At 40.5% G+C, this 576,716-nt stretch overlaps 5 protein-coding genes, 3 non-coding genes and 2 pseudogenes across 34 annotated transcripts; 7 read left to right on the top strand and 3 right to left on the bottom strand.

The window, feature by feature from the left end:
• Positions 1–119,604: 119,604 nt before the first annotated feature.
• MIR548A-1 (microRNA mir-548a-1) lies at positions 119,605–119,700 on the bottom strand. The gene has a single exon (NR_035878.1). It is a non-coding gene; the product is annotated as a microRNA mir-548a-1 (primary transcript).
• A 105,300-nt stretch (positions 119,701–225,000) lies between these two features.
• On the bottom strand, positions 225,001–413,909 carry RNF144B (ring finger protein 144B). 3 transcript variants are annotated; one of them, XM_063812140.1, is made up of 9 exons: positions 413,621–413,909; positions 413,288–413,495; positions 291,505–291,705; positions 263,469–263,573; positions 251,414–251,474; positions 233,771–233,975; positions 231,362–231,506; positions 227,732–227,821; positions 225,001–226,186 (listed from the first exon to the last, which is right to left on the bottom strand). In XM_063812140.1, exons 3-9 carry the CDS (start codon positions 291,667–291,669, stop codon positions 226,046–226,048), a joined length of 912 nt encoding a protein of 303 aa, XP_063668210.1. In that variant the 5' UTR covers positions 291,670–291,705; positions 413,288–413,495; positions 413,621–413,909; the 3' UTR covers positions 225,001–226,045. The 3 variants fall into 3 exon arrangements, with proteins under 3 accessions (XP_063668210.1, XP_054541603.1, XP_009448854.1); XM_054685628.2 differs by lacking the exons at positions 413,288–413,495; positions 413,621–413,909 and adding an exon at positions 308,241–308,300; XM_009450579.5 differs by lacking the exons at positions 413,288–413,495; positions 413,621–413,909 and adding an exon at positions 303,596–303,887.
• On the top strand, positions 289,152–289,253 carry LOC112209698 (small nucleolar RNA U13). The gene has a single exon (XR_002944519.1). It is a non-coding gene; the product is annotated as a small nucleolar RNA U13 (small nucleolar RNA).
• On the top strand, positions 322,591–324,436 carry LOC750862 (inosine-5'-monophosphate dehydrogenase 1-like; annotated as a pseudogene).
• Positions 325,741–327,796, top strand: LOC462462 (ATP-dependent RNA helicase DDX18-like; annotated as a pseudogene).
• On the top strand, positions 384,084–384,186 carry LOC112209564 (U6 spliceosomal RNA). Its single transcript, XR_002944402.1, has one exon. It is a non-coding gene; the product is annotated as a U6 spliceosomal RNA (small nuclear RNA).
• Positions 413,910–426,367: 12,458 nt separating the features above from the next.
• DEK (DEK proto-oncogene) lies at positions 426,368–467,028 on the top strand. Of its 2 annotated transcripts, none has more exons than XM_003311032.6 (11): positions 426,368–426,818; positions 427,214–427,364; positions 432,772–432,873; positions 433,114–433,223; positions 434,805–434,899; positions 435,408–435,528; positions 441,394–441,582; positions 453,696–453,831; positions 454,612–454,760; positions 464,968–465,036; positions 465,480–467,028. In XM_003311032.6, the coding sequence occupies exons 2-11, from the start codon at positions 427,223–427,225 to the stop codon at positions 465,489–465,491; spliced, it is 1,125 nt and encodes a 374-aa protein (XP_003311080.1). In that variant the 5' UTR covers positions 426,368–426,818; positions 427,214–427,222; the 3' UTR covers positions 465,492–467,028. The 2 variants fall into 2 exon arrangements, with proteins under 2 accessions (XP_003311080.1, XP_009448846.1); XM_009450571.5 differs by lacking the exon at positions 426,368–426,818 and adding an exon at positions 426,954–427,109.
• Positions 467,029–467,354: 326 nt separating this feature from the next.
• KDM1B (lysine demethylase 1B) lies at positions 467,355–536,306 on the bottom strand. 20 transcript variants are annotated; one of them, XM_009450572.5, is made up of 22 exons: positions 536,029–536,305; positions 535,673–535,716; positions 531,359–531,458; positions 529,882–530,009; positions 528,418–528,507; positions 524,958–525,069; positions 519,810–519,926; positions 505,485–505,523; positions 503,294–503,504; positions 499,906–500,090; positions 494,038–494,214; positions 493,610–493,684; positions 490,704–490,841; positions 489,623–489,794; positions 485,610–485,737; positions 483,741–483,872; positions 483,067–483,144; positions 478,610–478,726; positions 477,434–477,559; positions 476,080–476,202; positions 473,324–473,476; positions 467,355–469,293 (listed from the first exon to the last, which is right to left on the bottom strand). In XM_009450572.5, the coding sequence occupies exons 1-22, from the start codon at positions 536,269–536,271 to the stop codon at positions 469,210–469,212; spliced, it is 2,772 nt and encodes a 923-aa protein (XP_009448847.1). In that variant the 5' UTR covers positions 536,272–536,305; the 3' UTR covers positions 467,355–469,209. The 20 variants fall into 20 exon arrangements, with proteins under 20 accessions (XP_009448847.1, XP_016810460.1, XP_063668199.1 ...); XM_016954971.4 differs by having other exon boundaries at positions 499,906–500,084; positions 536,029–536,301; XM_063812129.1 differs by having other exon boundaries at positions 483,067–483,141; positions 499,906–500,084; positions 536,029–536,297.
• Positions 536,307–536,442: 136 nt separating this feature from the next.
• Positions 536,443–561,563, top strand: TPMT (thiopurine S-methyltransferase). Of its 5 annotated transcripts, none has more exons than XM_009450430.5 (9): positions 536,443–536,586; positions 542,429–542,612; positions 543,693–543,785; positions 547,543–547,675; positions 551,560–551,612; positions 552,240–552,314; positions 557,401–557,486; positions 559,116–559,160; positions 560,502–561,563. In XM_009450430.5, exons 2-9 carry the CDS (start codon positions 542,473–542,475, stop codon positions 560,612–560,614), a joined length of 738 nt encoding a protein of 245 aa, XP_009448705.1. In that variant the 5' UTR covers positions 536,443–536,586; positions 542,429–542,472; the 3' UTR covers positions 560,615–561,563. The 5 variants fall into 5 exon arrangements, with proteins under 5 accessions (XP_009448705.1, XP_009448706.1, XP_009448707.1 ...); XM_009450432.5 differs by having other exon boundaries at positions 536,497–536,586; positions 542,429–542,626; XM_009450431.5 differs by lacking the exon at positions 559,116–559,160 and having other exon boundaries at positions 536,449–536,586.
• Positions 561,564–568,565: 7,002 nt separating this feature from the next.
• NHLRC1 (NHL repeat containing E3 ubiquitin protein ligase 1) lies at positions 568,566–570,781 on the top strand. Its single transcript, XM_001170828.7, has one exon. It carries the CDS (start codon positions 568,651–568,653, stop codon positions 569,836–569,838), a length of 1,188 nt encoding a protein of 395 aa, XP_001170828.1. The 5' UTR covers positions 568,566–568,650; the 3' UTR covers positions 569,839–570,781.
• The last annotated feature ends 5,935 nt before the right edge of the window (positions 570,782–576,716 follow it).

Genomic DNA, 576,716 nt, shown 5'->3' with positions numbered 1-576,716 from the left:
GTCCCAACTATGGAATAACACCTTTACATTGCGTTCTCCCACAAAGATCCTCAAGTGCCATAAGTAGTCAACATTTTCCTTCCTAGAGACATTTACCTTCTCTATTTCAGTGCTTCACATGGATGAACTCTATAGATCATTCTCAGGGCAGCAATCATGCTGCAAGGCACTAATGAATTCAGATTCACAGTGTAATTTCAGCCACGGGGGGCAGTGGCATAAATTTCTCATTTCTAAAGCTGGCCTGATAACAGAATCAACTGAGGAACTTTAGAAGAGGATTTTTAGGAGAATTTCTTAAAAATGCAGATTTCAGGGCATCACAGATGATTAACTGAATCAGAGTCTCTGAGGATGAAGTCTTGTAATATGCATTTCTATCAAACTCCCTCAAGTGAGTCTTACATTTCAGCTAAATAGTTGTTAGACCTGCATGGATTTTAAAAAGCCTAAGTATGTCACAAATGTATGGAAATGCATATTTCAGTCTGAAAAAATTCTTTCTATGGTATAGTAGGAAGGCTGTAGCCTTTGGACTCTGACACATGTGCATTAGAAGTCCAGCTTTATCAAAACTAAGTCATATGACCATGGGTAAGCTACCCAAAGCCTCTATGTAGCTAAGAAAATAAGGATAACAAGAACACGTCCTTCATAGGGATGCTGTGACCTGCCCGGCAATGTAGAGCACAAGACAGACATCAAGACATGTTCAGTCTTTTCTCCCCCTTCCTGCCCTGTGAAATATGACCAGTGAAAAAAAGAATAAAAGAAATAGGTAAAGTAGAAATAAAGGCTGACATCCTAGGAAATATGAGCATATGATATCAAGAACATGCGAATCCTTTCTTTCAATCTAAATCATTTCCAATAATCAATGGGTAAGAAGAATCTTGAAACTAAATTTCTCTGGCATTCAAATTACTTAAAGACTAAATGATTTTCCAAAATATTCTGCGGAACTCATGGAATAGCCATGTGTAGTTGATTTTAGTAAAGGGTTGGGAGACAATTCAGATGCTTAACTATGACTCATGACAAATTCATGAAAGAAAAACAATCAGTCTATTTGAAATTGCAGATACTGCTTACAATAAAGAAAGATACATTAAAATCAGGTCCCTCTACCTCCTATTTCTCCAAGTAGTTCACTTTTCTCAGAGCAGAAAACTTGGCTTCTATTTCTTTATTTATCAATAATATCAAAAGTCAACAGCTCTGTGAAATTTCTCCTAAAAATCCTCTTCTAAACAAGGTGAATTCAGTTCAACAAATATTTATTGAACAACTTCTGTGCCAAAAACATCCTTCCCTGTACCCCCAGATCACCTGGAATAGGCCTTTATTACTGCACTTTCACATGATTTTGTAAATATGTATTTCCTTTTTTCTCTCTCCTACCAGACTGTGTTTTCCTCCCAGAGAGAAACCAGGGTATTTGTTTTTGAATGCCTCTTGCTCAACACAGTGCCTGAAATACAGTGGTCTGGGGTGGGGAGAGAAACAGAATGAAGAGTGCTAATTTATCCAACAATAAAGTACTGTGTATGGAATTTTTATGTATGTATACATCAAGCATTTGACAAAGACCTATCCTATTCATAGATTGATGCAAAAGCAACGTAAATAAAATATTAGCAAGTTAAATCTAGCAGTACACTAAAATAATAACTAATGAATCATTACTAAACGAAGATCATGTCATCTCAAACATTGTGTTTTTTCATTTTTAGAAGTTTGTTTTGTTTCTTTTTTATATTTTTCATAATTTTACATAGAGCACTTATGCTTTCCTCTACCTCATTTAATGTATGGGATATATTTATTGGTTACCCCAATGAAATGGTGTTTAGGGGTGGTGCCTTTGGGAAGTGATTAGCTTTAGATCATATCATAACAGTGGGACCTTTATGATGTGATTAGTATCCCTATGAGAAAAAACAAAAAACATAAATTTTTCCCTCTCTCCAGGCACACATACCTGGAAAGGTCATGTGAAAGGTAAAGTAGAATAGGTACACCTAGCAAGAATGCAGCTGTCAAAAAGCCAAGAAAGAGTTCTCACAAGAAACCAAATCTGCTAGCGCATTGATCTTAGATGTTCCAGCCCCCAGAACTGTCAGAAAGTAATGTATGTTGCTTAAGCCACCCAGTCCACAGCATGTTGTTATAGCAGCCCTAGCTACCTAAGATACAAACTAAGCAATGAAACCTTGATGAAAATTCTTGGATACTAAGGCTCTAGAGTGCTTCCTGGTTAACAAATTGATATGCTGGCAAGATGACGCATCTGATTCCCTGAGGAAAGGGCATGGAAGCTCTGCACCACCCACCTCACAATCTTGCCCTATGTGTCTCTTCTGTTTGGCTATTTCTGAGTTGTAGCCCTTTTAATAAAACTGTGATAGTAAGTATAGCAGTATCCTGAATTTTGTCTTTCTACCTAGTTATCGATCCTGGGAATGAGGGGGGTTGGAGGTATGGGAGTCCCTGAATTTGTAGCCAAGTCAGGAAGAAGTTCAGGTAGCCTGTGGACCTCATGTGTAGCCACAGTGTGACATTACATTACATAGCAATGTAATTGGATTGAACTGAATTGGATTGAACTGTAGGACAGAATTGGATTGAACTGTAGGACAACCCCTTGGTGTCAAAGAATTCATGTCAAAATGTAGGTCTTGATTAACAAAGCTTAAAAGTAAACCTCAAAACCTCCTTGCAAGTAACTTAAATAAGTCCAAGAACCCCAAAATATTTAAAGAAATATGAAACAATCAGAAGCCATAATATAAAATTCACAATATATGACATCTAATAAAAATTATCAGGCATGCAGCTGGGCCCACAGTGGCTCATGGCCATAATCCCAGCTACTCGGGAGGCTGAGGTGGGAGAATCGCTTGAAATGGGGAGGCAGAGGTTGCTGTGAGCTGAGATCGCCCCACTGCACTCCAGCCTGGGTGACAGAGCAAGACCCTGTCTTAAAAAAAAAGAAAAGAAAAGAAAAGCAAAAGAGAAAAAAAGAAGAGAAAAAAAAGATCCTAGTCAATGCAATTTTTTAAAGGATAAAAAATAAAAGCTTTTAAAAAAATTATCAGGAATGCAAAGAAGTAGGAAAATACAACACATAATGGTGAAAAAAAAATAAGCAATATAAACAGACCCAGAAATGACACAGATAACAGAATGAATAGAAAATATAATAAAACTACAATTAGAAATATACTGCATGTGTTCAATAAGGGAGAGGAAAGCATAAGTGCTCTAAGCAGAAATACAGAAAATATAAAAAAGAAACAAAACAAACTTCTAAAAATGAAAAAATATAATGTACAAGATTTAAAAATATTTCAAATGGGATAAACAGCAGATTAGATATTCCAGAAGAAAACATTAGTGAGCTTGAGTACATAACAAAAGAAACTACATGAAATGAAAAATAAAAAAAAAGATAGGGAAAAAATTGTGAGAACATGAGAAAAATGTAAGACAACCTCAATTATTTCAATTTACATTTAAATGAAGTCCAAGAAAGATAAGAGGAAGGAAACAAAATATTCAAAAAAATGATGGTCAAATATTCTCTAAATTTGATGAAAACTACAAATCCTCAGTTTCCAGAATCTCAACAAACCCCAAGCACGTGAAATGACATCAAATATTATGATAATCAAATTGCTTCAAAAAAGTGGAACAAAGAAAATCTTAAAGGCATACAGAGAAAAAAAAGTTATATTATTTGTGGAGGGAAAAGAATGCCATCAGACTTATCAGAAGCAATGCAAGCCAAAACATAGTGGAACAACAACTTTAAGGTACTGAAAGAAAACATCTGTCAACCTAGAATCCTATGTATACCCAGGGAAAATATTTTTCAAGTCAAAATATTTTTCAAAGTCATTGGCAAAATAAAGACATTTTTACATATACGAAAGCTGAAAAAGTGCATAGCTACCAGATCAACACTATAAAAAATATTGAAGGAAATTCTTCAAGCAAAAGGTGCAATGTCAAAATAGTTCAAGTAAAATGATAAGGAAATCTGGATCTAAGCAAAGGAGTGAAGAACACCAGAAATAGTAAATATAAAAGTGGATACAAAAGATGTTTTGGGTTTTTCTAAATCAGCTTAAAAGATAATTGTTTAAAGCAAAAATTGTAAAATATGAGTTGATCACATATGTAAAAGTAAGTGTGTAACAAAAGTAGCACAAAGGTTAGAAGAAGGAAATAGAAGCATATGGTTGTAGGATTGTTATACAATATGTGAACTGGTATAATTCTAGCAGGACTTTTTAGAGAAACAGACATGCTGATTCTAAAATTTATATGGCAATGCAAAGGTCTTAGAATAATTTTTAAGAAGATGAACAAAGCTAGAAGACTTACACTACCTAATTTCAAGACGTACTATAAAAGCTACAGTAATCCAGACAGTATGGTGTTGGTGTAAACATAGACACAAAGATCAATAGAACCCAGAAATAGATCCACATACAAATGGTCAATTGATTTTTGACAACATGTCAAGAACATGTAACGCGGGAAAGGATAATCTTCTCAGCAAATGGTGCTAGAACAATTAATTAGATAGCTATGTGCAAAAATGAAATGAAATTTCGTTCTTAAGTCTCAAAATATTTAAAATTAACTCAAATAAGAACTTAGAACCAAATGCAAGAGCTAAAACTATAAAACATATAGAATAAAACATAGACAGTATTAGAGACCTTCAGCTCGGCAAAGATTTTTTTTAAGTAGTACACCAAAAATCACAATCCATGGAAGAAAAAAACTGATAAATTGAGTTTAAAGTCTTTTGTTCTTCAAATAATAATACAATGAAAATGAAAAGGCAAGGCACAGATTGAGAAAAAAATTTGCAAAATACATACCCATCAAAGAGGCTAGTAACCTAGAATGTATAATAATGCTGTACAACACAGTCATAAGAAGACAAACAACCCAGTAAAAATTGAGCAAAATATTTGAACACACTCTTCACCAAGAAGGTATGCAGATGGGAATAAACATATAAACAGATGCTTAACATTATTATTCATTAGAGACTTGTAAATTAAAGTCACAATAAAATACCACTACATATCCACTAGGATGGCTGAAATTCAAAGGTCTCACCATACAGAATAAACTTAATGTTCTTTCGTCATAAGAATCAAGAAACACTAAACAAAAAGACTGATAAATTGACTATATAAAATTAAGCACTTCCATATAGTGGGAAACTAAAAGCATTGTAAACATATTTTAAAAACAAAAATTAAAATGGAAAATAATATTTACAAAGCATATACCAATGAGTTACCAACCTTAATATGCAAATAATTCTTACAAATTATTTTTTAATTCAAAAGGACATAAACCAGCGAGTCCACAAAGAAAAAAGAAAATGATCAACAATAATATCAACAATGCTCTTTCTCATTTATTATCAAAGAAATAAACAAGCAACTAGATATCATCTCAATAAATTGACAAAATTACTAGCAAGCCTGTAACATTCCACTAAAGGACACAACAGAAAAAAATGTAAAAAAATAAATGAATTAATGTTCTCTTGAATAGATATTACATTATAAAAACATAAATATTTCTAAATTAATTTATATTGAATTCAGTTAAAACTTTTTAGGGATGTATTCAAATGCCCATTCAAAATTTCAAATTAATAATTTTGAAAACTTGGCAAAATGGAGTTTAAAACTATTTCCAGTCATTGTTCAAAGTCATTAGGGTCATAAGCGATCACTTGAGCCCAGGAGATTGAGACCAGCCTGGGCAACATAGTGAGATCACTGTCTCTACAAAATATTTAACAATTAGACAGGTACAGCACCATGCACCTATAGTTCTCACTACTTCAGAGGCTGAAGGGGGAGAATGTTTGATCCGAGGAGTTAGAGGCTACAATGAGCTGTAATCACACCACTGCACTCCAACCTGGACAACAAAATGAGACCCTGACTCTAAAAAAAATAAAATCGTACAATGTGCAATATCTTTTAGGACGGATCATACAATCTCAGAAGCATAAAGCAAAAACACTAATAAATTGACCCTATAAACTTAAAACATCATTATAAGAGGAAAATAAAGCATAGTCAACAAATTTTTAAAATAAAAATGCATACTGGGAAATGACATTTGTAAAACATATGACAAAGGATTATTAGCCTTAATATTTAAAGAGTTCAAACAAATTATATGGGATTTTTAAACATGTAATAGGACAAGAGCAGGCAATTACCCAAAGGAAAAATTTTAAAATAGTCAGCAATCACAAAAAGATGTTCTTTCTTATAATCAAAGAAATGCAAATAAAAGCAACCATATCTATACCAGTAGATTGGCAAAGGTGAATAATATCAAAATCTGTATTAAAAAGGGAACAGAAAATCAGACACATGTGATTTATTGACGAGAATTTCAATTAATATGCCCATTCTAGAGATCATTTCGGTAGGTTCCTCGCAGGAATGAAGAGAGAAGGAGAAAAGAAAGGGAGAAGAAAGTGAGTGAAGGAGAGAGGGAGGGCAGAGAGAGAGGAAGAAAATATAAAAAATAAATATTCTTTCTCTTGAATGTTAAGTAAATTGTGAAATAAACAAGGCAATGCTGTGCAGCTGTTAAAATGATCATGTAAAATATTTTGTCATGAATGAATATTCAAAATCTGTATAAATATATACACATTATTATTTATAAGTATGTATGTGTATGTATATATACATGTGTGACAGTTTGAATATTGCGATCCCAATTATACAACATTGGGTGTGTAGGCACCTGTGTGCATGTGTGCATGCATGAAGAGGTATCTAGAAGAGTTTTCACCAGTGTATTAACAGTGGTTATTTCTTGGTGAAAAAATTCTATGTGATTATTATTACATTAACCTTTATACTTCTCTAATAGTTTGAATTTTTAAAATAATGAGCATGTCTCAGTTTTAAAGCAATAAACCTACTTTTTAAATGTGAGTCATCCAATGAGATGAGAATTTAATAGTATGTGAGTGATCACATAAAAACATGTCTTCTTGGAGCTGTGTTTCTATTAAGATCAATGTCTTTACTCCTTTCCCTCCTCACTTTGGAAGAGACAGAGGAGAAGCAGAAAGCAGGAAGAATTTGATAATAATCCAAATATAAAACCATTATTTCATTTTCTTTTTAATGGTTTTAGTAACTGAATTTCATTTTAGGTCAGCATCCTCTTGGATATTTACAAAGAGACAAAATAGAAGGTAAAAGTAATATGCCATCAATATGTTTTAAGGATCACTAGTGTTCAAGCAAAGCATTAGTGTGGTGTGCAAAGGAAGGGAAAGAGGCAGAAGGAAGCAAGATAAAAAGCACTGAGCATGAGGAGGTGGAACGGAATCCATGAGACATGCTAAGTGGAAGGGTGAAAACAGAAAATGATTGAAAATTCAAAATCAAGAATTACAGGATAGAATGAATTTGGAAGAGCCATCCAAAAGAACTATTTAAGTAAATCAAATGTTCATAGCCAGTGCTCATTCATTTATCCTTTTGGTCCAAATCCAGTCAGATATTACCTCCAGGTGCAATATTTGGCACTGAGATGAGCATTAAAGTTAAATATTTATTGGTGCCTTAATATTGTCAGAGACTTGTTCCAACACTGACCCAGGTTTGTTTCCCTCACGAAGCACTGCATGATGCTTAATCCTGATCTCTCTAAGATTTAAGAAATATCCTAGAGGTCTTATTTTCATTTCTAATGTCAGTTCAAGGAGGTCGGCTGTCTTTTACATTAGTGTCTGGGCCATAACTCTGCCCTTAAATATTGATGGTAATCTGGATTATTTTCTTTACTGGGCAAATTTAACCAATATGGAAGATAATGACTATCCTAAACAATATCAGGCACTTTAAATATATACTCTTTATGACAATGCATTTCAAATGCCTAACACTTTCACCCAGCCATTCTAATTCTAGAAATTTCCACTAAAGAAATTCTTGGGCCGACATAAAAATTTATTTACAAATGCTAATATAACACTGCTTTCAACAGAAAATATATTTTTTAAATCATGAATGTATGTTACATGTCCAAACAATAAGAAGCCAGATAAATATATTTGAATATAGGCATTACATGTTTATCATTAAAATCTATTAATGTTAACTTTGATTAAAATGACAGTTTTCAGAACCAAACTGTGTAGAAATAGTGGCATCGCTAGAGTGAAGAAGTTCCACAGTGCTCTTTATGGATATGCCATTAAAATGTTTGATAATCACAAGTCAACACCTCTTGTATGCTGCACACAGGGAAGACTGAATTGCATGCCGTATTTATAATGGCCATTGAGTGCTGTCTTCATATCTACTGCACATGATGGCTCGACTTACTTGACTTCTCAAGTACTATTGCCTTGTCTCCTTCATTCAGAGATTTGATCTAAGATTACTGCCTTTCCCAGTTGGTCAAATTGTATAATTAAGCAGGAAGCATCTCAGATTGATCCATGTTTTGAAGTGGGTTTGGGAGATGTTTGGGTATATAGCAAACTAAGAAAAACTCTGTGTGTAATTCAATCTGTCATTTTGCAATGCCTGCTCATAAAGGGCACACGCATGGAGCAGTCTTGACATCATTCCAAAGGGCTGTCATCACATTATCTAGGTCACACTACAAGCGATGTGCTTAGAAATTGTTCATCCCAAGGTTTAGGATAGGGAAGATATTTTGATCTGAAATTGATCATAATAATAAAAATAAAGTAGAATTGTACATGCCACATTATTGAGCATGATCCAAAAAAGATATGTTTTTCTCTAACATGAAAAGTAACTAAGAAGCCTTAGTTAAGAAATCATAATTTCTTCCAAATTCAGAGGATGATTTTGTTGATTATGACTGGCTTCTTTTTAAAGAACTAATTCCATCATAAACCTCTGTTGCGAATTTTTGAGCCAATTATTTGGAACACAAATTTCAGACAAGCTAGATACTGGCAGTAGTTTTGAATTTACTTAGTTTGATTCAAGGATTCAATTTTACCTGTGCCATTTCTCGTTCAAGCAACTGGTCAGATTACAATAGCATAGATTAGGGGATATGCTTCAGTGAAGTATTGAGAGAGATTTGCCTAGTTCCTGCCACTCCATGTTCAACAACTGTTAAATTACTAATAGGGAGATATTTCAAGACTTGCCTTGACTGATTTCAAACTTACTTAGGAAGCAACAAATAAAAGAAGAATACATGGCTTTGAATATAGAGTCTATGTGGCCCTTGAGAATCAGTTTCCCCATCTATGAAACAGAAATAAGGTCTACCTCAGAGAACTGTCAGAAGAATTAAATGAAATGTGCTGAGTAAACCCTAAAGACTACACTAATATTCATTATTTTTTCCACTTTGTCATATAGCTTCTTAATATCAGGACTATAGTTTTTACTATAATGTTTACTTTTGTTGTTGTTGTTGTTTGTTGTTTTTAACAGTTTCTTTTTTAGGGTACCTTTAGGTTCACAGCAAAATTGAGAGGGTGGTATAGAGATTCCCTATATACCCACAACTCCTACACATGCATTGCCTCCCCAATAATCAGCATCCCCACCAGAGGGCATGTCTGTGGCAACTGATGAACCTACATTGACACATTTCATACAAAGTCCATAGGTCACATTAAGGTTCACTCTTGGTGTTGTGCATTCTCTAGTTTTAGAAAAATATTTAGTGATATGTGTCTACAGTTATAGTACCATACAGAGTATTTTCACTGTCTTAAAAATCCTCTATGCTCCACTTATTCATTCCTCTTCTCTACCACCCAACCCCTGGCAACCACTGATCTTTTTTACTATCTTCATAATTTTGCCTTTAAAGAAATGTCATGTAGTTGGGATCATACAGGATGTAGCCCTTTCAGACTGGCTTCTTTCACTTAGCAAATGCATTTAAGTTTCATCCCTGTCTTTTCATGGCTTGCTCAGTCATTTCTCTTAGCACTAATTAATATTTCATTTTCTGGATGTTCCACAGTTTATTTATCCATTTGCCTACTGAAGGATATCTTGGTTGCTTTTAAGTTTTGGCAATCATGAATAAAGCTGCCATAAATATCTGCATGCATATTTTTGGGTGAACATAAGTTTTCAATTCCTTTGGGTAAATACCAAGGAGTGTAATTGCTGGATCATAGGGTAAGAGTATGTTTAGCTTTGTAAGAAACTGCCAAATTTTCTTGCAAAGTGGACATGCCATTTTGCATTCCCACCAGCAATGAACGAGAGTTCCTTTTGCTACACATTCTGATGAGCATCTGCTGTTGTCAGTGTTCCAGATTTGGGCCATTCTAATAGATGTGTAGTAGTATGCCATTGTATTTTAATTTGCATTTCTCTAATGATATATGATATGGAGCATCTTTTCGTATTCTTATTTGCCATTTGTATGTCTTCTTTGGTGAAGTGTCTGTTAATTTGGCCCATATTTTCAGCCAGATTGCTTGTTTTCTTGTTGAATTTTTACGGTTCTTTGTATATTTTGCATTACATTTGTTTTTCTGATATGTCTTGCAAATATTTAATCCCAATCGTAGCTTGTCTTCTCATTCTGTTGATACTGTCTTTTGCACAGCAGAAATTTTTAATTTTAATAAGCCCAGCTTATCAATTATGTTTTTATGGATCATGCTTTGATGTTTTATCTGATGTCATCATCACGCCTAAGGTCATCTAGGATTTTTCCTATATTTTCTTGTAGAAGTTTTATGATTTTGTGTTTTATATTTAGGTCTATGATCCATTTTGAGTTAATTTTTGTGAAAGATGTGTCTAGATTCTTTCTCTTTTTTTTTTTTTTGGCATATGGATATTCAGTTGTTCCAGCACCATTTGTTGAAAAGACTATCTTTTTCCATTATATTATCTTCGCATTTTGCTAAAGAACAGTTGATTAAACTTATGTGGATCTATTTCTGGGTATTCTATTCTGTTCCATTGATCTATTTGTCTATTCTTACCCCCATACCACACTGCCATGATTATGATAGCCTTATAGTAAGTCTTGATACAGTGACTTTTTTCTCTTTTTCATTACAACAGTTAATTTTTGCTAAAAATTCTGAAGTGATCATAGAAGTAATGAAGTCTGTGTCATGTAAAGTCCATCATACCTTTGGGTAGTTATGGTATTGATGGTCAAATATCAACAGAACTATTGAAAACCTCTTTTCTAGAACCATGTGGCTTAGTCCTTTCACCTTCATATCGTCATAGAAATTACCACAAAATTTAGTGACTTAACCAGCAAACATTTTATTTGCTCATAATTTTATGGGTCAATATTTTAAACAGGGCTCAGCTGGGTGGTTCTTCTACTCCAGGTAATGTTGACTGATATCATTCCCTTGGTTACATTCAGTTGGTGAATGTATTATGCTAAAAGTCCAAGAAGTCCTCACTCACATGTCTAGTGCCCCAGTGCACCTCTATATGCCTTTCTTTCTCTCCAAGTAACTAGCTTGAGATTACTTGCAGTATTATGGCCTCAGAAAGACCAGAAAGCTACCGTAGGGAACAGTAGTAGCTCTGAAGCCACTTGCTTCCAAGAAGAAATAGTCTAAAAGGGAACTGCAAGTCCCTCAAAGCCCAGCCTCAGATATTTTGCAACAACTCTTGTTCCATGATCTACTGATTAAAATCAGTTACAGGGGCAGCTTAGATTCACAGAACAGGGAAATACACATCAGCTCTTGACGAGAGCTGCAATAAAGAACTTGCAGCCACTTTACATCCACCACATCCACTTGCATCCACCACAGTCATGTCTTCTGGAGATGCTATTGTGCAGTCATGGTGCTCCTTTTGATTCCACCTCATCATTAGTAGTTATGTGGTATAGTGAGTTGGTGTATAATTATCCCACAGTGAGTTTTTACTCCCCCACAAAAAATCTGGGTAATTTCTGAAGAAAAGAGGTTGATTTGGCTTATAGTTCTGCAGTCTGTACAAGCATGGCACCAACATCTGCTCAGCCTCTGGTGAGACCTCAGGAAGTTTACAATCATGGTGGAAGGCAAAGGGGGAGCAGGAGTGTCACATGGCAAGACAGGGAGCAAGAAGGAGAGGAGGAGGTGCCAGCCTCTTTTAAACAGCCAGATCTCACATGAACTAATAGAGTAAGAACTCACTCATTACTGCAAGGACAGCACCAAGACATTCATGAGAGATTCATCTCCATGATCCAAACACCTCCCACCAGGCCCCACCTCCAACACTGGGATCACATTTCAACATGAAGTTTAGAAGGGACAAACGTCCAAATCATATCATCACCCACTTGACCACATTCTCACCAAGGATGTCACTCTTACGTCTTCAGGTAGCTCCACAGAAAGTGGCACAGACAGTGGCAGACTTGGTGAATTGCCCTTCCTATCATATTGCAGGAAGAAAATCCATCATTCTCTTACTGGTGTGCTGCTTAGAGGGTGATCTTAATTAAACTGTAGAATGTCAAACTTTAGTATGGAGGAGGGGCAGCCTATAGGGAGAGGATATGAGTAGGTTTATTTGTCACTGAGCAGAAAGTTGGTAGCTCTTCTCTTAGAAAAGGTTGTTTTAAAAAGGCAAAACTTCATATTATATAAAGCCACCATCATTTCTCCATCTACCAATCAAAGTAGCTCCATCCTACCTGCATTCAAGGCACACTGTACTACTCTTGGGGCCTCACACAAGCATTTGTGAAGAGAAAGATCTGGAGAGGATGTTCCAAGTTCACATTTAGAGTCTGAGAGTCACAGGTGGTATTTCCTTAAATATCATTTCTCAGACATTCAAACCCATTTGTTTCAGAAACGAGGCAGAATATTTAAATAACAGCACTCCTTGATCTTCAAGACCCAAGATGCTGGTAGGCTCCTACTTTTAAGACCAGTGGAGAAGGAAAAGCAAACCATAATGATTTCTGAACCCTGACTCAAGAATCTTCTGGTTATGTCATGTGTTCTTCCTGCCTCTACCTATGCTTTGCCTTAAACTAGAACCTATTTCTTTCTGGAAGCTTTCTATGGCCCCTACCAGGTGAGCTGCAACTCCCACATATTTTTTTCTATCACCCTGTATTTGTGCCCATCAAAGCCTCTACTACACTTACTGTAGTTATCCATGTACATATCTGTCTCCTTCATCACATAGACTCCTCCAAAATAAGAACCCCACTTTACCCACCCTTGAATCCCCAGTCCTTGGCACAGTGTCTAGCACAGGTCAGCTGTGCAATGTTTCTTGGATTCATGAGCATCTTTCAGCAGCAGCATCCCATTAGCTCTTGACTGCAGCCTTGGGAAGGAAGTGGAGATGCTGACACGAAGGGGCTCAGGGACTTGTTTCGTGGCTGAACCATGACCAGAGATCCTGACCTATGACCCACTGATCTTTTCTCTATGTGCAAAATCTAGTTTCCATCCTGCATTTTGCTTTGTCTTCTGTGCCATTAAAATACAAAGCACAGGACTTTCAGCATCACAGAAAGTTGGAGCTGAAAAGGGCCCTAGGGACTGTGTTGCCATAGTCCAATCCCAGCATTTTATGCAAAGGAAACAAATCCTAGAGAAAAGTGACTTGTGGCAGATCTTGGCCTAGAACGTGGGCCTATTGGTTCCTCTCCATTTTCCTATCTCTGGTAGAAAGGTACAACAGTATGATACACGATTGATAAATGCATCTTTTATGCCAGATTTGAGCCTCCATCCCAGCCCTATTAATGGAATGCAAACAAGTGAATTTGAAAAAAAGAACATGATTTTCCATTCATCTTTCCATTCTGCATCCACATGCCACAAATGGAGACCATTTGGTGGGGGCTGAAGAGGTGAGAATAGATCCACGACATGCAGTTCTGCATCGCCACTCAGCAGGGCTGTCAGTAATATCTTACTTAACATACTGTCACAGAATTTTCCTTCAGTGTCACCTCGGTCGCTACTGTAACACTCCATAAGAAATAATGCCATCTGTTAAAATACACAAGGCAGGGAAACGCAGCTGCTGTCATCGCACAAAGATGGAATTAGCCAACACTAAGCAATTACTTTCCTTTTAAATTTCACAATTAAAATTTTAGTCTTGCTTTATTTGTATCACAAAAGTCACCACAACACTGTGCCTGTTGAAGTAACAACACCACTCTCTTGATAAAAACATAGAGGAGGAGGAGTTTAGTTGGGGATAATGGTAATTGTTACTCTGTTGCCTTTTTTATAAATATTTTTAAAACTCCATTGGGCGGTGTTAATTATAGGTAGCAGTACTAAGAATAATGGATTTGCTTATAGCATTCACATTTTGGCTCTCCTAGTACTCAATTAAAGAAAAAAAAACCCTCACAAAGTGAAGTTACTAGCTGATGGAATGATCATTATGCTGCATATCCAAAATCTTTTTTTCTCTCTCTCGCTCTCTCTCCTTCGTAGTAGAAGATTTAATGGAGAAGGAAAGGACTCAGGTCCTAAAGAGACAGGTTTCTAATTCGAACAGAAATGAAATCCTGCCTCTCAGCTTTTATTTCATTCATTGGAAGGGAGCAGATTGCTGGCTAAATAACAGAAGGGTGGACCTATTCAGAGCTTAACTGCTTCAAAAAGCTGTAAGAGATCAACAATTGCATTGGCCATACTCCATTATGAGGGTGTCAGCAAGCTGGTGTTTCTCTCTTTGATGCATTTTTTTAAGCATGGGAATTATGTACTAAATTTTCTGGGAGGAGAGAAATAGGCAAAACCTGTCTTAACTGTTTTTCTGATGGGCAAAGTTCTCTTATGGGATAGAACAAAATCAGTGACTTTAAAAAAGGGTTAAATTGCCAGCTTTTCTCCAACTTCTGATGTGTTTATGAATATAAATCACTTGATGAGACCATATGCCAATGATGCCATGAGTGTGGAAATGCCTAAATGTCTGTTACTTGGGTCTTTTTAGACAGGAAGACTTAAATATCCACTTTTCTCACGATGTCTTTAATAACTCTTTAACTTTCAGCACAGTGTCCATCTAAAATATGGTATTTGCTTTTAATAACCTTCCATAGTTGTCTGGTTTATAGACCGAATGGTTTATATATGAGTTCATAGATAGAATGGCTCTCAAACTGCATGGTAAAAACACTTAGATCCACCTTAAGATAAGTTCATTCTAAACTCTGCAGTGAAGAAAAAAGCCTTCATAGAAAAACTACTTAATAGGTACCATGTACTTGGCACTTTAGTAACAAAACTTTCAAAATTAGTTATTTTTAAAATCTGTATACAGCTTGACCTCCCAAACACTGAAAATTCCTCCAAGACTAATAATATGCCTTATCTTTTTGGTTGCCCCATCAGATACAACACAGTGTCATCAGTAAGGCAGGCTCAACTTTGTGGACTAATTAGCTTCAGACATTAAAACCTGGGATGTTCCCATTTTGGAATTATATGTGTTAGTCATTAGATATCTCAGCTGGGGTAGGGCAGGAGGAGGATAGCTAACAAAATTATTCTCACAAACAAAATCTTGGCAAATTAATTACTCACACACATGGATTTTGCCTGGATCTATTGACCAAAATCTTGATGAATACAATGATGTCTGATGTATTATTATATGGAGGAAACTAGATTTTATCACAGACTGTAAGACTCTTGAGGTCCTCAAATACAAAGGGCCATATTTAGAAATAAATTTGCAATCTGTGAATATAATTCACAATCAAGTCTCTTAAAGTCACAAAATAGCAATGACTACATCTCTGATTACTAATTGAATCAGGCACTACCAGCACTCCAGTGAAGAGCAACCAGACAGAAGAAGCCCCTAGGCCATGCTTGTCTGCATTTTACACCATAAGACACATGTCCAGACAGTCTGGTTCTTAAAGATGCTGTTTCTCTTTGTGGAATGATTTATAAAAAAAAGAGGAAAAATGATGTGCTAGGCATTATACCACTCTTTTCAACTGTAGTAATACATCCAGTTTAACAAGAAAACATGTGTTACTAATGACCTCCTTTGTGTCTTACCTGGCTAGGGAGAGATCTAAAGCCAGTTTTCAGTTGAGCTCCTGTATTATATTACCCCTTCTTTTCTGAGCTAAGCTTAAAAGAATGTACAGCAATGATGAAAGTACATTGTTAAGAGGCTAAAAAGAAGGCAAAGATTATTTTTCCCCATGCAATATATAAGGAATCTTACGGGTCTCAGAGAGGAAAACATATACACAATCTGTTCAAACCACCCAATTTCTCATTCAAGTCCCCACTTGCCCATCGCTTACTAGTTCTTCATTTTTTCACAATCCCTTGACTTTGCTACCTTCATCCTGTTGTTCTCTTTTGGGTCCCATAGACTCAATATATATCCACACCAAGACTCAAGTTCTTACATACATTTAGCATAATCATTTCACATAACATATGAATATTGCTCAAAGTAGCACGTAGGGGAAAAACATGCAAACCTTTTTCCCCTTGATTAAAAGCAATAATTGGGGATAAACCTCTAAGTGTGAATGAAATGAAATAAAATCTTGCCCAGTTTAGATGTCCTCAACTGTAATTGCTATTTTTTTCTATTCCAACTATTTTATCTAAGAATAGATAGCTTCCTATAAGTTAAAAAGTAGAAAAGAATGAGCTTTAAGGTGGCTGGAAAGGACTCAAGATGAGTTTTAATTCTGCCTCTGTACCCAGATGTGATATGAAGTGGTAAATAAGAAACAACTTATGCCAGCTGAAGACTTTAGTGTTAGCTGGAGTCTCACCTACCCACACACGTGTATGTGCCAGATGGTTCCATGGCAGTCAGGAGGTTTGAAGCGAAGCAATCTCTTCATCTGCAGCTGGAATACACAGGATTGCCCAGTTAAATAAGATGCTCATTCATTTAAATCCACCCCCAAATAAATGGATTAGATCTCATAAAACATGATGTTTCTCTTTCTTTAGGTTCCTAAAAGAATTTAAACCTGGTGAACATTTTCACCACATCCCAGCCAAATCACTTTCAGTACCAAATTTAGTTTTATATGCCTCGGAGATATGCATATGATAATTCCTCTATACACCCCAATATTTGTATAGCTTCTTAGGTTAGATTTGAAAGTAACATCAAGTGGTTGCCCCACATTATCTCATTTACAGCAGAGCAGCCAGTTTATCACAGTCTATGTGAAGGTTTTCAAAATTTCCAATCTACAATCAAATGCTCTAGCAGCTTCTCAGTGGTTAAGCAATCCCCCTCCAATTTTATCTGAATTTGACTTATTCTAAAAATGTACTGGGTTTTATCGTGTGCACATAATAATCACACCATATTTATGTAATGTTTTAAATTTATTATTGAATGATGTAGCCACTGAAAACTGAATCATTCAATAAGAAATTTAAATTTCAGCGACTGAAAACTCCTCATTATTGCTGCAAGCCCATTTATTTCACCTGAGATTCCTGAAAATACAAAACAAGGCAACAATTTAATTCATGCATGAATCTGCCTGATTAATTTTCCCATTTGTATAAGATATGGGGTATCTTGCAACTTAGGTAAACAAACAAGATTGTCACCCTAAAAACAGAGTATAAAAATGGAGTGTGGATAATGGAGAGCTTGCAAGTCTTCTGGTCCCACCAATATGTTATTCATTTAACAGTATGCAAATGAGTTAACAAGGATACATGCAGAGTTCCCAGGGTAAATAATTTCCATTTCTGTCACTGCCTAGAAACCATCCTTAGGTATCTCCTAAATATTCATGCCTAGGGAAATAGGCAATAAAGTGAATTAAGGAAATCATATCTCACCCAAGATTTCCTTCTAAAGAAGAAAGCATGAAGAGAAAGAGAAAACATGGTGAGAAGAAAGAGAGAAGACAATAAAAAGAGTTTTTTCATAATTTGTTTTCTATCTTTCTTTGAAGCCTTCTATCTGGCTTTTATGGAATTAAGCTTGGCCCATGGTAAATTTTTGCACATCATAATATTAATGCTCATTGAAAGCATGAAGCTACAAGGAGTTTTGGAAGGCAAACTCCTGAGAAGAAGAGCTCCATACAATTAAGCATGCTACCTAGCCAAACCCCTCTGAAAAAAAAATTACAATTTAAATTATCAGCATGTTTATGCCCCACTGTGCATATCAAGGAGAAGCTCACTACAATATCCCATTAAAATATACAATTTGTGACATAACATGCACTGAGATATACTAACTACAAGTCAAGCAATACTTTGGCCAAAATATAGATGCCAAATTCTCAGATTGTTCCTGTGTAGAATTGCACAAATTCATTATAGTTTAGACAACCAAAATAAAAGGACTTTTCTCCTCATCCTTTGTTATGCACCGAATTGTGTCCTCATCTCCCAATTTATATTTTGAAGTCCTAACCCCCAATGTGACTGTGTTTGGAGATAGGGCCTTTAGGAGGTAATTGAGGTTAAATAAGGTCATAAGGAAGGGGCCCCAATCCAATAGGATTAGTGTTCTTGTAAGAAGAGAAAGAGATATCAGATAGATCCATCCCTCTCCCTTTCTCTCTCTGTCCCCCTGAGTGTGCACAGAGAAGAGAAACCACATGAAAACAAAGGGAGAAGGCAATTATCTACAAGCCTGAAACAGATGCCTCGTGAAAAACCAACCCTGACAGCACCTTGATCTTGAACTCCTAGCCTCCCAGTCTGTGACATTTTGTTATGGCAGCCCAAGCAGACTGATACATCCTTGTTATATTAGACTTAAATTTTGTAAAAGGACTAATATAAGTTTTTTAAATAGAAGCCATCAGCCTTCATCAGATTTATGAAAGAAAAGTAAGAAACTAGCTGCTGGAATATGCTAAACTCTTTGGTCTCAGCATTGGGGATACAGTCATGAATAAGGATGCAGTCACGAACAAAACAGAAAATGACCAGCTGTCATAGAGATTACATTCTAGTGGGAAACGTAAATAATAACTGTGCAAACAAATAAATTAATAAAGTAATTTTGGTTAGCAGTAGTGTCATGAGAATAATAAAGTAAGGCAATGTGATAGAGAGTGATGAAGACTAGAGCCAGGTGATGGAAGTTCTCTCTAGAAAGCTAGCATCTGAGCTAAGGCATGAATGAAGAAATGAAACCTGCCATAGCAATGAGGAAAAGATGACTCTGGGCAGAGGAAAAATCAAGGGCAAGGACTCCGAGGCAGGCACAAGCTTTCTGAAGATGAAAGAGTGCATGAGTATCACTGGAGAGTAGTGTGCAAGAGAGGGAGTTACCAGCAAGGGACCAGGGAGGTAGGAAGGGGTCACACCATGTAAGGACAAAGGAAAGAATTAGGAACTCATCATCAAATACAAAACATTGGAAGTTACTGGATGGCTACAAAAAGCAGAGAGATGACACAATAGGATTTATATTTTTAAACAGCACTTTGGCTACTAGAAGATAAATGATAAGGAAGGTAACCGTGTATGCCAGGAGACCAGCTAGGTGACAATTGTAATAGATGAGGTGAAAGTGATGATGGCATGGCCCTAAGGTGGGTAGGTATGGCATTTGATTGGTGTAACAGATCCGGGATATATATTTTGGAGGTAGAGTCAACAAGCATTCTGACAGCTGTATAAGCACAGCAAAAAAAAAAAAAAAAGGAATAAAGAATTACTTTTTATGTTCTAGGTTTAAGAGACAAAGCAGATAGTAATTGACTTACATGTCTTAGTTGTGTATCTCCACAACATAATGCTTGGCTCAGAGAGGGCATTTGGTTGATATTTCTGAAAGGAATGGAAGAGAGGAGAGGAGAGGAGAGGAGAGGAGAGGAGAGGAGAGGAGAGGAGAGGAGAGGAGAGGAGAGGAGGGGAGGGGAGGGGAGGGGAGGGGAGGGGAGGGGAGGGGAGGGGAGGGGATGTGGGATAGGGTATGAGAGGAGAGGGATAGAGGAAGGAAGAAAGGGAGAGAGGAAGAGAAGGAGGGAGGAAGGAAGGGAGGAAGGAAGGAAGGGAGTGAGGAAGAAAGGAAGGGAGGAAGGAAGGAAGGGAGTGAGGAAGGAAGGAAGAGAGGAAGAAAGGAAGGAAGGAAGGAAAAAACGAAGACTCTCACTATACATCACTGCCTTATACAAATACCCAACTATTTAAATACAGAAATACTCAAGTCTTTCAATATACATTCCATATACATTCCCTATAATTCAATATAGTAATTATTGTACCTAATAACTGTTAAGCATTGCAAAATTCCAAAAAAGTTTTATAAATTAAAGAAGGTTTAAATTATTTTTAACATAGCTTTAGAATGAAGTATATATTATTTTCTTCTTCACAAAATTATACCATTCCTGCTACATGGCCCTTTCCAGAGCCAAGTTTGTTTAACTCAAATATCCATTCCCTGGCCATGTTTTTAGAATAGCTAGTTTACCATAATATTAAATTTAGACACATCAGTTTGAAGACCAAGTCTTAAATAGGTCACTTTAGAACTCAGGTAATATCCATGGTTTCACCTTAAAATGAACTTTTTTCAGCCTATAATTTATAACTATAATCATTATCTTCCTTACTAGAAATAACTGGAATAGCCATTAACTCAAAGTTTGGGGTTTTAAAATCATGCATAAAAATATAACTGTGAAAATTTGCTGGAGTTCCCATGAAGAAAAAATACTGCCTCTATGGAGAAGTCTAGATTAACATCAGGACTAAAATATGATCTATTCCTATGGCTACATTTTAAATGGTAAAATAAAGTATGGCTTCATATTGCAAGTAATAAAGATCAAACAGCATATAAGGTGAATTAGAAAGTCAGAAAAGTCCATCTTGATCATTCAACTCAACAGGCAAAACAGTGTCTCCAAGATAGAGGGTCCAAAAACTGGGGCCTGAGAGAGCTACGCAAGGAGCAGCAGTTTGAATACCCTTGGAGAGTAGCACAGGCATCACAGCTTGATTCACATGAAATGCAACTGTGCCAAAGAATGCCAGTCAGGGAGCCATAAAAACTTAGCCAATATAGAAGCCCATGGAAGTTTGCCTCATCTGGTATTAGCAATTTAATGTCTTGGTTCCTAGATGCGAAATTTATATCTTTTTAATTTGGCCAATTCCTAAGACGGCACTTAAATGTGAGTACCTAGTTGTTCAGTGTGATTACGGAAGGGTAAAATGAGGAAGTGAGCTGTACAGATAAATGATGCCAGTGTCCTAGCTCCTCCTAGTACCTGGACACAGTGCATCTGCTGTTCCATCTCATGCTATCTCTACTGACCACAGAGCGATCCAGCCCGGAGTAGAAGATCTACGTGCACATCCCTTAGGGAATCTCTGGGGGGAAAAAATGTTTTCTTTTCCTTTGTCACCATTTACTTTATAAAATAATCTTTCAAACATTCAATGTTTTAAACATCCAGATAATCAGGAATGTTGAGCCAAAACCTGAGACACATCTTCCTTGATGTCTTGATGACTTCTAAGACCTCATCAGAAGCACCCCTCATTCACTCCATGTTTTGTCAACTGGAAAACCAGGATATGATAGGAGACTCAGTTCCCATGGCGAGCTCCAATGTGACATGGGGCAGATTCATGCTGAGCACCGATGTTCTTGTTCTTCCACACCCCTTTCACCTTGGACAGCTCTGAAAGAATGTTGGGTTTCTGCCCTCCTCTGAACAACCGAGGAAAGCTCTCTTTTCCAGAAGTCCTAACAAGAAAATGCAAGAGAAAGCCAGACCAGCAAGAACACCACACAGCCCCTCTATAAACACAGCCAGGCAAGAGAATGTTGGAAGCCTTCTCCATACACCAAAGAGTAAAGGGGGGTGGGGATCAGTTCCTTGGCTATCCTTGTGCATATACTATCTTCACTTGCCTGTACTTTTTACCAGCATTGTCAAGGTCTTATATCACCCTGCTGGCAATTGATTTTATGACTGATTCTATCCAAGTTCACTCTCTGAAATTCTCTGGAGAGAAGAAAGCAAGTGTTTCACAGAATGCTGTCTAACATAATAGATACTTAGAACTACATTTTTTAAATGCAACAAAAGAAAGGTACTCTACAATTACTTTCTTTCATACCATGAAGATGAAGTTTATTTTAAATTGACTGAAATATGCTCATTTTAAGCACTTATTTTTCCAACTGGTATAAGCAGAAATATTGGTATAAGCAGAAAGTCTTTGGCAAATGACTTTGACAAATGTATATTTTGTGCATGGTCATTGATTAGAGGGTGAGGAGGAGTCTGTCAAGATAGGTGGAGATAGTTAGTCCTCCAGAGTACAGGACTGGAGACAGCAAAAAATATCACAGCAAAGAGTCCCGAAGAATATGACTCTCTTTTGCAACATAGCAAGATTAACTCATCTCACACAATAACGTTGCCTGTCATGCTGGGGAGAGGAACATGATTTTTGCTTGCCCTCAGAAAAATAGATGAAAAATATAAGCCTTCTAAAACAAAGCAGTCTGGAAATATGGGGTCATTTATAAGAAATATTTAATATTCTTAATTCAGCAACAAAAGCAACATGGGTTGCGATTAGAGTTTTAGGCTGCAGAATGCAAAGAGGAAAGATAAATAGTAGAGGGGGAGATAAGAAAAGCAGTTTTAATAAACTGAGAAAGAGGGAGAGGGAATTGAGAAGGGGCAGCTTCCTCTCAACCTCACCTTCTATCACTTTCCAGAGAAACAGGAAATCAATTATGTACCACAGCATCACCTCATGCAGTTCCATTCCCTGGCTGACCTTCTTTGAACACACTTCCCTGCAGGATGTCTTGACAAGTTGCCCTGCACATCAGCAGAGAAAACTTTCACTACCTGTAGATCTAGAGAAGCTCATTAAAAACACACCGAGTGTGGCATGGGGCTGTAAATTACTTTAAAGCTCTCAGATTTTTCTTCTCTCTCAAATTATACAGATCAATTATTAAGCTTTGCCACAGAAAAGTGGATCATAATATCTGTCAATGTATCACAGTTTTATCAAGCTGCCACTCATGATCCACCATAAAGCAAGCAAGTTTTATGACCACGTTAAACTAAATCTTATCACAAAGAAAAGGAACAAAGACAGAGAGGGAGGCAGGGAGGCAGTGAAGAAGGAAACAGGGAGGGACAGAAAGAGGGAAGAAGGAAGGAAGGTAGGCAGGGAGAAAGGAAGGAAGGAAAAAATGAAGGAATCAAGAAAGTAAGAAAGGAAGGAGAAAAAACTATTTACAGGGTAAATAAAGAAAATTGTAACAGCAATTAATAAAGGAACATTTAATGTATTAATTAGCATCTCCTACAGGGCTTGTATATGTGTTTATATCAGAGAAAGGCTGCCTCGTATGACAAGAAAATACCCACATATCTTACATCAAAAGCATTTCTTTCCTGTTTCTCTTCCTCCCTTACTGTAGTGAACACAGGAGAGCACATGAAGGAAGGTAGAATAATTCATTACTTTGTCTCCCACTGCTTTGTATGTTCAACATTTTTTGAATAAATACAAAGTCATAAATTAGCTTGTAGCAAAACAGAATTAATTGAATGTCTTAAGTAGGATCATCAAACCAAGGTTTGAGTCCACTTATCTGCCTAAGATTTTGCTAATGTAGTTTCAGCTCATTAGGGCAAGAGTTGATTCTGGAGATGGGACATTTTTAGACATAGAAAAGGAAAAAATAAAATCAAAAAATTCTGACTTCCTCTGTTTTTGCAGAAGAATTCCTTGAAGGCTATCTAATGTGTACTATAGATCATAAAACTGCCCTCCAAACAATCTATGATTGAAAAACTGAAGATGTTTTCACAGAATCTGAAGATATTTACACATGTACTGACACTGAGAAGGCTATGCCCTTTATTCTTTCAAAGGCCCTTGCCAGAAAACATCTTAGAAACACTGCATGGAACTGCAATTGTGTGTATGTGTGTTGTGCATGCACTTGTGTGTCCATGGTGTATGGAACAGCAATGCACACAGATATATATTTTATATTATATATTTTATATTTTTATATATACTTTATATATATAAAGTATATATATTTTGTATATATATAAAGTATATATATTTTGTATATATATAAAGTATATATATTTTATATATATATACTTTATATATATAAAGTAAATATATTTTATATATACTTTATATATATAAGTAAATATATTTTATATATACTTATATATAAGTATATATATTTTATATTTACTCATATATAAGTAAATATATCTTATATATACTTATATATAGATATATATTTTATATATATACTTATATATAAGTATATATATTTTATATATATACTTATATATAAAATATATTTTATATATATACTTATATATAAAATATATTTTATATATATACTTATATATAATATATTTTATATATACTTTATATATATAAAGTATATATATAAAGTATATATATTTTATATATACTTTATATATATATAAAGTAAATATATTTTATATATACTTTATATATATATAAAGTAAATATATTTTATATATACTTTATATATATATAAAGTAAATATATTTTATATTTACTTTATATATATAAAGTAAATATATTTTATATTTACTTTATATATATAAAGTAAATATATTTTATATTTACTTTATATATATAAAGTAAATATATTTTATATTTACTTTATATATATAAAGTATATATATTTTATATTTACTTTATATATATATAAAGTAAATATATTTTATATATACTTTATATATATAAAGTAAATATATTTTATATATACTTTATATATATAAAGTAAATATATTTTATATATACTTTATATATATAAAGTACTTTATATATAAAGTAAATATATTTTATATATACTTATATATAATGATATCTATTTTGTTTTTCCATATATATGTAGAAAAGTGAAACATATCATACATATGTGTTACACATAAATAAAAAGAGACATTATTTGGTTGTTTTCTTGTAATAAATTTTTCAAGCATCCAAGTGAAACAAAAATAATTGTATGCACCAAGAAAGAAACAGCAGCAAGGTTGTGGGGGAAGACTTTCCTGCATTTCCAGTAATGGAATCAATAATAATCTGTATTCTTCCAGCAAAAAGGCTTCCCCACGGGAGAACCGATGACAGTCACTGAGTGTTCTTCCTGACCCTGGTCAAGCAACAGTAGCACAGGTGCCCAGTTCTGCTCTCTCCCCATTTGGTTAAATGGGCTCTTTCCTGATAGACAAGACAACAGGACCTTGGAACTCCTTATGCAACTTCTTGCAATAAGTAAAAATAAATTAAGGAAAAAACTACATTTTAGACTAAGCCTTATATAATATTAGTTAGGCCCAAAGACACCACATCTATGAATGGATATTTCATTAAAATATTAAAGAATTCACATAAATGAATCAAGGCTCTACAAAACATCATCAAGGCTACAAAACTGGAATAAAATGAACAGAAGTAGATAAAAGTCTGGCTTAGAAGAAAAAAAAGTCACTTACTAGATGTAAACATGGTCAGGCTATGCAACCTCCAATCTTCAATGTCCTCCTTCCTCTGTAAAATCCAGATAATTTGCTGCAAGGATTAAAATAGGTGATTTATTTAAAGCGCTTAGCACAACACCTGGCACATAATATGTACTGCATACCTATCTGCTGCACTATTTTTATTATTCACTAGATAATTTCTCAATTGTAATTTCAGGTAACTTTTTATTACAGCCTATGGTGGTATAATGGAGTACAGGTTATATACTCCCAGTAACTTTGAACACACACACACATGCACACACGTATTCTTCATCATGTTTTTAAAAACTTGGCTGGTTTTGGCCAGGCGCAGTGGCTCACATCTGTAATCCCAGCACGTTGGGAGGCCGAGGCGGGCAAATCATGAGGTCAGGAGTTGGAGACCAGCCTGGCCAACATGGTGAAACAACGTCTCCACTAAAAATACAAAATATTAGCTGGGAGTAGTGGTCGGCACCTGTAATCCCAGCTACTTGGGGGGCTGAGGCAGGAGAATCACTTGAACCCGGGAGGCAGAGGTTGTGGTGAACCGAGATCACACCATTGCACTCCAGTCTGAGCAACAAGAGCAAAACTGCATCTCAAAAAACAAAAACAAAAACAAAATTAGCCAGGTGTGGTGGTGCAAGCCTGTAATCCCAGCTACTCGGGAGGCTGAGGCAGGAGAATTGCTTGAAACCAGGAGGCGGAGGTTGCAGTGAGCCGAGATCGCGCCAGTGCACTCCGCCCCAGGCAACAGAGTGAGACCCCGTCTCAAAAAAAAAAAAAATACTTAGCTGGTTTTAAACATCAGGTTTAAAAAACGAAACTAGATATTTTGCATTTTTCTTCTGCTGGTGGTGAAAAACCAATGACTGAAGTAACTCCATACATCAGAGATCTGTGACATGTCTAACATTATACCACATATACTGTGCGTAGCCTCAGATATTCATAAGGTTAGTGTGTTTAATTTTTGCATTGGCTTCAAAGAGAAACTACATACATGTTTAAATCCCTGTCTATCACCCATAAGTATGGAATATTATGTAAAACTATCCCTTCGTATACTATAGTACCTCTTTAAAACTATGTTTTCATAATTTTCATATTTCCAGTGGAGTTGAAATTATAATTAATATGAATTTCTAAAGTTTACACTCTTGTACGGGAAAGAGTATTGCTATTTGCCAGAATGAGAGATGACCTTGCCCAAATGGGGGGAACAAAAGATTGTTTATTGGGGATGAATTTACATTTATGGCCAGTTAAATCTTTCTCTGGTGCCTCTGATTCTCCTCTCTGGTACTATGAGAAGGCAACTTTGGTTAGTCGCTCCCACTCACATCCGAGCAGAGCTGCAATAACAGCAAATGGTCCTTGGATATCACAATCACATTAGGCTGCTGTTCAAATAGCTTTTAGGGTTGTGATAATAGGAGGCATTCCTAATAACTGGTGACTCTGTGAGACCCTGCCCAGAAGGCCTCCAAATGGCAGCACACAATTTAAATTTTAATCTGGAAGCGGTGGAAATGATGAGATTCCAGCTGGGGACCTTCTGGTCTGAGGGCCGGTGTTCAGCCTCCCGATTAGATGCCTCAAAGCTTCATTGAGTTGATGAGTGAGTGCCCCTTATCTCTCTACTCTTTTCTGCTGCGTACCATCGCCCACCTGATTGCTTGGAACCTCAGAAGGTCATCTTTCTTTGCTTCCGCAGAGGCTGTCTTGGAGCTGATGGAACATTCCCAGTTTGCTGTGATCCAACTAAACACATTTGTGCTTGTGGTAGTGGAATGATACTTTTATCATTCTGACAAGTGGTAACTTTCTGAACTTTTTTCCTTCCATGCGCTGAGTGGGCTTTGGGACGTACTTACTCACTTAAAGCTTCAAATGAAAGCTGGCAGATGCATGCCATGGGCAGGAAGAAAACACTTTATTTTTTCCTACAATAAGCAATAACCCTTAGGATAATAACTCAACACAAGTTAAATAGCTAAAGGGAACATTAGTGGGACCCTGTCAGCATGGAAAGGAACAGCTGGCCATGTTAGTAATCATTGCATACCATTACTTGGGAAGTCCACTCCCAATTCTACCACCAACTTGTATTTCCTGAGTGTTTAGGCAGTAACACATGACAGATGACGAAGTATCGAAACAGGACATCAGACACAGAACTCTAGATTTGAATGTTTGGCATTTCCAGATTCAGTTTCCAGTGAGCATGGAGGAAAAAAAAAATCTTATTAACTGGAACAAAGTTGGGAAGAATATCAAATATCTCTCTCATGTCTCTGACTCAATCATTTTTAATAGGAAACTTTTTTATTCCCGATGCATATCAGTGACTCCCAAGAATGGCGATTTGTCTCTCAAACTAGGAGTGTGAATCTAATGAAGGGATGCACATTAATACCTGGATGTTTGCAATACTCAGAGTGCAAACTCAGCTGCTTCCACTGGGCTCCATTAGGAAGCCTATTTCAGTACCCCAATACCCTGAGCAGCAGAATTAGAAAGTTGTTTTGATTTTTTAAAACCACACACAGGAGCAAATTTCTGCAAGGTGGAAATGGGAATAAAAACTAGTGTTTTGGAATTTTTTTCTTTGCAGATAGTCATCAAATGAGGTACAATATTTGCTAACAGAGGGTAATTTGAATTATCCACGGATAGTTCAAAAACACAAAGAGTTCATTACCCAGATATCTCTATTTAAAATAGATTTGCTTTTGTTCATCAGTGCAGTGCACATGGCTGGGAAATGGCAAAGTGCCAGAATGAAACTGCTCCTAATTTTCAGAGGAGGCCACCAGCTAATTACACAGACTGCAGGTGTGAAGAGAGAAGCTCAAAGTAATCAATAGCAGTAATTAATCTGCTAGACTGGAGCTAAAGAGCTAACAGCTGGACATCAGAAATGGACACATGCAACAAGATCAGCAATAATTACCTCTTTAAATATTGAATTTCCATAGCAACAATTAAGCATATAAATAAAGGCTGGAAACCAAGGCTTTGAGGCATGACATTGCATGGCAAACACAACATTCCCCAAATCAACCCTTTTAATAAAACACCAACAATATGCTTGGGCTGGGTTGACCGATTTCCAGGGTTGGAAAAAGCTGAATGTAGCTCCTCCTGCCTCTGCTTTCTTGGCTTCCAGTCATTGGCTATCCCATCCCCAAGGTACAAAGATGGCCCTAGAAGTTTGCTTTGGGCAAGATAACAATACCTTCCCTAGTACAGCTGAGCTACCAGCTGTAAGACACATTTCCTCTCAACTGGAAAACATGTTCCTTTTCTAAGAATCATGAAATCTATAAGCAGAATTCCTAATTAAGGTGCTGGAACCACTAATCTTGAGAAAAGCAATTGGGCAGTATATTGAGAGTCTCTTCAAGACCAATATGACAAGCAAGAGACTCAGACATTGAGGCTTCTATAACATTTTTTGCTTTGTGAAAAGAATAAAGAAAACTTTTTTATTGTATTTTTTTTTTATTTTAAGTTCCAGGATCCATGTGCAGAACGTGCAGATTTGTTACATAGGTATACGTGTGCCGTGGTGGTTTGCTGCACCTATTGACTCATCCTCTAAGTTCCCTCCCCACTGCCCCCACCCCACAACACCCTCAGGCCCTGGTGTGTGATGTTCCCCTCCCTGTGTCCATGTGTTCTCATTGCTCAACTCCCACTTATGAGCGAGAACATGCAGTGTTTGGTTTTCTGTTCCTCTGTTAGTTTGCTAAGGATGATGGCTTCCAACTTCACCCATGTCCCTGCAAAGGACATGATCTCATTCCTTTTTATGTCTGTGTAGTATTCTATAGTGAATATGTACCACATTTTCTTTATCCAGTCTATCATTGATGGGCATTTGGGCATCCATGACTTTGCTATTGTAAACAGTGCTGCAATAAACATACATGTGCATGTGTCTTTATAGAAGAATGATTTATATTCCTCTGAGTATATACCCAGTAATGGGATTGCTGGGTCAAATGGTATTTCTGATTCGAGATCCTTGAGGAATCCCCATACCGTCTTCCACAATGGTTGAACTAATTTACATTCCCACCAAAATGTAAAAGCATTCCTATTTCTCCACAGCCTCACCAGCATCTATTGTTTCTTGACTTCTTACTAATCACCATGCTGACTGGCATGAGATGGTATCTCATTGTGGTTTTGATTTGAATTTCTCTAACGATCAATGATGTTGGGGATTTTTTAATGTTTGTTGTCTGCATAAATATCTTCTTTTGAGAAGTGTCTGTTCATATCCTTTGCCCACTTTTTGATGGAGTTGTTTTCTTCTTGTAAATTTAAGTTCCTTGCAAATTCTGGATATAAGACATTTGTCAAATGAGTACATTGCAAAAATTTTCTCCTGTTCTGTAGGTTGCCTGTTCACTCTGATGATAGTTTCTTTTGCTGTGAAGAAGCTCTTTATTTTAATTAGATTCCATTTGTCCATTTTGGCTTTTGTTGCAATTCCTTTTGGCATTTTCATCATGAAGTCTTTGCCCATGCCTATGTCCTGGTGGTATTGCCTAGGTTTTCTTCTAGGGTTTTTATGGTTTGGGGTTTTACATTTAAGTCTTTAATCCATCCTGAGTTAATTTTTTTATAAGGTGTAAGGAAGGGGTCTAGTTTCAGTTTTCTGCATATGGCTAGCCAGTTTTCCCAGAATCATTTATTGAATAGAAGATCCTTTCCTCATTGCTTGTTTTTGTAGGTTTGTTGAAGATCAGATGGTTGTAGATGTGTGGTGTTATTTCTGAGGTCTATGTTCTGTTCCATTCGTCTATATGTCTGTTTTGGTACCAGTATCATGCTGTTTTGGTTACTGTAGCCTTGTAGTATAGTTTGAGGTCAGTTGCCTCCAGTTTTGTTATTTTTGCCTAGGATTGTCTAGGCTATACAAGGTCTTCTTTGATTCCATATGAAATTTAAAGTAGTTTTTTTCTAATTCTGTGAAAAATGTCAATGATAGTTTGATGGGAATAGCATTTAATCTATAAATTACTTAGGGCACTATGGCCATTTTCATGATATTGATTCTTCCTATCCATGAGGATGAAATGTTTTTCCATTTGCTTGTGTCCTCTCTTATTTCCTTCAGCAGTGGTTTGTAGTTCTTTCACATCTCTTATTAGCTGTATTCTTAGACATTTTATTCTCTTTGTAGCGATTGTGAATGGGAGTTCATTCATGATTTGGCTCTCTGTCTATTGCTGGTGTAAAGGAATGCTTGTGATTTTTGCACATCGATTTTGTATCCTGAGACTTTGCTGAAGTTGCTTATCAGCTTAAGGAGTTTTGGGGCTGAGAAGATGGGGTTTTCTAAATATAAAATCATGTCACCTGCAAACAGAGACAATTTGACTTTCTCTCTTCCTATCTGAATACACTTTATTTCTTTCTCTTGCCTGATAGACCTGGCCCAGAACTTCCAATACTATGTTGAATAGGAGTGGTAAGACAGAGCATTCTTGTCTTGTACCATTTTTCAAAGGGAATGCTTCCAGCTTTTGCCCATTCAATATGATATTGGCTGTGGGTTTGTCATAAATAGCTCTTATTATTTTGAGATATGTTCCATCAATACCTAGTTTATTGAGAGTTTTTAGCATGAAGGGATATTGAATTTTATCAAAGGCCTTTTCTGCATCTATTGAGATAGTCACGTGGCTTTTGTCTTTGGTTCTGTTTATGTGATGGATTACGTTTGTTGATTTGCATATGTTGAACCGGCCTTGCATCCCAGGGATGACGTCAACTTGATCATGATGGATAAGATTTTGATGTGCTGCTGGATTCTGTTTGCCAGTATTTTAGTGAGGATTTTCACATCGATGTTCATCAGGGATATTGGCCTGAAGTTTTTTGTGGCTGTTGTGTCTCTGCCCCTTTTTTGTATCAGGATGATGTTGGCTTCGTAAAATGAGTTATGGAGGAGTCCTTCATTTTCAATTGTTTGGAATAGTTTCAGAATGAATAATACCAGCTCCTCTTTGTACCTCTAGTGGAATTTGGCTGTGAATCCATCAGTCCCTGGGCTTTTTTTGGTTGGTAGGCTATTAATTACTGCCTCAATTTCAGAACTTGTTACTGGTCTATTCAGGGATTTAACTTCTTCCTGGTTTAGTCTTGGGAGGGTGTATGTGTCCAGGAATTTATCCATTTCTTCTAGATTTTCTAGTTTGTTATAGAGGTGTTTGTAACATTCTCCGATGATAGTTTGTATTTCTTTCAGTCAGTGGTGATATCTCCTTTTTCATTTTTTATTGTGTCTATTTGATTCTTCTCTCTTTTCTTCTTTATTACTCTAGCTAATGGTCTATTTTGTTAAGTTTTTTCAACAAATCAGCTCCTGGTTTTTCATGTCTCTATCTCCTTCAATTCTGCTCTGATCTTCGTAATTTCTTGTCTTCTGCTACCTTTTGGATTAGTTTGCTCTTGCCTCTGTAGCTGTTTTAATTGTGATGTTAGGGTGTTGATTTGAGATCTTTCTAGCTTTCTGATGTGGGTATTTAGTGCTATAAATTTCCCTCTTAACACTGCTTTAGCTGTGTCCCAGAGATTCTGCTACATTGTGTCTTTGTTCTCATTGGTTTCAAAGAACTTGATTTCTGCCTTGATTTCATTATTTACCCAGGAGTCATTGAGGAGCAGGCTGTTCAATTTTTATGTAATTGTGTGGTTTCGAGTGAGTTTCTTAATCCTGAGTTCTGAGTTGATTGCACTGTGGTTTGAGAGACTGTTTGTTATTATTTCAGTTCTTTTACATTTGCTGAGGAGTGTTTTACTTCCAATTACATGGTCGATTTTAGAATAAGTGTCATGTGGCACTGAGAAAAATGTATATGCTGTTGATTTGGGGTGGAGAGTTCCGTAGATGTCTATTAGGCCCACTTGACCCAAAGCTGAGTTCAAGTCCTGAATATCCTTGTTAATTTTCTGTCTCACTGATCTGTCTAATATTGACAGTGGGGTGTTAAAATCTCCCACTATTATTGTGTGGGAGTCTAAGTCTCTTTGAGGGTCTCTAAGAACTTGTTTTATGAATCTGGGTACTCTTGTATTGGGTGCGTATATATTTACAATAGTTAGCTGTTCTTGTTTAATTGCTCCCTTTACTATTATGTAATGCCCTTCTTTGTCTTTTTTGATCTTTGTTGGTTGAAAGTCTGTTTTGCCAGAGACTAGGATTGCAATCCCTGCTTTTCTTTTTTTCTTTTTTTGTTTTTTGTTTTTTTTTTTTTTTGCTTTCCATTTGCTTGGTAAATTTTCCTCCATCCCTTTATTTTGAGCCCATGTATGTCTTTGCACATGAGATGGGTCTCCTGAATACAGCGCACCAATGGGTCTTGACCCTTTATCCAATTTGCCAGTCCTTGTCTTTTAATTGGGGCATTTAGCCCATTTACATTTAAGGTTAATATTGTTATGTGTAAATTTGATCCTGTCATCATGATGTTATCTGGTTATTTTGCACACTAGTTGATGCAGTTTCTTCATAGTGTCATTGGTCTTTATATTGGTGTGTTTTTGCAGTGGCTGGTCTTTCCTTTCCATATTTAGTGCTTCTTTCAGGAGCTCTTGCAAGGCAGGCCTGGTGGTAATGAAATCCCTCAGCTTTTGCTTCTCTGGAAAGGATTTTATTTCTCCTTCATTTATGAAGCTTAGTTTGGATGGATATGAAACTCTGGGTTGAAAATTCTTTTATTTAAGAATGTTTAATATTGGCCCCCAGTCTCTTCTGGATTGTAGAGTTTCTGCTGAGAGGTCTGCTGTCAGTCTGATGGGCTTCCCTTTGTTGGTGACCTGGCCTTTCTCTCTGGCTGCTCTTCACATTTTTTTCCTTCATTTTGACCTTGGAGAATCTGATGATTATGTGTCTTGGGGTTGATCTTCTCATGAAGAATCTTAGTGGTGTTCTCTGTATTTCCTGAATTTGCATGTTGGCCTGTCTTGCTAGGTTGGGGAAGTTCTCCTGGATAATATCCTGAAGTTTGTTTTCTGGCTTGTTTCCATTCTCCCTGTCTCCTTCAAGTACTCCAATCAATTATAGGTTCAATCTTTTTACCAAATCCCATATTGCTTGAAGGCTTTGTTCATTCCTTTTCATTCTTTTTTCTCTAATCTTGTCTGCATAGCTTATTTCAGCAAGATTGTCTTCAAACTCTGATATCTTTTCTTCAGCTTGGTCGATTCAGCTATTGACACTTGGTTATGCTTCACGAAGTTCTCGTGTTGTGTTTTTCAGCTCCATCAGGTCATTTATGTTTCTCTCTAAACTGGTTATTCTAGTCAGCAGCTCCTCTAACATTCTATCAAGGTTCTTAGCTTCTTTGCACTGGGTTTAGAACATGCTCCTTTAGCCCAGTGAAGCTTTTTATTACCCATCTTCTGAAGCCTACTTCTGCCAATTCATTCATCTCATCCTCCGTCCAGTTCTGCACCCTTGGTGGAGAGGTGTTGCGATCATTTGGAGAAGAAGAGGCACTCTGGCCTTTTGGGTTTTCAGCATGTTTTTTGTTGATTCTTTCTCATCTTCTTGAGTTTGTCTAGTTTCAATCTTTGAGGCTAGTGACCCTTGGATGGGGTTTTTATGGAGATTTTTTGTTATTGTTGATGCTATTGTTGTTGCTTTCTGTTTGTTTGGGTTTTTTTTCTTTCAATGGTCAGGTCTCTCTTCTATAGGGCTGCTGCGGTTTGCCAGCGGTTCACTTCAGGCCCTATTCATCTGGTTTGCTCTCATACCTGGAGATGTCACTCAAGGAGGCTGGAAAGAAGCAAAGATGGGTACCTGCTCCTTCTCCTGGGATCTCTGACCTTGAGGGGCACCAACCTGATGCCAGTAGTATCACTCCTGTATAGGGTGTCTGACAAACCCTGTTGGAGGGTCTCACCCAGTTGGATGGCACAGGGAACAGGACCCATTTAACAAAGCACTTTGAATGTCCCCTGGTGGAGGGGGGTGTGCTTTGCTGGGGGAAAACCCACTCTTCTGGGCTGCCCAGATTCCTCAGAACTACCAGGAGGAAAGGCTAAGTCTGCTGGTCCGCAGAGACTGTGGCCACCCTGACCCCTAGGGGCTCAGGCCCAAGGAGATCCAGATTCTGTCCCTGAGCCTCTGACTAGAGTTGTTGGAGTTCCTGCAGGGAAGCCCCGCCCAGTGAGGAAGGATGTGTCAGGGTCAGGCTTGAAGAGGTGCTCTGGCCATAGTCTGCCGTAGCCAGTGTGTTGGGCTGTGGGGCCCTCTTGGGGACCAAGCCGTCCAGGTTCCCTGGCTCCAGGAGGGGAAAAGCACGGCCTGGTGGATGGATGCCGCCCTTCCCCTGCCCAGGGAGCTTAGCGTGTTAGGCAATTATGAGTCCCAGTGCTGGCTGCTGCCCCTCCCCCAAGGAGTTCAAATGGCCTAGGCAGCAGGCAGCCACAGCTGTGGTGCCAGTTGCCCCTCCCCCAGGAGCTTGGCAGGCCTAGGCATATTCCAGCTGAGAGGCTATTAAGAATCTGTGTGGCTCCAGGGTTGGGACCCTAGGTCCTGGTGGCGTGAGTTTGCGAGTGGGATCTTCCAATCTGTGGGTTGCACAGTTCTGTGGAACAACCATGGTTTCCCTGGCTGGGTAGCATGCTCACTCATCCCCTCCCTTAGCTAGAGGGTGGGGGCTTCCCTGCCTTTTGTGGCTCTGAGGTGGGCCACCACACCTCACTGCTCTTCCTTCCTCTCCTTGGGTCATGCCAGCTGCCTAGTCAGTTCTGATGAGAGAATCTGGATACCCTGGTTGCTGGTGAAGGATTCACATGCTAACTATGGTTCTTTTCAGTTGGAGCCTCTGATCACCACTGTTTGTAGTCGGCCATCTTGACCCCACCCAAGAAAACGCTTTTGTTATTGGATATTATTTTGAGGTGACAGGAAAGGTGAAGTTTACTGCTATTGAATGTGCACTAAGTAGCTGCCACATTGTATATTCTTCATTCATTAGAGTCTAACAATATTATTTATTTTATTTGATGAAGTGAATAGCGAATGTAGACTAAAGACTTGCCAGGACAACACAGTCACTAGGTGGGAAATAGGATGGCCATAATTTGAACCTCATTTGAGGAATGTTTAAGATATTTCAGCCACATGCTCAGAAGTCTTTGGGAAGGGGATCTGCTCTCTAAAACACCAAGAATTATTTGCCATGACTTGAGATGCAATTTAAGTATGTTCTTTATGTCCTATCATTGTTACCAAACAAAACTCAGTGATGGGTTAGATAGATTACTCAATCGTTGTTTGATTTTCTTTCATTTTAAGTGTATTAGTTTTGATTTCAGCTTCCAAATTCCATGACCCTTATTCAAACAAATAAGTATCCCATAGAAAAAATTATGAACAATGATTACCAATCATTTACTCATACAGAATCAATGGCAGAGTAACTCTGGAATATGGAGTTAGCCCGGCACATTTCATCTTAATCATCATCAAAACAGAGCAGTTTCTATTGAACTCCTATTCTTTCTGCCAAGTACTGAGCAAGGCACTATTCATGCACTATCTCATTTAATTCTTATGATAATCCTATGAACTATATAGCTGACATCCAATCACACTTGAGGAGCATGAGGTTAAGCAATGAGAAACATGAGGGGTTAAGCAATATTCCCATGGACCGTAACTCAAGCTTCCTTGAGTTAGAACATAGAGCCAATCTTCACTCTACTGCCATGCTAGATACCCTTATGTTGTCACTTTTTTAAGGCATTAGTTCCTGCACCACCAGTAGTGGCATTTTTTTGCCCATCCAAAGTATATAAAGACAATGGCAGCATTTTGCTAAAGAGCATAAGATTAAGAGCTTAGACTCTAGAATTAAACACTGGGTTTGAATTCCAGTTCTACCAGTAATGATGGTTATTCATGCTCCCTGTAAAATGGGCATGATAGGGCCTACATGGTGTTGCTAAGAACTAAAAGAATGTGAATATGTTAAGCAATTTTCATGGGATTGGCCAATAGGATGAGCTCCTTATCTGTGAGGTCATTGCTGTGTTTCTAATCCTTATTTCAACTGCTCTTTTTTATTTTTCCCACCTCTGATCTAGGTTAGGGCCCTTACTGCTGCAATCATGCCTTCTTTGTGTCCCCATCCCTGGCAGCTCTACCACATTGCCTACTTGGACAAAGGAAGTGCTTGCTGTCGCATAAACATGTGAATGAATGAAGCACATCAGTACCTGTGCTTAAGCACGTAAATTTGTGTAGACCACAGCTCACTCAGATGGCCTGACTACCACCACAGATATTTTCCTCAGGAAAAGGAGTTTTGAAACAACAGCCAACTCTGGGAGGACTACCTGAGAGTTGTAAAATAGTATGCCATTTTAAAATCCCTCAGGGAAACTGAAATAATATGTAGGAACACGATTAGGCCAGGTAGATAGATGTCTTAGTCTATTCAGGATGTTATAACAAAATGCTATCAAATTACTATAAACTAGATGGCTTATAAACAACAAATATTTATTTCTCACTGTTCTGGAGGCTGAGAATTTTATGACTAAGGCACCAGCAGATTTGGTATCCGATGAGGTCCCACTTTCTTGTCGGATGGTGCCTTCTTGCTAGGTCCTCACATGGTGAAAGGGAAGACCTCTGGTCTTTCCAGCCACTTATAAGGGCACTAATCCCATCCGTGTGGGCTGTGCCTCCATGATCTAACCACCCCAAAAGTCCCACCTCCTAATACCATCACATTAAGCCTTAGGTTTCAACATAGGAATTTTGGGGAAACACAAACATTCAGATCACAGCACTACAGAAACTTACTTCATGTAATACATGGAAAGATATGTAAACTTCCACCTCTCTTACCTAAGCTGCTTTACAACAACTGCATATTCAGCACACACACACACACACACACACACACCTTCTTCCATTAATTCCTTACTCCCACCATTAATTGTTCTTCTACACTTTTTTAAGGGCACCTGAGGTGTATAAGCCTCAGTGACAAAAATAGAAAAAAGAAACTACTTTAGTGTATGTTAACAAGCAATGAGATAAAGATAAAAACTTATCAATTGAGCCAATAAACTTTCTTTTTTTTTTTAGTAGACTTCATTTTTAGAGCAGTTTTTAGTTTTAAAATGAGGTTTTGCTGTGAACCTAAAAAGTATACTCCTTTAAGCATTAATCTATGCCCTAGCTAATAAGTGCATTATTTTACCAACCTGATTGGACATGCCATTTTGTGACTTCTCTGAGATGTCTGATCAGAAAATTAAGGGGGCAAAGGAAACTGTTCTGAATAAGGAAACCAGTTTTAGTTCACTTCAGTCTTGAAAGTACAAAATTTTGTTGAATTAAAGAAACTTCTATAGATAAAACGTCTATGGTTGCCTCATTTTAAATATCATTCCAGTTTTATATATAAAAGTAATGTCATCCCTTTATAAATGATAAAGTCTCATTAATTTGTACTAATTCGCTGATTCCAGATTTGTAATTGAGTAGGCACTTTGCTACAGTTTGATCATTAAACTATCATTGGGAAAAGATAAGTAAATTAATAGCATTTGGAAGGGTAATGGTTGTCATCAAACTCCTCATGTCTCCACAAATGAGGATTTCTATTCCACTGCCAACAGACAGTAGTTTTAGAAAAACCCTTCAGGTCTCTCTGTGCTCACTTGCTTTTCTGTGCGGAAGAAAAGCAATTTAACTGACACAAGAATCAAGGGAGAGAGACAGAGACAGAGAGGGATGTACAGGGAATAAAAAACTTCTGAAGGCAAATAATGCACTTGGAATACCTCCTCATGAGAAGCCCTATCTGGTATTTGGTGCCAGGTAGATTTTGGAGGACTGGAGTAGAACATAGTCATATGGAATGCCATTTGATCAGAATATGACACTAAGAGTCCCTTGTTTACCATGGAAGTTGGCAAAGATTGCATGCTGTTAAACACCAGGGATTTCCATCTCCAGAAATAATTCCCAGTCAAAAGAAAATAAAGGTGGACTTGGCTGCCATTCTAACTCCAAGAGGAAATGAACTCTTGCTGGTGATTCCATACCCTGGCTGCTCATTAGACCAGAGGTTAGTAAACTACATCCATGGGCCAAATTCATGCCTCCTTCCATTTGTTTTTCGTTTCTATTTTCTCCTTCTTAATCATGTTTTTTAGTTTATTTTTTTATTGTGGTAAAATACACACAACAAAAACTTTACCATTTAGCCTTCCTCAAGTGTACAATTCAGGGGCATCAAGCACATTCACACTGTTGTGCAAACATCACCACCATCCATCGCTAGAACTTTTTCATCCTGCCAAACTGAAACTGCACCCATTAAACAACTGCCCCTTCTCCACTCCCTCCAACTGCTAGAAACTATCATTATACTTTCTCCTGCTATGAATTTGACTATTCTAGGTGTCTAATATAAGTGGAATCATACAATAGTTGTCTGTTTGTGTCTGGCTTATTTCTCTTAGCAATTATCCTCAAGGTTCATCCATGCTGTGGTATGCGTCAGAATTTCTTTCCTTTTTAAGGTTGAATAATATTCCATTGTATGTGTAGACCATATTTTGTTTATCCATTTATCTGCTGATGGTCATGTGTTGCTTGCACCTTTTGGCTATTGCGAATAGTGCTGCTATGAACATTGGTATACAAATATATGTTCAAGTTCTTGCTTTCAATCATTTGGGGGTATATATCTAGTAGTGGAATTTCTAGACCATATGGTAATTCTATGTTTAACTTTTTATGCTGTTGTTTTCAAAAGGATCTCACTCTGTCACCCAGGCTGGAGTGCAGTGGCACGAACATGGCTCACTACAGCCTCCACCTCCTGGATTCAAGTGATCCTCCCACCTCAGCCTCCTGAATAGCTGGGAACACAGGCATGTGCCACCAAGCCTGGCTAATTCTTTGTAGAGACAGGGGCCCACTATGTTGCCCAGGATGGTCTCAAACTCCTGAGCTCAAGTGATCCTGCCACCTCAGCCTCTCAAAGTACTGGGATTACAGTTGTAAGCCACAGAGCTTGGCCTGTTTAACTTTTTAAGGAACCTGCTGCCTGCTTTTATAAATAAAGTTTTATTGCAAGACAGCTCTGCTCATTTGTTTATGTGTTGTCTGCGTTTGCTTTCATGCTAAGATGGCAGAGTTCAGTGGTGGTAACAAAGACCATGTAGCCCCAATGTCTTAAATACTTACTTTCTTGCCTTCTACAGAAGAAGCTCAGCTCACAAATCCCCGCATTAGAGTCCCCTGAGGCACTTTGTAAAAATACAGATACTTGGGCACCATCAGACACAGTGAATGAGACTCTCCAGAGGCAAGAGCTACAAAGCTATCATTCGTGTATTCCTTCAAGAGGATTCTGGCACAGCTAATCTCTGAGCCAGCATTTGGGGACCACTGAACTAAAGGACCTCCAGAAACTGGTATAATGTATTCAGTTGCCCTAAATATAAACAATTAGAGAATTCAATTAATCTCAACATTTCATAAATACTTAATGCAAACCCGAGACTAAAAGCATATACACTGGAAATATGACAGAAGCTAAGCTTGATAGTAAAATTGGTATCTGAAAGATGAAGATGAACAGCTTGGGGATTGAAGGGAGCCTCTCTTTGGACAGATTTATGATAACGTGACATGGAGGAGGTATTTTAGCAGCGTCTCTCATATTGATCCATGCAATCAGTGAGCAGAATTTCTCCATCTCAGTAGTCTGTCATATCTCTTTAACTCAGCATCTCTCAGCCTCTGACCTATTGACGGCTTCTCTATTTTTCAGTCTGCACTGTTTTGTTTTGCTCTGCACTTTCTAAGTCTGCTCATCGATTTCACTCTCCTCCTATGGTTCTGGGGATTTTGTGTCTCTGTCCATCTTCACATTGGTGTGTGTTCAGTTTTGAGACCACAATGGTGAAGTCCTATTTGCGGTTTTCTCCCCTTTCAGATTTCCTTATTAATTCTTTGTATGACCCCCATAGAATACAGCTGTGTATTATTCAGACTTAAAAGAAATGAGCTATTAAGACATGAAAAGATGGGGAGGAACCTTAAATGCATATTGCTAAGTGAAAGAAGACAGTCTGAAAAGGCTACATACTGGTATGATCTGAATTGTGAGACATTCTGGACAAAGATAAACTATGAAGACAGTAAAAAGTTCAGTAGTTGCCAGAGGCTTGGCGTTGGGAGTAGGGAATGAATAGGTGGAATGCAGAATAATTTTAGGGCAACAAAACTGTTCTGTATTATACTTTAATGGTAGATACCTGACTTTATGCATTTGTCCAAACCTGAATTATGTTCAATACTAAGAGTGAGACCTAATGTAAACTGTATACTCGGTTGATATTAATGTGTCAATATTGGTTCATCAATTATAACAAATATACCACAGGAATGCAAAATGTTAATAATACTGGAAACTAGAGGGTGGAAGCAGAGGGGATATATGGAAACTCTCTATACTTCCTGCACAATTTTTTTCTAAACCTGAAACTGCTCAAAAAATAGAGCACATTCAAAATAAAATAAATAAATCTTTTTTAAAAGGAAAACATTTGTGGTCTTGTGAGCCAAATCACATTCAAACCAAATATGATAGCAATAACACAGACCATATCACACTGAAACGATCATTTAATGAAAATCTTCTTGGATTATAAAAGAAAAGATTCTAGCTTAACCTAATCAAAGGCACCCTTACTTCAGACAATACTCATTATGAATTAATAGTACAACCTAAGAATTTGGATTTTCCTTAGAGATCATTAATGAATAGGCAGGAGCTATAATTGATTAGAGCTAAGATCTTGGCACTATATGTAACCAAACCAGTAACAGTAACAAGAAAAATGAAAATTGAACATGTTTCATTTAGTCAAGTCAATAAATATCAACATGACCCCCATTAGGCACTGAGGAGACAGAGGTGAACAAAACATATTCCAGTAATTCTCAGCCTTTTTGAGTTTTGATGAGCACTCTTGAATATTTGAATGTTGATGACACAATTAAGAAGTTGAGTTTATCCACTATACACTTAGTTGTCTTTCAGAATCAGGTAGGTATTTGAGTAGCGAGCTAGGAGCATCCCTGATCGAGATCTCTTTTAGGGCTGGGCACAGTGGCTCACGCCTGTAATCCCAGCACTTTGGGAGGCCAAGGCAGGTGGATCATGATGTCAGGAGATCGAGACCATCCTGGCCAACATGGTGAAACCCCATCTCTACTAAAATACAAAAAAAATTAGCCGGGTATGGTGGTGTGCACCTGTAGTACCAGCTACTCGGGAGGCTGAGGCAGGGGAATCACTTGAACCTGGGAGGCAGAGGTTGCATTGAGCCGAGATCACACCACGGCTGTACCCCATCCTGGGCGACACAGCGAGACTCCGTCTCAAACAACAACAACAACAACAACGTCTCCTTTAGTATCCTGCAGAAATTTCTTCCATTTTCCCAGAAAGTGAGCCACCTTTCTTGATTTGGATTTGGTGTTACACTCTGCCTATTACCTATCACACAGAGTTCCCCTCACTCTACACTGATTGTATCAGCTCAGCTCTCACCCATCAGACAGCACCAGTATGGATACCGATGGCAGCGAATCTTTCATACATTGGTAAAAGTTATTGACATAGTCATAAAGGGTTTGAGAATTTAACAGAAAAAGAAAGTCAATATTTAACATTTTCTTTTTCCTTCATGACTTAGGCTCACTTTCTTGAACTTCGGTTATTATTCTGAAACCTTCAAATGCTTCTGCGATACTGAAGACCGTTTCCAATGGCCCTGATTTCTTGCACTTTAAAAAATTTTCTCATTCACTCCTCGGTGAGCTGCTATCTGTCTTTCTTTTCAGGCACAGTGATGTAGTGGAAAGAACACGTGCTTTAAGTTCAACAGACCTGATCCCAAACCTAGATCATCACTAATTAGCTGCATAATCTTCAGGAACTTCATTAAATTCTCCAAGCCTCAGTTACCTCTTCTATAAAATATGAGTATTAATACTTCCTTTGAGACTTTTTTAAGAATAAAAGATTAGATTTAAGCTATAAAATACAGGGTTATGCATAAACCTTCAATAAAAAGCAGCTATTACCTTTTTTATTATTATTCTTACCCAAATTACTACATCAGTCTCCTCTCTAATCATCCTCCCTCATATCCTGCTGCCTTGTAGAGTTGACCCTTTTTTTTTTTTTTAAGATGGAGTATCACTCTGTCGCCTAGGCTGCAGTGCAGTGGCGCGATCTCTGCTCACTGCAAGCTCCACCTCCCAGGTTCACGCCATTCTCCTGCCTCAGCCTCCCGAATAGCTGGGACTACAGGCGCCCGCCACCACACCCGGCTAATTTTTTTGTATTTTTAGTAGAGACGGGGTTTCACTGTGTTAGCCAGGATGATCTCCATCTCCTGACCTCGTGATCCACCTGCCTCAGCCTCCAAAAGTGCTGGGATTACAGGCTTGAGCCACCGCGACCGGCCTGGAGTTGACCCTATTTCAAACTATCATCAATATTGCTGTAAGTAGGGCTTTTCTATAATATGATCCTGCTTCATTTCTTCCCCTGCCAAAAGTTGTTCAATGGTTTACTAACACTTTATCCCAGACATATCCTCACTTGCATTTCCCTGAGCAGAACTGTATTCGCTTCCTATTGCTGTTATAACAATTTACTATGAACTTAATGGTTTTAAAATGACACAACTATATTATCCCAAAGTTATGGAGGTCCGAAGTCTATAACCAAGGTGTTAGCAGGGCTATGTTTCTTCTGCAGGCTCTTGAGGAGAATCCATTACCTTGCCTTCTCCAGCTTCTAAAGGCCAACTGTATTCCTTGGCTCCTGGCCCCCTCCCTTGTCTTCTAAGACAGCAGCATAGCAGTGTCTCTCTCTGACTTTGACCTTCCCCTGTCTCTCTCCTCCACTTTAAAGGGTCTTTGGTGACTATATTGGGTCCCTCTGAATAATCCAGGATAATCTCTCTATTTTAAGGTTAACTGACCAGGAAACTCAATCTCCTCTGTCATGTAACATAACATATCCACAGGTTCCAGGGATTAGGACGTGGACATCTTGCAGGAGACAGGGGAGGGGCCTACATCAGGGACCATGTTCTTACTTGCCTTTGTGTCTGTATCATCCTATTCCCTTAGCCTGTAGTTCTTGTCCACACTTCTCCATCAATCTCCTTTCTTTCAGACTCAAATAAAGTGTCAACTAATTCAATAAGCTTTTGCACACCCTAGGCCTATGTCCCTCTCCTTTGCGTTTATCCAACACCCTTTATTTTATGCAAAAAAGTTTCTACTATTGAAGTTCTAATTATTAACTTATCTGTATCAGTCAGCAGATTAAAAATTCTACCTCAGGCTGGGTGCAGTGGCTCACACCTGTAATCCCAACACTTTAGGAGGCCAAGGTGGGCAGATCACTCAAGCCCAGCAGTTTGAGACCAGCCTGAGCAACAGGGTGAAACACCATCTCTAAAAAATTAAAAATTAGCCAGGTGTGGTGGTGCGTACCTGTCTGAGATGGAAGGATCAACCTGAGCCTGGGGAGGTCGAGATTGCAGTGAGCCATGATCACACCACTGCACTCCAGCCCAGACAATAGAGCAAGACTCTGTCTCAAAAAAAAAAAAAAAAAAAAAAAAAAATCTACATGGTTAGGGTCTGGGTCATTGTTCTGATTACCAGCCCTTAGCAGAATGTATAAATTAAGTGTTCAGTAAGCATGTAATGGAAGAGAAAATGCGCCTTTGGGAGTAAAAAAACAAAAGTTTATAGTTGTTACTGTTGCTTTGTTCTTGTGATTTTGTTGCTTTGTTTATGTGCTTTTGCTTACTTCCTGATTTTTACCTGAGTTACCTTTTAGTTCAAATCATTAAATGTGTGACCACAGGGAAAGTGTTAATATAACTATAAAGTCTCTGTAGTTCTCAATACTACATCACCTTGGAAATCACCTAGGGAGCTTTAAAAAATTGTGATGGCTTCAACTCCCCCCTGAAATTCTAATGTAATTCTGTAACCTGGGCATTGAGATGTTTAAAGCTCTGCAGAGATTCCAGTATGCAGCTAAGACTGAGAATCACTGGTTTATATGTAGTGCTCAAAGACTTCCTATGGCAATTCCCAGAGCAATGATATCTCATATTAACAAGATTTGAATATCTCACTAGTATTTGTTATTGATAAAATGTACTGTGGCTACTGGCAAATGGTTATATTCATTGATATACTATTTGAAAATAAAACACTCTGAGTTTGAGTGTATATTCTCTATTCTGATAAATTCTGTGCATTCTCTTGAAGAAAAGGAAAGGGAATTTTTACATATTCTTATTAAGTGACTCTGTGCTATGAAGGAGAAATTTTCTCAGCCTCTGAGGAGTTAGTTCTCCTTGCTGCTGCATGACTGGCTCATTAGACTTTAGTGCCTGGGCCCCAGCTTCCTATCTCTGGGAGGTTGTTGTGGATCACTAAAAAGAAAGGTTCCTGCCCATGGAAGCTCTTTGATGCTGTATGAGGGCAGTGCCTTGCTCATAAGGCCTCAAAAGCCCAGACTTTTGCCAAACCATCTGTTTTTTACCAATGTATCTGTGTTATCAAACTAAAAGCATCAATAATGAGAAAAAATATTAAATAAAGTTCCAAATGGTTGAAGCACTATATTTTGCTGAAGGGAAGTTGCCACATGCAATCAATGTAACACTCATCAATGGACATTTAATAATATCTTCTTTCCCTCCTAATCCCAAATGTTTGTGTATCAGACTATAAGCATAGAGAAGAAAACATGTTTTTCCTAGTTCACAACTGTTTTGTATCCTTAAAGGACTAAAACAGATTTAAAAGGGGTGGTTTATAATGTTTGCAAAGAAGCTATTATTTTCTTATTGGCTTCTTATACTGAAAAGAAAGTAACTCTAAAATATTGAAAAAATTTAGATTCCCAGTGTATTTTTCTGATCATAAACAGCTATATAACAAATTGCATAATATAGACTACCTACTTTCTTGTATTAGTTATCTACTGCTGGGTAACAAATTACCACAAACATAGGGGTTTAAAGCAATGCATACTTATTATTATATCTCATGGTTTCTGTAGAACAGGAGTTTAGGCACAACTTAGCAGGTCCTCTGTTCTGGGCCTTACAGGGCTGTAAAGTCTTAGCTATTCAAGATGTTAGCTGGGGCTGAGGTTTCCTCTGGAGACTCAGCTGGAGAAGAATCCACTTCCAAGTTCACTCAGATTGTTGGCAGAATTTTTTTCCTTAGCATAGGACTGAGGGTCCTGGCTTCTTGCTGGTGGTCAGCTGGAGGTTACCCTCAGCAAGTAGAGGCTACCCCAGTTACTTGCCACATGTACCTCCCAACATGGTTGCTTACTTTCTCAAATCCAGCTAGGGGAGAGAGTCTCTAGAGAAAGACTATTAGTAAGACTGAATCTTTTATAACATAATCGCAGGAGTGACATCCATTACCTTTGTTTTATTCTGTTGGTCAGAAGCAAGTCATGGCTTCCACCCACACTCAAGAAGAGGAAATATGTAAGGATGTGCATATCAGCAGAGAGGGGCATCCTAAAGTCTATCTGCCAACTTCCTTTTCCCATAGCATGACTCGTGGTAGTAGGAGGTGGAGATTGTGCTAACCAATTCCACCTAACCAAGAAAATTGATTCTGAGTAGAGCTTCTTGGGCCATGCTTCCTGAGATTGGGACTATTTCTTCAACTATTATGGGAACTAAGGAAATCCAACGAAAGGACATAGTTAGAGTTCTGTTTCATTTCACTAAGAAAAGTAAGTACATAAATTAGAAAGTATCTGAATATGCTTAAGTAAATTATTGTTACATAGTTCCAGTCTAAGCGGGATATTTTGTTTGTTTGTTTGTTTTATAAGAGTTCAGTAAAAGTATTTGCATAGGATTCAAGATGGCTAATTAACTCAATAGACCACCAGGTAGGATGAAAGCCTTGACATAAGGTAGAGTTCATATTCTAGCTGAGTGACTTAAATGAGTCAGGTGCTAAGTAAATACATGTTGAATTCAAATGAGCAAAGACTCTGCATTAGGGTCTCATGGGGGACAAATGACTAGCCCAGAGTCACACTGCTAGTAGCTTAAGATTTCATCTTCATATGTTATATGGCAGGAAGCTTGTTATTCTGTCATAGTCAGCTGTTTCCCTCCTCAGTTCCTTACATGACTCTTTGTGTGTGTATAATCTGAAAACCCAAAATCCATAAGTTCCAAAATCCAAAACTTTCTGAGCACTGGCAAGAGGCTTAAAAGAAATGCTCATTGGAGCATTTTAGATTTCAGATTTTTGGATTTGGGATGCTGAACTGGTATAATGCAGATATTCCAAAATCAAAAAAAAATCTGAAACCCAAACACCTCGGGTCCCAAGCATTTTGGATAAGGGATACTCAACCTGTGTGTGTGTGTGTGTGTGTGTGTGTGTGTGTGTGTGTGTATCCCATTTGAACTTCAAAATAAACTTTCGGACTTAAAGTGCTATTCTCCCCATTATCCCAAGCTAACTTTCCATTTCTAGTGAGGCTTCAACAGTGATTCTAAGCAAGGAAGAAGTACAACAAGCTACATAAAAATTGCTTCTCCAAACATTCATAGGAAGCTCTGTTACATAATCATTCCCCTCTTTTAGTTTCCCACTACCATAGTGAAAAGGGTCATTTGACATGCACCAGCCCATGGATAATACAATCACTTATTAGACACCAGGAACCATCTTGCAAAGAACTTGACCCAATGCAAGGGCCCAACACAGACAGCTGAGAAATTACACTGACTAGTTGCATAGGCAGAAAGAGGAGGTGAGAAGGAAACATATTTGCCAGCCCTTCCATTAGCCAGATGTCTATGGACATTAAGTTATGATTCATTATTCTTCATAACAGTCTTGAAAAGTAGATGGATTTCCTCCCTTTACCAGTAAGGAAACTGAAACCCAGAGAGTTAGGAAATCTTCTAAGTATTACACTGTGAAAGTGGATTCCAACTCAAGTCTATGTAATACCAAGGTCTATGTACATTCTACCATGCTAGGTTGTCTTTGCACTAAGAGAGAAGTACAAAGCTCTGGCTTCTTTTTCTAATCCACTATTAATAGTGTGACACTTGCCTGCCATGGAACTGGCATTTTCCTTATATTGTAGGTTTTCATGATTCTTACTCATTGCAGCTAGTTAAAAGGGGCATAGTAGTTGACTTAAGAACAAACAAACTTTTTTCCCCACTTCCTTAAATCATAAAAATCCTTGAGAATATAATTGCCTATACTTTGCTTTCTAGAAATTCAAAGCATCTCCTATAATAAATATTAAATGCAACATATTCCACAACTACAATATTCAAAAATGTGACTTTTTATACTCTTGGACTTGATTTTTTCAGTCAATTTATCCTACCACATACAGCATATGCAAGATCTTGTAGAGGCCTATTGGGCAGGGTATTTTTTAAAAAGAGTATTTTAAATTAAACAGTATACACAGTTCCCAACCTTGAGGCACTTGAAATCTAATTATAGAGTTGAGCAAATGGGAAGTAAAAGTACACAGATACACAAATATCTCAAAAGAAAGTGTACCCATTGAAAATGTTGTGGAAGTAGCAAGGCTTTCTGGGAAGGCTTTAAAGAGAAAATGGGTTTTGACTGGAATTTTGAAGAATAGAAAGAATATTCTGTTCTTTCTATTGAGAAAGAATAGTTCTCAATATTTTTGAGAAAGAATGGTTGAGAGAAGAGAATAGCTAAGTATGAAGATAATTGGGCCAAGCGCCCAGCGGGTTTACAGGAAATGATACAGGTCTGAGGGCTGAACAAAAGAGATTTTTAATGAAGAGATTACTTGCAGAGTTATGGATAGGATGAAGGGAACCAGAGAGAAGTAATTTCCATACTTAGACTGAAGGAGTAAATGGAAGAAGCTGTCATGGGGCTCCATTGAAAGCTGGATCCTCGCCAGGAGCCATGGACACAGAAGATGTAACTGCTGCCAGAACCATGCCCTCAAAGTAGAGAGCCAAGACCTCTCTCTCCTCTGCCCTTCAATTTACCAGTGTCTCCCACTGGTCAACCCCAGTGAGAAGCCAGTCCAGGCAGAGGAGCCTCCTGAGGAAACAAGTTGGGAGAGGATGGCAGAGAATTGGTCTGGGAAAATGGAGAAAAACCCACACAGGGGACAGGTTTATCCTTTCTTCTTTAGGTGCTGAAGAAGGTTGGAAGTTTTTAAAAAAAAAAGGGAACATCAAAAAGGAACACAACTTCCCCCAACCAGACAAATTACAGGAGAGTCTAAGTAAGGGCTGAATCATGCTGGGTAAATAATATCAAAGCAACATTATTTCGGACTCCAACTAGTGACAATTAACACTCATTTTCAAGTCAAGGCAGATTCCCTTTAAAAGGTGCTGCTTGCCTCTTTCTTTCAAGTTCCTAATAGATCACTGTCAAGACAACTAGGCCATTATCTTCTTATTCACATCCCTTGGGTGTGAACAGGTGAGGAAGACTCTCTCCCTGGCCAAACTTTAGACAGGCTCCTTGGAGCTTTCTGCTCAACCAGGCCTCAACTTTGTCTCGTTGAGCTCACTTTTAGCAAAGACTCCTTGTTAAAGTCAGTTTACTAAGTTCCGCCACTTTTGATATGTGATCAAGTTCCTCTTGTCATTTTTCATCCACTGACCCCTTCACTTTGCTTGTTGGCTATAAGTACCCAGCTGTCTTTGCTGTATTTAGAGTTGAGCTCAGCTAAGTCCTGACATCTTTCTCCCCTACTGCAATAGCTTGAATAAAATCTGTCTTGCCATTTTTAACAAATGTCCAGTGGGAATTTTTTTTTACACAGATTTCTAGACAAGTTCAGATAAGAGTCACCAGAAAGAACTGCTCCCTACTCTTGGAGTCACAAGAGATGCGTCCCTACCCCTTCCCAGCCAAGGCACAGACCCATGGCCGAGGCTCAACCTGTAACCTCTCACTGGTAGATGAACCCCTGAAGGGCTAACTCAAGTTCACAGTCAGCAAAATCATAGATGGATTTTACTGTGAAGATAAAGGAGTTCAGCCACAGTGATAGGGTATGTTCAGTAGCCATGATGCCTCAAAACTGATCCATGGCTTGCCTCTGTGCCCTGGTCTCCAGCCCAGTTCTCCAGCTTTCCTGTTGATTCCATAAGCTGATTCCATCATCCCAATACATTCTATTTCTAGTTAAAATGGCAAACATCAGTTTCCATTCTTTGATACCCAGAGGCCTAATTTTATTTTTGTTAACATTAAATAATTTGTTATAAATATATAGAAGAAAGGTGTATTCATTTCCTAGGGCTGCTGTCCTAGGAGTAGTATAAACTGGATCACTTAAAACAAAAGAAATTTATTCCCTCACAACTCTGGATGCTAAAATTATAAAACTAAGGTGCTGGCCAGGTTGGTTCCTTCTGGAGACTCTAAAGAAGAATCTGCTTCATGCCTCTCTCCCTAGGAGAAAGGAGAAACAATTTCTGGTGGTTTTCTGGCAATTCTTGGCATTCTTTGGCTTGTAGGTACATCATTCTAATCTCTTCTTCTGTTTTCACAGTGTTCCCCCTGTGTATCTGTCTGTGTCCAAACTTGCTTCTCTTACAAGGACACCAATCATTGGACTAGGACTCACCCCAATCCAGTATGACCATTTTAACTTGCTTGGATCTGCAAAGATCCTATTTCCACATTTACAGGTACTTAAGATTTGAATATACCTTTTGAGGAGACATGATTCAGCTCACAACAGAGAAAAAATACTTATCATGGACTCCCCAAACCTAAAGCCAAAGTATATCCGAGTCAGGGGTGGAAGGTCAGCACAGGAAGACATTAGAGATATAGGGTGATACAGAGGTCATGCAAAAGAGTGATGAGTCAGCACAGGGAATTGTGAGTGGGCACAAACCATGCTTTGTGAGGCAGAATTTTTAATTGTAGGCAAATTTAGGCTGCTAAAGGAGGCATTTAAATTCCTAAGAAGAGGATAGGGAACTACAGCTAATTGAAGAAGGGAACAGAGATAGAGGAAGGGAGTTATATTAAGGTTTTTTTAAAAAGTTAAAATTAGACTGATAATTTAAAGGAAATAGTGGCCAAAGTATCATAAAAATTAAATATAAACATTTCAAAGCAAATATATATATATATATATATTTGCTATGCCAAGCAGCTCACATAGAAAATCAAAACTGTATAGCTTAGTAAAAATGTGAATGTAGTTTTAATGAGTCACTGAATAAATACATTCTCATGAATTACTCTCATTTTTTAGCATATCATTTGCTAGAAAATCAATCTCAAGATAATTGTACACAAACAGAAGGGGCCAAGGAAAATCCCCAGGCACTAACTTTCTAAAATTGTAGAAACTATAAATGAGCAAAACTTTGTTCTTGGGATTACTTATACTCGAAATGACTGCTTTATTCAGTCTTTGGTCTCCCTTCATTGCCTTTTGATGTCTCCACAAATCAGTGACAGCTACAACATTTCTGCTGAGGCAGCACTTTTCCCCTGAGTAATCTCATAATATCTGAGAGAATGCTTGAAACTTTGTACACTGCTTGGGATGCAAAAGAGGACCTTATTTTCAAGTGCCTTAAACCAAGGCAATAATTAAATAAATCATGTGGCACAGAATAGAATGAAAAATAAAATATTCCAAAGGGTTAAATTAAAAAGTTAGTGCCAGAAAGTATTGCCATTTATCTTTAGACTCTTGGGAACGAAGATTTGACTATTTTTTTTTTTAGTCCTTGACATTGTACTTTCCACATTAAGTAAAGCAGCATTAACAACAAACATTGTCAATAGAGTGATAGAATGAAAGGCAAAAGAGGCAATGGACAATCGCTCCATTCATGGTAACAATAGAAAGGAGACGCTTGTCAAATAAATTTGGAATCTGTACTTACTCTATTCCGTTTAATTATTTTCCTTATTATCTTTCTCCCTCTTTCCTTCCGATTCCTCCGATCAAAATATTACTCAAATTTTATACAGGCTTTATAACTGGTCCCTGTGAGAGAACAGATCTAAGAGTTCCAAAGTAGACTGAGGCATAAAACCCCACTGAATGGAAGGCAAACTCTTGAAAAAGACTCCAGGAAGAGTGGGAGTAGGTTTGAAATTTGGTTCTTGGCTAACTGGCTCTCTATCTTTGTGTGGCAGTTAAATGCACTCCTACCTGTATGAGCTGCCATATTCCAGAACATGACCCTCAACTTTCCCAATGGCAGGAGATTCTACAGAAACATGGCAGAAAAGCAACATGTAGATGTGAAAATGAAGTCTTTTAATATAAGAAAGATGTTCATGGTCAATATATGAGAGGAGAGGGTTCTTACTGAAAAACGACCTCCCTACTCCAGATAATCTTAGCAAATGATGAGAGAATCAATGATGGGATGGAGTTCATGCCCAAAGGAGCAGGGGACTTCAGTGGAAATCTATCAGAGAAGGCTCAAAGATCTACATCCAGTCTTTTCAAAAGAACCCTTTTTCTAGGTGGATCTCAGCATTCTTTATTCACCTTGAAGGTGTGGCACCCTGCAGCCACTGCTCCACTTCCTCATTCAGTCTGCTCCTCAGCAATTTACAATCTGTTTTCCATCTCCATCATCACACTGAAGTGACCATAACCTTTGGAATACCAGATTCAATAGTCTTGCCTCTGTGGTCCTCCTCATCAGCCACCCTGTTTCACCTTGTCCTTCTTGAAATTCTCTTCTCACATTTCACTGAAGTTACAACATCCTCATGGTCCCCTGTGTCTCTGATGACTCCTCTCTGTTCTTCCATTTCTGCTTCTTGCCCTACGTGAATTAATCTCCCTCCAAAGTCATTACATCTTGCTTTACTCTCACTCTACTTTTTGTTCCAGAGCAATGTCGTTCACTCCTATGGCTTCAACCATTATCATTATGTGTTTGACCTTCCAAGCGTCCCTCTAGGCTCAAGTTCTCAAAGTAGCTCAAACCTGAACTTCCAACTGACTCCTAAACATCATTCCTAAATGTTCCAGAAGCACCTCAAAAAGCATAAGTTTTCAACTGAATTTACCTTCCCACCACAATCTGCAACTCCTTTGGATTTCTGTTAAAGTACCGCCATCTAGCCCTTTCTTCTCATTTCCCCTCCCCCAACATCCAACCAGTTGGGTCTGCAAATCCCCTTGCCACAGTTTCCCTGGTATCTTTCCCATTGACATCTTCCTAGCTTCACCACCACTTGCCTGAGGAGTTGCCATAATTTCCAAATGACCTCCCAGCTTCCAAAGTATCTGTTTTAATCCACCCCCATATCACTAACAGTACTTACGTACTCACAAACTTTCACTGTCTCTTCCTTTCCTCCAAGTCAAATAAATATGCCTCACCCCAGCCTTCAGAATCACCACAGTGCTATCCCAGTTTACCTTTCTAGAATCACTTCTCATGATTGCTTCGCCACCCCGGACCCTGTACTCCAACAACTTGCAGGACTCTTGACTACTTTGCCTCATTATGTGCCCCCCTTGTCCCCAGTCTCTGTGTCCTATCTGCCTATCAGGGCCCATGCCATCCTTACAGGTCAATACCAAAGGTCATTTTCTTCGTGAAGCCTGTCCTTATCTCACCCCACTTAGATCTGAAGTATTTCTCTTTGACTATTTCTATTGCCGTGTGAACCATCTCCAGGCTATGTCAGGAGTTTGTTCACTATTTGCAGGTCCTTTTCTTTTCTTTTGATCTATTAGATTCAAGCAATCAGGCAGGTACAGGCCATGTCTTATTTATCTTTGCATCTCCAGAATTGGGGCCAATGAAAGTTTTTCTAATTGAATTAAGTCTGCTTTTCTCTCAGAGAAATGAAGAATAGAGGCTTTTGTGGATGCCACCTTTAAATGGTATTCAGATTCAAAATTGGTCTCATTTCTACGTATAGAAATATAATCACCCCTCTATCTTGTAAGATAAATTATTTTTCCACTGATTACAAAATTGAAACTAGTTATCACTTTCAAGTACCTTGAAATGGGCTGGAAGAAGATAGAAAGCAATGGGGTAGCATTTTATAAGACCTGTCCTACATACATTATTGCCCTAGTAGAAAATCGTGGTGACACAGTTTTCTTTTTAAATTAAGAAATGGCCTATTTTTTGTCTATTTGAAACAAGACACACATGCACTTCACTTATAAGTTTTTCAAGCCCCTAAAATTAACACTCAGAGTAGCACAGCATTTTCCCCATCCTGCCAGGAGTTCAGGCTCACAAAAACAGAAAAACTATTGTGTTCTTTTACCTGGATATTTGAATAGTCCCGAGCAAAAGCGTCTATCACACTGGTGCTTTATTCCTCCTCCCAAAAGATTAGCTGTGAAGAAGATGCTTCAGAATGTCAATCAAGACATTCTAAGATACAGTATTAAAATGGACAAATTTTTGCAATAACATGAATAATCCTTGCAGGAAAGAGGAACCAGGGAGCCTGGGGAGATGAGTGAACCTCTTCTTCTGAACCTAATTGCTGAGCCTCAATCTCATTTTCTACCACACTTTATTTAACTTTATACTTATATCACATAAATTAACTCAGCAGCTATGCAGAATAATTTTGCTTCATTTGGATCTAAATTAATGAGCATGATCACAAAGCCATGTGTACAATTTCAATGAAGATACACTATAATTATTCCATTGTGCGGGTTAGCATTTCAGCCGTATATTAATGTATTTTGAATGCGTGATATATGATGCTTTTGTGGTCTTCTGCCATAACACCCTACTGAAAAATGTTCTCCAGTTTCAAAATGCTGAAATAAATTATTAAACACAAAGGAGGAAAAAAAGAGAAAAAATCAGGAATAGAAAAGAAATGACAAAGGGAGAAGTATGCTCGCAGGAACTCAATTCCTCATATAAATTTTATTTTCAAATTGCTTTATTAAGTAATGCATGAAGTAATGCAACAGTAGATCATCTTTCTCAGCATTTAAGTGAGGGGTTTTGCAGATAGGGAACTTTGGGCATCTGAGCATATGTAAGAAATTGGGAAGAGAAATCACAAAAGAACACAGGCACTTAGGTCTGTAGTCAATCGTGGGTTTTGCTAGTATCAGCTTGAGACTATGAATTATTTCTGCTCAAGCCATGCAGTTCATGGAGCCCTGCTCAGAGAACACTACACTCTTAGGGCAGGCAATTATATGTCTTTAGGATTAATCCCAAACAAGACAATGATTTAGAAATAGACGCATTCTCTTTTGAAGAGCTTTTAGTCATAAAAGTAATTTTTTTCTTCCCTACACTTAAGGCCTTCTAACCCCCTCTTCTCCCCTCCTCTATTAAAGGTATAAAGCAGTGCTTCCACCTGCTAGCACTCACAGACCAATAACTTTAATTTTTGGCACTTATTTACAGGCTGAATAGATTCATCCACACCTGCTTTCCCTTAATTAGCTGGTTATCTAAAGGCTGCAGATTGGAGGCTTCCACCTTCCCCAACTAAGAGGGAGATCGTTCTATTTCTGATGTAAGAGAACTGGGGGTGAGGGGAGGAGAAAAAAAATCGTTTTAGAGAAACTAGAGAGGATAACAGCACAAAAGGAAAAATCACTCAAAATTAAGAGAGAAAAAAAAATTTTAAGGAACTTGAAGCCAGAAAAATGAACAGCAGCCCTAACTGGCAGTGATACGGTCACTTCTACTTAAGAGCAGCTGAAATCATCCATGGCACCCAACTTAGTCTGAATTGATTACCTGCAATGTCACCCTACATCACTAGCAGAGGTGAGGAACGTGATCCCCAAGAGTTGAAAGAGGACTGGGTAGTGGTCAGAAGACTCTTGGGTTCTGGACTTCACTCTGTCGCTGACCCACTACTGAAATTTGTATAAGTGACATTAATAAGGAGCCTCAGTGTCCTCGCCCATCACATGTAATAATGGACAAGACAGTCTCTAAATTTATGTTTAGCTTGAATATCCTATTGTCATTTCAGCTCCTTTCTGCAACAAGAACCACCACTGAAACCGCCCAAGAGGAAGAGGGAGAAACAATGAAAAGAGCAGCATGTTATTAAAAATATTCCCTTTCCACATGACTGTGATGTTTGGGAAGTTTCAAACCACAGTAGGTGAATTTTAGAATTTAAAGAAAACTTACATGGTCATTCACTTCAACTTTCTCATGTTGCAAATAAGAAAACCAAGGCCTGAGATGGCTAACTGATTTGTCCCAATGTCACAGAGCACAGTTAAGGCTAGAAATCAAGTTCAATCACCTCTCCGGACAAACAGCTGGTGGTTTTGCAGTGAAACAATCTGACTGTACACATTTTTTCTTCTGTTTATAACAGAATGAAAATATGCTGATTAGAAAATGAGGGCATGCTGCATGCTAAGATTTAGGTGCAGGTTTCTCTTTCTTTCATAGAGTTTACAAGCTCCTTATACATGTTAAGAGTTATCAGTGTGAGTTTGGAATAAATAATAATGTACTCTCCAAAGGCCCTGCAAGATTAGTACTAGACCAGCATATCTGTCTGTTTCGGATATATTGCAAGCATGCTACTGGACCATAGCACTTCTCTGCTTAAATCACATCAGCAGCTTCTACTAGTTCTCAAGATAGATATCAAACTCCTCACTGCATCCTCGAAAGCCTTCGTGATCTGGCTGCTGTGCACTTCTCCAGCTTTATCTGATGCTCACCCCCAGCAAATTGTATCTTTCAGCCACAGTGAACTTACTTAGTTTCAAAAGCACAGGCCAGCCTGTTCTGTCTCAGTGCTCCACTTCCCTTCTCATTTTGCCTGCACTAATCCCTTATTCATCCCTCAAGTTCCAGATTTTTACATCATTCCTTCCAGAAAGCTTTACATCTGACCCTCCTAAGACCAAGTTAGTTGACTACTTATTTCCACCTATTCCTTACATCACAAGATTGTATTTGCATTTCATTCATCGGTCTCTCCCACTACACAGTGAGCTTGCTAAGAGAAAGCATGTTCTTCTTTACCATGAAATACCCCATAGTGTTTAGCACTTCAATAGGTGCTGCTCCAAAAACATTTGTCAAATAAATTAACACCAAGAGAGCTGAAATTATGATTACATTACTGTGAACCCTTTTATTTCTGAGTATTTTAAAGAATTGACTAGGTGTCTTTATAAATTTACCAAAGTGCTGAAGCCTTTTCTTTTATGTTCATAGGCCCATCGACTTCCCCCGGATCATTTGAGCATCCTCAAATTCATGAGTTTACTAACTGAGATACAAATGCAGGGCTATTAGCTAGGATTGCTCCTGAAATTTTGCTACTGCTCTGCAGTCTTGTAGAATTGTCAGTTCAAATTCTGCCCAGGAGTCTCTAGAAGAGAGCGATTAGGAGCTGAATTCTAGAGTCAGACTACCTGAATTGAGTCTGAGGTCTTCTTCTTAATATAATCTCAAGCAAGCTTGCTTCACCTCATACTGTGCTTCCATCTCCCCACCTGTAAAATGAGATACTATCAGTGTCTACTTCTTACAGCCATCAGAAAATTAAATTAGTTATTATGTGCAACAATCCTACAGCGACATTGGACACATAATCATTGTTCAATACTTGCTTAACATTTTGCCATGATGATGATCATAATCATCATCCCTAAGCACTTTATATACGTTGTCTCAGTTAATCCTCACAACTCAATAAGGGAGTTACCATCACTGTTACAAACTAACACATCATGAAACATTGTAATGTCATTACGGAATAGATGCTGTAAAAGTTGTATCTGTGAATGTCAAGATTCTACTGTATATTCTTTCCCCATCTTACCTTCACCCTCTAGAAACAATTTGCCCTCAAACCTCCTTGTTCTATTCATGTTAATGGGATTCTCTCAGGCACCCAGACACAAAGCCCTGGAATTATCTCTGATTTGCCTCCCCACCAGAACACTCAGGCAATTCTCTTCTATAATATCTCCTGCTTCCCCTCCCTTTTCACATCTACTCCTGATCTCTTTACTCAGGTTTACATCCTCTCAAAACTAGATAGCCACACACTTTAAAATTTTTTTTATTTTTTTAACTTTTATTTTAAGTTCAGGGGTGCAAGTGCTGGTTTGTTACAGAGGTAAACTTGTGTCTTGGGAGTTTGATGTGCAGATTATTTCATCACCCAGGTATTCAGCCTAGTACCCATCAGGTATTTTTCCTGATCCTCTCCCTTCTCCTACTCCTTCCCCTCTGATGGGCCCGTGTCTGTTGTTCCCCTCTATGTATCCACGTGTTCGCATCATTTAGCTTCCACTTTTAAGTGAGAACATGTGGTATTTCGTTTTCTGTTCCTGTGTCAGTTTGCTAAGGATAATGGCCTCCACCTCCATTCATGTCCCTATAAATCATTCTATTTTTTATTTTTTTAAAACACATAAATTTCTTACAGATACAGCTCTACCTTCAGATATAAAATTCAAAAAACTTAAGCCACAAGCTTATAATTTCAGCATCTTCTCTCCAAATATAGAAAAAAAAAAGGAAAATGAACCAGAAAAAAATTCTGTTCCAATGATGCTATATCAACCACATCACGTCAAAAGAGCTTTCAAAATAACCCACTGGTCTGATTAGGAAGATAAATTTCATACCAATCCAATGTCACACTTTTCTACTGACTTAGGTTAAGCAAGGGAGAATGCTAACTTTGGGAAATGAATTAACTTCTCTTCCACAATTTGATTTTCAGTGTACTGATAGCTTTTGTAAGACCAATTATGCTCTGAGATTTTAATAAACCTTTTTTCTCTGAAGCTCTTAGAACTAAACACATGAAGAGAAATATTGATCTCAATTCCCCTTATGAGTTTGTCAGTCTCCATTTGGCTAAGACTAACCTCCAGTTAGATTTTTCTGGTTCTTGTGACCTCTTGGTCGTGACAACATGAGAAAGGTCACAGTCCTATGACTCATAACTGATGAGCAATCCAGGGGCTAATCTCTGAATTCACAAGTCCTGGGCAGCTTCAAAGTTTAAATCATGATCATAGCCTGACTAGATGTCCACTCTAGTAGACCAAATCCTATTTTATCTTCTTGGAAAGAATCTCAGAGTTAGAGATGCATTTCTATATTGTTCCCTTCTGTCAAATAAGGCATCACACACAAGATGTCTCTCGTATCTGCAGGCATCTACCCTACAATTCAGACAGTGCTCATTCACTTTGTTATTTGTAAAATGAACTACAGGTTTTGAAAGATGACACCCTCCCAGGGATCTTCCTATGCTCTGCCTGTACTCCTATGTGGAGAGTAATGGCTTCTTTGGTTAACAATGCCACCTTGAATTCATATAACTCCTCTCCATCAAGGCTCAGAATACTTTTACAGGTATGATTTCATTTATTCTCAAAACATATCTATGACTCGAGTAAATTGTGAAAACTTTGAAACCATGGGTGAGTCAACACCATGTTCCCCAGATTTGAGATTTAAGATAAGTGAAAGAGAGGAAATAAAAATTTTGAAGAAAACAATAATGGATATAGCTTTGTGTTTAAGGAGACCCTTTAAAATAGATATTTTATTTGAAGATGTTTGTTACTTGTAAAATTAACATAAGTGATATAATAGTTAACATAATATAATCAGATAATAATTATAAAATGATTATTGGGCTTATAATCATTATTGGGCTTATAATCATGTGGTGGCTTATATCTGTAATCCCAGAACTTTGGGAAGCTGAGGCGGGCGGATCACTTGAGGTCAGGAGTTCGAGACCAGCCTGGCCAACATGGTGAAACCCTGTCTCTACTAAAAATACAAAAATTAGTCGGCGTGCTGGCACATGCCTGTAATCCCATCTACTGGGGAGACTAAGGCATGAGAATCGCTTGAACCCAGGAGATGGAGGTTGCAGTGGGCGGAGATCACGCCACTGTACTCCAGCCTGGGCAACAGAGCAAGACTCCATCTCACAAAAAAAAAAGAAGAAGAAGAAGAAGAAGAAAAAGAAAAAGAAAATGATTATTGAAATTATTACCCTTTCTGAGTAAAGCCAATATTTAACAAGTAGAGAAAATCCTTCTAAGAAATGAATTACCTAATTTTAAAGAGAAAAAGAAAAAGAAAAGAATAAGATGGTTGGTTTTCTGGACTTAGTATTACCCTCTTAAAAATGTTTCATTTTCATAGGATTAGCTAAGGGGTGGGGAAAGACGGGAAAATCTCCCTGGATATGCCTTCTTGCCATAGGTAACCTTTTAAATCATCTCATATTCTGAGCTGTCACCTATAGTGCTCTCAGTGTCTAATATTCCCTTATCCTCTCCATGGCCTTTGGAAAACTGGTTGAGCCAGTTTTGATGATTGACCCAGTGTAAGACACCTATCTTTCAACCCTTTCTAATATGTGATATTTCTAAATCCAGGCAAATTTATTTCATGTTGCAGAAGATGAAAATAAGAACCAGAAGGAAGCAAGCAGGAAAACTGAGGACTGGATCTTGTGGGGGGCTTGCTGCAACAAGCCATGGCTTGATAAACTCTCAGGCTACATCCCTTGACCAGAGATCTAAATGTGTGTTTTATTCTCTAATAGGATAATGAAACTCTCCTATAGCCACCTCTGAGGTTTCATTTCAAACCTAGTCAAATATGTTAGCGGCCTATTATTCCATTTCTGCTTTTGAAAATTGGTTGTTACTATAGACAGCACTGGACCTTTTCTGCTAGCCCCATCCAAATTCACTGTGCACTCTTCCCCTCTGGGTACTTGGGAGGCTGACCTCTATGGATTTCCACATCAGCACGCTTCCTCCATTCAGGCAGCCAGTTGGATTCTCCAGTGAGAAGAGCTCATTAGAGTAGACAGGATATCAGAGAGAGGAAAAGATGGAGGTCAGTATTCATTCATCCAGCTCCCTCTCTGCAGTGTCACTACAGGCTGGCTCTGTCTCTAGACTGAAGGTCAAAACTTTTGTCAGGCAACCCTCTCCATATAAGTCTCTCTCTCGGGACTCTGGGAACTCCTCCTTTCAATCATTCTGGATTATACCTTGTCATTTCTCTACCATCTGAACACACTGTTGTAAAATGTCCCTTTGTGAAATTCTGTTCAAATTACCCAGTTTCCTTCCAGGACCTCAACTGACACATAGACTGTATTCAACTACCATTCTGAGAACAAATTAAGAAAGGGAAACAGCTACAGATCCAAAGTCAACTAAAGGAAACCCACATAGAAGGCACAGCATCTTAGCTTGAGAAAACAGCAATGATCTCTGGGAGCTAGAAAGTATCCAACTCATTTTAAAATGTGGGACTGCACTGCCTGACTTTAGAGTAGAAAAAAAATTATACAATATATTGTAACAAATAATACACAAAATAATTCTAAATAAGCATCTTTAGAAATAATTCAGTAGGAATAAATTCCAGGTAGCAATATTTTAAAAATTTGTCCTAATAATGATGATCATAATTCTAGAATATTTGCCCCATCTAATACTATAGCACTGTAAGTAAGATATTTCAGAGAGAAACACAGAAGCAATCTTGAAGGTTTCCCTCCAATTCTTGCCTCTTAGATGTTTTTTAAGTCTGCATGTTTATAAATAGGCAGAGACATTTTTAACCCCATTTGTGAGATGGGAAAGCTGAGGCATGGAGAGATGGCACAGCTAAATTGTGTTGGGAATAAACTTTCACCAAAGGTCATTCAACTTCTAGAATTCATAACTCTGCACTCACCTGCTTGAAAGGCAAACATATGAATATCACAACTCAAAGAAATATTAGCTAATTCCTGTTAGAAATTTTCCTCTGACCCCTGATACTCTTACATTTATTTCACACTAAATTTACTAGTCCATTTGGTCCTAATCCAAGATACAGCCCCGCACTACAGCCCTAAATGAAATCCCCTACACTTTTCATTTCTTCAGGGGAATTGGACTAATTACAGTGACTACTGTAGAGACAGCAATAGTTTGAAAACATTGCCTGAGGGATACAAAAGTTGTTTTATTTCATAATTAGGCATTTTTGTCCCGGGGGCATTTTATAATCATGGTTTAAAATAACAGCCATTATATTATTACAGTTTTCTATTTTTTGCACATAAAAATATTTAGAACATGTTTTTAGCTGAGTTTTATTAGTCATAATGCCAGGAAGCGCCTAGTGTTATGGATGATGGAATTATCTTTGAGGGCTTCCCTTTAGTGTTATTTCTTCCTTATAGTCTACATTCTCTCAATGTTCGGTACCAGATCTAAAATATAAAATGGAAATTGAATATTGTATTCATTTGTGGAAGTCACCTGTACACAGGGAGAAAGTGAACCCCACCTGTCTATCTTTCCTCTCCATTTCTCCTAATCAGCACTAAATTCACATGCCACATCTGAAGCTACTTATGTCTTGGGTAAGCCTATATCAAAAAGAACTGAAAAATAAGGAGACAAGTCAGCAAGCACAGAAGTAACAATTCAAAAACAATTGACATTAGGTCATACCCTTATCAGGCAACTGGGGTAAATATCCCTCTTAAGTTATCTAATAAACACGAAGCTGTGTGCATGCCTTGACCCACATGTATGTGGGCAGAACAGAATGAGAAGCCGTAGAAACAGAAGGAATTGTCTAATGTATCTAGGCAATTCTTGAGTTCAAAACAGGAATAAACCTCTATAATATCCATCAGATTTCTCCTTAAATTCTTCTAGGGCAGGACACTGGTTACCTTACACCACATACTTATGAGAATATTATTCCTTAGGTACAGGCCAAATCTGTGTCCCCTTAACTTCTTTCCATTGATGCCAGTTCTTCCCTTTGAGGGTACCTAGAAAAATCCTAATCTTTTCCATACATTATAGCACCACAAATGTTTGAAAATAGATACCAAGTCCTTTGTAGTGAACAATGCCATTTTTCCCTAGCCAGAACCCATTCATCTCCCTGCTGGTAATGATATCAAATTTTCCTTTAGCGCCACACTTTTCTCATTTTAATCCATGTGGTAGTTTGCAGGGATTGAGGGTTCTTCTTCTAGGGCAGGACACTGGTTACCTTACACCACATACCTATGAGAATATTATTCCTTATTTTTTATTTTGTGGTTAGAACATTTAAAATCTACTCTTTCAGCAATTTTCAAGTATATAATACAATATTATTCACTATAGTTACCACACTGTACAACAGATCTCTAGAACTTATTCCTCCCGTCTAACTGAAACTTTGTGCCCTGGAGCAACAGCCCCCCAATCCCTCTTCCCACCCACCCCTAATCCAACCCAGACACTGGTAACCACCAGTCTACTCTGCTTCTGAGTTCGACTTTTTAAAATTTTACATACAAGTGCAGAATATGTCTTTCTGTACTTGGATTATTTTACCTAGCACAACGTCATCTAGGTTCATCTGTATTGTTGCAAATGACAGATTTCCTTCTTTTAAAGACTGATCAGTATTCCATTTTGTGTGTGTGTGTGTGTGTGTGTGTGCACACGTGCGCACACGGCACCACATTTTCCTTATCCATTCATCCATTTAAAGACACTTAGGTTGATTCCATATCTTAGCTATTGTGAAGAATGCTACAATGAACACAGGAGTAAAGGTACCTCATCTCTTCAAGATACTAATTTCACTTCCTTTGGATATATACCCAAGAGCAGAATTACTGGATCATATGGTAGTTTTATTTTTAATATTTTTTAGGAAACTCCATACTGTTTTTCAAAATGGCTGCACTAATTTACATTTCATGAACAGTATGCAAGAGTTCCTTTTTCTCCATATTCTTGGCAATACTTGTTATCTTTTGTTTTGTTTTGTTTTCAATAAATGCCATTCTAACAACTTTGCAATTATATCTCATTGTGGTTTTAATTTGCATTTCCCTGATGGTTGGTGATGTTAAGCATTTTTTTCATATATTGTTGGCCATTTGTATGTCTTCTTTTGAGAAATATCTATTCAGGTCCTTTGTCCATTTTTAATCAGGTTTTGTGTTTGAGTTTTTTTACATATTTTGGATATTGACTCCTTATCATATGTACAGTTTGCAAATATTTTATCCCATTCTGTAGGTTGTTTCTTCATTCTGTTAATTGTTTTGTTGTGCAGAAGCCTTGTAGTTTGATACCATCTCATATGTCAATTTTTACTTTTGTTGGGGTCATATCCAAGAATTCACTGCCCAGACCAATATCAAGAAGGATTTTTCCTGTGTTTTCTTCCAGTAGTTTTACAGTTTTTGGCCTTACACTGAAATCATTCCTTAATCTGTTTTGAGTTGACTTTTGTATGTGGGTAAGATGTGCCCAATTTCATTCTTCTACATATGGATACCCAGTTTTCTCAACACTATTTGTTAAAGAAACGATCCTATCCCCATTGTGTATTCCTAGTATTTTTGTCAAAGATCATTTAACTGTAAATAAGTGGATTTATTTCTGGGCAGTTAATTCTGTTTCACTGGTCCATATGTCTGTTTTTGTGCCAGTACCATGCTGTCTTTATTATAATAGCTTTCTAGTAGATTTTGAGATCAGGGCATTGGGATGCTTACAGCTTTGTTTTTGTTTGTTTGTTTGTGTTTTTTTGTTGTTGTTGTTGTTTTTACTCAAGATTTCATTGACTATTCAGGGTCTTCTGTGCTTCCATACAAATTTAATAATTTTTTTTCTATTACTGTGAAAAAATTCATTGTAATCTTGTTGGGATTGCACTGAATCTGTTGATTGCTCTCAGTGGTTTGGACATTTTAACAATATAAATTCTTCCAAACTGTGAACACAAGATATCTTTCCATTCATTTGTGTCTTCATTAATTTATTTCATTAATGTTTTATTGGTTTTAGAGTTTTCAGAGTATAGGTCTTTGATGCCCTTGGTTAAATTTATTGCTAAATATTTTTATGCTATTGTAAATGGTATTGTTTTCTTAGGTTCTTTTGGGGATAGTTCATTGTTAGTATATAGAAATACTACTGATTTTTATATATTGATTTTGTATCCTGCAATTTTACTGAATTTGTTTATTAGTTCTAACAGTTTTGGTGGCATTTTTAGGGCTTTTGATATATAACATCAAGTCATCTGCAAACAGAGACAATTTAACTTCTTCCTTTCTGATTTGGAAGCCTTTTTTTTTTTTTTTTTTTTTTTTTTTGCTGTTTTCTAATTGCTGTGTCTAGGACTTCCAGTACTATGCTGAATAGAAGTGGTGAGAGTGGGCATCTATGTCTTATTTTTTATATTGGAGAAAAAGCTTTTGACTCTTCACTATTGAGTGTAATGTTAGCTGTGAGCTTGTGATATATAGTCTTTATTGTGTTGCAATACTTTCCTTCTACACCTAATTTGATGAGGATTTTTTTCACAAAAGGATGTTGAATGTTATCAAATGTTTTTTTCTATATCTGCTAAGATGATAATATGGTTTTTGTCCTTCATTCTGTTAATGTGATGTATCACATTTATTGACTTGCATATGTTGAACCATCCTTGCATCCCAGGGATAAATCCCACTTGATCATGGTGAGTCATCCTTTTAAAGTGACAATTCTGGTTGTTTTTATGAAGCCCTTCAGCAAGAGACTCTCTCTTCTTATTCACTGTTAAAGTTTTAGAATGATACAAGCTCAGAATTTCAGGCATCACCTCATGCAGAGGTATTTTCCTGAAAATAAAACCAAATAAGTCAAAGCCAAGAGATAGAAGAAAAAGATATGACATGGTTTGATAACCGGATATCATTTGAGCCTGATGTCAGGTCTACTTTTGTTTTTTTCAGTTACATAAGTCAATCAATTTCCCTTTTCTCTTAAGTCAATATGAATCATTTCCAACCAAAAGAGTTCTGACTAATAGAGCTTATCTCAGTCTTATCCTTCCTAAGGAGCATCACAGTTTCTCCAATTATTCTTTAAGTGGCAAGTATTCCTAGATATTCACCATCTCAATCAATTCATCTCTTGACTTGCTCCACTGGAAATGAGCTTCATGAACTATGTTATCCAGAACTAAATATAAAATGTCCTCTGAGCAGTACAATAAATATTGACCTTACTAATCCGGATAAAATAATTATATCACTGCAGCTTAATATTCCATGAATAATATTGTGATGGTTAATTTATGTGTCAACTTACCTAAGATACAGTGCCCAGTTGTTTGGTCAAATCCCAGCCTAGATGTTGCTGTGAAGGGTAGACTTTGAGTGAAGCCAATTACCTTCCATATTGTGGGTGGGTTTCATCCAATCAGTTGAAAGCCTTAAAAGAAAAGACTGAGGTCCCCAAAAGAGGAAGGATATCTGCCTCCAGACTGCCTGCAATCTCAAGACTGCAATATTGACTCCCGCCAGAATTTCCAGCCAGCCTGATTTCATCCTTGACAATCCTGTGAGCCAATTCGTGTGTGTGTGTGTGTGTGTGTGTACAGGTGTGTGTGTACAGGTGTGGGTATATGTGTCACCTATTGGTTCTGTTTTTCTCTGGAGAATCCTGACTGATACAAATAAAAATAGGTCATATTTTTTTGCTCCTTGCTTGGAGCTCTCAGGCAATTGGAGGCACTCAGTTCTTTTACTTTCATGAAGACTCCCCATCTGATACTTGCTCAATTCGTTGTTTTAAACTAAGCTTGTTATACTTTACATGCATGCCTACTACCAGGATTTCCATCAATCGAGATATGTTTGAACAAGTTTTCTTCACCTAGTATATTCGTTAAGGTTTCCAGGTTGGGGCTTATACATATTTGATAAGAAGGCTTTGATCTCTTTATCCTCATAATTAGAAAAATGTTCATTAAACTATAGCTCATATTGGAGCCCTGTTGAACACATTTGAGGCTCCCATCAATCTGCATGCTATTGTGTGAGTTCTTTAACCAGTTGTTAATCCACCTAACAGGATTATCACTCAGCCCATACTTCTCCATCTTGCCTGCAAGAATATTATAAAACTTTCCAATGAATGCCTTGCAGAAATAAAATAGTTTATGTTCACAAAATTTCTCCTATTTTCAGTCTAATAACCCATGCAAAAATAGTTACTTTAACATAAATTGTTGTTTAAAGATGCATTCTGGCCCTAACTCATCAGTGTTTGCTCTTGTAAAGAGTTCTCATAAACAGTTTGCCTAGAATTTTGCCACAATGCCATCAAATTATTGTCTTATTGAGCTTAGATCTCATGTTTTTATGTGGTTTTAAAAATATGTTCTTCCTTAAAGATTAGAAATATTGTTTCCTTAATTACATCTACAAATTTTTTTACATTAGTTAATTTTAAATTGACAATAAAATTGTACATATTTATTGTATACAATATGATGTTTTGAAGTACATATATGCATGGTGGAATAGTTAACTCTAGCTTACCAACATATCCAATACCTCACACAGTTATCATTTTTGTGGTGAGAGCACCTAAAACCCACTCTCTTAGCATTTTTTGAGAATATAATAAATCATGATTAGCTGTAGTCACCATGCTGTACAATAGATCTCCTGAATTTACTCCTCGTATCTAACTGTAATTTTGTAGCCTTTGACCTGCAACTCCCCAACCTCTTCCCAATTGTCCCAGCCTCTGGTGATCACCATTCTACTCTCTACTTCTATGAAATCAACTTTTTTAGATTCCACATATGAGTGAGATCATGAGGTATTTGTCTTTTTCTGCCTGGCTTATTTCATTTAACACAATGTCTTCCAGGTTTATCCATGTTGTCACAAATTACAGGATTTCCTTCTTTTTATAGCAGGACAGTATTCCATTGTGTATATATACCACATTTTTTAATCCATTCATCCACTGATGGACACTTAGGTTGATTCTCTGTCTTGTTTATTGTGAATTCTGCCGCAATGAACATGGATGTTAGATATCTCTTCGACATATTGATTTCACTTATTTTCATATTTTTTCATTACCTTACAAAATACTTGATCAAAGAATGAATAGTTTCTCTCACTTGAGGAAGCAAAGTGCTTCTCACCTTCTTGAGCTTCAGTTCTTTTTCACTCATGTTAGTTTCAGTCTTTCCAGTGAAAATGTTTTTCTGCTTGATAGAGAAGATAGAGATAAAACTGGGTGAAGTAAAAAGGCAAATAACAAGACAAAATTATTGTCTATAATAAATAAAATAGACAAATGGCTTTTGTCTTTGTTCTATTAAAAAGTAATAAAATTTGATATTTAAACCATCAAAACTTCCAAAAGATAAATGAAAAAAGACATGAATAGATAATTCATGAAAAAGGCAATACACCTGGATTACAGAACATGGGAAAGGCTATAACTTCATAATATTCCAATATTATGGAAGCTTTGTCTATCAAATTAGCAAAGCCTTTTTCTAAACATAATATCCAATGTTGATGGTAAAGTTATTGCCTATCTATTCACATATGCATACATTGTGTAATGACAGATATTGATAACAGAAATATAACCTGTCCCTACTCTTTTGCAAAGCTATATATCAATATTCACAACATCCCAAAGAAATGTTTAAAATGCAGGAACATATCTAGTTACAAAGATTTTTGTTGTAGATTTACCCATAATTAAGACTAGAGAGCAACTATATAATTACAAACAAGAATATTAAATAAATTATGGCTCATGATTTTAATAGAAGGCTACGCAACCATTAAAATAATAATTACTATGAATTTGCTATGATAGATTCTTAAATTATAACATTTTGTTTAAAAAAGAAAATGTACATATTCTATATAGTAACGACTATGTAATAAAATCAGCAAAACTCTTTGCTGAAAAAAAAGGCCAAATAAACCAAAACTATTGTGGTTGCAAAAGACTAGATGATAATTCTTCTGCCTTCTGCTTTTCTATATTTTCTAAAATTTCTTATAAAAAGTCTGAATGACTTTTATAAATGAAAGAATAGCAATAGGTTTTATTTTTGAAATGTGGTTGAGCAGTTCTTTTTCTTCAAAATCAACAGAGTTTGGGCATCTTTTTTATAGTAGCCATTTAGATAGTCAAGAAAAATCACGAAATGAATTACATTTTCAGATACTCAATTCTAAATATGAGAGGGAGGGAGATACAAGTTATTTGATAATGACATGATCTGTAAGATCAAAACAAAACAAAACAAAATGAAAGCCTTCCTCCTGTCTACTTCCCCTACCAAAAAAAAAAAAAAAAAAAAAAAAAAAAAAAAACCTTCCTAATTGCGTTCTACCACCGGTTCTTTATGGCCACACATAACGACATTGTAATTACTCCTCAAAAGGTTAGCACTCAAGATTTTCAGTTATGAATTAGTGATTAAGCCATAGCTAGCTGATAGAATAGCCTTCAGCTTGCAAGACTGATCCATTTTGTTGGGGGCAGGACATAGAAGGAGAAGATAAGGTACCATATGTAAAGTAGCCAACCTCTTCACTTCTGAAATGCATCCCTGTGAGTTCTGAACACAGGATTCATGTGAATGCAGTACATGTCAATACACCCTTAACACTTTGTATTCCTTGTATGAAAACCATGCTCTCAGGACTAATGCCATTCTGCACTTAGCAGGAATGAGCCAAGCTATTCTGACTTGGGGTTTATAATACATTCAAGGTATCCTTGAGTATTCCTACAGTTATCCAGTTATAAAAAGACATGAGATGTTCAATATTTTTAAATGTAGAAATCCATGTTATGAGGTAAGAACGAAAGCAATTTCTATATAGAAGGAAAAGAGAAACTCAGGTTGCACTGTGATCACAACATCTGATATTTATTAATAAAAGTATTATATATTGACAGTGAGATGACTAAAGCCCAGATGCCACACTTCTAGAAACTAAGGCAATTTTCCAGATCCTATCTGTAGGGCTAGATAAGGGCTGTAAGAGTAAAAGGTATATGAGAAGAGGCAAGTTAGCACAGAGTGGATTTCTCTGAAAGATGTCTGAGAGGACTACAAGCCAAAGAAGTAAAATGAGGATGGAAGAAGACAGGAAAAGATAACTTGCATGGAACTGGCCAATGAGTCAAAGAAAAAGTGACTGATGGACAGCATGGTCTGGAAAGCAAAGTGAGGCACAAAGCTTAGAGGTGGTAATGTGGAAGACTCCAGGAAAGGTAGCACATTCATTCAATTTCTTCCATAATATAGAGGGCTTTCTCTTGTATTCCATAAAGACTTCATACTGGACTTAGGAGAAATAACTAAAATGCATGACTTACATGTTAAAGACCTATTCATTACATTTCATCTTCCAGTGATTGAGTGATAAGTGACTGTTAACTTGCATTTTAATCAAAGGAATAAAGGATGAACTTTAAACCTATGGATTGTCTGAGCCCATGTAAATATTTTTACTACTTTCTCTTCTCCAGTACTACCCAATTCTTCATGATCTTTCTCCTATGGGACCCTGCCCCCAGACTCCACTCTGCTTCCCACTGTGAATGACAACTTCTAATTAAGGGTTTAGCTAATGCCAGAATTAGTACAGCTGAGAGCGTAGTTTTAATGTAGTTCTCAAATTATGCCTAATTCGAGAATTTTGGATAAATCGGTATCTTGGAACACAGTTGTCTTAGTCTGCTCAGGCTGCTGTAATAAAATACCAGAGGTTGAATAGCTTGTAAACAACAGAAATTTGTTTCTTACAGTCCTGGAGTCTGGGAAATCCAAGATCAAGGTGCCAACAGATTCAATGTCTGGTGAGGACCTATTTTCTGATTTGTAGATGGTGTCTTCTAATTGTGTCCTCACATGGTAGAAGGGGAAAAAAGCTCCCTTGGGCCTCTTTTATAAGAGCACCAATCCCATCCATGAAGCCTCTGCCCTCATCATCTAATCACCCCCTAAATGTCCCATCTCCCAATACGATCACCTTGGGGGGTTGTGGTTTCAACATATAAATTTGGAGGAGTTCACAAACATTTAGACTACAGCAACAGTCATCAGATTTAAATGCCCTAGATGCAAGACACACTGCTTTGAGTAACTCAAAATTTACTTCTAAGTCTGTGTTGATTGTGTGACTTTTTCTATTACAAACACATAGAATTATCTGAGTGAGATTATTTTCTTCTCATAGTGTTTTTCATGCCCTAAAATGTCTTTTTTGTACAGATTTATTAGAAAGAAATGTAAATATTATACTCACCAATAATGGGGCAATCCAACAATATATTTGTATAAATGTAATGCAATGGGAAGTAAAATAGCATTACCTAAGGGGTGTTCTTGCCTTTAAAATGCTTATCTTGAATCTAATCATGGGGAAACAATCAGACAAACCCAAATTCAACCAGACAACAGGGCCTAACTCTTCAAAAATGTGTTATAAAAGACCCTTAAAAAGCTGACAGGAGAATTATTCCAGATTAACAGAAACTAAACAAATCTGACAACTAAAAGTAAGGTGTGATCCTTACTCAGATCACTAAATTGAGGAAGAAAAACTAAAGGACTTACATGATGAGCTAGAAAATCAGAATAGAAATTAAATATTATATAATAATAATAATGTATCAATGTTAAAAATCTTGGTTGTGATCATTTATTGTGCTTATGGAGAAAAAAATGCCTTTGTTGTTAGAAGACACATGCTGAACTATATAAAGGTGACAGCTGCCACTTCCTTTCAAATAGGTTAGAGAAAAAGGAAAAAGAAAGTGTAGAAAAGATATACATATGCATATACATATATAGAAACAGGCATACATATGTATACATACGGAGAGAGACAAATGTGGCAAAATGTTAGCAAATAATCAAGAGTATATTGGTATATTGGTGATCATAGTTTGTACCATTCTTTGTTTTTCTGTTTTTAATTTTCAAAATCAGGTTGGCTAAAAGATATGCAAACAAACACACAATGCAGTGTTATAATAGGGAAAGGTTAGGGTGTCCAAAGTCTGGGTTTTGCACATGGCTCTGACAAACATATTTTGATGACCCTGGGCAGGTAGCCTAAGTTCTTAGGGCTTAAGCTACCACTCATGGCAGAAGGTGAAGGGTAGCCAATGTGTGCAGAGATCACATGGTAAGAAAAGAAGCAAGAGGCACGGGGAGATGCTAGGCTTTTTTTAACAACCAGCTCTCATGAGAACTAATAGAGTGAGAACTCACTCACTTCCCCTCCCTCAGGGAAGGCATTAATCTGTTCATGAGGGATCCATCCCCATGACCCGGACATCTCTGATATAGTTTGACTATATGTCCCTGCCCAAATCTCATGTTGAATTATAATCCCCAGTATTGGAGGTGGGGCTTGGTGGGAGGTGATAGAATCATGAAGGTGGATTTCTCAGGAATGGGAATGGTTTAGCACCACTCCCTTGTTGCTGTCCGCTTGAAAGCCAGTGACTTCTTTCAAAATCTGCTTGTTTAAAAGTGTGTGGTATCTCACTTTCTCTCTCTCTCTCTCTTCTTCCTAATCCCACCATGTGAGACAGCTGCTCCCCCTTAGCCTTCCACTATGATTATAAACTTTCTGAGTCCTCACCAGAAGCAGATACCAGTGTTATGCTTCCTGTACAACCTACAGAACCATGAGCCAATTAAACCTCTTTTCTTATAAATTACCCACTCTCAAGTATTTCTTTATAGCAATGCAAGAATGGCCTAACTCAAAAAACTTGGTACCAGGAGTGGGGCATTGCTATAAAGATACCTAAAAATGTGGAAGCAACTTTGGAACTGAGTAACAGGCAGAAGTTGGAAGAATCTGGAGAATTCAACAGAAGACAACAAGATGAGAAAAAGTTTCAAGCTTCTTAGAGAATGATTAAATGGTTGTGACCAAAATGCTGATAGTGATTTGACCAAAATGCTGATAGTGATACAGATAGTGAAGTCCAGGCTGATGAGATCTCAGATAGAAATGAGGAACTTATTGGGAACTGGAGCAAAAGTCACTTTTGTTATGCCTTACCAATTAACTTGGCTGAATTGTGTCTATGCCTTAGGGATCTGTGGAAGTTGGAGCTTGAGAGTGATAACCTAGGGTATGTGGCAGAAGAAATTTCTAAGCAGCAGATGTGGCCTGGCTTCTTCTAACAGCCTATGTGAAGATGTGGGAGCAAAGGAATGGCTTGAAGTTGGAACTTGTATTTAAAAAGGAAGCATTTGGAAAATGCTTGGTAAAAGTTTGGAAAATGTGCAGCCTGGTCATGTGGCAAAGAACGAAAAGATTTTGCAGAGAGGAATCCAAGCAGGCTGTGGAGCAACCACTTACTAGCAAGATTTGTATAACCATAAAGAAGCCATATGCTGATAGACAAGACACTCAGAGAAAGGTCTCAAAGGCATTTTAGAGACCTTCATGTCAGCCCCTCCCATCACAGGCCCAGAAGCCTAGGAGGGAAGAACAGTTTTGTGGGCCAGACCCAGGGCCCTGCTGCCTTGTGCAGCCTCAGGACACTGCTCCCTGCATCCCAGCCACAGAGTCTCTGCCTAGATTTCAGAGGATATATGGAAAAGCCTTGGTGTCCAGGCAGAAGCCTGTTGCGGGGGAAGAGCCCTCACAGAGAAACTCTATAAGGGCAGTGTGGTATGGAAATGTGAGGTTGGAACTCCCACAGAGTCCCCACTTGGGCACTGCCTAGTAGAGCTGTGAGAAGGCCACCATCCTTCAGACCCCAGAATGGTAGATCCACCAACAGCTTGCATCCTGCACCTAGAAAAGCTGCATATACTCAACAACATGAGAGCAGCTGGCAGGGGCTGAACCCTGCAAAGCCATAGGAGAAGAGCTGCCTAAGCCCTTGGGAGCCCACTCTTCACACCAGTGTGCCCTGGATGTAGGACATGGAGTCAAAGGAGATTATTTTGGAGCTTTAAGACTTAATGATTGCCCTGCTGGGTTTTAAACTTGAGTGGGGCCTATAGCCCCTTTCTTTTGGCTGATTTTTCCCTTTTGAAAAGGGAATGTTTACCCAGTGCCTAGACCCTCATTGTACCTTGGAGGTAAATAACTTGTTTTTTTATTTTACAGGCTCATAGGTGGAAGGGACTTGCCTTGTCTCAGATGAGACACTGGACTTTGGACTTCTGAGATAATGCTGTAATGAGTTAAGACTTGGAGGGACTGCTGGGAAGAGATGACTTTACTTTAAAATGGCAGAAACATGAGATTTCAGAGGATCAGGGCAGAATTATGATTTGGATATTTATCCCAACCCAAATATCACGTTGAATTGTAATCCCCAAGATTGGTGGTGGGGTCTGGTGGGAGGTGATTGAATAATGGGGGTGGATTTCTATGAATGGTTGAGCAACATCTCCTTGATACTATCCTTGAAAAAGTCAGTGACTTCATGCAAGATCTGGTTAAGTGTGTGACACCTCTATCTCTCTCTTGTGCCTTCCTGTTCCCACCATGTGAGACACTTGCTCTCCCTTCACCTTCCACCATGATTGGAAACATCCTGAGGCCTCCCCAGAAGCAGATACCAGTGTTGTGCTTCCTGTGTAGCCTGCAGAACTGTGAGCCAATTAAACCTCTTTCTTATAAATTACCTAGTCTCAGGTATTTCTCTATATCAATGCCAGGAACAGCCTAACATAACCTCCCATTAGGCCCCAACTCCAGCTTCACCTGATGGACATTTTCCAAGATCACAGAAGAGTTTCTAAGATTCGATTTACTTAAGAAGTAAACCAATTTAACCAATACACTTGAGTTTTAAAACAAAAATAAAACACAGCAAAAGAAGAAGCTTCCAAATTAAAAGCATATATTTGTGATTTCTATTTATTTAGAAAATGCAAGAGGGCAACACAAACTCTCTGCCAAAAAAAATTAAAATAAAAAGAACTCAGTATTTTGTTACATCTAACTATATGCTTTTGTTAATTCTGATTTTTTTGCCATGGCCATGAATTAGCCTAAAACTCAATTTTAAGATACTAAAAAGAAAATAAAGTCTCTACATAAAAGAGATTTATTATTTCCCGCTGCTTGATGTGAAAAGAACTCTAGGACTCTCATAAACTGAGTTGATAAATATATTGACATCCATAAAATAATTCTGTATCTGGAATTTTCCAGAACATGAGAAACTATGATAAATTATATGAAAGTGTAGTCATTCTTCTCACCAACAGGTTGAATTTCTGCTTGCTTTTCACTATTCCTGGTGACTTATGCTGGAGCTGTTATGAACCCACTAAAGCACTGGAAAAAACTGTTTGAGTTCCAACCTGTGGATACTTGACCTAATGAGATAAATGGCTGTAGCAGAATAAAGTATTACTCTAACCTGCTCTCCATCGAGGGGAATGAATCTCACCGTCTCTCTCGATCTCACCTTATCACTTCTTCCCCTCAATTTTTTTCACCTCTACAATGGCCAGCAAAAAAAAAAAAAAGAAAAGAAAAAAAAAGCCATAGAAAGATTTTTAGCTATCCACATTGACAGCATGTCCTTAGCAACATTTCAAATGCAATCTAAATGAGGATTTTCTTATTTACTTTACCATTGTGACTATTCACGTATACTGGCATTGAGCACACTCACTCAGAAGTAAGGCTTATCAAGGCAGCTTTCTATCTGAGCTCCTACTTCTCCATTTGAGCCAGCATGGGACCCAGAATCTTGCCTGGAAAAGTCAAGAACAGTCCACCCAACCAAATACTCAACAACATTCAGAGTTTTAGTAAAACAAAAGGATATGTTACAAGCCATACATTGAAATAAAACCTACGTGCACACACTAATATAAAACCACTAATAGGGAGTATACAGTGTTTCCTAACTTCAATATCCACTTCCTCCTCATCTGACAAATTGTCTCTCCTCTTCTCCACCTGGGATTCTTCCAGGCAGTGCTGACCCTCTTCCTGTCTCTTGAATAGCTTCAGCATGCTAATCCCTAAGAATTGCCCCAAAAGCTTGGGCTTTTCTCAAAGGCTAATACTCATTTTAAATCCTGAATCAGTATTATTGATTTATCCAGGATGCTTTTCTCCCACATATATGCTGTGCAAAATGTTGGCAGTTACTTTTACTTATTAACAGGAATGACTGCCAGATGCTGCAGCCACTCACACACTTTTTTGCATGTACTATTTAGATTCACCTGTCCAGCATAATCAACATTCTGCATGGTGTGACAATGAGAAGAGCATTTTTAAACCCCTTTTGTTGAGAAACATAATTTCTTATTTGACCATCATTGAATAATATTATGAAAGTCGCCGGGTAATATTCCCTCAAGAGCAGCAACAGTCCGGGAATATCACTTGCAAGTATCACCTAAAATATATGGGCTACACTGGCATGCACCCCCACCCCAGGCTGCTGCATGACCCATTTTTTGGCATGTAGGCTGTGTGACATGCCCATGCATCCCAACCATCCTCTTACTCTCATGAGCATCTTTCCCTCTTCCTCCGGCCCTCCTCCCACCAGCTCAGGTACTGTAAGTTTGATAGGGAGAGATGACTGACCGCTGCTTTAGAGATATGTTTAAGGCACTAATATGACTCTAAGACCACTAAAACATTCAGTCCAAGTTCTCCCCTACTCCTCAAAACTTTGCGTAAAACACACCGCTCTGCTCTACACAGGAGAATACTTGGGTACATCTTGTGTAAGTCATCATTCTCATATCACTTCAATATAAACGGCAAGAAAATTACAGAATGTCTTCCCACTGTCCACCAGCAACCTCTGGTGTACCTCAAACATAAGTAGAACTTAATGCCCCAAATACAGATGTTATTCAAGAAAGAACAAACCGGCCAGGCGCGGTGGCTCACGCCTGTAATCCCAGCACTTTGGGAGCCCAAGGCAGGCGGATCACTATGTCAAGAGATGGAGACCATCCTGGCTAACGTGGTGAAATCCCGTCTCTACTAAAAATACAAAAATTAGCTGGGCATGGTGGCAAGTGCCTGTAGTCCCAGCTACTTGGGAGGCTAAGGCAGGAAAATCACTTGAACCCAGGAGGCGGAGGTTGCAGTGAGCTGAGATCGCACCACTGCACTCCAGCCTGGCGACAGAGTGAGACTCCAAGAAAAGAAAGGGGAAAGGGGAAAGGGGAAAGGAAGGGAAGGGGAGGGGAGGGGAGGGGAGGGGAGGGAAGGGAAGGGAAGGGAAGGGAAGGGAAGGGAAGGGAAGGGAAGGGAAGGGAAGGGAAAGGAAAGGAAGGGAAAGGAAAGGAAGGGAAAGGAAAGGAAGGGAAAGGAAAGGAAGGGAAAGGAGCAAGAAAGAACAAACCTAGGAATCTTTCCTATGGTACACAGCTGGTTACAATACAGGAGCTAACACAAAGGGTGTGGCCCCATGGACAGGGGCAGAGCTACAATTCAAAAGAGAAATCTTGTCTACAGCAGTATTTAGCAGCTGAGAATCACAATAGTTCATGTAAACAAAATAGTTGGAACAGTTTGGAAAATAAGCAGCAACCACAATCAATTGCCAAACAAATAGACATGTGGTTCTGACAAACTGCCTCGTTTAGACAGCCAGAGCAGAAATCCAAGTCGAAGCCAAGGGGTAGTTTAAGCAAAGCCAGAGTAGAGGTCATGGCTGGGCTGCAACAATATCATTATACCTACAGGGTTTTTACATGATGCCCTATGTTCTGAACTTTTTTTCTTTCATATGTATCGAAACTTGAAAGAAACAAGCCATCTATTTTTAATCAATATTTTGATAAGCTATGTTAAATAATCACTCTTGCTTAAAGGCCACAGCCAAGTCTCATTAGCTGCTGTGTTTTCCCTTTCATTTTTGTTGGCTTGCTGGATTGCTTGGCAATTTTCACTAAACTTAGGTTAAGGAAAGAGAAACAGGCCGAACTTTTAAATCAGATGAAAACCTTTCACTCCTATTCTTTTAGAGCTTTCTTTCTGTTAAATTGTTTCTCCTGACTTAAAATAATGTCTCGAATGAATATACCCATCATTATTTTAAAAATAATAATAATTGGTTGTTAAGAAGTAAAAAGCACAAAGCCTGTATTTTATTTCTCTATCTCTCCCCTCAACTCAATGGCTATTAAAGGGCAATGATAGCCCCACGGAAACAGGAGTTCCTTTAACTGCACAAGAAAATGCATTTAAAAACCTAAACAAGCTAGCTGCAGCCATATCTTTGTTTGGCAACCTGAGTATTCTCTTCACTTAGCCCTGTTCATAGCAACACACAAAGGACCACTCTGCAGCCAGGGATAATAGCTGATCCCATAATCTGGCACTAACATTTAAAAAGATTAATTACCCTATTAAAATCTTAGACATTACTAAGAAAATCTTTGTATAAACCTTTTGACTCACAACAAATGCAGCCTCCTTGGTGCCTTCAGTTTGTTACACAATAAAGGTCCTCTCCCTCCCTTCCTTGTTCACCATTATTTCCAACATCTTTAGGAATATCTAGATACACATACAGGAAAGTGCCCTCACATTGGCACACCTACACTGAGCCACAGACAGCCAAAGCTGCTTCCCAGTACAAAGGTATAAAGTGGAAGTGTGGTTGGAACAGATAAAGTAAAAACTCCTCCTGTCTATAAATTGGCTGCTACAAAGATTAAGCGGCAGGGAAAAAACACTCCGTGATTCAAAGACTGCTGCTGTGTCAGAAACCGGAGGTACCTAAGAAGATTCAGGTTGTAATCCCCACACAAACTATATGCCCAGTATTCGGAATTATGAAGAGGGTTAAATTCTTCGTGCTTGGTATCAAAGTTTCCCTTTAGAGTATAAGACTAGTGATTAGACTTTAAGGACACCTCAACATTTGTTTTATTTCCACAATGACTGTCAGCCTATCATGATTTCCTCTCTTCTCCATGACTGCTTTGTTCTCAGACGTCTTATCACATTTGCCAGGAGAACCCATTGAAAGTGGAAGACCAAGCACACAGGTTATAATTCATTTATGGTCCATACAAAATACTTAGCCAACTTCATTTTCTCCTTATCAGTTGCAACATTTCACTATGTCATCAAACAACCCTGATCAAATGATATCCTGAGAAAAAATTTCTGGAACATTATTGATAGTGCATTGGTTGAAATCCCAGCTCCACCACGTATTAGCTATGTGAGCCCAGGCAAGTTATCTGATAGCCCTCACATGCTCCATCTATAAGACAGTGATGAGAGTTTACACCAAACACAAAAGGAAGTGGTGGGATGATGTGAGAGACAGCATGGAAAGTGCTTGGAACAGCACCTAATACATAATGAGTGATCAGAAAGTGTTCACTGTGGGTATGATTATCATGGTTGGTAATCACTCCCAGAGTGATTTCAGAATAATAGAGAGGATGTTGTCCAAGCAAGGAGACACTTTAAGAGTAACCAGTCCCTTATATTTTAGAGCTAGTAAGAAAGCAAAATTTTGACAAAGTTAGCAACGAGGACACACAAACATGCTAACCTTCAGTTTTGTGAACAAAACTAATGGAACTAGAAAGACCCCAAAACACACTTCACTTATCTTACTCTACCATCCCCACCTTCCAATAGTTGATTCACTTTATCTATTTCTCCTTATGCCATTTTCGGCTCTAGTTTCACCAATCATCTCAAAGAAACTCGAAAAGACTTTTCTATTTAAAAAAACACACACACGTGAGAGAAATACACAAATGTAAATTTCAGGAAAGCCCAAAACTGCTCCAGCAATACTAGAGGATTCTTTGCAGAGAATGACCTTCACTAAACACCAAATCTACTGACACCTTGATTTTGGACTTCACAGGTCAAAGAACTGTGAGCAATAAATGTCTGTCCTTTATAATATGAAGCCTAAGGTATTCTGTTGTAGCAGCCCAAATGCACGATGACAGTGACTTTCTTCAGTTCTACATTTCTTGATTTCTCAGCAGTTGCTATTTACCAGTCTCAGATATGCAGAAACTGTTAGCTCAGAAATTATAAGAACAGGAATGCGTGCACCAGAGTTTTCCTCCAAAAGCAGAGGAGAAATGAGATTTCAGCAACATGAGGGTCAGAGGGGAACTCAACACCAAAGCCTTTTCTGAAATGTACACCATTCTCTGAAAGATGTCCACATCACCACTTTTTTGAAATATATTTATACAAATAGGCTAGGGTCCCAAACTTTAATTCCAAATAAACAGCACCTTGTCACAAAGCCAGGCTCTACCCAAGGTTATCAGTTGCTTGTCAAAAATCTGATTACGATATCTATAGAAAGCATAAATAGAAACCAGGAAAGATGGTTGGCCTCTGATAACTCCCCTGTGTTGGTTTGTTTTCAACTCACAGATCTGAAGCCAGCCCTCTTCATGGGAAGTTCTCCATTTTAAACGCATCAAAATCTATCATTAGTACCTTCAAACATCTTCAGTCAGAAGGGCAAAGTGCCTGCACCTTGCCTACCTGAAACTATATGCAGTCCTTTCCAAAAAGCAGGTTTGGGCAATACCAGAAAGAAAGAATTTTGAACATCCAGACTTCCTCCTTACTGGGTCTTCTTTTACTTCGAAGATTTCCCCTTTAAACATAAGAATCATGGTAAACAATCAGAGAACATTTTCTTATCCTGACTTTGAAGAAAGCTTTACAATCTCCCTGAATCCTTCAGCCTTCTGGAAATCTCCCAATGCTAGCTATATGAAATCTGTAAAAATCCACTTCTAACATATTCACTCATTTTTGAGTCATTAAATCACAGATGTATAGGGCAAGAAGGGACCTTCAAGAACATATGATATGATGAGTGGAAAATCCGTCTTTTTATTTGCCCACACCAATCAACTGGTAATGGCTTCCTGGCCTGCAGTCTACAGCCACATTACAAGCAGCAGGAAAGTGAGCTGATATCTATTAGCCATGCCTTCCATGGCCACAGGTGGGTGGACTTGCAACTGACTTGTACTTACCTGCCATCTCAGATCTAATTCAACAGTTTCATTTCAAATAAAAGAAAAGAACATTGAGACCAAAAGATCAAGGGACTTTTTCAAGATCATGCTGCTATTAGTGGCAGGACTTTCAATTCTGAATCCAGTGGATTCTAGTGATTGTTCCACTACACTTAGTTATTTACCCGTCATTTGCTTCTTTGATTTTTTAGTACTGAAAACTGTAGCGTAAAGTGAGCATCAATGCACACTGTCCAGTTTGACAGGCAAATCCTCAAAGTTTTGAAATCTGTGTGACAATCCTTCTATAAAGTTTTGAACAATCCCATAATAATAATGTACTCAATAAGGCTTCCAAAGTGGCAGACATACTTCTAAGGGTGTCATATAAATTAATGTATGTAATCATCTAAACATTGCCGTTTTACAGATGAGGAAACTAAAACATGGGTCTTACCAACATTTACCACAAGCAGAGCCAGTAAGTATGAGAATCAGGTTCGAATGCAGACTAGATCCAGAGTCCATTCATGTAACTACTCCACTAAACCGCCTCTCTAGCTTCAGGGCAGAAGTTTACATTGTACACATAAAAGCTGCTGGTATTCAATTAAAATACGATGCTTGACCAAAGACAACACCATAATAGGTTTCCTTCCCATGGGTACCATCTGTGATTTTTTACATACCTTCATCTCTCCAATCAGTGACTTCTACAGTATTTTTCAACTCTGGCAAACCATTCCTAGTCAAGGCATAACTTCTTGACCTAGCCCAAGATAGACAAATTGTGCATGAAATAGCCTTGGCTCAATACCACCAGCTTCTTCCCACACTCTCCCACAGAAAGAAGAGTGCCCTTGCTTCTAGAACCACTGCTGCCCATTTTATTCCTGTCTGCAGGAAGAAAGAGTAGAGACAGGAAGGAAGATCATGGAACCAAAATACTAAAACAGAGTCATCATAACAGAAGCAAAGCAACAGCTGCTGACATTTTCAGGGCCAACTCCAACTATGACTCCCATCCACTCACCTCACTCAAAGTTTCAGCAGCCATGAATACCAACTCTGTGCCAGGCAGTGTATTAGGCAGAAAGGACAAAATGATGACTAAGCTACTTCCCCTGCACTCAAGGATATCACATACTAGAGCAGATGACAGACACATAAGAAGATAGAAAACAATGAGTCAACTACAGAGCTGGGTGCATTCACAAAGTACCATATAGGAGTGCACAGGAAAAGTACCTAAATCTGCATAGTCTTGGGGAGCGAGGGGCCAGGACGAAGCAGAGTTTGTAAACTCTGCTTCTCCATCAGCCTATATGATTTTACCTTAAGGCTATGTCCAGTTCAGATCTTAAGCTGGAGGGAAATATGGAAGAGCCACCTAAAAAGCAGGTTGACTCAGTGTTCCCCATTGCTGCAGATGCTCTGCATGAGTTCTTCTAGATCTAAGTGCTGAGCCCACCTGGTCCTGTCCCTCTATGGAGATCAGACTATTACATTGAAAGAGCACAGTCTTTTGAGTCAGAAAAGTCTAAATTCAAACCTCTGTACAGGCCTTTACTTGCTATCAATGCTGAGTGAGTTATTTAACCTTCCTCAGCCTCAGGTCTTTATTAAATAAATAAAATTCTTATTTTAAGAATTATTATAAAGACTAGATGAGATAACCACTTTTTAAAATGATGAACAGTAACTGACAAATAGGGGGTGCTAAGTAAATGTTACTTTCCTGTCTTCCTTATTCCTCCCTAATCTCCTTCAGCTATTGGGGTTTCCGTGGTTTCAAGACAGCAGAGGAATGAAATTGGGTCTGAGCAGAAGCACAGCTTCATCCTGCTAAGTCCCATACAAGCTCAGGGCCATCTGACTTAATCTTCAATCAATCCTTGAATCCAAAGCATTCAAGATGTGGTCTGGCTGCTTCTAACAGCCTATGTTCAGATATGGGATCAAATAAATGATCTAAAGTGGGAAGTTATATTTAAAGGGGAAGCAGAGCCTACAATTTGGAAAACTTGCAGCCTAGCCATGTGGAAAAGAAAAAGCATTATTGCCAAGGGAACTCAAGCATGTCATGGAGCAATTACTTGTAAGAGAGATTTAAATAACTAAAAGGGAGACAACTGTTAATATCCAAGACAATGGGGAAAAGACCTGGAAGGCATTTCAGAGATCGAAGAGGCAGCCATGATCAGTACAGTCCCAGAGGCCTAGCAGGACTGAATGATTTCAGAGGGCAGGCCCAGGGCCCCACTGCTCTACACAGCCTCAGGATACTGCTCCCCATATCCCAGCTGCTCCAGCTCCAGATGCAGCTCAAAGGAGCTCAGGCCTATGCTCCACTATAAAGGGTGCAAGCCATAAGCCTTCATGGCTTCCATGTGGTGTTAAGTCTTCAGGTGCACAGAGTGCAAGAGTGAAGGAGGCTTGGCAGTCTCCAACTAGATTTTAGAGAATGTATGAGAAAGCCTGGGTGGCCAGGCAGAAGCCTGTTGCAGGGGAAGAACTCTCACAGAGAAACTCTACAAGGGCAGTGCCAAGGGGAAGTGTGGGGTTGGAGCCCTCACATAGACTCCCTCACTGCGGCACTGCTTAGTGGAGCTATGGGAAAGGGACTGCTGCCTTCCAGACCGCAGAATGGTAGATTCACCAACAGCTTGCAAGCTCAGCATGGAAAAGCCACAGAGGCAGAGCTTCCCAAGGCCATGGGAGCCCAGCCCTCACACTAGTGTGCCCTGGATATGGGACATGGAGTCAAAGGAGATTACTTTGGAGTTTTATAATTTAATGACTGCCCTGCTGGGTTCTAGACTTGTGTGGGTACTGTAGACCCTTTCTTTTAGCCAATTTCTCCCTTTTGAAATGGGAATGTTTACCAAATGCCTGTTCCCCCATTGTATCTTGGAAGTAAACAACTTGTTTTTTTTATTTTACAGGCTTGTAGGTGGAAGGGGACTTGCCTTGTCTCAGATGAGACTTTGGACTTTGGACTTTTGAGTGATGCTGAAATGAGTTGAGACCTTTGGGGAACTATTGGAAAAGGATGATGGTATTTTGGAATGTGAGAAGGAAGTGAGATTTGTGGGACCAGGGACAGAATGATATCAACTGGATGTTGTCCCCACCAATCTCACATTGAATTGTAATCCCAGGTATTGGAGGTAGGGCCAGGTGGGAGGTGAGTGGATCATGGGAGCATATCCTTCATGAATGGCTTAGCCCATCTCCTTGGTGGTGAGTTATTGCAAGATCTGGTTGTTTATAAGTATGTGGTACCTCCCCTTCTCCCTTCTTCCTCTCTTGCTCCTTCTCTTGCCATGTGAGATGCCTGCTCCCCCTTCACTTTCTTCCATGATTGTAAGCTTCCTGATGCTTCTCCAGAAGCAGATGCCAGCACTATGCTTCCTGTAGAGCCTGCAGAATCATGAGCCAAGTAAACCTATTTTCTTTATAAAGTACCTAGTCTCAGGTATTTTTTATAGCAATACAAGAACAGCCAACAGGCCTCAAAATAATTCATAACCTACTTCAACTTGGCCTGTCCCCATCCTGATTGTCACTTTAACCATGCAGTAAGACCATAAGATAGTGACAGGAGGTCATCCGGTAAAAGAACTTTCAGTCTGTTCTCCCACCTCAAAAATGCAAACATAACTACATCTTAAAAATTGGATTACTAGGAGATGGTATCATTATAAGACAACAACAAACATTTGTCATTGTAAGTCTTCTCTGGGATACCACTGAATTTTTTCATCCTAGCTTGGAAAAGGTGAGTCGATGCTTTGTGAACCCAGACACGCATAGCAACAAGTGACCTAAACTCAGATCCTGTGCTGATTACTTTACATGAATTATTGTATTTATTTAACAACTTTGAGTTATGAGGCATATTATTAGGTCCATATTACCTGTGACAAAAGCTAAAATTGAAGCCCTAAAGAGCTAAGTAACTTACCCAAGGTCACACAACCAGAAATGATGGAGCTGAGATTTGAACTATGGCATCTTGACAACTGAGCTTAACCACCAGACTATACCGGATTCTGTTTTCTGTTTTATAATCCTAGGTCTTAGAGCTAGAATTTGTCTTTCCAGCAAATATTTATTGATCATACACTATATGTGAGTCACTGCGCTAGTACTGGCAATAACACAGAGAGAGCTCTGTTTTCATGGAGCTGACTTTCTACTTGGATCAACAGATAATAAAAAAATCAAGCATATACATAGTAAAAGGTCAGGTAGTGATAAATGCTATGAATAAAAACAAAGTGGGGTAAGGGGCTCTGGAGGGAAAGTGCTGTATAGATAGGGCAGGGAGGTTGTCATTTAGCTCAATCCTGTGTCTGCAGGTAGGACATATATCATTATCCCCATCCAGTAGATTAGATAAGTGAGGGACTGAAAAGCTAAGTGACTTGCCCAACATCCAAGAGCTGGCAAGAAATAAAGTATAAACTAAAGCCAAACCTCCTACTCTCTACTCCTTTTTTAGTATGCCATATTTAGTTTGTCTAATAATACTTCAACCTGAAATTACACTTCCATAAATGTGCATTTTTAAGCACAGATAATCCCTATGTACTCATTTTTCCTAGTTGGTCCCAATAAAATGAGATCATCTAATAAAAAACAGAGGACAGAGGGGGGAAAAAGACATTTAAAAAAAGAAAATCCTCTGAATTCATGAATAAGAAACTGAAGTGTCCAAAATGAGGTCTCTTGCCATCACTTTTCAGTACCTTGATTAATAGCTGATACCAGGATGTGTTCCATTGCCATACTCATGGATTTGGCTTTTACACTTGGAAATATCCCGGATCTAACACTTCAATTACTAAGGGAAAAATAAAAGCCCCAAAAATCACTACCAGCATGCATAATATCCAATTCTGCTCTCTTATTTGAGTAATAAACGAATGGAATTTTGGTGAAAAGTTGATTGCTGTGCCCTGTGCCATAAGATATGGGCATTCTAATAGGCTGAATTGCAATTATGTGGTTTTGATGTGACAGATATTAATCAGCTTAAACTCTCTGAAGACTTTTTGGAAAACATCACCCAGTAGGGAGAAATAATCCCCATTCTTCTAACTGATTAAATGTCTTTATGGTTATTTTCTTCCCATGCCTACTTTTTAAAATATTGCCAGGAGAACAGATAATTGACAATTGCAAGTCTCAACTACAAATTGTATCACTTAAACCAAGCAGTGAAAGACTAAACCTACTTGGACCTGATAAATGTCCAAACTTTGGACTGAGCTTTTCCTGAACTAGGCATTTGGTTAGCCAAAATCAATTAGTCAATTAACCTGGAAGTATTCCCTATTAAATATCTGCTTTTGCAAAAGTACAAATGTAACACAGATGTCAACTGGGGTGATTCTGCCTTTGAGATTCTGACCAAATTGTTTCAAACCTTATTCTAAATGCAGCAGGGAGCCCAGCAAGCCTCTCAGTATTTCTGGGGACCCTCGGGAGGCTTATGTTTTATATTGACGTCTTTGGCTCCAATTCTATACCAAAATCCTAATGTCTCTCTTCTTGTGGTCATTCCCCTCTCTCTTTTTTATGTCAACTCATTCATGGGATGCAACCCCTTCTTTTTTATTTTGCAAAACGACTACTGACACATGGCCATGGCACATAGCAGACTCTTTACTGAAAATTCTAGGTCACATTGGCTGAGGAGGTGGGATGGTTCTGTACAATGTAGCACACGCTAGCAGAAGAGAAATTCCTGCTCCTCTTCTTAAAAGTCCTGCAGCTGTCATATATCACCATCACTCTATCATGACTACAGAATTTTTTGTCTTCTGTTAAGACTCTACATTGTTAACCATACCCACACCTCTAATCTCCTCCTCCTTCTCTCTCCTCCCTACTACACTTGCTCCTATACTCCAAATGTCCCATCTGATTCTCACTGAGAGTCATTCAACTAAGACTTCTCTTGCTCAGATCATCCTGGCCATAACAGCTTTCTTTACCCAAGCAAAATGGTCAAGCCAAACAATAGCACTTTCCTACAAAAGACATTGTGTGGTCAGCTCTCAAAGCAAGAGGATTTTCTCTTCTCCACATATGACCAGCTAATATTTCCTATCTTTTCAGAGGATGGAGAAAAGAGCATCTCCTGCCTTTGACCTGCAATCATAGCCCATGATGGTTCTCCTGACCCTTTCTTCAAATCCCCCAATATACTTTGCAATGCTAACGGCTCCACTTCACCAGCCATGGTATTTACATCTTAGTAAGGAAGTGCTACCAATATGAACTGAAGAAAGGCTTATAAACCTCATTTGTTAAGCCCCCTGGCAGGCCCCCAATTCCTGGCAGATTAGGTGCCTACAGAAGGCAATGAGAGTAAAAATATCCTCAGACCATATTTTTTTTAGAAACTATTTTCTAACAGTGGTATGTTCCTGATCAGAGCCTGGTTCCCAAATTTTATTTAGATATATTCAGTCAACTCTTTGAGCAGGTGTAAAGGAAATACTTATATTCAATGCTACATAAATTTTTTAAAATCCATGTTATAACTATTTTTATTATAAAAAATATTTTTATTAAAAATTGTCCAAGAGAAAATTCTAGAATAAAAATACCTTTCTGATTTTAAAAACTGTGTTTATTGTAGAAAATGTTTTTCAGAAAAGAAAAATCAACTGCAATCTCACTACCAACAGATAACCACTATTCATACTTTGGCATATTTTCTATATGTTTCTTTCCTCTGCAATATTTTGACAGATATGAGATCACTGTAATATATAGTTTTGTATTCTCATCTTGGTACTTAATGTCATATATTGAGCATTTTTGCATTCATAAATATTAGTAGTGATGTCTATATATTAATCCACATGTGTATACACTAGTTTATATAACTTCACCTATTGTTCAACACTTTGATTATATTAAATATCAAGTTAACACCATACTAAATCAACTGTTTGATCAGCTATGATAAAAATGTGTATACACACATTTAAGATGTATGTACAAAGCCAATTAAAGCACAACAGAACAACACAATAAGTAATCACATAATTCTTTACGTAATTTATTTAGCCTAGATGTAAAACAAAGTTTTGAAGTTATAGGAAACTAAATTAGTCTGAGTGGTCTGTATGTGAATCTGGGGAACAGGGAGACATCCACCTCTATCCTCAACCCCATCCTTAGTAGTCAATGCCAAAACCATACTGGGCAAGTGTGGGGGTGGGGAGATTCTAATACCCAGAGGAAGAAAATAACACTTTCCAATGGTTCATGTCAACAGCACACCATCCAGGCTGCATGGTTTCCATTCCCCCTACTCGAAGGGCCATAAATGATTCCATGTGTGAACACATAGTAGCTGATTCATGGTGCACTGGGGCCAGCCATAAGCTATATATATGTATATGGTGTTATTTACTCAATTAATCTTTGCCCCCTGAATACATGATTCTAATTATTGTTTCCAATACGACACTCATTAAAATGCCAACAGCCATTCTATTCTTGTCTTCTTTGAGATTCTTTGTTTCGATTATCATTTAAGAGAAAAACCAGCTGCCATGCAGCCTAACATATTGCAGTCAAACCATGCCCAATTCGCCTAATATATCATCATTCTAATGTTTCTGTAATTTTTAAAGCTGGAAGATATATGAAATGTTATAGCAGTGATAGCACATTAAAATGGTTCTTCTACCCCTTTCCAAATTCCAATTCCACCTCCCTATCCAAAGCCCAAATCTCTCTGATGGCTACCGCGAATGTCAAAAATCAGGGTCTACAACACTCCCAGAAGTGTGGAAAAGAAACTTGAGTCCCCTTTTCTTCCAAATGCTCTCCAAAGGCTCAACTAAAAGTTCATGGTGAAATTGCAGTCTCTGATAACAACACGTGAGAGATGCTGTCACTGGCTGCTTTTCAAGGGGAATGGTTATTAGAGTCACATTTGGTCTTACAAACTAAGTGAAAAGGATTTGTAAGGAATAAACAGAAAACCTGGGAAACAAAAGTTTCTTCCCTCAAAATATAAAGTAGCTTTTTATACAAAGAATTAGGATGTGGACATCTCAGCCTCCCAGCTTCACCACTTTTGTTCTATTATCTAGTGAAGCAACTGAAAAGGAGCCATAATCTAGAGCTAAATCCCAGATCCCGAAAAGACTACATGAGAATGACTGGCTTGACACACAGGAGCCTGAAGGCCCAACATACTGCAATAGGAAATAGTATGATGATGTAATGCATTGGAACCAGAGGCTCAATAAAATGGGTGCTGTGCTGAATCAAGTGGAGGAAGAAGCTATTAAATTCTAGGACTGCGCAAGGATTCTCCCCTAGCGAGCCCATTCTGAGCATCAGCAGCTCACCCTTCCACATGTCAGCGCCATTGTAACCAGTTGCCTGTCTCCCAAGGGGAACATGACTGGCCAACAAATGCATTATGCCTTTTCTTCTTCCAGAAGTTTCCTTAGTATCAAAAGTCAAAAAACCTGGTAAAAGCTTGCAGAGAACACCACTGCCTTATTGGAAGTCCCTGTAAGGGGCCAGTCTTGGTATTTTTCTGAAAGCCAAGCAAAACAGGCAAATCAAAGCAGGGCATACATCCGTCTCCACAATTGCCTCCCTTCCCACTGGCACGCATTTCACCCCGGTTCTGACACCCCTGGTTTATCTCTGATGCCCCCAGCTAATTCTCACACTCCATTGGAAAGGTGGCCTCGAGGGTACTGTTCGTGTCACCATTCAGGAGACTGTTCACCCTTAAACCTGGGACTTTGCCAGACAAACAAACAAAAAAATCTCAGATGAAGCATGAGGGCTGAGGAAGGGATTTATTTTTCCTTGATGACACGACACCAGAAGATCACCTAAACAGTATCCTCAAATGATTAATTTCACAGTTCTTTTCTCTGATTTGAGGATAATTCCATAGAAGTGTATTATTTTGTTGTTTTTTAACCTGGGTTCATTTCCCAGCCAGCTCTTCAGAACCCCCTCACCATACTGTTGAATTCTCCCTCTAGCCTCCCATAAACAGAACTACTCAAAGGCCTATCTGGAAGCCTGCCATCCCCCTCTAGTCAGAGGGCCCGGAGGCAGACCTACAGGCTGGAGCTGGTGCATCCTCTGGAGATGAGGCAGGAAGGGCTGGCCCCTTTTTTGGTGGCAGCTGTTTCAACCTTAGCAGGCAGCTGGCAGCAGCCCCCTATGAAGCCCCGGCAAAGAACAATGATTCCAACATCCTCTTCAGCAGCCACCAGCTCCATCTCACATCTCCTTCCGGCCCACACTGCTCCTGTCACAGTGATTATGGAGGCAGCAGTTGTGCTGTAATTAGGATCCTCCTGGGCCAGCCAATCTCAGTGAGAGCAAGATGCCAGCTGCTCCATCGCCAGCAGCATCTTCTTGGCACCCCGTCCTACTCGGCACTCTTCCTCTCTTCCAAACTCTATCCTGTCCTCTTGGCCACTGGAATCACCAGTCAGGCTGAGACCAAGCACACAACTTATGCTCTGCCCCGGATTTAAGGTGATTTCTTTTCCTGGCTCACTGAGAGCAACTCCAGCTCAAGACCAGGTAGACAGCAATGGGTAGTCAAGTCATTCCAAGTAACCACTTTTTTGAAGGTGGGCTTCAGGGATTGCCTAAACAGTTTTTGCTTCAATTCTCTATTTCTTGACTTTATTGTTCACATAGTTCATATATTCCCCTGGCCTTCTGGTCACTTTAAATGTTCATGCTTCTCCCAACAATCATGATGCTGGGGTCTTTTCAACTCCAGGATCTTTCAATTCAGGGTGCAGAGAAGATCACTCATGGATGGCATTGCCCATGGGACAGCCTTCCGTGGGCAGGCAGCCTCTGGGGGTACCCAGAGTCTCCCCCTCTGGTTTCATATTCCTCCCTCTTCTTTTCCTAGGACTTTGAACGAACAAGAGCCAGGAGATGCTGAAATGGCTCCTACAACTGTTTCCAGATGAAAATGAGGGAGCCCACGTGGCATGTGAGCAATTCTCCTTCTCCATTCTCTGATTCCTGGGACCAGAATAAAAATGCAGTGACAAAAGCTGACTCTCCTATGAGAAACCAGAAGGCCCACAGCCTAGCAAAGCAGGCTGATCCAACTGCGCTGCCCAAGACCCAAGAAATCTTAGTGCCAAGAAGCCTGTTTTCTTACTATCCCCACTTCCATTTTCCCTTCTCATCATTTGTCAAACTTGGCCAAATATAACATTTCTACCTTACAAGGGATAGTCGGTATTTTTAATTCCCATAACCCTCCCTATGGCTCAAAATAAAGGCATTGTAAGAAAGCGGTTCCACATTCGGGCAATGCTTTCCTACTCCCTCTGGCCGACCCACCCAGCTCCATGACTGCCCCACACCAGGAAGAAAGACAGATGATGGGAGAGAAAACACAGGGACATCAGTGAGGTCTGTGTGACCCGCAGTACTGGCCAGAGTGAAGGGTGGAGCAATAGGATTTTCAAAGTCCCCCTCCCCTCCCTGGCTTTTCACTTTAATGATCTTTGAGGTGCCTGAGGCAACCCTTTCATCCTGGATAGATACAGCAAAGGAGTCTTTGGGAAGCAGAGAAACAGGAAAGGGCGTAAAGAAAGGGCTTGTTGTATTTAAGAAACGGTCATTCAAATAGCTTGCTGCCTGCAGGCTCTGCCATCCCTTCCCTCACTAGGGGAGGAAACTCCCAACAGTTTCCAGTGGACCGAGGAGCAGTTCCCAGACATTGTGGATCAGAACAGATGACACATGAGACGTCCACAGAGCAGCAGATGAGGGGTCATCTCAACCCTGGGCACAGATTAATTGGTGGCAAATTGGTAGTATTGGTAGAGAAGCCTGGAGAGTTATCAAGTCCAGAAAAGAGAGACAGGACCAATGACTATGTCAGTACGTGGCCAGTCAGCCAGGGTGGAGGCATGCCCTGAGACCTGTCCTTGGGACCAGGGGGCTAAAGAAATAGCTCAGACTCCTATAAAAGTAGAGCAGGAGAAACCCCATCCCAGCCCAGGGTGATGTGATCTATACATTTGCAAAGGCTGAGAGAAGGAAATGTGACAATATGGTTGCAGAAGGCATTTTCTTTCTTTCTTTCTTTTTTTTTTTTTTTTTTTTTTTGGAGTTTTGCTGTTTTTGCCCAGGCTATAGTGCAATGGCATGATCTCAGCTCACTGCAACCTCCATCTCCCGGGTTCAAGCGATTCTCCTGCCTCAGCCTAGTAGCTGGGATTACAGGTGCGTGCCACCACACCTGGCTAATTTTCTATTTTTAGTAGAGACAGAGTTTCACCATGTTGGCCAGGCTGGTCTCAAACTTCTGACCTCAGGTGATCCAGCTGCCTCAGCCTCCCAAAGTGCTGGGATTACAGGCGTGAGCCACCGTGCCAGGCCAAGAAGGTATTTTTATAGCAAGGATAGCACGACTCTAACACCACGTAATAAGACTCTGGAAAAATATGGGCCCCCATAGCTTCTGGTGAAATAGAAGAGTCATTCAATTCAGGCCTTGAATTTATGAAAACCTTGAATGTATTTTAAATAAAACAAAAGTACAGACTCGGGCTAAGGATGAGGTTTGCCTCTAGCCATAAATGAGTGAAGACTGTGTTGAACCCTGACTGTGTGGAAGTATTTTGCCCATGATAATGTAATATTTAGACCTAAATTAATCATTTAACAAACCAGTAGAGACTTACCTCCTACTTCTTTTGAAGGGCGTTCTCAAATAATTTGTTATTTTTTTTCTAGTACCAGATTATGGAATGACGCTTCCCTGCCACCACTAGCGCCACTACCACCAGCACCATGTCTGCCAATTAGACACATTGCCCAGTCTAGGTGCCTAGACAGAGACCAAGTCAGTTTATTTACAGTTGCACACGTGGACTTCAAAAAGATCCCAGCCTTATTCAGTCTTTGTCAAATATCCCAGTCTTACAAAATGGATCCTAAATGAAACTCATCCTTTTGGGGTCAGCCAAAAAAAAAAAAAAAACAAACAAACAAACAAACCTGACATTGACACTGAGCTCAGACTTTGACTTGGCAGATGAATCAGAATGAGACATGTGATTCCCCTCTCCACCTTTTATCCCTCATTCCTTTGCTCCCTCTCTTCCTGCTTGCTCTGTCTACTGCATTAGGTTAACAGATTATTATTTCCATGAAAGCAAGCCTGCTCAAAGCTTCAAAAATCTTGCAAGAAATTGTTATTGTGATTCAATCTTTCAGACTTCGCAGTGTTAATAATCCCTTTAGACTCATAAAGAGCTTATTGGAACCAGCATTGGAATTAATTGAATTTGTAGTCTCACCAAACACAGACAGCAACTCTATTATTAGTATTCAGATTACTGTGGTAGGTTTTGATAATTTTTACATTCTTTATGTTAAAGGGGCAGTATCAAATTAAAGACACAGCAGCCTCAAGTCTGTTCTATGTCCTCATTCATAGTTCTTCCTGTGGTTCAATCAAAAGCAAGATATAAACCATGCATTTACTTAGTGTCTACATGTTTGTTACTAATGGCTCTAAATTAGTAACAATAAAGCCTTCCATTTCATAGTTTATTTTTAGGCATTTTTTTGTTCCTATTAGAATTCTTCTCTTTAGGGAAGGCTTACTTTTTATGTCCTAATTCATTTTTTATTTGGCAATATTTTCCAACTGAACTTCCTTTCCAGATTCTTGTTACTTATATAGTTTGGCTTTCAGAACCTAATAGAAAGATCAGCTTCTCAATGCTAGGGACAGCTTGCACAGATATTTCTTTTTTTTTTTTTTTTTTTTTTTTTTGAGATGGAGTCTCGCTCCGTCACCAGGCTGGAGTGCATTGGCGCCATCTTGGCTCACTGCAACCTCTACCTCCAGGGTTCAAGCAATTCTCCTGCCTCAGCCTCCCGAGTAGCTGGGACTACAGGCTTGCGCCACCACACTCAGCTAATTTTTGTATTTTTAATAGAGACAGGGTTTCACCATGTTGGGCAGGATGGTCTCGATCTCTTGACTTCGTGATCCGCCTGCCTCAGCCTCCCAAAATGCTGGGATTACAGGCATGAGCCACTGCCCCCGGCCTTGCACAGATATTTCTACTGCAAAATATAACAGAATGGACTTGGAGCAAAAAGACCTACACTGTGGTCCCCACACACCAATAACTACCTGTGTAGCTCCTCAGCATCAGTTTACTGCTTTCAAGAAAAAAAAAAAAAAAAAAAGGCCAGTGTGTTGGTTCATACCTATAATCCCAGCACTTTGGGAGGCCCAAGCAGGAGGATCACTTGAGCCCAGGAGTTCAATACCATATTGGACAACATGGTGTGACCCTGTCTCTACTAAACACAGAAAAATTAGCAGGGCATGGTGGTGCACACCTGTGGTCCCACCTACTTGGGAGGCTGAGGTGGAAGGATTGCTTGAGCCTGGGAAGTCGAGGCTGCAGTGAACTAGGGTCGCACCACTGCACTTCAGCCTGAGTGAGAGAGCAAGACCCTGTCTCAAAGAAACAAGAACCCAAAGAGAAGGGGTGATTTCTAACATCACTGTCATCTCTGAATTATTTCTAAGTCTCTGCCTTTTATTATTATAATTATATGGTGCTATAAAAGACTTACAAACACCTCTTTCTGTAGTGAATCATAAATAGTTCTGTTTTCTTATTTATTGTACTCCTTATTGCTTTAGGAGGATAAGGAAGACTTTCATCCCCACAATTGCTTGTTTTCTAGCATACTGTCTTTTGGGAAAGATTTTTGCCTTAGAACCTGAATGTGTGTGTGCTCATGTGTGTGTATTTGGTGTGTGGGGTATATTGCCTGTGACGGGTATATATTTGTACATACTGGGGGAGGAGGTTACAGAGAAAAGAAAAGGAGTACTATTTATAAGCATTTTGTTTAACCACTACTGTCCTAAGCTTCAACAAGTTAAAACAAAATTTGAGACAATATACATCTTGAGCATAAAAACTATGTCCCATTCTTTATGAGTGCTTCTAGATGGCAAGTAATCATATAAACCGACCAGTCTCATCAATCATTGACTCCTTAGTGAGCATCTGATAAGGGATTGGCCTTGGCAGTAGGTGTTATAAGTAACACCTACTTATACTTACTTACCCTTACTTACTTACTTACCCTTGACAAGTTCATACCCCAGTTGAAGGATACAGAATCAGAATTTTGGGCTTGCAAGAGTTATCAAAGTTCTTCTAGTCCAACCTTTATCCCATGAAATCATTATAAAGATTAATGACAACCCAAAAGAGATCATTTTATAGTAGAAAATCCAGGCACACTCCACAAGACAGGACTTAGAAGACTGGCCATTTATTCCCTCATTCCACCAAATCTGTACTTTGTTTAGAGAGGTTTGTAAAAATGAAAAAGTAATGCCCACACTATAACCCCAACTAAAGTTGAAAGAGAGGGCTGATATGCATTGATGAAACACATTCCCTACATTCCCCCTCTCTCAAAAAGCTAAAGATCATTTTCTACCGCTGGTTGATTTGTTGGGAAGACAGAGGAGAGAAGGGAAGGGTGACTGCGTGGATTGGAGAAACCGCCTCCTCGCTGAGCAATTTCACGTAGTTGCCCTCCCTCTAGTGGTCAAAGTAGAGATGGCAGCTTTCTGGTTCAGTCTTAAAGAGTCCTCCTGGAAGAAGGAATAGGGGTTACCCAACCCCCAAAGTTTTGCCTATCTAATTTGGAACCTCAATGCTAAGTTGTAGAACAAGTTGCCTTACAAAGACTTTTCCTTAATTAGAACGTCTTGCTTGTTTATAATGATCATGGCACTTACAAAAGACCATATGTCTTTGAGACGCTGCTTGGCAAGACTTTTCCAATGTTTACCAAATCTATTTTGTATCCCATGCTAATAATAGTCCAGTGGGTCCCCAGGCAGAGGGATGGAGACAGAGGACTTCTCGTTTCTTCTATTACTCAGTGTTCTGCCTTCAGAATGTGAAAGACCTCTTAGTTTCTCTGAAAGGACTGAAATAGAGCTCAAAGTTTCCCAAATGCTGTTATTTTGGGAAACGTTTGTTTCAAGGGCTAAATTGTCATCGTTTGACAAATCAACATTGAGCAATGCTCTGCACTTTGTAACACACACACTTTAAACTATTCCTTTAAAAGAAACTTTGAAATGAATGCCAAATCATTGTATCCACAATATAATTACATTCTTTAGGTGGTAGCTTTTTAGTTCAGGAAGGAACAAGAGAGGTATATTCTGATCTAAGAGGGTGAAATTGATGTCTGGCATTGGTAGCAACTGTTCCGAGGTCACTCAGCTGGACTTTTCCTCACTGTATAACCCCGACTGTGCTGGGTGATTAAAAATAAATTGAGAGTGAGTGGATATGCCTACAATATCTATCATCAACATAACCCCCCAAAAATAAGTAATCATTTTGTTTCATTTTGTTGATGTGGCAATAAAGAATGTGCTCAGTTTATTTTTTCACTCCTTAAGTCTGATTTTGGTCATCCAGGAGACACAGCCACCATCATTCATTTTGGCACAAAGTTATGTGGCAATTTATATAGAGACCTGGGAACTAACTGGTTAGGTTTGATGTTATCCAAGAGATGTTTAATTTATGTGAGTCTTTGAAAGTCAGTCAGACATGTTTTTGTGTGCAGGCTACATGTTTTACACTAAGGGTCTCTTTTTTTAGTTGAGTTGTAATGGGGGAAAAAAAAGACCCGGAATTTTTTTTCTCAATAGTGATAACTCTACAGTTCTATGTGGCATAATCCTTTATTGCAACGTATTCTATATACTTTGAATAACTATTATTACCAAGTCTTTCTCCCTACTTGGGAAATGGTGGCATTATCATCTATTTATGAAGAGCTTTGAAATAGCTCATAGCAACAAGAAATGACCATTGAAAGTAGCTAGCACATATTGACAGCTTAACATGTACCAGCCAGTATTTAAAGGCCTTAGCCCTGTTAACTTATTTATTTCAAAAAAAAAAAAGGCCTACTATGCAATGACCATTGATATCCCCATTAAACAGAAATGGACCTTCAGTTTCATGAAGGTATCTCCACAGTATCTCACTAATTATGACAATATTCTTGTGAGACTCTTCAATGCTTCATTTTTTATATTCTTTATTAATAGCTATATTGTATAAATATGACACAGGACTATGTTTCTTTTTTAAAAATGTATCTGTCATAGTTGCTGCCTTGAGTTCCTTGAGGGCAGAGTCTGTGTTTTAGTTCTTTCGATTTTCCTGTTATAAATCACTTTATTATGTGCAGTGCATGGCTTTTCTGAATCAAATTTATTTATATGTAAATTTACTACTGAAATTTTGCTAATCACTAGAAAGCTTTGTGCCATAAAGATCCCCTATTTCCAAAGAAGAAAAGAGAATTGCATTGGAAGTTTATGAAATAGCAATTAAATTTAACTCTGAGGGTATAGAACTGCTACCTTCCACTATGAAAATACTTTGGAATAGAGGATACTGAGGGGAAAGAAGTCGGAGAAAGTTCTCTGATGTGACTATGTACTTTTAGAAACAAAAAAAAAGTCAAAGTACACGTTTCAGTGCCAGAAAAATTAATAAAGGTGAACAGCAATCATGAGTCAGCTCCTGAGGGGCCTAGCTGTAACTCTAGGAAATTTGAATTGAAGCAAAACTTAGAGGGGCGACATATCTCTCAGGTTTTGGAGAACACCAAGACATCTATTCCCAGGACATAGAATACTTTGCATGAAATAATTGACTACATACACTATGAGGTTACTGTTATTTTTTAAACCAGTTTCCAAAACTTCAACTTAAGTTTTCTCCAAAGCACAGACATGCACCTACAAACACATCTGCTTCTTTTTTTCTTTCTTTTTTTTTTTTTTGAGATGGAGTCTGGCTCTGTCACCCAGACTGGAGTGCAGTGGCCTGATCTCAGCTCACTGCAACCTCCACCTCCCAGATTCAAGTGATTCTCCTGCCTCAGCCTCTCAAGTAGCTGGGACTGCAGGCGCCTGCCACCACGCCAGCTAATTTCTGTATTTTCAGTAGAGACGGGGTTTCACCATGTTGGCCAGGCTGGTCTGGTACTCCTGACCTCAGGTGATCCACCAGCCTCAGCCTCCCAAAGTGCTGGGATTACGGGCATGAGCCACTGCACCTGGCCTGAATAAACCTTTTTGAGCAACTTCTCTAAGAGGGTTCTTGGTTGGAAACCAACCTCAAGGAAGCAAAGTCCTGCCTCCAAAAATGTGACAGCCTAGGTCCACCAAGACATAAACACTATTGGCACAACATACTATAGAATAGATGTGTGAGTGCAAAGAAGGGAGAGTGTATCTCCAGCTACAAACATCCAGAAGGATTTCATGGAGAAGGTGGGCTAGTAGCTGATCACTGTAAAATGTTTAGAAACTTAAACATGCGAAGTTGGAGGAAGACCTTCCAGACAGAGTTAACCATGTGAGCAAAGGCTCCAATTCACAGACAATAATTTGAGAGTCATAGACAGGAAAAAATAATCCTGCTTGAAAGGGAATAATGGGAAGTGAGAATGGACAAGTAATTTTGGAATCAAGCTGAATGTTTCCATCTATTTGTATAGTGTTCTGTAGCCACTGCTTAAAACAAAGAACAGGCCGGGCGTGGTGGCTCATGCCTGTAATCCTAGCACTTTGGGAGGCTGAGGCAGGTGGATCACCTGAGGTCAGGAGTTCGAGACCAGTCTGACCAACATGGCAAAACCCCGTGTCAACTAAAAATACAAAAATTAGCCGGGCGTGGTGGCACGTGCCTGTAATCCTAGCTACCCAGGAGGCTGAGGCAGGAGAATCACTTGAAGCCGGGAGGTTGAGGTTGCAGTGAGCCAAGATCATGCCACTGCACTACAGTCTGGGCAACAAAGCGAGACTCCATCTCAAAAAAAAAAAAAAAATGAAGAACAAAGTCAGAGTGAAAAAGCCTGATTCAGAAGAAAGCCCATACTGTGCATGCAACAGACGTTCAAATCATTCCAGGAACTAGAGGCAGAACAAAGAAAGAAGTACCTTCCCACACAACTGAAGGGAAAGTTCTGGGGACACTGATACCAGCAAGAAAATTAGGACAAATGCTACATAAGAGCTTGCCATTGTCCCTTGAGAGGTGACAGGAAGACTCAACTAATGGTACCAAGCTTAACTCTAAAGAATTGGATGTAGGCACTTTAAATAGGGAAGTTTTGGCTCTGGAACTATTTCTGAATGACTGCAACTTTATTGGTCCTTGGGGCACAAGGTCCAGAGCCAATCTTTCTATCTGGCCTTCTACGATTACAATGAAGATACTTGTTATTTAGCAATGGCAAAGACTGGTTTTGAGTGAAACTGGTGGGCAGGAGAGTGAGAGCATCTTCCACTGATCAACTGAAGAAATATAACATCAGAACGAGGGATTCACTCCTCTCCGCCTAAAAAAAGCAAAGTTAGTTTTTCACTTGATTTTTAAATAATCTAGAGAAAAATAGCAACAACAACAACAACAACAAAAACTAGATGCAATGTGTGAGAGCACAATGAGACCATTAGAAAATTGAGGAGATCCTTGGTTAATGCTTTAGTTTCAGTGCTCATTTTCCTGAAAAATATTACTTTTCTACTCCTCAAGGTTGTAAAACATTTAATATAAAGAAGAATAAAAGCTTGGCCAAAAAAGATGAACAAGACTTTGAGATCAGTGTGTCCTTTGCATGGTTCCAGCCATAACCACTACTTACTTAAAGTTCACATGGAGTCCACTTAGCTCCATGTATTCTGGAAGACTCTCTCTGGGTTTCAGAAGGGCCGCCTTCATCAATCTGGGATTACTTCCTACACACAGTATTTTGTCACCTTTAATCCTTCGTGTCACGGAAGCACTTGAATTTGGTCTGCAGGTAACGATTCTTGGCTGCTGCCTATGTTTCTATAGTTGTGTTTTCAGCACGAATATTCATTTACGAAGCTCACAGCTATTGCACGCCTACTATGCGCCAGGTACTCAGAGTACTACACTTCTTTATTATTTCTTCATTATTCCCACAACCCAAAATTCTACAGATAGGCCTAATGATGTAATTTACAATTGAATTTCAAATTCATCCAAGAAGATGACAGCCATGTTTCAGGTTTTGCTTGAAAGAGGATTTGATTGGGGAAGGTGGGGACACAAAATGAAAAGGGGAGACACGTACACTAAAAGATAAGAACAGCAGCTGTGCCACCATTTGAAACACAAGGAGATTACCTCGTAACAGAATTCTCCAAAGCGTTGCATTTTACACCATCTAGCTTCAAGTAAACAAGTCTTGGGAACCTCAGATAAAGTGCTCATCTTATGATTTTCTATTCTAGCGATCATGATATTTTCAAGGATAACACTGAGTTAGCCTGAATTACTTACTATCAAGATAGGCAAGAAAACATACCTTTTCTGGGTCTACACAACATGAAGTAAAACAGAAATTCTAGCAGTGAGCTGCCTGATTAACTGATCAATGAACGGGACCACATCACAGAAAGTTTCAAGGTAAGCCGATTCTTGGCACACATACAATAAACTGATGACTTTCCGTCTTCCTCCTAACAGTCTCAGAGCTAATATTTATCTTAGCCAAGTTTGTTAGTAAATACATCCCCAATGTGGTATTAAGCCTGTCAGTCCAGCTCTCATAAGCTCTGCTAAAAAAAAAAAAAAAAAAATCCCAGTTGTTTTTTACTTGTTTCCAAAAAACAAAATCAAGAATTATGAATAATCAAGGAAAAATGGGCAGGCTTCACATGGAACAAAAAAGTGTGGAGCTGTATAAATGGCCAGTGGGTTTAAATATGTTATTAGTAATTGTTAATAAACATTTATTGAATGCCTACCATATATTGCATTGGGAACAAAGAAATATATTTACCTATTTGTTCAGCAGATAAATAATGACACCCATTCATGTCCCAGGCTCTCTGCTATGGTCGACGCTGAGAGACAGGGCACAATTTCTTTCTTTGCAAGGACTTTAAGCTGATTGGAGCCTAGAATATAGAAAACATTCCAATTAACAGAGGAGAGAAATGAGCAATAAATGCTAGAGGGATTCTGGGGTGGGAGGCACCTCAAAGCTCAAAAACCCGAGAATAATTTTTTGTACAACATGAGACTAGAGTTCAGTGGGTGGGCAAGAGACCTCACTCTACTCTGACTCACTTCACCCGCTCCCCACTTTACCATGAAAATGAAATATGCTCTTCCTGGAATTTTGCTTTCATCATGCGATGGATTTCAAGGCTCTTCTCTAATTGTCCCCAAATTCTCTGTCAGGGCAACCAGAGCCAAGCAGAACCATGTTGAAGGAAGAATGAGAAACTGACCAGTGAGTGCAAAATGAATGAGGAAGACTTTTGGGCGCATTCATCTGCTTACCCACTTGAACCCATGAGCTCTCTGATGAAAATGAAGGTGAACTGGCTCAAAACATGAGTCTAAATGATTTGTAAGCCTCAATCCTGAGGGCTGGATGCCATTTATGCAACTTGGGATTGCAACAAAACTCGAATTACAAATTGCAAAACAATATAAAAATACCAATTGCAAAACATCAGGATAAAGGTTGAAAATCCCCCTGCAAACTTTCCAACAACAGCAAAGCAGAAATAAAAATAATTGAGAAAGAGACCCCCTAAAAATGGATGAAGTAACGTCAAGTGGCAGAAAATTTTGAAATGAAAAGTTTAGCAGTAAAAGGAAAATCTGTGAGGACATCTAAACACCATTCCCACCCCTTCCCAATCTCTCTGAGAAAACCAGGAGAAAAAGATTTGGCATTCATCAACTTAAAGTCTAAGAAAGCAGTGCATGTGACTCACCAAGAGGTAGAAAAGCAGAGATATTTAGGAGTTCATGGGCCCAAATTTACTATGACAATTTTGAATGAAGAGCAGAGTTCACTCCAAAAATAAAAGGAAACAGCAAAACTGCACACTGCCGACTCAGTGATGCATTTTTAAAGTGCTAAAACTAGTGAAGGGAAGGTTTACAGCCTCAAAATCTTCTCCTTTATATTTGTTTATTTATTTACTTTTACTTCAAGACAGGATCTCACTCTGTCACCCAGGCTGGAGTGCAGTGGTGCGATCTCAGCTCCTGGGCTCAAGTGATCCTCCCACCTCAGCCTCTCGAGTAGCTGGGACTACAGATGTGCACCACCACAGCTGACTAATCTTTCTATTTTTGGTAGAGACAGGGTTTCACCATGTCACCCTGGCTGGTCTCGAACTTCTGGACTCAAACGATCCGCCTGCCTCAGCCTCCCAAAGTGCTGGGATTACAGGTGTGAGCCACTACGCCAGGCCAAAAATTTCTTTTTTAAACGGAGGCAGATATCAACTGAATTCAAAATGGCAATTTCAAACAAAAAATAAAAATAAAAAATATAATCCCCCGATCAAATGTAATTGATTAGGCAAAAGAAGATCGCTAAGGGGTAGGGCAGTCATGAAACCTATTAGCAGTGGGGAAATCTATTCCCATGGCAAACCCCTGGCGAGCAATAATATCTGGGGGGTAAAGAAGAGTGCAGAGCTTGAAGAGACAGAGAGAGATCTGTAATATATCTTCAGCCTTGAACCTGGGAGGCAGATGTTGCAGTGAACTGAGATCGTGACACTGCACTCCAGCCTGGGTGACAGAGACAGACTCCATCTCAAAAAAAAAACAAAACAAAAAACAAAAAAACTGACTATGCTGGAGCCAGAGAGGTTCAAGGCAGTGAGAATAGAATCACATGGTCACCATCCATGGAGCTGTATAACAGAGCAACATAGCTACAGACACTGCACCTGAGCCCAGGAAGTATCATGCCAGAGGAACTCCAGAACTCCAGTTCTTATGGAGGAATCATTTTCTTAAGTTTATTAATTCTCCCTCTCCCTCTCTCTCTGCCTCTCATAGACACACATGCACACTCACATACACCCTGATCCCGTTTTCCCATTCCTCTGAGTAAATTCACTTTTCATTTCCATTCCCACATCTATGCCAAATGTGTTCTGATAATGACATTATACTCTAGTTAGTCATAATGTTCCTGCAAAATTAATTGATTAGTTCCTTAACAAACAGCTAGGTCCAGGAATTATGATGCATAGGACAGATCTGTTTTGATAAGGTGAGAAAAAGAGAAAAATAGGAAAATGTGCAGCTGTCAACACCTGTAATATCATTCCCTGCTTTTCCTAGCCCCTGTTCAGCTAATTCTCAAAGGCCTGATAGCTCCGGGTTTGATGCTGTTTGGGTCCTGAGCCAGCTCCAAAGAGGAGAAGCAGCTCATTAGGTGGCAGAGTAACCACTGGAGTCAGTCAGTCTACTGTAGACTATCCACCCAAACAAGTTTATCTTCCAAGATTTGATCCAGAATTGGAAAACAGTGATGTTTGTCTCTCTGAAATGTTATATTCCCACTTGTTCTGGGCCTACCCAAGAATGGAAATACAGAAAGCCTTCCCAGGCACAAAGATCCTTGCTCACACAATGGCTCAAAGCTTTCCCACATGAGGCTTTGAACCCATGTCTCTCTACCTTTCCTTCAGGGTATCTTCATATATCCTTTCCTACTCCACACGCACACCCTTCTCCTTGTAAGCCTCAATACTGAATAACCTTCTCTCAACTGCACATGTCCAGTTAGGCCTTTTCCTCCTTTTCCTCTGCCTCTGGCATGATATTTACTGGGCTCAGGTGCAGTGTCTGTAGCCATGTTGCTCTGTTATACAGCTCCATGGACGATGACCATGTGATTCTATTCTCACTGCCTTGAACCTCTCTGGCTCCAGCATAGTCAGTGTTTTGTCTTGTTTTGTTTTGTTTCTTTGAGATGGAGTCTCTGTCACCCAGGCTGGAGTGCAGTGGTGCGATCTCGGCTCACTGAACACCCGCCTCCCAGGTTCAAGTGATTCTCCTGCCTAAGCCTCCTGAGTATCTAGGACTACAGGCGCCCGCCAACACACCCGGCTAATTTTTGTATTTTTAGTAGAGACAGGGTTTCTTCATGTTGACCAGGATGGTCTCAATCTCCTGACCTCGTGATCTGCCCGCCTCAGCCTCCCAAAGTGTTGGGATTACAGGTATGAGCCACCGCACCCAAGCCATAGTCAGCTTCTGAACAATATTTTGCTTGTGCTGGTCCTTCTTTGGGGTTTGCCTCTAGACTCGTCAGTACTGGCCATAGGATTCACATGGACAAAATACGATCCTGTTTATCTGGCATTGGCAATACCAAATATGTCCTTACAGACTTGGAAATACCCTGGTCCTTGCCCCAAGAAGACCTAATCCTCGTACAGACACACCCTCCTTACTCTCTCCCTAAATGCCCCTCCCTCGTCTGCTTTATGAGGCCTCAAATCCCTTACTCAACACTACACTTCTCAATGAAAAGTGAGAGGAATGAATTCAAATATTCACAAGAATAGAAACCCATAGGCTGAAATTCACATGATGCCTCAGATCAGATTATCCTTTGAGAGCAGGTTGTAGAGAAAGTAAAGTGAGACAATGGAGTCCTATGTGCTTAAAGAGTGGAATGGATAATTTGCATGGAATCAGAGTCACTCTTGCACTTGATCACAGACATCATCAGGGCAACAAGATCTACAGAAACAACCCCCATGCTGGCTTGGCCTCTTGTCTCAACTCTAAATTGCTGTCACCTTGATAAGCCTCTGGGTCCCCATCTGTGAAATGAAGGCTTAGACAAGATGATCTCTAAGATCTTTTGCATTGTAAAAAGCCTGCAATTATGCTGATTTTTTTAGGGGAGGAGACAATATATTTGGATGGAGCCTTTGAAATCACTGTGGAGGGGAAAGGTACCATTTAGTACATAAAAGTAGCCATTTATCTTATTTTATTTCTATTTATAAATGTATTTACTTTTGTTCTTTTATTAAAAGATACCCTATTAACATTTGCTGGAAGACATGAGAGTGGATTTCAAATACCTGAAAGGCTCCCAAATGGATGCCCTCTTTCTCAAGATGAATTGTCCCGTATCACTCCATGAGACAAAACTAAAACTAATAGGTAGAAGACAAACTTAAGTTTAATATGGAAGAAATATTTTATTCATTTGGGGGATGGTCCAAATATAGAATCCATTGATTGATGGACTAATAGAATTACCAGGATCCATGTTTATCAGAAATATTTAAGCATGGGGTAGGCAAAGAGATCGTACTGATATGGTGGTCATGGGTGGTAGGGGCATAAATGGAGGTCCGGACTATATCTGTCAATCATGGGGATCTATGGTTTCATGAACATTTTACCCCCATAAACACATTGCTTTCCTCCAAGGAAATTCCTGAGAATGAGAGTGTTTGCCTCTGCAAGTATTATTTGATGACAGCTCTTGCACCAACTTTCTTGGATAGAGAATCCTTCCCAATGCTTCTCATTGCTGCCTACCTCAGCCAACAGCCTGTCCAACAGAAGGGCTTTTTAGCATTCAGATCAAAGCCTCCTGTGTGCAAAGTGCCCATTGTTCATTAGTGAAATGTGACTTGCACCTGCTTCGCGGAGGTGTACGGCTTTCACTGTGTCCCTCTCGGTTTCGGCAGGCTGTAGCAAAATCACAGGGCCAGTCACTTTGGTGACGAAGGAAGCCACGCTCTGCCAGTCAAAAGCTGGACCAGCTGTGCTGGTCCTGTGTGAACCAGGTGCCTACTGCTTCCCCACGAACCTGCTGCCAAGTCTTGGCAGCGGGTGAACCAGCAGCTGCTCCTCCAGCTTCAGTCTTGTCTATTTCTCTCCTCCTTGGCCTGAGAATCCAAGCACAGTCCCCTGGGAGGTCTATTACAAAGAAGAGGAAAGAGAACTTTGAAAGAGGAAGATCCAAGGGCTATGATTAGATGGTTGACCAATGGCACAAAAAAGCAGAAAATGTAGTCGACATGAGAATAAGACAAATATCAACCAGTCTAAGGTTCCCATTTTGTGATCACATCATCCTCAAGATAGGAGAAATTCACAACAGAAAAACAGGGATCACAGCAAGAAAAGAAATTGCTTGTTAATCATATCATTGATATTATTATTATTGAAGATCTAGACTCATAAATTTTAAATCCATGCCAACACTGATCCAAATAAAACCATCATGATGAAAACTACCAACCTCAGCTTAGAGGATCAGGCAGTGCCATTTGCCCTGCAAGATGCTTACTTTCAGGACTTCTCATGAATTCATATGGACAACTTCAGGAATAAGATTAGCGTTGGTTCCTATGTGTTTTCCTGGTTATAGATTCACTCCGTGTGATGACTCAAGAAACATTATCAGGCTATAACTAAATGTATGGATGTGGTTCTTAAATTGTATATTGTTTGTCTTTTTTCTAGAAAATATTTAAACACCACTAGGCTGCTCAATTGTCTATGCCCCTTAAGCCCCACTATCTCCTCATTGGATCTTAATGATGTTACTGAACTAGGTGGACCAGGAATGAACAACAAATTTGCCAAGTGAGTTACTTCCTCTCTCAAAAGGGCTCTTCCGTGCACATTGCCCTTGGAGAGGGGGTGAAGTGCTAGTTCCGGAGCAGTCAATCCCAAGTCAGGAGCAGGTGGGGGAGGGTGGAGGCGAGTGTAAAAGACACTGCTGTGTGGTGACTCATTCTTCCACTGACTTCATTTGCTTCTGTGTGTTCAGTCAGTTGGACAGCTGTGCTGGCCATGTGAAGTCAGAAAATTTTTTTGTTCCAATGACAGGAAGATGGGGGGAGATAAAGGGGGACAGATAAAACAGTGGGTGTGTGTGTGTGTAGAGCCGTAATTGCTACATGACTTCAGCTTCTCTGACTGGCTAACAGTCACCGCATTAGTCACCAGCCCTCAAAGGGTGACACAAGCCTGGGTGGACTCAACATGAAGTGAGACAGGCCTGGCATTTGCAGTCCAGGTTTGGGAAATGGCTCTCACTGTGTCCCAGGGAAGTGAGGGACAAATGTCTACAGTTAAAGAAAGTGATCTTTAAGCTGGAAAATGAGGAAAATCAGGCTATTTAAAAAATGCATAAAACAAGGACCTTGCTCTCAAAATGCCCACAGTTTAGGGGGAGGGACACCCCTGATTAGCCAGAAATATAAGCAATGCTCTGGGATTGCAGAGAGGTAGTAACTCTGGATCACTGGAGACTAGCAAAGCAATGTAAATGGAGTCCCAGCCCACCCATCCTTTCTAATGTCACTCGGCCGTTCCACCTTATCCTCTTCCTTATCTCTGATTGGCACTCACCCTCTCGCATTTTTTTGCAAAGACGAAGCCAAACCTCTGACACTCACTTCAAACCTTCAGCCCAGGTCTCAACCCTCTTATACAGGGGTCAACACACTTTGGCTTGCAGGCTAAATTCAGCCCACCACCTGTTTTAAATAAAGTTTTATTAGAACACACCATTTGTTTAACGTATGCTATAACGAGAATAGTAAGTTGTGACAGAGACTCTAGGGCCCACAAAGCCTAAACTATTGGCTATCCAGCTTTTCAGAAAAATAGTTTGCTTACCCCTATTTTAGTGAATGGTAAAAAACAACATTTCTTACTTATGTGATGAGTTCCCTCAACATTTTGACTCAGCACCTATTAAAGTATATACCTGTTTCTGTAAACCAAGTAGATGAAGGTGCTTCCTCTCTCATTCAAGACCAATTCATCCATTCTGGCCCTTGGTGCCATTGCCTCTCCTTCTTTCCAGATGTTTTCTCTCATATCTTTAACCTAAAATCAGGGTTAATAACACTAAACACTCTCCTCTGGGATTCATCTTTACCCTGTTTTTACTATGTTCTCTCTGGATTAGAGCATCTCTTCTCTGACAGCATCATCAAATCAGTATCTCTGTGTTCTCCCCTACTGTCTTTTTTGACTTGCAGTTCCAATGATCTGCCAATCTCTGCACCTCGCTATCCTGTGGGAGCCACAAAAGTGTCATGTCCAAAGCTAAACTCAACATCTTCCTCAGGAAAACTTCTCCCCCTTGGACCTCTCTGCCTCTGCTGCTGATAACACCAACCACCTAGAAATCTATTAGTCGGCTTTCCCTTCACATCATACATAAAACAAGACAAAGATGCTTTTGAATCTACCCCGCCCTCGGGGGTACATATCAGTACCATCAATTTCCCCGCCCTCCAGTAAATGTTCAGTGCTCATTATCCCACCACCTGCCCTGGGCTGGCTCCCTCTTCTCTCACCTACACAACTGCAGTGGCGTCTTCTCCAGTGGACTGTCCTGCCTCCTGTCTCATTCTCCTCCAGTCCAGTCTCCCTACACTCACTTGAAGGCTACCATCCATGTAAATCAGACCATTCCTCATTCCTGTTTAAGATCCTTTACTTACTATATATGCATGGCCTATAAAATAAGTTGTAAGTCCCTTAGCCAAAACTTCTCCATGGTGTGATCTTTAGCTCTCTTACCAGTCTTATCTCCTATATCCCTGCCCTAGGCCAGTAACCCAACCTAATCCCACCATGGTCCTTTTTGTGTGTGTGTGTGTGTGTGAGACAGAGTCTCACTCTGTCGCCCAAGCTGGAGTGCAGTGGCGCGATCTGGACTCACTGCAACCTCCACCTCCTGGGTTCAAGCAATTCTTGTGCCTCAGCCTCCCGAGTAGCTGGGATTACAGGTGAGTGCCACCATGCCCAGCTAATTTTTATATTTTTAGTAGAGACAGGGTTTCAGCATGTTGGCCAGCCTGGTCTCGAACTCCTGACTTCAGGTGATCTACCCGCCTTGGCCTCCCAAAGTGCTGGGATTACAGGTGTGAACCACCACATCCAGCCACCATGGTCCCCTTCTGAACCCACCAGTTCATAAAGACAAGACACAAGTACCCATTGGGTTCTAGAGCTCTCTCTCTGGATGAACCCCAGCCCTCTTACCTGATCCATACCTGACTCTGCTCCAATTTCCTCTTCCCCTGGCTCTATGACTCCAACCTGATCCCACTTCAGGCCTTCTGAGTCTGGTATCTAGAGTCTATCTTTCTGTTAAATCTAGACTTTCTTCTAACTGACTTTGACTTAGATTAATCCCCCAGTTCTTGGATTTTGTGTTTGCTTTGGGAATGAACATCCTACACTAATTCTTAGAAACCCTTACAATTCTATTCCACGTTGTAACTCAACCAACAGCCAAGGAAACCAGCCCCAGCACCCAGGAGTGAGGCCTTAAGACACCTCCAGTCCAAATACACACTCTCTCCATATCAAATTACCTGTATTTCCCTTAATTTCCCCGTGGTCCCAGAGTCACTGGCAGTATGGCAGCTGCAGCATTTACTCCAAGATAACTTTGCCATGAACTATCTCACCTTTATTATTATTTTCACATCACTCCAGTATGTTGACTTTGGCAACAAAAGACATCATTCTATTTACAGCATTCTGGTTTTAGTAGTAGTATTTCCATTACAAAATATAGTAATTTTCGATCGCTGAAAATGTCAACTCCTAGAAAACGTAACATTCCTACATGTGATGTTAACATCGTTCTCAAGCGGTCGTTGGCCGAATATTCATTTGATGAATCCGATTTTTCCGAAATAGACGATCCCAATGATTCAGAAGATTCTGATGTTTGTTCTGTTTAGAAATAACTCTAAGAACAGTTTTTATATTTTATTTTTACATTGAAAATCAGTCAGATTTGCTTCAGCCTCAAAGAGTGTGTTTATGTAAAATTAAATGAGAGCTGGCAATGAGATGTACTATTTTTTTTCTAAGTGGCAGAAAGGGTTAATACCTCCATAGTATTACATGCCCATGCTCTGTCTGAATTGATATTTTAACTCTTGTTCACCTGGCTAAATAATACTAGGTCTTCCATATTCATCTCAAGTGTCCCCTCACCCATATAACCTGTGGCTTTAGGAAGTGGGGAAGGCACTGAAGAGTTTCACTAATAAATCCAGTAGAAACTAGAGAACAGGCCAGGCGCAGTGGCTCATGCCTGTAATCCCAACAATTTGGGAGGCAGACGTGGGTAGATCATTTGAGGTCAGGAGTTCAAGACCCGCCTGGCCAATATGGTGAAACCCTGTCTCTACTAAAAATACAAAAATTAGCCAGGCAGTAGTAGCATGCACCTGTAATCCCAGCTACTTGGGAGGCTGAGGCAGGAGAATAGCTTGAGCCTGGGAGGCAGAGGTTGTGGTAAGCTGAGATGGTGTCACTGCAGTCCAGTCTGGGTGAGAGAGTGAGACCAAGAAAAAGAAGAAAGAAAAAGAAAGAAAGAAAGAAAGAAAGAAAGAAAGAAAGAAAGAAAGAGAGAGAGAGAGAAGGGGGGAGGGAGGGAGGGAGGAAGGAAGGAAGGAAACACCTTGAGGAGAGAAAAAGAGAATGAGAACAAACAGAAAAATCATTACTATAGAATGAGGTATAAATTAGGTTAGGGCTTAAACTAAGATTTTCCCTGGCAATAGGATCCAAACCTTATAGTGATGGCATTACAACAAGAAAAAAATCCATGTAAATGAATACAGGATAGCTATAAGTTGCACATTTTCCAATTAGCTCTACCACAGGGGAAGATCTGGAAGGAAATTTGTGAGGTATTAGGAACACAGATGAAGAATGCAGAAACAAATTAAAAGAATAAGCCATCCATAAAGACTGTGTATTCAAGAGAGCTTTCAGATTCAGCTCGATGTTGTTTCTCTGGCTGACTTTGGTCTGGGCAGTGCTAAGTAAAAAGTCATGAAGCTCCATATCCTCACTATCTCATCTGGTTTTTTCAGTCATCATGGCTGTAAGAAAACCTCAAGTAACAGGAACCTGCACTGAGAAAAAATGGATGCTCAGGCTTAGGTTTCTGGCTCACAATAATCTAGGCAAACTGCTGCCCAGAGTGGCCCTCCCTCCCCTGACACCTGCTCTAAGTTGGGTTCAGGGATGGGAAAATGAGAAGAAAGAGATGAGTTAGAACCAAGAAGTCACATCTTCCCTAAACACTCTCCCTCAGAATGAGCTCACTGCCCCTTCTCAATGTTCCAAAAATATACTGTGATCACTCTGTGATAGCCTTTAGCACTTTTTCTTGGTAGTATCTGCTTATACACATATACACATCTCCTCCAAGTATGTTGTATTTTAGCAGTTTAGGAGCAGATAGGGTAGAATAGAGTGTGGTAATAAACTGAATTTCAGCAGCTTAGTGCAAGTTATTTTTCAATCATGCAAAATTGGATGCAAATCGGTAGGAATTCCCTCCATCTGGCAATCCTAGGTCCAGGCTCCCTCCGCACTGTGACACTGTCAGCTCAACACATCATTTCTGCAGTCACAGTGCCATGAGCGAGACAGTGATAAAGCAGCACCGTGGCTCTTAATACCTCTGCCCAGGATTTGCATTCACATCATTGCATTCACATTTCATGCTAGAACTGGCTGCATGGCCTCATCTCCTGCCAGGGGCTGAGAGGCACAACCTTCCAGTGTGTTCAGGAAGGAGAGAAGAATTCAATATGGCTGAGCATAGGAAGTCTGCATCACTCCAGTCTCATTTGTCATTGTTACTCCAATACCTAAAAGAAAGGCAAGGATGTAGTAGCTACTGAATAAAAGTTTGTTGAACTGTGTTGACTCTGCCCAGCAAACTTAAGTGAAGTCTTCACAGAAAATGAGATCAGGAAGTGGAGAAAAGTCCTCTGTGAAATCTTAGCCCCAGGAAAGGAGCCTGAAATCAGAGAAAAACCAGGAGAGAGCATTGTTAAGGAATCCAAATGAATGAATTAAGAATAGTCAATAGCATTATGTGCCACAGAGGAGATAAATAAAAAGATGACTGAAAACAGGCCATCAGATTTCACAATTAGGTCATTAACGACTTTTCTCTGGTGCAGGCCAAATCTCATTATGGTGAGTTTTAAGAGGGTATCTAAATCATTTCAGTGAGTTGGAGTTTCATATTATGAATCTTGCTCAAAACAGATGGCTGTTTGAGATTTGTGGATGTTTAGTTACTCTGAGATTTTTTTTAACCCTAATAAAATTTCTCTCCATGAAAGAGTAATAATAGTAGTTATCATTCATCCCAGACTTCCTATGTGCCCAGTACTCTGCTAAGTGCTTTGCTCACATTATTGGTAATATTAAATAACACTTCTGCAGAGAAGGTATTGTCAAATTCTGGGCTCATGTTTAGTATATACTGCAGTGAAGATTGGGACCCCATTCTTCTTGGTTCCAAAGTGTATTCTCTTTCAACTATAGCATAGTCTTGTTCCTCAAAACATGCAGTGATTAAAGCTGTGGATAGTAGATCTGGGGCTCTTCTTAAAGAGTCAGATAACAAGATGTCAAGGTGAAAGGGCTGTCTCATGTTGAATCAGACCATCCTTTTCTCTTGAGCTGTGGAATCCTTCCATACCAAGCCATAGCTATTGTTATAGATGTTCTGAATTATCATTCTGAAATTTTCCTCATTAAAGACATAAATTACACAATGCATAGCCACACTTTCTTCAGTTCTTCCCCGTATGGCTTACTTTTCACCATCTCAGCCTTCCTTTTGCTTATGTAAGCAATAATTTGGTAGCTATAAATTATCTTTGATGTTGCTTAATCCTCAAGTGTTTTCTGTTTCACACAAAATTGTGAACAGTGTGCTTTATTGAATAATGACATTTTCAAAGTAAATTAACAACAAAATAAAATGTATATTACAAATTTTGTAAGAAAAACAGCGTCTAGTATATGTTGGCTTGATTGCAATTGGATTGAGAGAATATCTTTGGAAAATCTTCTTCGGGTCTGTGGGAAACTGGAAGAGAAGACTTGGAAATGCTTTGGCCACACCAGTAAGCAAACAATTCAATCTTAGTTCATCTAAAGGTCCCAGAGAAAATAATTCTTATTCTCACCCTTGGATAGTGTAGTCCTACAGTTGCGTGGTGCTTGATTGTTTAACCATCCTGAAATTACCAGGCAAATGGCCTTTTTTAATTCGTAGCTGCTACTGAATCCCTCCCTGGCTGGCTTATCTGGAACAATTCTTATATGAACACAGTGCTTCATATACTTTTTGTATATAAAGTCCATACATGACTTTTTGTTTTATTTAAAAATTCAGGCCAAGTGTGCTGGCTCATGCCTGTAATCCCAGCACTTAGGGAGGCCGAGGTGGGCGGATCACTTGAGGTCAGGAGTTCGAGTCCAGCCTGGCCAACATGGCAAAACCCCCTCCTTTACTAAACATACAAAAATTAGCCAAGCAAGGTAGCATGTGCCTGTAGTCCCAGATACTTGGTAGGCTGAGGCATGAGAATCACTTGAACCTGGGAGGCAAATGTTGCAGTAAGCTGAGATTGCACTCTACACTCCAGCCTGGGCAACAGAGTGAGACTCTTGTCAAAACAAACAAACAAACAAAAAAGCCAGATGAGGGATATTGAGACATATATATACCTTAATCCATCAAATGAATCAAGTGAGAAGCTTATGCAGCTTAACATTTATAATTTCATTGCAATTTTTATTCTAACCTTCACCAGGAATTTCAAGTTTATATATTACTTTCTCAGAGCCTGAAAATTAAATTATTATTAAAAGTAAGACTAATTTCATGTGGATCTTTAAAGACGAGTGTTAGAAAATAAATATTAAGCAGAATGAAATATTATAGTTGTGTTTCATTTATTAATTTACCAAATATTTATTGAATGAACACATGAAGTGGCCAGAGTACTGAGTTGGGTGCCATGAAAAGATATCCCTTATCCTCAGTGCATTGTAATACAGTAGAAAAATGAAACTAAGTGAATGGATTTGCACTTAAAAATGGAAAGAAATATATCAACAGATGCAAAATAACATACAATTCTACTTTAAACTTCTGCACACTATTCAACATCCAATTTACAGGATAAATAAATCCAAATACCTCATAATAAATAGTATGCTATAACTAAGAGATTCATTGCAGATTTTCTTTAAGCAACAAAGTCTGCTTATACATATTTCTACTATAATTCTCTGGAAGCTTGATCTCTCACTCTCTTCCACACATTTTTTTTCTTTACATTGCTGAGCCTTACCCCAGTCCTAGCCCCTTATTTTGGTGAACAGACTTAACCTTTACATCACAGAGAAAATAGAAACTGTCTTCCTTCATCTAATCAGCTTTTCCTACTTCCTTTTGTCCAATGAAGGAGGCATGTCATTGCCAATCAAGGTTTGGCCCTTTCAGACATATTCTGGGGCTTACTCCCTTCACTGCTTTCAGACTTTGCCCCTTGGATTTTCCCCTTCTTTGCTTTGGGACTTAAATCTACTGCCTTAATTCTCACTGCCAGTTTCACTGACATTTCCCCAGCCATTGCTTGGTTGGCGGGAGTTCCTCCTCTAATCATTTCCTCAAAATGGGCTGACATGAATAATGTCTCCTGTGTTCTTGCACATTGAAATCTGTTTTTCTAGAATCTTTCAGATGTAAAAGATATTTTAACCACATATAAAATCTTTGGCTCGTTCTTTAAAAAAAAAAAAAATCTTCTAAGGGTAGATTCATATCTTTAAAGAAGTCCGACTCCTGCCCAACTTCATCCCATCATAAGTGACTTGATATTTTTACAGGCTCATTCAAAATATTCATTCTTTATTCTAATCATTTTAGGATTTGTCTTGACTTCTCTAGAGCAATTTTCTGGTCCATTATAAGCCCTTTAAATACGTAGATTCATGCCTTATTTTATATTTGAAAAGTTTTCTTGAATTGTATTTTTAAATATTGTATTTTTAAATATTTGTTCTGTTTTTTTGTTTCGGTTTTCTCTTGGTAGACTCTATGTGAATGTATTTGATCTCCTTTGCTCGTACTTTATTCCTATAATTTTGACTCTAATCCTCTTTATCTCTGTATTTCTTGTTCATTTCATGTCTACCTCCTTTGTCCCTCACTGTACTTTCAATGGTGTCTACTCTTCCTTGTGCTGAATCTAATTTATTAGTCTTTACTTCTGAAATAATTTTGGTTTGTACTTTTATTTCTTTCATGATTTCTACCAAATCCCATTTTACCTTCTCCTTTAATTTGTACCTCATTTTCTGTTGTCCAGCCCTGAGTCCTCATATTTCTGCTTTGTATACTTTCATTAAAATAACTGTTATTGTGTGGCAATTCCTCAAAGACCTAGAACCAAAAATACTATTTGACCCAGCAATCCCATTACTAGGTATATACCCAAAGGAATATAAATCATTTTATTATAAAGATACATGCACACATATGTTCACTGCCACACTAGTCACAATAGCAAAGACATGTAATCCACCCAAATGCTCATCAATGATAGACTGGATCAAGAAAATGTGGTACATATACACCATGGAATACTATACAGCCATAAAAAGGAATGAGATCATGTTCTTTGCAGGGACATGGATGGAGCTGAAAGTCAGTATCCTCAGCAAACTAACACAGGGACAGAAAACCAAACACTGCATGTTCTCACTTATAAGTGGGAGCTGAACAATGAGAACACATGGACACAAGGAGAGGAACAACACACACTGGGGCCTGTCTGTGGGGCGGGTTGGGGAGAGAGCATCAGGATAAATAGTTAATGCATGTGGGGCTTAATACCTAGGTGATGGGTTGACAGGTGCAGAAAACCACTATGGCACACATTTACCTATGTAACAAACCTGCATGTCCTGCACATGTATCCCAGAACTTAAAATTAAATTACATTTAATTTAATTTAAAAATAATAATAACAGTTATTACTCCATTAAGTTTTTTATTTTTAATTCATGGGATGTTAAGTTACAAGTTTTATCTGCATCTTGGCAATAGCTTTCTGGTGCATTTCGTTCTTCTATAGGAACATTTTTCTATTGTTTTCCACAATTTAATAGATCTCTGTATAAATGCTATGCCAGCTCTTTTTTGTTTACTCATATTTGAATGAGTTTTATTTTCCTTAACCAGCTAGACAAAGAATTCTAGTGCACAGAAGGGAAGGACTGAGGACATCCAGTGTTCTAAGCTTCACAGATAATGGGCATCCTCCTCTGTTATAACAGACTATTTCCTTTAAAAATGATGCCTCTGTGCAACCACATTTTCTTTGCCTTTAATGCTCAAAAGAACAAAGCTGGAGGAACCACATTAGCTGACTTCAAATTATACTACACACCTATAGTCACCAAAACAGCATATACTGGCATAAAAACACAGAGACCAATGGAACAGAATAGAGAACCCAGAATCAAATCCACACACCTACAGTGAACTCATTTTGGACAAAGGTGCCAAGAACATATACACTGGAGAGAAAACAGTCTCTTCATGAAATGATGCTGGGAAAGCTGAATATCTACATGTAGAAGAATAAACACTAGACCCCTATCTCTCGCTGTGAACAAAAATCAAATCAAAGTGGATTAAGGACTTAAAACTAAGGCCTCAGACTATGAAACCACTACAAAAAAAATTTGAGGAAAATCTCCAGGACATTAGTTTGGTTGCATAGGCAACCAAAGCAAAAATGGTCAAATGGGATTACATCAAGTTAAAAAGCTTCTGCAAAGTAAAGGAAACAATCAACAAAGTGAAAAGCCAACCCAAAGGATGGGAGAAAATATTTGCAAACTGCTCTATAGTTTAGAGCTCAAACAATTCTATAGGAAAAAAAATCTAATAATCCCATCCAAAAATAGGCAAAAGATTTGAATAGACATTCCTCAAAAGAAGACATACAAATGGCAAACAGGCATATGAAAAAGTGCTCAACATCATTGACCATCAGAGAAATGCAAAACAAAACTACAATGAGATGTCATCTCACCCCAGTTAAAATGGCTTATATCCAAAAGACAGGCAATAACAAATGCTGGTGGAATGTGGAGAAAAGAAAACACTTGTACGCTGTTGATGGGAATATAAATTAGTCAAACCACTATGGAGAACAGTTTAGAGGTTCTTCAGAAAACCAAAAATTGAGCCACCATATAATCCAGCAATCCCACTGCTGAATATATACCCAAAAGAAAGGAAATCAGTATATCGAAGAGATATCTGCACTCCCATGTTTCTTGCAGTACTGTCCACAACAGCCAAGATTTGGAAGCAACGTGTGTTCATCAATAGATGAATGGATAAAGAAAATATGGTACATATACACAATGGAGTACTGTTTAGCCATGAAAAAGAATGAGATCCTGCCATTTGCCACAACATGGATGGAACTGGAGATCATTATGTTAAGTGAAATAAGCCAGGCACAGAAAGACAAACATCTCATGTTCTCACTTATTTGTGGGCTCTAACAGTCAGAACAGTTGAACTCATGGACATAGAAAGTAGAAGGATGGTTACCAGAGGTTGGTAAGGGTAGTGGGTGGTTGAGAGGGAAGTAGATATGGTTAATGGGTACAAAAAAATAGGAAGAATGAATAAGACCTACTATTTTACAGCACAAAAGGGTAACTATAGTCAATAGTAACTATATTTTACTTATTTTTTTATTTTATTATTATTATACTTTAAGTTTTAGGGTACATCTGCACAATATGCAGATTAGTTACATATGTATACATGTGCCATGTTGGTGTGCTGCACCCATTAACTCGTCATTTAGCATTAGATATATCTCCTAATGCTATCCCTCCCCCCTCCCCCGACCCCACAACAGTCCCCAGAGTGTGATGTTCCCCTTCCAATAACTAAAAGAGTATAATTGGATTGTTCGTAACACAAAGCATAAATGCTTCAGTAGATGAATACCCCATTCTCCATGATGTGATTATTACACATTGCATGCCTGTATCAAAATATTTCATGTACCCCATAAATACATACACCTACTATATACCCATAAGAATTAAAAATTGGAAATTTTTTAAAAGACAGAAAAAATTTTAAAAGGTTCAGAATGGCTTCTTCCCATGTGATATCACAGTATCTTTATAAGCCACTGCCACCTGGGACACATCTCTTACCTTCCACGGGAGTATCCTCACTTTTTGTTGATCTATTTTCACTTGTACTTTTTATACTCTGCCACCCGTGTGGTCCCAGGCCTTTGCCATCTCCCTTTGGTGGCCCACTCTGTTCCAGTTCATCTGGGGTGAGCTGCATCCCAGTTTGCCCAGGTTTGGGGAGGTTCCTAGGACATAGGACTTTCAGTGCTAAAATCAGTAAAGTTCCAGGCAACTAGGAAGAGTTGGTCACTCTGATTTCATCTCTGCTCACGGGAGTTGCCACCCCAGATGGGGCCCTCTGCTCTGGAAGTGAACACTGCTGTGTTTTCTGAAACTCCCACCACAGCTGCTGCATCCTCACCTCCTTTCCATTGTCCATCACCATTTACCATGCAGCTTTTTGCCAGCCTCCATTGGCCTCAGGTGTTTGGGGCAGCATGTACACATAATTTGTAGTTCGAGAATATTCTGGGTCTCCTAGTTTCACTGAAAATGGAATTTGTAGATATTTAAAATTTGATTTATTGCTCTGTATAATTTCCAAGAGGAGAAGTGGCACAATTCAGACTAGGCCACTACCACGTTTCCTTGGAGCTCAAGAGATGTGTTCAGTTGTCTTCATGGAGTTCCAGTTTAAAGAGCTCCACTTCTGTTATAATTGACTTTCTTAACCAAGTAAACTCTGCAGTTATGATTATGGTGCTCAGAATAAGCAGACCATGTATGTAATACCCCATAGAGAATGATGAACCAACAAGATGTATTTCAGGCTGTGTATGTTGCACGATACAAAAGCACATGAAGATACACAAAAACACAAGAGCACATTATAAGCCTCAAGCACTATATCGATATAAAGTACTAATATTAATACTATAGGAATATTGATAACTAAAAAATCAGAATGAAAAATAAATAACAGCCTGTATATGGTGCAAATGGAATATAACACAAGGTTTAGAATAGTCCCCCACTGAATACAAAATTTCTGTTTCTTGATTATAGCCAAATTCATGAGGATAAGTGTAAGAAATAGTCAGAGTAAATGCTCCTCTACGCAAGTAATTGTGGGAGATGCTGTTGCATGGGTTATTTTATATGATCCTAACAACTCTTCAAGGTAAGTATAATGAGTGTCAAAAAAGTGAAAATACTCAAGATCATGCATCAAGTAAATGCCAGAAGTAGGATGCAAACCCTGAGCATCTCTGGGACCAACACCAATACTCTTCTTGCTACACCACTCCATCTCTTTTCAATCAAAGAAAGGAATTACAAGAAGCTCCATGCATGGAAGAGAAACCTTGAGGGAGATAATAACTTAAAACAGGCAGAGTGGAGCAGACAATCATTGAGTTCGAACCAGCTGTGGCAAAAACTCAAGTGTAAATAGTATAACTGCAGCAGGAACACAGAGGGAGCAAGAAAGTCAGCAACTATATTTATTAAGATTTTTAATGCAATTGCTTCAAGAAGCTGGAGAGACATTTAAGACTCCAAGAACCTCGTGCATCTGGTTTCCTCTCTCGACAGGAGCCCATTTTGACGAAGTGGGAATTAAATTCACAAATGTAAGAAACTAGAATGGTTTATCAAATTTCTTCCTGCTGTTATGAAAAATAATGTTGTGATAGGGAATGAGATTAAATCCTTCAAAAATCAAATTTAAGTTAAAAAACACAGAGAGAGAGAGAGTGGCAGGATAACTGGTCTGCCAGAGGGAACAGAAGTATCCGGTCTAACTCTTGGAAAATGGTTTGTAGAAAGAAAGTCTGTTTCTTCATGTCACTGAAAAACTACTAAAATCAGAGAAGCTTCAAGCATTTGAAAGCGTTAGCCCATAGCCCCTTCCCAAATTACAGACACAAGGCATCCAAAGACTCAGGTCAGGATGGCATCGTCAGAATCATCTTCATCTCAGTCAACCGTCATAGAGACCCCAGTGTTCATGTTAGCTCTTAGCTTCTGCATAGTGCCCCCATAAATCGGAAGAGATTGAGGGTTGTAGCGCTTCAGCTAACAGAAGGAAATTGCACCATTTAGGAAGCTAAGTGATATTTGAAGGGCATATGTAGCTATGATCAAAAATATCAGGTTTGGTGCAAAAGTAATTGCCAGTTTTGTCGTTACTTTTAATGGCAAAAACCACAATTACTTTTGCACCAACTTAATACCTCCCTGCAGTGCATAAATATTAATTTCACTAAGTTCTAAATATTCCAATAACTTATTCAGTAGGGAAATAAAACATTAACCCTTTATCTCCAGATACTTGTGCATTTGGATTCCATTAAACTTTCTCTTAACTGCACTAGCCCATATTGACTTCTTTTTTCTGTAAAAAATTACTTCTATGGGTGACGTAATTTGACCCACAACTGCTTTTGTGTGATTGTTTATGCAAGTAAACTCTGACTCAAAAGAATAAGTTCTTTAAGCATTGGAGCCAAACTGATAATCCAGAGCAAGTACTTAACATATATCAATTCATTGATCACAAGAAAAGGGAAATTTTAAGGGAGGGCTTGGAAGGGAAAGAGATAATTACATGCAAAGCATGGATCATGCTGGAGAAGAGAAAGACTTCATGAAGCATCCAAATACTGGAATTCGGGCAGCCAAAAGTTTACAAAGGAATCCTGAAAACCTGGGAGAAGGGAGGGCAGAGGTACCAGTAGATAGAGAAAGGTATGAGAAATATTGACTGGTGTGTTGAGATATTTGTATGCACTGAACTAAACATTGAATTAAAGGCTATCCTCTTCAATAGAACATGCAGCTTCAGGAGGTACACACATGAATAGCAAAGAAAGAGAGGCACATTCCCCTGTCCGGAAAGGTCATCCTCAGAGACCAATGTGGTGATGGTTGTCAAAGCCAACTTACTCTTTTATCCCAAAAAGGAGTATGAGACTATGTCAAGTACGAACACAATTCATCCAATAGAAATCAAGCCCTGGTTGTATCTTTAGGCCACAATGTGTTGCCTTTCCTTCACTCAGTTTACTCCATCTTCATCTTTCTTGTTGTCTCTAGCATTCAAATTTAAGGAAGAAAACTCATATTTACAAATGTTATAAGACCTCATATAATTGATGTGTGTGTGTGTGTGTGTGTGTGTGTCTGTGTCTGTGTCATTCTCCATTTCACAATTTTCTTAAGTACAGAGCATTAATATCGCTTTTGTTAAATGAGCAAAGATGCTAAGGAAATAACCAATCAGACCATATGGAAAAACAATTTTTGTCCTTAAAAAGCTTAATCATCACATGGACAAACTTTGAAGATGGATGCATTGTAAAACAAAATTCAGATGAAGCAGACTTTAATGTTTCTCTTTATTGATTTTGTTCTCTCTTAGCCACCTCTTGGCTTTTGAGGGGAATGAACACTGAATCCAAGATGAGACTTTTAAAATCTGAGTCGCCCTAAATTCTGTTTCGCAGCTTTATACTTGATACTAAGAAACGGAGTTACAATGCTGAGAGGTGGCAGAGCAAATGAGAAGCAAGGAATCAAAGGTAAATAAGAGGAAGGCCTTTTTTACTTTTATTCGATTTCATCAAAGCTGTAAATGTTCTAGTTTTTTAAACATATGTGCCTAACTGATTACACTGGAATTAAGGAGAGGAGGAGAACGAGGTCTGTCATAGTCTAAAACTCCAATCAGGGAAATAGGAATGTCCTCTCTATCCTCCAAAATGGCACCTATTTGTTTAATTTTCTTCTATTCATCTAACCAAGATAAAATGTATTGCACATCTGGCATCAAGTAATCTGAGTTATACACAATAAACAAGGCACCACCTTTGAACCCAAAGGAGCTTATAATCAGTTAAAGGAGAAACTCTAAAAATTATTATCATATAATTCAAGGTGGTAAATATAGGAAGATCAAGGCAGTACTGAATGTGATTGGAGAATTTATAGTCCAGAACTCCAGACTCAAATTTCAACATTTTTTTCACTATATTGGCTGTATTCATTGACTTCTTTGGTAACTGGCTTGCAGTTTTTCTCTTCATCCTAAATTCTGAGTGACTTTATTATCTTCATAGCCAGTCTCACTTCATGGCTTCAGAAACTTCCTCTTCCACTTCACTTTGGCTACCTCCTCTGTCTCAGTCCATTTTGGCTGCCATAACAAAATACTATAATCTGCATGGATTATAAATAAGAAAAAAATATTTCTCACAGTTTTGGAGGTTGGGAGTCTGGGATCAAATCACCAGCAGTTTTGATGTCTGGTGAGAGCCTGCTTTTGTTCACAATGTTCTCACTGTGTTCCTCACATGTCAGAAGAAGCAAAGGATTCTCCAGGGTATCTTTCTTTTTCTTTTTTTTCTTTTTCCTAGAGTCAGAGTTTCACTTTGTCACCCAGGCTGTACTGCAGTGGCACGGTCATAGGTCACTGAAGACTCAACCTCCCAGGCTCAGGTGACCCTCCCACCTTAGCCTCCTGAGTAGCTGGGACTACAGGCGCAATCCACTGCATCTGGCTAAGTGTGTGTGTGTATGTATGTGTGTGTGTGTGTGTGTGTGTGTCTGTGTGTGTGTGTGTGTGTGTGTGTGGAGATGGGGTCTCACTATGTTGCCCAGGCTTGTCTCAAATTCCTGGTTTCAAGCAATTCTCTCACTTTGGCCTCCCAAAGTGCTGGAATGACAGGTATCAGCCACTGCACCTAGCTTGGCATCTCTTATAAGGGCATTAATCCCACTCGTGAGGGCTCCACCCTCATGACCTAATTACCTACCAAAAATTCCTCCACCTAATACCATCATATTGGGGGTTAAGATTTCAAAATATAAATTTTGGGGGAACACAAACATTCAGTCTATAGCACCCTCCCAAATTTTTTTAAGAGATGGGGTCTGGCTCTGTCACTCAGACTGGAGTACAGTGATGTGATCTGCAGCCTGGACCTCCTGGGTTCAAGTGGTCCTCCCTCCTCAGCCCCAGAGTAGCTGGGATTACAGTCATGAGCCACTGCACCCAGCCACCCTCCCATACTTGACATCACTCAGAACTGTTGAACTGCACCATCTCTGAAGCTACTTATTAATATAAGCATAAGGCAGCTTTGGCCACAAACCACCACTGTTCCACCTATGCCCTAAGTTATTCTCAACACACATGTCATCAGTCCTATAGAAACCTCTGGAGCACTTCCCACTTTACTTTCTCTTTTCCACACCTTCTAGCCTTCATTTTCTTCCTTTTTTATCTACAATTCGGTGGTTAATAATATCAACCACTCTCTTGCTCATCTTCAGGAACTTTCTTGCTCCACTATCTTCTAGCTGCAACTGCCTAACAAAATCCCAAACCTATATGAATTCAATATCCTACATCTCAATGAATGTCTCACAAGTTGCTAAGTATTACCAGAGGAATTTGCCCAACCAGGCTGACTGGAATCACCATAAATTTATGGTTAATAACTTCACCTGGCCCCTGAAATTTGCCCCAAAACATTATCATCCCTATCATCAAATTTTCCCATTCTCCACTTCAATTTCACAGATTCTCAAGTATTCCCAACATCCCACTACCATCAATCTTTCCTCTATCATCTAGCAGATGACCTCTTGGAGAAGTAGAAACTATCAGACAGTAACTCCTTCAGCTTCCCAAAAAAACACTTATACCTGCCTTTCATCCCTACCTACATCAACATTTCTTTCACTGGCATTCCAGATTCCATCCTCTGGTTTGGTCAAGGACTTCGTTGATTGAGTGTGTCTTCTTGTATGGTCAACTTCTTTTCTATTAGATTCAACCATGTTCAAATATCTCCAGATTTTCTCTCATGTACTTTCTCCCCATTCTAACTAAACACTATGGACACTGCAACCTAAGAGTCCATCAGCAGATGAGTGGATAAATAAAATGTGGCATATATACAATGGGGGTGGGCACAGTAGCTCATGCCAGTAATCCCAGCACTTTGTGAGGCTGAGGCAGGCGGATCACCTGAGGTCAGGAGTCTGAAATCAGCCTGGACAACATGGCGAAACGCCGTCTCCACTAAAAATATAAAAAATCAGCTGAGCGGGGTGGGAGACTGAGGCAGGAGAATCACTTGAACCTGGGAGGTTGAGGTTGCAACGAGCCCAGATTGCACCACTGCACTCTGGCCTGGGTGACAGAATGAGACTCCGTCTCAAAAAAAAAAAAAAAAAAAAAAAAAATATGGTATATATACAATGATATCCTATTCAGCCTTTAAAAAGAAGGACATTCTATCATTTGCAATAACATGAATGAACCTGGAGGACATTACGTTAAGTGAAATAAGCCAGCACAGAAAGACAAATACTGCATGATCTTACTTGTATATGGAATCTAAAAATGCTGACTCAGAGAAGTAGGGAGTAGAATGGTGGTTACCAGAGGCTGGAAGGAAAGGAGGAGGAGGAAGGTGAAAGTGAAATATTGGCTTTTTAAAAATTTAACATCATATCATAAGCTTTTCCAAATTATTCTCATTTCTATATCATTAGACATTTAGTTTACTTCCAACTTTTGCTATTATAAATAAGTGTCCTTATACATAAATCTTTCAGTATATTCTTATTTTCTTAGAATAAATGTCTAAATCAAAGGCTTTGAACAAATTTGGGACTCTAAATGTATTTGAACAAATTTTTCCCTCTAAAGTTTGCACCATTTTCTACTTTAACCTATATAATAAAAGTTTTCACTAAATTTTTGTGAAAACTTGGTTTTACAATTTTTTTAATGAATAAGATAGTTGAAATGATATGCAATTGTTTTAATTTGCTTTTTTGTATTATTGGTGAGGTTAAACATTTTTCATATGTATGAGAAATTATTGGTTATTATTTGAAAATAGATATTCATGTCCTTTGCCCATTTTTGCCATTAGCATGTTAAATTTTTTATTATTGATTCCTAAAGGCTCTTTATATCTTATGGCCATTAAACTTTGTTAATTGTCTCAAATATTGTGAATGTTTTTTCCAACTGTTCATTTTCTTTCCGTTTTAAGCCATTAAAGCATAGTAGATGCAATATTGCTTTGAGGCATCAGGTTAAGTTGAACATGACCACCAACCAGCTCTGCCTCTTTTTAACTATATGATCTTAACCATATTAAGATCATACAGTTATTACTTAACCTCACAAAGCTTCAGTTTCTCATCTGTAAAATGTGAAAAATAATGCTTACTATGTAGGATTAGTGCAGAGGCTAAGATAGATAATGGATGTCTAGTCAGTTTAGGTTATTTGAGTTGGTTTAAGCAACATAAACTAACTCTGACTAATGGTAAGCAAAGCAATTAATGTAGTGGAAAGATACTGAGATATCTCACCAAATTATGGACGATGTGACCACTAGAACTTAGGAAGGGCAAAAAACATGGGCAGCTCCAAAGGTCAGCATAGCTCTTCCATAAACCACCCACCCACGGCCCAGCCACCCATGACCCAGCACTGGTTGCTTTTTGTCCCTGATGTCAATATTCAAATTCCTGTTTGAAGACTCTGACTGGCCTAATCTAGATCACATGCCCACACCCCCTAAAATCAGGGAGTAGATTTTAATTACAGAAGGGGTATGTGAGGCACACAACCCTCCCAAATAACAAAAAAAAAAAAAAAGGAAGAAAGAAGGGGCTGGAAGGAGCAAGGGAGTAGGGAATGAGGAAGGAAGGAAGATAGGGAGGGAGAGAAGAAGGAAGAAAGGAAGAGAGGCAGGGAGGGAGGGAGGGAAGGAAGGAAGGGAGGGAGGAATAAAAGGAATAAGGGAGGGAGGAAGAAAGGGAGGAAGGGAAGAAGGAAGAAAGGAAACAAGAAAGGAAGAGAGGGAGGGAAGGAGGAAGAAAGAGAAATGAAAAACGGAGGGAAGGAAGGAAGAAGAAGGAGGGAGGAAGGAAGGAAAGGGAAGGAGGGGGAAAGGAGGAAAGGGAGGGAGGGAAGAAGGAAGGGAAGGAGGGAGAAAGGAAAGGGATGGAAGAAGGGAGGGAGGAAGGAAGAAAAGGAAGAAGGGAAGGAGGAAGAAAGGGAGGAGAGGAAGAAGGAAGAAAGGAAACGAGGGAGGGAGGAAGAAAGAGAAATGAAAAAAGGGAGGGAACGAGGGAGGGAGGGAAGAAGAAGGAGGGAGGGAGGAAGAAAGGAAAGCAAGAAGGAAGGAAGGAAAGAAGGAAGGAAGGAGAAGGGGAAGGGAAGGGGGAAAGGAGGAAAGGGATAGAGGGAAGAAGGAAGGGAGGGAGAGAGGGAGGGAGGAAGGAAGGAAAAGGAAGAAGGGAAGGAGGAAGAAAGGGAGGAAGGGAAAAAGGAAGAAAGGAAAGAAGGAAGAAAGAGGGAGGGAGAGAGGAAGAAAGACAGAAATGAAAAAAGGGAGGGAGGATGGAGGAAGAAAAGGAGGAAGGAAGAAAGGGAGAAAGGAAAGAAGGAAGGGAGAGAAGGAGGAAAAGAGAAAGGAAGAAAGGGAGGAAGGGAGGGAATGGGGAAGTGGGGAAAGCAGGAATCGGGGAGGGAAGAGAGAGAGGGAGAGAGAAACGGAGGCAGGAAGCTACTCATGTAAAGGAATTGCTGAGTTCTGTATCTGTCCCTTTAGTAAGCTGGCAAAAATAGTAGCCATTCATAATACTATGCAACATTTTTCTCTGGATTTCATAACACATTTAGAAAGAAGAGATTCCATTGAAGTCAGAATCTTAAATAAATTTCTCATAGTAAGTTCTCTTTTGCTTTCATTGAACTCATTCCCAGGAGAGCCCTCCCTTGAATCAGGCTGATGATTTTCTCAGCATTCTAAGGGTTTAGCCTTGGTAGTAACTGTAAAGAAGCAGCAGGCCTCTTCAGCTGACCCTGTGCATTAGCCTACACTACGCATGCTCAAGTGTATTCTAGAACAGAGCAGGACGCTGAATCGGTCAAGTGTTAGAAACCAACCTTTCAAAACATCTGACATTTCAAAGCTGAAATAGAAATTCTGGAAGACCAAGTTTTCAAATTTGTAGGCTTCTAATCATTTATATAATATGAAAATAATGGAAAATCCTCCAAAGGTATTGATCCTTGGAAAGGACTTATGCCTTCCAAGCCACAGCTTTTAAAACCCTAATTCCTGTCTTTAAAATAATTTAATGGTATCTATCTCTCATGATTACTGTGAAGATTAAGATAAAACAAAAATTTTAAAAATAAGTAAAAAATTAAATTAAATTAAATTAGGGTTAAAACTGTAAACACTTTATAATGAAATTCCACATTCCCCTATCTCTTTTCCCTAGGCCAGTTGACAGCACTATAAAAACTTCCTTTGAATGATTTTATACATATAATTATACATATATAAACATATACTTAAATAAATTTATAACATATAAGTATAGATGTCTTTATTAATACACTTATCTTTATAGAAACATTCTTTTGTTTTTTTTTTGAGACAGAGTCTTGCTCTGCCACCCAGGCTGGAGTGCAGTGATGTGATCTCAGCTCACTGCAAGCTCTGCCTCACGGTTCAAGCGATTCTGCTGCCTCAGCCTCCCGAGTAGCTGGGACTACAGGTGCCCGCCACCACACCTGGCTAATTTTTTGTATTTTTAGTAGAGACGGAGTTTCACCATTTTAGCCGGGATGGTCTCGATCTCCTGACCTTGTGATCTGCCCGCCTCAGCCTCCCAATATAGAAACATTCTTATATGTTGATATATATTTTATACATATATATAAAATCAGTCAAAGAAAGTGTATTTTATATAGAGAGATGTGTATATATGTAGAAAGTTTTTATATATGTATATAATAAGTCTCAAGACTCTGCTTCACCTTGGTGTTTTTTTTAAAAAAGTCTATGTTAGTTACAAATGAGAAACAACAACCCTTGTCCCCTGTAGTTGCAGGATAATTAATCCTAACATGGTACTTCACTTTCCCTGACAATCTCAGCATATCTTCAAGAAAAGCAAGTTCACTTTACACTGAGATGACCAAATATCCCAATTTGTCTGGAACTGAGGGGGTTCCTGAGAAGTAGGACTTTTCATGCTAAAACTGGAAAAGTTCTGGATAAATTAGGACAGTTGTTTACGCTGTGTTTGTCATTTAAATCCCTTGAAAAAGAAGTGAATGAAAGCTCATTGCCACAAAGTCTTAATTCAAGTATGTGTATGTTTTAGATAAAAATGAAGCTTAGCTTCCAGGGGGCAATTAATTCTCAGGTTAAAGAGTCCCAAAAACTGTGTGCTCCATTGCTGCCTGGAAATAGGCTGATAAATCAATTCACAAATTCAATTCAATTTAACATATATGTATTGAGCATCTTCTTTGAGTAAAATACGTTGAGGATCACAGGGATCTTTAAGTGCGATGAAATATTCTCGCATTTCCTAATAGACTAGGGAACATGATCTGAGTTATAGTATTCTGTGTTATATAAGCATACAAATATATTAAATAACTATACCATATTATATTGTGATAGAATATAAAACAAACTGGGCTAAATACTATCATATTTTCTGAATCAAAAATCAGGATGCAAATCAGGTGAATTTTACTTTTCCTCTTGACATACCTATTTATTAATAATTAATTTTAGATAGTATTTGTAACAAATTGCCACTATAAAAAAATTTTAACTAAAATTGGGGCTGTGGTAGAAAATCCAGAATGAATAAGGAGTATAATAATAAAGACCATAATAAAAATACAGTCATGGACCATGTAATGATGTTTGTCAATAACGAACCATGTATACATAAGTGGTCCCATAAGATTATAATACTGTATTTTTACTATACCTTTTCTGCATTTAGGTATGTTTGATGCACAAATACCATTGTGTTCCCATTGCCTACAGTATTCAGTACAGTAACCTGCTGTACAGGTTTGCAGCCTGGGGGCAAAAGTCTGTATCATGTAGCCTAGTTGTATACTGACTATATTATCCAGGTCTGCATAAGTACACTCTATGATGTTTGCACAATGATAAAATAATCTAAAGATGTATTTCTCAGGACACACCCCCGTTATTAAGCAACACATGGAGGTTTTTAAAAGGAGGTCTATAGGATGCACTTAAACAGCCTGCCGGGACCGCAACAGAATGCTATTCCTCACAGCAATCTTCCAAGTTCCATTTTACAGATGATGAAAGTAAAGCTCAGAAAGTTTCAGTAAGGGGCCAGAAGCAGTGGCTCACATCTATAATCCCAGCACTTTGGGAGGCGGAAAAGGGTCGATAACCTGAGAAGTTTGAGACCAGCCTGGACAACATGATGAAACCCCATCTTTACTAAAAGTACAAAAATTAGCTGGGAGTGGTGGTGCATGCCTGTAATCCCAGCTACTTGGGAGGCTGAAGCAGGAGAATCGCTTGAACCTGGCAGATGGAGGTTGCAGTGAGCCAAGATTGTGCCACTGTACTCCAATCTGGGTGACAAGAATTAAAAACTCCAATCTGGGTGACAAGAATTAAAAACTCCATCTCAGAAAAAAAAAAAAAAGAAGGAAAGAAAGAAAGTTTCAGTAAGGGGCAGTGTCACAATTCAAGCTTAGCACTGACTCCAAAGCTCACTCTCTTTTTAGACATTACCTTCCAGGAAGATAAGGTGTTCCACAAAGAAATCATTACAGAACTAGACAACAGAGTCATAAGTTGCTCAAGAATGTGATTTATTCAATCAGCACTCTGAAAGAACATGAAGAAACCAATGAGTTATTTATGTATCTAACCTCAGCACCTGGCTTAGTTCACCAGAGATGTTCAATATGGGCATATGGAATAAATTATATCTGCAGTTTTAGGGGACAACTGCATCAAACACTTCTAGAAAAATGGTTTGAGAAAAACTATCAAATTTCAAGTTGGTAAAATTTCATTCCCTGCCTTTCTCACCCAGCATTTCAGGTTGTTATTTTTGTTGTTAAAAAAAAAAGAAAAGAAAAGGAGGAAAGAGAAAGAGGAAAAAAGAGGAAGAAAAGAACAAAGAAGAAGAGGAGGAAGAAAAAGAGGAAGAGGGGAAGTAGAAGAAAGAAGAAAAGACCTATCAATCTCTACCAATCTATTCCAGATAGTTTTCATGACTGATGTCATTTGAGTTTTGATTTTTCTTTCTGATGGATCCCTGTATTTAAAGTCAACTTTTCAGAGAACCTGACATTTCAAAGACAAATGGAAACTCCAGAATGCCAAGTTTTAAAATTTCGTAGATATCTACTTTTTTGTATGATATAACCATGTTGAAAAATTCTCCATGATACTGATCCTTAAGTACACCCAGTTTGGATAGTCATAGCTCTAAAAGACATTGCGTCAGATTCTCTGTATAGGAGCCAAAGTCTGTGTTACACACATTAAAGTTTTTTCTAAGTATTCACAGATTTTTTTTCAACTAAGGTGAGAAAATAGAGTCAATGAGATTCTTACAGGGAACATCAAGAGGTCTTCAGAATGCACATAGCAACTCTCCTCCCTTTCCAAGGCACACACCACACCACCCAGCTAGATTCTGAATGAGGCAGTGTTCCAATGGGATTGGCATCAACCCCGCCCATCCCTGGAGGAGTCTAGTTATTAGATTATTTTTTAAAGATTCATCTTTCCCAAGTCTTTGGAGGCAGTACAGCTGGGAGTCATTAGCTGTAATCAGGGGGCAGCCAACAAAAGGAGGAAGCAGTGGGTGAATGCTGCGTCTTTCTGCAGCAGCCATCTGGGCAGAGGGAATGTGGTTTTAAACCCTAGCGGGTGGGGGAAGTTATTGGGATCCTGTTATATTTGGACTTGACTTCAGACCCTAAACAGAGATCTTTTTTTTTTTTCTTCTGAGGTTTGCTTTCTGGAAATAGAAGGAAAAGATAGCAGGAGTAAGCCAGTGGACATCTCACAGAACATTATGGTCAAAGCAGACAGACAGTCTGAACGCAACAGCCCAACAGACACTAGCTGATTGGGGGCCTTGTCTATTCCTAGCTTAGAGTTTTGGAAAGAAAAGAAGAGCACATCACATTGTGAGATATCTCTTTTTCTTTCCCCTTCCTCCGCCTTTCCCAAAGATAAGGACATCTCTTCCCTTTCAGAAAAGAAGACTCTGTCTTTTAAGTTGTCCATATAGAAACCACTTTGATTTGTTTCAAAATAGGGGAATTACCACACGTTTCATTTCACTCCTTCTGTCTTCTCTGAGGATATTGGAAATAAGATGTAATAAATAAAAAGCAAGAACACACTAAATAAAAAGCCAGAAATCTGGGTTTACTGACTATGTACCCCTAACAAATTAGGTCAGCTCTGGGCCTCAGCTTCCTTGTCTGTAAAATAAGGATAATAATAGATATCTCAGAAGGTCACTAGAAGAATTCTGAATGATGCGTGTCAAACATCAAGCATACTCCCTGGAACATAGCAGGCATCCAACAATCGGTAGCTATTCTTATTTGTTACTATTTATATCAAACTTTTAATAAAAGTAGCAAAATACACCAAATCATTTCATAGGATTTTTTGGAGGGAAACTTGCCAAGTTAGTTTGTTTGTTTTTGTTTATTGATTTTGAGACAGGGTCTTTCTCTGTCACCCTGGCTGGAGTGTAATGGTGCAATCTTGGCCCACTGCAGCCTCAACCACCTAGGCTCAAGCAATCCTCCCAGCTTAGCTTCCAGGGTAGCTGGGACCATGGCACGCACCACCATGCCTGGCTAATTTATATTTTGTAGAGACAAGGTCTACCTACGTTGACTAGGCTGGTCCCAAATTCCTAGACTCAGGCAATCCTCCTGCCTCAGCCCCCCAAGTCAATTAAACATACTTCATACTTCCAAAGCAGTAGTATCTAAGTTGGATATCTATGGAACAAACACCATCTATATATGTGTGTGTGTTGAGACTCACAGGGTTTAAAATATTTTTAAAATTATTTTGTCGAGGTACAGTGGCTCACGTCTGTAATCCCAATACTTTGGGAGGCTGAGGTGGGAGGATCACCTGAGGCCGGGAGTTTGATACCATCCTGGGCAACATAGCAAGACCTCATCTTTGCAAAAGGTAGAAAAATTAGTCAGATGTGGTGATGCATGCCTGTGGTCCTAGCTGCTCAGGAGGTTGAGGCAGGAGGGTCACTTGAGCCCAGGAGATCCAGGCTACAATGAGCTATAATCATGCCACTGCACTCCAGCCTGCGCAACACAGCACAACCCTGACTTTAAAATAAAAAATTAAACAAAAATTAAAATTATTTTGATATCTTAAAATGCAAATTTCATATTAAGATATATATAGTTCCAGCTTTCCTGAAGCACTAAAAATTTGGCTACCTTGTGCCAGCATTCCTTAGTGTCAACAATGAGGTAGTGCTGAACAGGGACTGTCCCTTTTGGACAGAACCTGTGCTCTTCAGTTGGCCATAGTCCCCTGCCCTCTTGTTGCAGGAGCCTGACCCTGCTTCACTATCTTATCCTGCCTGGCTCTTTCAGGCATTTGAATCTGTAATACCTTTAACTTGCCCCTTGCCTCCAAATACAGATGGTTGAGAATAAGAGAAATATAAAGGTGCTGCATGAAGGGTGCTGTGTTTATAGTTATAGGGCATGACGTGAAAAGAAAATCATAAGGCATTTCGATTAGAGGATTAGTCAACAACAGGCATGAAACCCAGAGCCTCCTCCAGGATCTTGGGCTTGTCCTTTAACTTCAACAAGTCTCAAGTTTCTGACATGTAAAAGGCAGCAGATATTTACTCTGCCATTTCACAAGGCAGGTATGTGGATCAAACAATGCAATGTATGTGAGTAAATCAGAAAATGCTATGTGTAAGATAGATTATCGAACAGAGTAAACACAGTATCTAAAGGAAGAAAATCACTTAATAGCCCATCTCTAATATTATATCTTCCTTGGAAATCACACAACTAAAAGGGATCTTTAAATGTAATCTAGCCCTCAGTTTTACAAATGAACAATCTGAAACCCAAAAAGCAGTTCTCAAGAAGCTTGCAATATGATGAAGACAAAATATATGAAAAGGATGCTGACCAAGGGATGCCTAAAACCATGTGAGCCTCTATTAAATCTAAGGGTGGAAATAGCAAGTCACCTGGGGCAGCTTTTTGTTTTCTGTTTGTTCATTTTTAGAAAAAGTAATTTAAACTGCTTCTGCCTTGAATTTTAAAATGTTGGGGTAATGGGCACCCCCTTCTCTGGAAAGAGCATGTAACAAGACCTATGTACTGGAGGTAGACACAAAAGATGTCTCTCCCCATGTTGCTCAGCTCTGTGGATGGGGTGAGAAAATCTGCAGAAAGAAATCTGAAGTCTTCTGAGGATTCTTTGGGAACCTCAACCTGAGCTCCCTGAGATTCACAATGGAACATCTGTGAAGAACAACTAGAGTAGCCATTCCCAAGGTCCATTGACAAGAAAGGGGAGTCCCAGAGAGAAGATTTCCTGGAAAGAAGGGGCATGAAGTCCCTTTCTGGTGAGTATGGAGTGAGGCCGGAGACCCTTCTGTGTCATTTCAGACCTTCCTAAAAATAGATACCAAGGCAGGATTAGAGATGGAAGAGATTTGTCAGAAGAAATGTTCCTATAGAATAAAAAGTGGAGGGGAGAAAAAAGAAGATGTGAGGCCAGGTGCGGTGGCTCACGCCTGTAATCCCAGCAATTTGGGAGGCTGAGGTGGGCAGATCACGAGGCCAGGAGTTCGAGACCAGCCTGACCAATATGGCGAAACCCCGTCTGTATTAAAAATACAAAAACTAGCCAGGTGTGGTGGTGCATGCATGTAATGCCAGCTACTCAGGAAGCTGAGGCAGAAGAATCGCTTGAACCTGGGAGGTGGAGGTTGCAGTGAGCCAAGATTGTGCCACTGCACTCAGGCTGGGAGACAGAGCAAGACTCCATCTCAAAAAAAAAAAAAAAAAGATGATGATGATGATGTGGAGAGTCTTCAGACCATGCTGCAGGACAGACACTGTGAAAGGAGAGGGGGAAGCAAGGTGGGTCAGGTGGGAAGAGCCCCAGAGCACAGAGAAGCTCTGAGGAAGTCTCTACCAGGCTCATGGGAAATGTCTGAGTCGAAGTTGCCTGCTAGAAGCACCTGTATTGGGCAGAAATGTCCTGATTCTGGTTACTGCCTCCTACTCCCACCTCCACCCCATCTAAAGGTGAGATAGTAGAGGCCCTCAGTCAGCTCTGCTGTCTGCAGCATGTTCTCCTGGAAGGAGATCTGAGCTGTCACCTCCATGGCTGCCAGAGACACTGGCAGAATGCCATGCTGCCATACTGGGGGACCCACGGCTTCCACCTATATAGGCATCAGGGCCTGCAAGAGGATTATTTATTTTCTGTTGTTTGTTTGAGACAGTCTTGCTCCATCACCCAGGCTGGAGTGCAATGGCATGATCTGGGCTCACTACACCTTCCACCTCCTGGTTCAAGTGATTCTCCTGCCTCAGCCTCCCAAGAATCTGGGATTACAGGCACATGCCACCACGCCCAGCTAAGTTTTGTATTTTTAGTAGAGATGGTGTTTCACCATGTTGGTCAGGCTGGTCTCAAACTCCTCAAGTGATCCTATTGCCTCAGCATTTCAAAGTGCTGGGATTACAGGCATCAGCCACTGCACCCAGCCAAGAGGATTATTTCTGAATGCAGAAGTATCTACCAAGCCGGGAGAAACCAATGTTCAACAGTGGACTCAATGGAATTCTAGTCCTCTCTCTCTCTGCCTTTCTTTTAAAAACAAGACTTGCCTTTGGGGGCTGAGTAAACCCTTAGTTCTTAAACAATTGGAGAAGGTGGGTATTGGGGAATTCTGAGAGGGAGGGAACAGACTTCCTGTTAATCATGGTAGGCATGGTAGAGGAGTGGGTAGAGAGTAAGTTAAGAAATTAATTAGAAAAATATTGTGTGGTGTTACTATATTTGTACCCTGGCTGGTGAAGTGGATTATACTGATTAAACATAGATATGGGAGGCATTAAATAATAAAGGAAGGTTTTGATAGTGAGTCAGTTCAATAACAGAGATCTCTAACAGCAGATATCATAATTTACACTTCTGTAGCCCTTTCCAGATTACAAAGACTTTTACATATACATGACATTTATTAATCTTCATGACAACCAAGAAGAGTAGACAGAGTAGTTTGTCTCCATTTTAGCAATAAAAAAAAGGGAATCAATGAAGATTAGTAAACTTACCTGAACTCTTTATACGTGTAAGAAGCAGAGTTTTTACTGGAATTCTCCCCCACCCCACCTGCCCAGCCAAGGCCTCCTTTCTATTGAACTCCCTAGGTGACTCTCTAGATTTCCAAATCAATGTGCTTGACAATAAACTCCTAGGATATTAAAGAAGGCAAAAATCTCATCAGACTTGGGGTGGTCAGGGGAGGCATCCAGAGCAGGAGAATGGGATCTGCCCCTTGAGAGGTGTTAGGATTCAGAGAGACAGAGAGGAGTGAAAAGAGTGGGTTCCAGATGGGTAAAATGTAGGACATCAGGAGAGGACAAATAAAACAACTTGACTGGCACAGGGGAACAGCAGAAAACTGGGAACAGTACACTGGGACCAGGTAGGGAATTTTATCCAGAAAAAAAAAAACAGAAAGCATTTTCCTTTTGAAAGAGGGGTGATATTCTCAAGCCATTGGGAAGAGCACTGTGACCAAAGACCTGTATCTGATGGTTCAAAGGGAGAAAGATGGACCTAAAGGTTATGGATGCAGTTTAGGCAAGCTAACAAAAAGACTAGGAAATGAATACATTAAGACCTAATACAGAAGAGTCGGGTGCCAGGGAAGTAGAAAATGAGCAAATTCCCTATCACAGAAATCTCACAAATGGTTTCCAGAACGGGGGGCTCCAGAGACAGGACCAAAATACAGATAAGAAACCACTTTAAACAGCTTTTATCTTAAAGATTTTATATTTGGACCAATCTTGAAGCAAATAAGGTTAAGAAATGTTTATGTTAGAAGATTTGCATGTAGAATACTGTTTTCCTCTTCTTGGTTTCAGGGCAGCCAGACAGAAGTAATTAAGTATAATTAAATATAAAAAGTATCAATTAGCACTGATTCTCCCATCTACAGAGAGAAATGACCAGTTGGGAATGAGTGATCTAATCTTCTCTCAGGCCTCAGAAGGAATCGGAAACCCAGACATCAACCTAATCATGTGGGAAGACATAATAAAGTACTCTATATACAAGCGGGCTCTTTTTTTCCCAAAGTAGCCCTTGTTCAGCATATCATTATAATCACTAAAACAGTAATATTTAATTTTGTGTTAACTTCTACTCACACAAATTTGACAGCCTTGGGTGAAATGGAATCTCAGTCTTAGATGATATTTCACCCTTACCTATTATTGGATATTTAAAACCTTTACATCTAAGAATAATAAGTATGGCAATATGGCAGACTGAACACACATAACATCAATTATCACTTTGATTAGTTTTTACCAAGTAGATTCAAACCAATCACTTTTCTCTTCTCAGAATGACTTCAGATACAATACTGAATGGGATATTACTAGGTTATAACTTTCTGTTCCTCCTGCAGTCATCTTCAATGGTTCCCACTGAACCAATACCTTTGTCATTCTGCCTTTCCATTTCTCTCTGTTCCTTGTTCAAATGAGATTATATTTCTGCACCACCAGGATCAGTCTTCTTGCATAGTTTTCCACAAGGCATTGGTTTCATGGCACTTTCTAATTGACATAGTTTCCTTCCACCTTCCCCATCCTAAATATCTACCATCCAAGCATAGACATACACAGCCTCGTGAGAATATTCTAAATATAGGGCAGGTGCTTTACCAAAGAGTTATGTTAAATTCAACACTTATAGCAATGAACTCAGTGGTTTGTATAAGCTCACAAATCCGCCTCAATTAAGCACACCCAAATTCTACCCACCCACACCCCAGTCCTGAGCACATCTGACTTTACTCAGAAGCCCAGATACCCTCAGTCTGAATGACCCCCCATTCTTCTGTGATGAACCCTCTTTTTAATATCTAGATAAAGCTCCCAGGCCACACATGGCAAGAGGCCTAGCACCTTCCTCAGGTTTGCCTCTGCCTCCCCTGAATCAGTCCACTCCACCTGCATCTCTGCCATTGCCAGCCACTCTATCCCTAGTTTCTGTGACAGACATCCTCTTGCCACTCACTTCCATACCACTTGATAGCATGGTTTTTCTGCAATTCCTAAAGCATCTCTAACACAAGATTGCTATGTATCACATTTTGCTGACATCTTGAGGGTAATAGAGAGTATTTAGAGCACAGAGCAGGAAACTACTTCCTTCCAATACCAGTTAAAGGTAGACATGTATTGGCCATTCTTGACTACAAGAAATCTCTCAGGACCATATTTCTCCATCGATCACACACAGCCTCCCTCCATGTTCTTAGGACCTCTCACTCTTACTCCATCCTCCTCACACCTCCCTTCCCTTTCCATTCACAGACCTTAGCCCCCTCTATCTATTTTACTCTATTATGAGAGCAGTAACACATTATATCTGTCTCATCCTGACTCATCCTCAATATGCCTAGGAAGTTTTGTTTTTCTCAATCAAAAGTCCCATCAGGGCTATTTGAAAGCAATAGAGTCACTACCTTGGAAATAATATATTATGCCATTCTCCTAGAAGGTAGAAACAGTAACACATTTTTTTGTTAGCAACTTTTTTCTGTTTCATTTGCAATGGCTGCATATGTGGAATGTCTTTTTACTAGGGTGCATTTTCCTGAAATTCACACTGCAGTGTCCCGGGAGTGCTCCACTGTCCTGAAAGATGTGGGACTCAGCAGCAGTCAGAGACTACGCTTGCTTCCTGCTGACTTCACTCTGAACCTGTCCCCAAGTCCCCCAGCTGATTTATCCAAGGCAAGGGAAATGTATTTTATTTTCTTGCCGGAGTACTCTCCCATAGGTGCCCTATTCTAACCCTTTACCATGCAGTAGAGCATCCTTCCCACCTCCATGGTGGCCGTGCTCTCCAGACAGTCCATGTTCACCTTTCCGTCAATTCTTCCACCGTGCCAGGACCATGCTCCCTCTAAAGGCTCTAGAGGAGAATCCATTCCTTGCCTCTTCCACCTTCTGGTGGTTCCAGGAGCTCCTTGGTTTGTAGCTGCACAATTTCTATCTCTACCTCTATCTTCACACACTCTTCTCTCTGTCTCAAACCTCCCTCTGCCTTTTCTTTTATAAAGATGTCTATCCTTAGATTTAGTGTCCATCTAGATAAACTCTTTCTTACACTAGAAGATTGGCACGTAGAACACTGTTTTCCTCTTCTTGATTTCAAGATCAAGATGGTCTCATCTCAGATCCTTAACTTAAATACATCTGCAAAGACCCTATTTTCAAATAAGGTTGCATTCACAGGTTCTGGTTAGACATATAATTTGGGGTGGAGGGAGACCACCATTCAACCCACTACAAGCCCCACACTTCTAAGAGCCCTGGCTTGACTCTTGGTTGTAGAGGAAATCTTTCCTGCAACCTCCACAGTACCCTCTAGGTTCAGGAAAGAGATTCACTGGATTTGCCCACTATATACTGCATGAGGCAGACAGACATTGTCTCTCCATAAAGAGAACTGCTGCCAGAGATGTAGTTTCACATGCTAAGATTCTCCAGTAGTGTAAGGTAGAGAATATAACTCAATCTCACTTGACTTTTCCATCTCAGCAGAATGAAAATTTTAACTCTCTCTTCTCTCAATTTCCCTGGAATTTTGTATACAATACTGCACAACAGCATTGTCCAAACGACGATCTGCAGAACAAGAGATATTTCTGGGTGTCCCACAATTACATTCTCTGAGAGAGTGAACACACATACAAGCTTACTAGCGGTTCCAAGAAACCTGCATTAAAGAAAACTGCTACATTTTCTTAATCCAGTCTATCGTTGGACATTTGGGTTGGTTCCAAGCCTTTGCTATTGTGAATAGTGCTGCAATAAACATACGTGTGCATGTGTCTTTATAGCAGCATGATTTATACTCCTTTGGGTACATACCCAGTAATAGGATGGCTGGGTCAAATGGTATTTCTAGTTCTAGATCCCTGAGGAATTGCGACACTGTCTTCCACAATGGTTAAACTAGTTTACAGTTGCACCAACAGTATAAAAGTGTTCCTATTTCTCCACATCCTCTCCAGCACCTGTTGTTTCCTGACTTTTTAATGATGGCCATTCTAACTGGTGTGAGATGGTATCTCATTGTGGTTTTGATTTGCATTTCTCTGATGCCCAGTGATGATGAGCATTTTTTCATGTGTCTGTTGGCTGCATAAATGTCTTCTTTTGAGAAGTGTCTGTTCATGTCCTTTGCCCACTTTTTGATGGGGTTGTTTGTTTAAGCTGGAAACCATCATTCTCAGCAAACTATCACAAGGGCAAAAAACCAAACACCGCATGTTCTCATTCATAGGTGGGAGTTGAACAATGAGAACACTTGGACACAGGAAGGGGAACATCACACACCGGGGCCTGTTGTGGGTTGGGGGGAGGGATAGTATTAGGAGATATACCTAATGTAAATGACGAGTTAATGGGTGCAGCACACCAACATGGCACATGTATACATATGTAACAAACCTGCACATTGTGCACATGTACCCTAGAACTTAAAGTATAATAAAAAAAAATAAAAAATAAAAAAAACTGCTTAACCCAATGTTTACCAAACTCTCTTCACCTTAAACAACTTTTTGTTTTTTTATAGTGTATCTTTTAAGATCTCATGGAATACTAATGTCCTACAGAATACAATTTGGAAAGTGTTTTTGGAAAATATGTGGAGTGGCATAAAATTAATATTCCACAAGGAATAGTTATTGCCTTCTCATTCCCAACATTAGAATACACAGCTGTGTTTTGCCATCTTGGTGTTATGGATCCAAAACTAAAATCATCCACAGTGACTATCATTAATAAGACTGTATGGTATACTTGTAATTTGCTAAGAAAGTAGATCTTAAATGTTCTCACCACATACACACCAAAAAGGGTAACTATGTGAGCTGATGGATATATTAATGAGCTTGATCACAGTAGTCATTTCACAATATATGCATGTATCAAAACATCATGTTGTACACCACAAATATATAAAATTCTTATTTGTTAATCATACCTCGATAAAGCTGGAAAAAATGAAAAAGAAAATAAAATTAAGTACTTAATCTAACCAATTTGGGTTTTGTACTTAGAGCTGAGCACCTGACTTAGCTGGCCTCTATAGAAGATGAAAGCACCAAAACAACACAGAATAACCCCAAGATATTTTTGAAGGCAGTTGCCCATCTCCTCTTTATCTTTTCTCCAGCCTCCTCCTACTACTGGAATCTTGTATATAACAAGCACTGGCTGGCTATCCACCACAAACAAGGCAGTGAGTCATGATGTTCCCATTGCACTCGTGCAATGCACATCTGAGACAAATAAGTCCCAATTACTTTTCCTTTTACAGTCATAGTAGGATTCAGTGACTATGTATGTTTTTGTTACAAATGAGTAACATAAGTTACAAAATAGATAACTTGTAGGAATATCAATGTAATTTCAAATTATAGAACTTGATAACTTTAAGCACAGATACTACCTACTGTTCAAAAATAGGTGTTATCTGTATGATCATGAGTTTGACCTACGCCCCACTCCACTTCTTAAGAAGGCAACATTGGATATTGGCATGGATGTTGACCCAGAAGTCAGAAGGCTTAGGTTTCAGTTCTACTCGTAAGACCTCAGACACATCTTTTTGAACTCGAAAAACTTTTCTTTCTGGATTTTCTAAACATGCAAAAAGGACATATTCATGCAGCAAATCTTCATCATTCACAGATTCTGTATCTGCAAGTTCCCTTACTCCCTAATATTTATTTATAACCCCCCCAAAAAAATCAATACTCACCATGCTTTCATGATCATTCACAGATATGCAGAGAGGCAAAAAATCGAAGTCATCTGACATGAATGTGCTCAGCTGAGGGAGAACAAGGTGACACTGTGCTTTCTGTTTTTAGCCCTGATACTGAAAAGAGGTACACTTTTTGTGTTCTATTTAGTGCCACCTTTTCACATTTTTGTGCTTTTTCTTGGTGATTTTGCTGTTTAAAATGGCCCCCAACCATAGCACTGAAGTGTTGTCTACTGTCTCTAAGCACAAGAAGGCTCTGATGTACCCTACAGAGAAAACGCCTGTGTTAGATAAGCTTCATTCAGGCATGAGTTATAGCGCTGTTGGCTGTGAGTTCGATCTTCATGAATCAACAATATATATTAAGTAAGGCATCTTTAAACAGAAATGCACAAGGTTATTTATTAATTGATGAAAATGTTGTGACCAGAGGCTCAAAGAAACCTCACTCTGTATTTACCCTAAGAGCAAGGGTTCGGTATTCACTACTCACTAATTCAATATTCCCGATGACTTTATAGAGCACAGAACTAGTTGTGTTCTGTATGGTCTCATAAAGCAGGTATAATGCTTCAATAAGAAAATATGCCCATTCAGCAATATTTAACAATGATTTTTATGTCTATCACAGCACCTGGCTCTATGCAGGCACTGTGGATACATCTCCGAGATACACTAGACAAGGTTCCTGCCCTCACATAGGGCAGAGATAGAAAAGCACTTGGAAAATGTTAAAGCTCTAAACAATACATTAATACATTAGCTTTTTTCCAATTTTTTGTACTGTGGTAAAATACATATATCAAATTTATTGTCTTAACCATTTTAAGAGTACAGTTCAGCGGTATTAAGCATGTTCATATTGTTGTACAACCATCAGCACCATCCATCTTCAGATCTCTTATCTTGTAAAACTGAAACTCTAAACCCTTTAAGCATTAACTTCCCATTTCTCCCCCGCCCCAGCATTTTACCTCCAGGCCCCCAACATTCTACTTTCAGTTTCTATGATTTTGACTACTCTAAATTCCTCATATTAATTAATTCATACAGTATTTGTCTTTTTGTGACTGGAAAATTTCACTTAGCATAATGTCCTAAAGGTTCATTCCTGTTGTAGCATAGGTCAAAATTTCCTTCCTTCTTAAGGTGGATGGATAAGGGGGCACTTCCTTCTGTCATTTTGCTGTTTGTTTTCTACATACCTTAAAGGGTTTTTTTAACCTTCATTTCCTGCATTATTATCTTTTGTGTTTAGTTGATTCTTTTATTTTTATTATACTTTAAGTTTTAGGGTACATGTGCACAACGTACAGGTTTGTTACATATGTATACATGTGCCTTGTTGGTGTGCTGCACCCATTAACTTGTCATTTACATTAGGTATATCTCCTAATGCTATCCCTCCCCCCTCCCCCACCCCACAACAGGCCCCGGTGTGTGATGTTCCCCTTCCTGTGTCCAAGTGTTCTCATTGTTTAATTCCCACCTATGAGTGAGAACATGAGGTGTTGGTTTTTTGCCCTTGTGATAGTTTGCTGAGAATGATGGTTTCCAGCTTCGTCCATGTCCCTACAAAGGACATGAACTCATCATTTTTTATGGCTGCATAGTATTCCATGGTGTATATGTGCCACATTTTCTTAATCCAGTCTATCCCTGATGGACATCTGGGTTGGTTCCAAGTCTTTGCTATTGTGAATAGTGCCGCAATAAACATACGTGTGCATGTGTCTTTATAGCAGCATGATTTATACTCCTTTGGGTATATACCCAGTAATGGGATGGCTGGGTCAAATGGTATTTCTAGTTATAGATCCCTGAGGAATCACCACACTGACTTCCACAATGGTTGAACTAGTTTACAGTCCCACCAACAGTGTAAAAGTGTTCCTATTTCTCCACATCCTCTCCAGCACCTGTTGTTTCCTGACTTTTTAATGATTGCCATTCTAACTGGTGTGAGATGGTATCTCATTGTGGTTTTGACTTGCATTTCTCTGATGCCCAGTGATGATGAGCATTTTTTCATGTGTCTGTTGGCTGCATAAATGTATTCTTTTGAGAAGTGTCTGTTCATACCCTTCACCCACTTGTCAATGGGGTTGTTTGTTTTATTCTTGTAAATTTGTTTGAGTTCTTTGTAGATTCTGGATATTAGCCATTTGTCAGATGAGTAGATTGCAAAAATTTTCTCCTATTCTGTAGGTTGCCTGTTCACTCTGATGGTAGTTTCTTTTGCTGTGCAGAAGCTCTTTAGTTTAATTAGATCCCATTTGTCAATTTTGGCTTTTGTTGCCATTGCTTTTGGTGTTTTAGCCGTGAAGTCCTTGCCCATGCCTATGTCCTGAATGATATTGCCTAGGTTTTCTTCTAGGGTTTTCATGGTTTTAGGTCTAACATTTAAGTCTTTAATCCATCTTGAATTAATTTTTGTTTTTTTTTAAAGATCAACAAAATTGATAGACCACTAGCAAGACTAATAAAGAAGAAAAGAGAGAAGAATACAATAGATGCAATAAAAAATGATAAATGGGATATCACCACCGATCCCACAGAAATACAAACTACCACCAGAGAATACTGTAAACACCTCTACACAAATAAACTAGAAAATCTAGAAGAAACGGATAAAGTCCTCGACACATACACCCTCCCAATACTAAACCAGGAAGAAGTTAAATCTCTGAATAGACCAATAACAGGCTCTGAAGTTGAGGCAATAATTAATAGCTTACTAACCAAAAAAAGTCCAGGACCAGATGGATTCACAGCCGAATTCTACCAGAGGTACAAGGAGGAGCTGCTACCATTCCTTCTGAAACTATTCCAATCAATAGGAAAAGAGGGAATCCTCCCTAACTCATTTTATGAGGCCAGCATCATCCTGATACCAAAGCCTGGCAGAGACACAACAAAAAAAGAGAATTTTAGACCAATATCCCTGATGAACATCGACGCAAAAATCCTCAATAAAATACTGGCAAACCGAATCCAGCAACACATCAAAAAGCTTATCCACCATGATCAAGTGGACTTCATCCCTGGGATGCAAGGCTGCTTCAACATACGCAAATCAATAAACATAATCCAGCATATAAACAGAACCAATGACAAAAACCACATGATTATCTCAATAGATGCAGAAAAGGCCTTTGACAAAATTCAACAACCCTTCATGCTAAAAACTCTCAATAAATTAGGTATTGATGGGACATATCTCAAAATAATAAGAGCTATTTATGACAAACCCACAGCCAATATCATACTGAATGGGCAAAAACTGGAAGCATTCCCTTTGAAAACTGGCACAAGACAGGGAAGCCCTCTCTCACCACTCCTATTCAACATAGTGTTGGAAGTTCTGGCCAGGGCAATCAGGCAGGAGAAGGAAATAAAGGGTATTCAATTAGGAAAAGAGGAAGTCAAATTGTCCCTGTTTGCAGATGACATGATTGTATATCTAGAAAACCCCATCGTCTCAGCCCAAAATCTCCTTAAGCTGATAAGCAACTTCAGCAAAGTCTCAGGATATAAAATCAATGTGGAAAAATCACAAGCATTCTTATATACCAATAACAGACAAACACAGAGCCAAATCATGAGTGAACTCCCATTCACAATTGCTTCAAAGAGAATAAAATACCTAGGAATCCAACTTACAAAGGATGAGAAGGACCTCTTCAAGGAGAACTACAAACCACTGCTCAACGAAATAAAAGAGGATACAAACAAATGGAATAACATTCCATGCTCATGGATAGGAAGAATCAATATCGTGAAAATGGCCATACCACCCAAGATAATTTATAGATTCAATGCCATCCCCATCAAGCTACCAATGACTTTCTTCACAGAATTGGAAAAACCTACTTTAAAGTTCATATGGAACCAAAAAAGAGCCCACATTGCCAAGTCAATCCTGAGCCAAAAGAACAAAGCTGGAGGCATCATGCTACCTGATACCTGACTTCAAACTATACTACAAGGCTACAGTAAACAAAACAGCATAGTACTGGTACCAAAACAGAGATATAGACCAACGGAACAGAAAAGAGCCCTCAGAAATAATGCCACACATCTACAACTATCTGATCTTTGACAAACCTGACAAAACCAAGAAATTGGGAAAGGATTCCCTATTTAATAAATGGTGCTGGGAAAACCGGCTAGTCATATGTAGAAAGCTGAAACTGGACCCCTTCCTTACACCTTATAGTTGATTTTTTATAGTGAAATTTTGTATAGTTTCAATTCCTTTTTCATTTCCTTTTGTATATATTCTATTTTCTTTGTAGTCACCATAGGGACTGTATTTAATATCCTGAAGTTATATATTCTAATTAGGATTCATACCAACTTAACTTCAATAACATAAAAACGCTGCTCCTTTACATCTCTGTCCACTCTCCTTTCAATTGTTCATGCCACATAATTACATCTTTATACATTGTGTGTCAAAAACATAAACTAATAATTTTTAATGCATTAACTTCTTAAATTATAGAGAAACAAAATGTGGAATTAAAAACCAAAATTATAACACTACTAGGTTTTAAACTAGTAATTGCTTTTAAAAAATGTATCAGTCTCTTATATCATGGAGGAAACAAAAAGCAGAGTTACAAACCATTGTTACAATAACACCAGCTTTTATAATCGCCCTTCTTTACCTTTACTGAGATTTTTATTTCTTCATATGGCTTCAAGTTACTGTCTAATGTCCTTTCATTTCAACCTGCAGGACTCCCTTTAGCATTTCTTGCAGGGCAGTTCTAGTGGTAATGAACTCCCTCAACTTTTGTTTATCTGGAAATGTCTTAATTTCTCCTTCATTTTTGTAGGACAATATTGCTGGATAAATGATTCTTGTTTTTTCTTTTTGCACTTTGAATACATCAGCCCACTGCATTTTGGCCTTTAAAGTTTCTGATGAGGAATATGCTGATAATCTTATTATTGTTCCCTTGCTTGTGATGAGTCACTTCCCTTGCTGCTTTCAAGCTCCTTTTTTTGTCTTTTTTGAAACTAAGCTTTCAAAAGTTTAGTTAAAATTTGTCTCAGATGCATAGTTTGCAAATATTTTCTCCCATTCTATAGGTTGTCTGTTTACTCTGTTAATAGCTTTTTTTTTTTTTTTTTTTTTTTTTTTTTTTTTTTTTTTTTTTGCTGGGCAGAAGCTCTTAAGTTTAATTAGATCCCACTTGTCAATTTTTGCTTTTGTTGCAACTGCTTTTGGTGTCTTTGTCATGAAACCTTTGCCTATTCCTATGCATCTGACAAAGGTCTAATATCCAGCATCTATAAGGAACTTAAACAAATTTACAAGAAAAAAACAAACAACCCCATTAAAAAGTGGACAAAGGACATGAATAGACAGTTCTCAAAAGAAGACATACATGGAGCCAACAAGCATACTTTAAAAGGCTCAATATCACTGATCATTAGAGAAATGCAAATCAAAACCACAATGAGATACCATCTCACACCAGTCAGAATGGCTATTATTAAAAGGTCAAAAAATAACAGATGCTGGTGAGGTTGCAGAAAAAAGGGAACCACTTACACACTGTTGATGGAGGTGTAAATTAATTCAACCATTGTGGAAAGCAGTATGACAATGCCTCAAAGAGCTGAAAGCAGAACTACCATTAAACCCAGCAATCCCATTACTGGGCATGTACCCAGAGTAATACATATAAATCATTCTACCATAAAGACATATGCACGTGAATATTTACTGCAGCACTATTCACAATAGCAAAGACCTGAAATCAACCTAAATGCCCATCAATGACAGAATGGATAAAGAAAGTGTGGTGCATATACACCACGGAATACTATGGAGTCATAAAAAAAAGAATGAGATCATGTACTTTGTGGGAACTTGGATAAAGCTGGAGGATGTTATCCTTAGCAAACTAACACAGGAACAGAAAACCAAATACCACATATTCTCACTTATAAGTAGGGTTAAATGATAAGAACTTATGAACATAAAGAAGGAAACAACAGACACTGGAGTCTACTTGAGGGTGGGAGGAGTGAAAGGAGCAGGAACAGTAACTATTGAGTACTGGTCTTGATACCTGAGCGATGAAACAATCTGTACAACCCCCATGAGACGTGTGTAACTATGTAACAAAGCCTTACATGTACCCCCAAACCTAAAATAAAAGATTTTTTTTTGAGACAGTGTCTCACTCTGTCACCCAGGCTGAAGTGCAGTGGTACAGTGGTGCAATCTCAGCTCACAGCAACCTCCACCTCCCGGGTTCAAGCAATTCCCCTGCCGCAGCCTCCTGCATAGCTGGGATTACAGGTGCCTGCTACCACGCATGGCTAATTTTTTTTATTTTTAGTAGAGACTGGATTTCACCATATTAGCCAGGATGGTCTCGATCTCCTGACCTCATGATCTGCCCGCCTCAGCCTCCCAAAGTGCTGGGATTACCAGCGTGAGCCACTGCACCCGGCCAAAATAAAAGATTTTTAAAAAGATGTGTCTCAATGTGGGTCTCTTTGAATTCACCCTATTTGAAGTTTGTTGAGCTTCTTGGATGTTTATGTTCATAGCTTTCATCAAATTTGGGAAGTTTTTGGCCATTATTTCTTCAACTGTTCTCTCTTCCCCTTTCTCTCTCTCTTCTCCTTCTGAGACTTTCATGTGTATGCTGGTCCACTTAAGGGTGTCTCACAGTTCCTGTGCTCTGCTCACTTTTCTTTAATCTTTCCTTTTCTGAGACACAATCATTTCTTGTCCTCTCTTCAATTTTGCTGATTCTTTCTTCTTCCTGTTCAAATCTGCCTTTGAATCCCTCTAGTGAATTTTTTATTTCAGTTATTGTTTTTTTCAGCTCCAGAATTTCTTGTTGGTTTCTTTTTATATTCTCTCTCTCTCATTTATATTTTCATTTTGTTCAGACATTGTTTTTCTTGTTGTTGCTGTTGTTGTCATTTTACTTTCTCCATGTCTTTGTTTAGTTCTTTGAGCATCTTTAAGATAGTTATTTGAAAATTTTTGTCTAGTAGATCCACCACTAGGTCTAGCTCAGGGACAGCTTCCATTGGTTTATTTTTTTTTCCTTTGAATGAAAAGTATGTTCCTATTCCTTTACATGCCTTGTGATTTTTTTTGTTGAAAACTGGACATTTGGATCTAATAATGTGGTACCTCTGTAAATCAGATTATCCCTCTTCCCCAGGATTTGCTGGCTGTTGTTATTTTTGGTTTTGTCTGTATTGTTGTAGGCTGTCTGTGTGCCAAGGATCAGCCTGAGGTGTAAATTTAAAGTTTTCTCAGGTCTCAGGTCGTTTCTGAGCCTGTACCTTCCCCTGGGTATGCATGGTCACTTTCTAGACTTCTCCTGTATATACAGTTACTTTTAAATGTTTTATTCTTTAATGTCTGGCTCCAAAAGGGGAAAAGAAAAAAAAATGAAAAGGGAAGAAAGGGCTCTGAAGTCATTTCAGCTAGCGAGGGAGAGACTTGCAACAATGCGGGAAGGTGTAACAACAATGGCTGTCGTCTCTTAGTCTGTACCTGTATAATCAGAAGCTGCAATCAGAAATCAGAGCACGAATTCCTGATTTTTGGAGGACAGAGTCCTCTTTGCCAACCCTGGCTCCTACAAGCTGTGTACAAGCCCCTTCAGGAACTAGTGCATGGCCGCCTGCCATGGGGCTGGGTGTGCGGAATGGGTAGCTGCTACTGTGCTAAGAGATAAAATTGGATGAAATTAACCACAATTTACTACCCATGCCTTCTCTTGGAAGTTGCCAGCCTTTAAGAGACTCCAGAGTTCCAAAATAGTTACATCAGACAGATTCTGCCAGGGCGGTTGTTGTATAGATGAGGACAGATTCCTGGTCCTCCCTACACCACCGTCTTCCCAGAATTCTGTCTGTGAAATTAACTTTTATGTTAATGTTAATAAGTTTTCCTACTATTAAGACTATTTGAAAATCCTTTGCTTTGAAAGCATAGGCTTTGTTCTTATGGGACCTGAAATATTTTTTACAAAATTCCTCTAATTCAAACCATAAGGATGAAGAAGACAACAAACAAAACATTTCAAGAAAACTTCAGTATTAGATTTAAGCTCATAAACAATTTATATTACAATAATTGTTAAGCACAATAAATGCAAAGCACTTTATAAAGAGAAGATCAAAATTCTTCTCTAGTCATTAGAAAATGTAATTCACATCAGGAAGAAAATAGATATATAACGAAGGGATATTGGGTTATTAAAGGGTCACCTGGTCCTAGGTACTCAGAAGACTAGTCAAATAAATAACATAAAGACCATTCTTATCAGGGTAGAGAGTGATAAGCAAAATCAAGAAGGCACAAAAGTAACATGAAGAAGTTCATGGATATTAATGCCCTTTTCCACACTATTCAAAATATTCAGAGTATTAGGAAAATAGCAGTAGCCGAGTCAGACCAAAAGATTCAGGAGCAAATGTCAGTGAGGGTACTTTAATTACTGCTCCATTTTATTGGTCCAGTTTTACCAATGAGACTGTCAGTTCTATTTTGGAAAATTTGGCTACAATGTTTCGGGTATTAAAGTGCCATATTGAACAGTTACACAGCTTCTCCCAATCTGTTTTCTTCAACTCCACTACAACTGATTGAAAGGACTTAGTGCTCTTATGCACCTCCCTAGCCTGGCGTAGTGGAGATAGCAACATAGATGTTGCTATGTAACAAAGAACATGCCAGTTTATCTTCCCCTAGCTCTAGGCACAGCTGGAAGGAAAGAAAAGGAAACCCATTTTAAAGCATTTTAAAGCTACTCTCTATTCCAGACTATGAGGCTGCTCTGTTTAGGATCTAAAATATGCTTACTTTAACCCATCTTTGTTGACACAGCCACAAACTTCAGCAAATACTGAAACCAGACTCAACTAGATTTCTTATAAACTTTCATATGTGAGCAAAATCCCCCCTTGATTTTGCCTAGTGTTCATCTGCTATAATTTTTACCAAGTTCTAAAAAGGAAATCTTCCAGCATTTCCTATTCTATATTTTTCAGCTTAAAAAAATAAAATGCCAGTTGGACAGCACTTATCCATTTGAAGTTATAGTAAATTTTGCCTCTTCATTCTCTCAAAAGGTTTTTTCTGATAATCATCACTGTGTTTATATTTTATAAGCAGTCCTTCTAACCCATATAACTCTCTCTGATGCTCAAAGTAGTAAGGATAATTGGACCTGCATTTACAGAAGAAAAACACAACAAACAAAAATCAGAAGCCAAAGCTTTGTGTTGGGGGTCTGGAGGGGGTGGGGGCATCTCTTTTTTCAAAGAGCCCTAAATGTGTTCACACTTGGCTGACTTACACTGGGAAAAATGTGCTGTCCTTGTACAAAGCCAAGGGCTCATGTCCTCTGGCCTTTGTCCTCAAACCTTCTCTATGACCAGTGTCATAAACCCCATTCATTTCATAATGAGCCACTTCTTCTGTACCACTTCTTCCTTATGCTGTAACTGGCCAAGTAACCTTGGACCTATCTCTGATAACTTCTCTAAGCTTCAGAACCCTTGCCAATAAAATCTGGGTAATCCCTTCTTTGCTTGAAAGCTTGGAGGCAGACCTTTCCCATTTTAGATCCAAGCTTCCTAACCATGTGTTCAAGACCCTACACAGTCTGTTCCAATGCCAACATCCTGGACAGCCCTCTCCTCCCTCCTCCTCCTGCCCCGTGTAATGCAGCCCTGACTCCTGATCCATAAACATTCCCTCCTGTACGTATGCATCTCTGTGCCCCAGTTCCAGCCTCTCTTTCTAGATTAACATCCTTCCACCAGAAGTTCAGACCCAGTTCCCAGGGCACCTACTCCATTAAGCCTTTCCTGATTTTCTCCAGCTACAATTTTTCCCTTCTATTCACTCCTTCTTACGAAACATTCACACTCTTTGTGGTATTAGGAATGATTTATATACAGCTGTATTCTTCTCTACCAGATGTAGGCAAAAACCTCAGTTTACTCATATTTCTATCTCTCTCTCCTCTCCACCCCAAGGTCCAGATAGAGTCTCAATTTTTAATAGATGTTCATTAAATATTTCTTAGGTTAACAAATAAAGCATATAAATTTACTTCACTATGCTGGTCTCTCTTTATATAAAAATGACTAGAGGCCAGTGTGGTGGCTCATGCCCATAATCCCAATACTTTGGGAGTCTGAGGCAGGAAGATCACTTGAGGCCAGAAATTCAAATTTAGCTGGCCATGAAGGCACATGCCCACAGTCCCAGCTACTCGGGAGGCTGAGGCAGGAGGATTGCTTGAGCCCAGGAGGGTAAGGCTGCAGTGAGCTACATTCGCACCCCTGCACTCCAGCCTGAGTGACAGAGCAAGACTCTGTCTCTAAAAAAAAATAAAATAAAATAAATTAGTATAGGAAAGAGTGATCATATTGGCTAACTAGCTTGAGATCACCTAAAAAAAAAGGATAGCAAATATTTATTACAAAATTAATGATGCTATAGATCAGCATAAGCCATGGATACAGGAACATCAACACCTCGTAACCAGGCCCCTGATTCTGGTTACTAAAACTTTGGGGGAAGGTAATGTGTATGTCCTGCCACTGGTCACCCACCTTCATCCTCTGATGACACAGTTTTTGGTCCATCTCCCAGGCCAGGCTTACTCAGAATGGTGCAAGGTTATCTCCATCTGCAACAACTGAGACAACCTCAGCCTCTTTTGCTACCTGGAACTTCAAACTCTCTCTGACATGATAAGAAAGCACACTCACTACCACAAGTATTGGGGGGAAAGGAAAGGAAACTTAAATATGTGATGAAATATTAACCTTGAAATCAGATGAGGTAATTAATACATTTTAACGTGCCTCTTTTATAAGATGACACATTCTTACCCAGTAAATAACATGGCTGCCAGGAATATATTTTTGTTCTTAGAAACCAAATACCTTTTTTTTTTAAGTTCCGGGATACAAGGGTGGGATGTGAAGGTTTGTTACATAGGTAAATGTGTGCCATGGTGGTTTGCTGCACCTATCAACCCATCACCTAGGTATTAAGCCCAGCATGCATTAGCTATTTTTCCTGATGCTCTCCCTTCCCGCCATTACCCTCTGGATAGGCCCCAGTGTGTGTTGTTCCCCTCCCTGTATCCATGTGTTCTCATTGTTCAGCTCCTACTTATAAGTGAGAACATGCAGTGAGAGACCAAACACCTTTGATCATAAAAAGTCACACATGACTTTGAGTTTTACAAATCAGTATCCTTCCACATATGGAATAAAATATCCAAAAAAAGGACTGGGGTCAGGAGACCTGTATTTGCAGCCTCAAGCTCACAATACACATTATCATTTCAATTCTAGTTCTTGCTGCACAAGGCATAGCCCACAAGGCCCTCTCTATTCTAGTCCCATCTATCCCCAAGTTTTTGGTCATCTGACACATCGAGAAGCTCACCAGTCTCTGGACATATCAGACATCTTCTGAGCTTCATGCCTTAGCTCAGGTCGGACACTCTCTCCTTCCTCCTCTCTGCTTTCCTTCAACAGCTTCTGCCCTGAGTTCATTTCTGAGTGAATTATTTGCTCCTACATCTGTGCTTACATATGGCTTAATTTAGTACTTGAATATCATGTTTGGTTAGTTGAGTACCTATGTTATGTGGTTCTCACCCCCCCAAAGGATGATGATTTGCCTACTTTTTTTTTTCCAGAAATTAGCATGGTGTCTGACTCATAATTGTGTCCATTCAAACCTGTTCTTTGCTTCCATGGCATAGAATCATCACCTTAAAGTGTCTGTTCAGCATAAGACTAAGAATTTCCCAAACCCTCTATCATCTACGTAGGGCCATCTAGGCAGCTCTCCCATGGAATAAGAACAGAAGTGATGCTTCCCTCTTTCAGGCCAAGTTGGTTAAGAATGGCTCCTTTTCCACACTCGGTTTCCCTTTGCACCAACGGGAAGTAGAGGATTCCAGGTCCTGGAAAGGCCGCAAGGCAGAAGGAGTCGAAGACCTTGAGTTACTGCATGGACAAAAGCCTCCTTCAGCAGGAGACACCCTCATTAGACAGTTATATGAGCAAGGAATAAACTTCTACTGTGTTATCACCGAAATCTGGGGCTTTATTTGTTACAGAAGCTTTATCCTAACTATACAGATTAATTCTCAAAACTGTATATTTTATTTAATTAAATAATCCTGTGTAACCAACAATGGTTGTCCTTGTCCCTCTGAAGTCTAAATCACAAAGTACCAATAAAGGAGAAGAAAGAGAGTAGGAGGAGGAAAAAAAAAAAAGGAAGGAAGAAGAGAGGCAAGGCAAAGAAAGGGAGGGAGGGAAGGGAGGGAGGGAGGGAGGGAGGGAAAGAAGATCTAAGCAATGAACAATTGTAGTCAAACTATCACCTCATACGTAAGTTGCCTATATCCTCACCATCAGTTGAGCACATTATAACCAAGTTATTCATTAATTGTGCTGCTATAGCACTTTGGGAGGCCGAGATGGGTGAATCATTTGAGGTCAGGAGTTACAGACCAGCCTGGCCAACATGGCGAAACCCCATCTCTACGAAAAAAAATACAAAAAATTAGCTGAGCATGGTGGCACACACCTATAGTCCCAGCTACTCGGGAGGCTGAGGCACAAGAATCGCTTGAACCCAGGAGGCAGATGTTGCCATGAGCCGAGGTTAAGCCACTGCACTCCAGCCTGGGCAACAAAGCAAGACACTGTCTTAAAAAAAAAAAAAAAAATTGCTACCGTATCCACAGTGCCTAAAACATTCCCTGAGACATAGTAGACATCCCGAAAATATATGCTGACTTTAGTAAATAAAATTATGAATGAATACCATACCTTTTATTTCTTACAAAATGACCTGAAGAAATCAAATCTCCCTAAACTAAGAGATCATGGTATTTAGTCAAGTATAAAATAATCTGTTGACTCTGACAGTGGAAAGAAACAACATATATGACTATTACAACATGCATCTGAATGCCTATGATGTGGCAGATGCCCTATGGGATCCATGTTCTCTGGCAGCTTTCTTCTAAAATAATAGCTTTTTGCTTGTTGTTAAAGAGCTGATATTTAATGGCTGGCTCTGCACCAGATAAAAGGCAGCATTTTCTCCCTTCTTATCCTAATCTACAAAACAACTTACTTAGAAGAATTTTTAGAAAAACCTTCAGAAGATAATTTTTGAGTAGGGAGAGCAGGGAAAAAGGAGAAATTTCTAAAACAGAATGAAATAATCCAACCTTAGTATCAAGTAAAAGAAGAAGAGCCCACGTATGGCACTGAGAACAATTTACTTTACATCCTATGGTGCAACGGTCCAATTATTGCAGTATATATATAATGCTAAATTTCGCCCAGTCCTGCTAATCAGACAGCGGCTCACTGTGTCTGTTTATCTCTAAGCCATTACCCAGTTGTACAGTAAATCTGCATTTCCAGAGATGGTCTAAAATAGAAACCCATGCTGGCTAAATTTGTTTTGGGACATATCAGGCAACAGCTAGAAATTTTTAAATGACCAACTTGTATTCCACTGAGGCACTGAATGAATTGATTAGGGAAAAGCTAAAAATTGAATAGTATTTTTTGGAGTAGGCTAAGGTTAGTGTTGCCAATGAAAATATGTAACTACCAAGAGAACGGCTATCAATCATAGCTGATTTTCAAATAGAAATTTGGGGAAAAATGAGATTAAATGCGAAAGGGGAATGTCTTGTTTTCCCCTCTATATGCCCCTTTCCAACTAGGTCAATCATATAATTAAGTCATCAGAAATACACTCAAACTCCCACCACTAAAATTATGACAGGCGATAACAAAGTTTTCCACCAGCCAGAGGTTATTTTTCAGTTCAACAACCTTTGGTCAGAAGATCAGATCAGCATATGGACTCTGCAAAGGGCTAACGTTCAATGGACCAATATCATGTGATTGATTGGTTTATAATACGGAGTGTGTGGTGCTGCCTTTGAGAAGAGTGCTCTCTGGAGAGACAAGCCCAGCTATTGTTTGGCTGCTCTCATGTTAGCGAGTGCCCTGCAGTAACCCTCGTGCTCTGAAATACTCATATTGGTTATTTCAAAGTTGGGTGCAGAATTGTGCTTTCCCGTGTCTGTCACTAATGACTTGCAGCTGTTGCTAATCTGTGCCTCTGATTTCCTTTGATTACTATGTGTATTGATGCCTGTGGTAAATAGGCATCTGCCAGGTGCCAGCACAATCAGGGAAAAAATATAAAAAGTTCCCTGTTTCAAATTCAATGTGACATTGTGCAAGTTGAGAGGCAGCCATTTAACTATTCAGAGGAAACAGCTTCCTGGGGCACCTCCGGCCTCCTGGCCAGGGACATTCCCCCATTCTCCCCCCGCTGCACCCCCTCCCCAGATGAGGCTGACTTTCTTTAGGATTGTTTTCAGCCACGAGAAGAGGGTTTCCACACCACATGACATCAGCAGAGGGAAGAATATCTCAGAGGGGTGGCTATGACCCGAGTTTCTAGAGAGCGAGTGTCTCACCTCTTGGCTGATTTAAGCTTTGAAAGACCTCACCTGCCCCAGCAAGTTCCCAAAAGCTTCTCCACCAGAGCTGTCTTGATTTCTTGGTTTCAGGGGTTTGGGGCTTTTTTTTCTTTTTTAACCTCTGAGGAACACATCTTACTCAGGAAGGGTCCTGGGCATATCACCTTCTCTTTCAGGAGAAGCAGAGGATAATCTAGGAGAAAACAAAGCCAGAAGGAGGCTTTCTTAGGAAAGATGCAAAAGTAGCTTTCCTGGAGCATCATGTTTTGTTGTTCTTAGAAGAGCTATAGACAGAAGGAGAGTTTCTCTACCTCTCACTCCAAAGCAGCAGCCTCAGAATGCAGCGAGGAAGGAGTGAGCCTCCAGTGTCCCCGGGATGGGTTGGTTTTCCCCGGTGGCTTCCTTGGCCTTCCTTGACTGCAGCAGTGAGACTGTGTTCCTGGACAGCAGCAGATGCTGGCTCTTCCCATGCCGTGGGGGAGTTACTTTGCTTGTCACTGGCATCTCCTTCTTCTGTCTGTATGTCATGAAGACAGTGACACGTTAGCCACACTTTGACAGGTTCACTGTTGTTTCCAGTTTCGAATAGAAAAATCTTCCATCATTTTGAGGCCCATCCACCATTTTATCATTGCTAGGAAACGGAGCAAGAGGCAGATCTACTCTGAAGTTAGTTTGTCAGGCTGCAAAGTTAGGCACCCCAAGGTAAGGACCAAAGAATAAAGGCTAAGTGAGACCCAGAATATTGGGGAAAAGTATATGAGATCTCAAGGTAGCTTCACATTTACTAGATCATTTGAACCTTACAAAAATCTGAAAGGAAAATGAGAATCTGGTGGAGTTTTTAAATCCCCAGTTGAGCAATTTTAAAACTCAGACTATGGCTAGGACATGGATTTACAAGCAGAGCTCAAGAATGTTTGGTCATTTTTCACCAAACTGGAAGAAAGTGTTCACTATGGACATTTAATGCCTAGGGCTTCAAATATCAATCAGCAAGACAAGTGTGTGTGCCCCCAACAAGAGATAAAAGCAGTTGGAACATGGATGAAAGAGGACCTCATGTCTACGTCAGAAGAAATAATTATAAGACTTTCGTAAATGCTCCTTAGCCCCATGATTAAGGGAAACAGATACATCGTAGTGGTCATCTGGACATTGATTGTAGGATTCAGAAAAAAGATCTCTGAGTCAAGTACAGCAATGGCAAGGGGATATAGGATAATAAATTAGCAAAATTGTGAGACAATATTCCTGGAAAGAGATATAGTATCATTTCTAGGTACTCAGACAACAAACAGTTCAAAAATATTTCACCACACTACATTTTATTTTAAGACAATGGTAAAGTAAATTCCAGATCCAAACTGGAAGCAAGTCAACATCAAAGAAGACGTTGGCACAAGTTGAGTGTCCCTAATTTGAAAATCCAAACTCCAGGCCAGGCATGGTGGCTCACACCTGTAATCCTAGCACTTTGAAAGGCCGAAGTGGGTAGATCACTTGAGGTCAGGAGTTCAAGACCAGCCTGGCCAGCATGGTGAAGCCTGTCTCTACTAAAAATACAAAAATTAGCTAAGTGTGGTGGTGCACACCTGTAATCCCAGCTATTCAGGAGGCTGAGACAGGAGAATGGCTTGAACCCGAGAGGCAGAGGTCGCAATGAGCTGAGATCGTACCACTGCACCCCGGCCTAGGTGACAGAGCAGGACTCCATCTCAGAAAAAAAAAGAAAAAGAAAAAGAAAGTCCAAAATGCTCCAAAACCTGAAGCTTTTTGAGCACCAACATTGATGCCACAGGGGCTAATTCCACACCTCACCTCATGTGATAGGTTGCAGTCAAAATGCAGTCAAAACTTTGTTTCATGCACAAAATTATTTAACATGTTGTACAAAATTACTGTCAGGCTATGTGTATAAGGTGTACAGGAAACATTTTGTATTTAGACGTGGATTCCATCCGCAAGCTATCACATTGTACATATGCAAGTATTCAGACTCTGAAAAAAACAGAAGTCTGAAATACTTCTGGTCCCAAGCATTTTGGATAAGGGATACTCAACCTGTAGATTTAAAAAGAAGAAGATGCTACCAGACGCAGAAAATGCTCCCAAAAAGACTGGTTAAAGGTAAAGAGATCAAAGAGATTAGAATTTGCTGCTGCCCTCTTAATCAAAGATTTACACAGTATGCAAAAGCATTTTTCTTCTCTTTGACAGCCAGAAAAGAGATAGAAGGAGATGAGGTTTAGAGTAGAGAATCTAGGTGTAGAGCAGATAATTCAGAAAACCAGTAGGAAATGGCTAAAGACATGCATTACTGTGTTAATACCAATCCACATACCCACCTTCCTACAACCCCACCCCCCAAAGGAATGCAGGGAATGACATCAGGAACAACACACTTGCAGTGAGCCGAGATTATGCCACTGCACTCCAAATTGGGCGACAGAGCGAGACTACGTTTCAAAAAAAAAAAAGAAAAAAAGAAAAGAAATCCACTGACTGTGCATCCAGGGTTGTTACCATGAGATTCATTTTCATCATGGGTGAAGGCAGGTACACATCTAAGGCTCAGTGCTACCTGTTTCAGGTCATTGCAATGGCAATTCCTGTTTTCCAAACAAACACAGTTTTGTACCTAACTTCCCAAAATGTGATGTAAGGAAAGTTATCATGATGAGCTTTTCTGCAAATTAAAATAAAATAAAATAGGCTGGTTGCAGTGGTTCACACCTGTAATTCCAGCACTTTGGGAAGCCAAGGTGAGAGGATCACTTGAGGCCAGGAGTTTGAGACCAGTCTGGGCAACATAGCAAGACCTCACCTCTCAAAAAGAAAAAAAAAAAAAGCCATGTACAATAAAATAATTAGAACCAAAAAAAAAAGAACTTTAAAAAGTGGTAAATATTATATGCCCCCTTCTAAAGATTCCTACAACGTATTAGCACATATGGACTCTGAGGAGTCTTCAGTAAGATTTAACATAGCTTAATCTAGAATTTTCTAAAAGTATTTGATGTAATAGAAAACCCCCTTATACATACAGCACCTATTAATACACCAGAAACAGTGTTTTGTGGCCAGGCTATTTTAATATAGTTATTCACTTTTCTGCATATAAAGAGAACATTTTATTATTTACAAATTGGCAAGTGCAGGGTATACTCCTATGACAGACTTTCATCTATATAATTTGGTCCATAAACTGGTCATAATATTTAATTAATAAACTTTGGCAATAATCAAGATGAGACAAAAATTACTATTCAGTTGAAATCTCATGGTATGATGAGATAATTTGGGGTTTTAAGTCTTAATTGCTTATTGTATGTTTTGTGAAATATTTCACTTGTATTACTGACAGTGGGCAATGACATGATTTTTAGCACAAAAATGTGATCTCAGGAAAACTGTACAACTGTTTTATAGTAACATTCATCCTCTATGTCCCTACCCTAAAACCTCTATACAGCAGCTATTCAAGTGAATTTATTAAAGACCTTCCATGTATAAGGCATGAGGTCCCTGCTTCTTGTTTTGGAGTCCGTTAAATTCAGTAGAAGAGAGAAGACAACTACACTAATAATTAAAGGCATAATGCTGAAAACACTGTAAGAGAATAAAAGAAGGCTGACCTTCAGTGGGCAACTGGCAATATCAGGCAAGGCTTTATGTAGTAGATGTGATTTGAGTAGAGCCCTAGAGAACGAGTGGATCATCAATAAGCAGAGATTAGGAAAGGAAGAGAAAAAGTATTACAAGACTAGGGAGAAACACCAGGAAATGAAAGTGACAAGTTGCATTAGGATCATTCAGGGTCTTGAATACAAGGCAGGACATTTGACATGTGAAAATAAATTCAATAAACAATCCAGGGGCAATGAAAACTTTTGAGGAAAGTAGCACTCCTCCAAGAACTATACCCTGGGAGCAGTGTGTAGCATGGAGAAGGGGACAGTCTAGAGCAGTGGTTCTCAAAATGTGGTCCCCAGGACAGCAGCAGCACCGAGGAACATGCCAGAAATGCGCATCCTTGGGCCCCACCCCAGATGTCCTGAATCAGAAACTCTGGAAGTGTGGTCCAGAAATCTGTGTTTTAACAAGTCCTTCAGGGAATGTGGATGCATGCTCCAGTTTGAGAATCACTGGTCTAAAGACAAAAAAAAATCAATTATATAATAATTTTAGTCATCCAGATGACTGGTAATGAAGAATTAATTAATCCAGGTAGAATAATCATAGTAAGAAGGTAAAAGATAGAACAGACTGGGGGGAAAGCAGCTGATTTTACCAAAAGATCAGTGATCTGAGGGATGGAGATCATTACATCTCCTCAAATTCTGTCCCCTAATTTTCCAGACAGATGACCACCTTTCCATTTTTTCTCCAGTTTGCAAGAGATATTATGGAAGCACAACTGAACAACTTCTGAGAACAGGACAACCAGACACAGAGAATGAAGGATAGAGAGCACTTTAAATGACTCCAAGTTTTAAGCCTCAGAGGTAGGCAGCTTAAAGATGTCTTTAACAAAGAGATGAATTTTAAATAACAGAAAAAGACAGGTGGAAAAAAGGCACCAATCCATGTGGTTAGTTTTTACTATCCAGTGGGAAATAAAAAGATTTACAGAAGCTTCCAAAAATGTATATACTATACAGTAAGGTAAAATAACATGATAAAAATTTTTAAAAGAAAGAAAACAATGAAGCCAGAGAAAAACAGGGATAGAAAAGTAAGTGGAAGCCACAAGTGGGCCAGAGAGGCCATGATTTTGGCTCAAAGAGTCTTTGTATTAATAGTCACAACTCTGGAAGAGCCACAGGGTCCGTGAGAACCGAGCAAGTCAGTGACTTAGGAAAAGCTCATTTCTTCTCTGTACTGAAAACAGGGAGAAAATTCCACCTTGAACCATCAAAGAGGTGATTTATAATGTAGCAAATGATATTCTCAATACTGACCTTTGAGATAAAGAACTTGGTTTGAGGATGTCACATGGAACTGTATATGCCTTTAGAAAAATCCAATGAATATTTCCTGCAAAAAGTTGAGAATGTGAATCTGAAGCTCAGAAAGTCAGGAATAAAACTACAAATGAATTTGGAATTTTCCCACATGAAAGAGATGCCCAGTGTGCAGATAAGAACACAGTAAGAAAAACAGAATTGAAAAGGTCCCATTGCTATGATGGTTTAATGCCTATGATACACAGCCTAAATAAAGATATAATATTGCCACCAAAACTATATATTAATAGGTTTCAAACATGAATTAGCATTTAACTAAAAACATGAGAATGCTTCCCTCTTGGAAAAAAAGAAAGCTAAATTCATCAAATTTTAAATTTATAAAACAGATGGATGATTAGCATTCAAAATGATTCAACATTGGATGTCAACGTTGATTTTTTTTTGACTGGCAATTGCCCTTAGGAAAGTCAGTTTATGAAATTTCACTTCTCACTAGTTTTTCAGAACACATCCATTGTATTAGATGTGGAAAACATAGTTTAAAAACTGTTATCCCAAAAATTGTTTGAAAAGTTTCTATGATAGATAGGTTAACAAACTCTGTTGGATAGATGAGCTATTCTGCTATGTCATGAAAAGGTAGAACTTTCTGATAAGGCTATTTCAAAAAAAGTAAATATATCCCAAAGATTGATGTATGAGTGAGGATTGCTTTGGCTGCAATCATCAGAAACTGATTCTAACTTTTAAAATTATATATATATATATATATATGCATATATATATTTAAAAATTATTGGCTCACAGATCAAAGGAAATATTGAAAAGTCAGGCATTGGTGTTACCAGGATGAATCAGTCACTGCTAATTCTCCATTCCATACCACTAGAATCAGGATTTCTAGTCCTGAGGCAAAGAGCATTGCTTTGTATGCCCAACTCTTGGCTAGACAAGGACAGGGCCCCTTTGATCAACAGCTCCTCTTGGGCTGCACATAGCCTTTTTTAAAAGGATGTCAAAGTCATGCTATGACAAAAGATAATAGGCAGGAAGGAAACAGCAATGAATGTCTACAACACACAGCAAGCATGCATTTCTGATAGGAAAGCAAACACAACCATGGATGTTGACATATAAAATGAATCCAATCATCATCCCAGAAATGCAAGTATTTTCATGTTCATATGCCTTGAATATCTTAAGAACCCAGAAATTTATTCTAGGTTACTATCAATTCAGAAAGACTCTTCATCAGATAGGGAGGATTTTTTTTCTATCGATAGGAACATAACAGGACCACTCTGTCTTGTTCTTATATTTCATAAAAATAAAACTAAAAGGAACAAGAGGTATGTTTGACCTTATATTTGAAATAAGCCAACATTATATTAAAATATTAATGCAACCTTAGACAATGTTAATAGAAAATTAAGTCCAAATGACAGGAAATACAGTCTCAGTGACTTCTCTCCTACTCAAACAGAGCACTGTTTTGAATTCTGAGTTTTATAATTTAGAAAGAATGGGCTCATGCCTTTAATCCCAGCACTTTGGGAGGCTGAGGTAGGTGGATCGCTTGAGCTCAAGAGTTCGAAACCAGCCTGGGCAACACAGCAAAACCCCATCTCTACAAAAAATACGAAAATTAGCTGGCCGTGGTGGCACGCCTGTAGTCCCAGCTACTTGGGAGGCTGAGGCTGGAGAATCACTTGAACTCTGGAGGCAGAGATTGCAGTGAGCCAAGATTGTGGCACTGCACTCCAGCCTGGTAACAGAGTGAGACTCTGTCTCAAACAACAACAACAAAAAATTAGTCAGGCATGGTGGAGTGCACCTGTGGTCCCAGCTACTCGAGAGGCTCAGGTGGGAGAATCACCTTAGTCTGGGAGGTCAAGGCTGCAGTAAGCCAAGATCACACCACTGCGCTCCATCTTGGGTGACAGAGTGAGACCCTGTCTCAAAAAAAAAAAGAAAGAAAGAAAGGATGCAGCAAATTAAGAGCACACTCAGAGGACATGACAGGACAGCAAAGAAACCATTGGAATAACAATGAGGGGAAACAGGAACATTTAACATACAGAAAAGAGGATTTGGGACGTAAATGACAACGGTCTTGAGTGCACTGTGCTGTACGGCAAAGAAAAATTGAATGTGTTCTCCAAAGATCTAGAATCCGGTTCCTACTCTATTCCTATTTACTGTGTGATCTCAAGCAGGTTGCTTCCCTTCTCTGGGTCTTATGTCTTCACCTTTATAAAAGGAGGTGTTGTTTTGTGAGCAATGGCAGGGGGTTTTCATCAGACTTAGGTTCAAATCCCACCTACATGGCTTACCAGTTACGTGGTTTTGATCTGAGCCTTTGAAAATACAGATAAATAAAGATGAAAATTCCCTCAGAGCTTATTGTGAGAATTAAATAAAATAATGTAAATAAGATGCCTGGTGCAATGCTGATACATAGTTGATACTCAATAAATTATAATTTACAATTACTAATTACCAATAAATGGTAAATACAGTTATTCAGTAATACGACTCTATAAAAGATGTGAAATGCCATTACAAGAAGGCGATACAGTTTTCTGCCATGTTGCTAGACCAGCGATAAAAGTTATAGGAAAGCAGGTTTTTCACTAATTGAAGAAATAACTTTCTAATAACTAGAACTAACAAGAAAAAAAAGCTGCCTTGCGAAGTAGCAAAGTTCCCAACACTAGGAATGTTCAACAGGGTCATGAAGAATATCTGTTGGGGACACTACAGAACAGCTTCCTATATTTTGAATGAGAAATAGATAAGATCCCTTCCTAATTCAAATGTCTATGACTTTCAGCTGAGTGCAGTACCAAGTGCATTCATAGTTTATAATATTAATGTACCACTGCCCTCTAGTGTATAACCTAAGAAGATAAAATCACTGATTAAAAAAAAGGAAAAAAATGTTTGCACAAGCATCATGCAAAATTATTTTTATTGACAAAAAGTTATCTCACCAATCATTGAGTAGAACCTTCTTATTTTCAGGTGAGAAAACTAGAGGACAGAAAGTGATACAATTAGCCCAAAGTCACAGGGCTACACAGCACAGAGCTGGGATAAGAATCTCACTCTCTAACTCTCAGGTCAGGGTTCTTCCTGACATGTCACATTCCTGAGGCTGCAGCATAGATCCAGTTATCCTTGGATAGCATCACTTGTCTGAGCCAAAACTCTTTGGTTCTAACCACGTAACTGGACAAGTTTCTCTCAGCACGATGAGTCCAGCACATCCTCAATCACAAGTTCAAACCCTTACAACCATGTTGCTGAAAAAAAAACAATGGTTAATGAGGCCATGTTGACAAGCATAGTTCATTATCAGCAAGCTAATGACCACTCAGGCCGCAGCAGGGATGCCAGCCTACAATTAGGTCTGCAGTGATGAACAAACAGAAAGGGACTCTAGTTATAATTAGACCTGATCCTTTAGTCCAATTGCTCATTAGGAAAGAAAATAAAACAATCCACAGATCCCACACAAGAAGGCCTAAAACTAATGCTTTGGTCCGGGGATGAAATGTTAGGCCATTGAGCTATTAGCCCATGTCTGTCTGCTGCTGAATGAGCACTTAAGCTTATATTCTTATTCAAAATATTTTGTAATGAAGGAGGATTGGTTTTCATCTTACTGATTTTGAAAGCCATGGCACAAAGGATGCTGGATAATTTTTCATTTTCTTCATTTTGCCTATCACGATTGTTCAATCGTTTTTCCTGTGGACCTGTATTACTTGTGCAATTAAATATATTTAAAAAGTACTAAATCTTGCCAAAATCTCTTCAAGTAATGAAAACTAGGCATTAAACATAAGAATACACATAAGCACGAGCCTTTCATAATTAGAAGAAGGAACTACCTCTATAGAAAGGCAACATGATGTTATAAAAATAAAAAAGTCAGCACAGTATATGGGTTCTGAAACCAGAGGACTGGAATTCATGCGATAGCTTTGTTAGTGAACCCTTGGACGGGTATCTAAAATTTTAAAGGAAGGTGTCTGTGATTAAATGAAAGGTCTAGGTAAAGATCCTAGGAGATGTGAAAAAAAAAAGTGATTCATAAATTACAGGTTCCTTCCTCTTCCCCATATTCCCCTGCATTGCTTTTCTGTCCTCATAATTTCTAAAATATGTCTAAATCTAGAAAGAGATGTCTTACTAAGAAAGACCGATTGAAAGCTTTGAATTGATGAGGAAAGAAGATGTAAGTAGGCCTAAGGAGGGAAAGTAGTAAGAAGAGAGGGAGAAGAGGAGGCAGTATTAACAAGAAAGAAGAGAGAATGGGCTTCATTTGGAGACAAATTCTCTGGAGCCTTGAGAAGAGGTGGGGAGGACATTGGAAGAGTGAAGCTAATGAGATTAGAAAAGGTTTGTTTTCTCCCTTTCTTCCCATTTAGTCCCTTCCTTACCTTTTTGTCTCTTTCAGATTCTTAAATGATGAAGCCCTTTCTTATTCCTGTCCATTTATCCTTCATCTGCAACTTCTTTCTCCTTACTCAGTGCCCTAGCCGTGTGCTTTTGAATCAATCTCGCCAGCACCCTCTGGAAGTGTGTGTCATCAATTATCTTTTCATTACATAATGTTTCTCACACATACCTTCAATCTGCGCTTCTCTACTGGTCTCTTATCTGTCTATCTAAAAGCATTCGTAGGTTTTCTCTGTACTTAAGATTCAATCCCAGGAGCCCTTATATTGCCATGTGCTCCCTGGGTAACAGAAAGGGAAAGCACTGTGAAGAATACATCATTCTTTAAAAAACCAGTTCCTGCGCTCAAGGGGCTTATAAATTAGTTGTGGAGAAAAGACTATGTCATTAGAAACAATGGTGATCAATAAAAGGAGTATATAATTAAGTCCTAAATTGGCTCGTCAGACTCTGAGTCTCTACAGCTTGGGGGATGCACGCCAAGGAGTTCCCCAAGGTGCTATGGTAAGGGATGATTTGGAGGAAGCACCAGGCCAGAATATTGCACAAAGCAATTACTCAATAAATATTTGTGATTTGGTTTGAGACAAAATGTTAGCTAAGCCTTGAAAATCATTATAAGATCGCCACTTCTCCCACCTACTTGACAATTCTCCTTCTTCATTGGTTTTAAGGTGCATATTGTTTCACATTTTAACAATTCTGGAACAAGGATGTATTTTTCAATCAAGGAGACTCAGCATGTGTTACAGACTAATTGCCAGTGCTTTTTCTTTCTTAGTGGTATATAAAATAATGGTACAACTTACAACCGATGGCTTCTTAGATTCCATAAAACACAGACTTTTTTGTGTATCCAGTATATTTCAGGTTGCTATTTTAGGCCCTAGGGATATGTGAATAAGAAATGTAAAGTTTTTCTTTTGTGAAGCTTGCATTGTGATAGAGGAAGACAGATAATAAACAAATTAACAAATATGTGATACACTGATGCCAGGTATGGTGACACAGACTGAATAGGAACTAGATTTAGGCCTAGATCCCAATCTACTGTGCAGGAAAATAAAAAATAATGAGAAGTGAAGTTTTTAAAAATCAGATTTCACGTACGAGAAATAGCAATTTGGAAGGAATTTACACATATTTTGGGTATTTCAACTCCTCTGCTAGACAGTGAGCTCCTTGAAAACTTTTTATAAAGGGCAATTTACTTAATTTTACTACAAAAGCTGAAAAATATAGTATGGATTGGACCCTTGATCTCAAGGGTCAGGAAACTTTTTCTGTATAGAGCCAGAGAGCCAATAATTTCAGCTTTGCACATCATATGCTCAATGACACAACTACTCACCTCTGCCATTGTAACACAAAAGCAGCATGGATAAATACATAGATAAGCATGGCTGTTTTCCAATAAAATTTGGTTTGTAAACACAAGTCGCAGGCTGAATTGGCTCCACATTGCAGTTTCCCAACCCCTGGGAAATAGGTAGCTATTCCTAAAGGCTCCTAGAACTCTGGAATTCTTTGAGATCTAAGCCTGGAGACCTATTTACCACAGCATATACAAATGATCCTTGACTACAATGGTTTGGCTTACAATTTTTTTTTCATTTTTAATGGTGCAAAAGCAATACACATTCAATAAATACCATACTTTGAGTACTCATACAGCCATTCTGTTTTTCACTTTCAGTATGTTATTTAATAAATTACACGAGATGTTCAACACTTTATTGTAAAATGGGCTTTGTGTTAGATGATTTGGCCCAGCTGCAGGCTAACATAAGTGTTCTGAGTATGTTGAAAGTCAGCTAGGCTAAGCTATGACATTTGATAAACCTATAGGTGTATTAAATGCATTTTTCCTTATAATAGTTTCAATTTGCAATGGGTTTATTGAGATGTAACCCCTCAAAGGCAAGGAGCATCTGTACAACATCCGCAAGATTCTCCAGATTGTTAGTAAGGCCACAGAAACAAACCAAGAAAAGGGGAGCAGCAATGTTTCTGGGGTATCATATGTGGAGATGAACCCATTTACAAAGGTTTGCTCAAAAACCAAAAATTTCAACTCATCCCAACATACGTGGCCTTCCAGATAGATTCAGGGAATCCTGCACTAAAAAGAACAGGACTTTTTACAGCCACAGATAGGAGGTCAGCAGGTGATTAGTGAGGTCTGCATGCTCAGACCTGGCTTGTTGCACTGCGGTCAATTACACAGCTGGTTACAAGTGTGTGTTTGCACCTGTTCAAGCCTTCAAATGTGCTAATCCTATATTAATTAAGCAACTTCTTAGAAGCAGGTTAAAAACAAATTAGACCCTGACATCCCATGCCTGTTCCAGCCTTCCCTTGGTAGCCCTTCATCTATAAGGGATCATCTACAGAGGGTAAGGAGCAATGTCTCTTCGTAATTCGGGAGGGGCTCATTATGCCCCATCAATTAGTGCTGCCACCACTTAGTGAAAACAGTTGTTGGTACATAGCCCATATTAGTGACTAATTAATAAGGGTTGATTAGCTAAGCTCCCTCACAAGGTATAACAGGCAACAGCCACCTTCCACAAGGACTACGGATTAAAACAGAGATATCAACAATGTAAAATGAAAGAAATTTTGCTGGTGACCCTCATCTTTTTTTTTTTTTTTTCTTGGAGATGGAGTCTCACTCTTTTTCACCCAGGCCGGAGTGCAGTGGCGCTGTCTGCAAACTCCGCCTCCCGGTTCACGCCATTCGCCTGCCTCAGCCTCCCGAGTAGCTTGGACTATAGGCGCCCGGCTAATTTTTTGTATTTTTAGTAGAAATGGGGTTTCACCGTGTTAGCCAGGATGGTCTCGATCTCCTGACCTCGTGATCCGCCTGCCTCGGCCTCCCAAACTGCTGGGATTACAGGCTTGAGCCACCGCGCCCGGCTACCCTCATATTTCTGAATGGGTTAAGAGACAGCAGTCCATAGCTAACCAGTACATCTTATGATTTCAATACATTGAAATGACTTCAGTTGCCAAGGATGTCTGGCTTGTTATTCTTTGAATCATTGATAAAGGGAGGAAAGTAGTACCATAGCAGATTAATGTGGGAGCTTATCTCAGGGAGGTAGAAAAATCGACCCTGTACATGTAGGATGCACACCATACTGCAAAACATAGGACATGAATGTGTATCTATTTAGATATCCCTGTTGATATTTTCAAATGTTATTTTTATTAGGAGCATGGAATAGTGGGTAAAAACAAGAGACTCAGATTAGTGATTTGACTAATTATGGATCAAGCAAAATGTTCATGTTTCTGTATATCAGTTATTGTGTTATATCATAATTACCTGTTGTGTATCTCCCTCATTCACACACACACACACATGCACACATAGACACAAATTTTGATCACGGGTTCTTTGAAGTTAGGGGTCAAATCTCATTTATCTTCATATTCCATAGAAGAGAGCATTTTAGAAACTTCTTAGCCATTTGATGAATAGATTAAGGAATGAATACTTTAACTTCTGATTACTGGCTAATATTTGTATCTTTAGTAGAGATGGGGTTTCATCATATTGGTCAGGCTGGTCTTGAACTCCTGAACTTGTGATCCACCCACCTCAGCCTCCCAAAGGGCTGGGATTACAGATTACAGGCGTGAGCCACCACACTCGGCAGCTGATTCCATCTTTTTTTTTTTTTTTTTTTTTTTTTTTTTAGACGGAGTTTCACTCTTGTTGCTCAGGCTGGAATGCAATGGCACAATCAAGGCTCACTGCAACCTCTGCCTCCCAGGTGCAAGCAATTCTCCTGCCTCAGCCTCCTGAGTAGCTGGGATTACAGGCATCCGCCCCCACGCCCGGCTAATTTTGTATTTTTAGTAGAGACGGGCTTTCTCCATGTTGGTCAGGCTGGTCTTGAACTCCCGACCTCAGGTGATTCGCCCGCTTCGGCCTCCCAAAGTGCTGGGATTACAGGCTGAGCCACTGCGCCCCGCCTGATTCCATCTTTTACTCATGGCATCATTCCTTGCTACTCTTAACAGGTGTATTACTCCATTTTCATGCTACTGATAAAGACATACCCAACTCTGGATAATTTATACAGGAAAAAGGTTTAATGGACTTACAGTTCGACGTGGCTGGGAGGCCTCAGAATCATGGCAGAAGGCGAAGAGCAGCAAGTCACATTCTACGTGGATGGCGGCAGGCAAAGAAACGGTTTGTGTAGGGAAACTCCCGTGTTTAAAACCGTCAGATCTCGTGAGACTTATCCACTAGCACGAGAACAGCACGGGAAAGACCCACCCCCCCGTGTTTTAATTACCTCCCACCAGGTTCCTCCCATGACACGTGGGAATTGTTGGAATTAAAATTCAAAATGAGATTTCGGTGGGGACACAGCCAAACCATATCAACAGGTTTCCTTGGGATAAGTCTGATGCGTTTAGCATATCAAAGCTATCACTGTTCTCCAGTTTACCAAAATACCTCTTTCCAAACACGATGGAGAAAGAAGAAAAATGAGTGAAAAGGAGAAAAAAACCTCCAACCTACTCCCTAAGAATGTTCATCGTGGCACCATTTAAAATAGAGACTGCAAATAAACCTAAGGATGGTAAATATAGTATGATACATTCTACATGTCATATGAAATCATTAAATTAATGTTTTAAAAGACTAAGAGTATTTAATGACATAGAAAGTGTTCCACTGAGATATCGTTAGAAATAAAAGGCACAATCCCTGCAGGATAATATAAAATAATATGTATCATGTGCATCTCTAAAAGGCCAGAGGTATAAGATTCAAAATATTTTAAAAGGCTCTCTCTGGTGACAGAATTGGGTGATGTTTATCTTCTCCTTTGTGTTTTTCTGGAAGATCCAAAGTTTTACAACATGTGCTACATTATAGTCAAAGGAAAAAAGTCCATATGAAAAAAAGAAAAGGGTTTGCTTTTATATATCTTTATACGACATCATAAAAACCATGCAATCTCATCAGTCAGGCTGAACTCCAGCAGCTACTAAAACCAGTTTAATTAATGATTCTCACATAAATTAAGTGAACTTACATTACCAGATAATAAAACATATTATGACACTACAGTAACGTAGTACACACATAAAAATTGATGGTAGAAACAAATAGCCTAGAAATGGATCCTAATATATATCTACTCAAAAAGAACTTAGTATATGATAAAGGTGAGATGACTAATCATTCAAGAGGAGGAAGGATTATTTCACAAATAGTGTTAAAATAGAGAGTTAACTGTTTCAGTGAGAAGATAAATCACTGCCTTACAAGATACAATAATGTACATTTTGGATGGATTTAATTATTAAGTGTAAAAACTACACTCAGGAGACCCAGAAGAAATAATAAATATAAGTGAATTTATAATCTAGAATTTCAAATATCTTTCTAATCAATGATAAAGGAAAAAATAAACCAGAGAGAGAGGGAGACCAATTTTCCTACACTTTTGTATATCACTTACTCACATCAAAAACCACCATAAAAGGCCTGGCGCAGTGGCTCACGTCTGTAATCCCAGCAATTTGGGAGGCCAAGGCAGGCGAATCACCTGAGGTCAGCAGTTCAAGACCAGCCTGGCCAACATGGTGAAACCCTGTCTCTACTAAAAATACAAAAATTAGCCGGATGTGGTGGCACACGCCTGAAACCCCAGCTACTCCAGAGGCTGAGGCACGAGAATCACTTGAACCCAGGCAGCAGAGGTTGCAGTGAGCCGAGATTGTGCCACTGCACTCCAGTCTGGGCAACAGACTGAGACTCTGTCCTCAAAAAAAAAAAAAAAACAAAAAAAAACTTTATGTTCCATTAGGGCAGGGGCTGTCTCTCTCTCATTTGCTGCTGAATGTTACACCTTCTGCAGTGCTTCACACATAGTGGGCAATCAATAAGTATTGATCAAATAAAAGAATGATCATTTACAAAAGAGTAAATAGAAATGACCATTAACACAGTTATGTTTTAAAAGTCCCACATGACTGGTAATCAAAGAAATGAAAGATGAAGCAGAGATAACACTTTATTCCCTCAACTTGGCATGTATGTCTTTTAAAATAATACTCACTGCTGTCAGGTATATGATGAAATGAGTACTCTCACTCACTGCTACTAGGAATCTGTTAGGTCAAAATTTGTCAAAACGTGCAAAAATCTCAAAAGTGTTTTGATCCTTCAGCAATATTTTCATTTCTGAGAATTTATTATGGAAAAATAATCTAAATAAACACAAAAATATCAATCTCCGCAATCCTGGTAATGTTGTAAATTGGAAACAGCCTAATTGTTAAATACAGGGAATTGATTAAATAATTATATACATATGAAATAATGTTATAAAATATTAATATTTGTGATTTTGAATATTTAAGTATATGGAAAATTGTATGTTATAAAACAAGTTTAAGGATAAATCTATATGTATATATTGATTCCCATATTTTAGAAAATATATGGATATCCATATGTTAAAAAAATAATATGTAGTCCAGGCACGATGGTTCATGCCTGTAATCCCAGCACTTTAGGAAGCTGAGGCAGTTGGATCACCTGAAGTCAGGAGTTCATGACCAGCCTGGCCAACATGGTGAAACCCTGTCTCTGTTAAAAATACAAAAATTAGCCAGATGTGGTGGCACATGCCTGTAATCCCAGCTACTCCGGAGGCTGAGGCACGAGAATTGCTTAAACCCAGGAAGCAGAGTTTGCTAGTGAGCTGAGATCGCGTCACTGTACCTCAGCCTGGGCAACAGAGTGAGACTCTATCTCAAAAAAAAATAAAAATAAAAATAAAGTGCATATTTTTATATTTACTTGGATAGCGAAATATGCTTTTAAATTGATTTCCTGAAGAACTCATACTACTTGTATAATAAAACAAAAATAATAATTTTAAAAAACTTATCTTCACCATGCACAATGGCACAGCAGCTACACAGAGGCCACAGCAGGACGATCACTTAAGCCCAGGAATTTGAGACCAGCCTAAGCAACATGGAAAGACCCTGTGTCTTTAAAATTTTTAATAGTTTTTAAAGACTTCTCTTCTGTGAGGTTTGCAAGCTTTTTCATAGTTTGCAAGCTGTCATTTTAATATATTCTATTGATCACAAAAAGATTGGGGTGGGGAGAGATAAGTGCTATAAACTGAAACCCCACTGCTCTTAGGCAAACCCAACAATCCCAGCATATGATGGAGTCAGTAGTGATACTCTCCTAGCCGGGACCTCCTGGGCTCACTCCATCCTACACAACCAATACCCACCCTTGGTAACTCAATCACTGGCATCTAAAAAATGCTTTTTGCTTAGCTTAGAATATTTTGCCATTTAGATGAACATTTTTCATCAATTTTTCACTGAGTTTTTTTCTCCAGAAGTGTGAACTGAAAAGTGAATTCATAGAAGAAAAATTATTGAAAAAAAATTTCCTTTATGATGTTTTTAGAGAATTTTTTAATCCTGAGAAATTTCACCTGCAGGAAAAGAAAAAAAATACTTAATTGTTTATTCAGTCCTATTTTCCTAAGTGTTCAGATCTTTTAATAACTTTAATGTATAGGACAGTTGCATAGGTAACATTTTAATATGACTCTGTGCATATGTGTACTACTTCTCAAAGAGGTTGAACAATTTTACATACCAGTAGTGTATGATATTTCTGGTTGCTCCACATCCTTAAAAACACTTGATGTGGTCAGTCTTTTTAATTTTAGCCATTCTAGTGGGTATGTAGTAGTGTCTCATTGTGATTTTACTTTGCATTACCCTAATGTTTGGTGTAGTTGAACATTTTTTTCATGTGCTTATTTGCCATTTGTATATCTTCTTCGGTGAAGCCCCTCAAGTTATTTTTTCAGGACTGTGCTTTGTTAGAATGTTTGAAGCCTATGAACTTAAGAGAAATTCATATATCTGGTATTCCAATAAAATATTTGGAGATACCCTTCAAAAACAAGGTGTTCAGATCCTACTTCAAGCTTTATTTTTCATAGCCTTCCTGCCTATAATTATCATGTCATCATTACTCTATCTGTATATAGTCAAACAATATTGTCCTGAGAATTAATGTAAAGCAGATTCCTTCCTTCTGGCTACTGGATTTCCCTCTCAGATACTAGTTGGATGCCTGCCCAAGAGGAAAATATCAGGCATTGCAGACAGGTAATCCTGAGCACACAATCTCTTTCTATAACTGAAATCTAAAATGCTATACACCAAGGAACATTTCATAAATCTTTCCTCTAGTTGAGAATTATAACCTCTCTTTATGACAGAGAACATGTGTATCCAGTGCTGGAGATTTTATTCTATGCAATAGGAAATAAATAAATAAAATTGAAAAGCATCCAGATTTGAAAAGAAGAAATAAAACTGGCTTTATTTGCAGATAACACGACTGACTGTAGAAAATTCTTTGGAAAAACAACTTTGAAAAAAGAGCCAGAGGGTTTGTACTGCCTAACTTCAAAGCTTTTACAAAGTTTCATTAACCAAGACAGTGTGGTATTCGCATAAAAATAGATCAATAAATGAATTAGAATAGAACATAGACCCACATATTTAGGATTGTTGACAAAGGTGCCAGGACAATTTAAAAGAGAAAAAATAATCTTTTCAATAAATGGTTCTGGAACAACTTGGTATCTATATGCACAAAAATGAACCTTGATTCTTACCGCTTAGTATATACAAAAATTAACTCAAAACATAAGCCTAAATACAAGAGTTAAAATTATAAAACTTCTAGAGCACAATAGGAAAAAAAAATCATAGTGACCTTAGTTTGGCAAAGATTTGGATACAGGAATAAAAGGAAACCATAAATTAGACTTTATCCAAAGACACTATTTTTAAAAGGAAACGAGAAACCCTAGACTGGGAGAAAATCTTTACAAATAATGTATCTGTTAAAGGACTGATATCTGGAATACATTTTTTAAAAACTCTAACACCACCACCACAATTTTATTAAAAATGGGCAGAATATTTTAATTAACACTTCAAAAAAGATATACAAATAGCAAATAAGCACATGAAAAAAATGTTCAACTACACCACTACATAACCACTAGAATGGCTAAAATTGAAAAGACTGATTATATCAAGTGTTTTCAAGGATGTGGAGCAACCAGAAATTTCATACACTACTAGTGAAAATGTAAAATTGTTCAACCTCTTTGAGAAACAATTTCTTAAAATGTAAATATGCAGTCACCATATGACCTAACCATTCTACTCCTTGCTATTTATCCACGAGAAATGAAAGTATATGTCCACACAATATATACATGACTGTTCATAGCAGCTTTACTTGTAGTAGCCAAAAACTAGAAACAAGCCAAATGTACATCAATAGATAAATGGATAAAAAATTGCAGCATATTCTTACTCAGCAATAAAAAGGAATGAGCTCAGCCTGGCCAACATGGTGAAACCCCGTCTCTTCCAAAAACACAAAAATTAGCCAGGCGTGGTGGTGCGTGCCTGTAGTCCCACCTACTCAGGTGGCTGAGGCAGGAGAATTGCTTGAACCCGGGAGGTGGAGGCAACAGAACAAGGCCCTGTTTCAAATAAAAAAAAAAGGTAATGAGCTATAAATATACAAAACAACATAGAGGAATCTCTAAAAAATTACTCTGAAAGAGGTTAGAAAAAATAAGATTCCATTCACATAAAATTCTCAAAAATGCAAACTAATCTATAGTGACAGAAATCAGTGGTTGCCTGAAGAAGGGAGAAGCAGGTGATAATTAACCCAATTTGGGTAAAGGTTTCGCAGATACATATAAATGTATTTCAAACTCATCAAATTGTTCACTTTAAATATGTGGATTTGAAACATCGTGTGTTCTCAATTGGAAACTAAGCTATGAGGATGCAAAAGCATTAGAATGATACAATGGACTTTGGGGACTCTGTGATGGGGAAGCTGGAAAGGGAGTGAGGGATAAAAGACTACAAATAGGGTACAGTGTATACTGCTTGGATGACGGGTGCACCAAAATCTCACAAATCACCACTAAAGAACTTATTCATGTAACCAAACACCACCTGCTCCCCCAAAACCTATGAAAAGAAAAAATAAATTAAAAAATAAAAAAGTCAAAATAAAAATAAACAAATATGTGGATTTTAATATTTGTCAATTATACCTCAAAGAAGCTGCAAAAAACTGATGATTAAAAGAAACTTACGGAGAAAAATGAGTAAGAAAATGCACCTGCTCTTGAATGAGACTACGGGTAATGATTTGATTTTTTAAAACATGGTAAATGCAATAATAGCAATACACCTACAATAAAAAATCTTTTGGGCCCTAAGCAACCTTATTGATGAATTGAGGCCTGAACTGGGCTATAGAAATTTCGTATCTATCATTAATTTAATATATTATTACGTTTTAATTGTCACTGCCACTTGCTTCCAAATTTTCTATAATGATCATATAATTTTTTCATAATAAAAACATTATTTTAAAAATAAATGTTCAGTGAAAAAGACTAATTTAAAAGACCTTGTAAATACTATAAAAAATATAAGTATCATGCAAACAATAGTTGAATATTAAGAGGAAAATTGTGCCTGAATATTAAAATGGCTATATAGAAAGAAAGAAACCATGCTAGTCTAGAGAAAAGGGAATGAAGGAGAGCTTAGAGATTAATTTTCGTTAATAATGTTCTCAATTCAGCTTTGATTTCATCTGCCACAAATCTTTGCCTCCTCCTAATATGGCATAATTAGCAGGAAATGGAGGGTATCCTTTCACACCAGAGAAATTCAACATTTCCCCTTGTAGTTTATCCCCAAAATTTCTGGGTGCAGCAGAAGTCAGTCAAGCTGCTACAGCTTTTGTTATCGGTGCATTATTTTGATGGGCACTGAGGGGTGGCAAAGACAGCCTGACCTTGATGGCAGCAACAAGCAGGCTCTAACAACAAGTTGCAGTGCACTGCCACCCCACAGCTCTGGAATGCATGACAAATCTTTGTTAATCTCTTGAAACAATATCACCCTTCAGAAGCACTGCTTTTTGCTTTTTTTCTTTATTTTATTTTCACTACCCAAGTGTTGCCTAAAGACATAGCACAGGCTACAAACTTAATGACTTTGAATTAATTCATTTTTGATTGATTGAACTTTGAGAATCAATTCATCTTTGATTGGTTGAACTTTGAGAGTCCAAGAGAAGTCACAGACCCGTCAAGGGAAAGAGAGACACTTCACAGATAGGGAAATGTGTGCTTTCCACTTCCACATGCCCCTGACACACAGAATTTCAGATCCTGAACTATGAAAGGTGGTTGTGAGCCATTCACAGACCTCTGCCCCTTGGATCAGGGCATTCCTATCATTTATATTTGTGTATTCCTAGATACCATCACTATTCCAATGGATATTGGAAAGGTGAGACAATATCATTGACCACAAAGTAACTAAAAGGCCAACTGGAATTTTTAAGATGCAGAATTTTTCTTTCAATGAAACACCCAATTTTTTAAAGAAAGCATGCTTACATTTGCCTTTATTTTCAAAATTTTTAATTGTACAAATTTAAGCAGTACAAGTGCAATTTTGTTACATGAATATATTTCATAGTGGTGAATTCTAGGCTTTTAGTGTATCTATCACCCAAATAACATACACCATACCCATTAAGTAATTTCTCATCCCCCACCCTCCCTCCCAGCCTTCCAAGTCTCCAATGATTATCATTCCACATTCTATGTCCCTGTGTAGTTAGCCTTACCTCTCAATAAATCATTTCAGCAACCTGTGTTTCCCTCACCACTTCTAAAAATTTTTTTTTAAATTGTACATCGCGAAGTGCTAGAGTTTAGGGAATCAATATTCCCTCCTGCCTCACTTTCACTTCTCACAATTCTAACCTATCAGAACATTCACAAAGTTCACCAGCCCAAGTGGCAATTGCAATAGCAGCTTCACTAATGGCTGATGTTTAATCTTTTTGAAAAAAACATAAAATAAAAACAGGGTATAACACCAAGTCTGTACTTGACAGCCTGCAGTCAAAATCTCCCTCATATATGCCATCAGGCACAGGTAAACAAGCAGATCCTGTTCAGTCCACTTAGCTCCCAGAGAATGGCAGTGCTAAATCCCTCTCCCTTCCTACAGATTTATAGCACAAGAGAAAGTCGAGTCAGATTCTCACTTTGGAGGCATCGTAACTAGCCATTGTGTTGTACATGGTCCAGTAGATTCATACTCAACCATCAGCAATTTATCTTCCTTTGGAGAGGATAAGTAAAAGGTGATTAGAGAAACAAGAAATGTTCACTCCAGAACTACCTAGAACTGAAGCGATTCTATGAATGACTAGGTTAGAGGCCTGATAGAATTGGGTACCTGGACACAAAAATCTTAAAAACCACAATTTACTACAGAGCTCAAAGGATACACTTTCATCACATGTTTATAGAGAACATCAAACTGGGGTGATGCGTGGGGAGGGGGAATTTGCAAGTGTCCTTGGTTTCTGATAGGAGGTATGCACAGGTCAGGGGCAATGGTATTCTGGCCATCCAAGGAGAAATCTTGCCAGATTGCCGGAAGGCCTGCCACTGTGAAGCTCTGAATAATTGCCTTATATGGCTGCAAAAACTAACACTAGTTAGCCAGATCAGTTGGCTCTACCATCCAGTTCTTTTTTTTTTTTTTTTTTTTTTTTTTTTGAGACGCAGTCTCGCTCTGTCACCAAGCTAGAGTGTAGTGGTGCAATCTGGGCTCACTGCAACCTCCGACTCCCTGGTTCAAGCAATTCTCCTGCCTCAGCCTCCCGAGTAGCTGAGAGTACAGGCACGTGCCACCATGCCCAGCTAAATTTTGTATTTTTAGTAGAGATAGAGTTTCACCATGTTGGCCAGGATGGTCTCGATCTCCTGACCTGATGATCCGCTCGCCTCAGCCTCCCAAAGTGCTGGGATTACAGGCATGAGCCACCATGCCCAGCCTACCATCCAGTTCTTAATGCACTTACTTACAATCCCATTGGCATCATCTTGCTTTATTGTCCAGACATTCAATCATAAATTAGCCATCACATGACAGTTGCGACAAGACCAGTCCATGTGCAGGCTCAAACAGGTATCTATAAGATCTAAGAAAAATTGAGTGCAGTAGACCTAGTCCCTTTTCTGTTATCCCCATATTAAAGATGAAAACAATCAAGGGAGAAGGTGGTTACATAACTGCCCAGTGTCATAGCTACTGTGTTATAGAGCCAAAAATTAAACCCAAGTGATCTGGCTCCAGAGTTCATGCTCTTAACCACTGCCCTGTGCTGTATTGCAAAACTACGTATGTATGTTTCTAAGGAAAAGTGCCCTACTCAGATCAAAACAGAGTGAGCTTTGCTCTGGTTAGAAAAAGCAAATTCGTTTCCATTCAGATTGTCACCTCAAACCACAAACTTAGAATTAGTGAAGCTAAGTTGTCTAATCTTTGTCCAATCTCCAGTCCAGAGCATAAATCCCCTCTGTAAAACCCCCAACAGATCATACATCTCCTAGTATTGCACAAATACCACAATCAATCAGAGAATCTATTGAGCATACTGTGTACATGACTCTCCTAAGAGCTTTATGTAAGGTATTGCATTTAGTCCCTATCAGGTAAGAAGCACAGAATTCTCATTTTACAGACAGAAAAATAAAAGCTGAAAGAGGAAGAGATTTGTCTAAAATCACACAGTCTGTAATTAGCAGGCTCGAGATTGCCTGTGGAAAAGGATCCAGACTTGGAAGTCTGAAGAAAATAGACTCAAGGTCAGAGTGCAAGCCTGTGCCCAGGAGGAAAGGGGTGCACTGTGTAGATCACAGCTGTTGTCTGAGCCTCAGAGCATGGTACATGTCTCAGCAGGGCTGCTGCTGCTGTTCTCTGTGCTACCAGCTTATTCTTTCTGTGAGTTGCCCTTTCGCCTCTCTCTTATTTGTTTGTTTATTTATTTATTTATTTTGAGATGGAGTCTCCCTCTGTCACCCAGGCTGTAGTGCAATGGCGCAATCTCAGCTCACTGCAACCTCCACCCCACGAGTTCAAGCGATTCTCCTGCCTCAGTCTCCCGAGTAGCTGGGATTACAGGTGCCTGCCACCATGCCCAGCTAATTTTTATATTTTTAGTACAGACAGGGTTTCGCCATGTGGCCAGGCTGGTCTTGAATTCCTGACCTCAGGTGACTCGCCTGCCTCGGCCTCCCAAAGTGCTGGGATTACAGGCATGAGCCACTGTGCCCGGCCCTCTCACTTTAATCTCCTTGTTTTCAGCTTTCACTCATTCAGCAGATACTTAATGAGCACCCACTATGAGCCAGAGACTGATGTAGGCACTGAGGATAAAATGAACAAAATAGAAATTCTTCCTCTCTTGAATCTTGTATCTCATTGGGTGCAGAAGGAGGGGTGTGTGTGTGTGTGTGTGTGTGTGTGTGTGTGTGTGTAATTTAAAGAGAGAGATCTATAGATATTTATCAATAGATAGATAATAGAGATTTAAAGATAGATATAGATGGGTGATAGAGATAATGCAGATTTAGAAATAGATATAGAGAAAGATTTAGAGAGAGAGAAATTGAGAGACAGAGATACAAAGAGAGAGGAAGATACTTGGTGATAAATGTTATGATAAGAAAATAAAGCAGAGTAAGATGGACTGAGAGTAATAGAGGGGGGATGGAATTTTATACCAGTTGATAAGGAAAGGCTTTGTAGTAGAGTGACCCTTAAGCAGAGGCTTAAGTCAATATTTTATGTATTTTGAGGCCCTTTTATCAGGAAGAGAATGGGGTCAATATGTCTCATCTTAACATCTCCTGAGAAATGCCTATATATCTTCATTCATTCATTCATCTTGGAGTCAATTTGTGATTTCATTATGCTAGACCCTGTGGAATGCACAAGTATGAAGAACAGCAGTTGGCTTCTTTGAGTTGAGTTTTCTGGAAAATAGACTCTAAAATGAGATTTTTATGCAAGAAAAAGTTTTACTGGGAGTGGTCCCAGAAATGATACCTGTAAGAGGTTGAAGGGCATGTTGACTGGTCTGATAGGAAGCTCTGGCATCGCGATGACCCTACAGGGACCAGGAGCACAGGCCTTTGATCTCCACATCAGGCAGTCACTGGATGGAGGCTGTCCCCAAGAATGGAGTGAACCCTGGGGTCGGCTGCTCCATTCAGATGAGGACTCAGCTCTGAACTAATAACAGCCAACAATCCCAGCAATTGCATATGGGCCTTGGTCCCAAAGGAAACATCCAGCAAACTATCTTTGTCCAATGCTTTTGAAACGGGAAGAGTTCCCTTATCCCCCACGCAGGGCATGCGACAGGGGTGTGGCTTGCATCTTCAGTGCCCCCCTAGGAGGAGCATGCAGACCGGCAGGTCATAGGGAGCCTTTTTGGGCTCCGACCCCACAGCAGCATCTATGGTTGGCTGTTTACAACTCCTGAAGCCCCAGCGGGCACGTGTTACAGTGTGCTCTTTCAGCTTTTGCCATCTGCAGGCAGCTTGTGTTAATCAGCTCAATTAGACCCTCTGCTTTATCACAAGGACAGAGGGCTTTCTGTGTCCCGGATTCTTGCCCTAGTGTACCAGCAAAGTCGGATCACATGTAGGTTTGAAGAATGAGTGCAAGGTTCTATTGAGTAGTTCTCAGTGAGATGGATGGGGAGGCCAGAAGGGGGATGGAATGGTAAGGTGGTCTTCCCCTGGAGTTGGGCCACCCAGCGGCTAGACTCTCCTCCAACCACCCCCAACCAAACTCCACATCTTCCCGCCATCTACGGCCTGCTGGCACCTGTTGGTGTCTAAGCCTTCTGCTCCTCTGCTCCTCTCAATGTCCAGCCGCTTGTGCCTGTGCCTGGTACGGTCTCAGGTTTTTATAGGCACAGGGTGGGGGCATGACAGGCCAGAGTGGTCTTGGAAAATGCAACATTTTGGCGCAAAAACAGAAGTTCCTTTTCTCACTTAGGTCTGTGGGCACAAGCCCGAGGGTGGAGCCCTCACCAGGGACCCAGCACTTCCCTGTCCCCTCCCATATGACTTTCTCAGTAGACAGTATCATAAGATGGTTAAGAACATACTGAGTGAGAATACCTGGGTTCAAGTCTTGTCTCTGCCACTTATCAGTCATATAACTGTGGGAGAATTACCTAATTTCTCTGTGCCAGGGTTCCCTTGTCTGTAAAATTAATAAAGGTGTCTATTTCCTAGGGCAGTTCTATAGAATAGGTGAGTTGGTATATGTGAAATGCTTAGAAAAGCACCTGGCTTTCCATGGAACTAAGTGTAGGTAACATTATGTAAATTTTCTCTTTTTGCTCTCAAAAGTCCCCCTGTACATATTACTAATTCCATTTTAACAAAGGAGTTTAGATGTCACTAAAGACATCATATGTGTACTATCATTCAGCTTTCTCTCCCTTTGCTCTTCTTCTTCAGTCCTCGTGGTTTTAGATGGGGGCAGGGGGGTGGGCACATGACTCACACCTGACCAATCAGAGTGGCGCATTTCCTGAAATAAGCACTGGACCTGAGCTGAGCATGGCGCTTTCCTGGGGTTTCTGCTGGGCTTTCATATTATCATGCTCTTCTTCTCTAAAAAGCCTAGCTCTGGGATCACACAAAGATTCTGGAATGTCTAGGAATCATCTTTTCTAAAATTTGGAGAGGGCCAACCTAAAAATGAAACCCAAGAAAAACCACAGCCAATACATGAGAGTTTCTGAATGCTTGTGATTGAGTTCCTGGATCTTGCCATGCCTAAAAACAGTATTCTGGGTTTTACAGAAACATGAGTCAAGAAATTCCTTTCTTGAGTTGGTTTGAGTTGGATTTTTTTTTTCCACTGGCAAGGCCAGCACAGCTGAGCCAGCCAAAACTCAACTCTGAATTCTGTGGCAATAGGCATAACCCTGGAGCATCAAAGGCTGGCAGGGGTCCTGATATACAGAGAATGATGAGATAGCAACCAGTTCACCACTTCAGCTAAGGAGAGCCCTGTCAAGGATAACCCCTAATATGGTGTGATAAAAGTGGCATTCCACCTGTGGTTTTCCTTCCAAAAACCCATGATCCTGGTCTAATCAAGAGGATAAAACATCAATATTCAATAGAGGGGAATTCTACAAAATACCTGACCACTACTCTTCAAAACTGTCAAGGTCAATTATGTTAAGTGAAATAAGCCAAGCACAGAAAGATCAGTACCACGTGTTCTCACTCATCTAGAAGCTAAAAACATAAATTGGGCTCATAGAAATAGAGAACAGAATAATGGTTATTAGAGGCTGGGAGGATAGAGGGAGGGAAGGATAGGGAGAGGTTGGTTAACAGAAACAAAATTATAGCTAAACAAGCAAAATAAGTTATAATGTTCTATGTAGCTCTGTAGGGTGACTATAGTTAATAATAATTTATTGCATATATTGAAAAGCTAGAAGAGAGGATTTTGAAAGTTCCCAACATAAAGAAATGATCAATGTTTGAGGTGATGAATATGCTAATTAACCTGATTTGATTGTTACACAATGTATGTGGGTATTTCAGTCTAAAAACATGTACCTTTCTGGACGGGCATGGTGGCTCACACCTGTAATCCCAGCACTTTGGGAGGCCGAGGCGGGTGGATCACTTGAGGTCAGTTCGAGACCAGCCTTGCCAACATGATGAAATCCTGTCTTTACTAAAAATACAAAAATTAGCGGAGTGTGGTGATGGTCACCTGTAATTTCAGCTACTCAGGAGGCTGAGGCATGAGAATTGCTTCAACCTGGGAGACGGAGGTGGCAGTAGGCCGAGATGGCACCAGTGCACTCCAGCCTGGGCCACAGAATGAGACTCTGTCTCAAAAAAATAATAAAATAAAATAATTTTAAAAATGTAGCTTTCCTGTCTGAGTAGATAAATATATACTAGCTTTTACTTACCAATTAGGCAATTTCTCCCTCAGAATTGAAACAGACAGAGGGTGTAAGGAGAGATTTTCCTGGTTTGACTAGGTAAGATCTAGAAGATAAAAATGGAAGAATAGAGTTGGACAAAATTATGGCTGAGTGTGATAATACAGATACAGGTATCTTGGTCTGTGAGTAGATTACTGGTCTGTAAGTGGAAAAATTAAGAAATTAGTGGTATTGAAATATCACTCTGCACCCCCATAAATATGTGCAATTATTACATGTCAACTAAAAGGAAAAAAATCTGTCAGGGTCATCAAGACCAAGGAAAGTCTGAGAAATTATCACAGCCCAGAGGAGTCTAAGGAGACATGGTGACTAAGTGGAGAAAGGATATTACAGAAAAACTATGCAACTGAAATAAAGGATAGAGTTTAGTTAATTTTTTTTTTTCTAAGGAGGGGAAGGGTAATCTCTACATTCACTTCCAGTTGGTCTTTGCTCTAAGAGTTCAGTGGCCTGGTGTGATGACGGCAAAGGTAACTTCCTCAACTCTGAAAACTGGAGGTCACTTGGACCTCTTTGATGACACCTTTTCATGATAGGAACTTTCCCATTCATTCAGCACACAGGGCTCCGTGTAAGCTACTGGGCCTCAAAGTGGTTCAAGCTATGGCTTTGTGCCCAAGGAAACTGCAATCTGGGGAGCATTGGACAGAGAAGGGCTAAACTTCCTCCTTAGTAGTGGCTTTCAGACCCACTGCCTCCCCAGCAGAGCTATCCTACAACTAAGTTGATAATTAAAGCAAAATATGAATATTCACTCGAAGTGGGATAAATATGATGAATGTAAAGCCTCACATGAACTCTGGTTAGATTTTGCCACCAATGAGATTTGGTACCAAACTTACAGTAAAATTCTTAGTTGCCAGAGCTTTGGTGACGTTGAAATTTTAGATAAGGTATGGTAGACCTGATTAACACTTCCAGCTTCAACCCCAAGAGAAAATTGGTGGTAGTATCCACCATCCTTTCCCACTGTTCCTCAGGCTGTGTTTAGTTTATTTCCTAACCCTGAGGAAGATCATTCTTAAGATTCCTTTCAATTTTCTTTCAGATATATAATAACATTGGTGTTTTGGAGTGAATTAGCCTGAATTGACTTCCTGTCAATTTTCTTTCAGATATATAATAACGTTGGTGTTTTGGAGTGAATTAGCCTGAACTGACTTCTCCCCTTAGCCTACTTCTTTAGCTCTCCTGACCTCATTCACACATTACTCGGTGGTTCTCAATACTGAGCTTGCATCACAATCCCCAGGAGGATGTAGTAAAACACAGATTACTGAACCCTCCTTCCCAAGTTTCTGATTCAAGAGGTCTGGAATGGGGCCCAAGAACTGCTTTTTTTTTAATTTTTTTAATTTAATTTTAAGTTCCAGGATACATGTGCAGGATGTGCAGGTTTGTTACATAGGTAAACGTGTGCCGTGGTGGTTTGCTGCACCTATCAGCCCATTGATATAGGAGTTAAGAAGAAATCACTTAGGCAGATAGTAAGGGTATGGGAGTCCACGGTAAGACCTTTTTTTTTTTTTTTTAAATGAAAAGCAGCCCAAAATCATGTTCTAACAGAGTAGCCTGTAAAGTTAAGCTGCAGACATAAACAAGCAAGCTGGGAGCTTGCATGGGTGAATCCTGGCAGGAACTAGGGACTAGACATGTTCAGATGGCAGCTCCATCTTCCCTTCTCTTTGTCAGCCACGTGTACAGTGAGGAGCAGACAAGATGTCCCCAATGAACTGGAAAGCCCATTTGCATAATAAGATTAGGGCGAGGAACCAGCCTTCCCCATGCACTATGTAAACATCGTACCTAAACGAGCCAATCTGTGAGTCCTATGTGAATCAGACACCACGTCCTCAAATCTGACTGTAAAACCTGGCACATTTACCGCTGGCCGGGTCCTTTCCGCTCGGAGACCCCTCTCCCTATAGAGAGAGCTGTTTATCTTCCTCTTCTCTTCTGCCTATTAAACCTCTGCTCCTAAACTCCTCATGTGTGTCTGTGTCCTAAATTTTCCTGAAGCACCACAACGAACCCCAGGATATATACCCCAGGTAACGTAGCCGCTTCACCATCGCCTAAGGTATTAAGCCCAGCATGCATTAGCTATTTATCTTGAGCTCTCCCTTTCCCTCCGCAACCCGCCTCCCTGACAGGCTCCAGTGCGTGAGTTCCCCTCCCTGTGTCCATGTGTGCTCATTGGAGAACTGCTTTTTTAACAAGTTTTCTAGTGATGCTGACATGGCTGGTCCCAGGACCACACTTTGAGGGCCCACTGCGTTACTTGACGGAGCTTCTTTATCTTGCACTGAAGTGAAGACATCAATAAACATTCAGATGCAGTTTTCATCTTTATAAAGATTAGCTCCCAAATGACCCCAAAGTGTATTTGATGACTCACGGCTGTCTGCCTGTTCGACACACATAGAGATAGAAAGGCAGCTGAGTACTTCTCGCGAAGAGCTTGGTTGCCACGGGATTTTATTGGGATGTCATCCTGAGAAGACTGAGTTAGGCCCTTCACTCGTGGTATCAGAATTAAAAATAGCAACTTTCAAGGAGTTTAGGGAAGGCAATTGAATTTTGATTTTAAATAAAATTCCTGAATTGAAATTCCTTTCCCAAACCATTGTATAATGTTGCTGTGTGAAGGAAAAAAAAAAAAACTTTGCAAATGACTTTCCAAAAGTCATTAAACATGTAAAATGTTGTTCTCCTTTTAACATATATGACTGTCAGTCAACATGGAAACTCCAGCAGATAAAGATTCTCTTCTTTCAGGAATCAGGGAAGTGTGCAAACTCTCATGAGTTGATTTTCTTAATTTTTCCACTTACAGGCCAGTCATCACTCACAGACCAAGATCACACCCATACATATTTTTGACCAACTCTATTCCTCCATCTTTGTCTTCTAGATCTTACCTAGTAAGTCCAGGGAAATCTCTCCTTCCTTCCTCTGTTTCAATTCTGAGAGAGAAATTGCCTAATTCATAAGTAAAAGCTAATATACATATCTACTCAGACAGGAAAGCTACACGGTTTTAGATTGAATTAGCCACAAGAATCAAGGCACCAACATCTCAAATTCTTGGAGTTCTTCAAGCTTTACAAAAATCTCTTCTTGTGTTTTTAATACTCAAACATTTACTCAAACATCTTAATGAGAACTACACACATATTTCTACTCAATATTTTTATCTCCTTTATAATTTTGAACATTCTATCAGCATTCTTCTTACTTGTTTTAGTTACAAATGTTATGATTTCATCTGTATCATAGATTTAATTGATTTTGGAGAGTTGATCTGGAAACCAATTTATAATGTATATTTATAATATTAATATTATATAATTTTGTATAGATAATCTTATAATTTTATAAATAAGAACATGTATTTTTGCCTCAATACTTACCAGCTAATCCATTTATTGGTCTAAGACTAAATGTCCTTCTATATTCCCTTAAACATATAAAATGTGGGTAACAACAAAGACCTTTTAATGAATACATCCTAGCTAACTCATAGATTATCAATTGAATTGTGTCATGATTATTTACTTTGCAAAAAGATTCTTTGCTTTTCAAAAGAATTAAGTTTCCTTTAAATAGTCACATGTAAAGGCATATTTTAACTCACACCTGTTCATGCACATAGCTGTTTGCTGAATTAAGTGTAAAAATAAAATGAAGGGGAAATATCTTCACTCTCATTTTAGGCCTGTAGACTCTGCCTCCTCGGAGATACTCCCACTTCCTAACAGAAAGGCCCCAAGCCATTCTATGTGAATGTTAGATTCGACATTAGCAGATGCTGCTCCATACCCTCCCCACAGCCCACAAGAAGTAGCTGGGTGAAATCTAGGGCTAGGGACGCCTGGCGATGCCTTACACAGGTGGTTAGCAGGAGCAAGATGTCCAAAGAACAAACTGTTTCCAAGTCTCCTTTCTGTATCTTCTCATTAGAGGCAAGAGATATATCTTGCCCCAGTGGAAACTTTCCTAAACTTAGGACCTATTCCTGCCCCATCCCTCGGCTAGAGTCCCTGTCTCTAATACTAATTGTGGATATTAAGAATGGGGCCTACAAATGGATTATGTCACATGTCACATTCTCTTCATTTTATGGATTAAATGCTGTCATCTTTTCACATTCCTTAACTGGCCTCTGAAAACAAAATCCAGCCCTGTCCTTTGTAAAGAACTGTATTGGTATTTGTCTCTTAAAGGTGTATATCCCCCATGCTCAGGCTACCTGCCTCTGTGGAAATAAGAGAAGAATTCCCTAACTCACTCATGTTCTGAGAAGACTGCTGGCCAGGGCGGATGTACGTAGTCTCATGCATATGCCACTGTGCCCCCAAATTGTACCATCAGTGACAGAATGAGCATATATTTCACTGGTGCCCACAACTGGTGGCAGGCACTTGGTAGGTTAGTGGTATGAAGATAACTAAGTTGGTTCTTACCCTCAAATAGCTCAGAGTCTACTGGAGGGATCCCTCCTTTGGAATGAATTATTGTTCTTTCTCTCTATCTCTCTTAACATGCAACTATTCATGGGTATAATTAATAGCATAGCATACCGTGAGTTGCACATCAGATCTTTCCTTGCAATCCTAGTGTCTTTGGGAAAAGACAACTTTTAAAAAGTCCTCATAAACCACTGAAATGAGTACAATGACCTACACACACCCCAGTTTGATAAAAACTCAATTCTGTTACCCTAAAGACGCACTTCACTACAACCATTGCCTTCCTTCAACCAAGAGCCATTCGTCTGCCATTACTTGAACAGAGCAGCAGATGGCACCAGAAAACTGCAGCATGAGAGGAACTGCACAAGCATTCTCGGCTTCCAACATTCCCTTCCTTCTCAGGGAGTCAGCATTTCACGTAACAGTGCCTCAAATTTGTCCTCAGGGGTATTATCTTCCTCAGAGAAGAGCTGGAGAAATAAACTGATATTCTAGTAAGAGAAGCACCCACCATCGTCATTGTCAACAGTAAGATTTGGTGCAAGGGCGAGCCATATTGCTTCCGGGTAACTCCATGACTTTCCAAGTGAGTAATCTTAAGCAACTCCACGTTCTCATTTCCTCATCTACTAGAGGAATTAGAGTCAGAATTTCATCTAGCACCCCGAGAGGAACACATGAGAACCAAATGCCGTGCTGGATTTGAAAGGTTTTTGTAAACCGTGATAGGTTATTTATTAATTACCAGTAGCACACATTTCCCTCTGAGATCAGAGTGCATCTGGCGTGACACAAGCTGAGGCGGAAAAGCATTTTCTCTGCAGAAGCATGAGGTGCTCAGCCTGGGAATGCGGTGTTTCCACCATGCTGGGCCAACACACTCAATAGCATACAGTGAGGGAACAGAAGTGCTATTCAGCTTCTGGATACCAGGGATTTGCCCTCCCAGTTCTCTGGTTAACATCTCACCCCTTCCTCAATTCCAGTCTCAGGCAGACACCCTGGGACACTCATTCCGTGTCCTCTCAGCAAATCCCAGTGAAACTAAAACCTGAGCAAAGTGATGAAGAAGAGTCTCTAAAGTCCTCTGTTCCACATCCTGATTTCAATTTTCCCTTTCCAGATAATTCTGTGCCATCACTTTTACCCAGGCTGCCCCTGTCAGTAGGAAAATGAACAGGAAAAGGAACAGATAGCTTAGCATGTTACCCCTTCAAGAAATATCTATATTTTAAATGAGAATTGTGGTGAAAGAACCATGTTTCATCCAAAGGAAAAAGTCTCTAACAGTCAAATGTGAGCCCCTGTAGGCAGAGAGAGTTTTTAAGTCACCAGCTCCTCCCACTAAAAAAGTCATCTCTCATAGATTTTAACTTAAGGCCCAGATAGCTTTTCCCCCTTTCTGTCCCCCAACTTCTTCCCTCTGGTCTATGTAACTGATCACACTCTGTGAAAAGTATCCACTCTGCTCTTTTTTCCCTCCATGCCTGTCAGCAGCCGCATCTTTGTTTTTTCAGACAGAGTCTTGCTCTGTCGCCCAGGCTGGAGTGCAGTGGCACAATCTCAGCTCATTGCAACCTCCGCCTCCTGGGTTCAAGTGATTCTCCTGCCTCAGCCTCCCAAGTAGGTGGGATTACAGGCGCCCGCCACCATGCCCAGCTAATTTTTGTATTTTTAGTAGAGACGGGGTTTCGCCATGTTGACCAGTCTGGTTTCAAACTCCTGACCTCATGTCATCCACCCGCCTCAGCCTCCCAAAGTGCTAGGATTACAGGCGTGAGTCACCGCGCCTGGCCAGCAGCCGCCTTTTTAAATTTTCTGAACTTGCGCTCGCTTCCACAGCACATATACTACATTTTCTGACCTTTAACTCCCTGTTGAAGTTCTTCTCCCACCACATATACATGTGCTCAATAGAAATCAAGCTAACCTCCATGTAAGCACCAAATCTTAACAATAATATTTTAACTCTGTGTAAAACTTTATAATTGACAGAGTGTTTCCATTCAACAGGTAAACAGGGAAAGGGGGATGACATGTCGGAAATGGCCTGGGGTCCCAGGGCTAACCAGAAGCAGGATTCAGACTTCAATGCAGACCTCTGTCTCTCAGTGGTCCAAAGACCATTTCCTTCTAACACTAAGAGCTTTCCAGAAGCTGTGGAAAAGGAGCCTTGAAGAACAAAATGGTAGTGCCAGGGGGGTGCCCTGATGTCCCACACCTGCACCTCCAGGCCCACAGACCTTCCATGGGGACCAAAGGTAACCATATCTACAGCCAGCATTGGTCATCTTGCTGCTGGCAACAGGGGAATGAGGATGAAGGTAGATGTTCTCTCAGCCCATTGCCACTGCCCTCTCTTGAACTCCCTTGAATACCTAAGACAAGGTGTACAAAACCCAGAGTGACCTTCCTAAATCCCAGCTTCAACCTTGGACTTTGAATACCTTGAAAAACCCCAAGATAAGGGAGGAAAGAAGAGCTCTAAGAAGCAAAGAAATGAGGGCCTAAAACCATGTCCTTAATTCCTTATTTCTTAATCCTTCCTGAGGATGCACTGTATGGAAAGTGCATTCTAGGCTGTTGTGCAAGAAGGGGAACCACCACATTCTTTTCATGTGTTTACTGGAATCCCCTAATGTGACTTAGCAGCACGCCCACCAACCCCTGTTCCTCCCCTTAGACTGTTCTTACAGAGCTTCCTCTTGGGCCCACAACAGAGCTGCTGTGCTCCCGCCGGGCGGGCCGTCTTCTGACACACACGCAAAAGCCTCGTTAGAGCTCCTTCCTTACTAGGGACAGCCCAAGGCCAAAAGAGAGATTCCCTGCCCCAAAACAGGGATGAAGAGCCCAGAACTTCTCTGTCACTGAGAATTTCAATGCGGTAGAGGTAACCTGGGATGGAGAGGAATTGAAAAGAGCTACTGAGAAGGGCCATTCCTCATGGGGCACCAGGGGGGCTTCACGGGGGCGCAGGGAGGGTCGTTCCTGCCAGTGGCCCTTCTAAGAAACTCTATAACATCCATGTGAATGCTTTTGTCTGAGAGCTGGGAAAGTGGCCGTGGTTCTCCAGGGCATCCCATTCCCCATGCTAACCTCCAGGTTATATCCCTAAAGTGAATTCTTATTTTATGTTGCCTCAACATGCATTTTGAATATAAATTTAACTTTCTCATACCAGAAGCAGGGCTTAGTTATCCTTGGCGCAGTTTCTAGTTCTATACTCCCAAACCCAGTCCCCCAGTGTGGTCCATCCAGATATCTGCCTTATACAACTTCCTCCTGGTGACCCCCTGGCCAGTGACAGCTAGATACAGCCTGCTGGGCAGGCCCTGCTGACTCCCACAGCCCACATAGACTGTGCAGATGTGTCACAGCGACCACCGCTCATCACAGCATGACCTCCTGAACTCATGCCTGCTCGCTAAACCCACCATGTAAAACTCCCACTGGAGACCTGCCTGGATAACACCCTGGACCCAGTAAAGTCATTAGTGCGTGGATTCCTCTCTCTCTCTGTCTTCGTGTGCTCCCTGCCTTCAGTGTGTGCCCTCTGGGCATGACGTGTAACCTCCAGGACCTGTAAGTAATAAAATCTTTATTTCCATCTTGTGTCCCCCTAATCAATGAAGCGGTGCCCTGCATCTCAAAGATCCTAAATTATAACAATCCCTTACCTAGAGATGATTTCCGCAGAAGTCGTCCAAGGGAAACAGAAACAAGGCATGAAGTTCATTTGATCATCCTTGAGGACGTATCAGGAAGTCTTGTCAGCACAAAGGCGAGGCTGGTGGTAGTCCTGGGAATTATCAGCACCTGTGATTGAGCAGTTTCTCTGCGCATGGCATAGCACTCTTTAGGCTCCAAAGGCCTTGCTTCCAAAGGCCCAGTGGCTACCTTGTATACATATACATACACATGTGTATATGTAGACATATATTTTATATATTTCTGTGTATATAAATGTACCTATCAGTATACATATAAATACCTGATATATAACACACATTTATAAATATGTTATATTTATATAATTAGGTATTTTAAAAATACATATATACCTTTAAATATGTATAGGTACATATATATACACACATATACAATCCTTCATGACTGGGACTACATAAAAACAAAAACAACAAAACCCCACGGTATTAGAAATAAAACTTTCTAAATCTATCAAATAGGTTTGCATCTATTACTTTATTGTTTAGTTCCAAAATTGTGAGGTTGGGCAGATACCATGATTAGCTCTATTTGACAGATAAGGAAATTAAACTTTCAATACAGCGCTGGTCTGAATCAAAACGAAACTCTAGGTTGAATGCTTTATTCATATCTTCATGTCCCTGACACATATTGCTTTAAAATGTTGTATAGTTTGGAGTATAAACTTTTGATGTTTTATAAACCTATCTTGGGAATTACTTTTGCTGACAATACCTTCCAGATTACCCTTCAGTCTCTATAATTGAAATAAACTTAGAAATGAGTAAAAATCACTTGGATGCAACTCACCTTAAAATTACAATTTGGTCGATTTTTCTCAAATCTACCTGCACACTAGGAATCACCTGAGATCTTTTTTAAAACTTCAGTGTCTAGGATTCACTTCTGATCAATTAGAGCAGACTCTCTGGGAAGGGACAGGGCAAAGTATTTTCTAAAGCTCAACATGACATTTTAATGTGCAACCATGGACTTAGATGGTTCAGGAGGGCACAGCCTCATCCAATGTACTGCATGAGGCCAGATCATTTTGCACACAATTGTGTGTGTGGATGTCCCAGTTAGATAAACCAAATGTCCCCAAGTCTACCTAAGGGCACCCTTTTCACAGTTATCTGCCATCTTCCATCCAATACCCTCCCTAATTTTTCCAGGCATCCAGGAGACATGTTCTCCTGGTTCATCCCACTCCAAATTCCTGCTGTTGCTGATTTCTCAGTCTTACTTCTCACTTTGCTTCCCGTGGATACTGCTCTGATTTCTAATCCCATTCCCACACCTTTGGCCACCACCTTCCCTCCTCCTTCTCAGCACTCAAAGTAACACTATCACTACTACCTCATGGAACAAACTTTTACTAAAACCTTAGGTTTAATAGAAGACTACAGCTCCTAAACAAAACTTACCATTGAGTATTAGGCAGTGTTGTTCTCAAAGTTTCTGCCCTAGAGGATTCTGGGGGTTTTTTTGTTTTTTGTTTGTTTTTGTCATCAACAGTTTTCTATGTTTCAATATCCAAGAGGTATTTCCTGCTATCCTCCCTCTCATAGTCTCAGGGGTCCTCACCACCTTTCTACCAAGCTATGACCCAAGAAAACTCACATTCCTGGCCAGGTGTGGTGGCTCATACCTGTAATCCCAGAAGTTTGGGAGGCTGAGGCAGGAGGATCACTTGAGCCCAGGAGCTCAAGACCAGCCTGGGCAACATAGTGAGACAGTGAGATGCCATCTCTACAAAAAATTTAAAAATTAGCCAGGCATGGTGGCAAACACTGTGATCACGCCACAGCACTCCAGCTTGGGTGACAGAGCAAGACCCTGTCTCTCAAAAACAAAAAAATTAAAATTTATAAAAAAGCGTGTGTGTGTGTGTGTGTGTATGTGTGTCTGTGTGTGTGTGTGTGTGTGTTTTTAAGATGTAAGATTGGGGCCAAAAACCATTGGATGCCATGTAGACGAGTAGTTAGAACGCTATGTGAACAGAGTACATGCTGGGCAAGTGTTAGAGACTCCCTGAAAGAAGGGCTAGCCCTAAGACCTGAAGTAGCAGCCTGAGGGAATCAGCAGTTCCAAGGGGCAGCCAGAAAAGGCTGATCTGTGGCCCAAAAGTGAAGTGGCTGAGCACTGAGCCATTAGGGAATGTCCCTGGGCCAGTTTCATTTAACACCACCTGAGTCTTGCCTCAAACAATCAAAAATACTTGCCAAGAGCCCTTCGTGACCTCCACCAGGTGAGAGGTCCTGTGAGAGGAAGGGGACTACCCTCCCAGGGCAGACACTGAGCAAGGTGCCTGCAGCACAACAAGCCTTCAAGACAAGGGATGAAAGAATCCTTTGGACAAGATGTCTCTGGGACATCCCATCCATCTCCAGATTATGAAAGCTTCCTAATCAGCTTCTGGTAGGGGAAGGAAGGCAGCCTTGGACTCATGATCTTCAGGGTGCTAATGAGCAAACCAGGCAATTCTGGACTGTATGCATTAGCAGCCGTTGCTCTGTGTGGCAGAATACACAACCCAATCAGAATGGTTTCAGGAACAAGGTCTCTTGCTCTAAGTGATAATCTAGAATTTCAAAGCTAGAAAAAAACCCAAGAAGTCATCTATTAATAATGCACCTCTTCATGACACTATAAAGAAACTGGGGTTTGACTGGGTACGGCAGTTCATGCCTATAACCTCAGCACTTTGGGATGCCAAGGCAGGAGGATCTTGAGGCCAGGAGTTTGAGACCAGCCTGGGCAACATGGTGAAACCCCATCTCTACTAAAAATACAAAACAGCTGGGCATGGTGCCACACACCTGTAGTCCCAGCTACTCAGGAGGCTGAGGCACAAGAATCGCTTAAACCCAGGAGGCAGAGGTTGCAGTGAGCCAAGATCGTGCCACTGCACTCCAGCCTGGGCAACATAGTAAAAAAAACAAAAAACAAAAAACAAAACTGGAGGTCAAGGTGTAGAAATGACTTGTTGGGTGCTCTTGACTTCTTAGTGGCACAGCTGAGGCTACTTGGTCTCCTGGCTTCCCGTCAAAAGACCTTTTATGAACATATAACCTGCCATAAAACACATTGTTAATCTATCTTTATTTTCCTTCTTATCAGAGGAAGCCTTAAGATGTTAGATAACCTGTATTTCAATAAAAAGGCCATAATAGAGAAGAAAAATATGTTTCTTGACACAAATCATAAATGCCATTTCCTTCCTGGCTACACTGCTCTCTCCTTCTCTCCTTCTCTCTAATACCATACCCTCCCCTCCCTCAATATGTATCGCAATGCCTAAAGACAGAGAAGCTCTTCATACCATTGCCCGTGAAAACTGCCTAGGGAAAGCCTATGTTCCAGTCTGACCCCAGAATGAATTAAAAACAAAATTCAGTCTTGAATGAAACATGGCTTTAGTTTTGTTGACTTAAGAGATTTTATCCCAGCACATTTTCTAAGCTTTATTTATCACCTCTATATCCGCTACTAGCTCTGCTAGAGGTGAAATCAATGCCAACCCTGGCTATTAAACCATGAGCTTGTAAAATTCCCAGCATTTTGCTAAAATACCAGGCAATCCTCAAAGGAAGCCTATCGCAACTGAAAAACAAAACAAAACGTAGACTTTCCAAACCAGGGCATATTCAACAGAACCATGAATTGAGTGAGAGTCAGGAAGCCCAGATAGAGGCCCAGTTCTTTTGCCACTTGGCAAAAGACACCAGCCAGCGAGCTTTGCTTTCCTTACCTGAAATCAAGAAGGTTGGACTAGATAATCCCTAAGTTTCCTCCGTCCACAAGTTTCTATGATTCCATATAACCATATGGATATCCTCCATGATATCTGGAGTGATGTGACTTAGGTTGGTTCATCCAGAAGCATAGACAGGTTTCCAAGGGCCGCCTTGGCAAAACACTTTAGAAAACTCAATATTTCTGAGAAAGATTAATGTTGAAAACAATGGGATCACCCGAGTTGGAATTCACCCGAGTTGGAATTTGCCCAGTAGCCGGCTTTACTTGGAAGAAAAGACACAGAATTCTGTTGGCCACAGGCTATTATTCAGGTTGTGGGATTGTTTCTCCATAGCCCAAGCACCACCTTCCCAGCACCACAACAGAGGCCTCATCTGATACTGAGTCAGAGGGCACTTTCCCCATCTAAACCCCCACACTCTATTTTCCTTGGAACATTCTCTGCAAACATTTAACTACAACCCAACCCTGCTTATCTCAAATGAATGTACCAGGTCTGGCTCCTTCTAGTACACAGGCAGAAAAATAAAGAAACAAACAACTCACTGCTCCTTTATTCATGTCTTCCTGAGCAAGGAGGAAGAGGCAGTGAAGAAGAATCAAATAGGAGGAAGATGACACTAGAAATACTAAGTGGAAGAACCAAGGAGAGGGGAGAAAGTATCATTAAGGCAGTCAGTTGAGAACTGAGTGAGTAGTGGCTTCTCTGCTACCCATATGTTAAATTAATGATGGAAGCTGATGGATAAATTGTATGATTTGCACAGAGCAGTATACATTTCTCAAATGCATGCATTCAAGAGGCCTTAATACTAAACACAAAAATTGGTGCACAGCAGCCTTCCAATTTAACATTCAGAGCCTTGATTTCAACCGTGACGAAGATGCTGAAATCAGTGTGCCCTTGAAAGAACTGAGCACATCAAATGATAAGGATAGAGTAGCTAGGATGCACTTTCTCTATAGCAAAGTTCACTGAGGAAGTGGACCCTCTGGTAAGCTTCTCCCTTTCTCCTTTCCATCATACAACTTGAGCATTCCAAGTGTTATGGACTGAATGTTTGTGTCCCTCCAAAATTCATATGTTGATGCCCCCAATGTATTGATATTTTGAAGTGGGGTCTTTTGGGAGGTTTAAATGTGGTCATGAGGATAGAATCCCCATGACGGGATCAGTGCCCTTATAGGAAGGAAAGAGACCAGAGTTCTCTCAAAGAAGAGGTCATGTGAGCACACAGCAAGAAGGCAGCTGCCTACAAGCAAAGAGAAGCATCTTCAGAATGAAACCCTCCTTGCCAAAACCTTGATCTTGGACTTCCTTAGCCTTCAGAACTGGGAAAAATAAAATTACTATTGTTTCAGCCATTTTGTTATGCAGGCTGTGCAGACTAAGACACCAAGATGCAGAAGTCATGGTCCTTCAATTAAGTTATTTACCAAGACCTTCAGTCGGTGCTATAGTGCATGGGTTGTCTTGAGCCCTGAGTTTAATCCATACCACAAAGAAGTTCAGATAAAACCCAAGGGTTACAGGTTACTGAGTAGAGTTTTTCAGATAAACAGATCTCTGGTGCTTCCTCATTCCTCTCTCTGGTTTCCAACACAGATGTTCTTTCACAGACCATGAGGCAGGTCTGAGTTCCTCGGACTCTTCTGACCATTCAGTTTTTCTCTCATGGTCTGCAGCACACCATTTAGCACTAAATTACATGCCATCCTGTAATGATGGACTTTCCCCCCTTTTTTTTTTCATTTATATTCTCCCTGAAGCTCAATTATAAGCACCTAAAGTGCAGAGAGCATATCTCATATTTTTTCAGCCTCCACAAAAACCTGGCACAATGCTTAGCATATAATAAGGAATCAGTAAATGTTTGATTTATTGGTCAAGTATAGAGTAACAGGTTTTGTGAGCAGGTATAGAGCAGCAACTTGTTACAATCCTCATTTGTGCCGTGGAAATGCCTGCCATCTTTTACCATCAGGATAAAGAGCGTTTCTCTTAGCGCCACATCTAATAGTGATCATTGCTTCTATCTGCCTGGCACGTCATAGCACACAAAGTTGCTTCAAAAAGATTGTGCCTGCAGGTTCCTTCCCACAAATCTGGGAAGCATGATATTCAGATGGGGTCCCCTTTATAGACCATAAAGCCCAGCTCAAACCTCTCTCCCCAACCCTCTTCAACACTATGTGGGATGGCACCAGGGACCACCAACTCTAGCAAAAAATTCAGTGGTTGAAGTTTAAAATTGCTGATTTAAAAAGCAGAAGTCATAAGGGGGAAATCTATATACCTAACCTAGATAAGGGAAAATTTTTTAAAAAGCAGACATGATCAACTTTCTCACATTCGAAATTCCTCTAGGATTGTGTACACATTAGAGAATATAGTTTAGCTGTTCCTTTAAAAAGAAAATTGATATAATACTTTAACAGGAATGAGCAACTGCTTTTCCAACCTTCTGCATCTAAAAATAGTCTATGCCCCACAGTAGGGGTAGGACCAGGGAGCCCTCCTCAAGCGTTAACCTGCCTGGTATGCACACACCCTCAGAGCTGTGTCTGTGCGAATGTCGTCCACAGATTAGGGCTACACTAGCGCCCTTTGTTCTCAGGAAGGTGAAGATGTAGCATATATTATGGGATGTAACCCTACACACAAGTAGAGTGAAAGGCTCTTGGAGATCATAGAACCAAACAGCCTTTATGGGAAAAATAAGTCATAAAATGGTAACCTTGGGTCCTTAGCCAGAGAAATGAATGCAAAAGAGGAAAGACGCTGTGAAAATTCCTTTGTCCAAAAGTGCAAACAAATCTCCAATCTGTTACACCCAAAGAATGCTTTTACTGCACTGGGTCTTCCTTTAAAATGTATTTCTTACTACAGTGGTGGACAAAAAAGTTTGAGAAGTCTTGCCCTAGCAGCAGCAAGGTTGTTGGAGGGGTAGTACTGTTTGCACTTCCTCCTTTCCTGGTATTAGCACAATGAAAGAATAGCATTGTTTGTTTTCTGATAGAGCATCTCTCTCCCCAGGGCAGCTGAGCAGGTAGTAAGTCTTGGATTCTGGCCTGCAAATAATGGCTGCATCGTTGCTGAGTAGATGAGCCTTAGGCAAGTTACTTAACCACTCAGGTCTCAGTTTCTTCATTGTTATATAGGGACGCCACCTATTTCATTCAGGACATAGTGGAGACTAAGGATTGCCTCTAAAGTACCTAGCACAGTGCCTGGTGAATAAAGTTCTTCAAGAAATGTGACTTTCTGCCCTGTCCACACTCCACACCCCACCCCTCGTCTTCTGTAGGACTTGTGGGTTGGCACCTGCATTTCTCCACTTTTCTTAGGCTGGGCTTTGTTGACTGTGCAAATTCCTCATAATACTCCAACCCAATCATCTCTAGAGGCAGTCGCTGAATCAAAATCAGGCAAGCATGTAATTTAGTCAAGTTTTCAGAAATGCATGTCTCAAAAAATATATAAAGCAGGACTTCATGAAGGCCTGTTCTTTCATGGCTTGCACAGAATAGAGGCCTAAGAGAAAGGCTTTGATAGATGAATGGTTTCAGGATCTCCAGGGTCTCTGAAAAACATCAGTGTCATATTTAAAGCGATAAAATGAACTTCTGTATCTCCTCCATCTTACTTCACATTCCTTGTGATCAGGGGGTTTCCACAGCACCCGGGAAAGACTCTTGATAAATATTAACTAAGGAAAGACAGACCAGGAAAAACTCTTACTTTTCTCCTGTCCTGGCACAGTCATTTAACTGTGAAAGGTCAGAGGAGCCTTTGTGTTTAGTCTGTTCTTGGGGAACCCCCCCATCCCCAAAGAGAAGCAGCCCTTCTTTAGCCTGTCTCAGACTCTCAGTCAGGTGTTAAACTTTTCTAAACATGGAAGAGCAACTGTCTAAATTCCAATACCCTGAGAGAAGCAAGTTAATCATGGGGGGCTCTCTGCCATGCCACCCAACCCAGCAGTGTGTATGTGGGGACGTTTACTCTCAGAACATTCTAGTGCCTTGTCTATCTCTCACTGTTGCCATCTTGCTCTTGTACTCCCTCTTACTCCATCTTTCTACCCAGGTCAGTTCTTTCCTGCATCTCTCCTATGTCTCTAGTCAGAATACCTTCACTTGTCTTTCTATCTTGTTTATACCTTTCTTAGAGCACTTACTACAGTTTGATTTGTGTAACATTTACTTTAAAAGATGCCCGTCTTCCACCATAGACCATGAGCACCTTGGGAATATGGACTGTGTCTTGTTTTACCACCTCCCCTGACCTTCATCCATAGCACAATGCCCCACCCATAGTGAACATTCAACAGAGGATGCTGAACTAGATTGAACAGAACCCCTACTACTTCATTTGTTCATTTGTATCTAAAACCAAGTCTCAGGGAACTCTTTTTTTGCCATAATATCAGGAGAGAGGTTTTTGTTGTTGTTGTTGTTTTGAGATGGAGTTTCACTCTTGTTGCCCAGGCTGGAGTGCAATGACTCAATTTCAGCTTACTGCAACCTCTGCCTCCTGGGTTCACGTGATTCTCCTGCCTCAGCCTTGCAAGTAGCTGGGGTCACAGGGGTCTGCCACCACACCCGGCTGATTTTTATTTATTTTTTTAATTTTTAGTAGAGACGGAGTTTCACCATGTTGGCCAGGCTGGTCTCAAACTCCTGACTTCAGGTGATCCACTTGCCTCGGCCTCCTAAAGTGCTGGGATTACAGGGGTGAGCCACCGCACCCGGCCAGGAGACAGCATTGTTAATAGACAAGAAAGAAGGATCCAGAGAAGTAAGGAAGGTGGAGAGTAGAAAAAAGCTTTCTTCTCCAACATTCATAGCTGTCTTTCGTATTTCTTTGTATGCCACATCTGCCTATTTGCCTAATGCTGCACTACCAATTCAGCTATGGCTTGGGGACTGGTTTTACCTGAAAAGCAACTAACTCAGTCTGAAACTTTCAAAGACTTCCTGGATCTAATGAGAATGTCACTGCATTTCAATTTAGAATCCTTTCTGCCATATCTCTAAGCATTTTCTAACTAAAGAACCAATCTCTCTTAAATAATGTGTTCCTTTGGCTCCCACCCACAATTCTTTCCGTTCAGGCCTTTAGAGGCATGCTGAGCTGAGCCCCTGTGGAGGGGGATGGTGTCCTGCAAAGCCATAACTGCCCACACTGCTATGTGAGCATCTGTCCACCGCTCCCCCAGTGGTCATTCAACCTGTGCGGCTGCTACTGTCACCAGTGTAACGCGTGATGTTTCCTGGGAAGCAATGCTGGGAGCCCTTTTGCAGTGGCTGGAACAATATTCCCAACATATGTTCCCACGGCCAGAACAATGCCGAGGTTCCTTCCAATTCTCCTTCTCCCTCTGCGGGTTTGGTGATTGCTCTTTGTGGGGCCTGGCTGAGTCACAGATGGACACAGTGTTCTGTGCCCTCACCGCCAGGATGCCTAAGGCATTTGCATATGGTGAATCCCCCAGCCAGGATATTTACAAAAGCCGAAGAGAGGCATTTTTCTCCTTCAGAACTGACAATGGCTTTGATGCCTAGAATATGTTCCATTAGCAACAGAAGCCAAAAAAGGTTAGACAGAAAAGTTTCCCTCACAGTGGTTTCCACCCAGTAGTATTTGAAAAGACTGAGTAGCCAGGGGCTCTGGGGCTATTCTGAATTCTATCTGTCCTGGGCTCTTCACTGATCATTCAGACCATCAGTCTACCCATGGACCATGGGTATAAACTGGTTACAGACCTTGCATAGACTCTACTATGACTTGAGCAACTAGAATACTGTTTGGAGACTGTCACCTTTATTCGGGTTCTTCCCATTCAGCATATCTGGAAAAATAAACAAGACACCCCAGATTCCCATGTCCGTGCCCTCAAAAGGAAATGCAGGGAAATATTTATTTATCATGGTCTGTGGCCTTACCATGCACACAGCTCCTGAAATAGAAGACCAGTGTCATTCTGGTTGATTTACTCTCCCCCATATCCAGCAGGTTCATTCTATCTAAATGGCTCTCTTACTCTTCTTCTCTTGTTCATACCCACCATCATATTCTACATCCAGTTAATTGTATCAGGTTCATTGCTTTTCTCCCTACTTCTCCCTCAACCTCCTTCCACAAAACTATCAGCATAATTTTTCTAACACGTAAGTTTCATCTCGTCACTACCTTGCTCAAACTTTAGCAATGCCCCAGTTATCTTGGAGATAAAAGCTGATTTCTTCAAGTCACTTCAGGATTTGGTCCTCTCCTACCTGTCCATCCATCCTTACATCCCCCCTACTCTTTATACTCCAGTGATTCTAAACAACTTTGGACTAAGCAAACTTGCTGGACTCTTGCATACCTCCAAAGATGTTCCTCTCCCTAGAATGCGTCTACTCCCTGGTCTGTTCCCAGTCTTCAGGACTGCCAAATATTCAGTTGACTTGCCCAGTTTCATTCGGCTTCCCACTCACCAGCCAGGACACGTTAGTCCATTTTTTATCTGTGCTCTGTTTCTTCAATTGGCCAAGGTCAGCAAAAGTTTGAGGAGGAGTTAGTTCATTTTCCCTATTCCACCATCCCAAGCAAGAAAACCTTAAGGAGCACCCCATAGGGTGGAATCTGACAATGAAGATGACCAAGTGATAGGCAGAACAAGGAGGCAGAAAGGAACTGGATTCTTGGTGACTTTGGGTGCCTGAGTCAAGCTTGCCTGGAGCCTACTCTATATCAAGACTTTTCTGTTTCATCAGCCAACAACTTCCCTGTATTGTTTAAGCTTGTTTGAACTGGGTTTTCTATCTCTTGCAACCCAGAGGAGCTTATCTGATGCAACAGAAATTAATATTGTTCTCTTTGAAAGACATAGATTTCCTTAAAATAAATGGTAAAATAATATAAACTTGCATGCACCAAAGGAGCTCAGTAAATGCACCACTGATTAGAGTCAGGGAGCTTGAATTCTACATGAAAATTTGCCTGCAGCTTCTTGAGGCCCTAACCTCTCATGCTTTATTCTTCTATCTATAGATTGACTCTACTCCTACCAACTCATTCCTTAATGTATAACATAGTTGCTAGTTATAAAGTCTGGAAAGAGTTCTATTGTTCCTTTACATGTGCAGTTATTTAAAAACATTTATTATTTATTGAGCACTTACTATGTGCTTGGCAGTAGGTGTCAAACACAGAGAAAAACCTGAGATATGTTCTAGGCCAAAGTTTGGCAAACCGCAGCCCAGGGGCCAAATCTGGCCCCTCTCTTGTTTGTATAAATAAAGTTTTATTGAAACACAACCGTACTGACTCATTTGTGTGTTGACTGGCTGCTTTCACACTACAACAGCACAGTTGGGTTGTAACCACAAAGACCGTATGGCCTACAAAGCCTTAAGTACCTACGATATAGCACTTTACAGAAAAAGTTTGCCAACCTCTGTTCTAGGCTATTTACCACAGCTAAATAAACCTCCCTTCCCTGAAAAACTGTAGCAAAGTATCTTTCACTCACTTTGGTGTAATGCAGACCCAAATGTCAAATTACTTCCCTAGAAAATAAGTATAGAAGGGAGAAAGAAAAAAATTTTAAACATAAATTCAAATGAGTACACTTTTAGTTTCCAGAATTAATTGGTACCACAGATAAGATTCAGGCCCTGTGAACCATCATTAAGGTCTTCCTTGAGAGAGGAGGGGCAGAAACTGTCCTAGCTGGTGTCAATGAAAATCCAAGTGCAGGCAATGTGACTCATTACAAAGAAAAGAGCTTCGCTTGGCTTTTTTCTCCTTCATCCTTTCCCCTTGCACAGTTTACTTCTCAGAACAAGATTCTGGTTTCAGAAACTATAGGCAGAGACTAAGATAGATAGATAGATAGATAGATAGATAGATAGATAGACCAACCAGCTTATTTCTAAGTATTAATGCAAAGGCTAAAATCTAGAAATTAGGTTTCTGATTTTTTTTGTATTGGTCTATGATGACTCACAGGTAAGCTTCTAGACTAAATAAACTGTTCAGAATAGTTCCCATTCCCATTGTGCATTCAAGGTTTTCATAAAGCTCTTTTGCAGTACCAGGAGGATTAACACCATAATCACTTACATTGTTATACCGTGGAGTGGAAATACCACAGGCCATTGAGGCCAACAGTTGCCTGTTTCAACTTGTTTTGCCACTTACAATGTGCACAACACAGAAGAATGTATTTTTCTCCCTCTCCTCTGAAACGCAGTTTCCTTAAGAGTATGTGGAATATGAATCCTCGTTTTCTAGAGTTGTTAGGGAATTCGATGAGGTCACGTGGGAAAGCATCTAACACCGTTACAGGCACAGAGCTGTGTTTCCATAAACATGGTTTCCTTCTCCCTATATCCTTCTGTATCTGAGCAAATGAAAAGCATGCCCTAGTCTGAACAAGAGAATCACAACTTCCTAATATTCAGAGTCTTTCCTGTGTTAAATGGAAAACAAAAGTTACAAGTTGAGAGATACAAAGAGATTTAATTGTGTTCCGGGACTTTCTCCTCATTACCTCAACTCCCAACCCCAAGATCAAAGACGAGAATAGGTTTCTATTTGTACATGAACAGAAAGCTGCAGGCATCGATCAGTAGTAACCACTAATGGAAACTTGGCCACTAGTACCCTCTCTGAGTCTGTCTGACACATTTGGATCTAATTGGCAGTCTGCTTTAGAACAGCCAAAAAATATATTGTCATACACATCATGGATCAAAGCAGAGGCAAACTTGCTCGCAGCCACAGGGTTTTGGTTGCCAAAATTAGGCAAGCAGGTCTGTGGGTTTTGTTTCAAACAGGTAAATGCTTGCTAGCTTATTTAGAGAAAACCTCTAAAAGATCCTGATTTAGCTAGTTTGGATCCAAAACATGAAGGGACAAGAAAAAGCATTCAGGGTGGCTGGCATCTTGGGTGGTCAGAAGGAGAGACCAACCTATTATTTTCATCCTGCCTCCAAGTAAATTGGAAATTAATTAATATTTTCTCTGGGCTTCTGAGTGACATAGGTTTTTCAGTAAGAGAAGTGCCCCAGGCCTAAGCTCGGAAATGTCAACTATACCTAAAAATAATTTAAAATTCACTATGTGTAGGACAAAATGAAATTTCTCCTTTTAATAAAAATCAACAAAAAGAATGTGTCAAGTCCAATATTACACAAAAATACTACAATATTACAAAATTACAAAAAAATACTACAATATTACAAAAAAATACACTTTGAGGTCGAGCAGAAGGTAAATGATAAGTGTTCTCATTGAATACTGTTAATCTTTTTAGTGTCACAGCCCCCTAGAAATGGTGTACCCTCCTCCCAGAAAAATACATCACCATACAACTTTACATGCAATTTCAGTAATCAGTGGGCTTCCTGGGAACCTCCCATGAACCCCCTTGGGTACGATACTTCCTAGGTTAAAGATTCCTGTATGAAATCTATCAAATGGAAGGACAAAGCCATTTACTAAATGATGACTTACCTTTCTAGGTCTGCCGTGAGTTCTATATAATTATGCCAGCCTTAGCCTATTCCCACCTGCAAGGACCTTCAGCTCACCAGTTCAACATTACTACCTTCATCTAATATCTTCCTACTCTCAGAACCCATTGGAATATCCATTATAGAGAACTAGGAGAGCCATGGCCCAAACTCTTAAATAATCTCAATATGAAATACTGAAAAAGAGGGAGTAAAAAACATTCAGATATGGGAATCATTAATCCAGTCAACAAATGTTTACGGAGCACCTATTATGTGATAGACCCTCTTCAAGCCCCCAGGGGTACCAAGTGAACAAAACAGCTATAATATCTGCCTTCACAGAACTTATACCCAGGTCCAAAACTTGGCCCACATCAAGTTATCTAAACTTTGTAAGACTCAGTTTTCCCATAAAAAATGATTATAACTTGCATCTTATAAGTGGTGGTAAATAATGTTTTCAATGGTACTTAGCCCATAGTAGACGTTCAAATATATTATTACCACTGCTATGGGAAAAATAAGATTATGTGACAAGCATGAATTTTTCAGATTATGTATCACAGCAAAAAAGTCTTATACAATCTCCATTCTCCAAAATCTCCACAAGCATTGAAAAGAATTCCAAAAAGGAGGTTTGGGCACAGTTCTATAGTTCTCCCAGCCTTTTTTGGATCACTGCTTCCAGAATGTTTTTTCAATATTAGTCATGAATCATCGTTGAGTTGCTTCTTAGTTACCATGGTTCCTTCAGCATGTATGTCACACTGTTTCTTTTTAAGGGCTACCATCTTCCCTCTTCTAACACATCAGTGTCTTGCCCCTACATTTCTAGAAAGTTCTCCTTAATCAAGTTGCCAACTGCAGATTTCCCACTTCCGTTTTTTTCATCACTGAAATCTCCCATGTCACAATGTAGCTTTTAACATATAAGTGACTCCATACTATACCACATCACCTGCTAAATTTCCTCTAAACCAAGAAACAGAGAATCTGTAGAGCCAAAAGGCTTGAAATTTACTTGCCAGGAAATATACAATATCTTGATTACAGGGAGTAAGGTTGTCTCATATCAGTATCACACTAGACACCGCATTTGGAAAGTGTTACATTCTGTGCAATACTTTGAGAGGATGATCTTCAATCCTAAGGGGTTATAAAACCAATTCCAACTCTCAGCTACAAAAAACCCCGGGCTTCTTGGACTGTCAAGAAGACTAAGGCAATAGCATATAGTGAGAAAGGAGGGACCAGAGAAAGAAAATGATGAGCAGAGTTACCATAGAAAGATTCAGTGAAAGGTTGGATTAGTTAACCAAGGAACCACAAATTTAGAATTCTCTAGATAGAAAACCACAAAATGCTATTGTTCTATCAAGGCAGAGAAACAACACCTTGAAGCCAGACATGCTTCTAAATTTTAGACCTCAAGAGAAATGTCAAAATGAAAGTGTCAAAAGTTTCCTAAACAGATATTGCAAGTAAGAAAACCAGTAAACCATCAGTAAGACATCAGTAAGATGAACAGTGAAATACGATGTGAACTTTCAAAGAGATGATTCATTTTAGAGAAAGTCACAAAAATTTATCCTGTTGTGTCAGTTATCAATTTACTTGCCTCGAGGCTCAAAATCTATCTTTCATATCCTGCTCTGTAAAAATGCATATGGGTCTTTTACAATTTCTTTTCACCAGCTGGCACATGTTAAGCTTTGTTGGTGGAGGGAGGAGAGATATTGGAGGAGAAACGGTATTGTTCTCTTGGTGGTTCTTATACACTCCTCTTCTTAGGCTGCTACAGTACCCAATTTCTTCAGCAGTAGGCTTCTGCCATCATGGCTTTGCCACCGACACCTAAAGTAAACAGTTCCTATAGTGAAGAGCTCCTCTAGCACCTGGCTTCTGGCTCCAGCAGCCAGAAGCACTCAATGGCCAATACCTTCCCCAACAACCCCTCAGGTAACATTGCAATGAATTGCAAAGCACAGCATGTCCCTGTCAATGGCTTTCTCAGCACCTCAGAGGAAAGATTTCCTACAAGTTCATCAAGGTATTTCAGGGACTCCTCCACTATCTGGTGAGCCACAGCTATGCCCATTCCAATGAGGTATATATCTTAGCCCTGAGAGAGAGGAAATCCTTTTCCTTGGGTGCTCTGTCTCAGTCCTATACATCATGGCTTCTCCTTGTATCTGCAGTTCCTAAATTCTTTAGAGTTCTCTTTACTTTTTACTAGCCAATCTCTTATCATTCTAATCCCACATGGATAGTTATTCTTCATATTAAACTTCCCTTATTCTAATGACTGTGTGGCTTTTATTTTCTGGTTGAATTCTGACTTATACACCTGAGAACCATCTGTGAAATTCCAGATGCACAAAGGCCATTGTTTTAGAAAAGTAAAATGCTGTTTTTCCAGGTATAAATACCACAGAATGAATCTTTGTAGTCAAGATAGAAAATTCAAGCCACAATTATTTGGAATCTTTTTGGGGCCCACTCAAGGAAAACTGCTCACTCCCTCTTCTGTTCCAGGACTTCACTTAGAATAGACTATTATGCTTAGAACACTGTATTAAATTATTTGGTTGCATGTCTCTTTATTTAGACATCAAAGCATAGCTCATGTTTCATTTGTCTTTGTACTCCATACACCCACCAAAGTTTTTAGTACACAGTAGGAACTTCACAAACATTTTATCCAAGATAAAACAAGTTAATTGTAGAAGTAATGTATTTTTTCTTTCCAAAGCCATATTGATATTTATCCTTTAAATTTTTCCAGTGATAGAGATTCCAGGACCCTCTATAATTAAAGTATCTCTGAGCTAAGGGACCTATTAAGTCTTCTCTATTATTAGTATTGAACTCTTTCTCTAGATTTGTTTAGGTTTATTCTTTCCTGTGACTGCTATTACTGAAGTGTTCCTGGTAATCTATGAGAAATCATATTCTCTGCCTTGACCAGATGTTATATTTATCTTAGCATGAAAACTCTAAAGATTAATAATAGAGAAAACCACGTATGAAGGAGAAAGGACTTATGAGAACTCTGTACTATCTGCTCACAATATTAAATAAAATAAATGCTAAAGATTAAAAAATTACAGCAGTTAAAAAGAGAATGAAAGCTGTAATATTAATATCAAAGTTAAATTCAAGACAAAAAGCATTAAAAGGGACAAAGAAAGTAATTTTCTTGGCCAGGTACGGTGGCTCACGCCTGTAATCCCGGCACTTTGGGAGGCTGAGGCAGGTGGATCACCTGAGGTCAGGAGTTCGAGATCAGCCTGGCCAAGATGGTGAAACCCCGTCTCCACTAAAAATACAAAAAATTAGAACCCCATCTCTACTAAAAATACAAAAAATTAGCCAGGCATAGTGGTGCATGCCTTTAATCCCAGCTACTCAGGAGGCTGAGGCAGGAGAATCACTTGAACCCAAGAGGCGGAGGTTGCAGTGAGCTGAGATCGTGCCATTGCACTCCAGCCTGGGCAACAAGAGCAAAACTCCATCTCAAAAAAAAAGAAAGAAAAGAAAAGAAAGTAATTTTCTTTTTGCACAAGGTAGAATGTAAAATGTAGGTATGACAGTCCTGAACATACCTGCATCAAACAACAGAGCATGCATGTTTAATTATATAAAACAGAATTCCATTTCTGAATGGTAGGTCTGAAGAAATGTAGGTTTCTATTTTCTTTCTGATACCTCATTATAACTATAGTAGTAATTTTTAAAAGTATAAACCTCCAAAAATAAAGAATAATGACAGCATGCCATCAGTGGATTAAAGAGTTTAATAAATTGTTGGAATACAGAACACAGATGGAGAAACATTGATCAATGGATAAAGCAGAGCTAAGAAAGCAGCCGCTTTATATACAAACGAGGAGGGGAAGGTGCTGCTGCAATGAAGGGAATTAACTTACTTGGCTTCCTACTCCAGAATCTGGAGTAGGAAGAAGCATATACAGCAGAGATAAAGAGTGAGAACCAGATCTGAAAACAGGGGAATTTGTTGAAGGTCTATGCAAGGAACAGCCAACCACAGCTTCCTATCTGCCTCCTTCTCTTCTTCCAGCAGAAGCTGAAACAAGGCATTTATTCCTAGGCCAAAAATAAATAAATAAATAGTCTTGTCAAAAGAAAATCGATAAAATATCTGGAGGAAACTAGGACAATTAGCATGGGTATTGGCGCATTAGAGAAAATCCCTCCTAACTGTGACACTCAGAGGGCTACTGTGTAAGGCATAAATTCCCTGTCCACTCAGCTCAAAGAGAAGTCTCTCAGTCAATAGAACCCAACTGTCTACACAGAGCTCCTGACCATTCAATTCACTCATTCTAAATATAACCAGACAACCAAGAGACATCAAACATTTCAATGAAGCCTGAAATACAAAAGAAAAGAACTGTGGAGAACCTTTTTGAAAAGTAAAATTCTTGTTCACATCTTTAGAGAAATTAGGGATTGCATCTATAACAGGATGCTATGGAAAAGGAGAATATGAAAATTAAAAAGAACTCCTGGAGATTAAAAACAGGATCGCTAAGATACACAATAAAATAGAAGGGCTAAAAGGTAACAATAGATGAAGTCTGTCATAAAGGAGAACAAAATGACAAAGAAATGGAAAATGGGAGCGAAATGGCGAGACACATAAGATCAACTCAGAAAATTCAATATTTAATAGGGCTTTTAAAAAGAGAAAATGGAGGCAAAGAAATAATAAAAGGAGGTTTCCAGGGCTTATTAAGAAACTGTGTCTTCAAATTGAAAAGATTTACCAGCTAATAAGCAGGATAAAGGAAAAGGGCTCACAGCTATAAACATTACTTTGAAAGTTAAGAACAGAGAAAAATCCCCTGCAAACAAACTAGATATTGAAAGATACAGAATTCATGTCTTTAGAATTCTTAGTATACAGTCTAAAATTCAATACTTAACTGAATAATTAATGAAATGTGAAAGAAGACAAAAAAAAAATTTCACACAAGCAAGGACTCAGAATACTTGCCTCCCACACACATTTCAGTTAAGGATTTACTCCAGCAAAGTAAGGAAAGGAACAAACCAAGAAAAAGGAAAGGAAGAAAGACAGGATCCAGGGGACAGTCAACCAGAACCAGGAGCAGGGAAGGGAGGTCTCAGCATGACAGCTATGGAACTGACCATAGAGGTACAGATGGAGGCAGGAAGAAGGAGGGCTCTGGGTGGGAAGTCACTGGGGAAAGGGAAAATACCATTGACTAGATAGAATTTGAGAAGGGGAAGTGCCTGAATACATGATAAAATCACAAGTGAAAAAAAAAAAAAAAAAAGATATGCAACACTCAGAGAAAAGCAAAAAGTTATACAAAAATTTTGGATATCAATATAAAAGGAATTAACCAATAAGAACAGCACCTTGGGCAGGCATGGTAGCTCACTCCTGTAATCCCAGCACTTTGGGAGGACAAGGCGGACAGATCACTTTAGGCCAGGAGTTTGAGACCAGCCCGGCCAACATGGTGAAACCTTGACTCTACTAAAAGTACAGAAATTAGCTGGGCGTGGTGGTGCACTCCTGTAATCCCAGCTACTCTGGAGGCTGAGATTGCAGTGAGCTGAGATCATGCCACTACACTCCAGCCTGGGTGACAGAGAGAGACCATGTCTCAAAAAAAAAAAAAAAAAAAAAAAGCACCTTAATGGATTCTGAAACAAAAAATAAATTTCAAGCAAATATAGAATAATTAGGAATTTTAAAAATTATAATGATCTAATACTAAGATAAATGTTTCTTTTCTCAATTGGAAAAGGCAATCAGAAAATCCAGGATAAACAAAAAACTTTTTAACAAAGACATGGTCCAAAATACAGCATTTTGAACAATTATTGAGCGTCAGAAATAACAATCTAGTTAAGGAAACATAATCATATCACGCAGCTTGACTCTATAATGAGTGCTTGACTCTATAATGAGTATAGTTAAATGTTCATACAATGAAAATATTTCCTTTTAGAATCAATTGACTATGTAAGTGTAAAGGATCAAATTATATTACAAGATAGAAAATAAGGCCAGGCGCAGTGGCTCATTCCTGTAATCCTAGCAATTTAGGAGGCCAAGGCGGGCGGATCACCTGAGGTCAGGAGTTCGAGACCAGCTGGCCAACATGGCAAAACCCTGTCTCTACAAAAAATACAAAAATTAGCTAGGCATGGCGGCGGGCACCTGCAATCCCAGCTACTTGGGAGTCTGAGGCAGGAGAATAGCTTGCACCTGGGAGGCAGAGGTCGAAATGAGCTGAGATCATGCCACTGCACTCCAGCCTGGGCAAGAGAGGGAGATTCCATCTCAAAAAAATAAAAAATAAATAAATATAATCTACTTTGATATGTATTGATAATAATAAAAACAACAAACCCTCAATGAGCATTTACTATGTGCCAGACGTCGAACTTAGAAACAACCCCTATTCCCAATTTACAGATAGAAAAAAAATAAAGCACAGTGAGGTTACATAACTTGTCCAAGGTCACACAGACAGTAATGAGTGAGTGGGTCAAAAATAAGAATGGTCTGGCTCTTGAGGCAGAGTTCTCAGTTACTATACTATATACCCTACTCACTTCTATTTTTCAAAGCTTTTTTTTTCAAAGCAGCTTTAGGTTCACAGAAAAATTGAAAGGAAGGTATATTAGTTTGTTCCCATGCTGCTAGTAAAGACACACCCAGGACTGGGTAACTTATAAAGGAAAGAAGTTTAATTGATTCACAGTTCCGCATGGCTGGGGAGGCCTCAAAATCATGGCAGAAAGTAAAGCGGAAGCAAGACATGTCTTACATGGCAGCAGGCAAGAGACAGCTTGGGCAGGGGAACTCCCATTTATAAAACCATCAGATCTCATGAGACTTATTCACTACCAGGAGAACAGTACAGGGGAAATGCTCCCATGATTTAATTATCTCACCTGGCCCTGCCCTTGACACATGGGGTCTATTACAATTCAAGGTGAGATTTGGGTGGGGACACACCCAAACCATATCAGAAGGTATAGAGATTTTCTATATACTCCCTGCTCTCAAGCATGCATAGTCTGGCCCATTATCAACACTCCCACCAGAGTTGTATATTTGTTACAAATGATGCACCTACATTGACACATGATGACTACCCAATGTCTATAGTTGGCATTACTGTTCACTCTTGTTGTACCTTCTATGAGTTTGGACAATGGGTAGATACAATAATATGTTTTGAGATACATATTATTGTATCTACCATTATAGTATCATAGAAAGTATTTTCATTGCCCTGTTCATAACAATAAACATAACATTAACAGCAAATACTTAATGAGCATTTTAGTATGTACTAGATACTGATACTTCCTCTTCTGTTTTTAGTTTAAAAAAATTTTTTTAAGTACGATTGATAAACTTTACAAATTAAAATGGGGAGAGAATGGAAAGAGAGGTACAGAAAAGGATAGAGATGTGCATAGCTTTATTTTATAAAGTACGGAGTCAAGAGGTGCTATCTACAGTTGATGGAAAGAGGAATGGAGGTCTTAATTCCTAAGACTGGAAATATGGCCAAGAAAGGAATGAAAAGTAATGATGTAACAACATTGGGAGGAGCCAGGAGGGTAGGAGAGAGTGTATAAGTGAGTTAAATCCTCATAACTCATGGCAAGAAATCAATTGATACGGTGGTTATGTCAAATTTGAATTTCCCAAGCAAGAATTTGTGGTGTATACATACCATTTAGATAGGCAGAGGCACCACCAAATAAACTCAAAACCAAAATCATTAAAAGGGGTTTCCTGGGGTCTACTAAAAATAGAAAGAAGAGGTCAGAGGCTCTTGTTTTATTTTATCCTATCATTTCTTAAATTTGTATTAATAAAATATCCTAATATGTTAAAATGTGAGTGTTATTTTGATTGAAATTAAATAATTTTAAAACACATAAGCAAGAAACACTAGAACTACAATGAAATCGATAAAAGTGAGAGTATATGGAGAGACCAACATCCTCTTTCCATGTAGATAAAGTAAGCTAATAGTAAACAAAGACAACATGGAATTGTATAATAGAATTAATAAGCAAGATTCAATGTTTATATGTCAAACTTTGTGCCCTTCACAGAAAATACTTATGGAATATTTTCTAATTTTTTCCACAAATAAATTCTCAGTGAATTTCCAAAAGTAGAGATTGTACAGGCAACAAGACTCCAACGCAAAAATGAATGAGATTAGAAATTTGTCATCTTTTTATGGAAAAACAAAATATGCTTGAAAACCAAAGCCTACATAACCAAAACAATTGTTAAATGAAAGTAGAAATCAACATAATGATTACTTATTTTGCAGAAAAAAACAATAATAACATTATTTATTCAAGGCTATCAAATTATATTGGAAGGAAAATTCAGTTTTAAAAAAACAAGAAAGAACGAAAATAAGTGATGCAGTCAACTCAGGAAGTTAAAAAAAGGCAATAAAAAAACACAAGAAAAGCAGGAAGAAAAATTAATAAAGATTAAGACCAAATTAATGAATTAGAAAGCAAACATCAAATTAATAAATCTAAGAGCTCATTATCTGAAAAGGCTAAGAAATAGACAAATATCTGGCAATGAAGAAACAACTGTGAGGAAACCAGATAAAAACACCATTCTGAGATTCAGAGTTTGTTTTTACTTATTAAAGACCTCTACACAACTCAATTCTTAAAATTTTCACCCTCTCAATACAACACGTAGTATTAACATAATGGATAGAGGAACATTTGCATATAGAAGTGATGCACATGTTTTAACACATACATATATATATATATATAACCCATGTATGTATTAACAGAATTGATAGAGGAACATTTCCAAAATTTATGGAACAATTTGGGAAAACTGTTCAAGCATGTCTCCAAGTTTCACTTATCCTCCCTAAGCGTTAACTGATCAACACACAAGAAACCTAGGGAGGCTGAGCTTTTCTTACACTTTTTGTTGCATTGAATGCCGTGCTCGTCTCTGATATGACAGGCAGCTTCTCCTTTCTTTCCCCTCCTAAAGTAATGGATATTGATTAACAGAAGGCCAATTTGACCAGAATACAGTGTTCCTCCTCTCTCTTCCCAGGTCTCTGGGTTCAATCACACTAAGCAGAGCTCTAACAGCTACTCTATCAGACTTACAGAGAGCAAAAAGTTTCCATGGGCATAGGGCAAAAGAATATTCTAATAAGGACAAGCTAATCATCAATTATAGCAGAATAATTAAGTGGTTTTGTGACAAGCTTTAGTTCTTCACATACAAGATGGAAGTATATAACATCAGATTGCATCAGTTTATCTTATGAGCAGACAGAGTGGCAGCAGAGGGGAAGACACACCTCACGCACTTTCAAAGAGAATTTCTTTCCAAGTAAATGAAAACAACATGGTCAATTAACTTCCTCAAAGCACTTTCAGAACTCAATTCCATTTCCCGTCTTTGTCAAGCTAGTTATGTACTTCAGTGCTCCTGGCTTTCCCCCAAAAAGGAGAAGGCATTTGGGTTGAAAGCATTTCTTAAATGAAGTAATTCATCACTCTAAGAAACTCTCCTCTACCCCCTACTTTCATAAGAATTAACTAAAGTTATAAAACCAAGTAGAAATGCATCTCCCACTCAGTTTTTATGCATCCAATCTGGCTGCTCCTTCAGCATACCCTATGAGTAATTGTATTTATTCCCTGCTTTGTTTCAAAAATGATTTAAGGGTGAGTCCTATGAATAAGCCTCGCATTAATGAAACCCTTTCTAAGCTGGCTCTGAGTAAAGACTGATAGCAATTGTATGGAGGTTTTAATATTCAATACAGTAACATGTTCGAGTACAAAACAACATTACAATGGAAAACTTTTTTAAAGCACTAGTTTGGTGGATGCTATAGTTACCAAAGTGTTATTGGGTTTGGTTTTGTTTTATGTAAGATCTTTCTCATTTGCTTTCCCCTGACATTCCCTGCAGACACCAACCTGGATCAGGCTCTCATTAAATGATACCTGGACTATTGTAGTACTGTCCTCAAACTGGCCACGCCACTTCCAGCTTCTCCCCTTGCAATTTAACCAACAGACTGTTGTCAGATTAACCTGCTAAAATGTAGCTTTGCACATACCCTTTTTTTTTTTTTTTGAGACAGGGTCTCACTCTGTTGCCCAGGCTGGAGTGCAGTGGCACCATCACGGCTCACTGCAGCCTTGACCTCCCAAGGCTCAGGTGGTCATCCCACCTCAACCTTCCAGGTAGCTGGGACCACAGGTGCATGCCACCACACCTGGCTAATTTTTGTAACTTTTGGTAGAGGCAAGGTTTTGCCATGTGGCCCAGGCTGGTCTCGAACTCCTGGGCTCAAGTGATCCTCCCATGTCAGCCCCCCAAAGTGCTGGGTTTACAGGCATGAGTCACTGCACCTCATCCCACTCTTCAAGCGCAGAACCCTGAAATGGCTCCTCACCCCAAAAAGAACCTGTCAACACAGGAGCCTGGCACTCAAGGTTCTCTGTTTCTGCATCCCACAGGTGCTTTATTTCTGTTTCATTCAGTTATTTCTCACTCCCCATGTCACACTGTTGTCATCATGTCTCCTCTCTGTAATGCCCTTGCTGATCACAATCCTGTCTTTCAACACCCTGATCAGCATCATCTCCATGAAATGTGAATTGAAAAGTTCCAACAATCTCTCTCCTTCTCCACAGGTTCATGGCACCTGTCTACACCAATCATCTGGCATGTACCAGGCATGACCCAATGCAGTCATTCCTCTTTCTGTAGACCAACGTGTTCTTTCTCCTAAACCTAACTAAGCCACTTGAAACAACTAATTGAGACACATTTGTTTGTACAAAGAAGGCATTCAATATATGTTTGGTGATTAAAATAACCTAGTAGACTTGCTCATGCTTCTCAAACAGGTGTATGTAACACCCCAGGGTATTGTGGGGTACTGGAGGATACAAGACAAAGATAAAGCATCTTTAAGAAGTTAATTTTGGCCAGGCACAGTGGCTCACACCTGTAATCCCAGCACTTTGGGGGGCCGAGGCGGGTGGATTACCTAAGGTCAGGAGTTCGAGACCAGCCTGACCAATATGGTGAAATCCTATCTCCACTAAAAAATACAAAAATTAGCCAGGCGTGGTGGTGTGCGCCTGTAGTCCCAGCTACTTGGGTGGCTAAGACAGGAGAATCACTTGAACTCAGGAGGTGGAGGTTGCAGTGAGCCGAGATCGTGCCACTGCACTCCAGCCTGGGTGACAGAGCAAGACTCTGTCTCCAAAAAAAAAAAAAAAGAAAAAAGAAGAAGTTAATCTTACTTCAATAATTTAAAATGTAATCTTTAAAATGAAATCAGGCCAGGTCTGGTGGCTCACACCTGTAATTCCAGGATTTTGGGAGGCTGAGGCAGGAGGATTGCCTGAGCTCGGGAGTTTAAGACCGATCTGGGCAACATGGTGAAACTCTGTCTTTACAAAAAAATTAAAAAATTAGCTGGGTGTGGTGGCATGCACCGTAGTCCCAGCTACTCAAGAGGCTGAGGTGGGAGGATCACTTGAACCCAGGAGGTCAAGGCTGCAGTGAGCCGAGATCATCACGCCACTGCACTCCAGGCTGGCCGACAGAGCAAGACCTTGTCTCAAAAATAAAAATAAATAAAATCAGGCCAGTTGTGGTGGTTCACACCTGTAATCCCAGCACTTTGGGAGGCCGAGGTGGGAAGACTGCTTGAGCCCAGGAGTTTGAGGCTACAGTGAGTCCTGATCGTGCCCCTGTACTCCAGCCTGGGCAACAAAGCAAGATCCTGTCTCTACAAACAAAATTACTTAATTAAAATCAAAATAGTATGGAGGTTATAATTTTTAATGAATGTTTAAATGAACAATAAAATTAAAAAATAAAACCAGAGACCTCAAATAAGTGTCTAGCCCTCAGCAGTTAACTTGGGACAGTGCTTCCAGGTCATCTTCTGTTCCCTCCAGTAGAAAATTAACATTCTTACACCAGTTGAGGATATTTATTGTTTGAGAAATACCTTGCAGATTATGAATGGGGAGTGGGAGAAGAATACAACCACTTATTTTTATCATTTTCATTTTAAGGTGCAATCAACACACATTTTTGTTTTCCTTAAGGTAGGTAAAAGAAATTAAACCTGAAGATTTTTTTCAAGTTTGTTTTTTTTTTTTTTCTGAGACGAAGTCTCGCTCTGACACCCAGGCTGGAGTGCGGTGGTGCGATCTCAGCTCACTGCAAGCTCCGCCTCCCGGGTTCATGCCATTCTCCCGCCTCAGCCTCCCAGGTAGCTGGGACTACAGGCGCCCACCACCACTCTCTGCTAACTTTTTTGTATTTTTAGTAGAGACGGGGTTTCACCGTGTTAGTTAGGATGGTCTCGATCTCCTGACCTAGTGATCTGCCCACCTTGGCCTCCCAAAGTGCTGGGATTACAGGCGTGAGCCACCATGCCCCACTACAAGTTCTTATTTTACTTCCTTGGCTATGATACACTTGTGATATCAGATGTAAATATGAGGACTGAGTTTTAGTATGACCACTCTTAAAACTTTTAAAGCATTCTTTGAATATTTAACTTGTTTTTTAAATTAACTTATTTCTTTATTTACCGTTTTTCAAAGTTCACAAGTAGTTTTGTGTTCTACTTTTGAAAATCGAATTCATTAAAGACTGAATAAAAATTTTGTACCAAAGTCGATGTGCCTATTTATCTTCTCATTCACACAAACATACATGCATATATATATACTATCCTATATGCTATCAATATATATACCTTAAATTTAACTCAATTTGCAGAAAATACAATGTATACTGAAAAAAATTAATAACAAGCCACTTAGACTAACACACTCATAATAATCCATGGTGTGCTTCAAATAAGGAGAGTGAGGTCCTGATATTTTTTGTATAGGTACTAGAAGAAACATGTCCCTGGAAATTCCCCAAGCAACTTTGATTATAGGTCTTTTTAGCCACCAAGAGCTGTAGATAAACCATGAGGTTCAACCATTACTCTTTGAATTTGCTCATTTTAAGTAAATTGGCAATATATTTCATATGCTTCTGGCATTATCCATAACAGCATCTGGAAGCTGCTTCTGAGGATTACTTTGTCTAAGAAGGAGAATTTCCCTTGAGCTAACTAGTTTCATGCATATAGAGCTCACAGAGGGGGCTGGAGGTTTTTTCCATCTTAGTCAGAATGTTAGGTTTGTACTGAACCTAGAAAACAGTTACTTCCTAATTTTCTAGATGAGGCAACCGAAGCCAAGAGAAATTGTAACTTGTCCACAAGAGACTAGGAGAGCTATCAAACTTCCCTCCAGTCTTTCATATCTAGTCAAAAGCATGGCTATGCTAGTTTAAAACATCTACAGCATCTGGCCGGGTCTGTATTGCTGCACTGGGGGTGGGAGAGGGGAAGAGGCAATGACCTTGACTTTTGTTGCACGTCCCTCAACAACAGGCAGTGACTGGTTAACTCAGATCCATCTGCTTTATTGGTCTGACTTGAATGGAAACACCATCCTGTACTTTAAGCCAGCTCTTAAAAGAGTTGTCCTTCCTGAATCCAAAACAAGATTCAATCCAATCCTGAATCTTCTGAAGGTTTAGAAAGCTCAGATCAGGTTTTCTTCTGAGTCCATTTAAGAAAATCTGTCCCACATATAGACCAAATGGACCTCCCAAGGACACTAGCCAGAAGCAGAATTGCTGATCTCCTTGGCTATACTAGACCCAATTCCAACGGTAAGTCAACAGTTCCCAGGTAGAAGTTAGATTTTGCTAACTCTTCCCCAAGTTTGTGATGTCTTCAAGCAGATTCTATTACCTGTGAAAACTCTTTGCCTTCATGGGGCTGGGAAACAGAATAGATTTTAAAAAGCTAAATTTCCTTTTGAAAATGACAAATATACATACTCTCATAGCCATTAAAATGTAAAAGGGAAGCCAGAGATGTGTCAGAAGAGGAAGCCAAAGAGGTCTGAAGTATGAGAAAGACACAATGAGCTGTTGCAAGCTTGAAGATGGAGGGGGCCACGTGGAAGGCGTGAGAAGGAACTGAATTCTGACAACACCCAGAGAGCCTGGAATAGGACTCTGAGCCTCCCTCCAGAGGAGAACACAGCCCCATCCAACACTTTGATTTTTTTTTTTTTGACAGAGTCTCACTTTGTGGCCAGGCTGGAGTGCAGTGGCACAATCTCAGCTCACTGCAACCTCCACCTCCTGGGTTCAAGCGATTCTCCTGCCTCAGCCTCTTGAGTAGTTGGACTGCAGGTGCCCACCACCACGCCCAGCTAATTTTTGTATTTTTAGTAGAGACAGGGTTTCACCATGTTGGCCAGTATGGTCTCAATCTCTTGACCTCGTGATCTGCTAACCTCGGCCTCCCAAAGTGCTGGGATTACAGGCATGAGCCCCTGCACCTGGCCAACACCTTGATTTTTAGCCCAGTGAAACTTTGAGCAGAGAACCCAGCAACATCACGTCAGACCTCTGATCTACAGAAACTGAAGTAATAAATGTGTTGTTTTTAGATGCTTTTAAAATTAAAATAATGCAAACAGGTCCTGAGTTAGTTCATGCAAGATGTGGGTTCAAGTTCTAGCTTTGCCACTCACCTGCTGTACGACCTGCACCATGTCTTCTAACCCCTGAGTCTCATCTCCCATCTGTACATTGGGGGTGGGGGGGTGGGAATAGTAATATCTACTTTCTAGAGTAGTATGAAGAGCAAAAGGAAACTGCATACTATAAGGCATTATTTAAATACTAAGTTTTTACCATAAACCTTCCCCCCAAAATCAATGTGTTGATATAAATTCTCCATTTCTTTCCACATATTCCCCTCATTTTAATGAAGCATATACTTAGATTTAACTATTTTGTGAAATATTTGTTAAACAATGACATAGGATTTTTTTTTAAACCTAAAAAGAAAATACATTTACGGAGGGGGTCATACTTCTCTCAACACAGACAAGCTTGAAATGTATTTCAGGACTACCCTCTTCCTGCCCCAAGTTTGCCCCCTCTTCTCCTCTCAGAACAATGCCTGGCTAAAAACTGATTGACTCGGCCAGGCACAGTGGCTCATGCCTGTAATATTTCAGCATTTTGGGAGGCCGAGGCAGATGAATCACTTGGCGCCAGCAGTTCAAGACCAGCCTGGCCAACATGGTGAAACTCTGTCTCTACTAAAAATACAAAAATTAGCTGGGCGTGGTGGCACACGCCTGTAGTCCCAGCTACTCAGGATGATGACGCAGAATTGCTTGAACCCAGGAGGCGGAGTTTGCAGTGAGCAGAGATAGCACCACTGCACTCCAGCCTGGGCGACAGAGCGAGACTGTCTCAAAACAAACAAACAAAAAACTGATCAACTACACTTAACAGCTGCAAGCACACCTAACTCAGTGGCTCGCTCTCCTCACACCTCCCTAACAACCAACACTTAGAAGCACTTTGACATTCGGGATTTTACTCGATCCACCTAAGCCTGACCTGAGATAGGGATGAAATGACGCTATACAATAAAGGGCTGGCCCCAGACCATACCACCAGTCAAGAGCACAGCCAGGCCTAGAACTGAAGCCATCTTATTGCCAGCTGGGCGTCTGCCTCCAACCCCACACCACCTGGATTGGCAGAGGGCTGGGAGGACAGAGGACGCTGCACACTTGTTCTGTGGTCAGGGTGGCACCACGTTTGCCAGCCCTCTCCCAGCACCCTGTTCACATGCCCTTGTGGTGCCAAAGTCCCAGGGCCAGGCTGGAATTCAGGACACACCACACAGGGTGGTATGTGGATTTCTGAACTTGTTTTAAAATGAATTGGCTTGTCTTCAAAACGTAAGTCGAGGCTGATCAATAATCAGAAGTCCCACAACTTACCTCAAAAATACTTTCATGTTCATTTTATCTGAATGTGTTCAGTACTATTGATGTTAACCACCCCTCCACTCCCCACAAAAGAAAATATATCTTCTTGAATCACGTCAGGTCCTTAAGGAACTACAAGATAAAACGACCAACACTCAACTTAATTTCCTTCTCATCGAAAGCCTGAATTCCTGATTTAACATCTAAAAAAAAGCAAAACTGAGGGCAAATATAGCACTGATAAAAATCGAAAATCATAAAGGCAGAAAATGGAATTGAAAGGACTTCTTTATGTATGAGAAATTAAGTTCATTACTTGGAGTCCCCTTTCTAGCTTTGGAAACTGCCAATTGATTTAATGGTAGGCTACAAATACACATTTGAGTACAAGTTGGTAGTGTTAATAAGAAAGGAGTTAGATCTGAGTCAACAGTCCCTTTGAATCTTGATTGTAAATATCAAAAGGAACTTGTGAGAATGTACTTTGTAGGGGAGAGGCAAGCACTTGGGCATTTGGGGTAAGTATATAGATTCAGCTATAATTCTGCTTCCAATACTAGCAAGTCAGTTGCAGACCGCCTTGTTATTTTTCTAGTTACCTTCCATCAACTGTCCTTCTCTAGCCAAACCTCAAGGAGTGAGGTGAGGGGATCTCAGGGGTACCCACCAAAACACAGCCTCTAAGTGATGATTTGAAATATGTTCTTACATACATCTCCACTGATGCAGATAAGTGAGAGGGTACTATGTTCTCTTAGGACTCACAGATTTGGGAGTGAAAGACTCGAAATTACTAATGAAAGAGCATTCTAGAACTTTCAAGTCGTAGTGCATTCTTTTCCTGGCTGTCACTCATCAGTATGAACCTAAGCAAGACATGAATACAAAACATTGCTTTCTTCATAAAATGGATCTAATCTGCTCCATTTATCTCAAAGGATTGTTGTCAAAAGTTCTTTAGTTTACGTAAAAATATACAAATAAAACATTATAATTGTTATTAACGCATTTAAGCAGATTCGTTTCCTTTTTCTCATAGCGTTGGGCATTATCTTTAGGGTCTAAAGAAAACTAGATTTATTATCTAACAAATGAAAATAATTGAATTACAGAAAAACCTAATTATTATTCTCCTCCAAATCACCAGATTCATAACTTAAATTGCAATGAGTTTGCTGGTTAGGGCACTGATTAAAATCACTGCTATATAAAATGGTTCATTCAATATTTCTTTGGGAATGCAAATTCAAGTTTAGCAAACAATAAGCACACTTTCAAAATGAAATAATGTTGACATTCTAGGAGATGATTAAGAAAATTAAGAAACCATAACCCAAAAGTATTTTTAAATGATCTTATTGATTTCCTCAAAACTGAATGATTAGAAAATGAAATTTGAATTGTACGTCAGTTGTAAACCTTTGTATGCAGGTACCATTTTAGAAGTATCCAGCCTTCAATAAAAAGGTTTCAACACCAGTACAGGAGAGTGAGCTTTCGGTTTTGTGGAAACACAAGCTCTAGTTGTTAAGTAATCTTTGGCACCCAACTTAAGACCTGCCTCGAATACTAATTCAAATGGAAATGACCTTAACACTCTAAATCCTTTCTTAAAAAATCATAACAAGGGAACACATTCCTCTAGCAGACTTTTGGAAGGTTAGAACTGACCTTAGCGTTTAGTCCAACCTCTATTGTACAGAACAAATGGCTTTGACACTTGGCAGCATTTTTTATTAGAATGATCAAAGATCTGTATTATTGGTTATTGCTCTGGATAATGATGAGTTCCTATGCACTGGCAGTGTGAACTATCACACCTACAAAGAAGAAAGTGTGTAACAAAGGCATTACACTTGCCACCCCCCCACCCCCTTTTTTTTTTTTTGAGACCGAGTTTCGCTCTTGCTGCCCAGGCTGGAGTGCAATGGCACAATCTTGGCTCACCGCAACCTCCACCTCCAGGTTCAAGCAATTCTCCTGCCTCAGCGTCCCAAGTAGCTGGGACTACAGGCATGTGCCATCATGCCCAGCTAATTTTTTTTTTTTGTATTTTTAGTAGAGACAGGGTTCTAATTTTTTGTGTTTTTAGTAGAGACGGGGTTTCACCATGTTGGCCAGGCTGGTCTCGAACTCCCGACTTCAGGTGATCCGCCCACCTTGGCCTCCCAAAGTGCTGGGATTATAGGCGTGAGCTACCACACCTGACCCCCTGACCCTATTTCTTTTGAGAAGTAAAGTAGCCAAGAGTTATTTCCATAGATGGTATTGCAAATTCTGGTACATTTTGTAAATTCAGAACCTAGGATTTAACAGTAACTTGGTTGGTTCTCAAAGGATAAAACTGAACATGCCTAGAATTGTGCAGCGCAACAAAGGTTAACACACTTGATTTCCTGCTTACATTTATTGTGGCTAGAGAGCCTAAACAGCTATTTTCTTCTCCAAAAATTGGAAAAATATAACACGATAGCAATTTTTTAAATACATAAAACTTCCTGGATCATGAATCAACATGAGACATAATAGCCTGTAGATATCAATTGTGATCGCTTTATAAAATGTCATTCATCTAATGCATTTCTGAAATTGCCCTTAAAGCTACACATACACACATGACTCTATATCACATAAAGGCATCCATTCATGAAGAGAAAGAAAGGTCTTTTATAAGTACTGTGTAGGGAAGGCTAAAGAAATATACATTTAATTCAGAATAATTTTTAAGAAAAAACGTGGGGTTCCAAGAAATGGTGATTTACATTCAAATGAACATGTACATTTGCAAACCTGGATAAGTAGATATTTTCATGAAGCACGCTACAAGAAAATTCACACAGAATTATTTGTTTTTCAAAGGCCTCTTTCAAAGTACAGACTCCAAGTCCAAAGCAAATACCCATGGCATGAACAAATAGGATGCCTAAGATTCTAACATTTGCTTCGGCATGGCTTTCCTCCTCACTTCCCTACCTCACAACAAGAAAAAATTTCCTAGATGGGACAATGGCAAGATATTGTGCTAATACATTCCATAGGATTTCTGGATGCTGGGCTATAACATCCAGGTTACAATTTGGTGACGGATTTTTTTATTTCTATTGCAAATGGACTACACTCCAAACACAAAAAGATTCTTGCCATAGCATCCAAACATCCCTATGTAGACCCACACTTCCTCTCAATACAGAAAGAGAATCACTCAGAAAGGACAAAGCTGGCAGACCAAGAAAGGAGGCAAGGGTAAACTCTGTCACTGGCCAATTATCTAAAACAAAAATAGCAGCCTCTGTTATCAAAGTTGTCAGTTAAAACTGTCAGCTGTCAGGCACAGTGACACACACCTGTAATCCCAACACTTTGGGAGCCCAAGGTGGGTGGATCGCTTGAGCCCAGGAGTTTGAGACAAGACTGGGCAACACAGAGAAACCCCATCTCTACAAAAAATATAAAACTTAGCCAGGTGTGGTGGTGTGTGCCTGTAGTCCCAGCTGCTCAGGAGGCTAAGGTGAGAGGAACACTTGAGCCCAGGAGGTAGGGGTTGAAGTGAACCATGATCATGCCACTGCACTCCGGCCTGGGTGACAAAGGGAGACTCTGTCCAAAAAAAAAAAATAAATAAATAAGTTGCCAGCTCTCTCCTTTATAAACAGTCTCTAGACTGGTTTGCATCATGCCCTTTGATGTACCAGAGATATGTTTAACCAACCTAGTTTTGTTGATTCTGACAATCTCACACACATTTAAGAATTTACCATTTTTCAGGCACTTTTCAATGTTAAAAAAAATTAAATCCAATTATTGAAAATCAGTTTGACAAACAACCCCCACTCCATAGCCCTGGCAGAAAAAAAAAAAAAGCAGCTAATTCAGTGATACAAACTCTGTAAGGTGGCAAATTCCCTCAACTCGCCAAGGAAATAGCACATATATATTTTCTCCCATCTTTACTCCAAATTTGGGACCTCTTCCTCTGATAACACAGTCTTTTAGGTTACTTGAAATCAGCCCCCATTTAAAGACTCTTTGTGGCACCAAGCTTAAAGAGTTTACTGACAGAGGACTTTGCCACTATTAACATTCTTGTTACAAAAATTCAGTTTCAGTTGAGTTCTCGTAATCCCCTGAGCAGTTATAAATGCCTTTTACCTATAATGAGGCAGTAGGCTACGTGTAAAACAAAGCAAATTAACTATTCAAATACATGTAAATCTATAATTATACTAACGTGAACTACACTGATAGTGTTTTTTTCTGAAGTGTTTAGAGTTTCAAAAGAAAAAGACACAATATTGAGAAATTTCTAATAAATGATTAAAAATGATTTTGGTTGGTTGCCATTCCCAAGTTTTCCCAGAGTTCTCATCTATGTTCTACACAACGTGTAAATTAAAATGTACATAACCAACAGATGTACTATACACACATCAGATATCAATATATGCTTGTGAATTAAAGTTCCTGAAATATACACATCTCCACTTAGGATATATCCTATTACATAGGCAAAGCATCATCCTTTAACAATAGGTCCGAGATAGCAGCAATTTGATATTCTATTACCCAGTTACCTCAGAAAATATCATAGATCCTGAATAGTTCCTGATATGGTATCCCTGGCTTCAAGAACTCTCCAGTAACATTTAGCATAGGTCTCATGAAGCACCAGGCTACATTGCCAATAGCAATTATATAATCCTGTCATTGGAGAAAAGGTTTTATCCTTTCAAAACCTCGTTATTCAAATCTGACTAATGGTATAATGGAAAAAATAAGTCACAATGAGGTGATACATAAGTTTAAACTAAAATATATAAAGCATTTCTATTTTATTTCTTACATGTTTTTGTTGCTGTTTTATCAGTGCCTTGAAACAGAAAGTATTCAGACTGTCCTAACAGATGCTGAAAGAGCAATAATGATGCTGAGAAAAGAGCTACTCTGTGTTCGAAAACATGTAAATGACTCGGTTATCAATTAGTGTTTTTACAGAGATGGCAGGATATTGTACTAAGCACTGTTTTAAAAGAGTTATGAGTCTATACCCTTGGGTAAGTTATGAACTTACAACCAAAATTCACATATATAATATGCAAAAAATCTTTAGGCAGATTTACAATAAACCATTTCAGTCACAAAAGGATAGAATGGCTCTTAAGTAAACATTTATTTTCTGTGTACTATTGGGTATATCCATGCATGCTCAATGGATAGAAATTACAGGTAGGCTGCAAGTCACATGGATTCTAGATGTACATAATACGCACTTTAATATTTACCCTCCATGTGTACTCTTAGGCCTGATTCCAAATCTATTGGCTGTGTGAACACAGATCCTGAGAAAGGTCCCAGATATCTATGATGAAAGTTTTGAAACTCTACCACTCTACCCGTATTTTATATGAAACAATTTTGTAGACCACAGCCACTGGCTGTAAGAGACAAGTTGGCCAACTTAGAAAACTTACATTTACCAAGGGAGAGACACTAAATTAGACCACATTGTTTAACAGGCTGCAGCTCTTTTACTGGGAAGGGGCAACTCCCTCTGCACAGCAGTTTCACCTGCTTGAAGCTGAGATCACACAAGGAGAAACCTATTGTGTTTCTGCCAAATCACAGCGGGAACATGGGGACAGCACACCCAGTAGCCAGCAGAGGCACAACCACCATATCAACTGCTGAGATCAGCAGCCTGCTTTATAGCTCCTATGAGGATTTCTCCTTACGCAGTCTTATCCTTCTCCTCATCAGGTTTCCCCTGTATTTCTCATGGTAGTCAAATCAACACAGAACAGGCTCCAGCTTCTTGGTTATCTTGTATGTTGCCAACAATGACAACACATTTGTTATATCAAATGTTCCCACAAGCTCCTTGAATTTGGCTGGAAGTTGAACAGTCCAGTGAGATCCTTTGGATGATAAAATGGTATGTTCATTCATCTCAAGGAACCCCAAAGCTCCATAGAAACAGCTGGACCGTTGAGCCCAGTTCTTGTTACATAGGAACACTCGCACCCAGGACTTGGCCTTTCCTGATGCTGAAGGCTGGCAGGCAAGTTCAAAGTCTGGACACAGAGGCACTTTCAAAGTTGGCAAGGAGAAGGAGGCAAGGTCACTAAATGGGGCTTTATCACTGTGCCATCTCATGTAACTCACATATCTGGGGCGTATGAACACAGAGATCTTTAGGTTGTGGATGGGTCGTGCTTTTTCTTCTTGCCCCGACAGGACTTGCAGACACAACAGATTATACATGGGGAGGCCAGGAGTAACAAGGGTGAAGTAACCAAGGCAATGATGCCCAAGCCTACGAGAATCCCCACCACCTGGAAATTTCAAAGAAAAGCATAGTTCAGCAATTAAGTCTTTCAATATGTATACTTATTCCAACTATACTGTTAGCTGCTGTGGGCCAAATGTTTGTGTCCCCCTGAAGCTCATATGTTGAAACCCTAAATCCCCGATGTGACGGTATTTGGAGACGAGGCCTTTAGAAGTTAGTTGGTTTATGAGGGCAGGGCCCTCATGATGGGATTGGTGCTCTTACAAGAACAGATGCCAGAGAGCTTGCTTTCTTTCTCTAGGCTCTATGCCATGTGAAGACACAGCAAAAAAATGGCCATCTTCAAACCAGGAAGAGAGCCCTTGCTAAGATATGACCATGCTGTCACCTGAACCTCAGACTTCTCAGCCTCCAGAACTATGAGAAGTAAATTTCTGTTCTTTAAGCCTCCCAGTCTATGGTCATTTGTTATAGCAGCCTGAACAAGACATCATCTCAGGCACACAGAACAGTTACATTTCTGGGACCTTTCAGCTAGTGCCCAGCAATGATCTGAATTGGAGAGAAGCCAGAGAGATACAAAGGACCAAATCAAGGATGGAAACCATCCAAATGCTAACTCAAGCTGTCGCAAGCTCAGTATAGTCATGAATTATTGGTGTTGGTGCTCTCTCTCTACTTGAATTTCCTCAACTAGCTCAAAGGGATGTTAATGATTACTAGGATATTAGCACTGACTCCCTCCAAAGAACACGGCCTTTAATAAATATAAAACACTATTAAAAATTAAAAATAAACCATGACTCCTTTTGAACCTGCCACATAAACACACAATGGCATGTACACAGGGATCTAAGCCCCAGCAGGGGCTCACAGGGTTTTAGAGCACTGCCTGATATGGTTTGGCTGGGTCCCCACCCAAATCTCATCTTGAACTGTAATAATCCCCATGTGTCAAGGACAAGGCCAGGTGGAGATAATTGAATCATGGGGGTGGTTTCCCCCATACCGTTCTTGTGGTAGTAAATAAGTTTCATGAGATCTGATGGTTTTATAAATGGGAGTTCCCCTGCACAAGCTCTCTTGCCTGCCACCATTTAAGACGTGACTTTGCTCCTCCTTTGCCTTCTGCCATGATTGTGAGGCCTCCCCAGCCACATGGAATTGTCAGTCCATTAAACCCCTTTCCTTAATAACTAACCTAGTCTCAGGTACGTCTTCATTAGCAGTGTGAGAACAGACTAATACACTGCCTTTGATAGGTAATATGCCTTAAAGGGCTTTAGGAAAGTCATTCCACTGTTTCTCAAGAGGAAAGAACATCTGCCTGCATTCTGCACGTCACTGTTGACTGCCTGGCAGCTCTGGTGCCCCTGCTTCTCCGCTTGTCCTTAAGGAGACTGTGCTCATGAATTAACTTTAGGTATTTACCCCATTACTTTTCCCTAGCCCTGCCCTAACACTCCCCAGAAGCTCCCAGGCTGGGATGGTACCTCCCAGGAGGGAATAGTGAGGAAAGGCGAAGAGGTGGGCTCTTTAAGCCATCACGATTTTGGTTTATGTCACGCTCCCTATAAGCTCAGGGTACCTGTGTTCGGTTCCACATCACTGATGCTCTTGAGTGGCCAAGTTTATTCCTGCATGGCCCTTTGTCATAATGTCTGAGGAAAATGTCATTCTGAAAAATAAAAAGATTGGTTTCAGTAAATATGCAGTTTTAAATTGAGAAATGAATACAGACCACATCAGATCACCAAATGGAAGGCAAAGTTTTTCTCTGGTGATATCAGTGACCCCCTCTAGGAATTCCAAGCCTGTAATCTTTATCTTGGTAGTTTTGTAAATCACCAAAGTGAAAGCAGATCATAATCAATACGAATCTCAATTAATTATTTTTAAAAAGAAAAAAAAAAGAGTAGTAATGACCTGACTACTTATCTTAGCAAGGTAGCTCTGGCAGAGGTACAATGGAATGGGAAGACCAGGAGCAAGGCAGCTGAAAGGCTGGTGTGGCAAACCAGGAGAGAGAAAATGCCAGTGACTGAGGATGGATGGAGAAGAGGAAGTTACAGTCCTCAGATATTAAGAAAGTAACTAGAGAGAAACAAGGAGAAGCAATCACAGAGAAGGGAAAGTGATTGGGTTAAAAGAAGGCAGTCGCTTTATTGAGAGAAGTGACAACATAGAGATGGAGTGTGTTGGGAAGATAAGTTTGGACACGTTGAACTTGAGAGATGGTTGAGACATCCAAGTAGGGCTGTTCAAAAGGCAACTCATCACAAAGATCTACACTGAAAAAAGAAAAAACTTGGACCTCAGCAGAAAAACTAGCTCAGGGTCCAAATTAAGTGTAGATAATCTATCTAATGGTCTGTTCATTAGACAAATGGAGAAAGGGGACTCAACTGGGCATCGGTGTACATGGGGTAGAAGAAACCATAGAAGAGACTGAGATTAACTAGGAAGAGGGGTAAACTGAGAAGCAAAGAGGCTGCTGAACACAGGCATTTAAGACTGGATCGAGGAAGAGGCTAAAAAGGGAACTGGGATATGACCAGAAAGGTAGAAGAGAAACCAACAGAGGTGGTATCACTGAAATGGAAGTGGTCAAGATGTTAAATGCAGCAGAGAATCTAGGTATGCTAAAAACAAGTACTATTGGATTCTGCCAATAAGAAATCACTCAAAATCTGGGAAAGAGGTACAGTTGGGGTGTGACTACGTGGCAATCCGAACACATTGCAGTATTTGGAAGGTAAGTAATGTCAGTAGCAAGAGGTGATTAGGCTTTTTTGAAGCTTGGCTTCTAAAGGAAAGATAAATAGAGGGGTAGTAAGGAAAAGATGTAGGCTTTAAGAAAAATGTTTACTCGTGTTTAAATGTGACACAGCCGAATGCGTGGATATGTTGAGAGAGTGGAGAGTGGAAATTGAAACCACAGGAGAGGAAAGAGATAACTGAACAGCTCAAGTCTCTAAGGCTATGGACAGGAATAGGATTCTAAAGCAGACAATTAAGCGTAACTCATCCTCTGAAACTACAGGGGTGAGAATCAAGGCAGGAACAAGCTCAACTCCAACAACACTCAAAATTCCTGTTTGGTGTCCGTCTCAGGCCTGGATTTTAGACAATCACCCCTCTCCTGGCCCCATGATCTCAAACTTTCCTATAAACAGAGATCCACACCACCATCTGATGTAGAACTCCACTTGCGTAGAGAAAAACATCATTACCAACAATCCAATGCCCCTGGCTAAAACTGAAAATGAGATCTTAGAAAACAGTCACCAGAAAAAAAGATGCTTCAATATTTGAAGTCTGTGTATTCAGCCATTTAACATCTGCACCATTTCATCTCCAGAACCAGAGCAGCACAAGAGACAGAACAGCATGTCCTTTGCAACACCATCCCCCAAACACATTTCAGCCAAAGGATGGAGATCTGGTGCACATATTTGTTCCCTTACACTCTGGCCTCCTAAAGAGAACCTCATGGGCTCAGCCTCCTTGTGGATATGAACCCAATTAATATTCTGGTGAAACCTGAAGGAAAACAAAAAAAAATTGTTTTTCATTTGTAATGCATGTGTAATGTACAATCAGTAAAATCCTCATCCAGAATATCACTCACTTAGATGCATGCTAGGTCTTAAATATCAAACATAATTGTAACTCAAGGGCCTATGATAAATCAATTTTTAAATAGAAGATATTTCTTCCAAACTGAGCTGCTGAACTTCTAGAGTCTAAAATGTCCATTTTCTTCTCCTCAGTTTATACCTCTTCTTAAATCACTACGATGGAGGTTATTATTCTTATTCATACATGTCATCTTAAACAACATATCTAGTTTTCCGTTAAACATCAAGCAGGTGGTGGCCTGCTTGATGACATTACATGCTAACTGCACACTCACTCACTAAGCATGTCTGAACTAAAGCACTACACAAATCGCTTGTTGAATTAAAGCAAATCAAGCAATCAAAACAAAGAGCTGAGAAAAGAATAGCAACTCAATGGTAACTGAGGGCTTACACTGATATGGACATATTTTAGAGGTCCAAATTGCCAAAACAGAGTGTTATCTATAAACAACTTATGTTACCCCAAACTTTAAAAGACCAGAAGTGAAGTAAGACCTTCTCACCAACTCTTCGCATCGCATTTTAAACTCTGAAGTTACCATTAGCCTTGGCACAGGGCTGAATAAAACTGCGCCTCAATTTGAGACTTGATTCATGAATGGTGAGAAAAAATTAAGCCAAGTCCCTTGATCTGGGAAGGGAACACTGTCAAAACAGTAGCGATACTGCTGCATGCTCATGAACAAGAGAGAGAGAGAGCGAGTGAGAGCACGCAAGAGAGCATGAGGGAGAGAAGAGAGTTAGGAGACACCATTGATTTGAACCATTTTTCTTTAAATTCAAAACGAAGAAAAAATCTAATAGTGGTAGGCAGAATAACTACCTCCCAAAGATATCATGGCCTAATTCCCAGAATCTGTGAATGTGTTACCCTATATGACAAGAGGGATTCTGCAAGTGTGATTAAATTAAGAACCTTGAGATAAAGGAGATTATCCTACATTATCCTGATGGGCCCAATCTCATCACATTGGTCCTTTAGGCAGAGAACCTTTCCCAGCTGTGGTCAGAGGGAGCAACGACTAAGAAAGAAGGGAGTGAGAGATCTGATGTTGCTGGCTTTGAAGATGGAGGAAGAGGCCACAAGCCAAGGAAAGCGGACAACCTCCAAGGCAAGAAAACAGATTCTCCCCTAAAGCCTCCAGAAAGAAATGCAGCCCGGCTGACACCTTGATTTTAATCCAGCAAGACCTATGTCAGACTTCCAAAGTGAAGAACTGTGGGATAATAAGTTTGTGGTATTTTAAGCCACTAAGTATGTGCTAATTCGTTACAACAGCAATATAAAATGAAGACACTAATAGTCCTTTACATAATAGAGACAATGTGCAAATAGCAAGAAATGCCCTGAAAACAAAAGCTTGCCTTTAACACCAGGGTGGCATATGTAAGGTCATCAAAAAGATGTTTTTAGATATCTAAAGTATCAGGCTTAGTAAGTCTCATTAAGAAAAATAAATTCCTTTTGCAGGACAAAAATTGCCCCAATATTTTAAAGGAAAATCTGTAGGATATCAGCTGTGGTGCAGATACAGTATAGGAAACACCATACAACAAACCTAGGTGGAACTTACATCCAAGTTCTGGAGGCAGTACCAGCAAAATGTATGCTTGCAGTTTTTGCACATCATCTGAGCACAGCCTTCATTGCGTTCGATATAAACCCGGCAAACTGGGCACTGCTTAATGGGGGCTTCTGCATCTGTCCCAAAGAGGGCTCTAGAAACAAAATGGATGAGAAATGGCATTCAGCTGATGGTCATCAGTTGAATTCCCAGGGCTCCTGATGGTTAGATAATGAACTCACAGTTATCCATGCTTAATTCACTTCCAAAAGAAAGGGTGTGGGCAAAAACATTATTAGATGTACAGATAACTCATACAAGAAGGAATCTTTATTTATTTTGGCTTTCAGTGAATTATATAATTAGAGTTTCCACCACTGATTTAACTCACTATTTTGTCAAATTAATATTTCATTCCCTAAGCATGCATTGCCTAAATAAGAATGGCAAGGAGTTGGCTACACAGCAGAGAAACTAGGTCAGGGTCCAAACTGGGCGTATATAATCTATCTAATGGTCTGTTCATTAGACAAATGGAGAAGGGGTTCTCAAATATAAACACTTTAAAATAATGTCAAATATTTTCAAAAGACCTTCTCCAAACAGACGAATAGACCAATACAGGCTCACAGCCCCAAGGGGCACAGAAAATAAGCAACAGGAATTGGAGTGGGAGAGGGGGATAGGTGAGCGATAGCACCAGGTAACACTTTAGCTACTGCCCATCAAAACCACCACCCAGCACACAGAGATATCCAACTCACAGAGTGTTGTCAAATCTATTATCAGACTTCGTATGAACAATAACCTCATATTGTCATAAGACAGTTATTACAGGTAGAGCATCCCTAGTCCACAATTTGAAATCCAAAATGCTCCAAAATCTGAAACTTTTTGAGTGCCAACATGACACTCATTGAAGCTCATTGAAGCCTTTCTGACTCCTGGTATTCAGAGTAAGGATGCTTAACCAATAAACATATCATGAAAATATTTCAAAATCTGAAAACACTGAGATCTGAAACACTTCTTATCCCAAGTATTTTGGATAAGGGATGCTCAACTTGTATCTTAATTCCCTTATTTTCAGATAGGGAAACAGACTCACAGAGGCTGAGTGACTTCTATGAGACACACAGATACCGAGTGACAATGTCAGAATGCAAATCCTCCTATCCTCTGAGTTCTTTACATTGCCCTGTGATACCCACGGAGCTTCCTGCTATGGCCACGAAAATGTAGGCAACACTGGTTTGAATCCGGCTAAGAGGGCACATGCCTGCCATGTGTATTAGCTTCTCTATTCCTCTCCATTTGTTTGTTCTGAGATTCAAGCACAGCATCGTAGCCCAGTAGCATTACTATTCATGAAGCCTGGTTCTACACATTCTGGGTGCACTGTGTGATTAAGCCAATGGGATTACAACACTCGTATTTTGTTCTTGCTGATGCAGAACAACGATAGCCTCAAGCAAAGCAGGAATGAAACACAGAGGTCTCTCACTCTGGGCACTGCTGTTGCCATAAAAACCCTCTGTATCGCCCAAGTGTGGTGGCTCATGTCTGTAATCCTAGCACTTTGGGAGGCCTAGGCGGGTGGATCACTTGAGGTCAGGATTTCAAGACCAGCCTGGCCAATATGGTGAAACCCCATCTCTACTAAAAATAGAAAAATTAGCCAGGCGTGGTGGCAAGTGCCTGCAATCCCAGCTAATCGGGAGGCTGAGGCAGGAGAATCGCTTGAACCCAGGAGGCAGTGGTTGCAGTGAGCCGAGATCGTGCCACTGAACTCCAGTCTAGGCAACAGAGCAAGACTCTGTCTCAAAAACAAAACAAAACAAAACAAAAAACCTGCTGTACTAAAAAGGTACAGATTTAATTGCTTCCTATCATGATAAAATCTCAACCTTTACAGAGCATAAAATATCATGAGAGAACCCTCCTTTCTACGTGCTGAAAGAATTTAGGACCGTTGTTTCTATTGTTGTGTTCTTTCTAATATGACTGTCACACATCATGAGCTGGCAATTTAGTCAGGTAAGAAAATTTCTTTTCTCATTTTGCAAGCAAGAATGATATATACCAATACAGGCAGATACGGTATCTGAGCAAACAGCTGGAACAAGTCATGATTTCCTACTGAGAACCAGTAGACCACAGTGCCTCACTACCTAAAGAGAAAGCAAAACTCATACAAACTTTAATTCCAGCAATATCTGGAAGATTCCTCTGGGGCAAACAACTAGAAATGCTTTTTTGTTGGCAACTTACCAATTCTGAGACACTTCTCAGGGAAGTTCTGCAGGAAAATAACCAATCTCTAAACGCCATCACAACGTAACTCCTTCTACACGTAAGGTATGTTGAGTTTCTAAGAAAACTAGTGAATAATCCCAAAGACAAAGTTTCCTTTCTTACCGGTGCTCTGTTGGCAGGACAATAGGCTGACTGTCTCTACAGGAGACCTCTGCATGCCAAGCATCCTTGCAACACGAGCAGAATTTCAGGTGGCAAGAAGGGCATTCCACCAGCACAGGCTGTCCTGGATCACTCGATGCAACAGGGCACACTGTCTGACAGTCTGCAACAGGACACCATGTTCGGTAGGGGTCCAGATGAACTTCTAAAGTGTAAAGAAAGAAAATGTGATGGTCTGCCCGATTCACGTTTGAGTCTTTCTCACCTTCATTTGCCCTCTTATTTATTTAATTTATTTGGAACCAGAGTCTCACTCTGTCGCCCAGGCTGGAGTACAGTGGCATGATTTCAGCTCACTGCAACCTCCCCTCCTGGGTTCAACCGATTCTTCTGCCTCAGCCTCCCGAGTAGCTGGGACTACAGGTGTGCACCATCATGCCTGGCTCATTTTTGTATTTTTAGTAGAGACGGGTTTCACCTTGTTGGCCAGGCTGATCTCGAATTCCTGACCCCAGGTGATCTGCCTACCTTGGCCTCCCAAAGTGCTGGGATTACAGGCATGAGCCACCACACCTGCCCCATTTACCCTCTTTTTTAAACTGACATTTATGGAAGTATAATACAACAAGGGTGAGGATTTCTACTATTAGTCTTCATAATGGATCCAAACCTATCATTTACAAGGTCGCTAAGCCCTGCCACATTTCTCAAAGTAGGTACTAACAGAATAGCTTACCATTGCCTTTATGAACAGATAAAAAGTGTTCTCTGTAAACAAAATTCACAAGACTTTTAGAATATTTCCCACCTTTGAGCACGTAAAATAGGCAAAAATCTCAAATCCCTTCTACAATTATTTGGGCATTATCTTGGAAGAGAATTGGACATAAAAAGCAAATTTTTAATAAGATATTTTTCCAAAAAGACTTTGTCCTTTCAGGCACTGAGAAACAGATAGTGAGGTTTCTTCCACATTCCCAGGAAATTAAAGAACAAGGAAGAAAATAATCAAATAGTTTAGGGATTAAACAGTATCTGGTGTGGCTTAGCCAAGAAGTTGGATTACCTGTCAGTTTGGATATTCTGCTCCCTACCAATGTGCAACTTAGGGACAATGTGTGAAAGACCCACATGTGGGCCGGGCACTGTGGCTCACGTCTGTAATCCCAGCACTTTGGGAGGCTGAGGTAGGCGGATCACAAGGTTAGGAGATCAAGACCATCCTGGCTAACACGGTGAAACACCATCTCTACTAAAAATACAAAAAATTAGCCGGGCGTGGTGGTGGGTGCCTGTAGTCCCAGCTACTCGGGAGGCTGAGGCAGGAGAATGGCGTGAACCCGGGAGGCAGAGGTTGCAGTGAGCTGAGATCGCACCACTGCACTCCAGCCTGGGCAACAGAGCAAGACTCCGTCTCAAACAAAACAAAACAAAAAAAAAAAAAACAAAAAACAAACAAAAAAACCCCCACATGTTCTAGAAACAAAAGGCAGAGAGACTTTCACAGACCATTATAATAGCTAGTCATAACACATTGGCTAGTTCCATATGACATACAGGAAAGAAGATAGAGTTGGAGAACTGACAGCCATCTATTTAAGTGTTTGCAAATCTTGCTTGGTATCTCTTTTTTATTCAGTAGCAGACCCCATGTTCTTTCCATATACTATGACCTTTAAGGGAACATACCATGTAAAAAATGATGTTATTTGAGGGGTAGAGTACCCCTTTTTTCTCTGAACTCAGGTATTTTGCAAAATTTGAACTGACAACATTCTAGTTTTAAACGTCCTAGGGCTCATGATTCCTAGAAATGTACACACAGGAGGCAAACAAATCCAAAGGATGGTGCAAAAAGAAAATAAAGGTATTAAGTAGGAATTTTGTTTTTACAGTTAATAATTTTACACATTCAATATCAAGGAGAAAGTCTGAAATGTTCCAATAAAATACTGTCTCCACTAATGTCTCGCCTAGAAATGAAATAATTGGATCTATCTTGTTATAAGTTTTCATTCAAAAATTGCATCCTTAAATATATGGTCTTATCTAGGAATTCTGGAGGGTGGGGGTCAAAGAACAGTGAACCCTTCACACAAATGCAATCACAAGGAGGAAATTCTATAATTCACAGATGCTCAGACCCCAACAGAGATGGACCCTCCAAGATCACTAAAACCTTAAGAAGTCAAGGAAACAGTGGCACACATAGGATCCAAGGCCTTGATCTTTTATTTCTACACCATTTGGTATTTTCTTCCAAACTATTACAACCGCTTCACAAATACTAAGCCCAAAGAAATGAAGGTTAGTATGTAACTTAGAGTGAAAGACTCCCATATCAAATATCTACTTCGCTTCCCTTCTAAATCAGAGGTCTTTTAAAAGTTTGATGAAAAAGAAGGAAAAATAAGGGAAAAGGAAATTTAAAACACATATTACTGTTAAAATTTATAGCATCCCTAGTGATCACCTTAAAAAGATACAAGGATGCAATTTGTTCTCATAGCTCTAATCAATTAAAACTACTTGGTAGAAGTTCTGACTTGTTTCTACCAGCTTATTATTTCAGGTATCTGAGGTGACAAAAGGGAAGCACAGACAAATAAATAAAGGAGCAATTATAGGTTTTGATGAATTACTATAAAGAAAGGACCTTAGTAAGCAGTGCAGCTATGGCGCAGTGCAGCTATGGCACAGTCCGTTGAAAGCAAGGAAAGAGTTTGAGCCACAGAAAACACTGACCTTCCGTATTTTTCACTATTATGACAGCACATAAAGGACCATGCAAAGGAGTGTAGAAAAAGAAAAAGGAGGAAAACTTTACAGCTTTCTACACATTTCCTTCATTAGAAGTCCTTATTCCTTAGGAATGGCTTACAGAGCTTAACTAAGAGCATTAGTGGAGTAACTAAGAGACAGATTTTGACTCTATCCAAAAAGGAAATTGACTACTCTAGCCAACTCTGTAGAGCGTCTATTCAACATCTCTCCCAATCCCCTTGAACCTTCCTTATGAAGACCTATCACTATAAAATCTGAATATTCTAGAGATATTCTTTCCCACAATTCCATGAAACTAAGTCTTGGGCATGTGACATGATTCTAGCCAATGAGAGGCAAAGGCAGGTCCACTAAGGGGCTTCTGGGACTGGATCTCCACCTTGATACATAGTAAAGAAAGGCCTTTCTGTTTTTCTGCCTTTGAACCCAACTGTGTGAGGTTATGATGCTTGGATCATCAAAACAATCTTGCAGCTCTGAGGGAAAGCTAAATGATTCAGAGATGCTATTAGGTTGGTAAAAAATAATTTGTGTTTTCATTAAAAACATTAAAAACATGGCAAAAACAGCAATTTTACCAACCTAATAAATTAACCAAAACCCATGACAGCCTACCTCTGGACTTGTGAGTGAGGTACTGAAATGCCCTTGCTGTTAAAGTCACTTTTAGGCAGGCATTCTGTTCCTTGCAGCTGAAAGCATCTTAGCTGATGTGGCTATTTCTGGTAATAGCAAGCAAGTACCCAGTTCAAACAAGGACTGTTCCTCCTGTGTGGTAGATATTTTATCAACAAGATTAAAGCATCATGTCCAAGATGACTTTTAAAGTCTTTTCCAAACCAATGATTTTATCATTCTAAATGTGAGGCACATGGAAATGTGTATGTAAGTAGAAATTTAAAAATGCATCCACATACAGTATCCTGTAGAAAACATTGTGTACAATAAAAATTGATACACCTTTGTAAAAAGTTAACATGCTATGCCATGTCTATAAGGTTTCTATGTAGGTGAGCAAATAATATACATTCATACAGTTGAATGCCACATAGCTTTTTTAAAAAAAAATAAATCAATATAACAATTTGGAAAGACCTCTAAGATATAATGTTAAGTGTAAGAAAAAAACAAACAAACAAAAAAGCAGGCTGGGTGCAGTAGCTCATGCCTGTAGTCCCAGCACTTTGGGAGGCTGAGGTGGGTGGATCACCTGAGGCAGGAGTTCGAGATCAGCCTGGCCAACATGGTGAAACCCCATCTCTACTAAAAATACAAAAATTAGCCAGGTGTGGTGGTGGGCGCCTGTGATCCCAGCTACTAGGGAGGCTGAGGCAGGAGAATCATTTGAACCTGGGAGGCGGAGGTTGCAGTGAACCAAGATCGTGCCACTGTACTCCAGCCTGGGCAACAGAGTGCGACTCCATCTCAAAAAAAAAAAAAAAAGCAGACAGAAAGAGTATAAATGAAACATGTTTATAAAAACATGTATATATAGGCCAGGCACAGTGGCTCACTCCTGTAATCCCAGCACTCTGAGGGGCCAAGGCTGGCATATCACATTAGCCCAGGAATTCAAGACCAGCCTGGCCAACAGTGGTGAAATCTCATCTCCACAACAACAACAAAAAAGTAGCCAGCCATGGTGGTGCACACTTATAGTCCCAGCTATTTGAGAGGCTGAGGTGGGAGGATTGCTTGAGCCCAGGAGGCAGAAGGTACAGTGAGCTGAGATCATGCCACTGCACTCCAGCCTAGGTAACAGAGAGAAACACTGTCTCAAAATAAATAAAATAAAAATATGTATATATAGAAATATACTTTAACATTTGCAGAAGAATATTAAAAAAACATAACAGTTACTCTTGAGTAAAGGCAGGGGCTAGGAGAGGAGGCAAAGATTTACTTCATCTCTAAACTTGAAATTTTTTTTAAAAAAAGGTCAAGTACTACTTTTATAATTTTTTAAAATTGGTTTTAAAAAGCTACTTCGATCTGCATATGTACAAACAGATAAAGCAATTCTGGAACTAAGCTGTCCCCTAGAAAAATCAATTTACTTTTTTATAATACTGAAACACATTCAAATTTCCCCTTTGTTTCATATTCTTCTCCATATATACAATTCTCATCCTATGCTTTTCCTCTCCCCTAAAAATTCCCTTTCTTCTTCAAGTCATAACCTACCCATTCTTAAGTGAACTACCTTCTATTGTGCACATGCCTTAATTTGGGGGAAGGAGCACAGAATCGGCATCTTGTTAATTGCTGCTGTCTATTCATTTCATGGAGATGGCCTCTCTGACGGTAGGCAAGGCTGTTTCTTATTCTGTTTGTGTGCTCCAACTTACCTGAAACAGTGAGGGGATGCCTACCTATTGATTCAGAGCAGTAATTTCTGGGTTTTTCAAAAGCATATAGATGTATTTCTATGCCAACAATTGACTTATAATGCACATACTAATAATACCATCTTGAATTGCCTTGTATTGGAATTTTCCAATTCACTTCTAGTACTCTCATCAACAGATGTGCACAGCATATTAAAATCATCCAATGTCAGTCCTGGTGTTGAAAGTATGTTATGATTTCTATTAGACCATAGCTCTCCACCCACCTCAATTAGGGCTCTCAAATTTCGAAAGTCGTCGATTTGGCAAGACTTGGAACTTTCCATATAGCACTTAAACATTAAACCTCCTTTATGAAGTATCACTTACAAGGGCAACAATGAAAAACAAATTTTAACATTAAAACAAATAACGATCCCTTTTAGAATTCTATTCTCTATACATAACTTTTATTTTACTTCCTATCTCAGCTTAGTTTTGGATGAGCAATTCACATTCACTGGTTCTCATTCCTATCCACTCAAATCCTTCTTAAGTATCTGAAATGAACTTTTGCTCTAAACATATTAATAAACTGCTCTGTAAAAATTACAAGTGACATCCCTCTATAGTCACATTCAGCAAATGTTTCCAAATCCATCTCTGACCCTGGACACTTCTCGTCACTCTGTCTTCTATGTGTCAGGCCCTGCCCTCTCTTTTCTTCTCATGGTCCCTTCTCCTTTATCATCAATACTGCTTTCTTTCTCCCATCCATGGATGGTATCCAGGTCTTACTTCTAGGTTTCCTTCATACTTATTTACAGAACTCATATCGTAAGTAAGCCTCGACTTCAATTAAATTTGGATTATTCCAAATAACTTCTCCAGATATGACCTCTTATGACAATAAGACTGAAAATTAGACACATGTCTATTATTCATTGTTTATTCAACAAATGACTGGTTTCAGGTACTTGTTAGAGACCCTGGGCACATGGAGATGAAAAATAGAGGCTTTCCTCCTCAGAAGCTTCACAGTATGAAAAGGAAATAGATGTTTAAAATGAATACAATGTCAAAAAAAGAAAAGGGAAACGAGGCAATGCAAATAAATGACAGTGCATCCCATGAGATAACAAAAATGAAATTATCAACAAATATTGATGAGGATCTCTTGGGGTAGAGGTAAGAAATATTTAATAGTTATATATGGAAAGTTTGTTATGATTTTTTATCCAAATATCCAAATGTAGTTTCCCCTTTAATCAACTCTAAAAACAGGAGGGTAAAACTAGTCCCTCCTAATCATAAAACAAAGCAGGAAACACATGCTGAGACAAAACACAATGACATTAGATTACAAAGAGATAAAGCACCATATCAACAGATCTTTTTTAAAAAATCCCTGAGGTAGGAACTTTGCAGGCAGCATTTAGAAGCTGTAGAAGAGAGAACAGACATTTTCTGGATATTAGAATTAAGATTCTGTCCTTAAAGAAAACACTGAACAAGGGCATTCACATCCCAAAGTGGGATCTTGCCAGCTCATGAGAACCAATTGCGTCTCTTTCCAACTCCAAGTTCAGTGACATTACCTTGGTAGCTTAAAATTAGCCATGGTGGAAGTATTAATATTTATACCTTAGAAACTCAGCTGGGTGTGGTGGCTCACAACTGTAATCCTAGCACTTTGGGAGGCCGAGGTGGGTGGATCACCTGAGGTCAGGAGTTCGAGACCAGCCTGGCCAACATAGTGAAAACACCTTCTCTACTAAAAAATACAAAATTAGCCAGGCCTGGTGGCACACACGTGTAATCCCAGCTAATCGGGAGGCTGAGGCAGGAGAATCACTTGAACCCGGGAGGCGGAGATCGCAGTGAGCTGAAATATTGCCACTGCACTCCAGCCTGGGTGACAGAGCAAGACTCCATCTAAAAAAAAAAAACTGGCAAGCACTACAAATCAGAGTTGTTCCCCTCATCCCGCCAAAGACTGTTTACCAACACCTCATTAAACACAGGCCATGAAAGTAATGAATTGGAAGTAAACATATCAATACATTAATATAAAACCTGCATCCAGCACAGACAAGTCTGGGAAAGTGCAGAATTTGCACAGCACAAAAAGAGGAGAAACCAAAACTGGAACAGTGACAGCTGACTTATCCCTTACAGTCAAACAGCTACACACAGATCATTTATAGAAATTCATAAATGGCATTTTTGGATAAGAAAAGGGAAATTGGTAACTCTGTCTGAAGGCACAAAGAATACTTATACAATTTGTTTTTCCATCTACTTTCTCTATTTTTGATTCGCAGTAGGGACCTCTGAGCTCAAAGTACATTTATTGCTCTTTCAACTGGGTAACTACTAACTTAGAATTGCTAGAGATTATCGTACAACATTGTGACTATACTTAATATATTACATTCTTGAAAAATGCTAAGAAAGTAGATGTAAAATGTTTTCACCACAAAAACAATGACTACATAAGATAGATAACGCATATGTTAATTTTAGTTATATCCACAATGTACATATATATATATACTTCAAAACACGTTGTAGACAGTAAATACATACAATTTTATCTGTCAATTTTTAAAAATTCATTAAATAGATTAACACATAAGATAAGCTCTTTGTTTTTAGTAAATATACATGCAATACAAATGAATAGAGCTAAAAATATTAAGGGTAAAGCAAACTTCAACTGATCTTTAGATAAAGGGATTTTAATTCTTTACTTTTGTATATTTCTTAGATTTATCTCTTGCCTATGTATTATTGATTTTTGTGAAATAAAAATGTTAAAACCTTTATAATTTTTAAAGAAAAAAATTGCTAGAGATAAAGCCTTTGAGATGATTACGTTTGTGAGAACCAGATCACACTGAGCCAATTCTAAGCCTTGCTTTTGAGAGTTACTGACAGCTGCACATTTTTAAAAATTGCACTTAAACCTATAGGTTAGAACTAAGAATAAGCAACCAATCTACAGATAGTTTTGATCTGAAAGATTTCCACATTTTATCCAAATAATACAAATGTAAATGAGATTCTCACATGTAATAAAGCAGGTGAATTTTACAAAAGCAGAAAAACCCAGAATGGAAGTAGTCTTTAGTTTTCACTGAACCCAGCTAGGGTTATCATAGGAGAAAGTGTGGTTCTACTCACTATAGAAACCATCTAACACAAGACTTCTTTCTTCCCTATAAAATAGAGATGTTCAAGATTGAATAGACACGGTAAACAAGACACTTAACACAGTGCCTGACATGAAGCAGGTTCTACACAAGAATTAGTGAAATTTCCCCCAATCCTCAACCTTAATGTGTGACTTTAAACTCTTTGAAAGGGACAAACAAATCTGTATTCTTTATCATGATGTTTTTCAAACAATGGGGATTGAGGGATCAGTTTAATAGGTTGTGACCAGCATAAAAATGAAACAGATTAGAAAAGAAAGTAGGGTGCATCTCACATTAGTTTCATGAAACTTTTGCTGGTTCTATCTTGGGTGGGGTGTGTGTGTGGGTGTGGGGGTGTGTGTGTGTGTGTGTGTGTGTGTGCGCATGCTGGCTTTCAAAGTAAAATGGATTTATTATTCTGGGTCACAGTTCTATACTTTGAAAAACAGTGACTTACACAAAGTTGGTGCTCTATAAATATCTGCTGGATGATTTATGAACGGATGCAACCTGGGAGGTATTTTGTAAACTTCACGTTCAATATTGCTAGGTTCGCTATACTTTCATATTACATAAAGCTCCTCCTTTTGCTTCAAATCTGCATTACCCCTTTTCTCTTCTCACTCTCAGCTGCTGACCCTCCTTCTTACTGCACCTAGGAAGCAAGCAACTAGAAGAGAACCCATGCAGACCAATCTACTAGGCTGCCTGCATCCATGTCCGTAACCTCTCCACCTTCTTTCCTGACAGAGATGACCTAAACCTACCCCCAAGTAAATCCAATCCCTCCATCTGGCACTGAAATCCGTTCCCCTCACACTCTCAAGGATTTGGCTTCTGCAGTTACCTCCCCCCTCCCTCTCCTGTATCATCCCTTTCTGCTGGATCATAAGTTCCTTTCAAGAAAAAACAAAACAAAACAAAACAAAACAAAACAAAAAACACTCCTTGAAAGAGTTAATATATTCACTGCACCCATTTTTCTTCTCATAGTACCCTGAACCCTCTCCAAGCTGGCACTTCTCTGTCATTCCACTAAAACCCACTTGTCAAGATCACCAAAGACCTCTGTTATCAACTCTCAGACCATATCTCTCCTCATCTGTCAGTAGCTTCGGACCCAGTGGACACTCTCCTCCTTAAACACTGTCTTCACCCACCTTCTGGATTCATATTTCTGGCCATCCTTTGTCAATCTCCTTTGCCAGATCCACCTCTTCTAAAACCTATAGTGTCCCAGGGCTCAGTCCTGAAACTGCTTCTTTAGCTATGTTTAATTCTTAGATGCGCTCATTCAGTGTCACAGCTTTAAACCTGACCTCTATGTTGACGATTCCAAAGTTTATACTACTGATCCTGACTCATATAATCCAGATGTATCTCTACCAGGAAATCCTGACAGTTCCACCTTGAAAACAGACTCCAAATCCGGGCATTTTCAATGCTTCTGCTTTTAACATATAATCTACTGTACTGTCTTGGACTGGATCACTACCACAGCCTCCTAATAAATCTCCCTGCTGCCATGTCATTCCATTACCATCCACTCTTCTGCAGCAGCGACAGTAATCTTCTAAAATGGAAATCATTTCACGACATTCCCCTGATCCAAACCCTCCAATGGCTTCTCATCCCACTAAGACTTCATCTTCATAATCTATGGGATCAGGCCCTTGACTAACACTTTCAAATTACCTCCTATGACTCTCCCCTCTGCTCGCTTAGCTCCATCATAAGGGCCTCCTTGCTGTTTCTCAAACAGAAACCAGGCTTGTTCTTGCCTCAGGGGCTTTGTAGGTACCTTTACCTCTGCCTGAAATGATGTTCTTCCCGTAAGTATCCACATGGCTTGCTCACATCAAATCAAGTCCTTTTTCAGATATAACCTCATCAAAGAGGTCTTCCACAAAAATCCTATCCAAAATAGCCTCCCCCATCTATCTCTTTCCCCTTACCCTTATTTATATAAAAGGATACACCCCCACCATCTAATATTATTTATTTATTATCTAACCTCCCACATACACACATGCACATACACAGGATCCTTTAGGGCAGGGATTTTGTCCTGATGATCACTGTATTCCCCATCAGCTAGGAAAGGATTTCTCAACAGCAGCACTATTGACATTTGGATTGGATAATTTACCGTCATGGAGATGTCCTGACATATTTGTTGAGCCAACAAACACACAAAACACACACACACACACACACACACACACACACCCTAAAATAGAACCAATAAAACTTTTATGAATGATGCATTAGATGTTTAGCAGCATCCCTGGCGTCTACCCACTAGCTGCCAGTAGCTTCCTACCCAAGTCATGACAATCAAAAATGTCTTTGGACATCACCAAATATCCCTGGAAGATCCATTCACCCTTCTCTGACAATCACTGACCCAGCAAGATGCCTAGAATGTTGCATTTGTGTAACTAAATGGAGTGACATAACAGAAATATAAGACATAGCATCAGTACATCAATTTCCCATAGTAAAAAAGATAATGGTAGCATATGTAGCCAAGTTCTATATTGTTCAGCCCTACATTCAGGTGTTTCCAGAGAACAGCAATAACAACCCAGAGAGATATTTGCAAAAGGGCACTTCTGTAAAAGTGCTTCCCCCGGAGAAACAGGGATCCAGACATAGAAATCTGGCCAGATTCCACTGAAAAGATATCTGAGCACAGCATGGCACCTACACTTCACAATGCCCTTCAGCTCAGCTCCTAGAAGAGCAGATACAAGGAAAAGCCAATGGAAGGTAAAAGAGCTGGGTTTTTTAAGGAAATGTATTATAATTCCAGTATCCCATTAAGAGAATAGTTTTGTCTTATATACCTCATGTAACAGAGTATACACATGGCCTAGAGGCCAGGTTTAGTAGAAATAGAAAAAATGCAGAGAGTCATCAGACATCAGCAGCCCTAGCATCTAACAGGACTACACAGAACCCAAGCTAAAAGGAACAAACTGGTAGACACCAGCTGGAAGTCAGATTGCTATCACATGAAGAGCTGTTCTCATTCTCTCCTCACACTAATGACCTATAAGGAATTTGAGACAAAGTGGAGTGCCCACAGGAGTCACAGGATATTTTTTTCAACACCTTTTATTATTTTTATTGTAAATTCAATTCTACCTCCTGGCTTTTGGCCTAGGAAACACAGTTATAATACAGATATACAAAATGCACAATTATCCAGAAGTTTAAGGTCCGGTTGCCCTCCCTTCAAATTTCTATTCCAATGTTGGAAGAAAGTGAACTGATGCCTAGTCAACTAATTACTTCTGCATCAGCAGTGATGAAAACATCATGTAGCTTTGAGATGGGAAAAAGTTCAGAAATCTAGTAAAAGAGAAACCAGGGACCTGTAAGGCAGCCCCTAAATAATAGTGCCTTCAAAATTTTATATTACTATACATGATTTAGAAGTGGTTAACTCTGACATATTTACATCAGAGATAGACAAATTCAAAGACTTAAACTGCAATTTACTTACAAAAAGTAGAATTGATTACTGAAGCAAAGCCCCACAGCTATGTGATCTTGAGACTCTGCATGTTCATGTAAATTATGCGAGGCAAGAAATGCTATTTAAAACTATTTTCTACTTCTGTATTCTGACTATTACTGGGAAACAGAAACATTCTGGGAAATAAAACTGCCATGAGACCTAAAGACCACATCTGACCTTAATGATTGCTTTCAGATTTCAAAATCTCAATCTAAAACCCTTGGTTTTCCCACCTGGCACCATCAGCATTACATATGCTGAGTTTGCTTTTGATTCTGTTGTATATTCTCTGTCCTAGCAGGAGTGGTTTTTCTGCCATTCTCCACCATTGTGCCAAAAAAGACATCACACGAACTTTTATTATTGTGGGAAACACCATGCACTTGAGTTAACTACCAGCTGTAAGAAATAAAACTGTTTCAGTAGACTAATGAGAGATGGGAGGTGTTAAAAAAATCAAACTGAGCAGACAATAAAGTACTTAAGCATCACACAGTCTACAAAGAGGGAAAAAAAACACTAAAAGAAACTACATAACTACATAGGGAGCTCTGATGGAATAAAACCTTTATGATCAGATACAAAAGCTGGGGTGGAAGCATTTCACCAAGGACAAATAAAAGAGCAAGGTGAAACTAGAGTAATATCATAAATGTGAAGACATGAAATGAAAGGAGGCTTGAGGAGAATGCTGAGAACAAAAGGGCTTTCAAAGAAAGATGGAACCACAGCTTGAAGAAGCATTGGAATGGCACCTGGCATAGGATAGACACGCAATACATAAATAAGCACATACTTAATACAGGAGTGAAGTCAGTAATATTAACAGACAACAAAAGAAAGACAACTTCCTATTTCACTTTTTTTAAAATGAAGGAGAACAATATGACACAACCCTTCTGTAAGAGTTCTTAAACTGCTATATGGTAATATAAATAAATATTCAAGAACAGATACATCAACCTAGCAAGGAACGGAAGCAACTTGCAGTTACAGAAAGTCAAACAGGGTCACAAAAAAAGGAAAAGTGCGTAAGAACTCAAGATGGATCATCTTAACCCAATTTTCAAAAAAAAACTATTTTGAAAAAGTAGACTCTGGAAACAAGAGGCAAGAAAAATTCTTGCATTAATCATCGGGCATGTACTTTGAGAACCACTGGAAAGTAAAGCAGTGATCATTAATCCATGCCAAACTTAGCATTCCCTTTTCCTTGTTAATATTGGAAAGCTGATGCAGAAAGAGAAAGCCAGAAACATAGTGGCAGCCAGACAAAAAGTCACAGATGTGTGGAAAGTGGGTAGAATAACCAACCAATATCAGATAGTATTTCTTTGCTTCGTGTAAGCAGGAGGATGATTTTTGTGCAATCCTATTCAAAATATTTTCCGTCAGACTTAAAGACATAAAGGACAAGCTGAGCAAATACGTAACACAAAGCAGAGGACAATTCACACACTGAACAACAAGCTAAAGACTAAAAGAACTTGGCAGGCACTAAGAATTGGAAAAAACTAAGGATGATTTTTTATAACTAAGAAATAGTACTGCATCTACTCTGATTCTACGTTTTTCCAGAGCAGCAGCAATCTCTACAATTCTGTCTCACAGTCCAGCCAATGAGATTTTCTTTCAGTTGGTTAGTCATTTAACTCATTTACAGTATTAGTGGGTATTTAATGCACCCCAAAGTCCCCTTATAAATGGTTTCACATCAAATATATATTCACAACATAGTCTCAAAGTCACCTAGCTGATGAAGGTCTCGAGTTTGAGGTAGATAAGAAGTCTATTTTACATAATTTAGATAAAGTTTAGACAGAATTAGATAAAGTGTATCCCAATCATGTAAATTCCATTATGTAGCACTTCATTAACTTAAATTTACTCTTACTTGAAATGTCCATTTTCCAATAATAATTATAATGGATGGTAATGAAGAATTACACAATTACAAATTGCCTTCCAAAATCACCTAAGAGGCCGGGCACGGTAGCTCACACCTGTAATCCCAGAACTTTGGGAGGCCGAGGTGGGTGGATCACTTGAGGTTAGGACTTCGAGACCAGCCTGACCAACATGGCGAAACCCCATCTCTACTAAAATATGAAATTAGCCAAGTGTGGTGGCAGGCACCTGTAATCCCATCTACTCGGGAGGCTGAGGCAGGAGAATCGCTTGAACCCAGGAGGCGGAAGTTGCAGTGGGCAGAGTTCGTGCCACTGCAATCCAGCCTGGGCAACAGAATGAGACTCCATCTCAAAAAAAATAAACAAAACAAAAACAAAATCACTTAAGAGGAAATTGCCTCTGGGCCTGTTACGTTTTTCATAAAATGAGGAGGTTAAATCAAAAGGCCACTAAATTTAATACACTGCAATACTTTATGACAGTAAGATGTCTATTAAATTTATATTTAAATTATAGGGTTTTACAATTTGGCAGTTCCTCAAAAACTAAATGTAAAATTACCACATGATCCCATAATCCCAATTCTAGTTACTTTACCCAAAAGTACTGAAAGCAGAAACTCAGATTATACCCCAGTGTTCACAGCAGCATTACTTAGAGTAGCCAAAAGGTGGAAACAACTGAAATGTCCATCAACAGATGAATAAACAAAATGACGTTAAAAACATACAATAGGTTATTCAGCCTTAAAAAATGAAATTCTTATACATGCTACTACAGGAATGGAACTTTGAAAAACATATATTAAGTAAAATAAGACAAACACAAAAGGACAGATATTGTATGATTCCACTCATATGAAATATCTAGGCTAGGCAAACAAGAGAAAGTGGATTAGAGGTTACTAGGGGTTTCAGGGAGGAGGAATAAGGACTTATTGGTTAATGGCTACAGAATTTGGGATCATGAAAGAGCTTTAGAAGCAGTGGTGATGGCTGCACAACTGTATGAATGTAATTAATGTCACTGAATTGCACATCTAAAAATGGTTTAAATGGCAACTTTTATGTTAGGTATATGTTTAATAACAAAAAGAAAAGTATAGAATTTTAACATTTGTATAGATAAGGAAGGTTAGCCACAGTCTATGTGGTCCTAGGCAAGTCTCAATCTGTCCTGTTTTCAGTTTCTTCATCTATAAAATAAGAATAACAACATGAATTGTTAATGCATGGGATCCACAGTGGGGCATCTGCCCAGAACTCGTGAGAAAAAAATAAATTCCATGTATGAATAAAACTATTTGATCAATTTGTAACAGAGCAAAGTAGAAATATGCATCACCACCTAAAAAAGATAGACTGGCTCAGAGGCCTGCCCAACTTAATTGTAGCTAGACTGAATATATTATCACGTCTAATGAAAGAATAAGCCAGTTACAAGCAGGTTTGAATACTACTGAAAAGTCAAAAAGCCAACCACTATCTGGGGAAAGAGTGGAAATCTTAGCCAATGATTTTCCACATCTACCTTGCCCCACATAAAGATGGATGTTGCCAATTAACTTCAAGTGTTCTAATCCCACTGACAACAAGACAATCAATAATATCTACTTCAGTATGATGATATTTCCTGAAGAACGGTATGATTACCTCTTTGGGAAAAAAGTGTACAGGAGAAGAACATTGAGAATAATTTAATTTAAAACGTGCTACTTTTAAGTTATTTTTATTGCCAACTGTTAAAATTTTGAACACTGAGACACAGGAAGCACTCACAGGAAGTGCTTTACAAGTATTAATTCACATAATCCTCATCACAACCCTGTGGTACAGAGATACTTGTTATCCCCATTTCACAGATGAGGAAGTTGAGATGCAGAAATATTAAGGACCTTGCCATGGTGACACAGCTTACCAGTGGTGGAGCCTGCAATTGCACTCAGGGTCTTAGCTACGATTTTAAAATAAACCAAAACTTTATATTCATCAGTGAGAAACAACCCACAGAAAGTTGTAATTCCTGGTAATATTAGAATATTCTAATTACAAAAAGACATTTGAGCTAACAGATATGTTACCTAAAATGTAAACAATTAGGAACAAGGCCTGTTGCTGACATATGGAGCAGTGAAGTTAGCCAGGGAAGTAACAGGCAGTCATGGGAGAGGAGAAGTGCTGATGGAGGCATGAGAATACTGTAAAAAGACTGAGCTCCAGTGACTGAGTAGGACTGATGTGGTTGATATGTCACATCTCACCATTTAAGCAGCAGCCTGAAAATCCAACCTAACTCTGTAGGCTTTCTCCAGGTAAAAGCACTCAAATCATGGTACTTGCTACCAGCCAGGCATCCACAGGGTGAATACTGGGAATGTCCATGTTCTAATTATAATTGATTTTTATAGTGGAGGATATTGGGATAAAGTGGGAAAATGGCAGGGCAGATGGTTGATGCTCTTATCTTTAGCTATCATATCTGGTGTTATAATGCTCAATCTAATCGGCCCATGTGGATGGATTAGAGAGGGTCAATATTAACTACCCCCATCATTAACTTATCACAGAACAGAAGCATCAGATTATGTCATCATCCGTTAAACCAAAAATCCTTCTGACTCCCTGGTTCTGATTCCATGTTCAACATTATAAACTATTTCCTACTTCACATCTGGATATAGAGCAAAAACGTACCCACCATTTGGAATTCAAATAACCTAATCCAAGATTTTTTTTTTTTTGGTATATTTAGCTTAATATATCAGCCTTATGAGTTAAGTAATCCACCCGTGAGATGAATCTGGTTTTGGCTGCTGGATTTAAAAAAAAAAAAAAAAAAAACACCACAAAAACAAAGTCAGTGTTCTTCTCCTATAAGACCAAGCCAGATCTAGATCTAAGGTTGCTATTAACAACCTATGTATCCCCAACAAGCATTCCTACTCTACCCCTCTTCATGCTCTGTACGTTTTTTTCTTTTTTCCTGTAAGAATTATTTTTCAGGGTAGTTGTAAAAATTAAATGAGATAAAGATAATTGTACTGACCAAACTTATTGGCACATGACAAATAAATATTCATTTTCCCCCCACCCTCACCTCTAGACTTTATGAATACATATTTAAAAGTTAGCAATACATATTTAAAAGTTAGAAAACTTTATGTTCATGCTAGATTCAAGTTTAATATACTCAATGAGACTAGACCAGTCCAATAAGTTCTGGGAGAAACAATTTTTTCCTACTTCTGAGATACTAAGAAATAGTCCATTTACCTCAAAAATAGATTAGAGTATGACAAGAGGGAAAGGTCTCCTAAAAAAGACCTGTCAAAAGCCAAATGTAGTAAAAATATAATTCTTATAGCTAAATAGAAAAGCTATATAAGTTACCCCAAGCCCAAAGTCAGAAAGAAAATCAGTCCAATACATTGTAAATTGCACAAGAATGATACATATCCACACTCTGTTATTACCATGATTACAAAAGTAGTATCAAAAAAACAGGTGTTATGTATAAAATGTTTGGGCTGGTAATGTTTCGAGGTGATCTTCAAGAATCGAAAATTAGTGGTAAAACCCATTTCGAGGGTCACTTTCTTTTGTATTATTGTGATTATAAAGCCATCTAAATTCTGCAAAACCTTTCTTACATGAGCCAAATTAAAAACACAAAACAAACAACATAAGGAAAGTTCTGTTTCCTGCTAGTCTGCATTTTTTTCTGGTGGTAGCTTAGAGGCTTGAAATTTTATGTTGCAATTACAGTATTCTCCTTTTAGAGTACCCTTGAGGCTTTGTTGACAGCCCATAGCTGCCTTTATCTTCCATGCGGGTTAGTGTAAAAATGACACATGTAAAACCACATTCATCATCAGGAAAAAAAGAAGAGTTCATACCTCTTTCAAATTTTAACCTCTGATAAAGCTGAAACTGGTCCACAGGTACCAAACAGGCAATCTGAAACCAGAGACATAAAAGGTTGAGACTTCAGCCATCATAGTGCCCTGAGTTACCAGCCTTTTGATTTCTCTTTCTGGCTTTGCTTATTATACTTTCTCTACACCAATTGTTTGCAAACCTCTTTTTCTCCACACTGTTCATGTAGTAAAACACATGCAACAATTTTCAAGTCATCCCCACTCCACCACCATAGCTGAGAATCACTGCTGAAGGGAGCAGTTACAAAACTCATTGATCACCTTCTACCTTCAGTCAGTGGCTACCAAGACCAGACAACAAAATTTTATTACAGGGACTTCTAAAATTATTCATATTCCTGTATTAAAGATGCTTCCTTTCTCTATATCTTCATTTAAGAATTTTTTGAAATTATAGTTCTAGCTTTGGAATCCTGAAAAACTAAAGTCAGGTAGACAGCATCTCAGGAATTATGCAAATGTCATTTGTCACCTAGGAAAGAGTACCTTTTAAACAATATAAAAATCATGTCTTCTGACAAGAGTCACTTCCTAGAGCCCTCGGTTATGGGACATTGACATCTCAGACTCTGGTAGAAAAGAAATGCCTAAAATATTTCTTGCAACTAGACTCCTATTTCCATTTCAGATGGCAACATAAACCAAAGGTTTACTAGTAAACAACAACAATTCACACTTAACTGAATGACATTTCAAATTAGTTATTTTTAAAGGCAGATGCAGGAAAAGCTAACTGCTCTTAAACCAGCATTCTAAACATTTTAATTCCATTGATGTCAAATGTAAATATATTGACATAACTTAAAGATTTATATATGAGAAAATAAAGATTTTCTCATATATAAATCATATATAAATCAAATCAAATCACATTTGATATTAGCCTTCCAGACATCCAGTAAGTTCATACAGGACAGAGTTTTAGCCCTGACAACTCCAACTCTAAACTATCACCTTTTTTTGGCACAAAATACACCTACATTGACGTTCTTGCAACTAAGGAAAGGACATCTGCTTTGAGAAAACTGGAGTAAGAAAATGATGCAGCTAAAATTGTATTTAACAAATATTATACCTTTTATAATGCATTCAAAATCTAATCCTTTCCCTTATAAATAATCTCAAGTTGTTTATTTCACAAATGAATCTAAATTAGCTAAAATGTATAAAGGACCACAAAACAAGTTTGGTCTTCCTCATTCCAAATAAAGTGTGGTAAAACATAACTTTAATTATAAAAACATTTTTATCCAAATTTTCTTTCTCCAGTTGGGGAGAAAATGTTGCATTTTCATCTGGTACCTTAAAGCTCCTTAGCAATCTTTACAAAAAAAATTATGCGCAATATCATGTTATATGTATTTTACCATAGTTCTTTTAACAGTGTGGTTGGACTTTTATTACACTGAAAGTCAACTTTATTCATCTGTTATAATGCTACCCAGACATCTTTCCTGAAAGACAAAGATGTCTCAAATAAAATTCAGAGTTGGAGACAGAAGGTACAAGCAAATGAAGTGATAGGAGGCATTTAGGAACCAGAGTTCAGTTCCTGACTTTGTCGCTAATTCATCATGGGTGGAGGACAAACAAATGCTACGTCAGCTTCTGGACCAACACAACTTGGGGGGTGATACCATCTGGGCCCAAGAGACCTCAATAATATTCTATGAATCTTTTTTTAACCACCACCTTCTTTGATTCCAGAAGACAGTCTTGTACCCCACTCACCCTCATCTAAAATAGTTTGTGGACTGATGACCTCCTTTTAAATCCTTCAAAGTCAACCCCTAAAAATTCTGATTCTTTTTCAATGATGAGCAATGTATATAAATGTCAAATACAGTTTATGGAAGACAAGGCAAACAGAAGATGTTTTAGATACAGATGAAATGTTAATGTGAAAAATGACAGAAATTAATGCAGTAAAAAGTAAACAACTGTAGAGATGGATGTTTAATTTTAAATTAGAAAAATCAATTTCATTGGAGTACATACTACTGCCAACAGGGAAGTCATAGATTTCTAATTTTTTTGTCTTTTATGGTACTTTGGATTTCTCATTTAAGTCAAAGGTTTGTATGGAACGAAGACTTACTAAGGTAAATCAATTTTTTAATTGAAAGTTGTGATTACAAGAAGTTAATTACTTTGCTTCTCATTCTATTTGGTCCTTTTGGAATGAAGACACCCATAGAATGCACCATTCTCTTCCCCAGTTCCCCTCATTTAGACTTGCATCTTTTGTATTACTGTTTTTTTAAGAGATGAGGTCTCACTTTGTCAACCCAGGCTGGAATGCAGTGGTACAATCATAGCTCACGGTAGCCTTAAACTCCCGGGCTCAAGCAATCCTCCCTCCTCAGCCTCTCAAGTAGCTGAGACTACAGGCATGCACCATCATAACTGGCTAATTTCTTAATTTTCTGTAAAGATGGGGTCTCGCTATGTTGCCCAGGCTGCTCTCAAACCCCCAGCTTCCAGTGATCTTCCTGTCTTGGCTTCCCAAAGTGCTGGGATTACAGACATGAGCCAGTTGCACCCAGTCACATTTTTTCTAAATATTTGTTGACAGCTTACCATGAGTAAAGCTTTGGTCTGGAAGCCTAGCATACAATGAGACAGGACATACAGAAGCTACACTCAAGAGGCTGAAATTACTTAGAAAGCAATAAACATAAGATTTACAAAAGATCTACCCCTTGATGTTGTCTGCTGGATTTTGCAGATTAGAACTAATTTTCTGAAATATTTCTATTATATTTTTGGCTTTAGATGAGAGCTGTACAAAAAAAAAAAACACAACAACAAATGATACAAAAGGTTAAATTCCTGGTTCCACTGTCATTTGGAGCTAAGTCACTATTGCTCAAGACCTCCATTTTTACAACTGTAAAATTGAAATATTAATACTTGTGTTAGGATGATTATTAGAAGACTAAATCAGGCTGCAGGTAAAAGGGCTACAATCAATTTTTTGAGGATATTCACAAGTACTGTAAAATTGACTGCTACACCTGACAATCCTAGAGAATAAAAGAGATTATGAAGAGGTATCTTGTGGTATGCATTTATCTTCTTTCTGCCAACCGAGAATTTCCAAATCATTCAAAATCACAGCAGACCATTATATAAAAAGTTGCAAAACTTGTATAGAGAGTTACCAAATGCCATTCCCCCAACTTCCCCTAATAACACTTTCTAAATTTAGTTGCTAAATGCCATTCCAACTTCCCCTAATGATAATCATAGTATTGAAATAATGACATTTATATTTCGATACAATAGAATTAAAGCATCTTCGGGCCTTATTCAAATCTCACTAATTGTTCCACTAAGGTCTTTTTTTCAGTCTAAGATCCAATCCAGGTAACCAACTTGTACCTAGCTGTGGTATCTCCTTGACGTTCCAATCTGGGACAGTTCTTCAATTTATCTTTGCCTTTTGTGACTTTGATGAGTTTGAAGAGTCCAGGCCAGTTATTTGTACAGTGTTCCCCTAATCTGGATTTGTCTGATGCTTTCTCATGATTAGATTCAGGTTATGAATTTTTGGCAAGAATCACAGACGTGTCCTTGGGGCCACCAGGAGCTACATGAGGACAACATGTCTCATTATTGATGATGTTAACTTTTTTTTTTTTAGTGTGTGATTTGAGGTGGGTTTTATTATTATTATTATACTTTAAGGTTTAGGGTACATGTGCACAACGTGCAGGTTTGTTACATATGTATACATGTGCCATGTTGGTGTGCTGCATCCATTAACTCGTCATTTAGCATTAGGTATATCTCCCAATGCTATCCCTCCCCCCTCCCCCAACCCCACAACAGCCCCTGGTGTGTGATGTTCCCTTTCCTGTGTCCATGTGTTCTCATTGTTCAATTCCCACCTATGAGTGAGAACATGCGGTGTTTGGTTTTTTGTCCTTGCGATAGTTTGCTGAGAATGATGGTTTCCAGCTTCATCCATGTCCCTACAAAGGACATGAACTCATCATTTTTTATGGCTGCATAGTATGTTAACTTTTTAATGTGGTTAAGGTGGTATCTGCCAGCTTCTCTATCATTTGGAATTAACAATTACCTTGTAGGGAGATATTCTGAAACTACGCAAAATCCTGTTTCTAATCAAACTTTGCCCACTAATTTTTGTATCCACTGACAATTCTTGCCAAAAATAATTATTACTGTAATATTTGCTGAGTGATTTTTCTATTTCTATCATTCATTTTGTACTTGGTGATTAAAATTCCACTGTAAGAAAAAGCTGTCCCTTCTCTATTCATTTTTTAAATTTCAGTCAGCATAGACTGCAGACATTTATTTTATTCAGTGGCTTCTAATTCATTACTAACCAAATCCATATTCGAGCAGTAAAAGCAAAGCTCTCTAGGTATATTCTCAGCTATCAAGAGACCACTACCCTGAGATCAACTACTTAATGGTCTTTAATTTAAAGTTAATTTTTGCTACTTCTTCTTTGAAAGCTGTGCTAATTTATTTATTGTTAAACAGAAATTTCTCTCTCCTATCCAAGCACAAAAGACAACTTTTGGTCCTCATGATCATTCTAGAAACTCTTTCCAAAGGTGGGGGAAAACACCCAAACTTTAATTCAAAGATAAAATAAATTCAGTTTCATGTTAATAGAATAAGAGCAATAATATCAGAATAATGACAACAAAAGCTACTAATTGTCCACAATCACTATTTTGTTTTGTTTCATTTCTGATAAAAATGAACCTTATGATCCTTATTAAATACTCAGTTCTGGCCAGGCAAGGTGGCTCACGCCTGTAATCCTAGCACTTTGGGAGGCCGAGGCAGGTGGATCACGAGGTCAGGAGATTGAGACCATCCTGGCTAACAAGGTGAAACCCCATCTCTACTAAAAATACAAAAAATTAGCTGGGCGTGGTAGCAGGCGCCTGTAGTCCCAGCTACTCAGGAGGCTGAGGCAGCAGAATGGCATGAACCTGGGAGGCGGAGCTTGCAGTGAGCCGAGATCGCACCACTGCATTCCAGCCTGGGCGACAGAGCGAGACTCTGTCTATAAAAAAAACAAACAAACAAAACAAAAACACTCAGTTCCTACTCAGCTGAATGTCTTTGCTTTTCCATTTCATCCCTAGCAGAGCATATCCAGGGAAGCCAGACCACACCTACACACGGGAGTGCTGTAACTGTTACACACAACTGTGATTTAATCTCTCTAACGTCCACAACCAAGAAGAAATGAAAAGTGAGGCATACCTGTTAATCAGTATTAACCACGATCATAATATTTAAACAAGCATCACCATCTACACTAACACTGACCTTACCCCCTCTCAGAAAAAAACAAAGCAAAAAAGGGAGGCAGAAAGTGAAGCCTGCTCACCACAAAAGTATTTATGCCAAAAGTGGTGTGTGTTCCCATATGAAGTGTTAATAAATACAATGTATATGGCTTTTTAGTTAAGAAAAAAAGACTCAATTAAAAAAATGAAACAGAAATTGGGGATAGGCTTTAGAGAACTGCTACCCATCAGAGTCCGGAAAGCCCAAACAGAAGGAAAAAGCGCCCAGACTTTACTTAGGTTTGGTCCTTCAAATCATGCTTCTGCTACAGTTGCTTTAAAAATTAAACAGGCTGAACAAGTAATAAAACATATCAGAACATCTGGAGATGGAATTGACCACTAGTAAGTAGATCATTACAACCTGTCAAGGTTTGGGCAATTTGGGGGATGCTATGACTTGCAAAATCCAGGGCAGGGGAAATAACACTCACCATGCGGATCAATGTCTAATCACATTAACATAGGAACTAAAAATGTTTTCACAACCCAGAGAAGGAGAGCTGCTCTTCCTAACAGAGGAGAAAACAGCACATTCACCCATTCACCTGAGTGAAACTAACAAGCTGAAGTCTCTCACCTGAATACTAGATTAAAAATCCTGATTGGAAACCATATGTGGGCATCACTGTCTGAGAGGCAGAAGGCAAGAAATGGAATTCCAGGGCCACTGATCTTCGCAGTCCACTGTAGAGGGCAGCTTTCACTGGTCTTTGTTTCACATGTGCTATAGAAGTCTCTGTACATTATCTAACCAAGATCATCTTTCCATATATCATCCCGTCTTTTCTCCCTCCACTCAGTCATAAGTAAAAAGGGACATATCCATACACTCATGTGACACATTCAACCCACTGTGGCTTAGTTTTCTATGTGCCATTAGTTAAAGAATTATCTTAGAAACCTTATTACCCACTTACACAGTTTTAAGTACATTTTAAAACAAAGTTTTAACTACTTTCTAAAATGTGATTCAGCCAGGAAACTCAAAAATATCTATTAACTCTGGCTTGGCGGATTCCTCTAACCCCACCATCTCAAAGGTTTACTTTTCTCCAGCCAACACGTATTGCAGCCAAAGGTTATTACAGACACACTCATCCCTTCCCATTCAGATCCTTACACCACAGTAACAGGAATATGGCCTCTTGCCTGGGCATTCTCACCCTTCCTTTGCCCTAGCTTCCCACCATGATAATGGGAAGGAAGAATGTTAAGAGATGGCAAGTGGAGGCAGAGGATTTGGGAAGAACACCTGGATTCCCTATCACTGTAGCCAACTTTCCCAAAGCCACCCAACTAAATATGCAATCTGAGTAAAAACTGTATTTATTTTGCAAACATAGCTTCAAATTCCCCAGTACTCGATCCCTCCTCCACCATACCTCCACCCCAGGTCTCCAGAATGCCCTGCCCTAACTCCCTTCTTACAGAAATTCTGAAGCCTCCATTCAGCTGCACCCACCCTTTCTCTGGTGCACACTGGGGCACTAGCAGTAAAAGGCAGGCTGGTCATTTCAGTGCTCCAGGGCTTAGAAAGAAGATTAGTGAGTGAGAAGCTCTTCCCTGTCCTCCACTGACACCTAGCAATTGGAAGAAGTTAAAACTCTCAGGCCATGTAATGGCAGGTACTATTCAAATAGGAATATGCACTCACCACTCAAAATTCGCACAGGCCAGACAAATGGTTCAAACTTTCCCAGGAAGTGATGGATGCTACTTCAATAACACTACATGGGAACTGCTTAAATTAGACATCACCTTTTTCAACAGGGCTACTAAGTTCAAGCAAGGGCTTCGCCTGAAGTAATGCTATTGGAATAAACAATCTGTGTCCTGCCTCTCATAATTTCATGTTGGACACGATTACAAGATCAAGAACATTGGAAAAGCTCTGCAGAGCAAAAGCTAAAAGTACCAGATGATGCAATAGAGGAAAGTTTTACTTTTCCCTGGCTCCTAGTGTGTTCACCTCTAGCCACAAGTCCTCCTGAGTCACTATCTCTCACCAGCTTCCATGACACTGAAAGGGAAGCTGCCGTTTTCTACCATTTCCTATACAAGGGAACAGTAGAGTCATCCCTCAGTATCTGAAGGGCACTGGTTCCAGGACCTCCCGCAGATACCAAAATCTTCAGATGCTTAAGTCTCTGATATAAAATGGGGTAGTACTAGAATATAACTTATGCACATCCTCTCTCCTGTATAGTTCAAATCATTTTTAGATTACTTATAATACCTAATACAATGCGAATGCTAGGTAACTCATTATACTATATTGTTTAGGGAATAATGACAAGGAAAGTCTGCACGTGTTCAGTAAAAATATTTTTTCTGAGTATTTTCCATGGGCAGTTGAATCCCCAAATGCAGAACCCATGGACACTGAGGTTCAATTGTACTTGAACTGGGCATTAAGTGCGTCACTAAGGAGGCTACTCTTCATAGATAAAATTTAGGAGGCATAATCACAGCTGAGCCAATTTGGAAAAATCAAGAAGGCAGGTACATGGAGCACAGCCAACTCTGTAAGCTAGACCTGCACAAGGAAGCACTCAGAGGAAAGAGCTTACATTCCTGCCATCCTTTGAAGATGAAGAAATGTTAGACTTAAATGCATTTGGTAAGACAGAGAAGAATGAAGAATCACGTGTTGTAATATAAATAGCAGCAAGACAAAGGGAACCAGGCTTAATCAGAATTATTTTTAACAAGCAAAGTATATTTATGTGTTACCTGTGTAATTAAGCATTTTTTAAAAGGCAGAAGGAAGTAGTAGTCATTGAGATAGAACCTAGTCAAGCATATGTGAATGAACCCCATTGTGGTATACTCAATAATATATAGATTATAAGCCACATGTTATAACTGTATGCAATAAAATCTTGATCTAAAGCAAGTTAGAAATGAAGGTGGTACAGTCCAATTCATGTGTGTGGTATTTACTTTCAAAGGAGGAGGCCTATGTAAACTGATGCAGCTACCCATATCTCCAATATAATCTTCTATTCCATTTTCAACTCAAAATGATTATCAATTACCACTACCACATATTTTTATCACTGAAAAAGACAGTAGCAAGTTGATAGAGAACATTTGATTCTTTTTTTTTATTTTTTATTTTTTTTTGAGATGGAGTCTCGCTGTGTCACCCAGGCTGGAGTGCAGTAGTGCAATCTCAGCTCTCTGCAACCTCCACCTCCTGGGTTAGGCTGTGTAAGCCCTGCTGGGATTACAGGTGCCCACCACTATGCCTGGCTAATTTTTTTGTCTTTTTAGTAGAAAGGGGTTTCACTGTGTTAGCCCGGATGGTCTCGATCTCCTGACCTCATGATCCGCCCACCTCAGCCTCCCAAAGTGCTGGGATTACAGGCGTGAGCCACTGCACCTGGCCTCCTTTTGTAATTTTTAAGACTCATTATGGGTTTGTCTGGTTTTAATGCACAAAAGTAAAATGCTTTTATAGTAAAACTGGATAAAGAGAACCAGAAGGACAGAGAAGGGATAGAGTGGGGAAAGGATAAGAAGAACAAAGGAGGGGGGAATACAAAGAGAAAATGTCTATTCAAAGAAAATGAAGCCAGATGTGGTGGTTCACACCTGTAATCCCAGAACTTTGGGAGGCTGAGGCAGTAGGATTGCTTGAGCCCAGGCTGGAAAACATAGAGAGACCCTCTCTTTAAAAAAAAAAAAAAAAATTAAAAATTAGCCAGGCATGGTGGTACACATCTGTAGTCCCAGCTACTTGGGAGGCTGAGGTGGGAGGATCGCTTGAGCCTGGGAAGTTGAGCTGTGATTGTACCACTGTACTCCAGCATGGGCAACAGAGGAAAACCAGGTTTTAAAAAAGAGAGAGAGAGAGAGAGAAAGCAAGAAGCAAGAAAAAAAGAAAATGAGAAGACTACTTAAGCTCTGCTCTAGAGAACTGCAAGACAGACACTATAGCCTGTCCTGATCCACTTACCTCGGCACACTGGCCCCTTACATTAGATACTCAAAATGTCAGTGCCTAGTGGCCACCATTTACTGAAAATTCTAAAACACTATGAATTTGAACTTTCTGCACTGATGGAAGTATTTTATTCTGTGCTGTCCAGTCTGGTAACCATTAGCCACATGTGACTGCTGAACACTCAGCAATTACTGACTAGCATGATTGAACTAAATTTTTAATTTCATTTAAATCAATCTAGGTTTAAATAGCCACATGTGGCTAGTGGCTACTGGATTAGTCAGCACAGGTCTAGAATACAGGAATCTGATAAATGTCATGGACTTTTTTTGAAATTTCACCAAGCTATTCACTTATGTTTAATAGATTTTATGTGCATGAATTCACTAAGATTTCATAGCAGACACAGCTCCTGTTGCCTGCCCCATTTCTTGCATTTCACTTTTATAATTATCTGACTCGTTATAAGTTGACTGTCTCTCTGCTGGACCAGAAGCTCCATAAGAAGAGCACTAGTGGGCCTTTCTTATTCTCCTCTCCAGCCCAGCCTGGAATGGGGCCAGGCACACACTGTGGTCTTTATTAAGACTTGCTGACCCATCAGACACCTGAGAAGCAAGTCAAAAAGGAAGTGTCTTTCCTGGAAGGATTATGCATAGAAAGATACACCCAAATACCCAAGACTCATTTTAAAAACAATTCTGAAGTGACACAGATCAACAATATTCTTAGTAACTAGTCCAATTTCTCTCCACTATAGCTCTTTTTACCCTATAAAAGTCAATAATATATCTCTCCACAGGGTTTACATACTCGATATTACCTTTTTACCAAAAAAGTTATTCCATGATTTTCTTAAATCACTTCTAAACAGATATTCCTTTTATACTTCCCTAAAAAACATTATATCTCACTTGTAGCACTCAGCCACTAATCAATAAATTGAACACAGGATGCCCAGACACAAATTGTTAAAAACTGTCTATACTAACTTTCTGACTGCTTCACTTACAAAGCAAAGGATATATATGTAAAAGAATATATATTCATAAACAAAGCATGTACAGTATATATATCTATACACACACACACATCTACATGTGTGTCTGCACACACACACAAATTGAGCTTCCAATTATTAAGTCCTTTATCATACATTCTATCTACCTACCTAGTTCTATGCCCCCATTCCCATTTTTTTTAAGAGATGAAATCTCACTCTATTGCCCAGGCTGGAGTGCAGTGATGTGATCAAGGCTTACTGGAGCCTTGACCTTCAGGGCTCAAGCAATCCTCTCACCTCAGCCTCCAGAGTAGCTGGGACTATAGGCATGCACCACTATGCCTGGCTAATTTTCTAATTTTTATTTTTGTAGATATGGGGGTCTTGCTATATTGCCCAGGCTGGTCTCAAACTCCTGAACTCAAGCAATCCTTCTGCCTTGGCCTCCCAAAGTGCCAGGATTACAGGTGTGAGCCACAGCACCTGGCCAACCTATTTCTACTCAAAGCCACGTAATTATGGCAGTCAGAAAGCAATGGATTAGAATCCTATCTCTTCTACTTTCTAGATATGCAGTTTTGGGTAAGTTACTTAAACCTTCTGGGCCTCAGTTTCCCTATCTGAAAGCAACACCCAATTTCATGAGGTCTGTTGAGAGGATTAGGTAGTATACTGGCAATGAAAACAACTGGGGGGTGGTGGTGCCTGGTGCAAAGCAGGTGTTCTGTGTTTGCTAAATGAACAACTGATTTCATCTGTTTCTTGGGATGTCGTTCAGAGGCTTACAAACACCCTAAGAATAAACAAGAGTTCATTATATTCTAATTTAAAGTGAGCAGAGTCTGAAGATTTAAAGGCAAACCAATAACCGGTGATTGAACAAACAAGGGGATATGAAAAAAAAAGAAAAAGACATTTCAGATGCCTGCTACAGATCAATTGAAAGGTCTCTACTCTTTGGAAATGGTTCAACTCAGGCTATCATTGTGGAATCACAATAGTTTATATTTTCCATAACTGCAGCTAATCCATGGTCTATTTATCTTTAGGGTATTACAATTTACAAGACCATTCACTATTCAGCCTCTGTATGAGTCCATTCTCACACTGCTATGAAGAAATACCCAAGACTGGGTATTTAATTGACTCACAGGTCTGCAGACCTGGGAAGGTCTCAGAAAACTTACAATCATGGTAGAAGGGAAAGCAAACACATCTTTCTTCACATGGCCGCAGCAAGGAGTAGTGCTGAGCAAAGGGCAGGGGAGCCCCTTATAAAACCATCAGTTCTCAGGAGAACTCACTATCACGAGAACAGCATGGGGGAACCGCCCCCATGATTCAATTATCTCCACCTGGTCCCACCCTTGACACGTGGGGATTATTACAATTCAAGGTGAGATTTGGGTGGGGACACAGAGCCAAATCATATCAGCCTCCTAACTTCACATTTGGTAAATTTGATTTCTGGTACTTTTGCCTATTCTATAGCTTCTTCAACACTCAAGATGGTATATGTAAATAGAACTGAGATAAATGACAGCTTTAACAGTTTGTATAAAAAGTCCAAAGGTAAGCTGCAATAAAGTGCTCCTTTAAAAAGTTAACCTCTGTATTTTCTTGCTAGACTCCCTGGTAGGGAAATACATAAAGACTCAAGATCCTAATAAATAACATAAATAGGAAAGAGGGGAAGATGATGGTAGTCATTCATACCTCAGCTTCCTGCAGGGTCCCGTGGTTTAGGCACACCATGTCAGGGCAAGTGATGGGAGACCCACATCCTTCTCGGATTGCCAGCTGCATGTACTGTTTCAGGCACTGGAAGTTAAGAAAAAAAAGACAATTACCCATTCCATTACAGTAGCAGAAAGGTTACATAACAGAACCAGCACTGTGTCTTCTTCCTTAATTGGCTGTCCTGAGGCTCTTGTACTCAAGAAACATAAGTTATCACAAGTGTGAATACTAAGAGCCATCACTTTGGAAAGAATGCAGAGACAGGCAATTAATTATGTATGACTTCACCTTAAGAGTTTATTCAAGTCAGATTTCCCTATGCTCACACATTTCAGCCACCATAGATTAGGAAAAGAAAAAACACTATTTTCTAACCCTAAAGGCCCCCTCCTTTAAAAAAAGAAATATGAGCTCCTAATTCCATTTTTACCTAGTGGTCCTCTCCATCAAAGTTTACCCAAAACTAGAACAGAACGCTGTGACCCTTGCACTGAGCTAGCCACACAATCAAAGTAAGCTTAAGGCAGTGACATTTCTAGGACCACGCTTAAAAGCAAACACACCTGGAAAAGATAATGTCAAATTTGGGAAAGTCAGGTGACTTCCTGCTGACTGGGGACAGCAAAGATAACTTGCTTCCCAAAGACAAGAGACACATTGTCCCAAAGACATTATCCCAAAGACAATGAGACCTTCTCAAAAATATGGGCCTTGGTGGATGCCATGTTAAGGAAGTTGGAGTAGGAAAAAAGGCACTGGTCCCCTGGGGAAAGAAGAAATTAAATAGAAAAAAATAAACCCAGAGAAGAAATTGAACAGAAAAAAGAAACCCAGAGAAGAAATTGAATAGAAAAAATGAAACCCAGAGAAGACATTGAATAGAAAAAATGAAACCCAGAGAAGACATTGAATAGAAAAAAGAAACTCAGAGAAGAAATTGAATAGAAAAAGAAACCCAGAGAAGAAACTGAATAGAAAAAAGAAAACCAGAGAAGAAACTGAATAGAAAAAAAGAAGCCCAGAGAAGAAACTGAAAAGAAAAAAGAAAACCAGAGAAGAAACTGAATAGAAAAAAAGAAGCCCAGAGAAGAAACTGAAAAGAAAAAAGAAACCCAGAGAGAAGAGGGAGAACACCAGGAACAAAGTTGGTCTGCTCACTGCCTGTTGTGTCTGGATGTTGGACAGTGGGTGAAGATGTGAGTCTGACTGAAAAGTTAAGAGAGGGACTGATAGCTTTATGGAAACCTGTAATGCCTCCCCCTATTCCTCTCTATGCATCTGCACAAGAAATTGAAGGCAGTAGTTCCAGGAAATAAACCTCTAAGTAATTGGTTCTTCAACTTCTACTAATTTGCTCATAATTGGTAAACCTTTTCTACATGCATGACCAAAAAAAAGTCAAGTTCAAATGTTGAGGAGTACATTCCACCAAAAATACTTAAGCCAGCCACTGAAGCAACGACTCTTGCAAAGTGGTGATTATTTACAACTGGGTTTAGATTTTTCAGATTTATACATTTATGTATCAACTTACTGCATTAAAAATATTGCTGTTGCACCAACTTTTTATAAAAGCATGAGCCAAAAGTAAAATTCTAGGGTCATAATATTGATGATGTAATTGCGAAATCTATCCCTGTTATTGACCATCTTTACTCATTTTTTCCACCTGAAAATAAAACTAGTATCACTATTATATTACTTCAGAAAACTAATCATGTATTTATCTGGTTATAAATAACTTACAATGTACTGATGAATCAATGACTAGGGCAAACCATTTAAACCAGACTTGTATCTCTTCAAATAGTTAACAGTTTTTTTCTCCAAGGAGTTAATTTTTTCTATAATATTCATCACAGCAAAAACTAGAAAATAACCTAAATACCCAAAATAGAACACTGAAATAAATGTTGCTAAATTTATGCGATAGAATGTGCAGAATCATGAAAAGTCTTCAAATGATATTTAAAAGACATGCACAAATGCTCATGATTTAGTATAAATTCAGGAATAAAAGGTATCTGGGAACAGGGATCCTCTGCAGTCACTCCTCTCTTGCACTTGACCGCCATATAATTACTGTGTTTTAACCCTGACTTCCTTGTTCAACAGAAGGGTGAAAAATCACTTGCTCTAGGATTTACTGTGCCGAACATGGTATCCAGCAGCAGCAGCAGTGGGACATAGAAGAGAGCAGCAGCAAGGAAATATGGGGAAGAATGTGAATGGGCAGGCGAACACCCAGGGGAACAGTCAAGGCGGCTCACCAAAAGGAGTGTTTTGCCAGGGGACAAATGAATAAACAGTGTGAAAGCCTGTCCATCCTGTTCTGCTGCTGAGGACATCTCAGCCTTCCATCAGCCACACCTGTTCCATTGTTACTGCCTTGATCTTCCCACTGACCCCCAGCAGCCACTTAAAGAAATTTAAGTAAAAAGACTGAAAGATATAGTCTCCAGGCTCAAGGGGAAGGTGTTTGAGGAAAACAAAGTGAACAATGCAAAGAACTTCAGATCCTAACACCTGGGTGGAGGGTCCACTTTACTAGGTGACAATGGGAAAATGACTTAGCCTATGACCTAGACTTGCTTTCCTTAATTTAAAAAGTAGGGACAATAATACCTGTTATAGTTACCTCACAGGGTTTAACACACACACACACACACACACACACATACACACATACACGTGAAATTTATATATGGAAGCCCTTCATGAATTTGCAAATTACAGAATAATAGGTCATGTTATTACTCCTCTTCTCCTGGTCTTAGACTTTCCAGCAAAGACTTTGTGGGAAAATGTTAATCCTTTGACCTTCTGAGATATCCTTTCTCCACTCCCTGCAAAGCACCAGTTAAACCACTTAAGGTGGAGAAGCTGTGTAGACAGAACAGATATTTGTAACAGAATATCCCAGGTGCCTCTATGCAAGGCTCTTCTTAGAAATATTTGGGTCTACAGAATAAGTTTAGCATTAAATAGGAACTAAAGATACTAAGTGAGTCCTTATAGGCAAACACATTCATTTCAAATATAACTGCAAATGTGCTAAGTTGAAATATACACCTTCCCAAGAGCTTATAATGGATGTGCCTCTTACTAATAATGTAATGTTCCTAGGTACACTACAAGCCACAATATATCAAATAAATGAATTTTGAAACTTCCTATAAGCACTCTCCTGGCCACAATATTATATGACCCATGATTTTGGGTGAGAAGTTAGACCTCTGTACACTGACTCCAGGGTTTAAGTACACATACCCTTTGTTTTTAATGCTAAGAAACACTGGTTCAAGATAGAGATTTGTAAGGGCAGGTTGCTAAGTAGTCCTACAGCACAGGCACTTGACACTCCATCAGTGTGGGCATGCATTTCTATTCAAAGGCAAAGAGGGAAAACAACCAGCCCTAGTTATTGCTTTCTACTGAATTTTCAAGTACCCTAGGCTTGTTATATGCTGCCCATTAACTTTCACTAAAACATTTAATCTCGAGTGTCCCTCTCTTCTTCTGTATCTCTGGCTAAAAAGTGCAAAATAAGTGAAAACGTTCACATGAATCCCATGTGCATGTCATACAAAATACAGGTAAATGGTTAACAATTCTAGGGGGGAAAACTGGCATCTAGCTTATAAAGAGAGAAACAAAGAAAACAAAAACAAATTATAGCAATGCAACAATGGCAAAATAAAATAATCACTATTAACAAAGAAAACTACCACCATTTAGTCACATTTTGAAAGTTACATTTATTAAGTAGCATTCAACAGATATTTAAATAAGCAATTTTTTAAACAGGTAACAAATTGTAAGGAAAATGTTTCAAATAGAACATCTCAAAACCCAAATGACCCAAGGGAAAAAAACCTTTTTCTTTTGTATAGTCAACATTTTACTTAGTTTGGTAAAACACAGAATTATTTTTAGGCCATGAAGGGTCATGCAAAATAATAAGGATTGTTCGTCAAACTCACTCCACAACCTTTAAGGATTCATATGGGATCTAACCAAAAATGTAACCAAACACCTGGTGAACCAGACGACTCATATTGTCTCTTCCAACTCTGAGAGTCTATGAATTGTATGCAATGGAATCTACTCAGAAACAGGTGTCTCCTAGACCCCTTTCAAGGGTATCAGATTCCGATGTACCAAAGTCACAGGCATTCTTCATATAAGGTGTTCTCACCTATTATGATGGACGTGGCAAAAAGGGTCACAGTGTTAAGACAAAGCTACTATGTACCTACCCAAGAACAAATCGCAGGAGTGGGCAGGGAATATATGTATATTTTTTAAAACGTACTATATAGTTCCTCATTCTCTATCACTAAATTATGCCCTACCTAAAGTTTTTTTTTTCTAAGAAAAAATAAAGCATTATAATCAATAGCCAATGAAACTGGATTCCAGCCATGTAGGTTGAAGCACAAGCTCTAAAGTGTCCTCTACATCTTGAGCCAGTCATTAACCTCTCTAGCTACAGTGCTCTCATTTATAAAATGGGACAATATCACCTGTCTAAGCTGCTCTCAGGGAAAATGGAGAGTCCCCCATTCACTTTGAAAAGTGAAAAGAGGTATGCAAACGTAAAGTATAATTGGAGAATGGAATAGATGTTTCTGAATAGGCAGGCATGCAGAAATGAAAGTCCACAGACAAATAGGAACCTTAGAAAAGCTTCATGAGGGTGAGGTGAATAGGTAAGAGAATAGGTACTGTTGAGAGGAAGGAGGTAATGAGTGCCATTAGTTGATTTTTTTTTTTTTGAGACTGGGTCTTGCTCTGTTGCCCAGGGTGCAGTGGCACAATTATGGCTTATTGCTAACCTCAAACTCCTGGGCTCAGTGATCCTCCCACCTCAGCTCCTGAGTAGCTGAGGCTACAGATGCCTGCCACTACACTCGACTATTGATTGATTGATTGAAATTGGGTCTATGTTGCCCAAGCAGGCTGGTCTCAAACTCCTGGGCTCAAAGAATCCTGTCGCCTCAGCTTCCCAAAGTGCTGGGATTACAGGTGTGAGCCACCGCAACTGGCCCATTCATTGAAAATTTAAGTTGACTTCCAGGATCTTAGATGCTTCTGGATGCAGGCGCTGGGGTCCTGTGGTCAAAGGAGGACTGTCAGCCCACCTGGCTTGAAGGTGAGTTGGTGAACTACTGACCTAGGTTTTCTCATCCATAGCTCAGCCAAGTGGGAAGGAAGGTGATGAGGGGGAATGTGCCCAAAGGCCAAAGCCCAGACAGGTCTTGAGTACCTGTTTTGCTTTTTATCACTCCAGGTACAATGCAAACATTGAAGTACATATTCCATAAAATGTAGACTAACATTTCCCTGCCTCAGTGCACAATGATATCACAATGTTTCCAGTGTGTTCTAAATAACAGCTCACACTGAGAACAACATTCTGTTTATTCCACTTCAGACTATGATCTGTACACATGATCCAAGAATAAGACTGCCTTTGTTAGATGCTGTTGAGTTAAATTATTAGCACAATTCAAGATAGTATCTCTCCCTACTCAAAAGCCTATCCAACACACCAAAAGCATCCTGGTTTGAAAATATTCAGACAAATTAACAACCTATAGCTAGGCAGGAAGCTGTTTCCTGGTATAGTCCGACCCTAAAATTTTTCTTACAAAACCCCTTTCAGATACCTTGGCTTTTTCACCAATATGAGATTACTTAGGTGACCAACCTCCCCCTTGTAGGTGTTGGCCAACCATATAGGACATGAAAGGACTGATAGGAAAACCTGGCACCAAATGATTAAAGGAAAAAGCACCAAATCAAACAGCAAACCATAAATAAACACAGTTTAAAAGAGACCTTGGTTTGACAGTTCTCGTCCCTCATCCCTTTTTATTCCAGAAGCCTTCCCTGCCTCATCCCCTAGTGTGGCAGCACACCCAGCCCGTCTGCCCTCATAGCACCCTAAGGCCCAGCTCGCACTGTATTTTTCAAACTGCGTGCAAGGGTGTATTCTTGGGAACCCAAGAGTTCTTCATGGCAAGATTTTCCCCATTTTATGTTTATTCAATGCTCTTAATAAAAGCATGCCTGGAACCACCTCAGGAAATTTCCTATTTCCACCCAGTGTCCATGCTAACCCTTGGTCTGTGGTGCCACCCTGCTTTGCCACGTACGGGTGCTATCATTGTCACAGGCAAATGAAAAAAAGAAGAGAAGAATCTGGGCCCAGTGAATGCTGAACACGTCAAAATTTTTAGTGATTCCAACAGAGAAAGGTGACAAGATCACTGAATTACCACTTAGTCATTGGAACACATCAAACTCAGAGCCTAACTGGAAAAAGCAATTTACCCAAAGTTAAACATCACTCATCACATTAATGTTAACTTACATTTTATTGGTCTGTAATTTTATTTTATATATATATATGTATGTGTGTGTGTGTGTGTGTGTGTGTGTGTGTGTGTGTGTATAATATTTAATTTTTTTTTTGAGATGGTTTCTCACTCTGTCACCCAGGCTGGAGTGAAGTGGTGCGATCTCAGCTCACTGCAACCTCTGCCTCCTGGGGTCAAGCAATCTTCTCACCTCAGCTTCTGAGTAGCTGGGACCACAGGTGCGCACCACCATGCCAGGCTATTTTGTATTTTTGGTAGAGACAGAGTTTCGCCATGTTGCTCAGGCTGATCTTGAACTCCTGAGCTCAAGTGATCTGTCTGCCTCAGCCTCCCATAGTGCTAAGATCTCAGGCATGAGCCACTATGCCTGGCCTTATTGGTCTGTAATTTTAATCAATATTAAGTTTGTATAATTATTGTGGTGTTCTTATTCTTTAAGAGATATATGCCTAAATATGCTTATATACTACTTAGTATCATGTTTGTATAAGTTTTCGTAAGACTCTAATAAAGGAAATTTTAAAATAGTTTGATATTAAGTTCCAATTCTTTTCCCCTTCAAAAGGAAGCCACATAAAATCATCAAAAGGAGGGAGAATGGACTGATTCTCAATAGCAGTGAGGCTGGTGGTATTGCCTTCTCACTTGGGGACATACTAGAATATCAGACTATCCAGAAGGAATTTTATAAATGATGCAACCTCCCCCGCTCCCCAAATTCTCCAGAAGACTTGGCTTTTCCTCCTCTACTTGCCAACCTTTCTATGATGACCGTAGGTAACACCAGATGTTTATTGTACACATGAGCAATGTAGCACGCCCAGCATGCTGCATTGCAAATGACTATCAACTTGCCTGCCTCCTCTATAGCCTAGAAGCTCCTTCTAGATCTAGATTATATCTGCTCCTCTTCATGTCCCCTACAAGCACCTAATCAATCACAGGACCTGGCACATAGTAGACACTCAGGCTTCTCTGAGAGCTGGAAGCCTGAATCCAGCACTTACTGGTTGAGTATCCCTAATCTGAAAATCCAAAATCTGAAATGCTCCAAAATCCAAAACTTTTTAAGCACCAATATGGTGCTCAAAGGAAATGCTTATTGGAGGATTTTAGACTTTAGATTTTCAGATTAGAGATGGTAGACTAGTAAGTATAATGCAAAAATTCCAAAATCAAAAAAAAAAAATCAGAAACCCGAAACACTACTGGTCCCAAGCATTTCAGATAAGGAGATAGGGGATACTCAGTCTGTGCTCAACTTTGTGGCCAAGCTCCTTCACCTCTGATAACTGAAACATATGAACCCACCCAAACACACATCCATCCTCTGTTCTTCTTTTCTTGACACATAGGAGCCAACTCTGCTTTTCTGGTTCCCATCTCCTCCTGCCGTTCAGGAAATTTACCTATTCATACCTGTTTTCTTTCCTATGTCTTGAATTTTGTCCTGTCTATACTTGAACATGTTCAAAATATCCTAATCAAAGAAATCAAAGAAAAGTCATAATAAAACAGCATAGAACAGCCCTCTCTCACTCCTCTTCCTGGCTGTATACTGCCTTCTTCACTCCTCAGCTCTTCACAATCAAATGTTTGAAAGAGTTGTCTTCCCTCACTCCTTCACCAATCCCATCCCAACCCCTCCCTGCCACTCAACTGAAGTGGCTCTAGGTCACTGAATCCAGTACACATTTCTTCCTTCCCAACCTCTCAACAGCAGTATCACACACAGCTAACCACTCCCACCTTCCTGAAACCCTTTTTCCCCTTGTCTTCCAGATTCCATACTCTTCTGGTTTTCATTCTTCCTCTCTAGTCACTCTTTCTCAATCTTCTGCATTTTCCTCAACTCAACTTTTAAATGCTGGAATTTCAGGAAAGGACCTAAACTCTCTTCTTTCTACACTTTCTTCCTGGGTCGCCTCATTTGCTATATAGAACCAGTTGTGCTAGTCCACTGCCTATTTGCTCTCAGGAGAATATATCCCAAAAGGCCAGTGGTTCCCTAGCAGAGAGCAGTGCCCCCGAAGAAAATGATCTAAGCCTGGTATGTTTTTATGGACAAGAAACACTGGAAGATATGGGACACTACTGGGAAGGGTATCCTTAATAAAAAGCCATAGGCAGGAGGAGGAGGGGTGGATGGACAGAGGATAAGGAACTTCAGAGATAACATTCGCCTGCCTTACTATTCAACTACCTTACTGACAATGTTTCTCAAACTTGAATGTCCATCCAAGTTATTTGAGGATCCCATCAAAAATGCAGATTCTGATTCAGTGGATCTTGGGTGGGGTCTGAGGTTTTGCCCTCCTTGTAAGTTCCCAGGTCTCGTTGGTGCCACTGGCACACAAACCACACTTGTAAGTACCAAGACCCATGTCAAAGATTCTCCACATCAGCTTTTTAATAGAATTATCTGGGAAGGTTTCCAGAAGTCCAATGCCCAGGCCATACCACAGACCAATTAATTCAGACTCTCTAAGAGAAGGATCCAGGTGTCAGTGTATATTATATATATAGCATTATTATATACGATATGTAAATATTATATATTTTATATTATGTCATGTTTTATTGAGATATAATTCAGATATCTATAACTGAGATATAATTCACGTACCCATACAACGCACCCATCTAAAGTGTACAATTCAGTATTTTTAGTATATTCACAGTGTATAACTATCACCAAATTTGATTTTAGAACATTTCATAATCCCAAAAGAAACTCTGTGCCCATTAGTACATGCTCCCCATTTCTCCCCCAGATCCTCCATGCACAGCCCTAGGGAACCACCATTTGACTTTCTGTATGTATAGATCTTCCTACTCTCTACATTTCATATAAATGGAATGATACAATGTATGGTCCTTTGTCAATGGCTTCACTTAGCATAATGTTTTCAAGATTCATACATGTTGTAGCATGTATTGGTACTTCATTTATTTTATTGCTGAATAGTATGCCATTGTGTGAATATACCACATTTTGTTTATACTTTCATCAGTTGATGGACATTTGGGTTGTTTCCAGTTGAGTGGTATTATGAATTATGCTGCTATGAGCAAGTTTTCATGTGGACATACATTTTCGTTTCTCTTGGATATTTACCTAGGAGTAGGTATGGTATATGGTAACTCTATCTTTGCCTTTTGAGGAACTGCTAGATGATTTTCCAAAGCAATTGCATCATTTTCCATTCCCACCAGCAGTGTATGAGAGTTTCAACTTCTTTAAATTCTCATCAAAACTTGTTATTTTCTGTCTTTTTTATTATAGCCATCTTAATGTGAAGTCGAATATCATTGTGGTTTCGATTTGCATTGCCCTGTTGGCTAGTGATTTTGAGCATCTTTTCACATGCTTATTGGTAATTTGTACATCATCTCTGAAGAAGTCCCTATTCAGAACTATCTATACTTTCATCTATTTGTAACTGAGTTATTTGTGTTTTTATTACTGAGTTGTAAGAATTCTTTATATATTTTAGCTGTATCCCTTATGAGATATGACTTGCAAATATTTCCTCCCATTCTGTGAGTTATCTTTTAACTTTCTTGATGATGTCCATTGAAGCAAAAAGGTCTTTAATTTTGATGAAGTCCAATTTATCTGCTTTTTCTTTTGTTGCTTATGCTTTTGGTGTCACATCTAAGAATGTCTTGCCTAACCCAAGATCATGAAAATTTTTCTATTTTCCTATGTTTTCTTCTTCTAAGAGTTCAATAGTTTTAGCTGTTATAGGTGTATGGTCCATTTTTGTTAATGTTTGTCTGTGGTATGAGGAAGATCACAGACATCTTAATTCTTTTGCAAACAGATATCCAGTTGTCCAGCACCATTTGCTGAAAAACATTTCTTTCCTCTTTGAATTGTCTTGGCACCCTTGTTGAAAATCAAATGACAAAAAATAAGATTTATTTATTTATTTATGGACTCTCAATTCTATTCCATTGATCTATCTGTCCATCCTCATGACAGTATCACAATGTTTTGATTACTGTCACTCTGTAATCAGTTTTGAAATGAGGAATAGAGCTCTCCAACTCTGTTCTTTTTCCAGATTGTTTCACCATTCTAGGTTGCTCAAACTTCCATAGGAATTTTGGGATAAGCCTAGAATTTAGTTGGAATTTTTACGAGAGGTGTGTTGAATCTGTAAATCCATTTGGGGAGTACTGCCACCTTAACAAGTCTTCCAATCCATGAAGATGGGATATCTTTTATTTAGTCTTTTAAAATTTCTTTCTAGAGTATTTTGCAGTTTTCAGAGAATTTTCTACTTTGGTAAATTTATCCCTAAATATTTTATTCCTTTTAATGATATTGTAAATGGAATTATTTTCTTATTAATGCAATTATATTATTTCTTACTAGTATATGGAAATACAATTGATTCTGTACATTGATCTTATATTCTGCCACCTTGCTGAACTGTTATCAATATTTTTAAACTCTTGAAGTGATTCCCATTTGCAACCAAGTCTAAGCACCACTAGTTCAGTACCACCCATGCCCTCCATTCTAATCAGGGAAGATACTTTTATGCCCCTCATCACTCTTTTCTACCCAACCTCTCCATAGAGAATACAAGCATTCAGCTAGTTCCAAAAGAAACAGCAAAGGAAGCTTAAGGGGGAAATTATATAGGCAAAATTTAAAACTCTGATTGAGAGCCTTTAAATACTTTAGCCCAAAATAGTGCCATTACATTTTCTGGAAAAGATTACTAAGATCCACCTTGTAAGTTTGAGGACAGTCATTCAATATGGGAGATTAAATCTGGACTCCAATCAAAAGTACCTCCAGTTCCCACCAACCAAGAGTGATCAAACACGTCTATCTTTATCTCAAATGATCATGAAATATCTAAATTAAGAAACTCTATGACAGAAATAGCTCTGAAGAGAAACCCATTGGAAATGCTGCAGCCTGGTCCAGGCTTCACAAGAAAGCCAAACAAATTTGCTAAAATGGAAGAACATTCCAATCAGAGCAGTGAACTGGCACTAGCGTTGGAAAAATCTGCTTCCAATTTGAGTAATTCAATCACTCATCCATTAACCTTTCAGAGGAGTTTCCTTTTGTCCCACTTGTGCTGCCTTTCTTAACAGAAGGAGGCCCCACTTTTTATACTAATCCCAAAGAGATCCCTCTGGCCCAGGTGCTATCTTATGACACAGTATGCTTAGAAAAGCAACTGACCATTCCAGGAGAAAGAAAACAACAACGCTTGCCAAGTTTACATCCTTCTACTTTCTCCAAAGAAACATTAGCCTTCGGAACTGTAAGCCCTCAGCTGACACCAAAGCCTTAGCACACAGACCCAGCACAGACAGTGAGAATAAGCATACCACGGATTCAGCATAGCCAGATTCCACTGAATTCATTTGTCATTTCATTCTTCCTCCTACTGTTAGAGTCTCTGCTTGAACTGTTAGCGCTTCTGAAACTCTAAAAGTGCACTTAAGGTCTCAGCAACACAGAAAAAAAAACAAAACCCAAGTTAGTAAAGGTTCAAGAAACCCCTTCAACCATGAGGTATGGCTATGCTAGTCACCTGAATAAAATATAACCATTCAACCCAATCTAAGCAAACACATTGAGTACTCACATTCCACTAGAGAATGCAGAATGAATATTAAACTACACCATGCAAAGGACAGCAGGCTAAACAGACGGAGAGATATGTGATAAAGCAAGCAAAAAGTTAATGTTAGAATCCGCTATGATTTGAATGATGGTGTCCCCTTCAAAATTTACGTTAAAACTGAACCCCCACGGGAGGTGATTAAGTCACGAAGACCCCACTCTCATGAATGGAATTGGCACCCTTATGAAAGGGCTCAAGGTTAAAGGGAGTGCTCTCTTGCCCTTCCATCTCTTCTGTCATGTGAGGACACAGAATTTCTCCCCTCCAGAGGAAGCAACAGTAAGACGCCATCTTGGAAGCAGAGAGCCGCCATCACGAGACACCAATCCTGCCAGCACGTTGATATTGGACTTTCCAGCCTTCAGAACTATGAGTAGTGGATTTCTGTTGTTGATAAATTACCTAGTCTCGCGTATTTTGTTATATCAACACAAAAGGACTTAGGCACAATCTAAGAGATAGTTGGTATACGGTCAGCCCCCCGTCCTCAGATTTCACATCCATGGATTCAACCAACCATGGATAGAAAATATATTTTTAAAATCACAATAAGAAATACACAAAAAATACAGTAGAAAACCCATTTATATAGATTTACATTGTATTAGATATTATAAGTTACCTAGAGATGATTTAAAGTATATGGGAGGATGTACATAGGTTACATGCAAATACTACACCATTCTATATAAGGGACTTGAGCATTCATGAATTTGGGTATCTTTGGGGTGGGGAGTGGGAAGGGGCTTGGAACCAATATCCTGAAGATACCAAGGGATAACTCTACAGGTATTTGTTGTAAAAATCTTTATCTTGTTTCATAACAAACTATTGTACAATTTTTTCCATCTTTTTAAAAGTTTTTGTTCTTTTTCACCTTCAAGAATAGAAACAGGATGTTGTACAATATTTTAAAACTAAAAGCAAAAGATAAAATTTATGCCATTCATCAAATCTCAGATTTTAATACTGCTTAAAAGCAGAAATCCTATATTTTAAATAAAATCTGTCTCAGTATTTAAACCAGTTTGAATAAATTATAATGAAATAATATCTTAATTAAAACTAATCATATATATACCTACTACATATCTATACAAATTAAAACATTTTTAAATAAAACTAGTGGTAGCAATATTAATAACTATCTGAATTTTTGAAATTTTAAAAGAATATTAACACTGTATAAGTGACAGAATAAAGCTAACTCATCACCAACATTTTTTCCTACAGGATATAACCTACAAAGCCAGCATGCAAAATAGCTCATATTAATGACCCAAAAGTTGGGAAAGAGTGACGCTTAACAGTTTCCTCAAGAAGATATTATTTCTATACATGGAATGATAGGAACAAGGGACATCAGTTAAGAATAGACCTAACCCTTAAACTTCCTCTTGAGCTACATTACAAAAGAGAATCTCTTAGATTTAAGAGAACTGAACTCTGAAAAAGTAGAAAAGGTTGGACAATGACTAGGTTGGTTATTAGAAATCTCATTTTATTCAAAATTATTTTGAAATAATGATATTCAATGACTCCACAGCAAAATCAGCATCTTTCTAATTATAAGTTACATTGCATCAAGACCACGACTATTCCTCACCTCACAATATCCCCCCGAGGATTTATCCTGGAAAACCTGGAATTTTTTTAAACATTTTCTAAAAAGCAAGTTTTTAGAAGTCAAGGGGCTTCATATTGAGTGGGCTTTTTTCATATTAATTGACATAATTTGAACCAGTCTTCCTTTTCTGAAGGTTATCAATACCATAAACCGTAAGATAAAGTTTTTCAAAGGCTAGACATCATTCCATATTAAAACAATCTTTAATTAACACATTACCTAGGGAAAGCAGATGTTAAGCTATAATTTTTTTTTCCATTTGCAGAAAAGGTCTCTGTGCTCTGCAGTAACCCATGCATTAAACACCCTCAACACAGAAGAATCACTTGGAAACAACTGTCAGACTGAGGTCCTCTTAAGAACACCAGTAACTTCCACAGACACAATGCGCCTGGAGGGTGGGAGAACATCAGTCATTGAGGCAGAAGGCCTGGCCTTGAACCTTGACTTCAGTTTCAACATCTGAAAATATGCTAAATGCACTGGGAACTTCCAGTTGTGTAAATCAGACCTCTGAATGTCTCGGCCTTGGTTTCCTCAAATAACTTACCCGAAATCACACAGTGGAAAGTTCACAGAACACTCATGTTCATGCTCAATCTCTAATATGAGGCCATGGCCACCACTATATTCTGATTACATACTTTCTGTTCTCTGAAAAACTCCTTGGATTTTTTAAACCAGTAGTTCTTTACATTTGTTTTGTACTGACTAAACTTTTACGTATATAAAATCAGTAGCCAGTTGTCAATTTTGCATTTTATAGGCTATTTTCAAGCTTTAGACATTTCAGGTTAAGATCACAAAAGCCTAATATGGGCCTTCATCCATTTTCACGCTAACAAAAAAAATTTAGGAACCACATACTATGCGCTAGGCCATACATTATATATTTTCACAGAGCTTGTTTTTATTTCTTCCAAACGACACTATGATGTAGGGATTAACATTACAGATCCTGGGCAAGTTATTTAACTCTGAATTGGTTTATCTGTAAACTGGAAGAGTAAATGGGGGAAAAAATAGTACCCTTGCATATTACATATTATATGAAAGGTACTCAAATGCCCTTGCTTTTCCTTCCGTAATTTTTTTAAACAGATGAATAAAATGAGGTTTAAGCAGATTGAAAAAATACCCTACATTCATGTAGTAAATACCTCACACATATTTTCCAGAAGAGTCAAACCAAAAAGACCTCCTTACTGTGGGTGGGAAACGATTCAAAACCATGGAGGCTTTCAGTTAACACAGAGCCATGTATTTCCATGGAAATGAGGCACTGTGTCTCACCTGATTCCAAGGGGTACACTGCATATCCGGAATCCACATAGATAAGCCTTATATAACCAATCTTTAATGAACTGAAATATACAGAAAATGGGATTTTAAAAAACTGAATTTTCTAGTTAACTCACCACCCTTTTTCAACTTGCCTAAATTTTTTAAACCTCCTTTACCTACTTAGTAACATTTTGTCACTGGACATGAATTTTTTTGTGTGATAAGGCATCTCCCTCAGTCTGAACACCACCGTTTTTTCATTCATTCATGTCTTCTATGTGTAATATACTTTTCTAGATATGGCCCATTTTTTTCTAACTTGATTACTATTAATACCAAGGTATAAAATCAGTTGAAACTATACTGGCACTGAGCATACTGTATGTTTTTTAAAGATAGATTCATGAGATGAGCTTCTCTTACAACAATTTGCTTCCTCCTAAAAAGAGGAAGTATGGATTAAACCATGAGATATGTTCTTTTCACATACCAGATTACAGAAGGTGAAAAGTTGGAAAATACCCAGAGTGTCAAAAGAGAGGCCTCTGTTCCTACTCTGTTGGTGGAGTTGCCAAGCTGGTGCAACAGTTTGGAACAGTAATTTGGTAACACATACTGATTTAAAATGTACATCTATTTTGGTTAGGCAATTCTATTTCTAAAAAGTTATCCTAAGGACAGGTATTTTCACATTTATATAAGTAAAAAAAATGTATTCATAATAGCAAAAACTAGAAACAACCTTAAAATCCATTATTTAGGAGGGGCCCAGTTAAATAAATTTTCATACAACCATATCACAGAACACTATACAATACTTTAAAAGGAAGGTTGGTCTGTATATTTTTGCACAGAAACTTGTCCACAATGTACTATGTTTGTAAAACTCAAGTTAAAAGTATCTGTAGTTAAAGATCCCATTTCTCTATTAAGTGATGTGCGTAAGTACACAGGGAAAGAGTCTAGAAGAAAGTACAGGTGGGCTGGGCGTGGTGGCTCACGCCTGTAATCCCAGCACTTTGGGAGGCTGAGGTGGACAGATCACCTGAGGTCAGGAGCTCGAGACCAGCCTGGCCAACCCCCTCTGTACTAAAAATACAAAAATTAGTTGGGTGCGGTGGCGCATGCTTGTAATCCCAGCTACTTGGGAGGCTGAGGCAGAAGAATCACTTGAACCCAGGAGGCAGAGATTGCAATGAGCCGAGATCACACCACTGCACTCCACCCTGAGCGACAGGGCACAACTCCGTCTCAAAAAAAAAAAAAAAAAAAAAAAAAAAAAAATATATATATATATATATATATGTGAATCATGCACATGCTTTTTGAGGTTTTTTGGTTTATTTTTAAATTAGCATGTGTTACATTTATAATTAAAAATTATCTTCAATTTAATAAACTAAGAGAGCCCTGAAACATGATTATTTTGTACTTTCAGGGTCCTATTTCTTCTATGAGTACTAGCCATGATTTTTAAAAATGTACTTTCACTGGGCACGGTGGCTTATGCCTGTAATCCCAGCACTTTGGGAGGCCAAGGCAGGCAGATCACAAGATCAGGAGATCGAGACCATCCTGGCTAACATGGTGAAATCCCGTCTCTACTAAAAATACAAAAATTCCCTGGGAGTGGTGGCACGTGCCTGTAGTCCCAGCTACTCAGGAGGCTGAGGCAGGAGAATTGCTTGAACCTGGGAGGCAGAGGTTGCAGTGAGCAGAGATCACGCCACTGCACTCCAGCCTGGCAACAGAATGAGACTCCGTCTCAAAAAAAAAAAAGAAAAGAAAAGAAGAAAAAAAAAGAAAAGAAAGCTGACAGTATCCCAAATGGATAGGAAAAAAGAGAAATTGGGGCACAAAAATAATTTAAATACTCCAGGCATCAAAACTGCAGTCTGCCATACACATGTATCCTAAGTTGATAAGGACATTGTTCTCCGAGCTCTGCTTCAGCCTGCCATGCTTCCCTCCTCCTGCTCCAGCCTTGCCCACTTTCAGTCCATTCTCTATCCTGTACCGACGCCATCCTCCCTATCTCATTCCCAAACAAAGCCTTCCAGTGGCTCCATAATGTTTTTTTAACACAGCATACCAGGCCCTCCATCTAGTCTCTGCTTGCCTCTCCGGCCTCCTGCCTGAGCACACCCACACTTCCAACAGTGTGTCCCAGGAACATCTTCCGGTTTGGTTCCTCAGCAGGTCACTCTTCCCTGATTCTGTGTTCTCACATGTGGCTGGCCTCTTTTCCCTGGAGCACTGTTCTCACCCACAGCCCCATCAACAATGCCATCAAGCAATCCCTATTATCTTTCAGTCTCAGCCCTTAGGAAACCTCCTACCTCCCTGAGTCTATTTTAGGTGGGTTTCTGTATGCTTTATAACACATTGTACTTCCTTTATCAGAGGGTCTACTGCCCACATAACAGCAGGGCTGGTTGTGTCTGATGACTGCCACTTGCTCCACAATTAACACCATGCCTGGCACACACTAGTACCAAATGGATCAGTAGAGTCTGGACAAAGGTGGGAATAGACTTAGAGAATATTGGAATAAGGGTGCAACTTCAAAAGAAGAAATACATAAACTTTGGTGACTTAGTGGCAACAATGGAAAAGTTCTCTCATCAGAAACCAACTTTTGCCTGCTCTCTGGTCATGATTTGCATGTTTGGCCAGCCTATTACATTCTGATATGTGGTTTGAAGAATTAAACTTTGGCAAAGGCATGCTTAAGGGGGGAAAAGTCTACACAACATACAAGCACAGATCACCAAACTATCTTTTCATAAGTTTCTTTGTAAAAAGAAATAAAATTCTGTTCCACATTATAACATCACCCCTTACCCGAATACCAAGCCTAAAGTACTTGTTACGCCTATGATCGAAGTAAAAAATGTTATGTAGGCCGGGGCGCAGTGGCTCACGCCTGTAATCCTAACAGTTTGGGAAGACAAGGCGGGCAGGTCACTTGAGGTCAGGACATCGAGACCAGCTTGGCCAACAAGGTGAAACCCCATCTCTACTAAAAATACAAAAATTAGCCAGCATGATGGCACCTGCCTGTAATCCCAGCTACTCAGGAGGCTGAGGCAGGAGAGCTGCGTGAACCCAGGAGGTGGAGGTTGCAATGAGTCAAGATCGTGCCATTGCACTCCAGCCTGGGGGACAAGAGCAAAACTCCATCTCAAAAAGTAAAAAAAAAAAAAAAAAAAAAAAAAAAAAAAAAGGTTATGCAAGTGAAGTTTGTCCCAAAAGAATTCTGTCAACCCAAGAGGGTGGGGGAGGGCATAAGTTACTATTTCTTAATATACCTATGGCAAGAAGGTAAGATACGTTAAAGTATGTTCAAAGAGATCTACCCAGAAAAAGAAGAGTTTTCCAGGGTCTTTTTTTTTTTTTTTTTTGAGACAGTCTCACTCAGGTGCCCGGGCTGGAGTGCAGTGGCAAGATCTCAGCTCACTGCAACCTCCACTTCCCAGGTTCAAGCAGTTCTCATGCGTCAGCCTCCCAAATAGCTGGGATTACAGGTGTGCGCCACTGTGCCTGGCAAATTTTTGTATTTTCAGTAAAGACAGGGTCTCTCCATGGTGGCTAGGCTGGTCTCAAATTCCTGGCCCCAAGTGATCCACCCGCCTCGGCCTCCCAAAGTGCATGAGATACCACACCTAGCCAAATTTTCCAGTTTCTATAGAATTGTGTAAATATACTAATAAAGCAGGAATATAACACACTTAAGGAATATATCACACTTTATTAGTTAACTTAGAGGCAATGGGATGAAAGGCAGACCCTGTAAAGGTCATGAGTTGCTCATTTTGCAGAGAAAAAAAGAAAACACTTTTCTGGACTATATAGGTGGAGGCATTACCAGAAGAAAAATAATAATTCACGGATTTGTGTCTTTAACTGTGTTCCCTAGAAATTGATTCAGGGATGGAGAATTCCATTTAGAAGAGTATGGGGTATACTCTCACCAAAGTCATGCCTATAAGGAAGTAAGGAGAATAGAAGTGGGCAGAGGGAGATCCTGACCCGCCATGCAGCTGCAGCCAGGGTCTGATCTGGCCCTACATTCCAACAGGGTACTCTCAAGGTAGGAAGGGCCCTTCGCAGCGGCACCTCATTAAGCTGAAAGGGAAAGACCTTTATATCCCTGTAGCAATCAGTCATTGTTCCATAAGCCAGTCCCTGGGAAATGGAGGATAGAAACATTGCCCTGAAGAGGGATCCGAGTGAATGCCACAGTTTCCACTACAGTCATGTTTCCATCCAAAATAGAATAAGATCATGCTAATTTGATTACAGGACCTAAATGTAGAAGATAAATGCATATTAAAATAGTAACTAGTAAGATGAATGATATATCTTCCTTACCAAACTGAAACCTCCCACAGGAAAACAATTTGGCTGGTTAAAGTAATTGAGGATTCTCAGCTTAAAGAAGAGAAAATGATGAAGAAAAAGAAATCATGGTTTTAGAAAAATCTCAGGCTGGGTGCAGTGGCTCACATCTGCAATCCCAGCACTTTGGGAGGCCAAGGCGGGAGGATCACTTGAGGTCAGGAGTTCCAGACCAGGCTGGCCAACATGGTGAAACCCCATCTCTATTAAAAGTACAAAAATTAGCCGGGCATGGTGGCAGGCATCTATAATCCCAGCTACTCAGGAGGCTAAGGCAGGAAAATCACTTGAACCCAGGAGGCAAAGGTCACAGTGAGCTGAGATCGCACCACTGTACTCCAGCCTGGGCAACAAAATGAGATTCTGTCTGGAAAAAAAAAAAAAAAAGAAAAAGAAAGAAAAAGAAAAATTCCAAACCAAGCCACCATTTTTACAAATGAGGAAATTCTAGAGAAATAACTTGATTCGAGTCATAGAGTTATTGACAGAATTGGAACTAGTAGCAGGCCTACTTATCTCACTACTAGATAGCTCACTATTTCCTACATTGGACTGAGCACTATAGGAGAATTTTTCATGAGTAATCTGACGTCCGCCCTCTAAAAAAAAGATAACCTCATTCAAATAATATGCAGCTAGTGAGTAGAATTAGATTTCAACCAGGAATAGTAAAATTAGATTCTAACCAATTTTATTTTAGAGAGTGGAAGTAACACTAATAGTTAGAATTTACATAGAAACCAGTTTCAAATGAATGTAGAGCAAAGATGGTTTCAATTTAGAAATTTCCAATAATTGAATAGTCAGTACTATGGTATGTCCCAATCCTGGAAATTATCAGTGAAAAGCTAGATGACCACACTAAAAAGAGTAGAGCTATATATGCTAGCTGTATTCTGGCAGTGTACTAAGTAATTTATCTAGATTATCTACTGTAATCTTCTATATAATCTTGTGAGATGATTTCTTATTATCCCTATATTACATGAAAGAAAATGACCCAATAGACAGCCCAAAGACATTAACCCCTACCATCTGCTGGTCCAGGCCACTATCATCTCTGGCCTGGATTATTACGTTTGCCTTCTAAGTAGTCTTCTTGCTTTCACCCTGGCCCCTGTAGTTTATTCTCTATGCATAAAGGTTAATTTTGTGTGTCATCTTGGCCACAGGATGCCTCCTATATGCCTCATTTCTGGGCATGTGTGTGTGTTTCTGGATAAGATCAGTGATATAGCTTGGCTCTGTGTCCCCACCCAAATCTCATCTTGAATTATAACCCCCAGATGTTGAGGGAGGGACCTGGTGGGAGGTGACTAGATTATAGGGGCAGTATCCCCCATGCTGTTCCCATGATAGTGAATTCTCACGAGATCTGGTTGTTTGATAAGTGCGGTGCTCTCTTTCTCGCCTGCTACTATGTAAGACGTGGCTGCTTCCCCTTCCACCATGATTGTAAGTTTCCTGAGGCCTCCCCATCCATGCAGAACTGTGAGTCAATTAAACCTCCTTCCTTTATAGATCTCAGGTATTCTTTATAGCAGTGTGAAAACAGACTAATACAATCAGCACTTGCATCGGTAAACTGAGTAAAGCAGTTTACCCTCCCCATTGCGAGCAGGCATCATCCAATCCATTAAGGGCCTAAAAAGAACAAAAGGAGGAAAGAATTCGTCTCCCTGCCTGACTGCCTGAGCTGGGACATCAGTTTTCTCCTGCCCTCGGACTGGGACTTATACCATTGGCTCTCTTAGTTCTCAAGCCTTCAGACTTGGACTGGAAATACACCACTGGTTCTCCTGGGTCTCCAGCTTGCAGAGAGAAGATCATGGGACTTAGCCTTCATCTCCTACTACTCCCCCTACACACACACACACACACACACACACACACACACACACTTTTCCAGCCACACCAGCCTCCTTTGCTGTAACAGAATACACCAAGCACACTCCCAACTTAAGACCTCCATACTGCTTCCCTCTGCCTACAACCCTCTTCTCCCAGATATCTGTATGGCTTGTTCCCCATTTCCTTCAGGTCTCTGCTCAAATAACACCTTATCACTGAGACTTCCCTGATCATCTAACAAAGTAGAAGTCCCTCTTCCCCACAGCACTCCTGACCCCCCTCACCCTATTTTTCCATAGCACAAACCATCACCTGACTTCTGTATTTACTTGTTAGCATCTATGTCTCATACGAAAAGTTGAGTTATTTGAAAACCAGGGCTTAATCTGATCGTTCACCACTATATTCAAACCATCAGAACTATGCAAGACACAGCAAATATTTGTTGAATAAATAAAGCCTAAGCTACCAAACTTGAGACCCATTCTCTTAAATGCCAAACCATACTGGCATCCCAGAAAATGACTTCTTTCATTAGGAGGGTGGGGGAACTAGAAGATCTAAGGTCACTTACAATTCTAGGACTATGATGCTATGACAAAGACATTAGGGCCTTAATAGTATGGTTTTCTTCTGCTGTTCTTTCCTCTCTTGCCACATTTTACTACTTTCCTTGAATAAGTAAGTGGTAAGCATTAGGCATGGATGAGATCATAGGTCCAGGAAGCCAGCTCCTCCTTGAGTCATCTCTAATCCATTTCTCATGCTGTTACTGTTTGCTCTTTTTCCACAGATGCCATCTGACCCTGCAGTGGCTCCGTTGTCAGTGGAAAAATATAGTGCCAATAAAATCGGCATTGTAAACCTGTGACTTGACCAATAAATACAAAAGTCACCATAGTATTGTCATTAAATCTCTTAATGGATATAAGCAGTGAGTATATTGAAGTTATTTCACAAACAAAGATAAATTCACTGATTTACTGCTAACCACCCCAAGCAAAGTTAAGGGAAAGCATAAAACTAACCTTGCGGCTGGGCACGGTGGCTCACGCCTATAATCCCAGCACTTTGGGAGGCCGAGGCAGGTGGATCACGAGGTCAGGAGTTCAAGACCAGCCTGACCTACACAGTGAAACCCCAACTCAACTAAAAATACAAAAAAAATTAGGCAGGCCTGGTGGCACATGCCTGTAATCCCAGCTACTCCAGAGGCTGAGGCAGGAGAACCACTTGAACCCGGGAGGCGGAAGTTACAGTGAGCCTAGATCGTGCCACTGCACTCCAGCCTGGGCAACAGAGCAAGACTCCATCTCAAAAATAATAATAACAATAATAATAATAATAATAATAAAGAAAAAAACTAACCTTGCAAGCAAGCATATTTGGGTACCAGAAACCAACAGAATAATACAGTGCTTTGAACTGGCAGAATTTAGTTCGGCCCATTTAATAGTAGTAGAAGACGTGGGAATCTGGAGCTGGAGAATTTGAAAGCTTTGGGAAAGGTTGTCAGGTCTCATGACCAGAAGAGGGGACAGAGAATCGTTCTGTGGCATTGGCCTTGAGTAAGATCCCTCATTATTTCTTGTGGTTCCAGAGAATTCTCAATAAAAGGTACTTAAAATGATACTAGACTAACATATCAAGCCAACAAGTAATTATATTATTATGTTCTTGGAAGTAAGCAAGTTCTTAAATATGTGGTACTTTGAAACACCCTTTCATCTGAATCTTTTATATCCACCATAAATGTGCTCATCTATTTACTGTCAAAGTTGTATTGGCACTTTTTTTTCCCTGTTAAGTCCTAATTCTAGATATTTAGTTTAAATATTTCAAAGCCACACTTTGAACAAATCCAAAAGAGACATTTCTCTCTATCCTAACTGCTAATCTCTGAGTATCTCAGAATAGCAGTGAGGTTGTAATTACCTATATAACCACCTTTTTATAAAAGGCTAGTGAGGAAGCCAGTCAAATCATTATAGGCTTTCCTTTCTCTGAAATCTTTTTGAAGAACGTAACAGCTCAGCACACTGATGGATCTTAGGAAATAAAGGTAGGTATTGTCAACCCCTCCCTCCCTCCGTCTTACAGGCAAAGAAACTAAAGTCTAGAGAAGGCAAACAACTCGCCCCAAATCATACACCATCAAATGACAAAGCCTGAACTTGAGCCTGGGTCTTCTTATCTTCATATCTGCATTCTAACACACTATGCTATACTGCAAGGGAGAAACAGAGGTAGAAATAGGAAAGTGGCATTACTTTCTCCTAATGCAGATAACAGTTAGAACCCAGGAAAGATCCACCACAGATTCATGCTTCATTTGAAAGTTACCAAACTGTGTGCACATACACATTGCAAATCCTCCCAAACTGTAAATGTCTCTGCTATGGTTTGGATATGGTTTGTTTATCCCCACCAAAATTCACATTGAAATTTCTTCCCCAGTGTAGTAGTGTTGGGAGGTGGGACCTAGTTGGGGAATGGCTTGGTGCCACTCTCTAGGTAGTGGCTGAGTTCTTGCTGTGGCGAGAATGAATTAGTTCTTGCGGGAATGAATTCTTAATAGTTCCTGCCAGAGTGAGTTTTTATAAAGCCAGGATGCCCCTTGGGTTTTGTCTCTTTTCACATGTCCACTTTCCCTTTGACCTTCTCTGCTGTGTTTTGACCTAGCATGAGACCTTCACCAGAAGCCAAGTAGATGCCAGCACTGTGCTTCTCTAACTTTCCACCTGCAAAACTGTGAGCTAAATAAACCTCTTTTCTTTATAAATTACCTAGCCTCTGTATTCTGTTATAGCAACACAAAATGGACTAAGACGGTCTCCCAAACCAACTGTGGGCTCTTCTTAAAGGTCACCCGACAGGCCCCAAGGGAAAGAACGGCTTGGTCTAAAATGTTTTATATTTCCTCTCACTTTTTAAACATTGGAAAATCCATTTGGCTCCAAGAAATGAATAGTAAAAGGAGTTCTAACTACCTAGAGCCAATAGAACGTAATGGAAAAAAGGCAAGAATATGGCTGGACTTTATTTTCTTTTTGCTTAGCACATCCTGTATTTAATCTGAAAGGTAAATAGGCCATGCCCAACATACCGACTCTTTTCAGGTGAAATTATCTAGGTTATAAAAACAAGCAACAACTGTGTTTTCACTATTCCTTAATTCACGGCTGACAGAAATCACTTCTAAAATAAATCAGAAGCAAATATTGTACACAAGAGAGCAAACTCACAAATTTCCATTACTTTGATAACTGACTTGTGAATTTATTTCGCTTGAATTAACATTATGTGGCATTATCTGAAAGAACGCATTGCAAACCCAGAAAAGGAAAGTTAGAATTTTCATATTTGGGTTATTTAAATATACAGGCAAAAGAGAGGAAGGGAGAGACAGATACTCTTTGCATGTCATAAACAGACAAACATCCCTGAGATATTTAACCTTCAAAATAGAACAAGTAATTATGCTACATCTTTTTCTCTGTAACCCCAAGACATCAACCTCTTTGGTTCTGTAATACAACTCATGTTCTATGACGTCAGTCATGCCAGTAAGAACTATGCCCAATTTTTCCTGTATATGCAGCTTCTCTTGCTTTATATTACACTTTATTCTGCATATTAAAACTGAGCAAACAGTCTAGCAGAAACCATCTTCACAGCTAGAACATCCTTTAACAAGAACCTAGATAATATTGATGGCTTATTTGAGACAACATCTACCACATTCCTTTCCCTGGATGTTATTTAAATCAAGAATTACCTACATGAAATAATTTAAAGCAGTGTTCTTCAGAGCACTGGTTGTGGGCAATAGATGTTCCACTCAAAAGGGTGGCACGGTCAAAGGGAAATGCTTCATCAGAAGAAGCTAAACAAGATTCCCCTGCTTTCCCTTTAACCACAAGATTTCACAGAGCCTCTAATATGCAAATGTGCCTTACATCCCTCCAAGAAAGGAACAGAAGAACATTGCAGTTCCCAAGCTAATTTGACCATGGAACATTTCATTCAAGGATATCTCTGTTTCCCAGAGCTGGTGGTCCGTGGAACACACTTGGGGCATCTATTTAAAGGCCAGGTCTCTCTAAAGATAAGGAAATAACTGATTAACATTCAATGGTCAAGTCAGATACTCCACATCTGTCCCTTCTGCATACCCAGAGTATACTGCACCCCCTATTTGAAGCACTGTGAAGGATCCTAGCACCTTCATTTTACACAGGAGAAATCAGAGGCCCAAAGAGATTAATCATGTGCCCAATTACACAGCTGAGTTGGGGTAGAGTTGGAATTGGAGTGTGGTGATCTTGGAAACAACAACAAAAAAAGCTAGGCTCACAGCAAAATGGCCAGGGATGCCTCTTACAGAAGACAGGACAATGACAGAATGTTGTTAAAGCTTTATTAAATCCAAGAAAATATACCAGTATAGATACTCTTGTAGTTCATAAGCATGATGATTGGCTTCTCCCAGTCACATGAGATATGCCTCCCTCAAACCTGGTTACACCATAAGCACATTATCCATCTAACATGAAAAGAAAAAATATATACATTACATATACCAGTATATACCGGCATAACATCAAATCTAGCAGGAAGATCATTACATGTGGATACTCCCTGGGGCAGGGGGGTGGTTCTCAGTAAAACCATTTTAAATATATGGTAGGAACAAGCAATTGGGAGATGTCATCCAATTCTATTTAAAAGTAGAAGTCAGTAGTATGTGGCATATGAAAAAGTTACAAATTTCTTTTCAGCCTCGAAAATACAAAACATTTGATACTGAATACAGATGCAAATTAAAGTCTGGGAAGTATTAGACACATTTTAAGTCATTTTTTTAAAAACAAGAAATAAATCTCTAACCAAAAGAAAGTTAGAGGAGTATTTCAGGTGAATCTGATTCAAATTACAATTTTACAGACACTAATGTAATCATACACCGCTTACTATTTTGGCAGCTCACAGGTAACAGGTAACAGGATGCCAGGGAAAGTTAATGTTTCTAGGTGCAAAAGGATCCAAAATTGAGGGATACCAAAAAACATTCAGCCATTTGACTCTCTGCTTTTGAGCACTCCCTAACAATGAGGAAGTGTGAATCTAGATGACTGAAAAAGCTAACTGTACTAACTCCTACCCTCAAATTGCTGAAAGAGAAATGAGAAGCAGCCATGCTGTTTTGAATCAGGAACTAAAATCTACTGAAACAATAACAGGACAGTGTTAGCTCCCTGAGAAGATGAAATACAACCTTCACCATGTATTATTTCCCCAATGTTGACGCACACGCTTAAATTCTGCACTGTTAAATGTCATAGCAAAAATTGAATTCTTTTAAACAGCAGTAACCCTCAGTGAAATATCTGCATACTGATTTTCACCACATGTTGCTTCTGACTCATTTGTTTCAAAGATTAGCAAGGGTCTGAAGCAAGGGTGAGAAAGTCAGAGAAATAATTGTTTTGAAGGACAGCCTTCAGAAACAAAGCAAGACCAAAGGAAACTGAAGTTGCTCTGAGATGACAAGGCCATTTCCTCACTTCCTATAAAGCAACACACACTAACAACAAGAGGAAGGAGAGGCAGCACAAACATCACTCCTCAGCAAGGCCTACTTCTGATCCCCCTACCTAAAACAGCAACATCCTCTAAGCCCTGAACTCCTACACAACGTTCTTATATAGAATATAAGCTCCTAAAAGCAAGAAACTTCGCTGGGTTTTGTTTCCTTAACTGATAAATCCTCGTGCCTAGAACCATTCCTGGGACATAGTTCCTGCTCAATAGATATTTGTTGATTAAATGAACAATGCTATTCTTGTCATCACTGAAGCCTACAGGAAGTCAATCTATTTCCTACCTTTATACCTTAACCGACCAACCTTCAAGGAAAAGTGGCAGTAAAGGTCACAGGTGTTGATACCAGGTGTCACACTAAAAGAGATAAGCCCACTTCTGCAGGTCTATAGGGCTCTCATTAAGTGGAATAAGAAGGATTCAGCATACTGTGAAAACAGCATAAAAGGAGCTATGACAAAGTACAATTTATATCATGTACATTGTAGAAGATGAACAAGTATATGAATGAAAATTCAGTACATAAAGTAAATTACTACCTGACTTCTCCATCATTTAAAATACCTGGTGAGTTTCTTATAGGTGGTAGTTAACTACAGCATGTTAAATTTTTTTTTTTTTTTTTTTTGAGACAGTCTCGCTCTGTCGCCCAGGCTGGAGTGCAGTGGCCTGATCTCGGCTCACTGCAAGCTCCGCCTCCCAGGTTCACGCCATTCTCCTGCCTCCGCCTCCCGAGTAGCTGGGACTACAGGCGCCCGCCACCAAGCCCAGCTAATTTCTTTTGTATTTTTAGTAGAGACGGGGTTTTACCGTGTTAGCTAGGATGGTCTCAATCTTCTGACCTTGTGATCCGCCCGCCTCGGCCTCCCAAAGTGCTGGGATTACAGGTGTGAGGCAACGCACCTGGCCAGCATGTTAAAATTTTTCTATTCTGTTCCATAGTTTGAACCTTAACAGAAAGACTATTTATTCAACCAATAATTAAATTTCAAATATAAATTATACTCAGCTAAAACAAGTAAACCCAGGATTTACCATTTAAGATACTATTTGGAAATAGGTTCAAATATGAAATGCTTTCCAAAGCAGGATCATATTGTAGCACACTCTGGTTTCTCAGTAAACCACAGAAATATATCCTACTTTTATGATTTTTCCCTTTGTATTTTCTCATAGTGAAAGCATCAAGGAAAACTTACAGCTGTGCAAAAGATGCACTGGCATTCCTGGAGTGTGGTCATCTTGTCCAGAGACTGCTCACACAGGCAGAGTTTGCAAGTGATGAGGGGGGCCGGAGCCAGGTCTCCAGGAGTGGGATTTTCAGCAGTCATGGCGAGATAGTGGAGCCTACCAGCTGAGCCCATCAGCCTGTCTTCAGCGTTCTTCAGTCTCCTCAATCCCTATAGAAAGGTCCAAAGCAGAAAATATTATATGGATTGATAAAGCTATTGTTTAGCCAACACGTCTGGAGGCCAGCTGATCAAATTCTCACCCTCAGTTATCCCAAAACTTACAGCTAATGCATTTCTGGGAACGATGGGCTAGAGAGTGGTTCACCTACCTCGGCAAGGTGTCCCTGAAGTCCTGAAATGTAAGCTGACCTCACTGTCCTGATTCACATCATATGAGCTATGGAAATTAAAAGACCACTATGGTGGGGTGGGAATGGGGAGATGTTGGTCAAGCTTACAAAGTTTCATTTAGATGAGATGAATAAGTTCTGGGGAGCTCTCACACAGCATGGTGACTAGAGTTAGTAATAATACACTGTATACTTGAAAATGGCCAAGAGTAGATTTTAAATGATCTCACCACACACACACAAAGAAAAATGTGAAGTGATGATGTTCATTAGCTTGATTTAAGCATTTATATACATAGAGCAAAACATCACATTGTATACTGCAAATGTAATTTGTCAATTATACCTTAATGAAGGTCAGGGGCGGGAAATATCACTATGAGCAAACATATTTAGGAGTTGCATCACTACAATCAATTCAACAGACTCAAAAAATACTTAAAATAGAATGTCATTCAAAAAGTTAAACAAAGAGGTAACATATGATCCAGCAATCGGGTATATACCCAAAAGAACTGAAAGCAGGGTCTCAAAGAGATATTTGTACACCCATATTCATAGCAACATTATTCACAATAGCCAAACAGTGGAGGCGACCCAAGTGTCCATCAACAGAAGAATGAGGCTGGGCGCAGTGGCTCATGCCTGTAATCCCAGCACTGTGGGAGGCCGAGGCAGGTGGATTGCTTGAGGTCAGGAGTTCGAGACCAGCCTGGCCAACATGGTGAAACCTCGTCTCTACTAAAAATACAAAATTACAAAAAATACAAAAATACAAAATTAGCCAGGCACAGTGGCACATCTGTAATCCCAGCTACTCAGGAGGCTGAGGCGGGAGAATCACTTGAACCCAGGAGGCAGAGGTTGCAGTGAGTCAAGATTGCGTCACCACACTCCAGCCTGGGTGACAGAATGAAACGTCTCAAAAAATAAAAAATTAAAAAGACAGAAGAACAAACAAAATGTGGTCTATATATACAGTGGAATAAAAAGAAATAAAATTCTGACACATGCTACGACATGGATGAACCTTGAAGACATCATGCTAACTGAAATAAACCAGATAGAAAATCAAATATTGTATGATTCCACTTAAATGAGGTACCTAGAGTAGTCAATTCTGAGAGACAAAAAGAAGAATAGAGGTTACCAGGGGCTGGTGGGAGGGGGAAATGAAGAGTTACTGTTTGTGGGGGGTTTTTTTCCTAGAGACAGGGTCTCTCTCTGTTGCCCAGGCTCAAGTGTGGTGGCACAATCATAGCTCACTGCAGCCTCGAACTCCTGGACTGACATGACCCTCCCGACTCCACCTCCCGAGTCAGGGTATGCTTCCTCACCTGGCATGTTCAACGGGTACAGAGTTTCTGCTTGGGATGATGAAATAATTGTTTTCCCCATTTTATAGATTAATTGTGATACTGATAAGTTAGGTAATCTGCCAAAGTTCTCAGAGCTTGTACATGGCAGAGCAGAAGACAATCCTCAGCCTTCTGAGGCCACCAAGCCCAGTGCCAGATCCATTACACCAGAGCTGCCTTGTGTGGATATCACATGGACAGACGAAGCAGAGAAAGGAAGGAGGAAGGGGGACAGAAAGAGGAAAAGAGAGTTGAAGTCCATGACTACAGCTATCCTTAAGGTCCCTGAAGCTGCACAGAAACAAAATTTGTCTCCCCACACAGCATGACCATGGGAAAAGACATCTTTAGACTGAAAAATAAAAACTACAGCCAAAGTTCTTCTACTAGATTGTTTTTATTCTGAATCTTTATCTTTAAAAGAGACTAAATAATTGTGAAAATAATTTCTCCACATATTCATATTTTATATCACATCTGGAAATTTCATGTTCTGGTTAAACAAAAGCAAAATCCTATAGTTCTTACTATTTTTAAAGAGTGGCCAATTCTAATAAATTCTGCCATAGAAATAATTGCAAATACACCTCCCCCTACAAGAACCAAGCTCTTTTCCTCTTAATTTTCAGACAAAAGAAATTACATGTAATCATTTGCTACCTACTCCCAACAATAGCTTAAGTCTCAATATGTAAGTACAAAAGTACTAAAACAAGTAGGGGAAAATCAAATTCGATTAGATAGAAAAGGAAAAAAATAAATTAGATATTTACTTGTCAATCTGTCCACATCCACTTTCTTAATGTCATACCAGAAAGTCAACAATTACTAACTCGAGCAACCTGAAGCATTTAAGGTTTTTCACCTACTCCCAGTACTCAGTACCAGAAAACCTGATTCAAAATAATTAAATAGGAAGCTAACTAATGGTTAGTTTCCATGTGGAAGACATGGTTTTTTCTCAGCAAATGCCGGATAAAGTTCAAGACACAGCGTTATTCCATTAACTACTGAGGAGCTGTCATCCAAGAGCAAATTAAATTCAAATAGACCTGCACGTCAAATTCAGGATTTTGAGTTTTTGTAAAAAATCTCTCTTTATGATAAACATATGGGTAAAAATGAATGACTTTACCTTTTCCTTCCTCCCAGTTCATGCTTAAACAACTGTCATTAGCTTGCGTCTCCAGTACTCCCGGGCTCATGGCACACAGTCCCACCAACTTCCCCATCTGTTGTCTTCTCACCTGTACATTCTCAACGCTGCTTCACTGCTTATGCAATCTATTCTGAATTATCTTTCTTTCAAGAGAAATCCCAAGTAAAACAACAAGAAGAAACGTAGGTAGTAAATGCTTCCTGAGTAGGAGAAAAGGGGTAATGACACAGGCCAGAACCATCCCACACCCCAAATGTCAAATACACTTAGCCATGTGGAGAAAGCTGGTGTGAATAGCCAATCCTGTTGTTCTGACCTAGCAAGAGATCTAGGTACTCTTCAAGAAATCCAAGTATTTCTCAGTCTTACTCTATATTATTTTTTTAGAAGGAAATATTAAACAGGCCAAAGTTTTAATGTACTCTTGAAAAACAAAGACATAATTGGGATACCTCTTAGAAATTAATTGGATACTCTTGAAAGACATATTGGATTCCTCTAATAATACCTCAATTATTATCCATAATGGAATACCTATAATTAGATATTTCTTAGAAATAGTCTTCTTTTGAAGGTAGAACTAAAAATTGTGGTAATCAAGACCATGTGAAACATAATTGTCTCTTACTATAAACAGTACGTAAGTTTTTACTCCTTAAAACTAAGGAGTTACATGCCTATAGGCTATGAAGTCAAAGTTATAAAAAATATATGTAATTTTTATAATAGAAAAACCTTTACATAGCAGAGATGCATTTTGTTTTTTTAAAAATTCCAAGCATTCCAAAAAGGCAGGACTTATGACTCAGTGACATAGAGGAAAAAAGTTACATATTTCATCTCCTTGAGACGTGAACAATCCAAAATGATTCTTCAAAAAGTGATTTATTTTTCTGTGTACAATAACACCAATTCCCTAAAGCAATGGCTCTCAGACATTTTTCAAGCAATAAGCTTTCAAAAACAAAAATCTTAGTCAAACCACCACTGTATAAAAGAGATTCAGGTAGACAAGTGCCAGCACCCAATAGTGGGTGTCCAGAGCCAGTCCCCTTGACCTTCCCCACTCAGCAGCCCCCCAGGCACCATTGCAGAAGCCTAAACCTGCACCATGCACAGACTAAAAACCAACCCTTTCGTTTCTCACTTTGGGCAAAACCAACAATGGATAGTTAAAAAAATGAATGAAATGCAGTGAGCACTTCATTTAAAAAAAAAAAAAAAGAATATCAAACAAGAAATCCTTTCACCATTGATTCATTGCAAAATGAGCTCTTCAATCAGTAAACAGGAGAGTCCTGAAAGCCTCTAATGAATTTCCCCACACCTGAGATGCCTGTGAATGGCTCCAAGGTTTCCTTGCATTTCTTCCTTTGTGTCATATTACTATTCACCGGTCTTCACAGCATGAAACCCCCAATAGTAGAGCCTCAGGAAGCTCAGGGCATTTGATAACACACTCCCAGCTCCTCCTGTCCCTCCCATTGGGCCACAACTTCACAGGGGCACAAGCAATTCACATCCACTCCCCTCCAGGTTTCAAGAAAAGTCTTCATTCCAGAGAGAGGCTAACTCACTCCTACTGCCTCATACCTCACATTTCTATCAAAAATAAGAAAGTGACTTGAATTATCCACCCTACCACTTGATTTTAAAAGCTAACAATTATAATTACTTTTACAGTGATTATAGATGTGACTGTGCCTCTCACCGAGTGTCAAGAACCCCTTGCGAAAAGAATTTTGGCAGAGAATGCAAGGGGCACCTTGAAATCTGACAGCTGCCTTTCAAGTTTAGGCATTCTAAGGTTGGTAGCAGGTATCACTTGCTCATATATACCTAATCATAGAACAAGACAGATTGGTTGGGCCATGTAAGGAAGGAAAGCCATTCTGAAACGTCTGAGTTTGCACTAAATTACCAGGAAAGGAGAACCAGCAGTTCTACCTGCTCTATGTGTCTCTTGCACTATAAAGTGTTCCTTATATGAGAAGCAAGTACTATCTGATAGGAAAGAATGGAAAGTCGCCTTTCCCCTCGTGTCTTGTCATTAGAATTGCCAAAGAAGGGAATACTTCAGCACAGAATGTATAAGGAATTTTCATATTCTGCTGATGGCCTGAAAAAGCAATCTGCTCCAAAAATGCAAATGATGGGAGAGCCAACATTCAAAGGTTTTTTTTTTTTTTTTCTTGGTTGGGGGGTAGGGGACGGAGTATCACTCTGTCATCCACGCTAGAGTGCAGTGGCATGATCTCAGCTCACTGCAACCTCCACCTCCCGGGTTCAACCAATTCTCCTGCCTCAGCGTTCCAAGTAGATGGGATTTCAGGTGCCCACGACCACGCTGGGCTAATTTTTGTATTTTTAGTAGAGACGAGGTTTCACCATATTGACCAGGCTGGTCTTGAACTCCTGACCTCATGATCCGCCCACCTCGGCCTCCCAAAGTGCTGGGATTACAGGTGTAAGCCACCACACCCAGCTATTCAAAGTATTTTTAACCAATGTAGTTTATGTCTGTTTGATTATCCAAAATCAACACAGTTATTCCCTTACACAAAAAGATAGTGTAATTGGAAGGGATAATGTTTTATTAGGATACTTACCCTAATTATTATTAGGACACTTATCCCTAATTATTTTGGAATTTTTACTTTATTATGCAGAAACTTTAAAATTTGGAGAAACTGCTAAAGCACAACTAAGGAGACTAAGAGAAATAGAAAGCTACTAAAATGAATCAATTAGATATTACTGATGCCACAGGATATTAATGTAAATAAAAATCCAGTTGATCTGCACTGAGGTCTTAATTCCAAGCTATGCTATGAAATTCTAAGAGTTACTCAAGTACAGGGGACAAACAGAAGAGGAGACATATGAATACTCTCAATGTGTTTATATGCCTTTGTGAGACATCGAGTCATCACTGTGAAGTAGCTAGAATAACAGATATGAATGCATAAATATGGGAGGGAGGTAGCAAAGGGGAAAGTTTTTGAGAAGGGTGGGTGGCGATGAAGAAAGGCTGGAGTGTTGCCTTATAAAATGGAGACATATTCTCGGGAAGCAAATATTCTAATAAAGCAGAAAAAAAGAGCAGCAATCTAAAGGTCCCATCCTTGCCTTGTTAGGAAAGCTATCCCCATATCAGCTAAGAACACACCAGGCAACCAGTTTCCACTCAATGCAATCTGAAAATCAGCATTATGTTGATCTTGGTACTTCTGCCCAATAGAGTAGTTTAGTTAGCTACTGGTTCCTTTTCCTAACAGAAACTATTAGTGAACCCAATGGTACTAATTGAGTCTAGTAAAGTGCTGAGCATTATCAGCCATTAGCTGAAGTTCTACCCTAAATACAATCCAAATACAATGGCAGGGTGACCTGCTGGCTGGTAGCAGTAGCAACAGCAATGAAGGAAGCGAGGGCTTATGGTAGACCTCCTTTGTGGCCAGTGTTGTAGCTCTACTCTCCGCTTGCATCTCCAACCAGCTCTCTGGTCATTCAAGGACAAGATGAACCAGCGTACATTCTTTCAATCAGAAAAACAGTTCTAATGCATGCCCTAACCTAAGAGGACATGAACAAATGGAAACATAGGCTGCCCCTCTCGTAGTCAGGGAACTGCAATTACTTAAATAAACTGTATATCTATTAATTACTTTTTTTTTTTTTTTTTGAGATGGAGTCTCACTCTGTCTCCAGGCTGGAGTGCAGTGGCGCGATCTCGGCTCGCTGCAAGCTCTGCCTCCTGGGTTCACACCATTCTCCTGCCTCAGCCTCCCTAGTAGCTGGGACTACAGGTGCCCGCCATCACGCCCAGCTAATTTTTTGTATTTTTTAGTAGAGACGGGGTTTCACCATGTTAGCCAGGATGGTCTTGATCTCCTGACCTCATGATCTGCCCTTTTTAAAAGAATAATGCTCAAACCCAATGAGTACATACATGATATTACACATAAGTTGTCATTATTTGAAAAAATGAAATAGATTAGAAAATATCCTCTAGCATAAACAAACCCAGGAAATATTTAGGTCTTAGATGTAAGAAAGTAAATATTCACCTATTCAGGCTCTGTGAGGTGGCAGTATTGTATCACTGTGCCTCCTGTGGTAGAGAAGAGGACTTCTGTTTTCTCGCCACTGTTTCATGGCTTAAAGTGCTCAAAAAGCACTTTATTTAGTCTATAATTTCTTAGTTTTAACATCGTCATCTCAACAGTTCTAGGATGGCAATGAGATCACAACTTTGTAACTTGGAGACTATTAACCTTCTAAAAATGGAACTGATATGCAAATATAGCCCTATTAACCTTTTTGTGGGTTAAAAAAAAAGTAGGCACTTCATCAGGAAGGAGAAGCATCTTAAAGTATTAGCAAGAACTGTTTTCCAAACAATCTCTTTGCTGCTTGAAATTAGGTTATGAATAAAGTCTGTTACAACTAATTTAGTGAGATCTAATATTTTTTCTTACAAAATATATATTGGTGCTGATGTCCAAGCATGGCCAACAATGTACATGACGTTGTGATAAGCTAACTCCAAATCCTACAGAGGACAGAACATCTGGCACATCGTTTTTTTTTTTTGTTTTTTTTTTTTTGAGACGGAGTCTCGCTCTGTCGCCCAGGCTGCAGTGCAGTGGTGCTATCTCAGCTTGCTGCAAGCTCTGCCTCCCGGGTTCACGCCATTCTCCTGCCTCAGCCTCCCAAGTAGCTGGAACTACAGGCACCTGCCACCACACCTGGCTAATTTTTTTTTTTTTTTTTTTTTAGTAGAGATGGGGTTTCACCATGTTAGCCAGGATGGTCTCGATCTCCTGACCTCCGTGATCCTCCCGTGTCGGCCTCCCAAAGTGCTGGGATTACAGGCGTAAGTCACCGCGCCTGGCCCTTGGCACATCTAGTTTTAACATTTGCAAACTGCTGCTCCTTTTTTTTTGAGATGGAGTCTGGCTCTGTCCCCCAGGCTGGAGTGCAGTGGCCCGATCTCGGCTCACTGCAAGCTCCGCCTCCTGGGTTCACGCCATCCTCCTGCCTCAGCCTCCCGAGTAGCTGGGACTACAGGCGCCCATCACCACGCTTGGCTAATTTTTTGTATTTTTAGTAGAGATGTGGTTTCACCGTGTTAGCCAGGATGGTCTCGATCTCCTGACCTCGTGATCCGCCCACCTCAGCCTCCCAAAGTGCTGGGATTACAGGCATGAGCCACCGCAACTGGCTTTTTCTTAAAAGCACATTTCTTCTTGCCTTCTTTCCATGTTCTCATTACCCTACAGGGTAAGGCCCAAGAGATAGAAATCCATTCCCAGTTTTCCAAACAATATAAACTTATCAAAGAAGGTGGGAGTGAATATGAGAATAACAGCTCAATGATATTTTTGGCATGGCAATTTTGCATTCATCATGGTAGCTACCTCTTCAATATCACCACTGTGCCTTGCCCACTCCTGTTTTAATTAGTGGTTCCCTGCCTCCCACAATTATTCACACAGCCCTGCTAAATAATTTTCTTCCCTATGCCTGGCATAACAACAAACCTCAGAAGCAGGAAGGAACGCCACTTAAAGGCAGGTCAGACAATGATGTAATTGACCAATCAAGGAGAAGTGGTATTTCAAAGAGCCTTATAGAGCAAGAGCCAGGCTGATTTCTTGGGTCAGGACATTACCAGAAAACCAGAGCCACTAAAGCACGAATATCTAAATCAAAAAATTTTTTTCAAATGAATAAAAGCATGTGCCAATATTACCCCCTCCTGTTAAAGTTAAAAGTTTCATATAGAAATTTTAATTAGAAACAAATTGGAAACCAGTTTGGAAGAGGAATCTTCACCCCACCTGAGCAAAGTGCAGGTGTAGATTTTTGTATGTCTTTGCCAATTAATTTCCTATAACAGGAATTTATCATGAAGGAAACAAAGTCAACACACAAAGAACAAATTCTACGCATTAGGTGCTAGGGATGTAAAGGTGATTAAACCCAGCTCCTACTTATTAAGAGTCAACTAGTTGAGGAGGTTTTCAACAGAGGATTTCATATAATCATATGCAGGAGAATGTGTGGGTTTATGGTTTCAGCCACAAGTTCAACAGAGAGAAACGAGTTGTCTTGTTCGATCTTCCCAAGAAAAACAAAGAACAAGTTGATGAAGGGCTGGGACTCAAACTCGTAACTTCAAAAGATTTAGAAAACAATGGGACATGGCTTTCAAAGTATGCTCTTAATAAATACTCCAAGCCATGTGATCAGAAGTATCTCCAGCTATGAATAAGAAAAGTCTATTTCACTTAGATTGCTGTGTTTTGAATTCAAGAAAGAGATCTGCTCATAGATGAGAAGATCCTCATTCCACGTTGCAGAAGCATTGGTCATTTTTACTCATTTAATATATAGTTATCCATTTTTTAATAACAACTATGGTATGATGCATTAGGTTCCAAAGTACTCACCGACTGGGTAAATAGCAAATGCCAAAGTTAATAAAACTAAAACTTTAGTCCAAGACCTCCCACATACACCTAAAGGTAAAAATTATGAATTAAAATATTTACATAAATTAACTTAGGTGTCATATACCTCTTAATGGTCAAATGGTCAAGGTAACACTACCAAGAAAATTAAGATGATTGAGGTGACAAACATCGAAGTACTTTTTATAATCTGGCAAAGCAATGTGAATTCAGAACTACCACTCTAGACCCAAGTCACTTCTGACCTTATAAGAATTTCTTCCGGACAGAGACCACATCTTAGCCATCTTTATATCCCAGCATCTAACCTAGCACCTAGCAAATCATAGTCACTCAGTAGTAGAGTGGATAACTTTTCTGATTGTACGTGGAGGAGAGAAAATATTAAAGGCCTGGTTCTCATCTGTATTCACTTCCAGAAATTCACAAGCTGAAAATATTGACCATTTGTTTCAGGTAAGGAGCTTCTATAAATTAAGGTAGGCACCCCTGAAAGAAATGTTTCAGTACTTAGGGGCAATGGCTACAGATACCTATTCCCCAAAGTCCAAGTGAAAAGCATGACTTGTCTGGCAGCTTGGCCCTTTTCCCACATCCAAAATAATCAGTTGTACAAAGTAGGCTTAGTCCCAAAACTGCTCGGACTTTGTTCCTTCACTAACATCTGGGTTCAGCATGATTCCTGACCTCTATCTCAAACTGGAGATTTCAAACACCAAGAACTTCACTCTCCAAGAAAGTAATGTCATAAAGTCAAGGCCAGGGGAAACAAAGGAGCCAGGATTAGCAGAAACACTTCGGAGAAAGGATTCTGACATACATATAAATGTTTCTAAATGTCTAAAATATTGAAATGACTTTTCAAGAAGGAAATTTTAAGTGCACCTCCTCAGATGAAAAATATTCATACTACTGAAGAGAAAGACGTTTTTCAGGAAGTTAAATGGTCATACCCGGTAGATAAAATAAGCTTTTTCTTTCCAGAGAGAGCATACTCTTCTCTCTGCTGTAGAGTTTGGCTCCAAAAACCTGGTTCATAATCTGAGACCCAAAAACTGATTATTTTAAAAAGACATGTCTTAAGCTGACCTAGTTTGGAAGCCTGAATGCCTTTAAATTGCCAATGAACTGAAACCATTCATGAGAATGGGGCTTTTGAATGCTGAGAATGTTCTTTGGGGCTCAGCACAAAGATATTTGGCATAGATGACTGTAAATATTTATAAAACTCTGGGTAAATGGGCAGGATTTGACCACACTCAAGCCCGACTTCCAGCACAGTAGTGTAGGAGAAAGTTATCTAGGGTGATTGTTTGGGGTTTTGGGGGGTTTTTTTGGTCGAGTTTTGTTTGTTTTAAATAAAAAGCCAAGCAACCCAATTCTACTACTCAACATCTTTTTCACGTTCACTATATATGTTTACCTTTTTTTAATCAAGATAATTAATTAGTCAGAGACTACTTTTGAAACTGAGGTTTTTCCCTTTCCCACTTTTCTAAGTTTATGCCCACGACAAAAAAAAAAAAAAAAAAAAAATGCCAGTCAAAGGTGTGCAAGGGCAGAGCAGGAGTTGTGTGAAACCATGACCTTGGATTTCATAATACAATTATCTACAAGTGGCTTTGTGGATCTGCTATAGGTTTTTCTCCCCCTCAAGATAGTTTTAGAAGTATTTAAGGCACTGCTGTCCATGAAAAGGACCCAGGTTGTGAAGGAAAGATAAACTAAGGAGAAGGAGGGACTCACAGAGGGATTTGATGTGAAAGGGACCAAGAGGCTCATTTCAGTGAAAGCTGCGGCAGACAGATACTCTAATTAGCCAGCAACTCAGTTAGGACTGGCTAGGTTCCTTTTGCCTCTTACCCACACCCTAAAAACTGAGTCATCCCAAAGTTCATTTATTTTGCTTCTGGGCACAGACACCCCCTAATCTGCTTCCTCAGAAATGTTAGATACATTGCCATTTAATTTATACCTCTCAATGTTCAAATAAACGTCCAGAAATGCCAAATCGGAAGAGCAGAGATAGTCCTGTTAAGAGACTCAGAGCTAATGTTTTGATAAGATACATGTGGCAGAAAGCAATATGAAACTGACAGTCTGTTATGAGAACATGAAAAAAGAACATTTCCCAGAGAAGGGAATTAATTTCTGGGAAATCTTTATGTGAATAGTATATATGCATGAGGAGTAGACTTACAGCAGGATCCTTGAAACTCATGAGAAAAACAAAAGGTGTTTTAGAAAGAATAAGCAAAAGATACCTACCTTTTCCCTGCAGAAACGACAATCAGTTCGATTTTAACTTAAATTTGAGAATGGCTCTCGTAGTATCAGAGTTTCACTGTTTCATTAGCAATTACCTGATAAAATAAGCACTATAATGCATAATCCGAGATTATGCCAACTTTTGGTCTCCCCTTAAGACCTAGGGAGAGGTCTGGTCTAATCTCGGATTCTACAATACATTCTATTATAGAAACTGTTTTATTAGAAATGAAACTACTTTCCTTTAACAAAGGCATTTTTCTTCTAAGTTAACAGGTGTTTAAGGCATTCAGAATGAATTCAGTTCTGTATGGTTTGAGCACTAGAGACAGAAAATCGAAAAATTGTGGTGTCACAGATAGTTTCCTGTTCTTTTTCCTTAGTCCAGCAACACCATTCCGGTCTTGCAACGCCTGTAGCCTTTAAAAAGCTCGCTAAACCTACCTGGCAGCAGACCTGCGTTCCTCCGTCGCCGGGCTTCTCAGTAGCCTCCCTCGCGCTCACCGCCAGTCCGGGCTGCTGGCACACCGGACAGGAGGAGCTCTTCCATTCTCTCCGCTTTCCTCCGTGCTCTGCGGCTGACAGCTTTACACTTTGCAAGACTGCAACAGGACTCGCGCTCCCAGACCTACGGGTCGGGAGGAGGCGGAGTCCCCGACCGCCTCCTAGCCTTGACTGGCAGCTGCGATGCCCGGGACTGTTGCAGCGGGAGCGTGGGGCACAGCTCGCCAGCAGCGGTAGCAGCGCGTTTATTTATACAGGAAGCTCAGGCGCCGCACTTCCTACTTCCCATGTGGGTCGTACTTCAGCTGCAGGTGTTGGCCTTAACCCTATCCGAACCCGGGCGCGCTGCACCGACTCTACTGCTTGTCAGGACCTGTCTCTTGTTCTCCTGGGACCGCTGTTGCAGGAATTCAGAGCAGGGGGTGCAGGCAGCTGCCCCTAGCGCACTTCTTCTGCCCAGATAGGGACAGCTCACCTCTTGGCCTTAAGCGCCTGCTACCTCTCTGTCTGTACATATCCTCACAGGCCACCTTTCTTTATTTTCTCCCTCCTTCCCAGCTCTTTAAATCTCTTTCTTCTACTTCTAACAGCCCAGACCTGCCTTCCCACGTGGCAGACAACTGTTTTATAGAAACACTTCCCATGCACATCTCATCAAAAAACAGCTTGTACCTCACTTGTCCTTTTGCATCTAATGATGAAATTAGAATACCTGTGAATCAAATCGGGAATAATCTTAGTTTACCTCATAAAATACAGACACTTCTTGATGAAACAATGATTTCACTTGAAGTGCTTTGTAACTTAACTGGTTGTACCCTCAATTAAACAAAAATGTAACAAAATAATCCAGAAGCTGTGAGGTATTATGAAGTGCTTCCTTGCTCCAAACCCTTGGACACTTCATTTGTGTGACATTCATAATGAATCGCATACCTACTCATTCCCCATATCCCCCATAGATCACAATCACCTAAGTCTGCTGAACATTGCCATTTAGGAATGTCGCTCTGACACAAGAATCTGTGTTCACTCTGCAATCCCTCTCTACTTTTGCAACCACTGTCAGGAATGTGCTTCCTAAAAGGAAGGGACTCACAGGCCCTTTGTGGAAAGGATCTGTGCACGCCAACAGGCACCATTCCAAACGACACAAGCAAACATTGCTTCTCAGCCCTCCAAGTTGAAGAAAACCTCTAGGTCAAAGCAAAGTGCTGAATAACACAGTGTATCTACATGTGCCATGCTAGGGCAGGTAGGAGGACCAGCTCACCAGTCAGGGAGGAAGAGAAAAAGGACAGGGGCAATAAGATGATAAAAGAACCCACAGTAGGATATTTGAGCTTGAAAAGTCTTCCTAGCTATTTTAGCAAATAACCTGATTTTAAAAATAAGGAAACTGGGCTGGGTGCGGTGGCTCACATCTGTAATCCCAACACTTTGAGAGGCCAAGGCGGGCAGATCATCTGGGGTCAGGAGTTCAAGACCAGCCTGGCCAACATGGTGAAACCCCGTCTCTACTAAAAATACAAAAAATTAGCTGGGCGTGGTGGTGGGCGCCTATAATCTCAGCTACTCGAGAGGCTGAGGCAGGTGAATCGCTTGAACCTGGGAGGCAGAGGCTGCAGTGAGCCGAGATTGCGCCATTGCACTCCAGCCTGGGTAACAAGAGCGAAACTCTGTCTCAAAAAAAAATAAAAAATAAAAAATAAGGAAACTGATGTCCAGGAAGATTTAAGAGATTGGCCCAAACCAGACACAGGCCAAGCTAGAATGAGACCTAAATCTGAGTTACATGAGGAAGGTGAATGTAAATAAAAACCATCCCAAAGGAAGTCCAACCTTCAGATTTAGCAATGGCTTAGGTTCTGAGATAATCTATTTCAAGGAATTTTCTTGGTATAGTGACCATTTTGGTGGACAGGAACTAGGAAAGATAAAAAGCAACCTCTAAGAGGTTAGTTTATTCATTGGTGTTGATGCAAATCTCCTGAGCCTTAAACCAAAGTTCAACACAGAGTCCACTTTTCAAATTACCATTCATAAATTATAATCTCTTGTTAACAGGATAAGGGAAGAAGCTGCTGCCACTATGAATGAGAACATAAGCACGAATAGTGCTGCCTATTATCCCACATATTTTGCACAACTGAGTAACATCACCGCTGATTATTTTCAACCATGCAACTATGCAAATTTTTTTTAAATTGCAGTCAAAATTTAATAAGACTAAATAAACATGTTGAATGCTATAATGTTATGTGAACAAACTCTCTCAGATCTTCCTAAGGAGTCTACAGTGTGAATGGATATTCATTCTCGGGAGCATTTATTGATCTCCTCCCAGACAATCTGCTAGGTTCTATTAAGATAATGATATTAGACATGGTCTCCCTGTCCTCAAAGACCTCTCAATCCAGGGAAGGAGTAAGACAAGCAAATCAATTATCAGGGTACTGACAGTTGTACCCAATGTGTGAGTGATACATAATGTGTGATATGATAGACTTAAGCATGATGTGCTATTGGGAGCACAGAGAAGAAGAATTTAAAGGAAAGGAGTTGATGAAAAGAATCAAGTCTTCTCTGAGAAGGTGATTATATTAATCTGTTCTCACATTGCTATAAAGAAATAACTGAAACTGGGTAATTTATAAAGAAAAGAAGTTCAATTGGCTCATGGTTCTGCAGCTGCACAGGAAGCATGGCTGGGGAGCCCTCAGGGAGGTTACAATCATGGTAGAAGGTGAAGGGGAAGCAGGCACGCATGTCTTACGTGACTGGAACAGAAGCAAGGTGGGGTGGGGCGGGGAAATGCCACACATGTTTAAACAACTAGGTCTCTCAAGAACTTATTGTCACAAAAAACAGCACCAGGAGATAGTGCTAAACCATTTATGAGAACTCTGTCCCTATGGTCCAATTACCTCCCACCAGGCCCCACCTCCAACATCGGGGATTACAATTCGACCATGAGATTTGGCTGAGGACACAGATCCAAACCATATCAGTGATTTAAATCTGTGTCTTCAAGTAGCCCAATAGGTGTGGTAGAGAAGGGTAAACCAGGCTGAGCAAACAGCTAAAACAAAGGCTTAGACATGAGACTCTAGGTGAAGTTTTTCATAATTCAGACAGGGTTGATACATCCAGAATAAATGAATGAGGGTCTGAGCTAATGCAGTGACAACTGCCATGCAAAGGAAGGGAACCAATGGAGAGAGATTTCAGAAACAGAAGTGATGGAACTTGGTATCTGATTGGATGTTATATTAGTCCATTCTCACATTGCTATAAAGAAATACCTGAAACTGGGTAACTTATAAAGAAAAGAGATTTAATTGGCTCACAGTACTGCAGGCTTTATAGGCTTTAAGCATGATGCTGGCATCTGTTTGGCCCTCTGGAGAGGCCTGTCACATGGTCAAAGTAGGTGCAAGAGAGTGTTTCGGGGGGAGGGGGGAGGGAGGCGGTGCTACACACCTTTAAATGACCAGCTCTCACAAGAACTCACTATCCCCAGGACAGTACCTAGGGGGATGGTGCTAAACCATTCTTGAGAAATTTGCCCCCACGATGCAATCACCTCCTACCAGGCCCCACCTCCAACAATGAGGATTACATTTCAATATGAGATTTGGGCAGGGACACACATCAAAACTATATCAGATGCAGGGGGATAAGAGAAAAAGAATAGCCCCAACTGCTGGCACCACTAAGAGGGGGAATAAAAGAGAAATGATGGTAAGGAAACCATGATAATTCAAATTAAGATCTATAGAATCAGAAGTGCCTCTGGGGCATACTGGAAAAACTGACCAGCAGGCTATCAACAGAGAGAGATCTAGGGTGGAGAGTCATTTGGGAATTGCCATCATTTAGGTGGTGGCCATAGATGAGATTACCAAAAGCTAAGACAACCCACATGCTATAGAGGGAAGCAGAGGATTTGGACCTTGGCAAACTCCACTACCCACTCATTATTATGTAACCTTAATGAAGTTATTTAATATACCTGAAACTCAGTTTTCTCATCTATAAAATAAGAATGATGACATTCATCTCATAGGCTGTTGTGAGGGTAAAAGTGGTTTTTTTAAGTAGCTACCAAAGTGCCTGATACACGGAGATGCCTGCACGATACAAATCTTGATGGGCCGGGGTGGTGGTTGGGGTGGAGGCAGTGACTGGCAGCTCCTGGAATTGTGTACTGCACAACCTGCTCAGCTGTACACCATGGTCCTGGCCTGATACACATTAGGAACTCAGTCAGTGTTATTTATCTAAGAAAGGGAAAGGGGAAGGAAAAGAAAGGGTTAAAAAAAAGAGAACCCAAAAGAACATCAGTATTTAAAGGGTAGGTAAAAAAGGGAGCCCTCAAACAAGTCTAAGAAAAAATTGCTTATTTTATACTACAAAAATAAAGGTAGGCCAGGCACAGTGGCTCACGCCTGTAATCCTAGCACTTTGGGAAAATCGCATGGCCTAAGCCCAGGCATTCAAGATTAGCCTGAGCACCTGTGATAGTGAGACCCTGTCTCTACAAACAATAAGAAATACATTAACAAGACATGGCAGCACATACCTGTAGTCCCAGCTACCCAGGAGGCTGAGGCAGGAGGATCACTTGAGCCCAGGAGGTCGAGGCTGCTGTGAGCTGTGATCACACCACTGCACTCCAAGCCTGCGCAACAGAGTGAGACCCTGTCTCAAATAAATAAATAAATACATATATTTTTTTAAAAAATAAGTAAATGTAACATTTCATATTTCAAACTGAAATGTAAAATCCAGACACTATAATCTACAAAAATATTTTTTAACTTTCTGAGCAATGACATATTACAAATTGTTCACCAGAGATTGTGCCTGTAATCCTAGCACTTTGGGAGGCCAAGGCAGGTGAATCATTTGAGGTCAGGAGTTCAAGACCAGCCTGGCCAATGGCTCACGCCTGTAATCCTAGCACTTTGGGAGGCTAAGGCAGGTGAATCATTTGAGGTCAGGCGTTCAAGACCAGCCTGGCCAACATGGTGAAACCTTATCTCTACTAAAAATACAAAAATTAGCCAGGTATGGTGGCACATGCCTGTAATCCCAGCTACTCAGGAATCTGAGGCAGGAAAATTGTTTGAACCAGGAGGCAGAGGTTGCAGTGAGCCGTGATCACGCACCACTGCACTCCAGCCTGGGCAACAAAGCAAGACTCTGTCTCAAAAAAAAAAAAAAAATTGTATTAACTGATAATATACCTAAAGTCATATAAAAGCAAATCAAAATAAATCTAAAACATACTTAAAGTTTTCCCTGCATGTGAGGCCAAAAAATAAATATAATTTACAGATCCTATATATGTGTAAGATACTGAAATAATATATATCATACTACATAATATATAACATATAATAGGTATATATTATAAAGTGCATTCTACCCCTATATAAGAATCAACAAGTAGAATTTCTTCTTTGGAAAATTATTCTCTTTAATCAATAAAGAAAAGTCTAGAGTTGTTCTTGATATTATCCTTCTATTCTACCTTAGTACCTATGTTAGAAACACATACCTTAGACTTTACATCTTCCTTACATCCTGTGGTTAAAACATAATTTTTTTAATGGTTTGTTCGGTCTCAATAAATCAGCTGTAAGAATGCAAGTATTGGGAAACCAGCTTCTGCAATAGATGCAGATCTCTCTCCACAGGAACAGATATAAGGCAAAGGTCATGGTGTTCTGACAGTTTGGTCATTTCTCATTTCCAAACAGCTACAATTTAATTTGCATTTTTCTATTGCATCTAACGGGGTGGATCTTATTCGTTCAGCATTATTGAGTGTTTCACATCTAGAACTAAGCGTAAGATAATACAAAATAAGACTATTACAAAATAGTATGATAGAAACTATGCCAGAGATGTATTCAGGGTAGCACAGCAGTCAAAGAACAGATATCGAACTACATAGAAAGTGAAACTGTGGGCCGGGCACGGTAGCTCATGCCTGTAATCCCAGCACTTTGGGAGGCCAAGGCAGGTGGATCACAAGGCTAGGAGATCGAGACCAGCCTGACCAACATGGTGAAACCCTGTGTCTACTAAAAATACAAAAATTAGCTCGGCATAGTGGCGCATGCCTGTAATCCCAGCTACTTGGGAGGCTGAGGCAGGAGAATCACTTGAACCCAGGAGGCAGAGTTTGCAGTGAGCTGAGATTGTGCCACTGCACTCCAACCTGGTGACAGAGCGAGACTCTGTCTCAAAAAAAAAAAAAAAAAAAAAGAAAGAAAAAAAAAAAGAAAGTAAAACTGTGACCAGAGGACATCATCCAGTTACATACACATATATAGGACATACACATATAGGATATACATCCAGTCATGTAGTATGATAACATAAGTTTCACAAAACTTGAGACATGTCATCTTGGTTATATTTCATACTTAACATGAAGTATCTCAATGCCTTACAGAGCAAGTCAAAACCAACTGGGACCCAACAAGAAAAAACAGAATCATGTCCAACTGCCATTGCCATTATTCCACATGAGAGCCCATAATGACTCAGGATAGAGAGCTGAATGAGAGAGCAAGACTCCACGGGATTCTGTCGTCCAGGACTCTCATATCCTATATGACACCACTAGCAAGTTAGGGTTAAGGACCAATGAGATCGTGGAGTTCAGCACCTCACTCTCTCCAGAAAAAAATGATTCTGCACTAGCCCTGAATTAAAATTCTCCACTAGAGAGTCAGATGAAATTGTCTTGATAATCCTTATGTTTGCAAGGTTTACGGTAATCCTGCTATTACTGTCACCTCCAAATTCCTGCATAAGATAATCAATTTTGGGGGTAAAAAATCCCCAGTGTTCCCGTAGTCATCACCACAGCCAATGTATTAACTAGTTTACAGGAAATGAAGCACTTCGTACTGTGCATTTGCATCCAGCATTGACACAGAGGACTGCCCTGAATTAAGATTCAAATTACTTCTTGGCTTAACAGATGGGGAACTCAATTCTTGGAATTCAGACTCCACCCTACAGACACCAAATTAGTCACAGATAGGAATATTATAGATGTTAACTTTCCAGCAGGACTTTATTTTGAAAGGCACCTTAAAAACGTGTTTTCTCTATGACAGAAATGTCACGTCCTTCTTTTCTCCACCTTCTCCTTTCCCCATCTCCTCCCTCTTCCCGCAAAATAGTGACTCACCAAGTCCCCAATGAAACCAGGAAACCAGACAGAGTTAACAAACACTACCATCTGCAACAGATCAAAGAAACAAAAGTGAAAACGTGGAAGCCAAGGATGGATGGAGTATGGAGAGGAGCAGAGAACCACTGCGTGGGGAAATAAATGCAGGTACCTCAAGGGGGAGGGACCCTGTCCTGGATCCTACAGGAGACACAATATCCCCTATGCTGGCAAAGTCTATTTCCCTTCTACAGTTACTACTGGGTACCTGCCACCCTCCATACCCTGCATACCTATACCTTGAGAATATGTCTCAAGAGGGTTGGCTGTTGTTTCAATACATCTCCCCACAGCACATGTCACAGGACAGCCCTCGAGAAACATCTCGTGGCCTTAGCTAGTGCAGCAACAACCACAGACTCTGTGTGCCACCACGTTTACATCTCCAACAAAAAGGAACCTTGGAGAGGTCCTTCTTACATATCAGCAGTCCTGAAATAGATCTTTCTCATTCCCCTGAAAAGGAGTCACATTCAGATTAAACACATGACCGTGGGTTTAAATAAGCAATCATCACAGTCAAGTGACATGTCTTTGCAAAGCACCTTTTTCCAAGGGTCTCGAAAATAACTTTTAAATTCTTATTACGCCTGATCAACAAAACCATGCTAATCTCATGAAAGTCACCATGTCCCCAGATGCAAGGAATTATCTCAGAAGGCCAATAGTGAAGAAAAACACCTTGCCCAGGGTCATCTCCACTCCAATGCACAGTCTTTTCCTCCCTCCTCCAGCCCAGCTTCCTGTATTCCTCTTCTGTGGCACGTATAAAGCACTCTCATTGTTTACATGCCCATCTCCTTCAACAGTCCTGCAAGAAGAGTGTCATCATACGTATTTTTTTTTTACTTTCTATTCACATCAGCTCCTCACTCACCTATTTTCCTAGGGGGTCTTCTAACCATTTGCATTTTTCTCTGTGCTCCTTCATCAGACTATGTATGATACACACACACACACACACATCCCCCTATCTTAACTCTATGAACCATCTATTTATTCCCTCTATCCATTTTGTTTTAGTACAGCTTATATTTTTTCCTGACAATTTATAAGAGCTCTTTGTAAATTATTGTTAATAGTACTTTTCCTGCAGTATATTTTACAAATACTTTTTCCAGACATAGCTGATGTCTATTGATTTAACATTACTGCTGCCACACAATGGGTTTTGACTGCATATATCTGATATTTATTCCTTTTCTTATATAGTTCCTGGGTTTTCCATCCTTTAAAAGGTTTCCTAAGCTTTAGCTTGTACATGTGTGTTTTTCTGGATTTTCCTGTGAAATGGTAATTTGTTAAATTTGTTTTTCATCCATCAGGGAATTCACTTTGTATCATTTATGATGAGTCCTGTTGTATTTTAACCAGATAGAGAACTACCTATGCCAGAATAATTTGTTAACTCATGATTTTTCCACTGAATTGGACTACAATATGTATCAAATATTATCTGTATTCTGATTTATCTACTCTGAAGCAACTATTTTTGAATCTATTCTGTTCTAATGTTTGTGTATTGCTAAGCCAATACTATCTTGATTACAGTGACTTTATAGCATTCTTATTTTTCATACTTTTCTTGAATAGGGCATTTGACAATATAAAACTTTATAGTCATTTTATGTAATTTTTGAACACTAAGTTGCTATTCTATTCTGAATTGCAAGAACTTTATTTTATTTTTAGAGTTTTATCATATCATTTAAGGGAACACATATCCCCATTTCTTAGTGCTCACTGGTAAAACAGAAGATTTCAATTCATATATTTATCTTGCATCCAGCCATTTTCCCAAATATTTTACCAATTCTACTAGAGTGGCTTTTTAAATTTAGTCTCATGTTTGGTGGTATGTGCACAATCATGTCAGCAACAACAACAAAAAAGATGCTTTTATTTTTTATTTTCCAGTAAATATATCAAAAACACAACTTTTTGTCTTGTTGCATTTGTTAGAACACCAAAGGTAATGATAAATTTAAAAAAACTGATCATAGGCTTTCCTATCTAGATTCTTATGTAATTGTTTTAATAGTTCATCATTTATAATGAAGTTTGCTAGTTTTTTCACAAACAGTCTTTATTACGTTTAAGTAATTTCCTTCTATTCCTCCTTAAGAGTTTTATTAGGAATAGTACTTTATTAGGAATAGAACTTCATCAGATGGCTTTTAGAGACTATTGATACAATCAATATTACTAATCTTTTATAGTTTTTATATAATGGACTAAGTGGCTGGATTTTCTGATATGAAACCAATTTCATATTCCTGGAATAATACTTTCTTGATCATATTGTAATATCCTATACTGGTATTCAAGATATGCTGGCTTCATAAAGCAAATTGGGGGAATACTTATTTTTTTCTATAATCTGGGATAGGTTGAATAACATTGTAATTATCTGACTTTTAAAGACAGAATGACCATAAATTTCTCATTCAAACCAGGACACTTTGACAATGAAAGAAGATGCTAATAAATAATGGAAATGATGGAACTTTTAAAATATACACTAATTGACAAAATAATTGGTTTTATTGTATTGTTGGACTAATAAAATAGTTCAAAAATGATCTTCAAAAATAAAACTTTTCTTAAACTTGTTTTTTAAGAGATGGGATCTCATTCTGTTGCCCAGTCTGAAGTGCAGTGGTGGAATCATATCTTACTGCAGCCTTGAACAATTCTCCAGCCTTAGGACTACAGGCACATGCCACCATGCCCAGCTAATTTTTTAAATTTTTTGTAGAGATGGGGTCCCACTGTATTACCGAGTCTGGTCTCAAGAAATACTCCCACCTCGACCTCCCAAAGCACTGGGATTACAGGCATGAGCCACCACACCCAAGCTAAAATATTTTTATATTGATTAATGTTTATATTAAAAACATAACAAGGGGCTGGGGGGCCCATGCCTCTAATCCCAGCACTTTGGAAGCCCGAGGTGGGTGGATCAACTGAGGTCAGGAGTTCAAGACCAGCCTGCCCAACACGGCGAGACCCTATCTCTACTAAAAATACAAAAATTATTCTGGTGTGGTGGTGTGCGCCTGTAATACCAGCTACTTGGGAGACTGAGGCACGAGAATCGCTTGAACCCAGGAGGCGAAGCTTGCAGTGAGCCTAGATGGTGCCACTGCACTCCAGCCTGGGCAACAATGTGAGACTCTGTCTCAAAAAAAAAAGTATATATATATATATATACACATATATATATATGTGTATATATATGTATATATATGTATATATATATACACACACACGTATATATATACACATATATATATACACACACATAAAAAAATACATATATATATAAAACAAGGTAAATAATTATTCTTGGCACATATTCAGATACTTTCATCAGTTTATCACTAATACTGACTCATTGCTATTTTTATGAAGAATGTTATATTTTCAATATGATATCTTTCATTTTTTAATTTTTATTTTTTAGAGATAGGATCTCCATCTATTGTCCAGGCTGGAGTACAGTAGCAAGATCATAGCTTAGTGCAGCCTCAAACTCCTGGGCTCAAGAGATCCTGCCATCTCAGCCTCTGTAGTAACTAGGACTATGATCATATGCCACCATGTCTGGCTAATTTTTGAATTGTTTTGTTGTTGTTCTTGTTTTGTAAGAAACAAGGTCTCACTACGTTGCCCAGGCTGGTCTTGAACTTCTCCTGGCCTCATGCAGTTCTCTCACTTTGGCCTCTCAAAGTGCTGGGATTACAGGCATGAGCCACTGCGCCTGGTCAATATCTTTAATTTACTAAATATTCCTTTAATCTTCTTCAAAGGTACATTTCATAGTTAATAAATTTGAAATTGTGACACCTTCAATTGACTCTTTTCTGTAAATAATAATTGTAATTGAGAACATACTCTATCTTCAGTGCTCCAGTATCTAGCAAGCTTGGGGAAAATTCTACTAAATATATTATTAATATTCCTATTTTTTAGCCAGACATGGTGGCGCCCACCTGTAATCTTGGGAGTCTGAGGTATGAGAATCGCTTGAACCCAGGAGGCGGAGGTTGCAGTGAGCTGAGATTGCGCCACTGCACTCCAGCCTGGGTGACAGAGTGAGACTCCGTCTCAAAAAAAAAAAAAAAAAAAAAATCTATTTTTATATTGAATTACAGTTGACCCTGAACAACACAGGTTTGAGCTGCATGGGTCCATTTATGTGTGGATTTTCTTCCACCTCTGCCACCCCTGAGACAGCAAGACCAATCTGTCACTCCTCAACCTACTCAACATGAAGACCACAAGAATGAAGACCTTTATGATGATCCACTTCCACTTAATCAATAGTAAATATGTTTTTCTCTTCCCATTTGGGGATTGGAATTTAGCATCCTACAATCCTTTAATTCCTTAATCTTCCATCGTCACTCCAATCGCCCAAATCTGAGTCATTTCATCATTCCCATTCTCTGCTCACCTTGCTCCTTTTTCTTTGAGACAGGGTCTCGTTCTGTCACCCAGGCTTGAATGCAGTGGTACCATCTCAGCTCACTGCAGCCTCAAATTCCCAGGCTCAAGTGCTCCTCCTGCCTCAGCCTCCCTAGTAGCTTGGACCCCAAGTGCCACCATCCACCACGCCTAGATAATTTTTTTAATTGTTATTTGAAGAGACAGAGTTCTCCCTATGTTGCCCAGGCGAATCTCAAACTCCTGGCCTCAAGTGATCCTCCTGCCTTGGCCTCCCAAAGTACAGGGATTATGGGCATGAGCCACCATGCCTGGCTGAAATGTTTTTTAATACAGAATCCCAGGCCCCACTTCAGACCTATTGAATCAAAATCTCTGGGAGATGTTGATATCTAAAGCTTCCTAGGAAGTTTGTGATGAAGCCAATCCATAGATTGACATTAAGCTTCCACGGGGCTATCCTACTGATTGTACTTTTTTCCAGGACACAATGAAAGGGATTTCTTCACTGAGGGGAAATCTAGGTTGGATGGCCTGCCTTTACAGTGTATTCCAATTGTTTCTTTGTCGTCGACTTGAACCCGAAGCCTGTCAGTGTTGCTTATGCTCCATTTTTGTCTCACTATGGCACTCAGGGCTCAACAATTTCATGCACTTGGAGAGGAGTCCCCTCTCCAAGGATTCCCACCAGGTAGTCCAGAAATGACCACAATGGATGCACATGTGAATCCTGCTCATGGCACCTCTGCCGACATGAAGCGCACACCATTTCTTAATTTCCCCACTAATATTGTCAGGCTACTTCTCTTTATCCTCCACGGCCCTCCTGCTTCATTTATAATGACTTTATGTTAGCCAAAATAAATGTTTCTTTACTTCTGCCCTTACAGCAAAAGTAAAAGCCGGAGGAACATGCATCTTTGCTGGACTGAATACTTCAATACATTTGTTGCTGCAGTTGGCCTCAGTGGACATAGAGTGCAGCTTATGTCACTGATTTTGAAACATCTCTATGGTCAGTGAAAAAATCAAGCATTACCTCTAGTGATGGCAAGATCCAAAAAGCCAGTTCCAGTAACATCCCTGAGTATGAGTCATATGTCTCATCGATTGATTTACAATAAATCTCCCCAACATGTATCTTGATTAAAAAAACAAAACAAACAAACAAACAACACTTTGGGAGGCCGAGGCAGGTGGATCACGAGGTCAGGAATTCAAGATCAGCATGGCCAAGATGGTGAAACCCCGTCTCTACTAAAAATACAAAAATTAGCCAGTTGTGGTGGGGGGCACTTATAATCCCAGCTACTTCGGAGGCTGAGGCAAAGAACTGCTTGAACCCGGGAGGTGGTGGTTGCAGTGAGCCAAGATCGTGCCACTGCACTCCAGCCTGTGCGACAGAGTGAGACACTGTCTCAAAAAAAAAAAAAAAAAAAAAAAAAAAATTCCAGGCCAAGCATGGTGGCTCACACCTGTAATCCCAGCTCTTTGGTAAACCAAAGCGGGGGAATTGGTTGAGTCCAGGAGTTCAATGCCAATCTGGGCAACACAGTAAGACCTCGTCACTATAGAAAAAAAAAAAATCCTTTTCTGCTAATGGAGCAAAACATATTAACAGCTATTACTTCACTTTTTATATATTCATAAGAAAACTTAAAATTGAAAATGGCGAAAATCTATTTAGAAGAGTCATTTGATTTAAATGAAAAGTCATGCTTCACAAAATGAAATAAAATGACACCTCCTGCAGCCCGCACGTGTTAAATCATTGTCTTTGGGCAAAGTATTCTTAAAAACAATTACAAACTTTTGAAGTAGATATTGATGCAGCTTCAGTAGATTTGTGAATCACACATTCATCACCAACATCCTTGAGAAACAGAAATTTGCTACTTACTTTTTTATTAAACTTTCACGTTTTTAGCTCATTTCCTGACAAAAGGGACTGTTCCAAAATAAATGTTAAAACAATAGTTATAGATTTACACCATACAAAAATGGCAAAACCATATACCAAGAGCATTCAGACTTTACACACTTTCAATTGACCCACCAAGTCAGCCTGGCCACTTCCAGCTTTCTGCAGGTCCCCCTGGGGACCACGGTACAACTGACTGGTATACCAAGTAGCTCACAGAGGTAGCAGCATCAAGTACTTCTCCCAGCATCATCTAGACTGGAAGGAGTTGGCTGTCCTCAGCCACCAGGGTAGGAACATATTTCATTTTATCAGCCAGTTCTTGGCATGCTGTTCTTTAAAGGGAGGTGTAAGTTAACTTGCATTGAAAGAGAAATGGGGGGAAAGCAGGGTTATATGCATCACCTTTCAAATTTAAACACAAGTAAAATTACTCTTCACAACACAAGCACCTTACACACCACTAGAAGAGACCACAGCAAAACCCGGTATACAAAGTGGAGAGCCACCATCCCATCTTACTTTAATGCCTTGTTAACATAATACTTCCTTAAAAATAAGAAACTCAGAGCAAATATCAAATGGGACACAAAGAGGCTGGGACTTCTACAGTAATTGATCTTTTTGAGTCTTCTACTTGAATCAATTCTGGTCATTTATATTTTGCTTATGAGTTATTTGTTTCTTCCATATTTTCACATTAGTTTCCATAGTTTTGCTCCTAGTGTGCATGTATAATTTTTTTTGAGATGGAGTCTCACTCTGTTGCCCAGGCTGGAGTGCAGTGGTGCGATCTTGGCTCACTGCAAGCTCTGCCTACCAGGTTCACGCCATTCTCCTGCCTCAGCCTCTCGAGTAGCTGGGACTACAGGTGCCCGCCACTATGCCCGGCTAATTTTTTTTATTTTTAGCAGAGATGGGGTTTCACCATGTTAGCCAGGATCGTCTCAGTCTCCTGACCTCGTGATACACGTGCCTTGGCCTCCCAAAGTGCTGGGATTACAGGTGTGAGCCACTGCACCTGGCCTTTTTTTTTTTTTGAGACGGAGTCTCACTTTGTTGCCCAGGCTGGAGTGCAGTGGCGCAATCTCACTCATTGAAAGCTCCGCCTCCCAGGTTCATGCTATTCTCCCGCCTCAGCCTCCCAAGTAGCTGGGACTACAGGTGCCCGCCACCACGCCCGGCTAATTTTGTTTTTGTATTTTTTTAGTAGAGACGGGGTTTCACCGTGTTAGCCAGGAGTGTCCATGTATAATTCTTATAATTCTTCCCATCTTTCATGCATCTGTAATGCATTTGTTTCCTTGCTCCTAATCTTGTTATACTCTTGCTCTTATACTTCTTCCAGTATTTTGTCTTATTTAACTGTCCTACATTTTTTCCTTATTCCATTAATTCTCACTTGTAACTTTATCATCCCTTCTTCCTACCTTGTGTGTATGTTGTTTGTTTGGTTTATGAGGTGTTGGAGGCAGGTACGTGTTTTGCTGTCCTCTTCTTCATGAATAATAAAGATATTTACTGGTATAAATTTTTTTCTAAGTAAAGTTTTGAGTATATGCTATGCCTTAAAGATTTGGGTATAAAGTATACTTTGTTATTCCTCTCCAAAGAACCTTTTGCTTCTCTTATACTTTCTCTTTGATCAAAGGTTTATCTGGGAGAGTGTTTCTTAGTTTTCAAGTAGTTATTTTCTGGTCACATGTTTAGTATTGGTTTCTAATTTAATTGGATTGTGGTGAAGAAATGTGATCTACAAAACCTCTACTTTTATATTTGTTATAGTTTTACTTTATTTTGGCCAAGTAGGTTAATAAGTCTATTTTTCTAGTTATTGGGGTTTGGAAAATTACACATATCCAAAGAAATACTCCCTGAAAAGCCTCATGGTGATGTGGCCAGGCAACCTGCCCTGCCCCCTAAACATTAAATCACAGTAACAATTGCCCCTGTTTCATTGTCCCATTGCAAAATGCATTCTAACTTACAAATCTGGAACCATTATACCACTAAGTAGAAAACAAGGCAATTAATTATTTTTAATAGTCAGATGATTATTTTTAATAGCCTGATGATTGTATCACCTTGGAATTTAATCAAAACAAACCAAAGGCATGCAATACTCCTGAGTTATGCCCAGCAATAACTTGGTTTAAGTTTTCATTTTCCAACCTGGCATCTCAATTCCTACTCAGTATTAGTAGCTCAGGCAAACCTGCTGTCCACCCATAAATCCAAAAGAAAACTATCTGTCTCATATATCAGGAAGGCCTCAGCATGATTCATTGAACCCTTGAGGTGAAAGAGATCAGAACTAATTCTTTTTTTTCTCAGCTCACTGCAACCTCTGCCTCTCGGGTTCAAGCGATTCTCCTGCCTCAGCCTCCTGAGAAGCTGGGATTACAGGTGTCTGCCACCATGCCTGGCTAATTTTTTGTAATTTTAGTAGAGACAGGGTTTCACCATGTTGGCCAGGCTGGTCTCAAACTCCTGACCTCAGCTGATCCACCCACCTTGGCCTCCCAAAGTGCTGGGATTACAGGCATGGGCCACCGTGCCTTGCCAGAACTATTTCAAATACAAGAAATCCTGAAATGTTTAGTCCCACTGAGGCTTGACGATTCTGTACTCAGATCAGCCTTGGTGATACAGGACTCGTACAATGAACACACTTGAGAGCGGAAATCTTGTTTAAAATCACCAAGGAAATTCCAAACTTCTACAAAAGAATTAGCGGATATTTTAGCAAGGGTACACTTGGAGGCAGGATGTTATTTCTTCTGAAAGTTCATAATGACAAAGTGGAAGCTTCCTCAGCTCTCTGGGAGTTTGAGAAAAAAAAACATATTATATTACTGAATACCTATTGTATGCCAGGCATGGTACTTGGTACTAAGCATTCTACATACATTATTTCTTTTAATCTTTACAAAAGTAGTCATTATAAAAAAAAAGCTTATCTACTTATAAGCTGATAAGTATCACATTTTTAAATGGTTAGTAACTGATACAACAGGAAAGCCTCACTGAGGCATAGTATTGGCTATAAAGTTGTCCCACAAAATGGGACATTCACTATTTAACCATTTAGGGTTAAATTGAGACTCCAGTATTTTCACCTCTATGTCAGGAAGAATTACCTTAAAATGTCTAGGGTTTCAGTCTGTGATTTCAGCAAACATTTGTTTCAAACACAAACTGTTATACCCACCCATTTACTTTTTTTTTTCTTTATAGAGACAGGAATCTCATTATGTTACCTAGTTTGGTCTCAAACTCCTGGCCTCAAGTGATCCTCCTGCCTTGACCTCCCAAAAGTGCTGAGATTGCAGGTGTGAGCCACCATGCCCAGCCCATTTACTCTGAGGTAATTGTTACATAATGAATTAAATATTCAAGCTCTTCTAATCAAATGAGCTCATGAAAGCTAATCCCACACCTGACTTTTATTTATACTATTGACCTGAGCATCACAGAGGCAATTCTAACTACTAACCTAAATGATTTTTTAATTGGCACAAAGTTCAAATATACAACCTGCCTGTCATTTTAGAGTCATCTTCTTTTCCTCCATCTTCACTTTGCATTTTGGTTTCAGCCATACTAAATATTTCTAAGTACTCTAAATTTCACATTCACAGATTCCTTGGTTCTCCATTTACCAAGGCCATTCTTCCCTACCTTTTCCACCTGACCAATAGCTCTTCATCCCACACACACACACACACACACACACACACAGAAAAACATGTCATTCAAGGTGTATCTTTTCTGGAATCTCCCTCCTACTCACTTTTCCCCACCATATAGTTAGACACCCTGTTCTAGGCTTCCTGTCTTCTATAATGCTCTTACTTTCATTGCTCTATTCAACAAACACTTCTAAAGCTCCTATTATCTACAGGTTATTTATTAGGTGCTGGGAATACAAAGATAAATAAAACATAAGACTTCAAGTGGTGTCAAAAAAGACAATTAGGCCTGTCAGCTGGTCAGAGTAGCACCGAGTTTCAGGAAGGCACTCAGCATTTTGAGCCCAGCTCTGTAAGACCTGGAGAATTTAGTGGGTAGAAATGTGGGAAGACAATGGAGAGAAGGAGGAAGAAGGGCCTACTGGGCAAAAGGAATTACATGAGCAAAGTCAGAGAGGTGGATAAGAGGTAAGCTTTGTTGATGGCAGAGAACAAGTTTCTCCATCCCAGGCTTTTAATTAAAAAATAAAAATTAAAAAATTAAAAAACAAAAACTTTAAAACTCAGGAAGCTGAGGCAGGAGAATTGCTTTAGGCCAGGAGTTCAAGACCAGCTTGGGCAACATATTGAGACCCCAGGTCTTAAAAAATATTTTTAAAAAAACTTTAAAACAACTTACTTATAAACTTTTTCAAGCTATAATAAAAGCAAAAGATAATCATGGAAAGTAAACCCTAATTTTATTCCTAATTGTTTGTTAATTTCTGGTGCTTTCTAAACCCAAAGAAGCTCATTAATGATATGTTAATAACACATCAATTTCTAATTGTATCAAAAGATAAAAGAAGTATTTTATACTCCTCTGATAAGCACTGTGAATAAAGATAAGCAGTTCAGTCATAACTAGTTTACCCTCACCTCCCTATGTAAAGGTGAGAACAAATCAAAACAAATAAGAGAAACTTTGGTGCAAGGCTCCCAAACCATTCTATCAGGATGAGGGGATCCTTGCCCAGTATCTGTCTTCCTTTTGTAGGACCTAATGCATACACAGGCTGAAGCTCTCATTCTCAGTGGTTATGTTGAAAATAACCAATCCAAAATCTTCTTTTGATGGAAGTAATCCACGTACTGATCAACAGAGACAAAACTTTTGAGAGTGAACAATGTTACTACATAGGATTAATCCTTAAAAGTATTTTCCAATCTTTTCAACCTGCAATTTTTACACATACTTCTACAGGACCTTGGACAATATATATGTTGCAGCATACACCTGAGGCTATCAAAATGGAGAGAGATAAGAAAGCAGAAATCAGATACCATCATGCCCAAAAGAATGCTGTAAACTTGGATGGCCACCTGCCCAGTTCATGATTATATCAGTTCAACAGTTCAAATGGCTTATGGTGTTCCTTTGATATTACATCAGTTTATGTCTCTTACCAGAAAGTGTGACGGCAATAAATAACCCCAAGTGAGCAGGATGAGGCATTGTGATCCACAGCATGCCCTGAATTAGACTATATTTTATATTTAAAAAATGGCGGCAGCAGTAACAACAGCAGCAGCAGCAGCGGCTGCGCGGGTTACGTGCCTGAGGACGGGCTCATCCCACAGCAGCTCTTCACCAGCGCTGACGGCCTCACCTACAACGACGTCCCGATTCTCCCAGGATTCATAGACTTCATAGCTGATGAGGTGGACCTGACCTCAGTCCTGACCCGGAAGATCACGCTGAAGACGCCGCTGACGCTGATCTCCTCCCCCATGGACACTGTGACAGAGGCCGACATGGCCATTGCGATGGCTCTGATGGGAGGTATTGGTTTCATTCACCACAACTGCACCCCAGAGTTCCAGGCCAAGAGGTGCAGAAGGTCAAGAAGTTTGAACAGGGGGGCTTCATCACAGACCCGGTGGTGCTGAGCCCCTCGCACACTGTGGTTATGTGCTGGAGGCCAAGATGCGGCATGGCTTCTCTGGCATTCCAATGACTGAGACGGACATCATGGGTAGCAAGCTGGTGGGCATCGTCACCTCCGCGGACATCAACTTTCTTGCTGAGAAGGATCACAACACCCTCCTCAGTGAGGTGATGATGCCAAGGATCGAGCTGGTGGTGGCTCCAGCAGGCGTGATGTTGAAAGAGGCAAATGAGATCCTGCAGCGTAGCAAGAAAGGGAAGCTGCCTATCGTCAATGATCTCGATGAGCTGGTGGCCATTATCGCCTGCACCGACCTGAAGAAGAACCGAGACTACCCGCTGGCCTCCAAGGATTCCCATGAGCAGCTGCTGTGGGGGTCCTTCTACAGGACCTTGGACAATATATATGTTGCAGCATATACATATATATGCAGCTGTGGGCACTCATGAGGATGGCAAATACTGCCTGGACCTGCTCACCCAGGCGGGCGACGACTTCATAATCTTGGACTCATCCCAAGGGAACTCAAGTGTATCAGATCGCCATAGTGCATTACATCAAACAGAAGTACCCCAACCTCCAGGTGACTGGGGGGAACATAGTGACAGCAGCCCAGGGCAAGAACCTGATTGATGCTGGTGTGGACGGGCTGCGCGTGGGGATGGGCTGCGGCTCCATCTGCATCACCCAGGAAGTGATGGCCTGCGGTCGGCCCCAGGGCACTGCTGTGTACAAGGTGGCCGAGTATGCCCAACGCTTTGGTGTGCCCATCATAGGACCGTGGAGCATGTGGTCAAGGCCCTGGAACTTGGAGCCTCCACAGTGATGATGGGCTGCCTGCTGGCTGCCATCACGGAGGCCCCCTGCAAGTACTTCTCAGACGGGGTGCGGCTTAAGAAGTACTGGGGAGCTGGGCGCGGTGGCTCATGCCTGTAATCCCAGCACTTTGGGAGGCTGAGGCAGGCAGATCACCTGAGGTCAGGAGTTCGAGACGAGCCTCAATATGGAGAAACCCCATCTCTACTAAAAATACAAAATTAGCTGGGCATGGTGGTGCATGCCTGTAATCTCAACTACTCTGGAGGCTGAGGCAGGAGAATTGCTTGAACCTGGGGGGCAGAAGTTGCGGTGAGCTGAGATTGTGCCATTGCACTCCAGCCTGGGCAACAAGAACGAAACTCTGTCTCAAAAAAAAAAAAAAAAAAAAAAAAAAAAGAAGCACCAGGGCATGGGCTCACTGGATGCCATGGAGAAGAGCAGCAGCAGCCAGAAACAATACTTCAGCGAGGGGGATAAGGTGAAGATCACACAGGGTGTCTCGTGTTCCATCCAGTACAAAGGTTCCATTTAGAAGTTCATGCCCTACCTCATAGCGGGCATCCAGCATGGCTGCCAGAATATCGGGGCCACAGACTGTCTGTCCTTTGGTCCATGATGTACTCAGGAGGGCTCAAGTTTGAGAAGCAGACCGTGTTGGCCCAGATTGAGGGTGGTGTCCATGGCCTGTGCTCTCACGAGAAGCGGCTGTATTGAGGACAGTGGTGGAGGCTGAGATGGTGGACGGGGCGCACCCCGGTGTCCCCCCTTCAGGCACAGCCTCCCTCCATAACTGAGTGGTCCACAGATTTGCACTACAGGTTCCCCAGCTCCTTTCCAGGGAGAGAGGAGGGGAGGTCCTGAGGGGTCTGCAGCCCCTCCCTGGGCATCCTCTGCTGAGTCAGGACTGCTCCCTGGGCCAGGCTGCCCTGGGAGCACCCCCACACCATCCCCCTAGGCTCTCAGGCCCTGCACCTGCCTCAGGTCTTTCTTGCTGCAGCCTGCTCCAGCCTGGCCCCCACCCCAGGAGCAGGTGGCCCCTCCTGGCTTCTCCTGTAGGGCACCTCCCTGCCCTCAGCCCCCCAGGAAATGGTGCTCTCCTGGCCCTGCCTCTGGTCCTTCCCGGGCTGCTGCCCCCTCAGCCATGTGGCAGTCCTGAGCCCCAGACCTAGGCCAGGGGGAGGTCTCTGACCCCTTCCCTGGCACTGGGCTACCCTTGGGTCCTGTTCCTCAGGCCACTCCCCTGTCCCAGGCCCTGGGGAGGAGGCTATCCTGGTCATGGCCCCCTGCCCATCATTCCTGACTCACCACCGTCCGCAGGTGTACCATTCCTGCCCTCTCCTCAGCTGCAGTTGAAGGCTTTAACTTTGCACTCTTTGGGATCACAGTTATGTCACTGTGTATTAAATAATCGGAATAAATCAAGCAGATCTCAAAAAAAAAAATGAAATCACAGGTCAACATTATTACCTCTCTCCAGCAAGGATTGAATAAAAGGCAGTGAGCAAATATACTTAGTTTAGAATAAGTAAATATTTAAGTGGATTAATTACTCCTTGCTCATTATGAACTATTTTGTTATAGAGGAAGGATAGTTCTAATCTCTGAAAATTAAACAACATTATATTAGTTCATTCTCATGCTGCTAATAAAGACATACCCAAGAGTGGGTAATTTATAAAGGAAAGAGGTTTAATGGACTCACAGTTCCGCAGAGCTGGGGAGGCCTCACAATCATGGCAGAAGGCAAAGGAGAAGCAAAGGCACATCTTACATGGTGGCAGACAAGAGAGCTTGGGCAGGGGAACTCCCATTTATAAAATCATCAGGTCTTGTGAGACATTCACTACCATGAGAACACTATGGGGGAAACCACCCCATGATTCAATTATCTCTACTTGCCCTGCCCTTGACACATGGGATTATTACAATTCAAGGTGAGATTTGGGTGGGGGATACAGCCAAACCATATCAAAAATCTATGTTGACTGTGTGGCGCCGTGGTCTAGGCACTTCTTGGACAGCATGTCTCACCTGCAGATGAAACTCCTGTGCAAGAAGATACAAAAGCGGAACCTCAAATTGCGGCAGCAGAACCTAAAGTTGCAGGGGGCCTCAAATCTGACCCTATCAGAAACTCAAAATGGAAATGTGTCTGAAGAAACAATGGGAGGTGGAAAGGTTAAAAAATCAAAACATTCTATGAATATGGGCTTATCAGAAGCTCCAAATGGAGACATGTCTCAAGAAGCAGTGGAAAATATAAAAGTTAAAAAATCTCCCCAGAAATCCACCATATTAATCAATGGAGAAGCAGCAACGCAGTCTCCCAATTCAGAATCAAAAAAGAAAAAGAAGAAGAAAAAGAGAAAAATGCTGAACGATGTTGGGCCTGATACAAAAAAAGCAAAAACTGAAAACAAAGGGGAATCTGAAGAAGAAAGTGCAGAGACTCCTAAAGAAACAGAAAATAATGTGGAGAAGCCAGATAATGATGAAGATGATAGTGAGGTGCCCAGCCTGCCCCTGGGACTGACAGGAGCTTTTGAGGATACTTCATTTGTTTCTCTACATAATCTTGTCAATGAAAACACTCCGAAGGCAATAAAAGAAATGGGTTTTACAAACATGACTGAAATTCAGCACAAAAGTATCAGACCACTTCTGGAAGGCAGGGACTTCTAGCAGCTGCAAAAACAGGCAGTGGTAAAACCCTGGCTTTTCTCATCCCTGCAGTTGAACTCATTGTTAAGTTAAAGTTCATGCCCAGGAATGGAACGGGAGTCATTCTCTCCTACTTGAGAACTAGCCATGCAAACTTTTGGTGTTCTTACGGAGCTAAAGACTTGCCAGGTACATACCTATGGGTTGATAATGGGTGGCAGTAACAGATCTGCTGAAGCACAGAAACTTGCTAATGGGATCAACATCATTGTGGCCACACCAGGCTGTCTGCTGGACCATATGCAGAATACCCCAGGGTTTATGTATAAAAACCTGCAGTGTCTGGTTATTGATGAAGCTGATCATATCTTGGATGTTGGGTTTGAAGAGGAATTAAAGCAAGTTATTAAACTTTTCCCAACATGTAGACAGACTATGCTCTTTTCTGCCACCCAAACTCGAAAAGTTGAAGGCCTGGCAAGGATTTCTCTGAAAAAGGAGCCATTGTATTTTGGTGTTGATGATGATAAAGCTAATGCAACAGTGAATGGTCTTGAGAAGGGATATGTTGTTTGTCCTTCCAAAAAGAGATTCCTTCTGCTCTTTACATTCCTTAAGAAGAAACAAAAGAAGAAGCTTATGGCCTTCTTTTCATCTTGTATGTCCGTGAAATACCCCTATGAGTTGCTGAACTACATTGATTTGCCCTACGTGGCCATTCATGGAAAGCAAAAGCAAAATAAGTGTACAACCACATTCTTCCAGTTCTGCAACCCAGATTCAGGAACACTATTGTGTACGGATGTGGCAACAAGAGGACTGGACATTCCTGAAGTTGACTGGATTGTTCAGTATGACCCTCCGGATGACCCTAAGGAATATATTCATTGTGTGGGTAGAACAGCCAGAGGCCTAAATGGGAGAGGGCATGCCCTGCTCATTTTGTGCCCAGAATAATTGGGTTTTCTTCGCTACTTGAAACAATCCAAGGTTCCATTGAGTTTATTAGAATTTTTCTGGTCTAAAATTTCTGACATTAAGTCCCAGCTTGAGAAATTGATTGAAAAGAACTACTTTCTTCGTAAGTCAGCCCAGAAACCATATAAGCTGTACATATAAGCCTATGATTACCATTCTCTGAAACAGATCTTTAATGTTAATAACTTAAATTTGCCTCAAGTTGCTCTGTCATTTGGTTTCAAGGTGACTCCCTTTGTTGATCTGAACATCAACTGCAATGAAGCCAAGCAGAAAAAGCGAGGGGGTGGTGGTGGATTTGGCTACCAGAAAACCAAGAAAATTGAAAAGTCCAAAATCTTTAAATACATTAGCAAGATATCATCCGACAGCAGGCAGTTCTCTCACTGAAGACATGCCTTTCTTTCATCTTGAATAACTTTATCCTAAAATTAATTTTTTCCCCTTGATTTAACAGGATTTTTGTAGCCTTTAGAATTTGGACTTATCTAACAAGAGTATGAATTGAGTTGGGTTCCAAGCATTGAGCACTGTTACTTCTATCAAGCCTCTTTTTCATTTTGGTGATATAAAACAGGCTTTAATTTTCTTGGATGCCCAAGGGAAGAGCAAGGAATATCTGGTCTTTCTTGTGATTATATAATATTTTAATTTTAAATATCCCTCCCTCATACATACAAATGTATGTTACTGATTTAATATAATTATTTTTGTACCTTTAAAAAAATCTATGTTAATACAGCACTATTATCTCATCTGAATACTTTCACAAATGTCATTTCATTTAATACTTACAACAACCCTTCAGTTGAGGTTTTATCACTCCCATTTTACAGATGGGGAAACAGCATTGAAAGACGAACTGACTTTCCCAAGGTCACACAGTTACTGGCACAATGTACACTAGAAGCCAATGACCAAGTCAGGTGAGTTTCAGCTAGAGCAAGCTTGTACAGCCTGCAGCCCTGTGACCCAAGATGGTTTTGAATGCAGCCTAACACAAATTTGTAAACTTTCTTAAAACATTATACAATTTTTTTTGCAATGTTTTTTAGCTCTTTGGCTGTCATTAATGTTAGTGTATTTTATGTGTGGCCCAAGAAAATTCTTCTTCTTCCAATGTGGCCCAGGGAAGCCAAAAGATTGGACACCCCTGAACTAGAGCACCCTTGCTTCCCAAATAAAACCATAGGTAAAATCAAGCTCCCCTTTTTTCTCATGTCAGGATCTTTTTTGGAAAGAGGACAAAAACAAGTTAATGCAAAACTTTTAGTTCTATTTTTAAACATCTGCTTGGGGCAAAAGGCCAGGTGTTCTGCCAAAACAAATTAGATAATATTCTTATACTGGCAGACTCTCAATCTTGACCAAGAAGAAAAATATCCAGCATAATATATATTGAGAAAAGAGTCCAGCAACTCTGAGTACACTGAATTCTCAGCCTTGGCCTTCTGCAAGAAGGAAGAGGCAAGTTTCCCGTATGAGAGAACAGTCAAGGAGTATGACTCAAGGACTATTTCAGTACAAGATCTTATTTCAACCCTGTTGTCCATCTGTTTGCTGAGAATGTAAAGTTGTCTGGTTCCAAGTTAGAAAAGAGGATGAAATCATCTACTAAAGCCACATAAACAGGAGCCCCACAAAGGCACACTGTGATTACACTACATAGCCATGCAGTGAGAAGCCAGTGCACACCTTCTATTATCTGGCTGGATCTGTGCAGTCATGGTGCCTTATCCCAGGGAGGCAAGTTCAGGGACCCAGCTAAACAAATGATGAATGCTGTAAAATTTATTCTCTATTTACTGCAGGTTAATGGAGAAGAAAGATAGGCACAGCGCAGTGGCTCACACCTGTAATCCCAGCACTTTGGGAGGCCAAGGTGGCAGAATCACTTGAGCCCAGAAGTTCAAGACCAACCTGGCCAATATAGGGAGACCTCGTTTTTACAAATAATCAAAATATTAGCTGGGTGTGGAGACATGCATCTGTTGTTCCAGCTACTTGGGAGGCTGAAGCCGGAGGATCACTTGAGCCTGAGAGGTTGAGGCTGCAGTGAGCCATGATCACACCACTGCACTCCAGCCTGGGTGACAGAGTGAGACCCTGTCTCAAAACAAACAAACAAATAAGTAAAATAAAAAAAAAAAATGGGGGGGGGGGAAGAGCAACTCAAAGAATTGCATACAAAAAATAGTTAATATTTTAAATGTAGACATTGACTACATGCAATATCTATTTATCAACAATTGCAGCCAGCCATTCTTTCCACCCTATTCCTCTTCACCAGCCTCCTCTTTTTTTGAGCATCACTAAGGTCATAAAACTCACTACTTTCTACTCAGTCCTATCCTTCTTTTTGTACCATCTACTGCCACTACATCTTTCAATACCTGGAGCCCACATCCATCATCCACTTACATACCTCTATGTTGTCCCCCTACCTCCTCTACAGTAAGAGGAAAACAGAGGTTCCAGGGAGTACCAAACTTTAGAGAAGCTTAGGGGAATGAGTATCTAGAAAGCTAATGAATTCAGGCTATTGACCAGAAGAGTTCAGACTCTAATTTTAAGGGTAAGGTAAATTTCGAGGTCATAATTCAAGGTCAAATCAGCTATATTGTAGGCCAAATTATTATTTGCAGTTTGGCTAGAAACCTAAACCAGCAAGTACAGTATTGTTTCCAAAATAAAATAAGTTCCAAGTTCTAAACAACTAGAACGCTAAACATTTAGGAATCCTAAACATTGGTAAGTTTGGGACCACCTACAAAAAATGTAACAATAATTTTTTCCTCTTGAGTTTCCTTTTCTTTACAGCTGTAGAAGAAAACAGAAAGTATAAATGTATGTAACTGGGTGTTGAGATTTGACCCCCTTCCATTGGAGCTACTTCAATTGAGAAGAGAGTTGGTGACTACCATTTGTTCCTAAGAGCCCTCGTGAATTTATTCTTCTCAGTGTGCCCAATGAGAAAAAGTGGACCAACTTCTGGATAAGTAGTGACAACTGGGAAAAGGACTCTCAACATTATCATAGAGAATAAGCACAACAAGTTTGGGGAGGGGTTTATATTGGCAAAGGGAGTCAGTTGGAGCTGTAGCCCAAGTGAAAAGTTGAGCTCCAAAGAAAGTGGGTGATTTCTTTTGAGCAGATACTCTAACTGTATTCCTATATGAGACAGGTGGGGTGGGGTGGGGGAAAATCAGGCTATAAGGAATGAGATTGTGGAAACAATGAGGATGTGTTTCAAAAGAAGAAAATCACTGACATGTCAGCATATTGGCCACGCCTGTCCTAGTCTTATTTGCTCTTCAAAGAGCTATAATCATGGGTCAAACAGGAAAGGAAACTATTAGACTTCTCCATGTAACAGAGTACACAGAATAGGCTGCAGCCATACCAGATGAGTGAGAAAAGACTAGAGTCACACATTCCTACCAGTCAAAACTGGTGCCATGAGTGGCAGCCATGTCTGGATTATGTAATTCTGCCTTCTTGGCTAAAAGCTGATTGGACTCACGATGGATGTCTGTTGAAAGGAGAGCCAGCCAGGTGCAGTGGATCATGCCTGTAACCCCAACACTTTAGGAGGCTAAGACAGGATGATTGCTTGAGGCCAGGAGTTAGAGACCAGCCTGGGCAACAGAGCAAGACCTTGAAAAAAAAAAAGGAAAGAATGAAAGAAAGAATGAAGGGAAGGGAGGCAGGAAGGAAGGAAGGAAGGGAGGAAAAAAGGAAAAAGAAAAGAGAAAAGAAAAGAATTAGCTGGGCTAAATTAGCTGGTGGCATGTGCCTGTAGTCCCAGCTATAATACTTAGGAGGCTGAGACAGGAGGGTCACTTGAACCCAGGAGGTCAACACTGTAGTGAGCCATGATGGTGCCACTGCACTCCAGCCTGGGTGACAAAGCAAGGCCCTGTCTTAAAAATAAATAAAAATACAAATGAAGCAGAGTCAATCAGATTTTCCCTACTAGGAATTTGGATTTAGGGACAGCTCATCTCTGTGCCTGGTCAAAGCTGTGCAGCACCCATATTCTGTCATCTACACAAGCAGCAGAGAAAGCTACAGACAGAACATAAAGCAGATGTGCAAGACAGGAGGGAAGAGTCAGAGGAACAGAACTCTAGCTAAACAGCTCTCAGTTCCAGTTCCTCCTAGAAGCCAGCTGGAGTCCTATCTTTAGGTTCCTCAAGAGACTCCTTGTCTTTGAAACAACTTTTCCTTTTTTAAAAAAGCTAGTTCAAATTTATTTCAGTTATTTGAAACTAGACACACCTGGAGTAAAACCACATTACCAAAAATTAAAAGATGATTCTGCAATGAAAAGAGCATAGACTTTTGAATCTACCAATGCTGGGTTCAAATCATGGCTCCCCTGAATATCAGCTGTCTAGTCCAGAGTAAGGACATAAAACTCACTACTAGTTTCACAGCCTGTCTGATCCTAGGTTTCCTTACTAGAAAATGCAGATAATGAAACATCCCTGTCTGACAGCTTTGAAGAGAGTTGTAGTTCTCCCAGCATGGAGTTTGAGATCTGAGAACGGACAGACTGCCTCCTCAAGTGGGCCCCTGACCCCTGAGTAGCCTAACAGGGAGACACCTCCCAGTAGGGGCCGACTGACACCTCATACAGCTGGGTGCCACTCTGAGATGAGGCTTCCAGAGGAAGGATCAGGCAGCAACATCTGCCGTTCTAAAATATTTGCTGTTCTGCAGCCTCCGCTGGTGATACCCAAGCAAACAGGGTCTGGAGTGGACCTCCAGCAAACTCCAACAGACCTGCAGCTGAGGGTCCTGACTGTTAGAAGGAAAACTAACAAACAGAAAGGACATCCACACCAAAACCCCATCTGTACGTCACCATCATCAAAGACCAAAGGTAGATAAAAGCACAAAGATGGGGAGAAACCAGAGAAGAAAAGCTGAAAATTCTAAAAATCAGAGCACCTCTTCTCCTCCAAAGGAACACAGCTCCTTGCCAGCAATGGAACAAAGCTGCATGGACAATGACTTTGATGAGTTGAGAGAAGAAGGCTTCCAACGATCAGTATAACAAACTTCTCCGAGCTAAAGGAGGATGTTCAAACCCATCACAAAGAAGCTAAAAACCTTGAAAAAAGATTAGATGAATGGCTAACTACAATAAACACTGTAGAGAAGTCCTTAAATGACCTGATGGCACTGAAAACCATGGCATGAGAACTACGTGACGCATGCACAAGCTTCAGTAGCCAATTCGATCAACTGGAAGAAAGGGTATCAGTGATTGAAGAGCAAATGAATGAAATGAAGCGAGAAGAGAAGTTTGGAGAAAAAAGAGTAAAAAGAAATGAACAAAGTCTCCACGAAATATGGGACTATGTGAAAAGACCAAATCTACATCTGATTGGTGTACCTGAAAGTGACGGGGAGAATGGAAACAAGTTGGAAAACACTCTTCAGGATATTATCCAGGAGAACTTCCCCAACCTAGGAAGGCAGGCCAACATTCAAATTCAGGAAATACAGAGAACACCACAAAAATACTCCTTGAGAAGAGCAACTCCAAGACACATAATTGTCAGATTCACCAAAGTTGAAATGAAGGAAAAAATGTTAAGGGCAGCCAGAGTGAAAGGTCGGGCTACCCAAAAAGGGAAGCCCATCAGACTAACAGTGGATCTCTTGGCACAAACCCTACAAGCCAGAAGAGAGTGAGGGCCAATATTCAACATTCTTAAAGAAAAGAATTTTCAACTCAGAATTTCATATCCAGCCAAACTAAGCTTCATAAGTGACGGAGAAATAAAATCCTTTACAGACAAACAAATGCTGAGAGATTTTGTCACCACCAGGCCTGCCTTACAAGAGATCCTGAAGGAAGCACTAAACATGGAAAGGAACAACCGGTACCAGCCACTACAAAAACATGCCAAATTGTAAAGACCATCGATGCTAGGAAGAAACTGCATCAACTAACGAGCAAAATAACCAGCTAACATCATAATGACAGGATCAAATTCACATATAACAATATTAACCTTAAATGTAAATGGGCTAAATTCTCCAATTAAAAGACACAGACTGGCAAACTGGATAAAGAGTCAATACCCATCAGTGTGCTGTATTCAGGAGACCCATCTCACGTGCAGAGACACACATTGGCTCAAAATAAAGGGATGGAGGAAGATCTACCAAGCCAATGGAAAACAAAAAAAACAGGGGTTGCAATCCTAGTCTCTGATAAAACAGACTTTAAACCAACAAAGATCAAAAGAGACAAAGAAGGCCATTACATAATGGTAAAGGGATCAATTCAACAAGAAGCACTAACTATCCTAAATATATATGCACCCAATACAAGAGTATGCACACTCATAAAGCAAGTCCTTAAAGACCTACAAAGAGACTTAGACTCCCACACAATAATAATGGGAGACTTTAACACCCCACTGTCAACATTAGACAGATCAATGAGACAGAAAGTTAACAAAGATATCCAGGAATTGAACTCAGCTCTGCACCAAGCGAACCTAACAGACATCTACAGAACTCTCCACCCCAAATCAACAGAATATACATTCTTCTCAGCACCACACCACACTTATTCCAAAATTGACCACATAGTTGTAAGTAAAGCACTCCTCAGCAAATGTAAAAGAATAGAAATTATAACAAACTCTCTCTCAGACCACAGTGCAATCAAACTAGAACTCAGGATTAAGAAACTCACTCAAAACCGCTCAACTACATGAAACTGAACAACCTGCTCCTGAATGACTACTGGGCACATAACGAAATGAAGGCAGAAATAAAGATGTTCTTTGAAACCAATGAGAACAAAGACACAACATACCAGAATCTCTGGGACACATTTAAAGCAGTGTGTAGAGGGTAATTTATAGCACTAAATGCCCACAAGAGAAAGCAGGAAAGATCTAAAATTGACACCCTAACATCACAATTAAAAGAACTAGAGAAGCAAAAGCAAACACATTCAAAAGCTAGCAGAAGGCAAGAAATAACTAAGATCAGAGCAGAACTGAAGGAGATAGAGACACAAAAAACCCTTCAAAAAATCAATGAATTCAGGAGCTGGTTTTTTGAAAAGATCAATAAAACTGATAGACTGCTAGCAAGACTAATAAAGAAGAAAAGAGAGAAGAATCAAATAGACAAAATAAAAAATGATAAAGGGGATATCACCACCGATCCCACAGAAATACAAACTACCATCAGAGAATACTATAAACACCTCTATGCAAATAAACTAGAAAATCTAGATGAAATGGATAAATTCCTGGACACATACACCCTCCCAAGACTAAACCAGGAAGAAGCTGAATCTGTGAACAGACCAATAACAGGTTCTGAAATTGAGGCAATAATTAATAGCCTACCAACCAAAAAAAGTCCAGGACCAGACGGATTCACAGCTGAAGTCTACCAGAGGTACAAAGAGGAGCTGGTACCATTCCTTCTGAAACTATTCCAATCAATAGAAAAAGAAGGAGTCCTCCCTAATTCATTTTATGAGGCCAACATCATCCTGACACCAAAGCCTGGCAGAGACACAACAAAAAAAGAGAAGTTTAGACCAATATCCCTGATGAACATCGATGCAAAAATCCTCAATAAAATACAGACAAACCGAATCCAGCAGCACATCAAAAAGCTTATCCACCACGATCAAGTTGGCTTCATCCCTGGGATGCAAGGCTGGTTCAAAATACACAAATCAATAAATGTAATCCATCATATAAACAGAACCAAAGAAAAAAACCACATGATTATCTCAATAGATGCAGAAAAGGCCTTCAACAAAATTCAACAACGCTTCATGCTAAAAACTCAATAAACTAGGTATTGATGTGACATATCTCAAAATAATAACAGCTATTTATGACAAAACCCACAGCCAATATCATACTGAATGGGCAAAAACTGGAAGCATTCCCTTTGAAAACTGGCACAAGACAGTTTTCTCACCACTCCTATTCAACATAGTGTTGGAAGTTCTGGCCAGGGCAGTCAGCCAAGAGAAAGAAATAAAGGGTATTCAATTAGGAAAAGAGGAAGTCAAATTGTCCCTGTTTGCAGATGACATGATTGTATATTTAGAAAACCCCATCGTCTCAGCCCAAAATCTCCTTAAACTGATAAGCAACTTCAGCAAAGTCTCAGGATACAAAATCAATGTGCAAAAATCACAAGCATTCCCAAATACCAATAACAGAGAGCCAAATCATGAGTGAACTCTCATTCATAATTGCTTCAAAGAGAATAAAATATCTAGGAATCCAACTTACAAGGGATGTGAAGGACCTCTTCAAGAAGAACTACAAACCACTGCTCAACAAAATAAAAGAGGACACAAACAAATGGAAGAACATTCCATGGTCATGGATAGAAAGAATCAATATCTTGAAAATGGTCATTCTGCCCAAGGTAATTTATAGATTCAATGCCATCCCCATCAAGCTACCAATGACTTTCTTCATAGAATTGGAAAAAAACTACTTTAAAGTTCATATGGAACCAAAAAAGAGCCCGCATTGCCAAGAAAATCCTAAGCAAAAACAACAAAGCTGGAGGCATCATGCTACCTGACTTCAACCTATACTACAAGTCTACAGTAACCAAAACAGCATGGTACTGGTACCAAAACAGAGATATAGACCAATGGAACAGAACAGAGGCCTCAGAAATAATACCACACATCTTCAACCATATGATCTTTGACAAACCTGACAGAAACAAGAAATGGGGAAAGGATTCCCTATTTAATAAATGGTGCTCGGAAAACTGGCTAGCCATATATAGAAAGCTGAAACTGGATCCCTTCCTTACACCTTATATACAAATTAATTCAAGATGGATTAAAGACTTAAATGTTAGACCTAAAACCATAAAAACCCTAGAAGAAAACCTAGGCAATACCATTCAGGCCATAGCCATGGGCAAGGACTTCATGACTAAAACACCAAAAGCAATGGCAACAAAAGCCAAAATTGACAAATAGGATCTAATTAAACTAAAGAGATTCTGCACAGCAAAAGAAACTACGATCAGAGTGAACAGGCAACCTACACAATGGGAGAAAATTTTTGCAATCTACCCATGTGACAAAGGGCTAATATCCAGAATCTACAAAGAACTTAAACAAATTTACAAGAAAAAATCAAACAACACCATCAAAAAGTGGGCAAAGGATATGAACAGACACTTCTCAAAAGAAGACATGTATGTAGCCAACAGACACATGAAAAAATGCTCATCATCACCGGCCATCAGAGATATGCAAATCAAAACCACAATGAGATACCATCTCACACCAGTTAGAATGGCGATCATTAAAAAGTCAGGAAACAACAGGTGCTGGAGAGGATGTGGAGAAATAGGAACACTTTTACACTATTGGTGGGACTGTAAACTATTACAACCATTGTGGAAGACAGTGTGGCGATTCCTCAAGGATCTAGAACCAGAAATACCATTTTACCCAGCCATCCCATTACTGGGCATATACCCAAAGGATTATAAGTCATGCTGCTATAAAGACACATGCACACGTATGTTTACTGCAGCAATATTCACAATAGCAAAGACTTGGAACCAACTCAAATGTCCATCAGTGATAGACTGGATTAAGAAAATGTGGCACATATACACCATGGAATACTATGCAGCCACAAAAAATGATGAGTTCATGTCCTTTGTAGGGACATGGATGAAGCTAGAAACCATCATTCTGAGCAAACTGTCGCAAGGACAGAAAACCAAACACCGCATATTCTCACTCATAGGTGGGAATTGAACAATGAGAACACTTGGACACAGGGTGGGGAACATCACACACTGGGGCCTGTCGTGGGGTGGGGAGAGGGGGGAGGGATAGCATTAGGAGATATACCTAATATAAATGACGAGTTAACGAGTGCAGCACACCAACATGGCACATGTATACATATGTAACAAACCTGCACATTGTGCACATGTACCCTAGAACTTAAAGTATAATTAAAAAAAAAAAGAAAGAAAATGCAGATAACAACTGTCATATATAGCTGCTGTGAAAATCAGAAAAACATATGTACAGCATCTGGCACATAATAAACATGAAGTATAGCTTCTAGAACAATTCACTGGAGTAGTAATCATGGTGGCAGTAGTGGTATTGCTTTGGCCATCTTGATAGGAGGGCTACATAAAAAAAAACAGAACTTATGAATACACAAAGATGTTTTTCTTAAATTTCTTACTTCACAAAATAACTCAACCCAAGTTTCCTTAGTGAGTTAACCTAGCATATTCAAAGTATGGTTTGACTTACAAATTTTTTTAATGTATCATCTGCAACAGATGACTTCTGTATTTTGGGGAAAAGTCCTAGGGAAATCCCGGTACAGGATCACTTCATCAGTTCATCTCCTTCCTCCATCAGTTTATACATTAGAACAATGGTTCTAATTCTTGTGGCAATCATAGGCCCCTTTGAGAACATGATCAAACCGTGAGCTTTCATTTCAAAAGATTCACATATATACATATGAAGTTTTGCACATTTTCTGGTGTGCATGGTCCTACTGAACCACATCTCTGAATCCCCAAGGACTGAACAGTCTGATCTATTTCTTTTCTTGGCATTTCTTCACATTCTCTAAATCTCAGAATGTGCCCCTGGGTGTGGCCCACAGACAAGAAATAACCTGCCTTAACACCCCCACTACCACTCAGACTAATATCCTGTGTTGCTAAAACACAACATGGCAGGTCCCTGCTTGTCTGGGAGTAGGACCTGGGTATTCCCAAGGTAGTCTTTACGTATTTACTCTGCTTACTCCAGCACTTACACTGCTGTATTGTAATCATTGGCTTACTCACACGTCTCTCATACAAAACTGGAGGGCAGAAAATGTGTGTCTTTTCTAAGATTATGCTTCATATAGAAAGTATTCAATAAATATAACTATAAATAAGCATATAATATTTTGTAAATACAAACTATGATTTATAATCATCTTTCACTCAATAAATAATACATTCAAGACAGCATGCAGGCAATAAAAGGGTTTGGGTCTACTTTAGAACATCCCTCAAAAATGTAACTCAGCTGGTCTTGGTCACTTATAATCCTAGCACTTTGAGAGCCTGAGGTGGGAGAATTGCTTGAGGGCAGGAGTTCAAGACCAGCCTGGGCAACATAATGAGACCTCCATATCTACAAAACATAAAAGGTTAGCCAGGCATGGTTGTGAGCAACTGTGACCCCGGCTACTAAAGAGGCTGAGGCAGGATCACTTGAACCCAGGATGTTGAGGCTGCAGTGAGCTATTTTCACACCACTCCACCCCATCCTGGATAATACAGCAAGACCCTGTCTCAAAAATAAAAAATAAAAATTAAAAAAGCAATTCAATCTACAACAACCCAATCCAGGCTGAAGGAAGTTTCTGGATAGTCAATTCTAAAGAATTAAATTGTCTAGAAATGGAGTACTATACAATTACAACTTCTGTTCTTCTGTGATTCTGCTTAAGACATTTCTAAAATATACACAACCACACACACAAACATGTAACCACACACATATACACACCACAAATAAGTTCCAGATGTTCACGGGATTGTCTTGCATCACAATCATCCAAAATATATTTGCTTACTGCCTTTCGCGTATGTGCAGCATAGTGGTGGAGATGAGAGCGAGAATTAGGGTGCAGAAGCATCTCAAGACACATGTTCTGTCCTCAATCAGATATTGAATGTATAAACCAAAATACAAACTTAAAACTAGTTACAAATACATACCAAACCCTAGTCTCACCTCTATTTAATTACTGCCTTATTCTCTAGCAAGCAGACTCAGGAAAAAAAAAAAATACTGCCTTAAGTGATTGATGGATAATCTAGACACCACTTTCTTACCCAAACTTAGCCTCTTATTCATTCATTCAACAAATATTAAGTAAATTCTTATTATGCGCCAGTCATAGTTCTAGAACCTAAGGGATACCAAGGTAAACAAGAAAGCTAGGGTGCCCGGCCAAACAAAGGAAGAACTGCCCTTCTTTTCAGCAGGAAAGACAAATTTTTTAAAACCAATAATAATAAAGTATGATAGGCATGTGTGCTAAAGGCTGCACATGTGCTGTGAAAGCACTTTGCTGGAGCTCAAACTTAGTCTAATCTAGAGCACTGGTTTCAGAGCGTGGTTCCCAGATAGCAGTACCATTATTACCAGGTGACAGGGATTAACAAGCCCTCTAGGTGACTCTGATTCACACCCCATCGGAGAGCAATTAAATTGGATCATTGATTTAAAGAAAAAAAAAAAAAACTTTCCCAGCTAATTCTAATTTGGAGCAAGAATTGACAACCACTGGCCCGCAAACTGACATTTAAGCTGACACCTGGATGACCAGGAATCAAAAAATAAAGAGTTTCAACACAGAGATAACTGCATATTTAAAGGGCATTGGGCAGGTGCGTTTGAAGAGTTTAAAAAATTCAATAGGGCTAGATTGTAGAAAGGCTGAGGAAGAGTGTTTTGAGACTAGGGTGAAGGGATTGGCCAGATAATAAAGAAGGAATTTGTAAATTTCAGAGTTGAACCAAGGGACCATGAGCAGCTATTTTAGGCAACCTGACATTACCAGATCTGTATTTTTTTTTTTTAATCATCATCCTGGCTGCAGTGAAGAAACTGGTTGAACGGAAGCAAAATTTAATGCAAGTGCTTCCAGGTGAGAGCCTGTTACAGTACAGGTGAGAGATGAGCAGATGGTAGCAATGAGTTTGGAGAGAAGTGAACAGCTTCACACATTACTTATGAGAAAACTGCTCTCTTAAGCAATACGCAGGATGCTTCCCTTTTCAATGATTCGTGGGGAATCTGTAGAATGTTGAAGATGTGGGGGAACTCAACAGTTACTTCCTTGTTTCTGATCAAAGCAATTGGGTGGTTTCGGAGGGAAAAACCCAAATCCAGACTTAAGCATGTTGAATTTTAGATAAAATGTATAGTGTAAATGTCTAGTAGGCTTTTTGACACCAAGTCTGTAAAAATACTGATTTAGAAGTAGTCTGCTTATTTATGGTTATTGAAGCCATAAATGTGATTTAATCTATGAGAGTAATACAAGTTTGAGGTGAAGAAAGCTTAGAACCTATCCTCTTAGGAACAATAATGAAAAAAGAAGAAAGAAATAGAAAAGAATTTCTGGTTTTTTGAGATGGGGTTTTGCTCTGTCGCCCAGGCTGGAATGCAATGGCATGAAAATGGCTCACTGCCAGCCTCCACTTCCCAGGCTTAAGCAATCCTCCCACCTCAGCCCTCAGAGTAGGTGGGACTACAGGCACACGCCACCACACTGGCTAATTTGTTTTGTAGAGACAGGGCCTCCCTATGCTGGCCAGGCTGGTTTCAAGCAGTCCACCCGCCTTGGCCTCCCAAAGTGCTAGGATTACAGGCATGAGCCACCGTGCCCAGCCCCAAAAAAGTATTTTTTAAAGGAATGGCCAGAGCAGTAAGAGGAAAAGCAAGTGAGCAAGTGGGTGTCATACATGAAAGCCAAGTGAAGAGAAAGCTCCAAGAGGAAAAAAAGAGGACCACAGAGTGGAACAGTGGTGAAAGTTCAAGAAAGAACAGACCAAAAGGGTCCATTGGATTAGGAATGTTAGAGGTCAACACTGACAAGAGAAGTTTCAAAAAGTGGAAGAGATGAACACCAGCTTGGAAAGTGCTGAAAAGTGATCTGGAGATAAGAAAATGAAGATGACTAGTAGGCAACATGGTCAAGAAATTTGATTCTAAAGATGAAGAAATCAATGGGAACCTAGAGAGGGACGTGGAAATAAATGAATACTCTTTTTAATGAATATTTAAGAGCAAAACAAAACGCAGAGAGAGAGAGAAGATACTTGAGAGAGGTGGGATAAATTACAGTACGAGGACATTGAAAAAGAGGGAACGGATTGGACCGTGAGTCCAAGAGTACAATTCTCATGACTTAACCTAAGGAACAATATTCCTGAGGTAAAAGACTCACAGGTGAGACTTTGTAGTGGAGCACACACTCCTGTGTTCACTTTCTCTAAGTGTTTTCATTAGGAGAGTGATGAAAAACCCTGGGATATTTGTAAATACTGTTGTCATACTTATCATGGGAGCTGCTGAGAATGAGTCTAATCTGGAGCTGTGGTGTAATGAGGAACATATTTGGTCTATGTCCCCAGGTCCTGGCACAGAACTCCAAACACTTTTGGAATTTTTTGAATAGTTACAGGAGCATATAAGCTCCTAGGTAGCTTCAGGATGGGGGCTGGTGGCCAGAAAGACCAAGCCTTATGTCTCAGAAAACCACCCCCCATCCCCAATCCCAGGCAAACTGGAACAACTGGTCACACTAAATCTGGCTCAAAATGTAGCTCCTTTGAAATTAAGAGAGGCTGTGTCCACCTTAAGTTCTAAGTCTTAGAGTTTTCCCCTTACTGAGTAAAGCAGTAATCCTTTTTCTTCCTTTCATGGAACCAGTAAGAGGCAGTGCTAATGACACAATTCATTTGTTCTATTTCCAATCTCATTTTCTAAGAACCTGGAATGTCATGCAGTACATGTCCAGCTTATTGATGTGTTGAAATTTTTTGCCTTTTTAGGAAACTTAAGTTGTTATCCAATGCAAAGTACAAAACATAATTGAATTTGCAATGGAAAGAAAATATTTTATTCAGCCCTTAATCATTCAAAATTTTGTCTGTTTTGTAAACTGGATAGACTCCAAAGGAATAAATTATACGAGATGCATGAATACTCAAACATGAAAACAATTGTGTATTTTAATTAGAGTAGACAACATAATCTAGATATATACCTGTGGTTAGGCTACTAATAATAATGATTGTTGAACGACAGGGAGGAACCAGAGCAATTTAAATAAAAGAACAGAATTAAATTGATAGAGTGCAAAACAAGATGATCTTATAGCAAACTGCACCACAAATTAGCAATCTCGAAAGGAGAAAATGTTATGTACGAAAGTTGGTGCTTTTCACGAGTTACATTTAAAACCTTTCAGAAGTAGTTGTTACTGTAAAATATTAATGAAGTGAGTTCCCCCCCATTCTTTCTCCACAGCCATAGACACATACAGTTCTGCAAACTCTCACACACATCACCAGTCATTTGAAATGATTTGGGTCTTCTTAATAGGAAATCATGCCAACATATCAAAGACACTGAAGCGAAGGGTGAATGTCCATACTGCTGGAGCACATGGTAAGACTTTAGCGCCTGGGCCGCTTCCCAAGTTCTGCCCCTCACAGTGTGCCCCACCACAGCCTACCCTCCGGCTCCCTGCCATTTCATCTGCCTTTCCCCATTAATACCATGAGCTAGTGCTATTCATGAATATGAGACATTGATCCATAAATCACAATCTTTATAGTATGCATTCTAAAATAAAATTAAAGGTTAGTATTCTAAGACTTTGAAAAAAGGGTTGGAACTAACAGAACACTATAAAACACTATAGGGAAGGGAGAAATCACTGTCAAGTAGACATAATTGATAGCCTGGGAAATCAGGTTGGGTTTTTATCCCCCACTGATTCTCCCCAGCTACCCATGCATTAAATGTGCTCAGGGAAAATCAAAATCTAAAAGCCACCCTTGTTCTGCCTCAATCCAGCTCACCTACAGGTCAAATTTAAAGGCACATTTATTTAGCCCCCAGCTCTCTGCTGCTAAGCTCATTGTAATTTCCGCTGATTACTTTGAAAAGTACCTTTCAATTTGGTGGAGGGAGGGAAGTGTGGAAGGCTGGAGTTCCACTTATTTCCTCAGAAGTAAAGCCAGAGAGTGCAGCCTTCAGGGACAGTGTCATTATCTGGATGCTTTCTGAGTCTCAGAATCTGCTGATATCCACATTATCATTCCAATCTCAAAAATTACTTCAGGCCGGGCGCTGTGGCTCACGCCTGTAATCCCAGCACTTTGGGAGGCTGAGGCCGGTGGATCACCAGGTCAGGAGATCCAGACCATCCTGGCTAACATGGTGAAACCCCGTCTCTACTAAAAATACAAAAAATTAGCCGGGCGTGGTGGCGGGCGCCTGTAGTCCCACCACTATTAGTGGGACCGAATAGTCCCACTATTCGGGAGGCTGAGGCAGGAGAATGGCGTGAACCCAGAAGGTGGAGCTTGCAGTGAGCCAAGATCGTGCCACTGCACTCCACCCTGGGTGACAGAGAGGACTCCATCTCAAAAAAAAAAAAAAAAAAAAAAAAAAAAAAAAAAGAACAGTGTCTTAGGAGGGGTTTCTCTTTCATATTAAAAAAATTTTGGCGAGGCCCAGTGACTCATGCTTGTAACTCCAACCCTTTAACAAGCCAAGGCAGGAGAGTCACTTGAGCTCAGGAATTTGAGACCATCCTGAGCCACATAGCAACACCCCATCTCTACACAAAAAAATACAAAAATTAGCTGGGCATGGTGTTGTGTGCCTGTAGTACTAGCTACTAGGGAGGCTGAGGTAGGAGGATCGGTTGAGCCCAGGAGTTCAAGGCTGCAGTGAGCTATTATTGCACCACTACACTTCAGCAGCCCAGGCAATAGAGTAGACCTTGTATCAAAAAATAAATAAATAAAGCTTTTAAATAAATAAACTTTTCAAGTCCGCACACAATCATGCATGCATTGCAGTTGCTTGAGTCACTCAGGATTTGAGCTTATTCTGTCTTCCTGCTCTGTGATCTCATGTCAGGCTTCTATTTTCAATATCACTTCACGGTCCAAGATGCCTGCTAGAATCCCAGCCATTACGTCTGAGACCAGCAGAAAGAGGAAAGGAGAAAGAAACAAAATATCTACCCTTTCTTAAAGGGTCAAGTTCAATAGCCTTTCTGGAGCTTCCCACAACACTTTGACTTACATCAGCTTGACCGCAAAGGAGGCTGAGTATAGCCTTTAACTAAGCTAATGTTCTGTTGCTAAAGGAAAAGTTGAAAATGGAATTTGGAAAGGCAACTAGTAGTCCTTGCCACAGATTAAGAAATCAGCAGCTGGGCACGGTGGCTCACCCCTGTAATCCCAGCACTTTGGGAAGCTGAGGCGGGCAGATCACCTGAGATCAGGAGTTTGAGACCCGCCTGGCCAACACAGTGAAACACTGTCTCTACTGAAAATACAAAAATTAGCTGGGTGTGGTGGCAGGCACCTGTAATCCCAGCTACTCAGGAGGCTGAGGTAGAAGAATCGCTTGAACCCAGGAGGCGGAGCTTGCAGTGAGCCAAGATCGTGCCACTGCACTCCAGCCTGGGAGTCAGAGTGAGACTCCATCAGAGAGAAAGAAAAGAAAAAAGAAAAGAAAAGAAATCAGCAACATAGTTCAGGCTCTCTCCATTTAAACTTTCTCTCTGTGACTTGAATCAACCTCATTTTTTTATGTTGTCCCAAGCTGTTACCGGCCTTAGATGATGAGTGTATGACATTAAACACAAAAAACTCGACACCATTACCTTCTGCCATGGCTGAATAAGCTAAAGACATTTAACCACATTTACTGGTGGGATCTGTTGTCCAAGAGGTCATAACAAACTTAGCTTCAGAAACTGGACTTATGATGCAGGGATATGCATTCAGTGCACAATAGTCATTCATTCCCTTTCTGGCCAGGTATGCATCAAGCCAGGAGGTCTCTTAAATAATCCTAAGCTAAAAACAGGCACGGAGATTCTTCTACCTCATACTGAGGGGCAGGTACGCAAAGAAGTAGTCACTGTTGCAATATGAATCACCCAATTTTCTTACATATATTTGACCCTGAGGTCATTCTTATAGATTCTCAGTGGTCAAGCAGCTAAAGTAAGATGCTTTTCAATAACAGGCAGAGCCATGTTGCATAAAAAGTAGGTTACTACAAACTTCCTATTTAATGTCACATAACCTCTTTTATACAGCTTGCCCTGAAACTCTTCTCACTTCCTTCATACCCACTGGGTACCCAGTGGTCTTATGCTGCCCATAGCCGAGAATCCTCAGTCATAGCATTCCCATTGCAAAGTGGCTGCTTTCCAAGTCCCCATCCCCAGATGCCTGTGTCTTAGACTGTCCTAGAGGGGTCAGACTTCTGCCTCATGGCAATAATGGTAGTGTCAGTAAGGCAAACCAAAGAACATAACCAGGCCAGGCACAGTGGCTCACACCTGTAGTCCTAGTGCTTTAGGAGGCTGAGGCAGGAAGACCACTTGGGCCCAAGGGTTCAATACCAGCCCGTGCAACATAGTGAGACCCCGTCTCCACACAAAAACAAAAACCAAAATTAGCCAGGCATGGTGATGTACTCCTGTAGTCCTAGCTACTTGGGAGGCTAGCAGGGGAAGGATCACTTGAGCCCAGAAGTTTGAGGCTGCATCCCAGCCTCAGTGACAAAGCAAGACCCTGTCTCAAAAAAAAAAAAAAAAAAAAAAAAAAAAAAACATAACTAATGATTGCCCTTTCTTGTTAATGTTTTGCAAAAATGTGTATCTATCCGAGACTCCTTTGAGGAGTGTTATGGACCTAATGGTGTTCCCCCAAAATTCACATGTTAAAGTCCTAACCCCTAGCACCTCAAAATGTGACTGTATTTGAAGATATTGTCTTTAAAGAGGTAGTCGGTACCCCTGATATGATGTAAGGAGAAAGACACTCTGCTGCAGTATTCCTTCTAAAATCCTAGCACCCCAATCTAATCATGAGAAAAACATCCAACAAATTCCAAATCCCAATGGAAGGGCAGTCTAAAAATACTCTGAAAGTACTCCCCAAAATTAAAACGTCATCAAAGACAAGAAAAGTCTGAAAAACTTAGCCAAGATCAGCCTAAGGAAGGATGATGACTAAATAGAGTATGGTATCCTGGATGGGATCCTAGAACAGAAAAATGATATTAGGTAAAAACTAATGCCAAATCCCCCTCTCCGAGAAACACCCAAGAATGATCAAAAAATACTAAAAAAATTAAAAAAAAAAGAAAATAAATGCAATAAATGTTCTTAATCTTAAAAAAAACTAACGAAGTGTGAATAAATCATGTACTTCAATTAAAAACTATTAAGCATACCAGAGGTAGTGGGTAATACTGAGAACAGGGGAGGCCATGAATGTGTGGGGACAGGGAGTATATGGAATATCCCATATGCTTTCCTCTCAATTTTGCTGTGAACCTAAAACTGCTCTGAATAAGTAGTCTTTAAAATGGAAAAAAAAAAAAAATCCTTGTTGTTTTTGTTTGTTTGTTTGTTTTTAGCTCTGTCACCCAGGCTGGAGTGCGGTGGTGCAGTCAAAGTTCACTGCAGCCTCGACCTCCTGGGCTCAAGTGATCCTCCTGCCTCAGCCTCCCAAGTAACAGGGACCACAGCTGTGCACCGCCATGCCTGGCTTTTTTTATTTTTTTATTTTTTTTTAGAGATGGGGTTTTGCATGTTGCTCAGGCCAGTCTCAAACTTCTGGACTGAAGCAATCCTCCACCTTCAGCCTCCCATAGTACTGGGATTATGGTTGTGAGCCACAGTACCCAGCCTGAAAAAAAGTTATAATAATTCATAGACAGATGTACCGAATAGGATTTCAACAAGACTCTTTCTTCACCATTTGCAAAGACTCTCACAAACTGCTGAAGTCCAGGCTGGCTGAAAAGCAGCTTGAGGAAGCATGCTCATGCATCTGGGAACAAGGGGAGTTCACTGGAGTGCACGTGCCAGAATGGAAATGAGCCCCCTGCTGTTATCTGAGGCAATTTGTAGTGGGTCTCAATGCTAAAATTAAAGTACGCCCCACAAGAAGGGAGGTCACCTGAAGGCAGCCAACGGGCCACCCCTTTAGGGATATTCTCTTGATAAATTCACCTCTGCCCAGGGTCGGCTCTCAGCCTCACAAGCTCAGCAATGACTTCATCAGTGTCTTGACGTTAATCAAACTCATGGATGATGACTCATACTAATAGAAATGAGTATGATATAGAAAAACAGGATGCCACATCATCAGGCAAACCCAACATGCTAGGCTTGCTGGAGTGGGGTCTGAGAGTCTCAATTTCTAACAAGTTCCCAGGTGATGCCAGTGCTCCTGGCCCATGGACCCCACTTTAACAGCAAGGGTCTAGACAAGCTATATGGGAAGTCCAAGTATCAGAGTTTATTGGTGAGTGGAATACGAATTAGATCTCAAGACAGGTTGACTATGTAACTATTTCATGCCATCGGGTTTTGGCTGCTTTACATATCCATTTCCATAATAGATATCAACCCACTACTAACACTTAGTGGTGTCAGACCCTTGCTTTAACAGCCTTGAGAATACGGCTACTCTGTGCCGAACTACACAACCTGTTCAGCCAGTCGTGTTCTGTGGTATGTTGATCAGGTTTCATCATCTGAACTGATACCTTCACATGGCCAGGAATGTAAATAAAAAACTCCCATATATTTCTGCCAGGGTAAATCAGAATATATTAAAAATGAAGCAACTACTAGAAACTCTATATCAATCAAAAGAGAGCAAGTAATGAAGGTAATGAATTTCCCTACAGTACATGAATACTTTTTTTTTTTGAAACAAGAGTCTTGCTCTGTTGCCCAGGCTGGAGTGCAGTGGCTGATCTCAGCTCGCTGCAACCTCCACTTCCCGGTTTCAAGTGATTCTCCTGCCACAGTCTCCTGAGTAGCTGAGATTACAGGCACCTGCCACCAGGCCTGACTACTTTTTGTATTTTTAGTAGAGACAGGGTTTCATCATGTTGGCCAGGCTGGTCTCAAATTCCTGACCTCAAGTGATCTGCCTGCCTCGGCCTCTGAAAGTGCTGGGATTACAGGCGTGAGCCACTGCACCTGACTTGAATAAAGAAATTTCTAACAGATTGGTTGAGAAGAAAAGGAAATACTGCAATGATTAGGTGTCATTCATTCAGCTATTTTCACACACGCCTACTAAGGGAAACCACTATTCAGCAGGTAGCTCTCAAAGTCCTGCATGCAGAAGAATCATATGGAAAGTGTTTTGAATGCAAATTCCAGGGCCTCACTCCCTCTATTCCCACCCTCATTCTACCCCAACTACCAGGAGTCCAATTCAGCAGGCTGGGGCTTATAAATCTACATTTTTAACACGCACCCCCAACAGATTCTGAAAAATACTGACTTATATATGATTTTAGTGGTTTTCAACCCTGGCTTACATTAGATACAGCGGAGAAGCTCAAAAAAAAAAAAAAAAAGGTCTCATGCCTGTATGCCAAAACCCCAAAACAATCAAATCAGAACATCCAGCGCATGAGACCCAGGCAACAGGCATTTTCTTAAGCTTCCCAGGCGACTTAGTGTTTCCAGGTGGTACTATTTGTGTGGGTTGTTAGACATCAGATTCCAAGGCCCCTCCCTGAAGTCTCTGATTCAGTAGGTCTGGGGCAAGGCCCTAGTCGGTGTGTCTGATAAGTGCCCCAGGTGATTCTTATGATGGGGTTTGAGAAATGTGTCTGTCTTACTCAACTGAGTCAGAAATACTGATCCCAGCAAAGCTGCTTCAAGGGATTTTTTTTTTTTTTTGAGACAACTCAAGGGATTTTTGACTCCAGTTTTGAAGCCCCTATTCCATGAATTTAGCTCCAATATGACCTGGGTCTTCCCAAAGAGACGGAACTCACCTCCCTTAATGCTGCATAGGAATGAAAGCCCACTGCTTTATACAGCATGGCCTCTGTGGTCCCACTTTTATTACTAATACAACAGGACATTTCTCCCAGATTTAACACTTAGTGCTACATACCAGGCACATGGTATTACAAGCACTTCATCTATTAACTAATTTAATGTTCATAACAGTGCTATGACTAGGAACTATTCTTAGTGCTAACTCTACAGACTTTTTTAAAAACGGAGGCATAGAGGCTAAGTAAATTGACTAAGTTTGCTTAGTCAAAGCCAAAGTTACCTAGAGAATGAATCTGAACCCAAACAGTAGAGGACCAAGGTCTGCTCTCTTAATCATAACACTATCATGCTGCTCACCAAGCCAAAGTTGAAGAGCCTGTCCACACATCACTTGCTGCCAGAAACACACACACACACACACACACACACACACACACAGAGAGAGAGAGACAGAGAGAGAAAGAATCAAGCAAGTTAGTGTTTATTACATCCCTACCATGTATACCAAGTGCTGGGCTTGGGGCTTTACGTATATTATTTCACTTAATCTGCAAGTCAGATATAATCCTATTGTCATGAACACACTATACTGCCTCACTCAGTGATGGAGAGAACCAAACTGTTTTGCATGGTGTAGAGCACCGTGCAAAAAAGAAAAACAAATAAAGCAGCCGAAGAAACCTTCCAAGTTGATTTGGAGACTGAAGAAACAGCCAGTTGTGGGGGTGCGTGCTGGGGCGAGAGGAGGCCGGGCAGAGGGTGACTGCGGCTGGCTGTAAAAGGATTCTTGGAGGTGGTGGAGCTGTGGAGATCTTTGGCTCGGAGAAAAGGCAGGGCTTCCTGAGGTCTCAGTAGAGGACAGGAGTTTCATTCAGACATACTGCTTCTCAGTGCAAATCTCAACAAGTCAGGACAAATGGCTGAGGTCCACCCACTTTAAGGAATGACAAGACATGATGCTGCCTTTAAAAAGAATCTGATGTCTCTAACTCATGCAGGGAAACACAACACAATTTCCCTGTCCTGCCTTAGGTTTCTTCCTGAGTAGTGGCACAGGGGGAGAAAGGAGCTGCAAACCCAATGCCTTACTCCAAGGAGTTTTAAGCATTTGGCCAGTGGCCTGAAAATACTGTCTTTAGGGAAAACAATGGTAAATGGCTGTTAAACATCAGCTTTTTCCTATCTACCTGCTTAGGGACATCACGTGATGCCAATCCCAAACAACCCATCTAAGAAGAGTCACACTATAGTTCAGCCTCAAGGAAATTTGCCTGAGCTCCAGGGTTCTGGAGGTCCAATGCTATTTGCCAGGCCCTGGGGCAAACACTGAGGCCTTAGCAATACTGGACTCTGTGCCCAATAGCTAAACAGAAGGAGTCTAAAAAAAAAAACCAGGACTAGATGCACAAAAACAAATCCCAGAGAAGTGGAGAAGTAGAGAGTCTTAGTCCATTCAGGCTGCTATTACAGAATACCATAGACCGGGTAGCTTATAAACAACAAGTTTATTTCTCACAGTTCTGGAGGCTGGGAAGTCCAAGATCAAGGCAGACTCAGTGTCTGGTGAGGGCCCAATTTCTGGCTCATAGGTACTAACTTCTTATTGTGTTTGCACAAGGCAGAAGACAGAAGCAGCAAGTTCTCTGGCATCTCTTTTATAGGAATATGAATCCCATTCATGAGGACTCTGCTCCCATACTCTAATCAATTCCCAAAGGTCCCACCCTCAAATACCATCACCTTAGGGGTTAGGGTTTCAATAATAAGATTTTGAGTGTTTTGTTGGTTTTTTTTTTTTTTTTAGACAGCCTGTCACCCAGGCTGCAGTGCAGTGACATGATCTTGGCTCACTGCAACCTCCGCCTCCCAGGTTCAAGCGATTCTCATGCCTCAGCCTCCTGAGTAACTGGGATTACAGGCATGCACCATCACGCCTGGCTAATTTTTGTATTTTTAGTAGATATGGGGTTTTGCCATGTTGGCCTGGTTGGTCTCCAACTCCTGGCATCAAGTGATCCACCAGCCTTGGCCTCTCAAAATGCTGGGATTACAGGCATGAGCCACTGCACCTGGCCAACAATAAGATTTTTGGAAGAACATAACAGTTCAAACGGTAGCAGGGACGTCTAGATGGGCTGGCAAAGAACCTGCAGCATCATGAGCCTTCTGGATTTTATAGCTCTGATCCTAGAACATAAGCCACTGGGTGGTGTTGTATGGGTTATGGACAGCTTTGGGCCCAACAGCATAAAGTAGTACTGGAAGGTATACAATTCTGGAGATGAATTCCACCCTTAACCAAAGCTGAGATAGAGATGCTAGGATTTCTACCAGACATGCATTCCCTTATAAGGCCAAGAGCAAGTAGGTTGGGTCAAGTGTGAGTGACAGCATCACAGGAGTGAGGAGAGCAGATAAGGAGGTGATATGCAGTCATGCCTAAAAGAGGGTCCAGTGAACAAAAGGAAACACAGGTAGTGACTTTCACTGATGGCAATAAATAATAATATTTAAAATTGTCCTACACTTCATTCTTTTTTATTGAGTTCCTACCATGATTTATCTGCAAATCTGTAAAGCAAGCATTACCAAAAAATTAATTACCTGATTGAAACTGATGGATGAGTTTATTATTTTTCAAACCTTCCACTGTATGTTTTATCTTCCCTGGACATGTAGGGCTAAGTAGATGATGTATACCGGAAAAATCAGAACTAATGTTTCAAGTTTTTTTTTTTTTACTTTCTTCATCCAAGAAATAATAGTAGACAGCATTTGTCATTTAACACTGCTTCAAAGGGAATTGTACTTACATTTCCCATCTTTAGTGTTATCTACTTAAAATCCATACCTATTGTTTTCCCTTCATATATTATAAAGTCATAATCTCCTTTATGTGCTAGGCTGAGGATGACTTCTCTGTTGGCAAACAACGCAATACCTGCTTGAAACTCACTTAATGTTCAAAGGAAGAAACACCACCAAATGTTTAGTACATTCTCAGGCATATCTAATGAAAAACATATCTATTGTTTCTAAGAACTATTTGATGTACATCCATGGGCAATAAATCTGGTGAATTCTCAAAAAAAAAATGTTATGGAAAACACCTATTGGCTTAAAGAAGTTAACCTTTCTCCGAAATTGGACAAATCCTCATGAGAGCAAATAGTACATGGTATTTAAAGACCTATTTGTCTATGTCTCTAGACAAATATGTCACAGGAGGGGAGATTGTGTCTACAGTTGGTTCACTACTGTGCCTAGTATGCTGCATGGAACATAAATATTCAATAAACATTTGTGAAAAGAATGGAAGTTGCCTAAGGTGAAAACCAAACTCACATGCATTTGTGAATATCCTTGTCTAAAGCCATAAAAATAAAGGGAATTTAATTAGACACTCAAGCAAACACCCAAGTGTCTTTTCACATTCACATTCATCTGGCACCTATATACCTTGCTTAGTTGAAAGGACATAAGAGAGGCATCTCACTTAAAGACACTCATCTAAGAAACCCAGGAGTCGGCTGGGTATGGTGGCTCATGCCTCTAACCCTAGCACTTTGGGAGGCCAAGGCAGGTGGATCACCTGAGGTCAGGAGTTCAAGACTAGCCGGGCCAACATGGTGAAACCCTATCTCCACTAAAAATACAAAAATTAGCCAGGCATGGTGGCAGGCGCCTGTAATCCCAGCTACTCAGGAGGCTGAGACAGGAGAACCGCTGGAACCCGGGAGGTGGAGGTTGTAGTGGGCTGAGATCATGCCACTGCACTCCAGCCTGGGTGACAGAGCGACACTCCATCTCAAAAAAAAAAAAAAGAAACCCAGGAGAGTTGTGTCGGAGTTCCTACTGAGCATCACTGTGCCATCACGTACTAGCCATGGTTTCCTAGGAAACGTCTTGGCCTTTCTCAGGCTCATTTTCCTCATCCGTATACTTTTATAATAAATGACTGAGTCTCAGCCAACCACAACAGCCACGCTTTAGTCAATCGCAGGGAGCCAGTTGACCAGACCATCTTCAACTAAGGCAAACGCTGAGCTACAACCAATCCAGCGGTCTCAGTACCTCACTCCTGTTTTCTGTCCATAAATGCCACCTGACCATATTGCAGGCCACAGTGCTCTGACCCTGTTCGGGTTTTGGGGGGCTGCCCTATTCTTGAATCATCCATTGCTCAATTAAGCTCTGCTGAATTTAATTTTCTAAAGTTTCCCTTTTAACATAACCTTCCTACATCTCCATTTCCTAATCCATAAAAAGTTGATCAATATAACAATGTTTAACCCTACGAACGTGTTGTGAGACTTTAAATCGATTTAAGTGAAGGGTAAATGAGTTTAAGTATGAGTAAAGTATTTCATTAACTGTTAAAATGTGATATATGTATTCTTTGTAAACTCTTGGGAGAGGTAATATGTTTTTCTCAAAGCGTTTCTCTCAAAGTTACCACCAAAATATATAGTAAAAACTAGTGAAATTTTAAAAATAGAAGAGGAAGTCAAATTTGACAGAAAGTCTGAACTTACATGTCACTTACAAATTAATTCCAGACTACTTGATCTTTGCATTTTTAAGCTTTATGAAGCAAATTTGTAACAAAACCTACAGAAAATAGTGTAGTAGGCTGCAGTGGGCAGAGTTTTAAGAATCTCCATAGAACAGTCTGGGCAACAAAGCGAGACCCTGTTTCTACAGAAAATTTTAAAAATCAGTGAGTCATGGTGGCATGAACCTGTAGTTCCAGCTGCTCAGAAGGTTGAGGCAGGAGGATCCCTTCGGCCCAGGAGTTCAAAGTTGCAGTGAGCTATGATCACGCCACTGTACTCCGGCCTGGGTGACAGAGACCCCATCTCAAAAAGCTCCATAGAAGGGGAAAAAAAAAGTTTTTAACACAGCACATTCTCTCTCGCTCATTTTGTTTGTTTGTTTGTTTGTTTGTTTGTTTTGAGACAGCATCTCAAAACCTCCATCTCCTGGGTTCAAGCAATTCTCCTGCCTCAGTCTCCTGAGTAGCTGGGATTACAGGCGTGCACCACCATGCCCAGCTAATTTTTGTATTTTTAGTAGAGGTGGTGTTTCACCATGTTGGCCAGGCTGGTCTCGAACTCCTGACTTCAAGTGATCCACCTGCCTCAGACTCCCAAAGTGCTGGATTACAGGTGTGAGCCACTGCGCCCAGCTAACACAGCACATTCTCTACCAGAGAAAAGCACAACATTCCTGAGAAGGCACACAGAACAACTCAACAGAAACATTTTCTAAACTTTATGAAGAAGCAATGACTTGCCGGTGGAGAAGAAAAAAAAAGCAAACTGAAAAATCAAAATTCTCTTACTGCTTTTTCACTCCATGTATGACAGTTTAAACAACTTCTTCCCTTTGAATATTAGAAGTTTACAATCTTCTAGAGGCCAGACGTCTGAAGCGTGTGGAGTGACTGACAGATGTTGCATAGTCATTCAATCCTTCCAATTTGCATTACAATTCAGAGAATGGCAGCGCAGAAGACTGCCTGGTCCAGCTTCCTCATTTTATAAAGAAACTGACAGGCAAATCAAATGGCTTTTGCACCTCTCATATTCATTCATGAAAAATAGATACCAGAGTCTAAGTGTTTCATTTAGTGTGGAAATTAAGGGGAAAAAACATTTCCCCCTTAGCCAAAAGGAATTAAATACACTGGATTAATGGGTTAATAAACAGCCCAGATCATCTTCTCAGAGCCTTTAGCAGGGGCTTCTAAAGCTCCTTAATATTTTAATTGGGGTTTTTCATGTAAGGAGAAATAATAGTTCCCCCCTCCACCCCCAAGCCCTGCAAGTAGAAAAACCTAAGGCTTATCATCTTAACATATATTCAAGTTATAATTGTGTGCCTCTTTTAGGGTAGTTTCTAGACCCTGTACATGTAAATGTAAGAGACTCACCCAAAGTAATACTTTCTTGCCTTTATTATGAACACATGTAAAACCACCCCTTTATTTAAGGGTAAACATTGACCTCCTTTCAGGGAAAAGCTATTGCCTCCAAGTGAATGCCTCATCCCTTTAACCATCAAATTACTATGTGGTTAGCATGACATACACTGGAGAAGACGCCAATAAATCCAAAGGAGATAATTTAAGAATAATAAAACAACATACATGAAGCAAATAATAAAACCAACATCCAGACTAATGATCCTTAAGTGTCTGGATACCAATTCCAACTGAAAGAGTTTTCCTATTAACTCCAAGGGAAACCAGTTCTTGGCATCAGCTATCCAGGCAGAAACTCACATACAGAATATAACTTCAGAGAAGTTTAAAATGGCTCTATACACCACAATTATACCTGCCAATTAATACAGCCTATAATATGCTAGGCATGCTAACATCTGTTATTCCACCTAAACTAAACAACCTTGCCTGGCTGTGCACAGTGGCTCACGCCTGTAATCCCAGCACTTTAGGAGGCCAAGGCAGGTGGATCACCTGATGTCAGGAGTTTGAGACCAGCCTGGTCAACATGGTGAAACCCCATCTCTACTAAAAAATACAAAAATTAGTCAGGCGTGGTGGTGCATGCCTGTAATCCCAGCTACTCAGGAGGCTGAGGCAGGAGAATTGCTTGAACCCAGGAGGCAGAGGTTGCAGTGAGCCGAGATTGTGCCACTGCACTCCAGCCTGGGTTACAGAGAGACAGAGACTCTGTCTCAAAAAAATAAAAATAATAAATAAATAAACAACCAATCCTGCCAATTAGAATCATCATTCCCATTTTTAAGATGAGGAAACTGACTCTCAGAGGGCTTGGTCAAGATCAGCCAGCAAATAAATTTCAGGAGCCAGATTTATATCCTGATCTTTCTAATGCTGAAGCCAGAATTTCCTCTGGAAATGCCATGGAACTTTTCCCCCATTAGCCTGAAATTCACACAATTAATTGCTTTCCTTAAACATCTTCAGGAAACATCTTCGTTTTATGTGAGACAGTGGCACACACTTTGGCTGATGCTTGTGCTCGGATGAGCATATCTGATTAACTCTTACTGCCATCCAGCAGAAAACTGGCTCTGTGGGAGGAGGCCAAGGGCAGGAATGCTTCACCTGCACTAAGCAAAGCAAGGAAAATTAAAGGATTTGGGGGGCAGGCTGACTTATAACAGTATGGCAGTGATATCCAGATAGCAAGTCATCCCATCACAGGTATTACTTTCATACTTTGAACAAATAGAATGAATTATAGAGAAGTTCTATCTAAGCCACTATTAAAAGAGCTCTTGTGAAAATACATTTGGGAAAATCTACAAGTGAATGCAGTGACTATATCTAAGCATGTGGATATGAAGGGAGTCTAAGAATTTGATGATACTACTCCTTAAGAACAGTCTAAGGGACATTCAGAAATTCTTAGTTGATTTTACCAGTAACAGTGAGGCACTCATTCATTTAGCCAACACATATTATTCAAGCACATATTATATGCCTGTTTCTAATTTATTTTTTATTTTTTTAGAGATACAGTCTTGCTCTGTCACCCAGACTGGAGTGCAGCAGCAGCATGATTACAGCTCACTGTAACCTTGAACCCCTAGGCTCAACTGATCCTCTTGCCTCAGCTTCTTGAGTAGCTAGCACTACAGGCATGTACCACCACACCCAGCTTTTTATTTATTTATTTTTGTAAAGATGGGGTCTTGCTATGTTGCCCAGGCTGGTCTTGGGCTCCTGGCCTCAAGTGATCCTCTGCCTTGACCTCCCAAAGTGCTAGGATTACAGATGTGAGTCACTGTGCCCAAAGCCTGTTTCTAGATACGATTTGCATCTACCCTGTCCTCAGGTTGCATCAGAGAAACCATGTCTTTATCTTTGGCCTAAGTGGTTCCTGGATGGCCTTTGGCAGGTAACCTTTTGCTATTTCAGTTCCAGCTGGGTAGAAGCTGGCCAGTGACTTCAAAGTTATGGGAAGCAGAGGTCTTACATGTGGTGTTCTCTGACATCATCTTAAACTGTCTTTAGGACCAAGGAGGACCCATGAGGTTGGAACAAAGTTATTCTGGGGATGAAAGGAGCTAAGCTATGCCTCCCTTAATCAAAACAAGGCATCAGATGGGTGGGAGAAGCATCTAACATCCTTTGCCCAGAACACCAAATATCCCTTTATGGGAGCTTCTCACTTCTGTTTTAAGAATAAAAAAAGAAGAGAAGGTAACTGGGGTGTAAGCCTGTTGAAAAGAAAATGGATAGCTCACATGTTCAAAATTATGTATTTTAGATGTTTTCCAAAGATTCTGATTACATACGGGTTTTCCAGAAACATGTCATTATATAAAAGCAGGATTTGCTTACTTGAGTATAGGAGTACAAGGAAAGTTATTAGAGATGGCAAAGTTTATGTGGAAAATTATCCCAGAAGCAGTAGCCTACCTAGAAAATTTGACCTCATGTAAATTAATTTGTAACACCATCCTTCTCTATATGACAAAATTATTTTTGTTATAATTGTAAAAGGAAATAATAGCAATGGGCACCGTAAGTGGGATAACTTATTGCCATTTTCTTAAAAAGGATACTGAAGGATACAAAAGTAATCCTGTACATCGATAGAGGCTGTGAATAAAGAAATACCCCTTTTGGCAGTTAAAGGTTTTTTTTTTTTTTTCGAGACAGGATCTCACTCTTTCCCAGACTGGAGCACAGTGGCGTGATCATAGCTCACTGCAGCCTCAAAATCCTAAAAGCTCAAGCGATCCTCCCTGCTCAGCCTCCCAACTAGCTAGGACTACAGGTACGAACCACCATGCCCAGCTAATTTTTTTATTTTTTATTTTTTGTAGATACAGGATCTCACTTTGTTGCCCAAGCTGGTCTTGAGCTCCCGGGCTCAAGCAATCCTCCCACCTCAGCCTCCCAAAGTGCTGGGATTACAAGGATGAGCTACTGCACCTGGTCAAGATAAAGTATTAAATCCATTTGAACATTCTCACCAGGCAACCCATGACATCTGAGCATGATTCCTGACTTATACTTGAGCTCTTACTCCTTATTGTTACATTGGCTCTCTTAATTCCAGAAGCCTGAACCACACAGCTGTTCATATCCCTGAGAACAGCAAATCCAACAGTAAAGCCTTAAGAAACCTTACATCTGCTCGCAGCTGAATGCCACCACGTTGTTTGTCTGCAATGACAATTAAGAGTCTTGAATGATATCAGATGTGATGTATAATCTGGTGCTTAACTAAGATTGGGGCCTGGAATCAAAAACAAGGCTGTAAAATGAGGCATCTCACAGACTTTGCCAACAGCCTTGTGAGCCCCAGATATTTGGTATGACCCTGTTTTCTATACAGGATTTGATTCAATTAAATCTAATCAATTTCAATCCAACTAATGGATATGCCAAGCCCTGTGCTAGCCCGTGGGTGGGAAGAGGGAGAATATGAATAAAATAATCCCTGTCTCAAATGCTCATAGTCCAGGAGGAAGAACATAGGAACTCCATGATAAAGGTAACAACAGACTAGTGGCCTGGGTACAAAGGCAAAACAGAGGAGAGGAAAGAGCTATCTGGAGGGTCAGGGATATTGACAAAGAGTGGGGTTTAAAGGAAAACCAGGAGTTCATCAGGTAGGAGGTGGGAGAATTGCCTCCAGCCTATCAGCACCACTGAATATCACATCAATTTACCTTATCCATGGGTACATTTAATGCTGAAGACAATATCCATCATTCTTAGTTCAACTAGATAGCCACAAAGAAATTTGTAATGTCTATTTCTCACTTTGCACACACATGACAAAATATTGACGAAAAATAACCCATTACTGAGAACTTACTTTGTGTTAGACATCACAATAGGTATGTTATTCCCACAATAACCCCCTTAAACATTATATGTTATCTTTATAGATGAAAAACTCTTAAATAGATCAAGGTCACCTGGCTAGTCAGTGGCTCAGCCAGATTTTGTGGGCTGTTGTTTTGTGTTTCTTTTTATGTTTATCACTTTATTATTTTTTTTATTTCAATAGCTTTTGGGGTACAAGTGGTTTTGGCTACATGGATGAATTGTATAGTGGTGAAGTCTGAGATTTTAGTGTACCTGTCACTCGAGTAGTGTACATTGTACCCACTATCTAGTTTTTTATCCCTCACCCATTCTCCCCGTTCTGGGTCTCCACTCTGTATGCCTTTGTGTGAACACGCCTTACTTCCCACATATAAACGAGAACATACAGTATTTGGTTTTCCATTCCTGAGTTACTTCAATTACAATAACGGCCTCCAGCTCCATTCAAGTCACTGCAAAAGACATTATTTCATTCTTTTTAAAGGCTGAGTAGTATCCCATGGTGTGTGTGTGTGTGTGTGTGTGTATATATATATATATATATATATATATATCTCATTTTCTTTATCCACTCATTGCTCAAAGGGCACTTAGGTTGGTTCCACGTCTTTGCAATTGTGAATCATGCTGCTGTAAATACATGCATACATGTGTCTTTTTCATATAATGACTTATTTTTCCTTAGGTAGATACCCAGCAGTGGGATTGCTGGATCAGATGATACATCTACTTTTAGTTCTTTAAAAAAATCTGAGGCCAGGCACGGTGGCTCACGCCTGTAATCCCAGCACTTTGGGAGGCCGAGGCAGGTGGATGACGAGGTCAGGAGATCGAGACCATCCTGGCTAACACGGTGAAACCCCATCTCTACTAAAAATACAAAAAATTAGCCGAGCGTGGTGGTGGGCGCCTGTAGTCCCAGCTACTTGGGAGCCTGAGGCAGGAGAATGGCATGAACCCAGGAGGTGGAGCTTGCAGTGAGCCGAGATCAGGCCACTGCACTACAGCCTGGGTGACAGAGCAAGACTCCGTCTCAAAAAAAAAAAAAAAAAAAAAAAAAATCTGCATACTGTTTTCCATAGAGATTATACTAATTTACATTCCCACCAGCAGCGTATAAGTGTTCCCTTTTCACCACATCCACACTAACATCTACTGTTTTTCTGACTTGTTAATGATGCTCATCCAGATTTTGAATCAGATTTATCTAAAGCCAATGATCTGGCCTTAATCACCACCCCAAACTTCCTCTTTATAAGTCACCTATATATCTAAACCAATCCCTTGTTTCTCTATTTAATATAAATCTTCAAGTTGACATAGTTCTCTCTCTGCTATGCTGTGGAGCTAGTGCTAAGTTTCCTTCTTACAATTGCTGACGTGAAAGCTCCTCCTTTCAGCATTTGCCAAATCATAAACCAAATGCCGGACTTACATGGGGAAGTTGAAAGTTGTTTGGTTTGCAGGACTTGGAGCTATGGTGGAGCTTTCTGTGGCTTGGGGACTCTTTGATTCCAAAGCCTACTTTTCTTTTTTTTGAGACAGAGTTTCACTCTTGTCGCCCAGGCTGGAGTGCAATGGCACGATCTCAGCTCACTGCAACCTCCGCCTCCCGGGTTCAAGTGATTCTCCAGCCAAAGGCCCCAATTTTCTAAGTAGCAAAAGGAAGAGAAACTCCACAGCTGAAGTGACTCAAGAAGGAACTTGAGATAATGTAATACTTCACGTGCTTTATTACACTTAGGGTTTTTCTGATGTAGATACAGCAGAACTAAATGTACCCAATGGACTGAAACAACAACAACAACAAAAATGCCTTTCCAAAGCTCAGAGGGCATCTAAATATTACCAATTTTTTTAAGTTTATATAAAAAAGGGGAAGAAAATGGAGGAGAGGGCAAAGTCCATATGAAAACAAAGACCCACTGAAATGCTAAAAGGTCAAAGATGCAGAATCCCAACTCTGCAAACTCTTCCTGCTGAGCTGTTTAAGACTAACTAACCCCTCATCTCCCACCCCTGGCTCTCTCCACTACTCATACAAGAAAACATTGCATGGTGGTCCACTTAATTTCTCCTGATCATCAGAAACAGCCCCTAGACAACTAAATCTAGGATCTTTAAATGTGGCACAATTTCCTTGCTTTTTAAGGAAATTATATCAAATTACGGTTGGAGAAAAAAAACTGGCTAAGCATTCTTTTAAAAGTTCAGAACAGTCTAAATTATGGGGTTGCACACACAAGAAGAAGGACGTTTTGTTTTAATCTGATTTTAAACTGAATCAGTTGAGGCTGCTGCAAAGATGAACTATGTAATTAGAGCTAACTACTCAGTTAATACAGCTACAGCAAAGAAATACAGTCAGAGTGAAGGGCAGAGACCAAAAAGACCTTTCTTCCGCTTTCTTCACTAGAGTTATTTTTCCCTTTAGTAACGGGAAAGGGAAATATAAATACTATATTTGCATATTAGATGTGCCAAAAAATCACATTAAATAATTTTAAAATTATACTTCTTACAAAATATTTACTTTATCACTTCTTGTAAAATAAATTTATCCTGGGAAAAGGAACTAATTGTTCCTTAAAGAGTTACTAAATGTACTTATTTACATTTAGCATAGTTTTCTCACACACAAACCAATCACACCCACAAGGCCTGCAACAAGAAGGGCTTAATACTTTCAAAGGAACCATTATTTTTGGAATGTCCTGATTTTTAGAAATAATTTTCAAGCAATGATGTCCTGTTCATTATTTTTATTTTTATTTTTTTCAGATGAAGTCTCACTCTGTCTCCCAAGCTGGAGTACAATGGCACAATCTCGGCTCACTGCAACCTCTGCCTCCCAGGTTCAAGCAATTCTCCTGTCTCAGCCTCCCAAATAACTTTTTGTATTTTTAGTAGAGACGGGGTTTCACCATGTTGGCCAGGCTGATCTTGAATTCCTGACCTCAGGTGATCCACCTGCCTCGTGCTCATTATTTTTAAAAGCTAGCTGAGCACGGTGGTTCACACCCATAATCCCAGCACTTTGGGAGGCAGAGGTGGGAGGATCGCTTGAGGCCAGGAGTTCAAGACCAGCCTGGGCAACACAGTAGGACCTCATCTCTATTAAAAAATATATATATATATATTAGGTGGGCTGGTACTTTGCACCTGTAGTCTCAGCTACTCAGGAGGCTGAGGCAGGGGGATCACTTGAGGCTGGGTGGTCAAGGCTACAGTCTCTCCAACAACAACAACAACAAAAAAGCCATGGTTAATCTAGTTACTATTCCCACTTAGTTTCAGGAATTGAAAAGAATTTCAAAGTTTACTAAAAAGCAGGGAAGTGATACAAACATCCAATTTGCACAAAAGAGTTATTATGTCTTACCAGTGGAAATCAGGCATAATTGGACAAGTTTTAGAAACAAAGAAACCAAAATGTCTGAGAGATTGAATTTAGAATGTTCCTCAAATGCTAGTGCTAATCACAAGCTAACATGAGGATCACAGTTTCAAAATATAAGAGAACATTTTTCAAGTAATTTTTTTCATTGAAACGGAAACCCAAAAAACAATGCCAGTCATCACAGTATGTGGTAAATGTAACTTTCAGAAACAAGTAACTGACGTGTTTAACAAGGAACCTGTTTTCAGCGTTGGTGAAAGCAAACCAGGTCTGATGATGCATATCTAATCACCCAAGGAAGGCAATAAAACTAAAAAGATTCCATTGGTTCATTAACTATTAAAATCCAACACCAAAGACACAGCCCCTTTAAAGCCTTGACAACAAATATTAACTTATTACACATACAAATTATGCTCAAGACCAGCGAGTTTATAATACCAGCAGTAATGCTGCTATTCAAATAATAAACAGGCAATATTATTCCTACTGGGTTGAAAGAATGAAAAATAGCTTAAGGAGTGAATTTTCAAGTGCACGTAAAATGTGGCAAGTTGGGACATGGAAAAACTGAAAGTCTTAAAGGTAGTTCCGTTACCAGAAAGGGATATAAAAATAAAAAGCTCATTCAATGAAAACATAATGCAGAATTAGGTCAGCAAAGCTGAAAACATAATACAGAATTAGGTCACCAACACAGACCTAAAAACCTCCTTCCTCTCTCCCAACTCCACACATAATTCAGTCAAGGCTGGCTGCTTTTTCACCAACCAATCCAAGGATAAAAAGCTAGGAAAGAACAACATTCAGGTAAAAGGAGGCCTCTCCTTCTATGAGTGTCAAATTATATAAACCTATGAGACAGCCTCTCAGAGTCATGGCCATTGTAACTTACAGCTGAATGGAACATAAACTTTCTCCACAAATAAATTCTGTTTTGCATTGCTTGACCCAGGGCCAGCCTTGGAAACTTCTTCCATGTCTCTATCACCAGAGACTCTGCCAAGGAGAGAGGAAGGCTGCAACATCAACCTCTTCCGCATCCCCTTCAAAACTCCAGGTGAGCTAGAGCCCTTAAGTGCCTTCGAGAACAGCAGCTGGGTGTGTAAGGGGGCGTGTCCCATCTGGTCCTGCTTAAGACCAGCAAGAGCAGAGCTGGCTCCTCTGTCCTTCTTCCTTTTTTCTCTTTTCTACATCACACCCAAATGGTTGGAGCTGGTGGCCAGAGATAAGAACTTAAGGCATTTCTACCGCTAGCCCCCTGGGCTCCCCACTCTCCCATTGCTTCCTTTAAAGGGACCATTCATGCATTTACCCTCAAATTGAAAATGGCCCACACTGTATTATGCAAAATATACTGCTAGCTGCTCGCGCTCGCTCTCGCTCTCTCTCTCTCTCTCCACCTGATCCCTCATTCCTGCCTCACATGACCTAGGGACCAAAGACTCATGGTGCTCTCCCTGCCCAGGAACTGTTTAAGTGAAAATCTTTGGACTTGTTTCCTATGAGGGTGCTGTACTGAATTTGCACCTTCCATCTGAAGAACTAGGGGCTGCCCCAGGCCTGATTTTCTCCAAGGCACCAAGGAGAGCACAAAGTCAGGCTCCCAGCAGCAGAGTGACAGTCAGACAGGCATAAACTGGACCCGATCAGACAAGAGCCACGTGGGTATCTGCCAGTATAAACAAGGTTCCTGTGAGAGAGCCCTCCTGGTTACAGGTTGGAGAACTAGGCTTTAGGCCACCCTCCAAGTAGACGTATCCTGTGAAAGGCACACAGTGAACACCCATGCCCAGCTCCCCTTCACTTCACATCAGGGCAGCATTGTTAGCTGGTCTGGTACTAGAACCAGAGCTGGGGGCTCTTAAAACACCCGCTTTGGCCTGGCGCGGTGGCTCACGCCTGTAATCCCAGCACTTTGGGAGGCCAAGGCAGGCGGATCACGAGGTCAGGAGATCGAGACCATCCTGGCTAACACTGTGAAACCCCGTCTCTGCTAAGAATACAAAAAATTAGCCAGGTGCGGTGGTGGGTGCCTGTAGTCCCAGCTACTCGGGAGACTGAGGCAGGAGAATGGCGTGAACCCGGGAGGCGGAGCTTGCAGTGAGCCGAGATAGCGCCACTGCAGTCAGGCCTGGGAGAAAGAGTGAGACTCCGTCTCAAAAAAAAAAAAAAAACTTCTCTCTCCCATTCTCCCCGGATTCCTGAGGCTCACATTGTGTGGTATGAGCCTGTCATATACGTGCCCAAAATGGCATCCCTTCTCTACTCTCCACTCCAACTCTATAACTCCTGCTTCATTAGTTCAACTGGGGTAGACAGAGGTGGAAAATGATCTGATATTCTAATTCACATTACAGTAATACTTAATAAAGTAAATAATTGACAGCATCTTCTCCCCACCTCAATTCCCCATGCACTCTCATTGTTAAATCAAACCAGTCTCCAAGTCTGTGTATTTTAGGCAGTATGGAGAAGGAATGGGGGATAGGTTTTGGGAATGGGAGGCTGGTTTTCTGTTGCCTGATCAATCACACCACTTGATGGCCTTAGAAGGAAGCACGATATTTCCTGAAGGGCAGAAGAAAGGCATCCCACACCTACTGTCTTTCTCCCACTGCCACCCAAGGAGTGCAAGCCCGAACATGTCCTTCCATCTCCTCTCCAGTCTTCTAACATTAACCAAAAAATTAAGTTCTGACACATGCTTCAACATGGATGAACCTGGAGGACATTAGGCTACATGAAATAAGCCAGTCACAAAAGGACAAATACTGTATGATTCCACTTAACAAGGTACCTAGGGTAGTCAAATTCATTAGAGACAGAAAGTAGAATGGTGATTTCCAGAGGTTGGGGAGAGGAGGAAATGGAGAGTTGCTATTTGTGATTATGAAAAAGTAATTCACAGGCTGGGCACGGAGGCTCGTGCCTGTAATCCCAGCACCTCTGGGAGGCTGAGGCAGGATAGCTGTTTGAGCCCAGGAGTTCAAGACCAGCCTGGGCAACATAGTGGGACTCTGTCTCTACAAAAAATACAAAAATTAGCCAGGGATGGTGGCACACACCTATGATCCTAGCTACTCAGGAGGCTGCAGTGACAGGATCACTTGAGCCTAGGAGGAGGCTGCAGTGAGCCAAGATAGTGCCACTGCACTCCAGCCTAGGAAACAGAGCGAGATCTTGTCTAAAAAAAAAAAAAAAAAAAAAAAAGTCATTCACATTGTGAATTACTTATTGCCACTGAATTGCACACGTGAAACTGGTGAAATGGTCAATTTTATATTATGTATATTTTACCATAATAAAAAAAATACAACAAAAGAAATGTTTAAATAGGGGGACAATCTCATCCATTCCTCCCCAACCTGTAGTAGGACCTCCCCCATTCCTCACTGAAACCAGTTTTAGTCCTAGGACTTCAGCATCTATTCATATTCTCTGGTTCTACTAGGGGTGGACGTATTTGTCACCCCAAAGGAGCCTGGTTCCTGGAGCAGCCCCTGGAGGGACACAGAGAGAGCCTCCACTGTCTCCTGAGTCGGTCTTAGAGAACGAGTCTGCCAGGGAGCTGAAGCAATTTTTCCTCCTTGCATTTTTCTTGTTTTCTCCAAAAGTGGACCCCATTCCTCCCACTCTTGGTTCCTCATGCTCCTCTATTCCATCCCCAGGCCAGAATCTCAAGAGTTGGATGACTGAGTGACCGTGAACTCCCATTCACTATTTTCAGGTAAGCCATAATGTAACATAGACAAATCCATTTCCAACCCTGAGTGGACTCCACTGGACTCTTGAGAGCTGGAATGGGATTCATTAAATAATTGGACCAGCCACTAGGAAAAAAATATGAAGTGCAATTTTCCCTACTCCTTTCCCATATGCTTAGTATCTATGTAACATAATATTTATTCATTCATTCATAGAGGTATTATTCACTAATTATTATCCATGCAACTGTGTTGCACAGTTGCACAGTACAACGGTTAACAGCACATTATCTATGCACAAGACATGTGACCCTGGGCAGTCTTTTCAACACTGAGTGCCTCGGTTTCCTCATCTACAAAGTAAATAACAGTCATGCCTATCTCACAGAATTGTAATAAAAAATTAAATGTGTCCTGCATAAAAGGTTTAGGAAAACATACCTAGCATATCAAGAACATTCAAAGCAAGTTGTTTTCTGAATCAGTTTATCATACTAAATTTTCATTGCTCACTAACAGTGTGTGACCTTTTTATCCCCAGTGTTTGACACTTTTGACAACTAAAGGGCACTTCTGAAGATTTTAATCTGAAGTAAAACACAAACAGTATTATCGTAACCACTCCAGCATGGGAAGGGGGAACACGAAAACATTTGTATTGCATTTTTCCATGTTCTAGGAATACCAATGTATAAACCATCCACTGCTGAAATTTATAACGTCAATCTGATACAGTAAGTTTCCTTCTGTAAATCAAAGCAGGATTCTTAACTATAGTCTAAAGCGCCCTCTAGTGTTCCTATGCAAAAACTCCCGAGATAATGTGCCATCCTTATAACTAGGGTCTTTTTCTGCCCTGGACAGCCCTGGTTTAGGCGTATTATCCTGCTATTTTGTCTGGTTTAACATTTTCCTGGATTGTTTCATTTTAATGGAGAGTCACCATTAATATTTGCACTAAAATAAGCTAGGATTGGTTTAGTAGCCCTTTATGTTTTCAGCTTCCACCATGGTCTTGTCTAGTACTGTATGACACACAAGCCAAGATGTCACATGCGGTTAAATCTGTAAGGCGGCTAGTGTGGACCCATTTCTATTTTCCCCAATCCTTTCCACATGCAATGGAACTAACACGTTTCCCTTTCAAAAACAGCAAGGCACTTGCTTACCAAAAAAAAAAAAAAAAAAAGACCCTCAGACAAGAGCCTCCAAGTTCAACTCTGTGTCCAAGGATAGCACTTATGGTGGCAAGAGAGCTCTCCAACAGCTGCTGCTCTGAACCCTTGGGATTCACCGACTAGGTTGGCCATGGCCCATGCTCAGGTCTATAAAATGCACAGAACCGCCAAGGCACAGCTGGTGGGGTCCCTGAGATATGTGAGAAATCATACGTTAGGGGTGTGAGGAATATGTACAGGGAAACGAGGCTGCAAGTACTGCCTTAGGACACAGAGAAACCAATCTGACCAAAATGATTTGGTTATTTCTTCTAGGAGGTGCATCTAAAAGTATTATGTTATTGTTTGGTGGTGCTTTTTTATTTTGCAAGAAATCTTTCAACAACAGTAAGCTCAAAAGGGAAAGTTTAGGCCAGGTGCAATCACTCACACCTGTGATGCCAGCACTTGGGAGGCCAAGGCAGGAGGATTGTTTGACCCAAGGGGTTTGAGACCAGCCTGGGCAACATAGCAGAACCCCATCTCTATTTTATAAGTAAATAAATAAAAGTGAAAGTTTACGCTTCGTAAAATATTAAGTGAGGAATTTTCTATCCTCAAGTAAGTTGATGAATGTGAAATTGCATAAAATGTCATCATTTGCCACTCCCCACACCCATGGAGGACAAAGTGATATCCAGAAGCAAATGAAAACCCTAAAACACAAATCTGAAGTTTTTTGTTTTTCTTTTCTTGGGTTTTTGTTGTTGTTGTTGTTGTTTGAGACAGAGTCTTGCTCTGTCGCTCAGGCTGGAGTGCAGTGGCGTGATCTCAGCTCGGTTCACTGCAACCTCCGCCTCCCAGGTACAACTGATTCTCCTGCCTCAGCCTCCCAAGTAGTTGGGATTACAGGCGCACACCACCATGCCCAGCTAATTTTTGTATTTTTAGTAGAGATGGGGTTTCACCATATTGGCCAGGCTGGTCTTGAACTCCTGACCTCAAGTGACCCACCTGCCTTGGCCTCCCAAAGTGCTAGGATTACAGGTGTGGGCCTGAAGTGTTATAATCTACATAAAAAATTAGCAGTGGCCTGGTGCAGTGGGTCACACCTGCAATCCCAGCATTTTAAGAGTCTGAGGTGGGAGGATCACTTGAGGCCGGGAGTTCAGGACCAGCCTGGGCAACATAGCAAGACCTTATCTCTACAGCAAAAAAAAAAAAAAAAAATGCTAGCCAGGTGTAGTGATACACACCTGTAATCCTAGCTACCTGGGAGGCTGACATGGGAGGATCTCTTGAGCCCAGGAGTTTGAGGCTGCAGTGAGCTATGATTGTACCATAGCACTCCAGCCTGGGCAACAAAGCAAGACTGTTTCTATTTTTAAAAGAAAAATAAAATTAGTAGCTATTTTGGGAACTCTGTACTTAAAGTTTACAAGTTATTACACGCAGCTGTGTAAGGTGCTCACATGACATTTAGATCCAGTAATTATTCTCCTACACTGACTTTGCCAATTTTTATTTCATGTTTTTGTGTTCATGCACCAAAAATGAAGCAAAAGCTATAATGTGTTAAGATTGATAGAAGAATTTTATAAAAATTTCACTGTTGCTAATTTTATATCAGTGTTACTAAGGCTTCACCTAGAAAGATCAATTAAATTAATTCCAATAATGGTTTAATTTTTTTACCTAATTCATGGAATCAATGTAAAGCTTTTGGAATTGTAGTCTGTTTAAGATGAAACATATCTGACATAATTATGACTCGCTATAAATTTAAATTTTCAATATTTAAGGTAAAAGTATTTGTTTTTGCAGTGATAATCTATATAAACATTTTGGTGGAACATGATGTCATGGTAAAAACAATATCTTGTCCAGGTACAATGGCTCACGCCTGTAATCCCAGCACTTTGGGAGGCCAAGGCAGGCGGATCATGAGGTCAGGAGTTCGAGACCAGCCTGGCAAACACGGCGAAACCCCGTCTCTATTAAAAGTACAGAAAAAAAATTAGCTGGGTGTGGTGGTGCATGCCTGTAATCCCGGCTACTCGGGAGGCTGAGGCAGGAGAATTGCTTGAACCCAGGAGGCAGAAGTTGCAGTGAGCCGAGATCATGCCATTGCACTCCAGCCTGGGCAACAGAGCAAGACTCTGTCTTGCGGGGAAAAAAAAATCTTCTTAAATTGAGGCATCTAGGCCAGGCACGGTGGCTCATGCCTGTAATCCCAGCACTTTGGGAGCCAAGACGGGTGGATCACGAGGTCAGGAGATTGAGACCATCCTGGCTAACATGGTGAAACCCCGTCTCTACTAAAAATACAAAAAATTAGTTGGGCGTGTTGGCAGGTGCCTGTAGTCCCAGCTACTCGGGATGCTGAGGCAGGAGAATGGCGTGAACTCAGGAGGCGGAGCTTGCAGTGAGCCCGAGATCGTGCCACTGCACTCCAGCCTGGGCGAGAGCGAGACTTCGTCTCAAAAAACAAAAAAAAAATTAAGGCATCTAATTTTAAAGATGCAGAACTACAATTGGAGTTGGTTACAGTGTAAATGGAGTCATAATTTCTCCAAAGAAGTTGCATTATTGTATCAATTGCAATGAAACCATATTTGTAAAAATTTACAAATTTTGAAGATGCCAACTTATTAAACTACAAAATTTTTTAATAAAGTTGATAAGTTGATGTTGATTGCAAAACAAAAAAACAAAACACCTCAGCATGGCAGTACTGAACTTTATTTCCTCTCTGCTATCCATCATCCATTGGAACTATTTAGTAAATCAGCCTGTGTCTGACCAATGATATTGAACTTTTTCATAATTAGTCCTCTAGATTTAGGGTGCATTTTGTTCAATATCAGTTAGAAATTTTAATCAAAGAATTCAAGGAGCATCAAAAAACAAACTTCAGTTTTTCGGTAATTACAACTATTAAAAACCAAACTTACAAAGAGGAAGACACTGAAACATCCGATCTACAGCAACAGAGTTATAGGAAATAAATGAATTGCCCTCAGATCCTGTCCAAGATTTAGTTTTGAGATTCCATAATTGTTCTTTGGAATATTTCTACATGTGGAGAGAAACTTTTATGTTGTCCACTGGAATGGAACAGAATTAAGAAGGCCTATGAATTTATGGCATCTCAGTTTGGGGAAACATCAGAATAATCATAAATGGAGATAATTTATGTGATGACATTTGTCTTCCAAAAATATTTGTAAAAGCAAAGAAAAGTACTCTGAATGGAAGCAAAAAGAACAGTAATCAGGAGGTATATTTCAGCCAATTATTTATACATTTTAACACAAAAAAAATTAGAATTAAGAACACTTCCCATTGAGCAGAATTCACTCCATTTTTACCAGATAACTTAGCTCTTCTAGAGAGATTACATTTCTCAAGTAAATTATGATTTACAGAGAAGAAGAGTCAACCTCAATTTTATTCACATGCAGTATAACCTCAAAAAAGATCCAGGTATTATGAGAAGTTAAAAATAAGTCTATTTTAGAAAAAAAGCAGTATTGGCCAGGCGTGGTGGCTCACACCTGTAATCCCAGCACTTTTGGAGGCCAAGGCAGGTGAATTACTTGGGGCCAGGAGTTCGAGACCAGTCTGGCCAATATGGCAAAACCCTGTCTCTACTAAAAATACAAAAATTAGCTGGGTGTGGTGGCACATGCCTGTAATTCCAGCTACTCGGGAGGCTGAGGCATGAAAATCCTTTGGACCTGGAAGGTGGAGTTTGCAGTGAGCCAAGATTGCACCACTGTACTCCAGACTGAGTAACACAGCAAGACTCTGTCTTGGGAAAAAAAAAAAAAGAAAAAAATGCATTCTTCCAAAAAATGCCAGTGTCAGAAAAATGACATGATATTTGAGACAGATAAGACTAAAGGCCGGGTGCGGTGGTTCACGCCTGTAATCCCAGCACTTTGGGAGGCCGAGGCGGGCGAATCACCTGAGGTCGGGAGTTCGAGAGCAGCTGGAGCAACATGGAGAAACCCCATCTCTACCAAAAATACAAAATTAGCCAGGCATGGTGGCACATGCCTGTAATCCCAGCTACTCGGGAGACTGAGGCAGGAGAATCACTTGAACCCGGAAGGCAGAAGTTGCGGTGGGCCAAGATTGCACCATTGCACTCCAGCCTAGGCAACAAGAGTGAAACTCTGTCTCCAAAAAAAAAGACTAAGAAACTGATTAAGCATGTACTATGTAACAAAAATAATCATACCACTTACGTTATTTTCATCATTCTGATAAGACTAAAGATTTTTTTAATTTTGCTTTAATATACATAGATAGTTGTTACTTTTTAGAATTTCATTTTCGTCCCGGTGCAGTGGCTCATGCCTGTAATCCCAGCAATTTGGGAGGCTGAGGCGGGCAGATCACCTGAGGTGGGGAGTTCGAGACCAGCCTTACCAACAAGCAGCAACCCCGTCTCTACTAAAAATACAAAAAAATTAGCTGGGCATGGTGACCCATGCTTGTAATCCCAGCTACTAGGGAGGCTGAGGCAGGAGAATCGCTTGAACCCAGGAGGCGGAGGTTGCGGTGAGCCGAGATTGAGCCATTGCACTCCAGCCTGGGCAACAAAAGCAAAACTGCATCTCAAAAAAAAAAAAAAAAAATTTAAAACAAAACTCAAAGAATTTCATTTTCAAAAGTTTTTAAATAGAACTACTTTATTGGCCTATGCATATAATAAAACTAATTTATCATTCAATATATAAATAATTTAGAAATTATATTCAAACATATGTAAATTATATTGTATGTATTATTTTTGTACCCTTTTTCATTTCCTAAGTGTACTGGTTTGGAAAATAAATTACCCTAATAAGAGCTACCAGGTAGGGTATGGTGGCTCACACCTGTAATCTCAGCATTTTGGGAGGCCAAGACGGGTGGATCACTTGAGATACGGAGTTCAAGACCAGCCTCGCCAACATGGTGAAACCCCGTCTCTACTAAAAATACCAAAGTTAACCAGGCATGGTGGCATGCGCCTATAGGCCCAGCTACTCGGGAGGCTGAGGCAGGAAAATCACTTGAACCGGGGAGGCAGAGGTTGCGGGGAGCCAAGATCGCACCACTGCACTCCAGCCTGTGCAACAGAGAGAAACTCTGTCTCAAAAAAAAAAAAAAAAGAAAAGAAAAAAGAGCTACCATATCTTAAGAGCTTACTATTTATGAGGCACTGTGCTTGAATCAATTTACTCTCTACAACCACTCTGAAAGGTCGTTATTAGCATCTTCATTTCACAGAAAACTCCACCTGATGACAATAAGTGCAGAACAAGAATGTCTCCAGTCTCAGCCCATACTCCCCACTCACCATCTTCTACTGCATCTTTCCCTACATCAACAGGACATACTACTGGCCCACCAAAGGTGGAATGCACTTCCAGTTAAGAACTACAAATTTGGCCGGGCGCGGTGGCTCATGCCTGTAATCCCAGCACTTTGGGAGGCCGAGGCGGACGGATCATGAGGTCAGGAGATCAAGACCATCCTGACTAACACAGTGAAACCCCACCTCTACTAAAAATACAAAAAATTAGCCAGACGTGGTGGTGGGCGCCTGTAGTCCCAGCTACTCAGGAGGCTGAGGCAGGAGAATGGCGTGAACCCGGGAAGCGGAGCTTGCAGTAGCCAAGATCGTGCCACTGCACTCCAGCCTGGGCGACAGAGCGAAACTCCGTCTCAAAAAATAAATAAATAAATAAAATTTTAAAAAAAGAACCATGAATGCAGGTCCATCATGACCTCTGACCCCATCACCCATGTGGCCAAGGCTGTGCATTTTCAGGACAGCTAGCACATTTTGGAGGGCAGACTATAGCTATGTGAAAATAAGTAAAATTTAAAAGCTGCCAGAACCCAGAAAACACCTTGAGAGAGATGTGACTGTGATCTGAGTCACATAGCATGTAGTTGTAACTTCTGCTTCTTAAATTAAATCAAGTCTCTTCCTCATTGTTCTTGTTCTGTAAATGACCAGAAAGGACCAGAGACAAGACTTCTTCCTCTTCCAATCACTGATCTTTGTTCCAGATTAACTGCCTCCTTTATTGTCCTTCACCTAATTCAACTCAGATGATGCAAAATCTTCAGCATGGACTGTTAAATATACCTTTCTTGAAAGAAAAAGACAACCTCAATTCATCAGATCATTGTAACTATGCATTAATCCTTATATAGAAAGATCATGAAATTCTGTTAAGCTTCCCTAATCTATGTCTGTATAAAGGGTCCCATGATTCTACACTTCAGAACACTGGCTTCCATTCTTTGGAATATGTGCATCCTGGGTGGTTGAGTGGTCATCTCAAAGTCTGCACTTGAATAAACTCTCTTTGAACTCTGACCCTTTTGGTTATTTTAGGTTGGTAGCTCTAAACCCAAGCAATGAATGACCCTCATACCTAAGAGAGTCACGCTTACCCCATGTCTTTCAAACTACATGTGTCTTTTGTATGTGTAATCTCCAGTTCTGGAAAACCTTTTTTTGTTGTTGTTTTAAATGGTATCCTAGACACTCAAGGGGCAGACCATAATGTATAGCTCTTGCATTAATGTGAATTAAATGGTATTTGACCTCAGACCTTAGCATCATTAAAATTACAAATTGTTTGTCTCTGGCTATCCTATAATATAGACTAAGCTATGAAATGTAACAATAAAAGTATAAGTTTTGTGCTATATTTAGCACTTGGTACATATTCCTCTCTGTCTTTAAGTGTCACTATTGAGACTATGAACTCTTTTTTTTTTTTTTTTTTGAGATGGAGTCTCGCTCTTTTGCCCAGGCTGGAGTGCAGTGGCATGACCTTGGCTCACTGCAAGCTCCGCCTCCCGGGTTCAAGGAACTCTCCTGCCTTCCGTGTAGCTGGGACTACAGGTGCGTGCCACCATGCCCAGCTAATTTTTGTATTTTTAGTAGAGACGGGGTTTCACCATGTTAGCCAGGATGGTCTCAATCTCCTGACCCTGTGATCCACCCACCTCAGCCTCCCAAAGTGCTGGGATTACAGGCATGAGCCACCACACCTGGCCTTTTTTTTTTGACAGGGTCTCACTCTGTCACCCAGGCTGGAGTGCAGTGGCATGATCATAGCTCACTGCAGCCTCGAACTCCCGGGCTCAAGTGATCCTCCCACCTCAGCCCCGTAAGTAGCTGGGACTACAGGTACGCACCACCATGCCCAGCTAATTTTTGTATTTTTTGTAGAATGGGGTTTCACCATGTTGCCCAGGCTGGTCTCAAACTTCTGGGCTCAAGCAATCCACCTGCCTCGGCCTTCCACAGTGCTGGGATTACAGGTGTGAACCACTGTACAGGTAAACTCTTAAAATACCATTGTGTTTAACCTAGGTACTTATTTTTCCAATGCTTTCATTGTATCTTAATCATTTCAGTTACATCTTATATGTACAAAAGGTTTCCCTTCAAAAAGAAAGTCATTATTTAGTAGACAATTAGCAATATATGCTAGCAGATAGTGAAAATATATAAAGTACCTGTTAAGTAGATTACTCTAAGGATGTATCTACCTAGGATAATAGATTAAAATGTTACCTAGGCCGAGTGTGGTGGCTCATGCCTGTAATCCCAGCACTTTGGGAGACAGAGGCAGGTGGATCACCTGAGGTCAGGAGTTCAAGAGCAGCCTGACCAAAGTGGCGAAACCCCGCCTCTACTGAAAATATAAAAATTAGCTTGGCGTGGTGGTGCACGCCTGCAGTCCCAGCTACTTGGGAGGCTGAGGAAGGAGAATCGCTTGAACCTCGGAGGCAGAGGTTGCAGTGAGCCGAGAACGTGCCATTGCACTACTGCCTGGGCAACAAAGCAAGATTCTGTCTCAAAAATAAATAAATAAATAAAATGTCACCTAATAAAAATGATATAATAAATGTTGGGGACTCAGGGGTGGGGAGAAAGAGACAGAGGGAGGTGAGAGATAAAAGACTACACATTGGGTACAGTGTACACTGTTCAGATGATGGGTGCACCAAAAATCTCAGAAATTACCACTAAAAAACTTACCCATGTAACCAAAAACCATCTGTTCCTCAAAAACTATTGAAATTAAAAATAAATAAATAAAATGTTACCTAAAAGTAAGAGGTTTGTATTGGATTTAGATATCCCCCAAATCCTAATATGGTTTGACTTAAGACAAAGACATGATTGCAAATAGTTCATTAGGGAGGTAAGGGATGGCTGGTAGGGGAGCAGGAAAGGGAAGATTGCTAATTAAGGATGTGTTGTTAAGCCAAAGCTAGAATTTAACTTCAGCAGAAAACGCTGAAGGCAAACATAGCCCTTACGATCATTCCATCCAGGGATGGGGGATCTGGAGTAATTATACCCCAACTCCCATCAGCTCCTGATTGAGGACTTCTGGGGGTTGGTGTGAACTCCCCAGCATTTCCAGATACTACGAGTTGGAACTCTAAAGCACAATGAAATGATAAGGTCTTAAAGGAAGTGGGCAGGACACTGACAGCATCTGCTACATCCTTCCAAGCCTAAAGTATCTTCTCATATCCAGTAGTTAAGTAAATACCACCATGCTGCCTGCCCACCCCACATCTCACAACAAAACAGACAAACAATGGTCAAAGTCTAGCAGTGATGGGCTTTAAAGTATTTATAGCCAAGGAAGAGAATTCTAATTTAAACACTCCTTCCCAAACAAAAAAATTTTACAACATAAAATAATTTAATATTATTAAATGAAAAGGACAGAAATAGAGATTTTATATTCCAGCTGGGAGCAGTGGCTCACGCCTATAATCCCAGCACTTTGGTAGGCTGAGGTGGGTGGAACACGTGAGATCAGGAGTTCAAAATCAGCCTGGCCAAAATGGTGAAACCTTGTGTCTACTAAAAATACAAAAATTAGCCAGGTGTGGTGGCCCATGCCTGTAATCCCAGCTACTCAGGAGGCTGAGGCACGAGAATCGCTTGAACCCAGGAGGCAGAGGTTGCAGTGAGCCGAGATGCCGCCACTGCACTCCAACCTGGAGACTCTGTCTCAAAAAAAAAAACAGAAAAGAATATGGAAATATCTCATATTTTATATTCTGTTAGACTTTGGGTTGCAAGTCATTTGAGAAAAAGCCATGAAATTGGCCATGAGAAAAAGCCATGAAATTGGCCCTATTAAAATATAACAAGGATTTCTCAGCCTAATCCAACCAGCGTCGATGAATCATTTCTGATTGAGCTTGAGGTGCATATAAACAACTAGAAACAATTCAGCTGTGTATTTCAATGCTTCAATGAGGGAAGACTTTGCCCATTGCTCCCTAGTTAATCCAAATTTTTGTTTTCTTTTTAAAGAGAAAAATCAAGGTTTTTCTTTTCTTTTTGTGTGTTTGGTTGGTTGGTTAGTAATTTACAGACTATGCAACTGTGCTGTTCCCCAATATATGCATAAGGCAGGAGAGAGTGGGATTTGTTTGCTTGCTTGTTTGTTTTGGAAACATACTGATGTTACTTACTGAGCCTCCAAAGCACTCCCTATCTGTGGCTGCCCCCAAGTTCAGGCAGATGAGCATTCTGAGAGCTGCTCAGAGGAATACAGTTTTTTCTAGATATCAGATGGCAAGCCTACAATCTGTTGAAGAATTTCTCACCTAATTTTCACCTCTGTATATTACTCACCAATTTTACATTGATTCTCCCCTCCAAAAACATGATAAGCATTCCCATGGTCACGTCCTGGGTGGATCTTAAAGAGTATTGGAAATAGCACATGCAGCTGTTAGCTTCTCCAAACACACAATCCAAAGCATTTAAATGCCCAGTCTGCAATGCTGGCAGTGAAAGACAAGAATAACAGTTACTTTTTATACCAAAGATAAATACCGGATGATGCCTGAAAAAGGCAGGGTCAGCCTAACTCACAGGCAGAAAAGAATACCACCAATGTCAACGGCAGGAAAAGCTCCCTGGGAAGGATGCACAGGCTTGACTAATTAAAGGTCTTTTAAAGGAAAGAGCAACATGGTTTTGTTAAATTTTGAAAATACTGCTCTTTAAAATTATGAACACGCCGGGCACAGTGGCTCACACCTGCAATCCCAGCATTTTGGGAGGCCAAGGCAGGGGGATCACTGGAGGTCAGGAGTTTGAGACCAGCTTGGCCAACATGGTGAAACCCCATTTCTACTAAAAATACAAAAAATTAGCCAGGCGTGGTGGCAGGCCTTGTAATCCCAGCTACTTGGGAGGCTGAGGCAGGAGAATTGCTTGAACCCGGGAGGCAGAGGTTTCAGTGAGCCCAGATCACACCACTGCAGTCACTCCAGCATGGGCAATAAGAGCGAAACTCCATCTCAAAAAGAAAAGTAAAGCCCTGCGCAGTGGCTCACGCCTGTAATCCCAGCACTTGGGGAGGCCAAGGCGGGCAGATCATGAGGTCAGGAGTTCGAGACTAGCCTGGCCAACATGGTGAAACCCTGTCTCTACTAAAAATACAAAAATTAGCCAGGCATGGTGGCACACGCCTGTAATCCTAGCTACGTGGGAGGCTGAGGCAGAAGAATTGCTTGAACCCAGGAGGCAGAGATTGCAGTGAGTTGAGATTGCGCCACTGCACTCCAGCCTGGGTGACAGAGTGAGACTCTGTCTGAAAAGAAAAAGGAAAAGAAAAGGAAAAGGAAAAGGAAAGGGAAAGAAAAAGAAAAAATAAAATAAAATGATGAACAGGATTTAAAACTCTTCAATAAATACAGTGAATAATAAAACACACATTAGTTTCAAATTTGAGCTGTATGGAAGGGGGATGAGTGTGATAAAGGGGGGAAAAACGATACATATGTGTTAACTGAAGCAAAAGCTACAAAAGATCAAGTATATCGTCTGGGCGCAGTGGCTCACGCCTGTAATCCCAGCACTTTGGGAGGCCGAGACGGGTGGATCATGAGGTCAGGAGTTCAAGACCAGCCTGACCAATATGGTGAAACCCCGTCTCTACTAAAAATGCAAAAATTAGCCGTGCATGGTGGTGCATGTCTGTAATCCCAGCTACTCAGGAGGCTGAGGCAGGAGAATCGCTTGAACTCAGGAGGCAGAGGTTGCAGTGAGTTGACGTCCCGCCACTGCACTCCAGCCTGGGCAACAGAGCGAGATTCCGCCTCAAAAAAAAAAAAGTACAATAATTATAGACTGTGGTGGTGGCTGTTTAAGAAACAAAGGGCTTAGACAAGGGGAAGAGAGTACTACATGTAGCATGGTCAGAGAAAGCTTGTCTAAAGAAATAGTTAAGCTAAACTCCCCAAGAATCACAGTGAATCCTATAAAGAACCACAGAGAAACAGCCCTACTGCAGGTATACCTTGGTGACTTCAAGCTGCTCAGTGTTGCTGGAATTCAGGAAGAGGTGGAATGGAAACAGAGGGTTGGAGGTGGTTGGAGAGATAGGCAAGTGCCAAATCCCTTGGGGACCTGAAAGCCAATGATAAGGAATTTGCATAATCTCAATACAAGGAAAGCCATGAAAAGATTTTAAGCAGGGGAGAGAAGTCATGGGATTTACACTTTAACTTGATCACTCTCACTGCCCAGTGGATTCAAGAGAGAGAAAAGGTTAGAAGGTAGTCTTTGTCTTCACTGTCATTGTCATTCACTCCCTCCTCCTGCCACTTTCACCCCTGCATTGCTGACCACCAAAATCCCTGCAGCATTATATGCTACCCACAGGACAACATTGCACCTCCGCAAACGCCTAATAATCCCTGTTCATTCAGCTCCCAAATTCCTGCAACCTTTTACCCCAAAGCCATGAACCCATCCCAACCTTCTTACTAGGCATCCTGCCACACAGACCTCTTGTTCTATAGCTCGCATCAGCCTCCTCTGGGAGGATAACCCCAGTTCCTCCACTATGACCATCTCTTTTATCCCTCTACTGACCTCCTAGTTCAAACTCATGCCACCTTCTGTGTTCTTGGAACTAGATGTCATAGTGTTTTCTTTGCAAACAATTTGAATTCATGACACTATAAAATGCCTCATGTTGAAAGGAAATTTAGAGATATTCTGGTTTAACCTGGAGGTTCTTATGACAAAGAAACAGGCCTGGTATGGTTAGAAGATTTTTCTGAGGTCCCTGAGGTTAGGGAGTAGCAAAGCAGTACTTTATAAACTCTGGGCCTCTGACTTCCTAGTTGCCGTTCCTTGCATGATTTTAAAGCAATTTTTTAAAAACACTGCGGAGTGAGGGTGCTTCATGTTTTCTTTCTTTTCTTTTTCTTTCTTTTTTTTTTTGAGACAGAGTCTCGCTCTGTCCCCCAGGCTGGAGTGCAGTGGCACGATCTCGGCTCACTGCAAGCTCCGCCTCCCGGGTTCACGCCATTCTCCTGCCTCAGCCTCCCGAATGGCTGGGACTACAAGTACCCGCCACCACACCCGGCTAATTTTTTGTATTTTTAGCAGAGACGAGGTTTCACCGTGTTAGCCAGGATGGTCTTGATCTCCTGACCTTGTGATCCATCCGCCTCAGCCTCCCAAAGTGCTGGGATTACAGGTGTGAGCCACCGCGCCTGGCCGGCTTCATGTTTTATAAAACACTTCAACACATGCCATCTCGTAGAATCATGGCAGCCCCCAAGTAATAGATATAAATTGAAGCTGAGAAAGATGAAGTGCTGAGAGAGCTGCTAAGCCAGGACTTAGACTCAGGTCTTGTGGCTCCAAGTCCTGCAGAAACTACGAAAACTTTCCTATTGTCAGAAGAAGTTAGTCCTGGGCATCAAAATTAGAGGTTTCCTATTTCCACTCATTATTATTGGTTAATGATGCCTTTGTGTATATTAGTTTTACATTCCTCTGAAGATCAGATTTTTTTACAGCCCTATCAAGCTCTATTTGCCCATGTAATTATTGCTATTTTTCCTTTTTATTTTTTTAACTGACACATAATTGTACAGATTTGTGGGGTGTACAGTGATTTTTGATTATAAATTCAATTGATTGATTGAATTTATATAAATTGATTGGTTATAAATTATCAATTTATAATTTTATAATGATCAATTCAGGGTAATTAGTATATTCACCTCAAACATTTATCATTTTTTTGTGTTGGAAATATTCAAAATCCTCTCTTCTAGCTGTTTTATTTTTATTTTATTTATTTATTTATTTTACTTTTTTTGAGATGGAGTCTCACTCTGTCACCCAGGCTGGAATGCAGTAGTGCGATCTTGGCTCACTGCAATCCCTGCCTCCTGGGTTCAAGTAATTCTCATGCCTTAGCCTCCGAAGTAGCTGGGATTACAAGCACCCACCACCACACCCAGCTAATTTTTTGTATTTTTAGTAGAGACAGGGTTTTACCATGTTGACCAGGCTGGCCTCGAACTCCTGACCTCAGGTGATCCACTTGCCTCAGCCACCCAAAGTGTTGAGATTACAGGTGTGAGCCACTGCACGCAGCCCCTTCTAGCCATTTTAAAATATACAATAAGTTAATTTAACTGTAGTCATCCTACAGTGCTGATAGAACACTAGAACTCATTCCTCCTATCAGTTGTTTTGTTTTTATTTTTACTTACTCGTTGGGAACAGGCCCCCAATCTGGCCATAAACTGGCCCCAAAACTGGCCATAAACAAAATCTCTGCAGCACTGTGACATGCTCGTAATAGCCATGATGCCCACGCTGGAAGGTTGTCGGCTTACCGGAATGAGGGCAAAGAACACCTGGCCCACCCAGGGCGGAAAACTGGAAAACCGCTTAAAGGCATTCTTAAACCACAAACAGTAGCATGAGGGATCTGTGCCTTAAGGACATGTTCCTGCTGCAGATAACTAGCCAGACCCATCCCTTTATTTCGGCCCATCTCTTTGTTTCCCGTAAGGAATACTTTTGGTTAATCTACAATCTATAGAAATAATGCTTATCACTGGCTTACTGTCAATAAATATGTGGGTAAATCCCTGTTCAAGGATCTCAGCTCTGAAGGCAGTGAGACCCCTGATTTCCCACACCATACTCTATATTTCTGTGTGTGTGTGTGTGTCTTTAATTCCTCTAGCGCCACTGGGTTAGGATCTCCACGACTGAACTGGTCTCAGCATTTACTTATTTATTTATTTTTTAATAGAGACAGGGTTTTGCCATCTTGCCCAAGCTGATCTCAAACTCCTGGGCTTCAGTGATCCTCCTGCCTCAGCCCCCCAGAGTGCTGGGATTACAGGCATGTGCCACCACATCTGGCCTGATGATTTTATAACTGTTAACCAACCGCTCTCCCTCTTCCCCACTCCCCTTCCCAGCCTCTATTAATGACTATTCTACCCTCTACTTCTATGAGATCAACTTTTTAACCTTCCACATATAAGTAAAAACATGCAGTGTTTGTCTTTCTGTGCCTGGCTTATTTCACTCATAATGTCCTCCAGGCTTATCCATGTTGCCATGAATTATAGGATTTTGTTCTTTTTTATGGCTGAATAGTATTCCATTGTGTGTATATATACCACATTTTATTTATCCATTCATCTGGTGATGGACACTTAGGTTGATTCCATATCTTGGCTACTGTGAATAGTGCTGCCATAAACATGGGGATACAGGTATTTCGAGATCAGATTTTTTAATGTGGTTAAGGAAGAACTTTGTCCAATACTGGAAGTTGATCGGAATGAGGGTAAGGGTTTCTGAGCAGGAGAGAAACTTAAAGAACAAATATAATGAAGAAAAGAGATGCCCCAGGGGCAGTGGTTCACACCTGTAATTCCAGAACTTTGGGAGACTAAGTTGGAAGGATTGCATAAGTCCAGGAATTCAAGACCAGTCTGGACAACATAGTGAGACACCATCTCTACAAAAACAAATTAGCCAAGCGTGGTGGCATGCAACTGTAGTCTCAACTACTTGGGAGGCTGAGGCAGAAGGATTGCTTGAGCCCAAGGGGTCAAGGCTGCAGTGAGCCGTGATCGCACCACCACTGCATTGCAGCCTGGGTGACAGAGCAAGACTATATCAGAAAGAAAGAGAAAGAAAAGAGGTGCGGGGAGGGAAGGGGAGGGGAGGGGAGGGGAGGGAAGAAGGAAGGAAGGAAGGAAGGAAGGAAAGAAGGAGGGAGGGAGGGAAGGAAGGAAAAAAGAGAGAAGGAGAGAGAGAGGAAAGAAGGAAAGAAGCAGGGAGGGAGGGAGGGAAGAAAGAGAAGGAGAGGAAGGAAGGAAGGAGGGAGGGAAGGAAGGGAGGGAGGGAGGGAGGGAGGGAGGAAGGGAGGAAGGAAGGAAGGAAGAAAGAAAGAGAGAAAGATGCAAACTTTACCAAGTTTGTGATTTGGGCCGATCCAACACCATTATGGCATCTACCATCATGAGGAAATGCGCTCTAAAACTGGTTTTCTTATTTTAAGTGCAAGTTACCACAGCACAATTTCACCATAGCAAAAGAATGTAGATGGTCTCATGGATTCATTATTAAAATATTTGAAGTATATACAAATTGGATTCTTTGAATTATTTTTTCCAGCTCATTTGAGGTTTAGAATTTCAAATCCAATGTCAAAAATATTCTCAGTGACAAAAAAAAAAAAAAAAATGTCCTTCTCAGTTGCTTTGCAGGATGTGGAAGAGATTACTGCTTCAGAGGAAATATATTTTGGAATGCATTGCATCCTGATGCTACAATTAGTTCTATTCTTGTTCTGAAAATGGAAAGGGGTCAGGGGCTCTGCATAACTGACACTTAGCAGCAGCGGCAGATGCAAGCTGGCAGCCAGCATTCAGCCAGGAGAAGTGGCTTGCTTTTCCCATCCGAGCCCAACATAGACAAGTTAACAGAACACTTACACAAGAATTATTGTTTCCTTGTTCTTTTATTTGCTTTTATTTTGATGAGCTCAAACACTTTTCCCCAAACATCAGACCTATTATTAGCAACATTCCCTTAGGGTGCGCTAGGTACAGTTACTTAAACATGTTGTAAAACCTCCCAGGCCAGGTGTGGTGGGTCACGCCTGTAATCCCAACACTTTGGGAGGCTAAGGGGGGGCAGATCATGAGGTCAGGAGATCGAGACCATCCTGGCCAACATGGTGAAACCCCGTCTCTACTAAAATACAAAAAATTAGCCAGGCATGGTGGTGCACGCCTATAGTCCCAGCTACTCAGGAGGCTGAGGCAGAGGAATCGCTTGAACCTGGGAGGCAGAGGTTGCAGTGAGCCGAGATAACACCACTGCACTCCAGTCTGGTGACAGAGCGAGACTCTATCTCAAAAAAAAACAAAACAAACAAACAAACAAAACTCCCAAATGTGAATGAAAAATACCTGCACTTACCTCAGATGTTGAGTACTATAAGAATATAGTTGATTCCCTTTGTGAGTAGTTGCTGAGCTAAGAGAAATCTTATGGGTCTATTAACTAAAAGCCCAGAATAATATAATTATTAGGATTTTCTTAATATTATTCACTGAACCTGAATAATAGTCTGAGAAATGAATATAACAAATCAAGCAAACAACATTACTAGCTTTTAGAAGGCTAAAAATAAATGTCTAAAGTAGCAAGTGTTCTGCTGAAAATAATCATGCAAAATGCATATATCTCGCATACCATCAAATCAGACCATTTTTCAGGGCATCCTCCATTATTGCATTCCACCCCATTCACACTCCTTGGCAATTAAGACACCCAAGTTATGACATGCAGATTCTGGTTTAGCTCAGTTGAGTGCTGTCTGAGTGTGGTGGCATAGATGAGTCAGCCAAATACCTCACCCCACATTCCTCTCATACCTATCCAGAGACCCCAAGATCATCGTTAGCAAATACACAGAAAGCTTCCAGCACATTACCTTGGCCTTGGGGGTTTGTGCATCCTTCAAAGTCAACTGAAATCTGGAGACTCTGAATCATCTTCTCCAACACTGCACTATACTACACTAGCATGCTTGCTTCAGCAGCACACATACTAAAATTGGAACAATACAGAGGAGATTAGCATGGCCCCTGCGCAAGGATGACACGCAAATTTGTGAAGGATTCCATATTTCCAAAGATTGAGCGTTCTCAGGCATAAGTAGGAGCTGAGCTAGGAAAACGCAAAGGCATAAGAATGATACAATGGACTCTGGGGACTCAGGGGAAAGGGTGGGGGTGGAGTGAGGGATAAAAGACTACAAATTGGGTTCACTGTATACTGCTCAGGTGATGGGTGCACCAATATCTCACAAATCATAACTAAAGAACTTACTCATGTAACCAAATACCACCTGTTCTCCAAAAACCTATGGAAATAAATAATTTGAATATATTAGCCAATATTTAAGAGCAGGGAGGATTACTAGTCTAAGTTGATAAGAATATATCTCTAAGATAACCATTTCCAGCTTTTTAAGGCACTGAATAGTGCTTTTGTACATAGGATTTTTAATAAGAATTCCTATGACTGAGTAATGTTTGTATTCATGTTAGGTTTTTATTTCTTTGGGTAAGACCATTAAAACTGCCTTTGCATTTAAGATTCTGATTGGGTGTGGTAGCTCACACCTGTTATCTCAGAGCTTTGGGAGGCCAGCGCGGGAGGCTCGCTTGAGGCCAGGAGTTTGATAGCAGCCTGGGCAGCATAGCAAAACCTCATCTCTACAAAAAAATGCAAAAAAAAAAAAAAAAAAAAAAAAATGGCCAGGTGTGGTGGCATGCACCTGCAGTCCCAACTACCTGGAAGGCTGAGGCAGGAGGATCCCTTGAGCCCAGGAGTTCAAGGCTACAGTGAGCTATGATGGCACCACTACACTCCAGCCTGGGTGACAGAGCAAGAATCTGCCTCTTAAAAAAAGGGGTTGGGGGCGGGGTGGATGAAGATTCAGATGAAGCAGAAAATGAAAATAATGTTTTAGGAATGCAAAATAGGCCAGTGGCTCACGCCTGTAATCCCAGCACTTTGGGAGGCCGAGGTGGGTGGATCACCTGAGGTCAGGAGTTCAAGAACAGCCTAGCCAATATGGTGAAACCCTGTGCCTACTAAAATTGTAAAGAATTAGCTGGGCATGGTGGCAGGCACCTGTAATCCCAGCTAAGGCAGAAGAATCGGTTGAACCCTGGAGGCAGAGGTTGCAGTGAGCTGAGATTGCGCCATTGCACTCCAGCCTGGGTAACAAGAGCGAGACTCCATCCATCTCAAAAAAAAAAACAAGAATAAAAAAAGGAATGCAAAATAAGTAACACCAGTCAAAACGTCACACCTCTGCTTTCTTAAAAATTAAATTTTATAGGCCAGGCACAGTGGCTCATGCCTGTAATCCCAGCACTTTGGGAGACAGAGGCGGGTGGATCACGAGGTCAGGATATCGAGACCATCCTGGCTAACACAGGGAAACCCCGTCTCTACTAAAAATACAAAAAATTAGCCAGGCGTGGTGGCACACGGCTGTAGTCCCAGCTACTCGGGAGGTTGAGGCAGGAGCATCACTTTAACTTAGGAGGCGGAGCTTGCAGTGAGCCGAGATCGCGCCACTGCACTCCAGCCTGGGTGACAGAGTGAGACTCCATCTCAAAAAAAAAAAAAATTGAATTTTATATAAAGAGCATTTTATTTGCCATTGATTTAAAACAAGGCTCAGTATAATTGAATAGGTTTATATTTTCAGGCAGTTTCTGATTCTGTGAAAAGTATACTTTACAACCAAGATTAATGACAATCATTATGAGCAACTTTCCTCATCATGTAATATCTCTGATAAAGAGTATGATGCTACAACACTAACTCTAGTAGTGAACTGCAGTGTAAAAAATTAATAAGTAAAAAATGAACAATCCAGAAGAGTGTTTACAAAAAATCAAACAACTGGACTGGCTTTCATAGATCATCTAGTCCCTTTACCAATGTGTTAACAATGAAATTAAAATAATTAAGATGGGCACCTTTCGGCCAGGGGCTATGGCTTTGTGGCTCTGTGGCCAGCTTACTTTTGGTTCTAAGAAGACAGAAGTCAAAAAGCCAGAGCAAGAAACCAGTGATACCACTTTTACCATTAGGACATGTGACAATTGATCCTAATGGTTTTGTCACTTGAGCCTTCTAGCCAAAATTGACTTGCAAACAAAACATTCCGAAATATTTGATAGCTGAACCTTTAAATGCAGCCATTTTTGCACTTCCATCAAAAAAAGAGGCTAGCCAGGCACAGTGGCTTACGCCTGTAATCCCAGTACTTTGGGAGGCAGAGGCCGGTGGATTGCTTGAATCCAGGAGTTTGAGACCAGCCTGGGCAACATGGCAAAAACTCATCTCTACAAAAAATACAAAAAATTAGCTGGGTGTGGTAGCATGCACCTGTAGTCCCAGCTACTCTGGAGGCTGAGGTGGAAGGATTACTTGAGCTTGGAAGGTCAAGCCTTCAGTGAGCCATGATGGTGCCACTGTACTCCAGCCTGGGTGACAGAGTGAGACTCTGTCTCAAAAGAAAAAAAAGAGAGAGAGGCTAATGTTGAGCCTGTCAATATTTTTCCAAAGTCTTAGAACTCAGGAAGAGTAAGGTAAGTTTAGATAAAGTTGAAAAATCTCATCCACATCTCTACAAGAAATGTTGGTGAGACTAAAAAAGCAAGTTAAACAAAACAGGCACAGTTCCACGACATCCTTGGGAAACATTTTCTGAATACTAAAAAGAAATAATTCATTCTTAAATACAAGAAAAATACATTTAAATATCAGAAAAACCTGGAAAGTACTTTTTTTTTTTTTTTTGAGATGGAGTCTCACTCTGTCATCCAGGCTGCAGTGCAGTGACGTGATCTCGGCTCACTGAAACCTCCGCCTCCGGGTTCAAGCAATTCTCCTGCCTCAGCCTCCTGAGTAGCTGGGACTACAGGCACATGCCATCACGCCTGGGGAATCTTTGTATTTTTAGTAGAAACAGGGTTTCACCGTGTTAGCCAGGATGGTCTTGATCTCCTGATCTCATGATCCGCCCGCCTCGGCCTCCCAAAATGCTGGGATTACAGGTGTAAGCCACTGTGCCCAGTAAAAGTACATTTTAAAAATCATGGCTAGTACTCACTGAAGAAATAGGACCATGAAAGTACGAAATATCATGTTTCAGGGCAGTTCAAGTTTCAGATGAATCCGAGTATTCATTACTCTTTAAATTGTTATACCAAGATACCTTTAGGCCTAGTTCTTATATTTTAAAATTGTGTTTAAGATCCCTAACCTAAAATAGCTAGCAGCATGTTACTTTGATTTCCTGGAATTACAGATTAACAGAGCTAGAAAGATATTCAAGATGATTTGTTTCAACACCTATTTATAGATAAGTGAGTGTCCTGAGACCCAGATAGATTGAAGGTCACGCAGTGGCAAGATGAAAACCAGGACCCAGATTCCTCGACTCTTAGTTTAATTTACTGAATCCTGGTTGTAATTTTAATTTTGAGATTGATTTTGACAGTAATTCCATGCATAGTTTACTACCACAGGAGATTTAAAAAAAAAAAAAAACTGAAGTGGAGAATAAAGATAATAGCATAGAAACATTCCCTCCTCAAAAAAAAAAAAAAAAAAAAAAACCCTCAATAACCAAAAAATTTTCATTATCACTTTTTTTGCTCTAAATTGCCAGATGTGTTGCCTAAATTCATTTCCCTTTAATGCCACAGCCTAAATTAGAAGCATTGGCTTCCTTTTAAGAAAACACTCTTTACAGGTTTGTAATCTGAGGTTACAAATAACCCCAAAATTCCAGTGACTTAAAACAAAAAGGGCTTTCTCATTCATGCCAAATGTCCGTCCTGGCTCAACAGGGATGCTGCTGCAAGTAAACAGTCAGAGACAGATCCCCAGAAAGCTTCATGGATTAAGAACCCCTCCTCAGTATACATTAATTACCTTGATTTAGCCATCCCACAATATATACATATGTCAAAATGTCATGTTGTACACCATAACTACATATATTTTTTATTTGTCAATTTAAAAAATAAAAAAAAAAAATTAGAGGTGACATACAATTCTGCTTGCAAATCATTGGTCAAACTGATCACAACATCCCACCCAACCACATGGGGTCACTAAATGCAATACTAGAAAGCAGTGGCTGGGTGTAGGGGCTCACGCCTGTAATCACAGCGCTTTGGGAGGCCGAGGCGGGAAGATTGCTTGAGGCCAGGACTTTGAGATTAGCCCAGGCAACATAGCAAGACCCCTGTCTCTATAAAAATTTAAAAATTAGCCAGGCATGGCTTGAGCCCGAGTTCAAGGCTGCAGTGAGCTATGATTGCTCCACCGCACTCCAGCCTGGGCAACAGAATGAGACCTCGACCCTCAAAAAACAAAAAACAAGAAGACAGAAAGCCAGAACATATTTGGAGAACAGCGTAGCTACCATACCCTCTATTTCTGAAACATAAAAAACTGAATATTGACCCCCTCTGATTGAATACACAACAGTTTATGAAGTACTTAATTTTTAAATCATAAGCCAAAAGAAGTTAAAGAGAATGTCACTAAGAATCAAGAACCTCCTGCAATACCCTTTGTTCCACCACCAGCTAAGTGATGACCTTGGCAGGTCACATCAGTTTCCTCATTTGTAAAATATGGAATGGGTGAGACTAGATGATTTTTGAGGTCCTATCTGGCCTTATAAGACCTACAATCCTAATTTACATGAATTTATGAGAGCGTTCAGGACTCTTCACCGCATTAGCAATACTAAAGTCAAAATATTTTCTCTTAAAAATGCAACAACTAGACTGGGGGCAGTGGCTCACCTGTAATCCCAGCACTTTGAGAGGCCAAGGTGCGCAGATCACCTGAGGTCAGGAGTTCGAGACCAGCCCGGCCAACATGGTGAAACCCTGTCTCTACTAAATATACAAAAAATTAGCTGGGCGTGGTGGCAGGTGCCTGTAATCCCAGCTACTCAGGAGGCTGAGGCAGGAGAATCTCTTAAACCCGGCAGGCAGAGGTTGCAGTGAGCTGAGAACTCGCCATTGCACTCCAGCCTGGACAACAGAGCGAGACTCCATTTCAAAAAAAAAAAAAAGGCCAGGCGTGATGGCTCACGCCTGTAATCACAACACTTTGGGAGGCCAAGGCAGGTGGATCACAAAGTCAGGAGTTCAAGACCAGCCTGGCCAACATAGTGAAACCCCACCTCTACTAAAAATACAAAAATTAGCCAGGCATGGTGGCACGTGCCTGTAGCCCCAGCTACTCAGGAGGCTGAGGCAGGAGAATCACTTGAACCCGGGAGGCGGAGGTTGTGGTGAGCCATGATTGCACCACTGCACTCCAGCCTGGGCAACAGAGCAAGACTCCGTCTCCAAAAAAAAAAGTCTTAATTCAAAAAACCATACAAAAATAATTATTTCTTGGTTGGCATTTGTTTTGTTTTGTTGCTTTTTTTATTGTGCTTTCTTAATAGTCACAGAAGCAGAAAATCTCACTTTGTTCAAGGAATTATAGTATGTTGTTTGGCTTGCACCAAAGAATCTTACACCAACATCTAGGAGCAGCTTTTCTCACCAAAGCAAAAGTTTTCTGTTCATTCTAGACCTGACTGTGCTTTACTATGTTTTGATAAACAATCTTTTTGTTATTTATTTCTCTATACTTGTATTTGTCCCTTTTCTTATAGGGTTGAGGGAATTCTAAATTCTACAAAGCAATAATGTAGCATTATACTTTTTCCTTATAGGAATCAGCCCATACTCTTAATGTGAACTAAAGTCATCCTGTCCAACCAGTTGATGAGATATGGGCACTCTTATTTATTCCTGATCATTAGGCTGATCTTGAAAGAAAAAGAAACACTTGGTTTTATATAATATGGAAAGATAATAGTATAAGCTCCTGTCTGATAAAGGAAAATATGAAATTAGATATATGACTCCCTAATCCGTTCTAACAAAAGGTAGATTGTGAAGCTAGTCACTTAAAGCCAAGACACTCTATTTAGATCCTATGTTAGTAAACATCTTGATCTGGGCCGGGCATGGTGGGTCATTCCTGTAATTCTAGCAGTTTGGGAGGCTGATGTAGGAGGATCACTTAAGGCCACGAGTTTTAGACCAGCTGACCAATATAGCAAGACCCAATCGCCACAAAAAATAAAAAAATAGCTAGGCATGGGTGGTGCGTACCTGTAGTGACAGCTACTCAGGAGGCTGAGGCGAGATCACTTAACCCCAGGAGTTCAAAGCTGCAATGAGCTATGAGTGAACCACTGCACTTCAACCTGGGTGGTCCTGTCTCAATCAGTGTAGTTAAGGAAGCTGAATGTGGGGCCCAATGTGAAAAAGAGCCTGGTTAGCTACTAATAAACTAAAGTGAATGGTCCAAACTAAGATTAAAGTAAACTCTTTTCTTTTCCACGAATGCTAAGATTCTCTGTGGGGTTTCTTCCTAATATTCAGTGTGAGGAAAGGACAGACATTCTTGCTTTTCAATTGTATACAGAAGCCTGCTTTACCCATCTGAAAAAGCAAACTTATATTTGCAGAAACCCCAAGTCTGGTTAATCATATTTCCAAAATCTGACTTGAAAAGTCATTAAATGTGTCCAGGGTGGGAGATGATGCCAGGTCATAAATTGAACATGCCATTCACTACTTCAGATATACATTAATGTAAAATAAACTTCGTCGATCTAGAAAAATTATTTCCTGGCCAGGTGCGGTGACTCACGCCTGTAATCCCAGCACTTTGGGTGGCTGAGGTGGGTGGATCACCTGAGGTTGGCAGTTCGAGAGCAGCCTGACAAACATGGAGAAACCCTGTCTCTACTAAAAATACAAAATTAGCCGGGCATGATGGTGCATGACTGTAGTCCCAGCTACTCAGGAGGCTGAGGCAGGAGAGTCACTTGAACCCGGGAGGCAGAGGTTGCGGTGAGCCAAGATCACACCATTGCACTCCAGCTAGGGCAACAAGAGCGAAACTCTGTCAAAAAATATATCTATATATATTTTTTTCCAGCCAGAGCTAAGTCTTTGCCCCATAGACACTGAAAAACTTCAGAATGGTTTCCAGCATTGGGCCCAGTGGGTCTGTCGGCTGTCTCCCTGCTGCACCTGTTTACAACTAACTTGAATTATTATAATTAAAGAGCTTGTCACGATTCCTAAACCCAAAACTGTAGAGCATTGTTCATTCATCACATTATAGAGATAAAGAGATCTGTTTTGAAAATAGAGGTCTACCTAAACCCCAAGTCCTTAAGTCAGAAACAAAATTACAGCTTGATGGTGGTGAAATAGGAGCTCAGAAAGAACTGGAGAAATTGAATCATTAAGGCCTAAATTTTCTAACTGCCTATGTTAACGAAGGCAATCTTAAATTAGAAGCATTTTTCTTCCAAGTAAAGTCTCTCCTCTACACAATTAAGGGGTTAGACTAGAGAAATAATTCCTAACCAGAACACTTTGTCAGATTACCTAGGAAACTCTTCCAAACACACATACCCACCCGCACTCCAGACCTGCTAATTCAGAAGGTGTCATGTGTATTTTGAAAATGTTGGCCAGGCGCGGTGGCTCACGCCTGTAATCCCAGCACTTTGGGAGGCCAAGGTGGGTGGATCACGAGGTCAGGAGATTGAGACCATCCTGGCTAACACAGTGAAACCCCGTCTCTACTAAAAATACAAAAAAAATTCCCCAGGCATGGTGGCGGGCGCCTGTAATCCCAGCTACTTGGGAGGCTGAGGCAGAAGAATGGTTTGAACCCGGGAGGTGGAGGTTGCAGTGAGCCAAGATCACACCACTGCACTCCAGCCTGGATGACAGAGCAAGACTCTGTCTCAAAAAAGAAAAGAAAACAAAACAAAATGTTCCACAAAAAGATTCTGACACACATCTTTAGTTTGTAAATTCTAAATCTCTGAAGTTCCCTCCAGCTCTAAGTGTCTATATTAATAAATGGAGCCAATGAGAAAAGAGCACTATAGAGTTAAATCAATAAGGCTCTGTAAGCAATAATAATGTATTGATTACATAGTGGCACTGTAGTGAAAGAAGAACCACAGTGATTGCCATCTTCTGGTACAACTGTTGAGAAGGCTTTAATGTTGGATCTGCATGGTATTTCACAGATTTCATGTTTAGAAAAGGGGATGGGCTTTGGCAGAGAGTTTTCACTGACACCTCTACAAGGCCTCTTTGGAAACTTAATGTTTCTGTTGTGTCTTTGACTCTTAACCACACCCTAAGAATGAAGATCACCCAGCTCACTTAATGTCTGTTGCCTAAAACTGAACACCCCTGTCTACCAACAGTCCTAAGTCTGCTCAAAGTTCCACAATTTCCTTCTTTTTTTTTTTTTTTTTTTGTGACAGAGTCTCACTCTGTCACCCAGGCTGGAGTACAGTGGTGTGATCTCGGCTCACTGCAACCTCCGCCTCCCAGGTTCAAGCTATTCTCCCGCCTCAGCCTCCCAAGTAGTTGGGATTACAGGCACCCACCACCACACCCGGCTAATTTTTGTATTTTTAGTAGAGACAGGGTTTTGTCATGTTGGCCAGGCTGGTGTCAAACTCCTGACCTCAGGTGATCCGCCCACCTCAGCCTCCCAAAGTGCTGGGATTACAAGTGTGAGCCACGACACCCGGCCAATTTCCATCCTTCAATCAGTGATTTTACAAATTCTGACTCTGGCATGCATCAAGAACAAAATCATATTTATTAATTTAGTTTACTCCTCTCTTTGCAGTTTCTATTTTTACTTATGTTTCAAAAAGTTTTAGTTATGTGCATCTTGAGTAATTTTGATAAATGTATATTTTATCTTTCTGAACTGTAATATCTTGATATTAAACTTACAAATGAAAATGTTAAACAACTTAATTATCCAGTAAGTTCATTGCTTTGTACTTACTAAACACTTGAGTTGAATAACAGTAATTTAACAGTTCAACCAAATTAAAACTATAATGATTAGATAATTTGCTCATGGTTATTCAGCAAGCCAGAAATTACACAATAATAAGCCAAGAATAAAATATAAAACCTAGATCTAAATTTAATAATAAGTACACAGTATCTATCTTTTGAATGCATGATTTCAGTAGGACAGAAAAAAGAAATCTTAAATAAATGGTAAGATATACACCACATTCATAGATGAGAGAATTCAATATTTTATTTATTTATTTATTTATTTGCTTGTTTACTTTTTGAGATAGGGTCTTGCTCTGTCACCCAGGCTGGAGTGCAGCGGCACAATCATGGCTCACTGCAGCTTCAACCTCCCAGGCCCGAGTGATCCTCCCACCTCAGCCTCCCGAGTAGCTGGGATCACAGGCATGCTCCACCATGCCTAGCTAATTTTTTAATTTTTAATTTTTTAATTAGCCAGGAGTCTTGAACTCCTGGGTTCAAGTGATCCTCCCACATTGACCTCCCAAAATGCTGGGATTACAGGACTAAACCTGGCCTCACTATTTTAAATACGTAAATTCTCTCCAAATAACTGTATAGATTCAGTGTAATTCCAATAAAAATTCAAATAGGATTTTGTGGGGAAAGGTCACAAAATGAATTTAAGGACTTCTAGGCAATAAGGCATGCTGAGCTAATTTGGGAAGCCCACCCCATCCCACACCCTTCTATGTTAACACACATAAGCTCTGAATAAAATGTAACAATTTTTTTGAGACAGAGTTTTGTGCCGTCCAGGCTGAAGTGCAGTGGTGCGATCTCGGCTCACTGCAACCCCCACCTCCTGGGTTCAAGTGATTCTTGTGCCTCAGCCTCCCAAGTAGCTGGAATTATAGGTGTGTGCCACCACACCTGGATAATTTTTTTTGTATTTTTAGTAAAGATGGGATTTTGCCATGTTGGCCAGGCCTCTCGAACTCCTGGCCTCAAGTGATCTGCCTGCCTCAGACTCCCAAAACCCAAAGTGCTGGGATTACAGGCATGGTCCACTATGCCTGGCTGAATGTAACAAATTTTTTTTTTTTTTTTTGAGACGGTGTCTTGCTCTGTGCCCCAGGCCAGAGTACAATGGCGCGATCTCGGCTCAACACAACCTCCGCCTCCCAGGTTCAAGCAATTCTTCTGGCTCAGCCTCCCGAGTAGCTGGGATTACAGGCGCATGCCACCATGCCCAGCTAATTTTTGTATTTTTAGTAGAGGCGGGGTTTCACCATGTTGGCCAGGCTGGTCTCGAACTCCTGACCTCAGGTGATCCGCCGGCCTCGGCCTCCCAAAGTGCTGGGATTACAGGCATGAGCCACCGCGCCTGGCCAACAAAATATTTTTAAACGCATAGCTGGGCAGAAAGCTAGAAAGGGCAATCCCTCAGAAACAGAAAAGAAACTCAAAACCCACAATGTTGAGTAGGAATTGAAGACCTAGTAGAAATATGACAATAGGATACCCACTTTCCAGTGTGGCATTTATCTACCACATGGAGCTGAAATTAAACACCTTATATAAATAATAGACCGGGCATGGTGGCTGGCACCTGTAATCTCAGCACTTTGGGAGGATGAGACAGGAGGATCTCTTGAGGCCAAGAATTTGAGACCAACCTGGGCAACACAGCAAGACCCCCATGTCTAAAAAAATGTAAATTATAAAGAATATATATACATGTATACATATATATATATAATGTGTGTGTCTATGTATATGTGTGTATATATACATATACATATACATTTATTTTTTTCTTATTTTAATATATAAAGTCAGAAGGGAGGAACGAATAAAAAAAAGAATACCACCTTCCTCTCAAGAGGGAAGCAGTACAAAAGCTTGCCACTTGCTGTGGACTATGCATGGAAAAAGAATCACTCACGAGAAATTAGAGATTTAAGCCTGTTCAAGGTAGATGAAAGGAATTCAAGTGCACCTTAACTACACAGGATTGGAAACCAGGTCCAAAACTAAGAAAATACGCAGGACTTGACAAATGAAATATAAAACTGCTTCACAGGAACACCACTGCACCACAGAACATGTGGAACCTGTTGATGAAGTTAAGAGTCAAAAATGATAAGGCTCATGAGCCAATAAACCACCCTGAGAAAGAGGGAATTAGCAATAAGACAGAAGTTGGGTGCAGTGGCTCATGCCTGTAATTCCAGTACTTTGAGGGGCTGAGGCAAAAGGATCGCTTATGGCCAGGAGTTCAAGACAAGCATAGGCAATATAATGAGACTTCATCTCTACCAAAAAAAAAAAAAAAAAAATTAAAAATCAGCCCAGCATGGTGGCACACATCTGTAGTCCCAGCTACACTGAGAGCTGGGTGAGAGGATTGATGTGGGAGGATTGCTTGAGACTGGGAGGTTGAGGCTGCAGTGAGCCATGATCACATCACTACACTCCAGCCTGGGTGACAGAGGAAGAGTATGTCTCAAAAAAAAAAAAAAAAAAAAAAAGAGGCCAGTCATGGTGGCTCATACCTGTAATCCCAGCATTTTGGGAGATCAAGGATCACCTGAAGTCAGGAGTTTGAGAGCAGGCTGATCAACATGGTGAAACCCCATCTCTACTAAAAATACTAAATTAGCCGGGCGTGGTGGTGCATGCCTGTAATCCTAGCTACTTGGAAGACTGACGCAGGAGACTTGCTTGAACCGAGAGGCAGATGTTGCAGTGAGCCGAGATCGCGCCTCTGCACTCCAGCCTGGACAAAATGAGGGAAACTCCATCTCAAACAAACAAACAAACAAACAAACAAAAAACAGGAGAGATGAAACAAAAAAGATAATTGACTCCATTGAAAGTACAAAGGATAAAGCACTAAGAATGTTAATGTTAATGGTTTTAAAATGTTTGAAAAGATAATGGATGGAACAGAACACGTAAGTCAAGAAAAGGACATTATGAAATAAAAGGAGATTCAAAAAGAACCAATAGAGATCTATTAAAAATATCATTAATGGAAAAAAAAAACTAAAGTAGGCCATTATAACAGATTGTATTGTTATTCAAAAATACTCCTTGCTTCTTCCCCTGGGGAGGAATCTAGTTCTGCATCTCATTGATGTTGGGCTGGACCACTGACTTGTTTTGACCAATGGCCTAAATGACAATGCAGCCAGTCGTAAGCAGAGGATTTAGGAAGCATTTCAAGGCTCAGTCAGCCCTATTGCCCACCATGAGAATCTCACATCCCAGAGAGGAGCTGCTCTCTTCCTTCAGCCTGGGTCTCAGAGTGAGAAGGTACACAAGGTCTACTTTACATGACCTTGGAGCAGAGACACTGCTCTCCACCTGCAGCCACTGACGTGCAATGTGAGCAAGAAATCGGGATCAGCTATTAAGTCACTGCCGGGGTTCGTTACACTGAATTATCAAAGCAGAGACTGATCAGTACAGCCAGCTGAAGAGAGAATTCGTGAAATTAAAGATAAAGCTGAAGAAAGCCCAGGGCACAATACAGAGGGAGAAAAATTTAATGGGAAATATATGAAGTTAAGGAGCACAAAAACAGAATTTCTAGTAACATTTATAATAAATCTAAGAGTGTAGACTAGAGAAAATAGGGGGTGTATTCATTTTCTGTAACCATGAAACAACTTAGGACAAGTTGTTTCATGGCTACAGAATTCTAGAGCAGGACTTAGTGGCTGCTCTAGAGTCCCGGTCTCATGGCTCTCACAAAATGGCTTGCTTCTGCAAAGCCAGTGGGAGAACTTCTTTCCAGTGAGCTTTGACAGAGTCTTATGCGATGTAATATAATCATGGGAGTCACGCCATCCCATGTCTTCACACCCATCATCTTCACAAGTCACACTCACACTCAAGGAGACCCTTCCTTTACAGGGCGTAGATACCAGCAGGTAGGAATCCTGGGCCACACCTTGGCATTTTACCTACCACAGGGAAAAAGCAATAATAGAAAATGGACTATGCCTGGCCACGTGCGGTGGCTCACGCCCGTAATCCCACCACTTTGAGAGGCCGAGGCGGGCGGATCACAAGGTCAGGAGATTGAGACCATCCTGGCTAACACTGTAAAACCCGTGTCTACTAAAAATACAAAAAAAAAAAAAAAAAAAAAATTAGCCAGGCGTGGTGGCAGGCACCTGTAGTCCCAGCTACTGGGAGGCTGAGGTAGGAGAATGGCATGAACCCGGGAGGCGGAGCTTGCAGTGAGCCAAGATCGTGCCACTGCACTCCAGCCTGGGCGACAGAGCGAGACTCCGTCTCAAACAAAAAAATAAAAAAGAAAGAGAGAAAGAAAATGGACTATGCCTGAGGCATATTCTAGCACTCATGCTCTTACGACTATACTAAAGGATAGCAGGCATTCAGCAGCACACCAGGGCAACACGGCATTGCCCTTAGAATTCTACAGGCACAGGAAGGTTTTACACTGGAACCACAGAAGGCTGAGTCATGCCTTCGTGCCCAGTGGTCATCTTTCTTCCATCTTTCCAGGCCAATCTAATAGCCTACCTCTGGGTCCAAAGTTCCACTTCTATGAAATAAATTGCATGTGTTCCCCACCATTGTAAATATTTTATGTGCAACTCACACGTGTTTTTCAAGTTGTCTTTTCAACTTTTAGGAACACATTAATAGAAATGTTATTTAGATTGTCCCTTGTCACTCCTTTGCCATTAAAAGACTTCGATTGAGTAATAATGTTGCAAATTCTGGGAAGATAATCTAAAAGCTAATTTAAAGCCCTTTTAAAATTCCTAAAAGCTGAAAAGAGAAAGCCATTAGCATTCTTGTTTATTCTACATTTTATTGGCTAATGGGCATCATCTTTATTGTTTTACAGGAACACACACATTTGTTTTGTTTTGTTTTAATTGATCAGTGGCAGAATACAAATGGTGAACAATAAATCTTAGCTGTTTATTGCTTCTGTGATTCTCTGGAACAGAAGGAGAAGAATGTCTTATGTGCTTACTACACCCAGGCAATATCTCAGATCATTTCCCCAGCTGTGGAACAGATTGTAAACCTCATTTTAAAATTACCTAATGTAGGCCAGGCACGGTGGCTCACACCTGTAATCCCAGCACATTGGGAGGCTGAGGCAGGCAGATCCTTTGAGCCTGGGAGTTCAAGACCAGCCTGGGCAACATAGGGAGACCTCATCTCTACTAAAAATTTAAAAATTAGCTGGGCATGGTTGTGTGCATCTGTAGCCCCAGCTACTTGGGAGGCTGAAGTGGGAGGATTGCTTGAGCCTGGAAGACAGAGGTTGCAATGAGCCAAGATCATGCCACTGCACTCCAGCCGGGGTGACAGAGTGAGACCCTGTCTCACAAATAAATAATTTATTAAATAATTTTTAAAAATAAAATGACCTAATGTAGGCCAGGCATGGTGGCTCATGCTCATAATCCCAGCATTAAAGGCATGAGGATTGCTTAACCCTAGGAGTTCAAGACCAGTCTAGGCAACATAGGGAGACCCCTATCTCTACAAAAAATTAAAAAATTAGCCAGGCATGGTGGCACATGCCTGTAGTCCCAGCTACACAGGAGGCTGAGACAGGAAGATCGCTTGAGCCCAGGAATTCAAGGCTGCAGTGAACCATGATAGCACCACTTCAGTCCATCCTGGGCAATAGAGCCCCATCTCAAAAAATAAATAAATAAATAAATAAATAAGTAAATAGGCCAGGCACGGTGGCTCATGCCTGTAATCCCAGCACTTTGGGAGGGGCCAAGGCAGGCGGATCACGAGGTCAGGAGTTCCAGACCAGCCTGGCCAATATGGTGAAACTCCATCTCTACTGAAAATACAAAAATTGGCCAGGTATGGTGGCACGCGCCTGTAGTCCCAACTACTTGGGAGGCTGAGGCGGATGAATCGCTTAAACCCGTGAGGTGGACGCTGCAGTAAGCCAAGATCGTGCCATTGCACTCCAGCCTGGGCAACAAGAGTGAAACTCCATCTCAAAAAAAAAAAAAAAAAAAAAGTAAATAAATAAAATTACCTAATATATACGTAAACTGATTTAAATGCTCCTAGCATCATTTTAAGAAATAAAAAGTTATTGTGACATTTCTGTGAATACGTTTAATTCATAAAATAGCCATCTCTGCCCTTCTCTTCTATCCTTTTGCTAATCATATATCACTGAAAATCTATAGATGGTTTTACACGACTATTATACCGAAGGGGTCTGTTTTCTCCACTGTCTCTTTGTGATGATTAATATTATGTGTCAACTTGACTATGGGATACCCAGATAGTTGGTCAAACATCATTTCTGGATATATCTGTGAGGGTGTTTGTGCAAGAGATTATCATCTGAGGCCGGGTGCGATGGCTCACGCCTGTAATCCCAGCACTTTGGGAGGCCACGGTGGGCAGATCATTTGAGGTCAGGAGTTTGAAAGCAGCCTGGCCAACATGGTGAAACTCCATCTTTACTAAAAATACAAAAATTAGCTAGGTGTGGTGACAGGTGCCTAATCCCAGCTACTTGGGAGGCTAAGGCAGAAGAATCGCTTGAACCCAGGAGGCAGAGGTTGCAGTGAGCCGAGATCATGCCACTGCACTCCAGCCTCGGTGATGGAGCAAGACTCTGTCAAAAAAAAAAAAAAAAAGAGAGAGAGAGAGAGATTAACATCTGAAGTTTGAGTAAATCTGAGTAAAGAAGATCCGGGCAGGGTGCAGTGGCTCACGTCTGTAATCCCAACCCTTTGGGAGGCTGAGGTGGGCAGATTCCCTGAGCCCAGGAGTTAAAGGCTGAAGTAGTCCACCCACCTGGGCCTCCCGAAGTGCTGGGATTACAGGTGTGAGCCACTGCAGCCAGCTTGCCATGATTTTCTAATTATTCTTAAATGATGAAAACACTTCAAGTCACCCCAAGTCCAGAAAATCAGTCACAGTTTTGTAATCGATGTGTCCAATCTAATATAGCACTCCAACTCTTCCAACTTGATGTGAAGTTAAACCTCTCTCCTCCTTCACCTGTGGCCTGCTGAATGAACGAACGCTAGCCACTTGTACTGGGGAAGGTAGACATGGGAAGATTGTATTCTCCTTAGCTAGGTTGCTAATTTAGGCAACCCCAGTTTCTGATACTAATCCCTCATTCTGAGGAAGCGGTGGGGAGAGGAAGAGGCAGAAGGAAAGTTCTTCCTTGATTAAGACAATTGCAATGACCTAAGGCTGGTGATCTACAGGCTTGGTGGGCATTTAAAGCTTACTTCGGGCTGGGCGCGGTGGCTCACGCCTGTAATCCCAGCACTTTGGGAGGCCGAGGCGGGTGGATCACAAGGTCAGGAGTTCAAGACCAGCCTGGCCAAGATGGTGAAACCCCGTCTCTACTAAAAATACAAAAAAATTAGCCGGGCGTGGTGGTGGGCGCCTGTAATCCCAGCCACTCAGGAGGCTGAGGCAGAGAATTGCTTGAACCCGGCAGGCAGAGGTTGCAGTGAGCAGAGATTGTGCCACTACACTCCAGCCTGGGCGACAGAGCGAGACTCATCTCAATAAATAAATAAATAAATAAAGCTTACTTCTTCTCTTGAGCCCAGGTGGGATGGTAGTGGTGGAGATAGGAAGTTGGGAAGTAGAGACGCTCCCAGCCCACCCTCATCACTGGAGATATTTCACCTGCAGATTGCTTTCTGCAGATGGTTACTTATGGCTGTTTCTTGCTGGGGTCCAAAAGGCATGCTTACACATGATTTGAGATGACCCCAGGCCCCGTCAGTCACCTGTGTGGTCTACCTTTGGTCTCTGGGAAACAACCGCTGCACTCTGTGCTCTATCAAACTATAAGACAATGTGCTACATCTCTTTTGCTCCACCATCAGAGGAGCCAGCCAGCAGGTCTCTTGTTCTTTAGATTTCTCAGGCATGCATACTGGTCCACTATGCCTTTCAATCTGTGGGGGGATGCACATTAAGTACTCCAAATGGTCTGCATAAAACTCCTATCTCTAGATGTAGGTTGAAGGGGCAAGGACCTTACACCCCTCTCCCATGGTGGCCAGGAGGGAGGGACTCAAGCCCATCATCAACTCTCTAAAAATCATCTTCTAATCTTTATCTTCTTGGCCTCTCCTACCTGTTTCATTGGCTGGATGTGGTCAGTGAGCTAACCTGGTTGGAGGACAATGCTGACCTGTTCTCCTGTGCTTCCTTTTCCACCTGCTTTGTATTCTTACCTGACTTTGGAATGCGGCTTCTATTGTCTTAGGCCACAGCTAACACGGAAACTAAAACGGTTCCATTTTAACATCCTCTATTTACATGTGTACTCATATTTCTATCAACTAGTTCATTTTCATTTGTTTTCAGAAAACAAAAATGAAAACAAAAACAAATAAACACATTCTGTTGGCTCACAAACTCTAGGAAGCAGGGTTTGAACTCCCAATAGTTAAATAACCCCAGAAATGAAGGCTTAAGGGCCAACTATGAAAAGGAGTCATGACAATGGGTGTTGAGGTAGAATGGAAGCTTAGTTAGGAGGATACAGGAGCAGGATTCAAAGGCAGAGTCAGAGTTCCTGACCTACAACACCCTAAGGCACATTGGACTGAAGTTACAGGTTTTCATTCTCCCAGCCCTGCTTCTCCTTTTCTATGACTGCACCGTGTACCATAAACCCAAACCAGGTCTCTAGGATTTATTTTTAGATTCCTCCCTCTGTCTCTCACCTGCCGTATTCAATCAGTCACCAAGTCCCATTAACACTATTTATATCCCATCTATCCCATCTAGCCCCTCCTCCCAATCCCCTCTGCCACAACTTTCATTTAGGTTCTCACTAACTTTGACCTGTGTTTTTTTTTTCCTTTTGAGACGGAGTCTCACTTTGTCACCCAGGCTGGCGTGCAGTGGTGCGATCTCAGCTCACCGCAACCTCCGCCTCCCGGGTTCAGGCCATTCTCCTGTCTCAGCCTCCCGTGTAACTGGGACTACAGGTGCCCACCACCACGCCCAGCTAATTTTTGTATTTTCAGTAGAGACGGGGTTTCATCATATTGGTCAGGCTGGTCTCGAACTCCTGACCAAACACCCTCACAGCCTCCCAAAGTGCTGGGATTACAGGCATGAGCCACCGTGCCCAGCTGACCTGTGCTTTTTTTAAAGATAGGTGAGTAGACTATGCTTATTTGCTAATGGAAAAGAGTCAATAGAGAAGAAGAGGTTGAAAGTATTTGAGAGAAGAAAATTGATGAAGCCAAATCCCTAAACAAGGAGAGATGGAACCTTCAACCAGCGGGGAAAAGACACTCTTAAGCAGGAAAAGAAAATCTTCACTGAGATACTAACTTTCTCACAAAGTTGGGTTATTCAATTTTTAAATGTTAGTATTTTCTGTCTTTTCTGAAATAATATTAGGTAGTAATTTTATTTATTTATTCATTCATTTTGAGACAGGGTCTCACTCTGTTGCCCAGGCAGCAGTGTAGTGGCACAATCATGGCTCATTGCAGCCTCAACCTCCTGGGCTCAAGCGATCCTCCTACCTCAGCCTCCCAAGTAGCTGGGATTACAGGTGCATGCCGCCACACCTGGTTAATTTTTGTATCTTTTGTAGAGACAGGTTTTCACTATGTTGCCCAGCCTGGTCTCAAACTCCTGGGCTCAAGCTATCAGCCTGCCTCAGCCTCTGAAAGTGCTAGGATTACAGGCGTGAGCCACTATGCCCAGCCTAGATAGTAGTATTTTTAATATCCTTACTGGAAAAAATTTAAATATGGCAAACTTTTAGTCCTTAACTTTTTTTTTTTTTTTTTTTTTTTTTTTTTTTTGAGACAGAGTCGCGCTCTGTCGCCCAGGCTGGAGTGCAGTGGCGCAATCTCGGCTCATTGCAAGCTCCGCCTCCCGGGTTCACACCATTCTCCTGCCTCAGCCTCCTGAGTAGCTGGGACTACAGGCGCCTGCCACCATGCCCGGCTAATTTTTTTGTATTTTTAGTAGAGACGGGGTTTCACTGTGTTAGCCAGGATGGTCTCGATCTCCTGACCTAGTGATCCGCCTGCCTCGGCCTCCCAAAGTGCTGGGATTACAGGCATAAGCCACTGCGCCCGGCCTAGTCCTTAAATTTTTAAAAAATTTTGCTATTCCTTCACATCTAAATCCAGTTTCCCAATCTTAAGTATCTGTCTAGCTACTGACCCATCTCTCTCCTTTCTCTATGTTTTCCCTTTCTCCTAAGGGAGAAACTTTTTTTTTTCTTATTGGCTGTTTACACTTTCCTTGCTTCCTTAACCTCATTAATCAATCCAACTACAGTCTTCCTTCTACCTGCATATCTCTACTGAAACTGCCTGTGGCTGAGCTCACACTAAGTTCCTAATTGCCAAAGCTACCGGAAATTTGTCATAATATATGACACTAATGACTATTCTTTTCATCTTAAATGTCTATAGTCCCTTTAACTCCCCGACTTCACTCTCTTCTAGTCTTCCTCCTACCCTCTGGCTACTCCTTCTCAGCCTCCTGTTGACTTCTCCTCTATGTCCTCAGGGTTCCATTGTTGAAGGTCTCTCCGCTTCACACTCCTGGGCTAACTCAGGGCATGGCTATTATCATCAGTCTGGGTTCTGACAATTCCTATATAATTATCTCCCACAATATTTACAACTCTATGAGGTAGATGTTACCTTTTCCCAGAGTTCAAACACTGCTTTCCAGGCGAAGGAAATGAGGCTAAGAAAACTTAAGTAATCCGCAAGAAGTTCCATCATTAGGGAAGTATTCAGTCCACAACCTTCTGAATTCAGAGGTTATGATTATTTGACTCTAAAGCAATTGTTTTAAGGATAAAATAAGATAATGTATAAACATTTGCAGACTGAAACAAAAGGCTTATATGTTAATGAAATTCAGACAAATTCCCTTCTCTAATATCGTCTGTGTCTTGCTCTCTCCCTTCTCCCTGAAGTGGTAAAGAAAATCAGAATGCATTTCTTTTTTTTTGGAACAGAGTCTTACTCTATCACCCAGGTTGGAGTGCACTGGCGCGATCTGGGCTCACCAGAACAAAATTACAGCTAGGAAAGAGGACTAAGTTCTAGTGTTCTATACCACTGTAGGATGACTCTAGTTAATAATAATACATAGTTTCAAACAGCTAGAAGGAAGATATTGAATGTATATAGTTTCAAATAGCTAGAAGGAAGATACTGAATGTTCCCGACATGAAGAAATGATAAATGTTTGAGATGATGGATATGCTAATTACTGTGATCTGATCACTATACATTATATGTATCACAACGTCACTATGTACTGCATGAATATGTACAATTATTTGTCAATTTTACAAAGTTTTTAAATAATAAAGTCAGAAGCAAGAAATAACCTAATACAAAAAGAAAATATATGACTTCAGCATTTATTAATAATGATAATAATTGATTTAAATAATCCTAGATTGTATCAACAAAAAACTAGGAAACGTGGGAGTTGGAGAAAGAGAGGTAGTAAATGTGCCAACTTTCCCATCTTGCAGAAATAAAGTTAATAAATACCGTTTTCTCCTGGCATTGATTAGGGAAAACATGCATATACATGTGCATATATATATATATATATATACATACACACACACACACACGCACACAAACAAAAACATTAGCATATACATATATACACACACACAAACAAAAACCCGAAAGGCAGCAGTAGTGGATATTTAAAATATGAGAACTACCTTCCAAACTATCACAGGGAAAGTGAGCAAACATAATAGTATTATCCAGATAACAAAAGAAACACTCTTAATAGCATGGGCAATTCTTATGATATATTGTTAAATTCTTTTAAAGTAGGTCAAAAAGCAAAATGCATAGAAAAAAGTGTCAATTCTGTAACAACAAAATTAGTACACATATATACTCACACACATTATTGTAGTAAATAACTATGAAAGTCATACCAAATTGTTAAATGTGGTTATCTCTGGATGGTAGATTTGGAGGTAGTTTTGATATTCATCTTTAAAGTCCTCTGTATTTTCCCAACCAAAAATGTAAAATAAGGCAATTGCCTGAAATGCTCCTTAACCTTTTTCATAAACCTATTTATTTATTAGGGACAGGATCTTCCTCTATCGCCCAGGTTGGAGTGTAGTGGCATGACCATAGCTCACTGCAGCCTCAACTTCCCTGGCTCAAGCAATCTTCCTGCCTCAGCCTCCCGAGTAGCTGGGACTACAGGCGTGCACCACCACACCTAATTATTTATTTACTTATTATTTATTTATTTTTGAGACATGTTGCCCAAGTGAGTCTGTTGCCCAAGGTGGAGTGCAGTGGCGCGATCTCAGCTCACTGCAACTTCTGCCTCCCAGGTTCAAGTGATTCTCGTGCCTCAGACTCCTGAGTAGCTGGGAGTACAGGCATGCGCCATCACACCCAGCTTATTATTATTATTTTTTTTTTTTTGTATTTTTAGTAGAGATAGAGTCTCACTCTATTGGCCAGGCTGTTCTCAAACTCCTGGCCTCAAGTGATCTGCCCACCTCTGCCTCCCAAAGTGCTGGAATTACAGGCATAAGTCACCACACCCGCTCATCAATTTTTTTAAAAATTTTGTAGATACAAGGTCTCACTATGTTGCCCAAGCCAGTCTCGAACTCCTGAGCTCAAGGGATCCTCCTCCCACCTCGGCCTCCCATAATACTGAGATTACAGCTGTGAGACACTGTGCCTGGCCCATAAGCCTATTTATAAATTTAAATTGAAATAAAAACAATTTTAAATGTAATACTCTCCAAATACTCTTACCTCTTTCTGCTCACATGGTTTCCCAGAAAATATTTAAATGATGATAAAGTATGCTAATGGAGAATATGACTTTTTTTTTTTTTTTTCCTGAGACAGAGTCTTACACTGTCGCCCAGGCTGGAGGGCAGTGGCACGATCTCAGCTCACTGCAACCTCCACTCCCAGGTTGAAGTGATTCTCCTGCCTCAGCCTCCAGAGTAGCTGAGATTACAGGTGTGTGCCACCATGCCTGGCTAATTTTTGTATTTTTAATAGAGGCAGGGTTTCACTATGTTGGCCAGCCTGGTCTTGAACTCCTGACCTCATGATCCACCCACCTTGGCCTCCCAAAGTGCTGGGATTACAGGTATGAGCCACTATGCCTGGCTGAGAGTATGACTTTAGAAGAAAAAAAATCATGACTAATTAAATATTATGGGGGAAAGTATTGTTAAAAGCAGTTGCTTGACTCTTTTTCCGTGTGTGTGTGTGTGTGTGTGTGTGTGTGTGTGTGTGTGTGAAAAGCAAGGTCTTGCTATGTTGCCCAGGCTGGTCTCAAACTCCATGGCTCAAGTGATCCTCCCGCCTCTGCCTCCCTAAGTGGCGGGATTACAGGTGTGAGCCACCATACCTGGCTAGCTTGAAAATTTAAAGCAAGATTTCATGAGGCATTAATTACGCACTCTCCAAAAAAGGGGACAAAGGTGGGAAGGGGCAAACATTCTGTCAACGTTCCCAAGCTGCAGACCAGGAAGCTGACCCCTGCCAAGAGAATGGCTGAGGGCCAGTTGCTTTCTGTACTAGGCCCAAAGTAGAGCCTTTCAAAGTGTTTACAAAGGTTTTCTATGAACCTCCTAATTCAGAGAATAGCCTTTGCCTTTGGGGATATGGAAACAAATGCATTGGAAGAATGGTAGCGAAAGAGAAAGAGAGCCCTCTCCAGATGCAAGGCTTTCTCCTAGGGTAGAAGTGTTAAGATTCCATTGTAATGGGGCAATTGTTCACCTCTTCATGTAAGAAATAACATAGGCCATAATAAATAACAAAGCATAATAAATAACAAAGGCCAAAAGAAGCAGATTAAAATGTATAAATTCTGGCCGAGCCTGTAATCCCAGCACTCTGGGAGGCCAAGGCGGGCTGATCACCTGAGGTCAGGAGTTCAAGACCAGCCTGGACAACATGGTAAAACCCTGACTCTACTAAAAACACAAAAAAATTAGCCAGGCATGGCACCTGTAATCCTGGCTACTTGGGAGTCTGAGGCAGGAGAATCGCTTGAACCCGGGAGGCAGAGGTTGCAGTGAGCCGAGACTGTACCATTGCACTCCAGCCTGGGCAATAAGAATGAAACTCCATCTAAAAAAAAAAAAAAAATATATATATATATATATATATATATATATATATATATATAAATTCATGGAACTGAAGGTAAAATTTGTACTACTGCTAAATTGTTAGATTTGTCTCAGATTAATAAATATTTTGTATAGAACAATGACTCTTGAACCTACCAGACTAATGTTCATTTTTAAAACAAATATTTTGTGAGCTACCCCTTTTATATCTTGAAGTGAAATAGAAAATATAGCCAAATACATACATACTTTAAAAACAAAACAATGCAACCTCCTGATTATAACATAAAGGAGACATAAAGTAAATTCTAATAAAGTAGTATACATTGTAATTTACATAAAGTAAATTCTAATAAAGTAGTACACATTTTAATTTATAACTGCTCTGGCAGGATGATGACACTAAAAGACAGAACTCCTAAAAAGCCTCGAATAAAAAGTTATCGTGCAGTAAAGAATCACCTGCAAAGTGCAGTGGCTCATGTCTATAATTCCAGCACTTTGGGAGGCCAAGGTGGGCGGATCACTTGAAGTCAGGAGTTTGAGACCAGCCTGGCCAATATGGCAAAACCCCATCTCTACTAAAAATACAAAAATTAGCCGGGTGTGGTGGTATGCGCCTGTAGTCCCAACTACTCCACAGGCTGAGGCAGGAGAATGACTTGAACCTGGGAGGTAGAGGTTGCTGTGAGCTGAGATCGCACCACTGCACTACAGCTGGGTGACAGAGCAAGACTCTGTCTCAAAAAAAAAAAAAAAAAAAATGCAATGGAGAGTGTGCAAATTTATCATATTATAGATGTCTTGTAAATCACCAAAAGTTTATGAAATTATTTTTTTAAATGTATGTTTAAAGACATCTTGATTATTAAGGATTCATTCGGCTTTGGAACACATTTTTTATTTTTTAACCATTCAACATTTATTATGTCCTACTATGTGCTATCCCTGGGGATACAGAGATGAAAAAAAAAAAAACCATGCTTCCTACTCTCAAGGAGCTCACAGTCTAATGAGGGAGACTGACAAATAATTAGACAATGACAATACAGTGCACTAAGTGCTGTGATTGAGGGAAATTTTGAGGTAACACCTGAATTATCTTGAAGTTCATGTATAAGATATAAAAACACACCTTTTTGCTATTATTTTCTAGGCTTGTGTATATGCATGTAAATTCATAGTAAAACATCTGGAAGGATCACACCAAACTAAACATTTCTATTCCACAAGTATTTCCTAAATGTGTCAAGTGCTTTTCTAGGCATTTGGGATATATCACCAAACATAACAGACCAAGATCTCTGCCCTAGTTGCAAAGTCTTTTCAGAATTAGGAAATAGCTCAGATATCTTTTTTTTTTTTTTTTTTAGAAGGAGTCTTGCTTTGTTGCCCAGGCTGGAGTGCAGTGGTGCGATCTTGGCTCGCTGCAACCTCAGCCTCCCAGGTTCAAGCGATTCTCCTGCCTCAGCCTCCTGAGTAGCGGGGACTACAGGCACGTGCCACCACACCCGACTAATTTTTGTATTTTTAGTAGAGACTGGGTTTCACCATGTTAGCCAGGATGATCAGGAGATCTCGTGATCCACCCACCTTGACCTCCCAAAGTGCTGGGATTATAGGCGTGAGCCACCACGCCTGGCCAGATATCTTAAAATGAGTATATAATCATCTATAGACTCACTCCACAGCTTGTATCTATTAGGGAAGCAATGTGGAATGTCAGAAGGGTATGCAACCTTGATCAAGATGCTCCCTTCTTTGAATCACAGATCTGTATAAAGGGAATAATAATGGCTACTTCATAGGTCCGTAAAGACATTTTCTTAATGTAGGTAAAGTACCTCAATAAATGGTAGTAAATTGTGGTACTAGCAAGAATACCTCTCTAAATGGTCTCTCAAGATTGAATTCAATCCTTTCAGTGCCTATATACGAGGACAAATTATTTTACCACTAGTGAGAGTAGATCTTCAAGACAGATGATCTTGAAAGACAAAAGCATCAAGAAGTAGGACTTCCAGGCCAGGTGTGGTGGGTTGTGCCTGTAATCCCAGCACTTCAGGAGGCCAAGGCCGGAGGAATGCCTGAGCCCAGGAGTTCGAGGATGCAGTGAACTATGATTGTGCCACTGCACTCCAGTCTGGGTAACAGAGCAAGACACTGTCTCTTAAATAAAAAGAAGAAGAAAGAAGAAGAAGAAAGGAGGAAGGAGGAAGAGGAAGAAGAGGAAGAGGAGGAGGAAGAGGAGGGAGAGGACGAAGACAAGGAAGATGAAGAAAAGTAGGAAGAAGAAGAACAAAGAAGAAGGAGAAAGAAGAAGAAAAGAAGAAGAAGAACAACAACAAAAAGCTAGTACTACTACTGCCAGGAGAAGCTTTAATTAATAAGATTTTGAGGCTGGACACAGTGGCTCACACCTATAATCCCAGCACTTTGGGAGGCCAAGGCAGGTGAATTGCTTGAGCTCAGGGCTTTGAGACCAGCCTGGGAGCCTGGACCAGTGTGGACTTGGCTGGCTGAATATGTTTGCTCCCAGCCAAAATGGCAAAACCCAGTCTCTACAAAAAAAAAAAAAAATAGCCAGGCATGGTGGTGCACACTTGTGGTACCAGCTACTCAGGAGGCTGAAGTAGAAGGATTGCTTGGCCCAGGAGGTCAAGGCTGCAGTGAACCTAGATGGCGTCACTGCACTCCAGCCTGGGTGACAGAGCGAGACCCTGTCTCAGGAAAAAAAGAGAAAAAAGAAAAAAAAGAAAAGGAAATAGAATTTTGAGAGCTAGAACCTCCAGTGATAGTTTCCATTAGTTCATATGAAAATCTCCGGGATAGGGTGTGAAAGCTAACCATTCCTGAATGATTGGCTGATTTATTAAGTCATGCTCTTCACACACCCATGACCTTACTCCTTCCTCTCTCTACACTCAGCTCTCTTAGTGTACTACTCTTTTCTTGTGTCAGTCAGTTGAAGTAGTTCCATTCAATATAATGAAAAACCTAGGATGCTGGTATAGAGTAGTTCACTGCCTTTGTAAATGACCTACATTGCCTTTAATGCCATGTTTTTTTTTAATTTTTATTTAAAAAAAATAATTGTAGACACAGGTCTTGCCATCTTTCCCAAGCTGTCTCCAACTCCCAGGCTCAAGCAATTCTCCCGCCTCAGCCTCCCGAAGTGCTAGGATTACAATTGTGAGCCACTGCTCCCAGCCTAATGCCACACTCTGAGTTTTGTTGAATATCTAGCTGAGATTTGCAACCACTTTGCTGTCACTGCTACATTATTAAATTCATATATAAATTCATTTCAAATGAACAAAATTCTCATTACTACAAGAATTGGAAAGAATATAAAATTTAATGTCTATTCTCAGTTTGGATTATACTTATGAGCACTTCAGTATTCATCTGTAGAAAGAAATGATTAAAATCTAGATGACTTTTAAAGTGCCTTCTAATTTTAATACTCTATAACACTATTACTTCTACATAGCTGAATCATTGGTAAGTTATCATAGCTCAATGAAATAAGGCAATTTGTAGTGCAGGCTGCACTAAGGCTATGCTCTCTGTGGCCAAAGTTATTTCTTAGAATACTGAGCTAAAAATGTAACTGCATTCTGCAACCTATGCAAACATGTTCTAATTGATGGGAGGGGAAAAAAATTCAATTCAGAGTGCCAACAATTCCTCTGTGAGTTAGCGTGGCAGGGATAGCGTAGGGTCAGTGAAGCATCAAGTTACAGACCAAATTAAAGGTCTGGAGAAGAGTGGCAGAGTCTAATCATCCATCGTCTGAGGTTGCCAAAACTGGATCTACCACCCTTACTCACTCACAAAGGACCGTTCTATGGAGGCTAAGCATACAGACTTTGGGCTTCAAACATCTTTTTTTTAAAAAAGGTCTTCTCGTTCCAAATAGATCTTTATGAAATTATTTCCTTGAAGCTCTCAGTTCTGTCATTTTAAAATTTCCATCAAAAAGTAATCAAAACCTAATGCTTACAGTGTTCTGCCACAAATAAAAAATTATTGTGGGTTTTTGTTCCTATTAAAAACATATGCAACATATACATATTTATAGAAGTCCCAGAACCAGTGTACACACGTCCACAAAAACCTTAGGAAAATAATGTTAATAGTTTTGCCTAAACCAATAAATTTTATATTGTGCTCTGTCCATGACTACCCTTACTAAGCTAACACTTTGCAAAGGTCAGCAAGCAATGAATACATCTGCATATTTTGTGGCATAGGTTGCAAACATTAGATCTATAGGGATGAATTAAGGTCACTTTTAAAATTCAGACAGTATTTTCTGGACTTGGTTGACCGAATCATGCGCATCTGCACTATTTTTCCTGGGGGAAAGTTAATTTTAGAAAGGAGAAAAAGTTTGCCAGGAAAACAATCACATTGGCTCAATCTCTAGACAGTGATTCTTTTCTTAAAAGTTCAAAATGCTTTACAGACAGCCTCCTGCTTGTCCTTAATATCCTTGAAAGCGGGTATGGAATATCATCCTTATTTCATAACAGGCATCTGGTTTCATAAAAAGAAATGTAAGCTTTAATGTTATAACTACTTAAGGGTACTTTAAAAAATTGGTCCTTCACCTCAATATTTCAAAAGACAGAAAATAAAAATCTTTATTTTCCCTGGTAGTTACCTTCTGATAGTTGGATAAGTACTTATAATGGTTCAGGTACATATATGAATATATGAAAAGTAGCAGACATGCATCGATGACAAAGTTCAAGATGGAGAAACATTTAGTATTTCTGTAAATATGATATAATTTACAGACTCTCTTAATCAATTCAGGATAGAAGAACTTGGTTCAAATAATTAGGAGTGAAAACAGGATCTAAATTAATTAATATGATCACTGTTCCTTCTAGTTCCTAGAGATAATAGTCCATTTGAGTCTTTAGCCTTAAAGAAAAATGTAAAAATGTCAATGGGCTGCATTCCATCATCGACAAAAAGTCAAGGGAGCAGTGAAGGAAGATTTTCTGATTCTCTGGAGAATGGGCCTCAGCCCCTTCTAATTGTCAGGGTACTTGTGAAGGAATTCTTATATTTTAAAAATTGATATTTAAAAGCTGTTTAACCAGGTCTCCTAGAAGTATGCATTTCCCCCAATGTTATATCAGAGTTTCAAATGAATGTTAACTCTCCCTTTCCAAAATTGTTGTCTCGGACAAGGCGCTATGGCTCACTCCTGTAATCCCAGAACTTTGGGAGGCCGAGGCGGGTGGATCACTTGAGGTCAGGGGTTCGAGACCAGCCTGGCCAACATGGTGAAACCCTGTCTCTACTGAAAATACAAAAATTAGCCAGGCATGGTGGCGTATACCTGTAATCCCAGCTACTCGGGGGGCTGAGGCAGGAGAATCACTTGAACCCTGGAGGCGGAGGTCGCAGTGAGCCGAGATCGGGCCACAGCACTCCAGCCTGAGCGACAGAGCGAAACTCCGTCTCAAAAAATAAAAACAAAATTTAAAAAAATTACCTTCTCAGATCCAATGATACCGCACCAATCACATTAACCAACTTGAGGGGAACTGGCTTTCATCCCTTTCACTGTATTTATTTTCAATTCACACTAATAGTTTCAACTGATGCTTAGCCACAGTGGGTGGCCCCTCTCTCTTCTTTGCGGACCTTACAGATACTTGGGGGTATGTTGCGGGGGCGGGCATCACAATCACCCGAGGTGCTTTTTAAATCTACTCAAGCCTGAACACACACACGCATGCAGGCACGCACACACACCAGATTTCTGAATCGAGATTTCAGAGTGGGGTCCAGCTTTTTTCCCCAGCGCCTAAGAGCTTTTGCTTTAAGTTGTTATAAAGTTGTAGCACCGCAGTCACCCTGAAAACCTTGTACACTTATCATAATAGTTAAGGGGGGAAAAAACCACCTCAGCCTGTGCCGATACCAAAGGTAAGACAGTGCATTTACTTTGATCAAGAATCAATATTCCTCCCAAAGTTAGGATAGTAAAGGAAGTGGGGTCGGGGGGAAGGTATGTTATGGAAGGAGAAGGAGTTATCACCTTTCAGCCTGGAAATTGTTACAGACCCTAGGGGAGATCTTTGCGTCCGTGTTTGCGCCACACACCTGGAAAGGGTGGATTACTCCTGCCAGCCCTGACCTCAGAGCCGGGGGTGCGGGTTTCCGGAGCTTCCCGGGGGCGGGGAAGAAAGTCGGGAGTGGAGCTTGGAGAAGAGGTGGGGGTCCGGCGGACGGCGGAGGGGAAACGCGGATGGCCGAGGGTCTGATCCCCCGTGGGCCGCCCGCCGCGGCTTCAGCTCTGCGCGGAGGGGACCTGGGGACGGAGAAAGGGAAGGAGCAGAAGGGGAGGCGGTGACAGCCTCGGGGAGGCCGAACTGGCCCCTCGCAGAGGCTCCAGGCAGCTCGAGGGCGAACGCTGCACCCCGCGCCCCTCCTTACCTTCCGCCCGAGGTCCAAGTAAGGAGCAGGGAGACCCCAGGAGGCGCAGGGCTCCCGCCAAGGCGCGCGCGCGCTCGGGGTCCGCTATCAGCTTCTTCAGGCTGCGGCTTCAGGTATGGAAGACATTCAGGTCGCCTAGCTACCAGCCCCTTGGCGCGTCTCGGACCCCTCCTCGGCCCTCGCCCCGGCGGCCCTCTGCCCCGCTCCCCTCCGCCCCGCGCGCGCCCGCAGAGCCTCTCTGTCTGCTGATTTCGAAGAGCTTTGGCCCCTCTCCGCGGCCGGCCCTCCCTCCGCGCGCGCGCACTCACCTTCCCCACAAACGCACCCTCTTTAGGAAGGAGGCAGCGAATGCGGTCCTTGAAATTCTAGGCGCTGGGCAACTTCAGAAAACCTTTTAAAAATCTTTGATCTGCCCAATGAGGTTCAAAGTAGGGCACCATTTATATTCATACCCTGGCTCCGTCCTCTTTTTTGTCTTAACCACAGCATTATTTAACACTTGATATTCGTGTATAGGTTGAACTCTGAGAATCTCCTGCCAGGCATTTTAATTTTTCCAAAATAACTCCTTCCGTTTTATTGTTTTGAAAATGCAGACATCCCCACTTTATAAACTTGGGTTGCCAGGAGGTTAGATTGGCCTCAGAAAGCAGATGTTCAACTGCACAAGACAGAACAAGTCTCTTCCCAGCAGCGCTGGTACTTGCCACCTGTAAGGGCCCTGCCTCAGGGCAAGAGCAGTTAATTACACCCTGGCTTTGGTTACCGAGCATGCCCGGAGCCTCTGTTCTCACTTAAGACTCAGTTCTGAGGCTCAGGTTCTGGAAAGAAGCAGGTGGATGTGTTCAAAGAAGAGAGTTCTAATGGAGAAAACCAGCAAAGGGCAGAGAAAAAGAACGACGGGAAGGGATCCTGGGAACATGACGGTATCTTGGATAGGAGGATGTTTGAGGGCATAATATAAATAAATTATAAAAGAATAGAGTTAATAAAAAACTTTGAAGTAAATAAAATAAAAAAAGTAATTTAAAAATAACAAAGAAACATGACTGTATCACTAACTCCCAGGAGCCAGAGAGTGACATAACCCCTACTGGGAATGTGGAAGTTGAATTGTTAAATGGCACTCCACTCACTCATTCATTCACCTATCAATATATTAATAGTATATATTTATGAAATATGTTAAAGGCAGTAAAGCATTATTCATAGTCATATTATAAACGCTGCTAGGAATCAACTTCTCAACCAGTTTGTAACAGGGCCCTGGAAAATGCAAATATCTATTAAAGAGACACCATATTAATCCACTGTCTTTTTCTAAATTTATCAAATAAGTTTCTCATCTGAAGGCTGAAAAATGGGCACTTACTAAAAACTGTCAGGTTTGTCTACTAGATAGAAGGCAGATATCAGAAGATAAACTCACCAATCAAGTTACTACAACTGAAAGAACCAGCTTAGCTGATGTAAGAAGAGGTGAAGGGGGAGGAGGGAGGTCAACCAAAGACTACACAGGCATTCTTTTTTTTCTTTGAGACAAGGTCTTGCTCTGACACCCAGGCTGGAGTACAGTGGTGCTATCATGGCTCACTGCAGCCTCGACCTTGGGTTCAAGCAATCCTCCTGCCTCAGCCTCAGAGTAGCTGGGACTATAGGTACGCGCCACCATGTCCAGCTAATTTTTGCATTTTTTGTAAAAAGGGGGTTTCGCCATGTTGGCCACGCTGATCTTAAACTCCTGGGCTCAAATGATCCTCCCCCCTTGCCCTCCTGAAGTGCTGGGATTATAGGCATGAGCCACTGTGCCTGGCCTGGCACTCTTTTTTCTTCTGTCAGAATAAATACTTGCCAGTCTCACACTAGCAAGCGTTCAATAAACACTGGGTGCTGAGGATGGAAGAGCTATCAGAAAGACAACATTCCTGCTCTCATCAAGCCGATTGGGAAGGAGGGTGTAGACAAGAAAAGGAGGGTGTAGACAAGAAAAGGAGGGTGTAGACAAGAAAAGGAGGGTGTAGACAAGAAAACAGGCTGTGAAAAGTAGATGCTCTGATGGAGGATGACACATCTGGGGCAGTATAGGTGAGACCTGAAGAGTGAGGGTAATTTGGCCCAGAACAGGAAAATAGGAGAAGAAAAAGTTTTCCAGTAGGAGCACCAACATGGAGAGAAAGCCAAAGGTAAGAAGGAACATGGCCATTCACTATGGCTGGAGGATCTTTTCTTTGGGGTGGGAGACTGGGAGGAACAATGTAGAGACAAGGCTAGAGAGATGAACAGAAGTCAGATCATGTAGAGTCGTCTAGACCATGTTTTACAAATTGCACTTCAGGATAAAGAAAATGTGGTAGATACACACCCAGGACTACTACTCGGTCATTAAAAACAGAAGGAAACAATGTATTTTGCAGGAACTTGGATGGAGCTGGAGGCCATTATTGTAAGTGAAGTAACTCAGAAATGGAAAATCAAATACCAAGTGTTCTCACTTATAAGTGGGAGCTAAGCTATGGATATACAAAGGCATATAGAGGGGTAATCATGGATATTGGAAACCCAGAACAGGGCAGGGTAGGAGGGTCAGGAATAAAAAATTGCATATTGGTAACAATGTACACTACTCAGCTGACAGGTGCACTGCAATCTCAGACTTCACCACAATTCATCCACATAACAATAATCCCTTGTAGCCCAAAAGCTACTGAAATTTTTAAAATATTTTTTTAAAATAAAAAATTTAAAAAAATTCTACATTAGGCCAGGCACCACGTTTCATACCGTGAGCTTTGGAGGCTGCTTTAGGAGGCTGAGGTGGGAGGACTGCTTGAGGCCAGGAGTTCAAAACAGCCTGGACAACATAGAGAGACACTATCTCTACAAAAAAAAATTGAAAAATTAGCCAGGTGTGGTGCCATTAGCCTGTAGTCCTAGCTACTTAGGAGGCTGAGGTGGGAGGATCTCTTGAGCTTGGGAGGTCGAGGCTGCAGTGAGCTATGATCGCATCCTACACTCCAGCCTGGGTGACAAAGCAAGACCCTGTCTCTAAAAAAAAAAATTAAAAAATTACACTTGATCCTACAGACGATGGGGAGGCATTTAAGTGTTATAGGCAACATAATAATGAGATCAATTAAAAAAACAAAAGACTCCTGGCTGCAGGCCGAGAACTAATGAGGATGGGAGGTAGGGATGAGAGGAAAGAGGATAAATCAGGAAGAAGATCTCTGTAAAGGACACTTAATCAATGAGTACCAGGCCAGGTACAGTGACTCCTGCCTATAATCCCAGCACTTTGAGAGGGTGAGGTGGGAGGATCACTTGAGCCCAGGAATTCAAGACCAGCCTGGGCAAATAGGGAGACCTCATCTCTACAAAAGATAAAAAAATTAGCTGGGCATGGTGGCATGTGTTTGTGGTCCCACATGCTCAGGAGACTGAGGCAGGAGGATCCCTTGAGCCAGAGAGGTCGAAGCTTCAGTGAGCCATTATCATGCCACTGTACTCCAGCCTGAGTGACAGATTGAGACCCAGTCTTAAAAATCAATCAATACCAATGTAGAGATCCTCATACCTTTATGGAATCTAAATTCAGTCCCATGACAAGTTCCTAAGAGACAAGCTTTCCTGGAAGGGAAGAGAAGTGTGGAGGGAGGAGGGTCACTGATGGTAAAAAACTGAGAAACATATTGGTAAATAGAATTTAGAGAGAAAATGGCTTTTTAAAACTAAATATTTATACAGTGACTCTATCTCACACAGTTCAAAGATAAAAGAATGTTGAGTTGTAACTGAGTAGTGGAATAAATTAAAGGGAAATTGACACATAAGAGGTACATTGATATACATCCCCAATTTCCTACCATGTAAAAGCAAACCAGCATGCTCCTGCCTCTTCTCCCTCTCCTTTTGAGAGAGTTATTTTATTTCTCTTTTTGTTTGTTTATTTGAGATGGAGTCTCGCTCTGTTGCCCAGTCTGGAGTGCAGTGGCACTATCTCGGCTCACCACAACCTCTGCCTCCCGGGTTCAAGTGATTCTCCTGCCTCAGCCTCCCAAGTAGCTAGAATTACAGGCACCCACCACCACGCCCGGCTAATTTTTGTATTTTTAGTAGAGACGAGATTTCACCATGTTGGCCAGGCTGGTCTCGAACTCTTGACCTCCAGTGATCCACTCACCTCAGCCTTCCAAAGTGTGTGAGCCACCGCACCTGGCTATTTTTATTATCCCTCACTCTAATTATTTTATGGTCTTCCTCAATTTGCATCTATTTGTCTGAAGTCAAAGTCTGTGCTAGGCTGGTCTGAGTGCACTGTTGCTTATAACTAATTAATCTCAACCAGTTACAGATCTCTTTGTTCCTTCTCCATTCCCATTGCTTCATTTGACTAGCTTTTAAAGAAATAACTTAAACATTTTTACAAACCAAGGTTCATGCTACTTCCTTCCACTAGGCCATGCTCTCTAGATTCACTAAGGTCTAGGCAGCTATGGCTGTCCCTGGGAGCTGAGCCACCTTGCTGTAACCATGGTGGGCTGTACTCAGAAGACTTAATGGAAGGCTAGAGTGCTAGGGCTAGGGTGCTAGGAGGTAGCAGGGCTCCCCTGATGGATCCTCCCACCTGAGTCAGAGCAAATAGGCCAAGAAGAAAGGAAGAGGGAAAGGCTGGTTGGCCTTAGGAGGGCAGAGCCACAGCAAGACAGCCAAACATTTCACCCCTAGGTCACTCGATTCATAGTATTTTTTCAGATGATTTGCTACCTTCTGTCTGTCATTTCAATTTGGTTTTTCTCAATTTTCCTTTGTTTTTTTTTTTTATTTCTATTTATTCTCTCCTCTTTTTATTTTAGCTGAAGACCCAGGAAAGCTGGGTGTAGTTCAAAGGACTGAGAGCCAGAGAGTCAATGGTATAGATTCCAGCCTTGGTCTGAAGGCCTGAGAACCAGGAGCACCAAGGGCAGGAGAGGACTGATGTTTCAGCTCAAGCAGCCACCCAGTGTGAATTCAATCTTTCTTCACCGTTTTGTTCTATTTGGGCCCTCAATGGATTAGATGATGCCCATCCACACTGGGGAGTGCCATCTGCTTTATTCAGTCCACCAACTCAAATACTAATTTTTTCCAGAAAGACCCTCACGGACACACCCAGAAATAATGTTTAACCAGATATCTGGGCATCCAATGGCCCAATCAAGTTGACACATAAAATTAGCCATCACATTGCCTTATTTGACCCTCCTTCATCTTCACTCTTCTCTCTCTCTGTAGACTAGGGCTTCTCCAATTCACACAGCAGAAAACATGTCCCTACAGTTCCTAACTTTATTTGTTACAGATCCAATTACCAAGTGGAATCCATCTTTCTAATAATTCCAAATTCCCAGGTAGGGAATTAACTGGCTTTACTCAGGTCAGAGTCATGATGTAAAACATGCCTAAAAAGAGTTCTTCATCTAATTCTATGGATGGTGGCCACAGGATTGGAAATGCGGATGGAAGGATCTTTGAGAAGGTTGAGGGTAAATGTTTACTATGAAGGCAGACATGTAAATAAGTAATAACACTATAATTTCATAAATACCCTAATAAAGATATGAACAAAGTATTAAGGAAGCACAAAATAGCAGGGAGGGGAGGGAGTCTCAACTTCAGAAACATAAGCATGAGGAATGTGCAAGAAGATAATGTTCAGCTGGGCATGGTGGCTCACACCTATAATCCTAGCACTTTGGGAGGCTGAGGTGGGCGGATTGCTTGAGCCCAGGAGTTCGAGACCAGCCTGGGCAACATAGTGAGACCCTGTCTCAAAAAAAAAAAAAAAAAAAGTTGTGGGGCTGTCCTGTGTTTTGTAGGATGTTTAGCAGCATCTCTGGTCTCTAATCACAAGATGCCACTAGCACCCCCTCTAAGTTTTGACAACCAAAGATGTCTCCAGACACTATCAAATGTCCTGGCTTCACTTGAGAACCATTGTGTTATACTGAGATGTGAATGGGAGAGAGACACATGCATTTTTCACAATATATATTATTAGGAAGTAGCATCACCTTCTAATATTCTTTTCCTAATTTGAAAACATGTTTATTCTAAATTTAATTTTTTAAATCCAAGCTGCATGTCAGTCAGGTATTCTCCCAAACCTTCTTTAATTTCCTGAAATGAAGAATAAGTTATAACAAGAAATGTTTTACTTATTAAAGTCTAGATTAAAAATAAGATTTGACCGGGCACAGTGGCTCACGCCTGTAATCCCGGCACCTTGGGAGGCCGAGGCCGGCGGATCACTTGAAGTCAGGAGATGGAGACTAGCCTGACTTACATGGTGAAACCGTCTCTAACTAAAAATACAAAAATTAGCTGGGCGTGGTGGCACACGTCTGTCATCTCAGCTACTTGGGAGGCCGAAGCAGGCGAATCACTTGAACCCAGGAGGCGGAGGTTGCAGTGAGCCAAGATCGCGGCACTGCACTCCAGCCTGGGTGACAGAGTGAGACTCCATCTAAAAACAAAACGAAACAAACAAAAAAAAAAAAATGAAGAAAGAAAGAAAACCAAAAAATGGAAAAAATAAGATTTATAGAAATATTTTAGAGTTACACATATCTATTTTCGAAAATAACACCCCATTTTGACAGTCTTGTGACAATGTTGATATCTAGCCAATTTGCAATAGGAATCATTTTTCTGACTCTGATGTTATGATTTGGCCAAGGGCATTAATATAACCTGAGTATTGAATCTTAGCAGAAAAGCCCCCTCCTATAGAGATGACCTGCCTGTTTTGTTTTAACAGCAAATAAGGGCAATAATACCAAGGCTCTATGCTTCTCTATTCCTTTAGTCTCATTCCATGGAACAGCTGATACGATATATTAAAGAAATGTGTTACAAATAATACTCTTAAAGTTAGAGCAAAATTAGTTACTAGGAGCAAAAGTTTGTTAGCCATTCATCCTTTGTTCTCCAAGTTTTCTAAGCCTCACCATTTCCCTTACCTCCTCCAACTGCTTGCCTTGAGGGTCCTCCCTGACCATTGTCAAGCCAGAACATCCACTTTATTCAACCAACTGGATATTGTTGCATTCAGATATTTTCCAAACCAAATCTTAAATAGCTACACCTTACACTGTGGCTAACTCACTCCACCAGAATAGAGTATGATATCTTGTTTTTAGAAGAACCAAATGTGTCACTATATTTATATTTATAACCAGGTTTAAAAAAGAATCTGGTCATTAGCTTATTCAAGCCACGTTAGTTTACTGACTTGATATTACTGGACCTTTTTTTTTTTTTTTTTTTTTTTTGAGATGGAGTTTCGCTCTTGTCGCCCAGGCTAGAGTGCAATGGTGCAATCTCAGCTCACTGCAACCTCTGCCTCCCGGGTTCAAGCGATTCTCCTGCCTCAGCCTTCCAAGTAGCTGGAATTACAGGCATGCATCACCACGCCTGGCTAATTTTGGTATTTTTAGCAGAGATGAGGTTTCTCCATGTAGGTCAGCCTGGTCTCGAACACTCGACCTTAGGTGATCCGCCCACCTCGGCCTCCCAGAGTGCTGGGATTACAGGCGTGAGCCAACGCGCCCAGCCTGGATGGTCTTTAAATAGCATCCAGACAACAAACTCATGCCAGACTAAGAACCAAAAGGGGGTGCACTTTAATTAAACAAATTTTTTTAAAGTATTTACTATGTGTCAGGCACCATGCCAAGCACCAGGAGGGAATAATAAAAGGAAGCACAGGGCCTCTGCCCCTGAAACTTACATTCTGGGAAAAATCGATCTGTGTATGCAAGAGTTAGATTATGTGCATGAGAAAGATCTGTATGTGAGTGTAGTTTATATAAAAACTTCTCACAGGCAAAAGGAGGGAAGTGTTTAAGAACCAGGGTTTCAATAATTGCCAAAATAAAACCAATATATTCTCAGGCACATCCCCTGTTCATCCCAATTGTCCCAGATATGGTTGCAACTAGCCCTTCTGTGTCAGAGACAGCAATACTCATCAGCTACTTCCTGTGTGCCCCTATATTGTCTAAATTCTTTGTGGTTAGGTGGGATCATATGACTGAGCTGACCAATGAGCAGAACCACAGAACAGCAGGTATGGGTTCTCCTCTTGCTCTCTTCCCCTACCACCATGAACATGATGGACTTGTGTTAAGATAGTAGATCTACAAGATCAAAGTAGCCTAGAGCAATGACTAAACCACACAAACGGAAGCCCAGGAGAATTGCCTGAACTGACAGGGAGATTTATAGAGCAAGAAACAAACTTTGCCATTAGGCCATTGAAATAGCCCGTTTTATCCTAATATACTTTCTCATCACATTAACCAAAAAAATTCTGGATCTTCATAATACGGGTTTATTTTGGTTGGCATTCATTCACTCAGCAAAATACTTACTATGTGTTAGGCACTGTTTTGGGTGCTGAGAATACAGTGATGAACAAGACAAAGTCCCTGCAGCCTCAGGGAGTTTACATTTTTGTAGGAAAGACAGACAATAAATAAACAAAATTTTCTGGTAGTGATAAATGTAATAAACAGAAATAAAGTTATTACTGATCGGTCCTGTACCCTTCTCACTAAGCCTCGCCCTTCTCATGTCTTTACTTCCCTCCTTACTCAGCTCAGACTCTATGGTCCATCACTATCTTCCTTGTCCTGTGTGTATCCTCAACTCACTCACCGTTTTCTCCTTCTTTCTTACTTGCCTAGCAAAATACCAACCTGGTTAAATGCACTTTTTGGATGCTGTTGTTGCCATCTTCGTACTTACTCCCAGGTAGCTGAATATGGCCGGAGAAAAACAATAATGCTGACTGGTCTCACTCTCACTTTACAGCCACTGATCCCAGTGAGTCCTTGCAGCTACATGGCAAGCCTACGACATTCCCTAATCCATCCATCTCCCATTTTTCTACATGATCACTTCACATTTCCTCTGTCCAAAAACCTTCAACAGTCTCTCTCACACTCACTCACTGTCAATAATGTTACCCCGGATTTTACTGAGAAACTTAAAGAAATAAAAACTTCAAAAACTCCCACTTACATCTGCCAACCCCTGCCCTGCATGGGTACTGATGTCCTCTGTCTTTCCTCTTGTTACAATGGAACAGCTTTCCATTGTCCTTTTCAAGGCCAACTCTTCTACTTGTGCACTAGATCCCATGTCCCTTCATCTCCTGTGGCAGACATGGAGATGTGTCACCCAGATGCCTCTTCAAGGAAGGATCTGCTGCCCAGCTGCAGACCCCAGAGTTAGCAGGCAGCCTCCATCTGTCAGCTCCTTCAGGATCTGCCAAAGCCACTAAAGTGGAATCACTTCAGTGGAGGTAACACCCTTCCTGGGGCTGCCTGCATGCGGTGACTGAGCAGTATGGCGATATAAAAGCTCAGCCACTCAGAATACCCTGAAGAGCAGCACTCACTCCAGAACTCCCCTCGTAGCTGTCTGAAGCTCTGTCAAGCCAGCTTTGCAGTTTGACCTCTTCCTTTGCCCAATCCTACTTCTTCCCCCTTCCCTTCACAGTTCTTCACCTCTAATAATCACCTGGTGTCCCAAATTCTGTTTCAGCTTCTGCTTACAGAGAACCCAACCTGACCTACCTACTGTAGATTGGCTTCAGCTACTGTCTCCTCCTTCTCTTGTATCATCAATGTTCCCCTCTCCACTGATTCATTCTCATCATCATACAAACATGGGTCTCTTTTCTTCAAAACCGAACTCCCTTTGAACTACTGCTCCTTCTTTGTTTTCCTGTACAGCAACATTCCTGGAAAGAGTGTCTGAATCCATTCCTTGCCTACCTGTCTCTCTGTATTCCCACTCCTGGAACATTTAGACTCACCACCCCACAGAATAGTCCATGTCACTGATAACACAACATTGGTATATCCAGTGATCAATTATCAGTTCTCATCTTACCTGACCTTTTATCAGCATGTGACTCAGTGGATCACCCTCCTTCAAAAACACTCCTTTGTCACTTGGCTTCTCGGACACAATTTTCATGTAAGTCTCTTCCCACTTCACTGGCTACAGTTGCTCTTCTCTTCTCCTTTGCTGGTTCCCCTCTCACTCTTGAACCTCTCAACACTGGAGAGCTCCAAGGTACAATTTTGAATATCCCCTTATCCCTACCTATGTTCACTGTTAGTGATTTCATTCAGTTTCAGGGCTTTAAATACCATCTACATGTTGACAACTGCTATATTTATTTCTTGAGCTAGAGTTTCTTCTGCTGAATGCCAGACTCTCAAATCCAACTGCCACTCCTGAATCTCCATTTTGAATTGTCAAAACTAACATGTCTAAAACAAAACAACTCATTCCCACCTCCTGCACTTTCCCCTCTAAAACCATCCTGCCCACCCCCACCCCCGAAGTCTTTCTCATCTCAACGAATAGCTACTCCTGTTCTCACAGTTGTTGAACCAAAAACCCCAAGGTCATCACTGATTTCTACCTGACTCTCGTGCCCCACATCCAAAACTTTAGAGCATTCTTTGGAATAACCTAGTGGGTCTTCAGATCTCCCATTTTCTTAGGATCTCTTCAAATGTCATCTTATTAATAAGTCGTTGCTTCATTGTTGAATATATAAAACAAAATCCCATCCACCCTACTGGTACTTCCTATCTTCTTTAACTTGCTTTACTGCTATCACTAATTGTCATAGTATATTCACCTGCTCGTTGTCTTGATGGCAGTGACAGCCTGTCTGGAGCAGCTGCTGAGGGGATGCCAGCTGCAGTATGGAAGGCGCGGCCAGAGCTGCCCACTCCTCAGAGACAGCGGGCACCAGGAACACGCAAGAGCCCCGTCCCCTTCCACGTCAGCAAGGCGGGAGACCCATGTTCCTGGGCACAGCTGCAGCCGTCCAGCCGCAGCTCTGCACCCAGCCATCCCTGCACTCTTGGGGGCCCAGGAAACCCCCTGCCCCTGCAGGCTTGAAAGTGCCTGCTCCTGAGGTTGCAGTGAGCCAAGAGCACGCCACTGCACTCCAGCTTGGGTGACAGAGTGAGACCCTGTCTCAAAAAAAAAAAAAAAAAAAAAAATAGAATGTGCCTGTTCCCAGGCCTCTACCCTCTCTCTACCCACTCCCAGGGCCCGCTCCAAGGCGGAGCAAAGTTGTGGCCAGGCATGGGCGCTGCTGCAACCCAGCTGGGTGTGCATGTGTTCAGGGCAGCACTGACACACCAGCCACCTGCCGCCTTGGCCCTCTCTGGACTTTGGGCACCAACAAGTGCGAGAAAGAGGCTGGTGAGGCTGAGGGTGGCTCCACGTGGGCCTGCAGGTACCCCTCAGCACAAACAGCCTGGGCGCCATGGATGACATGTTGATGGTGGGAGGCAGACACGTTCCTGGGGGGAAAGGGGTAGGTCCCTGCCCACCTTCAAGCCAGGGATGGCCTGAAGCCTGGGGGGCCTGGTGGCCAGTTCCAGGTAGAGTCTGCAGCCCAGAGCGAAAACTAGTGGTGCTTTTTCTGGGCCCACCCATGGGCCAATCAGCACACACTTCCTCCCTTCTGAGCCCATAAAAACCCCAGACTCAGCCAGTGCTCAGGCCTACCAGCTGCAGGAAGGAGCTACCCACTTTGGTCTCCTCAACTCGTCAGGACCACCTGCCTGCAGAAAGGAGCTGCCCACTATGGGTCTCCTCTCCACTGAGGGCAGGACGCTAGTCGGGACAACCCCCCTGCAGAAAGGAGCAACCCACTTCAGGTCTCGGGAGAGCTGTTCTGTCCCTCAGTGAAGCTCCTGTCCACCTTGCTCACCCTCCAGTTGTTTGCGTGCCTCATTCTTCCTGGACACAGGACCAGAACTCAGGACCTGCCAAATGGTAGGATTGAAAGAGCTGTAACACAAATAGGGGTGAAACACAACCCCCCACTCCCAACCACGTTGCAGGCAGCAAGAAGGAGAGACGAGCTGTGGAGTGTGGATAGGATTTGAGTGGGATCAATAGTGTGGAAAATGGCATACTGTTTGAGGGTAGAAATGACACTATTCATGTATGTTTTGGAAGGGGAACAAAAGGAAAAGGGAAGATTCAAAGGAAATGTCTAATTTTTGTCCTGCAACCCAGAGTCCAAGCAAATTTCACTGATCACATTTCTATTAAGTCCACTGAGTACAAGGATCCTTCAGGTGAGCTAGTGGTTGAAGAGTTGGGAGAAAATAAAGGAAATCACATACAAAAGAAGGCAGCATTGAGCAGGGAAGATACTGCTTTGAGTGTCTGCAGTGTTGAATGTGTAAAAAGCATCTGCATAGATGACCTAGAACTCTGGGAGAAGGGTCTGGACCCGGCCAAATAACATATTTCCTCTATTATAAAACAGAGAGTGTGTGTGAGAGAGGAGAGGGGAAGGAATGGGGTGGGAGGGAGCCTCTCCCCTTATATTTACAGGGGTGTAAATCTATGTGGCTGGCTATGTGAACCTTTAACGTGGCAGGTAGGATCTTTTTCCTTTCGGTGCACCTTACAAGCGATGCGGTCCTCAGAAATACAGCAGATTTGGGAGTTATCTATCACCCAGCATGATTTCTGGAGCATTGATGAGACCGCTGATTAATTCTCCTCCACCTCAGAGAAACACTGTCGATAGCGACTTCGGAGATCTCTAAACTTCTTTACCGCCGCGCCCCTCCGCGGCCCGGGACTGCTCATCATCTTTTCCAGGAAGCGACCGTGGAAACAATAAACACGCAGGCCCCCTAGCGTCCTTCCGTTCCGCGCTGCCAGGCCGCCTCGCCTCCCGCTCCCTCCCGCTCCCGCCCGCCCCGCGGGACACAGCCCGCCCGCACTCCGGGGCCCGAGCGCCGACCGCACTCCAGGCGCAGCCGGGGAGAGCACCGCGCGCGCATCCCTCCGCCCGCGGCCGAGGCGACCCCTCGCGGTCCCGCCCGCCCGGGCTTCCCGCGGAGGCACCCGGCCGCCCCGCCTCCCCCGCCCCGCGCCCGCCAACTCCCAGCTCGCGGCCCTGATTGGTCGCCGCATTCCCGCTCTCCTTCCCGAACCGCCATTTTGAAAATCTTGTTGATTCTGGGGAGCCGAGCGCGCGGCGCGAGCGTCACGCCAGACAGCGGCCCGCGCGCCTTCTCCTCGGCGTCGGCCGCCGCCGCCTCCCAGAACCTCCTCGTGCCCTCGCGTGCCAGGCCCGCGGCGGCCGAAATCCGCGGTAAGGGCTGCTTCGGGACGCCGGAGGCCCGGTCGCCCCTGCCGCGGCCGACGGGGGAGGGACGCGGCCATTTGGACGGCGGCCTGGGGCGGGGGAGGGGACGTGGAGGGCCGGCAGCTCGGGCCGGGCCGGGCCGGGAACAGCGCAGGCCGGGCGGGCGCGCGCGCGCGGGGGCAGCGGGCGCGGTTTCCCGCCTCGGGAATCCCTGGACGGCGGCGGCGGAGCGGGAGGGAAGCCGCCCCTGGGGACTGAGCGCTGCGGTCCCGGCTATGGGAGGAGGCAACTTTCAGGGCAGGTGTCCCGCGGGAAGGGTAGCATCATCATTCAGGGTGGCCGCCCGGTCCTGCCTGCGGGAGTAGGAGGACCGAGACGTCCGGCTTTCTTCCCGCTTGCAGGTTCACAGCATGTCCGCCTCGGCCCCTGCTGCGGAGGGGGAGGGAACCCCCACCCAGCCCGCGTCCGAGAAAGAACCCGACATGCCCGGTCCCAGAGAGGAGAGCGAGGAGGAAGAGGACGAGGACGACGAGGAGGAGGAGGAGGAAAAAGGTGGGGGGAGTCGCATCCCAACTGATGAATTTTTCAGACCGAAGTTTTTTTGTATTTTTCACCCAGGAAACAGTTTTCTTGCTCTTTTGGTGTTTAGAGGCGTGAAGTCGGAGTGATTTTCAGCGAGAATGTGTGCACAATTTATCTGCTTTTGTTTTGAGCGATGGCGTAGAATTGACTTTGTGTATTCCGGTTTTTAAAGTATTTGTTAGCGTGGTAGAGATGTATTGGAGTGCAGCTGACTTCTCGTCCGCTCTAAACGTTCGTTAACATTTCATCATTTGACGGGAAGTTTGTAGGTCTTGGATTTGATTTTTTTTTCACCTGTGTGTGTGCACCTTTGAAGTTGCTAAGTGGATGTTCTAATTTTGTCCTTTTCATTACACATCTTTTGCCTTTTGAAGTAATTGTAAGGTCTTGGTGCAGCCCATTAAGACTGAAGTTATAAGGCTAGACCCGGAAGTATTTGAATACTTTCGAATATTTTTACATTTACCAAAAAGTTTCCCTCCCTGGCAAACAGCGGTGAAAGCTGTTGCTACTTGAGAAAGTAGTTAAAAATGAAGAAAGTGAACTCTGAAAGAAAGTTAAATGTGAGCCCAGCACTGTCTCGGTTTCGAACCTGTGTCTGTTTTAAGGGAGGGCGATATGAGCCCTGATTTGACTGGAGGTGTGAAACGGAAACTTGACTGAATAGAGGAGTGTGCTGCGGCAGTTTATCCAGGATGCATGCAGCGTCTGTTTCAGGTGTACCCGCTTCTTGACATGTTGCCAAACATTTAAAAATCCGAGTCGCATCTCTTAGCATTCTTTGATATTAGCTTAGTCTGGGGTTATTTCGTATATGTTTACGACTCAGCCACACTTGGGAAGAGGTTGAAGCGCTCTTCCTAAACCCGGATTTTTTTTTAAGCCTCAACCAGCCTGTGGTCACAATCTGGGTTAAGATTACAAGGTGTGCCTTTTGTTTGTTTAAAGTGGTATGTGCCCTAAGAAGGGCATATTTAAGTAAAGCATGGCTTTTTAAATATAAGTTTTCACATAAACTATTGCTTAACAATATGTTATTTTAAAATTATTTTTAATACAACAACAAAATTGGCTGCACTATCTCGCTGCTAGCCAAAGAGGCTCTGCACTTTTTCTCCAATTTTTTGTTTGTATTTTAGTCTTCCGGTGGGGGCAGGGTTGAGATGCCAAAGAAATGGTGAATTTTCTTCATGTCAGGAAAAAATTAGAGAAGTCATGTAAATATACTGTAAGTGGCCAACACAGTAATGCTTGGGGAAGAGTTGGTAGTTGAAAGAATCCCATGTTTTGTTCTAGACAAATTATTTTTTAAAACATGATGTTGTAGAAAGTTTATCCCCTAATAGTTTTATTGTAGCTGTGATTTATTATTCTTTTTACTAATTTGAGGTGTTTGTGGGACAAGTAGAATTGTGAAAGTTTTAATTTTACTTAACCCTGAATATTTAACTTTAGAACTGAGGCATCATGGAAGCCAGACAGTGAAATATTTTCTGTATTAGGCTTTTTTTTTTTTTTTTTTTGCGTTGTTATAAAGAAGTACTTGAGGCAGGGTAGTTTATAAAGAAAATAGGTTTAATTGGTTCGTGGTTCTGCAGACAGTACAAGAAGCATGGCGCCAGTATTTGCTTCTGGTGAAAGCCTCAGGAAACTTCCAATCATGGCAGAAGACAAAGGGGGAGCAGGCATTTCATTTGGGAGTGGGAGCAAGTTGTAGAGGGAGGTGCCACGCTCTTTTAAACAAATCTTGAGAGAACTCAGTCACCACCACGGATTACCATGCTAAGCCATTCATGAGGGATCTGCCCCCATGATTTAATCACCTTACCAGGCCTCACCTCCAACATTGCAAATCACTTTTCAACACGAAATTTGGAGGGGGCAAACATCCAAAGCATATCATTGCACCCCCGGTCCCCCAACTCTCATGTGTTTCTCACATTTCAAGATTCAGTTGTGCCTTCGCAGTAGTCCCCCAAAGTCCGGTCTTGTTTCAGCATTGACACAGAAGTCCCAAGTCTGTAAGTCCAAAGTTTCATGTGAAGATGAGTTTCTTCCACCTATGAGCCTGTGAGATCAAAAACAAGTTATTTACTTCCAAATTACGATGATGGTACAGACATTGGGTAAAATTCCCATTCCAAAAGGGAGAAAGGCCGAAAGAAAGGTGCAATAGGCCCCACACAGTCTGGTTTGGTTTTTGTTTTTCTGTGTTTGTTTGTTTGTTTGTTTGTTTTTTGAAACGGAGTTTCGCTCTCGTTGCCCAGGCTGGAGTGCAGTGGCCTGACCTCGGCTAACCGCAACCTCTGCCTCCTGGTTCAAGGGATTCTACTGCCTCAGCCTCTCGAGTAGCTGGGATTACAGGCATATGCCACCACAGCTGGCTGATTTTGTATTTTTAATAGAAACAAGGTTTCTCCATGTTGGTCAGGCTGGTCTCAAACTCCCGACCTCAGGTGATCCGCCCGTCTCAGCCTCCCACAGTTTTAGGATTACAGACGTAAGCCACTGCGCCCGGCCTACAAGTCTGAATCCTAGCAGGGCAGTCTTTAAATCTTAAAGCTCCAAAATTATCTCCTTTTACTGCATGTCTGGCATCCAGGGCACGCTGGTGCAAGGGGTGAGGGGTCCCAAGGCTTTGGGCAGCTCAGGATGCAAGGTGCTTGTGGCTCTTCCATGCTGGAGTTTGGAGGTGGCAGCCCCCTTCCCACAGCTCCACTAGCCAATAGAGCCTTGGTGGTGAATCTAGGGGTCCACCCCCCATTTCCCCTTTCCACTCCACACTGCCCTAGTAGAGGTTTTCTTTCTTTTTTTTTTTTTGGAGACAAGGTCTCACTTGTCACCCAGGCTGGAGTGCAGTAACATGATCTCAGCTCACTGCAAACTCTGCCTCCCAGGCTCAAGCAATCCTCTCACCTCAGGAACCACAGGCATGCGCCACCATGCCCGGGTACTTTCTGTATTTTTTGTAGAGGCAGGGTTTTACCATGTTGCCCAGGCTGGTCTCAGACTCCTTAGCTCAAGTGACCTGCCCGTCTCTGCCTCCCAAAAGGCCTGGATTACAGGAATGAGCCACCACGCCTGGCCCTGAGTAGCAGTTTTCTGTGAGAGTTCCACCCCTGCAGGAGGCTTCTGCCCAGGCACCCAGGCTTTCTCATATATCCTCTGAAGTCTGTCCTAAGAAAGGGGTCAGATTAGCCAAAATTGGCAGTGATTTTGGGGAAAAGGGAAGTGAGAGAAATGACTAGTAAAAGATGACTCTTAAGTTTCTGTCTTTGGCAGGTGGGTGGATGGTATTAATGTTTTTTGAAAAAAATTCACAAAGTGAGCAAGTTTGGAGATCATTATGATTTTTCTTTTGAATATTTTGAGTTTAGGTGCCTGTAGGACATGAATTGTAGCTGTCCAGATGACAGACAGGCATATACTGTTGGCTCTCCATATCTGTGGGTTCCTCATCTGTGGATTCAATCAACCACAAATTGGTAAAAATGGATGGTTGCATCTGTACTGAACATGTACAGATTTTTTTATTCCTAAACAATACAGTATAACAACTATTTACATATCAGTTAAGTTGTATTAGTCATTATGAGTAATTACAGATGATATAAAGTATATGGGAAGATGGTCATAGGTTATATGTAACTACTACACCATTTTTTTTTAAAATATGGGACTTGAGCATCCATGGATTTTGGCATCTGAGGGGCGTCCTGGAACCAATCCCTCACAGATACTGAGGCAATATTAGTTAATATGAATCTCAGATGAAAGTTGTGGCTTGGAGATTGACTGGGAAGTCATTAGCTTGTAGTTGGTAATCAGAGACAAGCAAATGGTTTAAATCACTAAGTTGTTGAAGTTGAGTGATAGTAGGGGTTGTTTTAGTGTGTTTGGTCTTCATTCTGTACAACATGGCCAGAATATACCTGTTGATAGCCCTTTCTCCTGAAGTATTCTTTCTGTGCGAATCCTTACATTACTAAATCTAAGCTGTCTTTAAAAGCCAGCACACGTGCTTTGTTCCTTTTTCTCTAGTCCCAAAATAATCAATTCCTCCTCAGTGCACAGCAATTTATTTGTGTATCTTTCTTAAGATGTTTTGTTATCTTTTATATTGGCGTATATTTATGTCTCATTTCTTTAGTAGCATCTTTTTCAAAAGATACGCAGTTTTTATCATCCATTTATCCCCTCTTAGTATTGAGTGCAGCTGCACAACACAGGCATTAAATAAATGGCAGAACCTCGAGCAATATATAGTATTCTTTTATCTGACTTTATTTCATTCAAAAAATGATTTTATTTTAGATAAATGGAGCTTAATGTTTTGAATTTTGAAGTATATGCTACCTGTTTTCTAGATTTTTTTTTTTTTTTTTTTGAGACGGAGTCTTGCTGTGTCGCCCAGGCTGAAGTGCAGTGGCGCGATCTCGGCTCACTGCAAGCTCCGCCTCCTGGGTTCACGCCTTTCTCCTGCCTCAGCCTCCCAAGTAGCTGGGACTACAGGCGCCAGCCACCACACCTGGCTAATTTTTTGTATTTTTTAGTAGAGATGGGGTTTCACCACGTTAGCCAGGATGGTCTTGATCTCCTGACTGAGTTAGCCAGGATGGTCTCGATCTCCTGCCTGAGTTAGCCGGGATGGTCTTGATCTCCTGACCTCGTTATCCGCCCGCCTCAGCCTCCCAAAGTGCTGGGATTACAGGCATGAGCCACCGCACCTCACTGTAGATTTTTGTGACTAAACAATTTAACTTTGAGTGATTTATGGTCATCATTAGGAATGTTATTCATAAACTACAAAGTAATGCTCTCCCAGTTGATTGCATTAAATGTAAACTTGGAGAGTTTTATCCTATCCACGTACTTCAGGCTGTTCTGCCTGGAAGTCTTTATTTGTGTTTCTTTTGTCAGTTTACTAAATTGTTATTGTTCTCTATATATCTTTTGAAGTTCTTAATCTCCCAGTCTAAATTTGATTATTCCTGAAGTACAGCAAACTGAATCTCAATTATTAAATAGAATTATATCCAAAGATTAAACAGAGCTAGATTTTTTTCACAAACGAAGTGACTGGACTGTAATGGCAATAATTTTAGTTGGATAAAAATTAGTTTGCTTTCTGATTATTTTTTTTTAACTGAGTCCCTGTGAGTGCCAGGTGAGTAAAATGTTACTCTGAAAAAATTTTCATGGTGCTCTATTAACTAATCAAGTGTTTTCCTCTTTTATGTCATTTGCTTTCCAAAACCATGCTCAGAAGAAGAATAAAGTATTAGGTTTTGGGGACTTTGTTCTACATGTTTATCTAATAAAGTTAATACAATGTTTAAGCTTTTTGTTAATTAAGAAATACTAACTTAATTTCTAGAAAAGAGTCTCATCGTGGAAGGCAAGAGGGAAAAGAAAAAAGTAGAGAGGTTGACAATGCAAGTCTCTTCCTTACAGAGAGAGCCATTTACAATTGCACAAGGTAAGTTTATTCTAGCTTTCTTTCATTTTGTGGTGAAAGTGCCTAAATTTGTGAAAATGATGGTTTGTAGCTTAGTATCAGCAAGGTAGTGTTTTATACTTTTGGTATAATTTTATTTAATTTGCTCTGTAAGAGCAGAGTTACATGTAAATTATGCTGTGAAAATAATTCGCATTAAATTAACTTTGTAAATGTATTAGTAAGCCATGGGTATTTAATTGTGATTTTTTTTTTCCCCAGGAAAGGGGCAGAAACTTTGTGAAATTGAGAGGATACATTTTTTTCTAAGTAAGAAGAAAACTGATGAACTTAGAAATCTACATAAACTGCTTTACAACAGGCCAGGCACTGTAAGACCTTTTTACACTTTAAACCTACTTGTATATTACTTCACAATGGAATCAGTTTCTGTAAATGTTAGTGATCCACTAGTTCAATTTCCACACTTTATGACTGAGCAGACTGAGATATATACTTATTAAATGATTTATCACAGGAAACACCGCTGGATATTAGCAATTGGATTGTAATATCCAGGGCTCTGTCTTCTTTTTTCTTTTTCTTTTTCTTTTTTTTTTCTTTCTTTTAAGACATGGTCTCACTTTGTCACCCAGGCTGAAGTACAGTGTGCAATACATGGCTCACTGCAGCCTCAACCTCCTGGGCTCAAGTGTTCCTCCCGCTTAAGCCTCCCAAGTAGCTGGGACCACAGGTGCATGCCACCATACCGTGTCTGGCTAATTGTTTTACTTTTTGTAGAGGCAGGGTTTTGCCATGTGCCCAGGCTGGTCTTGAACTCCTGAGCTCAAGCAGTCCTCCCACCTTGGCCTCCCAAAGTGTTGGGATTACAGGTGTGAGCCAGTATGCCCAGCTCTAGGGCTCTTTCTCCTGTAGTAGTTTTTATTCCAAACTGAAATTTCAAATTACGAAATCCAAATTGTAATGGTTTTAGTGACCTTTAAATGTATTGAAAGAAATTCATGTTTTTGGATTTTCTCGACATTCAGAATAAGTGAATGTCGGTATGATTTGTATCTCGTACAAATCATATGTATGATTTGTATCTCGTACAAATCATATGTATGATTTGTATCTCGTACAAATCATATGTATGATTTGTATGAGATCATACATATGATCTCATTTGTATCTCATACAAATGAGAGACAAAATCATTTGTATCTCATAACAAATCTCATACAAAGTGAATTTGGTGTAATTGTATCTCATTTTTAGCAAATACCTGATAAATTGGATGATAGTTCTTTGCTAAAGGATTGTTATTATACTGTACATATGACTTAGTATATTATATAATCGAGGGAACTGCTTTAGGTTGTACGTGGGCAAAGTAAAGTTGGGTGTTAGAATGTCTGAAGTAGAATAGAATGTCTGATGCATGACATAATTTATTTTCAGTGAGTCTGTTAATCTCATTTAATCCTTAAACCAATTTAATTTACACAAGTCCCATAACTAGTGAACGGTATTAGCTTTTTGTGGTACTCGCTATTCTTTACTTTGAAAGAATAAAGTCCTTCTTGATTTGGAAGAGAAGAATTACTAGTAACTTTATTACTTATGAAAAGGATATATTTTTAAATAGTAACTTTCCACATCCCCTGGTACTGTCAGGTAACTTTAGGTTGTGGTAAAAACTCCCCAGTGAAAATTTGTTCAAATTATTCTTTTCAGAGACTTAAGTTTGTAGGATTTTTATAATGTTAATATGTTAATGACAAATACATTTTTCAGTTTTGAATAAGAAATGTTGAATATTGAACCCATATTGAATTGGTTGACTGTTCAGCCAGTATTGTAACTTACAGACAGGTATGAAAATAAAGATGTTGACTTTGAATTGGCTTTGAATTTATTCTTGTGTACATTACTGGGTAATAAATACCATTAATAATAAGGAACATTTTCAGGTGTCCTCATTAAAGAAGAATGTGGGTCAGTTCAGTGGCTTTCCATTTGAAAAAGGAAGTGTCCAATATAAAAAGAAGGAAGAAATGTTGAAAAAGTAAGTTATTTTTATAAATACTGTATTTTGATCAATATGCTTTAAGTTTATTTTTTAATGTTAAATCACATTCGGGCCAGGCACAGTGGCTCACACCTGTAATCCCAGCACTTTGGGAGGCTGAGGCGGGCGTATCACCTGAGGTCAGGAGTTTGAGACCAGCCTGACCAACATGGAGAAACCCCGTCTCCACTAAAGATACAAAATTAGCCGGCCGTGGTGGCGCATGCCTGTAATCCCAGCTACTTGGGAGGCTGAGGCAGGAGAATCGCTTGAACCTGGGAGGCGGAGGTTGCGGTGAGCCAAGATTGGGCCATTGCACTCCAGCCTGGGCAACAAGAGCGAAACTGTCTCAAAAAAAAAAAAGAAAAAAGATTCATAGAAGCATTGGCCACTTTTTTAAATGTATGTAACTGAGCCAATTTGGTTGGCTTTCCCTTTATATTGTGGAGAACATTTGTAAGCTTTCCTATATTAACACCTTGGTTTCTTCCATTTTCTGTTTCAGATTTAGAAATGCCATGTTAAAGAGCATCTGTGAGGTTCTTGATTTGGAGAGATCAGGTGTAAATAGTGAACTAGTGAAGAGGATCTTGAATTTCTTAATGCATCCAAAGCCTTCTGGCAAAGTGAGGATCAATTTTTATTTTTTTCATAAATCAGTTATTCATAGCCTCTTTATATGAAACAAAAATTGATTAATAACAGCATTGCCGTCAGTATTCGTTCATATCTACATTCAAAGAATATACCTTCTGTTGACGTATCTGCAATAATTTCCTGATAGAAATAATATAGATGCCATAGGGATATGTTGCTTCGGAAAATCAGATACAAGGGATATAATTTTAAGAATAGTGAATTAATGTCAGAAGGGACAGAAAGTACTAGTAGTCAGGGTTAGGTATCTAGAAGACACTGGAAGAATAGGAAGAGGTTGGGCTGAGGATGAGGTGCAAGGCTGGAGGGAAGGGGTGCAACCTGTAATCAAGTGAAGACAAAATAGGGAGTATATTAGAACTGGATGTTTTCCTAGATCCTGGAATAAAGTATTAAAAAGTGACATTTAAAAGCTAACTCTTACAAGTTTCCTATATTGGGTTTCCAGAATCCGCAGCAGAGCCCAGGAGCCGGACAGGGAAGTAAAATGGCCTTACAGTTTTCTCACTCTTCCTAAAAGCTAGTAGGTTTGCCCTAATTATTTAATGGTAACGAATGACATAGGTGACTTAAAATGTCTGTTGAAGTGTTACATGACCTTGCCTTTTTAGTGTGGTTTAGGTCTGTCAGCAAATGTTTTTATATTCTTCCCCATCTTGACAGGAAAGGAAGTGTGAGAGACCTAGCAGGCCTAGGAGTTCAGGGGAATGCCATCTCTGATGGGAGATGGCATTAATCAAAACCAGAAAATAGCTCTAGGACTTCGTTTTGGCCCGCCCTTGGTCCTTATTACCATTAGCTGCACGAGGACAGATAAACAGCAGTTAAAGTGTAAACTTTTGTTATACAACTACAAACGCAAGGGGTATGATGATTTTTGGTGTTTTAAATTGGCTTATTTAAAGACAAAATACTTCTTATTTTCTAACTTTTACTATAGCTATACTTGTACTTTTTAAGGATTTAGTGTGAGACAAGGTGATCACTATTTCCTCAGAAGCAATTTACTAGGTTGTTATGACAGATATTTTTATATTTATCTTTTTGTCAGTGGTTTTCCAATTTATTGGTTTCAGGGTACTGTTGCCCTCTTAAAAAACTAGTGAGGACCCCAAGAGCTTTTTTTAATATGAGTTATTTTGATCTTCACTGTATTTGACATTAGAACTGAAAAATTTTTATTTTAAAATGTTAAAAATAATATTTTCTAGGAAAAGTAACTTTTCAAAAGAATGAAAGAGTGGCATTTTATGTTTTTGTACATCTGTTTAATGTCTGGCTTAAGAGAAAACAGCTTGATTACCATTTGCTTCTGCATTCAGTCTTTTTGTGTTGTTGTTGTTGTTACTGTTGTTTTGAGACAGATTCTCACTCTGTTGCCCAGGCTAGAGTGCAGTGGCACAATCTCTGCTCACTGCAACCACTGTCTCCCAGGTTCAAGCGATTCTTCTGCCTCAGTCTCTACAGTAGCTGGGATTATAGGCGTGTGCCACCATACCTAGCTAATTTTTGTCTTTTTAATAGAGACGGGGTTTTGCCATGTTGGCCAGGCTGGTCTCGAACTCCTGACCTCAGGTGATCTGACCGCCTCGGCCTCCCAGAGTGCTGGGATTACAGGCGTGAGCTACCGTGCCTGGCCGCATTCAGTCTTTTGCAATGTATTGTTTTGTTTAAAATCTATGAAGGGCCTGATGCAGTAGCTTATGCCTGTAATCCCTGCCCTTTGGGAGGCCGAGGCAGGTGGATCACTTGAGCTCAGGAGTTCAAGACCAGCCTGGGTGACAGAGTGAGACTGTCTCAAGAAGAAATTAGCCAGGCGCTGAGGCACGCTCCTGTAATCCCAGCCACTTGGGAGGCTGAGGTGGAAGCCTGAACTCAGGAGGTCAGTGCTGCACTGAGCTATATTCATGCCACTGCATTCCATCCTAGGTGACAGAATGAGATCCTGTCTCAAAATAATAAGTATATGAAGAAAACCAAGCCTCACATAAAAAGAATATTTTTAAAGTCTTTTTAGATAATTGCGTATATTCTCTTTTTGATACCATACAATACCAAAACTCTACATAAGTTGTAGTTTCCTAAAGATTAGTTGTAATGTTTAATGTAGGTCTGAAACCAGGTTAATTAACTTGGGTCTTGTATGTATAGTTTTGTAACATGCATTTACCGCTTGTAAATATTGGTTCCCTGAATTATGTCTTCCAAATGTTGACGTTTTATTGAACACTGTCATTAAATCATGCTCATTAATATAAATACCATCTCATCAGAAAAATTACTTAGGCCTTGGTGAACTATCAAGTTCACAGTAGTAGATGTGAATTTTCTAGAATTCTAGTTCCCACTTGAAATCATAACGTTTATCATTGGCGATAAATGCTGTCAGTTTTCCTTGAAGTGACAAGCTCACCTTGTTCATGTTTGAAAACATCTCTATCAAATACCTAAGTCTGAGTTAGCCATATTTGTTCTTTTAAAAAGTGGTGTTCTCTGGGAGGTGAAGCTTGCAGTAAGCCGAGATCGTGCTGCTGCACTCCAGCCTGGGCAACAGAGCGAGACTGTCTCAAAAAAAAAAAAAAAATGTGGGGTTCTGTGAAAAAGGAGCTTGGAGCGTGTTTAGCTCACAACTCAGATACACAAATGCTTTTCCTTCAGAAAACCATTGAACTTCACTTGTAGCCGTATTTATGTATATCTTCCATTTTGTCACAGATATTAGAAAGACATGTACTTGAGAGTTAACACAGTATTGTTTTATCAAGGACATTATTAAGTGAAACCATTTGCCTTTTTTGTTTGTTTCTGCTGGTGTGTGGTTGTGAGGAATACAATGACTAATATATGTTGCTTCCTTGATTAGTACTAAGGTGCCATCAGTTTTACCCACCTTTGCTTTCCTTTGCTTTTGCAATTAGTACAAATGTCAACACAGTGAAAAGAGCAGATAAATAGTGTTGCTATTATTATGAAAATAGTTTCTACCTCGGAGACTCCGAAAAAGGTCTCAGGAAGCCCCAAAGTCCTTGAACCACACTGTGAGAATCTGTTTTTTCTTGTCATATAGAATCTTAACTCTTATGTCAGTTTTTCATATGTGATTCTGTGATGATTACTCCTTAATCTGATAGTATCGAGCTCAGGCTATTTTCTTCTTCTTTTTTTTTTTTTTTTTTTTTTTGGAGACAGCGTTTTACTCTGTTGCCTAGACTGGAGTGTTGTGGTACGATCATGGCTCAATGCAACCTTGACCTCCTGGGCTCAGGTGATCCTCTCACCTCAGCCACCCGAGTAACTGGGACTATAGGTGTATGCTACCATGTGTGGCTAAATTTTACATTTTCTTAGAGACAGGGGCTCACTATATTGTCCAAGATGGTCACAAACTCCTGAGCTCATGTGATCCTCTCACCTTGGCCTCCCAAAGTGTTGGGATTACAGGCATGAGCCACCATGTCTGGCCTAGAGCTATTTTCTATGCTACAAGAAGTTTCCTTTTTCTCCTCTTTAACAATTTCTCAATTGTTTAATGAACACAACATTAATCATTGATTGCTTTCCTATCCTTCTATTGTACTTTACCTTATTTTATTTGTTAATCAGATTTTGTTTCCAAAAAGAGATAATGCTATTGACACTGGATTTTGATTAATAGATTTAACTATTTTTGGAGTAGTATAGGAAAACTCTAAGGCATTTGTATATTACTACTTTTTGGATTTTGGTTTTAAAACTCCTCGTTTACTTTTGGGAATTGCATTTTTTTTTTTATTGGCTGCTTGAATAACTTAACATCTTTTCACTTTCCTGAATAGATTTATCCAGAACCTGTTTCAGTCCTCATACTAATAATTCGATATACAGATTACATCCTTGCTACCTGTGTCTGGTTTCTGAGCTGAGATTGTGAGGGATATTATGTTTTTCTAATACATTTGAGACCTGGAGATCATGTAACAAGTAGTAAGAGCTTGGACAGTGAGAGTTACCTTTTCTCCAAACGGTGCTATCAAAGAATTTATCCACATGGATTAAGGTTCTGATAATAGTTGTTAATGGTAGTATCTCACATAGCAAGGATATGTGTATGCATTCACGATTTCTTATAGAGAATCTTCTCTGAGAAATGTCTTTGATCCACCAACTTCAAGTTCCTGGAGTGACCTAATTTTGCTGTTTCCTAGTGTGCCTTTAGAAGGGTACGTTGTTGGAGCAATCTAGGTTATCCTGTGGTTTCTTCGCAGAGAGCTCAAGAGTACCATATTATACAAAGCAGCCACTTTTTCTTAATTTTTGTGTAGGTGACAGTGACCCCTAGACTGGAGGTTCCTGGGAGGTAAAGGACCTGTCGTTCTAGTCTCTGCAAGAAAAATATTGCCTAAAGTTATCACAAACATTTACACAATTGGATACCTTAAGGTTATGTTATGGAATTTTACCTTAATGTTTCTGCTTATTGCAGAAAATAAAGTAACAAAGATAGAAATAAAAGAATATAAAAGATGCTCAATCCCAGAAATAAATATTAATTCTGTAATGTGCATTTTAACATTCTTGATGTTAGGTAATTTTATGGTTTTTAATTTTAGAATTTAGCAAAACTTCCTTGAGAAAGCACTTAAAAATTAAATTTATTGTTTACTATAATCAACTCATTTTCATCAGGTGATCTCTGTTTTTAATATACATGGTTTAATTGATTATCAGAATAATAGCATATTCTTAGTTTCATAATTAACATACTTATCATTTATTGTATACTTATAGGCATCAGTGAGAATATGAGCCTGACATTGTTGAAAGTAGAGGCCAGAAGTAATGAATATAAACCGTATAGTTCATTCATAAATTCAGGATGTATAATTGGTAATAAAGTTATGCATTTTTTTTATGGGCCAGGCGTGGTGGCTCACGCCTGTATCCCAGGACTTTGGGAGGCCAGGGTGGGTGGATCACTTGAGGTCAGGAGTTTGAGACCAGCCTGGCCAACATGGTGAAACACTGTCTCTACTAAAAATACAAAAATTAGCTGGGCGTGATGGTGCACACTTGTAATCCCAGCTACTGCACAACAGAATGAGACTCTGTCTCAAAAAAAAAAAAAAAAAAAGGTTTTTCTCCCATTCCTTCGATTGGAGTGTTGGGCCTTCTAACGCAAGGAGCTTCTTTGGCAGTGACAGTTTTTTGGTTTTTGTTTTTTGTGTTGTTTTGAGACGGAGTCTCACACTGTTGCCCAGGCTGGACTGCAGTGGCGCGATCTTGGCTCACTGCAAACTCTGCCTCCCGGGTTCACGCCTTTCTCCTGCCTTAGCCTCCCGAGTAGCTGGGGCTACAGGTGCCCACCACCACGCCCGGCTAATTTTTTGTATTTTTAGTAGAGACGGGGTTTCACCGTGTTAGCCAGGATGGTCTCGATCTCCTGACCTCGTGATCTGCCCACCTCGGTGTCCCAAAGTGCTGGGTTGGCAGTGACGGTTTTAATGCTTGTAGGGATGAAATAAATTACAAATCTAACTTAAAATATTATCATGACAAAGTATTAACAGCCGTTGGAGCTTAACATAATGTGTCTTGAGCTTCTAGTCCCATGTCAACCTAGAATACATATTTCTCTACAATTGAGAAGGGTCTTGCTAGGTGTTTAGAACACAAATGGTATTAGTAACACAGTTTTAGGTTAACCTGACACGGTTAAAGATTATTCTCTGTAAAGCTGCTGGGCTTGTAAATACAATTTCTTGAGAGAGGAATAAGAAATTGAGTTAAGTTTTCAAGAAGAGAATTGATTGAAATATTATACCTCATTGGTGTTATCTTTATAAATTTTTATGCAGCCATTGCCGAAATCTAAAAAAACTTGTAGCAAAGGCAGTAAAAAGGAACGGAACAGTTCTGGAATGGCAAGGAAGGCTAAGCGAACCAAATGTCCTGAAATTCTGTCAGATGAATCTAGTAGTGATGAAGATGAAAAGAAAAACAAGGAAGAGTCTTCAGATGATGAAGATAAAGAAAGTGAAGAGGAGGTAAAATATTTTACTATATTTTTAAATCATTTCTTTCCATGGGGAGAGTTAAATATTTCTGCTATAAGGTACAGCCAGAAAACACTTCCTTATTGGTTGTTTTTAATTCTGAAGATGTAGAAATAATTAAGTATGAACCCATTTCTTTTCCTTAAAGAGCTTTTAGTTTCATTACCATGTCAGAGTATGAGTCAGAAAAGAGTGAGGTTGGTGTGGACTGGATTTGAAGTGGGCCTTGCGCTGGACGTTGAAGACTAGAGTAGATAAATGGGAAGGGAAGCGGAAGTGGTGCATATCCTGAATAGGACCACATAGGAGCAGATTCTTCGAGGATTTTTTTCGTAATATATTGATACTTTATAATTGACTTGGATCATTTTATTTTACGGAAAAAGCAAGGGACTTAAGGGCCTTTTTTCCCCCCTCAACCTTTAGGGGACTATGTAGTGAGTATAAACAGCATTTGAAGTTTATATAATGAGTGGATAAATTTTGTATTACCTGTCATTTTCTTTTATTTGGGAGTATTTGTAAAAGTTGAGACTCTTAGTTTCCAAAGTGAAACTTCATGAAGAAGAGAACTGCTGAAGCAGTTAAATAAGAGGGTTAACCTCTTCAGTCAGGTAGATCATGGAGAGTTGGTACAGGAGATGGGTTTCTATTATTGTTAATGATGTTTTGGTAGACTGTATTTTAACTTTGATGTTTTCGTTCAAAGGTTGGAACTTGCTCTATAGATTGGGTAATCAACCTTGCCTTATTTAGGGACTTGGATAATGTCAACTTGACATTTTGGACCAGATGATTCTTAATTGTGGGTGATATTCCCAAGCCCCCCTTGTGACAACCAAAAATGTTCTTCAGACATTGTCAAATGTCCCTGGGGCGAGACAAGGAGGGAATCATCTCCACTGAATTAGAAGGAATAAAGATATAGTAAACTCTGGTATTATATCATATGTGTGTGTGTTTAGTATGTATGTATGTCTTGAGTTATTTACAATTCATGCTTGTTTTAGCGTCAAATTTTATAAAGACTTCTATAAAGCTAAGTATGAAATGCTTCATCATTTAAGAAAGAGGGTTACGAATCTAGTAGGTGCTTCATAAATATCTTAATATATATTTGGCACAAAGGAAAATAAGTAATCTGAGCATTAAGGTCTTTATGGATTGGATATCCGGGAGGAAAACATGTTTGTTTGTATGTATATATATAACAGTGGAAATTTTTAAACTGATAGTATCTTCATTCAGGAAATATTTGGTGTCTACTGTGTGCCATTCAGATTCCTAAACTCTCTTTATGGGCAGAGTTAAAGCACGAAACATTGTCATAGAATATAAATGTCTAATTTTTTCATAGAGACGTTAGCATGGGCTCTGGAAACTGAGTTCAAATCTGACCTCTATATTGGATTATTACTGTATTAGTATAAGCAAGTTATTTAAACTATACATCAGTTTCCCATCTGTAAAATGGGGAGTGATAATAGTATTAGCCTCATAGGGTCATATTAAAGGATTTTATTTAAAATACTTAGAGCGGTGCCTGGTGCATATAGTATGTAAGTATTAGTTGCTATTATTATTAGAATTAAAATGATGTTTTATGACAAGTAAAACTTCTAAATTGAATCTTCTTGTCATTACTAGGTGCAGGTTAAAAAGTGAGGGCAGGCCGGGCGTGGTGACCCATGGCTGTAATCCCAGCACTTTGGGAGGCCAAGGTGGGTGGATCACCTGAGGTCAGGAGTTCGAGACCAGCCTCACCAACATGGTGAAACCCTGCCTCTACTAAAAATACAAAATTAGCTGGGCGTGGTGGTGCATGCCGATAATCCCAGCTACTCGGGAAGGCTGAGGCAGGAGAATTGCTTGAACCCGGGAGGCAGAGGTTGCAGTGAGCTGAGATTGCACCATTGTTCTCCAGCCTGAGCAACGAGCGAAACTCCGTCTCAAAAAAAAAAAAAAAAAAAAAAGAGAGCATTTTATACTCACTTTTAAAATTTGCTTTCTAAATTGTTGTCCCATAGTTCTGTAGAGGTAGTTGAACTTGGTGTATGCAGATGATATCTGATTTATACCCATATTGGTTCCAGGATAATAATCACAAGTGGAACCATCTCACTATAAATCAAACCTTTACCTTCTGTAGTGCCCTAATCTAGGGTCTGTGACTAGAAACCCAGGTCAATTGATGAAAATCCATGGGAGAAGAAAATGTAAAAATGCTTTCAGACATTAGGTATATGAAATCACACAATATAAAAGCTATATCATATTTTATTAGAGGGATTTTTTTTGCTGCCTTTGCTAGTACTTGACAGATTTTATAAAATGTAAAATAAAATTTGGACTGAGAAATTGTTTCCCCCCCTTTTTTTTTCCCTGATAAATGTCTCTCCAACAAGCATTGTTGCTTTAAATTTAGCACTGTCTTCAGCTTTTTATTGCTGATTCAGTTTCTGTGAAAGGCCTTTGAAAGGTAAGTTCTGGCAGGAGGAACAGTGTATCTGTGGCAACTTTGTTTTTCCTTATTCCATTTTATGAAGACTCAGTTCTAAATGTCAGCCATGTTAGGAACTTCATAAATGGAGCTATTTTTGGTCATTACTATGGAAGGACCTCTTTTCTAAGAAGCCATAAAGAAAAGTTGCAAGTTAGTCACGAAAGTTTTGGATTGCCTGTAGATTTCTTTATGATAGGAAATTAGTGAGTTAATATTCTGTTTATTTTCTGACACAGATTTTTCTTTGATAAATAAAAGACTTATTCATTAAGATCAGCTTCTTGTTCTGTTTTTCTTGGAGTAAATAACTGTGAATTTGGGTAGATTGATTTTACTTTGTTCAGTTTCCTCTGTAAAATGAGGATTTTGAACTGTATAGTCAAATACACTGTATTCATTGTTGAAGTAAGAAATCTTATGCAAGCCGAGTAAGTTTATAGTTCTCCTTTGGCTAATTATGTGAGGTTAAATTGTATTTATTTTCCTCCTAGTTTCATGTTTAACTTTAGATGTGTAGAAGACTAAGGTGTTCATAAGTAAATTCAGTGTTAAGATGAAATCACTGAAATCCATATAGTTAATTGAAATGACAGTTTTACAAAAGTAATTTAAAAGAAAATGTCAGATTTAGCATATTAGCTGATAATTGCTAAAGCACTTGTTTGAGTTTTCTGTACCTGTACCTCTACCTCTGTTTTTATGATATGCAGTGAGTGAGTCACAATAGTTTTGCAGTTCTTTTCCTTGTAATTAAATAAAAGAGTATTCTTTGTGAGAGTAACTTCAGAAAGAAATCCCTTTATAAAAGAGCCATTTTGAATTTCCTTATTAGCTTGTCTCTTGGACATTGGCTTTTTAGAACAGTAAAAGGAGAGCAATTGGGAAGGAAGTGGTGGATGATTTTCTTTTTTTCTTTTGATGAGAAATAGGAAAAAGATTATTTTCTCTAAATTGATTATGAAAATCAGCTGGTTCCTATGTTGGATTAGCTTCTTCAGGGCAGGATTGCTAAAATGAGTGTATTAGTCCTTTCTCACGCTGTTAATAAAGACATACCCAAGACTGAGTAATTTTAAAGGAGTTTAGTTGACTCACAGTTCCACATGGCTGGGGTGGCCTCACAATCATGGTGGAAGGCGAATGAGGAGCAAAGACACATCTTACGCGGCAGCAAGCAAGAGGGTATGTATAGGGCAACTCCCTTTTATAAAACCATCAGATCTGGTGAGACTTTTTCACTGTCATGAGAACAGCATGAGAAAAACCCACCCTCGTGATTCAGTTACCTCCCACTGGGTCCCTCCCATGACGTGGGGATTATTACAATTCAAGGTGAGATTTGGGTGGGGACACAGAGCCAAACCGTATCAATGAGCCGTTGAGGTTGAACCACATTTGGTCATGCTATTCACAGGTGTTAACCTTGAGGCATAGAGAAATTACTGCAGAGTACAGAAAAAAGGGGGAAATAGTACATATTGGAGAAAACAATTCTAACAGTCTTTTAGACCCTTTAAAAGCATATTTTATTTCTTTTTCATCTTATCCTAATATCTCTTTCTTCAATTTTTATTTTCTAGTGTTTTTATAGCGCATACGTATCTCGAAAGTATGAAACAAACTGTGGAGTTTTACGAGTATTTAGAATTTATCTGAATGTTGCCATATGTTATCAGGAATGTTTTCTGCTGAAATAATTGTCAGCCTTACTAATAATGTTCGAAACAGGAGTTTATTTTTCTTTCATGACAAGAAGCCCACAGACAGGGAATTCTAGGGCCAGTACAGCAGTTCAAGAAAGGAATTGAGGATGTGGGTACCGTCCTTTCCTGATCTCTCATCTTTAGTATATGGCAATTAACTTCATGATCACAAGGTGGTTGTTTTACCTTTAGACATTGTATTCATGTTCCAGATAAGGAAGAGCAAAAGGTTTTCTTCTAGTGATGTTTTGGCTTTTTTCCCTGAATGGGATGCCTTTTACCAGAGATCTCCATATACATGGCATCAGCCAGCACTTTGTTGTCTGCCCACCTAACTGCAAGAGAAGCCCTGAGATCTAGGTGTCAGCTTTCCTACCTTTATAAGAGGAAGGCAGATCAAAAGTGGGTGGTTCAGTGAGCCATCCTACAATGTTTGCCAAGTCAGAGAAACTCCATTATAATTTTTGGTAAACTATCTATTTCGACCATTCAAGGGATTATCTGGTAGTGGTAAGGTGAATGTGAAAGTTTTGTTAGTCCTTTCACATTGTGTTTTAGAAAACTAAACTATCTCTTCCTCTCACACGTTGATCAGAGGAATTGCAAAATCTGTATAAACCATTTAAACCTTTTGTTGGAAGGCAGAATTGAATAATCACCATACTAAAACCCATTTAAACTTGCTTTCATAATCTTCTGTGAAGTATAACTAGACTTGCACATTCTTTCCTCTTGGCATTCTGAGTTTTCTCAGCCAAATTGTTGAAAGAATAGTGTATTTTAAGCTAATTTTTCTTTTGTTCGTCTGTTCACCCAGTACAACCTTTCTGCTGTGAGGACAGAATTCTGGCTCTGTGACAGGCGTCTTTTTTGGAGACCCTCCTTCAAGAGCCCTGCTGCCTATAAATCATAGGTAAGCCTTGCTTTCCCAAGATTTTTTTTTGCCTTCCTTCAAAAAGTGCTTATGTCATTCCTCTGATTCTGTACCTTCACGGTTATCAGAGACAGGGAGAATCCCCTTCACGTTTTTGAAACTTCTGTATTACTGATCCTTTAAAAATTTAGGTTATAGTACATTGTACTATCTGAAATTAATGGCAGCTGTTCATTTTTATTTGTTCCCCTTTAGAACATCTGAAATAGTTGATGGTCCTGATTGAACCACTCAGCATATAGAGAAGTAGCAAACTCGAATCTTTAAATCTCATGACAATTTGGAAATCAGCTTTTTCTTTATTCTTTTTTTAAAAAAAACTTACCTAATTTTCCCCCCATTTTGTTAAAAGACTCAGTCTTGTCTCCACTTAGGTTAAATAACAAGATGTTAACCATTGTGAGTATTTTCAACATTATTTCCTCAATGCCATATAATTTTTATTATAATCACTAAAGTTTTCAAGATATTTTGAAAGAGACTTAAAATGGGGGTCAGTACTTTACTTATTTTTCAGACAGAGTCGTACGTCTTACTCTGTTGCCCAGGCTAGAGTACAGTGGTGAGATCATGGCTCACTGCAGCCTTGAACTCCAGGGCTCAAGTGATCCTGCCACCAAGTGGCTAGCAATTTTTAAATTTTTTGTAGAGAGAGGTTCTTGCTCTGTTGCCCACTGGCTTTTGATTTCTGAGGTAACCACTTTTTGATTGCTCAAGTCAGTGAATTGGGAGTATGCTAAGTGCTGTTAGGGTTACAGAAGATATTTTCCAAGCAAATGCCATTTGATACTTAGCATTATAGGATTTCTAAAGAAGGAAAATCTTCATGCCTCTTGAGGAAAGGCTTTGGGTAGAAGTGGAAGTACTACCAATTCAAGTTGACCTTGGGAATGGAGAGGAAAGTTGTACGTGTGAACAAAGATAAGGAACAGGGAAGGCAGGGTGCCTTTGACTAACTTGTGGTTAGAGTTGTGTGCCCAGAAGTAGAGCAATGAGAGATGAAACTAAGGTAATGTAGGTTGAACGCATGCTATAGAGAACCCATGAAGCTGGGCATTGTTGTGTGACTAATATGTTTGGTGGTAGATTCATTATTCTCACTCATTCAAAATGATTGTCTTATTCTATACCTGAGCATTTTACTAAGTGGGAGAAAAAAAAAAATGAGACACGTCCTCTGGTCTTCCAGGAAGTACCACTCAGTAAGCATTTATTAGCAACTGCAAGGAAGAAGCTATTCAAAGTGTATATACCATGTGCTTTCACATCTTGCATCTCATTTAGTCTTGACTCCATGAGAGGTGAGGTATGTCTCCTCATTTTTGTATTTGAGGTTGTAATAAATATATAAGAAACCTTTTTTAGTGCTTTCTCTTTACAGTAGTCACCTCTTACCTGAAAGGAGTACATTTCAAGACCCCCAGTGTATGCCTGAAACTGCAGATCATGCCAAGCCCGATTGCTGTCATTTGGGACGTGTTTCTGTTCGCGTTTCCCACCCTCAAATTATGCCTTTTTCATCATAACTAAGCACTTATCCTGCACTGTGGCCATAACTTTCGCAGTTTGAGGTTTGACAGCAGAGCCAGCACAAAGTTCTTTTCCCTTCACAATTTCACATATAGAAGATTTGTTCTTACTATAGATCTTAGAAACCTCAACATACGATTTTTTTCTTTCCTTGAGTAAAGAGCTTTCACTTAAAAGAACCCACTTTATGGCTTCTCTTTGGCATGTTTGAATTGCCAACATTACTACTTCTGGGCTTTGGGGCCATTATTAAGTCACATAAGGGTACTTGGGCACAAGCACAATGATACTGCAACAGTTGATAGGATAACCAAGATGGCTGCTAGTGACTAATGGGCCAAGGTTCTGGGAGCATCTACAGTGTGGATATGCTGGACAAAGGGATGATTCACATCCCGGGCAGGAGTGAGCAGGATGACATGAGATTTCATCACACTACTCAGAACAGCATGCAATTTTAAATTTATGAGTTGTTTACTTCTGGAATTTTCCATTTAATATTTTCAGACTATGGTTGACAACAGGTAGTTGAAACCACGTGCAGAAAGAGAAACCATAGATAAAGGGAGACTGCCGTATTATTCTTTCTTCTTTTTTGAGACAGAGTCTTGCTTTGTTGCCCAGGCTGGGGTACAGTGGCACGATCGATACTCACTGCCACCTCCACCTCCCAGGTTCAGCAATTCTCGTGGCACAGCCACCCTAGTAGCTGGGTCCACAGGTGCATGCCACCACGCCTGACTAATTTTTTGTAGAGACGGGGTTTCACGATGTTGCCAGGCTGGTCTCGAACTCCTGGCCTCCCAAAGTGCTGGGATTACAGGGTTGGGCCACCATGCATGGCTTCCTATTCTTTCTAAAGCTTCTTGTTTATGTACTTCTATCTTCAGAGTTCTCTCTAGAATTCCTGATTTAGATCAAAATTTGATTTTAAGCAATAGCTTTAAGAAAGCTAATGAGTATAAATCCACTTGTGCTTATCAGAACTTAAAACTAAAAGCTATTAAAAACTTGATAATTGGAGGAATTGTCCTGTTGATTGCTTTATCTGGTTCCTGCCTTTACTGTATATAGCTCCAATAATTCAAAATCTAGGAATCAGCAGGCAGTGTAGCCTGTATGCCAAGTCCAGCCTACAGCCTGTTTTTATACAGCCCTCAAGCTCAGAATGGTTTTTCCATTTTTAAATGATTGTTTAAAAAAATGAATATGCAACAAAGATTATATGTAGCCGGGAAAGCTGAAAATATTTACTATCTGGCACTTTAAAGAAAAGTCTTGGTGACAAATCTAGTCCATAAATGTGCTTTTCATTTTATGTGGTATAGCTAGATGAGTCAGCTCTGGAGCTTCAAAAACATATACAGGTGCTCAGGAATCAGGATGTTTGGCTGTAACACCCTTGTTCTTACAGCTTCACAATACCTTCCATAAAGTAGGGATAATGAATTGCAGGCCAAGTACTTTGAGAGTATGGATTAATCAAATTGATGGTATTGTGAAATATTTAGAGGAGGTAATTGTTAAGCTAGGTTTAGAATCATGAGTGGGGTTTTCCTAAGTACAGGGGAGGAATGAAAGTAATGAAGATTTGAAAGTTCATGTAAAATTAAAGGGGACATTGTTTAACTTGCCTTGTCAGCTCTCCCTGTGTTTTTTTCTGTTACCTCCAAATTCTGGTTACCCATATTTACCTTGACAGACAAAAATTGTCCATTGTGTCCTAATACCAAGGTATGTCCTTTGAGATGCCCCTATTTTCCAGAGACCTATTCCTCCTATACCTAATAACCTTCAGGGCAGCCGAAGTGATGAAAACCTGCAGGACTAAAGCACAAGATACAAATTCATTAGTGGTTTTACTGTTCAGCTTTCATGATTTCTTAACTCAGCATTAATCTAAAAAAGAGACTTTACCAAATTCCTACCTTAACTTTGTCACAGAAGAATTTACAGCTGGTTGCTAAAGATAAATGAAATTCTGTATAAATGACATGACGTATTACTATAGATGTTTGTGGGCTATGTCATATCTACCATAATATAGTGAAGTAAGTGCGATATATCATGGCTAGTTAATACAGTTGTTATTGAGTTTGTCTCACTGTGTTTATAATTTCCAGTCTGTGTATCTGCCCTGCTTTTAAAAAAAAGAAAATTAGTTTTTTAGAGATAGGGTCTTCTGATTTTGCCCAGGCTGGTCTTGAACCTCTGGCCTCAAGTGATCCTCCCATCTCAGCCTCCTAAAGTGTTGGGATTACAGGATTGAGCCACTGCACCCTGCTTTTTGAAAACACTTAGAAAGTTTAAGTTATTGGAGGAAATTATATTTGCATAGTCAAAGAATTTCTCATTCTGCAAAAGGAAGCACTCAGTAATAATAGTTAATATTTAGTGTTTACTATTTGCCAGGTACTACCAAAAATACTTTTCATCTGTTAATGTATCTACTCCCCATAAAACCATAGGAACTATTGTTTCTTTTGTTTTGTAAATGAGACAAGGGCCCAGAGATGTACTGGGGCTGGAATTTGAAACCAGGCAGCTTGCAGCTAGAGCCTGTACTCTTTGAACTATTATGTCGTATATTTTTCTTTAGTGCTTGTGCAGTATATTTGCAGTCTTTTAGAAATTTTAATAGATGACAGGCCTGGTTGTCCGTTTAGAAAAACTGTAGAACATTATCCTTTACAGCAGATATGAAATGTAGAAAGATGTGGTTTTGTTATACAGAAGTAAGATTTTATGGAGATGGCTTGTTATTTATTATTATAAATGTTTATGCTTTGACAAACTGTCACTACTCACAATTTGCAGGTTTTAAAACGATGTCATGTTGTGTATCACATCTAAAATTTTAATGGCAAGCCTTAAAAGGCTTTGGAAGTATTTTAGTTATCTAATTCTGATTTTCTAATTTGAATGGAGATTGAGTAATTATTGATGATATTGTTTCTTTTGCTCAACCTTCAACCCTTTCAGTAATAACTTACTTTATTGTACCTGCAAGTCCAGATTTTATTACCCTTTAACTAAAAAATGATATATAATCATGATTATTGTATTCTGTGTATTAAGTGTGCTAAAGAACTTAAGAATTTTTAGGATTCCCTTTCAGAGCCTAATATATAGTTCACATGAACTGGGTAGACACTTAATAAACCTTAAAACTTAGTTTAAGTTCGTCATAAAAAAACGACAAATCATTGATACTTGTCCCATAGCCCCACACCATCTAGAACATCTCTTAGGATTAGGAAGTAAGTTAAAATGGCCTGTAAATCGCAAAAGTCCATGGGAAATTCATGTACTTACTTTTAGAAGCATGTCAGCCCCTTGACACCTTAAAAATGTATTTTTTAGTAGCAGTTAAACTACATGCTTCCCAGCCAGTGGTATATTATTGAGGTAGTGCAGGGTGATGATAGGCTTGTATAAATAGGTACAGTGATGGTATATTAGCAAAAAGAAAGACAAACACTAAAATCCAGCCAGGTGAGGTGTGTGCCTGTAGTCCCAACTACCCAGGAGCCTGAGGTGGGAGGATTGTTTGAGTCTAGCATGGGTAACATAGCGAGACCATCTCTTTAAAAAAAAAAAAAAAAAAAGACACTAAAATCCAATGAATAGCTTGAGGCCACTTTTGGAACAGATTGATCTGTATACTTTAATCTAAAGGATAGGTTCAACACAGTGCTTATGTCTTTAAAAACAGGTTGACTTGGCCGGGCACAGTGGCTCACGGCTGTAATCCCAGCACTTTGAGAGACCAAAGTGAGTGGATCACCTGAGGTCGGGAGTTCCTGACCAGCCTGGCCAACATGGAGAAACCCACCCCGTCTCTACTAAAAATACAAAAGTAACCGGGTGTGGTGGCGCATGCCTGTAATCCCAGCTACTCAAGAGGCTGAGGCAGGAGAATCACTTGAACCCGGGAGGCAGAGGTTGCGGTGAGCCGAGATCATGCCATTGCACTCCTGCTCCTGCCTGGGCAACAAGAGCGAGACTCCATCTCAAAAAAAAAACCAGGTTGCTTTAGGATAACTCTCAGGAATCAAGAGTGTTAAACATTTGGAGAAACATTCTGTCAAGTGATCGCAGTAGTTTTAGTGTGTAAATGGGAGAATTTAAAATATCTTGGAATGTTTAATAGGAAGCTTTTCCTTTGGGAACATTAATTAAACTAAGAATTAATGCTTTCTAATTTCACAGGCTCCACATGAGACAAAGTATGAACTCTGATTTTGTCTTTTTTTTTTTTTTTTTTTTTTTTTTTGAGAGTCTCTCTCCTGGAGTGCAGTGTCACGATCTCCACTCACTGCAACCTCCGTCTCCAGGGTTCAAGCAATTCTCTTGCCTCAGCCTCCTGAGTAGCTGAGACTACGGGTGCCCACCACCACACCCAGCTAATTTTTGTATTTTTAGGAGAGACAGTGTTTCACCATGTTGACCAGGATGGTCTCAGTCTCTTGATCTCATGATCCGCCCGCCTTGACCTCCCAAAGTGCTGGAATTACAGGCATGAGCCACCATGCCTGGCCTGTCATTTTAATCTATCCATATTTATGTATTTTGTTTGTGTCTAATCACCTATGGGTTAGTATTTAAGAACACAAGTTCTGGAGTCACATCTATATTTGAATCTTGCATGTTTATTAATGTGACTGTGGACAAGGTAACCACACTGAGCCTTAGTTTCCTCATATAGTCATAAGTATTTATTGAGCAACTACTGTATACCAGAGACTATTTTAGGAGTTAGGGAAACATCAGTGAACACAAGATTCTAGGCCAGGTGTGGTGGCTCATGCCTGTAATCCCAGCACTTTGGGAGGCCAAGGCAGGCAGATGATCTGAGGTCAGGAGTTCAAGACCAGCCTGGCCAACATGGCAAAACCTCATCTCTACTAAAAATACAAAAATTAGCCAGGTGTGGTGGCGAGCACCTGTAATCCCAGCTACTAGGGAGGCAGAGACAGGAGAATTCGCTTGAACCCGGGAGGGCAGAGGTTGCAGTGAACCAAGATCGTGCCACTGCACTCCAGCCAGGGTGACGCAGCGAGACTCTGTCTCAAAAAAAAAAAAAAAAAGATTCCAGTTGAAAGAGAGAGAACATAAATAAGAGAAGATAATATTATCTATATTTAGGGGTCCCCCCCAAGATTAAGTAGAGTAATGCATATGTAGTTTATCCATAGTGTTGAATAAATATGGGCAGCTCTTGTGTGTGTGTGATTGTGATTTGTCATGCTTAGACTTCTGTTGGGATAAAATTGTTGTATATTAGTCATCTCCCAAAAAGAATTTTTAATTGCTGATACCAAATATATTAGTTTTCTCTAATATTATTAAGGGGTATAGGGGAAGTAGAGGGATGGGATGGGATAGCATTGAATCTCATCAATATGTGTACTTTTACTTTCTTTTGTAACAGCCACCAAAAAAGACAGCCAAAAGAGAAAAACCTAAACAGAAAGCTACTTCTAAAAGTAAAAAATCTGTGAAAAGTGCCAATGTTAAGAAAGCAGATAGCAGCACCACCAAGAAGAATCAAAACAGTTCCAAAAAAGGTATGTTAGAAATAACATTAATCAGCAACTTTAAAGATATAGCATATATTAATATGTTGTACATAGTATTTAAGTGTGTGGGGGAAACAGGTAAACTGCAGAGAACATTGCGGGGAGAAGTAATACAGGTTGAATATCCCTTATCTGAAATGCTTGGGACAGGAAGTGATTCAGATTTTGCAATATATATATATAGAGAGAGAGAGAGAGAGAGAGATATCTTGGGGATGGGACCCAGTCTAAACATGAAATTCATTCATGTTTCATATTCATCTTAAATAGCCTGAAGGTAGTTTAATATTTTAACTAAATAAATTATTTATTGCAGTGGTGCCATTACAGCTCACTGTAGCCTTGAACTGCTGGACTCAAGCGAGTCTCCTATCTTGGCCCCCCAGAGCACTGGGTTTACAGGCTTGGACCACTGCCCTTGGCCTGAAACCAAGTTTTGACTGTGACCCGTCACACGAGGTCGGGTATGGAATTACCTCCTGGTGGTGTCATGTTGGTGCTCTGAAAAGCTGGATTTTGGAACATTTCAGGTTTTGGATTTTTGGATTAGGGATGCCCAACCTGTATAGCAGTTTTTTATAGTTTTTGATTTTTCACATTGACTAAAATTTGTATGCATGTTTTATAGGTAACTGTAGAGTAGTGATTTATAATTTTTTTGATCCAGTACCCCTTTGAGAATCTGTTGAAAGCTTAAAATTCATCTCAGCCTTTGTTAAATGTTAATTTACTATGTAAGAAAAATTATTGTTATTATATTACTTTTAGAAAGTGAGTCTGAGGATAGTTCAGATGATGAACCTTTAATTAAAAAGTTGAAGAAACCCCCTACAGATGAAGAGTTAAAGGAAACAATAAAGAAATTACTGGCCAGTGCTAACTTGGAGGAAGTCACAATGAAACAGATTTGCAAAAAGGTAATTAGACAAATGTTTAGATTATTTTGCTTTTGCTAGAAAAATTCTTTCACTTATCTCTGAATTTGAAGCTAAATACTTATGTGCATTCACTTATTGAAGAAAGATTTATTGAACTACTATATGCCAGATCTTACAGGTACTGGGATACCACTTTAAATAAAATAGTCAAAGTCTCTGTCCTAATGGAGTTATTTTATAAATAACATTAAAATGAATAAAGTTAGAGTGAATAAAATTAAAGTGATACATTCCAAACCACATAGGAAACTTTTTCTGATCTGTAGGTTGTTTCTATTGATGTATCCTTAGTTTATGTTAGTTTAAAGAAGCAGAATCTCATGAACCGTCTTATTCTCTTCTTAGTGTGATAAATGAGCTGTTATAGATTAGGTTCTTAACTCAGACTTCTGCAGCGTTTTTCTAATATTTCTAATACTTCTCAGGAAATAAAGTGGCCTAGTCTTGAATATGATTCCATAGGGATTCTATGGAAATTTTAGAAACTTGTCTGTTGGGGTAAAATAAAATTACAATTTGGAATGTACCAAAAGTGAAATAGTCTGTGCTTTTTTAAAGGACATTGATTATTATTTTGTTCATTCATTCACCATTCATTGATTCTCTACTACATTTCAGGCACTGGGCCAAATGTTACAGGTAGAAGCTAGATGTGGTGGCTCACGCCTGTAATCCCAACACTTTGATAGGCTGAGGCAGGAGGACTGCTTGAGGCCAGGAGTTCAAGACCAACCTGGGCAGCATAGTGAGATCCCGTCTCTACCAAAAAAAAATTTTTTTTAATGTTACAGGTGGAACCAGAGAAGCCATTACTTAGCTTTCAAGAGGAGCTTACAGTCTAGTGGGATAGAAAGAGATAAATATTTTAGTAATTAAAATATTGTAAGCGAGGGCTGTGTTAGAATATGGAAGGTACTGCAGTGCCACGGAACAAGCACCCTACTTGAGGCTGGGGGAATCTGGAAAAGCATCTTGGAAGAGCTCTTAACTGAATTTTCTAGTGGAGCATCACCCATTCTATACAGTTGAGGAACAATAACACATTAACCAAAACAATAATTGAAAGGAATAGTATTAGTTCAACATGTCTCAAGACTAGGATTGGAAAGAAGTCCTCACAGAAGTTAAGAGAAAATATTAGAGTTTTGCAGATCTTAAATATGCCATGTTAGAGTTTGAGTTTCTTCCTGAAATAAATGAGGAATTCAGAGGCTATGTAGATTATTGAGATTTAGCAGGGGCATAACGCAATCATATTTTTATTTTTTAAAAGTTATCCTAGAAACATTAAGAACAATGCAATAGCAAAGGATGAGATGAGAGAGGCAGGACACCCAGTTATATCATCATTAAAATGACAGTGTGGAGTGGAGAGGAAGTCAAAGAGAAATTAGTTCTGTCCATTAGAAGGATTTTTGTGAATACCTTCATGTAAATTTTTTAAAGGGATTAATAACATGGAGATGTCAGGTGAGAAGGAACTGACCTGTTTTGGAGTCTGCAATTAGGAGACGATGACATAGAGTGGTAAAAGCAAGAGTTATTAATGAATAGTGAGGAAAATGAACAAAGTAACTTCTGTTTCAAGCAGCTGTCTTTGGAAGGAAAATAGGTAAATGGGGGTAGGTGAGAAAGTATTTTTAATGGGTAGTAGGGGTGGAGGGGAGAAAGCAATTTGGTGGGAAAGGAGAAGTTACAGGAGAGGTGAAGGGTGGTCCTGTGGAGGCAAAGAAAATTAAGAACCATTGATGAATCCAGATACAACTGGAGGGGAAAGCGCTGTCAGAAAATTGAAGGAATTCATAATAATGGCTTTTTGGCTGACAGTAGCAGTGTGAGACACTTGAATAAGGAGATGAAACTGCCATTGGTGGAAATGAAAGGAGAGAGCCTGACTGGGAGCTTCAGGGGGAGGAGCCTTTGAAGATGAATGCCATGAACTGAAAATGAGACCAGTCTCTTCAAAGTTATTTTCCCACAGCAATCTGTAGTCTGGGCTTAACCATAGAAAAATGAGTGGTTAGACCAATTCGGGATTGGGGTTTTGCAGGGAAAGAACAAGGGGCAAACAATTTTTTTCTTTTTTTTAATACTTTAAGTTTTAGGATACATGTGCACAACGTGCAGGTTACATATATATATATATCCATGTGCCATGTTGATGTGCTGCACCCATTAACTGGTCATTTACATTAGGTGTATCTCCTAATGCTATCCCTCCCCCGTCCCCCCCACCCCACAACAGGCCCCGATGTGTGATGTTCCCCTTCCTGTGTCCAAGCGTTCTCATTGTTCAATTCCCACCTATGAGTGAGAACATGCAGTGTTTGGTTTTCTGTCCTTGCGATAGTTTGCTGAGAATGATGGTTTCCAGCTTCATCCATGTCCCTACAAAGGACATGAACTCATCCTTTTTTATGACTGCATAGTATTCCATGGTGTATATGTGCCACATTTTCTTAATCCAGTCTATCATTTGGGTTGGTTCCAAGTCTTTGCTATTGTGAATAGTGCCGCAATAAACATAACTTGTGCATGTGTCTTTATAGTAGCATGATTTATAATCCTTTGGGTATATACCCAGTAATGGGATGGCTGGGTCAAATGGTATTTCTGGTTCTAGATCCTCGAGGAATCGCCACACTGTCTTCCACAATGGTTGTAATAGTTTACAGTCCCACCAGCAGTGTAAAAGTGTTCCTATTTCTCCACATCCTCTCCAGCACCTGTTGTTTCCTGACTTTTTGATGATCTCCATTCTAACTGGTGTGACATGGTATCTCCTTGTGGTTTTGATTTGCATTTCTCTGATGGCCAGTGATGATGAGCATTTTTTCATGTGTCTGTTGGCTGCATAAATGTCTTCTTTTGAGAAGTGTCTGTTCATATCCTTTGCCCACTTTTTGATGGGGTTGTTTGATTTTTTTCTTGTAAATTTAAGTTCTTTGTAGATTCTGAATATTAGCCCTTTGTCAGATGAGTAGATTGCAAAAATTTTCTCCCATTCTGTAGGTTGCCTGTTCACTCTGATGGTAGTTTCTTTTGCTGTGCAGAAGCTCTTTAGTTTAATTAGATCCCATTTGTCAATTTTGGCTTTTGTTGCCATTGCTTTTGGTGTTTTAGACATGAAGTCCTTGCCTATGCCTATGTCCTGAATGGTATTGCCTAGGTTTTCTTCTAGGGTTTTTATGGTTTTAGGTCTAACGTTTAAGTCTTTAATCCGTCTTGAATTAATTTTTGTATAAGGTGTAAGGAAGGGATCCAGTTTCAGCTTTCTACATATGGCTAGCCAGTTTTCCCAGCACCATTTATTAAATAGGGAATCCTTTCCCCATTGCTTGTTTTTGTCAGGTTTGTCAAAGATCATATGGTTGAAGATGTGTGTGGTATTATTTCCGAGGGCTCTGTTCTGTTCCATTGGTCTATATCTCTGTTTTGGTACCAGTACCATGCTGTTTTGGTTACTGTAGCCTTATAGTATAGTTTGAAGTCAGGTAGTGTGCTGCCTCCAGCTTTGTTCTTTTGGCTTAAGATTGTTTTGGCAATGCGGGCTCTTTTTTGATTCCATATGAACTTTAGTTTTTTCCAGTTCTATGAAGAAAGTGATTGGTAGCTTGATGGGGATGGCATTGAATCTATAAATTATCTATGGCCATTTTCAAGATATTGATTCTTCCAATCCTTGAGCGTGGAATGTTCTTCCATTTGTTTGTGTCCTCTTTTATTGTGTTGAGTAGTGGCTTGTAGTTCTCCTTGAAGAGGTCCTTCACATCCCTTGTTAAGTTGGATTCCTAGGTATTTTAATCTCTTTGAAGCAATTGTGAATGGGAATTCACTCATTATTTGGTTCTCTGTTATGGGTGTATAGGAATGCTTGTGATTTTTGCACATTGATTTTGTATCCTGAGACTTTGCTGAAGTTGCTTATCAGCTTAAGGAGATTTTGGGCTGAGACGATGGGGTTTTCTAAATATAGAATCATGTCATCTGCAAACAGGGACAATTTGAGTTCCTCTTTTCCTAATTGAATACCCTTTATTTTCTTTCTCCTGCCTGATTGCCCTGGCCAGAACTTCCAGCACTATGTTGAATAGGAGTGGTGAGAGAGGGCATCCCTGTCTTGTGCCAGTTTTCAAAGGGAATGATTCCAGTTTTTGCCCATTCAATATGATGACTGTGGGTTTGTCATAAATAGCTCTTTATTATTTTGAGATACGTCACATCACTACCTAATTTATTGAGAGTTTTTAGCATGAAGGGCTGTTGAATTTTGTCGAAGGCCTTTTCTGTATCTATTGAGATAATCTTGTGGTTTTTGTCTTTGGTTCTGTTTATATGATGGATTACGTTTGTTGATTTGCGTGTGTTGAACCAGCCTTGCATGCCAGGGATGAAGTCCACTTGATCATGGTAGATAAGGTTTTTGATTTGCTGCTGGATTCGGTTTGCCAGTATTGTATTGAGGATTTTTGAGTCGATGTTCATCAGGGATATTGGTCTGAAATTCTCTTTTTTTGTTGTGTCTCTGCCAGGCTTTGATATCAGGATGATGGTGGCCTCATAAAATGAGTTACGGAGGATTCCCTCTTTTTCTGTTCATTGGAATAGTTTTAGAAGTAATGGTATCAGTTCCTCCTTGTACGTCTGGTAGAATTCAGCTGTGAATCCATCTGGTCCTGAACTTTTTTTGGTTGGTAGGCTGTTAATTATTGCCTCAATTTCAGAACCTGTTATTGGTCTATTCACAGATTCAACTTCTTCCTGGTTTAGTCTTGGGAGGGTGTATGTGTCCAGGAATTTATCCATTTCATCTAGATTTTCTAGTTTATTTGCGTAGAGGTGTTTGTCTCTGATGGTAGTTTGTATTTCTGTGGGATCGGTGGTGATATCCCCTTTATCGTTTTTTATTTCGTCTGTTTGATTCTTCTCTCTTTTCTTATTAGTCTTGCTAGCGGTCTATCAATTTTATTGATCTTTTCAAAAAACCAGCTCCTGGATTAATTGCTTTTTTTGAAGGTTTTTTTGTGTCTGTGTCTCCTTCAGTTCTGCTCGGATCTTAGTTATTTCTTGCCTTCTGCTAGCTTTTGAATGTGTTTGCTCTTGCTTCTCTAGTTCTTTTAATTGTGATGTTAGGGTGTCAATTTTAGATCTTTTTTGATTTCTCTTGTGGGCATTTAGTGCTGTAGATTTCCCTCTACACACTGCTTTAAATGTGTCCCAGAGATTGTGGTATGTTGTGTCGTTTTTCTCATTGGTTTCAAAGAACATCTTTATTTCTGCCTTCATTTTGTTATGTACCCAGTAGTCATTCAGGAGCAGGTTGTTCTGTTTCCATGTAGTTGAGCTGTTTTGAGTGAGTTTCTTAATCCTGAGTTCTAGTTTGATTGCACTGTGGTCTGAGAGAGAGTTTGTTAAAATTTTACATTTGCTGAGGAGTGCTTTACTTCCAACTATGTGGTCAATTTTGGAATAAGTGCGATGTAGTGCTGAGAAGAATGTATATTCTGTTGATTTGGGGTGGAGAGTTCTGTAGATGTCTGTTAGGTCCGCTTGGTGCAGAGCTGAGTTCAATTCCTGGGTATCCTTGTTGACTTTCTGTCTCACTGATCTGACTAATGTTGCAGTGTGGTGTTAAAGTCTCCCATTATTATTGTGTGGGAGTCTACGTCTCTTTGTAGGTCTCTAAGGACTTGCTTTATGAATCTGGGTGCTCCTGTATTGGGTGCATATATATTTAGGATAGTTAGCTCTCCTTGTTGAATTGATCCCTTTACCATTATGTAATGGCCTTCTTTGTCTCTTTTGATCTTTGTTGGTTTAAAGTCTGTTTTATCAGAGACTAGGATTGCAACCCCTGCTTTTTTTGTTTTCCATTTGCTTGGTAGATCTTCCTCCATCCCTTCATTTTGAGCCTATGTGTGTCTCTGCACATGAGATGGGTCTCCTGAATACAGCACGCTGATGGATCTTGACTCTTTATCCAGTTTGTCAGTCTGTGTCTCTTAATTGGAGCATTTAGCCCATTTACATTTAAGGTTAATGTTGTTATGTGTGAATTTGATCCTGTCATTATGATGTTAGCTGGTTATTTTGCTTGTTAGTTGATGCAGTTTCTTCCTAGCATCGATGGTCTTTACAATTTGGCATGTTTTTGCAGTGGCTGGTACCGGTTGTTCCTTTCCATGTTTAGTGCTTCCTTCAGGAGCTCTTGTAAGGCAGGCCTGGTGGTGACAAAATCTCTCAGCATTTGCTTGTCTGTAAAGGATTTTATTTCTCCTTCACTTATGAAGCTTAGTTTAGCTGGATATGAAATTCTGGGTTGAAAATTCTTTTCTTTAAGAATGTCGAATATTGGCCCTCACTCTCTTCTGGCTTGTAGAGTTTCTGCCTAGAGATCTGCTGTTAGTTTGATGGGCTTCCCTTTGTGGGTAACCCGACCTTTCTCTCTGGCTGCCCTTAACATTTTTTCCTTCATTTCAGCTTTGGTGAATCTGGCAATTATGTGTCTTGGAGTTGCTCTTCTCGAGGAGTATTTTTGTGGTGTTCTCTGTATTTCCTGAATTTGAATGTTGGCCTGCCTTGCTAGATTGGGGAAGTTCTCCTGGATAATATCCTGAAGAGTGTTTTCCAACTTGTTTCCATTCTCCCCGTCACTTTCAGGTACACCAGTCAGATGTAGATTTGGTCTTTTCACATAGTCCCGTGTTTCTTGGAGGCTTTGTTTGTTTCTTTTTACTCTTTTTTCTCCAAACTTCTCTTCTCGCTTCATTTCATTCATTTGCTCTTCAATCACTGATACCCTTTCTTCCAGTTGATGGAATCGGCTACTGAAGCTTGTGCCTGCGTCACGTTCTCGTGCCATGGTTTTCAGCGCCATCAGGTCATTTAAGGACTTCTCTACACTGGTTATTCTAGTTAGCCATTCGTCTCATCTTTTTTCAAGGTTTTTAGCTTCTTTGTGATGGGTTCGAACATCTTCCTTTAAGCTTGGAGAAGTTTGATCGTCTGAAGCCTTCTCTCAACTCATCAAAGTCATTCTCCGTCCAGCTTTGTTCCATTGCTGGTGAGGAGCTGTGTTCCTTTGGAGAAGAGGCGCTCTAATTTTTAGAATTTTCAGCTTTTCTGCTCTGGTTTCTTCCCATCTTTGTGGTTTTATCTACCTTTGTTCTTTGATGATGGTGACGTACAGATGGGGTTTTGGTGTGGATGTCCTTTTTGTTTGTTAGTTTTCCTTCTAACAGTCAGGACCCTCAGCTGCAGGTCTGTTGGAGTTTGCTGGAGGTCCACTCCAGACCCTGTTTGCCTGGGTATCAGCAGCGGAGGCTGCAGAACAGCAAATACTGTTCTGCCTGATCCTTCCTCTGGAAGCTTCGTCTCAGAGTGGCACCCGGCCGTGTGAGGTGTCAGTCAGCTCCTACTGGGAGTTGTCTCCAGTTAGGCCACTCAGGGGACAGGGACTCACTTGAGGCAGTCTGTCAGAGGTGGAGTCTACAGAGGCAGTCAGGCCTCCTTGAGCTGTGGTGGGCTCCACCCAGTTCGAGCTTCCTGGCAGCTTTGTTTACTACTCAAGCCTCAGCAATGGCGGGCGCCCCTCCCCCAGCCTTGCTGCCACCTTGCAGTTAAATCTTAGACTGCTGTGCTAGCAATGAGCGAGGCTCCGTGGGCGTGGGACTGTCCGAGCCGGGCGTGGGACTGTCCGAGCCAGGCGCGGGATATAATCTCCTGGTGTGCCGTTTGCTAAGATTGTTGGAAAAGTGCAGTATTAGGGTGGGAGTGACCCAATTTTCCAGGTGCCGTCTATCACAGCTTCCTTTGGCTAGGAAAGGGAATTCCCTGACCCCTTGCGCTTCCCAGGTGAGGCGATGCCTTGCCCTGCTTCAGCTCACGCTCGGTTGGCTGCACCCACTGTCCTGTACCCACCGTCCGACAAGCCCCAGTGAGATGAACCCGGTATCTCAGTTGGAAATGCAGAAATCACCCGTCTTCTGTGTCGCTCACGGTGGGAGCTGTAGACTGGAGCTGTTCCTATTTGGCCATCTTGGAACCTCCCGGGGCAAACAATTAGAATAATTTAAATGATGAACTATATTTTAGAGGGTTGGCATACTACAGCCTGTGGGCTAAATCCATTCTAAGTCACCTGGTTTTGTAAGCAAAATTTTATTGTAATACAGCCACATCTATTTATTTAACTATTATCTATGGCAGCATTGCCACTACAACACATAGTTGAGTAGAAACTGGCAGAGTAGAAACTGACTGGCAAAATTGAAACTATTTGTACCATCTAGCCCTTTACAGAAAAAGTTGCTGACCCTGAACTTACAGTGGAAGTAAAGCCTACAGGGTGCTTACAGACTGTGAGCTTATAGAGTCAGGACCTGAGTCAAGCAGCAAGTATAACAGGACTGAGAAAATTGACAAAAGGCAGAAATTTAGTCAAATTTTAGGAGTAGAGGACTCTTGAGACCACCTGGGTCTTAGGATTTAACTTTAGGGAGGGACTGAGCAGTGGAGTAGAGGAAGCAGTTCATTGCTTTTCAGGTTGTGGAATCATAGGTAGGGTGCTGGATAATAACAAGGGTTGGAGAAGAAAGAAGCTTTCCCTAAAAGACACTTGGCAGATGACTTGCCAACATAAAGAACTTAGTTCTGTTATCTAAGATCTATCTGGATGTTTTCTTTACCCATGTTTGTTGGGGTTTTTTGTTTTTGAGACAGGGTCTTGCTCTGTTCAAGGGGTGGGTTGCCCCTCCACACCTGTGGGTGTTTCTTGTTAGGTGAAACGAGAGACTTGGAAAAGAAAAAGACACAAAGTATAGAGAAAGAAATAAGGGGACTCAGGGGACCAGCTGTATACGGAGGATCCGGCCGGCTTCTGAGGTCCCTTAGTATTTATTGGTCATTCTTGGGTGTTTCTCAGAGAGGGGGATGTGGCAGGGTCATAGGATAATAGTGGAGACAAGGTCAGCAGATAAACATGTGAACAAAGGTCTCTGCATCATAGACAAGGTAAAGAATTAAGTGCTGTGCTTTAGATATGCATACACATAAACATCTCAATGCCTTACAGTATTGCTGCCCGCATGTCCCACCTCCAGCCCTAAGGCGGTTTTCCCCTATCTCAGTAGATGGAACATACAATCGGGTTTTATACCGAGACATTCCATTGCCCAGGGACAGGCAGGAGACAGATGCCTTCCTCTTGTCTCAACTGCAAAGAGGCGTTCCTTCCTCTTATACTAACCCTCCTCAGCACAGACCCTTTAAGGGTGTCGGGCTGGGGGACGGTCAGGTCTTTCCCTTCTCACGAGGCCATATTTCAGACTGTCACATGGGGAGAAACCTTGGAGAATACCTGGCTTTCCTAGGCAGAGGTCCCTGCAGCCTTCCGCGGTGTTTGTGTCCCTGGGTACTTGAGATTAGGGAGTGGTGATGACTGTTAACGAGCATGCTGCCTTCAAGCATCTGTTTAACAAAGCACATCTTGCACACAGCCCTTAATCCATTTCACCCTGAGTTGACACAGCACATGTTTCAGAGAGTAACAGCATCTCAAGGCAGAAGAATTTTTCTTAGTACAGAACAAAATGGAGTCTCCTATGGTCTACTTCTTTCTACACAGACACAGTAACAATCTGATCTCTCTCTCTTTTCCCCACACTCTGTGGTCCAGGCTGGAATGCAGTGCCACCAACACAGCTCACTGCAACCTCAACCTCCTGGGCCCAAGCCATCCTCCTGCTTCAGCCTCCTCAGTAGCTGGGATTACAGGCATGCATGACCATGCCTGGCTACTTTTTAAATTTTTTGTAGACACAAGGTCTCACCAGGTTGCCTGAGGCTGGTTTCGAATTCCTGGGCTCAAGTGATCTTCCCACCTAGGTTTCCCAGAGTGTTGGAATTACAGGCGTGAGCCATCACATCTGGCTTGTTTATGGTTAGTTAATTCATTCCAGACTCTCAGCCTGAAAACACTGAGAATGTTTGCATGCTAGTTTTCCACGTCATATACAATATTATTAAAATACTCATTTGGAATAGAATTCCATATGGGTGAACCAGAGTACTGTTGGGATGGTTGTGGCTATTTGCACGTAGCAGATTTCCTGCTTTTATTCAAAGACAATATTACTGGATTTTAAAATCTGCTTTTAACATTATTTTTCCTTTTCACTATACATAGGTCTATGAAAATTATCCTACTTACGATTTAACTGAAAGAAAAGATTTCATAAAAACAACTGTAAAAGAGGTAAATATTTCAATCTTTCAAGTTTGACTTTAGAAATATAAGACAAAAGTAATTACATAAAATACTCCATATTTTTCAAAATATTCATGTCACTAAATATCACATTTGATCCTCACATTTCTTCATAATAGGGAAATTTATTTCTTCTCATTCCCACTTTAAAGCTTAAAATTAAAGTTTGAACAGTTAGTGATAAGACTTGAACTCAGATTATGATGTGGCCTCATGGTGTACCTGGGTAGCTGGGCATCTCAACGTTGCTCTCACAAATACTTGAGGAAGTTCCTGTCTACGAGGCAAAGGTGAGGGGAAGATCAGCAGGTAGCTATAATTCTGTATTGATCTCAACTGATTTTTGAAGGACAAAATAGTAAAATAGATGTGGGAAAAATGGGATAAAGGTTTATGATTTATGGCAAAATAATGTTTCTCTTTCATTACAGCTGATTTCTTGAGATAGAGGACAGAGAAGATGACTCGTTCCCATAGATTTGAAGATCTGATTTATACCATTATACCAGCAAAGAGAATGTATTTCCTTTTCTAAATCCTTGTTAAGCAAAGTTAGTAGAACTTACTGCTGACCTTTTTATCTTGAGTGTTATGTGAATTTGAGTTTGCTGTTTTAAATTGCATTTCTATGCCATTTTTAGTTTAAAATCTTGCATGGCATTAATTGTTCCTTGCTTTTATAGTTGTATTTTGTACATTTTGGATTTCTTTATATAAGGTCATAGATTCTTGAGCTGTTGTGGATTTTAGTGCACTTAATATTAGCTTGCTTAAGGCATACTTTTAATCAAGTAGAACAAAAACTATTATCACCAGGATTTATACACACAGAGATTGTAGTATTTAGTATATGAAATATTTTGAATACACATCTCTGTCAGTGTGAAAATTCAGCGGCAGTGTGTCCATCATATTAAAAATATACAAGCTACAGTTGTCCAGATGACTGAATTGGAACTTTTCTCCTGCATGTGTATATATGTCAAATTGTCAGCATGACAAAAGTGACAGATGTTATTTTTGTATTTTTAAAAAACAATTGGTTGTATATAAAGTTTTTTTATTTTTTTTGTGCAGATCACTTTTTAAACTCACATAGGTAGGTATCTTTATAGTTGTAGACTATGGAATGTCAGTGTTCAGCCAAACAGTATGATGGAGCAGTGAAAGTCAATTCAGTGATGGGAACACTGAAGGAACAGTTACCCTGCTTTGCCTCGAAAGTGTCATCAATTTGTAATTTTAGTATTAACTCTGTAAAAGTGTCTGTAGGTACGTTTTATATTATATAAGGACAGACCAAAAATCAACCTATCAAAGCTTCAAAAACTTTGGGAAAGGGTGGGATTAAGTACAAGCACATTTGGCTTACAGTAAATGAACTGATTTTTATTAACTGCTTTTGCCCATATAAAATGCTGATATTTACTGGAAACCTAGCCAGCTTCACGATTATGACTAAAGTACCAGATTATAATGCCAGAATATAATGTGCAGGCAATCGTGGATGTCTCTGACAAAGTGTGTCTCAAAAATAATATACTTTTACATTAAAGAAATTTAATGTTTCTCTGGAGTTGGGGCTCTTGGCTTTCAGAGTTTGGTTAATCAGTGTTGATTCTAGATGATCAACATAATGGACCACTCCTGAATGAGACTAATTTTGTCTTTCAAATTTACTGTCTTAAATCAGTTTATTAAATCTGAATTTTAAAACATGCTGTTTATGACAGAATGACACATTTGTTGCACCAATTAAGTGTTGAAAAATATCTTTGCATCATAGAACAGAAATATATAAAAATATATGTTGAATGTTAACAGGTATTTTCACAGGTTTGTTTCTTGATAGTTACTCAGACACTAGGGAAAGGTAAATACAAGTGAACAAAATAAGCAACTAAATGAGACCTAATAATTGGCCTTCGATTTTAAATATTTGTTCTTATAAACCTTGTCAATAAAAATAAATCTAAATCACTGGTGTTTTAAGTCACTTGCATTTGATATCTTATAGGTGTATACATTTCCTTATGGTGAATAATTCTGAAAAGGGATTTTTAAATTGATTCAGCCCTATAACCTATACAATTTGGAATACTCGTTTGTGGTAATGGACCATTTTCTTGGAGTGACTTCACAAAACTGAATAATTAAGGTTAATTTTATGACCATTTGCTATAAAGAAGGTAAGTAGTCATGCATAGAGTATTTGGAAGTGAGGAAATGGAGTTGTTGTTCTGTATGAAAGTTATTGATGAGTACGCACACTTATTAAATGGATGTATCACCACTACAGTACAGAGTACATGTGAAAGTCTAGTTTTTTATTAGTTTTACACAACCAGCTATTCATGAACTGTAGTTAAAACATTGTAAATCTGTATATTTACTGCTACTCAATTACAAAATCTTCAGATGGCATTGAAAAAACATATCCAAAGTAACTCAAGAAAAAAGTACCATGGCTTCTTAAACAAAAAATCAAATGAAGTATGTCACTTGATAGGAAGTTTAAAACACACATTTACCATACTTTAAAGTAGGTTTTCCCCTACTTGTAGCACAGTTCAAGTGCCTGGAAACTAACATAATAATTTACTGTTAACCATTTCAAACTTATAACATTTTGCATTTATCACTTTAAAACACATGCTGTCTAAACATTTTAATACATGATACTTTAAAGCAGAATACTTGCCAGTCAGTACCAATGAGTCTCAACAAATAACCTAAATATCAGAGTTGTCTTGGGTTAACTTTTGAGATATACAGCTGTTGGCTTGTTTTGGGACCACACTTTGATTGCCGGAGGGGGCGCGGGCGGTGGGGGAGGTGTCTTAAATGCCTGAGGTTCACTGCACATTCTTGGTGTGTTAGGTATTTAGTCGTTATAAACTGACCTACTTTTAAATTTTTAAAATACTCAATATTTTGAAGTCTCTTTAAAGTCATAGTCCCTTCTTTAAAGCAAACCAATATAATTATTGTTCAAAAACAAAAGCATATTTCTAACCTGTATACTGAAGTTTCTTGGCAAAATAGGCATCCTGAAGACCCTGCAACCAGTGTTTTATTTTAGAATGAGATATTATTAAACTGTTTTCTGTCATGAGTGTTTTTAAAAAAAAGATAAAAGTAAATACTTGCCATGTTCTTAGGCCTTTAAAATATAGCTTATAAAATGTATACTATTTACCAGGAGAGCTCACATTTTTCTGCAGTTTTCCAGTGGACCTGCCTATGGAATACTGTAAAGAAAAATCTGCAAAAATATTCCTAGCAATTGAATCAGTGCTTTTAAATAAAAGAAGTGGAGAGGGGCTTGGTTAAATTATTCTGACAAGTTTTTTTGCTAGTGGTTGCCAAAATTAAGGATATTTAAAGTGTCCTATCACCCAAATTTGGCTTTAAGAAAAAGCTATATTCTGTGTCTATAGTGTGAAGCCCACGCTATCTGTGCTGCATTCTCGATGCAATACCTATCTGGAAACTTTCCTGTTTTGCCAATGGGTGCACAAATCTAAAACATTTTATCACAAAAGATACTTGAATTTAAATTTCTTTTGAACACCCAGTAGGAGGAAATATGTACAATACAAAATACCTAGAAGCTTCATTTTACTGTCAACTGGAGTTTGTGCTGTATCCAAAAAAAATTCTATCTAAATTTTAAGTAAAAGCTCAATATTGGACCTATATAAAAATTAAGGCTCATTGGTAAAGATACTGATAAATTGTCACAGAAGAAAAACATGGCTTTATCTGGTTTTTAAATGATTCCTGCTTGATTGACTTGGTTTCTCAATGTATGAAAATTGATCAGCCATATAAAATGTGAAATCTAAAGGGAACTTCCAGCCATGGAACAATCAAATCCATGGCCTCAACTGAAACTTACATTCTGCTTTATTCTGAAATCCAGACTTTCAGCAGTAGTTGAACCTATGGAAAATGCAATTAAATCTAAGTGCTTATAAGGTTTTTTGAGGTCAGTGCTTTCAGAGTGATGAAATAGGTTTGCATTATCATATTGCCTTAGAAACATTTCAGTTTTACTATGTAGAGACGGTTTTTTCCCCCTCTTATAAAACTGAGGTTTAACATGTGATTCAAATTTCCCCATCTGGGGTACAGAAGAAAGCTGGGTCCACCGAATTCTTAAAATGCTGCAATCTTGCTTGCTTCTCGAACGCCACTCAAATATGCCCCTGTAACAGTTTGTGGGAAATGCCTGTTTGTTGCCTGTAAAACATAATTACATAATTTGAGATCATGCATAAAGAGTTGAGTTGATACCAAAAGGTAAAACAAGGTTAGACTTTATCTGGTCTAACATAAAGATTTGTGCCACTCCTACGTGCTCATATTCACACTCACCCATCGTAACACTGGAACTTTTCTGGTTATCTGGCCATGCGTTGTCAAATTCACTCATTGTATGCTATCTTGAAGTACTACGCAGCACTCTTTAAAATACTAAGTATATGTGATAGGTACTAGAGTTAAGAACAATTAAGACACAGTCCCTCCCATCAGACAAGTAATGTAGCTGGTACAATCAGAGGCGAAACAAGTACAAAAGATGAATGGCAGTTCAGCCAAGCCACAGATGGAGTTTTGCTAGATGGGTAAAAAAATAGGTAGAGAGTTACGTTACTCAAAGGATATACCAGGGACCGTAAGTAAGTTCAATAAGAAAAAGACAATGTGAGTGAGGGCTGTTGGATTGGGAGAAGTAAAACGACTCAATAATAGGAGAACCTCACTCAAGGAATGGCTATGGTGGGAACAGAATAAGCAAACCAGGAGGATAGGGGAGGACAGGATAGGAGGAGGCCTGAATTAGTGATTAAGTAATTATGACAAGGTCTGAGATGTGGCTGTGGAAAGGGGTAGCTGAAGAGGAGCTGAACAGACCACAGAAAATGGAGGATAAGAAATGGAGAGGTGAAGTGAAGTGTAGTCACCTAAACTGATGCCTGGATAGAAGGGAAAACATCCAGGGGCCAAAGGCTTCAATGAATGGGGGAGTGATTACATCAGCAGGAATATAGTGACTCCTCGGGGGAGAAAGTGGCAGTGAGGGAAGGAAGCCTCAGAAATAGGTTTTTAGAAGAAGGAGCGGTGGCTCACGCATGTAATCCCAACACTTTGGGAGGCAGGCGGATCACCTGAGGTCAGGAGTTCAAGACCTGCCTGACCAACATGATGAAACCCCATCTCTACTAAAAAAAATAAAAAATTAGCCGGGCACAGTGGCACACACCAGCTGAAACAGAATTGCTTGAACCCAGGTGGCGGAGGTTGCAGTGAGCCAAGATCGCGCCACTGCACTCCAGCCTGTGCGACACAGCGAGACTCCATCTCAAAAAAAAAAAGAAAAAGGTGAGGTAATAATTGCATCAAAGCAGCAAAGGAAAGCAAGAAGCCATCTAAGCCATGTTCATGACCCTAAGGCACAGTAGCCTGAAACAGCCGTCTGTCTGAAGCTGCTGACATTTGTTGTCTGGCATGCAGCCTTTATCCCCTTGCCACAGAGTAAGGTCTTCCTAGGCCAAGGAGTAATCAAAGTCATCTGGTTTTTAGATGTCATTCTTTTGTTTTGTTTTGAAAAAGAGTCTCACTCTGTCTCCCAGTCTGGAGTGCAGTGGCGTGATCTTGGCTCACTGCAACCTCCGCCTCCCAGGTTCAAGCGATTCTACCTCAGCCTCCTGAGTCGCTGGGATTACAGGCGCCCACCACCACGCCCAGCTGATTTTTGTATTTTTAGTAGTGACGGGGTTTCACCATGTTGGCCAGGCTGGTCTCAAACTCCTGGCCTCAGGTGATACACCTGTCTCAGCAATGTGCTGGGATTACAGGCGTGAGCCATCGCACCCGGCCAATGTTATTCTTCTGTAAACAAAAACGGTAACTATATTTTAGATGAAACAATGAGACGTGTACTTCTAAACCATATTAAACGAAGTAGGAACACAGGTGAAAGAGTGGTAACAATTCATTTTAAGTTTGGGGTTGGGGGCAGGGGTTTTAACAAAAAGCAAACCAATTCATCCCAGAGAATCCTTAGAAAATCTCAGCCATTGGAAGTATGAGGAACCATGGAGGCAGAGGTTAGCAAGGGGTGAAAACAGGATTGGCTTAAAGACTATAAAGAGCAATTATTAATACATCCCTCACCACATTCCCCACTTGACCGGCTGCAACTCCTCAGAGATGTGACTTAGAGATCAGGGCGAAGCACCAAATAAAATGGGGATGAAGTGAAATGAAGCCTTCATAACTAACAATGAAGCTTCCAGCGCCCACAGTGCCAGGGGCTGAGCTTCCACCACACAGGAAACTAACTGTTCCCAGATAGTGATGTTTGGGAATCCGGCCACTGGTTGATAAGCTTGCTGGAGCTTTCACAAAGCTTTTAAAAAATGCCTTGCTCGAATCTAAGTCAACAGTGATGGATCGGGGATTTGGACATGTAGCAGGCAAAGACTGCAGCACACAAAATAAGAACTCTGAGACTGAGGAAACCAGGGAGGGAGGGAGCATAAAAGCAAAATCATCCAAAGCTTTAAAACCTTAGAAACAAGTTGTAACAAGAGGATGCTACAAAAAAGGAACATTCTGCAAACAAGAAAGTGCGCATAAAGTAAAAGCCAAAAATTTCAAAGTCAATTAGAGAGTTGGACGATTTTAAAATCTCCCCCAAAAGTAGCGTAAGAGATGAATAATAGTAAAGAGGAAACATTAGATGCTCAATTCAAAAGTTCCAAGATATGGAACAGAATCTCTAGAAAGAGAAAAAACTCATCTTTATTTTAGCAGATAAGAAAGTGAAGTAAAAGGATCAGAAATCAGAATAGCAAAACATTTTTCAACAGAAGTAAATCAAGAAAGAGAGGGATCTTAGAAATAAAGGCCCAATGCTGGAGAGTGATTTTAAAAGAGATCCAGGCCAGGCGCGGTGGCTGACACCTGTAATCCCAGCACTTTGGGAGGCTGAGGCAGGCGGATCACGAGGTCAGGAGATGGAGACCATCCTGGCTAACACGGTGAAACCCCGTCTCTACTAAAAATATAAAAAATTAGCCAGGTGTAGTGGCGGGCGCCTGTGGTCCCAGCTATTCGGGAGGCTGAGGCAGGAGAATGGCGTGAACCCAGGAGGTGGAGCTTGCAGTGAGCTGAGATCGTGCCACTGCACTCCAGCCTGGGCAACAGAGAGAGACTCCGTCTCAAAAAAATAAATAAAATTTAAAATAAAATAATTAAATTAAATTAAATTAAATTTAAATTAGAGAGACCCAGGAGGACACTGCAGTAATCTCAGAGGTCAACCAGTGTGGACCAGAGCAGAGGGAAGAGGACTCAGGAAGGGGACATTTCAAGGACTGGAGCTAGCCGGCCAGCTCAGACAGTGTCAACTGTAAATGAGAGACAAACGCAGGGTATGGGAGACATGGGGAGAGGTACCAAAGGAATTAAGCTAATGACCAAAGGAGCCATTATAATTGCCAAGAAAACAGAAAACTGTGTAAGAAGGTATCAGTGGACACCTTCTTGGCTCAGCAGTAAATAACATTTACACAGCCATGTAAATACCAATACCAATTTAATGAAAAGTGTGAAATAACCATGTTGAGCAAATGGTGCAGAGACTAAATGGGCTAAGTCTTTAACCCAATAGGGAGGCAGTCAATGATGTCTGTCTAAATGTTAAATCAGAAGATGACATCATAGGCTGGGCATAGTGGCTCACACCTGTAATCCTAACACTCTGGGAGGCTGAGGTGGGAAGACTGCTTAAGGCCACGGGTTTGAGGCCAGCCTGGGCAACACTGCGGACCCCGTCTCTACAAAAAATTAAAAAAAAAAATTAGCCAGGCTTGGTGGCACATGCCTGCAGTCCCAGCTACTTGGGAAGCTGAGGTGGGAGGGTCACCTGAGCCTGGGAGTTTGAGGCTGCAGTGAGCTAGGACTGTACCACTGCACTCCAGTCTGGGCCACAGAGCGAGACCCTGTCTCAAAAAAACAAAAAAGAAAGAGAGATGGCAACATAAACACTTTTAAAATATGAAGTGAAGTCCAGAAGGAATAGCTGGAAGGTTAAAAACGGCTGCCTCTGGGAGCAAGAGGATGGTGAGAAGGCTTCTGCTGTCTGTGGTCATAAGACTTTTGACAGTATTTGAATTGGTTTTTTAACTCTGGGCAGATATCATTTTAGATGAAAGACAGAAATCAAAATACAAATAATTGGGTTTGGAATCAAGATCCATACCTCACCAGCGAAAAAGACGGTTCCTTGAATGTCTTCAGCAATGATATCGTAGGCCTCCCCACTTCCACCTGTCTTCACAAAACTGTATGCCATCTGGATCCATGGGTCTGTGCTCCACCGAGTGACAAAATACTTTATGGGATCTGGGACCTCCTGTGTCCAATAGAAAGGAATTATGAAGTAGGATCAAGAAGGGATGTAGATGGCAGGGCACAGTGACTCATGCCTGTAGTCCCATCCCAGCACTTTGGGAGGCTAAGGCGGGTGGATCACAAGGTCAGGAGATCGAGACGATCCTGGCTAACACGGTGAAACCCCATCTCTACTAAAAATAGAAAAATTAGCCAGGCATGATGGCAGGCGCCTGTAGTCCCAGCTACTCGGGAGGCTGAGTCAGGAGAATGGCGTGAACCCAGGGGGCAGAGCTTGCAGTGAGCCGAGATCGCGCCACTGCACTCCAGCCTGGGCAACAGAGCCAGACTCCGTCTCAAAAAAAAAAAAAGAAGGGAGATAGACATGGTACAACCCAACTCATACATTTTGCCCCCTGTTTAGGACCTGAGTCCATTCCTGTATCATTCTGAAACAGTAGTTCTCAAGATGTTCCTCCTGCTGCCTTTAAATCTACCCAAGCTGGTATTTGTGTCTTATCCTCTCTTTCCTGCCCCACCCACACACAATTCCCTCACTTCTATACCTCCTCCTTCTGCCCGGGACACACTCTGCCTCTACTGGGGGCTATCACCCATGGCTAAGAGTTCGGGCCTTCCCTTTTCCATCATGTGGTAGCAGAAAGGAGTCTCTGGCCCAAGAAGAAAAGGGAAGGGTGGAGTCTCAGGATCACAGGTTGGAATTCTCAACAGGGTTCTCCACAAAACAGTGATATAAGGTTATGTTTCACATTCACTCAATTTAAAATACAGCAGTCCCCTCTTCCCCGCCAGGAATATGTTCCATGACCCGCAGGGGATGCCTGAAACCACGGATAGGACCAATACTATACACACTATGTTTTTTCCTATTCATACCTATGATAAAGTTTCATTTATACATTAGGTACAGAGATTAATGACAATAATAAAATAGAACAATTATAACGCTATACTGAAATAAAAGGTATGTGAACATGGCTCTGATAACAGAGATGACTCCTGAGTGACTAATGGACAGGCAATGTCTACAGTGTGGAGGTACTGGACACGCTCTTCAGAACAGTGCATGACTGAAAACTTATGAATCTATTTCTGGAATTTTCCATCAAATATTTTCAGACCTTGGTTGACCACAGTAACTGAAACCATGAAAGCAAAGCCTCGAGTAAGAGAGAGCGACTGTAATTTGTCAGCTGGCCTCCAACAAGCAACACGATAAACAATATTTCTATAGAAACGGTAAGCTAAGTTCCAAACAACTAATGTAAAAAACAAACTTCTGAACAAAAACCCCAAGCAAGGGATTGCATCACTAGATAGATCCTCTCATATAAAATTAGCAACAAGGCTGGCCATACAGTGGCTCACACCTGTAATCCCAGCACTTTAGGAGGCCGAGGTAGGCGGATCACTTGAGGTCAGGAGTTCAAGACCAGCCAGGCAAACATGGTGAAACCCTGTCTCTACCAAAAATACAAAAATTAGCTGGGTGTGGTGGAGCACACCCATAATCCCAGCCTACTCGGGAGGCTGAGGCAGGAGAATCGCTTGAACTCGGGAGGTGGAGGTTGCAGTGAGCCAAGATTGTGCCACTGCACTCCAGCCTGGGCGAAAGAGTGAGACTCCGTCTCAAAAATAAATAAATTAAAATGAAATAAAATAAGCAACATATCTGAATGCCCCTTTCTCTTTAACTTACGTAACTTCTGAGTCATTTCACTTCTATTTCTGCTCCTTTATTTCAAAAAGATATAAGCCATGGTCATTTACAAATCTCCAGAGATGGTGAGATTTAGTACACTGGCAAACAAAGTATCCTGAGCTCCGTGGAGAAAAGAGACTATCTGCATGTGTGGGATATTAAAAAAAGCTGGCCAAGGCTCCTCTTAAAAGGAAAGCTGTAGTCAAAGCTTCTAGGGCTTCAGTAAATATAGAATCCACGTAGAAAATACCAAGCCTTTTATATCCTTACAAAAAAAAAAAAAAAAAAAAGGGAAGTGTGTATGATGTGAGAAGAAAAAAAGGAAGGAAGACAATTGTGTAAAAAAAGGTACAGGGCACTGTTACAGGCAGAACCGTGTCTCCCTCAAATTCCCATGTGGACACCCTAACCCTCAGTGCCTCAGAATGTGACTGTATTTCGTCGCGTGGTCTCCAACGGGTAATTACTTTAAAGTGAGGTCGCCGGGGTGAGCCTTAATCTAATCTGATTTGTGTCCTCATAAGAAGAGGAGATGAGGACACAGACACACACAGAGGGAAGCCCATGTGAGGACACAGGGAGAAGACAGCATCTACCAGCCAAACAGAGAGGACCCAGGAGAAACCAACCCTGCCGACACCTCGATCTCAGGCTTCCAGCCTCCAGAACTGTGAGGAATAAGTTTCTGTTGTCTAAGGCAGCCAGTCTGCGGTACTCTGTGATGACAGCCCTCACAGACTAATCTCAGTGCTGAGGTGGGCAGTGGGACTCTGAAAGAAAGAAGACTGTGGCCTCTGCCTTCCTTTCCGTGATTCTCAGTGACGCTGGCTGCTTGGGCTTCACACCCGCTCTGGATAGCAAGCACGGCTTGCCCCTTTCAAGGAGGGCTTCCTCTCTCTCACCTGCTCCTTGAACAGCTCCCGGAGCGTGGCCATGCACTGCTGCAGCACCTGTTTGTCGTCCAGGGTCCTCACGGACGCGACAGCCTCCCCGGCAATCACAGACATCAGCACGCTGTGCTTCTTCTGGAGACATGAAAGGGAAAAGCAGGAGGTCTCTGAGTGCTCAGCTCCCACAGATAAGGGCCTCACTCTTTTTTTTTGTTTTTTGTTTTGTTTTGTTTTAAATGAGACAGAGTTTTGCTCTGTCACCCAGGCTGGAGTGCAATGGTGCAATCTTGGCTCACTGCAACCTCTGCCTCCCAGGTTCAAGTGATTCTCCTGCCTCAGCCTCCAGAGTAGCTGGGATTACAGGCGTCTGCCACCATGCCCGGCTAACTTTTGTATTTTTAGTAGAGACAGGGTTTCACCATGTTGGCCAGACTGGTCTCAAACTCCTGACCTCAGGTGACCCACCCACCTCGGCCTCCCAAAGTGCTGGGATTACAGGCGTGAGCCACTGTACCCGGCCAAGAGCCTCACTCTCACAAGTTAAATGTCACTATTTCTGGCTGTCCCTTATCCGCACGTCACTCGCCAGTCCATTTTCCTCGCAAACACTCATTATTCATCCATCCACTCTATTGCTTCCTGCTGGAAAAGAAAAACACTAAGAAATGTAAATAGCAACTTTAAGGTTCCCTTGGCTGTTCACTAATTAAAGCTTGCTTCGGAAGAAGTAGAAAGAGATGGAGAAGGAAAATCTGCAGATAAAACAATGAAAAATTTAAAAACCTCAAATGGTAAAGAAAATCTGCCCTTGGCTCCTATGTGAAACCTTTTAAGACAAAGTTTCTTGAAACTGAAAGTCAGAAACAGCCATGATTCTTTTGTGTGGCAGTGACATGACGGGAGAGAAAGTGACCACCCCCGTCCAGCTCTGGGTATGCCATTCTCCTCTCTCCTTCCTTCCCTCAGCTCTCACATCTGCTGACACTCACACCCTCCCTCACCAATCATACACCCTTTCCCAGCTCCCTAGAGGCCCCTCAGAGAGGAAGTTTCAAGCACCACTCATTGACTCTGATGTCTCCAACTTCACCTAAGAGGAATTCCCCCATAGCCTGAAATGACAGTTTCCACAAGCATCCAATTCATGTCCCAGGGAGCAACATGAGGACTTTAAGAAGACATGGCAAATACTGGGGCTCCTTTCCTATAGGAAAATGTCCAGTCCAAGTGTCCTCCCAGAATATAAACATAGACCCAGGGTCTCCATGATGTTCGTTAGTTCCTGAGCTTGATAGGTGAGTAATTGTCACATCAAATTCTAAACTTTAAGACGGAAATTCAAACCACAGTTCACGAATGATTTTACCTGGGGATCCATATCATAGAACACGGCAAAAAGCCCTCGCTTGCTGGCACTGGGAGGAACGTGACCAAAAAAGTCAGCCCCTTGTACTTTACTGTCCCAAAATCTATACGGAAATTGCAAGGCAATCTGCAAAGTGAGCAGAAGAAAGGTGGTTAGGTGTCTGTCGTCACAAAACCACAGGCAATATCTAAGCAGCAACCTGTAGCTCTACTCTAAAACAAAGACACTGCCCGAAAGAACAACCCCAAATACCGCTCTTTCCATTCTCCTCACCTCCTTTTTTCCCCTTGTGAACTCCTTGGTTGTTTTTTGTTTTGTTTTGTTTTTTGGGGTTTTTTTTTTTGAGACGGAGTTTCGCTCTTGTTGCCCAGCTGGGAGTGCAATGGAGCGATCTTGGCTCACTGCAGCCTCCACTTTCTGGTTTCGAGTGATTCTCCTGCCTCAGCATCCCAAGTAGCTGGGATTACAGGTGCACACCACCACGCCCAGCGAATTTTGTATTTTTAGTAGAGATGAGGTTTCACCATGTTGGTCAGGCTGGTCTTGAACTCCTGACCTCAGGTAATCCATCCTCCTCAGCCTTCCAAAGTGCTGGGATTATAGGCATGAGCCACTGTGCCCAGCCCAGCTCCTTGCTTTTGATGCCACTCAGTTCCATTCCCATGGATAATGGAACCCACTGGCAACCTAGAAGCTAGTCTGAAGATGCCCAGCATTCCTAAGACTCACTCCTGGGCGTATGTCCCTAAGTTAAACTCTCACTACTCATAGGTCTGTCAGAATCTGCTGCAGCACTGGCCCATTCTGCTACAGGAGATATTAAAGGCAGGAGAAATAAACCTCTGTCCTCACTGGGGCCAATGAGTGGAAAGCAGACAAGAAAGAAAGCAGAAGGGGGGAAAAAAAGGGATAGAAGAATTGCTTATACCAAATTCAAATTGTGAATAACAAGATTCTTTCTCCTAAAGTCAAAACTCACAGACCTCAGCCAGCTCTCCTCCTTTCGTTTTGATAATATTCTTCTGTGTTCTTCACGAACAATTACTCAAATGAAAAGGAAATCGTTGAGTTTTATTTGTATTCAGACAGTACCCACTACCTTCTCCATATCAGAAGTTAACATCTATCATCTGACATTAATCTCTTTCTTGCTGAGGATGAAGTCATTTAAGTCACCTTTTCAATGATGCCTGCGCCTAAGCTGTTGATAGCCTTCATCTTCTTCTCTGACAACGGTGGATTAAACTGAATGGCACCTTTCTGTAGTAAAGCCAGTGGTACAGTGACTAATACCTGTGGAAAATAATTAACAGTTAACAAACAAACAGCAACAGAACCTCACACTACCACTACACTGGTATCAACAACCCATGCTGTTATACTGGCAAGAACAAGGGCTGCCATGTGCAACTGTGCAGGTTGCTCACTGCACAAGGGTGCCAATGCCTGGCTAAGCAGAAGTGGCAACCACAGGGACGAGTGGGCAAAAAACGTCCTGATGGTGAATAATCATCTTAGATAAGAAGAGTCGGCAGAGGCCAGGTGCGGTGGCTCATGCCTGTAATCCCAGCACTTTGAGAGGCCAAGGCGGGCGGATCACCTGAGGTCAGGAGTTCAAGACCAGCCTGGCCAACATGGTGAAACCCTGTCTCTACAAAAATACAAAAATTAGCCAGGTGTGGTGGCAGGTGCCTGTAGTGCCAGATACTTGGGAAGCTGAGGCAGGAGAATCTCTTGAACCTGGAAGGTGGAGTTTGCAGTGAGCCGAGATCACGCCACTACACTCCAGCCTGGGCGACAGAGCGAGACTGTCTCAAAAAAAAAAAAGAAAAAAAACCCGAAAAGCAGTACTTGAGGAGGAAAGAGCCCTAACTATGGAGTCAGGAGAACTTTATGCATCATTCCTGATACATTCTACTGTGTGGCCAAGCCTGCCACTCATCTCTGCCATACATCTATAAAATGAAGGTAGTATCTGCCCCACTAACCTCTGAGAATCAGGGTGATGCTTTAAAACTAAAATTTACAAGATACATCAATATGCTTCATAAGTAGTGAAACACATCACAAACATTAGGAATTGGACATTTCTGGCTCCAGACCCCATTATCGTTGCTACAATCAGGACGCCATTACTACTACTGCCAGCTCCAGAATCATGCCACATACAGAACCACGTGCACCAGCAACATGCATGCCTTACGGCCTCCTTCTTGAGTTGTGGTTACTGACTAAACCCTGCAACTTTCATGAACCCTGCTGCAGAAGAACCAAACACCTCCACCATTGTGTGCTCTCAACAGAGGCAGCAGAAGGGAAGCGAAAGTCAACCTACACCTTCTACATCTCATGCAAGTGCATCAGATTGGCTGGGCTGGATGGATGTTTAGAAACCTGCTGTAGGGAGTTGGGGAAGAGTGTGTGTATTTGCTTTCTAATATCTGCAGTACAGGATGACACCCTAGGATCAGAGTGGAATGGAGTTGAAGACCAAGCACCCAATCTACCTGAGGCTTCAAAGATTTTGTATATTTGGCTTAACTCTCAATTCTAGGATCACAGGAAGTTCAGAGTTCTCTGATTTTGTCACTATTTTCTGCCACATGAAAATATTTTTATAAAGTATAAAATATGTTCTCTATCATCAAGAAGTTTATAATCTATTTATAGATAATTACCATGCAATCAAAAAAAAATGAGGCAAACCACAACAAAAAACCAATTACTATCCAATTAAATTGCAAGAAAATAAATAAAATCTAGATTTTTTTCCCTTTTAAAGAGACAGGGTCTTGCTCTGTTGCCCCGGCTGGAGTGCAGTGGCATGACCACAGCTCACAGCAGCCTCAAACTCCTGTGCTCAAGTGATCCTCTTGCCTCAGCTTCTTGTAGTAGCTGGGACCATGGGTGTGCAGCACGATGCCCAGATAATTTTTTTATGTTTGGTAGAGACGGGGTCTCACCATGTTGCCCAGGCTGGTCTCAAACTCCTGGCCTCAAGCCATCTTCTCGCCTCAGCCTCCCGAAGTGCTGTGATTACAGGCGTGAGCCACCCATGCCCACAAATCTAGATGTTTTCTTAATGACAAAATAGCACTGAAAAGCATAAGAACTTGAGTAGCCCAGGTGCAGTGGCTCACACCTATAATCCCAGCATTTTGGGAGGCTGAGGCGAGAGGATTGCTTAAGACCACGAGTTCAAGACCAGCCTGGACAACATAGGGAAACACTGTCTCTACAAAAAAAAATTTTTTTAATTAGCTGAGTGTGGTGGCATGTGCTTGTGGTCCCAGTTACACAGGAGGCTGAGGTGGGAGCACTGCTCAAGCCCAGGAGTTCGAGGCTGCTGTGAGCTACAAGCTGCACCACTGCACTCCAGCTTGGGCAACAGAATAAGACCCTGTAAAACAAAAAAAAAAAAGAAAAGAAAAGAAAGAGAAAAAAAAGAAAGAAAAGCCTTGGGTAAACAAATAGGCAAATGATATAAACACATCCTAGTAAGTAATAAAAGCGAGATGTCAATGGAAGCAGCCTAGACCGAGTTAGTCTGCTGGAGGTTCATCGGTCTATCACGTTGGGTTGAAAATTATTCTCTTACAAGTTTGGGGAAACTTCCAATGCAAACTGTGGTGCGTGCTAGCTACAATAAAAATATTTGTTTTAAACATTTCAAAGTGCAGCCTGAAGCTGTGCCCTAATTTCTCCAGAAGGCTGGAATACAAACACAGAAACGCACAAGTACTGGCCAGGGTCAGGCAGAGAGTAACAAAGCAGGGGAGTTATAACCATCTTGCTGTCCTGGACACCAAGAAGTGGAGCTACAGAACAGCAGAGGCTGAACTGTCGGGTGACTTGCAATTTTAAAAGGTAGTATTTTTAAACACTGTTTACCACCAGGCAAAACCTATTAAGAGCTTACAGAAAAGGTCACTGCAGACAAGGTTCTCAACCACAGCTGCACACTGGAATCACTTGAGAAGCTTTAAAAACATGACTAGCCGGGCATGGTGGTGCATGCCTGTAATCCCAGCTACTCGAGGGAGGCTCAGGTGAGAGGATCCCTTGAACCCAGTTGCTCGAGGCTACAGTGAACTATGACTGTGCCACTGCACTCCAGCCTGGGCGACAGACTGAGACCCTGTCTCTGAAAAAAACAAACAAAAAAGCGAGGCCAATTCAACAAGAACGCATCAGGGTGGGGCTTTCCAACCTTTCTTTGTAAGCACCTCCCAGGTGATTCCGACGTGCAGCCCAGGGATTGCTGCCCAAAATCTCCTAGTTGGTTAATGGCAGGAATAATGTTAGGACCCCCTACCCTGACTAACTCATTCCCTAGACCTGTCTTTCCCATGTGACATGCAGTCCTTTATTTCTGTATGAAAATCAAGGACTATGAAATAAGTTTTAGATACCTGAAGTGTAGGAAGCATAGCTAGTCTAGGAACTAGTGATAGTTCATCAATTATATTTTTTCATAGTCACTTAAGATATAACTAAACTTAAATTTTCAAGGTTTACTAAATCCCCTCTACCCCAAGGAGGCACCTTTATTCTCCAATACTATAAATCTCAGTGTGATTTCAGGTATTTGATTCAGCAGTACCTTGTACTGTTCACCTACTAAAGCTGTTTACAAAAAATTTAAGCCATATGAAAGTACTTCTGATAGTTTCAAGATTTCAAGATGAAAACAGAACTTTCCTGATCTGAAGAAGGATTCCGTGGTTTTAAAAAATGTGGAGAGCACAGAAAAAAAGTAAAATAGATTTCTTTAATGCAGGACTTCTCAGAGCCTTTAATATACTTCTATTTGGGCGGAGCACAGTGGCTCACACCTGTAACCCCAGCACTTTGGGAGGCCGAGGCGGGCAGATCATGAGGTCAGGAGATCGAGACCATCCTGGCTAACAGGGTGAAACCCCATCTCTACTAAAAAATACAAAAAAAAAAAAAAATTAGCCAGGCGTGATGGCGGGTACCTGTAGTCCCAGCTACTTGGGAGGTTGAGGCAGGAGAATGGCGTGAACCCGGGAGGCGGAGCTTGCAGTGAGCCGAGTTTGCGCCACTGCACTCCAGCCTGGGTGACAGCACGAGACTCCATCTCAAAAAAAAAAAAAAAAAATATATATATATATATATATATATATGTGTGTGTGTGTATATATATGTGTGTGTATATATATGTGTATATATATGTGTGTGTGTATATATATATATATATATATATATACACACACATACACATACTTCTATTTAACCCTATACAACTCCTGTTTAATCCTAAAAGTAGAGTATCGTATACAATACTTCCCAAACTTACTTGGCCTTGCCTAACTTATTTGGCCAAGGAATTTTTTTTCTTGTTCAACTCTCAGGACTAATGTGCCCTAGAACTCACCTCAAGGAACACAATTCAGAATTCCATCTGCCATGAGTCTATACAGTGTTAGAGCAATGAAATCAGCTTTGCATATCTACATACAATTAAGTGGAGATACATAACTTACCAGAAATCCAACAAGGGTCCAGGCAGATTCCCAAAGGCAAACTCCTTGATAGGAAAGTTTTGTCCTTCCCTCCAAGCCCTTGGCAGCAAAGGTTTCTACCCACCCTTGTACTGCCCTAGCTCTTACCTTTTGTGCAGAATACCCTGTGCCATCTGTAGTGGTAACCTGCACTTCATCTCCAGAATAATCAATACACTGCACCTGCTCAAAAAGCAATTATGAAACAAAGTGAGGGATGGAACCACGTGATCCAGGATCCTTTCCGATTCTCATATTACATGAATTTACATCTCCAAGGCTAAGGGGAATCTTTTCCTGGCATTCAGAGATCTAAACAATTGTTATAGCTGAACTAAGGGAGTTAGAATTTATACTGTGTCAGAATATACAAAATAAACATTGTGTCGGAATATAGAAAATAGTTATAATATGGTGTGAAGGGAAATACAGTTAAGTAATCACCCCCATGATTACAACACACAATACAAATGCACTGAGACAAAGATTTGAAGGGAAAATTTTAAAGTGAAAATAACTGCACTGGGTTAGGAAAGTTGCGAAGCAATTTGAATACCTTCTTCTTAATAGAAATGCACTGGGGCCACTACGGTTTCCAAGCAGCAGCAGCTGCCTCACTGACATGGATAATGCTACACAGGCTACGAATGAGCCACAAAAGTACTTCTAGACCCTGGCTAAACACCAAAGCCAGCCCCATTCTCCTGTGTGAGCCGCATGCCCAGAACTTCACATGCTCCCCAAACAAGGCGAGCCAGAGCCTCCCAGCAGTTGATACTCACTGGAGATTTGAGTTGAATGTCAAGCCCTTCTGCCAGTTTTTCAATTATCACCGAGTACCCGGGAGTTAGCAGAGTGTGGTCACCAGCAAACTGGGCAAAGAATTCATTGTGGTCCCACGAGCGAGCAGATACCTGGGAAACAAGAGAGGTTGGGGACACAGCAGTGTAAATCCTTGTGCCTGTGCCTGAGAGCCAATATGAGGAGCTCCAGGTGGGAACAGCCACCAAGGCAGGAGGGCAGGGGACAGGCAGACCAGCCCAGGCAGAGACCACCATTGGGGAGGAAATCTCGATAATTTTATTTGAGGAAAGTTTATTTGAGAACAAAAGGTCCATATGACTTGGACATGGGTACCACTCCTTGATAAAAATAGAAGCTGATTTTCTATATTGACAACTCTGGCAAAGTAGAATTCTATGAGGGTAAAACTGTATTTGATCAACATATATAAATATGCTATCTGTTCTCAACATGGAAGCTCTACAGAATAGAAACCCTGCACGATTTTGGAAAATAGCATGATTCCAATCACAATGCAGAACCAAGTGGAAATGGAGAGGTCCCAAAGGGGCCTCTGAAATCATCCGTGGAGTTCTATTCAAAATACAGAATACTGGGGTATTAAGTTCACAGTTGGTTAAATGAGTTAGGCAAGCTTAAATTTACTTTAACAAGGTAAACAGACCAGACTTGCAAGGATACTCTATTTTGGCTTCTCGAGAGCAGTGTTTCCGACTCCACGGTTCCACAGAAATGACCCAAGGCCCTCTGCAGAGGGCAGGGAAAGGACGGTAAAGAGACAAGTCCTGGTGCAGTGGCTCATGCCTGTAATTCCAGCATTTTGGGAGGCTGAGGCAGGAGGATCACTTGAGACCAGGAGTTCAAGACCAGACTAGGCAACATGGCAAGACCCCATCTCTACAAAAAATAAGAAAAACATAAGAGACCCTGCTCTGATTCAGCCCAATAGCCCTCCTTCCTTTGGAGTGATTGATTTCTTTTTTCTCCCCCTAGACCCGGTCTCACTCTATCGCCCAGGCAGCAGTGTGGTAGCACCATCACAGCTAACTGCAGCTTTGAACTCGTGGGATCAAGCAATCCTCCCACCTCAGCCTCCCACTTAGCTGGGACTACAGGCACATGCCACTAAGCCCAGCTAATTTTTTGTATGTTTTGTAGAGACAGGATTTTGCCATGTTGCCCAGGATGGTCTTGAACTCCTGGGCTCAAACAATCCGCCTGTCTTGGCCTCTCAAAGTGCTGGGATTACAGAAGGGAGCCACTGCACCCAGCCTCTTCCTTTGTTTTTACGTATTGAGCTTCTTTCACAAGCATTATCTGAAGAAGAGTTTCTCTTGCTTAAAAAAAAAAAAAAAAGTTTAAAAAACAACCAAAACCACTGTGGGGTTAATATGCTCAGAAGTCATGGTTTTCAAACTTTTAAGCAGAATCATTCTTTCCTGTTTATCCAAACCAGCTCGAATTCAATATTTAGACACACAAAACACACACACACATACACAAAAACAAGTATTTTATTTTATTTTATTTTATTTTTGAGACTCCAGGCTGGAGTGCAGTGGCGCGATCCCAGCTCACTACGACTTCCGCCTCCCAGGTTCAAGTGATTCCCCTGCCTCAGCCTCCCGAGTAGCTGGGACTACAGGTATGCGCCACCAGGCCTGGCTAATTTTTTGTATTTTAGTAGAGACGGGGTTTCACCATGTTGGCCAGGATGGTCTCGATCTCCTGACCTCATGATCTGCCCACCTCGGCCTCCCAAAGTGCTGGGATTACAGGCGTGAGCCACTGTGCCCGGCCTAAACCAAGTATTTTCAAAGCACACCTTTCACAAAACCCAAGCGCACCTGGTGAAGGTTGCTGCCACAGGCGTACTCCAGGTTACTGAGATGGAACTGAAGCACCTGTCCCTCCAGCTCACTGAATTGGATACCAGATTCCTTAATAAATGCCTTGTAGATTTCTTCTATCTTTTCTGTAATGGGAATGGATCAAAGCAGAAAAAAATAGCTTTAACAAGATTCTCCAATTCTTTCTCCTTTGCTTTCAACCCCTGTCACCCAGCAACACCCAAAACTTCCAAAGTGTTTTCCCAAGTAAAGTCAGAGGGGAAAAGATCTCTTGATAAGGTCCATTTCTCTCAGGAAGAGAAAGTTTATCTTTTTTTTTAATTTTATTATTATTATACTTTAAGTTTTAGGGTACATGTGCACAACCGGAAACAAAGCTATGTAAGTTCTGTATCTTCAGAAACGTCTCAATTTCGCTTCGTTGAGAAGTGGTTTCCTCTTTTGCTCAAGATACAGAAAAACTGTCCCCACACATAGATGTACATGCACACACACAGAAGTTACCATTCTCTTTCTGGTCCTGCTGCCATCACCTTAAAGTCAATGCTTACAACATCTCACCTCAACTAAGAGACCTGTAACCTATTGGCTACAGTCTGTCCCAAACAAGAATATTCCATTATGGGCTTGTATCTTGTCAGCACTCCGCCTCCATATCTACAATTACTGGTTGCCTATGTAATAAATTCCCCAACCACAGCCAGGCAAAGCTAGCACATTTTAATCTTTCCAAAGGCAGCAGCTACGATCTGCCCACTCGCAGGCTCTGCTGTAATGCTTTGAATCTTTTTCCTGGTAAATTCCTACCCTGCAGGGTCTGCGACCTCCCACTCTCCCTCACAGGAATGCCTTCTCCCACTCAATCCCATCCATTCTTTATAGTCGGGCATCACCGGGCCGTGGCAAGCCCCCAGAATTTCTCCCTGTCATCAACTCCAGCCCTTACTTATCTGTCCCACTCAACCGGACCTTGTAACTATATGGACACAGCCCTGTGATATCATTTTTGTCTTACATTCCTTTATAGCAGGGCTGGAAGAGGGTTCTGGCTTGATGTCTGACTAATTCTAAGCATCTCAGTACAGGTTACTTCTTTACAACTGTTGCAGTGATGACAACCATCCAAAACATGTATCACAGACTGCACGTTTCTTTTTCTGGTGGTGTTTTCTTTTTCTTTTCTTTTTTTTCCTGAGATAGGGTCTCACTGTGTCACCCAGGCTGGAGTGCTGTGGTGCCATTCCGACTCACTGCAGCCTCAACTTCCGGGGCTCCACCAATCGGCCTCCCAAGTAGCTGGGACTACAGGCGCCCGCCTCTATGCCCAGCTAATTTTTGAATTTTTAGTAGAGATGGGTTTCACCATGTTGCCCAGGCTGGTCTCAAACTCCTGAGCTCAAGAAATCTACCCACCTCAGCCTCCCGAAGTGCTGGGATTACAGGTGTAATCCCAAGTTTAACAGAGTGTCACACACTTCTCTGACTAGAAGCAGAACTGAGTATCAGTTACTTCAAATATTTTTTTTTTAGAACAGCTCAAGGCTTTCATCAAAATGTTCAGTTCTTGCACTAGATTGTAACATGCGGATGCCCAAGAGGCCTCCAGATTTGTGCCTGGCTTTGTTGCTCCTAGACCCCTGGGCTTTGTGCCACTTTCTGTGACTTTTGTAGAAGTCCCATCCCCGCTTCCTGCTGTGCAGTTTCTACATTCCTGTTGGTTTTGTGGAGGCGGCGGGGAGAAAAACCAAGATTGCTAAGATAGTATATAAACAGACTGAGAGAGGCCTCAATGTGATTTTTTTTTTTTTTTTTGGAGACGGAGTTTCGCTTGTCATCAAGACTGAAGTGCAATGGCCTGATCTTGTCTCACTGCAACCTCTGCCTCCCAGGTTCAAGTGATTCTCCTGCCTCAGCATCCCAAATACCTGGGATTACAGGCATGCACCACCATGCTCGACTAATTTTTGTATTATTAGTAGAGACAGGGTTTCACTATGTTAGCCAGGCTGGTCTCGAACTCCTGAACTCAGGTGATCCACCCGCCTTGGCCTCCCAAAGTGCTGAGATTACAGGCATTAGCCACCGCGCCCAGCACAGTGTGATTTTTATGTAAATAATATTTAAAACAGCTTTAGTGCACATGCTTTCTGAAATGAAATCTAGTCCCTTAGTATTTAGATTCTAGTTTCCCCAGCTTTGTGCTGGTAAGATGAGATCTCAGACAGCTAAGATACCAACAGGCAGGATATAACTATAGCCTTACACAGAGATGTGTGCACTATTATCAAAGCTTTTAAACAAGCTATTGATAAGATGAAATACCCACTTACACAGTAAGAATTGCTGAGCCTACCTTAACAACTTGGGTTTTTTATTTGTTTTGTTTGTGAGACAGTGTCTCACTATGTCACCCAAGCTGAGGTGCAGTGGCGAGATCACAGCTCACCACAGTCTCTAACTCCTGGACTTAAGTGATCCTCTCACCTCCTGAGTAGCTGGGACTACAGGCACGCACCATCATGCCTGGCCTACAGCTTGTTCTAGGTAAGGGTAAGGCAAAGCATTATCATTAAACATTTTTATATGGTGACTCTGAAAGACATGTAATGAAAACTCCAGCCAGTGACTGCAACACAGGTACAAAACACTAACCAAGTCCTGAGAATATCCTGCACGTCAGCCTAATAACTGTTCTCAACTCCAGGAAATTTAACAACTTACGAATTAGTCTGGACACTACAACATTTGATTAAATGATCCCTGTTGACGGCAGTATATTTCTGAAAACGTTCTCTTATAGTATATCAGTCAAAACTTACTAAGGACGATTACAGCATAGGTCTCCTAGAGGTGGTGGGTTGCCACAGTAGAGGGGAAGGGAAAAGAGAAAAAGAAGAGATACATAGTCCCTGCTACTAAGAAGTTTACCCCAAACAGAGATGAACTGTATATCAGCCTGAAGAATTGAGAGCTCTTGCAAAGAAACATACAGTTGAAGCAAATTAACACCTTGCAAACTGAGTTCCAATGTTCACACTACAAGAAACTCCAACATGCCTCCAAGAACTACAAGTGAATACATTCAGGTCACAAAATTGTAGGCCAAATAAATATCAATTTAAGAAGCAATACAGTAAAATTTAAGCTGGCACCCTCGTGAAAATGAGCCACTATGGATGGTCAAGTTTTCTAAATAGTTGTGGCTAATATTGCCCATTTAAGTACAAAAGCCAAAAGATTTTGAATTAAAATTCCTTTTTTTTTTTGAAATAGGGTCTTGCTTCATTGCCCAGGCTGGAGTGCAGTGGTGGGATCATAGCTCACTGGAACCTCAACCTCCTCAGCTCAAAGCTATCCTTCCACCTCAGCCTCCCGAGTAGCTGGGACTACAGACACACACCACCATGCTTGCCCCCCCACCCCCTTTTTTCTGTAGACACAAGGCTCACTATGTTGCCCAGGCTGGTCTTGAACTCCTGGGCTCAAGTGATCTTCCCCGCTTGACCTCCCAAATGTTTGGATTACAGGTGTGAGCCACTGTGCCTAATGGGTTAAAATTCTTAAACTGTAATACTCTTGCATTCTTAAAATATACTGGAAAAAACCTTAACTCACTGCTCAACAAAAAGAAATCCTGGCACACACAAACCCTTACCTAGAAAAGACATTACAGGGTGATGATTTATCACACAGGGCTTACCACATGTTCCCATAAAAGTAAGCTACTCTGGGAAATTTAAAATTAGACACATAGGTAATTTTGTAAAACACCAGCTATTGTGTAAAGTAAGGTCTGTGTGTGTGTGTGTACACAACGCAAGCATCTAAGGCTCCCTACAAAAAGTTCTCCTCCCCTGAGAACTTGGAGAATCCATCAGTCCAAAAGAAATGCTCAGGAGGGCTACCCTGTTGCCGACATCCGACCTCGCAAATGAACGATGCCACTGCTGATGAAGCTTAGGTAACAACGAAACTGAGATGGAACAATCAGAACACCGTTCTCCCCATACCTCCTAAAGGGACATCTTGGAGCTGAGTCTTATCCTTTCTCCACTCAGAGACAACATCCAAGAGAGCATTAAAATGAAAATCCATGCGCTTGTCAATAGTGGGGTCAGTTATTCTTCCACCTTCCTGAATTAAGTCACATCTTTCTCCAAATTTATGCATGCTGATGCCAAGCTTCAAAATAATAAGAATAAGAAGGTGAAAATTTTCCCTGGAAAAAAATATTTACAGGTTCTAAGCTGAAAATCAGACAGAGCTCTCATGGAGAAAATGGTCTCATATCTCTCAAAAATAAAGCTAAATATGCTTCACGGGGAATGGCAGCAAAGTCAGGCAGTGAAAAAAAACAGCATGAAATCTACAAGATTTTATTTGATGAGAATGTGAGAGGGGCAGCAACAGCTCCTACGCCATGCCCACTGTAACTTTTTGGCTAATGTTTCAGATGCTAGACACTGCCTGTCCTTGCTCGAACATTCTGTCTCCTCTGTGGACCCTCATGTAAATGAACACACAAACACACAAACACTCATAGCAGAAGTTGAAATTGAATTGACCATCAATAAACATTTCAGAAAAAGCCTTGGGCCTACCAACTCTTCAAATAAACTCTCTCTGACTGCCAGATTAAAGACAGGCTGCCTCCTTAAATATGATGTTCAGATTAGTAATACATAATTTTTTTAAGTATAAGTATGTCCCAAATATTGCATGTAAAATATCCCATGTAATACTGGGAAATACTTGGGTAAAAAATAACTTGTTTATCTGAAAATGAAATTTAATTGAGAATTCTGGATTTTTATATGCTAAATCTGGCAACTCTAAAATTATGAGATAACCAAGTGGCCTGCAAAGAACAAGGAAATAAAATTAAATAGCTTAGAAAAAGGAAAAAAAGTATTTTACATCCTCTAGTTCTACCTTCTCAGAAAGGCAGAAGTGTAATTCTTACTGCTTTGCATAGGAGATGAGGGGGCTGTTATATGTAATTTACTTTAGAAGCATATTAATACTGCACACAAGCAAATTGAAACTGTTTTTCTTTCCTTTATCTACAACGCAAAGCTAAAAGAAACTCACTTGTTCACACATTAATGCTACTGGGTTGTTAATACACCCATTGACAATCTGAGCTCCTCTTCCCACTGTGACGCCTTTAAAAGATTTATCATCCCAGACTCGGCCTCCAATTCTGTCTTTGGCTTCCAGGACAGTCACCTAAAAAGACAGACAGTCAGGGAAGCTAAATAGGATACAAGAGTTATATCAGACACAGGATTATAAAAATGTAGAAGGACACTGTTAAATAGCCTCTATATTTGGTTAATTCCAAATATTTCTAAAAAAACAACTTTAAAAAGCAGGCAGTGTGAAGAGAAGCCAAAATAGATGTTCAAAACAATCCATCTAGACGCTAGCGAGGAAAAACTGAGTGGTCTGTTGAAAGAATCACTCAAACCAGATACTAAGATTTGATGAACTAGGCCAGATGCGATAGCTCATGCCTGTAATACCAGCACTTTGGGAGGCCGAGGCAGGAGGATCACATGAGGCCAAGAGTTTGTGACCAGTTTGGCCAACATGGTGAAACCCTGTCTCTACCAGAAATACATAGTCAGGTGTGGTGGCATGCACCTGTAATCCCAGCTATTCAGGTGGCTGAGGCACGAGAATCACCTGAACCCTGGAGGTGGAGGCTGCAGGGAGCAGAGATTGTGCCACTGCACTCCAGCCTGGGCAACAGAGTGAGACCTTGTCTCAAAAAACAAAAAGATTTAATGAACTAGTACATGAAATGTACTTTGAAAGCTTTTTATAAAATAGTATTCCATAAGAAGCAGTTAAAAACTTCTTTAGGTGATTTTTCCTAAGAAATATCTACACAGCAAAATTCCTTTAGGACTGCGAATAAGCTTTAACTTCCCTAAGATATATTATTTAAAAAAAAAAAAAAAGTATGCCACTCCATATAAATATTACTTCATGGGCTTGGCCTAATGAGGTTTGTCTCATACCCAGGCTATTTTATTGCCCTCAAATTTCTAATGCTGGTGGCATGAGAAGCTGCTCTTGGGTGCACAGGCAGCACGTCACCTGCAGCCCTGGATGCCTAGTGCCACATTCCCAGAGCTGCATTACCTGAAAATGTGAGTCCTATTCATCGCAGGGCCAGTCTTTCACTTCTGGATCTCTAGAAACTACTTGAAATTCTCAAGGAGAGGTTCCCCAAGTTAACCATCTTTCAGGCTACTCAGAGGAATCTATTTCCCTCCCATGGCGGGAATGGAGGGTCTCCTGGGTATCTCCCCCATCACTTGGGGATGGGGCGGAAAGGAATATTGATTCTCCAAACTGCTTTCTCAAACTTACATTCTTCACTTTCTCTAACTAGGAAGGCTGCACCTTGTAGTTCTACCCTCTTTCTCTGACAGAACCATCCATTTCTAGTTTTTGTTTGAGTTGGGGTCTCACTCTGTCACCCAGACTGGAGTGCAGTGGCTAGATCTCGGCTCACTGCAACCTCTGCCTCCTTCACTCAAGAGATCCTCCCACCTCAGCCTCTTGAATACCTGGGGCCACAGGTGCATACCACCATGCCCGGCTAATTTTCTTTTTGTTTTTTTTTTTGTTTTTTTTTGGTAGAGACAGGGTTTTGCCATGTTGCCCAGGCTGATCTCAAACTCCTGAGCTCAAGCGATCTGCTCACCTCGGCCTCCCAAAGTGCTGGGATTACAGGCACTGAGCCACTGTGCCCAGCCCATTTCTAGTTTTTTTTTCAGTATAAGAGGAAGGCTGAACATTAAAGACCAGCCTGCCTAGATTGTGGATTTTAATAACCTTCCTTGTAATATAATCTGTAGGTTTCCCAAGTAAAACTCAAATAACCTTGGCCCAAATATCTAATACTGAAATAAACAATCAACTGAAACATGTGCTAGGCCTGGAGCAGTGGGTCATGTCTGAAATGAGATTCAAAGGGCATTTTTTGTTTGTTTGTTTGTTTTTTTGAGATGGAGTCTCGCTCTATCGCCCAGGCTGGAGTGCAGTGGCGCAATCTTGGCTCACTGCAAGCTCCGCAAAGGGCATTTTTGACGGGCATAAAAAAATTTAACTGGAGGCCGGGCACAGTGGCTCGCACCTGTAATCCCAGCACTTTGGGAGGCCAAGGCAGGCAGATCGCTTTAACTGAGGAGTTTGAGACCTGCCTTGCCAACATGGTGAAATCCCGTCTCTACCAAAAATACAAAAATTAGCCAGTCTCATAACACTGTCTCAAAATAAATAAATAGATTTAAAAAAAAAACTTAGAACTGAGTATTTCAGAAACTTTTTTACACAAGGAATAATGAATATCCATGCTACTATTTCCTGTCTCAAACTACTGCGGAAACGGGCTTTTTCTCATCATGTCTATTGTGCGAATAATAATCTGTCAAGAACTTCTACTTTGGCCAGGTGCAGTGGCTCACATCTGTAATCCCAGCACTTTGGGAGACCAAGGCAGGCAAGGCAGATCACTTGAGGTCAGGAGTTCAAGACCGGCCTGGCCAACACGGTGAAACCCCACTCTACTAAAAATACAAAAATTCGCTGGGCATGATGGCACACATCTGTAATCCCAGCTTGAACCCAAGAGGCAGAGGTTGCGGTGAGCTGAGATCGCACCGCTGCACTCCAGCCTGGGCGACAGAGCAAGACTCTGTCTGAAAAAAAAAAAAAAAGAATTTCTACTTTAATGCCAAGTTAGAATTTCTTCTGACTTGCTCATTAGAGTCTAAAATTATCTCCAAAGCTGTGAGAATTTCTATTTACCTTTTTCTTATGAAATCAATTTCAAGTTTTATAACTTTTCTAGGACCCAATATAAACATATAATGTATTTAGTATTCTTCACTAAAAATAGGAACTGGTTTCTAAATCTTAGAAATTTGGACCAAAAGGAGCAGTCAACCATCTGTTCTAACTCCATGTCCCCAAAATCCTACCTTAATTCCAAAGTTATGCAGTTGCCTAGCAGCTGCTAATCCTGCTGGACCAGCTCCGATAATGATGACTGATTTCTTAAAAAGAAAAGAAACAAAAGTCCAATTAGAGCAGATGATAACAACGTCCTGTTTTAGTTGTTCCGGAACTGCAGAGCAAATTCGTTCATTTACATTTCTTTGATGTCCTTAGAAAGTTATTTTCCTAAAGAATGTGGTGGCACTTGTCTTATTACTCCCTTCCCTTTTTCCCTACAATCTGGGGAAAGAGTGCTTGATATTCTCCTTTCAGGAGAAACACATTCTGCGAAAGCCTTGCTTCTGTTAAGTTTTATGGTGATAATGTGGCTTTTACTATATTTATTAACAGCAACAGACTAGCGTTTGTCCTGATCAATGGCAAGGCTATCGGTAAAGCTACAATCACCTACATTGTGGTAGTCCTTAGGGAGAAGATACTGGTCGGCTCCCACGCTGAGAACTCCAGTGTTGATGAGACCTTTTCTGGTCATAAAATACAGTATTCTCTCCACTTCCTGAACGCATCGAATACGCACGAGACCCCGGACGATGATGTGAGGAATACATTTCTGAGGAGTAAGAGCTTCCTGTGTTTGGAAATAAAACCAAACTGCTTTTTTAAAAAAGTCCCAAGAAATTCAAACAATAGCAGGAAAACAATCCATTTAAAAGACAAGTAAAAGATCTGAATCAACATTTCTCAAAAGCAGATGCTCAAATGGCCAACAGGTACAGTCCTCCCTGGTTTCCAGGAGGAGATTGGTTCTAGAATCCTCCTGAGAAGACCAAAATCCATAGATTCTCAAGTCCCTTATGTAAAATGACATAATATTTACATATAATCTACGCACAGACTCCAGCATGCTTTACGCTACCTCTAGATTACTTATAATACCTAATACAATGTAAATGCTATGTAAATAGTTGTTACATAATATTGTGTAGGAAATAATGACAAGGAAAGTCTGTATAGTGTTTAGTAGAGATGCCACCATCCATTTTTTTTCCCAAATATTTTCAAGATGTGGAACCCAAAGGTACAAAAGTCCAAGTATATATGAAAAACTCCTCACCATCACTAATCATCAAGGAAATGCAAATTAAAGCCACAATGAAAATCACCTCACACCTGTTAAAATGGCTATTATCAAAGAAGACAAAAGGTAACGAATGATGAAGAGAAAAAAGAACCCTTATTCACTGTTGGTGGAATGTACATTAGTACAGTCATTATGGAAGACAGTATGGAGGTGTCTCAAAAAACTAAAAAATAAAACTACCATACGATCCAGCAACCCCCACTGTGGGGTAGTCAAATAAAATGAATCAGCACGTCAAAGAGAGATGTGCACTCCCATGTTCATTGCAGCATTATCACAACTGCCATGATATGGAATCGACCTGGAGTCCACTGATGGATGAATAAAGAAAATGCGCTATATCCACACAATGGAATACTATTCAGCCTTAAAAGAAAAAAAAGGAAATCCTGTCATTTGCAACAACATGGTTGAACCAGAAGCACATTATGTTAAGTGAAATAAACCAGACACAGACAAATACTGCATGATCTCACATACACATGTGGAATCTAAAAACACCCAACTCACAGAAGCAGAAAGTAGAATGGGCATTACCGGGGCTGAGGGGAGGGGGAATAGCGGGGAGATGTTGGTCAAAGGATAAAAAATTTCAGTTTAGACAAGAGGAATAATTTCAGGAGATCCATTTTACAACATGGTAACTACAACACATAGTTAATAACAATGTATTATACACTTGAATATCATGGAGAGAGTTTTAAGTTATCAGAGACAAAAAAGGTAACTATATGATGTAAGGCATATGTTAATTAGGTCAATTTAGCTATTCCACAATGTATACATATTTTCTTTCTCTTTTTTTTTTTTTTTTTTTGAGATGGAGTTTCACTCTGTCACCAGGCTGGAGTGCAGTGGCACAATCTTGGCTCACTGCAACCTCTGCCTCCCGGGTTCAAATGATTTTCCTGCCTCAGCCTCCCAAGTAGCTGGGACTACAGGCGCCTACCACCAAGCCCGGCTAATTTTTTGTATTTTTAGTAGAGACAGGGTTTCACCACATTGGCCAGGCTGGTCTCAAACTTCTGACCTCAGGTAATCCACCCGCCTCAACCTCCCAAAGTGCTGGGACTACAGGCGTGAGCCACCGTGCCCGGCCACAACATACATATATGTATTTCAAAACATCAGATTGTACACGATAAATAAATACAATGTTTAAATTTCTCAATTTAAAAGGCAAACCAATTAATGTTTAAAACTTTTTTTGGTTCCTCAAAAGGTTAAACCTAAAATACCATATGACCCAGTAATTCCAATCCTTAGCATATACCAAAAAGAACTGAAAACAGATGTTCAAACAAAATGTTCACAGCAGCAGTATTCAAATAGGGAAAAGGTGGAAACAATTCAAAGCCCATCAGTGGACGAATGGACAAACAAAATGTGATATGAACAATGAAATATTATTCAGCTATAAAAGTGAGTGAAGTTCTGACGTGCTACAACATGGATAAACCTTGAAAACATTATGCCAAGCAAAAGAAGCCAGTCATAAAAGGCCACATATTATATGCTTCCATTTACTGGAAATATCTACTACAGGCAAATCTATACAGATAGAGAGTAGATTCGTGGTTGCCAGGGGCTGAGAGCAGGAGAAAATGAGAAGAGACTGTTTAATTGGTATAGGGTTCCCTCTTGGGATAATGAAAAAGTTCTGGAACTAGATAGTGGTGATGGTTATACATTATATATGTATTTAATGCCACTGAGCTGTAAATTTCACAATGGTTAAGATGGAATAGGGCTAGCCACGGTGGCTCATGCCTGTAATCCCACCACTTTGGGAGGCTGAGGCAGGAGGAGCAATCACTTGAGCCCAAAACTTGGAGACCAGCCTGTGCAACATAGCAAGACCTTGTCTCCATTTAAAAAAAATAAGAAGGAAAAAAATAAGGTAAATTTTATGTTATGTGTATTTAACCACAATAATTTTTAAAAAAAAATTCTCCAGGTTATTCAAATCCATCACTTATCACTAAGACAGTAAGAACAAAGGGAGGTTTGCCCAGTGGGGAAAAAGAAGGAGACAACAGGAAAATATAGCAATTTACACTTTATCGTGTCGGTTTTCCCTGAGCAAGAACGACTGCAGCAGGTGCATGGCGGCAGAACACATCACACTCCTGAGTCAACAAAGGCCACTACAGAAATCCAGGCTGCTGATCCTACTGACCACAGAAAAAGCTGGTTTCTTGTGACTGACAAGATGGTTGGGGGGATAGGGGGAACCAGCACGGTGGCTCACGCCTTTACAGCACGTAATCCCAGCACTTTGGGAGGCCAAGGCAGGTGGATCACCTGAGGTCAGGAGTTCGAGACCAGCCTGGCCAACATGGTTGAAACCCCATCTCTACTAAAAATACAAGAAATTTAGCCAGGCGTGGTAGTGCACACCTGTAATCCCAGCACTTTGGGAGGCTGAGGCAGGTGGATCACTTGAGGTCAGGAGTTAAGAGACCAGCCTGGCCAACATGGTGAAACCCTGTCTCTACTAAAAACACAAAAAAATTAGCCGGGTTTGGTGGCGCACACCTGTAATCCCAGCTACTCAGGAGGCTGAGGCAGGAGAATCGCTTGAACCCAGGAGGCAGAGATTGCGGTGAGCTGAGATCACATCATTGCACTCCAGCCTGGGCAACAAGAGTGAAACTCTGTCTTAAAAAAAAAAAAGACACTGTCTTTCTCTGCTCACCCAGCCTTGGCATGACCTTGATCTGTTTCAAAGACTCAAGAGTAATGATGCCACCACCTCCACCCAGTGTCAGGAAGCAAGAACAGGCACCAAGCAGCTCCCACCCCAGGCCTCTCCTCTGCTCCTTGTCACCAACCCCCCAGCTCCACCAGAACCAAATATTCAAGAAATAACACATACAACACTGGCTTGGATTGCTGCAGAAGATAATACATTTGTTTGTATTCATAAAGTTAAAAAAAAATCATTTCAAGGCCAGGTGTGGTGGCTCATGCCTGTAATTCCAGCACTTTGGGAGGCCAAGCCAGGAGGATTGTTTAAGCCCAGAAGTTTGAGAACAGCCTGGGCAACACAGCAAGACCTCATCTCTAAAAAAAAAAATTAGCTGGGCATGGTGGCACGTGCCTGTGGTCCCAACTACTCAGAAGACTAAGATGGGAGAATCACCTGAGACTGGGAAGGCGAGGCTGCTGTAGTGAGCTGTGATGGTGCCACTGTACTCCAGCCTGGGCAACAGAACAAGTCTGTGTCTCAAAAAAAAAAAAAAAAAAAAAAAAAAAGAAAGCACACATTTCAAAGTCTTTGATTCTTTTAAAGCCAATATATTTATGTTTTCCCACTATAATATTAAGTATATAAATTCCTTTTTTTTTTTTTTTTTTAAGGCGGAGTTTCGTTCTTGTTGCCCAGGCTGGAGTGCAATGGTGTGATCTCAGCTCACTGCAGCCTCCTCCTCCTGGGTTCAAGCGATTATCCTGCCTCAGCCTCCCAAGTGGCTGGGATTAAAGGCCACCCAGCACCACCTCCGGCTAATTATTTGTATTTTTAGTAGAGACGGGGTTTTGCCATGTTGGCCAGGCTGGTCTCGAACTCCTGACCTCACGTAATCCACCCAACTGGGCCTCCTAAAGTGCTGGGATTACAGGCGTGAGCCACCGCGCCCAGCCGGTATACACAATAAATTGTATCTTACGAAAAACTAAAATAGATCCAGGTAAGCTTAGGACTTCTATAAGATTCTTCCCCTGTATAAGTCAAATTTCAAAGTCAAACAGAAAGAAATGTGACCAAAAAAAAAAAATGAATCCAAGGTGTTTCTCTGTTGTAATTTTTTTTTTTTTTTGAGACGGGATCTCACTATCTTGCCCAGGCTGGTCTTGAACTCCTAGGCACAAGCCATCCTCCTGCCTCAGTGTCCCAAGTAGCTGGGACTACAGGGCCACACCACCACTCTTTATAATTTACTTATAGGAAATTCTGACCACAATTTTGTTCAGTTTGGTTTACTGAGCACCTATCTCAAGGCTACTGGGCGGAAAATAAGTTGCACAGCCTACTCAGCTGGCTACCTCGCACAGCCTACTCACCTGGCTATAATTCATATAGTTGCATTAACAGCCATAACTTAATCAGGTTATGTCATTTCATTCTGGATTCTAATCCAGTGAAATGCCAAGGTGAAACTGGCATATCTTTCTTTAGTCAAGATCACTTTGGCAGTCTTGCACAATGTTCTGAATTCAGCAATGACGCAAACTGCTGATTAAATTAATAAATCAGAAAAATGCTAGGGTCAAGAGAATCTCTGTGGTTTTTTTTTGGAAACAGGGTCTCATTCTGTCACCCAAGCTAGAGTGCAGTGGCACAATCACGGCTTACTGCAGCCTTGACCTCCCAAGCTCAGGCCATCCTCCTGTCTCAGCCTCCTAAGTAGCTAGGACTATGGGCATGTGCCACCACACATGGCTAATTTTTTAATTTTTTGTAGAGATGGGGGGTCTCATTATGTTGCCCAGGCTGGTCTTGAACTCCTAGGCTCAAGCGATCCTCCTGCCTCAGCCTCCCAAAGTGCTGGAATTACAGACACAAGCCACTTCACCCAGCCCCTTTGTTTTTTGTTTTTAGCTAGTATTCCCATTCTGCCCCATAATTTATTTTCACCTTTTTCAAGGTGGGTACAGTGTGACAGCCCTAACATGTATTTAGACCCAACAGAAGAAATGTACTGGTCTTGGTTGATTTAGGATGCCGAGGTGAATAAAAATTCCTGTCCTCAAGGATTTGTATGTAATTCAATCTTTGATGTTTTTCCCTCCTGCCATTGCCATTGGAACTCTTTGGACCAAACCTTGCACCTTATACTCACCACTGGAGAGTCAGCATTCTGACTATGTGTGGTCTAAAGTGGTGGTTTTCAACAAGGGGTGATTCTGTCCCCATTTGGAAATGTCTATAGACGTATTTGGTTTTCACAGGTGGGAAGCATTACTGGAATCTAGTGGGTATAAGCCAGGGATCTTGCTAAATATCCTACAGTGCAAAGACAGTCCCCACCACAAAGAATTATCTGCCCAAATTGTCAACAGAGGCAAGGCTGAGAAACCCTGGCATAAAAGGTTCCATCCCCAGATAAAGTATCCCCTCCTTTTCAACATGGTCCTCCTCTGTCCAGTGCTATTGGCTAACATGCCCTTACTTACTTTGCAGTTAGTATACCACAGTGCGAGGATGAGGTTTCTCAAAGCCAGGTACATGGTGGGGTCTCGGGAATACTCTGGAAACTCATAGAGCTCATCCAGTTCCATCACATCCGGCCTCACACAGAGGGCTTTGCCACACTCATTGGGCTGGTAGAAAGGCTGGAAGTATCGGTTCATGCCTGGAACTGATAGGTAACACAAATGGGCAACTCCTACAAGCTGTAACTTCCAAATCCAGAAGAATTAAAGGGCAAAAGCAAACCAAAAAGTAAGCCTAGACAAGCTCCACTCTCTACCCTACATAAATACCTTTGCTTCCTCCACCCAGTTAGACAAAACGTACATAAATTAAGTATTTTTCTCATTCTTTCTTCATGCTATTCTCAACTTTAATTTCCATAGCATGGAAAAATTATTTTATTTTTAATTGTGGTAAAAAAATGCATACCATAAAATTTATCATCTTAATTTTTTTTTTTTTTTTGAGACAGAGTCTTGCTCTGTTGCCCAGGCTGGAGTGCAGTGGTCCAATCTCGGCTTACTGCGACCTCCATCTCCTGGGTCCAAGCGATTCTCATGCCTCAGCTTCTTGAGTAGCTGGGATTACAGGTGCTCGCCACCACATCTTGCTAATTTTTCTATTTTTAGTAGCTATGGGTTTCACTATGTTGGCCAAGCTGGTTTCAAGGTACTGGCCTCAAGTGATCTGCCAACCTCAGCCTCCCAAAGTGCTGGGATTACAGGCATGAGCTACCATGCCCAGCTATCTTTCTTTTCTTTTTAAGATGGAGTCTCACTCTGTCGCCCTGGCTGGAGTTCAGTGGCGCGATCTTGGCTCGCTGCAAGCTCTGCCTCCCGGGTTCACACCATTCTCCTGCCTCAGCCTCCCGAGTAGCTGGGACTACAGGCGCCCGCCACCATGCCCAGCTAATTTTTTTTTTTTTTTTTTTTTTTTTGTATTTTTAGTAGAGACGGGGTTTTACTGTGTTAGCCAGGATGGTCTTGATCTCCTGACCTTGTGATCCACCTGCCTCAGCCTCCCAAAGTGCAGGGATTACAGGCGTGAGCCACCGCGCCTGGCCTTCTTATCTGTTTTTAAGTGTACAGTTCAGTAGTGTTAAGTACATTCATGCTGCTGTGCACAGATCTCTAGAACTTTCTCATCTTGTAAGACAAATTCTGTATCCACTGAATGCCCACTCCTCATGGAGATACGTTTTTAAAATAACTTTTTTTTTTCTCGAGACAGAGTCTTGTTCTGTCACCCAGGCTGGAGTGTAATGGCACAATCTCAGCTCACTGCAACCTCTGCCTCCCAGGTTCAAGCGATTCTCCTTCCTCACCCTCCCCAGTAGCAGGGATTACAGGCACATACCACACACCTGGCTAATTTTTTGTGTATTTTTTTTTAGTAGAGACGGAGTTTCACCATTTTGGCCAGGCTGATCTCAAACTCTTGACCTCATGATCTGCCCGTCTCGGCCTCCCAAAGTGCTGGGATTACAGGCGTGAGCCACTGTGCCCGGCCTAAAATAACTCTTATGGCATTTTTCTGGCTATAAAATGAATAGGTTCATAGAAGTAAATAACAATCACTAACCCCTGATTATGTCAGTGGTGGAGTTACATTTAGAGGTACACTTTATCCTTATTTCTGTGTCTATTAACAGAGAATATTCGCATAATAGATATTTGCCTTCACGAAACTGAAAAAAATGTTATGAAAGTGCCGTTTTCTAACCTGCTTTTTAATGTGTACAATACCATGAATACTTTCCTGTGTCACTAAATATGCATTCAATGGCTGTATATTTTCTTATTACTTAACCATTTCCCTATTGCTAGGCATTACATTTCATCCAATTACTTCACTATTACAAGCAATGTGAAAAGAAATTTCTTTGTACCTATCTTTGGATTTACATTTGATTAGCTGTTTAAGATAAATTCCTAGAAATAGCACTGCTGGGTCAAAGAGTGTCTGTTTAAAAGTTTTTGATGCACACTGCCAAATCTTCCTTCGTAAACATACACTCTCCCTAACAGCAGTCAAATGCCTCTTCATCGCATCTTCATTAACCCTGGGAATTACCACTTTAGCTTTGATTTCCACCACATCTATATTTCAGTGTTATTGGTAAACAACAACAACAACAAAACCTTAAGATAGGACCACAGTGCAAAAATCTATTTGCATAATCAAAAATGCCATTTGTTCCTGTCCAGGCGTAGGAAATCCAGAATTCTTGCTTCTTACACCAAGAATTCTAATGTAGAATTTTAAAGATGCCTTTAAAGTAAATAATCAGGCCGGGTGCACTGGCTCATGTCTGTAATCCCAGCACTTTGGGAGGCCGAAGGGGGCGGATCACTTGAGATCAGGAGTTCGAGACCAGCCTGGGCAACATGATGAAACCCCGTCTCTACTAAAAATATAAAAATTAGCCAGGCGTGGTAGCGTGCGCTTGTAATCCCAGCTACTCGGGAGACTGAGGCAGGAGAATCGCTTGAACCTGGGAGGAGGAGGTTGCAGGGAGCCAAGATCACGCCACCGCACTCCAGCCTGGGTGACAGACTGAGATTCTGTCTCAAAAAGAAAAAAAAAAAAAATTAACCAGCTGTAGTGGCACGTGCTTGGAGTCCCAGCTACTCAGGAGACTGAGGCAGGAGAATTGCTTGAACCCAGGAGCTGGAGGATGCAGTGAGCTGAGATAGTGCCACTGCACTACAGTCTGGGCAACAGAGTGAGACTCCATCTCAAAAAATAAAATAAAATAAAAAATAAAGTAAATAATCAAAAGTATGCCTGCTCTGCAGTTTTTTTGAGAGTAGGTAATTTCGCTGGGATCACCAGTGGCAATAATTAGAGGCAGAAAGACTCAGAAGAAAAAGGACTGCTCATATAGTTGAAAACCTTTTCCCAGTAAGTCAGAGTTCATGTTATCATTAAACAAGACAGCCATCCAACTTCCAAATAAATACTCATTAAGTCCTGTAGGTAATTCATGAGTGTTGCAGGTTTTCCAAACTACTGAGGAAAAATTAACCACACACTATACACAAATGATATGACTGATCCACAGTACAACCATTTCCATGAAATAATGAGGGGCTTTATATCATAGGTCGCATACATTTTTAAAAATAATTTTTATCTATTTATTTATTTTTAGAGACGAGATCTCGCTATGTTGCCCAGACCAGTCTCAAACTCCTGGCCTCAAGGAATCCTCCTGCCTCGGCCACCCAAAGTGCTGGGATTACAGGCATGAGTCACTGTGCCCAGCCTGCACATTTAAAAAAAATCCTTTGCGTTTTGCTCACTCACACATTCCTCAGGGAGGGGAGTGGGGAATAGAAAGCAGGGAGTCCCAGGAATGGCTCTCACCGTGCACGGAGAGGGCAGCCTTGGAGTGCTCCAGCTTCCCAGGGCTGGCATTGCCAGTGGCAGCGGCGCGGTTTGTGCTGGTGCAGGAGGGGCTCATGCCAACACAGTCAGGGTAGTAGGCAGACAGCAGGGGCGCTGCCACACTGTCTTTCAGCAAAGGAGGTAGGATGAGCATAGAGTACCACCAATGGTTGGAAACTTCCAATACTCTCTGCAATGGGCCAGACAGGAAGAAGAGAGACAAGGACAGACAAGAAATGTACATGCAGATTCTGCCAGGGACAGAGGGTTCTCTTCGTTTCACTTGTCCTTAATCCACTATGCTTTTTCTCGCTCAGACTTAACAATTCTATTCCAGAGCTCTACACACACAGATGTAGAAACAAAAATGGGCTGATAACACCTGGCGAGAATGTCTCCCAGACAGAATTCTTTCTGACATATGGCAACAGCCTCCCTTATCCCTCCCCCAAAATAAGCTCCCCAATGCCAGGTGAGTCTGAAAGCTGTGCCCATTTACTAGATCGCAAGCCTAGGTTTAAGTCTGATGTGAAAAATGCATCTCTGCTCAGTAATCATCTATCATTCAAGCCCCCCGCCTTTAACTTAGGACCTCAAGATAGTTAAAATTGGGAAACTGGGCATAAAAAATAATGCTCCCAAGTAGTAAGTATTACTGCTTTTTGCCAAAGGCTACTAAAAAACTTTCAGAGGGAAAAGTACACTGCAACCATCAAAATAAGACGCCAAATGTAGAACTGAACAAAAGCAGTTATTTTCAGTCTTCAAATACGTGATACTGTTCCAGAGTTGACTTAACATGGAGTCATCAAATCAGAGCCTTCTCATGATGACTACTGAAATAAAAAGAAAGTCTATGTGGCTTCCAAAGCAACACTGCCACAATCCATGGTAGACAGGCTTTTCTAAATGCAATCTGACACTTATGCTCCAGGAATTCGGGGGGAAAAAAATGTCTATTCTGGAGCCTGGAAAAAAAATGTGTGTGTGTGTGTGTGTGTGTGTGTGTACACACACACATATATACATACTGATATGGTTTGGCTGGGTCCCCACTCAAATCTCATCTTGAATTGTAGTTCCCATAATCCCCATGTGTCATGGCAGGGAGCTGGTAGGAGGTAATTAAACCACAGGGGCAGTTACCCTCATGCTGTTCTTGTGATAATGAGTTCTCATGAGATCTGATGGTTTTACAAGGGGCTTTTCCCCCTTTGCTTGACACTTCTCCTTCCAGCCATCATGAAGGACACATTTGCTTCCTCTTCTGCCATGATTGTAAGTTTCCTGAGGCCTCCCCAGCCATGCAGAACTGTGAGTCACTTAACCCTCTTTCCTTCATAAATTACCTAGTCTCAGGCAGTTCTTTATAGCGAGCAGCGTGAGAACGGACTAATACACATGCAAACACCCTTTTATATAACAGAATGGATTTAAAGTAGATTTGCTAAAAGTCAATGCTGTCTTTGCCTGAAAAGCTATCGTAGTTCCTGAGTTTCAGACATCTAGAACAATCCAATCCTGAATCACTGAAAATCAGAATGACTCAGGATTCTAGAAACTCAAGAAACCCAAAATTTAAAAACCTCTTTTCTGAAACAGTCACCGAATCTGGTTACATGGTACACTGAAGTTTGTCAACTCAGGTAGCAAAGTCTTATGAAGACAGAGGAAATGTGACCAGCTTTGCCAGCTGGAAGTACTGCTCCCCCTGCCATATCTGCATGAGGACAGGACAAAGCCAACATGCTGAGGTCAGAATGCATAAGAACACTCCTGCAGCTGAATCCAGGCCAAGACAATCAAATTGTGGCCCTCTTGTGCTTTTCTTAGGAGGACTCAAGTGGAGAAAAGGTCACAAAGTCATCCTTGAAAAACAAGTACAGCAAGCCTGAGCCCTAGAGCAAGGCAGGAGAGCTGTGTCTTCCTCTTCGTTTCCTTTTAATGAAAAGCAACATAACTTTATTTTTATTTTTTAAGTTGGGGACAGGACTACCCATAATATCACTATTGCTAACATTTTCATAATATAGTTACCATGTTAGATTAAAAAGTCACTGATCAGCAACCAAAGAGAAAGAAATTCATGAAGCTGTGACTATCATTTCCTTGTAACACTTATCATCAAAGGCACAATTAACCCCAATCCACACCATCCGGAAATACTCACTAGATCCTCTGGGAGGGAACAATGATCTGAGGTCTCAGGCTACAAAAGAAAACCAAGTGTTAAATTAGGGTTGCTTATAAAATATAGTCTCAGGTATCCATTTATCTTCAATAAGATACCTCTTTTCACCTATCAGGCTGGCAAAGAAAAACATTTTTATGAAACAATGTATAAATCAGAGTGTCTGGAGGCCTGGCTCTGTGGCTCATGCCTATAATCCCAGCACTTCGGGAGGTTGAGCAGCAGTTTGGGAGGTCAAGGTGGGCGGATCACTTAAGGTCAGGAGTTTGAGACCAGCCTGGCCAAAATAGTGAAAAACTGTCTCTACTAAAAATATAAAAATTAGCCAGGCATAGTGGCAGGTGCCTGTAATCTCAGCTACTGGAGAGGCTGAGGCAGGAGAATCACTGGGACCCGGAAAGTGGAGGTTGCAGTGAGCCGAGACTGCGCTACTGCGCTCCAGCCTGGGTAACAGAGCGAGACTCCATCTCAAAAAAAAAAAAAAGTGAGAGTGTGGGGAGACAGGCACTCTCATAAGGATGTTCCTGGTGGAAAATAAAGGCATATAACAACCACGAAGGGCAGTGACAAAATACGAACATTTAAAATGCACAATCATTTGACATCATCTTTTATAACTGAAAATACGTATGACACATCCAGCAATTCTAACTGGGTTATATTTTCCAGAGAGAGACTCTTGTATATCTGCACCAACAAAAGTATTACAAAATGTTCAAAGGAGCATTATTTGTATTCAAAAAAAGCTAGAAACTGGCCAGGCTCAGTGGCTCATGCCTGTAATCCCAGCATTTTGGGAGGTCAAGGCAGGTGGATCGCTTGAGCCTAGGAGTTCAACACCAACCTGGGTAACACCTCCCATCTCTACAAAAATTGCAAAAATCAACCAGGCTTGGTGGTGCATGCCTGTACTTCCAACTACTCGGGAGGCTGAAGTGGGAGGACTGATTGAGCCCAGGAGGTTGAGGCTGCAGTGAGCTGTGACAGCACCACTGGACTCCACCTGGACAAGAGACCTTGTCTTAAAAAAAAAAAAGAAAAAAAAAGGAAAAAAGCTAGAAACAACCCAAAGGTCATCAACAGTACAATGGACACTTAAATTGTATTATAGTCAAACAATGGCATGCTGCACAGCAATGAGAACAAACTCTGACCACACATTACAACATGGACACATCTCACAATGTTGGGCAAAAGAAGTTAGAACAGGCCCCGTGCAGTGGCTCACACCTGTAATCCCAGCACTTTGGGAGGCTGAGGTGGGTGGATCACCTAAGGTCAGGAGTTCGAGACCAGCCTGGCCAACATGGTGAAACCTCGTCTCTACTAAAAATACAAAAATTAGCCGGGCATGGTGGTGCGCACCTGTAATCCCAGGTACTTGGGAGGCTCAGGCAGGAGAATCACTTGAACCTGGAAGGCGGAAGTTGGAGTGAGCCAAGATCGCAACACTGAACTCCAGCCTGGGCGACAAAGCGACACTCCGTCTCAAAAAAAAAAAAAGAAGCTAGAACAATCATAGTGTAGGATACCATTCATGTAAAACTTAAAAGCAAGCAAAAAAACAAAACAAAACAAAACTATATGATTGTAAGTCAGAAAAGTAGGTAGTTACTCTAGGGGAGCAAGGGTTAAAGACTGTGATTAAAAGTGACACGGGGGTTCTAAGGGGCTGGTGTGTGTTCTGTTACTTTCCTGGGAGCCAGCTAAATGAGTACTTGGCGAAAATTCATTGAGTTATGCATTTCGATTTGTGCGTTTTCTGTTTGTATATTTCACTAAGAAAAGTTGCCTAAATAAACAAGATTGTTAGACCATATGGCCTAGCAGTTCTAGTCCTTGGACTGTATTTCAAAGACATTCTTGTCCTTGTGCCAGGCAAGAATGCTCACAGTAGCATTTGTATGTAACAGCCAAAAACTAGAAACAGCCCTTATATTCATGAACACAAGAATACACACACCAAGGTAGGTTCACACAATGTAATTCTAATACTACTCTTTGGTATTAACACACCAAAGTCTTAGATGCATCAACATGGATGCATCTCCAAAACCTTAATGTTGAGCGAAAAGAGCAAGTTAAAGAGGAATATAAACAATTGTGATATAATTTGTAACCAGTATAAAAATATGCAAAACTTATGTTACTTAGGGTTTCAGAAATATGTATTAACCCTGTAACAAAAAGCAAAGGAGTAAGAAAGACAAAATTCAGGGCCCGGCGTGGTGGCTCACATCTATAATCCCTGCATTTTGGGAGGCCGAGGTGGGTGAATCACCTGAGGTCAGGAGTTCGAGACAAGCCTGGCCAACGTGATGAAACCCCGTCTCTACTAAAAATACAAAAAATTAGTCAGGTGTGGTGGTGGGCACCAGCTACTCAGGAGGCTGAGGCAGGAGAATCGTTTGAACCTGGGAGGTGGAGGTTGCAATGAGCCGAGACTGCGCCATTGCACTCCAGCCTGGGTAATAAGAGCAAAACTCTGTCTCAAAAAAAAAAAAAAAAAAAAAAAAAAAAAAACCCACAAAATTCAGGACATTGTTTACCCCTGCAAGGGAAGGAGAGGAAGCATAATAACTACTGAGGAGCACAGTGGAGGGAGGGACAAAGCCACTGGGAGTGCTCTGTTTCTTCAACTGAGTAGTAGGGAGGCACACCAGTGTTTGCTTTCATTCTTTCCTCCTTACATACAAATTATAACTCTTTGTGTCTATAACTTATTTCACATTAAAACAATAGCATCTACCCTTTGATACAGAAATTTCATTTGTAGGAACTGATCTTACAAATATACTCAAAAATAGCACAGATAGAAAGCTTTTCACTAAAGCACAGTCAGGAACAGTAAACGTTTAAAAGTAACCTAAATGCCCTTCAATAGCACTAAATTAAACACAGGACATCCGTTCAGTGGACTACTTATTAGACAGCCATTGAAGAGAAAGAAGGGCTAAGCACAGTGGCTCACACCTGTGATCCCAGCACTTTGGGAGACCAAGGTGGGAGGATCACTTGAGGCCAGGAGTTTGAGACCAGCCTGGGCAACATAGCAAGACCCTGTCACTACAAAAAAATTAAAAAAAATTAGCTGTGCATGGTCGTGTGCCTGTGGTGAGAGGCTGAGTCAGGTGAGAATCACTGGAACTCAGGAGTTTGAGGCTGCACTGGGCTAAGAGGATGCCACTGTACTCCAGCCTGGGTGACAGAGCAAGACTCCGTCTCAAAAAAAAAGAAATAAAAATGAAGAGAAAGAAGAGCTCTTTATATACTTACATGGACACATCTTTTAAGACATATTAAATGAGAAAGAGCAAAATCAAAAACAGTGTACAGAGTTGTCAATTGTTCTTTTTCATGTTATTCTACAAATAAACCTTCACTGACTTTCTCCTTAACAGCATACCACGCTGAAAACCAAAATTACTCAGGGTCAATATATATAATTTAAATTAATATTTCAAAAGTTCAGGTTGTGGAGAGTAATCGATTCATACTGGAACAATAAGATGAAGGGGTCTCAAAGGAGGGTGACTGGGGTTGGGGGAAGAGATTTCATATTATCCATAGAAATTGGAATTTAAAAAGACTATAAAGGCTTTAACTAAGGTGAGGTGAGAAGAAAAGTAGTTAAGTTTTCAAAAATGTAAGGAATCTGACACCTCTGAGGCCCTCCTGGAAAAAAATGCTTGATGTTAAAATACAGCCAGCCAGGTTTCAAATCAAAATAAAAAAATGGAACTATGGTAAAAGAAATTACAGAGAGCAGTAAATCTACATAAACATATAAGTGAGAGTAAACAATGGAGGGAATACAGTTATAGAAAATAATTAACAAAATCGCCAAGAAAACTAAACAAAAAACAAAACCATAACAAAAACTGGGAGAGAAGAAAAGGAAGTGTTATATAATTTATTTTTTCTGATTTCATAGCAGGGTGTTGACCAATATCAACTAAAATTGAAACATGAAGTTTGTTTTTTTTATTTTTTCAAGTTAGAGTGATTTCAACTTTTTTACTTTTCTTCTTGAAACAGGGTCTCACTGTGTCACTTAGGCTGGAGTGCAGTGGTGCCATCTTGGCTCACTGCAGCCTTGACCTCATGGGCTCAAGGGATCCTCCCACTTCAGTCTCCCAAGTAGCCGGGACTACAGGAGCGCGTCACCAGGCCCAGGTAATTTTTGTATTCTTTGTAGAGACAGGGTCTCGTCATGTTGCCCAGGCTGGTCTCAAACTCCTGCCTCAGCCTCCCAAAGGGCTGAAATTACAGGCATGAGCCACTGCGCCCAACTGATTCCCACTTCTTATTCTCATATTTTCTTAACCTTTTAGAGAGTTTTTAGAAACTTATTTCTTGGGATAAAGAAATATTTTATGTTCAACAATTTCTTATTTCACTTTGGCTTCCTTTTCTTATTTTAAATTGATGTTATATTAAACACAACCAACTTAGAAAAAAAAAGTGTGTGTAGTACTATTCCTTAACAGGAAGCTATCTGTCAATCAGGCCTTCTCCCTGTATACACACAGAGGTACACTATATAGATACTCTTGAATGAATCTCACTCAATGATGGTTAATTCACAACGAAGACTGCATGAATTTTTTTCTGTTATCTTTGTTCTTTTCTATATTGCTGGAATTTTTCAATAATGAACACATATCATTTGTCTAAAAGTGTTCTACAGAAAACCTTCGAGTTTTCAAAAACTACTTAGAGAAATTAAAAGTGACAACCACCACCCAAGAAAAAATTTAAAAAACAAAAAGCAAGGCATAATTTAAACAATTAGTAAAGTCAAAGTTGTCCATTCAATTGTCAGCAAGTAAAAGAGAGGTGAGATTACGGATCACTCCAATTACAGTTTAGTCAAAGCACAGAACAAAATGTAAAAATCACAGCTAGAGTGGCCGGGAGCAGTGGCTCACGCCTGTAATCCCAGCACTTTGAGAGGCCAAGACAGGTGGATCACCTGAGATCAGGAGTTCGAGACCAGCCTGGCCAACATGGTGAAACCCCGTCTCTACTAAAAATACACAAATTAGCTGGGCGTGGTGGTGAGCACCTGCAGTTCCAGCTACTCGGGAGGCTGACGTGGGAGAATCGCTTGAACCTGGGAGGCAGAGGCTGGAGTAGGCCTACATGGTGTCACTGCACTCCAGCCTGGGCAATAGAACAAGACTCCTTCTCAAACAAAACAAAACCACAACAACAAAATCACAGCTAGTATTGATTAATGTAGTATTACACAAATCATCCAAAATCTTAAAAAATTGTCTGAAAAAACTTTTAGAATCATCGCATACCCAGGCTGAGTGAAAATGGCTCAAAAAGTAGAATCTATTAAAATAGTCTGCTATTTTTTATTGTTGCTTGGCTGAACTCTCCTTTAAATATTATAATGAAATGCCACTGAGTCAACTTTTCATTGTCAAGTAATCTGGGACATAGGTAGTTAAGTTTAGTGCAACCAAGATATTGTTCCTGCAAGCTAGACACGCTCCCCTGTGCCTGTTCATGGTATTTTCATTGCTCAGTTCCCAGCTCCCATCAGTGCAGCCACGCAGCCTGGAAATGAACTGCCCACGCCCTCATGTCAGCTCCCTCCCATTTTCTCTTTTCTCTTCCTCTTCTTAGAGAGGCCTTCAACTCTTAAAGTTGAGTTCCAGAATCAATCAAGGGCCTCACCCTGGGCAAGACAGCAAAACCCCGTCTCTATTAAAAAAAAAAAAAAAATACAAAAATTAGTGAAGCACAGTGGCACACACCTGTAGTCCCAGCTACTCGGGAGACTACGGTGGCAGAATCACCTGAGCCCAGGAAGTAAAGGCTGCAGTAAACCAGGATTATGCCACTGTACTCTGGCCTGGGAGACAGAGTGAGACCCTGCCTTACGGAAAAAAAAAAAAAAAAGAAAGAAAAAATATCTAGTGCTAAATTGAAAGATTTTGGAATAGCTCTTACCAATTTCAGGAATCTAATCCCAGGCTCAGATCAATGCTTCCCCTCCCTCACTCTCAAATCACCAACATCAAGAATAAAAGAAAGGATACCAAGACAAAGCCCACCAACGTTAAAAGGAGAACAAGGGAACAGTACAAACAACTTTAAGTTAAAAATGTGACAACATAGATGAAAAAGACAAACTGCTTGAAAAACACAACCTTCCAAAATGGAAAGAAGTCATAAACCACCTAGATGGCCATATATCTGTTAAAGAAACTGAATGTGTAATTCCTAACTTTTTACAAAGAAAACTACTGGCCCAAATTGTTTCATTAGTGAATTCAACCAAACACAAAAAAAGAAGTAATATCAAACCTATACAACAAAATAGAAAAGAGGATATACTGCTCGTTTCAGAGCCAGCATAACTCTGAAAGCAGAACCCGACAAGGTTATTACAAGAAAGGAAAGTAACAAAGTATCCAAGACAAACACAGATGCAAAAATCTTTAACAAAATTTAATCAAATCTGGGAATATATAAAAAGAACAATATATTAAAAACAAATGGATTTTTTTTCCCCAGGAATGCAACATTGATTTAACATTCCCAAATTGGTATAATTCATTACATTTGCTGATTAAAGAAGAAAATGCAATGGTCATCATAAAAGATGCAGGAAAACTATTAGCCAACATCTATTCATCATAAAAAGTTATCAGCAGATTAGGAAAAGAAAAGGAGACTGCTCCATCTCATAAAGAATGTCTACAAAGAGCTATAGCCAACACTGTATATGACGATACTGAACACATTCCTCCTGAAGTCAGGAACAAGGCAAGGTTGTCTGCTCTCATCACTTCTATAGAACACTATCACTGGTGGTCCTGACCAATGTAGTAAGGCAAGAAAAAGGGCAAAAAGACTGAGAAGAGGTTTGTAGACAATCATGATTATTTGTATGACTGATTTGCAGACAACCCAAAGGAATCTATGAAAAAGATCTATGAAACTTAGTAAGTGAAGTTAACAAAGACTCTGGGTACAAGGCCAATATACAAAAGTCAATTGTATTTCTATATAGTTGCAACAGTGCACAACTTGAAAATGGAGTTAAAAATAAATTTTATTGGCTGGGTACAGTGGCTCACACCTATAATCCCAGCACTTTGGGAGGCCAAGGCAGGTAGATCACGAGGTCAGGAGTTCGAGACCAGCCTGGCCAACATGGGGAAGCCCTGTCTCTATTAAAATACAAAAAATTAGCCAGGCATGGTGATGTGTGCCTGTAGTCCCTGCTACTCGGGAGGCTGAGGCAGAAGAATTGCTTGAACCTGGGAGGCGGAGGTTGCAGTGAGCCGAGATCGTGCCATTGCACTTCAGCCTGACGACAAAGCAAGACTCCATTTCAAAAAATAAATAAATAATAAAAAATAGGCCGGGTGCGGTGGCTCATGCCTGTAATCCCAGCACTTTGGAAGGCCAAGGCAGGCAGATCACCTGAGTTCAGGAGTTCGAGACCAGCCTGGCCAATGTGGTGAAACCCCGTCTCTACTAAAAATGTAAAAAAATTAGCTGGGCGTGGTGGTGGGTGCCTGTAATCCCAGCTACTCAGGAGGCTGAGGCAGGAGAATTGCTTGAACCCAGGAGATGGTGGTTGCAGTGAGCCAATACGGTGCCACTGCACTCCAGCCTGGATGACAGAGTGAGACTCCGTCCAAAACAAAAAAATCAATCAATCAATGAATTTTATCTACAATTACAGGAAAAAAAAATTAAGTATCTAGAAATAAATTGAACAAAGGCACAAAAGATATCCTCAGTGAATATTAGAAAACACTGTTGGGAGACATTAACCTCAAAAAGATGGAGACAGATACCATGCCCATGGGTCAGAAAAGGGGTCAGGAAACATTTTCTGTAAGGAACCACATAGTAAATATTCTGGGCTCTGTCGCAAATACTGTCATTGTAGCATAAAAGCAGCCAATACATAACAATGAGCATGGCTATGTCCCAATTAAAACTTTATTTACAAAACAGGTGTGGTACCAGGAGCAGGAATGAGCATGGCTATGTCCCAATTAAAACCATATTTACAAAACAGGTGTGGTGCCAGGTGCGGTGGCTAACGCCTGTAATCCCAGCACTTTGGGAGGCTGGGAAGGGAGGATCACTTGAGGCCAAGAGTTCAAGACCAGCCTGGGCAATAGAGCAAGACCCTGTCACTACAGAAAATTTTTTAAATTAAAAATAAAATAAATAAATAAATAGGTGTGGCCTCAAGGAACTAGAGAAACAGGAACAAACCAAACCCAAGCCCAGCAGAAGAAAGGAAATAACCAAGATCAGACAAGAACTAAATGAAATTGAAACAAAAAAAAATACAAAAGTTAAATGAAACAAAAAGCTGGTTCTTTGAAAAGATAAATAAAGTTGATAGACAATTAGCAAGATTAACCAAGAAAAGGAGAAAATCCAAATAACTTCATTAAGAAAAAAAAAGATATTACAACTGACACCACTGAAATACAAAAGATCATTCGAGGCTACTACGAACACTTTTACGCACATAATCTGGAAAACCTAGAAGACATGGACAAATTCCTGGAAAAATACAACCCTCCTAGCTTAAATCAGGAAGGATTAGATACCCTGAACAGACCAATAACAAGTAGTGAGATTGAAATGGTAATTAAAAGATTACCAACAAAAAAAGTCCAGGACCAGATGGATTCACAGCAGAATTCTACCAGACATTTGAAGAATTGGTACCAATCCTTTTGACACTATTCCACAAGATAAAGAGGAACCCTCCCTAATTCATTTTATGAAGCCAGCATCACCCTAATACCAAAACCAGGAAAGGACATAACCAAAAACGAAAACTACAGACCAATATTCCTGATGAACATAGACACTAACAAAATACTAGCTAATGTAGATGCTTAACAAAATACTAGCTAACCGGATCCAACAACATATCAAAAAGATAATCCACCATGATCAAGTGGGTTTCATACCAGGGATGCAGGGATGGTTTAACATATGCAAATCAATAAATGTGATATACCACATAAACAGAATTAAAAACAAAAATCACATGATCATCTCAATAGACACAGAAAAAGCACTGGACAAAATCCAGCATCCCTTTATGATTAAAACTCTCAGCAAAATTGGCATACAAGGGACATACCTCAATGTAATAAAAGCCATCTATGACAAACCCACAGACAACATAATACTGAATGGGGAAGAGTTGAAAGCATTCCCTCTGAGACCTGGAACAAAACAAGGATGCCCACTCTCACCACTCCTCTTCAACATAGTACTAGAAGTCCTAGCCAGAGCAATCAGACAAGAGAAAGAGATAAAGGGCATCCAAATCGGTAAAGAGGAAGTCAAACTGTCACTGTTTGCTGATGATATGATCGTTTACCCCAAAAACCCTAAGGACTCTTCCAGAAGGCTCCTAGAACTGATAAAAGAAGTCAGCAAAGTTTCCAGATACAAGATTAATGTACACAAATCAGTAGCTCTTCTATACACCAACAGCGACCAAGCAGAGAGTCAAATCAAGAACTCAACCCCTTTACCAATAGCTGCAAAATAAAATAAAATACTTAGGAATAAACCTAACCAAGGAGTCTAAAGACCTCTACAAGGAAAACTACAAAACACTGCTGGAAGAAATCATAGACAACACAAACAAATGGATGCTCACGGATGGGTAGAATCAATGTTGTGAAAATGACCATATTGCCAAAAGCAATCTACAAATTAAAAGCAATCCCCATCAAAATACTACTATCATTCATCACAGAATTAGAAAAAATTCTAAAACTCATATGGAACCAAAAAAGAGCCCGCATAGCCAAAGCAAGACAAAGCAAAAGAATAAATCCGGAGGCATCACACTACCTGATTTCAAACTATACTATAAGGCCATAGTCACCAAAACAGCATGGTACTGGTATAAAAATAGGCACATAGACCAATGAAACAGAATAGAGAACCCAGAAATAAACCCAAATACTTAGAGCCAACTGATCTTCAACAAAGCAAACAAAAACATAAAGTGGGGAAAGGACACTCTTTTCAACAAATGGTGCTGGGATAATTGGCTAGCCACATGTAGGGGAAGAAAACTGGATCCTCATATCTCACACAAAAATCAACTGAAGATGGATTAAGGACTTAAATCTAGGACCTGAAACTACAAAAATTCTAGAAGAAATACTAGAAAAACCTTTCTAGACACTTGCTTAGGCAAGGATTTCATGACCAAGAACCCAAATCCAAATACAATAAAAGCAAAGATAAATAACTGGGACTTTAAAGAGCTTTTGCAAGGCAAAAGGAACAATCAGCAGAGTAAACAGACAACCCAGAGAGTGGGAGAAAATCTTCACAACCTATACATCTGACAAAGGACTACTATCCAGAATCTACAATGAACTCAAACAAATCATTAAGAGAAAAACAACCCCATCAAAAAGTGGGCTAAGGACATGAATAGACAATTCTCAGAGTAGATATACAAATGGCCAACAGACATATGAAAAAATGCTCAACATCACTAACGATTGGGGAAATGCAAATCAAAACCACAATGTGATACCACCTTACTCCTGCAAGAATGGCCATAATCAAAATATCAAACCACAGTAGATGTTGGTGTGGATGCAGTGAACAGGGAACATTTCTATACTGCTGGTGGGAATGTAAACTAGTACAGCCACTATGGAAAACAGTGTGGAGACTCCTTAAAGAACTAAATGTAGAACTACCATTTGATCCAGCAATTCCACTACTGGGTATCCAGAGGAAAAGAAGTCATTATACAAAAAACATACTTCCACATGCATGTTTATAGCAGCACAGTTCACAACTGCAAAATTGTGGAACCCACCCAAATGCCCACCAATCAACAAGTGGATAAAGAAACTGCGGTGTGTGTGTATGTGTACATACATACATACATATATATATATGATGGACTACTACTCAGCCATGAAAAGGAATGAATTAATGGCATTTGCAGCAACCTGGATGAGATAGGAGACTATTATTCTAAGTGAAGTAACTCAGGAATGGAAAACCAAACACCATATGTTCTCACTGATATGTGGAAGCTAAGCTATGAGGACACAAAGGCATATGAATGACACAATGAACTTTGGGAACTTGGGGGGAAAAGTAGAAGGGGGGCTAGGGACAAAAGGCTACAAACAGGGTGCAGTGTATACTGCTCGGGTGATGGGTGCACCAAATTTCACAAATCACCGCTAAAGAACTTATATAACCAAACACCACCTGCACCCCAATAACCTACAGAAAAATAAAAATAAATAAAAATAAATAGGTATCAGCCAGATTTGGCCCATGAGCCATCATTTACCAACCCCTTAGAGGACTGAAAAATGTAAAGACGTCACTTCTCCAAATGACCCATAGATTCAATGCATTCCAATAAAAAACCCAGAGGCTTTTTATTGGATACTAAGAAGTTGATGTTTACATGGAAATATAAGGGTCCTAGAAGAGCCAAAACAATCTTGAAAACAAAAAAAAAGTTAGAAGAATGTATACTACCTGATTTTAAGACTTACTATACAGATACAATAATCATGACAGCAGAGCATTGGGTAAAAAACAGATTAATGCAACAGGGTCCAGAAACAGACTTACACACATACGGCCAATTGATTTTTTTATAATGGTGCTAAGATAGGGCCGGGCACAGTGGCTCACGCCTGTAATCCCAACACTTTGGGAGGCCAAGGCAGGTGGATCACGAGGTCAGGAGTCCAAGACCAGCCTGGCCAACATGGTGAAACCCTCTCTTTACTAATAATACAAAAATTAGCCAGGTGTGGTGGTGTGTGCCTGTAGTCCCAGCTACTTGGGAGGCTGAGGCAGGAGAATCGCTTGAACCCAGGAGGCAAAGGTTGCAGTGAGCCGAGATCGAGCCACTACACTCCAGCCTGGGCAACAGAGCAAGACTCTGTCTAAAATAAAATAAAATAAAACAATGGTGCTAAGATAATACAAAGTGAAAAATACAGTCTTTTTAGCAAACAGTAATGAACAACTAAATATCTGAATGGAAAAAATTGAATGTTGGCCTACCTCTCACATCAAAAACAAAAATAAACTCGACCTAGTGATCTAAAAGTAAAGATGAAAACTATAAGGCACCTCAAAGAAATCACTGAGTACGTTTACAAGGTGAAAGGTAACCAATGATTTCTCAGAAAAGACACAAAAAGTTCTAAGCATAAATGAAAAAGTGAATAAACTACACTTCAAAATGGAAAATTCCTCATAAAAGACCTATTCAGAAAATGAAAAGGCTTAACACAAACTGGGGGGAAAAAATATTCAAAATACACGGTTATATCCAGATTACATAAAGAACTACAAATCAATAAAACCCAATTAAAAAAAACTTGATCAGACATTTTCCAAAGAGAAATGCATGGCCAATAAGCATATGAAAATATACTCAAGATCACCAGTTATTAGGGAAATGCAAACTAACCCTACAATGATACTAGTACATACCCATTAGAATGGCTATAATTAAATTTTTTTTAAAAGAATAACACTACAAAATGTTGTAGTATGGTACAACCATGGAAAGACATTAGGTAGTTTTGCAAACATTAAACATAAATTTATGATATAACTCACTGATTACACTCCTTTTTTCTTTTTTTTTTTTTTTTTTTTTGAGATGGAGTTTCACTCTTGTTGCCCAGGCTGGAGTGCAATGGCATGATCTCAGCTCACTGCAACCTCCGCCTCCCAGGTTCAAGTGATTCTCCTACCTTAGCCTCCCGAGTAGCTGAGATTACAAGCACATGCCACCACACCGGGCTAATTTTTATATTTTTACTAGAGACAGGGTTTCAACATGTTGGCCAGGCTGGTCTCGAACTCCTGACCTTGGGTGATCCGCCCATCTCGGCCTCCCAAAGTGCTGGGATTACAGGTGTGAGCCACCACGCCCAACCACTCCTAATATATTTTTATTCATAAGAAACGAATAGGCCAGGCACAGAAAATAAACTATATAGTTTATTATAAATATAATGAAATAGAATATTATGTTTATATTTTGAATCCCAGGCTTTTACTGAATTCCAGGCATTATAAAAATATGATGTTTATATTTTGAATCCCAGGTTGAATTTCTCTTATTTGAAATGCTTGGGACCAGAAGTGTTTTGGATTTTGGATTTTGGAATGTTTGCAACATACTTACTGGTTGGGCATCCCTAATCTGAAAATCTGAAATGCTCCAGTGAACATTTCCTTTGAGCAGAACCTCTGAGCATCATCTCAGAGCTCAAAAAGTTTCAGATTTTGGAACATTTCAGATTTTCAGACTAGGGTGCTCAACCTGCACCACAGCCACTCAATTGTATGCTTTAAAAGGGTGAATTTTATAATATGTGAATTTTATCTCAATTTCTAGAAACAAAGTATTTTACTTCTGAGATTAAAAGGATTCCTAATATTCTTTAATGTACTGCAGGTACCAGTGGCATTTGTGTAGACTAACACCCTTAACGCACTAAAGCAATAATAATAGGTTTTTAAACAGTAAGTAATTGCCAAATTTCAAAAAAGGCACATTATAACAACGATGGCCGATTCCTAATTGCCAAGCATATCAATTAATCTTTTCTTCCTCACTAATAGGATCTGGCTTTGTTTAGTGTTGCAACATCCTCAGTTGTAAAATATTTTCTTCCTCTGTCCTCACTATAGTTAGGGAAGCTGCATTTATGGTGTCAACATCATTATATAAAAACGAAACAAACCAAAACTAGCAAAAAAATTAAAACCAGAGTAGCTGCATGATCCTGTTCTCGCCAATGAGATATAAATAGAAATCTACGGAAGGAACTTCCAGGAAAGCTCCTGTTTCCCCCAGGAAAATAGGGACAGGCTCAGCTGATACTCCCCTCTTGCCCTTTGACCTTTCCCCCTTTTCTGCTTAGGATTTGGACACATGACTGGTGGTGTAGCAACTACCTTGTGGCCTTCAGGATGAAGTTAGACTACAGGTGGCTGGAGTGGAAACTACAAAGAGATTTCCTTGGGCAACAAAACCAACCCTGGACAGCGTATGTCTTAACTGCTTACCTAGGTCTTAACTGCTTATAATGACGGAAAAGTAAAATCCTTAATTGGTTAAGCCATTATAGTTGGGGTTCTATTACATGCATGCAAATACAACCTTGACAGAATGATCAACACAATACATGAAAAACATACACCATTACTATTTACTGACTACATTAATATATCAATTAACTCAAAAGCAAAAAGAGAACATACCTTAATAGCAGTATTTGGTTTCATACCGCATCGATAAGTCTTGGCTATCTGTGGAGTAAGCTGGATTTCCTTGGTAAGCTGCCTCCATTTTCTGCACTCAGGTTTTGTACACTGAACCTAGATGGGAAGTATCAAGTCAAGATGACAAGTGAGCTAATCTTCAGTTACCATTTCTATCCTCCACCACTTGGTCATCTTCTCCAACCTGTTAGCAATCCTAAGTATTTTTTCTCCTCCTTGCATTACCATCATCCATATAATTCACTTTCACCCCATTAAGATAATTTCTGATTTAATACTTCCTCAGAGTGAGGAAAGTCCCAAGGGGATCTGAGTTTTGTTGTCAGAAAGGTTTTCTAGGCCAGGTGCAGTGGCTCACGCCTGTAATCCCAGCACTTTGGGAGGCCAAGGCAGGCGGATCACGAGGTCAGGAAATCCAGACCATCCTGCCTAACACGGTGAAACCCTGTCTCTACTAAAAATACAAAAAGTTAGCCAGGCGTGGTGGTGGGCGCCTGTAGTCCCAGCTACTCAGGAGGCTGAGGCAGGAGAACGGCATGAACCCGGGAGGCGAAGCTTGCAGTGAGCCGAGATCGCACCACTACACTCCTACACTCCAGCCTGGGCAACGGAGCAAGACTCCGTCTCAAAAAAAAAAAAAAAAAAGAGAGAGAGAGAAAGGTTTTCCAGCTCTAACCTAAAGAAACAATCAGGGCCAGGCATGGTGGCTCACACCTGTAATCTCAGCACTTTAGGAGGCTGAGGCAGGCAGACTGCTTGAGCCCGGGAGTTCCAGACTAGCCTGGGCAACATAGTGACATCCCGTCTCTACAAAAAATACAAAAGCAGACAGGTGCGGTGGTGCACGCCTGTAGTCCCAGCTACTCAGGAGGCTGAGGTGAGAGGATGGCTTGAGCCTGGGGAAGTCAAGGCTGCAGTGAGCTGAGATTACACCACTGCACTCCAGCCCGGGCAACAGACTGAGACCCTGTCTTAAAAAAAAAAAAATCAGCATAAAATAAACTGAAATTTACTTTCAGTTAGTCAAAAAGCATGCATACTAAATGCAATGTGGTATGCTGCGTTGGATCCTAGAACAGTAAAAGAACATTAGTGAAGAAACTGATGAAATCCAAATAAAGTCTACAGTTATTAGTACTATGCCAAAGTTAATTTCTTACTTTGACAAATAATCACGGTATGTAAGATGACAACATTAAGGGAAGCTGCATGAAGGATATATGGAAACTCTCTGTACTATCTTAGCAACTTGGTAAATTTAAAATGATTTCAGGCTTGGTGCAGTGTCTCACGCCTGCACTTTGAGAGGCTGAGGCAGGTGAATCGCCTGAGGTCAGGAGCTCAAGACCAGCCTGGCCAACATGGTGAAACCCCATCTCTACTAAAAATATTTAAAAAATTAGCTGGGCATGGGGGTGCATGCCTGTAATCCCAGCTACTCAGGAGGCTGAGGCAGGAGAATCGCTTGAACCTGGGAGGTGGAGGTTGCAGTTAGCTGAGTGGAGGGTGCATCGTACCAATGCACCCCAGCCTGGGCAACAGAGCAAGACTCTGTCTCAAAAAAATAAATAAATAAATAATTTTAAAAAGATGATTCCAAAATAAAGTTTATTTTTTAAAAGCATGCAGATATCCATATGCAAAAGAATGAAGTTAGACACCCTACTTTACACATATACAAATATTAATTCAAAATAGATAAAATAATACCTAAACGTAAGCACTCGAACAACAGAACTCTTAGAAAACAAAGTAAACCTTTATGACCTTGAATTTGGCAACGAATTATAAGCGATAACACCAAAAGCAACGAAAGAAAAAAACAGATAAATTGAACTTCCTCAAAATTAAAAACCTTTGGGCATCAAAGGGCTCTACCAAAGGAAGACAACAACCTATAGGAAAAAATACTTGCAAATCATAGATCTAATAAGGGTTTAGTATCCAAAATATATAAAAAGGCCAGGCACGGTGGCTCACGCCTATAATCCCAGAACTTTGGGAAGCTGAGGCAGGCAGATGACCTGAGGTCAGGAGTTTGAGACCTGCCTGGCCAACATGGTGAAACCCCATCTCTACTAAAATTAGCCGGGCGTGGTGGCGGGTGCCTGTAATCCCAGCTACTTGGGAGGCTGAGGCAGAAGAACCACCTGAACCCAGAAGGCAAAGGTTGCAGTGAGCCAGAGATGGCACCATTGCACTGCAGCCTGGGTGACAAGAGCAAAACTCCGTCTCAAAAAAAAATAAAAATAAAAATAAATAAATTTATATATATATAATTTTTACAACTCAACTACAAAAAGACAAACAACTTTAAAAAAGGCAAAGGAAGACTGAGCAAGGTGGCTCACATCTGTAATCCCAGCACTTTGGGACGCCGAGGCGGGCAGATCACCTGCCATCAGGAGTTCGAGACCAGCCTGGCCAACATGATGAAACTCCGTCTCTACTAAAAATACAAAAATTAGCCCAGGGTGGTGGCACGCACCTATAATCCCAGCTGCTCAGGTGGCAGAGGCAGGAGAATGGCTTGAACCCAGAAGGCAGAGGTTGCAGCGAGCCAAGATCGCACCACTGCACTCCAGCCTGGGCGACAGAGCAAGACTCCATCTCAAAGACGACAAAACAAAACAAAAATGGGCAAAGGATGTTACCAGATATTTCTCCAGATATACAAATGGACAACAAGCATACGAAAGGTTGCGTTAGTCATTAGGGAAATGCAAATTAAAACCACCATGAGATACCACTTCAAACCCGTGGAAAAATCAGAACCCTCATATGCTACAGACAGGAATGAAAAATGGTACAGCAACTATGGAAAAGAGTTTGAGGTCCCATATAATTACCAAATACGATCTAGCAATTATATTTCTAGGTACATACCCAAGAATTGCAAGCAGGTAGTCAAACAAATACTTCTACAAGAATGTTCACTGCAGCACTATTCACAATTGCTAAACGCTTGAAATGATCTAGATGTCCATCAATAGATGAATGCTTAAAAAAACTGTGGCATATCCATTCAATGGAGTATTATTCACCCATAAAAAAGAATGAAGTACTGACACATCCTACAATGGATATGAATCTCAAAAACATTACATTAGGTGAAAAAGGTCAGATACAAAAGGTTACATGTTGCACGATTCCATTCATATGAAACATCCAAAATAGATAAATCCATAAACACAGAAAGCAGATTAGCGGTTACCAGGAACTGGGGGTAGCAAGAGTTAGGGCTTCCCTTGTGGGTGATGAAAATACTTTGGAATTAGATAGGGGTGGTAATTGCATAACACTGTGAATATACTAAGTGCCACTGAACTGCACAATTTAAAATGGTTAATTTTATGTTATACGAATTTTACTTCAATGAAAAAATCTTTAAGCGTGCACAAAGCTCAGCATTACTTATAATATTTTTAAAATTAGCAAATCGGCCAGGTACAGTGGCTCACACCTGTAATCCTAACACTTTGAGAGGCTGAAGTGGGAGGACTGCTTGAGTCCAGTATTTGAGACCAGCCTGGGCAAGATATCGAGTCCTGTCTCTATAAAGAATTAACAAATTAGCTGGACATGGTGGTGCACTCTGTAGTCCCAGCTGCTCTGCCGGCTGAGGTGGGAGGATCACTTGAGCCTGGGAGACTGAGGCTGCAGTGAGTCATAATCCCACAACTGCACTCTAGCCTGAACGACAGAGCAAGACCCCATCTTAAAAAAAAATTGGGCATCGTGGCTCACGTCTGTAATCCCAGCACTGTGGGAGGCTGAGGCAGGTGGATCACTTGAGCCTAGGAATTCAAGACCAGCCTGGGCAACATGGTGAAACGCCATCTCTACAAAAAATACAAAAGTCAGCTGGGCGTGGTAGCATGTGCGGAGAGTCCCAGCTATTAGGGAGGCTGAGGTAGGAGAATCGCTTGAGCCCGGGAGGTGGAGGTTGTAGTGAGCTAAGATTGTGCCACTGCACTACAGCCTGGGCAACAGAGTGAGACCCGGTCTCAGAAAAAAAAAAAAAATAGCAAATCATTTATTAAATGGTGGTATATTTCAACAATATATGCAATAATGAAAATATATTTTCAAAGAATGACTAAATGAAAAAAGAATACGAGGTCAATTTAATTTTTTTTTTCTTTTTTTGAGACAGAGTCCCACTCTGTTACCAGGCTGGAGTGCAGTGGCACGATCTCAGCTCACTGCAACCTCCGCTTCCCGGGTTCAAGTGATTCTCCTGCCTCAGCCTCCCGAGTAGCTGGGACCACAGGCGCACGCCACCACGCCTGGCTAATTTTTGTATTTTTTTAGTAGAGACGGGGTTTCCCCATGTTCGTCAGGATGGTCTTGATCTCTAGACCTTGTGATCTGCCCACCTCAGCCTCCCAAAGTGCTAGGATTACAGGTGTGAGCCACAGCCCTGGCCCAAATTAATTTTTAAAAAGCTAAACATTACAAAAATCGTATCTGAAGCCTGATTTTAAACCTAATCAGTATATGTATATAAAGCATGAAATTGTGTTTAAACAGACAAAAATATGAAAATTAAAAAAGGATCAAAAAGCCATGTATCAAGCTCAGCAATGACTATCACCAGCTGGTGGTGAGCCTTTAGTTTTTTCTTTTTTAAAACAATTTTTTTTTTTTTTGAGACAGCCTCTCACTCTGTCACCCAGGCTGGAGTGGAGTGGTGTAATCATAGCTCACTACAGCCTTGAACTCCTGAGCTCAAGCAATTCCCCCACCTCAACCTGATGAGTAGATGGGACTACAGACACCTGCCACCACTCCTGGCTACTTGAAAAAAAAAATTTTTTTTGTAAAGATGGGGTCTTACTATGAGATAGGGTCTCACTTTGCCCAGGCTGGGCGCAAAGCAGTCTTCCCACTTCAGCCTACCAAAGGGCTAGGATTACAAGTATGAGCCACCACACCCAGCCTAGTTTCCTCTTTTATACTATGTTGAAATACCTGAGCTTTCTATAAAAATAAAAAATATTTGCTTTAATAGTCATAGAAGGAACAATAAATGTAACAGGAGATTTCCTAAACAGCATTTTCATCCATGCCTCTTGCATTTGGCTCCACAAATACTTCACAGACAGAGAGCATCATTCTCCTTACCCAGTAGGGGAGTTGCTGGTCTGCCATGAAAGCTTTGGGACTAGGTTCGGTTTTGCCATTGCTAGTCCATATTTTTTTCCATGTAGTATATTTGTCATATCCATCCTTATGGCTGAAAAACAAGAAAAATTAATATATCGATTAATATATCGATTGCTATAAGCAATCAGGTTTTTCAAAACAGGAGGCAGGTTAGTAAATCTTACATAACAAACTTAACTAGCCTTGTTATAAAAGTAGAGAAAGTTATTATGGCACCCATGAAACAGGCTGTCAGAAGGGGTATATTCTCGTCAGTTTTAGTATCTAAAACTAAGACAGGCATAGTGTTATTTGAAAGAGAAATTAAATTTTTTTCTTTTTTTTCCCCTTGATACAGGGTGTTGCTATGTTGCTCAGGCTGGAGTACAGTGACTGTTCACAGCTGCAATCATGAATCATGGTGTGCTGCAACCTCGAACTCCTAAGCTCAAGCGATCCTTCTGCCTCAGGCTCCCAAGTAGCTGGAACCAGTTCAGAATATTTTTATTTTTTTATTATTTTTTTAAATTTCTTTTGAGATGGAGTCTCGCTCTGTCACCCAGGCTGCAGCGCAATGGCGCAATCTTGGCTCACCGCAATCTCCACCTCCTGGGTTCAAGGGATTCTTATGCCTCAACCTCCCAAATAGCTGGGATTAAAGGCACCTGCCACCATGCCTGGCTAACTTTTGTATTTTTAGTAGAGACGGGGTTTCGTCATGTTGGCCAGGCTGGTCCCAAACTCCTAACCTCAAGAGATCTGCCCACCTCAACCTTCCAAAGTGCTGGGATTATAGGCGTGAGCCACTGCGCCTAGCCTAGAATATTTTTTTAATGTATGTAGTAAAGCCTAGGGCAGCCATTAAAAATTACATCAGTAGATGAAATACAATACAATCATAAAAATGCTCAATTAAAATCAGAGAAGGCGGCGGGGTGCGGTGGCTCACGCCTGTAATCCCCGCACTTTGGGAGGCCAAGGCGGGCAGATCACGAGGTCAGGAGATCGAGACCATCCTGGCTAACACGGTGAAACCCTGTCTCTACTAAAAATACAAAAAATTAGCCAGGTGTGGTAGCAGGCACCTGTAGTCCCAGCTACTTGGGAGGCTGAGGCAGAATGGTGTGAACTTGGGAGGCAGAGCTTGCAGTGAGCCGAGATTACGCCACTGCACTCCAGCCTGGGGGACAGAGTAAGATTCTGTCTCAAAAAAAAAAAAAAAAAAAAAAAAAAAAATCAGAGAAGGCAGAGGAAGGGGAAAAAGAATAAAATGCACCATATGGAAAACAGCTAGCAAGATATTTTAATCCAGTTGTATCAACAATCACTTAAAACATGAATAGCATAAACATACAGATTAAAGGACAGATTGTCAGTGGGATTACAAAAAAACTATAAGTGTAAATGAGAAATCTCCTCTAGGCCGGGCATGGAGCCTCACACCTGTAATCCCAGCACTTTGGGAGGACAAGGTGGGAGGATCACATGAGGCCAGGAGTTTGAGACCAGCCTGGCCAACATGGGGAAACCCAGCCTCTACTAAAAATACAAAAATTAGCTGGGCATGGTGACGCACACCTGTAATCCCAGCTACTCAGGAGGCTGAGGCACGAGAATCACTTGAACCCAGGAGGCGGAAGTTGCAGTGAGCCAAGATCATGCCACTGCACTCCAGAGCAAGACCCTGTCTCAAAAGAAAAGAAAAGAAACCTACTCTAAATACAAAGACTCAGAAAGATAAAAAGTAAAGAAACAAAGAAAGGTGTATCATGCTAACATTAAAAAAGCTGAGGCAGCCATATTTATGTGAATAATGAATATTATCAGGGATAAGACGACAAGGGATATTACATAAAGGGGTCAATTTTGAGAGAATCCACAACAATGTTAGATGTACAATGTTAACAACAGAGCTTAAAAATACATGACGGCCAGGCATGGTGGCTTGAGCCACCACCAAAGTGCTATAATCCCAGCACTTTGGGAGGCTGAGGCAGGCAGATCACCCAAGGTCAGGAATTCAAGGCCAGCCATGCCAACATGATGAAGTCCTGTCTCTATTAACAATACAAAAATCAGCCAGGTGCGGTAGTGCACGCCTGTAATCCCAGCTACTTGGAAGGCTAAGGCAGAAGAATGGCTTGAACTCAGGAGGTGGAAGTTACAGTGAGTCCAGATCGCACCACTGCACTCCAGCCTGCGCAACAGAGCGAGACTCCATCTCAAGAAAAAAAAATACATGAGGTAAAAATATGTAGAACTGAAAGGAAAAATAGACATATCTGCATTATAGTTGGAAATGTTGAGACAATTATAATTGCAGACTTTAAGACACTTTTCTTAGTAATTGAAAGATCAGGTAGGAGTACATCAGAAAGATGTATGTGTGTGTGTATATATATATATGACCTGAACTGCACTATCAATCAACTTGGTCTAGTTGACACTGATAGACCCACCTGACAATAGCAAAATACACATTTTTCTCCACTGCATGCAGGACATTTACCAAGATACACTGCATAATGGGCCATAAAGCAAACTGTGACAAATTTAAAACGTAGAAATACAAAGTATATTCTCAGACCATTGCTGAACTCAACTAGAAATCAGTAACAGAAAAATTGCTGGAGGTGTCCCAAATATTTGTAAATTAAACAATTTACTTCTAAATAATCTATAGATCAAAAAGGAAAACTCAATGGAAATTTTAAAATATTTTGAACTAAATTAAAATAAAAGTTGTCAAAATTTGTGAAATATCACAACCTACTTGGACAGAAATTTATGGCATTTAAAAACGCATTTATTGGAAAAGATTTAAAAATAAATAATTGAAGCTACTAATTTATGAAACTAGAGAAATAAAAAATTAAACCTAAAGCAAACACAAGTAAAAAATAAAAATTAGAGCACAAATGAATGAAATTGAAAACAATAAAATAGAATCAACATCTCCTAGATGTTCCAGAACTTTCAGACTCAAGAAATAACTGTTTCGCTGGGTGCAGCGGCTCACGCCTGTAATCCCAGCACTTTGGGAGGCCAAGGCAGGCAGATCATTTGAGCCCAGGAGTTTGAGACCAGCCTGGACAACATGGTGAGACCCCATCTCTACTAAAGAACCCAGAAGTTGGAGGTTGCAGTGAGCTGAAATTATGTCTCCACACTCCAGCCTAGGCAAGACTCTTGCCTCAAAAAAAAAAAAAAAAAGAAATGGCAGATATTTTTTGATCCCTGAGTGTGCACACACACAAACATGCACACACACAAACTACAACATCAAAGTTCTCGTCCAAGTTACAGTCATCACAGGCACGGCTGAAAGAGCTGAATAATTCAGTAAGCCTCGAGCCTAAGCTTTAATCAGCTGACCACACGCACTGCCCCTGCCATGGTCCCCTTCTCCAGGGAAACCTCACACAATTAGTGAACATACCTTCTGTAGTAATGGTCAAAGCATTCATTACAGAAATGTTCCCCACAGGAGAGATGATACCATCGGGAGGTGTAGCCATTTTTGGCACATCTGAAAATAGTGAAAAACATATAGCTTTGGTAATGAATAAACATTTCTCCTCTCATTTTTTAAAAAACATCTTGCAAGCACCATCTATGAACCCATTTTGCATTATCTCCACTTAGCCCCCTAAGGACAGGGGAAACAGGAATGGATTACTAGTAGATAATAACACACAGGAAGGATGCAGGGACTTAGGCCATGGGACCTAACCTAGCTGGCTGCCTGGGGCTTAGCAGTCTTAAGAAGACTCCTTGGGGCAATGATAGGGTTTTATGACACAAAAGGACAGATGCCACTGTGCTTGCTGCAGGCTGCATATGTGGACATGAGAGAATAACATGGGGCCCAGTACTGAACAGCAAGGGAATCTGGTCAGCTGAAATCTGAACATCAAGCAGGCAATTTGGCAAAGATAACTTGACAAACAGTTGATAATATAGCAAGAGAATGAAAAATCACGCCACTATGAACACAATCACCACGTCTTTGTGTTTAATATTTTTTTATTTATTTGAGATGGAGTCTCGCTCTGTCACTCAGGCTGGAGTACAGTGGCACGATCTCAGGCTCATTGCAACCTCTGCCTCCTGGGTTCAAGCGATTCTCATGCCTCAGCCTCCTGAGTGGCTGGGATTACAGGCTTCCGCCACTGCGCCCAGCTAATTTGTGTATTTTTAGTAGAGACAGGGTTTCACCATGTTGGCCAGGCTGGTCTGGAACTCCTGACCTCAACTGATCCGCCCATCTTGGTCTCCCAAAGTGCTGGGATTACAGGCGCATGCCACCATGCCTGGCCCTCTTTGTGTTTAAAAACAAATAGGATTTGTTTTCTCGATTTTATTGAACCTTAACCCTTAATTGAATATTTTCCTCTGGAAGTAAAAAAGAAAAAAAAAAAGAAGGTCATACTTGTGTCACTCCACAATAAAAATGGCAAGGCTGCAGTTAGCTGTAGTTTCTATGAGACCTGTATGTGCGTATGGGAAGAGGTGGCATGTTATATGAGAGAGAAAAACACAACGAAAAGTAAACAAACGCTGGTGTCTACAGAGAGCTCATGAGTTCCCTCTACTGTCTCACCACGACATACACCATCCCACCCTCAACCCTTGGAGAGGTAGATATGGTTGGTTGGATTTGAGGACACTGTGTTGCAAAATTGACATGGGTGTGGCCTCTCCCAGTAGGCTAGGGATAAGTAGGGAGGGCCTTGAGGAGGGTGTGGTGTGTACAGAATGTCTGGGCAATGTCTCTATTATTAGATTAGATGACTTATAGTATCTGTATCTATCTTTAGGAAAACTATCTACAAGGATGATGTTTCCACAAAGAACTTCTCACAAGCAGAAATGGGAGGCCAAGACACACATCTAAACAGACCTTTCAGAAGCACTTGCAAAGCACACAGGACATGTTGCCGTACAGCCTGCCTTTTCACATTTCCTGTACTTCTTCTCTGAGCCACCATCTTCATCCTCATCTGTTGTCTCTGTTGCTTTCTTCTTCGCCTAAGGGAGTCACAGCTGATGTTAAAATTTCACTGATGATGGCAAAATGACTAAGGATGAAGGTTCACTACTGAAATCACAGCTGAGTTCTAAACATGAAGGTCAAAAACATCATGGCAGTAGGTTAGGGATGACAATACAGCAATTTCCTGGTGACTGCATTGTGCAAGTAATTTACTAACTTGCTAGAGATATAGAAATCGCATTTTAACAACAGATGTCTAAGCAAAGAACTAAATTCATATGAGTCTTTCTTAGAAAAAAGTGACATCAGCTGGGTGTGGTGGCTCATGCCTGTAATCCCCAGCACTTTGGGTGGCTGAGGTGGAAGGATCACTTAAGCTCAGGAGTCCAAGACCAGCCTGGGCAACATACCGAGACCTCCTCTCTACTAAAAATAAAAAAAAAATCAACCAGGCATTGTGGCACACACGATTGTGTCACTGTACTCCAGCCTGGGGGACAGAGGAGATTGTCTGGAAAAAAAAAAAAAAAGTGACATGAGTCAAAAAAAAAAAAAAAGTCATTCCCCAAATTGAGATTTGTTTTTTCTTTATTTAGAGCAGTTATACCCTCTATTTTTTTTTTTTTTTTTTTGAGACAGAGTCTCACTCTGTCGCCCAGGCTGGAGTGCAGTGGCGCCATCTCTGCTCACTGCAAGCTCCACCTCCCAGGTTCACGCCATTCTCCTGCCTCAGCCTCCCGAGTAGCTGAGACTACAGGCGCCCGCCACCACACCCAGCTAATTTTTTGCATATTTAGTAGAGACGGGGTTTCACCATGTTAGCCAGAATGGTCTGGATCTCCTGACCTTGTGATCCACCAGCCTCGGACTCCCAAAGTGCTGGGATTGCAGGTGTAAGCCACCGTGCCTGGCCCCCTCTATTTTAAATAAAAAGCTAGAAAAATTATAGAGAAAGAATTACATTGTTCAATTTTTTCTTTTAAAAGAATAAAAGCCCTACCCGAAAAGCCCTATACATAACCCTCCAATAGCATTCAACCAATTCCAAGCTGAAGTCCAAATTCCTATGAATGACATCCAAGCCAGGCATGATCTGGCCCCAGCCTCACACTCTGGAAGCAACCACACAGCTGTGAATCTCTGAACATCCTATGCTGATTCACACTCTACGCCTTTATACTTACAGTTCCCTCTGCCAGATAATGCTTCTATTTTGTATATTCTATCATGTTATCACACTGTGTTATGACCGTACTGAGAATTTCTCCCCTAGAATACAAGCAACTTGAGGGCTGGAGTAATCTTTTCAACTCTAATTCTCCAGTCCCAATCAGTAATTCTGCATGCTCAGAAAAGGCTTGTTGAATGAATAAATGAACACTACCTGCCTACCGGAGCTCCTCAAAGGAAGGCTATCCGGAGAATGATCAAAAGATGCTTTTTTCTTTGTCCTCCCCCGTGGAGTTGCCATTACATTAAATAATCTGCAAAAGAAAAATCAGACCATTAAATATTAGCATCTGCAAATATTTTAAACAGTCTGGAGCAAGTTATTATACACTTTGGTAGGTAAGAATGTATGTCAGATTGCCTAAATACAAAGCTACAGTTTTCTTTCTTTTCTTTTGAGACATTCTTGCCATGTTGCCCAGGCTAGCCTGGAACTCCTGGGCTCAAGCGATTCTCCCACCTCAGCTCCAGGTAGTTGGGAATACAGGTGCACGTCACCACACCACCTGGCTCAAGCCACCATTTTCAAGTTCTTAACCTCTCTAAGCCTCAGTGTTCTCACACATAAAATGGGCACCATAAGCATTTACTATAGCACTGGCATGAAGTTGAAACAAGATAACCTATTTAAAGCACCAAAACTGGCATATCGTAAGTACTCAATAAATATTACCTATTAGTAGTTATGCACATTAAAAGATACAAAATGAGAAACATGCCACATGAATGACCAATAAACAAACCACACTATGTTTATAAAATTCAATGAGGAAAACCACCTAGTTTTGCCTATGTTCCTCTCCATTTTACTGTGTCTTCTTAGCAGTTCCTGCACTTTGATCTCTTATTACACTTTAAAAAGAAAACTCATGGCCGGGCACAGTGGTTCATGCTTGTAATCCCAGCACTTTGCAAGGCCCAGGCAGGCGGATCATGAGGTCAGGAGTTCGAGACCAGTCTGACCAACATTGTGAAACCCCGTCTGTACTAAAAATACAAAAATTAGCCAGGCATGGAGGCGCGTGCCTGTAATTCCAGCTACTCAGGAGGCTGGGGCAGGAGAATCGCCTGAACCAGGGAGGCGGAGGTTGCAGTGAGCCGAGATTGTGCTACTGCACTCCAGCCTGGGCAACAGAGCAAGACTCCATCTCAAAAAAAATAAAAGAAAACTCATTCATTCCTTTTCAGTACAACTCAACAAATAAATATCAAGAAAACCATCTAGTCACTACTGAATACACGATCTAAATTAGATAGAAGCACTGGTATCTTCTACTGGAAAAAATTTCCCAAACTAGTCCAATAACAGCATGGTTAAACAAATATTAAGAACCAAAGTCTACAAGAGAAATAATGTGTAGCAGCTATGAAAGATTAAGAGCTAACAGAATTTTTTTCAATTAGATTAAGGAATGAAAAATGCTTAGCATAAGTACTCAGTAATATACAGAATCTATAATTATCATTCATCTCCTTCCTTGATCTATTGGATTTAACTACACATACACACAGAAAATGATAAATGAAAAATAAATAGGACATACCTATGGATAAAGAATTTGAAAGTGGAAAAGTGGAACCATAAAATACAAATTCCAGATATATAATCTTAGTCTTGGAGAAAAGCTTTAAGGAGCTTGTAATCCTATTGTTTCATATTTGTGAGCTGTATTAACATTCATAAGAGTACTTTTCATGGATTATTAACATCCTATGGAAAAACTCATTTTGCCATCTACATTGACTTTGACACATCCTAACATCAATGTTACGGATGATTTTCCTTTGACTTTTTTTTTTTGTGTGTGTGTGTGTGTGAAGGAGTCTCACTCTATCGCCCGGCCTCCTTTGACCTAATCTTCACTTTCTCAGAAACAATAAATATTATGTTAGCTGTGAACACATAATCCCTACATATTCTGAAATGCACTATAGTTCTTTAAGCATTAAATAAACTGCCATTTAGTTCTACAACATCTATCATACTGTTGGAGAAAATGCTAATGATGATCAAAGTACTATCCACCGGCCAGCGCGGTGGCTCACGCCTGTAATCCCAGCACTTTGGGAGGCTGAGGTGGGCGGATCACGACATCAGGAGACCGAGACCATCCTGGCTAACACGGTGAAACCCCATCTCTACTAAAAATACAAAAAAATTAGCCGGGGGTGGTGGCGGGCGCCTGTAGTCCCAGCTACTCGGGAGGCTGAGGCAGGAGAATGGCATGAACCCCACAGGCGGAGCTTGCAGTGAGCCAAGATCACACCACTGCACTCCAGCCTCGGCAACAGAGTGAGACTCCACCTCAAAAAAAAAAAGGACTATCTACCTATAATTGTTATACCCAAAGAAGGCTTTTTGGACTTTATTTTCAAAAGGCTGTCCACTCTAACAAATCTCTTCATAGACACATATAAATATTAATTATTATATACATAAATATACAAATCTCTTCATTTATATATAAAATATACCTGACATTATTCAAAACATGAACCACAAATATATGTAAATATATAGTATTTGTAAATGTATAGTATATGTAAGTATTATAGCAAAAATATCTGAAGTCAAATGTGTGGTTTAGGAACATAAATGAATCAGCCTAGGTTCATGCAACATTTGACCCTGTCACCTGGGAAGGTATGCATTCTCAAAAGAAAGTATAGTTTCCTGAAATTTCATCAAACATTTTAATCTAACTGAATACTAGAAAATAGGTACTTAATGCAACAAAGAATTCAAGAAATGGTTAACAAGGAAATGAAAACATGAGCTATAAAAGCCATTATTAAATCTTATTGAGGGTTTTTATGATAGCATATTTTCAACTTTATACAATTGAGGGTTATATGAATCCATTCTCAGAACTTCTGGCACTTGATGTAATTTATATATCTCCACTTGCTGGGTCCTTAGGTCTTAAAATGAAGAAAAAAATTTTAGTATACTAAAATGTCTTCCTTCTTGATTTTTCAAATTAATAAACACACCTAAATATAATCATTTGGTTTCATGCTCAACATTATACATATATTTCTAATTTTTAATTCAAGCATTTAAAATTTGGCTTTGGTTTTCTTTTAATGTGATAAAAAAAAGTGGGATTTTTTGGTAAATATATAAGTGGATATATCAATATGTAGATTTCATTATAATAATCCCTAGGTTTTTCTGAAGCAGCTTATTCAGAAAGATTTTTTTTTTTTTGAGACGGAGTCTTCCTCCGTGGCTCAGGCTGGAGTGCAGTGGTGCGATCTCGGCTCACTACAACATCCACCTCCTGGGTTCAAGCGATTCTTCTGCCTCAGCCTCCCGAGTAGCTGGGATAACAGGTGTGTGCCACCACGTCCGGCTAATTTTTGTATTTTTAGTAGAGACCAGGTTTCACCACCTTGGCCAGGCTGGTCGTGAAGTACTCCTAACCTCAAGTGATCGCCCACCTCGGCCTCCCAAAGTGCTGGGATTACAGGCGTGAGCCACCGCGCCCGGCCTCAAAAAGATGTTTAAGAAACACACAGAATTCATACAAATATGAATCAAAAGGACCAGTCTAAAATAAAAATTGATAGTGGAGTCAGTACAACTTCTAAAAATAGGACAGACTACTAGAAACTTCTTCAGAGACAACAGAAACAGTAATTTCCCCTTGGGACGCTTAAAATAAGCGGGACTAGCACCTTATTACTCCCACACTAATCAAATCTTCAGAAATAGGGATCCAGTACAATAGTTCAATATTGAATTATTCAATATTCAACATGCAGTTCAATGATTCAATATTAAATCCCCAATTGCCTAGATATCTTTTGTTGATTCTCCCAGCAAGGCAATTAATTATTGATGGTAATTTTCTCATGTACCTCCTGAAGAAGCCTTCCCTCCCACTCGCCTTTCTGCCACTAAAATAGATTTAAAAACACAAAACAAAACGGGTCAAAGCCTTGAGTTATGTGTGTATACGTGGTGTGGGGGATTCCCCAACTGGAGTGGACTGGGGAGTCCTGCAGGCTTACCCAAGGGAAGACTGGACTTATATGTGGCTGGTTTCCACATCACTGAACCCCAACTTTCTACAGCTGGGTCGGCCTCTTCCTTCCTCTTTCACCTGTCAGCTGCCCGGCCGTTGACTAACAGCTACCCTAATCGGGCCACCCCTCCTCCAGGTCTCCAATCCCAGAGGAGTTACCCCAGCAACCTGGCAATGCTCATCAAGTCTCAACGCGTGGTGGCTGTGCCAGAGGATTACTACAACACCTGCAAGGCTGTGCGGGCTCCTGGCCGCACCCTATCGGCCGGGAAGAACAAGCGAGGGAGTTCCTACTCCAGGACCGTGGGGTTCTCCCGCGGCTCTGACACTCCCCAGGAGGGAGCCCCAAACTCCCGGTGCCAGCTGCAGCCGCCTCGCTTTCCGAGAAGCTTTCGGAAGCTTTTCGAAGTCGAAGAAGCAACTGCCCCGGGGCTCACCTTTGCGCTGAAGAGGTGCCGGGAGTCTCGGGGAAAAGGCACCGCTGTACAGAAAGGAAACATTGTAGGGGGGTTAGCAGACCGGCAACATCGCGATGAATCCGGCGACCCCATTGCCCCAACACCCTAGCCCGGGAATTCCCCCTTCTTCAGACAGATACCCACCACGCACCCTCTTTTAATCCGAGGCAGGAGGTATCCGTCCCTGGGGCACCCGCCCACCTCCCACCACGGCGAGGGGCGCTGCACAGGGGGAAAGGGAGGGCTTGCACCCCAACCAAGCTGCTTTGTGCAACGCTGTCACCCGAAATCCGCCACGGCCCCCACGCACGCCCCCGGAGTGGGGAGCCTCCCACCTCTGAGCGCCAGCGAGGGGGTGCGCGCCGCCCTGGACTGCGGGCGCCTCTCCGGAGCCGCGCGCCGCGCGCACAGGACGGCTGCAGCCGCGCCGCGAGCCCCAGCCTCTTCTCGGCCGCCGCCGCCGCCGCCGCTTCCGCCCCTGTCACGGCGTGACCCGGGGTGGGAGGAGCCCACAGGACTAGGGATGGGTAGGGTCCCCGCCTTCGCCTTAGCCGCAGCGCTCGCTCCGCCCTGCCCATTTCCGCCGCTGCGCAAACCCCGGCGCTTGGGGAACGAGGTGGAGTCTGTGCAACGAGGTACGGGGCGGGAGTCGAGACGGGGCGCCGGGAGAGGGGGCGGGAACTGAGGCGGGGCCCAGGAAAGAGGCAGGGCGCGGGAAAGAGGCGGGGCGCGGGCGGAGGCGGGGCGCAGGAAAGAGGCAGGGCGCGGGAAAGAGGCGGGGCGCGGGCGGAGGCGGGGCGCGGAGAAGTGGCGGAGGTGGAAGCGGAGGCGTACCCGCCCCTGGGGACGTCATTGGTGGCGGAGGCAATGGCCGGCAACCAGCTGTAAGCGAGGTAGGCTCACTCGGGCGCGGAGGGTGCGGGTGAGAAACGGAACGGTTTGCTAGGAGTGTATGCGCCTGTGCTAGGGCTCCCAGGAATTCTTACAAGCGTAGACAGCCTAGCAATCAGCCCTGTGAAGTGGGGTTCAGGGCAGAAGCGGAAACTGGGAATGACCTGAATCCAATGTCCAAGATTTAAAGTGCTTCCAAAGCACTGGTGTGTTTTAATTATTTTTTTTTCTTTTTTCTTTTAGAGACAGGGTCTCCCTCTGTCGCCCATGCTAGTGTGCAGTGGCACAATCATAGCTCACTGTAACCTGGAACTCCTGGGCTCAAGTGATCTTCCCGCCCCAGCCTCCTCAGTAACTGGGACTACAGGCTCGCTGCACCACGCTTGGCTAATTTTTCAAATTTTTTTTTATAGAAACGGACTCTCGGTTTTTCCCCCAGCCTGGTGTATTAGTGATTTTGGGGAAAAAATAAGTACTGCCAAATAGTGAGTGATCCCTGGTGATGTGGGAAACTGGGGTGCTGTAAATATTCTGTCTTTCTCTGCGGTGGTTACACAGGTGTATGTATATGTAAAAAATTCACCGAGTCATACTCTTTTAAGATTTGTGCACCTTAGGAAAGTTTCTTCTCAATTTTATGAAATTTAAAAACAAAACTATAGCAGAAGCTTTTGAAAAGGTGAGAATGGAGACTAGAACAACTTGAGGACTTTGTTTGTGGGCAGAAATTATTGTGAAATTTCCCTTCCTTAATTCTTGTAATGTGCACTTTTTTTGTATTATAGAAATAAACTTTATTTCTCTAGAAATGATGTATACAAGTGGAGTCCATGCTGAGAAACTGTTAGAACAGCTAAGACGTTGAGCCCAGGAGTTTGAGACCAGCCTGGGTAACATAGCAAGACCCTGTCTCTACAAAATATTTAAAAATTAGCCAGGCATGGTGGTGCACCCTTATAGTCCCAGGTACTCAGGAGGTTGAAGTGAGAGGATCGCTTGAGCCCCAGTGTTGGAGATGGAAGTGTCATTACATCACTGCACTCCAGCCTGGGGGATAGAGAGAGACCCTGTCTCAAAAACAAACAACTAAGACGTGATTAAGTTATGTGCATGATTTTGTTAGTTCAAGTTTGTGTGAAAGGAATAGAGTTGTGCTACTCCAGGCTGCTGTGGAACTCTGATAAAGATCATGCTTCTCTTTTAAGTAGAGAACTGCTTTATGAAGCCTTGAATTTAGGTTCCAGAGTTTCTGAATGAAAATGAGAAAACTGCAACATTCTGTTGCTTTTCTGTACCCAATATAAATCAGATACTTTCTACTGACCTCTCAGAAAACTCAGAGTCACCTCCTGATACCATCAGGGTCTTGCAGAAGCCATTTGTCAACAAATATTTGCTAAGAAGTGAATTCATGTTCCCAAGTAATGAGAGAAATGCCTCCTCCCTATATCCTAAGCATACTGAGGCCAAATTTGGCAACAAAAGGGGAAATTTTCCTGAAACACATGCTTTTATGCAATGTTTGCTATTTCACAGATTAATCATTAAATTAGAACCACCAATAATAGCATGCTAGTATAATCCAAACTAGTTTCACTAATGATTTAAAGGGAATGTTAGAATAATGGTGTTATATTGTCCTTAATATTGCAAAGTTGACATTGAAAGGAAAGGCATTTTCCTCATACATTCAGATGGATCTGCAGTTATGGTCTGTCAGCTGAAGAATGAGAAGTTCATAATTTAGAAAGGAGAACTCTTTCTCATGAATGGTTTCAGACTGTAGAGCAGCCATTCTGACTGGCTGAGAAGTGTAGCCGCAGGCCAGAAGCCAGAAACTGACACTTCCAGGGAGGGGCAAAGGGAACAGGAATTTATGCTGAGGAAGGTGGCCAAATATACATATTCAGTAAGCTGTAGGATGACTCATGAACATTTATGAAAGGAGGAAAGGTACCCATGAGTAATTGAGCTTCATGGGTACCATGCACAAAAAATGGCCGTGTTACCACAATCACAGGATGGAGTTTTTGGCCCTCTTATATCAAAAGGCGAAGCAGAGGACAGAAAAACCCTTACTGTGCATTCTCAGTAGACTGGCCAGAACCATTCTGTGGTCTGTGATCTCTTATCAGGCACAAAAGGAGGGGCAGCATCAGGGGGTTGGTTGATATCAGTGGTAGAATCTTTTGAAAGGGCTGGTTTCCCTTAAGCCCTTAGAGAACAAAGCCTAATTGTGGTTAGCAAGAGAGGAGGTATAGAGTTGTATCTGACGCTCTATCTACTCTTGGCCCAGAACTCAGTTTTCAGGGTTACTCTGGGGTCCCGTTAGCCAAGAAAGTGTGTAGTGAGCCAAGATCGCACCACTGCACTCCAGCCTGGGCAACAAGAGCGAAACTCCATCTCAAAAAAAAAAAAAAAAAAAAAAAAAGAAGAAAGAAAGAAAAGGAAAGAAAGTGTGCCTTCAGTCAGTTGAGAGGCTTTGAATTTTATTGTTAGTTTACATCGTACATGTCTTTTTTCAGTTTCCTTAGTGTGCATTTCCCATGCAAAAAAAGCAGCTGTAGAAAATTATTTGAAAATACAAATGTGTGGAGTAGATAGGATATTGAACTATGGTTCAGTATCTACTTTAATCTGTTTTTGCTCTCTCCTGAAAATAACAGGATTTTTTTTTTAAGGCATAAAGTACTAGGATAGCCAGGACAGGAGAGACAAAATTAGTAAAATTTTGGAAAGGCAAATGGACAAGTGGGAAAGGATTTTGCAACTTCAAGGAAGCTGAATTCTAAACCAGCAATGAGGAAAGCCATAGAGCAGCCCAGTTTGCATTACAGAATCCCCAAATGCTCAGGATTAGCAGCACCAGGTACCTCCATAAAGTGTGAGAGTATGGTTGAAACAAGGAGGATTGCTTGAAATGCTGGTTCAGAACAGGCCAAATCCCCAGATCCTTTTCTCAACTTCTTGCAACCAAGTGTGTACATCTCACCACATCAGCAGGCTTTGGGGATTTATTCTCTGGAAAGGGTAAAACAAAGAGTGTCTGTCTAGACTGAGAAGATATGATACACAGTTGAGCATGGGAGTATACAGAAAACGTGAGGATTAATTGAATACAGCAAACTGGATGCTGGGACCCTCGCCCACTTCTCTTCTTTTCTTATATGAGTATATGACAGTGGCTCCAACGACAGAATCCTTAAGACAGGAATTGGGAGATCCATCTATGGAAAGTCTGACTACCACAAGGAAATTAAAGACATTAGCCAGGCATGAGGGTGTGCACCTGCAGTCCCAGATACTTTGAAGGCTGAGGCGGGAGGATCACTTGAGCCCAGAAGTTTGAGGCTGTATTGTGCCACTGCACTACAGCCTGGGTGACAGAGCGAGACCCTGCCTCAAATAAATAAATAAATAAATAAATACATCTAGGTTTCCAAATGAAATCCACTCACATCACCCTACATTATAAGCCCCACCCACATTCTTTGCCTTCATTCATTTTATACCTATTCTTTTTTTTTTTTTTTTTTTTCTTAAGACAAGGTCTTGATCTGTAGCCCAGGCTGGAGTGCAGGGGCACCATCATAGCTCACTGCAGCCTCGAACTCCTAGGCTCAAGCCATCCTCCTGCCTCAGCCTCCTGAGTAGCTAAGATTACAGGCATGCACCACCATGCCTGGCCAATTTTAAAACTGCTTTTGTAGAGATGGAGTCTCACTACGTTGCCCAAGCTAGTCTCAAACTCCAGGCCTCAAGCCATCCTCCCACTTTGGTCACCCAAAGCACTGGGTGATTGATAGCAAAAAAAAAAAAAAAAAAAAAAAAAGAGAGAAGAAGTTAAAAAAATGAGAATTAAGGTAAATCTTTCAGAAAATAGTACAAAAACATGAAGATATAGAAAAATAGAAAAAAATGAGAAATTTACCATACCAGGTCAGAAGATTCTAGAGACAAATAATAGGGGTCCCAGAAGGAGAAATAAAAAAAGCGGAGGGATGGCCAGGCCCAGTGGCCCACGCCTGGAATCCCAGCACTTTGGGAAGCCGAGGCTGGTGAATCACATGAGGCCAGGAGTTCAAGACCAGCCTGGCCAACATGGTCAAATCTCATCTCTATTAAAAAAACAAAAATTAGCTGGACCTGGTAGTGCATGCCTGTAATCCCAGCTACTCAGGAGGCTGAGGTGGGCGTGATTCTTCACTAAACTTTTAGGGTGCCCAACCCCCTATGGCCCCCACACTTCTAACCAAGAATTTGATACCCAGCAGAGCTATGCATCAAGGATGAGGAATAGTCTAACCGTGTTTTATACATGCAAAATGGAAAAACATTCTTTTTCTTCCTTGTGCTCTTTCAGGAAGCTCTGGAGGTTAGGCTTCACCAATATAAGCGTGGTCACTAAAAAATAACAACAAAAAAAAGAGGAAGACATGAAATAAAGCTGGAGATTCAGACAAGAAGGAAATCTCCAGAATGATGATGAAGAGCGATCCCAGAAAGCTAGCTGTCTACCAAGATTAGAGAATAGTCAGGGCAGATTCCAGGAGAGAATTCTCCAAGATGATATTGATAGTATAGCTGATGACTGGAGAGACTGAGAGTGTACTGATAGGAAATTGGGACAATTGGCAGAATTTAGAGTTGAATTAGGAGTAAGTACAATCATGCCTACGTGATGAAGCCTACATAAAAACCCAAGAGGATGGGGTTTGGAGAGCCTCCTGATAGCTCAACAGGTGAAGGTCCTGTAGCTAACACATCTCTTCAAGTATATTCTTCGCAGTATCCTTTATAATAAATGTGCAAAGATAACTAAGTATTTCTCTGAGGTTTGTGAGTTGCTGTAGCAAATCAAGCAAACCCAAAGTGGAGGGTGTGGGAACCCCAACTTGAAGCCAGTGGAGGCCTGGACTTGCAACTGGTGTCTAAGTGAGGAGGGAAATCTTAGGGACTGAGCCCCCAACATATAGAATCTGACACTATCTCCAGGTAGGTAATGTCAGAATTAAATCAGAAGGTACCCAACTGGTGTCCAATATTTGGTGTGCTGGGGGAAGAACCCCCACATTTGGTCACAGAAATCTTGTGTGTTGATGATTGGGGTGTGAGAGCAGAGGAAACACTAATATTAAGATAGAATTCAGTTTATTTAATGATCTCTTGTAATGTGTATTAAGGGGTATTACTCTACCACCAGACGCACTGAAAGTAATTTTTTGTTATCACTTTTTATTGGATGTTGAAATGGCAAGGCGCAGTGACTCACACTTGTAATCCCAGTGCTTTGCGAGGCCAAGACAGAAGGATCCCTTGAGCCCAGGAGTTCTTTGTTGTCTGGACAACAAAATGAGAACCATCTCTATTAAAAAATATATATATACAAAAATTACCCAGGTGTGGTGGTGTGTACCTGAAGTCCCAGCTACTTGGGAGGCTGAAATGGGAGGATCGCTTGAGCCCAGGAGGTTGAAGCTTGCAGTAAGCCAGGGTCTCCAGCCTGGGTGACAGAGCAAGACCCTGTCTCTGAAAAAAAAAAAACAAGGAAAGAAAGATTAGCTGGGCATGATGGTACACGCCTGCAGTCCCAGCTACTTGGGAGGCTGAGGCAGCAGAATTGCTTGAACCTGGGAGGCAGAGGTTGCAGTGAGCCAAGATCACACTACTGTACCCCAGGCTGGGAGACAGAGTGAGACTCCATCTCAAAAATAAAACCAAAAATAAAAAAAGAAAGAAATATTTTTAAAAAGTCATACTGCTAAGAATAATAGGTTTTCATTTAGTTCATCAATAGAATTCCAATGACCTTAAATGACAACATTGCAAATATTTTTCACGTAGGCACGGAAGACATATGCTTGTGAGACAAAGGTGTCTCTGAAACTATGGATGGTACAAGAACTTCACTTGACATTGAAGAGTACTCGGATACTGAGGTACAGAAAAACCAAGTACTAACTCTGGAAGAATGGCAAGACAAGTGGGTGAACGGCAAGACTGCTTTTCATCAGGAACAAGGACATCAGTAAGACATATTTGGTATACAATAGAGAAATGTTCTATCAAAAACTGACTTTGAGATAGAAATAATAAAAGTACACATTATTTGACTAACTTTTAGGATGCACATTTAATTCTTCACATTTTTGTGTCTCCCGAGTCACAGTGCATCTGTGGCATGATGTAGTTTAATTGGCAGAGTCTTTTCTTCCCACAGTGTGTAAATAATGGTGTGGCTTACAAATGATGACATCTTAGATTTATAAAATATGTTCTTTGATCCCTACGGCACCTATGTATTGGCCATGAATATTTATACCTACAACAGGTACTCAAGCGATGTTTATGCTTACAATTCTTTATACTGAAAATCAGTGGTGTCTGACTTTGCTTTCCAATAGGATGTGTTCAGATGTTAAAGAATTATCTCTATGGTGGGAGAAGAGAAGTTGCGAGAAATTATAAAGTGAGCTAGGATGTTGTGCAATGTAGTAGTAGTCTTCATAGCAGCAATAAATCATGGGACCAGTGCTGAGTAAAGTGGTTGTTATAGACATTCCTTGTTCTGGGCAGCCACGCCCATCTCCCCAGGAGATGACATCATCATCATCATCATCATCATCATCATACCAGAAACACTGGGTTATTTCTGTCATGTGGATGGCCTTAGAAGAGCCACATCTCCACAGAGGGAATTACAAGAAACTACAGGAGTTACACTTCTCAGGTTTACTTCTGAGGCTTGAGTACACGTTTAGAGAACGTACCATGAAATTAATGTTGAAAAATCCATGGCTCCAGAGGCTCCATCACCCCCAAAATAGTACATATTTAGAGAATTAATAAAGAATTTTCAAAACATCCCCAAGAAAAAAAAATTATTTTAAATTACTAATCAGGAAAGCCCTGGGTGTTAAGTCAGATTTACCACTGACTGGGTGTGTGTCTGAGCAAGTTAGCTGTTTCTTCATATGTAAGCCGGAGATTATAATAATTAATAGTATCTGCTTATTAAGGTTGTTGGGAATATTAAGTGAGATAATGAATGAAAAGTATTCACCTACCATACAATTGTCCTAAAACCTTTTTTTTTTTTCCTCCTCAGGCTATTAAAGAAGCATTTAGATACTTTCCTTAAAGGCAAGAGTGGACTGAGGGTATTTTTTCCTCTTTGCGGAAAAGCGGTTGAGATGAAATGGTATGAGCAGATAAACATTAACAGAATTATCTTGTCTTAATGATGAATTCTTTGGGTGATTTAACAGGATGTGAGTTTTAAAACTCCATTTTCAGGAAATACACAGAAATTCCTTATTTTTCTATTAGTGATGGGTATATAATTGGAAATAATATTCTCAAACAGTAAGAAACAACAGAAACAGGTATGAAGTCTTTCTGGATTGAGTTTTGAAATTAAAAAATCAGTTTGGAGCCAATGGGGGGAGAAAAAACAGCCTTCCCTTTTACATTTCCTGGATCCTTGTATGTGGTTCAGTTTTTGTAGGTGGTTTAGGAATTTAGCTAAGTTAATTTTTAGATATTTGAAATGGTGGTGGACAGAGAAATTCAAAATGAATTACAGCTTTTTGGCAGGACAATGTTCATAGTCCACAGTTCAGCTCAACCTTCCCCTCCCACCAGGGAACACAGGAGTTTCTGTTATCGTGAATCATTGTTATAAAACCAGTGATTAAGAAAGTATTTCTTGTGAGTAATTCTCTACAAAGAGAATTCACTTTAACAAGCCACTTTTACTATGAGTTACCCTAAAGTCACCTTGACATCATTCTCTATACTGAACTCTCTTGTAATGATAATATACAGATACCAATCATACCTGCCAAGATACGCATTTATTTATAAGCTTGAATGTTGAGAACTTTGACCACTGAGCAGGAAAGAAAAAAGAATGTATGAAAAGGTTAGTAAATGCGCCAGGTGCGGTGGCCTCCGCCTGTAATCCCAGCACTCTGGGAGGCCAAGACAGAAGGATCTCTTGAGCCCAGGAATTTGAGACCAGTCTGGGCAACATAGTGAGACCCTGCCTCAAAAAATAAATTTAAAATAAAAGATTAATAAATGTAAAATATAATAACCTAAAAAATGGTCTATTCTGAATATAAATATCGGTGACTAACGCAGAGTATGCATGCATTTTTTGGGAGTTGATTTTCAAGTAGAGATAGAATTTTTGCAGCCAGCACACAATCAACTGTAGCTGAGAGCCTTTGTTAGAGGGCTGCTATGACTTTAAGATTCAAGTGTGGTCATGAAATTGAGAATATTTAAACTATATTATGACACATATATTTTAACCAATTCATTGAGCCAGAAGAGATAGTTACTTTCAAAACTACCCTCAAAAAAAATTAACTCTATAAACAGATTGTCATGTGATGTCATCATAAATGGTAACAATGTAGTACAAACAGGTTCTGAGGCAACATTAGGAAAATGGTATGAAATAGCCAATTAAATGTGATTGTTGAATATTTGGGGTCTAAAGCCATTTGTAATAAAGACATTACAAAAAATATCAGAACTGGCCAGGTGCAGTGGTTCACACCTTTAATTAGGTGAGCGGATCACTTGAGGTCAGGAGTTCGAGACCAGCCTGGCCAACATGGTGAAAACCCGTCTCTACTAAAAATACAAAAATTAGCCAGGCATGGCAGCGTACGCTTGTAATCCCAACTACCTGAGAAGCTGAAGCAGGTGAATTGCTTGAATCCAGGAGGCGGAGGTTGCAATGAGCCCATGCACTCCAGCTTAGGTGACAGAGTGAGACTCTGTCTCCAAAAAAATATATATATATGTATATATACGTAAATACAGTTATTTATATATATATATATGAACTGAGCTACTGTAATTACATGTAAGAAGTTAAGAAGTTATGATAGTAGATGATTTTTCATTTATGTAACTGATCTATGTATTGAGGTCTATACAGACATGAGATGTGAATAGAAAAACTGACCATGAGCTAAGGCCAAAAAGCATTAAAACAAAATGTTTAAGATATTTAGGTTTAGGTTTTTGGTTTTTTGAGACAGTCCCACTCTGTCACCCAGGGTGGAGTGCAGTGGCATGATCATAGCTCACTGCAACCTTGAACTCCTGGGCTCAAGAGATCCTCCCTCCCAACATGCTGGGATAACAGGCATAAGCCACCACACTTGGTCTTATTTTGTTTTTATTACAGGTTGTAGTAGGCTATGCTTCATTTTTCCATCTGTTGAATGGGAAATAAAAACACATACAGCCAATTTGAATAATGTTTTTGTTTACATTTTATAACTTTAAAAATGTAGGGAGAATTTTAAAACTCCCTGTATGTTTACAAATATCCTAAGAAATATGAAAGATGAAAGACAAGTTATTAATATGTTTCATTTTACAACTAAACAGTTCATGCTCTGCCCACATTGAAAGTACGTACTCTTTTGTAGATAAAAGGTACAGTCAGTCCTGCTATACTTGTTTCAAAACTGAATTCTAACTCAATTGATATATTAGGGAACAATTTGAGCATGAAATAAATTTCACATTTGCTTGTGTGTGATTTCATCTATAAGAAGCCTTAGGTAAAAGCAGAAAACTGCACCCAGTTGAACTAAGCCAGGTGTGAATAGACTGAATGCACCAACATCCCCCAGCTACCTTAGTGAGCATTAGTTCTTTTTCACCGTAAAGTGCCATATTGTAGTATTTATCTATTTCTCAACCATTTAACATGTATAAAACTGTTATTATTAGGTTCCTGTTTTTGTTTTTTAATGTGGCACTGACCAAGTTTTTAAATGCTGTGCCCTCACTTTCCCCACCAGCCGGGTGATTTTTAGTGCTTGATTTAGCGTAGTGCGGTGATTTTAGGAAGGCACATGTTACATTATAGCAGAACTATGTTTTTATTTCACTTGACATAAAATCATAACTGTGCCTAGATATTTGTACCACTGGTACTGTTTTCTCTTGAGTCCAAGATCCTGAGACTGAATTCTGTTCATTATAAAACTTACCAGGACTGTAATCCCAGCACTTTGGGAGGCTGAGGCAGGTGGATCACCTGAGTTCGGGAGCTCGAGACCAGCCTGGCCAACATGGTGAAACCCCGTCTCTACTAAAAATACAAAAATTAGCCAGGCATGGTGGCAGGCACCTGTAATCCCAGCTACTCAGGAAGCTGAGACAGGAGAATCGCTTGAACCCGGGAGGTGGAGATTGCAGTGAGCCGAGATTGCGCCATTGCACTCCATCCAGCCTGGGCAACAAAGTGAGACTCCGTCTCAAAAATAAATAAATAAATAAATAAAATTACCAGGACAATGCTATTTGTATATGATAAAATATACAAATTTTTGGATAGTGTTTATTTTAAGCAAATGGAAACTACAAGATTAGTATACAAATGAGTGCTAATGTTCTAGACCTGTTCACTTTAGTACAGTAGCTACTAGCCACATGTGGCTATTTAAATGTAAACTAAATAAAATGTAAAATTCAGTTCCTCAATCACGAGGAACCAATGTGGCTAATGCCTATTTTATTGGACAGCGACAGATATAGACATTTTCATCAATGCAGAAAATTTTAATGGGCAGTGCTGATTTAGAGAAATTGAAAAGCATTTCCTCTAGTCAAATCAATTTGTATTAAATCAGTATTTTGTTATATATCTATAATTACATTCCAACTGTTTCATACATAAAAAAAGATATATATAATTTTCCAAATTTTTATTGTTTCCTGAATTCATATAAGTCAGTTTTTCAGAATTTTTATAAGGCTTGAAAATAATATAGATCTGCTTTCCTGCATGTTCTTTGAAACCCTATGAACCTGCATTCATATAAATTCCTTTAAATTAAAGAAAATATGTGCTTACTCTAATATAACCCTCTATTTAGTCATTTGAAAACATAATTTAAGTGTAAATGTATGATTTTATGCAGGTTTGCAGACCGGGGACACAGTGTAGTTGGTGTGGAAATCAGTGAACTTGGGATACGAGAATTTTTTACAGAGCAGAATCTTTCTTACTCAGAAGAACCAATCACCGAAATTCCTGGAACCAAAGTATTTAAGGTTTGTTTTGATTTGGGTAAATAATTGTATCCATATCCCCACAAAAGTTTTTCTCAGCGTGAGTATTATGAGGATACCATTCATGTGTCCGATGGTTCCTATTTAGCACGCAGATTCACTGTAGACACTATATAGTATAAGAAGCAAGGGCTTAAAAATATAGGTGATAGCTACCTAAATAGGTATAGACATATGTATATAAAAGCTGAGGTCAAAGCCTCTCTGTACTCAAGCTTTTAGGCTTGTTTTATTTTTATTAACACGCATTTTCTGAGAACCCATCATGTGCCAGACCCTGCCTAAGACATTGAAGAGATAAAGATAACACAGCACACCCCCCTCACTCCCACCCCCAAAGAATCTCTTAGTTTAGGAGAGAAGAGAAACAGGGACAAAGCTATTTGTAATGCATGGAGCTAAGTGTAAAGACACAGGGTATTAAGGGAAGAGATGGGAGTTAACCTGCCCAACCTGGCGGTGCTTCCTGAAGCATGGTGACAGATAGAGCTGGAATCAGGCAGGGCCTGGGTCCATGGTCTTGGACACCTGGGGAAGATACTACTTAAATCACCCATGAGGCATCATAGGAAGTGATTTGAAGGGAAGTAGCCTCCTGGCAGAGAGACAGGAGGCTATGGCAGTGGTCCAGGAAAGACATCATGAATCCCTGAGCGAGGAGAGTGATGGGGCATAGAGAGTGGATAGGATGGATTAAAGCAACATTTACGATAGACCCACAGGATTCTGTGACCGAATGAGGACCAAAGGAGCGATGAGTTCACATTTCTGGCTGAGATGACTGGCTGGATGGTCAAGAATAAATGAGAAGGGCAGAAAGAATGAATCTTTTTCTAGAGATGATGAGTTTAAGGGACCTGTGGAGTGGTGAAGGTTTTATGTCTGAAGCATGGAGTGAGGTTTGGGCTCAAAATGATAGGTTTGGGAGTGGTCTTTATGCTGTGAGCAGAATGAGCCAGTGTAAATAAACAAACACTACCCAAGTGGGAACAAGCAGAGAGAATCTGTTTGGCAGAGACTCAAAGGCAGGCAGAGGAGTGGGGAAGCTTTATAGTGGACAAAAGTAAAAGCTCCCGGCATGTGCTGTTGGGAAGCTGTTGGCACAGGGAAGCTGGAGGTGGGCAACTAGGAACGGGGCACCCTATGTGATTGGTTTGGGGAGCATGTTTGCCTTTCTCTGGCTGATCCTAAATTGGAAGAAGTGTGGTAGTAAAAATCAGGGAAGCTGGCAGTCATTGACCAAGTAACTGCAGAGGTTGTGAAGTGGCTACCTTGTCTGGGGTAAATTCCCCAGGTTCGTTGTCTTGTGCCAGGAAAATTTAGGACACAGACACACATGAGGAGTTCAGGAGTGGAGGTTTAATAGGCAAAAAAAAGAGAGAGAAAGAGAAAAGAAAACAGCTCTCTCTTTAGTGAGAGAGAGGGGACTTCCGAGAGGAAAAAACCTGCCAGGTGTGGAAGCGCCGGATTTTAGAGTGCAGCCTGAGGAGTCAGTGTCTGATTTACATAGGGCTCACAGATTGGTTCGATCAAGTGTGATGTTTACATAACGTGCTGGGAAGGCTGGTCGCCCCACCCTAATCTTATTATGCAAATGAACTCTTCCCTTTGCTGGCACCATGTTGTCTGCTTCTTACTCTACAGGTGGCTGGCAGAGAAGGGAAGATAGAGCCACCATTTTGAACATGATTGGCACAAACTGCCGGCATCTATGTCTGCAGCTCGATTTTATAAGCTGCTCTTTGTTAGAAAGGAAAAATGATTCGAGGCTGCTTTTCATTAAGAGGAAAACCTTCTGTACCCTCCCTGTCTGCCTTAGTAATTTCTTCTTAACTCCTGAATCAGTTGTGGGGTCAGAGTTGTATTGTCATATAGGATCTATTGTCCATCTGTATATTCAGTGTCTCACAAAGTACTCTTTTCTAAATATTGAAATTAATTGCTCAGCTGGGCATGGTGGCTCATGCCTGTAATCCCAGCACTTTGGATGGCCAAGGTGGGTGGATCACTTGAGGTCAGGAGTTCAGGACCAGCATGGCCAACATGGCGAAACCCCATCTCTACTAAAAATGCAAAAATTAGCTGGCTGTGGTGGTGCATACCTATAATCCTAGCTACTCTGGAGGCTGAGGCAGGAGAATCGCTTGAACCTGGGAGGTGGAGGTTGCAGCGAGCCGAGATCGCACCACTGCACTCCAGCCTGGGCAAGAGAGTAAGACTCTGTCTCAAAAAAAAAAAAAAACAATTGTTGCTCAGATCAGTAGGAAGCTTGATGGTATTTTTTATTTCACATCTTCCTCCCACCCCATTCTCAAAGCATTAAAGAATCCAAGGAGTTTACTCAGTCCAAAGAGGGCTAGTCCTGCTTCCAGGCCCCTCTTGGAGCAGCAGTTCCCCACCCAGGCTGCACATTTGAAATCATCTCTGGATCTTATAAAAATTCCCAATCCAAAGGTCTTACCCCAGGCCAATTATATCAGAATCTGTAGGGGTAGGGCCCTGGCATCAGTACTGTTTAAAGCTCCCCTTGATTCCAATCTGCAGGCAAAGTTGAGATCCAGCTGTTCTCCTGCCTCCAGGCCCACCCATCTCTGGGCTGACCCAGTGATCCCAGGCTGGTTGTCAAAGACCCTTCCTCCTCTACTTGTAAACCTGTGTGGGGACCTCATTTCAGAATAAAATCTAGCAGTCTTGTGTGCTGACACACCTTTCCTACACTGCCCTTCACCCCAGCTCCCAGGATCCTAAAGTCTATGTTATATTGCCCCCTCTTGGAGTGTGCCCCCAGTCCACACCCTAGAGTGTCACCCTTTCAAAAGTCACCTCTTTTTTTGTTTTATTCTCTTGATTTTTGTTGTTGTTGTTTTTTTTTTAGGATTATTTTGCTCCAAGTGTTTGTTTTTGAGACAGGGTCTTACTCTGTCACACAAGCTGGAGGGCAGTGGCACAATCACAGCTCACTGCAGCCTTGACCTCCCAGGCTCAAGTGACCCTCGCACGTCAGCCTCCCAGGTAGCTGGAACTACAGGTGTGTGCCACCACACCCATCTAATTTTTTCTGTAGAGTTGGAGTTTTGCCATGTTGTCCAGGCTGGTCTCATACTCCTGGGCTCAAGCGATCTGCCTGCTTCAGCCTCCCAAAGTGCTGGAATTACAGGTGTAAGCTGCCACACCTGGCCAAAAGTCACCTTTTGTTTAGTCTCCCTGATGCTCCCAGGCAGGCCCCTGCTCTGCCTTCTGTGTTCACATAGTTCACAGGCACAGAACCACAACAGAGCAGGCCATTCTGGATTGTAATGTTCTCTGTGCCCACGCTTCTCTGCTCTAGTCTGTCCTCACTGTGGTCAGAGACTGTGTCGAATTCAAATCTACTGTCAAGAACCCAGGATAGATGTCTTGTCTATTAGGTACTCAGCAAATAAATGCTCATTGGCTGAATGAATGAGCGAAAATGGAAGAATCAGCACAATTGCACATTTCTGGAATAACTTAAAATACCTGACTTTTCAGTACCACCCTGCCTGATAATTGGTTGACCTGCAGATTTATCTTTAGCAGAGTAAAAATATCACTCTGCTCGAGGAAACATTGTTAGAATTTTATAGCAAGCTCTGAAGTGAGTAACAGCCAACTGATCTTCAAGGTTGTCCTCTGTGATATTCCTCTGAGTTGGCCCAAAAGAACCTCGCACAGGTTTTAAAAGAAAAAAATAAGGTGCCAATAAAGTGCAGTAAAATTATTTACTTTAATTATGTTTAATTAACACATTCTTTCCCTAGAACTTTTGCTTTGCTTGGCCCTCTTTCCTTGACTATTCAAGTACTTACTAAGTAAAAAAAAAAATTTTTTTTTCATTATTTCATTAGAGTTCTTCGGGGAACATTTCATTGTACTGTTGCAGTATTTTTGATCTTCCCAGGTAGGTTGAATACTACATCTGCACTTTAAAAAATTTGAATGCTTGCCAGGCAGTGCAGGCATGGGAGTGGAGGTGTCTTCCTCACTCTCTTCCACCTGTGTAACATCCACAAAGCATTTTTTTGAATGTCTGTTCTGCAGATATTTTTATTACACACTCGTCTGCACACTTTAATGTGTTTTGTCTTTGGTTAGCTCCCAAACTATGGGAAACTGAGGCAGCTAGGGAAAAAGAAAGGTGAGTAAGACAGTGTCTTCTACCTTGCACCTGGGCCTGTAATAGAAATGAATTTCAAGTAGCCGAGGGAGATAAGAGCTCATCTCCTGAAAGTCCCTGATACCTGAGCCAGAGGCTGGGAGCAGAGTTGTTGCACACTGTCCTTTGTTCCTTCTTCATGTCCCCAAATCATAACAGAGTGGGGAGGCTGCTGCCACAGGCTCCTAAAACCATGAGGGGATGGACAGCTCTCCACACCCAGGTCCACACATTCCTCTAGGAGGAAACGCAGATGTGAGATCCTAATACCTTGACGATTGTTGAAGTACCAGCGTGCACCATGGGGGACGCTGCTCATCTTCTTAAAGATTTGATTTTTCTCCCATAAAATGTTTTTTCTCTTTCTGGTAGGACAAATATTGGCAAATTTGACATGATTTGGGATAGAGGAGCATTAGTTGCCATTAATCCAGGTGATCGCAAATGGTAAGTAATTTTTCTTTTTTTGTTTAGCTGTCTTAATTTTTTAGTATACTATACTTTTTCTGGGTTCTAGAAAATCAGCTAGACTTCTATGAGTTTGAAATAGGTTATTATGTTTGGAATTTATAAAAACCTAAATCCAATACTAGCTTTGTCTAAAAAGTATAGGATTTGACTACAGAGACCTGGGTATAAGGCTATAAGGCTTGTGGCTCAATCACTTTCAAGCTGTGTGGCCTTGGTCCAAGTATTCAACTTCTCTAAGCTTTGGTTTACTCCTGCAAAATGGGAATATTTCTGTAATACTAACACAATCATCACCACCTCCACTAATATTACCAGGTAATACTTACTGGTCACTTGCCTATGCCAGGTATTGTTCAAAATACTTTATGTGGGCTGGGTATGGTGGATCATACATGTAATCCCAGCACTGTGGGAGGCCAAAGCAGGAGGATTACTTGAGCCCAGGAGTTTGAGACCAGTCTGGGCAACAAAGCAAGACGCCACCTCTACAAAATATTTTTAAAATTATCCGACCGTGGTGGTATGTGCTTGTAGTCCCAGCTACTTGGGAGGCTGAGGCAGGAGGGTGAGCCCAGAAGTTCAATGCTGCAGTGAGCTATGATCGTACCACTGCACTCCAACCTGAATGACAGAGCAAGACCTTGTCTGTAAAATATTTTAAAAAAACAAAAAACAAAAAAATCAAAATATTTCATGTGGTTTAACATTTAATTCTGTAAGGTATAAGCTACTATTCCATTATACAGATGAGGAAACTGAGGTCAAAGAGATTAAGTTACTTGTCCAAAGTTAAGCAGCTGGTATGTGACAGAGTTGAGATTCAAAACCAGAGTGTTTGGCTTTGAAGTCCATACTTGTGGCCGGGTGCGGTGGCTCACGCCTGTAATCCTAGCACTTTGGGAGGCCAAGGTGGGCGGATCGCCTGAGGTCAGGAGTTCGAGACCAGCCTGGCCAACATGGTGAAACCCCATCTCTACTAAAAATACAAAAATCAGCCCAATGTGGTGGCCTGTAATCCCAGCTACTCAGGAGGCTGTGGCAGGAGAATCACTTGAACCCAGGAGGCAGAGGTTGCAGTGAGCCAAGATCGCGCCATTGCACTCCAGCCTGGACGACAAGAGCGACCCTCCATTTCAAAAAAATGAAATAAAATAAAGTCCACACTCATGATCCCTTTGTTAGACTACCTCAAAGGATTTTTGTGGGAATTGAAAGAAATGAAATATGTAGGAAATACCTTGTCATCTCTAAAGAACTGTATAAATGAGAGCTGTTATTATTGAAGCATTTGTTATTGATGTTTTTGGTGACCATTCTTATTATACCCAGTCTTGTTAGAAAATAAAATTAAAATATGAGTGAGGAAGCATACTGAGTAAAATGTGACCACATCTGTATACTCTTTCAATTCAAATAATGTCATTTATGTGCTTACTTGGATATAGCATGGAAATATTGAATTACTTAGTTGTATGGAGCAGACTCATCACTTGGCCAAAAAGGAGGCTGGGCGCAGTGGCTCACGCCTGTAATCCCAGCACTTTGGGAGGCTGAAGTGGGTGGATCATGAGGTCAGGAGTTCGAGACCAGCCTGGCCAACACAGTGAAACCCCATCTCTATAAAAATACAAAAATTAGCTGGGCTTGGTGGCGCACACCTGTAGCCCCAGCTACTTGGGAGGCTGAGGCAGGAGAATTGCTTGAACCCGGGAGGTAGAGGTTGCAGTGAGCCGAGATTGTGCCATGGCACTCCAGCCTGGGCAACGGAGTGAGACTTCATCTAAAAAAAAAAACAAAAAAAACAAAAAAACAAAAAAAAAAACAGGTTAGGCTCCACATCAGTGAAATAAGATTTTTATTTTTAAAAATTGTTTCATCAGTAAGGCTTACTGCCAAACCTAATCTTTTTAAATTAGACCATGCCACATCTTAATTTTCATGCTCCTGTTTCCCTCTTTTTCTCACTGCTCCTCCTTTATCTCTTTTCCAGAACTCCCGTCCTCCTTGCGTGCCTAAAAGTCGTGATTCCCCAAGGGACCACCATCCTCAGCCTTATGCTCTCACCCAAAAATTGCCAATATTTGTCCTACCAGAAAGCAAAAAAAATTTTATGAGAGAAAAATCAAATCTTTTTTTTCGAGACGGAGTTTCGCTCTTGTTGCCCAGGCTGGAGTGCAATGGCACTATCTTGGCTCACCGCAACCTCTGCCTGCCAGGTTCAAGCGAATCTCCTGCCTCAGCCTCCCAGGTAGCTGGGATTATAGGCATGCTCCACCACACCCAGCTAATTTTTTTGTATTTTTAGTAGAGACGGGGTTTCTCCATGTTGGTCAGGCTAGTCTCGAACTCCGGACCCCAGCTGATCCACCCGCCTCGGCCACCCGGTGCTGGGATTACAGGTGTGAGCCACCACGCCTGGCTGAAAAATCAAATATTTAAAGATCAATTCTGTTACTTTCATTCAGCTATTCAACAAATATTTACTAAGTTCCTGTGATGTTCCAAATAGATAGTATGCCAGAGGCGGGGCAAGTAACTGAACAGATTATACATGGTATTCGCTCTGACAGTCTTTACATTTCCAGCTCTGTTCTTTCTCCCAAACATCCACATCACATGTCCAGTGTCTGCTTTGCACTTCCCATGTGACATCAGTGTCCTTTAACAACTCAAAATATCACCGAGACCTCTGTCTCCATGAGACACATTTGTATATGAAACCCCATCTGCTAATGTCTAAATTTGTAGGTGTTTCCCACTCCCTGAAGATGATCATCCATTCCTTAGAGGTTAGTCCTTCTACAGGCTCTGGTTGGCGTGGTAAAATCCACCAAGCAGTGGGAAGCAAACTGAAAGTCACCACGTGCAGACCAAGAGCGGACCCAGCACTTTGGGAGGCTGAGGTGGGCAGATCACCTGAGGTCAGTTATTTCCCCAGTGTCTGATATAATATATATTTAGCACCTAGTAAGAGCTTAATAAATGTTGTTTAAATAAATGAATGAATGGAAGAAGTGAACTGCACTCTGAGCAAGGGCGATATTAGTTTACTATGTACTGGTAGTATCTTAGGTTTTTTTTTGAGATGGAGTTCCACTCTTGTTGCCCAGGCTGGAGTGCAATGGCGTGATCTCGGCTCACTGCAACCCCTGCCTTCTGGGTTCAAGTGATTCTCCTGCCTCAGCCTCCCGAGTAGCTGGGATTACAGTAGCACCACCACACCCAGCTAATTTTGTATTTTTACTAGAGACAGGGTTTCTCCATGTTGGTCAGGCTGGTCTCGAACTCCCGACCTCAGGTGATCTGCCCACCTCGGCCTCCCAAAGTGCTGGGATTACAGATGTAAGTCACCGTGCCCGGCCTTATCTTAGTATTTCATATATGTGCTGGTACTTAGTATCTTAGTTCTTTATCTACATGCTGGTACTCAGTACTTACCATGTTAGCACATTGTATTGGTGCTCTCGTTAGGACTGGGTGTCTTCTCCTTAGATTGTACATTGTCAAGTACTGATGTATTTCCTGCTGTGACTCTCGAGTTCTTGCCTAACGTAAACCAGTAGGGCAGACCTCATTTTTCTGGACTTTTTGAGACTGGTTGAGAGAGAAAAACTTCACATTCTAAGAGGAATGAAGTCTTTCAGTCCTAGGAAACCCTACCAAACCAGTCTGACATCACCTTCATGGGGACAGCAAGTTTCTTCTGAAAAACGAGAATCAGAAAGTAACAGTTTCTGTTCAAAAGTTTGCTTTGATGTGGTTCTTTGACCTACAAGGAAGAGTGATCCACTGGTGAATTCTCACAGTTTGTGAGGTGGTTATTAGTCTTATCCTCATGTTACAGGTGAGGAAACTGAGGTACAGAAAGGTTAAGAATTTGTCAAGCTTACATAGCCAGTCAGTAGAGGAGCTGGGGTTTGAGCCTGGGCATCTCATAGAGTCTGCACTTGCCTTCCCAACTTCTGGCAGACCTCTGGACATAGATCACAGTCTAGCCAGGCTCTGTAGAAACTGGAGTGCCAAGAGCCCAGGCTCCTTCCTCAGTGTGGGGAAGGGTGTCCATCTTTGTCCTTGGCCTGTCTCTCATGGCCTCTCTACCACCCTGCATGCGTCTCCTGTCTTCTCCTTATCCCTCAGCTTCCTCCATTTTTATTCCCACATAGCTGACTTGCCTTCAACGCTCAGCCTCCTTGCTCCAACCACCATACAACACAAAAGCTCCAACTTTCAGTAGGACCACAGCTAATTAGCAATTCCTCTTTGGTCTCTTAATTCAGTTTCCAAGTCAGTCATCTGATTGGTCAACTCATCGTCTGTACCTGGTCCAGCCCTGGCTTCTGCTTAGTCTATTGATGGGTCCTGTTAGCATCAGCTTCCCACTCTGAGCCAATCAGACCTGGCTCCCTGAGGCACCTACTCAAAGGACAGTTCCATTGCACTCATGGTTTATGCCACACTTGCAGAGCTTTAATTTCATGCCACCTTTTTTTGGCCTGCTTGTTACTCTCATTTCTAACTAAATAGAGGAAAAAAATTGTGTTTTCTCTTACATAAGGCCCCTGGAGGGGTCCCAGTCACCCAGGATATTTGTTAAATTGCAGCATCCCAGGCCCCATGGCAAACTAACTGCATCGGTCTGTGGGGATGGAGCTCAGGCATCTTTTCTTTCAACAAGCACCCCAGTGATTTTGACACCCAGCCTGGTCTAGAAACCACTGTCCTCAAGCACACAGGTATCTAAGGTCAGCAGGCCCTCGAGTACCTCATCAGGCCAGAAGGAGTCTCTACCCATCCTTATGTAATGTCTTCTGCTCTGATCAGCTCTGGAAGCAGGCCTCGATTTGATTCCCATCTGGACCAATTCCCAGCTTAGGCAGGGGCCATAATTTGCTAAACCCATTTCTCACTTTTAAAATGAGAATCAACCTCTTGTGATTATTAGGAGAATTTAAACTCAGTAGTATCAGCGAAAGTAACTTCTGGCTTCCTTCCCTGCTTTTTGTCCCTCCAGCCTTTGCCTGTGTAGAGAAATGTAACAAATATCTTCTTGTGTTCTTTGTAGCTATGCAGATACAATGTTATCCCTCCTGGGAAAGAAGTTTCAGTATCTCCTGTGTGTTCTTTCTTATGATCCAACTAAACATCCAGGTAAAGTTGTTGGGTTTTTTTTTTTTTTCTTTTACCAATTGCGTAGTTTCTTGATATAAATTCTATGACATGGATAAGAATTATTTTCTCCTAAGTTATCTCATAGGAAGCATACTGCATATATACATGGAGGTAATTCCAGTTTTGACTAATGGGAACTATAAGCATGTTTTTCTCTTCCTATATTGTACATGATTTTCTTGTATTCCTTTCCCATTTTGTTTACCATTCACAATTCAGACTAGAGAAGAGGGGGGAAATGGATGATCCTGATATAGAAGAGAAATCTCATGAGTCCTATTGGGAAGAAGGAGGAATGTGGTTGGATATTGCATATCCGTATCACCCAAGTGGTAGTGATGTGTTGGACAGATGCCTTCACATACACAAGCATGGGGTGAGAAGTGAATATGGGGATGCAGAAGTTGTGCAGGAAAAACTCTAAATTATTGTCCTTTTTTAATTTCTGAAGTTTTATAATCTATCTATTGCATTCTTTTATTTGTTTTGAATCTGTTGGGGGTATGTTTTCTCCTGGACTCATTTTAATGCATTCAAACATTGAAACTTAACCTTTGTCATGGCTGGAGAAATACATAGACTTTTAATTTGTAAGAATCACCTTTTTGATTTTCAACTGAGCTTTTTAACATGCTTGTTTTGTAAATATTTACATATGTTAGTATTTTGGTTTTTTTGTTTTGTTTTGTTTTTGAGACACAGTCTCACTCTGTGGCCCAGGCTGGAGTGCAGTGGTTTGATCTGGGCTCACTGCAATGTCCGCCTTCTGGGTTCAAGTGATTCTCCTGCCTCAGCCTCCCAAGTAGCTTGGATTACAGTGTGTGCCATCACACCCAGCTAATTTTTGTATTTTTAGTAGAGACAGGATTTCACCATGTTGGCCAAGCTGGTCTGGAACTCCTGACCTCAGGTGATCCGCCCTCCTCGGCCTCCCAAAGTGCTGGGATTACAGGCGTGAGCCACCGTTCCCAGCTAGTATTTTGTTTCTGCTTGAATAAATTGGGGTCTTAAAAACTCATTAAAAGATGAGACCTAGTGTCCCTAATTAAATCAGAGACAATCAAATGGAAATAGAAATTAATAGAGGCAGAAGTTAGCTCTGCTAATCTGATTTAAATTCCATTAATGAATAGAAGCCCTAACAAAGAACCTTTGGGAAGAAAATACAGCAGGCCCTGTCTGGAGGTGGAGTCTGAGGATACTGCTCTTAGAAGGGGGCGGAAGCTCAGCTTCCTTATACTCTATATCCTGCAGCAGAGCGGGAGGGGTGTATAAAATGTGGGTGAGTGCAGGAGTTGGTAGAAAATCAGTGTGCTAGAAGATGGTTGAAACCCCCAAGGAATCTGCTGATGGAATCCACTCTGATTTCAATGAGCCTAAGTCCCTTGACCGGTTTAGCTGTCTCATCTAAGCTAAAGATGGATATGATGGGGATGTAACATTGCCATCCTCTCAATAAGTCAACTTATTTCTTTAGTATGAGATTTGCAAAAGAAGAATGAGAAGAACATGCCACATCATCACCTATTTGGATGATGAAGTTGTATATAGAACAAGTACACCTAGGTCATTGGAAATAAACTCAGAATTTATTTCTCTTTTACCTAGGTCCACCATTTTATGTTCCACATGCTGAAATTGAAAGGTTGTTTGGTAAGTTTGTGGACTTATGCTGTAACTTTTTAAACAAAGTCAAGTTAACTCTTTTGGGCCTGGCATGCTGGCTCATGCCTGTATTTCCAGCACTTTGGGAGGCCAAGGTGGGCAGATCACCTGAGGCCAGGAGTTTGAGACCAGCCTGGCCAACATGGCGAAACCCTGTCTCTACAAAAATACAAAAATTAGGCCAGTGTGGTGGCATGTGCCTGTAGTCCCAACTATTTGAGAGGCTGAGGCATGAGAATTGCTTGAACCTGGGAGGCAGAGATTGTAGTGAGCCAAGATTGTGCCACTGCACTCCAGTGTGGGTAACAGAGTGAGACTCCATCTAAAAAAAAAAAAAACCTATTGTGAACTATTAGTATATTGGTATCTAGAGTATGTCTATAAAATTTAAAAGATAAAGACCATTTTATTGAAAGTTGTTTTATCTTAGAAAAGGAACTAATCTCTGTAAATATGCTCTGTATATATGCTATATGCTCTATGTTAAAGGTATTTGAACTTTTCTAGAGAGATGGTGTTTTTTTTTTTTTTTTGAGATAGGATCTTGATCTGTCACCCAGGCTGGAGTACAGAAGTGCAATCACAGCTCACTGCAGCCTCGACCTCCCTGGGCACAAGTGATCCTCCCACCTCAGCCTCCCAAGTTTCTGGGACCAGAGGCATGTACCACAATGCTTAGCTAATTTTTGTATTTTTTTGTAGAGATGAGGTTTAACCACATTGCCCAGGCTGGTCTTGAACTCCTGGGCTCAAGTGATCCTCTTGTCTTGGCCTCCCTAAGTACTGGGATTAGAGGCATGAGCCGCCATGCCCAGTGGTGTATTTATTTTTACTCTTGGGAGTTAAAAGTGATAATAACAATTTAGAGTTCAGGAAATTTGCCCTTAGCATTCCTCTGTTTTGATTAAAAAGAAGAGAAAAATGTTTAGTGTACACTGTTTTTAAAATAATTTCAAGGTTTTGTTTTTTTTGAGATGGAGTTTCACTCTTGTTGCCTAGGCTAGAGTGAAATGGTGCAATCTCAGCTCACTGCAACCTCCATCTCCCGGGTTCAAGCGATTCTCCTGCCTCAGCCTCCCAAGAAGCTGGGATTACAGGCATGTGCCACCATACCCGGCTCATTTTGTATTTTTAGTAGAGACAGAGTTTCACCATCTTGGCCAGGCTGGTCATGAACTCCTGACCTCAAGTGATCCTCCTGCCTCGGCCTCCCAAAGTGTTGGGATTACAGGTGTGAGCCACCGCACCCAGCCAATTTTGAGTATTTTTAAAAGAATCCCTGATGTCATTCTTCATAGTATTTTAACGTGTTACTCTTTCTTGTTTCAGGTAAAATATGCAATATACGTTGTCTTGAGAAGGTTGATGCTTTTGAAGAACGACATAAAAGTTGGGGAATTGACTGTCTTTTTGAAAAGTTGTATCTACTTACAGAAAAGTAAATTAGACATAGATAAAATAAAATCACATTGACATGTTTTTGAGGAATTGAAAATTATGCTAAAGCCTGAAAATGTAATGGATGAATTTTTTAAATTGTTTATAAATCATATGATAGATCTTTACTAAAACTGGCTTTTTAGTAAAGCCATTTACTTTTTCTAAAAAAGTTTTAGAAGAAAAAGATGTAACTAAACTTTTAAAGTAGCTCCTTTGGAGAGGAGATTATGATGTGAAAGATTATGCCTGTGTGTCTTGCAGATTGCAAGATATTTTACCAATCAGCATGTGTTACCTGTACAATTAAAAAATATTTCAAAATGCAATGCATATTAAATATAATACACACAGAAAAACTGGCATTTATTTTATTTTTTTGAGATGGAGTTTCGTTCTTGTTGCCCAACCTGGAGTGTGATGGTGCAATCTCAGCTCACTGCAACCTCTGCCTCCCAGGTTCAAGTGATTCTCCTGCCTCAGCCTCCTGAGTAGCTGGGATTACAGGTGTGCGCCACCACGCCCAGCTAATTTTTTGTATTTTTAGTAGAGACAGGGTTTCACCATGTTAGTCAGGCTGATCTCGAACTCCTGACCTCAGGTGATCTACCCACCTCGGCCTCCCAAAGTGCTGGGATTACAGGTGTGAGCCACTGCACCTGGCCTGACATTCTTTATGAAATTTAGAATTGTTGAAGAACTATAACACTTCAGTAGGGTTCAAGGTGGTCCCAAAAGTTATATAAAAGATTAGTTTTTACTATAAACCCTTGTCTTTTACTCAGATCCTAGCATCCCTTTTCACATGGTTTCTCCATATATATAACAGAATCAAGAAACAAATTTTAATTAAACAATCTGTAACAGAATCAAGAAACAAATACATTTTAATTAAACAATCTATATGGAACAAACATTCCCAAATTCTAAGAATAAATTTTTCTTTAAGTTTTCTCTGAGTTTGGCAGTTGTTGTTTTTTATAATTTAATCTGTTTAAATCATCAGGTCTTATAAAATATAATGTACTTAGAGCTGGATTCATGGCTATTTATTATGAAAGGTTAGATTTCTCAGTTTTTCTTTAACCACATTTTGTTATATCAGACAGTCCTCTATAACTCTGTACTACCCAACAACTAAATGGTTTAGATTGTTTAGCTCATGTTAATAGGATGGTTGTGTACTATAAAAAACGAGTTACGTGTGTGTGTGCATGCACGCACGCACGTGTGCTGGCTTAAAGGTTGTTAATGGGAGGTTTGGGGTCCCCTTTAACACTGGTGAAAGCTATGGTACTCTCCCCAGAGATATGTCTTGTCAGCCTCTCTAGTTCCCCTTGGCCTGCATGTATAAACTTCTACCCTAGAAGCTCTCTGCCATTGATGTAATCTAATAGATTTGTAAGGCTATTAATTTGAAGCAACTCCTTGCTCACAATGATTCTTGCTTCTCTGAGACCTGCTCCCAGTCGATAGTGTGGGCTTCAGAAGCCATGACTCCCCAACTCTGCCTGTATCACCGGTTGAATGGACAACTAACCCGAGCTGGACCAACACAATTCTCTCCAGAGACTTTTGATTTTACTTTTGTGTAGAGACAGGGTCTCACTTTGTTGCCCACGCTGATGTTGAACTTGACGTGAGGCCTCAAGCAGTCCTCCTGTCTTGGCCACCCAAAGTGCTAGGATTACAGGTATGAGCCATTGCGCTGGCCCTCTTCATAGGCTTTTGGACTTGGGAATAGAAAAGCAACCCCATCTCTACTAAAAATACAAAAAATTAGCCAGGCGTGGTGGCACGCGCCTGTAGTCCCAGCTACTCAGGAGGCTGAGGCAGGAGAATCACTTGAACCTAGGAGGCGGAGGTTGCAGTGAGCTGAGATCATGCCACTGCACTCCAGCCTGGGCAACAGAGCAAGACTCTGTCTCAAAAAAAAAAAAAAAAAAAAAAAAGAAAGAAAGGCAAGTTGACTGCTGAATGGGGAATCTGTGTACGCCTGGGAGCTGTGGGGCAGCCACATTCCAGCACATGGATCTGAGAAACAGAACGCTGATCTGCAGAAAGAGATGAGAACCAAAGAGAGGCCACCTGTGTTCTGGGTCCATTTTCATCCTCCCTGAAGCCCAGCTGCCCAGGATGGGGAGAAACACCCTGTGTCCATGGGATAGAGTCCTTTCCTCTTGCAGTTGTGCCCAAAGAATCTTAAATACAAATGAGATATCCTTAGGTAGTTGATCTTTTATGTAATATGTGTCTTCATTGGGGAATACTGACTTCCTAAAATCTCAAGATGGAAGATATACCACATGTAAATTATTTTAGAGCAATTAAGTTGTTTTCAGGATTTTCCAAAAATGCTTCTTGTTTCATTTTGTTATTTAAGTAACAGATTATCTGAGCCTCTGTGCCCTGCACACAGTGGTTTATAAATGCCTTGCCCTGCCTATGAAGCAGGCATGAATGCTCCAGTATAGACAGTGTTATCACTAGCAGACAGGACAAAGTAAGAAAGTTACATAATAATCAATCTATTTGGGTGAATGTGGAAAGAAAAATACAAAGAAATATAATCAAAGCTTAAACAGCTATCACTGGGAAGTCAGAGATTTGGCTCCATAAAGAATGGTTTAGGGACCACAGAAGGTGGCCCAAAAGATGTACCTATGAGAGAGCTCCCAGCTGACGGGATTCATTGGCAGCATGAAGTGACAAATACAAACCTAAGCCATGGAGATATTAGTTCAAGCAATTTACCAAGTCACAACTGTAGTACATACCTGTCATTTTATTTTAATACAAGGGAGCAATTTCAATGTGTGTTTGTGTATACATGTATATGTTTATGTCGCACCTACTCCTTATTTTTATTTTTTATTTTGAGACAGGGTCTCACTCTGTCGCCCAGGCTGGAGTACGGTGGTGTGATTATAGCTCACTGCGGCCTCAATTTCCTAGGCTTAAGCAATCCTTCTGCCTCAGCCTCCTGAGTAGACAGGACTGCAGGTGTGTGCCACCACACCCAGCTAATTTTTTTTTTAATTTTTAGTAGAGACAAGGTCTCACTATGTTGCCCAGCATGATCTCAAACTCCTGGCCTCAAGTGATCCCCCCACCTCAGCCTCCCAAAGAGCTGTTCAGCCTACACCTACTCTTTCTGAGCGGTGTTTCAGAGAACGATTTCTACTGAGTGCTTTTTAAAAAATCAGTTATCGGCCGGGCACAGTGGCTCATGCCTGTAATCCCAGCACTCTGGGAGGCCGAGGTGGGCGGATCACCTGAGGTCGGGCGTTCGAGACCAGCCTGGCCAACGTGGTGAAACCCCATCTTTACTAAAAATACAAAAAATTAGTCGGGCATGGTTGGCACATGTCTGTAATCCCAGCTACTCGGGAGGCTGAGTCAGGAGAATTGCTTGAACCCAGGAGGTGGAGGTTGTGGTGAGCCGAGATCAAGCCATTGCACTCCAGCCTGGGCAACAAAAGCAAAACTGTCTCAAAACAACAACAACAACAAAATTAAAATTAAAAATTATCTTTAATCCCTGCAGCTATGACTTTCCAATCACTTCTTATGTGATGTGCTTTTTGCCTTATAAAACATTATATGACAAATTCACCAGTGGCTGGTGGGAATTGGATAGAATTCTATTTATGTGCCTTAGGCATAGTCATTCTGATTTGCAGAAAATAGTCATGTCCCAGATTTATTACTTATGTGTAGCTGTAATTTGTGAGCTGAAAGTATGCTTGAAAATCTGTGATTCCTGAACAGTGGGTATTAATAGAAATTTATTTCACTATTGGTGTTAACTTTCAACAACAGGAGGATAATCGAGGCAGATATTTAGAAATGAAATATATCATAAAATATTAAGTTATTTATATTTAAATATGACAAATAATCCTTTATGCATTGAAAACTTGGGAAGTCTAAAAAGAAAAAGAAAAGCAATCAAGTCCTATCACTGGAGATAATTACTGCTATGATGGTGATGTATTTTCTTCTCATCTTTTTTGTCTGCTCATACATGTGAATATTTTCACAAGGTTGTGATCACATTACGATACAGTATTGTATCTCCACTATCTTTCTTTCTATTTCATTCACCCTTCCTGGAGTTGAGGCAGGAGAATAGGGTCTTGAGGCAGGGAACCTAAGGCAGATTCATGCTGACTTCCTAGAACTAAATTGAAAGGAAAACCTCAACTTTCCATGCCTAAGTAACAAAAGGACCAGAGGCTACTCCCTTTGTAACCTCCACCACCCCACCGCCCCTAGCCTTTTCTGCATGGCAGAAACATCTGCAACCAAATGTTTGCATAGGAGTGTAACTTTTGTAACTTCACTTCGGCCTCTCATTGGTTGCAGCAAGCAAAAGCAACCAATCAGACTGATTGCGGGCCACTACTTTATTTGCATGGGATGAATACCAAGTGGCCAGTGGGAAACCTCTAGGCAGTATTTGGACCCCAGAAGATTCTGTAACCAGGGCCCTTGAGCCACTGCTCAGCCAGGTCCCACCCTGTGGAGCACTTTCATTTTCAATAAATCTCTGCTTTTGTTACTTCATTCTTTCTCTGCTTTGCTGTGCATTTTGTCCAATTCTTTGTTCAAAAAGCCAAGAACCTGGACAACTTGTAGTCAAACCTTCTACTGGTAACAGTGTCACTAAATATTTTTCAAAAGCAAGATTTTTAAATAGCTGTATAATGTTGTAATGTGGCAGTACAATTATTATTTAGTCTTTCTCCTGCTATTAGAGTCAGCATTCATTCAGCAATTTAAGTACTATTGGGTGTGCTAGCAGATAAAGGTTTATTGATTATTGAAGATAATCCTTTTCTCAGGCATCACAGGTTGTAGGGGTAGGGACTGAACATTGAACTTTATATGGTATGGCTGTCTTAGGGGTACAGGCAGGGAGCTGTCAGCTTATAAGTGGTCATTTAAACCATGAGGAAGTGAAGATGGCATTGCTCAGGGAAACAGGTAGGAAGCTAAGAGAAAAAGACTGAAGGTGGCACCCTGAGGAACACTCAATTGCATTGAACTTGAGATGCACTCAAATCTCTAGATCCCCATTTCCAAACATACATCTCCACTCATTTTTGTATGGACTTACTCAAAAAATTCAAAAACAGCCATTCTTCCTCTTGCCACCACATCCCTCACCCCTGAGATGCCAAGAACATGGAGCTTAAAAATTAGAGTGGTGGTCAGAGATGCCCCTGGGAGGAGGGCAAGGCTGGAAGCAAAGCCCATTCTATGTGGCTTGTTCATCTTCCTTTCCCTTACATCATTGTCAGGTAGTCTGAGTTGTAATTGGATTATTAAACTTGTTCTGGGATTCCTTCTAAACTGCATGTGTCTGGCACATTTGCCCCACCTGCACAACCAGGAGCCCACCTGTCTAAGCACTGACTGCCCCTAACTCATGCTCCCCCTGTGCTCTCCTCTCTGCTGGAACCATCCTGAGCTGGGTCACCACTCTCCTTCCACTATAGTATGGTACTTTTTCATAGGGCAGCCATTGACCACTTTGGAAACTAGACGTTCTGCTCTTCAAGCCCTTTGCCCTCACAACTCTCAGGGCTTGTTCTAGGTGGAAGCAGGAAAAGATGGGCATGCTAGTCCAGGACCCTCTATAGAAGGAATATCGGAGGGAAGCACAGGGTAAATCCATGGAGGCCCAGCCATGGAGGAGGAAATGACAGTCATAGGAAATGCCAAATGTCAGAGTGAGATTCAAGACATATTTGTTATTAATCAATTATGCAATGATGTGATTGCATAAATAATGTGATTTTAGTTGGTTGTTTATTTGGGATGGAAATGTAGTCATAAATTATTAAGTTGGTTATTGTGTCCCAGTACACAATCTTTGAGTCAAATGACATTTGATTAGAAAATGTTCTTTCTTGTCTTACATTAAAGCTCTTTCCAGGGGCCTCAACAGGGGATAAAATATTGTGTTTTCTCAGAAATCTAGCAAATCAGAAGGTGAATGTTCATGATTATTATCTCTAAAGGAAAAGAAATTCTCTAATAAAAGGTTTTGTTAAGCACAATGTTCACATAAGACATTTGAGGGAGAACCCCTTAAAAATAAGAGATTAGGGCCTGGCACGGTGGCTCATGCCTGTAATCCTAGCACTTTGGGAGGCTGACGCGAAAGGTCAGAAGTTTGAGACCAGCCTGGCCAACATGGTGAAACCTCATCTCTACTAAAAATACAAAACTTAGCCAGGCATGGTCACGGGTGCCTGTAATCCCAGCTACTCAGGAGGCTGAGGTGGGAGAACCGCCTGAACCCAGGAGGTGGAGGCTGCAGTGAGCCGAGATCGCGCCACTGCACTCCAGCCTGGTGACAGAGCAAGACTCTGTCTAAAAAAGAAAAAAAAAAAGAAAGAAAAAGAAAAATGAGAGATTATAATACCACAATGGATTCTTCACACAGATTATGCTATCCCTTGTTTGAAGATTTTCCAACATATGGCAAATTCTCTTTGTTTTTGGTCTTAACTGAGATTGCAAAAACTGAACTTAGTGTCATTTGAAGGAATTATTATAATGCAGTGTTTCTCAAACTTGGCTGTACCTTATAATCACCTGGGGAGCTTTTATAAATCCCAGCTGTCCAGACCACACCATGGGCCAATTAAACTTTTCGGGTGCGACCCAGGTGTTTACCATGTGCAAAGAAGTTTGAAAATGACTAAAATAGGTAACTCTGAAGTCAAACTGCCTGGCTTCAAATTCCAGGCCAGCCACTTCCTAGCCATGTGACCCTGGGCAAGATATTTGATTTCTATGAATTCTATCAGAAAAAAAGACAATAAAAATAACATATTTTTGTAGGATTGCTATGAGGTTTAAACAAGATAATCTATGTAGATTATTTATTAATTTGCTGCAAAAGCATCATGGTTTTGCCATTAAAAGTGATGGCAAACACTGCGAATCCTTTTCACCAACCTAACACAACGGGGCAGGCGTATGTGAATTCTATAGGCTGGGCACAGTGGCTCACACCACCAGCACTTTGGGAGGCCAAGGGGTGGGGAGGAATGTGAACAATTTTCACAAGTTCAAGACCAGCCGAGGCAACATAGTGAGACCTCCTCTCTACAAAAAAATTAAAAAATTAGCCTAGTGTGATGGTGCATGCCTGTAGTCCCAGCTACTGAAGTGGGAGGATTGCTTGAGCCTGGGAGATGGAGGCTGCAGTGAGCTGTGATCGTGCCCCTGCACTCCAGCCTGGGTGACAGAGTGAGACTTTGTCTTAGAAAACAAAAAAATGAAGTTCTATGGTAATTATTATTAACTAACAGCTTTCTTATTTCATATTAATTACTCTGCAAGACACTTCCAACATGGTTCCCCCATCTGACACTCATTCACCTCGTTGATTTTTTTGTTGTTGTTCTATAACATTCATTCATGCACAAATTCATTTTACAAGTATGTGTTCATCTAACATTGACTTAACTATGAGTATGATAGAAGACACAAAAGAAATACACACATCTGCCTCACCTCCCTTGGAGTTTATCTTCTCTCGTGTGTTCGTTCGTGTTTTCCGGTTCAGATCATAAGCATCATGAGCTAAGGGACCATGTTTTATGCCCGGACAGCCGTAGCACCCGGCGCTGCGGATTGGAGACAGTGCTAGGCACCCGGGCTGGAAGACTGGGTTCTAGTTCTTGTTTTGCCGCTTACAGGCTGGGTAACAGGGAGCAATCCTGTTGTCCTCAAATAGGTGTGTTTCCTCATCTGAAAGTGTACACAGTCCATCCATGACTGCTGTGACGATTACAGGTCTACACAACGCGCATGTGGATTTGTCTTGCAAACGTCCACGACCAGGCCCTCAGGAAACAGTGCCGCGTGTGCCCACCAAGGGGCAGCAGATCGCAGTGCAGAGGCCCGCGGCGCTCGACGTCAGGGCGCACGTCCCACCCCGTGACCATGACTGTGACCGTGACCGAGAGCGTCGCTGGGGCACGGCCAGGCGGCGCGGCGGGAGTGCACAGGACCCGCCATGGCGGCCGAAGCCTCGGAGAGCGGACCAGCGCTGCATGAGCTCATGCGCGAGGCGGAGATCAGCCTGCTCGAGTGCAAGGTGTGCTTTGAGAAGTTTGGCCACCGGCAGCAGCGGCGCCCGCGCAACCTGTCCTGTGGCCACGTGGTCTGCCTGGCCTGCGTGGCCGCCCTGGCGCACCCGCGCACTCTGGCCCTCGAGTGCCCATTCTGCAGGCGAGCTTGCCGGGGCTGCGACACCAGCGACTGCCTGCCGGTGCTGCACCTCATAGAGCTCCTGGGCTCGGCGCTTCGCCAGTCCCCGGCCGCCCACCGCGCCGCCCCCAGCGCCCCCGGAGCCCTCACCTGCCACCACACCTTCGGCGGCTGGGGGACCCTGGTCAACCCCACCGGACTGGCGCTTTGTCCCAAGACGGGGCGTGTCGTGGTGGTGCACGACGGCAGGAGGCGTGTGAAGATTTTTGACTCAGGGGGAGGATGCGCGCATCAGTTTGGAGAGAAGGGGGACGCTGCCCAAGACATTAGGTACCCTGTGGATGTCACCATCACCAACGACTGCCATGTGGTTGTCACTGACGCCGGCGATCGCTCCATCAAAGTGTTTGATTTTTTTGGCCAGATCAAGCTTGTCATTGGAGGCCAATTCTCCTTACCTTGGGGTGTGGAGACCACCCCTCAGAATGGGATTGTGGTAACTGATGCGGAGGCAGGGTCCCTGCACCTCCTGGACGTCGACTTCGCGGAAGGGGTCCTTCGGAGAACTGAAAGGTTGCAAGCTCATCTGTGCAATCCCCGAGGGGTGGCAGTGTCTTGGCTCACCGGGGCCATTGCGGTCCTGGAGCACCCCCTGGCCCTGGGGACTGGGGTTTGCAGCACCAGGGTGAAAGTGTTTAGCTCAAGTATGCAGCTTGTCGGCCAAGTGGATACCTTTGGGCTGAGCCTCTACTTTCCCTCCAAAATAACTGCCTCCGCTGTGACCTTTGATCACCAGGGAAATGTGATTGTTGCAGATACATCTGGTCCAGCTATCCTTTGCTTAGGAAAACCTGAGGAGTTTCCAGTACCGAAGCCCATGGTCACTCATGGTCTTTCGCATCCTGTGGCTCTTACCTTCACCAAGGAGAATTCTCTTCTTGTGCTGGACACAGCATCTCATTCTATAAAAGTCTATAAAGTTGACTGGGGGTGATGGGCTGGGGTGGGTCCCTGGAATCAGAAGCACTAGTGCTGCCATTAATGAATTGTTTAACCCTGGATAAGTCACTTAAACTCATCTATCCAGGCAGGGATAATTAAAGCCATCTGGCAGACTTACAAAGCTTGGGACAGTTATTGGAGATTAATCTACCATTTATTGAATGCATACTCTGTGCAAGGAAATTTGCAAATATTATCTTATTTAATCTGTACTATCCAGTGAGGTAATTTTTTCCCCCCCAAGATAGAGTCAAGCTCTGTCACCCAGGCCGGAGTGCAGAAGCATGATCACAGCTCACTACAGTTTCAACTTCCCCCGCTCAGGTGATCCTTCCACCTCAGCCTCCCAAGTAGCTGGGACCACAAGCGTGCATTACCACACTCAGCTAATTTTTGTATTTTGGCAGAGATGGGGTTTCACCATGTTGCCCAGGCTGGCCTCAAACTCCTGAGTTCAAGCAATCCACCTTCCTCGGCCTCCCAAAGTACTAGGATTACAGGCATAGCCACTTGCTCAGCCATAATTTTTATTATTAATCTCATTGTACAAGAGAGAAAACTGAGACCCAGAGAGCTTAAGTGACTTCCTCGAGGTCACAGTTACTTACTGCCATAGTCCAAATTTGAATTCAATTCTGATTCCAAATAAGTTGCGCTTAAATAAGACAACAGATGTGGGAAAAATATGTGAATGTGTAGTGTTGCTATGTGTACTGTCTTTACAAGTAGCTAATTATTTTAGCACAAAGATGTGCAAAGAAAGGAGACTTTATGGAGAGTTCAGGAGAAAAAGGATTTTGTGGTGGCCATCACTTTCATTCAATTTGCGACTGCTCTGATGGTACATTAGATGAAGTTACTGTTGATCCTGAGTTACGTGAATAAGAAAAACAATTGAACTGCTTATTAAAAAAGTAAACATGTCTTTTAATGCCTATATCTTCTCCACTATACAAACTCAGAAAATACCACTTGGTTGTTTGAGAAAGGCCTATATTTGTATAAGTTCTAAACTATTGCAGAACACACTACATACTAGTGTCAAAGGGCTGATGACGCTCCTGTTACATGTTTATGTTACATGTTTATGGGGGTTTTTTTCGTTTGTTTGTTTGTTTTTAGACATGGTCTTGCTCTGTTGCCCAGGCTGGAGTGCAGTGGAGTGATCACTGCTCACTGCAGCCTCAACTCCCTGGGCTCAAGCGATCCTCCTGCGTCAGCATCCTGAGTAGCTGGGACTACAGGTGTGTCACCATGCCCAGCTAATTTTTAAATTTTTCGTAGGGATGGGATCTTGTTTTTGTTGCCCAAACTGGTTTCAGGCTCCTGGGCTCAAGAGAGCCTCCTGCGCTCAAGAGAGCCTCCTGCCTTGGCCTCCCAAAGCATTGGGACTATAGGTATGAGCCACTGTGCCTCGCCCACGTAAAGTAAAAGCGAGAGCCTAACTCCCATGCCAGTCCACAAAAACCCATTTTCTTGTCAATGCTCTCATCATATAGCACTAATAGTAAGATTTGGGGCACCCTAGACCACGATTTATAAATGCATTTTAAAAAGAAGTTCTATGGACAAACCTCTTCTCCCCACATGCACACACTCCACCCTTAAAGTCACCCCTAGGCTGGTAACTTCACGGGTATTCTGAAAACATAACAAGAAACGTTGTTGCAGGTGGAGATACGAATTCAGACTTATTTGGTCATTTGTGAGTAGAGCAACTGAGGATAGATCTTAGACCATTTTCCTTAGGAACAATGACATTTTAATGATTTTAGAATTAGTAGAGCCAATTCAAAAGATTTTTCTCTTTGGAATTATTAATGGCATCATCTCTGACTATAAAGCTGGACATGTGTCCTTTACAGACAGCAGTCATGATAGAGGTGTGGAATATGCAACACAGGGAGGTATGTGAGCAAGGTAGTATTGCTGGTCATCGTGTGGATTACCCAACGTCAAGAATCAGGTGCGCATCTGTGAGATGATGTGGGAGTGTATCAGACGTGTGAAAACAAGCCACCTTAGTAACTGCTATCTTTCCGTGGTAGATTATCAGGCTTGGGACTGGGGTGGGGCTGGATACACAACATAAAAAGAACTGTATAAAGCAGCTCTTCCCAGGAATGTCATAAGACAGGAGCAGAGTTTCCTTGAGGAAGACATGAAGCTTGCTGTTCTTGATTCTCAAGCACACATGCGCTGAGGGAATAGTTTCAATGACCTGTAAGGCAGATGCAAAATTCATCTTCCGGACTGTGTTCTTTTTTTTTTTTTTTGAGACCGAGTCTGGCTCTGTTGCTCAGGTTGCAGTACAATGGTGTGATCTCAGCTCACTGCAACCTCCACCTCCCGGGTTCAAGCTATTCTCCTGCTTCAGCCTCCGCATTAGCTGGGATTACAGGCGCCCACCACCACGCCCAGCTAATTTTTGTATTTTTAGTAGAGACGAAGTTTCACCATGTTGGCCAGACTGGTCTCGAACTCCTGACCTCAAGTGATCCACCTACATCGGCCTCCCAAAGTATTGGGATTACAGACATGAGCCACTGCGCCCAGACAGACTGTGTTCTTTAAAGCAAGCTGGTTAAAAGGCTTGAGATATGTCATGCTGAACTCCAGGTTATTAAAGAAATTGGAGAATTCTGAGACAGGCAGGAAAAAATAACCCCAGCAGAAAGTAAAAGCTTCCAAGTTGATGAAGAAGGGTTGGAATGACTCTCAGAGGTTGAAACAAAAGAACCTGCCCAGGAGTAAAGGGAGAAGGAAAAGGAAATAGGCTCTTCCAGAATATCCCCCATGCCCTGCCTGGTGAGTCCATAAAAGCAAACACAGACACTTTGGCTCCTGTGTCAGCAGTTCTCACGTCACCCTCCATCTGTTCCAATTTTGCCCAATTCCCGATCCTTGGACTGTCTCCTGCTTTTGACCTTGTTCTGCCCTCTGGACTTGCCGCCTGGACTTGGCTTTCTCAATCTCTTTCCTTGGCATTTTGTAAAAAACTTGGTTCACACTCATAAATCTCCCCTCTAGCAAATCTAGCTCTGGACCCCAGGACCCAAACCATCACCATTTTGCTAGTGCTTTATGCAGAAGATATCTTCCCTGGCCCCCGACTAAGTGGGGTGCAGACCCCACCTGAAGTGAATTATGAACCTTCTGAGGAAGAAGCATTAACCTGTGCACCTCAGAAAAACGAGGAAGAACCACTGATGATAGCAAATTTAATAATCCTTACACCTGCCTTATTAAGAAGAAATATATACTGGCGTTAGTGTTCCACTATAGAGATATGCTATGGTGGTGTATCATGGCTAGTCAGGAGATGAACTGTTTTCTTGGAGAATGTGTAGCAAATATGATAGGGTGGCCAGAGACTCACCACAACTACTGTACTGAATAACCATGGTGTCTTCTGTGCCCACAGCCACTTCTAAGAAAAACTGTCCCATCATAAGCCAGCCGTCAGCAGCCAGGTTTTCTATTACATGATCCCCTCAGACCATAGCTACTTAGATAGGGGTGCACACCTAACAGAAGGACACTCAATCAACCAATGATGCTCCACCAGATGTATTAATTAGACCAGGAAACTGGCTTCCTTACAAGGAGCACAGAGATCCAATTACATTCTGGTCCTTGATTTTTTTTTTTTTTTTAGATGGAGTTTTGCTCTTATTGCCCAGGCTGGAGTACAATGGCGTGATCTCGGCTCACTGCAACCTCCGCCTCCCAGGTTCAAGTGATTCTCCTGCCTTAGCCTCTGAGTAGCTGGGATTACAGGGCATGTACCACCACACCTGGCTAATTTTGTATTTTTAGTAGAGACAAGTTTTCTCCGTGTTGATCAGGCTGGTCTTGAACTCCCGATCTCAGGTGATCTGCCCGCCTCGGCCCCCCAAAATGCTGGGATTACAACCATGAGCCACCGCGCCCAGCCATCCGTGATATTTTGAATTGAGAAATATGGAGCATGTTAAGCTGATGGCAGCCTGGGGAATGCCAGAAATATGCTCAGTTACAGGGTTGCAGAGAGTCCTTGTGGGCAAGCCACATCACGAATGACAAGCTATGAGGCAAAGGGAACACAAAACTCACAGGAATCCAGGTAAGAATGAGAGGAAGAAATGCATCCAGAAAAGCAGTGGCTTGGAGCCATGTTACCTCCAGGGCACCAGCATGATGATCCCTACTGCAAGATCCCTGCAGCTGCCCTGATTCCACTTTGCCTCTCTGCAAGGCCCAGCTGCCTATGGTTTCTATTCTTGGAGTCCTAACAACTCTCTCCTATCCCATGCGAATTCTTATACTAAATGCTCCACTGCTTCAGCTAACCTGCACAAATCTCTGTGGGTTTTTTTGTTTCTTTTTTTGCAACAGAAAGTTTGGCCAGGCACGGTGGCTCACACCTGTAATCCCAGCACTCTGGGAGGCTGAGGCGGGTGGATCACCTGAGGTCAGGAGTTTGAGACCAGCCTGACCTACGTGGTGAAACCCCGTCTCTACTAAAAATAAAAAAAATTAGCATGGTAGCAGGTACCTGTAATCCCAGCTACTCAGGAGGCTGAGGCAGGAGAATCGCTTGAACCTGGGAGGTGAAGTTTGCAGTGAGCCGAGATGGCGCCACTGCACTCCAGCCTGGGTGACACAGCGAGACTCCATCTCAAAAAAAAAGAGTCGTAATATTTTGATGATTGGTTTGGAGAAAATTGGTCTTAAATATACGGATTTTGATGCGATGGTAGGAAACTAATTCTGTGGGGAGGAACACTCTCCCATTAACTCATCAATCCCGAATACCGGTAGGGTGTGAGACCAAAGAACAAGTAGAGGCTTACATACCACAGGTCTAAATATTTCAGACTTATAAATCAAGCCAACAAACTTAAATAAAATACATTTGATCCTCCTGCCTTGACAAAGGTAAATGTAAATATTAAAAATATACCCTTTTTTTTGGCCAAGATTGGTGGCACACGCCTGTAATCCCAGCACTTTGGGAAGCCGAGGCAGGAGGATTGCTTGAGCTCAGGAGTTCCAGACCAGCCTGGGCAACATGGTGAAATCCCATCTCTATTTAAATATTTATTAAAAATTATATATAGATAGATATTTTTTAAGAGGCAAGGTTTCACTCTGTCACCCAGGCTGGAGTGCATGGTGTGATCATAACTCACTGCAGCCTCGACCCCTGGGCTCAAGCCATCCTCCCTCCTCAGCCTCCCAGTAGCTAGGGCTATAAGTACATACCACCACACTGGGCAAATTTTTAATTTTTTTTTTATGGAGTCTCACTATGTTTCCCAGGCTGGTCTCAAACTCCTGGGCTCAAGTGGTCCTCCATCCTTGGCCTCCCAAAATAAGCTATCATGCTCACCCTACAAATATACTTTCATTATGATCTGGAAGGCCAGGTTTCATTTTAGAATAGTTGAATGGAATTTTTGCTCGATTTCGGGATGCGACATTTTAAGAAAGATCATGACAACCTGGAGCATGTTTAAAAGATATGAAGAAGAATCAAAAGCAAAAGCATCGGGGTTTTTTGTTTTTGTTTTTATTTTGTTTTGTTTTTGTCAGCTTCTAGCTATCTAGAATGTAAACTCCATGAAAGATGTTTGTGTTGTTCCTAAGTGTATCCTAGTGTCTAGAGCGGTGTTTGACACATTGTAGGCATTCAAAAGTATTTGTTGAATTAACGTGTTTTTCCCAAGGAATTTTTTTAGACTATGTATTTCTTTCATTGATAAAAGGGAAGTGGTATAGGTAGCTGGGTAGCTTGGAGAAGCTGGTCTAGAATTAAAGTGGTGGGTTTGTGGAGTGACTCAAAGAGTTACAAAGGATTATGGTGACTTTGTGGTAGTCTGGGTTGAAATTGCATGAAAAACTTCATGTTCTCAACCACCACATTTTCCATTTTCACCTAAGTACATGGGACTTTGCGGTATTAAGGTTGCCTGGTCTTCATGAGTCACATCCTTTGTCAAATGATGAAGAGTGGAGAAAAGACAGATCTGCAAGCTCTCCAATATCAGGTGATATCAGTGATGCCAACTCCATCTGGAGGGAAGAGAATGAACTAAAAGTGTTCCTGGATCACTCACCTGATGGTGCGCTTGGAGTGTTGTCAAACTCATCTTTGGGTTAAATCTGGTCAATAATGAGTGCATAAAGAAGCTTCTGCCTTTCCCAGGAGCCATCTATACAGCATGCACAGCCCAACCACAGCCATTTGTTCACTAATAGGCTGCAAATTATAATATACAGTATACCCATTATGGAAATTAAAAAGCAGTTCATATTTTCTGCAAAAATAATGATATTATTTATAGGAGCTTAATTTCCTGACAAAGGACTTTGGTCAAATCAATCACTGGCTTCACTAACAATGTCATAAAAGTACCTACACTGCAAATCTGAAATTACTTATAAAATGATCAGATAAAATTGTGTGTCAAGCCGTAGAGTTTTAGGACTGAAAAGAAACTTAGACATATTTTTATTATGATGCCCTCAAATGACAACTGAAGCCTACATATGTAAAAAGACTAGTCTAGGTCACACAGGTAGTTAAGAGCAGAACCAGGACTAGAAAATGGACCTTTCCATATTCCAAATTAACCTCTCTAGTGGGAAAAGATCTAAAAGCCAGAGGCTTGGAATAAACACACATACACACACACACACACACACACACACACATACACACACATACATACACACACGCTGACGCTTGATATTTTACTCGCCCCCTCATCCCAACTAGTCCCCCCTACTACCCTTATATATTCTGGTTGTTAATCCTTTGTCAGATGAGAAGTTTGCAAATATTTTCTTTCATTCTGTGGGTTGTCTCTTCACTTTGTTGATTGT

Source organism: Pan troglodytes, chromosome 5, assembly GCF_028858775.2.
Source record: "Pan troglodytes isolate AG18354 chromosome 5, NHGRI_mPanTro3-v2.0_pri, whole genome shotgun sequence".
Taxonomy (NCBI): Eukaryota; Metazoa; Chordata; class Mammalia; order Primates; family Hominidae; genus Pan; species Pan troglodytes.
The sequence above is the reverse complement of the archived record's forward strand: the minus strand, read 5'-3'. Positions and strand labels throughout refer to the sequence as shown.

What these genes read in the sequence shown, in the direction of transcription:
- KDM1B (XM_009450572.5), bottom strand. Translation starts at nt 536,271, where the DNA reads ATGGGCAGGGCGGAGCGAGCGCTGCGGCTAAGGCGAAGGCGGGGACCC. An exon ending in TGCATAACTTTGGAATTAAG is followed by an intron (nt 490,842 to 493,609) that starts GTAGGATTTTGG and finishes CTGTCTTTTTAG; the next exon opens with GTGACTGTCCTGGAAGCCAA. An exon ending in GTGGCAGCAACCTTCACCAG is followed by an intron (nt 483,873 to 485,609) that starts GTGCGCTTGGGT and finishes CTTGTTTCCCAG; the next exon opens with GTATCTGCTCGCTCGTGGGA.
- TPMT (XM_009450430.5), top strand. Translation starts at nt 542,473, where the DNA reads ATGGATGGTACAAGAACTTCACTTGACATTGAAGAGTACTCGGATACT. An exon ending in CATCAGGAACAAGGACATCA is followed by an intron (nt 542,613 to 543,692) that starts GTAAGACATATT and finishes TTTCCTCCTCAG; the next exon opens with GCTATTAAAGAAGCATTTAG. An exon ending in AGTATTTTTGATCTTCCCAG is followed by an intron (nt 551,613 to 552,239) that starts GTAGGTTGAATA and finishes TCTTTCTGGTAG; the next exon opens with GACAAATATTGGCAAATTTG.
- RNF144B (XM_063812140.1), bottom strand. Translation starts at nt 291,669, where the DNA reads ATGGGCTCAGCTGGTAGGCTCCACTATCTCGCCATGACTGCTGAAAAT. An exon ending in AGTGCATCTTTTGCACAGCT is followed by an intron (nt 263,574 to 291,504) that starts GTAAGTTTTCCT and finishes CTTAACTTCCAG; the next exon opens with TGCCTGAAACAGTACATGCA. An exon ending in GTCCTGCCAACAGAGCACCG is followed by an intron (nt 231,507 to 233,770) that starts GTAAGAAAGGAA and finishes TTTTGTTTCTAG; the next exon opens with AGCCCTCTTTGGGACAGATG.
- DEK (XM_003311032.6), top strand. Translation starts at nt 427,223, where the DNA reads ATGTCCGCCTCGGCCCCTGCTGCGGAGGGGGAGGGAACCCCCACCCAG. An exon ending in GCCATTTACAATTGCACAAG is followed by an intron (nt 432,874 to 433,113) that starts GTAAGTTTATTC and finishes TTTTTTCCCCAG; the next exon opens with GAAAGGGGCAGAAACTTTGT. An exon ending in TGAAACAGATTTGCAAAAAG is followed by an intron (nt 454,761 to 464,967) that starts GTAATTAGACAA and finishes CACTATACATAG; the next exon opens with GTCTATGAAAATTATCCTAC.
- NHLRC1 (XM_001170828.7), top strand. Translation starts at nt 568,651, where the DNA reads ATGGCGGCCGAAGCCTCGGAGAGCGGACCAGCGCTGCATGAGCTCATG.